Below are 485,942 nucleotides of genomic sequence, written 5' to 3' on the forward strand. Positions count from 1 at the left end.
ATGGACATTATGAGTAAACCCTTTCCTCCATGTGGCATTTGATAGAAACACTGCAGCAACAAAGACAGACAACCAAGTGCTGAAAAGTACACACAGGTCACCTGTAGTTTCAGCCCATGTTGTTTTTTGAGTATTGATTATTTTGTTCAATATCAGTTAGTTTCTTGGCCTATAAAGTGTAAGAAACTAGGGGAAAATGTTAGTGCTGGCTGAATCTTGAGATGACGTCCTCAAATGTCTTGTTTTGTCTACAACACAGAGACATTCAGTCTGTTGTCATAGAGGCGTATATAAACTGTAGCTGTACTCAAAGAATATCTATAAAAGAAAATGTATATTTTCTTCAACAATTACTTCAGCTGATTAATCGATTAGAAGACTAGTTGCTGTTTAATTTAACAGTGGACAACTAATTGATTAATTGATTATTCGGTGCTGCTCTACTGCTTTTGTCAGCTCACCCTCCTCCTCCTGACCCCTGCATGAAGAAGCAGTCCTTGCGTCGTAGCTGTTGTTGAGCAGCGCCGCCATCTAGTGGCGGCTCGCTGTAACTACAACAGCACGTTTTACTTCCGGGTCCCCTGCGAGGTTTTGAGTTCATCTTCGCTGCTATGTAGTAATCTGTTCATGGCTCTGACGTGTGCTTCGCTGTGAAAAAAAATTGCCGCAGGTGTTTTTATGCACTCTTCATGATGTACCGGCAGCCGGTGCTGAAGAACAGGAGGACTCTCCTCGAGAGAGCAGAGAAGTTCATCTCTGATGTTTATTTCACAGACTGCAACCTGAGAGGACGGTGAGGCTCCATTCATACAGCTGCACTCTCTCTGCTCTACTACACTGACTGTGAAGTACTGCATGTTCCTGTTGGACAGTGTTAATGATAAAAACAACATTCAATCACTATCTTATTTGCAGGGAGTAAAACTGTCTTTATGACACTGGCTTCCTCATACTTGTGCATACTTTAGAGGTGTACTGTAGGTCCACTCTGTGCCACAGTAGGTAATCTTATACAGTATACTGCTTTAAAAAAAACACTTTACTCATCTGTCCACTTAATGTGTATGTAACTGCACAATGCACATTGTGTATGTTCAGAGCATCACAGACAATGTTAATGTTTTTATGTGTTCTTCCTCATCTAAATCTGGTATATTGATCCATGTAAAGAAGTATGCATTGACTCTTTGATTGTTCTCTGCAGGCTCTATGGAGACTCTTGCCCGCTGGAGTCACTCGCCTCCTTCTTGTCCTCGAAGCGCATCCCGTTCTCGGAGGCCGCCAAGCAGAACTTTGCACCTCATAAAGTGGGCGACACCTTTGGACCGACGTGAGTAATACAGTTAGATTTGATTGCCTTTGCATACTCCATTGCCTAAGATCCAGGTCTATAAACCAAGCTTAATGTTCAAGTTATACTGCGCAGTGAAGTGCTTTTTGTTGTCCCATCCAGCACATATAAAAGTGATGCACCAAAAACTAGGATGAAGTGCACAAGAAATATGAAATATTAAACGTGGTGCATCTGTCGTTGAAGGTGGTGGACCTGCTGGTTCAAAGTGGGCCTGAAAATCCCCGAGTCCTGGAGAGGGAAAGAGGTTCATCTGCAGTGGGAAAGTGATGGAGAGGCGATGGTTTGGAGAGATGGACAGCCAGTTCAGGTAATGTAGCAGCAGTTTTCTTTAGAGCCGGACTACACTGAAGTGCCAAAGTGTTACGCCTAACTGGATTTCATTGGGTCGTCATGTTACATTTGGATCTGCAGGGCCTGACTAAAGAGGGTGAGAAGACGAGTTACATCCTGTCTGACTGTCTGAAAGATGAGGAGCCGCACAAGTCAGTGAACTAAAACATGACTTCATCGCTGCTTCTGTAACCAACTTTTCTTACTTACTTTTTTCCCCCATGCTCTTTAGTGTCACCCTTTATGTTGAGGTAGCCTGTAATGGGCTTTTTGGAGCCGGTCAAGGATCCATGATTGCAGCCCCAGATCCAAACAGGAAGTTTTCAGTACAGAAGGCGCGGCTGGTGGTATTTAACCGGGAAGTACAGGAGCTGCTGACTGATTTCGAGATGCTGGTTGACCTCGTGAAGGTACAATCGCATAAAACGTTGTTTTACTTCAATTAAAGTCTAATAAAAATAAAAGTCGAGTTCGGCTGATTATTTCCTTCCCTCACAGGAACTGGGAGAGGGAGAGCAACGAGGCTACCAGGCACTCTTCACCGTGAACGAGATGGTGAACCTGTGTGACCCCTCTGATCCCAGCAGCTTCCCCAAAGCGCGCCGTCTGGCTCGCAGCTTCTTCAGCCAGCGCAACGGAGAGAGCCAGCACACAGTGCACGCCATGGGTCACTGCCACATAGACTCAGGTCTGTTCTTGTGTCCAACCAAAGTGTGCCTGTCTGAGAATCAAAAAGCTGGCGGGTCAGACTTGTAGTAGGTGTTCACTCCTTTGTTAATAAGATAAAATAAATAGAATGGTTTCATAGTGAAGAGCATTTTAATTTCTCAAAGTAGGGACATTCTTACGTCAGCGTCTCAGCTATCATGTCATCTTTAAAAAGGATAATCTAACGCCCTATTTCTGGAGCAGATACTTATTTTTTCTCACATGACTTATGTTTGATCACTCTGAACCTGCAGCCTGGCTGTGGCCCTATGAAGAGACCATTCGCAAATGTGGCCGGAGCTGGGTGACGGTGATCCGCTTAATGGAGAAGAACCCAGAGTTTGTTTTTACTTGCTCTCAGGTGATTCTCCACTAATCCAGTGTTGTATCAGCTTATATAGCTTCTACAACCCTGAGCACTCCTCTTAAGTTTTGACCTTTTGTTGCTTTTCGTCCAGGCCCAGCAGTTTCAGTGGGTCCAGAGCTGGTACCCGGGGCTCTTCTCCCAGATTCAGGATTACGTCAAGAAAGGCCGGTTCATTCCAGTCGGGGGAACGTGGGTGGAAATGGTAACCTTGATCTAGTGAATCAGTCGCTTTTCATTGTATTATTGTGGCTGCTCCCTTTCAACCGGTTTCATGAACACGATATCCTGACATGAGAGGTTTTAATCGCATGTTCACCTGTCAGGATGGCAACCTGCCTTCAGGGGAGTCCATGGTCCGACAGTTCCTGGAAGGTCAGCGCTTCTTCAACCACGAGTTTGGGATCGTTTGCAAAGAGGTAAAGATGAAATGTCTACCAGGCCTGTCACTACAACTACTGTATGTTAGATGATATATCGCAATAAACAATATTATTGTCATCTTAAGCATGCTGCTGATATAAAGACAGTATAATAGCACAACAATCCAAGTAAGTACTTTCAAAAAGCAATGAACTTTTAATTTGTAATATTTATGTATTTTTTGTTAAATACCCTAAGTATATAACAGAGTCAAAAAAAATATATAAAATGTTACTTACTGCGACCAGGTCTTGGAACGGAAGGAGAAAACCCTGCTTGTTATTTTGGCATCATGTTAGTGACATTCTTATATAAAATATCAAGCATGTCAAAACACAACCGGCAGTATTTAGGTCATCAAAGACGCCCGAGGTCATGCACAGACGCCAGTAACTAAGATATGTACAGAACGTACAGAAGTGGTGAGTCAAAAAGTACAAATACCTTGTTACTACACTCTTTCTTCAGGTATCTGTACTTTACTTGATTACTTTGATTACTTGATATTTTTCTTTTACCCCCTACATTTTAACACAAATATCTGTACTTTCGACTTCTCACATTTTCAACATCAGGCACGTAAGTAACAGACACAGATGAGGCAAGACGAGATGTAAAGACAGAACAAAATGGAAACCAATGCAGAGGGAGAATCGGACAGGGAGACGAGGCGTATCGGCAGCGACATGAGTTCCCTTAGCTTTGCACTGAAATGTCCAGTGAAAATGTCCTTCATAGGGTTGTTTTCCTTTTATACTACAGTAAATATTAGAGGCTGTAGTTTCTCACTTTTACTTGAGTAAAGAAGTTGAATCAGTACTTCTACTTTTACTAGAGTCTGTTTTACATCAGTATCTGTACTTCTACTTGAGTACAGAATGTGTACTTTTACCACCTTTGACAGTACGATAAGACACGTATGACAAGTTATGTATTATCAGATGTATATGAAAAGTCGGTATTGTAATTATTGTGGCAGACTTAAGGGCGACACCATATGAGTTGACCTCTGTATGTTAAGCCACTTTACCGTCACAGAGGCATAATCTAAGAATCACTTCTCCGTTTTCTTTAGTTCTGGCTTCCAGACACGTTCGGCTACTCAGCCCAACTTCCTCAAATCATGCAGGGCAGCGGGGTTTCTAATTTCTTGACACAGAAGCTCAGCTGGAACCTGGTCAACACCTTTCCTGTGAGTAAAATCACCTGGCACGCAGCTGAATGAACATTTTCCCTGGAATGAAGTTTTCAGTTTTGATTTTCTCTCTCTCAAAGCACAACACGTTTTTCTGGGAAGGTCTGGACGGCTCCAAGGTTTTAACTCACTTCCCACCTGGAAATTCCTATGAGATGAAGGCCAAGGTTGAAGATGTGAGTTTGCTTTTGTAGCGCCCACAACACGGTGGATGTTGAGTCTATGGAGGGGAAATATACAGTGTTCTCAAAACATATATTTATGTACATTTCCTCTGCCCACAGCTGGTGAAGACTGTGAAGAATAACAAAGATAAAGGCAGGGCCAACCACAGCGCAGTGCTGTTTGGTTTTGGTGACGGCGGCGGTGGGCCCACACAGCTGATGCTAGACAGACTGGAGCGGGTTCAGGACACAGACGGACTTCCTAAGTAAGTTCCTGTTGGACACTATAACTCATCACTCAGTGACTATGACCAGCAAACACTGAACCAGAAAGCTCTTCCCACAAATATATATAAAAAAAATGAGTCATGAGGTTTTCTTTTCCCTGCTCTGACGCTGTGGGCTTTATGTAGTGAAGTTTGCAGTGGGGTGTGTCAGCACGTAGGCAACAGATTTATGAAAGCAAAAGGATATGAGTGATGTCTGCTGATGTCATTATAGAGCCGGTTCACAGTACTAGTAAATTCATTAGCTCTTGAGTCAGAATGAATAACAGAGGTGTAACCAACAATTTCATTTGGTCACTTCTGTCTCCCATTCCTCGTTTCCCAGGGTGCAGGCGTCCAATCCGGACGAGCTTTTCTCTCAGCTCCGGGCTGCCTCAGCTCTGCTTTGTACTTGGACCGGAGAGCTCTTCCTGGAGCTGCACAACGGCACCTACACCACACAGGCACAGGTAGAATACAAACTACATTATGAGAGGAACTGAAACTCCCAGATCCCAAATTGTTTTAAAAAAAGTTGATATTTATAATGTTCATTAAGGCAAAGTCAAGTCAAAGTCAAAGTCGACCACAAGTTCAGGGTGTAGATACTGTCTTTTGAAATCAGTCTGGGATCTTGGGGCCTCCAGAGACTTGACTTACATCGGACAAGCTGTGTGGAGCCATGTTATGTCCCACTCCGTCCCACTCAATGCCACAAAATAACCACAAGACAGAAAGAAGTGCCCAACTTGTGCAGAAAATGGATAAACCTGAACCTATGAAACGGAATGGAGGATAAATGCTATGAAAGTAATAAAATAGTCAAATAAAAAGGCTGTTCCTGTCTCATAAGGTGCAGTAATTTGAGCGTTGTTGTTTCCAGATCAAACAAGGGAATCGCCGGTGTGAGACGCTGCTTCATGACATCGAGATAGCCGGCAGCCTGGCTCTGTGTCGGGACAGGACCTTTCAGTATCCTGCGGAACAGCTGCAGAAGCTCTGGAGGTCCAGACTCACAAATTACAGTTTGACGATGAGCATGAATAAATACGGCTGTTACAGTATGAAAATGTAATGTTTCCCTTTCCAGGCTGCTTCTTTTAAACCAGTTCCATGACGTGATTCCCGGCAGCTGTACAGAGATGGTTGTGGAGGACGCACTCAGGTATTACGAAGGTATGGTTATCAGTAGCGGTCCATGATATTCAGAGCAATATTTAAGGGTTGTTTTCCAAAATAAAAAAAGTCAAATCGCACTGTGTTTTAGATATCCGCAGCGATGGTGCTACACTGCTGAAAGAGGCCTGTGGAGCTCTGGGGTCAAAGGGCAATGCTGCTGGTGTATTCAACTCTCTGCCATGGGAGCGCCAAGAAGTCATCCAGATTCAAGATGGCACCGGTGAACCTGCTGTGGGTATGTCATGATATTAATATATGTATATAGTAATATGGGATGAGTGAGTGTCTGTATCTGTTCAGCCAACTACATGACCTGTTTCCCTATAGATAGCTGTTTCAGCCAAGGACTCCCTCAAACCGTAGTAATCACAGTATCTATGTTGTCACCTTCCAAACTACAAACGCACATCCAACGCCGTGTGGTATCATTTGCTCTGCAGCTCTGGTGAGGGTTCCCAGCATCGGCTTGTCTCCTGTTGAAGACACGCAGCCTGTGGCCCCAGTCTCAGTCACTAAACAAGTATGTGCTAGATCATTACATCCCTTTTCCATTTATGGTTTCCCTTGTTCATGATGACACATCCCCTCAGCTGTGGCTTCACTGGGAGGCTGCGGTGGTCTCGAAGGGGGATGCAGCAAAGGGAATTCATTGTTGTTGTTAGTTAGTCCTGACCTGGACAGAGCTGATTCATTCCCGGTTGTGGGCTCTGGAAAGGGAGTTCTGCTCAAGGCAGAGTTCAGTCTTCCTCTTGCCTGTTTTTTCTCAGTTTATCAGTTGATAATTATAATCTAAGTTTATCATTTTCTTTGCACCAATATATATTTTTAAAAAAATGTCCTGTTCCATTTAATAGTAATAATAATAATAATAGATTGGATTTGTATGGCGCTTTTCTAGGTACTCAAAGCGCCTGACAGGGTTCTGGGTTCCATTCATTCACACACAGTCATACCCGTTCATACACGCATTCATACCCTGATGACAGAGGCTGCCATGCAAGGTGCCAGCTGCTCATCAGCAGCAATTTCGGGTTCAGTATCTTGCTCAAGGACACTTATACACAGGGGGAGCCGGGATTCGAGCTGGTGACCTTCCGATCACTAGACAATCCGCTCTACCCACTGAGACTTTGTGTATCATTTCAGGCTGATGGCTCTGTCCTCATGGAGAATGGGATTTTAAAGATCATCATAAACAAAGATGGCACTTTGGCATCACTTCATTTGATCAATGCAAACAGGTACTGTCAGATCACACGAGACCAACTGTGCATTCTCTGTTACTGTGACACGTTGATGAATCAGCATCTGTCTTTTTGTTTCAGAGAGGCAATCTCCGACGGCTGTCATGGGAACCAGTTTGTCATGTTTGATGATGTCCCTCTGTACTGGGATGCTTGGGATGTGATGGACTACCATCTACAGACAAGGTCTCAGTCCTTATCTGTCTTTTTGACACTGTGGTACACATCACACCATTTGCAGGAGTTTTAGATGTGACTAGCAAAAGCCTAACTGCAAAGCTGACCCCACAGGAAGCCGGTGCTGGAGGTGGTGCAGCCCACTCATGTGGTGTCCTCAGGTGGGCTACGCTGCAGTGTCAGCTTCACCCTAAGGATCAGTGATAAGAGCACGATCAAACAGGAGATTGTCATGGACGCCATGTGTCCTTACATCAAGTTCAACACGGAGGTACAAACCTGACCCTAACTCATCAGTTGACAACTTCTTCATGACCCAAAAATTAAACAATGTGCATCCTCTGATTTCAGGTACAGTGGGCAGAGTCTCACAAGTTCCTCAAGGTGGAATTCCCTGTGCGAGTACGCAGCCCCAACGCTACATATGAGATCCAGTTTGGTCATCTGCAGAGACCCACACACAGGAACACCTCATGGGACTGGGCCAGATTTGAGGTACAACACTGTGGAATCGACTGTGAAATAATAATATTGATATTCTTAAAGGTCCAGTATGTAGGATTTAGGAAGATCTATTGGCAGAAATTGAATATAATATTCTTAATCACGTCTTTGGTTAGTGTATAAGCATCTGAATGTGTTTGGCTCTAGAGGGCTTTACAATTCACCACGGGCCAGGGTGAAGCGAGGGGTGTACAGTCGGTTGCATCTGCCACCTCACTAGAGGCCACTAAATCTTCCACACTAGAGCTTGTAATGTACACTAATCGCCACGGGTATCTGGACACCACCACCCAGCATCATGTTATATTGTAAACTGTAGGACAATTGATGTCAGTTCTGCTGTTAAACAATAGTAATGCTGTTTAAATGATTTTGTTGTTTGTCATCATCGTGTCCTCCTTAGGTTTGGGGTCACAAATGGGCCGATTTGTCGGAGCACAACTTTGGAGTTGCACTGCTGAATGACAGCAAATACGGCTATTCAGTCCACGAGAACACCATGACACTGTCCCTGTGAGGTTCCCCATAGTCCATATGTCACAGTAAAACAAACACCACAGTTCAGAAATACTACATTTAAACAATCCTTACATCTAACAGCTGATGTCTTTGTCTTAGTCTGAGAGCACCGAAGGCCCCAGACGCCAACGCTGACATGGGGACTCATCTTTTCACCTATGCGATCATGCCACATGCAGGTAGGATTTAATCGTTTTTCTTCTCATTAAACCTTCAAACTCTGACCGCTGAACTTGAAATATCTTATTTTCTGTCCCACTACAGGATCATTCCAAGATGCTTCAGTCATCCAGAGCGCATACAACCTCAACTTCCCTTTGAGGTCAATCCAGTGCTCTCCCAACACCGTCCCCTGGAGTGCCTTTTCTGTCAGCAGTGCAGCAATCATCCTTGAGACCATTAAACAGGTATGCCAATAAACTCCGAGCTTGACCTCGCTTGACTTAATCCTCTTAGGCTGTTAATGGCTATTTACTCTATTTACCATATCAGGCCGAGGACAGGAAGCGGGCACTTGTACTCCGACTCTATGAGTCGCATGGGAGCAGCGTGACCACAACTCTCTGCACCACCCTTCCCGTTAGGGAAGCCTGGCAGTGAGTATTTCTATTTATACAGTTTACTGCCATCTGGCATATTTCATGTTGCATTGTCTTGTAAGAACAAAACTTATTGGTCTCCTTTCAGTTGCAACCTCTTGGAGAGACAGGACACCACCCAGCCAGCACACATTACGTCAGAGGGAATCACGCTGACCTTCAACCCCTTTCAAATCATGTCACTTCTCCTCATCTTGTGATACGAAAGGCATTTTACCAGGAAAACTTTGGTGCTGAGGGTAGAATCTAGTTAGACGGTATAAAATGTGGCACAATCTGGTGCTGTTCTCTTGACAGGTTACTAGGAGACTTTAAATGAAAGGCATCTTTACTAATCTACTTCTAGTGATGATAATTTTGCATTGAATAAATAAACAGTTGCAGAATTTTTTGTAGAAAATGTGTTTTATTTTAAAAAACGTCTAAAAGTATAAAAGCAGCCTTATACAGTGGTTTCCCCCCCCCCCCCTTTTTTTTTTTTTATTTGCCGTTCGGTCTGGTCCCCCTCCTGCTTCGCCTCAGTCCACCTGCAAAGGATGACAATGAGATAAAAATTCCACCCCCAAGCAGAAAAACATGTTTTTTTTCCGACACTGCACGTGAGCTTACCTGCAGCTGTTGGCTCTGCATTGCCGCTCCTCTTCCTACGAGTAGTTGATCTATTTTCATGCTCAGCTGTGTTTACTTTCAGGGGTTTGCCAGTCTTTCCTCTCTTAGATTTGGCTTCCTTTGGACATGCATCCTTTTCTCTCTTTGGTGTTTTGGTCACAGCTTCCTGTTTGGCGGCCTTCTTCTTTGTTGAGGTTGCCGAGCGACTCTTGACCACCTAATGAAGTCAGATTGGTGTTAGTGTTGTGGTTGTAGAGTTCATCGTTCGACAAGCAGAGAAATGGTCTGTTCATACCCTTTTCTTGTCAGTGTAATCGTGATCGTCTTCTTTCTTTGTCCTCTTTTTTGCCTTGGGCGACTTTGAATCTATTGTTAGAGAGAGATCTGTTCAGTTACGTCAGATGCATCAAATGTTCTTGACAATTCAGCCAACGTTCTCAGTTTCATGTATTCAAATTATTACATACCTTTAGGTGCCATGGGGCCTGGATCTCCCTGAAATCAGAGCAGAAGGTATAAGTCCATGTAATTTATAAAATCCTGTGCAAAGAGATTAAAATACAGGAATTTCCTTGACCTCACCTTGAACCACATAGTTCTGCCATTGTGGTCCCTGATTGACTTCATGCCGTCCACGTAGTAACACTGCAGCCACGCCTGAAAATCGGAGTAGTCTGCCTTTTCTGGATCGTAGCCCTTTCCACCTAATGTGTCAGAAACATCAACAGTGAGGCTTTCTACTCAAAAATGAAAGAATCAGTGAGTTGAGCTTCATAACAGGCGACACGGTTCACACACCAAGGCTCACCACCTCCAGGGGCACTGTGTGACACAGTCTGAGCAGGTCACCCGTCTCTTCTTTCACCCTCTTCTGTTCGGCTCTGTCTGAGGTCTAAATGAAGAAAGGCGCTGTTAGAATGGGGGTTGAGTATGTTACGGAATGTAAAATACCCCTTGTCCGTGGGCTCTTTCACCTTTGTGTCAGCAATCTCATTTTTTGCAGGCTTCTCATTTTCACAGAAATCTTCTGACTCAAGGCCTTCCAGGACCGTCCTGGCAGCCACAAAGGGTGGGATGTTCAATCTGAAAAACAAAACACACAACTTGATTCTCTCGTAAAACACAACTCTTTTGTTATGAGTTTCTGAATCATGACGCCTCCCCATGGGCAGTCAGAAACCAAGACGGGAATGAAAGAACGTCATTCATTTTATATCTAGGAGGAAACAGGCATTGAGACACACGAGAACTGTATTTTTGTCGTAACATTCAAAGAATAACACGCCATCTGTTTTTTCTGCCCGGAGGAAATGAATCTCTAGAGGTATCTGAGACTTTTATGCAGTTTTTCTTGTCTGACCTTGGTTCTCACACAAATCTTGTTTTTGTTCCTCATGGTTCATCAGTTACAGGCTTTCTGGCCTTCATACCTGTCTTCTTTGACTCCCTGTTCTTGATTCACTGGTCATATCTTGGCACTACAGATGTAAACGAGCCATATAATAACACATATAGAGATGGCTCTGAGGATTTGCTGTTTTCTCTGTCTTGTTTGATTGTATGCTGAGCATTTTGGGAGGATCAAAGCTAGGGCTGGGACAAAATATCTATTTGTTATCGCTACACTGCCTCCAAATATTTATGCCTGTGCATGTGTGGGGGCTCTGAACAGATTCCTCTGCCGATGTGACTTACCAAGTTAGTATTTTATGACTTTTTATGGTGGTGCTCATCAAATAAACGAGGGAAAGTGAACTGATAGTTATCAACTTCCAGTGAATTTACAGATAATTCTGGCTCTTTGACTTTTTAGGCGTATTTTTTCTTCTTCAGTTGCTCAGACATTCTGGTGTGTTGGTAATGACTGTCTTGAAATGTCCCAAGTATTGCAGAATAGTGGGTAATGTTTTGTGTTGTGAGTTTATGCTTGTGGGTGATTCCCACCCCAGTTTTACAGTCTGAATTACAATAACTGTGAGCTACAGCCCTTCATTTTAAGTGGAAGATCATGCCAGTGCCATGGCATCCACTTATAATGTCAGTATCAGTGAACAGTATTAATGTATTATGTAGATAGTTGTTGTGTACGTTGATCACCTGAAAAGGATTTCAGCCCTCAGGTAGTTCCCGATACCATTGAAGTACTTCTGATTGAGCAGAACTTCACAGATGGGCCTGTCAAAGGCTCGGTCAGAGAGGTTGGACACGACGTTCTCTCTGTAAGACGATTTAATGGGGAGTCAGCGAGACAATGATACAGTTGAACAGATGACACAAGTGACACAAGTGACACTCTTGCTTGCTTCATTACAAACCTGAAGCGTTTGTACTCAAACATGATGCAGGGCCCTCTGCTCGGCTGCCACGTCCCACTGTGCTGCCAGCTGCCGAACCTGCGTGCGTCCACATAGCTCAGCACTCTGCAGGGCTTCTCTGTGGAATAAAAACGCAGGTGGGCGTGTTTGGGCAACTCATCCTCTGTGGTGAAGCGGAAATAACCCGACATCCCAAAGCGAAATATTATGTCCATGGGCTGGTCCGCCTGTCCCTTCTTTGCTTTCCGCTTTGGGTCGTCACTCTTCATGGGCGTGAGTGTGAGCTTCACTTCCTTCCCTCTGGAAGTGGCTGTGATGCGATAGGCCTCACAGGTGAAGGGCACATCGGGACTCTTGCTGACTTCAGATTTTCTGACTGGTCCAGTGAACACCACTCCATTGCACATTTTGTTCACATAAAGGCTGGCCAGGTGGAGCTCTGGTCCCTCGGGCATTTTGTTGGAACAGAGGAAGCTGTGCTGCAACAATAGAAAACACGGTGTCGAAGCAAACATTACATAATACAACAAAACACAACATCCAGGGCTGTAGATGGCTACAGGTACAACAGTTAAGAATTGGCCTCCTCCTCCTCCTCGGTTTCAAACTGCAGTCAGCTGGTCAGCTCATTTAGCAGTTCAGCTAGCAGTTTTTTAAGCTGACTCAAGTCTGCCCAGACTGAAGGTGCCAGGGGAGTGTTGGTGTTTATGCCACAAGCACAGGAGCTTTGGACCACCAGAGGGAGGACTTATTTATATAACTTAATAATAATGTATTATTTAATTCTTTAATGTTTTAAACTAAAATGATAACATAATGCACTTTTAAGAAGACACTGGTGACGGGACTGAGAGCAATCTGATGAGAGTCTGCACTCTTAAAATGTAATGTTTGCTTATAGCAGATATAAAGGACTGCACTGGTATTTGTACACTCCAGATGTTTGGTTTCCAAACTACTTTTGGTACAGCAAACTATATGAAGGCAATTTTACTCCCTTCTTTGGGATGTGGAGCTGGCCTTGATGTTGGGAGACCAGATGTGCTGTAAGTGTCACTGACCAGTGAAGTGAGTAATTTAAGAAAAACACCAAAGACCTAGATTTATGTTCATGTTTATCAAAGAGAGGTGAGATCTGTAACCTCAGACATGTCCACGTTCCTGGTTTGGGTCCTAAAAACATCAAGCACCACTGCGAAACTTCAGACACAGAACAAGGCGTGCACATCCTCCCACGCCAACACACTCCCACCCAGAACATTACATCACAGCCATTCCTAGACTACACAAGATGTTTTACATGCACTCTTAAACTCTTAAACACATCCTGCCGCAGACTGCACAGTATGACAACATCTGCACACATCATGCATGTCTCGAGTGTTTTTGTCCCTTCCATCCGTCTGAATATAACTCTGTTTTTCTGCAACGCAAAATTCCAAACAAAGAAAACAACATTGGCTACACTCTGGACACCGAAAAGGTCAAAACTGGCGTTTTCACAAAGTTGCAAAGGCGAAAAAGAAGCTTACCAAATCCAGGAAGTAGATCTCGCCGGTGGTGAACTCGTCGCGTCAACAGACGTGAATTAAAAACACATAACTTTCGAAGTTTGTCGGGTTCCTCTGCTCTCTGCAGGACTGCAGCATTGAGCAGGTAATAGATGAACCACAAGGCTTCCACAACATGCATGTTACCAAACATGTTGTGTAACGTTCATTTACACGGAACTATCGCGAGATCTCCAGGCTCGCCGCCAGTTAGAATTAAAGTCTCTCATCTAAGCGGATGTTTTTGTCACATCTTCTATTTATTCATCGATAGCATCTAAAAAACAACGGAAACTTTCTGGCTAAAGCATTACGGACAACAAAACATGGACAAACAGTCCACCCCAATGCATGCTGGGGTATGTGGGCGTGGCGGAAACAGCAAAGGACACAATCGTCTCAGTGTCTCACAATTTATTGTTTTCTTTTATGAGCATTATGCAGGTAAAACACTAAATTATCAACATAAATCTTCATTTGTGAATTAATATACAATATTGTACAAAAATGGTCCATTCAGTGTTGTTGTTTCAGTGACAAATCACCCAGTTTGGCATTATTTCCACCAATTGTAGCTGATGTGGTAGAAAAATACAAAGTATCAGTCGATCCAAATTAAGAACAAGCCATTCAGCATGACCTTACAAAAAGTTCAACTGTACAAGATGCAAGTTTGGCACTTTTGGCAGCCTATCAGTGACGTTTGTGTCCAGCTCTTGATCACAAACCGAGGTCTGACTTCATAGTCCACTTTTCACTGCAGTGCATTCATCATAGTCTGGGCCTGTTTGAGCTCTGCAGAAACACACAGAAGTAATGAATTGTCACGAAATCGTTCTGGCTGATCAAATTATATGAAATGAAAATGTGAGAAAACAACTAACCTGCAAGCAAGACTCTAAACTTGTCAGCAGACACCGAGACAACAGTCGTCTCTGTGGAGCCTGGCAATGCTCCTTGCGCCTGCAGTTTCAGCTGAATCATCGGTTCATTCACCTCCCTCAGTTCACTGGAGCTCAGAGTGTAGTCGACCCGCCAGGACACAGCGTCCAGTCGCCCAACTGAAATTGATTGCGGAGCAGAAATTGATGGCACCCGTCTGTCAGTCAGTCAGTGCTCAGTCAGCAGCCTCGCAGAAGACAGCTCTCATCATCAATTACACGTGTCTTCCTCTTGGAAACGGGCAAAATAGACAGAAATACTTACGTCTCAGGCTCGTCTCTCTCAGTCTGTCCTGCAGTGCGGAGTGCTTGTCTTCATATGATTTGCAGAGGCCCGTTGTGTGTTCTACAAGAGTGATGTGTGTAATTAAGAGTTAGCCTAGATTTATTTAAAGTGCACAATCGCATGAAAGTGTTTTAACACACTGCTGGCAGAAGTGAGACATTAATGCAGCAAATACCGATCAATATGAGTAAAAAGTGCTTCCCACAAAGTAACTGAATCATTAACATCTATCAAATAAAGTGGATATCCACACAACACTGAAAAACACGATGACGTCTTAAGCTGGCATCGAGCCGACTGCAACTGTTTTATACTAATGCACGAGTCACATTGCACCACACCACCCACCCCACCAATCAGCACTCTTCTGGCTCTACATAATACGCATATTGTGTCCCTTCAATGTGCCAGCTGAGGGATGTGTTTATTTACTCAACTCAACTCAACTCAATTTTATTTATAAAGCCCTTTAAAAACAGCTGCAGCTGACACAAAGTGCTGTACATAAAATAGGACATATAAAACAAAGAACAATATAAAAACAATAATAAACGATAAAACAATGTTAAAATAATATTAAAACAAAAACAGAAACAGAGTCTCATGCTGGATTAAAAGCCAAGGAATAAAAATGGGTCTTAAGACGTTTTTTAAAAACGGACAGTGAAGGGGCTTGTCTAATACATAACGGGAGGTCATTCCACAATTTAGGACCAGCAACAGAGAAGGCTCTATCCCCTCTGAGCTTCCGTTTGGCCCTTGGTAACTCCAGGAGCAGCTGATCAGCTGACCTGAGGCACCGGGCAGGAGTGTATGGGCGGAGCAGCTCAGAGAGGTAAGGCGGGGCGAGACCATTTAAGGATTTAAAAACAAATAAAAGAATCTTAAAATGGACTCTAAAGTGCACAGGCAGCCAGTGGAGAGAGGCTAAAATGGGAGTAATGTGCTCCCTCTTACGCGTTCCAGTCAGGAGGCGAGCAGCAGCATTTTGAACTAACTGGAGACGCGCCAGGGAGGACTGGCTGACTCCAAGATAAAGTGCGTTACAGTAATCCAGCCGCGATGTAATGAAGGCGTGGATTACTGTTTCAAAGTGCTTTTGTGCAAGGAAGGGCTTCACCTTTGCCAGCTGCCTAAGGTGAAAGAAGCTGGACTTAACTATTGCACCGATTTGCCGGTCAAGTTTAAAATCACTGTCCATCTTAAAACCCAGGTTTGTAACTGTTTGCTTCCTGTAAGGCAGCAAGGGGCCCAAGTCAACAGGAAGTGGTTCACAAGAGCCACTGGGACTGAACACCATCACTTCTGTTTTATTTTCATTAAATTTTAAAAAGTTCAAAGACATCCAGGCTTTAATGTCTTCAAGACATAACAGACAGACTATTAGACAATAGACAATGACTATGAACAATGCAGTAAGCTCCATTGATAATGGGCTGTATTTTTGGCACTCGTACTCTTCTGGGAATGAGGCTATTGTTTGTGTCATGATCCTTTGAATTTAACTGACACACTGTAGTTACTTAGAATCAGATAATGTTTTTTTCCACCTTTGTTGTGCTTCAATAACAACAATGGGCTGTCCTTGCTCTTGGCACAAGTATTGAAAGCAGCCTGTACACGTGACAGTGGTTTACACAACCTAATCATCACTTTTAAACCAAACTTTGGACTAACCTTTGGGCAGACCGAGCTGCTGCAGCTCACTGGACAAAGACTCGCTGTCAACATCATGTTTTGCTGCGCTGGAGAAAATGAAGCTGAGCACCGCCACGCTAGCTTTGATGTCTCCAGTCTCTGCAAGATGGGAGTAATGTCATGAATGCATTTTATATGACAAAGAATCAATGTATGAACATGTTTGTGGCAATTATGTGGAATTGAGTCATTACAATTTGAGTTGACTCGAGTCACTGTTTTGATGACTTGAGTCTTGACTTGATGGAAAATAAATAACTTGAGACCCAATGTGGACTAGGAAGGTAAAGACCTGTGACTTGTCTGTATTCAATTTATGTTTTCTAGGCTGGCTGTCAGTGTTTCACTGAGTGACTAAGGACATGACACGACCTGCTTGAAACTTGGATAAAATAACTTGTGTCATATGTCTGGTTAAAGGTTAAGTGTCATAATATTTGATCACTGTAACAGTAGTGGAAGATAATCAAGTCAAAAAATTTACTTAACGATTTTGAAGTACTTACTGTACTTTGGAATGGGTTTCTATGCTCCCTTACATTATTCCATCTCAGAATTTCACAGGCAAACTGCAGTATTTTTTCCAGGGCATTTATGTATGTATATATCTATATCATATGTCTTACCCCCACCATCGCTGCTGCACCTTCATTCACTTAATCAATTAGTAAACTCTTTGGACAAACAACAATACACCCTTGTTGCCTTTACATCCTGTAATTATATTATTTGTGTCACATGAACATACATGTATAAATAAATATATACACATGCACTTTATCCAAGCTGTCCTATATCATCATTCAGTTTACTCTGTTTTTTTCTTTATTTCTTATTGTATATTATTATCATCATCATTATCATTATTTTTATTCATAGGAGGAGGAGTATTAGTGTTTCTTAGATACTATTATTATTTCTGTAGTGTAGCAAAAGAATTTGACACAAGTGCAGTTCAGCACAACCGAAGTGACAATTAACACCTTGAATCTTCAATGTGACAGCTACAGTCACTAGTTACTCTGCAGGTTGGGGATATTACACCCGAAAAATGCGGCTTTAGACAACATGATGCATCGCTGAAGCTATAACTACTCAAACAGTATTCAAAGTCATTTCCCCTGACTATCACAAAAATGTAAAGAAATAAAAGCATTTGTAATAACAATCATTGTCACGTTCAAAGTAGCCATCTTTCTTAATAACTAGTGCTTTTACTTTCAAAATCTTTGTCTTTATTTGTCATAGAGTATGTTTATACTTTGGTGTTGAGGTGTGAGGTACACTTACCAAACTTTGCATCCGCAGTGAGCTTTGCAACCTTGTCATACTAAAGAAAAAACAAACAAACAAGAAGACAGCATCAGTGTAACAGCTGTGGATAACATGAGAAGCATGTGATGTGTGTCATATGTTAAACTTACATCGATGCCTTCTCCAAGCAGGTCCTTCAGCACTTGAGCACAGAGGAGCTTCATTTTGACACTCGACTGTTACATAAGTGAGGCAGAAGACACACACGATCACATTAGTATGAAAACTATAAACATGTTGAAGTGTTGGACATGTATCAGTACTCACAATCTTCGCTAACGTGCTAATTTCGGCAAGTACCCAGTCCGGGCAGTCCAAATCTCCACAGAAACGGAACCGCTACAAGAAACAAGGCATCACATACGTGTTGTTTACTGCGCTCTAACAAAAGTCAGTCCGTTGACAGTGTCACGTTAAGGCTAACATTTAATGTTTGCTATCCATCACCACAAGCTACTAGCTAGCTTAGCCTGCTAGCTACCTAAAAGCCGAGCTAAACACCGCTGTTATTGAGGTTAACAGTTACATAAGGTATTTATAAATCAAGCGACTGAGTTGTTTTACAGATAAACTAGCTTCTTAATGAGCAAAATGGTGTTAAACAATGCGTTTATTAAAAGTGTTTACCATGGCTGACTGTCAGCTGAGCAGTAGAAAAGCCAACCAGGAAGCGGCTTCCTTGCTGCTTCCTGATTGGACAGTTGAAGCGCGGGGCGGGGCTCAGGCTGGTCGATGGTCCTGATGTTGCACTGCATCATCGATAACTGCTGTTTACACTTTACACGTATTTATGTATGGTTTAATATACCCTACTCAAAACTGATCAGGGACACGTGCCTGTGCATGGATATTCAATAAAAGTCAAATGGAATGCGCCGCATTATTTTTAGAGAACAAAAATATTCACAGAACACAAAAATAAGAATTCAATTCATGTCACAGAATAAACAATCAAGTGAAACACTAAAATATCCCGAGTTCCCTGATGATTTTGAGTAGTGTAAAGTTTGATATACTGTACATAATATTAATCCTAATGTTCTATTTGGTTCTAGTTAATATAGTTTGTATTGTTTTAGCACCTTAGTACTTACTGAATTTTGAATACATGCTATGGTTTGAGAATATATTACATTACATATTTACAACAACAACAACAACAACAACAATAATAATAGGTGATTGATACAGTCTGTAAAAAAAACAACTTACCAAGTGCTTTACTAAAATAAAAAAATCTCAAATCTCTTTTTTAATAAAAAAGACACAATAAAAGCCAATAAGATCTAAAACCTAACATATAAAACAAGATAAAATATATTCAAATAGTTGCAACAAAAACAATCAGTTCAGCAAAAGCCATGAGATAGGAGTGAGTCTTAAGATGATATTTAAAGCTACTACACAATAAGTTTTAATGTTTTTAGCACAATGTATTTATTATGGACTATTTACAATATGGGCTGCATATCTTTTTACATAGTATTTTTCTATATGATGCTGCTATGATATGAATTGCTGCCTAACAAAGACTTGTTGTAGACTTCGCATAAGAAGGGCTCTTCCAGAGGATCTCAAAAAGCAAGCAGTTTTTGGATCTTTCACCTGCTGATACTTTAATGACGTGCGTTGCAGTAGTCAGACCTGCAGGAAATAAGATGGAGGAGGAGGAAGTCATCTTGATCTTCATAATGCATCTCTTTTGGCCAAAATAGGACAGCGTGTTAGTCACAAGGCAAGTCTAATTCAAAAATAATTCCCCTGGGCTTTTTAAAAACATTTTATGAGTCACACAGACTCAAAGACAGATTTACCATTTACCATTGTCACCAGTGATACATTACTTCTGTCTGGGGCCACAAATAATCCAGCAATCAAACATGGTTAAACACTAACGATTTTCATATGCTGTGTGCAGTAGAAATGTATCAGACACTGTGTTTAATTTATGCATTGAAATGAACCTGAGAGGCCCTTTGAGAGTCCCCCAGACACAGGATGCTTTGTGTGTAAAGACCTTGGATGTTCAGAGGTTGAGATAAGATGCAGACCTTGTAGAAATTCCAGACTCCCCTGATTATAGTGAATGCGAAATTGCATTGAGCTAGAGTTCCGGGCACTGTTTCGTGTCCTCCCAGGTGGTGTGATCATATGTGATTCTACCTAGATAACTAGTAAAGCTAATTAACTAGATGCATGTTTTTCCACATCTGTGATTGGTGACAGTACAACACTTTCACTCCCAGATCTCACGGGAGTCCATTTTGGATTTCTGTTTTGGAGTTTTATTACAACTTGTTCACTGTTTGACTTAACACAGCGTTAGACTTCTCGAGCCTTAATGACTTTTTTGGCAAAGACAACGAACAAATTTCTTACGTGTAGCTACATAATCAAAAACTAGAGACATTTTCTTTTCTCTAGCAAAAGGTTACCACTTCACTGCTCTTCTACATAATTTGATTAGTTCAGATGAAAAACTTATTTTCTACAGGAAAAAAAGTGTATTTTTTGGTTATTTTTGCTACTTTATTACAATTAAACAGTGGAACCCCAAGTAAAGAGGAAGTAAAGCTGATGTCAGCATAATACCAGGTTCTTTGTAATGTGCAATGGGAACTGATACGTACTGGAACTAAACCAATTTGTCCTTGAACCACTTTGCTTAAAAGCTGGAAACAAAAGATCATGTAAGCACTTCCAAACTGTGTGCCAATGTTTGTATATATCTATTCAGAAAAAAAATGTGGAAGAGGAAAATGGAAAAGGAAATATATCAGTCAGACTGGAAACGGTTCAGTGAGTTTCAGTGAGTCAGCTGGTCCAGTAAATAGATTCTGGCTTCAAAGTCACAGAGCCGTTTGGGCATTAAAATGTTTTGAAAAGTACTTTAGGACTACTGTCTGCTTACATCAGAGCTAATGCTCCTTCTGTGGGCTTTCTGTCGGATCGAACAGGAAGAGCCTGATGGCAACTGACTGCAACTGTACCACGTCTCATCTTTATGTCAAGGGAGCAGTCAGATATGAGTCCACTGGTATTAACGAGTCCCATCAAAATGTATTAGCCTTTCGATGTGTGGTTGTAGATTTGCATTTGAATGGAGTGTGTCTGTGTGTGTGTGTGTGTGTGTGTGTGTGTGTGTGGGGGGGGGGGCGCTTTTAATTGTGCAAGCAAACATATAGACACTCCATCAGAGTCAAAGTGGACAAAGACATGAGGGGTAACATGAGCGGATCAGGTGTGCAGCCCTCATTAGATAAATGTCACAAAGGGTTTCAAATCTATTGGACAGTGAAGCCAAGGGTGTCTCCAAGTACCACACCCCGCCTGACACCAGATGGTCAGAAACAAAGAAAAAGCAGCACAGATCTGTCTTAAACTATGTTAAAATCACAAAGATACAAAGGCACAAGCACCTCTTAAAAATTGTATCCTTTCTTCCACGTTTCTTGCTGTAGTGTTTCCTTCCACACAGCCTGCAATCTTCACTTCTCCCCCAAATTGCAATTGCAGGATATTCGAAATAAAACACACTCCTGTCCACTGTATCTGTGTACATAGACATAGGCTACTATGTGATTGCTTTTCTTTTGATACCCATCGCCTACTTCAACTGTTTAAAATCGGCCCACGTTTAAGTCCGTTCCTTCTGTTTAGTGGACTGCAAATTTGATGAAATTTGACGATCTTGCGGGGGGGGGGGGCGACCACCGCAGAGACCATCAACTCAACTCAATAAACACGGGGGTAGGAATATGAACACTGACAGAATGATGAATGGGAGTGAGCGGTGCGTCAGTTACAGCGCTGGAGCGTCTGCGTCAGCGCCACAGGTAGATAACACAAGCAGCGTCACCTTTGATTATTGTTTTTTTTTTTTTCTTTTTAACTTAAAATCGCCTTTTTGAGATCTTTCAAGATTATCTACATTTTGTATAAGCTGGGTATTTTATCCTGTATCGTCTATCAGTCTCTCAACATACACTATATTACCAAAAGTATTCGCTCACCTGCCTTTACTCATTCTATGAACTGAAGTGCCATCCCATTCCTAACTCATAGAATTCAATATGATGTCGGTCCACCTTTTGCAGCTATTACAGCTTCAACTCTTCTGGGAAGACTGTCCACAAGGTTGAGGAGAGTGTTTATAGGAATTTTTGACCATTCTTCCAAAAGCGCATTGGTGAGGTCACACACTGATGTTGGTCGAGAAGGCCTGGCTCTCAGTCTCCGCTCTAATTCATCCCAAAGGTGTTCTATCGGGTTCAGGTCAGGACTCTGTGCAGGCCAGTCAAGTTCATCCACACCAGACTCTGTCATCCACGTCTTTATGGACCTTGCTTTGTGCACTGGTGCACAGTCATGTTGGAAGAGGAAGGGGCCCGCTCCAAACTGTTCCCACAAGGTTGGGAGCATGGAATTGTCCAAAATGTTTTGGTATCCTGAAGCATTCAATGTTCCTTTCACTGGAACTAAGGGGCCAAGCCCAGCTCCTGAAAAACAACCCCATACCATAATTCCTCCTCCACCAAATTTCACAGTTGGCACAATGCAATCTGAAATGTACCGTTCTCCTGGCAACCTCCAAACCCAGACTCGTCCATCAGATTGCCAGATGGAAAAGCGTGATTCATCACTCCAGAGAACGCGTCTCCACTGCTCTAGAGGCCAGTGACGGCGTGCTTTACACCATTGCATCCGACGCCTTGCATTGCACTTGGTGATGTGTGGCTTGGCTGCAGCTGCTCGGCCATGGAAACCCATTCCATGAAGCTCTCTGCGTACTGTACTTGGGCTAATCTGAAGGTCACATGAAGTTTGTAGCTCTCTAGCAATTGACTGTGCAGAAAGTCGGCGACCTCTTTGCACTATGCGCTTCAGCATCCGCTGACCCCTCTCCGTCACTTTACGTGGCCTACCACTTCGTGGCTGAGTTGCTGTTGTTCCCAAACGCTTCCATTTTGTTATAATAGAGCTGACAGTTGACTGTGGAATATTTAGGAGCGAGGAAATTTCACGACTGGATTTGTTGCACAAGTGGCATCCTATGACAGTTCCACGCTGGAATTCACTGAGCTCCTGAGAGCGGCCCATTCTTTCACAAATGTCTTGTTTCACAGTCTGCATGCCTGAGTGCTTGAATTTATACACCTGGGGCCAGGCCAAGTGATTAGAACACCTGATTCTGATCATTTGAATGGGTGAGCGAATACTTTTGGTAATATAGTGTACATATATAGAGAGAGGACTTTCGAGCGGGAGGAGTCTATATAAGACCCTGAATCCGGCACGGGCGCTTCCAGACCGCCAGTAGAGTTGGACCGAGGAGGACCTCACACGTGCAGAATCATCAGACATGTTGGCAAACTGAATAATGCGCAACATGAAGCGGTTTGTGTTCATTCATATTTGGCTCGTTGTGGATTTTCTACCTCTTCTCAGCGCCGGACTGAAGGACACGCCGACCCTCGGATCCAAAGAAGACCCCAGAGTTCTCAGCAAAGGTACCGTGCACGTGCCACTCCTTCACGTTTTTAATGACTCAGTTCAAATTATTCTCTAACGGTCGAGGTTGCGTTCAGTGTCGGGAATTCGGTCAGGCGTTTCAAAGCCCATCACTCAAAGAGTTAATCCTGTCTGCAAATCCTTTTTTTTTTTTTTTTTTTTTTTTTTAAAGCCCGCTAATATCTAGTTCAGTTCTAACTCCACTGTTGTCACGTCAGTGCACAATGCAGACACTCACAGGGTTCACTTCATTCATATCCTCCCAGGATTAAAATATGATAATGTGATTCATCTTTCTCCCCCCTTCCAGATATCATCAATGGTGGCTTTGAATACCAAGTCCGTCAGAACCACAGCGTCTTCTTGTATCATGAAGACTCTGAGGAGATGTACGTTGGAGGGACTGACTTTGTGTTAAAACTTGATGTGGATGACTTTCATGTCATAGAGGTGGGTGTTTTCTGGACTCTGGACATTTTTTTTTTTTAATCATTTTATTGTATTATTGTTACCCCACTCACCATTTCAACGAGTTGTTTTAATGGTTTATTCATGAGCTCCCAGCCTGTTGGAGGGTGACAGTAGAGTTTGCAGCTGGGGTCATAATTACATGCTGAACTGTACAGCAGATGGCTGTGACAGACCTTTTTTTGGCACGATGTGTGTGTCTGGCAGCACTCAGTGTCAGAGCAGACCCCTTAAGGCCAGCTGATATGCAACAGCTTCTTGTGAGTGGGTGCTGCTGATAAACTGCAGCACCTGAACTACCCTGATGACAAGTCAAACTCTCTAGAATGATCCAGGAAAAAAAAGTATTCATTGTAAATCTCAAGAGGGGATGAGTCACTGTGGCCTCAGTCTTGACCATAAGATGGACGTAGATCTTCATCCTACTAATGGATATGAGCAGCTGAAGCCACTGGAGCAGAAGACCTCATGCTGAGTGAAGTAGATTTCACTCACTCAAGAAAGAAAAAAACGTGAGAGGGGTTTTCAGATTTATCATGTTTGTCTCTCATCCAGCTGTTCCAAACATGTAACAAACATTGTGCAACCAACAGAAACACATCAGGTTTTTTGGGCTTCAAGTGCAGCATTCTTTATTTGTTTTTGAGAGATAAGGTCTGTTTGAAATGGCTGGGGTATTTGTTCCATTCATGTCTTAAGTAAAATCTCAAGGGGAAACTTAATTATGTCAACTGTATGTCTCCTCCAGAAATTTCCCCTGAATGCAACAGGGCAGCGGCAGTGTGAAGAGGTTAGTAACTAGCTAAGGGTGACTCGTGTGATCAGCAATAGCTTCTCAAGAAGTTTAAAAATGAAATATATCTAAGTGGTGTGTGTATGTGTGTGATAACAGGCTCTGTGTTGCAGGGCCCCTGTGAGAATGTCATCACTGTCATTGAGAAGTTTCAGGACAGCCTGTTTGTCTGCGGCACAAACGGGCACAAACCACAGTGCTGGAAGCTTGTGAGTGTTTTTTTTTTTTTTTTGCATCAATCACTGGATAATGTGTTGCACTTAATGTCACATCTGTGTGACATACTTCAGGTGTTGCGGTGGGGTAATTTTACTTCAGCAGGGCAAAGCTGATTAAAGTGTGCCGCTGTCTGGTGGCTCTGATTACACTTTAAGTAGCTTCCCGTCTGTAATTTCAGATGGCTGTTCATGGTTTGTTCTTTTTCCACCGCCGCTGCCTACAACTAATTATCATAATGTTCCGCCGACCTTCTGTTCTTCTGCAGTTCTCCTCGGTGAACAATCAGTCGCATGAAATAATGAAGAGCTATGAAGGAACGGGCATCTCTCCGTTCGTGTACACACAGAACTCCATATCTCTCACAGTAGGTATGTTAATCACAGCCTCCTGCACAGCCAGCTACTATTTTTGAAGGTTTAAAAATGTGACTCTGGGGGCTGCAGGCTTACGTAACCGCATCAAGTCATGTGTGACAGCGGAGCTGGCGTGCCAGTGCATTTTCACATAAATATGTTAAATAATAAAAGCGGCTTTGCTCATTTTTTTTTCACGTTGGCGTCTCTCTTCTGGTATTTTTAGAGGGGGATCTATATTCTGCAGCACCTTTAGATTCTGATGGAAGTTCGTTGCAGTTCAGAAGGAAAGCTGGCAGCAGAACTCATGTCTGGATGTATGACAACTGGGTTTCAGGTGGGTAGATGACAGAAGGTGATTCATAATGCATGACGGCTACTTCACTGTCCTGATGGTATTGTCATGTGACAACACACCTAATTAAATGCGAAAAAAACAAGAAAAAAACATGCAATTTTAAAGAAAAAACTCAGCGTGGATTATTTTATCTTATCTGACATTGAAAGTATGCACCTGTTTAAGTATTGGCCCACTGCTTGGCATTTTTGTTTTGCTCTCGCATACCAACCTTTATCCATTATCCGTTTTCTGCTAGCACCACATTGTACTGTAAACAGTGGAGCACTAAGCAAACACGTCCTTCCCTCACAGAGCCCACGTTCATATCTGCCTCCTGGGTGGAGCGAAAGGAGGACCCCGACAACGAGAAAATCTACATCTTCTTCCGAGAGAAGAACTCGGATCAAAACCCGGAAGCTGACCCCTGGATATCGAGGGTTGCCAGAGTCTGTAAGGTACGCTGCACACCTGAGGACACGTACGTCAGTGAGGATCTAATCTCACCAGACTGCAACAGTAAACTCCCCCACAACCCTCTTCAGATAAGCTTTAGTGATCAAGGTAATAGCCATCCAAATCTTGTTAAAGTAACATGGATGGTGGACGGCACTCATACTGATTCTAAATTATATGAACAGATGGCAGCTTGTTTTGGAGAGGTTCTATTGCTTTATTATAGTAGTTTTAGCTTGTTGATGGGGTGTAGCTGAGGGATGACGGTACTGCATGAGTCAGACAATGACTCATTCTGTTCCTTAGTTTAGTCCAGGGGGGATGTACCACCCTGTTTGGATATGATGCCATATAAAGTAAAACCAGGACCAGTATCTCAATATGAAATGGTGAGTATAATGTCAATATTGGTTATGTGATCCACCTGTTTAGTTCAACATGCTTTGGTCTGGTTGGATGATGATGAGCGATGAAATATATAGATATAGATATAGATATCTATATATCTATATCTATATATCTATATCTATATCTATCTATATCTATATCTATATCTACTGTATATCTATATCTATCTATCTATCTATCTATCTATCTATCTATCTATCTATCTATCTATCTATCTATCTATCTATCTATCTATCTATCTATCTATATATATATATATATATATATATATATATATATATATATATATATATATATATATATATATATATCCTCCAAAATCCAGTCAGTAGCTGTTCTAGAGCTGTCAGTCATATCCAGTGATCTTCACTGGGAGTTGGAGTTGTCCCAGTGGTCATGGAAATGTAGACGTTGTTATTTCCATCTGCCGATAAATGTCATGTAATATTATCAAAATCACCAGAGGATCTACTAAATGGACCTTGAAGTGAGATTATTTTTTGTCAGCTTCAAACATGAGCACAAACAATTTTCACTTGCTTTCATTAGATCACATTACACACATTCAGTAGATTTTGTGTGATATTCTGCCACACATTTCATTTCCTCTTCCACTTTTCATTAGAATAAACAGAAACAGAAGAAAGGGACGCTTCACTAGAGCTGAATCTTGAATCATATTCAGTGGGAGTGTTTGATCTCCTGAATTTGCCAGACAAAGGAAATGAAAGGGCACCACCTGCTAACCCAGTATCTTCTGATGTTGACTTTCATATTTGTTATGGAACAATGATGAAGGTCGGGCCACTATTTACAGTTTTCAATAGAGAAGGTTGTGATGTTGTGGGAAAAGGCTGTCGTCATGGTTGATGTGACAGGATGAGAGATTCATTATTTACTTGCCTGGTGCTTAAAAAAACAACGGGGGATTAAAAATGTAGTAGGTAGAATGAAAACCTGTTGTTCTGTGAATGTGACCGAGGCATGATAGATGTTTCCAACACGATTTATGTAGTAATGTAACCATCTGCTACGGGCTGGTCTCTTTCCACCATCTGTACCAACAAATCGGGCTTCATGCTGTCATTCCGGGGAAATGGAGTCTTTCCAATGAGTGTTATTTGACATCTGAGACAACAAGGCCTGCCAACGACGCGGTTAGGTGTCTTTGTTTCAGAATCTCATGGTTTGTGTAATTAGAGTCCTATCGAGTAACCCTCAGCGGATGAATTTCAGCTGCAAGGAAAACACAGAAAGAGTGTCTTCCTGGTGTAATCTGTTGATATCATTTTGCAGGTGGATGAAGGTGGATCAAAAAGATTCTTCCAGAACATGTGGACATCTTTCCTTAAGGCCCGGCTTGTCTGCGGGTTTCCAGACGAGTCACTCTATTTCAACCGTCTCCAGGACGTCTATGTGGTGCAAGACGATGACTGGCATGAGACAAAAGTCTACGCACTTTTCACAAGCAGCTGGTTAGATACTTTCGCTTCCCTTTTTTTTTTTTTGTCCACTAAGCAACACAATTAGCAACACGCTGACGGGGTGACACACAATAAAAGTCACTTCAAATTGAAAGCTCAGCATTTTGAATGTTTTTTTTTTTTTTTTTTTTTTTTTTTTATGGAGACACAACTAGCTAACCCTGGACCTGATCAGGTGAAGATATCATGAGTTTTTCCTCCTTGACATGGGTCAAGTTGTTTGGCAGAGGGAGCTGCCCTTTAACACCTTGACCAAGATTCTGGAAAACTGGCAAGGTTGTTGGCTCTGAACTGAAAGTTTATTGAGGGGGTTGTCGCTAATGCTGTCAGATAGGCTCCAAGAAATGTTATTAATGGAGTTGCATGACTGTGGTATGTGCTGTTTTGTGCACTGTTTGGCAAGTCTGTTTGAAGTTTGCTCAGTTTTGCCAATAAGTTTTGTAATCAACCATTATTTTGCAAACGGAATGAGGAAATGGGACACAATGATAACAGCTAACACAGTTAGAACAATGATTAATGAAAAGATAAAAAATGTTTTTATTCTAACTTCAGTTATCTCACTTCTCCTAAAGGAACTCCACAGCAGTCTGCGTCTACTCAGTGGGGATGATTGAAGAAATATTTGAGAACTCAACCTTCAAGGGCTACAATGAAAAAATACCCACACCAAGGCCGGGAACGGTAAGAATGTGTTTTGTTTCTGTGTTGACGTGTGGATAACAAACACTTCCTCTCAGGGTTTTATTTTTGTTCCCGACTTCTTACGCATTCACTCACTTTCACTGTGGTCAGTCCATTACCGTATATCACATGTTGCAGAGTAGGACTGAAGAAGTTTATACAAAAACATGTTACATAAATGGGTGGAAACGTGGAAACAATGTGTCTGTGTTGCTTACACCCATCAAGTATGGTTCAGTGTTTCCATCTGTGGATTACAATTCATGGGACGTCTATTTAGGTTCAGGCCAGTAGTTAGGGAAGTGAAGGGGCTCCTCAAACATAGCTGTGCTTGTTGCAGTAAACATTACACACAGTGAGTCATGGCTGCTTTTCCATTTTACATGGATGTCTTGCTATGTCTTGTAAAGAAATCCAGCCGTCCTCCATCTATACACCTTACAGCTTGAGAAAAATGTTTCTCATTTATATACTTATATACTACTATGGAGATCTTTAGTTTCTCTATACCTGACGATGTTCTAATTGCTTAAGCATCCTCCAAAGGGCATGCATACCCCAAACCACTTTAAATATGCCTTTCAACATACAAAACCTTGTGTCCATATGTGTTTCAGTGTGTGAAAAACAGCAGACACCTGCCTCTGGCCACTGTCAATATGGTGAAGGATTACCCAGAAATGACTGACTGGGTCCATTCCATGCATTATAAAGCTCCGTTTTACATCAGCAGCAACAACTACACCAAAATAGCTGTGGATCGAGTCCAGGCAGCCGACCAGCGCCTGTATAACATCCTGCTTTTGTCCACTGGTATGTTCTTGTTTGAAAAACATGCACTGCTCAACATATTGAAGGTCTTACTTTATTCTGATATTTCGTACCCTGTGGACCTGGCTTGTAATCACACATTGTCCGTACGCTCTGTTGAGACTGTCTCCAACCTGCTGTTCCAACAGATTCTGGGAAAATCCATAAAGTGTTGGAGGCTGGGTCCAAACCTTTCATCATCTCTGAGACGCAGCTCTCCAGCCAGTCAAACATACAATCAATGAAACTTGACTCCAAAAAGGTACACTGCCAGTTTGAATGCTATAAATCCTGCATTGCTGTCTTGTCTGTAGTTTTTGTTGTCAGCCTCTGCTCCTAGGTGAGAGAACTTTTTTTTATATTAGTTAAATTTGATTTCTCACAATTTACTATTTTTGAGCAATAGTGTAGCTCAATATTTTTCATATCAAATGGTTCAAATGACAGACGTTATGTCCCAAAAATGACTCCCATCATTATTCCTATGCCCACAAGAGGTCGCTGCCTAAGAATAAATATAAATGTGGGTCGTAATCAGCTGCTTGGAAAGATGACCTATTGCTTGTTTTGGTTCAGTCTTCCCGCTGTCTTCCCCCACATTTTACTGCCACAAAACCCACTAATTTCAGCAAAAAAAACCTCTTAAGAACAAATTGTACGCCTACCTTTGCCTACCTTCAATGCACCCAAACTGCAGATAGACAAAGTTAACAACTAGTGAAGCATTCACCGGCAGAAGAGCCAGAAATTGCCCTCCTTAGTTGGAGGACACCAAAACAGAGCCAGGAAGACATCTAACTAGCTAATTAATAGCACATTCCCTATAACAGTCTTATATGGGAAAAATGTTTCATGCTTGCGGGTTGTTGCGCTGCACTCTTGTGGCCATAAAAATCTTTTATTGCAGGTTTGAATTAATATTACATTTCTATCTTTCTCTCTCCCTATTCTTAGAAAAAGTTAGTGGTGGGTTTCTCAGAGAAAATTTCTACTGTCGACCTCCGGAGGTGTCAGGATTACAACGTCTCATGTGAAGATTGTGTTCTGGCCCGGGATCCATACTGCGCCTGGACAAAATCTGGATGCACCCCGACCGTCCCGTAAGTCTGGACAGCAGTCATTTGTTTTTCTAAATTAGAAAGATCATCACAGGGAGCGTCAAAGTAACACATATTTTACAAAAAAATGCATTTCATGAAACGTGTGGATTGTCTTTTTTTTTTTTTTTTCACAGTGAAGGTATCCAAGATGTCGTGAACGGGGATATACATGTGTGCAGGTCATCGGTTAATGGTAACTAAAGATGAGGCTCTTATTTGTAATGCACACTTGCTAATGGCTAAAGACATTTTGGTCACATCTCCATTTTATCTTCTTTTCTTTTAGAAAACAATCAAACACGCCGAACCAAACGGGAGACCATTTCACCATCACCAGTGGAACTGACAGTTCACTCAGTCCCCCTGGGTGTCCCTTTCTATCTGTCCTGTCCTATAGACTCTTACCACGCTAGCTACATTTGGGAGCATGGAGACGAGCGCAGCCCTTGTCTGCAAATGCAGTCTAACTGCCTTCACCTCATCCCCACCATGGCTCAAGAGAACTATGGCAGCTACAAGTGTGTTTCCAAAGAGAAAGACTATACCAAAACGGTGAAGAATTATCAGCTTCAAGAGCAAAAGATCCAGATCACGGATGGCAGAAGCAATACCCCTGTCAGAATTAATGATGCATCAGCTGTTGTGCCGCAGATATGGATGAATGTTGGACTGGCTGTGGCACTGATGGGGATTCTCAGATAGGGCCCTTTGTCCTTTTGTTTACCAGGATGCAGGCTTTACTGAAGGAAATCCACCCAAACACCACAGCTCAAACAGAGACTCTCCCACCATGAGCCTAAATCCTTAATTGTGTGAGTGGTCACATTGCTGTTTTTGCCAGGAGGGTTTGTTTCAAGTCTGCAGGAGCAAGCTTTGTGTTTGAAAGAGAAGCCAGAAGAGGAAAAGGACGTTGATCAGATGGGAGGAAGCAGCACAACCGGTCAGCAGTGGAGCAGAGTTTGAATGGCCTGAAGGGCCGTAATGGTGTTCGTCTGGATGAGCTGATTATGATGTAACATGTAATCTGAAGGAAGCCCTTTTACAGTAAGGATGGCTCAGACTGTGTATTTACTGTAACATTAACACCAAAACATACCATTGAGTTGTTGTACGAAGGCTTCTGGTCAGGGAGACAAAGGCAGAGCAGTCAGCAGTTCGTAGGTGTGGTGTTGTTGCAATGGTGTGGTAGTATAGTGGGCACAAATTGAGTCCAGCTCCTCTGTCCATTAGAGGTCAGGAAAATGTAAAGTTCCTGTGTAAACTTCCTCTGTGACCACTCCAGTGCACTGATAACAAATTACACAAGTGTTTAGGGAAGGATGGAGGCCGGCAGGGACCCTCTGAGGTTCAACGCTTCTTTCAACTCTCATGAGATTACCATGAGAAAAAAACGTTTTGCTAGACAGTGTCTAACTTCTAAAATAATAAGCACCTTGATTCATTTTCACATACACTTCTGGAAAATAGCACTTTTTTTCCTTTGTTACAGTTACACACAGATACGTTGTTCAATGTTGGGTGCAGTTTTAATTGCCACATTGCACTTGAGATGGAACAGATTTGAGATGGTGGTCAAAGGAGATAGTTTTGACCTCCACAAGAAACAAATATGGGATAATGCAATGCAATAAATCATGGTCTGTCATTAAAGAAATATCTGGCTAAAGTTCACTTACTTAGCCGATACCAGACATCTTCTTTCAGAGGTTACACAGTAACTACTAAGCTAAGAATATTTATTATTTAAACTGTATTTAGGTACTGTTGTAACTTATATTGTATGTATGAATCTTTGTTTCTCACTGGAATTTTTTATATGTACTAGCAATACAATCTTATATTTTTTAATAACTGCTTGAACCTGAGAAATGTAAGTGAATTTATAATATTTGCAAACTACTGACTTGTTTTTTACAATAAACACTTTCCCCAAGGAACTTAGTCTTGAGTGGTTTCAAGAATGTCATTTATTTGTCAGTTAGTGGGTTAGGGACAGGATCGTGCCTTCATCAGGCGTGGCACTCGGTGACCCACGTTCAATCTGACCAGAGTGCAGACGACACTGTAAGGATCTTTAGTTTAATCTGTCTTATTCCTGGATCTCAAAGTCTGAGCACTGCTAGTGATGATTGAGTGAGTACATCTTGTTTACCCAACGAGAGGAGATCAAAACAGAACAGTAGTGTATCTGGCCATCTCTCCAAAACAACTCTGCTGGAAATCCTGAATTCTCATCAGCCAGTAGCTTGATGACATTAGATCCAAGATGAACAATCGGATTGCATATCTACAAACTACAGGCTTGGCATGTTTGCAGACAAACCCTGCTGTAACCATGTTGGTTTGTTTGTATTGTCATCCACAATTTAAGGATGTGTAACCTTTCAACACATCAGTGCCATGACACAGTACATAGAACTGGAAAACCACAAATTGTGTCATTGTTTCTTATCTGAGGTTACAACACAGACTTTTGACACTTGAGTTTAAAACCGTTGTCTGTTCTTGGACACTTGACACTTGAACAACCCGGTCTGTTCATATATCTGGCTGTCAGGTCACTTCAATGAAGATCACAGAGTCTTTGGCTTAAGCTGGAGCTGACACGGCACCTGACCTGATAGTTAAGTGGCTCCTGTGGTTAAGGTGTTAACTTAGCTTAACTTAACTTAGGTGTTAACAGGCTTGTAGACTGTTTGCTGCAGAGAGTGTTGTTCGTAGTCCTGGAGGAGATGTCAAGTATGTAATATGTTCCAGGGTGTACCCACAGCCACAAACCTGGAAAGGATAAGTGGTCACAGATAATGGATAGATGGGAGGATTTGTGGTTACATAATTAGTCTGCAGTGTCTGCGTGAGTCATTGCTTGAGCAGCCCTGTTTAATTAAATCCACCCAAGCAGTAAGATAAAAAAAAAAAAATGTGTCAAATGGTCTGTTGGCAGCCTTGTATTTGGCTTACATAACTACACGTCAGTGACATGATTTTCTGTACTTTTCGTATCCCCATCTCTTAAAGGGTAACTCCACCAAGTTAGCACATTAAAGTGTGTTTACAGCTCTAGGGGCATACTACTGCATGTGTGGAAAAAGTAGTATAAAGCCTTTCTGTGGCTCCAGAGGAAGCTGCATGTAAATCTAATAAAATGCCTCCATCAATGGCTGAGATGCATTGTGGGTAATGTAGGCACTAGGTTTTGAAAAGCAGCTCTGTTCACACTGTAGATCCTTATCAATACAGCAGCAACAGAGATATTGCCTTTTTCATTCCATGCAAGATTCTGGTGCCTACATTACCCACAATGCATCTTAGCCACTGAGTGACATGCAGGTGTTTGATCAGATTACAGGCAGCTTCATCCCTAGCCACTTTTTTTCACATATGCAGTGCTCTCAAAGACCTGTAAACACACTAGAATGTGTAAAATTGACAGAGCTACCCTTTAACAGCAGCTCTTTATCTGGATGGCAGTGCATTCTTAACTGTGCGTGGTGACCATGAGCTGTGTTGCACTCTGATATGACTGCAACTGGACCTTGATCCCCAGAGGACTTGGACCACGCCTACAGCCCCGTGTTTTCCTGCCATGCGCCTGTAATAGGAACATCTACAGGAAGAGAGACAGGCTCCAGAAAAACAAACACAAATCATTCCTCGTTCTCGCTAAGGAAACCAAAGTCGTCGTCCTTAGCTTGAACCCAACCCTGTGAATAAACAAACTTTGGTGAATTTCAAATGTACAACATAACACAGATGCACAGCAGGTATGTGAGTACAAGCGTCATAATTTTTCCTGTAGTTACAGTCGAGTGACAGCAGAGGTCAGTGTGGTATCACAAGACTGAGATAATCACAGCACCAGCCTTCACTTTAAACTGAGTTTGAACTTAAGTTTTAACCCTAAAACCAGAGGACAGGCTCTCATTTCTTCAAGTTTGTCTAAAACAGTACCCACATTTAGAGGGATCGTTATGTTCTTACAGTCACCTGAAATAAGAATTATTTTCTTTCTTAAACTTGCAATCAGACTTTCATATCTACAGAGGGAGCGGGTCCTCCTCCAGGGAGTCTGCTGTTTCCACAGTGGTCCAGCACATGCAAACCAAACCACAGCTCCAGGAAGGGGATTTCAAATGTTTTGTGTTTTTTAGCGGCCACTGTGGATTCTCCTGCATGCTTGCAATCTGCAACCTCACCGCTAGATGCCACTGAATCCTGCACATTGGACCTTTAGGAAATCCACTCCTGACGTGCTTCCAGTGTTAGCTGTGGGTGGGGGCAATCCCGGGTCCCCTTGAGGCTTAACCAGGCCCCAGTCAGCCATTTGAGGGTTCAGCCCAAAGTGAGGTAAGGCAAAAAGTGTCCTCATTGCCACGGTGTTAAACTCTGGACACACCAGAGCACGCCTTTGATTTCCAGTCATATACGAAAATCAAAAAAACAAAAAAGCATAAACTACTGTGTCACTAATTTCACATCTGCTGTGCACTGTCATGGCCCGGTGGCCTGTTGTTCGAGCTGCCAGGAGACACAGAGTTCATGCTGCAGTTCACCAGACGATGGCAGCATCTGAGCAAGAAACAAGCCCCGTCAAACACCAACGCTGAGCCGTATGACTCAAATGATCAAGGAGCAACAATGACCAATAATGTTTAACAAAATTAATAGCAATTGGATTAAACACAAACATTTAAAACAAGCCAGTGGATTACTTCGCCTACAAATAAGCATGTGCAGCCTCCATGTGCACGTCTGAGAGTAACGCTGAGAGGATGCAGGATAAGACATTTATGATTTATTTAAATCGGTTTGTATTGGCTTTATATGCCACTTCCGGTTGTAACACATTCACTGAAGCTTACAAATCAGTTCACACTGTTTCACTGTTTCACTGAGATGCCATCAAATGATCTTTAACGAGGCTCGAGATTTGGGGCTCTGTTCTCTCCTCTGGATTCAGTGTGTTGTCAGTCCTTTTGTTTGTTTCATTTGCGCTGTTTCCTCTTAATTATTAAGTGCCATTTATTTATTCACTTATTTATCTATTTATGCAGCAGTTCAGGAAATGGTGTCTATCTGTCAGTGCGTTTTGGAAACTCGGGGCCTTAAATAAAAGACAATAGGCCGCAGCCAAACCGAATGAGGTCAAAGATTACGCTTGGGGTCGGGCTGATAAATAAAACATCGGTTGTTAAATTATGAATGTTTTGTTTGAGGAGGGTGGAGGGACCCAGAGCTTCTGTATCTTTAATATTGAGGAGAGAGATGGGAGAGGCTGCGCGTTCACGCCTCCTTTTCTCGCTCCGCTGCGGCGGGAACGCGCACAGGCTCCCACACTCGCCGGAGAGGAAAAAAGCGCCGACGGACTGCAACAGCGACTCACCGGGAAAAATGACCCCTCCGCTGCCCTTCATCACCGCCGTCGACGCCCGCAGAAGTCATGTGAAAGGACCCGCAACAAACGAGGACCCGAGTTTGTTCCACCATTAAAACTTGTTTCAGAGGATTATTATTTTAAAAAAACAACAACTCCCAGAGTGATTAACAAGAAGAATTGAAGTTAACACTGGACAGGTAAGAGGATTCAGTGGTGATTGAGGCTGTGAATGAAGGTGAAAGATGAAAAAAGAGGAGTTTGAACGGAATCTAAATAGAAGCTGAGGTGGAAAACATCGCCCCGTGGGTCAGATACAACTGTGATCAATAACAAGGGCATCTGCTCGTGCAAAAAGCTCAATCTCTGTATGCACTGATAATGAAAATGATGCTTCTTCTTGTTCTTCTTGTTCTTTTTTTTTTTCTTTTTTAACTCTTGCTTAAAATAAAATGTGTCTGACTTGACTGCTCAAATTAAAGGTTTCATGTCTATAGGCAGCGCCCGTTTGTCCGCACCGGACTGTGGAGACGCGCACAGAGCAGGAGGCACCGACTGACCCGCACTTTGCTGCAAACATGATGCAGCATGTATGTTTTCATAAAGTGCACGGATGTCCCAGACGCTCTTAAAAAACATTTATATATATGTATACATGCATATTTTCAAAACAAAATGTGCATGCAAAGCCTTCAGATTGTGTGGCAGCAGCAGTTGTTGTCTTCAACCTAATTGTTTCTAATGAGTTTCTGATGTAATTTTGAGTTGTGTTAAAGAGCTTTAATGCCCCTTTAACAAGCACAGCCCTCTCAATGAGAAACATTTCAACTGATATGAGATGTAAAAGCTTCCACTGTACATTTCCGCCTCTGTTACGGGCATAATGGATGCAGTGTGACCATCTGATTGAAATGTTACCTTCGGCTAATGTCTGCTTCTTCTTAACTCGCAGGTGCAGAAAAATGGCGAGGTGCCTGCTGCGGTTCGTGGCCTTGTGGACTACTCTGATGAGCATGGCTCAGTGCTGTCCAGAGCTCTGCAGCTGCCAGGATAGATTTGCCCACCAGTTTGCTGACTGTGCTTACAAAGACCTGCTGGTGGTGCCTGTGGGTCTCCCTTCCAACGTGACCACCGTGAGCCTTTCCGCCAACAAGATCAAGTTGCTGAAAAGCAAAAGCTTCGTCGGCATCACGCAGGTCACCTCTCTCTGGCTGGCCCACAATGAGATTGTTACCATAGAGACGGACACCTTGGCCCCCCTGATCCAGCTCCGCAACCTGGACATCAGCCACAACAAAATAGTGAACTTTCCGTGGGTGGACCTTCACAACCTCACGGCCCTGCAGCTTCTGAAAATGAACAACAACGAGATGATCAACCTTCCAAAGGATGCCTTCTCCACACTCAAAGACCTGAGGTCGCTGCGCATCAACAACAACAAGTTCACCACCATCGTGCAGGGGACCCTCAGCGCTCTCTCCTCCCTGTCACACCTTCAGATTTTCAACAACCCCTTCAGCTGCACCTGCAGCCTCGAGTGGCTCAGGGACTGGATCGCAGTCACCAAGATTTCCATCCCCGAGCCCAATTTGATTCAGTGCGAGACCCCTGAACACCTCAAGGGGACACTGGTTGCAAACGTTCCCAAACTGGAGTGTAGTGCCCCAACTGTCACAATAACATACGAGCCCGACATCGAGAACGCAGAGCTCTTCGAAGGGCTCATGGTTGTCTTAAATTGTGTGACGACTGGGAGCCCCAAACCGCAGGTCAGTTGGGAGGTCATCGCTGGAAATCAAAACTATCTCTTCCCCTTGCCAACTGCTGGAGAGATGAATGACTTGCCAATTAATGATAAAACAACCAACAATCGATTCCTCATCTTTAGGAACGGCTCTCTCATCATCCCCCAGATGAGTAAAAAGGAAAATGGAAACTATAGCTGCTCTGCGGTGAACGACCTAGGTAAAGTGGAGAGTGGTGTTAAAGTGGTTATGGCAGCCACCCAAAAACATGCCAGCGACTCAAAATCTGATTCTATGGTGGACAAGATCCGTCCATCTGTTAAAAAGCCTGCGGAGCCCGACAACTCCAAGAACAATGTGATCAACTGGACTAAGGATGACAAAACCACAAAGAGCAATCATGAAGATGGGACGGACAAAAATGGCGGCACCGGGACGGCTGATGGCCCCAAAGGGGGGGCGAAGGACCCCAGCTTTGCGAGCAAGTGTGGCGTGAGAGACAGCAGTGAATACATCTCCAATCACGCCTTCAACCTGAGCTTGGACGACCTGAAGCAGTACACTTTTGATTTTGGTGTCATCGCTTTGGAGGTGTCTGAGACGGAGGCCAAAGTGCAGCTGAATCCGCTGCAGCTTCCCAGCAGCAAGTCGAACCTTCATCTCAGTCACGCTGAAAACCAGGAAACTGTGAACAAAGAGCCTTTGGGTCTGTTCCAGTCCTCATCCAGTAAAACCACCTTAGACATGCTCTACCTCTGCGTGAATACAGGTAACGGACACTCTATGGTTCAGTGGTCCAACATCGAGGAGGGGGTTAACGCCTACCGCTTCCACGATTTACAGCCCGGCACCAACTACACACTTTGTCTCACCTATGGGGGGCAGGACTGCCAAGTGCAAGTCGTCTTCACAACCAGGAAGAAGATCCCCTCCCTGCTGATCATCGTGGTTGTCAGCATTTTCCTTCTGGGTCTGGCCACTGTGCCCCTATTGGGAGCCACCTGCTGCCATTTGTTATACAAGTACCAAGGGAAGACCTACAAGCTGATCATGAGGGCCCAGAATCCGGATCAGATGGAGAAGCAAATGGCGGAAGAGTTTGATCGCAGGGCGTCTTTCGTGGAGTCCGAGAAAACCTTCAACCCCAGCGAGCTGGGCGAGGGGGAGGGGGAGCCCGAGGGCGAGGAGGGAGACGACGGAGAGGGAGAGGCCGAGGGGAGCGTGGTGACGGAGTCCATCCCCGGGTCGTCGTCCAAAACCAACCCGGAGGAGTTCGAGGTGGGCTCGGAGTACAGTGACAGGTTACCGCTGGGAGCGGAGGCGGTCAACATCTCGGAGGAGATCAACGGCAACTACAAGCAGCCGAGCCGCTGAGCTCCGCCGACGTCCGCGAGTGTAATGTAAAATATTTTACTTTAAGTAGCCTACATGCAAGCAGGAAACTCACCCGCCATTACCACACGTGAAAACTGATGGTCTGTGGATCTTTTAATTCCATTCTTTATTTTTTACCTCAGACAGTACTCCGCCAATCACCTGAGATTGTGACTTGATTCGTGTGACATGTGTAATCTCTACTGTAAGGTTAAAATAAGCAACACCACAGTTTACAGCGCAAGCACAGCTTTCTACAGTTTTGTAAGACCTCAAAAAAATTGAAAAAAAAAAAAAAAAGAACTGACAGGAAAGCAGCAAAAATATTAAATGTTTCCTCACGCAGCGGTGGGCAGGGGCGCAAATTGTGAAAACAAGGGGGAAGTAATTGAAGGATAAACAAAAAAAGGAGAGTAAATCATCGTTTTGGAGCACAACACAACAAAAGTGCCAAATGTTTTAAAGCCATTTTTAAATAAACTAACATCAGGGACCAGTTGTTCCTTTTTTTTTCCCTTTTTTTTTTTTAAAGCTGTCTGCGTCTCGGTGCGTAAATGTGGGTGAGCCTCGACCACTCTCCATCCTCTCAGGTGTCGGCTCACACACGACAGTGGTCGCAGATTTTGAAAAGCTGATATTTCATCAAATCAAACCACACGCACAGATTTGGTGTCGGTGTTAATTGCGCCTGACCTGCCCGCTGCCAGTCCGAAAATAAAAGGGCAAAAAAAAAAAGGACATTTCACTTTTTTTCCCCCTCTTCCTCCAGCTGTGCTGTGCTTGACGGGAAATCTCCAGGTTATTTCCCAACAAACATGTTGGTTGTTCGACGTGATGTTAAGGCTTTAAAAAATAAATAATAACGTGCGACTTTTAACCTCTTGATCAACGGGTGCTTGCTTTAAAAACTCTCGCTTTTTACAATGAACGTGTCCATGGCATGTCACACGTAGTTCCTTGTGTGGTTTTTATTAGTGTAGTCTAGGGGACTTTAGATGTTGCTGTCGACCTGTGATGTAAAGCCATGTGAATTGAAAAATATTCTCTCTCTCTCTCTTTTTTTTTATGAAGGTAAGTTTTCTATGAAGCCTCGACAACAGGACGCATGTGTGTCCGGCGGCTTCACTGTCTTGTAATTTGATGCCTATAGTGAGTTTTTTGTGTACTGTTGTAAAACGAAACGAAAAAAAACCCCAAACATAAACCCTTGATCTTTGAATATTTTTTGATATAATTTTATGTACGTGGAATTAATAAAACATATGAAACTATACGGTCTATTTTTCTTTCATTTGTCAGTGCGGATTCGGATGTTTCGAGAGACAAACATAGAATCAGCTTATTTTCTAGAAAATTATCGAAAATTAAAAAAAAAAAAATTGTAATCAAGCAACATGTTGATTTCATCAGCTTTATGTTTGGTGCTCAGTACAGACAAGAATTAAAAAAAAAAATCAGCGTACTTTAGTTTCTTCGCGTTTTTATTATGGGAGCTTCAAAAAGACGAGACAAATTGAAATGGGCTCTGCGACTTTGGAGATTGCTTCTGCAGAAGGCTCAGAAAAAGAAAAAAAAAAGAAAGGGGTGCGTTTGAACGCGCTGTTCGACACAAAGCTCTTTGTCTTCATTTTTCATTTTGGTCCAGTTCAGCTCGCCCCACACAGACATCAGAGCAGCGTCACACTAAATTATGCATTTATCCCACATTTACATGCTCTAGAAGAAGAGACCATATTTCACAATATTATAAATGATTTAAGAAAAAAAAAAGAGGAAACTTTTGTTTCACTTTTATTTTCACAGTAATCAGAAGGAAAATTCGAGTGTTCATATTTTAACTTAAAAGTCGAAATTTTTTAAATGTAAATTCAGGGACAAACGATGAAATGTTTGTGAATGTTAGAAGCCAACAAAAAACAAACAAAAAGAGTTTCGACGACAATAAGAAAATGCTGGTAGCAGCAAGTGGTTTTGGACTTAAAGATCTACAAATAAAACAGAAAATAAACAGTTTCATTTGCCTTTCCTGTTCCACAGGTTATTGATAATTACACAAAATGTGTACAATTGAAAAAAACAAAACAATTATCATCCAGGCTATGAAAACCCCTCATTCTGTATATTCATAAATAGTGTAATGCTCTATATATTAATAATACTCTCTTTTAAGAGGGTGCTTCAGTGGATTGTACATCCATGTGTTCAGTTTGGGCGACTACCACATCTGCATTATCTGCACTACATGATGAGACTGGAGAGCATGTGATTAACCTACAGGTCGAAACATTAAGCAAACGAGTGCTATCCCAAAATAAGCACGTCAACGTGTTGAAAATGACACATAATGAGTGTGGTTGGATGGGATGTCAGTGCCACACACAAGCTTCTCCACCTGACTGGAGACCGCAGCCCTCACATATAAACAACCAGGGGGACATAAAGAGCATGAAGTGGACGCACCGTCTCCAGACAGGAAAGGTTTGGGGAGTATCTCTACATGTGGCACTGAACCGTAAGTGCACTTATTAGACACATCTACAGCAGGTGTGAGCAAAAATAATATGACTGTAGAATTTTTCCCGAAACCAAAAGGAGCGGCTTTGCAGCCGATCCTCAACCGTGGTCACATTCGCTCTCAGTTGCTGGCAGTGGCCTCCGCCTCCTTGGTCGCCGCCTCCTTCTTGCTCCCCTCCTTGGCGCTGCGGTTGAGGCTTCCATTCAGAAAGCTCTCTGCGGCCTGACGCTGGAAGTGCTTCCTGGTGCCCACCAGGGAGGGGTTGTTGACCAGGGTGTAGAGGAGCTGCCAGTGCCTGCGGGCCCTCTTGGCACTGGATATTTTGTGCTGTTTCTTCTCCTGCTGGACCAGCTGGATCCCTGAGGACATTCAGACATCATGATAGCACCAATGGTATGTCATATACATACATACATGAGAAGAGATAAGCTTTTTTTTTTATAATCTTAACTGGAATGGGAAAACACTCCTTTGAGGGGCCACCTAGGACCAGCTAGACACTACAGAAATAGTAATAATAGAAAGCAATTTTATTCTAATCCCATAAGCATGGTCGGAGCATATTGGGCTTGTCATTAACACACTGAAAGCTTAAGCCCCTTGGGCTACATGAATATGAAACAGGCAATTAGCGTAGCTCATCTGTGTAATCAGCTAGGCTACTAATCTTTGCAATACAATAGATTATTACTGATAATGCATTGTTCTCTAGATGCAAACAAGCAGCATCTCCCCTACATGCTTGTAATTAGACTCAGCTGTGACTAGAAACCAGACAGAGTCGGATTCCACAACAGCAGCTGAAGCCTGATGCATTCTCCTGCTAATTTCTCACTATAATGTATGTCCTCTTGTCACAACATGCGTAGGCGACCGTCACTCAGCTCCTGTTTGAGTCAACACCACCAGCCTACCAACCGGCCTTGAAATAGCTCCTCATCTTTTGGCTTCGTTTGTATCAGCTGAATAATATGCCTAATAACAGTCTATAGGACGGCACCGTGTCCTGGTGACAGAGGCAGCGGGCTGAGGCGAGTGCGGGGCACGCCATACGGACAGCTGACAAGTTTATGACAGATTTGATTGAGACCAGCAGCTGGACTGTAAATTATTCCGACCGCGAGACTCAATTTGCTCCTGACATATTAAATCAGAACTGCGAAGCTTTCATTTCTTCGGCGCGTGCGAGACCGTTACAGTGACCTGCTGCTGGATTCTGAACCTCCCAGGAGAAATTAAAGAAAGTCACACTGGATTTAATGAAGCTATGACGACACTGTTGATCTATAAAGGATGAGGCCGGAGATACTCTACATTTTACTGATTTTCTTGAAAAGACCAAACAAAACCAATAAACAATTGCCTGCACACCCAAAGCCTTACACAGTGTATCTCTCCAGTAGATCTCTATTGTGTCCAGAAACTCTTAAATCGATTTTACGTATTCAAGTGTGTTTACAGGTCACTTGGAGTACTACTATGTATATTAATATTTAAAGCCTTTTGTGGCTCCAGAAGAAGCTGCATGTAATGTGATAAACGGCCTCCAGTGATGTCACTCAGTGGCTAAGTTGCATTGTGGGTAATATAGTCACCAGGTTTTTGAAAAGGTAGATTAATCAATGTATCAGTTTTGATCATTTGTCTTAAAACTGTTCATCAGCTGCCATCTATATTACCCACAATGCAACTTTGTCGCTGATGATCACTGGACATCACAGATTTATTAGATTGCATGCAGCTTCCTCTGGAGCCTCAAAAGGCTTTGTTTTTTTTTCCACATATGTAGTTGTACTCCCAGAGATCTGTGAACACACTTGAATGTGTATCATTGGTGGAATTATGCAATGCGCCTATTGTCTACAGAAACACAAGCCTTATTTTTGTGTATGTATAAATACTTAAATATAATGAACCCACAGTGCATTTATACAAATATATACCAAGTCAGTGTGAACTGAGTCATTAGCACTTGGGAAATGCATAAAGTGTGTAGATGATGATGTGAGTTTTGTGCTACCGACCCTCTTCAGCGTCCCGTGACCTCTGTGCAGTGTTGCTCTCCTGGCCCACTGACTGCAGCAGCAATCCGCAGAAGGCCTTCATCACAGGGTGAGACTGGCTCACCTCAATCTTCAGATAATGAGCATAGCAGCGGTAGGCTGCAGACAGACACAGGGAGGGAAGGGGGGGGTCACTCTGACTGGGCAAAAGCAATAAACACATAGGACAACACCCCATGTTGGCTTTGAGGCAATCACACATAATGGCCGTACAATCACACTTCTTCTTTTTTTTTTTTTTTTTTCATAACCACCTGCTTTTTTTCTGACAACAGATGTCTTAAATCTGCAGCCATTTCAGAGACCAGAGTGCAATTACCGTCCCGTGCACTGAACAGAATACAGATATCATGTGAGCTGCAGTGAGCTGCAGGCAGAGTAAAGTGGAGAGGATACGCCATTTCTGGCCTCTAAGTGGGATCAGTGAAAGTGCATTTGCTCACAGAAAATTGCTTCTCTTTAAGCATTCACAATGAGAGTGGAAAAAAAAAACCACAGTGGCATCTATAAAAGGTAGAAGCCTGATGTTAATACCAATGAGTATGTTAACATTGTGTGTCTGAGACTAAAGAGAGAAAAAAAACACTGTTGGGAAATTTTAAATATAATGAGCATGAAGTCAAGGCATTGAATTCCCTTGCAGTGCCTTGTTTTTTTTTATTTGAACACATTTTTAAAGGACCCGGAACTGATTTTGCAGATGAGACAGCCGAGGCTATCCATCATATGAATATATGTCTTATAAAGCAGATGACTTTGAACTTGACCTTGATGCTTCGGCCTGATCAGAACACCAGACGGTGACGTCGTGGCTGTGTGCATCCGTATGGAAGTGCAGAGTGTTCTGGCTCACCTGGGTCGAATGCCTCCACATTGCGGTTAAGAAGACTGATATCCATCCGCCCCATGTGGACGATGTTGAACAGGGCTGTGATGATCAAGCGCCACACTGCCAGGAGCACCCCGATCAGAACATTGACTGGGAACAGCAGGTAGGTGAGCAGGAACAGATTACCCCTGCGAGAGAGAAGAGACGTAGTTAATCAAATGACAAGGACTACGCTGAAGCTATCTGACAATAAAACAAGAAGAGACATCACGTTAGAGCGCAAACGATTCTGGATTTCTGGAGCCAGTGCTGATACTGATTTCATACCGATGCATATCGCACAACATATACGGCGGCTGATATCAGCTGATAATACTGGTGCTCTACAGTACATAGCAACAAATATAGTGAATCACCTGTTGTCCAGGTCCCGTGTGCCTGCTGTTTTTTTGATGAAGCAAAACCTGCCGGTGATATGTTGGATCAACACAGCCAAGATGATCATCAGCCAGAAGGGCCTAAAGGACAAAAACAACAATCAAGCATCTGTTGTGATACAAGAGAGAAAGAAAGACAGAAATAAAGAAAGAAAGAACAGTAAATTGACAGTAAAATAAATGTATCCATTACTGTAAAACATACACAAAGCACTCTGCTGTAGATTAAAAACTGTTCCAGCTGTCAATTTTTCGGTTATTTAAAGAATACAGGTGATGGAAACAAGACAATTTCCCTGTAAAGTGGTATTATTGTGGGTGTTGCTCTTGCAAAGACAACAGGATTGCTGCCTGTTTACCTCAGGACAGCAACTAACAACCATGCAAGACAAAAATGTGAATTTTGCGACCATAACAGAGACAGAAATGGTGCGAGGCTTCCAGTCTGACCGATCACGAGTCAAGCTTCATTTTTGTGACAGGTTCTGCAACCAGTGGAAGAATAAATAGCACAGTTAAAGTTTATAGGGAAGTGGCCCGAACCCCAGCTGTGTTACTTCATAGCCATTAAATTGTGCAATCCTAACAGCAACATAACAGCTGGGATTCGTGCTTTGGTCATACGGTCTGTGGAAAGAGATCTTCAATGAGTAAGAGCTGTGACGATGCTCACCACATGCTCAAGAGGATCTGAAAGAGGATCAGATTCTGTCCGTGCAGGATGGGCATGATGATGAGGAAGATGGCGACCAGGAGGCAGAGGAAGAACACCATGGTCTGGATGATCATGCCTGCAGGGGAGAGATCATAGCGTCAGGGCCCGTCACAGCCTTAAAACCATCTCCAGCATCCAACAGATCTGCACTGCACAATCACTCCCTCTCATTTCACAGAGGATGGAGGGTAGAGAAGTCATTTTGCTCTTGGAAATCTCAAAACGACAATTTAAATATCTCAATCTTCAGTTGCTAGAAAGATGCATTTAGAACCATAAAGAAGTAGTAGAGAGTACTGTTAATATGGCATGAAATGGTAAATGTAATGGCTAGATGAGGACACTGGAGATCCTTTCTTCCTTTTTTCATACTTGTATAAATCATGGTTCAAAAATGAAACAGTAAGAATAATCAATATTCTTCTTCTTTAGCATTCATTAACTAGACACACCGATGAAGATGTGAGCAGCTGTGAAGCTGGTGTATCCCATCCAGCAGACCAGCGCCGGCCGCGAAGCCCTGATGCTTCTCTGGCAGTTATAAACATTATAGATGTCTCCTCTGTACAGCCCCTTCAGGTTGGATCTACAGAAAACAAAAACACAATCAAGACAGTGCAGCAGCAATACATAAAACCAAATCATCAGCTAATGTACAAATTACATGGCTAATTGACGAGGTAATTTAGCCCTGGGATTCGACCGGCATGCAATTCAATACTCTGCAATGAAAACCTTTTCTTTTAATACGACGCTATTTATAGTAATGACCCAGTATTTCATTTCTTATCTTAATAGCCATTTTCAATTCTAGCAGCAGTTTAGGCCCAGTGAATGCCTTTCCGTCCATCTGGATGATTAGTACTCCATTATGTTATAATAACTCCTCTGTGAACCATCGCATCATAATGAAGGCGCCAGAATTCAAAGCACGCTTGCCATTCTTGGAAACTTTTGTGGAGAGAATAGAAAAATAAGAAAGGGGCTGAAAAAAAGAGAAAAAAAGCTATTAAGCTGTTATTCTTTTCTCGCACCTACCGATGCAGAACCATGGAGCGCATGAGCATAGCCAGGTTGACCAAAGCAGACAAGGTCATTGATGAGATGTAGCACACTGCAGGACGAGGAGCACACGAGATTCAGTCTGCTTACTGAGAGCATTCACCGACAATTAGCATGTTATATTTCTGCAGATTTGAAAACAATTTATTGAAACAATACGCGCAACAAGCATAAGATGAAACTAAATCAAAACATGAATTCTTCTCTGATCTCTGGTTTCACTCACCTTCCACACACCACATGTAATAAACCACGATCCTGACCACCTCGTGTTTGTCCGGAGACAGCATGATCTTGAAACCAGCTAAAACGTTGGCGATGTCTTCATCGACTCCCGAGCGGGCGAGCTGGAGGGGAGGCACCACCGTGGAAATCAGGAGAAGAGCCACCTAACAAAAAAAACCCCAACATTTATAGTTAAAAACGTATTCTGTTTATAAACAGAGTCAGGATTATGATGAGTTAGGATTGGTTGTAGTCAAGACCTGATGATTGATTATCATTACTGAACTATGATTGTTTTTATCTAACAGCAGGATGCTGACATATCACATTAACTTGTACAATTATCCATTTGTCCTTGTGTATTATATTAGGATTTTATTGGATCTTAAAGTCTAACAGTAAATATACCAGTTACCTGATACAGGGTTATAAATGACACTACACCAGATATAGCCAGCTTCAAGGGAAAACGGAAGGCTGTTTGGAGAAAAGGGGAAAGTTTAATACAAATGTAACTGGAGAACCATGACCAGACACAACGCACGACCAAGATGACATATTTACCCTCCTCTGGTGTGTAAATGTACGACTTCACGGCATCGAGGATTCTTTGAGGGAGCTTGGGCGTCTCTGTGTTCGTTGCACTGAGGTTGAGGTTGAACAGAGGGGCAAATTTAAAAACGCTGCATTTTACAGACTTCACACTTACACACTTCAACTAATTCCATGTTTTGGATTAGAGCATTTGTGAATGGATGAGCCATCTACATGAGAGTCAAACATTCTGTACAGATGGGAAAATAAAACATTATCTCCTGGTGCAACCTCTCCATGACATGTTGGCTATTTGCATGGACTGTATGAGGAAACATTTGAATATATAATTGTGGTGATGCACGATTCTTCAACAGGGCAGCAACGTAATGCCTCTAGTTTCTCTTTTCTATCACTGATATTTATTTTATCTTCAATTGGAATGAAAAAATACAGGAGGAACCACATGCTCTCAAATGGAGGATGGGCTGTAAGAGGTGTGAGAAAGTTCATCCATGATGAAACTGAACTATTTTACACACCTCAAACTGTTTCAAATGGGCTTAAACTCAGGGAACAGACTCCCACACACTCCCCACTACACTTGCAATTAAGTTTAATGACAACAGCGTTTCGGCACTAAGACCTTCATCAGGTTATCTGGCACCAAAAAGCAAAAGCTGTATTTAAATGAGCTTAAACCAAAATAATAAAATGCAGGAAATGCAGCAAGGTACATTTAACCCCCTAACCCCCTAACCCTTTTTTTGATTTCTTGGTAATAGGCACTAAACAAACAAAAAAACAAAACAAAACAAAAAAAAATAGAAGAGTAGCTGAAATAAATCTCTCATTCCACCAGGGCTATTGTAGCAGTCAAGCTTATTTCACATCACTGGAAGAGCACACGTGAAGCACAGAGCACAGAGCACAGAGCGGCTTAAGCTAATGGAGACTGCTTTGATTGCCGGGGTAAATAATGGCCAAAGCAAAACTCCTACACTCACTGATCTGATTTTACAAAGTGAGAGAGAGAGTTCACAGTTAAAAGAGTGAAACAGGGGAGGCCTTTGTTGCTAAAGGAGCTGAGATGCTGACCGTGAACCACAGCGTTGTTGTATCCCTCTCTGCCTTGTTTCCCCGTTGTCTCTCTAATATTTATGATCAAGGACTTAAAAATCCCCCAAAGTCCTTGAAAATAGTAAAACATCCATCAAAATATGTGAGGTGAAAGTCTAAGTCTCTTATTTTGGAAGCTTCCCCTTTCAGCTGTGTTTAAACTCAGAGTTGCGCAGAAAATGAGACAAGCTGTTCGTCATTTGTAACAATCAAAAGAAAAACACAACATGGCATAAATCATGATCGTTACCTGAGTTTGCTCGGCTTGTTCTTGAGCATTTTCTTCACGTAATCTTTGTAGTAGCTGCTGCCGAGGTCCTAATGAGAATATGGACAGTGTTAATGTAAAACAACAATACTAGCACATTAAACAGGCTGGGGTGGTGTGGCAGTGCTTGATGAAATCATTAGTGTTTCGGGGTTATAAATGGTTCAGCTGGGTCTTCGTATTCCTTAACTCCTCTGTAAGTATGTGGTATTAGGCGCTGTTTAAATTAGGAAATTATTTTGTAATTATTAAAAGGATTGCTCACAAACTAAGCCTCTTTATGAAAACCTTCTGCATCTGTGCGGGTTTATGGTGTCGTGTATACGTTCCTGTGGGGTGCGGCAGAGAGAAGGAAGGGGTGGGAGGCGAGTCAAACCCGGGGCAATCGCCTCACCCCAGATTTGTCACACCCACGTTGAGATTAGCATCAAATAAACACGGCATTGTGTCTCCTCGGTGAAAAAAACAAGGCAACCTTTTCATAATCTGATCAAGAACATAACGTAAACCAATTACGTCAAATCTACTTAAAATGATTAGGCAACTGGCACGCTGTGTTGGACCCCACATTTTCCCCTCGGCCTAGACTGTATGAGCCCGATAAGCTCCTTGATTTAGCAGGCGGCTTATACGGGTTCCTCACATGCACAGATTCAGAAGAAATGTGCGTCTTAGTGAGACTTTTCTTTTTTTTTTTTTAAGAGTTCAGACTTACGTGAGTGCAGGCGACTAATCAACGCAGACACTCGTATCTAGTTTGTTATGTAACAGTTGGTGCTATGAGGGGCTGAAGCAGACATGCTAAACTTACCTCTGTGGCATTGTTCTTCTCAGTGCCCTTCAAGCCCTTGAACAGAAGAAGCGGGTACTGGAAACTAAGGAATGCCAAGCAAGCTATCTGGGGCAGGCTGGAGAAAAGGGAGTAGTGTTTGTGTATCTGCAAAGAGATATAAAAAGTAGACTTTAAATCACACGGCAACTTGTGCGGAGAGTTTTGAAGACAGAGGAGAAATACATGACAAATCGGACACACATGGATTTGTGAGTGATAACGGGTGTCTGCTATTGCTATTTCAGTCTTTCTGCAAGTTATACACCAAATGCTGGTATATAATAGTGTGATTTATCCTTATTCACATGAAAAAAGACATATAAAACTCAATATAACACTTATCAAAATGCATTCTTTATGTGATTAAGCTCAGTCTTGCAGGTCAGCCCCCCCCCCCAAAAAAATGCTCCATGCAGCATTGGGTGCGTGCCAACTCACAGTGGGATAAAAAGACAGGCATCACCGCTATTAAAAAGAAAAAGTCTGGATGTCTCTCTCACACACTAAACTGATTAAGTGTGACAAAGCCTCTTGATTAAGACCAACAGACAGTGGAACCAATTGTCTTGAGTTGTGGCTATTCATGGCGCAGAAAAAGCTCACACAACGTGGATGTGGCACAAAAGTTTGGAAAGCTCCGGCCGTGTGTCCGCAAATTAAGATCTTCCTCTTTTCAAATCACACCTCTTATACTGACACGCTGCAGACTTTGTTTGGTAATCAATGGGACCAGAACGAATCTGCCTTGTTTTTATAATCCTTAAAACTCAGACAGATGACACACTGTAAGTGACAGTTAATCCAGTGACAATGCAGACACTCTATTCCTCTGAGTTCTAGTGCTGTCTCATAGATGCACTAGAACTCACGGTGGTACTGGATGTCATCTTTGCTTACCAGAGGTGATTTGGGACAGTCGATTTTCTGCCAGACCAAAACACCAAAGTGCGTCCACGACAAGAGGCTACCGAGGACATAGCCGACTTTATTATGTAAAGTGCCGCATGCCAGGAGAGGATAGTACAGCGCTGGGTAGTAGAAGACTCCCAGAATAACCCAGTTCTCTGTAAATACAGCAAAAGAGTGTGAAGACCAAAGAAAATACACTGATTTGTCCTTTACTGAACCATGCTATACAAGATTGACAACTACTTCTGCTTCAGTTCTGCACATAATGCACCTTTTCCCAAAACAGTGCTTACTTACCTGTTCGAAAGAGGAGCATTTTAACAACTCATATAAACATTAAAAACAGTTTTTGAAGGTTTACGATCTGTGTTAAAAGTGAGTGCTAATGCCAGTCCAGGAGCAGCTAGGATAATATGCTCACGTTTATTCTCCGTGTCTGTCGTGAAGGGGAGGGGGTTTGGCGATACGATCAGGCCCCACAGTTTGCACAGGAGAACTCCAAACACAGCCACTGCCAGGCCCTTGTGCTGCGTATGGTCCAGGAAGTTGACCGGACTGTGAAATCAAGCAGCAGGTATTTAGAGCCCACATGTTACCAGCCTCACATCTGGACGAAACAGTTTTTGGGTGGGAATGATGCACTTCAAATCCGCCTTTTTTTTTAATGTGGTTTACAACCTTTTAGGCTGCCCTTGGCTTCCAGTCTCGTCAGTATAGCATGAAAATCAACTATGAGCATTGAAACTTGCTTGGAATAGGAAAATCCATCCGTTTCCAAACCCTATTAATTGAGGGACGGTTCATCGGGCATGAAAGCTCTAATCAGTGCCGACCGCCAATCACACACCCTCTCAGACCTAGTGGTGATCCACAGTTGGCCACTGACCAGCTCCACTGGAGCAGATTTGGGAGTTGATTACTCAAGGGCACATCAGCAAGTCAAAGGATTAAATTAATGCCCTTGACATTTGTGTTTCATAGAGTTAAAAAATACTTTATCATCTATGTTCTGAGTACGAAAACGTAGTCGTAATTAAGTCACAAGTAGGAACTGCTCTGTTCCAGTGCTCTTCGGAAACATTCCTGACATTAGAAATAGTTCAAAAAAATATTTTCTTAAAATGAGAATTTGCTATATTTCAATACAAAATTGCATTTAAGATAGTTTTCTCTTGGCACAAGCTCCTTACCCACTACGCCACTAGATATAAATCCAGTTGCGTTATTTAAAATATGTCCCTCATGGAAGAGCCACTCAAAGTTATTTTTCCAATCAGCAGTCATCTAGTTGATGACTTGATTGGCTTATTCATGGATAAGCCAATCAATGAGGTTCTGTGAAGTTTGGAAACAGAAGCTAAGTGGACATTGACTATGTGAATAGTCAGTCGTGATATTAAATATATGCAGTTCACTTGACTTCACATGCAAAACTACTAGAATGGTCGTATCAAAGCAAGCAGCAGTTTTATTTCACATTTAACTGGTGTTGATATCATTTATGAAACAAGAAGATAAAAGATGCATGAAATGCAGCCTCACCTGAGTAAACCTGGAAGTCCTTTCTGTCTGTCGCCCACCTTCGTACGCCGGGCTAAGATCGCTAGGATCAGCATGACAACGAGCTAGGAGGAGAAGAAACGTCAGTCAGCCTTATCTGCAGCTGTGGATCCCCCCAGACTAAAAAATGAGTTGATGCCACCAAAGGCCAAGCCCTGGTGTCTCATTAGTGCTCCCCATGGATGTGATCTGAATGAATTGTCATCAGTCAAGATCACTGACCAGTGAGCGTTCAGTGACCTGTCATGACCTGTGACACCTATAGGAAAGACACAGCTTGGAAGAATTGGAAGAGATCGGACCAACTGCCAAGATCATCAAAAGAAGAGAAAGTAACTTCATTTTGTATACATGGCAGGAGACCATACAAATAATATGTGCAATAATTGGTGAAATGTTAAGGCTAGTCAACTGCATCTTGTACTGGAAGTTACACCGATACTGAATACAACAGTATGCACTCAATCATTATATTTGTATTGTAACATTTTGTTTGTGACTGGAAATCACTTGGATTGGGAATAACTCTAATACCATTTTTCACCTAAAACAAGATTATGATAACATGGGCTCCATGTGCAGTATTCAAATGTGCATCATGTACACATTTTAGTTTAAAACAACAATAATGAACAAATTGTGAAGAATTAGCAGTTTGGATGTTATGTCAAAGACTTTCATGATACTGTGTTGCAGAGATATCTAACTTTTCGCAGGTTGCATGTTAGCCAGCTAGCCCTGTAATACCACTTTGTGCCTTGAGGAGGCGATAACCCAATAGTATAGCTCAGGCCTCTGAAGGGGGCACTGAATGATGCCTGACCTTCCTCTAGCTTCTACCCACTTCCAACATCCCTGTCTCACATCTTTTTCATCCTTCAGGCCAGTCAGAGTCCTGGTCGGAGCTGCTGTAAATCACCTCTGTATTTCTTGCCATAGCCTGCTACTCTGGCTCAGTTCTGGTACCCATCATGCATCACTCCCTGCCAGCATTCCCCACTGGGTCCCGCTCATCTTGCAGCTGAAAACAACCTTCTTTTAGAGGTCCAGCTGCCCCAGTGCTTTCCCAGTCCAAGCAGAGTCAGCTAATAAAGTTTTCTAGTTGCACAGATAACTGAGCTAACCAGCTAACAGCAGTCACAGTAATTAGCAGTTAGTGGTTACTCTGGCCATGTGTCGCCCCCATATTTGTTGAAGTATGAATTTGACAAATGGTTCATTCTTACATATTGCACCTTGAATGAGAAGAAAAAACATTAAAAAAATGAATGGTCAAAACAAACAGTGAGGAGTGAAAACTTTTGACTGACTCTGACAGCTAAACCTTGCATAAGGCACATCATAAAACATTCTATATACCTGACAACAAGGCGTGATATCAAACACCCATCCTGTGAATGACGGGACAGTGCAATGCTGTGTTACATTAATCCAACGGAAAAGTGAGCTTACAGATATTGCAGTGATGCATATATGGTAGAGCCTGTCGTCAGCAGTGGGGTCACATGGAGGGATTATTCTAAAAAAAGGAACAACACATTCACACATGAGCAAAACAATCAAGGATTTGAGTCACTTAACAGATTGAACCCCCCCCCCAAACTTCTCACACGTCACTGTCAGGGCCATTTGTGGCTGGAAACTTTGCAGCTGAAATCCTGCAGCAGAGATTTGCATGTAAACGGATTGGTATCAGCGTGACACAGGAACAACAACAAATGCCTATGTTCACACTCATGTACGCTGGGAGAACAGGAATGCCTGGTCATGGGGTAGTCATTACAACTATACATACTTTAAGAGACTTATTTTCGGAAAATACACTATTTCATGGTCTGTGAGCATGGAGATGTCAGCTTCCAGAAAGGATTTTCAGACATGTTTCACAAAAGCCTCTTACCTGTCCAAACAACGTGTGAATTTGTAACTTGGCAGTCAGAGAGCAGACTGTTTGTAAATTTAAGGTATTATCAAAATGTCTTACAATTTCATAGTCAGAGCTATGGGAGGAGGAGTTGTAGCAGGACATTTAAGTGTTCACAAAGCTAAAACAGATAGGGAGCTAAGACTGTGGCCACAAAAATGCCTTACAGACCACAACTCGACACTCTCCATTAATTTACACGACAGCCTGGCAGTTCATTAAAGAGAAAATGGCGTTTGGTGAAAAATGACACTTGTTCCATCGTAATTCTGTCATATTGTTACTCTGAAGCCATTGTTAAATACCATTATTTCTCTATCAACCTGTGCCAACACATCCACCCGGGGTGGGGGTGGGGGGTTACATAGAAAAGTAATGTACAGGCAAGAAACAGAAAATGGTTATTCTGCCCTGTTGCATTGTGGGAGGGCCAGGAGCGAAGATTGATGCTACCAGGCAAGTCAGTAAAACTTCAGATCTTGAATCTGACATAAAGCACAATGAAACATTAAACTCTGAGTTGTTTTGGGTTGAGCACATTTACATTTTGTTCAAACTTTCTTACTTTTTCTTAAAGGTTCTATGGCAAGATGTGCTAGTTTTCCACACAAACTGCATCCTCGAGGCATGAAAATGAGACGGCTTCAACTGTAATGTGACAAATGAAACTGAATCGAAAAGACTACAGACTGACACTGACGCTATAGGATTGTGCCAAGTGTCACCTAATATCTCACCGAGAGCTGGATCTCATGGCAAAAGTATTCAGACTTAAAAAGAACCACAAAATCACAGTAAACAATGGACAGATTGATTTAAAGACAATGCATTAAAGCATACAAAACTGAACTAGGTGGATGACATTTAAGCTTTAAAGAACTTCCTCAGAAGTCCTCAGAAAGATGAGTGTACTTACTCTGCTTCCCTTTTTGTTGGCAAGGGATCCAGGTCCGGGTACTCATAGTCATACAGAGCATCCTTATCCATTCTGCCTCTTTTTCAAACGGATCCAAAGTCTTACAGCTGGAACGCCTTAAACTACAATCTCTAGAGACACACAGCTGTGATCCTCTTGAAGTGTCTCCCAGAAAGTCCCAACTTGGACTCTGTTGCTGCTGCCGAGGCTTCTCCTTCTCTCCCTGTGTTTGGTTTAGTCTCACTCACACTCTCTTACCCTCCCTCACAGCCTGTATTCAGGTGCCCTCGTCCCACTGTGGAGCTGAGAGTAATGTGACAGGTCCTGGCTGCAGCGTGCTGCCTCCACCCAGCAAAGGCCCTGTTTCAGCTGAGGGTAACCACCACTGCACTGGGAGCCTGGGGAGAGAGCGAGAAGGGGGCAGTGTGTGAAAGGAGGGAAAAATGTGGCGATCTGGGCAGCCAATCTGGGAGGCCACCTGCAGCTTACTGGGATTACATCTACTTTTGGGGTTGTGTTATTGGACCTGTTGCTGGTGGCTGAAGTGGTCAGGTGTGCAGAGTTATAAAACTCCAGCTGGAACTGTGTGGGTAGCTGGGAGCGACGACACTCTCCTATCAGAGCGGAGTGTCACGTAGATTACAGGGAAACTCTCAGGTTGTTCCCTTTAGTCATCGCTCGGTTACGTTCAGGAGGGGTTACCATAACTGAATCCACGGGGAATCACCAATATGACAACATGGAACCAGACAGAGCAGGATGGAAGAAACAGCATGTTTACGGGACAATCCGATTACATTACACACCTCTCTACATAACTGCACCATCAGCTTGATAAGCATCAAGGAAAAGGTTCATTCAACCCGGTGCTTTATCTTTAGCACATAAATTAAGATAAAGATGTTAAAGGGCATGTTTTCTAGATACCTGCATCTCCAGTTTGCCACACTGGTGTCAAGTTATTTGAATATGTTTGTTAAAAGAAAAACCTCATTTATCTGAAGTGTAGCAACAGGTAATTTCCAAATAGTAAAAAAAAGTCATCCAGAAACCAACTGATAAAGATCATACAAATATAATGAGGTGAGGATAAATCTTGGTTTCCAAAATGATACGAGTACATGATATGTGAATGAACTAGATGTAACAATAGGTACAGTCATACAGCCCCAAGGAAAGGAAATTTCTTTTGTCTAGTGTTATCTACTGCCAGCTCATGAATAACACCCAACAATTGTGGACAACTCTCCATTGTCTGGACTTAGAAAGGAGAGTAGACCTCAGAGAATAAATTCACCTTGACTTTGATCCAGCTTCATCTCAATCTGTCTCTAGCAGCACCAAAGCAGAATATTTTTGTATTGTAATAGATTGATGCCATATGATGTTGAAAAATGGCGGGTAAAGTAAACATTGAGAAACCCTTATCAGAGTATTGGAAAGTAATTGTTTTGCTCACTTTGCTCTCTCTAGTTGCTAAAGTACTTGAAACAGCTGTCGATGTGTTGTTTAAGTGCTCTAGGTGAGAAAATGCAAAACAACTTATTTATGGCATCCGTGTTGCTCCCACACTCCAACATAATACACATGAACACACTGAAGTCGGAAGACCGACATCTCAATTCAGAAAATGGGACCATCTGAAGAGCACCTGAAGGCAGCGTTACAGCCAAAATGGTTACTCAAGCAACAATAACATGTGATCATGGTCAATTTTGATGATTCGTTATAATTAAGCATTTTAATGTTCAGCAACAACTGCAAATAGAATATATTTTTATGAGACATCTTTCATTCTAAGATGTCACATTGCCACAATTAATCAAAACTAACCTACAGATTGATTGATAACCAATGTAGCTGTTGATTGCAAAACTAAATAACATTTATATGAGTTCCGTCTTAGACCTCACAAACAGCGTGGCTCATCACATCACACCAGGCTGGATCTTGACTCCTGAGTCATGACAAATCTCTGTTACATATTAAATCCTATCAGCAGCACAGGTGGTTCACAAACACAGTTTTCACACCAGATTTTTGGGTTCATTCCCCTCAAAATCACAGGTTTGACTATGATGTGTTTTTCTCCATTTTGTATCTTCCCTCTTCTCAGTAATCTCTCTCTCTTATGTTTCCTGAACAGATTCAGGAATCTTACTTACTTCTAAGAAGAGGGCAAAAGCTGAAGGTTTCTTATTCTTTCTTTCTTATCAAATTCAAGACAGCAACAACAGTATAAAGAGTGGGAAATGCTCACAAAAGGCCTCCGATGTTGGAAAAGCACAAGCATGTGAATGCTACACAGACAGGCTAAGGTCAAGGGTCATGCAACACCCTGGCTGCGATTATTTCCCATCTGCAACTGTTTTAACAATGCAACAGCAAATGTGCTCATGTGCACCAGTATGACTATAACGTTGGACACATCTTGTGCAACACGTCTGCTCTCGTTCATTCATTCATTCAGCTGCAGCTGGTTGAGACTAAGTCAGTTTTGCAACACTGCCTCCATGTCAGCATACACTCATTATGCCGGGATTACAGTCACAGCGCTTTAAAAAGCAACACAATTTCCCCCCTAACACTCCTGAGAAAACACAGTCTCCACCAAATCCACCAAATCAAATGTGCTCCCCAAGAAAACGGCAGCCCAGCAAATAAAAGGAGAATAAAGGGGTCACTGAACAAAGAATGCTTTGAACGGTCATAATTACATCACAGAGAGGTGGTTTGATTGGGCCGGACACTTTCAGGTTTAGGAAGCCGGCTCAGGAGCCTCTTTGGTAGGAAACATATTAAGCATGAGCCTTGTGAAAACAAACATGACTGAGTTGCTGATTTGCTAATCCTTTTTTAACCATCACAATCGCTAAAATCAGGGGTGACTAGTGGAGCATTCACAAGCTGATGACTGAGACCTGAAAGAGTTAACAACCAATCACCAGACACAAAAACAAGGCGTGGACACACACACACAAAATGCTTTAAAGGTTCTACTGTCCATTAAGGGAAAGATGCTGCTCATTACATGTCACATCTATAATATGTGTGAGGGGCCCTGAGGGACCCAAATGTCCCCAAGCCGCAACCATCACACTGACTCAACAGCTCAAGAGGATTTAATTTCGTGTGGTGCATATGACATGACGTCATCGAATAAACAGTCACTATATCTTTAATTTTGTTTAAAAAAAAAATGTTTTGCGCCACCACACTGACGATCACCGCCGCCCTGTTTCCCACAGCTGTCTTGATTTGTGCGGAGCGGCAGCTGCAGGCCCGCTCCTGGGTTTGGTTTCACACGGACATCATGGGCAGAACTTAAGGCTTTGAAGCTGAGCTTGATGTGCCGACAACAAAGAGACTTTCAGCCTGAGCGCCTGCGACAGGTAACAGAGTCACCTGTGTGCTCGCGTACTGGACTGCCTGCTGCTTCCATGAGGAAACAATGAGCTGTGTGCGTCCTTGTGCGCTCGTCGAGGCAAAACTTTAATCGCTGACCTGCTAATTTCGCGACATGTTTAATATCAGCCACATCAGCCAATCAGTTTTTATTAGTTTGGAGGTGCGAGGCTACTCACCGGCCGCCCGCAGGTGTGCTGCAGCTCCAGGTAGGCGTGGGAGGTCGCTGAAAGTCAGAAGCAGGACTGCTGACACCGACAGCTCGTTTTCATAAAGCACCATAAATCCATACATTTCAAACAGGCTCTCAAGGTCTGTGCGTTACCTGATCACCTAAATGTCCCCAGACACACACGCGCGCGCACACACACACACACACACACACACACACACACACACACACACACACACACACACACACACACACACACACACACACACACACTGCAGCCTAGCCTACAAAGTGCACCATAGTTCAAGAAGTTGGAATCTTACCTTGTGTTGAACCTCTTCTCGCTGATCAGGTTGTCTTTTGGTTTGGAGAGCCTCTAGTGACTCGTTTTCATCCCCCCTTCCACAGCACACCCACCTCCCAGAGAGCTCAATAATTAAACAAACACAAAACAACAATCTCAAGAGCAACTTTTCATTTTTCCCCTGGACACCTCACATGCAGCGTGTGGGACTTTGACCTTGTCTCTATCTTGTTGTGGTGAGAACATCATAAAAGTGCTGCTGCATGCAGACTGTTGTTGTGAAACCTATAGAGGTGACTAACGTGGTCAAGTTCACGTTGAGACAGAGGAACGCTTATATTTTGTAATATATTGATTCAATTATAAGCTGTCAATGGAGAGGCCTGTTGGATTTCAGGGGGCGCCCTTTAGGACAAAAATCCACAATTTAGGCTTTTGACTCCAGGTGTTTGTGTTTTATCTGTCTTTATGTTATGCATACAAGTTCAGTGACCTCTGTGACATTATGCTGGGTATTTTTGCTCTTTTGACACTTCAGGGGATTGTTCCTGACCGTTGCGTCAATGTAACAAGTACTGCATTTTCTGATACATATTTCCAGTTTTACAGTGGTCTTGTCACAATTCAGTGAAATCCCATGAAAGTGGAAGTGAAGAAGTTTGAGTGCTGAAATTCAACTAAATAACACAGACATTGATTCCCTGTGTCTCACTCTGCAGCCTGGTGGTGAAGCCAGTTCTGGATGCACTGAAGACCCTTGTGCAGATCAGTATGGGTAAGATTTGCACCATCACGAAACACAGATACAGTGGAAGAACAAACCCATACACCTATCAATGTAAGAACAAACAAGGAAAGCCAAAACAGTCAGAAAGAAACCAAAAAGGGAGAAACAAACAAGCAAAAAAAAAAACCCCAATAATTAATAAACAGGCATGACATGAACAGGGGAGCAAAGTGTTCTTCATTACATGTTTTTTGCTTGCATATTTTCCTGCAAGCCATATGGAAATTCTCCAATTGCACATTATCAATCAATCAAACATTATTTATATAGCCTTTCAAACAAATCAAAACGCTCAACAAGTGAAGAATAATAACAACATTAAAATGTGTATACAATGATATAAAATATAGTCAAAAGAATATCGAAAATAAAAACAAAATAAATTAAGTACCTTAAAACCACAGAAATCATAAAAATTATAAGACACCACATAAAAGCCAGACTGACTACCGTAGATTAGGTTTTTAGTTTATGTTTATGACATTATCTGTAAAAGAGACGAGCCGGAGGATCTGGGGCGCCTTCATGAATTAAAAGCATTTGTGTGATGTAGTCTGGTGTAAGGCCATGTAGTGCCTCTATAAACTAATACAATCATTTTAAAATCAATACCAAATTTAACATGCAACCAGTGTAAAGACTTTGAAATGGGCATAATGTGCGCTCTCCTTCTGGTCTTGGTCAGCAGAATTTCAATTCAATTGCAGCTGATTTATTGTGTTCTTTGTTGGACCAGAAGGGAGAGCGTTACAGTAGAGCAGCCTGCTTGTTATAAAGGCTTGCATTAGTGAGATTAGAGAGGGAGAAATGGCCTCACTTTGGATAGCAAAATTATAAGTTGACCTAATGCATAACATCCCTAAACCTTCTGTGGGCGTTGTTGTCGTTTTTAGCTCACTTCCTGTCCACTTTGCAGTAAGCGGTCCCCTCCCTCCTCTGTACGTCACCATACGACTGGCAGCAGACATGGCAGCAAACAGGAGGATCTGTGGCTTTCTGTGCATTCATCAGCTGACAGGACTGCCATTAATAGAGTTCTCTGTCCTGATTGGATAAAGTGGACAAGGATGCCAGAAAATGTCTTTTCTCCTTTACTGCATGAGCAGGAAGAGGGTGACCTTCTGTTGGAGGTGTAGATTCCTTCCATTCACATAAGATGAGCCCTCGGGCCAGAAGTGACCAAATAGACACATTATGAACTCGGCTTCCAAATATTGCCATGGACATAGATGGAGCCACCAGCCGTCTAAACGTTTGTGACAAAGCTTTAATTATTAAACCCCAGAAAGATTTGATAGTTTCTGACATTAAGAGAGAATGTCCCTTCATTCCAGGCAACATCTAGTCATTTTTGTTTGCCGAATAACTCCTGAGGGAGACGAGTTAGGAGAGACCAGTCGGGGAGACATACACGTATCTTCCATCTTTGGAGTTTTCCAAAACCAGGAGGAAGAAATCTAAAATCCAGTCCCACGTATTACTGCAGCACTTATATCATACAAAATGTCACTTGAGATTTTGGAGCCCTTATATCAGTAGAACAAAGATGCCCTTCACAAATCCATTTATAGCCAGACTATTTTCTACCACTGATTTGTCACTCATTAGAGACAAAGATTGTCTCTGTTGGCCTCATAAAGTTCATGCTGGACTTTTTATAGAGACTTGGTCATCCTCACAGGAGCAACATATTGTATTTGGGGATTTTCATGTTAAATACAATACATGACCATTTGTTTGAATTCAAGAGGCGTTTGTTATTCTTCTCGTGTCTAGCTTCCTGCTACTGACAGTGAAGTGGAACTCTCAAGTGAGAGCTTTTTAAGGACCAGAAAGAGCCCACATTTGTTCCTGCGCACACCAGCAAAGATGAACTTCTTATGACCTCTCCATTAAAGTGAGTGAGTACACAGCCTCTTCAGACCGCTGTTTTCTAGTAAACCCAGTCTATTTTTGGTCAAATTGAACTCTGACTCCGAGTCACTCTCGAGGAAGCAAAGTGATGATACCATGAGGCAAAGCACACCATCATAATTATTAACCAGCTGACTCCAGTTTTTCTTTTGAAAAACATGCAACCGAGTGAGCAATCTGCCATCACAGCTGTCCTCATCCAGAGAAAGAATTTTGTAATTGATATTATCTGAATTAAAACTGTATCAGTCATTGAAGTCATTTTTTTTTTGAGATTCCTCAGATGAATAAAACAAATGATCTGCCTTGAAAATCTACATAAGTTATTCCTTTATTCTTTTTTTTTTTTTTTTTGCTCCATGAACTTTAAAATTCCATTGTTGGCGCAGTCAATTCAAATTGAGTAATACTGAGAAATATTGCCTCAATATTAAATCATACCTTCCGGGTGCGGCGGGGGCTAATTACTGGGGATATTCTTCCCCAGTTTAGTCTGCTGCGCTGCCTCTGTCATAATCAATGAGCCTTGTAACACTCAATTAGAACATAATTGGATTTGTGTGTGTTCGAGGTGGAAAAACATTTACATTTGAGCGGACATGAAAGAACGGCTTATCTCTGTTGACAGCTGTAATGAAGTTCAATTGGGTCGGCCAATTGTGAATTTCAGAAAATTCAGTCAGTGGAAGTACGTTCCAGCACTCTCACTCTGCACCCCGATGCCTCACATTAGGTCTGGTTAAAAACAGCTTGGATTGAGATTATGATGTGTAATCATCAATTTAGACTTCAGCACATGGCCTAAGAGTAAATATAATGACACCATGTGTAGTGTTCATGTTGTTGTTTACAGTCTGGTTAGGGTCGGAATGGCATGGACATTTTAATTCTCCTCACTTATTGACAGCACAGCAATCGTCCTTCAACCCTCGGTTTTCTTTTTGTGTGTCCTTAAGTCTGCATTAAGCTTAGAAAATAATGTCAGGCGACATAGTATCCACAACTTTCAAGGTTTTAGAAGCGTTGGGATAAGCAATGACAACAATGTTTGTCACTTGACCATAACGACAAAGGTCTGGACAACGGTTACAACCTTTTCCTTCATGTTCAAATGTTATAAAACGTGGACAGCACTCGATGACATGTGGAAATCTTTAAATCTATTGATACAACAAATGAAATGCCCTTCATATCATGCTGCTGTTTTTACGCCCTCCCGTTAGGTAACACTCTAAAAAATTTGGAAGATAGCAAGGTAAGCTAACTAGCTTCTAGCCTAACTAGCTCACCCTAGCTCAGTGATGTTAGCAGTCACTCCTGTCTTTCTTTTATGGGTCCAGTTGTCGTGATGGCAAATAACCACACTGCTGAACCCGCAGCAGGGTAGATGTTTTAACCTCAGCAGTCTGTGCGTTGAGCTGCGATTCTGATCAATACAATGTAACTAACACACAGGCTGGTGAAATCATAAAGGTGATTAGTGTGATTAATTCCATAAAGCTGATGCAGATCTCTCTCTCTCTGTTTCTGTAATGGATTGTAATAATCTGCTTTAATGGTAGATGAGCTTCCATATTGCATTCTGACAACTGAGGCTGATTGAACCTAAATGGCCTCTAGAAGGGAAAAAAAAAATCAATTTCAACCCCCCGGGTCGTTTCTGTTTTGATATATTGCTGTTATTGTGTTAGCCCAGGAGTGAAAGATTTATTTCCCTGCTTATGAGCGCGGAGAACGGGACGTTATATGTAAGGAGCCCGGTGACAAGTACAAATCTTCCTGATAGTTATTAAAGTGGTCATGATCACTTTGCTGCAGACACGCCGGTGTGCAGCGCTCAGTCTGTCACGTTCCTGCTGCGACTGCCTGACAAGCGGCTTGAATTTATGGCGGGGAGACGGAGGTCGTGCACGGTCTGAGTTGCTGTGTGATAATCCTCTTTATATAGCCGTTTGGAGAACACCTTGGCAAACACACCACACACACTCGAGAATTTAATTTGATTTTCATGATCTGTTTATCTTAAACGACAGTTCAAACTTGATTACTAGGGAAATACTTCAGAGATCATAGCTGTGCATATATAACCACTTAAACTACCTCACCAGTTGATTAGGTACACCTTGTAAACTAATGTCCCCTTCATGTGCTTGGATGGGGATGGACAAAATATACTTATGGCAGAGCTGTTGTTAAGGTGTGTCTAATAAACAGGTTAGCTTGTTGTATATAACTGTATGTTGTGTTGTAGCGCGCTTACTGGGTGAGATAAAGAGCATGAAACACAGTATATAAAGCATGCAGAGGAAAGATCCTCTCTGTTATCGATGTGAGGTGTTTATTGCTCTTTGAAATGGTATTTGTGTTTTGTGTGTGTGTGTGTGTGTGTGTGTGTGTGTGTGTGTGTGTTGATGTCTGTTTTAGTCGGGGTGTCGTACATGTCAGCATGATAGATGATGTCCTTGCTATGGCCTCTATTTTGTCATCTGTGTGTGTGTGTGTTTGGGTGGTCTGCGCGAGCATGGATTTACAGACTTTGGAAGTGTGGGTCATGTGTGCGGAGGATTATTGGTTTGTTGTTGAATTTGGGATGTTGCAGTCTTATCTTATTACCTCCAAAACTGGAAGGGTTTAAAGTTGAGTTGTATTGATATGTTTCCATGACCTTTAATGGTCTTTCCTGGAATTGGGAGCACGATTAAGCTTTTTTTTGCGTTTTTATGTGCTTTGCTCTTTAAGAACCATATTGCACTGTTAGGTTGCAAGAAAAGTCAATTATTTAAATGTTACCTAAACAACAAATGTCTCAAAATGAAATGTAATGTCATCATTTTCTTTTTTCTCTCTCTTTTTTTTTTTTTTTTTTTTTTTGCCAAGAAGCTCCACACACACATAATTCATCCCAAAGAACACGCTATGAATATGTATTTGCCAGTCAAAGCAACATGTCCCATCTCAGTCTGATGGGGGATTTGCATTTCTCACATCTCAGAGCTTTTAATTATGAAAAGAAATTTCACCCCAGCATGCCTGACATAACTGCTATCAAAATGAGAGATTTGACAAATTTTTCACAGAAGCCTTAATTGGGAGCAGAGAAATACTGATTGGTGTTTTAGGTTTCTTTGTTTTAGCACAAAATATTTGTGTGTGTGCAGTTTTTCGGATTATTTTTAAAACATGAAGTCGAGAGTCTCTCTTTGTCTGACTTCACGTGTGCAGTCATATTTGAGTATCATGTAAATCCAATGTAATGTGTATTTTCCATTGCCAGACTCAGGGCTTAAATGACTCCTCCTGGAGGTTTATACATCCACTATCTGGTTACATTGCATGCCTTTCAGCAGAGCATCATTTGTGCCACTGGGCCTGAGTTTGACCAGTTCTCATAAGACACGATGCCTCCCGGTCCGCGAGCGTTAGATTTTTTTCTGATGAATAATGTATTCATCGTCTGAAGCTGCAGACGCGTCTCTCTGTGTGTTCAGAGATGCTTGACTTTCACACATCTCTGCTGGAATGAGGCTGAATCAAGAGCTTGTCTTGGGTTATCAGCAGCTGTGGGGGAATATCCTGCCATGCACAGAAAGACACAGAGAGAATATTTCTGTGATGTCGGGATGTTTCTCAGGCTGCATTAGGAGGCGTAATAAAGGTGATGGTATGACCAACCACCCACTCATTGGCCACACAAGTGGAGCTCTGGCTGATTTGCATAGTTTTTTTTATTTCTCCTTTTGGTCATAGTTATAATGGATGGCATGAATTTGCATTGAAATGACAAGTGCAATAAAATTGCAGGATATTATTATAGCACAATGCCATTAAATACACTAGTTTGCCATGTATACTACCTTTTTGAAGCCTGCGATCTTTCAATATTGATGAGCTGTGTGAGAGAAATGTTGAATTAACTCAGGTATGTTTTGTGTTATTGTGGGAGTTAAAGGTCATATTGATAACCTTTCTATGTAGACAGATCTTTTTTTCATAATACATCTACGGAGTTTGTGGAAAGGTGCAGAATGAAAGCATCCATTTTCCTTGATAACATCATTATGATTGTGAATCAATTTTTAAATGTTTGTTTTTGTTTTGTTTATGTCTTTGTTATAATTCTGAGGGCTGGCTCCAGCTTCTAACAAGGTTTTCTGCCAATAGTATAATGCTGTTGGAGTCCCGTGTCTGTGTTTTCATCAGTGATCAACAATCTTTGCAGTTGCCAGGAAAAAAACTTAAAAATGTCTGACTTCTACAGCATGTGCACAGCACACTGTAGTGCTCTTAAGCTAGCTAGCATTAGCAAAGTTAACGTTATTATAGATGCTAGTGTTTGCTGGCGTCAGTGTCAGCTGGTTAGTGTTAACAATGTGCTACAACAAACTGACAACCACTTAAGGGGACAGAAGATTTGAACAACAGACGTGTAATATGAATGTAAAGGAAGCGGGGAGATAGTATGAATGTTATCAATGACAGCTTATAATGGATTCTCCACTCTAAATATGGTACATACTGCTTATCCATGGGTTTCAGCTAGGGATGGGATGATAAAAGATTTTAAAAAATCTCAGATCACATTAAAAAAAAACACACACAAAAATAATTATCCTAGTGAATTTTCATTATCAGGATAATCGTGAATATCTTCTAACAAATTACTTAAAAAGGCTTCCCAGCTCACTGATGTACAGTTCAATATCGGTTTCCTGATTTATTTTGAATTGCCTAAGCCTGTCAGTATGGCTGAAGGCATGACTTGCACATTGCATCCCCCACAAAAACAAGTTAAATCTGTGTGAATACTCCACGGAGATGAGGTTACCACCATTTATTTAGCAGGACGAGTCATACCTCTTGAGTCATCCTTTTGAGTCATGATTTTTTGACTTTTTTTCACACAAAAAAGATGTGTTCTATCTGTAATGCAATAAAAATAACATTGCATTACAAATGCTTCCTAACAACAATGTTTCCAAACAACATTTTAGGTTAAAGTGATTCCAGTATGTTTTTAATGCAGTTTTGGTTTTTATTTTAAAAGTTTTAAGAAAATTTGATGAATCACAAATTCTGTTAAATGACTGTGCTCAACATGTGAGCAAGTATGAGTGAATCTAAGTCAAGGAGAGAATGATAGCAATCATTCTGGAGTTTGATACTACTGAGTGGTATCTGCTGAAGTGGATCAATATTAGGGATCACATTGCTTCCACTGGGCATGGAATGCAATCTGATCTGTTTTACTTTAATAACACAAATTATTGCAGCATAGCAAAGATGGTCTCTTATCAACGCAGGTATCAGTTTCTGCCCGGTCTCCTGTCAGCGGGAGGATTATGACCCGCGGTCATAAAACGTTCTTCTTTTGAGGTGTGTTTCTGAAGCTGCTGTTGTTTGAGATAAACTCAGTAACTTGTGAACACGTTGGACAAGTTATGACAGAAAAAAAAGATAAGGAAATGTTACACGGCTGATGTGTTATCATAGTTTGATATAACAACAGGGACTGCTGTTACATGTTTTATGTTTATAACCTCTTTACATAAGTTGTTAATAGCTATGTAACACATAAAGGTGTGGATTATCCATTGATTTGCATAGTGAAGAGTCTGGTTTGGTTTGAGGCTACCAGTCACTCCTGTCACTGCTAATGGATTGCAGTGATTGCTTTGAACACAGGGATGTGGTCAGCGTGATGATTTGTAAAAGTCACTTCAGCACAAATGGCCAGACGAGCGGGAATCCTGATGTTCTCTGAAGCTGACGGTAAATCCCAGTGAGACTGTTGTGCCGTCAGACCACGCAGGTCTCCCGCAAAGATCACTCACGCCAGACTCCATTAGCAAAAGACTGCTCTCCACATGTCACCGCCTGAACAAAGACGCATGTATTCATCTGACACTAAAGGAGGAATGTTAGCAGCCATAAATAAGGTTTTGGTAAACACTGCCTGACACAAGAAAAGGCTTGCCGTAATTTATAAAACACAATGCCTTGAGACGCTTAAACTCGAGTATTCGCTGTTGTGATGAAATGGAAGTTTTACATAATCCGAACTGATGTGTTTGTTCAGAGTGAGGATCAGGTGATAAAAGGGAGTGGTGATTCGTAAAGACAGGAGATGATTGTCAACGCTACACTTGTGTCACCTCCTGCTCAGGGAAACCTGCTCTGTAATTTGATGTTGTGATGTCATTTCTGCACAGTTGTGCTAATGAATCCTCCAAGTAGGAGAAAGAAACATTGAAATCATTTAGCAAGAGTGTCTCTGTCCTCTTTTTGGGCAATATACACCCAATATCATGTTACAGCGGTTGCGGTCGTGGTTTCCCTGATGCATTATCAGTATTGGTTTTGATATCCACCTGATGTGACATCATGCTATTGATTCCCCAGATGACGTCCATGGAGAACTGAGTCATGTTTCCTGGAGAGGTTTGACGATAAGCCAGGGAGAAACCCCCTGTGGGCATAGTATGGGCAGGGCAGCATATAGTATCATGTTCCTCTTGGATTGTTGAATTTTTTTTTTGTATTTTTCTTTTATTCCAAGGTTCGCTTATGCTGCTTCAAAGACATTTCAGATCATCACGGTCCTTACCTTCCCTCGACGGGCTGCTCGCTGTGTGATTGGATCATAAAGAACGCCTCCTCGAGCTCCTCGAGGAGTCATGCAGCTCTCTTTCACGTGACCTAGACCTTAATTAGTACGGCAGCAGATTGTCATTTGCATGTTCGTGCCCCGGTGAGTAGATGGGAGGTGGCGTGCGTATGGGGGAAGGATGGTGGCACTTCAGGGCCAGTTTGCTTAACAGACCCCAAAGGTGCCGTCAATTCAGAAATGTTGTTATTGTAGCTGATTATGAGAGCGGATAGATTTCTTGTGCCTAGTTTCCATTAAAATTAAATGTTTTTTTCTGATGCACAGGTACAATTGAACAATTATTTGTGTGAGGTTTTACAAAAAAAAAAAAAACATCAAAGCATCAAAATTACTGTGTATTTTCTCCATTTTAAAGATGGAAGAAGTAGTCTTTGAGTTTCAACATCACTCTGCCATTGAAAGGCATTTTGATATGCACAACAGATAAGAAAACGCTACAAAGCGTTAGTAATTTTCAAAGTGTACCCTGATCCTGACAAAAGATCCTCCTCACACCTGCTGGGAATTTCTGCCTCTGGAGAACGGAGCGCAAGACTCCTCCTTTTATTCAGCAGGCAGCAGCTTTAAGGCGTTACAGGCCCGTGGCTGTTTGCTTTGTTCTTACATTGACGGAGCATCTATTCTGTGGTATCAGGCTGTGATTTGTGTTAAATTATTGCAAAATGTGTGCATGCATGTCGAATGCCGGGTCGTTGAGATTGAAAACATAATAGCGCAGAGTATTTCTAATTACACGTGAGCTTTGAAAACTAACAGCAAAAAGCAACAACAGTAGAGTGATTTATTGACCATGGTTCATGTTTTCACTTATGGTTCAATAAAACACTCCTTTACTGCCTGTGGTGATTATAATTAAACATGTTTTTTCATCCTTAACTTATCAGAATGCGAACATATCAGAATAAGAACAAGGACTTTGTTCTTGTACAACACTTAAAGTTTCAAAATCGTCTGTGTGTGTTTTACCGCTGTGCTGAATCTTTATTTTATTTTTTTTGTAGATGATTATCTCTGTCATTTGTCAGGCTGACTGTCAGTCGTACACATGCTGCTGGCCAGTTTAATATCTCTGGTCATCACTCACACGGTTATTAAGCTGCTTAACAGCAACTCATGCAAATATTTGCTGCAGTAATTTGCATCTATGCTGCTGACACAGATCAATGCTCCACTGTATTGTCTCCCGTAGCAAATGGATTCTCTCACGTATTCTCTCATGGTAACATGTATTTTTTATTTTTCTTTTTCTGCACTCCATACTGACCGCTCCCCCCCTTTTACTGAGTGTTTTGTTGATTGACAGCGAGAATCCCTGAAATCCTCTGCTGACATGTTATTGCTCTGGGTCAGAAACAGGCAACCCAGGAGTTAGCCTTCCTACTCCCCCACATCTACTCTTTTTTTTTTCTTCTTCTTCTTTACTGTCCACTATCTTTCTGCCTCCTTATAAAATTTCTCGCCATGCTCTGAATTATTGACTAGTCCTGAGTCCCGTGAGACTGAGCTTAGTGGTGTATTGTTGTCCATCAGCAGCAGTGGCACAGGGCTTTTTTTTTTGTTGAATCTCCAAACTGAGAAAGAAAACATGGTCACATTTATCACATTCAGAGTCTCAGGTAAGAGTAAGGATGCCGTTTCACTTCCCGCCATCCAATAACAGCTACATTCTGTACTGACAGGAGGATATAGTGTATGAATAAATACATATTGATTGAAGTGCTTTAGATTGCTGCATACAAAGTGCTGTTAAATATTACTAGATTCTTTACTTTAAACACACGTTTATACTTTCACCTTTTAACTGAAACTGTAATTATAACAGATGCAGTCCCAGCTGTGACTAATAACATTAAGGATGGCTGCAGTCCAATCAGCCGCTACAGTGCTGCTCTGACACAATATCAGATTTTCACAACACGATTACCAAGGCAAAACAAATTCACAATAACGATATTATTGCGATATCTATAGAAATACATTTTTTTAAATGCTTGCAATCAAATCTCTTTCTCTATTTTTTAGGCATTTAAAATCCCCTGTGTAGGGAGGCAGAGAGAGAGTGTGTAACTATAATGTAAAAAAAATATTAAGAAGAAACAATATCAACTACTCACTTAGTTAAAAGGTAGATGAGCTCGTAAACAAAAGATGCACGAAGCTGAACATTATCAATGTTTGTTTTAACACGATATCAGTCTTGCCAAGAAAAGGTCGAAATTAGGTAATTGCTTTTATCTTATTCTTGTAATTTATTGACTGGCTTGTTTTGTGTGTCAAAATTTGCGAGTTTTCAAGGTCAATCCTTTGCAGGTAATAGATTTTTATGATTATCAGTGCATTCAGCCGATAAAATGCTAAGAATTACGGCACACTATCTGCCTAACGTGACACACACTAGTATTAAAAAAACAAAAAAAAAAAAAAAGAAAAGAAATGCACACTTAAGGGACGAATCTATCAATATTCAGTGTTTTTCTTATTGTCAAACAAATACCATTCATCTCTCATATATTGCATCTTCCCATTAATTTCCCCAAAAGCAAAGTCCCTACTGAGGACAAACGAGCTTGTCAAAATGAGCTGTTAAATATATTGATTTATTAAAAAAAAAAAAAAGATCAGTCCTTTCTGAAACAGACTTGGCGCTGTAGTTCTGTTGCGACTACTATTTTCTGTATTTTCAGCAGGACAACAAGCTGCAATACCCAGACTCACCTCATTTTATCACACCAGGCTACCTTTTGAATAAACTCCAATTACAGTATGATGTTACCAGCAGTCATGCTGAATCACTGAGGTTTCGCCTGACTATTTTGATAAATTTTAAAAGCTGGTACAGACCCTATGACAGGCCGGTTTTCATCATAACCGCTTAAACTCGGAAACCTGAGCCTGCGCCTGGAGACCGCAGGTTGCGCGGGGGAATGTCGATTGATGTGGCACTGGAGGAGACCTTGCTGCCGAAGATGAATGCTGCTTCATTGTGCTTCATTGTCCTCAACTAATTATTCCAGTGACAAGTGTGACATCAGCCCCCCCCTCCCCTGGCTCTGAACAGAGGTTTGAGCAGTGTTGAGAGGCTCAAGGTTGCCTTCTGATGTGACTTTAGATTGGCTCGAAGCCCCGCTATGAAAAGCTTCTGCTGCACATACGGCGGCGTGTGTTGTGAAAGTACCTGTTGCTTAGGAACCAATGTGACTTGATGCATGAGAGCTGGACTTGCCAAGGTCTTTGAACACAAGAATTCTTCTATACTTTAGTGTTAAGTCAAATGTAAATGACTGATATTTTTCTGTGTATTGTGAATGTCAGTACGTGGCTCAAATTTAAAAGCAAACTACCTTTTTTGTTGTCCTCCCATCCTGCCGAGGAGTTCCTCCTTTCTGCTCTTCTGCAAAGATTTTGAAATCCACTTTCACAAAATGGTGAATCTCCTATTTTGCTAATATGAACATGTTTGTGAATGATGATATCATAATCAACATATATTATGTTACTCATTCCTCCATAAGCATTTTCCACAGGAGGATGTGTGAATACATCTTTTTCAGGTTACTGACAGATGCAGAGGCGGTGGGGAAACAACGCCCACATGCTCGGCCTTTGCACACAGGTTGTCATTGTCACTACGCTGATTAAATTGCCACATGTGAGAAGTGGTTAACAGCTATTTGAAATAGTGTGAGCATCTTATCTGAAGTGCTACACAAAATGCATGAATGAAAATTACTAAATCCAAATAATGCACAACATCTGTCTGACAACAAAAAACATCATGTTGTTCCTCTTCCAGTGCACCAGAGTCTTATTTGTTTTTAAAAGCTTCAGCTTGAGTGTCTAAAATTTTAAAAATGTATGAATATTCTCATAGAAACATTTAGGTTGACCCCCTTTTTTACCTTTTCCTTTTGGGATTTTTTTGGGAAAATGCCCTAAAATGTGTTTTTTCTCAAGAGACTTGGCCATTTTTGAGTAGACTTGCACTAAAAAAAAATCTCTATTTTAATTTTCTTATGTTACTTTTAAAATGAAGAGTCAATCTGTATTACAAATCCTGCCATTATTAATTGTCACACATTCATGAGAATATGGAAAAAATATCTTACTTGGTCTTATTCAGTCAAAATAGCCCACTGCAATGTTTGGCTTTTAACATGATGTATGTTGAGTGTAAAATGCAATTTTAGTAAAATGCTAATCTGTTACAAACGGGGTCTTAAACATGCTGTTAGACAAATGGCTAGAAAATAATGCCACACCTTGCTGCATTGTGAGAGAGTTGCGTGGGGGCGAATTTTACAGTGAGTGGCTTTTAAAAGCAGCTAATCAATGTCTTCTCATTGCACACAGCCAAGTGAAATCGGTCCTTGATTAGTGAATACCAGTGAAGGAGTGTAAAGCCGTGGACACCATCCCACCCTCTCTCCCTGATTTGCACTCCCACTGTGAGGAAAAGCGCCGGTCGAATGAAGGCGTCAGACGCAGTCGCCATCAGTGGGGGCAGCATCAGAGGAACAGCAGCACTTCAAATGGAATCTGAGGTTTTCAAGGCATACAGTCATAAATTTTTCATCTGCAGACGGCTTTGAGGCAAGAGAGAGGGGGCAGGCCAGCCTGGCTCCAATTGAAGGCTTCTAACAACAAGCCAGGGCTTTCAGAGACAAAAGGTAGACGGGGGAAGGGCTCTCAAAATGGGAAACAACAAAAATCTTTTGTTTACAATAGATGAACAGAGAGGCTGTAAATAAAGTCAACACTTTGCTGCTTGCAGCTGAAAAAATCTGCCAGCAGAGTGGCAAATATCACGGCAGCAATCAAAACATAATGGCAGAGCAACGACTGTGAATACTGTAATAATGGCTGCCACAACAACAAACATGAATAGATTCATCAATTGCAAGTTGCAGTTTGTTTTGCAGTCTTTCAATTGTGTTTTGTAGAGCAAGCAGCTTTTGCTCTAAGGGACTACATTAGACTTTTATTATTAATGTTAATGATGTACACTCTTTATTACGTACACCTGTATAATCTAATAAAAAATCTAGCATAGTATTAGAAACCCCTCTCGGTATAATGGAGTCCAGTACAATAACAAACTGATTTATGTGTACAGCTGTACCTAAGTATCTTCTGACCTTCACACAGAAATTCATTGATCTTCATTGTGGAGCTGTGCTTTTATTATGAAAGCACCCTTCATGTAAACAGTTCTCAAATATGCAATATTTAAGCGCTGGCAACCTATTGAATTCATACTTAAAAAAAATAGGGGCAGCATATCACCAGGGCAAGTGCTAACTGTGGTCACTGCAACTAGCTAGTTAGCTCAGTTAGCTGTACCGCTAGTGATCTGGACTGGACTGAAATTCTTACATATTGCACCTTTAAAGCCTACAGTATAACAAATTTAACATCCCTTATTCACAACTATACAAATATGAACTGAGAATGAACCACAACCAAATGTGTATTTTTAGAACAGTCCCTGGTAGCCGGTTGTCTCATTAGTATTCTGTAAATATTGAATGGGCACTTTCAAGACCCCACTGTTCAAAGATGGCACACTATCCGTTTTAAAAATTCAGAAATAAGAAAATATTACCCCTCTCTGCACAACTTAACTTCATCAAAACCATCCCGGGCCTTTGTGTCGTACGTTCCAGGCGACTCTTTATCTGTGAGGTGAATCAGAAATATGAACCAGCGCTGTGGTAAATGCATCCTGGCCATAAAACGCCGTCCCTCATCCCATAAGCAGACAGTGGAGCTATGCCTGCAAATTTAATGACTGACTTTCCCGGCACTGCTGAATCCTCTGGGTGCAGGGTCTGCCTGGATGCTAATGCAGCCTGACATCTCCATCCTTGTTTAAACAACCCATGTTGTCTTGAATGGGCTACTGCGACAGCAAATTAAAGGCAACCCTAATACAAAGATCCATCCGAGCACCACTGCTCTACTTTCTCTGCGCACTCAGATCCCAGCCAGGTCGGACTTGATCCTGACAACATTGTGTAGGCAGTTTTGTGGAAGATGACAGCACTGTGCTCCTTTTAACACAGCATACAAGATTGATTTTAACTCATTAAATTGTGTTTTCATGTATGCAGCGTTTTGAATTTCACATGTCAAGTGCAATTCGGTTTAGTTTGATACATCATACAAGATTTATACTCATACATATCAGATACACTGTGTCACCTTCTCAGCTTGGAGTGGTGACACAGGCTTGGTGGAAATTCTGAGAAACGTGCACATCATCGCATGCATACACCTAAAAGGCTACTTACTTCAGAAGTAGGTGTAATAACATAGGCCTAATGGTCAATATAAAAATATATTGAACTTGAAATAAACTTGAAAATGTTTATTGCTTTGTTCCTAAGTAAAATAATCTTACTCTCCACATTTCCAGTCACAGTTGATACAATGACATCATTCATTTATTCTGTTTTCTATTCACTTTCTTGCTTTACTTCCAGTGGCTGCGTTTACATAATAATGTTTCTTTAATATGACTGAAATCATTTTGATCAGAGATTCCAACTGTTCACATGATTCAACTGCTCAACTGACGCTAATCTGATAACAATGTGTGAGAATACGCTGCAAATATTTAATCAGAATAGAACTTTTTTGATATGCACAGAACAGTTTTGCCTGCTGTTGAGCATCTGATCTGCCTGAAAAATATCAGAGGAGGCAGTTTTTTGTTCAGTCATATTGAGAATATTTAGTTTATTCATTCATCTGTGCCATCTGTCAGTACTCTTGTCACATTCATGTCAGTTGAGCTCACTTTAGCTGATGTTGCGACATTAATGTTATCTGTGAAGATTGAACTTATCAGTACTGCAGCTGTCCTCTTGAGTAGGAACAGGAGCCTCCGATCCTCAAACCTCCACATGCACATCATAGCAAGTCATGTTCACCAGCGCCCGCCCGCCCATTAGATCATCCGTAAGTCTGTCTGTGTCTGAACCACTTTTGGTTTAATTGATCTTTTCAAACACTTCTTTGGACAACTTGTTGTTTCAGGCCTTTCAACTATCGAAGTGATCTACAATCTTTAACTTCCTTAAGACTTTTATTGCCCACAGACCAGTTTTTTTTTTTCTTTTCACTCCCACCATGTTTTTCTGACTTCCGGAAGCAAAGTCACCTATGATGTTAGCTCCACGTGTGGCGTGCATGTGCAGAAAGAATATATATTCATTTTAACCAGACAGGAACAATTGGCATAAGTGTTTACGTGGTTAATACGTTGATCAGAAAGCTTGACACCATCCCTCTCGATCTGATTAAAAATGTAATCAGATCAGAGCATTGTCACATTTGGAAGTTTTTAGTGCAGATGATGCATTCTGATGTGGGACACTTTGTTTTTTTGTATTTGTTTTCCCCATATTCTCAAATTCTAGATTCTTTTGATTCAGTGATGAATGTTTCCATCTCAACTCTGACTCCTTGAATAAACGTACTACCGACAGTCAATTGTCAGTCTCAACACGTCTCTCTGGAGATGCTTCATTTTATTAATTCTAGCTTTCTCACTGCTCACCGGTGCAGATGACTCGAGGCATTTTGGTTTCAGTCAGTATGTAAAATAGCTTCATATTTTTAAAAATGTGTTGTCCCCCTTTACAATGGAAGCACAATGGCCACTGTGGCTGAAAAATCATGAACCTTTCCTTCTCTCACAGGATAAGATTGCTTAATAAATGTGAGGTGTTATGTCCCTTCGCAATCTTTGGTCTGCGTAAGAAAAAAATGCTCATGTGCTTATTATTTTCTAATTCTGGGTCAAAGTCCATTAATCCCAGCCTGCCAGCCACCTGAAAGGATTGTGAGTTTGGTGAGCGTTGGTAGGAATAATGTGTGTGTTCTGTGGTGAGTCCATGTACAGCAGTGGTATCTGGATGAAGCTATGCATTTGTCCACGAGATTAAGGTGCAGCGTGGTGTCACAAGGGCAGTCAGGCCTACGAGCTGTATGACTGGAAGCAGGTGGCACGTTTCTTACATCCTCGCTAAGAGGGATTAGGCCTCTGAAGGGAGAGGGAGCATATTTGATTAGGCCGTTCAAAGGTTTTGGAGGATGGAGGGCTGTTCATGTGATTAGCCAGGCATTTTGAGCTGTGGAAGTGAGTTTTATAAGATCTTGCGAAAGACAACAGTGTTATTTTAGTGGAAAGGGCTGCATGGTTCTCTGCCTCCTCAGGAATGTGATAAAGCTGGTCAGACTCTGAGTTGCTTGAGTGCACACAGTATTAAAACATTAAACATCCTGAGGAGTCATTTATTTATTCAATTTACTTAAAGGTGGAATTTGTAAGAAATGGCCAAGATATGAAGGTAGCTCTTACATCTTTGGCTGGAGCGATTAGCTGCCATTAGCAAGTAGCTAATTAGCAGTGGAGCTACTAGCTGACGGAGTTTTCCCAGCCTGTGACCTTGGATCATAGGAAAAGGCTAGCTGGTTAGCATCCTAGCTTTAGTAGACATCTATCCAACACATTACATAGACGTCTTTGACATACCGTCAACACCGTAGTTTTTTCATGTTCTGTTAAAATTGCAATTTTTTATGTATTGATTTGTTTTGATGTTTGAAGGTGCAATATATAAGAAATGGCCACCTGACCCCATGAACCCTAACCCTAGGGGGCAGCATATCACCAGAGTAACTGATAACTGCTGCTAATGCTAGCTGTCATTACCTAGTTAGTTCAGTGAGCCATGTAGCGAGGGGTCTTATTGGCAGACTCAAGTATTCCTGCACTGTCAACACACACCACTAGCACAGTGGCCACTAGCTTAGACAAAAGGTCGACGTCTTTGATATAACATCAAAACTGACATTTCTTCACACTCTGTCTGTAACATTGTTCCTTATTCTCCCTTAAACTACATTTCTGGCCAGATCTTAAGTGTTGCACCTTTAACAGAATAGTGAGTTGCATATTTAGTGATATAAGGATATTTTAGACTTCCATTGTTTTCCAAGGTCTTTTTTCCGTACAGATTACAATCAGGTTATGTATTAAATAAGATATAATGTCTGCTAACCGATAGTGTATTGTGCAGTTAGAGGGCACTATGGCAACATGAATCCCTGTTGTGTAACACACAGTTTATGGAAAAAAATGCTCCTCAGAAAAAAGAAAAACAAACCTGACTGGCTTTGGTCGAACAAAGTAATGCATATGTTTGCATCTCTGCATTTGCAGGCAGTGTGGATTGGATGAGTCCTGTGGGTGGAGGAGTCAGGAGGTAAGCTGTTGCACCCACCAGCCCACACACAGGAGGCCTACAGGGAGGGTGAGCAGCCAAAGAGTACAACACCGCCAAATGGGATGGAGTTATTGGGTGATGCTGTGTGGGCTCTGCTTTCAGGTTGTACATTAGAGTATAAAGAAGCTAAGAACACTGAACATGATCTGTCTGGGTCAAGTTTTACGAAGTTGTTGGAGCTTACCTAGTTAAGTTGCTTTTTGACAAATCCCTTGTGTTTATAAATTGGTACTAGATTAGTATAAATTGACCTTTTCATTCTTTAACTGAATGTGGCAGGGAGGAGTTGTTTTTTCACTATTTATAGTAAAAGGTCGAGAAAAGTCCCAGAAATGTTGAGATCTGGTGCTGTTAGTCGTTCATGCTGCTCTCTGATTGGAGTTACCAGCACAGAATACAGAAGAATTATAACTGATACATGATTTTCGCTGAGATCCTGGCAGAAGCCATTTGTTGAGCTCTGGCCAGCTAAAGCAGACTATGTAGGCTCATTTCTCATGAGTTATTTCTCATTTTCATCCACACTATCTGACTCAAAGAGAAACACAGAGTTTTGCTTCTCTGTAAAGATGCAAATTTGTCTTCAGATAATTCTCAGTTTTCATGTTATGTGGATTTCATCTTACAATCATAAAACAGCTGAGCTGACTGAACTTGCAACATCCAGAGAAGGAAAATATATGGATCTCTGAGGAAAGACTGGAGGATGAAAATTTGGAGGTTAAACACTGGGCTTATGCTTCTGAGAAGCTAAGTGTTGCACTTGACTGCCCCCTTTCTGAATGTAACGTAACATATTTCCCTCCATGGTATTATGGGAAATATTGGCAGCACAATATGTATCTGTGTAAAATAGCTTTGGCCTGATCCGCTCCCCGGTCCAGAAAAAGACTTCAGTGTTAACGATAATTGTCGAGCACGGGTCTGCTCGTTCGTGGAGTATGGTGTCTGCCTGCTAAGTGACAGAATAATTACACACAACGCTAAATGGTGCTCTCAATGAGTGCGGGGAGTGATGGCGGCGGATGTGGAGGGAATACTGATCGTCCAACAGTCCAGTGTTTTCTGAAGCCTCCTCCCTTTGTTCAAGTCCCTGCTTTATTTGCCTACGGCTGCCTCCTCCCCTTTGCGGCGAAGCAAGCTCATTGGAAGAGAGCGAAGTCATGGGTTGACGCTCAGATCTGCAGCGTGAAGGATTATAACTGTTGCTAAGGTATTTTGAATGGCTAGTTTCCCATTAGACTGGTTCATTTGCCGTCCATTTTCACCTGCTGAATGCTAGGCGATGGCATGGAATGTGTTGAAAGTGTGAAATCTCAGGATTACTCAGTTTGTCATCAGTGGGCCAGACAGTCTACACCATCATTTGCTGTCTGGGGTTGTTGATGGCTTCAGGCAACATTTGTTGTTGAGATTTGACCTGCATCGTGTTGGACTTCCTTATACTGAACGTCTATTAAATTTGCTGCCAAGAGTCTTTGGCAAGGACTCCTGCCGTCTACAGATAGGCCTCTTAAATAGAAGAAGAGAAAAAGCTCAGGTTCACCCTCAGTTCAGAGCTCACGTAGAGGGAGAGCTATTTCAGTGCTGCAGACTGAGCACATCATTGAATGCAGGAGTCAGAGGAGCTGTCTGTTGATTCTGTCTCACTTACTGTATTTCTGGGAATTAAAAGGATTTTTTATTTCTCAGTTTCTTCTTTTTTTAATGTTTATTTTATTTTCTCTTTTTTCATTTCTTGTGGGGCATTTAAAAGCACTTCGGATATATTGGGCATGTTACTGCAGATTAGTTTGTGTTGCATCCATTTTTTCTATTTTATTTTTATTCCACCCAGAGATTTAGCCCATAGACCCATTTAGCTTATAAATCATTTTCATGTAAGTGGGAGAGAAGTTTCTGTCTACATAGGCTGAAAAAAATAATCAGTTACAAGACAGGCAATACAAAATATGCAATTTCACAGCAGTTTTGTGTACATGGACATGAACTATCTACATTTTCATGACAGTACAATTTCGATGTTGTAACTTGTCCGATACAGGGGCAGCATAACTGCCATCTACCTCTGTCTTTACTCTTTGCTGTGGCTATATTTCGCTGTACTAGCTGCTGTTAGCCAGTTAGCTCAGTCAGCCATGCAAGCTAAGTGACCCTATTAGCTGACTGGAGTCGACTTGGGTTGCAACCTCGTGTAGCTGACTGGAAACAGCTTTCGAGATCGTCAGATGTCAGTATGTGGATACAGAGGTGATTTACAGCAGCTCTATCTGGACTTTGACTCCGGGGACAGAAGACACAGCAGGTGAGGACACAAGAGGTGAGAGAGAGTTACACATCAGCTGCAGGCGAAAAATGGAATGTAGAGCCAGAATATTTTCCTGTCTAACAAATTGTATTTTCTGCAATGAGTTAAAATGGTATTTAAGCTTGTTTTAGTTACATAAAAGAGACAAACTTGAAGTCAAACAGCGTACGGGTGTATTTTCAGTTTAATGAGGATAATAGGTGTAAGAACTTCTTGATATTTTGTGAGCTACTATTAGTTATTATTCTCAAAGTAATTTTTCTTAAAGATAAGATATTATTCTTAGATAACCTTGCTACTTGCTTGCTATGACTGGTAGCAAACTGGTATTACGATTCTCTTGAGAATGTCATCATTTTTTAAAGGTTTTTGGCTGTAAGTATTTAGAATTCACGCTAGAGTCGTAGTGAGGTGGTAGGGTTGGATGGCGCAAATACGAAAGGTAGGATTGTGACATTAAAAGCAAGATGTGTGTGGACAGATGGAAATGTTCCATTTGACAGTTATGCTGAAGGTCATGAAAATAAAAGAACCATTTTTTTGCACATTTGTACATGACTATTTCACACATTGTTTTGATACTAGGCTGAAATATGGCATGAATCAGAATTAACCATTGAAAAATAAAAATGCTCTATCTGTTCATCTGCAGTGAGTGTTCTTGTTGTAGCATCACCACCTTCCTGCTTTAACACCCCTGCAGCCTTTCCTCTGTTACAACTTGGAGCCAGTCCAGGTGAGCTCACACATCCAAACAAAGACACACACTCCAAAGTGTCTCTGTCTGGATAACAAAACTGGTGCAGAGAAATATGTTGAGTTCATGTTACTGCACTGGGCTGAAGGTGACATTGTGTTTTGGCCTGTCTTTCACCACCTCCACCTGTTATCTGATTGGTAGGACACCGTGTTACCTCCTCTCCTTCAGCTGAGCTAAAAACAAGCACTGTGAAACGCTGTCAGCACTTGTCTCCTGCTACATCTCTGCCCTACTACCCTCCTGATACTCTAGTTTAAATTTAGGCTCACCTCAGACCACACACCATCATTATGTCTGCGTATAAAAGGGGAGATGAGAGCCGCTGGCCCTGTCTGTGATTCTGGAAGAGCTCATCATCCGAGCTGTGTGGAGCAGCATGAGGCTGAGCTGCCTGGGACTGTTGGTATTGAGCAGGGAGGAGCGCCCCGGGCACAATCCATCAAAAAGAAGCTGTTTGCACTGTGGGAATAGACATGAATAATCCATGCTTTCTTTACCCTTTCCCTGTGTTACTATGCGTATCCCATTACAATCTCTGTTGCCTTTTTTTCAAATATCCATCTGCTGTATTTGTATTAAACATTTTTGTAGATTCAATAATGACTTTAAGATATCTAGGACTTATTTTTGCCCCTAAAAGCATATTACTGGAAGAAAAAAAGCAGATATGTTGCAAAGAATGTCTGATATATTAGTTAATCCTTTATTTATGTTCTGAGATCAAGATGTCACTGAGATCTGTTAAAACAAAGGATTTTATGATATATAGCATGTCAAAAACCAAAGCGCTTGCCTACCTGTGTAAGACTAGAAATTTCCGTTAAAAAACAGAATCACTAAACCCCCCATTTTTAAACTGAAACTGCTTACAAATGTCTTTTTCTTAACATATTTACTTGACTCAGGATAGCAAATATGGTTTACAGGAGGTTAAATCAAATTATTACTCTCACTGTGCTACTACTGAAAGAAAAGTAAGGCAAGCTGAACAATCTCTGAGGGTTAAGAACTGCAATCATGTTTATTATGAGTTGAATGCCCCTGAGGTTAGACTTCATGACTGTTTTGTGTAGACAGGTCTCATTTCCACTACCTTTCGATGATTTATTCCGAAAAACATTTTCATTATTATTTACAAACTGCCCTGGTGATAATTTGTAGTACCACAAAACATCAACCTGTATTAAATAGTAGGTAATTTCATATGCTATAACAATTCCATATACTATTTTTACTGCACCTTGTCGCCACTCAGACTGCAACTAATTATCAATTTCATTTTCAACAAATCTGTTGTAAAAGTGACCTATATAGTTTTGTGGCAGACATTTTAAAATGAAGAGAAATACCTTTGACTTTTTTTTTAAAATGCTGCCTACCAGTTTCTAACAGTCAAGAGCGGACAGGGAAAAGAACGGAATTGAGCATTTCTGCTGCTGGAGAAGAGGGATGAGTTGTGTTCCCTTTACAATAGAAATCCGGCTAAGCTAGCTGCTGTTTGATGCCTCGAACTATGTTCTGGGACCCTATTTTTACTGTTGCTGCAGTTTAGTGTTGTTCTGAGCATCATTTGTGGCTTTTTGATGGTGGTTTCTTGTTGAAGGCGTATACTGCAATGTATTGTTATCGTGCGGTCATTTCTGAGGTTGCTAAAACTACGTAAGCTAGCGGTCTGCAATCTTGATCTCTGTACTTGCTCAAAACAGTAGTAGGTGGGAATATCTTAGTGATGCTATTTATAGATTGCTAAATAAATGTAAGTATCACCATAGGCAACAGCATCAACACCCCATTAAGGTTTTTAGACTAAACTGCAGCATCAGTTCCAGCAGTGAGATGAAGGACTATAGTGGACTGGTTTCAGGTTAAATCAGCTCGAAGACGGCTGAATACCGCATTTAAAGAACAGACTTTATGGATGAATCGGGCTTTGGGGGCTTTCCAGTTTGCAGTTTTTTTTTATGATGGTCATAAACATTGATTTGTGCAGCGTTGATAATGGAGGACCCTCCTGAGAGCTCTGAGCCGTAATCACTGTTTGTGAAGTCCATGTGGTTCTGGTTTTATTTTTTTTAATTCCCCAACGGGCGATGCTGGCCTGACAAACCATCAACACTATTTCTTGCCAGGTGACTTATGCAGTGAAGGCTGCTGCTGAGGAGATTTCATACTACAGTATTGGATTATAGCTTAATGGACTACTGCCCCACAGTGGCAGTAATTTTGCTGTGCCACATTGTGCCCATTTCCTTCCAGTCCATTTCAGCTGAGGTCTCAGGATAGACTTTCCTCAGTAGCCTCTCCTTTCCCTCACTGGGTTTGAGGCAAGCACACTTTTCTCCATCCACCATGAGCTAGTTTATATATTTATTGTCATGCCCACGTACCCTCGATTTGGCTGATAAATTCCTGGATTAATTCCTCTGGAGGTGATGGATATCCAGTGAGACGTGAGGAATGGTTTACGGGCTCTGGATTCAAGCAATTATAATGTCGACAAATCATTTTGCTGTAATTAGATCTTAGAATATCTGATAAGATACCCGATCTCAATTTTCACAGCTCCGCGCCAGCAAGATGAAAAAGATGCTAACTTAATCAAGGAAAGTGAGAATTTGATATTAACTGAATCCATCCATTGATCTTCTGCCTGCCAGGTTGTATTGAATGGCACGAGTTTAAATGCCGGCATGTGAGGCTGCATAACTTAAACTGACCAATTGAGATGTGCCATGTTTGCAGATTGGACAGTATGAGGGATTTGTGGTGTGCATGCTCTCAATTTCCCCCTCTTTTCTCTCCTGCTCAGTAAATCAGTCTTGCTTTAAGACGCTCCTAAAGGCCGTGGAAAAAGCCCAGTGAAGAACCAGCTACAGTCGGTCTTCTGCCCAACGAGGCCGATATTGTCCCCAAGTAAGCAGGTCCCCCCCCCAAGGCTTTCATTCTGCCTCCATGAGCAGAATAATCAATATTTCTGCCTGCATTGTGCAGCTGGTGGGCGAGGCCCGGTGCTTCTTACAGAGAGGGCAAATGCACATCAGCATGGGCACATCCTGTTACACACTAATGCACCTCAGGGCTCTGACATCAATTAAGAGAGACAATGGACAACTGTCCTGTGCATTCTGCAGGCTAAAGAGACTGAATGTGTGAGGCGAATGTGGGCGTGTTGATGTGGCGAAATGGGGCGGCCATTACTGATTAGACCTCTGTTGAAGTGACAGTTTGCCACAGAGGTCGCATGTTTTCATGGGCGTAGTTTGACATTTTGGTAAACACAACTTTTTTTTTTTTTTTTACTGGGAGATTAGGATTGATAGCATAAATAAATATTAACATACACATTTTAGCATACATGTCTATGCTAAATATGAAGCTACATCCAGCAGCCATTAGCTTAGCATGCAGAAGAGAAAAGCATGTGCCAAACCCTTTCTTGGCCAGGAGCAGTGACTCACTGGAGGTTTGTTTCCTGGCAATCTCACGATGACAATAAAGCTCCGGGAAGTCACTGCTTCTGGCTAAGAAGTAGCACGGCCAGTAACACCACGTAATCCATAACTGTTATGATTAATACACTTAGTTTTTGAAGATATGACATATTATTCAATAGTCAGATTTTCATATTTTGATATAGAGCCAGGCTAGCTGTTTTCAGTCTTTAAGCTACACATAAAATGCACACATATGATTAATCGTCCTGTCTAACGTGACAAGAAAGGAAAACATTTAAATGTCCAATTATTTAAAGGTCATACTGTCCTCTCTCAAACAAGACGAGATTATTTTATATTGACTACCTTGATGATATTTATTTTGTTAGGGTTAGGGTTAGGGGTTTTCACATGAATACATTGGTTTTGTATCGCTTTCCTAATGTAAAATAATAACAGTTAATGAAGTGTGAGAGTGGAGTCCTGCATAGTGCCTTTGGCGTCAAAATATCATTTTCAGACTTGGTTATGTGTGTGAGTCTGGCCTGTCTGCACACAGTTGGAGCTTTTCCCGTTTCTGTCTCTCTTCCGCACCTTACCGGTCTTCTAATAATAGTCAAGCCGTTGCCAAGTCTGCAAACGGTGCAACTCAATGTTTTATGTATTTTGTTTGCTCAAATGGATTTCCTAGTTGAGTGTCAGAACCTTAATCTGTAGCACGGATGGCGGACGACACCCACATCATGTTTTCATTTGTGTCTCTTGTGAGTGGTGGGTAGCCGTTACGGATTCGTATTATTCCGGAAATAGTGGAGCAATTCTCTATTTCTGTGCAAGCCATGTTTCCACCACTCATTTTAACGTAAATGACATGTTGTTGTTTGAACATATAGTGACAGCTGAATGTTTCTTTTTTTATATACTGTACATGTTATTTTGGATAGTATAATTATGAAAAAAGAATAACACTTTTTTTATGTGTCATTTGTTCTTTAAGCTTGATGTTTTCCATCCATCAAGCAGCAGGACTGGATGTGATCACAATATATTTTCCACCCTCTTGCTCCCCTCCTTCCACACCTCACTGCACAGGGCTGACTTCAGGTATGCTTGTCCTGCTCTTTTTGGCCCATTTTTTAATTGGGTTTCCCCCTGAAGTACATCCAGAAAGACGACGGGATGATGTATCAAAAAGCCTCCAGATCAAATCACAAGCTCGTGTTCCTCTTGATGGTGATGGCTGTAACTGAACGAGGATGGGCAGTGCATGGCTCCCGTCCCAGAGTCATGGCGGGGAGCTGGAGTCTGGAGAACCAGTATGTCTTCCTCTCCTCTCTCAGAGAGCCATGTTTGTCACTCGCTATCACCGTCTGTCACGCCACAGAGCGCCGTGGCCACACACTCTCCCTCTCATGCGTCTTTCCATCCTGGCCATGATGGCATAGCCCTCCCTCACACACTCAGCACCTCAAAAGGGAAACATGTCATCCTTCTCTCCTCACACGGTGCTAAAAAGGCCCCTCTCCACCCAGGGGACCTCCACTCTTCCTCTGCCGATCGATCTGCTGAACCTTTGCATTCAGTCATCTACCTATCTATCCGTCTTCCTGTCTTAGCGCCTTGCCATTTGTCTCCAGTCTTTACTGCTTGTCTGTATGTTCATTGAGGACATCCCCGGTAGCTTTTATTTGTAATCAATATGTTGTGTACCTCTCTGTTTAGAATATGAATAATGAATATTAGTGGTGTTTACGATGGATCCAAATAGCTGCACATCCTGCACTCGGCATGTATTCATTACATACAGTGAGTGGAATCCCTCCTGCTGAGGTTTAAATCTCTCCCTCTGTAATGCACGTTGCATGTTTGCATTTTGCTTTCCCTTGCAGTTCTCTTCCATCTCTTCCCTAGATTGCTTTTTTTTTTCCCCCTCCACATTCAACCCCCACGCGAGGAGTATTGATCGTTCCAGTGCACTAATTATCCTGCTTGGCCTTGGATGTCTCTGTGAACCGCAGTCAGCCTTTTGATCGACATGTCTAGATATCTTGCTGTCAATGTTGAAAAAAGAGAGAAAAGAAGCTGTTTTGAGAATGTCGGGTTTTGACTCCTGATCTTTGTAAAACGAGTGCGACACCCTCTTAAATGACCAATCTGTCTATCTGCAGTCACTTCCTGTGCCATAGAATGAGCTCTTAACTTGGCTGATCAGCTCCTTTTGTGTGGGTGTGTATGTATGAGGGCAGTATTTACATATGCATCCATGCATATGTGATAAGTCTGTATGTATGTGTGTGTCTATGTGTGTTTGTGTGCACGCGCGTGTGGGCAAAAGTACAGGTCGGTACATCCTGCTCTGCCACCATCTGTGCTCAAGCAGGCGACAGGCCACTTCATACACACTAACCCTCTCCATACAGCCACACAGCTCCGTCTCTCTGTGTGTTTTTGTTTGTTTGTTTTTTGCGTCTTTAAAATATGAGAATGTCCTCAGCGCTAAATAACAAATGTGTATGATAAGACTGTAATCACATTCGCCAAGAGAAAGCCTGTCTCGTGTCGACATGCATTTAATTACATTGTGTTATCAAAGCACTTGAAATTTGAACTACAATTAATGTTGGCAGTTCACCTCTGCTTTTATCAGAGCTCATGCTCAGCTTCTGTCTCCTGTCAGAGCGACTGTGTGCTCAGCCTTTTTTCATCAGGAAGGTGCTTCCCAGTGCTCCAGAGTGTGAAAAAACAATGAAAAGAAAAACAATGATGAATTGCAGCCATAATAATTTTAGCTACATGCATCCTGTTCTGTCTTCTTACTCTATAATCGTTTTCTTTTATATGCGCTATAATTTAAAACACTTGTATTGCATTGATATTACACATGTTGTAGTCTATAATTTAAAAAAAAAAAAAAGAATCTACCTGTAAAATGTAGGGTGACTGATGATCCACCATTTTTATCTGCTTTCATGTCTCAATTATAGGATGAATAATTTCTGAGTGCAACACTACTGTCGTAAATACAAATTCCAGGTCTGTAACAATTTGTCAGATGTAATGTAAATGCTAACTACAAACAAAACTCACCACGTTATGACAATGTAATGGGGGTTGGGTTATTTCAAATATTTGGATGTCTCTTCATACAAGTTCTCCTGGTGCTGCATGGGTAGCAAGGAGGGCTACAACTGCATTTTACTGTACAATCCTGCATTGTATCATGGCATATCTCTGCCGAGGCCCAAGAGGTCCCCTTTGATTAACACGAGCCCAATCCAATATTAAATGCAACATATTCAAATCTGCTAGATGTGGATGTAGATTGTTGTCAAATCGAACTCACTCATAGATAGCAGCCAACTTGGTATGCCTCTTTTTTCTCACCTGAGAATTTTACAAAAATATCGAAAAGGCACCCTGTCTTGTAATGTTGAAAGTGAAGATTCCTGAATCCGTCCCTTTATCAGCACCCGAAGTTAATGGGGTCTTTTCTGGGCTGAGACCTATCCTCCATCCAAGTTTCACGGGAATCCGTTCAGGGGTTTTTATGTAATCCTGCTCACAAACCAACAAACCAACAAACTGACATGGGCGAAAGCATAACCTTCTTGGCAGAGGTAATCAAAACAGTTACACATATGGTCAGATGGAACATTCTGCCCATCAGCCTGTAATATCTCTTTATAAATCACCAGTTTTATTTGAAATTTGTCTTGAATCAAATTTAAATTGCTGTAACAATAGATGTTTTGTAAAGTAACATTAAATATATATTATTATTATTATTATTATTATTATTATTATTATTATTATTATTATTATTATTAAATGAATTAAACTGCACATGTTGATGTATCAGTGGAAAAGGTGTTCTTCACTAACACAAAGAGGAACTCCTGACCTCAGATCGAATTATTACACATATTGGCACTTTATTACGATTCCAGATACATCCTCACTCTAAATGTATTTCCATGATTAGAATTTCAGTCCCGTCTGTAATTGTCAGGAATAATGGTGGTGGATTGGGAATCAATAAGGATCTCTGGAGCCAGTGTCACTGGTGACCTTTGTGTGCGCTCAGAGGAGCCTGGGCCAATGACATTTTAAACTCAAAGGTCCCCATGGATAAGCACTCATCAGGCGATGTGTAAATGACACTCTTGGCAGTCTCTGTATGTTTCTAAACAGTGCTCAGCCTGGCAGAACATATAGATGCACCAAAGCAGGCTGCAGTGTGTGTTCAGCATGAGCTGCATCTATACATAGACGCATGGAGCGAGAAAATAAAAAATTTAAAAAAGGGTAAGAGATGGGTTAAGATGCAGACATTGCAGGTATAAATAATTAAGTTGTTGGCCAAAGTATGCAGACGTGCTTTATTAGCCCTAATGAGCTGAAACATCTGTCTGCCCGGGGCATATTGTGACCCTTCTTACCCCTATCCAGCCCAGTCTGTTGGAGTCTCTCTGCTCGACCCCCCCTCTGTTTGGCAGTGCTTATTTTCCACACCTGCAGGTGCCATCCTTCTTTGCATTCTCTCCCAGGGAGTAAGGCTTAGTGGTTCTCTGTATATGAGGATGCACACCCTAGCGTCAGTACCATCTGCCAGCTCCCCTCAGGCCACCAGCCAGGTGCCGGGCACGTTCTCACCCCAGCTATGCCACAACAGCACTGCCTGCTGGGATCAGCCTCGCTGTGCCAACTGTTGATTATCGTGTCCTCCCGTTCCCACCCAGAGACTCATTATTAACCCAGGGACAAGCTGCATCTTAATATAGATTTACAGCAGACTAAAGATGGATGCATCTTTTGAATTTTTGATGAATGCAGATAATTTCCTGCAGCCACTTGGAGTCTTTGTTGTGAGTTGCTGTGATCCTCCTCTGTTTGCTGCAGGTCTCCCAGGTTGTTTCCCTCGAGATGCCATCTGTGTAGAGGCACAGCCTTCTTTCTCTGGAAGGAGATCGTGCTACCATGTTTACATGGGTACAACTCCAGAACCACGCATAACATGGAGACCAAAGTCAAACATGTACAGGGAGAAAAACTAAACTGTTGCAAAATCAGAGATGTCAACACAGTTTTCAACGTGCCCTGAATCCTCCCACCAGGGCAGAGTGTTTTTTTGCAGTCTTGTGATGTTGTAGATAACTTATTCATCCACAAGGCTCCTCCACCAGGAGCTGTACAGGAAGCTGTTGTTAAAAACAAGGCAGAAGGAGATGAAGGTTGAGAAGCCTCCCCTTCAGGGTGAGTGGGGGTTAATTGCTTATGCTTCACTATGTGATACTTTATTTGTAGCAGTTTATTATCATAACCAAGGAGCGTTAAATCTAGACCGAAATGTATCTTCAGCCATTCTTTGTGTTTTTTGTTGCGCTCAGCTGTCAGCACCATGTCCAGTTTAGATGGAGCGGACTCCTGTCACAGCCAATCAAAACACGTTAATGATATTTTGTTCTGTCAGTGGGCACTTCATTAGGTACACCTACAGTTCTGCCATTAAGTCTGTTGTCATGATGCCTGGAGTATGCACAGGAGTAACTAATAAAGTGGCCTCTGAGTGTAACTAAACACTGTACCTGCTGAACTAATTAAAACATTCACTGATTAACATTAGGTTTAACCCCGCATTTCGCCGCATACATTTGAATTTACACTAAATATTGGCCGAAGTATAGGGGCTCATAAGTTTTCAGCAGATGCTTGTGTGTTACAAACAGCAGCGCCTTTAAGCTCTGTCCCTAACCTTGAGTCCTTTTTAAAAAAAAAAAAAAAAAAACATGATTAGTTTTCTCAAATATTCGACAATAACAAAGCACATAATCATCTCTACCTTATCAAGTATTAAGTCAATTCTCCTTTCATTTCTCCTCACATGGAGCCCTCCCAGATAGTCGCGGGGGCCACAGGCCACACTTCTCAGCTCAGTTACTAAAAAAATATGCTCACCACTTGCCTGGAGAGGGCACTAAACATACTTTATTGCTCTTTAATAATTGCTTCTCAACATTTTTATCTTAATGCAGCCCCTTTTATGGGATCTGAGAAAATACCATTTACTAGCTCTCGGGAGCAGAGTGGCAATTTTGGATGTGATGCGTCTCACCACCTCTGTACCCGGTCTGTCTCTCTCCTGCTGTTTGGCTCCTTTATGGGCCTGATTCATTGCCAAACTGAAGCTATATGATATTAATAGCCTTCTTTGCAACCAGGATTGCTCTCTTGTGTGTTATGATGGTAAGTATTACGGTCCTGGACAATGATTCTCAAAAAGGTGTTCCCCTGACTGTCACTTCAACTTTACATTGTAAAGGATGGCGGATCTGCACAGAATTTGTCACTATCTGGTTGAGTAGATGATAAAAAAATCAAGACAATCCACACTTGGCCTTGTGCTCAAGGTCATAGCGTAAAGCTACGTAGAGAAGGGACCTCATGCATAATGTATACAATATAGCATTCATTGCTAATTAGCGCTAACAGGAAAGGATGCCCCCTGATTTCCCCTGATTTTAGTCTAATTTGCATAAATATAATGGGGCACAAGAGAGTGTAAAGCCCAACGTCTGTCCTCCCCTAGGGGAGGAGGAGAGGTGTTACTGGGATCTGGGTGCACAAGTGATAATTGTTAGAGAGCTGTTATTCTGATGCCAGGACTATAAACTAGATGGTGTGAAGTGAACAAAGAGACAGTGGCTAGCAAATAATCGACCATGAACTTGATGCTGACTCAATGGTGAGATGAGGCACTCAGTTCTCCTAAAAACAAATATATATGTATGTATGTATATATATATATATATATATATATATATATATATATATATATATATATATATATATATATATATATGTATGTATTTATATATATATATATATATATATATATAATGGGGTTTATTATTTTAGAGAGGTGGTGCCTATGAGAACAGATTGAGATCAATAACTGGTGATTCATTTTTTCTGTAAAATCTAAAAGGCTTTGATGGAAGACTCTTTAGCAGTTGTGTTACCAAAAACTGGGAATCATAAAAAGAGACTGAATAATGGCAGTGATTTGGGGGTGGGGGGGTTGAGCGAACGGCGATACATTATTCACAGGGGTGGGGGCCTTAAGTGCCAAATTAATTTGTTTTTTCTTTCCAGTTGGACGGGTGAATAAATGGGCGCTGTCAGTCGTGCAGTAAAGTGCCGTGCATTCATTTAGACAAGTGTTATTGCTGCACTGGAGCAATACGGTTTTAGCGAAGCAGGCCAGCCTGGTGGGTGGAAGCTGTGTAATTATCTCTGGTTCCTATGATGGCAATCATTGGCAAAACAGCCAAGTGGTCCCAGAGCACAGCAGGTGTGACTGTCAGGCTGCAGGTTGGTGGGCCTGGATGTGGATCTGAGTGCACACGAGCAGTCTCGGGCTGCCACGACTGAACAGAGCAGAGCCTGGATTTGTCTCTGTTTTCATAACAATAGCACACTGGTAATTATTTGTGCAAATCAAAAGAATTGGATTAAAAGAAAATAGGTTGAGTTTGATTTATTGCATGATTGCTATTACAGCTATAAAAATCAGAGGTCACCCAAGTGACCAAACACCATATATCACAATCTTGTCCTGTCAACCTCAATCCACTGCTATACCTTCAATGAAAGCATTAACATGTTAACATTCAGCTCTGTATAATGATCCTGAAAATATTTTTGCACAGATTGGTGTTGACAGACATGGTGTGGCACCGATTAAAGTGAACCAAGCAGATGTTTCCATTTTTTTCCCCTCTTTTTTCCCCCACCGTTGCTTCTGAGCAACTCTGACAACGTGCAAATGCAGAAACACAGACATCTGCTGTGTTTCAAAGGAGCGGCAGAACAGAAAATGAATACTAATTTTGCCGGGTCGTATGTATCTGTCTGACATTAAAAAGAGCAAAATGCTCTGCTGATTCTCTGTGATACAAAGGAAACTTTGAAACATGCAGGACTTTCAGCAGTGTGAGTCAGATAGTGGATATGACAGATGTTTGCCAAGAGATACGGCTTCGATTGATGCTCGCACACAGCTTGGACTGACGGAGATATTTCCGCTACTGGCTTAATTTATCATTCCTGTGTCGATTTCTGTTTGTGCTGCAGTGGCTCAACTACGGATGAACAGGAACATATAATAACTTCTACAGCAAGGTCATTTCAGTCAGCCGCAGCATACAAACACACAGTAAACAAATACACATCGGATCCATGGTGTACAGAAAAGGCACAAAATAGGGGTTGTGTCCTCTCGTGTTCGCATCTCTCTGCAGCGCAAATACTCACCAGTGGCTCCTAACAAGGGGACAGTTTACTATCTGTGATGCTGCCTCTCTTTATCCCTCTCTGAGTGTCAGAAGTAGATCATGCTCCTCCTTGTTCTGTTGTGCAGTGAGGACGCTGTTTTTAGATGATCAACACTTACCCGGCTGACTAATGAGGCGGATTCAGTAAGGGCAAAGGGTTGGGTTGAACGTCTTTGTTAGACGGGCCTGCAGCCCCCTTCTTTGCAGCCTGCTCCCAGGGGATGCCTCACAGACTGCCTAATTGAATCAAGTACACATGGTGCCTCCCCCTTCACAGCTCGGGCCCCTCCCTGCTCGAGAGGAGCGAGGAGGAGAGCTCCGGCTTTGATGCTTTTGTTCTCTTCAGCACCACGGACAGCGCTGGAGAGGGGTGGGGGGGCTTCACTGCAACTGGTTGCCTGCTGCTGGATGGAGAGGCACATCATCGCTGCAGCACTCTGACGGTCGCCATCTGCAGCTGGTCTCACCGAACTCCTGTGTGGAGGAAGGAGATTGGTGTGTTAGACTCTACAACACCATAAATAACTATCCAGCTTTGGATAGAGGGAACCGACCCGACCGGAAAGATCAAAAGGTTCAATGGCCCGTTTAATCTGTGTTGCATAGAACGCATAGGAACATCCGCACAGTTTAATTCATGTGTCGGGTGGGCAGGTGGCTCAGACAAGACGAACAAACAAATCTTAAGAAGACAGAGACAGGACTGTGTGACTGCGCATAGCTTAGTGCCTTGTATTTCCTCAGTGACTCCCCTCTCCTCTCCCTCAAACATGCCCAGACACAGACCACATATCCTTGGTGCACATCGCAGTTCAGCACCCTCATTTCGGAGAGACAGATTGGAGTTGTGCTTCAAGGGAAAGTCTGCTTATTAGATGGCCTCAAGATGCCAGGTTAATGAATGAATCCATTTGTGAGCCAACATTCAAATTGCGAAGATACAGAGCAGAGTCTGGCTGGAGTCTGTCTCCGAGAGACGGTCTGCAGCCTCGTCCTGCGGGCTGGGGCTGATTTCTATAAATGTCATATTGTATGTTTTATTTACATAAATACATTCCTTGCGCTCCAGTTTTTAAACTTCGGTCTGGCTCCACTCTACAGAGAATTCTAATAGTATTTTCAAACTGTAGTATTTGTTTGAACTGTAAAAGAAATCTGTAATTTTTGTCTTATGTCACAACAAATCTTATCTCTATATCTTGTGTGATAGAGCTACGAACAATTAAGGATGTGAAGCACCTCATGAGCTGTTTCTAATATAACTTTAATGACTCTGTAATTCAAAAAGGCAGGTGCACAGACTGTTATCATAAATTTGGAGCATCCATTAACAAAATGAAAGTAAATCTTTAATTAAACTTAAACAATTTGCAAAACTGAATAACGTATGAAAAAGACTCTTAAGCGTTTTTACTAGTCCTCCTCTTCAGCCAGTAACTCGATCATTAAATCGTGCCCGGAAAGCACTGCTGCAATGAACTTGGGTCAGATATGTCTAAGAGGCTAAAATGTAATTGTGGGGAACAGCTGGATTAGTCCAGGCGATGTATATCCGCTCTTAATGATATTAGATGGGAGTCTGGAGAATACCTTCCAGCACACGGCTCTCATGTTGATGAGCCACAGGAAGACCGAACGTAGATGGTTTCAATCACACATGATGATACAGGCAGGCTCTGTCTTCTGGACCGCCATGTTGAGTCAGGCAGGTTTTATTTCAATGGTATCAAGGTTACATAACCTATTACAGGATCATCTTTTAAACCATGTTAGAATTGTTTATCTGGATAATATCAGTGTCGAAACTGCTGATTGCTCTAACGTCTGTGAGTCTGGTGTTTAAATATACAGAATCAGTAATGACTGCTCCACACAGTCTCCCAGTGACTTGACCATCTTTCTTGCTGGAGGCAAACCAGGAGGAGGGGTCCTTCACTCATATGGTCCCTCCCAGGCCAGAACACCACACCCTGCCAGGCTCTCTGTAAGTCCTGCTGCTGGAGTATCAGCCCCATGTGTTGTCTGAATTTCATCTGGTGGACATGAAAGTTACAGCACCTCTGCCCATAAAATACAACATAACTCTATGATCAATGTAAGGTATTTGAAAAATAATTACTTTAATGTTGGTGCTGCTCATGTGCATTTTCTTCATGCTTGTTAGTTTTATATTAGCAGAGTTATGTGTTTTGAAATACACATTGATTGTAGATCTACATGGGCTTTCAAAAGTCTTCTGACTGAGGCTGATCAATATCCACTCAGAGTACAAATTTCAAATTCATCAGGCCTCTTTATATAGTATTGATTTTGTGCATGGCTGCCCTGAAAAGAATCTGATTACTTTTTTTCCCTCATTAGTCAGAACAAACAGAAGCTGGATGGCAGCAGGCAGGTACATCTGATGGGAATTAATACTTCCACTTTTACTGCCTTTTTGTGAAAGGCGGGAAGAAACGGAAGGAGAGGAATAGGATTGTGATTCTGCTATCAATTATCTATCACTTCATCTGTTGCTGGCCGAAATAAAATAAGACAAAATGAGACATTATACATGATGTCAAAATTGTATCATTGTCATGCGTTTTGTCAGTTTGGTTTCTAAGCATCGCCACCACTGCAATTATTACAACAATAACAGTAAGAACATCCCTTATGTATTTTTTATTGGCAGTGCAGTGCTACTCCCTGCAGGCAGACCCCTGGTTCAGATGCAGCATAATGTATGCAGGCAGGGCTGCAGCAGTACAGTCATTTCCGAGACCCCCCCGCCGCCGGCAGTGTTGTGGTTTCTGAGAATTGCAGACAGACAGAGGGGATGGGAAGTGTGGAACTGGTCCTGAATAATAATAGCTGTACAGACCACTTTCTGCACATTGCAGCTGTGCAGTTTAGGCACAGCAGAGTGAACATGCATCCGCTTACAGAGGCAGTTCACACACAGAGGTTAGTATTGGTGGATCAGCTGACGGGGGGATGAAATGGGGCCACAGTGACATCTAGTGGCTTTGTGTTGTCAATGTGAGGTACAGACTGATTTTCCTTGTTTTTTTGGGGCAAGTCTGATAATTGCAAATACATTTTGGTGTGAAATTGGTTTTCCAGTGAAAGAAAAAAAGAGTCGGACAAGGAACAGATATTTCCGAAAAGCTTTTCTCCTGTGGATTTTTCTTATTATGACTCAATAACCTTGAATGTCTGGCTTCTCTCTTTTCTCGTTAATGTCTTTCTTCCACTGCTGTCACGTCTCTTCCCATATCAGCGTTTTTTTGGGGGGTTTTTTCCCATTAGTTCATTTGTCCCAGACAGTGAAATCATTCTGAACATAATGAAATCAACAAGGCCAGCAGGCATTGGGTGCTGGCCAAGTATACATGAGTGTTGGACTGACATGCAGGCAGAACCAATGTGATAAAAGGTTGGCCTTGACAGACAAAAGCAAGACGGAAAGACTGCGGAGCAAACCAGGCGTGTGTGGGAGGAGGGATCACGGATGTGGGCGGTTCAGTCTGAGTCTAAATACAAGAGCTGAGAGCTTTGGAGACCTTGAACACCGAGGGTCATCGTGAGTCAAGGTTGTGATGGCTGTTATACTGTATGGAAGAGCCCCTGAGCACATATTTATCTTTAACACTTAAAGTGAACTAGAAACATTTTTTTTATCAGTGTTTCTATTTTATATTGTGCCACCAAAATACAAGAAAGGGCCATTACTTAAATTTCCTGTTTGACTCACATCACAGGCGTTCATGATTCTACACATTAGGGTCGATTAGGCAGCTCTTACCAGGGTTATTTCCTGCTAATTCCTCAGTTGTTCACTCCGTTCTCCTGTTATTCTCTGATAAGGACGGAGTGGGGATGCTGGGAGCTCCTTGGCTCCTGTCTGGTGTTGCAGGTTTGTGCGGGGCTGCTCTGTTTGAAGTGTTGTGCAGCAGCCTGTATCTATACGCTGCAGCTGGAGCAGAGCGTGTAGAACAGATTGAGAGCTATTCTGTTATTCCCACCTCAGCTAAATGTGTAACCTCACAATCGACTCTGAATACAGATGTGCTGCTGCTGCGGTTGCTTCACAATGAAGCTGTTCCAGCAGTGTGGGCTATTGTCAGGCTAGTGTCGTATCAGCTGGGCTCGGCCCATCATCTGTCGATCTTGCCATCATGAAACCCTGCTGAGTAGACCAGGAGAGTCATTAAAGATCAAACCATTGTCCTGCACAAAAAAAGGGTTGAAGGGTTAACCTCTCTATTTTGTGCTCTTATCTGATTTTAGACATATAAATGATGTACCCAGAATGCACAGCCTTTGCTCTCCTCGGTCGATATGGAGCTAATGTAAGTCTTTAACCCTCTGATGGACCCCTGCCTAATGCCATTAATTCCTTTCTACACATGACAAATGGTCTTTTCCAAGGCTGCATTGAAGCTATGACTGATGAATCTACACCAAACAGCACTCTAAATCGCCATCCTACCCACAGTAATGCACTTGCTGGAATGGGAACAATTTATGTGGTCATCATTTGGGTCCATTGACCCTTTCTGTGATGGCAGTTGCTCTACTGACCTGTTCCCCCATCCTGGAATAATCAAGATGCAGGCCATTGGGTTTCAGACACAAAGTGCTGCTGAGATATCCATCTCATGACAGGATCCGGGTAGGAAGTTGGTGTTTCTCTCTAAGCTTTGTAATCACATCTTGTCTGACCTCAGACCCGTTTTCTCAGGAAGAGGTGTGTGGCTGGGTGTTGACATCATTGCATCACTTCTGATGTAAATCCAATCCCAGTGACAGTCCTGCCAAAATCAGAATGATGAATCACACAAGAGGCACGCCTACCACTCCCTCATCAATCTCCATGCCCTTTTCACAGCCTCGGACACAAAGTGGTGTGCTTTTCATTTTAATCAGGGATGTTTAATTTATTTGGATGTGTTTGTTTTTACCAGACATTTATTTCCATGACTACCCAACATGATTTTAGCATTGAATCTTTTTTGCAAAACCTTCTGAAAAGTTTGTTTTGTTTTAGATGCTGTTGCAGTCTCTGTACCTTTCACTCTTGGGGGTCCCTTTTGGGTACAAGCAACATTAGCGTTTTGATGTCTCTCTGAGCTATTCAACAGCAGGCTGGCTTCGGTAAATGTCAACTGGTGTGTTAGTCATTAAGCTTCAGTTGTATAGCATTTTGGAAAGGTCATGTCGAGCCGGCGGGGGAAAGCAGTCACCGATACTGGCTGTGCTTTGGCTGAATGTGTCGTGGATACCAGCCTGCTGTCGGCAGGGCTTTATGGCTGATTTAGATAGCTTCACTGTCCCCAGAGGCTCAGTCATTCTTCCTAAACATGTTTGATTAGGATCAGGGGATTCACAGGAATTAATGCAGTCAACATCAGAAATCCAGTGGCCTCCATATGTTATACACTTTGTTTGCCTTTTTTATTTACTGCAAAAAATGTGTCTAAAAAGCTGTTTTATCCTGTTAATCCTCTGATTGCTGTCTTAATTTCTTGCGGTGGAATGTAACTACCTCAAATGCATTTACTCAAGTTTACCACTTAGTTTCAAATGTAACGTCCTTGTACTTTGAGTATTTCCATTTTATTCTACATTACACTTCTACTACATTCATTTCAGACATGAATATTGTACTTTTAATTCCATTTATTTGACTACTTCAGTAACCAGATTAAGATAAACCAGACATCCCCAAACCTTTTGACTTGCAATGTCTCACAATAAAACAGTGCAATGTTGGGGCTCCTTACAGATGTTTATGAGTTAAGGGCTCAACCAAAGAGATATTTACCTGCACTACTGCTCACATAATATCATCCAAATGAGTGTTTGAGCCGGCCCAGAGGTCAAAAGATCTGAATACATGCAAGTTTGTGCAGCCGAAATGTTTGCTTTTTCTATTTCTACCCCCATTAAGCATCTTAAGATCCCACGAGACAAAACTACCTTGCTGTATAAATAAGACAGTTAAAACAAGCTCCACCTCAACCAGCTACAACTGCAAAATGTTGTTTATAGATTGATACAACAACAGTGAGTAAACAACAAAGTACTTTTACATGGAATACCAAAGTACATTTAGTTGATCATTTAGATTTTGGTGATATTACTGAAGTAACAGAGCCCCACTGACCAATTACATTGTCAGTGTATAACCTTCTATCACCATCTGTATCCTGTGAGGGAAATCATCGCTGTAACTGCAGCTGCATTGATATATTAATATTAAAATGGGAAACCAAGTTCATCCATCCTGTCCAAATTTTATGCCTCCTCTTGTGGAATGTGCCATTGGTACCGCAGTGCAAAACTTGAACATTTTATTGTAATTACAAGATATTTTTCAGGCGACTATGGCATACAGACGTATCACATCCGAACAGAAAACTTTTCTAATTACACAAAATACTAATTAACTTGTTGAAGATAAACTTTTATCATTATAACGTGGTGCTACCTATCGTTATAAACATAAAATGATTCATGTTACAGCATAATAACATTATAATTCTATGACAAGAAACATTATTTTCCTCTTCTCGTTCATGTTACAACAAAATAAATAGAATCTTGTTATAACATGAAAGGTTTTTTATTACACTGATAGGTTTGTTTGTCATAACAACATGTAAATGTCTTGTTACAACATAAAAAAACATCACCTGTTGACAATAAACTTTTCCCTGAATAACATGTTACTGATCAGCTTTTTCCTTAACTTGTCTGGCAGTAATACACTTGTTGATAGTGTAAGAAGTCAACTAAAGTTTATAAAAGCAGAGAAGTTGTTCTCAGTGAGTCATTTTAGTGTATTGCTGACGACGGGTCATTTTTTTTTTTTTACCAACAGTGAACTATGTGGCTTGTTCTGGCTGTTTTATGGATTCTCTCTCTCATCTGTCCTTAGAATGTTTTCCAGTTTCACATCAATTCATAAAAGAGGAACTGAAAAGACCTCATCCTCTTTCCTCAGTTATTCCTCCTTTCTGCTTCGATTGCATTCAGTTTTCCGACACCTCTTGCACCTCTGGGTCCATTAGCGCGTTACAAGTATTTCCGCTTGGCTTATCACGTGTGGACAGCAGCACGGTAGCATTGCTTTGCTTAATTCAGTGTTTGGTGATTTTACTGAAGTAACAGAGCCCCACTGACCAATTACAATGTCAGAATCTTCACTGGAACATCTCACCAAAACCTGTAAGAAGCCTCAGATAGTCCTTGTAGGGATCTGCTACCTTGGCTCTATTTGCCTCTGGTTGAAAAGTATAAATGGAGTGAATATTAGAAATATGATCAGACAATTAGAAATCAAAACATGTAATATGCGTGTGGTCATATTTGAGCTTTATTCCCTCCAACTCACTCTTGTCACCGAGCTGTGTGTTTGAATGCACTCACTAACCCGCTCTTTTCATTACGCTCAGGGCCGACCCTGCCTTTACGTGTTTGTTCATGGAGCGCTGTGGTTTCACGGCAGCATAACCGTAATTGACAGACGTTGATTTACTGATAATCCTTGGCTTCGCTCTCACATTGGACCTCATGAGGAGCGGCATTGGCTGTGAGCCTCATGCGTCCTTGAGTCAGAGCTGCATGTTGCCCTTGACTCACACCTCTTTCTCTGCATCCGTCCTCTCACTCTGTGTCCTTTTTTTCTCTCTTCATTGCTTTATTTAAAAAGCCTTTAGCCACAGAATGGCTCACTGCAGATTTGATTTCATTTTGCTGACAGGGCACAGATATGATTACATACGGAGCAAAATGTCATTTTCTCTGGGGAGGTCTGTAATTACATTTTTTTCTGGTGCCGCAAAACACATTTTAGTCACAGCAGGTTGAAACAACAATTAGTTTGAATCCAATTTTGCGTAATTCAGTGTTACTGCATGTGAAGCCTAAATGCAGATACATTATTACCAATTTCCTGAATTAGAATTGTAAATGGTTATAGATTACCAGATTCAATTCAGTGATACAATTAATGAAGGTGTTTGTTGTTTGGTATGTGAATTGTACAACAGAATTATGCAGATCAAGTTATAAGACAAAAATGTAACAGTTAATTGATTATTTGTATTTCGAAACTCTATTTAAGTGTGACATTTTTGCATATCCTAATTATAAATAACAGTGAAATGTGTCAAAGTCATATTATCTTAAACAACATGACAAACATCTTCTTTGCTGGATATCAACATTAATGAGAACACTTTCCGAAATGTAATCCTGTGTGTAAAACCTTCTAAGACCATCTGTATCCTGTGAGGGAAATCATCGCTATAACTGCAGCTGCAATGATATATTAATATTGAGATTTTTGGGAAACCAAGTTCATCCATCCTGTCCAAATTGTATGCCTCCTCTTGTGGAATGTGCCATTGGTACCGCAGTGCACACCAGAAACGAAACACAGATCAGTGTCATGTTAAAACTTGAACATTTTATTGTAATTACAAGATATTTTTCAGGCGACTATGGCATACAGATGTATCACATCCGAACAGAAAACTTTTCTAATTACATAAAATACTAATTAACTTGTTGAAGATAAACTGTTATCATTATAACGTTGTGCTACCTATCGTTATAAACATAAAATGATTCATGTTACAGCATAATAACATTATAATTCTATGACAAGAAACATTATTTTCCTCTTCTCGTTCATGTTACAACAAAACAAATAGAATCTTGTATAACATGAAAGGTTTTTTATTACACTGATAGGTTTGTTAACAACATAACAACATGTAAATGTCTTGTTACAACATAAAAAAACATCGCCTGTTGACAATAAACTTTTCCCTTAATAACATGTTACTGATCAGCTTTTTCCTTAACTTGTCTGGCAGTGATACACTTGTTGATAGTGTAAGAAGTCAATTAAAGTTTATAAAAGCAGAGAAGTTGTTCTCAGTGAGTCATTTTAGTGTATTGCTGATGATGGGTCTTTTTTTTTTTCAACAGTGAACTATGTGGCTTGTTCTGGCTGTTTTATGGATTCACTCTCTCATCTGTCCTTAGAATGTTTTCCAGTTTCACATCAATTCATAAAAGAGGAACTGAAAAGACCTCAATTCCTGTTGTGAAGAAACACCAACTGTGTAAACCCCCACATCCTCTTTCCTCAGTTATTCCTCCTTTCTGCTTCGATTGCATTCAGTTTTCCGACACCTCTTGCACCTCTGGGTCCATTAGCGCGTTACAAGTATTTCCGCTTGGCTTATCACGTGTGGACAGCAGCACGGTAGCATTGAGGAGGATGGTGCTTTTACAGGAAAGAAGGACGGGGATGATGCTGAGGTCAGATGCGGGAAAAAGTGAAAAAAAGAGAGTGGGTCAGGAAAAAATAAAAGGTATTGGACAGGAGAGGTGGAATACGTGGATGGTGGAGAAAGCTCCTGGGAGCCGCCTGACTCTGGCAGGCTAATTGAAGCTCTGTGTGGCAGCAGACTCGGAGCTGTCACTCCAATGAAGAGCCCATTTGCTGCAGTTTGCAGTGTGTGTGCTGAATTCTGATGATGCTACAGAAAGCCCAGACCACAGATCGACTCTGTGTCACTGATACACCCCCCCTCTGTCTCTCCAGGATTGGGACATGCATCCCATTCCCCCCTCCCCAGCTCTCCACAGATTACATGTAACAGGGTCAGGGGCATTCTGAACACGAGCAGCGACTGCAAAGCACAACATGCGAATATGAATTATTTGGTCGGGAGGATTTTGTAAATTTGTCGGGCAATCTCATGCATGATAATGTGATATTACTCTGCGGGAAGTGTTTTCACTTGTACAGGTTTTCCCTCGTTGGATTAGAAGAGATTATGTCTTCTAGTAGAACACATAGCTGCAAGCACCCAGTGAATTATTTATCATGAATTAAAGCAGCCAGTTATGACAATATTTATCTAAAAACTGAACAGAGTGGGGTTTTAATACATGAGGCTGCAACTGAGATATTCATGCACATGGTTGTTCATATTGAATTGAATTATCCGCCAATTTTAAGAGGCTATTTGCACTCCTCATACTAGTAACACTTTAGTAGATTTTAATCTATCTTTCTTTTCTATTTGAGTAAACTGATTCGTGTCTTGCACAATCTACTGCCTATATAAAACAAATGTCAAATTGCAGGACAGTTTTCACTGTTTCATAAAGTGTCACTTTACCATCAAGTTGAAGAAGTTCACTGTTTACCTCTCACATGTGTTTGACAGAATATTAACATAAATGTAATTGCCCAGCACAGTCTTCTAGATCATTGATGGCTCTTCCTCCCTCGCCCCGAAACCCACATTATCATTTGGTCTCAATCAGATCTTGTGCCATCAATGATCGTCCAGTCCAGCCTTCACTGCTAATGAGCTAACCCAAGTGGGAGACTTATTGATCCGTGCTATTGAAGGTTCTACATATATATGCATACAAACAACTGAACCCAAACCCTTTAATCAAGTTAAACTTTAATAACTGTAACTGGAGAACATTTCATACTTAGCTGATTTACCTAAAAAGCTTTAGTTTTGCTTAAGTAGGAGGAATCTGTCAGTCATTAATTAACACTGAAGCTTTCACAAATTTCAGAGAGGCTCCAATTTGGGGGGGGCGACTTGTTTTTTTTAGTTTTGTTTACTCCAAAACAGTCATTACAGGTTCAAAATCAACTCATCTTTCCGAAATGAAATATTTCTTCTGCACAGTGTTGGTGGTTTGACATCAGATTATACGAGTGATTCAGGGAATAAATGCTCAGAGGGAGCCACAGGTGCAGCACAACATGCCACCGACAAATCATTAGTCAGTCGCCATCAATCTGCTTATCCAGGCTGAGACAGAATTCATGTGGGGGCTGGTATTTACTGAGCAGGAACCTCCCTTTGATTCCATTGATTGTTACATGCTGCTTGCAGGGGAGAAAAAAAAAAAGTGTTTTGCACATCGCTAAAATACAAAAGCACCGTGATGGCAGAAGTACTCAGATATTTTACTCGAGTGAAAGTACTAGTACCACTGTGCAGAAACAACAAGTTTCAAGTACAATTTCACTAAACAAATGTTGCTTGGTAGCTTAATAAGCAGAAAACTATTTGTATTGTTACTCTTAGTTGTTACTATGCAGCAATCAGTACTTATTCTACTCTTAGGGAAAAATACTCATACTTTCTGTGTAAATTTGGATATATGGATGTCTGTTTGGAAGAGTGACTCATGTTGTTAAATGGAAAGACAAGAACCATACGTTCATATATCATGTCTATCTGAATCTGCAATGTACAGTACATAGTGACTCTAGTTGTCAGATAAATGTAGAGTGTAGAAGTTAGGAGTAAAAAGTGCCTCCAAAATGTAGTGGTGTAGAAGAACAGATAGGCACAAAACAGAATTACAGCAAGTATTTCATAATTATATCACAGTACATTAATAAAGTAGATTTTGCGAGTGGTAAAAGAGGCCTTTGTGCATCCAAGTTTTGTGTTAAGCTCTGTTGAGAAACGTAATTCTTTAGTATATTGCACGCAGCAGGAGTCCCTCTCTCTGGCCCTGAAAGTTGCTAAGGTTTGTGTTGTGGTTACAGGTTGATTGTTCTTGATGACAGCTTCAACTTCCACATCCAGCATCAGTTACGCGTTCACTCTTCTGAAAGGTACTCTGACATTTTTCTGCTGGATGAAGGCCTCGAAAAAGACAAAATCACTCAGCAACCCTGCAGCTATAAAGGTAGGCTCTGACGGTGTGGAGGTATTTGTGTCGGAGGGAGAGTCTGTAGGAAGGTGATAGATAATGACTTGTGTCGTTTCTTTGAATGTGTGCTACCTGGCAACTGCGATCATTAACGGTGTGCATTGTATATGCAGGGCACGTACTTGAAGGACTTTAGGGCTGTTGACTAAGAGCTCTCTTGTTATGGAGTGGGTACTGTATGCATAGTTATGTAACAGCCTTTATATTCAGGAGATGAAGAGGCAGAATGGGCCACACACAAGCACGGTGAGTACTCAGAGGTCACAGCTCCAATGTTTTTGGGATAAAAGCTTTCATTTTCTGTAAAAACACAGTCGATTTAAGGTCCCTGCTGCTGATATCATTTACCATTTACTTGTCCTCCCACACTGTTGCTACAGGAGACTGTCAAGCAATTTGCTTGTAGAACTAACAGCAAACAATGTCCATAATTAACGCTCCTTGTGTGTGGTTTCTGTTGTGTATTTAACCTTTGTGTGTTGTTGAAATTGGTTTTCCACTACTCTCTTTTTTTGTTGTTTTTTGTTTTTTTGCTGATGAATGATTTGCAACATTGAACATTTCCTTACACAACTAATTTTGGCCGATTGTCAATGCTAAAGGGGAAAACAACATTTCCTCTACAGCTTCAGAAGAATGGATACGACCTCCCATCCCATGATGCCCTGGCACAGATACTACCAAATGACCACCACCTTTCCAAGGTAGCTAAGCCAGAGCTCCACAGGGCAGCAAAACAAGAGCCGGACAGACCAGCCAAGAGGCTGGAGGCCATACAGGTCGACAAACCCGACATAAATCACACATATCAAGTACATCAGCCACATAAACGGTGAGACAGACAACTTTACTATGAACAACATTTCTGGGATTCATTTGACTGATGAGTTCATTATTATTAAATGTGTTCCTGCCTTAGAACCCCTCTGCACGACTTTGAGGATGATCCCAACATGGAAGAGATTACCCACCTACAAACTAAGGTGATTACATACAATCAATACCTAACCTCTTGAATCAATCACTGAAGTGGTCCCCCACTGTCACGTTTGGTTAGTGAACGGTGACATGGGAAGAGCTAGTGAGACAGGACAGTATCTTGTGCAGACACAGTCACACACAGTTGAGGGACGGAAACAGCGGATAGTAGAATAGATTAACATTTTACTAGACTGAGTGCACTCGAGCAGGATCTAGCTGATTGGGCTGAAACTTGTGCAAAGGTCCCCGGGTGTTATTTATGCATATCTTGACATTTTTTCTCTGTTGCCGAGAGATTTTCTTCTTAATTCAATCCAATTTAAATTCATTGCTTGGATCCTTAACTGAGATTGAGATTGATTATGTTGCTTTGTGTTGATTTTGAGAGACGGATCTGGATAATAATTTGGACACATAATGCTTCTGTATACATAATCATTATGATAATGGTTTGTTATAGCCCAATTAAATATCACATCCCTGCACTCCAGTCCAGCTGCCTTCTGTCTGTGATACAATTGTCCTAAAGTGACAGCACGCATGACAGCGTGGCCACTTTAATGTCTTCAAATCATTGAGAGGAGAAGGGAGCTCTCGGTATTCACAGGCCAAGGCAGAGACTTCCTTTTTATTTCTGACACATGATGGGACTCTCCAGACTCATCATGGGGAGCCGTCCTCCCCATCATGCCGGTGGGGCCCCCCAGCAGAGACACCATCTCATCTACAGTCATGATTGTCACCTTGTCCCTGCCCTTTCAATTAGATGCTCAATTTCACCCTCACGTCCCGTGGGAGTCACAACCACACCATCGGAGATTGGAATCCCCTAATCGTCGCCCCCTCATACATGCAGCTGGACCCTGCTTTCGGTTTCCATTCAGCTCCGACTATTGAATGTGACAGAGCAGAGAACAATGAGCGCATACAAGCAGCTAGACAACGCGCACATGCCCTGCACAGAGAAATGTCTTGATAAGGAATGATTCCTGAGAAGCAGCTCTGATGGAAGTCAGTGAGGAATTCTGCATCTTTTCAAAAGGGTAAAAAGGTCAGCATGAATGTGAAAATAAAGGAGAACATGTACAAGATTTTTTGTGAAAGCCAGTGTTGTTTTCTTCATCCATCTTTCTGAGACACTCCCATGAATTTGGCATGAGTTTTGACTCCACAGTTCAGCAAATGTGCTTTCACAAGATGGAGACTCCGTGAATGCATGACCAGGATTTATCCAAAATCCCCAGTCAAAGCTCGCGTGACAAAAGACCTTAACAGGATAGACAGGGTGTTCCCTTTGGATCTGAGGAGCTAGAGTCACAAATTCATCGTACCTAAACCTCAGACAATTGACTACAGAAACATCACACTTTAGGGCTTAATATTGTCTTTTTCTGCCAGCTATGTCCCCTCTCTCATGTTATGCTCTCACCCAAAACCAGGAGAAATAAATTATTCATCGGAACTAATGTCTTACTGTACATGCAATATGTATTTGCTGTTGGGATGTTTTTGTTTTTTTTTTAACTCTCCTGTCTTGTTGACTACATCACTAGGGTCAACAAACTCCTCAAGATGGAGCTGAAGAGACATCTAGTGGTGTTGATCACACAGAGCAGGATTCTGGGAATATTATGTGGCATGTTTGTTCTTGAAAATGTGAAGGGAGATGGGAAAAGATACCCATGAAACAAAGACTCAATAAAAAAAATGTAAAAAACACCAGACACTGTTTGGTTACAAATGAGCCTGAGGTATTGGGGAAATGGTTTTAAGATGTATTTGCACTTTACATCAACTCTGATGGCACACATAAAATTAAAACTAGTAAACACAACTTTAGTTTTACTATAAGGATTAAACTGCTCTTTCTTTAATTAGCCATATTTTTGAAAAAATGTCTCATGTCAAGCGACTGGCAGAAACTGACCATCCACATCTCTCCATCAGGAGGTTGAAAACTATCGTTCAGCCATGAGTAGGATGGCAGAGGACATCATAGCGCTGAGGACGCAGGTGGTGACGTTGGAGGCAGAAAACAGCCAGCTCCGCATCAATCTGTCTCTGCACCAGGACCTTGGCCGAGACCTGCTGCATGACACAGACATCGACGTCATGACCAAGGCTGAGATTGCCGACCGCATAGGTAGGACGCAGCAGAGCTCTATGGTCAGTCACTCATTAGACATTTGTTAGTGGCTTAACAAACACCATGCCCAAGCAATAATTTATATTCTTCATGCTCACCAAAAGTGGAGATCAAATGTAGAAAAATGTCAGAAAGTTTACTCTCTAGCCGGCAGCTGCTGAACCTTCAGTCCATGTTGTTATGGTTTTATGGGTCATTTCATTTGCAGATGAAGCGGGGATGTAGAAGGTGGCTCACTTTGTGCTTGCTAAGCCTTGCGAGTGTCTATTCCCGAGCAGACTGTGCCATTCTATGATAAGGCAGCTCATTTGGGCCACAGACCCTGATAAGCTCTGTGGGTAGTGCATCCCTTATCTCCTGAAGGACAGTTTGTGACCCTCAGTGAAGGGATGTTTCCTCAAGGTCTCTCTGCTGGCATCAAAGTAAAGGGACTAGATTTATTTCCCATCCCTTCGACTTCAAAAGCTTCATTGACGGGTTTTATGATCATTATTGTTCAAATGTCCCCGCATTAAAACTGACATCGACAACTCTGAATCTGAAAAGCCACTGAAGTTTCATCAATTACAGATCAAATTCTAAGTCTCGTCTTAGTTAAACTCAGCTGTCATCTTCTGATTTTAACATATGAATATAGCCAGAAAACAGCACAGTCCCTCTGCCTGAAAAATGCGAAGACAACAGACACATGTGTATCAATATTCTGATTTATGCTGCTGTGTATGATTTTTCTTTTGTTTTTTTGAAGCCTCGCTGAAATTCAAGCTTGCCAGTGAAACCAGTAAGGCTGTGTCTCAAAGGGACAGAATCCAGCAGCTGCAAAATGACCTGATAAAGGTTAGAAAAAACATGTTACACAAACAAAACAGCATGACGTCTACGTTCTGAAAAGCAGACGTAACTGCTCAGTATGATCACTTTACTTAAGGGGGGCACACAAAGAGTAACTAATGATTAAGTAATTAGTGATTAATGGGTTGTCACAAGTTTGTTCCACATGAAGAAAGTGGTCAGTTCATAAACATATTCTAACAAATGATCACCTATAACTATATTAAATTAGTATCTCCCAATCTGTTCTCTAGCAACTCAAATCACAATTCATCAACAATTCATTAATTGTAAGGTGTTAATTCCTCGCTCGCTCTTTCCTACATTTTTGTATACTGTCAAGTGTTACCAATAAAGTTCATGAGTGTATATGCAGTGTTCACTCCTGTTGTGCAGAAGAATGACAGTGAGAAGGAGCTCCTAAAACTTCAGAGAGTTCATCAGCAGCAGCAGAAGGATCTGCAGCAACACCAGAGTCACTCGGCAAAGATGGCAACTTTGGAGGCCACAGTGAAACAGCAGGAAAAGGTGAGCAATTGGCTTTAAAGTCCCTCTGCACTTACTGATTCGGTGAGGAGTGATGCCATCGGCCCCCCTTGTTAGCAAAATTTCCAAAATGCATGTCATCTGTCCTCTCCCTACCTCATAGCATGGTACATCTGCATAACTCATTGATCTTTTTCTGACTGATGTTTGCGCAAGATAGAATCTAAGGCGCTGACCATGGCTCTGATATGCCACTAGCCTAACTTTGCTTTACGATCCAAGTGACAAGTGGCAACATCATAGAGATGATCATAGAGACACACTGCTGCCCTTAAAAATAAAACCCCAGACCAAGCCACCCATTTAACAACATGTTTTTGGGGGGACATGACTGCAAATATAGTTTTTACCATAGAGTGAGGGCCACCCCTCTGTGTTTAAAGTTAACAAATCACCTACTGATTGCACTGAAATGTGTGTTAGGATGATATCCTCTACACTTGTTCCATCCTAATTGTTCAGGTCATTGAGAAGATGGAGAGAGCATTAGACGACAAACTCAGCGAAAATGATAGACAGACTGGCGACAAAAGGATGGCGGTGAAAAAGCAAAGAGGTAGGTGGAATCAGCGATCGAGCAAATAATGTAATAATATTCACAGAGGCCAGAACATCTCCTCATGCTGCGTAGGTGAGACTGACCACAGAAAGGAGGAGGTAGTGTCGGCACTGGCAGCAGAAAACACTCGCCTGAGAGCTGAGCTGGACAGGACTCGACAGCAGCCGGCCCCCGTCATTATACAGCAGTCAGCGCAGGTGCTGTCAAGAAATCAGAGGAAAAATATGATTTATTGTATATTATTGTATCGTTATCTTCTAGGTTAGGGTCTCAAATGGTTGTGTATTATGTTGCCCTCAGACAAAGGATGCACTGCCATTCAAGGAGAGACTGAGTTTACTGAACAAACTGGAGAGAGCTGAGTCGAGAGTCCAAACACTGGAGGCTCAGGTGAAAATACAAAAAAAGAAAAAGAAAATGAAAATTGTACTGTATGTGTTCGGTGATCAGTTTTACTTTCACGGTTCAGTGGATGCTTTGTTTGCATGTGTTGCAGCTGGAGGAGAACTCAAAATCATGGGGGAGACAGAAGCAGGAAATGTTGACAAAACTGAGTGAGCACAGGCATGGCTTTGTCCGGACGTCTACTGTAATCCTTCATAATGTTCCTTCGGTCAGTTGAGTGCAGTTAGCCTTTGTTTTTACACGACACAAATTGTGTAATTCTGTTATGAAGTATTTGACACGGAATGATTTCTGCTTCTTACAGAGGTCTGTATCAGAATCATTGTATCAGAAAAGCAGACAGAGGAAGCAGAAGGCCACAAAATGACCTGCAAATGAACTACTGAATCATTTACCCGTCATCAGCTTATGTGAGCAGACTCTGTTTCCAGAGATTGTTACTTGTTTTTGGTGGAGAGAGGACAGGCAATGAGATGAGGCCCCTCAAACACGCATAAAATCACATCTTCTGGACCATCGTGGAAAATCCTTCAGGTCAAATCAAGAAAAGAATCCCACAGTCCAGCAGAGTTAAAGAACTGAAACAAATCATCCACAGGCTTATACCTATACAGACGGCGAAGGTCTCATTTGCCACATCACGTTATAATCCACTCACACGTGGCCAATAAACAAGTGATTAATACATGTAAGATGCTGCAAATCACAACATAGAAACCCTTTAATGTTTAAAATGAGACATTTCATTCTTATGAAAATATTCAGATGTTAAAATCTGTAGTACAATTAAACATTGCAAGATATATTTCAGATTAGTTGTATTGTTTTATTTATCACTGGTTTATACAGATTTTACAATATTTTTGCACTTGGAATAAAGGTTCTGTACATTCCAGTTTTTTCAATATATTGAACACAAATGGGCTAAACATCTCTGTTATTACTCACTAAGTAATAAACAGTACGTATCTTTTCTTTAATACTAGGTATGGATTAACTGAGGTAATGTCTTCATGCACATTTTTAGCCATTTCTTTCCTCATTATTTATTTTACTCTACATCAACATCTGATCAGATTTTATTTAGTGGTACTCTACAATCACATTATCATACACCACAATTCTCTCTCAAATTTGGTGTTACCGACCAGCATCCAGAGGCTTCAGAGTCAATATTATCGGCTTGTCTGGTAAGAGTATGAGCTCGAAGGTACTCTGCGCCTCCACATGACGCTGTTTCTCCACTCTGAAGTTCTCAAGCATCTGCAAACACAGAAGATAAATGCACACAGTTAAAAGACCGTGCAAGTGAGACACCGAGTATCGTGAAAGTACTCTTCATTCTCAATATGTCTCACGTGGATAAGGAAGATTTGCATCTCCGCCTCGGCTATCCTGCGTCCTAGACACTGACGGGGGCCGAAGCCGAAGCCCAGGCTCCTGAAGTAGTGCGTCTCTGTCCTCAGCCAGCGGGAAGGCTGATACTGCTCCGGACGGAAAAACACTTTGGGGTCTCTGCCCATCGCATACAGGCCCAACTGGACCAGAGTCTAAACACAAACACAGAAAAGGTGAGCAGTGCCCCTAACACTTCTCCAAACTGACTGCTCAGTTCTCACTCTCTACATCAGTGCTCAAATACAGAAACATGATCGGATGATTTATAGCTCTGACATACCCCAGCTGGGATGTGGTAGTTTTGAATAATGATATCCTCTGCTATGTATCTTTGCAAGCTGACAGCAACCGGGTGTAACCTGACAGACCAAAATGAAAAGTCTTCATTAAAAATTAAGTTAGTGAAGGTAGGTGGCAGAATTAGTAAAACCACAAATGAGAAAAATACATTTTCGGAACAACTACAGTATATAAGTGGAAAAAGCATTACTAGAAATCTGAAAGATGCAAACTGTTGCAGCACAATTCACACAACACAAGGTGCATATTATACTACAGAATACGTGCGAAGAAAATAAAAAAACAATCTATGGTAAGTTACCGTCTGGCATCTCTACTGTTTCACTAATAGCATTGATATCTGGTGTAGCCATTGCTTCACCTCAGTGTTTCCTTCAAAGCTCCTTTGACCAACGGAATCCGTTTCAGCATCTCCATCATGTCTCCCTGGCTTTCAGCCCGAGCTGCAGCGACCTCCGCCCTCAGCTCCTCCTGGAGGTTAGGGTGCCGGGCTAGTTCATACAATGTCCACAGCAGCGTTATAGATGTCTGAGAAACACAAACAGAATTAAAAGAAGACTTTTCACAGATTGAAAACACATTTTTTTTTCATAAACTGGTCAGTTTTGAGATTTGAGGCTATTTTGCTTGCGTGACATATCTCTTTTCAGACTAATGAAAAGAAATTGTCCAACTTATACATGTATATGTTTATTTTGGGTTTCTGTTCTAGACACCAGTTGACACATATTTAATTTGATCACCTAGTATGCATATTTAAACATGAAATATCAGAAAACTTGTAATACAACTGTAATACTACTTTCTTTATATAAAGAAAGCTGAAAAAATAAATCACTTCCTGGAAAAAAAAAAAAATGTTTTGAAATGTTTTTCTCACTGTATCTACTCCTCCAGCCATAAGCTCAGTCACGCTGGCCTTGATATCTTCAATGGACAGCTTGTCCAGCATGAGCAGGCTAGCCAAGACTCCAGGGTACTTCTTTGGAGAGTCAGTCTCCTGACGCAACTTCCTGTAGATGTTTTGGATGCAGCGGTCCGCTGAGGCACCAAAAGAATATAAAAAGAATTAGAAACTGCACCTCACACAGTACAATGAGGACAATCAAAACAAAAAATGAATGCTCATCCTGGTCCACATCCTCTTAGGCCCACCTTGACTGAAGATCCCATCCCAAGCCTCCACATGGTCCCGCCAAACTTTCGCTCCAATGTGTCTCAACAGCCGAGGAGGTATGTACAGCATGGGTGAGGTAGTCTTGAACATGAGGGTGATGCAGTCAATGAAATGCTGAGCTTCAGGGTCAATGTAGTCAAGCATCAAACCCAAACGCTCCCCGTACAGCACTGAGCTCACGGCTGTGTAAGACCGAGGACACATGAGACAAAGACAAGCAACGTGTGAGAAAGTAAAAGGGCACTGGCCGAGACAGTGAGTGAAGTACATAATACAGTTGTAAGTCTTACACTCCAGTGCGTATTTAAAGAGTTCTTGAGAAAGATCAGTGGTCCATTTGTTCTGGCCGCTTCTTTGTATCTTTTTGTGAACTCTGGCCACAAAATCCTCGCCCACTTCTTCCAGCAAAGGCACAAAGTTCTCCAGAACCTTTGGGGAAATCACCTCCTTGTTGAGGATCACACGGTTTGATCTCCAGTCCTCTCCATTCCTGTGGAAAAAAAATAATAAAATAACAACAAATCTATTAGGTATTATATTTTCTTTTTAAACATTAACTTGCAAAACAACTAGTTGGCACAAAAGTGTCACAACAGAATTTATAGTTACAACAGGATGATAATAGCACTTACTTCAGCAAAACTCCATATTTGCGGTTCCTATAGTCTCTGTAGGATGTCCAGGCTTCAACTTTCAGCCTTTTTGGATAATGGCCCTCTGCTTTAAAGAGGATAGCTGCATCTTCAGGATTGATGATATTCACACTGTCATAATAGCCTATTTTTTCTCTGACATACAGTCAGAGGGAAAAGGGTCAAGAAAAACATGTAAGCCTCTTGTTTTTAAAAAACATGTCCTTGTGGATTGTACACTGGCAATCCATTGCACGTCACAGATGTATTTAATCAACAAATGAGTTCATGCTTGGATTAACAAGTTTCAAACCAGTTAGATAATTCAAGTGATCTGTTTTGTCTACTTTTGTTATTCAGTCTACATATGAACAGCAGTTGTTTCAAGATATATGTAGCCTTGTTTGTACCTGTAAATTGGTCCAAACGTGTTGAAATTCTGCACCATGATGCGGTGAAGGTTCTTGAAGCCGTCCAGTTTCCAAAAATTGTACAAGTTGGCAACCCCATTCTTCCACAGTCCAGGAATCTCACTGAAAGGCCTGACGATGCTGCCGCTCTCGGCGTACGCCTGTCTGACCACCGGCATGCTGCTGCTGTAGCGCACACCTGTAGTTGTGAGCGCTTCTACCCGAGACAGGGGAAGTGTCACGGGGCTGCGCCACACACTCCACCTGGCCATCCCGACAACAAAAAAGCTCACTCTGCTCTACCTTCAGCAGCGACTCTGGCTCACCCAGGGACATCTGGTGCAAAACAAGGAGGCTGGTCTAAATAGTCAGCCCCCTTTGCTGTGCTGATCAAGGCTCTCCGGGTTGAACTCGATGCACCAGAGCACAGTATGGCTGTTGATGTTGAGCTCCATCACTTACTGAATATTATAGCTTGTATAAAAGCATCCTTTCATAACCTACATGCAAAAACTGTACCCTAAAATTAGGCCTTAGGACCATTAGAAGGTTTGTTGTTTTTGTGAACAAGCATTTGCTTTGATTTGTGAAGAAACACAAGGCCATGACAGAAATTTAGTTTATAACAAATATTATCAGTGCATACATTAAAAACCTTTAATTTACATTTATAAGAATTCAATAAATACCGTTACAAATGTTACTGTGATTGCTATTTCTTAAGTAATTTTATGAGCTCTTCCAGCTTCATGGCAGTCTTAATATCTCCCTGGATTTTGAGTCTGCTACTGGTGTAAGCAGCAAATGGTCGTAGCTCGCCCCGGAACATGGCCAAAAGGTCGCTGTCACTCATACTCAGTGTCACATCTGGCTCTGTGCACAAGGACCCTGCTCCAGCTGCACCACTACCTACAGAACACACACAGAGCAATGGAGATACTTGATATATATCCAACTATACTTTTGTTTTCACAAACATTTGAGCTTCATTATTCATTATTCATTATTTAACACGACTTGTCTTCAGATGCTGACTCTATCTGAATATAGATGTTCTTTTTATTGTCGCATATTCAGAAAAATATATATAACCATCACCTTGGCTCAAATCCACATAGTAACTGTGATGCTGTCCATCCTCAGAGCTTATGTTGAACTGGAAGCAGGCCCCAACCTGGCGGACCAAGGTTTCAGAGAGCAGGAGCTTGACCCCGTCAAGCAGTTCCTCAACAGACACTGGTGTGGCCACAACTGTCTGGGGGGTGCTGCTAAGCTCATCCGTAAAGGTTAAGCAGTCTTCTGAGGGGTAAAAGCCACAGTTGTTTAAAAACATGATCATAAATGGCACATCTTGAAGAAAACAGTTGTGTGTGTGTGTGTGTGTGTGTGTGTATACCCTGTTTATGCTGTAAACTGCCACTGCTTCCCAGAAAGTGCATGGCTAACTGCTGAATAGGGCCAGTGAGGCCTTCCAGTCCAGGCACAGAAGGAGGCATGATCAGGGATCCGCAGGGGTCATCAGCCGGGGCTTTTACTAAAGACCCCAAGGTCAGCTCTACCCTGTCCACCTCCAGCCCCCAGTGACGCGTCATCTCATTTATGTCCATCTGCACAGAGCAAGAGATGTAAGTTTCATGTTATGATACAGTGAAATGCCAGCAGGGACTAGCTCCAGTGTGGTCTCACCCCAAGATATTCTCCCAGTTTAACTCTCTCTGTTTGGATCTCCCTGACAGTCTTCTTGGACAGGCTGTGGGTCAAGGCATTCTGTGCCGTCATTCTGGTCGAGGCGTTCAGATCCTGAACTGATATTACTGACATGACGGGGTTCCAGATCCGGAACTGGATGTCTGCTCCCACTGCTAACACACCACCATCCTGAGTGGACACCTACACAGACAAATTTATATTTCACTGGCCTAACACTGGTCAACATTATCACAATATAGAGCACATATAGAGATATCTTCTTTGTTCTTACTGGTACTGAATAAGCAATATTAATTGTGTATGGCTGAATACACAGTTGGCAAATGCTGACCGCTGAGTATGAGCTGAGTATGAAGCTTTTTACTGATGGAACTGTTGCTAGTTTCCCAAATGCAAAAGGAAATTTGGATTTAAAAAATAAACTCAGAATTGTGATAAATGTTTGAGCTGAAAAAAAAATTTGTTTATTTTTTCCATGAGATGACACAGAAGACAAAGGAAAAAACAATAAGTGCACAGAGTTCCCTCAGTATTAGTTTACTTCGTCTGAATTCACAGAGGGAGGAGAGTGCCACCTGCTGGACAAAGGCAATGTCTAAGACTTGAAGTGGTCCATTACAACAGCCAGCAGAGTACAGTGGTTTACCTGGCAAGGAGGGATGTTGAAAGCACGGGTGCGCAGGTCTACTCTCTGCCACTGGTCAATGAAGGGCAGCACAAGGACGATACCGGGGCCCTTTGGAGGACACACTCGACCCAGACGAAACACTACTATCCTCTGGTAGTTAGGCACAGTCTAGGAACAAAATGAGTCACAGTTGGTTGTTTGAATTCTCAACAAGTGAGTTGACATGCTGTGGGAGTAACTGATGAGAGACCATTTTTAGCTTACCTTCAGCACGAACCATCCTGATATAGGAAATGTTAGAAAGGTGCAGATGTAGACGAGGAAGGTGACGATCAGGTTGCAGATCCAGGACAGCCACCCTTGAGAGGTATCTTAAAGCGAATAAAGAAACAAAATGCCTCAGTCTTTGAAACCTGATATGAGGAGACCAGCTTAGTCTGTGAAAACAGTTGTATGATGTCACCTGTGGCTTTGAGAGGACTTTTATAAGTGACTTGAAAGGTCTTCATTTTGGCTTGGATATCTTGAAATTTCAACAGACTGGGAGTGAGGAGTTTTTTTAAGAACTGCGCTGTGACTTGTATTCTTCATTCTTGTCTATTTAAAACATATTCTATCTTATCTTATTTACTATTTTCATAACGTGTTTTAATGTCGTGTTTCTTGCTGTCTTACTACTTAATTTTAATATGTTTTTAATGCAATTTTTAATGTCTTTTGATGTAATTTTATGCTCCAGTAAAGCACGGTGAGTAGCACTGTGTCTGAATTGTGCTATACAAATGATACAAAAGATGTGGTTTTCCGAGGCAGAAAGGACCTCAGGAAACATAATGCTGAATTGCATTGTGGGAAGTGTAGGATCCAGTGTTTTTGGAACTTGACCTATCCAAGGTTTGAAAATTCAGGAAAATCCTCAGCAATTTTTGACCCTTACGTTTTTGTTTGCTTGAAATCTGCCTCATGCGAGTCATCTAGCTTTTATTGTGTGCAATACTATACAGTGTGATGGGTTTTAGCATATAAAACATTATGGTCGGGGCAACAACCCCGCTGAAAAAAACAGCATAGGTGTTCCCACCAGCGAGACCAGCATATGTTGTGTATTGGTGCTGGTTTTGGTGCTGGTCTTTGCTGGGGGGGGGTTTCAGCACTTGGACTGTAAACCGTTCATATTTGGACAATGTTCAGAGGGTCATAGTCAAAGAGAAATGTTATTTTTATTTGTTCATCATTACAACTGCCTTCTTTCACAGCGTCCAAAACAAACTTGGCTACTATAGCTTATGTTGTCATAGTTGCTTTAGCTACCTACCAGTAAAGTCGTCATTAGAAACATTAGGCATGTTGTCAAATGAAAGTCCTTTATGGTAGCTGGACCGTGTGAAGCCATCTCTGTCCACAAACAAGCCAGGTGTCCTCGACAGACCCGAGGAGTCCCTCTGGGGGAGCAGCTGATACGACTTGCTAAACATTGTAAGTTAATTGTTATTTCCTATTTTGTTATCTAAAGCGAGTTCATGTCAGCTGTCAGTATCCGCTGTAGATGTCAACCAACCCCGCCTAGTCGAAGTAAACACTGTAGTTAAGGGCACTGCTAGGATAACGGCCGCTTTAGCTAGTAATGCTAACAAGCTAGCATGAGGCACTTCCGTGTTTTGATCAGGCATTTCTTCTTCTCCTCTGTGTTTATTAACAGCTCGTGCTCATAATGTGCTCGTTACCGCCAACCAACGTCGCTGAGGTGAAACGGGAGTTTTAATTCCAGGACATTACAGCTGGTAAGCCTTTATATTTTATGGTCACCTTTTTCAGATATTTTTGTGATCAAATTTAATCAAAAGTTACTGAACTGGCTGCCAAGGTAAAAAATAACTTCATTTTCTTTAGTCAAGAGCATCAAGCTATTTTTCCCAGAAAAGGATGCCCGACAGTATTCAGGAACTGTGTTTGGAAAGAAAACTGCTGATCTTGTCTTTCAGTAAGCTCTTTATCCATGATGAATCCTACTGTCCCGTAGCTTACGCAGGTCATATTAGATCCAGACCAACGTAGGATTTTTGAGGGCATGAGTTTTAAAAAAACGATAAATAGGGCTTGACTGATATTGCTTTTTCAGGGCTCACACCAACAATAAGAAATCAAGGAGACTGGAAACTGATATTTGGGACCAATATTAAGTAAATTAATCTTTTTGTATCAAAATTTCAAACAACCACTGATGAAAAAGTAAGTACAAGTTACTCAGGTACTGTTCTTAAGTACAATTTTGAGGTGCTTTATACGAGCATTTCAGTTTTCTGCCACATCATAAATCTTCTCCACTACATTTATTGATATATTTGGTTACTTGTTACTTTGCAGATTCAGATAATTCTTGCTTCTAGGCTGTATATTATGACATGTCAGATATTGTTGTTGGCGGTGGTACATTGTGTGCGAGGATGCTGAATCAGAGCCAAAGATTTTAAAATTTTATTTTACCTGCAAAAAGAAAAATCCCAGATACCTATGATTGGAAAATGCTGAATATTGGTCTCGATAATCAGCCAGGGTCCATACTCAGTCCAACCCTAATTATGACCTGTTACTACTCCACATAACGAGCAGGTTTTTTGGTAAGAATCCCAACAAAATGTGTTTATTAAAGATTTGTGACTAAGATATGTAAAGTTCATGTTTGCACGATTTTTTCATAACCTCAAACATATCCAGTCATATCTACAGGCGTAACGCAATGTCTGGTTATATAGTCACTGAAATACATACCATTAACCAATATGTCTGTAATAAATAATACTATTAAATTAACAGAGATATTCTGAATAGTGTCATCTCTTTGTAGCATTGTATGTGTCATGTTCTCTTCTGCTTCTGTAAAACCAAATTAAGAATGTATAAAATGACCAGACATGAACAACAAATACAAAATGTCCATATTTATTTAAGATAAATACTGACATCTGAAACACATATCCTCATTTTCATATACTGTAATAAAAAAAAACACTTTTCCCTGCAACTAAGTACCAACGCAAACATATTTAGTATGTCTGTGGTCCTTAATAACAAAATCAAAATATTTACAAAGACATGGTCCAAAAATCACTGAATCACTGTGTGCCTAATTAATCATTGTGCCATTATTGTGAAATATACAACCAGATTCACGTTGCTTTAGAGCTGGTTTAATGTGCTTTCTCAGCATGTGTCGCACGGCTTCCCTCGATGCTTGGTTAGTTCTTGAACATGTCACACAGCAGCTTCTCCATGGGTGTGCTGCCAATGGTCCTGTGAAAGAACAGCTGCTCTAGTTTCTCAGAGCTCACAAAGTGGAGGGACGGCAGCAGAAGTAAAAGTCTCCCAAACCTTTATGGACAACAACAAAGAGGAGGGAAGTTTATGTATATATTCAGGCTTTTATTTGAATAATTTCAAATACTCCAAATGTTTTGGGGTTTTTTTGGGTTTTTTTTATGTTTGAAGATTTTTGCAGTGTTTCACAGAGTTGCAGCAGGCTTACCTGGCGCTTTGGCTGGGGTGAACCGAATGGATGTGCTGACGGAGCAACACCTGTGACTGGTCCTGAAGATTTTCCACCTGCTCTGGGTCTTTGAGGCTGCGTGTCTCTGCAAGTCAAACAGCTGACATTACTTACACTGTCTATTTAATAACCAATAGATATAACTGAAGGAATAGCTACCCACCTGGCTTGAACAGCACAATGGCTTTCAGGCAGGCAAACTCAGTAGGATCAACACCCAGGGACTTGAAGCGATGGAAGACCTCCTCCAAGACGCGCAGCTCAGCTGTGGGGGGGCAGGTCTTGGCCTGCTGCGTGGGAGAAAGATCTGGCAGAGTCAGAAGAGGACAGCTGTCCATGGGCAGGGACCACTGGATGGCACACAGGAGGAACATCTCACTCCAAGCCTCTTCAAGGAGAATCACCTGAGGACATCACAGAAACACATGTCATCAGTCTCATACATGATTTTCTGTATGATGAAACTGATTCAGTGAATTCAAGTCGGCCTCACCTGGTCTCGGAATGGCAAGTGAGCGAAAACAGGCAAATTCTTTGCCCACTTGACAGACATGAAGAGGAGCCGTGCCGATGTCTCATATATACTCTCTGAACAGCTGGAGGTGTATGGAGACATACGACAGTCGGAGGGAGTCCGATCTCTGTCTGAATCATTGGTTGTCACGTCAATATTCTCATCCACTGTACAACAGAAAAGAAGTTATTCAGATGGTTAACCTACTGGCAGTACAATTGTTTGTTTTTTTCAATTTGAATATGACAACTCTAATTTTGATGTTGACATTTGCATTATCCTTAAAGCCAATCCCCACTTAGCCCCAATCTGAGTAACAAAACTTAATCATAGTGTACGTTCAAAACAATTTTGAAGCCTAATTGAACTTTTGTAACATGATCTCACCATCCTCAGGCTCCAGTTTTGCACAGGTCTCAGCAGTCAGCAGGCTGACCATGAAGCGGTGGTTGTTACTGGGGTTGCTGCAGGGCTGGGTGGTGGCAGAGGTGGTGACAGAGGAGGTGACCAGAGGTCTGCAGATGACCGATGAGTAGGGGGCAGATGAGGTGAGATCCCGTGTCGTGGCAAGGTGCTCCTTCTTAGTATCCACACAGATAGAATCGAGACTGACGTGCGCTGTGCTTCGGGGCTGTCGCTCATTCTGCACAGCTGCCAAAGGCACAAGTATATCAAATATGAAAAAAGTAAAGGGTTTAGGTCCTTTTGGTAGAAATTATATCTGCACAGCCACTCTACACAAGCTTGCTCACCATCTTTGTTCATGCCAGCCTGGAGACACTTCTTTAGTCGACAAGCTTGACACTGGTTTCGATGAGCCTTGTCAACAGGGCATGTGCCAGTTCCAGCCTGACACCTGAATATTAAAGAAAATAAGATAAAATTCAGCATGAAGTACTATCTGAAAATACGAAGTATTGCTTGTTACACTTGTTACATTTCTCCGTTATCTATGCTAATTCTGATTCCCTATAAAATCAAATTTTGCTCACCTGTAGATGAGCCTTCGTCGGACACTGCGCTTGAAGAAGCCACTGCAGCCGTTACAGGCGTAGATGCCGTAGTGTTTACCACTGCTTGAATCAGAACACACTTTACAAAGCAGGCCGTGGCCAAGCGCTTTACCTGGAACTGAACTGTTTTCTGAAGGGAACAGAAATGTACTTAACATTATTTCAAAAATCCTTGAAAGATCAACTGAAGAGTTAATTGTACTTATGTTTTTTTTACATGAATACATTGAATAATTTCTTCTATTTTATTTGTATTCTATACAACATAATTATTCTGACAATATAATTTGATATACAGAAAACATGCATTGTGTTTTATAATGATCTTGTCACTGATTGGCACATTTCTTTAGGTGTTTCCTATCACAACAATCAATGGCTCACCTGCTTCTGTTCCATTTGTGAAGTTGTTGGAGTTTTCAGAAGAAAATGTGCTCATGTGGTCCTCCATTTTGACAGGTGTTTTGTAATGACTGAACTTCACTTAATAAATAGGATTTAGACAAATATTTACTTCCAGAAGTGTCTCTTCTTCTGTCTCCTGCTGGATCAAAGCATTTTCCACGTGAAGTGCTGATGCATGACAACGCTCCCAAAACTCAAAACATGTAGAATTTGTCGTTCTCTTTCCACCGAAACTAGAGTTGAAGTGTCACCAGAGAACTACTCCAGGTATGCTCAGTGATATTGATTCGGTGCTGTCGTCCTTTCTCTGATTGTTTCCGATGTAATGAGGGGGTCAATAGAGTTCTTCTCTTCTTCTTTCCTTCTCTCTGCCAGAATGAGTGCGCGAGCCTGAGTCGTCTGGGAGCTTTCTGGAGGAAGACAAGGAGATTAGCAGCAGGCGCTGTGTAAGCAAATGCTGATTTGTCATCCTCTTAATCTTTACTGTCTATAAGGGTAAATCAATCAGTCACACCACTTACAGGGAGGACTGTCTCAAACAATGGTGAACACTGGAAAAAGAAAACCCCGCTCTGCCCTTCGATAACTTCTACAGCTGCACAAGTGTCTCTGGATTGTAACTGTAATCGTCACAGTTTAAATCATTCCCTGTTCAGTCATTTCCCATCATGCCCTTCTGAGATCAGCAAAATAGTTGTGTTTTATGTAATGTGTCCTCCCTCGTGCCAGTCAGAAGGCCAGTGATTTCTCGAGTGACATTTCCTCACCTCTCATTTACCATTTTATTGTTGCCAGAAGATATATTTATTGTCCCGGATGACCATTTGTTTCCACAGGCAGTACACCCAGAGATGTCCCATCCAAGCTATAATGTCACCACAGATAGGAAATGTTACATGTTGTGGTATCTCTAGCATGAATGCAAAATACAGTTATATTACTGTATTCATAAACATGACTTAGAGCAATACATTAACCATAATCAACAAAATATTACTTCAGGTGTCAACAACTACGACGTTTTTAAAACTAGTCACGAAATTCTGCTGGATGGTCATTGACTAATTCATGTATGGTCACCAGGTAATTGACTTGTTGTTACCAAAAAAGTGTTTAAGTGGTAGATTGGAGTGTTGTGTAACATTATGTAGACCTATCTGTAGGTATGTTAAATATGTATTTTGTATTATTATTAATAGATAGTACAGGAAAAGCTTCTTATGGACATGTACAAGCAAATGTTATTGACCTTGTTGAAAATCTTTTTGATGCTGGCTAAAATCATCTACTACATCTATATCTACTGTCCACATTTTAGAAGTTCACTAGCCAACAGGTGTGTTTACTTGTCAAATTCAAGAAGAGCAAATCAACGAGACTGTCAGTCACAGAACATCGCCCTATGGATTATTTGTCCGAATCTGGGTAAACATATGTTCCTCGCCCTCCTGTCAACAGGGTTGTGGGGTTAACAGGGTAGTTAAGACGTCCCCTCTGTGCCATATTGGTCCTGTCACTGACACTAATGGCCTCGGGATGAATACAGCCACCCCAAATCAGCAAAGTGGCTTAACCTTCCATGAAATGTGCCCTCCTCACGAAAGGGGGGTGATGAGAAGAAAAACAATTAGTGCAGAGATTGAAAGAGCAGACACAAGTTGACCCTTCATTCCATTCTTCTGCCATATGGTGAGCGCCCTGTCTGCCTAATTAGCAACCCCAAGTGCACAACTCCACTAAACACACTAGATCGGGGGTCCGTAGTCATTATTCCATATGGTTAATAAAATCCAGTTCAGCTCTTTAATCAGATCAAAAAGTAGCAAAGACACTAAAGACAGTGATGCCTCGTGTCCGCAGAATGCTTTCTGCGCGTAATCCTGATTAAGTCACTCTTGATTTTAGGGAAACAACAAAGTACTGAAAACAGAGCTCTTTCTGTTCTGGCCTAAACTGGTGTATAAAGGGATTACAATCAGGTCCTGTCTTCGAGCATTGTCTACATGCATGCAGGCAGACACACACAGAGACCGGTTGTCTGAATCAGTTTTATAATCCTGAAACAACATAGTTCGGAAATTGGATTTAAAAAGAAAAAAGTATGTTTTCGATATGTTTGATATAACCTCAAGTCAGAACTCAGTGAAGCTGCATTTCCAGCTTCCCAGTGATCTTAGATCATTTCATATTCCTGTTTTCTTTTGCCTTTGATTGATACAATCCCTGCACTGCACTTTTATTTGGGCCAACCTTTTGCATATTATATTTCATTTTGTTTAGCCATTATTGATTTTTATCTCCTCATTGTGTTTGTACATTTTGTCTAAAGCTGTTGTTGTTCATGTAAAGCGCTTTGCACTCTGCTTTACATAAAATGTTTGTAAATCACCGTGTTTTGAAGGTGCTGTACAAACCTTCCCCTGCTTTGCCTTGTGTTCAACAAACAACAATTTGACTAACACAGACCAAAGCAAATGAAACTGACAACCGAGTTTATATTTATGTTCATTATGAACCGTCCGAGGCCAACAGACCTACAATACTTTGTATCCAGAGTGTATTTAAAACCATTATATTGGTGAAAAAGAGTTAAAATAACTCAAACCTGGCATCAGAATGTTTTAAATGAACCTTCAATAACTGCTTGTGATCTCGATCCACTTCCCAACTGATTGTGTCTGTCAGAAACTGTCACAATCCAAAACAAAAAAAAAAAAACAAGAATTTGTGCTCAGTGAAGAGAAAATAGGTGGCCATTTGCATTTGCACTACACTGCATGTTCTTCTGCGGTATAAATTTGCACTGAAAACACCATGTAAAGCTACTCCATGGATAAGCCTAAAATACACATTTCTACTGACCTAAGCAGTACTGAGTATGGTAATCTGGAGTCTCATATCAGATTACATAACACAGGTGTTACTCACATGTTAGGGGTGAGCTGCTTATCTTGTTCTTCAAACTATTTGGCAGAAATTTCACATGTATGGTGGATTTTTAAAATGTCATCTTGGGGGAAAAATGATTGTTTGGAAGTTTCAGACCATTTCAAATTTGCAATCAAATGTTTGCGATCAAAGATAAAACCTTTAAATGAGCAAAGCCTAACTTTAAAGATTTACATCGCACTGAAACATTCGTCCTTTTTGTCTTCTTTTTATTGGATGCCTGGCTGTCCAGTTGTCAGCACGGGTAAGATGCTGCTGCCATCAGCAAAGTGCTGCTTTGAGGTCCTGCCTGGCGGGGGATAACTGTCACGTTTCTTCACCCCTCAGCCCTGTGATTGTTGTGCAGATGCAGCTAATCTTTAGCAGCTCGCTGCCATGAGCCAGCTGGATGCTTATGTATTTAGTGGAAACATTTATGATGACGGGGCCCTGCAGGTGATTGGACGCGCGTCACTACTAAAACCCCTGGATCAGTTGCCCGGCAGATCAGACAGATCAGCTTCTCATCAGTTTAAAAGTGTCGTTACCTTTCTGCACCTTTTCAAATGTGCAGACTGAAGCACAAGCGCTGCAAGAGGACACAAATGTGCAAGGCATAATTATATTGTCCTTCAGAGATGCCCTTGAATGCTAGTTCACAAATCTTTGCATGGGTTTAAGCAGCTTTTTGATATAATCTCCTTGAATGTCAGCTATTGTCAAAGAGTGAGATTAACTTTTAAAGTTGTTGCTGCCCCCTTTATGCATACGGGAGCAGCTGCCTCAAGTTGATATGGCGTAAAATGTGTCATCACTGGTGATGCAAGTGTATTTTTTTAAATTGTAAGCTTTTAAATCATAAATCTTATGCAGTGTTCAAAAGAAAAAAGATATTCAAATATCCAAATGAGATAATCTGATGTGTGCCCTGTTATAACATCATAATCTTCTGTTACACTGGACTCAGCATGTCCACCTGGCTCTAAGTGTCTGCAGGGAGCAGTTAACCAAGCCTGTGTGGTTAGGCTTGGTTCAGGGTTCCCCCCCTCATCAGATGAAGTAGAAGGATTGAGGTGTCAGCACTATGGCCTCCGGGGATTGCCCCGCCTTGCCATCTGGTGCCACTGCTGTAATCCACACAATGAGAAAATCAGTTGTCTCAGTCCATATCAGAGTCATCTCCACTCGATTCAACAAGTACACCAACCGGTCAGTGAGCCTGTGAAATCCATGTAGTCGCTGACAAAGGAACAGGGAAGGTCATTTGGTTATATCCTGTGAATAAAAGCTCAGACTCTTTGGATGGAAAAAAGTACAGATGAATTGCCAGAAACTTCATTTTAAATGGTAGTGACATAATTGCATTGCAGTGTCAGACTCACTCAAAACATTTACTTTTCTGACAGCTTAATGTACATTTTGTCAGATGTTTATCCATCTGCCTTGTTCTTATTGCGTTGTCTTATGATGTTTTGAATATCAGAATGAGAACTAAGCATGATCTAAAGAATATAAAGTTTGGAGATACTGTAATATATTCAAGTGTGTACGTTCTGTTATGATTGTCATTACACCAGATTTTCACTACAAGATTATTCTGGACGGACAAGTTCACATTAACGATATTCTATCAATATCTACAGAAATTCGAAATTTAAACAAATGTCAGTAATCAGATTCAAAGTACAGGGAGGTGGTGAGAGAGTCTGTGACACAACCAAAAAAACGGGCATAAAAATAACTACTTGTGAAAGGGCAACGAGATAAAAGATGCTCAAGACCTAACTGCCGGCTTACTATTATCATGTGTTTATTAGTGATGTGATATCAATATTTCATTTTCTAATATCATGGTCTTTAAGAAGATCATGATATCATGACACCCCTGCTCTCGGAAAATAGTATAATAATTTTTTGTGCTCTCTCTGATCAAATATAATGTTGACAGAAAGACAAAAACAGGTTCCACTGGGTTCACTGTGGTCTCCAAGAGGTTTTTGCATAGACATTCACAAATCAGCATAAACTAAAGAAGAAGTTCTTGGCTTAGTTTTGGCCTGGAGTGCCCTGCGATGCTCGAGTCATAGTGTAACTCAAGTGTAACTTGTCTTTACAACATTGATGCTTAGTGCTCACATGTAGTCAAAGTTGATGGACAGTGACATTGGTGACCTGATGTCAGACCTTTCATGAGAAGCTACCGACCACATCATCGCCGCCATCTTGTAACTGCTGTTTACATTCACCTCAATGCAAATTCAAGATGCATTACAGAGCAATGAGTGTATGCCTGTCTATATATATACGTTTATCACCTGAGGAACAGCATATACAGTATGTTCAAACTGTGTTTCATTGTGCAACCCTGTGCTATGTAAGAATATGTTTCAATGTTACAGTGTCTGAAATCTTCAGTCTCCTTTTTTTGCATTACAGCCTGATCAACATTGTTTATCAGAGGTCGACCTCTAGAGGGAGACAGAAGCCATTTGACTGTGTAGAAAGGTGTGGTGACAGGGATGCAGCTGATCAGAGCTGATGAGTCAGACATGATGTGCGTGAGACTGGAACATTTAAAGGCTTAAATATTACAGTACAGTTACAGTAATACGATTGTCTGGGTCACATCCACCATTAAATTTGACCCAGTTTTCTTCTTCTGCTCAAATCAGTGTCTGTGAAAATTAAGATGAGTTATGATCTGAGATATGATGTGATGAGCCTGTGCTGTGCGCCTGATGGGGACGTTTTGTTGTTACACCAGGAGAAGGACATAAAAAAGTACAGATAAAAAGATATAAAAATTAAGATAATAACAAAAGTGACAGTATGTGACGTGATAGTGATAGTCTGGTATTTGTTAAAAAATTAGGCGTGAATTAATATCTTGCTTTATTTATTGTCCAAAAAAAGAAAGTTTTCAGACTCAGACTGAATTATTTAGATCGCACACTGATTTGAGCAATCTAAGAACTCAAACATGTCCTGAAAGCGTTGTAGGATTTGCTCTCCTTCATGAAAAGCAGGGCCTTGAAGCCAGCCATCTCAGGGCTGTCCCTCCTCTGTCTCTACAAGTGAACACCACTTTATTACTTTTCACTGATTCTTCTCATTTACACCAATAAAATCGAGCTTGAGTCAATCAATGTCAGTAGCAGTGCAGTAGATGTAGGCCATTTACAAATGCATTAATTAGAAGTTTAAAAAAAAGTTATGCCCTTAAAATTAAATGTGTATTATGTCGTTTTGGGGGAATAATTAATTAATCAGAAGAGAAACATCATCTCTGACTGACTTTTTAAGCGAAAATAAACCGAATAAACAAACTCTCTGTTTTCATGACTGAACAAACAAACTGACCTTAAAAGGATAACACGTTGCTTTACTTTGTTTATATGTGGCGGACCCTGCCACCTCTAGCTTCAAACTGTGGTCTGGGGACATTATTTTCCTCTGAGAACAGCTTGTTTATTCAGTTATGGAAAGATTAATATTTCAGAGTTTGTATTATTACCTATACAATATTATAAATATTAATATTCGGAGTTGGAATTTCTTCTCCAAGACAACATAGTGCATCTTTAACAAATGACAACAACTAGCACACGAAAGCATGAAGAGTTTCTCTACATTAAGTGTATTTAATTTTCATATTTCACATGAATATTCAGTCCAAGGACATTATAGATGGTGATTTTGTGTTTGGATGGACACCACTCTTTATTATGAAGCCGCAGATACTTCGACACAGGAGACAAAGGATTAAATCTTAGTTCGAGTCTTTGATCTTTGACCTTATGTGCGTGCGTGCGAGTGCGCGCATGTGTGTGCGTGTTTGGTTCGGGAGTGCATCTGTGTGTTTAGTTCGAGACTTTGATCTTTGATTTCGATTCGGAACTCTTCACAGTAACCCTGGAAACGCAGCGGAGCAGTCACACTGCGGATCTGGCCGGACGGACAACAAGTTTACCATCTTTCTCCTCGTCGCTGAAGACTTTTCTCAACTTTATCTCTTCAGAGACACGCGGGGGAAACGTGCACCGCTTGTGAAAAACGGACGCAGATCCATTTTTTCGCGGACAGACAGCTGTTTTGTGACTGTCATGATGAGACCTCCGCCTCAGTGGACTGAAAGCAGTGACAGCAGGAGGACACAGCTGAACTTCAGATCTCTCTTCAGGACCAGGCGGGGCTGGAAAGTGGATCGTGAGGGTCCTGCTGTGAAATCCTGAAGAAGACGTCTTAAAGTAGGGATCGACGTGCTCAATACAAACTATACTGCTCAAAATTAGGGATTACATTACTGCAGTGATCTCTGCTGTCTCTTTTTCTCCCTCAAATCCAACACACACACACACACACACACACACACACACACACACACACACACACACACACACAGTACATTTCTCACGATCAGTTCCACTTTTTCTCTCTCACACTTAGACTCTAAATGTCGTACTTTAAGAACGACTCTGAGGAAGGTGTTGTGCTTTACTTGAGGATTTCCATTTTTAATCACTGAGAATTTTCTCTTCTGATTAATTCACCCTCCCCCAAAACGACATGGCGCACCTTTAACACATGACAACAACATAGAAGTGTGAGGAGTTTCTCTAAATTAAGTGTCTTTCAGTGCATTTAGCGACAATAAGTTTGATTTCCATATTTCACATGAATATTCAGCTCGACGACATTGTAGCTACCGAGTGTTTGAGTGGATGGACAACACTGTTTATTATGAAGCCGTAGATATTACTGCGACACACGAATCACAGGAAAGACTACATATCTGGGCCTTTTGTAATGATGTGACATTATGTGCGTGCGTGCGAGTGCGCGCGTGTGTGTGCGTGTTTGGTTCGGGAGTGCATCTGTGTGTGTCGGTGTGTTTAGTTCGAGACTTTGATCTTTGATTTCGATTCGGAACTCTTCACAGTAACCCTGGAAACGCAGCGGAGCAGTCACACTGCGGATCTGGCCGGACGAACAACAAGTTTACCATCTTTCTCCTCGTCGCTGAAGACTTTTCTCAACTTTATCTCTTCAGAGACACGCGGGGGAAACGTGCACCGCTTGTGAAAAACGGACGCAGATCCATTTTTCGCGGACAGACAGCTGTTTTGTGACTGTCATGATGAGACCTCCGCCTCAGTGGACTGAAAGCAGTGACAGCAGGAGGACACAGCTGAACTTCAGATCTCTCTTCAGGACCAGGCGGGGCTGGAAAGTGGATCGTGAGGGTCCTGCTGTGAAATCCTGAAGAAGACGTCTTAAAGTAGGGATCGACGTGCTCAATACAAATTATACTCCTCAAAATTAGGGATATGGGATCATATTTACATGTGTTCTGTCAAATTTAATGTGTGGCATTAATTTGGGGGATCAATATTTACAAAACAAACTAAAAAGTGTGTGAAACACTGAAATATCCCAATATCCCTAAATCATTTTGAGTAGTGTATGTTTTTCTACATTACTCCAGTGATCTCTGCTGTCGCTTTTTCTCTCTGTGTCACACACACACCCACACACACACACACACACAGTACATTTCTCCAGTTCACTCCCTCTCTTTCTCTCTGGAAATTAATTTGTTTTATCAGGCAGAAAGAAAGGAAAATTCATGTGCTATTTCTCTGGGGTCCTTCACTTTTAGTCTGCTGGAAACCCGTATATGACTCATACTAAACCCAGAAATGTTGTTTCCTATGAACTTTTATTATTAAAATGTCATCTATAGGTTTAGGAGATGAGATTAGGCTTGGTAGCTAAAAGTTGCTCGTTGGGTAATTAGCATAATGAGCTAATTAAGGGAAGACACAACAGGTGAAGCATAGGGAACAATTTTTAACTAATATATCATCATGAAACCTTCCCCTGTGATTACTAAGATTAAGACAATTAGTTTTTTGTATTATGAGTTTTCTGAAATTGTATGTTTAAATATGCAAATGAATCATTATCCAATTAAATATGTGCTAATTTTCATACATTTCCAGAACATAAATCTAAACACTGGATAAAGCAAGGTTCAAAATTCCTGTTTCATTCTGTAGACATGTAGACTTGTAGACTTGTAGCCTGATTTATGTAATGTCTAATTCCTAAAAACAGATCGAAAAGTGTTTTTTATGGCTGTTGACAGTATTTTCTGATTTATGGAGTGATAAAAAGAGAAATCCGAAATTCCCTCGGTAAAAACCTTTGGCTATAACATGTCACTAGGCCTATAGATTACATTTCAATTATAAAAGTTTATAGGAATCACGATTTCTGGGTCCAAGAAATTTCCAGTAGACTGTCATGTCATGTCATTGTCCGTAACCGCTTATCCCTTTCCATGGGGTTGCGGGGTGTTGCTGCTGGAGCCCATCCCAGCCTTGTCTCAGGGTGAGGGCAGGGTACTACCTGGACAAGTATTTCCAGTAGACTATTTTACCAAAGTTATATTGTAAAATGATGTGTTTACTTTTACTCAGATGTGACTTTCAGGCACGTCTTACAACACTGATGGGGAGGAAGTGTAACTTTGCACTTCTCTATTTATAACTTCAAATCTTACTTTTCTCCTTCTTTCTCTGTTCAGAGACCACTTGCTATGTTATTGTGTTGTTGTAAAATACTGTTTGCATGGCTTTAACAGTATTTTCTTCTGGTGTCATTCTCTTACAATTGCATTTTTATTTGGAATAGTTATAGCTCACCAGTTTATGGTTTAGTCACAAAACTAACTTGAATTTTGGTGAGTTTTTAGGGTTTTGTTGGAGAAAACCCTAAATATTCACCGAAAATCTTTTCATTGTTGTGTCTAAACCATAAGATGGAGGATTGTGTTGAAATAAGTTGCTCATTTCTGTTATATTGTCAACACAGTACTGATCATTCCTGTCTTCTTGTGAATATGCTTGTGAAGTTTAAAAGAGGGTTTCTATTATGCAGTTCAAAGGGTTGTGTCATGATACATAGTTTTTTTTTCAAAGCAAATTTCAACCATTGCCTGACTGATGTAGTTGGAAGCTGATCTTTGCTCAGTGGAGAGTGGTGTCAGAATCTGCCTTTTTTTTTTCTTTTCTGTAAATGTAATTTCTTCAATTTGTAATATCACGATGTCTGCAGGCCTTGGAAGAGGGTCCCTCTTGTTTGTTTCTTCCCAAGGCTTCCTCCAATTTTACTACACAAGTAGTTTTTCAGGAGGTTTAACCTTGCCACTCGAGGGGGATGTCGTGATACACGGTTTCTGGGGGTTATTTGTTCTAATTTTTGCATCTTTGACTGTCAAAACACCACTTCACCCTGGATGGAGGTCCCTCTTGGGCCCATTTTCCCAAAGCAGCTTTCAACCATTAACTCAGTGATGCAGTTGTTGAAAGTTAATTGTTTTAACTGGTAAATGATGTCATTTTGCAATTGTTTGAAAAGATCATTTTAATGTTATTGTGTAGGATTTTCATTGTAACGCGTACATTTGAACACATACCAAACCGATCATGTTTCTCTTATCGTCCGTTTTGGGTCACTTGTTGCGTTCGACTGTTGAGTTCTTGCGAAAATTTCATTTTTCATGGCAAAACACCGTAGCGCTCTAAAAGAGGACTGCCCTGTGTCTATTTTCCCGAAGCAGATTTCAACCATTGCCTGACTGATGTAGTTGGAAGCTGATCTTTGCTCAGTGGAGAGTGGTGTCAGAATCTGCTGTTACTTTTTTTTTTTTTTTTTCTGCAAATGTAATTTCTTCTATTTGTAATATCATGATGTCTGCAGGCCTTGGAAGAGGGTCCCTCTTGTGTGTTTCTTCCCAAGGATCCCTCCAATTTTACTACATGAGTAGTTTTTCAGGAGGTTTAACCTTGCCACTCGAGGGAGATGTCGTGATACATAGTTTCTGGAGGTTATTTGTTCTTATTTTTGCATCTGTGACTGTCAAGACACCACTTCACCCTGGATGGAGGTCCCTCTTGGGCCCATTTTCCCAAAGCAGCTTTCAACCATTACCTCAGTGATGCAGTTGTTGAAAGTTAATTGTTTTAACTGGTAAATAATGTCATTTTGCAATTGTTTGAAAAGATCATTTTAATGTTATTGTGTAGGATTTTCATTGTAACGCGTACATTTGAACACATACCAAACCGATCATGTTTCTCTTATCGTCCGTTTTGGGTTACTTGTTGTGTTCGACTGTTGAGTTCTTGCGAAAATATAATTTTTCATGGCAAAACACCGTAACGCTCTGAAAAAGGACTGCCCTGTGTCCATTTTCCAAAAGCAGATTTCAAGCATTGCCTGACTGATGTAGTTGGAAGCTGATCTTTGCTCAGTGGAGAGTGGTGTCAGAATCTGCCGTTACTTTGTTGTTTTTTTTTCTGCAAATGTAATTTCTTCTATTTGTAATATCACGATGTCTGCAGGCCTTGGAAGAGGGTCCCTCTTGTGTGTTTCTTCCCAAGGATCCCTCCAATTTTACTACAGGAGTAGTTTTTCAGGAGGTTTAACCTTGCCACTCGAGGGGGATGTCGTGATACATAGTTTCTGGAGGTTATTTGTTCTTATTTTTGCATCTGTGACTGTCAAGACACCACTTCACCCTGGATGGAGGTCCCTCTTGGGCCCATTTTCCCAAAGCAGCTTTCAACCATTACCTCAGTGATGCAGTTGTTGAAAGTTATTTGATTAAACTTGTAAATTATATCATTTTGAGATTATTTGCAAAGTTCCCATGAAGTTATTGTGTAGGTTTTCTCATTGGAACGCGTACATTTGAACACATACCAAATCGATCATATTTCTCTTACCGTCCGTTTTGGGTCACTTGTTGCGTTCGACTGTTGAGTTCTTGCGAAAATATAATTTTTCATGGCAAAACACCGTAGCGCTCTAAAAGAGGACTGCCCTGTGTCTATTTTCCCGAAGCAGATTTCAACCATTGCCTGACTGATGTAGTTGGAAGCTGATCTTTGCTCAGTGGAGAGTGGTGTCAGAATCTGCCGTTACTTTTTTTTTTTTTTTTCTGCAAATGTAATTTCTTCTATTTGTAATATCACGATGTCTGCAGGCCTTGGAAGAGGGTCCCTCTTGTTTGTTTCTTCCCAAGGATTCCTCCAATTTTACTACATGAGTAGTTTTTCAGGAGGTTTAACCTTGCCACTCGAGGGGGATGTCGTGATACACGGTTTCTGGGGATTGTTTGTTCTAATTTTTGCATCTTTGACTGTCAAGACACCACTTCACCCTGGATGGAGGTCCCTCTTGGGCCCATTTTCCCAAAGCAGCTTTCAACCATTAACTCAGTGATGCAGTTGTTGAAAGTTAATTGTTTTAACTGGTAAATGATGTCATTTTGCAATTGTTTGAAAAGATCATTTTAATGTTATTGTGTAGGATTTTCATTGTAACGCGTACATTTGAACACATACCAAACCGATCATGTTTCTCTTATCGTCCGTTTTGGGTCACTTGTTGCGTTCGACTGTTGAGTTCTTGCGAAAATTTCATTTTTCATGGCAAAACACCGTAGCGCTCTAAAAGAGGACTGCCCTGTGTCTATTTTCCCGAAGCAGATTTCAACCATTGCCTGACTGATGTAGTTGGAAGCTGATCTTTGCTCAGTGGAGAGTGGTGTCAGAATCTGCCGTTACTTTGTTTTTTTTTTTTTCTGCAAATGTAATTTCTTCTATTTGTAATATCACGATGTCTGCAGGCCTTGGAAGAGGGTCCCTCTTGTGTGTTTCTTCCCAAGGATCCCTCCAATTTTACTACATGAGTAGTTTTTCAGGAGGTTTAACCTTGCCACTCGAGGGGGATGTCGTGATACATAGTTTCTGGAGGTTATTTGTTCTTATTTTTGCATCTGTGACTGTCAAGACACCACTTCACCCTGGATGGAGGTCCCTCTTGGGCCCATTTTCCCAAAGCAGCTTTCAACCATTACCTCAGTGATGCAGTTGTTGAAAGTTATTTGATTAAACTTGTAAATTATATCATTTTGAGATTATTTGCAAAGTTCCCATGAAGTTATTGTGTAGGTTTTCTCATTGGAACGCGTACATTTGAACACATACCAAATCGATCATATTTCTCTTACCGTCCGTTTTGGGTCACTTGTTGCGTTCGACTGTTGAGTTCTTGCGAAAATATAATTTTTCATGGCAAAACACCGTAGCGCTCTAAAAGAGGACTGCCCTGTGTCTATTTTCCAAAAGCAGATTTCAAGCATTGCCTGACTGATGTAGTTGGAAGCTGATCTTTGCTCAGTGGAGAGTGGTGTCAGAATCTGCCGTTACTTTTTTTTTTTTTTTTCTGCAAATGTAATTTCTTCTATTTGTAATATCACGATGTCTGCAGGCCTTGGAAGAGGGTCCCTCTTGTGTGTTTCTTCCCAAGGATCCCTCCAATTTTACTACATGAGTAGTTTTTCAGGAGGTTTAACCTTGCCACTCGAGGGGGATGTCGTGATACACGGTTTCTGGGGATTGTTTGTTCTAATTTTTGCATCTTTGACTGTCAAGACACCACTTCACCCTGGATGGAGGTCCCTCTTGGGCCCATTTTCCCAAAGCAGCTTTCAACCATTACCTCAGTGATGCAGTTGTTGAAAGTTAATTGTTTTAACTGGTAAATAATGTCATTTTGCAATTGTTTGAAAAGATCATTTTAATGTTATTGTGTAGGATTTTTATTGTAACGCGTACATTTGAACACATACCAAACCGATCATGTTTCTCTTATCGTCCGTTTTGGGTTACTTGTTGCGTTCGACTGTTGAGTTCTTGCGAAAATTTCATTTTTCATGGCAAAACACCGTAACGCTCTGAAAAAGGACTGCCCTGTGTCCATTTTCCAAAAGCATGTTTCAAGCATTGCCTGACTGATGTAGTTGGAAGCTGATCTTTGTTCAGTGGAGAGTGGTGTCAGAATCTGGCTTTTTTTTTTTCTGCAAATGTAATTTCTTCTATTTGTAATATCACGATGTCTGCAGGCCTTGGAAGAGGGTCCCTCTTGTGTGTTTCTTCCCAAGGATCCCTCCAATTTTACTACAGGAGTAGTTTTTCAGGAGGTTTAACCTTGCCACTCGAGGGGGATGTCGTGATACATAGTTTCTGGAGGTTATTTGTTCTTATTTTTGCATCTGTGACTGTCAAGACACCACTTCACCCTGGATGGAGGTCCCTCTTGGGCCCATTTTCCCAAAGCAGCTTTCAACCATTACCTCAGTGATGCAGTTGTTGAAAGTCAATTGTTTTAACTGGTAAATGATGGCATTTAGCAATTGTTTGAAAAGATCATTTTAATGTTATTGTGTAGGTTTTCTCATTGGAACGCGTACATTTGAAAACATACAAAACCGATCATGTTTCTCTTACCGTCCGTTTTTGGTTACTTGTTGCGTTCGACTGTTGAGTTCTTGCGAAAATCAAATTTTTCATGGCAAAACACTGTAACGCTCTGAAAAAGGACTGCCCTGTGTGCATTTTCCAAAAGCAGATTTCAAGCATTGCCTGACTGATGTAGTTGGAAGCTGATCTTTGCTCAGTGGAGAGTGGTGTCAGAATCTGCCGTTACTTTGTTTTTTTTTTTTCTGCAAATGTAATTTCTTCTATTTGTAATATCACGATGTCTGCAGGCCTTGGAAGAGGGTCCCTCTTGTGTGTTTCTTCCCAAGGATCCCTCCAATTTTACTACAGGAGTAGTTTTTCAGGAGGTTTAACCTTGCCACTCGAGGGGGATGTCGTGATACATAGTTTCTGGAGGTTATTTGTTCTTATTTTTGCATCTGTGACTGTCAAGACACCACTTCACCCTGGATGGAGGTCCCTCTTGGGCCCATTTTCCCAAAGCAGCTTTCAACCATTACCTCAGTGATGCAGTTGTTGAAAATTATTTGATTAAACTTGTAAATTATATCATTTTGAGATTATTTGCAAAGTTCCCATGAAGTTATTGTGTAGGTTTTCTCATTGGAACGCGTACATTTGAACACATACCAAATCGATCATATTTCTCTTACCGTCCGTTTTGGGTCAATTGTTGCGTTCGACTGTTGAGTTCTTGCGAAAATATAATTTTTCATGGCAAAACACTGTAGCGCTCTGAAAAAGGACTGCCCTGTGTCCATTTTCCAAAAGCAGGTTTCAAGCATTGCCTGACTGATGTAGTTGGAAGCTGATCTTTGTTCAGTGGAGAGTGGTGTCAGAATCTGGCTTTTTTTTTTTCTTTTCTGCAAATGTAATTTCTTCTATTTGTAATATCACGATGTCTGCAGGCCTTGGAAGAGGGTCCCTCTTGTTTGTTTCTTCCCAAGGATTCCTCCAATTTTACTACATGAGTAGTTTTTCAGGAGGTTTAACCTTGCCACTCGAGGGGGATGTCGTGATACACTGTTTCTGGGGATTGTTTGTTCTAATTTTTGCATCTTTGACTGTCAAGACACCACTTCACCCTGGATGGAGGTCCCTCTTGGGCCCATTTTCCCAAAGCAGCTTTCAACCATTACCTCAGTGATGCAGTTGTTGAAAGTTAATTGTTTTAACTGGTAAATGATGTCATTTTGCAATTGTTTGAAAAGATCATTTTAATGTTATTGTGCAGGATTTTCATTGTAACGCGTACATTTGAACACATACCAAACCGATCATGTTTCTCTTATCGTCCGTTTTGGGTCACTTGTTGCGTTCGACTGTTGAGTTCTTGCGAAAATTTCATTTTTCATGGCAAAACACCGTAGCGCTCTAAAAGAGGACTGCCCTGTGTCTATTTTCCCGAAGCAGATTTCAACCATTGCCTGACTGATGTAGTTGGAAGCTGATCTTTGCTCAGTGGAGAGTGGTGTCAGAATCTGCCGTTACTTTTTTTTTTTTTTTTCTGCAAATGTAATTTCTTCAATTTGTAATATCACGATGTCTGCAGGCCTTGGAAGAGGGTCCCTCTTGTGTGTTTCTTCCCAAGGATCCCTCCAATTTTACTACATGAGTAGTTTTTCAGGAGGTTTAACCTTGCCACTCGAGGGGGATGTCGTGATACATAGTTTCTGGAGGTTATTTGTTCTTATTTTTGCATCTGTGACTGTCAAGACACCACTTCACCCTGGATGGAGGTCCATCTTGGGCCCACTTTCCCAAAGCAGCTTTCAACCATTACCTCAGTGATGCAGTTGTTGAAAGTTATTTGATTAAACTTGTAAATTATATCATTTTGAGATTATTTGCAAAGTTCCCATGAAGTTATTGTGTAGGTTTTCTCATTGGAATGCGTACATCGGAACACATACAAAACCGATCATGTTTCTCTTATCGTCCGTTTTGGGTTACTTGTTGCGTTCGAATGTTGAGTTCTTGCGAAAATCAAATTTTTCATGGCAAAACACCGTAACGCTCTGAAAAAGGACTGCCCTGTGTCCATTTTCCAAAAGCAGCTTTCAAGCATTGCCTGACTGATGTAGTTGGAAGCTGATCTTTGTTCAGTGGAGAGTGGTGTCAGAATCTGGCTTTTTTTTTTCTTTTCTGCAAATGTAATTTCTTCAATTTGTAATATCACGATGTCTGCAGGCCTTGGAAGAGGGTCCCTCTTGTTTGTTTCTTCCCAAGGATTCCTCCAATTTTACTACATGAGTAGTTTTTCAGGAGGTTTAACCTTGCCACTCGAGGGGGATGTCGTGATACACGGTTTCTGGGGATTGTTTGTTCTAATTTTTGCATCTTTGACTGTCAAGACACCACTTCACCCTGGATGGAGGTCCCTCTTGGGCCCATTTTCCCAAAGCAGCTTTCAACCATTACCTCAGTGATGCAGTTGTTGAAAGTTAATTGTTTTAACTGGTAAATGATGTCATTTTGCAATTGTTTGAAAAGATCATTTTAATGTTATTGTGTAGGTTTTCTCATTGGAACGCGTACATTTGAACACATACCAAATCGATCATATTTCTCTTACCGTCCGTTTTGGGTCACTTCTTGCGTTCGACTGTTGAGTTTTTGCGAAAATATAATTTTTCATGGCAAAACACCGTAGCGCTCTAAAAGAGGACTGCCCTGTGTCTATTTTCCCGAAGCAGATTTCAACCATTGCCTGACTGATGTAGTTGGAAGCTGATCTTTGCTCAGTGGAGAGTGGTGTCAGAATCTGCCGTTACTTTTTTTTTTTTTTTTTTCTGCAAATGTAATTTCTTCTATTTGTAATATCACGATGTCTGCAGGCCTTGGAAGAGGGTCCCTCTTGTGTGTTTCTTCCCAAGGATCCCTCCAATTTTACTACATGAGAAGTTTTTCAGGAGGTTTAACCTTGCCACTCGAGGGGGATGTCGTGATACATAGTTTCTGGGGGTTATTTGTTCTAATTTTTGCATCTGTGACTGTCAAGACACCACTTCACCCTGGATGGAGGTCCCTCTTGGGCCCATTTTCCCAAAGCAGCTTTCAACCATTACCTCAGTGATGCAGTTGTTGAAAGTCAATTGTTTTACCTGGTAAATGATGTCATTTTGCAATTGTTTGAAAAGATCATTTTAATGTTATTGTGTAGGTTTTCTCATTGGAACGCGTACATTTGAACACATACAAAACCGATCATGTTTCTCTTATCGTCCGTTTTGGGTTACTTGTTGCGTTCGACTGTTGAGTTCTTGCGAAAATCAAATTTTTCATGGCAAAACACCGTAACGCTCTGAAAAAGGACTGCCCTGTGTCCATTTTCCAAAAGCAGGTTTCAAGCATTGCCTGACTGATGTAGTTGGAAGCTGATCTTTGTTCAGTGGAGAGTGGTGTCAGAATCTGGCTTTTTTTTTTTCTTTTCTGCAAATGTAATTTCTTCAATTTGTAATATCACGATGTCTGCAGGCCTTGGAAGAGGGTCCCTCTTGTTTGTTTCTTCCCAAGGATTCCTCCAATTTTACTACATGAGTAGTTTTTCAGGAGGTTTAACCTTGCCACTCGAGGGGGATGTCGTGATACACGGTTTCTGGGGATTGTTTGTTCTAATTTTTGCATCTTTGACTGTCAAGACACCACTTCACCCTGGACGGAGGTCCCTCTTGGGCCCATTTTCCCAAAGCAGCTTTCAACCATTAACTCAGTGATGCAGTTGTTGAAAGTTAATTGTTTTAACTGGTAAATGATGTCATTTTGCAATTGTTTGAAAAGATCATTTTAATGTTATTGTGTAGGATTTTCATTGTAACGCGTACATTTGAACACATACCAAACCGATCATGTTTCTCTTATCGTCCGTTTTGGGTCACTTGTTGCGTTCGACTGTTGAGTTCTTGCGAAAATTTCATTTTTCATGGCAAAACACCGTAGCGCTCTAAAAGAGGACTGCCCTGTGTCTATTTTCCCGAAGCAGATTTCAACCATTGCCTGACTGATGTAGTTGGAAGCTGATCTTTGCTCAGTGGAGAGTGGTGTCAGAATCTGCCGTTACTTTTTTTTTTTTTTCTGCAAATGTAATTTCTTCTATTTGTAATATCACGATGTCTGCAGGCCTTGGAAGAGGGTCCCTCTTGTGTGTTTCTTCCCAAGGATCCCTCCAATTTTACTACATGAGTAGTTTTTCAGGAGGTTTAACCTTGCCACTCGAGGGGGATGTCGTGATACATAGTTTCTGGAGGTTGTTTGTTCTAATTTTTGCATCTTTGACTGCCAAGACACCACTTCACCCTGGATGGAGGTCCCTCTTGGGCCCATTTTCCCAAAGCAGCTTTCAACCATTACCTCAGTGATGCAGTTGTTGAAAGTTATTTGATTGAACTTGTAAATTATATCATTTTGCAATTATTTGCAAAGTTCCCATGAAGTTATTATGTAGGTTTTCTCATTGGAACGCGTACATTTGAACACATACCAAATCGATCATATTTCTCTTACCGTCCGTTTTGGGTCACTTGTTGCGTTCGACTGTTGAGTTCTTGCGAAAATATAATTTTTCATGGCAAAACACTGTAGCGCTCATAAAGAGGACTGCCCTGTGTCTATTTTCCCGAAGCAGATTTCAACCATTGCCTGACTGATGTAGTTGGAAGCTGATCTTTGCTCTGTGGAGAGTGGTGTCAGAATCTGCCGTTACTTTTTTTTTTTGTTTTTCAGCAAATGTAATTTCTTCAATTTGTAATATCACGATGTCTGCAGGCCTTGGAAGAGGGTCCGTCTTGTGTGTTTCTTCCCAAGGATCCCTCCAATTTTACTACATGAGTAGTTTTTCAGGAGGTTTAACCTTGCCACTCGAGGGGGATGTCGTGATACATAGTTTCTGGAGGTTATTTGTTCTAATTTTTGCATCTGTGACTGTCAAGACACCACTTCACCCTGGATGGAGGTCCCTCTTGGGCCCATTTTCCCAAAGCAGCTTTCAACCATTACCTCAGTGATGCAGTTGTTGAAAGTTATTTGATTAAACTTGTAAATTATATCATTTTGCAATTATTTGAAAAGTTCCTATAACGTTATTGTGTAGGTTTTCTCATTGGAACACGTACATTTGAACACATACCAAATCGATCATGTTCCTCTTACCGTCCATTTCGGGTCACTTGTTGCGTTCGACTGTTAAGTTCTTGTGAAAATCAAATTTTTGATGGCAAAACACCATAGCGCTCTGAAAGAGGACTGCCCTGTGTCCATTTTCCCGAAGCAGATTTCAAGCATTGCCTGACTGATGTAGTTGGAAGCTGATCTTTGCTCAGTGGAGAGTGGTGTCAGAATCTGCCGTTCCTTTTTTCTTTTTTTTTTTTTCTTTCTGCAAATGTAATTTCTTCTATTTGTAATATCACGATGTCTGCAGGCCTTGGAAGAGGGTCCCTCTTGTGTGTTTCTTCCCAAGGATCCCTCCAATTTTACTACATGAGTAGTTTTTCAGGAGGTTTAACCTTGCCACTCGAGGGGGATGTCATGATACATAGTTTCTGGAGGTTGTTTGTTCTAATTTTTGCATCTGTGACTGTTAAGACACCACTTCACCCTGGATGGAGGTCCCTCTTGGGCTCATTTTCCCAAAGCAGCTTTCAACCATTACCTCAGTGATGCAGTTGTTGAAAGTTATTTGATTAAACTTGTAAATGGTATCATTTTGCAATTGTTTGCAAAGTTCCTATAATGTTATTGTGTAGGTTTTCTCATTGGAACGCGTACATTTGAACACATACCAAATCGATCATAATTCTCTTACCGTCCGTTTTGGGCCACTTGTTGCGTTCGACTGTTGAGTTCTTGCGAAACTCCAATTTTTCATGGCAAAACACCGTAACGCTCTGAAAGAGGACTGCCCTGTGTCCATTTTCCCAAAGCAGATTTCAACCATTGCCTGACTGATGTAGTTGGAAGCTGATCTTTGCTCAGTGGAGAGTGGTGTCAGAATCTGCCGTTACTTTTTTTTTTTTTTTTTCTGCAAATGTAATTTCTTCAATTTGTAACATCACGATGTCTGCAGGCCTTGGAAGAGGGTCCCTCTTGTGTGTTTCTTCCCAAGGATCCCTCCAATTTTACTACATGAGTAGTTTTTCAGGAGGATTAACCATGTCCACTTGAGGGGATGTCATGATTTCTTTTTTTTTTTTTTAGTGTCATGCTTTTTGTATTTGTGAATGTCAAGACACCACTTCACCCTGGAAGCAGGTCCCTCTTGGGCCCTTTTTCTCAAAGCAGCTTTCAACTATTGCCTCAGTGATGCAATTGTTGTAAGTTGATTGTTGCAAACTACACTGAGATCTGCAAGATTTGGAGGACGGTCTTGCTTTTGTCCTGTCCAAGCCTTCCTCAAACTTGCCTTAACTAATGGGGTTTCAGGAGATTTTACCTTGCCCACTCATGGGGCTGTCGTAAGACAGTGTTCTATTTTTTTTATTGTGTTTTTCTCTATTCCAGGTCTTCTGACTCCATAGTTTTTTCTTTTCTGTTATCTGCTCTTGTGTGAATGGTAACTGTCCCGTGGAGTGTGAAAGTATAGTCTTTTTTCTATCCAGGTATACTCAGGAGGCTTTATGGCTGCGCTCCTGTGATATCCAGGGGCATCCAGAGGTTTCTGTGTCACTTCTTTATTTTTCTGACAGTCTCTCCACTACAAAAGCCCTCAAAGGCCATGCATTCATACATTTTATTTTCTCCATTTTCCCAAAATAACAGGATATTTTTTCTCAAGATCTCGAGAGAACAAAACTTTGTTTTCCCGAGATAACAATATAATTAATTTGAGATCTTGAGAAAACAAAACGATGGTGTAATATATTAAATCATTGCAGGAAACATCATTCAGTGTAGCAATGTCAATGTCAGGGGCATGAGCATATCACATATCTTCTTAATCAAGGCCTAACACATGCTGAAATAGCATTATGCCTTCCTATTACAGATAATATACACATTAGTGTGCATAACCTAAAAATACGGTTAGCACGTCTTCAGCTAGATCGGCGGCACAATCTAAATGAGCCTGATGTCGTCATTAACTACACAGCTGACCAGCTACGAGGTCCCGAGGACCTGGCTAACCGTCTTTTTAGATTACGCACACTAATTTGTCTATTATCTATAAACCCATTGGGCTGCATGCCATGCCACTTGTGTGTGATGGAAATCACACATCATATCATATCACAGTCATTATCTCGAGAGCTTGAATTAATTATATTGTTATCTCAGGGAAAAAAAGTTTCGTTATCTTGAGATCTTGAGAAAATTATCCCGTTAACTTGGGAAAACAGCAGTTGTAATTTCAAGATAACAACTCTAAAATCTAAAAAAAACTAAAGAAATTAACTCGTTATCATGGGAAAACAGAGGTTAATAAAATGTATGAATGCATATCCCTTTAGGGCTTCCATACTTTACACTTACTATAACAATGTCATTAATTTTATTATTATTATGGTGCTATTTTGCAAGTTCTCAACCTGTCGAGTGTAAATGTTCAGGGTATAGGTTATGTCAAATCTCAAATCAAGACTTTTTGTTTTTTGCATTATGTTATCTGTGATTAATTGCAAATCCTAACACCTCTTCTCTTGTCTTTGTATGAATGGTGTCTTGAGTTTTGGCTTGAGCGTGAATGTGTTGACTATCTTCTTTCCAGGTCTACAAAGGAGGTTGTGTGGTCGAGCTCTTGTGTAAACTGGAAATCATTATAATCTCTATTATTATTTTTCCATTGCAATTCGACCACTGCAGTAGAAGTTTGTACATGGAGTGTGGCATATACATTGAGAGCTAATCCCTCCATCCTCATGTTGAGGTTTCTCCCAGTTTTTTTCCCGTTAAAGGGTTTTTTGTGGTCTTCCTCATTTGAACCAAATTTAAGAGGATGGGTGTGGCACATGATGATAAACTAACAGAGCTCTCCGAAACATATTTTGTACATATTTCAATAAAATTAAATTGAATTGAGTTGCTGTGTTCAGTGTATGTGTTTTGGGTTCCTCCATAAAGAAATGAACAACCTGGAAAAGTTAAAATGCCAATCTGTGTGAAAAAGGATCAGCATCGTAATCCACTGTTAATCCAGCCATTTTGGTCACAGTATGTGTTGATACAACATGTAAAGTTGTATTACAGAAACAGCTGTTAAGAGAGAAAACACATAAACAATGTCTGCACGCCAACATTATTTTATTACATTTCAATGCAATAAAACAAAACACAAAGTTTTTTTTTTTACAAACTAAAACACACTGGTATTGTAAATATTTAAGTGAAAAACCTATATGCTATATTTTGCAGACATTTTGCATCAAATACAATTCAAATTGGATTGCAGTGGCGCACTTTGGTATTTAAGAAGGTCTTTGTGAACGTTACTGTGACTGCTCAATATGCAAAGTCTAAAATAAAAATGTGTTTACTCAAGTACCTGGGTAAAAGACTGGTGATGAGGTAACTCCGTGAGAAAACCTTTCAGTGTACATATAATAACTGACCTAAAATCTCCAATTCATTACTTGAAACTGAAAACAAAATCTTTATTAAAGATTTTACACAAATTTTAATAAATAAAAATAAAATAAATAAATAAATAAAAAGATTTTTACTTTCCAGAATCAGCTAAGAAACAAAATACTGTCTGAACTTTATTAGTTCAAACATTCTCCAGAAAAATCTTGCAATATTAATCCATCCAGCAGCTTCAAATACCTTGGTACTCATGTTTGCAGTGTCCAACATACAGAGGCTCTGCTTGGATGCCACGTCTTGAAGAGAAATGGAAGCAGAAAACATCAGCATGTAATACACCAGACAGTGAGCGCAGTGAAAGCACTGAGCATCTTATCTCTTTGCTTGTATCATCAACTTAAGTTCTTTAAAGGTCTTGAATAGAAAAGATTAAAGTACCTCAGGAGCTTGCAGCGAAAGTCTTGCAAACGAGGAAATGCTTTGTCCACACTGGAGGTCTGCTTCTCATCACTCCACAGTCTCTCTGCTACAGCACTTGCCCTTGGCCTGTGATTTTGGGTGCAACCAGTTATTATTTTAAATGATTTCATGCAACTGTTGTTGCACTTACTATATTAGGTTGTGTAGTTTGGTTATTTCAGACTCATACCAAAGGCGTGGAGTGAGATTGGTGGCATCAACATATTCTCCCCACATGCAGACCTCACCCCCTATCACCAGCTTTTTCTGCTCCTCACTGCCTGTAGTAAAAAAAGGTTTAATCACACAATGGGTTGTTAGGCTGTTACTGAGTTTATTACCAAACAAAAAATCCTGACTTCAAATTTTTTCACACCACTTCAAGTCAGAACTCAGCACATGTTAAAATGACCTCCCTTAATAAATTAGGCAGCTCCCATCACCAGACAAGTATTGCTGGGGAAGAAATATGATTATTCAAGGACAGTATGTCTCCAAACAATAGGAGGTCGTAAGTGTCTTGTACAGATGATAAAGTCTGGATACTGATAATGATGATTGCTCTACAAACAATCTTCTCATAGTCTCTGCAATCTAGATACTCAAAGCTACTCTAGATATGTCTACAGAACAAATGTCTGACAAACCAAGCCAAGGCTAAGCTAACTTTCTGCAAAAACCTCGTAAGGAGGCCTTCGACATATCTATGTTAGCAGACTTAGTGTCTCTGACCTGCTTTACCTCTTAGTCTTCTGGCTAGAGGTAAGAGATTCTGCATCACCCCCTTGCTAAGTCATTAAACAGATAACCATGTATGGAAGCACTGCCTCCTGAAGCTGTAAGATATAATTTGGACACTTGAGAAGGTTCATTAGGATCTTGTTTTAGAAACTATCTTAACGTAAACCACAGGTGTCTCTGAGGCTTCTTCATCTCTCCTGAACGGTCAAGTGAGCTGAAATTCCACAACAAATATCATCACCAGCACAATCCTAAGCCAATTTATAATATTATGTGATTTCACTTGGTCATGCACACACCAGAAAAGTTCCGTGGCTGCACAGTGTAGAAGTTGCACCAGTCCTGGCCATATAAAATGTGGTTGATGTACCACGGAGCAGCCAGCAGGACCCTCATGCCAGCTTTTGTGATCCTGCTGAGCTCTGCCTTATATTAAACTGGGACGCCCCATCCAGATGTGCAGCACTGTGTTCTTAGAAATCTGAGCAGGGTGACAAACATCATGCTGTCTTGTTCCTCTGTGCTATATTGCTACTGAGTCGGTATTTTTGAATTGACTAATTTGTTTACATTCTGTGTTTTATATCTGAGAATAGACCCATGTCAAATATCCTTAATGAGCTCTCATAGCAACGGCAAGCTCTTACTGAGAGACACAGTTTATAGAATTTGTACCTGTCTTCCGAAACAAAGTATCTAAACAAAAACTGGTTCTTACTCAGCAAAGACACAATCTTCGCTAAAAATGAGTTGTTAATAAACTAAAGGCCTTGTCCTTTCTTATAAATGTGATCATCTTGGAGCTTGCTGTGCACAGTTCATAATGGAACTAACTAAGGAGAGTACAAGGGGAACTGAATTGTATAAATCTAAAGCAATATTTTCTACAGAAACAAACGCTTTTAAAACCAATTTATTTCTATATAGTGACCAACGTCAGAATAGCGTGCAATTGTGCCACAAAACCTAATTCTGAAATAGTCTGGAGCGACGGGAGTCTTGATCACTCTGTCATAGAAGCAATAATGCAAGATACTTTCATTCGTTAGTTCCTGGCTTGTCTGATGGCAGTGAAACACTTAAAAAGACCTGCGGGTTAGGCCAGGACCATGTGTGACTGAACAGGCAGCAAAAATGGCTTCATAATAAGGCTTCTGGAAACAAAACAACTACAGTATACTGTTGTACATAGTAATTCTAAGTTGAGTACTATTTGAAAAGTATTCACACCTAAAAAATTGATATGTGATTCTGTATACAATCCATATACAAAAGGGAATTGGGACACAGAGTGTTTCAGTAAAATTGATGCATGGATCACCTCATGACTGCGACCTAGCACCATGGCTACAAGTAAAACATACTGTTTCCTAAATGGAAAAAAGCACTGGCCACATGTATCCTATATTTTACAGGATGTTGAGTTTTATCTCTAAAAAATGTTATAAGAGACAAAACCACCGCAGACAGCACCACCTCAACCACTCACAACACACAGGTTTCTGACCCTTGAATGCAAGGGGCCACACAGTGTAGTAGCGTGCCCAGTTGTGTGTAGGTCCTGGCTGGTCCAGATACCATGGAGAGGCCAAAATCACCCTGAGCCCTGCTTTGACCACCCTGCGCACTTCACACAGGTAACAGCCCGCTCTCCATACCTCCACCACTGACAGAGAGGTACGCTGCAACACAAACGCTTGAGACGATCAGACTAAGATGAACTGGTTGTGTAATGTGTTGGCATGTCTTTATCAGACAAACAAGCGGTTAAAAATGAGATTAAAATGATTTGTATTGTCCGAACAAACACATTTGAACATATAAGGTAAAGTATGTTGATGACTGCTTTTTTTCTCTGTGTCTGCATATAGCAAAGTAATAGTTAAAGTTCTGGTTCAGACTTAACACATAGTGACGTGGCAAAGAAATAAAAATGCCAAATCAAAAATATTGGTATTTGTCACTATGTAAATTACTGCAAAACTGCAAATCCCAGCGGTGTGATCTGTTAGGGTGTACTCACTCGTTCATGATAGTCAAACACATCCTGCCACACAATAGAGGTTTTGTTGAGAGCTGAAGTGATGTTCACAATGCTGGACATAGAGACAAACATGACATCTGTAACATTAATGTGTTGGTTGGTGTGTTTCCTTGAGTTTTCCACATTGCATTTTCCCCTTTACAACCTACTTTTCTATGTAGAATGCCTCCAGCTTGGTGAAGTCTCCTCCAAATCCCATCTTCTGCATAAATGCTCGGACATCAGGGTTGGATCGCCTAAGGAAACGAGCAGTGGGACTCATTTATGTTAATGAAATTATGCTGATTTTAAAGCACATGTTGTTGTTTTTTCTTTTTTATGTTTTTTAAGTACATGTACCTAAATGAACTATCTGAGACAAGATATAAATGTGTTTGTTTTCTTAAAAATTGTGTGTGTGTGTGTGTGTGTGTGTGTGTGTTTAAAACAAATTGATACTCAAATCAAATCTCAACTCCATCTATTAGGAAGGAGCACAGACAAGCAGTTTTCAGCAAACTGAGCTCTGCAATGAACAGTATATTATTTCTGTCACAAGGGGGCTCTCAAGTGAAACAAAACAGATTACAGAAGTGGCAGGGATCATGGGAGTTGCAGTCTTTGAAATTCTATCTACATGACTGAGGCAGAAATGCTCTTGAACAGAGTTGTTATTGTGATTCACTGAAGTCATGTTTCACCATATTCACTGACTTTTTCCCTAACCCTGGTTATAGCAACCAAATGTAATGCATCTTTACCTTGAGTAAAATAATGGATTTCACTTAATTTTAACTTCATTGGAAACATCTGGCATAATATAAGTCCACAACTCAAAAAACATTTCAACATTTAAATGCAGAATTGTTACATACTATATCTTTAATACATTTTAGTGCTCTAATGACAGCTTCTTATTTTAACCTAAAATTAAGTGCTACATTTTTTTTTTAAGAATACATTTATTAAGTGCCATATTTTATGATACTATTGATGTTTTATCAGTTTAGTTGAGTTTGTGTCTTTAAGTACACTGTTTCTTAAGTAAAAATTGGGTTGGTTCTTTATGAGTGTACAAACTTTAATTTTGTTGTGTATTTTATCACACACAGATCATAATGATTTTTTTAATAACCTGCATGTTTTCATCATAAAATCATACTCATGGCAAGCCATTTTATCTTAGTAAGATAAATTCATGTATGGAATTTACTCTAAAAATATTGGTCATGATCCAGCTAATTGTCTACAAACCTGTACATTTGGAGACCACTTTCTGCTATGACAACAGATTAGTCCAGATTAATTAAGACCAGCTTTGAAGAACCAAAAACAGACTGATGTCAAATTGTCTACATTGTAATCTTGATAATTAAGTTATCCTCTTACAAAGAGCAGGGCCCAGATTGAAATCATTAACAGTCAGCAGGCATTTACATGATGAGTCACATTTCAGCTTACCAGCAGTGAAAGTCGACCTCATCCCCTCCTAAGTGGACATAGGAATCAGGAAACACTGAAGACACTTCTTTAAATAGTCTCGCCATGAACCGGTACGTGGAGGGTAACGCTGGATTAACAGGGCCAAACGTACCTGAAGGGGTGCCCCCTCTGTAGCAGGGAGTTAACAGGTCAGGCTGTCCTGGGGATACATGGTAGTCAATCAGATTGATTAATTGGATTTCAGTATTGTATTTAACTACATGTCTTGCATTGTCTGGTGGGTAACTGTGCCTGATGTAGCCAAGAGTCCTCCAGATAAGAAGTGAGTCAAACACAAGATTCAGTACATTTCCATTTATAGTTCTGGCTTGCAGGTTTTGCAGACAGAATTCCTGTCAAACCAAACTGGGCAGAATGCCAAATGCATCATATGTTGAAGATCAAGGAGCTGACACCATTTGGATTAAACTGTTATTTTTGATTAAAAGTGTCTCATTTGGTGATTGAATTTTACCTTTTCCCCAAGATTTGGTGTGCCCGGGTGAATCAAACTCAGGAAGGACCCTTATTCCCCACAGCCTGGCATATGAGATCACCCTTCTCACGTCTGACTGTGTGTAGATGTGAGTCATCGGGTGGAAAGCCCCCTGAATCAGAGCCAGAATCCTTTGTTCAGGGTGGATGCAACTTTTTCAGCATTTTCCTTCCTCTTGAGTCTACATGTAGCTGGCCTAGTCAAAAAACTACGATAAAATAAAACAAACTCTCCCGAATTGCAGATAAAAATATTCACATGACAAATTACAGTGAATTTGAAGGGTCACGATAGCTCTTAACTTGAGGTACGGTACTTAACACAACAGCCCCCTTTATTCTCCACACATACCTTACTGGAAAGGTCTGGAAATGTGCTGCTCTGGTAAGGGAAGGAGGGGTCATCAACAATGTGCCAATGAAACACATTGAACTTACTGTAGGCCATTGCATCCTAACAAGAAAGATACACATTAATTCTACTGATGACATGTGTGAGCAGAAGGCTGATGTTCATGCTATGTTAGCAGATCATTACCAGAGTTTTTAAAATGGCCTGCACGGGTAAGAAGTGGCGTGAGCTGTCCAACAATATCCCCCTGAACTGAAACCGGGGGAAGTCGTCAATTTCTGTCTTGTTCACAAAATACTAAAAGGAGAAACAACAACAACAAAAAACATAACATGATGATAGTGTGTATTTAAGAAGTATTGTGTTTTTTTGAGTTTTAGAAAAATCTGACTTACTGAGCCAAAATCATCTTGATACACCAGCTGACTGAACGTTTCCAGACCTGTGCTTAATCAGAAGATAAGACAAGATAGACCTTTATTAATCCCAAGATTGCAACAATATTCAGAGTATAATATGAAAACAGTAACAATTGGTGGGTTTGACAGGTCAGAGTTACACACTGGGCCCAGTTTAAGACAGTAAAGAATTTAATATTAGTGACATATAGAACATTTTAAGAAAATGGAACCTAGCCTTGTCATGGCTAACAGTACACAGGTTCTACTTTCTTTATGCATATTCTTCAAAAGCGTATTGGCTGTAATCACCTCTTACAGCTCCCCAAACGGTTTCCGCATTAAGAGTTGCTTTTCCCGCAGAGACACTCAGATTGTCTGGAACACAAAAAAGGAACAAGATAGATAGTCCATCAAACCCTATCTGCTGGGCTGCCATTGTGGCCATTATGCGTGGTGCTGTGGCTCAGATACATGTGTTGATTAATACTTACATCTCTCAGAAGAGTCCTCATTTGGGTAACCCTCACAATCGCCATGGTCGACGCTGGTCTCCACAATAAACAGTTTACGCTTACTGAATCCCAGAACACCATCCGCTGTGGGTGAAATTATTACAGTCACTAGTTGCTGAGTTGCACTTCTCTTGTGACCATCTTATGGCTGAATTGCCTTAATTCTCTATCCTATGGTATTCCTTATAAACACAGCCATGATGCTGTGCTACTCTGTGGTCCATTGTCATTGTGGTTTTAGTGTAGATAGGCCTACGCTACCTGGGTGATGAACTGCTGTCTGTACAAAGCCCATTGATTTACTTTGAAAGCCAACGTGACAAACAGAACATTCACAACAAAACAGTGAGCCCTTTGCTCTATATTTGTATCCATTCATAAACCAGTCTTCCATGTGCCATTCACTGGCCATAAGGCACTTTTTACACATTTGTTAGGCCATTACACAGTATTGAAGACAGACAGGTTCTGTAATGGTTATATACAAAAAGCAAATTCTGAGCCTATATAAATTATGATACAGTCTGTTACAAATTACAATGTTAAAGTATCACAGTACCTTTGTGACAAGCCTAATAACATTCATTGTTGTCATGACTGGACCTTGTATCTCCAGCAAAGTCCACATTCTTACTTTCATCTTATCATAGTACACCACACTCTTAATTCCACTTTACTTTATCACCTACCAGACTTGTGGTTTGGAAAAATAAGTGAAAAGTATCTCTTAAAAGCAGTATCCAGAACAGAGCAGCCCTGCTGTGCAGCTGATTGTCTTCCGTAAACAAAGTAGAAATCCTGTGAGTTCACTGGGTATCGCTCCGATGAGGAGGTGAAAGCCTGTGGTAATGGCCATACTCCCTCCACTGTGTGTGGGCCAAACTGGACGATGATTAGTAATAACAAATACAGATTTGAACGAATGTATCGTCCACAGGTAATCATAAACATGACGTCCATAACACTGGATCCGATGGCACAGCACTGTCAGACCGTGTCAGTCAGGTGCCTCTGGGCATTTAGTCATGTGACCGAGGCGACAAGGTGTGGGTGTGTTTTTTTCTCTTCTATACATTACGTTATTACGTTACGTATGTATGTGTGTGTATATATATATATATATATATATATATATATATATATATATATACATACATACACACACACACACACATTTAAGAGACATATTCTGTGGGGTTATAAAGAACTTTTGTGTTATTCGTAGTTTTGCACTTACATAAATATGTAAAACCGTGTAAGAAAGGTAAGAAAAGTAAGAATCGCTTGGATCCGGATAGCGACTGAAATTGGTCTTATAAAAAAGGTTATCTTAAAAAGAAAAAAAAAGAGGGAAAAAAAGGAAAAAAAAAAACTGTTAGCCATGCCTACATTTTAGGAGGACGGTGTTTTTTGAGAAGTGTCTGGTAACTTAAGGTGCGAGAGTTTAAATCCGACACGTGATAATTATTTAGTGCATTTCTAAAGTCGTTTCGTAAACATGTTAAGGTGAAAACAAAATTGTGTCATATAAATAAAATTATTTTAGTTTTTTTTTTTGTACAGCCCATCTGACGTAAGGACGTCGTCAGTTGGTGACGCTGTGTCTCTTTGTTGGCTTAGCAGCGGCGACGTTTTGTTGTTATTTTCGCTGCAGCTGAAAAACAGGCTCGGATAATTTTTGCTTAACGTATTGTCCCGCAACCAACATTTCACACACCGTAGACCTTTAGGTGTGCTTGTCACAAGTTGATAACCACCCTAGGAATGGACTCAGACGAGGGTTATAACTATGAATACGACGACGAAGAGGAGGAATGTAGCGAGGACAGCGCCGAAGAGGAGCCCGAGGACGACACCCTGGAGCTCGGAGAGGTGGAGTTGGTCGATCCCGTGGTGGCCGGTGGAGAGCGAGATGAGTGCGGCGATACCGGTGGAGGTGGCCATGGGCCCGGCGAGGAAGAGGAGGAGGACTACCGCTTCGAGGTGTTGACTGCCGAGCAGATCCTCCAGCATATGGTGGAGTGTATCAGGGAGGTCAACGAGGTCATCCAGGTAGGTATTTTGGTATGTCAGCGTCAGGAAAGTCCGGGGTCCAGGCTTGGGGGAAGCATAAACAGGCCTTGGACGTTAGCTTAGCCGTTAGCCTTGTAGGAGTAGTTTACTTGCTGGAAGTTGGCAGTTTCACAACAGTGCTAAGAATTACCAATATTTCTGTCATTTGCGCTTTCGTTACTTTGCGTGGCATTTAATATGAATATGTAGACAACGTTAAATGTGTGAATCAAAGTAACAATTTTAGTACGAATTTCATCCCAGGAAGTAGTCTAATCCCTATTGAGAAGTTGGCACCAACGTTTGCTAAGCTAATGTTAGCTTGCAAGATAGCTAGCTTGCTAACTAGCCAACTGTAACTGTTAACCCAGGACTTCACCGGAAAATAGCATAGCCATAACGTCTATATTCCTAGATAAAGATAACTACCAACTTTTTCTAGAGGACAGCTGGAGTGCCTTAACTAAGCATTTAAACCTTAACGTAAGAAAATGCATAAAAATAGCATTAGCGTTGACGTTATTTTTATGTTGGACGAAAGGCTTGGTCATCGAGTTGGTTAGCAAGTTACATGCTAGGCAATTTATGTTACCATTAACAAGTTATCTCATCATGACTCCCAAAACAGGTCGGATGGATCACACGAACGAATCTTTAAATCGAAAGAGCTTTAGTTTAAACTAAATATCATGGGAAACTCAGATGAGCCCTTCGGCTCATTGTCAACTTGGGCCTCCATTTCCTTTCACTTGACTAACGTTACAGTTGGGTACAGAATAAAATGGATAGTGGTCTTCATAGACCTGTCACCCTTCTCGTCTTTTTGAAATAGCGTCGCATTTTATGCAAGAAAGTGGTTTTGAATGTCATGATTTTACTATAAACGAACCCTAAATAAAAAAAATCGGTTAAATATCAGAATAGTGCATACAGAAAGCCACATGGCAGTTTTTTTCCACAGAAGAGACAACTGACATTGTGTTTTTTCTAAAAATAGTATGTAGGTCTCTTTAACTAAACTCAATTTTCAGATTTTTTCAACACCAACCGTTATTTTATATATCTGTCATCTGCATGTAACTTTTCAATGTGCAGAATGAGAAAGTACCATAGGTAACATGCAGCCCTCCTTGTAAATGTCTCTAGTGACAGTGCCTTCATTTGTCAAGAGTAACCAGTTTTGTCTTGCTTCTGAACATGCTCTAGGGGTTCAGATACAGGTGCTTTTTGTCACCAGTAAAGAATTAACTTTCAGAGATTGCTCTAAATTTCAGAAAGACGTACTGCAACAGGTAAAACCTTGTCTGTGAATATACAGATAGGTATTTATGATATTTTGCCCTATCCACGATGCCACCCCCACCCTAGAAAACACCCCTTAGTAAATCAACACAGTTTAACATAATCACAAACTGCTGCCTCTTAAACTAGTATGAAATTGAGTCAGCAGTTCTCTTAAACATTATCAGCGAAACCATAACATTTTAACCTTCATGAAGGTATAATTTAATGCTCTGCTGTTGTATTTAACTGTCTTAGCTTCAGCAAGGCGGACCTGATAAATAGGCAACAAACTCGATTGTAATGCTTTGTCTTGTGATGTGTTATGGATACATTGGTATCACTGTGTTCTCTGTATCAAACTTTAATTGCAGATGTTTTTATCCAGGAACTGTTATGCTTTGTATCCCTCTATCCCTTTTGCCTGTTGGGTGATAGCACGAGTGTACATGTGGTTGTAGCAAGCTCTCACAAATGTTGGCAAATCTAAAAGTTACACATAATGCTTTGAATAAGTAGTAGTTTCTCAAGCAAATTCTAAGTAATGGAAACAGTGGCAGAATCATTAGCTGTATTTCAGAAGGACCCCTGATGACATTAGTGTGTTTACTTTAGTAGCTAGACTAAATGTTTCTTATGATAATTAACTGTTAACAGTAAAAGGTGTAGACACATGATAAGCCATCATCAGCAGTAATTTAGGGTTAGTTTGTAAGATATTCAGAGTCCAAATGAGAGTAGATTTTTATTTAATTTTTTTTTATATTTATTTTAAGTCCTGCTTGTGGATGAACTTTTGATGTTTTTTTTAAGTTGGGGCACCGGTGTTCTTTTGTAGTCTACTGTACTGGTCTTGCTAGAAAGCTCGGTTCAAACACAACGCAAAACATTTGCTGCGCTATGGTTTACAAGGGATTTAGACTGCTTAAGTGCGGTCTTGAGTCTGTGGGCTATAAACTGACAAAATTATGTTTTCCTTTGCTAGTATGGTGTGGTGGGAGTGTTTCTGTAACACTCCAACAGACACTTTAGAGGGACATGACTAGGTGTGTTAAGGAGTGCAGACACAGATGTTTTTTTTTTTAAATTTCCAGACCTTTTCCCTCTTAATCTCTCTACATAAAGAAGTTGAATCAGTTCAGTTCAGGTTGGTTGTAGATGTTTCTTGTGAGAAGTCATTTTCAACTAATCTGCATTGTTTGCCCCTCTCTGTTGACTTTTAATGTTACCTTTATATTCTGCTGCATATTGTATAAGAAAATTGCATGGCAGCATCAAAGATGTGAGCGATGAGCAGAAAACAAATGAGAAACAACAGAAAGAATACCCTGAGTGACTCAAGAATGATTATTGAAAGCAGCAGCAGCTACACACGTTTAGGTCATGCAGTACTTATGTGTTGCCCCTTAAGCACAAAACAGGTTAGTGCAACATATGACAGATACCTCTGCGTGTTACTGTATGGACTTGTAGAATTTATGTCAAGGTGCACTGAAGCTATTCAGGTTGTCCACCACCTTGCTAATCAACAAAGTTCACTTTAAAATGTGGCACTGGCTAGTTAGATACTTCATTGGTGACTTTACTCTCATTTTAAGCTAACTATGAATGTACCCGATGATGACTCAGCAGTAAGTAATAGTACTAGGTTGAAGCAGCATGCAAATTATATATTTTACATCATATTTGGCTGTTTCTGTTTAGGGTAGTCTGGAAGAATATTAAAACAACTACGCATTAGTAATGTGGATAATGCCTCGTGCTGAGAAAACCTTCATACAGTGCATGATTGTCACATATCTCCATTCACCATATCATCACTGATATTGCAGTGCTGTAGAACATAGTACATTGCACTTGTGCAGTTGTCCTTTACATAAACTATGGGATCCATGTTGCAAATGATTTTTTTTTTTGTGCACAGGTTTGTTTTTCCCCCTCAAAACCAAATCTCTATAGTGTTGTCTTTACAGTGTCATAAACAGAAGCTATTTGCCTGCCATGTCTACATACACAGCAAAAATTAAAAAAAACTAATGTGAACAGAAACAGTGAAATTCTTTGTCTATGTAATGCAACTCAGTTTAGGAGGTCTGCATTGATTACTATGGTTGCACTTTGTGGTGGTATTTTATTGGGATAGAAAATGTAAGGGTAGAACTGTGGAAATGCAAATAAATCAGCTTTTTATGTCAAATTTCCTCTAAGATTCAGGTTTATTTCTTACCAAGCATTTTTTGTTCCTCTAGAACCCTGCAACAATAACACGCATCCTTCTCAGTCACTTCAACTGGGATAAAGAAAAGCTAATGGAAAGGTAAGAGTCAAGTACATTCTTTATCGGGCTGCTAACAAGAATGTCTGTTGAGGCTTTACTATCCTGACTATTAACACAGATTTATTTTTCCTTTATTTGTCTAAATCACTGCAGGTACTTTGATGGAAACCTTGACAAGCTTTTCTCTGAGTGTCATGTCATTAACCCCAGTAAGAAGCCTCGGATCCGTCCTCCAATCAACACTAGATCATCGGCACAGGACATGCCTTGTCAGATCTGTTATCTGAACTTCCCCAACTCTGTGAGTTACATACAGACACTGGCATTGTGTTGAACTTGCAGAATGTATGTTCAGGTCTAAGGTGTGGTGTTTGAATAGGCATTTTTTTAATTGTTAGAAATTAATGCTTTGTCTTGGCTTAACACCACGATAGAGAAATAAGACACATTTAACTTGTATACGGCGACCCCTAACTACCTACCAACCTACAGACGTGACATTTTCATGCTTCTCCAAATTCTTTTTCCAGACCCAGTTTACTGCCTTGGCTAACACTATAGTGGGAGAAGAGGACAGACTTTACATCACGAAATGTGATCACATTAACCTTCTATAATTGTAGAAATAATTCTGTGATTGCAACTGTAAGACCTCAAGACAATTAAAAGTGATATGATGGTTGTATGTGTTACTCACTTGCCATGATATCAATGTTGGGATATCAGCTGAAACTTTAAGCCATGTTGTCAGACAATCGACCAGCATTTGGCTTTGCCAGTTGGTGTTAGAATAAGAGAGGGCATGACAGGTAAAAAGAAAATAATGTTTAAAATAGTAAATTGTTCCAAGTTTAAGTGAAGATTTTTATTACAAAGAACCAAGGGGAAAAACCATCTTAGGTCACTTGTTCTTTCTTTAACACACCAAAAACACTCTCTTTCTTCTTGACAAACAAATGACATGTCATTGATGTACTATGGAAAGGTAAGTAATTGGGTTAATGATATTAATATCCATTTAACAGTATTTCCAATACACAAAACAGTGACATTATGGAGCAGGTCATAGATAAGATAGTTTCATTACACCACATATGTTTGTTTAATTGCACATACATTGCATTTTCTGGAGTCGTTGGATGGGTGATTTATCAACAGTAACACCTTGTTTCTGTTGAGGTGACACAGATCTATACGAAGGATCTTATTTAAAGGCACACTGTAGAGTGCGGGGCTCCAAACCTATTTTAGAGTGCATTGTCTCAACAAAGGGTTAATGCATGTTATCAAGGTCAGGTGATTTAAGTGTTCCAGCTATGATATCAAGTTCTTGTTTTTCAAAATCAGGAAGAAAACTGCATAATCCAGACTATTTTAATTCAGGATATTTCTGTGTGGGGGTTACAACACACAAAATTATCCATCTATCATTTTAATCAGTTAGCTGAAACAAGATTGTTTTGGTCAAATCTAGATTATATTTTTCAGTTCTTCACTGTGAAGACTTTGATTTGCCTGGTTACTAAAAGCACACATGGCTCACGATCATATGATGTCTTGTTTGTCTTATTTACTCAGTGCTTCTCTATTTCAGTATTTTACTGGCCTGGAGTGTGGACACAAGTTCTGCATGCAATGCTGGGGAGATTACCTGACTACCAAAATCATAGAGGAAGGAATGGGACAGGTACCCAATAATATTTGATTCAGGGAACAAGTCATTGTTCACGTTTGGTCTCTATATAGCTATCTAACTAATGATTTACCTTCTGTGTTTTGTTCTTCTCAGACAATTTCTTGCCCTGCTCATAGTTGTGACATTTTGGTTGATGACAACACAGTCATGTGAGTATCTGTTTTTGCTTTTTATTTGTTTTAATTTGTTGTTGCACATTGATCAGCATTGATCAGAATACATATATGATACATTTTATTAATGAAACTTGAGAAAACAAAATTCCTTGTTTTTAATTTATTTTCATACATTTTTTGTGGCTTGTAAAGTGTACATAGATGGGCGCAGTTCATGAACAAACTACTTGAGGAATGTATTTTTATCACAGCATTGTTAGATCAGCAAAAAAAATCTACTAAATGTTGCTGTTGTTAAAATGTAAAAGAGAGAAAAACAAAAGATACTTAAAACAGCTCAACTAATCTAATTATAAACCCAAAGAAAACCAAAAAAAAATGGATATCATTCCACTAGCTTCCACCATAGCTTTTAATTGCATGTAACAGGAATAAAAACTATAAATGGGAAGAACATTTTGTCCTCTAAAGGAACATTCCTACTGCAGGGCTATTTAATTACACCACTACTTTTCTACTTTAGAATGTTAACGTCTAGCCTGTTGTGGAATGAAATATACCTCCATACTGAAAGCATGGAAACTAATCTCTCGCAGCAGCTGTTAAGCTGACAGTAATTGTCTTAACCTACATTCTGATCTGAGCAGTGAGCAAAGAACATAACCCTGATCACTGTTGGGTGTAACACATGCAGAAACATGCTCCCCATGTCCATATTTAATTTTATGATGTACTTTTGTACCAGTAAGTTAGTCAGTAGCTGGGATTAAAACTCTACATTTTGTCACGATGAAATGTGTTGTTAGTTAAAAAAAAAAAATGTTGTCAGCAGACAAATTAAGATTGTCTGTGTAATGTCAACTTAACATTTGATTGCACTGAGCTACTCAGGGAAAATGTGTAGTTGTGTGGAAATGTTATGAATTTTTAAGGATCAGGTTTTTTACCAAAGTCACCCATCTTATGTAATGAAGGCTAATAAATTATTTGACTTCTCTTTTAGGCGCCTCATAACAGACTCAAAAGTGAAGTTGAAGTACCAGCATTTAATTACGAATAGTTTTGTAGAGGTAAGCTTTTACATTTTTCCCCTTAACAGTATGTTAATTTATTGTGTTGAGCTGTCTTTAAGTGTCTATGGAACAATGAGCTGATATTCTATCTGTCATTACTCCTCCAAGTGCAATCGACTGTTAAAGTGGTGCCCTGCACCAGACTGCCATCACGTTGTCAAAGTCCAGTACCCAGATGCCAAGCCAGTGAGGTGCAAGTGTGGCCGTCAGTTCTGGTAAGAGGGCATATTTTAGAACAGTTTAATAGACTGGTGAACTAACAGCGACAGCACAAGAAAGTTTACTCTTTAAGTTAAATAATAATTGTTATGTTAATTTAATTTGTGATGCGTCCTGTTGGTGCAGCTTCAACTGTGGAGAGAATTGGCATGATCCTGTCAAGTGTAAGGTAAGCCAACTGGGAAATACAGAAGTATCCAATTATTCCTTCAGCTTGAGTAAATTTATGTTTAGCAATTCAGACTCTGAAAAGCATTAATTGTCAATATAATTATTTCCTTCTCTTATTTAAATTATTTTATAGTGGCTGAGAAAATGGATTAAGAAATGTGATGATGACAGTGAAACCTCTAACTGGATTGCAGCAAATACGAAGGTATGGGAACCATCTGGTCTAAGTTTTGCCTTTTTTTGGCTGGTTCATTTTGGGAGGGAATTATTGTGGATACCAGTGTTTTACTGCACAGTAAGATACCCCTGCTTAGACTTTTAAGAAGCCTCCCAACAACATACATACATGCTATTTTGTCCTTTTCTGAAGTCCATACATCTGAGAATGTTTTACAGAAACTTAACAAAAGTAATTGCTCTCTGTTTGGACAGGAGTGTCCAAAATGCCATGTCACCATTGAAAAAGATGGTGGCTGCAACCACATGGTTTGTCGGAACCAGAACTGCAAAGCTGAGTTCTGCTGGGTCTGCCTGGGTCCATGGGAACCCCATGGCTCAGCCTGGTAAGAAATAATGGCTTATGATTATTGTGTCACTTCTACTGTCATGTTTGACTATATCTCAAACCACTAGTTAATGCACTCAATTATCTATCTTGCTGAGGTTTCTTCCATATTTTTTCAAAGACTTTTTCTCTCCAAGATAGTTAGAATCAAGGATCTAAGGGCAGAGAATATAATTCACTGTACAGATTGTAAAGCCCACAAAGGCAACATGATTAAGATTTTCAGGATTTATGAATAAGGTTGATTTGATCTATGGGTTGCAAATAATGCCTTGCCAACATCTGCAATATAAATGTTTGTTGTTTTTTTTTTTTCAACTGGGACTTTTCAGGTACAACTGCAATCGCTACAATGAAGATGATGCCAAGGCAGCCAGAGATGCTCAGGAGGTAGTAAACATTTTTATTCCAATTGATACAAAGCCTTTGCATGACAAGCATTTGTCTCATCTCACAGAATTGGTGAAACACAACAGGCAAGAAATACTAAATGTTAATATAATGGCTGCTGGAACACTTTCATTAGAATATAATCCACCCTGACTGATCGAAATATTGACAGCTCCACATGTAACCCTGCTGTACACTTTAAGAAGTTTATCCAACAACTGCATTTAGTGAGTTGAAAATAATTGACAAACAGGGTTGATTGTTGTATACTGAAGAATAGCATCTTTTTCTGAAACGCCTGCAATTTTATAGGCTTGTACAAGTCAAGTTTAGTTTGTTTGAACAAACCATTCTGTGTGTACAGCGCTCCAGGGCCGCTTTGCAGAGGTACCTGTTCTACTGCAACCGCTACATGAACCACATGCAGAGTCTGCGCTTTGAGCACAAGCTCTACGCTCAGGTCAAGCAGAAGATGGAGGAGATGCAGCAGCACAACATGTCATGGATTGAGGTCCAGTTCCTGAAGAAGGCTGTGGATGTGCTGTGCCAGTGCCGCTCCACACTCATGTTCACTTACGTCTTTGCCTTCTACCTCAAGAAGAACAACCAGTCCATTATTTTTGAGGTATGATAAAAGGGAATGTGTTGGCTCAAATATCATAAATGTGAGCAGATGGTGAATGACATAAATAGCCAGAGCTATTTTCATATTTCTATTCTATTTATAAATTTGCAAAACAGTGTTGTTAAGTGATCACCAGTAGACCATATAAAGGTACCACTGCAATAATAAAAATATAGTTGAAAAAATCCCCTGAACTAAATCTCTAAATGAACATCAGGTGGGCTAATCAAAACTAATCAGAACAAATTTCAGCCTTTCTGTCATAACTTTTCCAAATGACATTTAAACTAGGGTCACCATATCGGACTGTTGCTATTTGGTTTCATGGCACAAAATACTCAATTAACCAGTAGTATATTGTGGTATTTAACTCATATTCGTCAAAGCTTCCTTGTTTTTGGCTTGACTGTTGAGTATTTATTCTGTAATGTTGTCTTCCTCAGGTTCCTGCTTTTGCTTGATTGTCAAAGCACTTTGTGCACTCTTTTTCTCACAGTTTCCATCCATTTCTTGCAGCTCCTCATGTGATAATAATAACCTTGAGTTATATAGCACCTTTAAAACGTTTCATACAAAAATGCACATTGTTATAATACAGACGATACATACAGATTTATTATTAGCTGCCAATAAAACATTCAGTCTTTTTATTTTCTGTGTTTAATTTTCATAATATAATCATGGACATGGTGTATAACGATACCTTCTTTGATCTTGGAGTCTAAAGTTTTGTCAGAAAAACTTTCTGGAAGTATCTTTGTACACAATATTAAATTATCTTGCCAGTGCAAGCTATATAACACCTTTAGCATTCTCTTTATTGAAACGTTTTCTCTCATTCACACCATTCTCTCTCTTGACTGGTATGACTTACTCCCAACTCTTCTTTTTGTCTGTTCAGTTAGGATTATCCATGGATGACAGATTATACCATGGAATTCTTGCCACATTTCCATTCATCCTTTCTCTCACTGGCAACAGAACTAGTCCACTGACAAAGGCTCAAGACGAGATTAGGCACCTAATTGTTGGGAGGGGCAAATGGGAGGAAATCAGACTTCCTGTAGCTGGAACACTCCAAAGTTCATGCTACATTTCTGTCTTTAAATCTGTTGCATTTAATAACATTGTCATTTTTTTTTTTTAATTATCAGAACAACCAGGCAGACCTGGAAAATGCAACTGAGGTACTCTCTGGCTACCTAGAGCGGGATATCTCCCAGGATTCCTTGCAGGACATCAAGCAGAAAGTACAAGATAAGTACAGGTCAGTGAAGGAAGAATAATTATAACTGGCTGCCACTGTTCTTGGACTCTAAAACATTTTTGTGTCTTTACAGATACTGTGAGAGCAGGCGAAGAGTGCTGCTACAGCACGTGCATGAAGGCTATGAGAAGGACCTGTGGGAGTATATTGAGGATTGAGGACACGTCCCAATGCAACAGACTCTTGAGTATCTTGACAAACTAGAGCGCTGATGCAATTTAACAGGGCAGCACGGGCCTTCTGCCGCCTCTCCTTTGGCAAACCAACCACTTTTGCATCATTTTTCCTGGATTTGTTTAACAAAATCTTCAAAGTAAATTATATTTAAATAAAAGGTAGAGTAATAAAAGAAAGTGTACTACAGTATTGTTAGCAACAGAGTGGAGTCTTGAGAAAGCAGAAAATCCATCTTAAACAAGTACATCCTTTTGGCTCATATTGTAACACCTCCCCTGAACTATCTTATTTTCCTATGTTTTTTGCTTGTGAATCTTTTCTGTTTTGATTTTGACTTTTGTTTTCCCATTAGTGTGAAAATGTTTTCAACACAGCTTTAATTGTCCTGGCCATGTCTGCAATATGTGGTGAGATCCTTGTCTGGGTGCCTGAATGTTGATAGGCCGATTGAAAAGGGGTAAAGACATTTCAGGGGGGAAGAAGAAAAAAAAAAAACATCAAAAGAACAAAATAGCGAGTCTGTATTTTTCAATTTGTAAATAGTCCATATGCATGGAAGTTAAAGAGCAAGAGTGGCACGTGTTTGCATAATTTTGAAATATTTATTCTTTACCAATATTGAAGAAGGTTGTACTTTTGCCATCTAGGTTGAGTCTTTTCTCCCCTTGCATAGTGTGTGGGAGCTCAGAGGTCTTTGGCAATAAGGCATTCGCCCTATCATCCCCAGTCTCTTCAGAGCAGTGCACAAGTTACGCCTTATCAGTAACTCTAAATGGGGACTGATAGAAAGAATTTCTCGTAGTTGCCAAGCGATCAGATAAAGGACTCAGTGAAAGTTCACAGCCAAGTTAGAAAACCAAGAGCAGAAGTTTTACAGTTAAAAGGTAAGGTAGAATGCTCCGGCCCTGTGTCCTCCTATTCTAACCTTTTGCCGTACCCTCTTAGTTTTCTTTAGAGGTGTTTAACATTTAAGAACATTACTAATAATTTGCAAGAGCCAAACTGAGTGACATTCACTCTTTTTCCTTTTCTTTTTTTTTTCTCTTTCCTGACGTGGCTTGAGGTAGCCCTCTTAAGGCTCAGCTTGCACCTTGGGGATTGAATGAGGGTAAGAGAATGTACTGACAGCACAGCTTTGTTGCTGCTAATTGGGCTGGATCACTGTCAAACAGCGTCAGGCATTTGCATCACTCTTGCAGGGAATACTCGGATGGCATGGGACTGATAGTGGCCGTGCCTCTTTGAAGAGATCACTTACCTTGCAGTGAGACTGAACATTGCTTTGAACCAAGCTACACAGATGGACTTGCGTGATCCTTAGGCAGATGATGAATATAGGGCAAACCTATAAAGGTTGTAGGACTGTTTTATAACGCTGTTATGCTTTTGCATTAAAGACTGTATTTTTCGCACATGGGTTGAGGAGGAAATGTCAGCGCCCCTCCAGGTTTTGCATTGTTCAATGTGGTGGTTGCTCTGGTTGTCAAGCACTCTGCTTGTAAATGCTCGTTCATGTCTTCTGCAATATGGCAGTCTTCAGAAGATTGACTGGAGGGGACATAAAACAGGCACTGATGCAAGTCAGAAGATGACACCAAAGTGTCAGCTTTCATTAAAACACATCCTTTAATCCAGTTCCAGATCTTTGGGGAATTCTCTCCCACATGCTTCTTATGTGTTCAAACTTATTATTTTATCCTAGCAAATTATAAACTGTATTGTTTATTTGAATAAATGTCATGAGAAATCTCATTTTTGGGAGTACTGTGTGAGTCATTAGAGTAGGTTTGGTCTCAATCATATTAATTACCCAAACAACCATGATGCATTTCTGCGCTGTGTATTTTGCAATGTAGTGTACTACAGACCTTTGCAGAGCTGTGTCTTCCAGAATTGCTTGGAGTTAATTTGGTAACTTTCATTGCATAATTTTGATTTTAGGCAAACTGTAAGCTTTTATGCACCACTTTTACTTGCAGATTGTATGATAAGATCAGGTGGTTGTTTGTATGATGTCACTTTTGAATTCATTTTGTCTTTCGAGTCACAAACCAATGATGAAACAAGTTGAATGGATAGTAACAAAAGATGGGCTACTTTCTCTCAGTTGTCTTGCAGGTAACACCAGCTATAGCTGTGATCATTAGGCTAATATGCTCTCCAGGGCTCACTCTGTTTTCATTGTGTCTGCTAGTAGTTCATGAACATTTCAAGTTAACATTTTGAAGTAACAGAAGCAGCTACTTACATTAAATTGAAACATCCAAAAAACTTTTAATACTTTTCTACATATCTTTTCTTTATGCTATCAAAGGTGTTTTATTTCCTATTAGTGTAAAAATGTGGGAAAAATTAGTTGTCTGTTTTGGAGAAAATATTAAAGTGCAACATGTTGCAAACATTGTTCTGGCATGGGTGGTTGTTTAATAATGGGCACAATGTTTTTGTTGTGGCAGAAGCCATTTTTATTTAAAAAAACAAAACTCCTGTTTTTTTAAACTGTGTCCTTGAGAAGACTACCACTGTGTACTTGTATGGCTGTACAAGTGAAACCGATCACTGGAAGCAGTTTCCAAGTCGTCGAATAAACCTTTGGTAGTCTAAGGGAGCCTGCAACTAAAGACTTTGCCACAGGATGGGGACAAAGACACAAATTTGAAGTTATATATTCCAGGTGTCAATGTTTACAAAATTAAATTGTTCATTGTTAAGACTGCACAGTTCACCTTTTTAAAACTGATTGTCATCTACATGGAGATGGTGTAGCTGTTAAACTAGCAATATATGAGAGCTATGATATTAAAGAAATCCCATGAAACTCCAGTAAATGAGTAAAACAAGACGACACAGCTACATACTGTCAGTCAAAATAATGTATTTTCAAGAGGGAAAAACATGGAATCATTACCAGCATTTAAGATAACTGAGAAAATTATGTTATAATGGTTCAATCCACAGAAGTCTAAGGAAATGATTCAGAATTCGTACAAAATACAACATGAGGTGAAAAGTCTTTAAGTTATCAGTCACGTGGGAACATCTGTGTGTCTTTTAAAAAGACCTCTTGAGCAGCTTAGTACAGAACTATACTAATGCCTGTCCAGCTTCACTTGCACACAACACACCAACCACAATCATCATGGTAAAAATCACTCTACAAGTGGCATGCACAACTGGCATTGTGTTACTGTAAACTTATTTACACATATGGTTGGGACTGTTCGACAGTAAAACCCTTTGAAAAATGTTTTCATGTCATTTGCTGGTTTCTTAATGCTTACTAGCAAAAACGATTTACCTGACACTAATTTCGCTTAATGACATTTTGTACTGCAATTATGCCGAAAATTACTGACCTAGCATCAGAGTTGCAATTACATTTTTGAAAAAAACCCTGAGGGAAACTTACAAAAGTTTTGTTTGTTTGTTTGTTTTTAAATCAGGCAACAACACAGCATGATAGTCATAGCACAGTCTGATCTGTCAGAAAAACCAGCAGAGCCGTCAAAAGATGTGGCAGATAAGAGCCTACATGTACTACAGGATGCTGCACATCGGCTATAGTCAGTTTCCAAAGAATGAAACCTGTAGCTCCCAAATGACGAATATTTACCTGACTTCATCACCAAAAATATCCTGTCCGACTTTTTACCTGAGGAGGCCAGAGATATATAAAGGGGTCACCAGCCTGTCATTTGCATGTACAAAACAAACAGATTAAAAAATCATTGTAATCGCACTCAGTGAAATGTCCAAAAGCAAAACTGACAATTGTGTGGGGACACTAGTCTTCAATCTTGAGCCAGCCTTTTTTATAGTCTATCAGCAGCTCCAGGTAGTACTTCCACTCTGGCTCGCTGTCGTACCTGACCTCAAATATAGTCTTCAGAGGGTTGGTGTTGGCCTCGTGGATACGCAGCACTTCTCCCCGGTACCACACCTCTGATTTGTCATCTTCTTCATATAGGTGGCGAATCCTCTTCCCCACCAGGTCTGGGTAGTAGAACCTCATGGCCGTCTGAGCCCTCTGGACGGCCGAACGCAGGACCCAGCGCCTCCTGTGCTCGGCGCTGTGGCAGGCGGACAAGTAGGGACAGTATTTAATCTTTAAGAGCGATCTGTGTTTTCTTTTAGAGGAGCTGCTGAGGGGTCTCAAGGTGTGAGAGAACCCTCCATTTCTCTGCCACCTGTGGGTTACTTTGGGCGTCCTCCTGTGAAGATCCATGTCGCTGCTCACTTCTCCTTCCCTGTCATCAGTCTGTGAGAGGGAAGGATCAGAAAATGTCCCCGAGTCTGAGATTGCTTGGTAGCTGGCCCTTTTTCTGTGCACACCTTCACTGAACATCCTCCTCAGTTTGAGAATCATGCCCGAACAACTGTTTGATCTGACTGGAGTTTTGGCTGCTGCTGAGGACTGACTAAGAGGCTGCAAACTGGAGGATACCTCGGTTTCTGAGTCACTGGGAGAAAGCTCGTCCAGGGTTAAAGGGCACGTCCATGAATTCTCAGAAGTTGTACTAAGTGGAATGAGTGAAGAATCCTCCTCTGCATCCTTTTGGTCATTTCCTCCATTCTCAATCCTGTCAGATTGATGGCCACTCCAGTTTTCATTGCTAAATGCATTCAGCACGCCTCCACTTCTGGTCTTGTCTGAGTCATCTGCCCCATCCTCATCTGACAAACTACTGTCTAGAAACATGCGCCTAGAACTGCTCTTTACCCTACTCTTTATTCTGTTCCTGGTCAAACGAGATTTGGTTTCCTTGTCTGTCACATGTCTTTGCAGATGTGACTCTGTGGGTGATGCTGGGGAGGCTGTGGTGTCACTGAATATAGGAGTCCTGCAGCCGATGGCGTCATCACAACTTTCATCTTTTTCTCTTGTGGCAGGGTCATCAAAACCTAATCCTGCAACACAGGGAACACAGGAATTGAGAGGTTGAAAGACAGGTATAAAATGGGGTTACTGACAAAATGGGAAGGTTAGAGTTTATAGAATGTATTGAGTAATCAGGGAAATCTTTACATGCCATAGGAAATGCAGGACTTATGACTCAAAAATGAATTAAGAAATTCACTGTGTTTCCCAACGGATGTGCTTGAATGAGAATCTATTCTATTAATATCAACAGAATGATCCTCCACAGTCAAACACCCTCCCAGCAGAGACAGAATAATAGGCCTCAGGATTAAAGGAAGGCTGGGGAAAAAAAAGTCAGCTGCTACAAAGGGATGCTATCAGTCCGGGACAAAACAGCAGTTGGGCAAGAGTAATGTTCAGATACCAAAGTCAAGTGCTCTCAAACCATGTGAACAGTTAATAATGTCAGCAGTGAATGGAAATTTGATTAAGTTTAATTCAGTTAGAAAATGCGTGCGCCAAAAAAATAATAGCTGTTGAAGCACAGAAAGAAAAATTGTGATTTGATAAGTCTGGTCATATTCCATGTTTTTGTAATTCAGGGTAAGGGTTAAATACCAATGCCAAATAAAACCTTTTCCTCTCTGCCATAGATCTCTGTTGTACGAAAGCTATTTGAAAACGCACATGAGCCACAGTATGTAATGTAAGTAGTGACATACTACTTAAATTACTTATTACGATGAACTTGGGCACTTGAAGTTTAATTTCAACCCTACATACTCCACAGAAAAGCAAGTTTGTGCAAAACCTGGTGACTCATGCTATCCCAGCATGATCTGACAATGTTCCCAAAAAGCCTCTCATCTTAAAGCATGCTTGGCTTTCTCAGTCTACAAGTGACCCCGTAAATGTTCGATGGGATTGTGATCAGGTGATGGTGAAGCAAAGTCCACGACAGTCAGGACCACTACCACCACCAGGCTGCCTTCTTTTGACTGGACTTTTACTGACTGGAGTCCTGCATCCTTTCAGTATGTGATGATGTTGCTTTTCATCTGAGGGAACTAAACATGATGTATTGATCTTCTGATGGTTTGGTCACTTTAGGTCCACCTGATTACATTTTAGAGTTAACATGCACCGCCCCCTTTAGAAACCTTTAGACTAGCCATGATTAGAAGCGGATAAGAGCTCTCTGCTTAGAACAACAATTAAGATTTTTTTTTAAAAAAACCTTCAATTATTTTCTTAATCCTTGAACCTTCTGATTATTTCCAGGTTTATGTGTCAATATTAATTTTAATGTGGTTTCAGACATTTGGACCCCACTTTATAAACTTCAAAACCCCCACAGATAAACACCACCTACATTAAGTGTTCAAATGTGCTTCTTTTGCTCAACCAGCATTCTGGTGACTTTTTATACTATGCTAAATGACAAAGAAAAGCAGGAAATTCTTAATTTTCAGAGGCTGAAATAAGCCAGCGTTTCACATTCCAAACTGAACATAAACATGTCTCTTAATTGGCAACTGCATAGATAATAAATTCAGTCAGTTCAGTTATATTATGCTTATTTTCAGGTTTATACATTTTATTTTGGGTAAATACTAGAACAGGTTTACATGTTTGAATGTTCAAAAATCAATTTTCTCTTTCTGTCGGGTGTTGCAGCACTGTATTCCTGCTTTAGCCCCTGTCTCTTTAAGGTCCCCCCCCCTTCCTGAATACCCAGACTCCTCTGATTGATCAGCTCACACATACCTGATTTAGAAAACACTAACAACAACAACAAAAACAGAGCAGCTGTGCCAAGTCAGTTCTTGCATGCCAAACTAGTTGCGAAGCATTAATCAGGCAGCTGTGTGACATGGTGACACAGTGTGATGTCACAGAGTCACAGAATCAAAAGTGAGACTACTGATGAGGTGTTTGAGGAGCAGTGTCTTCTATGGGAGAGAGGAGATCCTGTGCATACTTTGACATTGTTTTACTTTTACATGCATAAGAACAAGGAGGAAAAAGAACATAAATCCAAAATAGGTATGATTTAACTAATTGTTGAAAGCTCTAATGTATGTTGAGTATAATAAATCTACTGAAAACATGAATTTCCCTCTGGGTCAGTGTGTGCCATAGTTACACCCCGTGTGTGTCATTTCCTTCCTCTGGTAATGTGATCCCACAGCCTGCCTAACAGTACTTAAGGTCTACTAACACTATTGAACAGAATAATGAAGGAGAGTTACATTTTTTACCACAACCCAGTTCAGCACCCTTCCCTCCACCCACCCAGCAGTATGAGTGTAGGAAGTATAATGCAATCATGCAACTTCTCGTGATTAGTGACTGAAAGTGAGCAGAGGTTTCCTGATTTCTAGTCAGAAAAAGCAAAGAGTGGTGAGATTGAGGGACAACATAAAGAATAAATATACCTGGACTCTCTTTTGGACTTCAGGTGAGGTTGAGTCTGTAAAAAATAAATGGATTTTACATTGAAAATGTGTTGTTTATTGTGATTGCTCTTTACAGAAGGGCCAATAATGCAGAAAGTAGGATTACTAAGGACTGCTTGAACAAAACCTTGAAAGAGTTAACAGTCAAAATATGATACTTGATAACAAAGATAACAAAATCCAGAAGAATCAGTAAATCACATCCTCCACACATGGGGGATTTCCAGATATCTGCGATAAAAGGCAGGAAGTAGTGTTGCTTTGGCAGTCATGTTGTGCATACCACATGGTCATTTTACCGAACTACAGTGTGTGGGATCAAAATTCTGCTGAACTTCTATCTGAAACAGTATTATTACACAGTATTATCATTTCTGGTGAGTCCTGACATCTATCATAGACACCTAAACATTACTGTTTATCAGCAGTGTCATACTTTTCACTCATGACTGAGTTGAAAAGTTGAATTTTCAGAGCTGCCTGACCAAATTAACTCTACAAACTGACAAAATGAATTGCAGTCTTTGTGCTGATGAACTCCTGAAGTTACTGGAAAAATCCCCACTGTTAGATTTTTAAAAAAGGCATCCAGTTTATCTACGCACACTCCTAATAAAAAGAGCCATTATTCATTCATTTCCTGTCCCCTTCAAGAACATTTGTTTACTTCAGTGTTGGGCGAATCCAGCATTTCCACATGAGGTGCAATTAACACAACCTTTTGCTTAGTGCAGGACTTCCAGTGTGTCTGTCTGGTTTGACAACATCAAAAGAGACAAAATACAATAGCAGATGCATGCAACCAACATTACATCACTGCAATTAACATTTCTCTCCTCTTTCCAAGAAAGCATCACCTAGACTACGCATAAACATAACATTACTTTCATAACTCTGAACTGAACATGCACTAACCGAGATGTTTGCAGACACAGGTGTAGTACAAGAGGTTGACCACGTCAGCGTAGACGTCAGGCAGGTGTTTGAGAGACATCAGCCTCCTGAGCCTGGAAGAACACGCTCGCTTATGAAGCTGGATGAGGATCTTTTCTTCAGAGAGTGTCGTGGGCCGCAGCTCCACTTTGTGCTCATGCAGGACCTGGTCGATGAAGCTGCCCTGGACGGTTGGAAACAGCAGCTCCTTCACCACCAGCATGGGCAGGAACACTGCCCCCGTCCGCATGACGTGTGGGAAGGGACAGTGTTCCTGGGTCGTGTACTCTCTTAGCCTCTCCAGGAGCTTCTGGAGTGCTGATCTGATCTCCTCGTTGAGCCACAACTCTCTGGCTTTTGCTCCCAACAAACAGGACACTTTCTGGACTTTGGTTGAAGGAGATGACGGTTCGATCAGATCCAGCTGAGACAACCAGGCTCTGAGCTCCGGCTCTGAAGAGGCCGATACAGAATTGGATACTAGCTGGCAGAGGGACTGGTGCAACTCAAGGAAGTGCTTCCGAACTGGCATTTGGAGCTCTGCTTTTGGTGTACAATCAGTTGTCGGCTGTGGCTTCTCCGGGGGCTGAACAGGGCTGGAATGCTTCGGATCCCGTAGAACGATGTTGTAGGTAGACAGTTTTAGACAGTGAGGAGGAATGTTTTTGAAATGTATTCTGCGCTCAGGTTCCTGAGGTGGAGTAATCCCTTTGGGTTGAGAGGTGACCACCTGCTCGGGGGCTGAGCATGCATTACCCTGAGGAGATGAGTTCATCTGTGCAGTCACTTCAACAGATTTGGACTCATATGAGGCCTCATTTTTAGGTGCCAAGGGTTTACTTTCAAGCTCATCAGGTTCACATTTCTTTATCACCAACATATGCATACTGTTGGACGGAGCACTCTCTTCAGGCTCCCTTTTGATTGTTACTTTGCTGCAGTCCCTCTGGCTAACAGGAGTGTCCACTGAGTTGTCGGTGTCTGACGGATCGACCTTTTCAACTTTGATATGTCTGGGTTCCAAGATTCGTTCAACAGGTTTTGCTGTTGGAGTATTTGCACGGATTTCTTTGGGAACTCGACAGATAACCTGTCGCTGTTCATCATGATCTTGACTTTTCTCTCTAAAGTCATGCTTGGTTTTGACATCACAGTGCTCAGATGAATGGACAGGTCTCTGAGGTATTCTGCCTGGAAATAACACTCCGGAGGCCTGCAGGTATGCCTGGTAAGGTGCCAGACTGAAGACATTGTCGATTACTGGCATAGGAGGAGAATCAGTTTTATTTCCTACTCGAACATTCTCCATTTCTACCTTCTGTCGTTTCTTAATGAGTTCCACCACACATAAATCCCTGTCTTCTTCTTTTATTTTGATGGGCGAATATGAGTGAGATATACTTCTCTTCAGGCACCTTTTAAGAATAGGGGTGGCTGAAGTAGACTCAGGGTCATTGTGTTTATTTCCTGGTGCAACAGCAGGGGAATTAATAATTTTTCTGACATTTGCATTATAAAGTTCAGCTGTGTGCACGCGATCTGAGCTGTGAGGGGACGCCCGGCTGTTTGGCTGTCTCAGGCACCTGAGCTGAGGTTCACAGGAGGAATGGTTCAAGAGTCTGACCGTGTTCAAGGCTTTTGGTGGAGGGACATGTTGGTCCACGTGCAGGCTGGCAGGTGTGGGAAAAAATCTGTTTTTCTGAATGCTAGATGGTGAGATGCCAGGTTGGCTTGTACACCTGGTAGGACTGGTTTGATCCACACGTAGGAATGGTGAGTTGGCGTGTGACTGGATCCTGGCTTTTTCCATGTTAAGTTTGGCTGCAGAGGCCACAGGGTGGTCAATGTATTTGCTGGTTGGGGAAACATTTACGCGATTAGAGTGCAAGCTTGGTGATGCATGTTGCCTCCTTAGGGGGGATCTGGTTTGGCTTGCATTTAAATGAAATCTGGGAACTGCATAACAAGGATAGTCAAAACCCCGCACCAATGAATGATTTGACAATGTTTCGGTGCTCGCCAAAGGCAAAGGAATGTCACCATGGAGTGACTGAGGCACTATGTAATGCTCCCGGGGGTTTGAGATTGTGTGTTTCAGAATAACAGGGACATCTTCTCTCTGTTTACTGACAATATCTTTACACTGTGTCCTGCTCTCTACCTCCACATTTGCCTGGGGGTAGTAAAACATCGGGTGCCCTGTTAGCTGGCCATATTTGGACATGGGAGAATGTTCTTGATAAACCTCTGAGGTCATATGCTCATATGTGGGATGGGAGGGGTATAAGCTAGGGTAGCCTCTGGGGGGAGTCTGTAAACGCTGGCTCTGCTCACTTAAAGAGCCAAACAGTGTGTGAGTGAGGTTACAGGGGTAACTGCTGTAGTGCGGCTCAATCATACCAGGCAAAGTCCTCGCTCTACCTGGGCTGAATGGTTCCACAGGTATCCTCTTAAGTGTTTCAGCACTGTGCTCGAACTGTAAACTTCTCTGTTGCAGCAGGGCTTCTTGTGCTTTCCTCTGGGTGGGCAGTCTGTCAGCATAGTGAGCATCAGCTTGCATCCAATCGTGTTCATACACTGCGTTTGGCATCCTCGGAGAGCCATGTTCCCTGCTGTATTGTTTCCCCATCACACAACCCAATTCATTACAGCAGGGGTTATGTCCATAAATTGGCTTAGGAATGGCTAAGTAAACAGAGTTTTCAGACAGGGGAGATGAATTGTCACCTCCAGTTTTTTGTTTTCTAACAGCCACTGGTGTAGCAGCTGTTGGACTGCTGATCCCAGGACTTTTTGCGTATAATGTAAAGCCCGGTTTTACAGAAGCGTGATGCAGAGAGGAAGAATGAGAATGGCTTTCCTCTGAAGAATTGCTGTCTTGCCTGTAAATGATGCGGTTTTGTCCCTCCATGCCAGAGAGGTGACTCACAGGATTTCTCCCATCCAGCATCGAGGTCTTTGAGTTGCTCCAAGGAGGAGTGAACGGTGCTCCGTCTTTTCCTCTGGGGTCGAAAGCAAAGTAGGCCCCGCTGTACTGCAGGGTCTGCTTACCCAGGAAATCAGACATGTTTTGTGGTTTTGACAGTCTTGTGGGTGCTACGGTCCCGTCGAATAATGGCATCTTGCATTGAAGCACTGGTTTAATGAGGGTCTGTATCGAGTGGCTGCTCATCATGTGGTAACTTTGTTATGATGGTGCGATGAATTGGCTCCTCCAGACCTGAAAACATAAAAAGCAACAATTTATTATCTATGCTAGATGGTTCAAGTTAATCAGCCTGAATAAACTCCCACCTCAAACATTAGATGGGAAAGAAGGATCCAGGGGGAAAAAAACCCCCAAAAAACCAAACACATAATGGACTCAGTGTAAGTCAAAAACAAGCTTGAGGCACTTTCTTAACTTGACAAATCTTGTGGCTCATGTATGTGATATACACCCTTATCAGTCGACGTACGTTGGTTGAAACAAAATGCAACAACTGCGCAGAAGTTATAACCTTTGAGATTTGTGACAAGGATTCGTAACAGCCCATGTGAAAGCCGCCTCATGCTGCAATGAATAACATTCATGCTGCAGTGACTTCATATCAACGTCTGATTGGAAGCAGTCTTCATTGCAAGGCCATGTCTGCAAATATGAAAATAACAAGGGGACCAAGTTACACTATTTTCTGTATTTATTTGACTGATGCCGTGTTATGGTCCTACTATGGCTCATTTGAGGTCAAAGAATGTGTCACCACTGTCACATTGAGGAGCTTCAGTCTCGCTTTAATCAAACCAGAACTTATCCCCCCAATCTGACATGCACTGTTTGTCTTGTGATCATGTCCCGAGTGCCAAAACTTTAGTGGACTGTATGTTTCTATTCAGAATTTTTCCATGACAAACCCTCAGTAAAAAACATAGTTCCCCTTACACTTCTTCCCATGTCAGGCAGCAACAGTTTTCTTTTCAATTAATTAGCTGAATATTGGTAATGGTAGATTAATTTGCCTGAGAAAAATGTGGAAACCGGCCATCTGAAGGACTAAAATATTCAGTTTATTATCATTTATGACGATATTGATCAATACATAGACTAAGCATGATATTATCATTATCATCATCATCATCATCATCATCATCATCATCATAAGACAAAAGGGAGGAGGATGAATAATAATAATAATAATAATAACAATAATAATAATAATAATAATAAATTATTGTGCATTTTCTGAGCTAAGATACAAAAGTGAATACATTCCCTGTGTTTCCTTTCACCTGACGCTTCCTCCCCTGCTCTGCCTCTAGAGCTCTGTGTCTATTAAAACCATTTGTAGAAGTCAAAGTACATGTCAAACTCAGTGCACTCAAGAAGACTGGGCAAACGCAAATTTATATATGCTACCCAGTCTATATACCCAGCAAGAGTAAAATGTAGAAAGGTGAGATTCTGGCAGATGTTTGAGAGCTATTGACACATCACTACCAATCCACAAAAAGGGCCAACTCCCTTTCTGTTAAACAATGCACACAATAAAATTAAAAAGTCAAACACAATTCTACAGTGCCATCTAAAGATATATTTTTTGTCTGACGATAAATCAAGATATTCAGTTTATTATCATTATGTAAGAGGCAGAAAAGCCGTAGATCCTCAATATTAAAAGGTCGAGCCAATTAAGGTTTGGCATTTTGTGTTAGAGATTTATCAAAAAGAAAATATTTGCAGATTAAAATAAATGTATCAATTGCAGTAACCATGCACACATTATGGTAACTTTGACACTAGTGAAAGTTACAGCTACACAATTAACTGAAATATTCCATATTGCTGTCCAGGTTCATATCAAAATGGCAGAAGCTGAGGTTTTTGCATGATGGTATGTATGACCAAACAGCTATATATATGAAGTAGAGTTGTCTGAAACTCTGTAGGGCTGCAGAGATGCCCTGACCTACAAATCTTGTTCTCCAGATGTAAGAAAAAATGTTTTGCTTGGTGCAGACTCCATCATGACTAAACATTTTTTCAGTCATGATGATGTGACAAAAAGAGAAATAATTGCTGTCACTAATTTAATTTAGCCCCCCCCATCATAATAATTAAGCATGCCCAGCAGATGCATGGAGGCAGCATCCTGCAAAAACTTGTGCTCAGTAGACTCTGACACCAAAACCGTTTGTGGTTGGAGGAGCAAGACTGACATAATGAAGAGAGATGACCTCATCACATGATGAATTCATGACTCCGCCACACAAACATCTGCCCGAACTGGCCTATATGAGCTGTTGCAACCTGTATCATTGCTCTCCCAAAAATAGAAGATCATTTTCCTTAATACCAGAGGCAAAACACTCCCTGGCAGCCAAAAAATTAGAGCTCAACATCTGCCAGTGTGTTGAAACAGCTGTATCAGATCCGGCAAAGCACATTTAGCCTATGGCACATCTGGCAGACTGTGTCGTTGAGATCAAGACGCCTGACAAACAACTCAAAACGATACGTTGATGATATCGGTGGTGACACATGTGACTAAATCCAGACTCGTGCAGCGTGCAGACCCTGACAGATGTTATCGCTTCATCCTGTTGACACCTTTTCAGCGCAGTACAAAGCGATGGCTTGTCTGCATACAGCGAGGAGGAGAACTTGTGGTTTGTGTGCATGGAGGAAACAGCGCAGAGGCGTCTTCAACGGGCTGAGAGGCGCACTCTCACGTGTGTGCGCGCGGCGTGTGTGAGTGCGTGTGTTTGGGGGGCTGTCTGTCCGCCGCACTCCCAGATCTGATGAATAGCGACTTCCGAAAGCAAACCGTCCAAACTGACGGACTGAACCTCAAACCACGTGGGTCTGAGTGAGATGGCAAGAATGCGATTCACTCCAATCAAGTCATAAATCATTTAGCCGGCGGCCTATCTAATGAGTCCATCGGGTCAAGGGACGTTCACATGACGAGGAGATTTAAATGAAAAACAAACAAAAAAAATGACTATCTTTTTTTGTTTCCGGAAAATTGATGTAAAAAGGAACCAATTAAAATGACACACACTCATAAAAAAACGGAACTCTGTGGGAAAAAAGCGTCTTCGTAACTTCTTTTGACACGCAGGCAAGTTTGAGCCTATGAGGAACATGTATTTGCCTATCAAGAGAATCAACTCCATGAGGGTGTTTTTTTTTTAATTTACTCTCTGTCCCGCTCGCATCGACAGCCTGCCTAAAATTAATAATAGGACGCAAATAATATGAAAATCAGATACGCGCAGGAGCCCGATCACAGTGCGAGTCATTTCCATACAGGCTGAGAAAGCGACGCAACACCACGGTCAAAGTAAACCACACTGTGGGCAAACAGCACGGTTTCATACACTTTAGGCTACACTGCTTTGGCTATGACATGGTTTCATTATCTGTCATGCCGTCGTGAAACATCCACTCTTGCGCTTTCCCCCCCCTTCTTTTTGCCAAACTTGTTCCACTCGCTGGTCCGCGTCAGAATCTTCGCACATGTAAAAGACGGAGCAGTAGATGTGTTGTTGTTTTTCTTACCTCGCTGCTGCGGTGACAATAAATGCTTCCCGCAACGACTCCATGAAACACAACTTCTGAGGGGAAAAAATACAAACAAAAATAAGAAAAGAAGGGGGAAAGTCCTCCTCTCCGCTCGTGAGTGCACTCGGTCGGCCCGGATGCGCCAGAAGGAGAAAAGAGAAAACAATCCCACCAAGTGAAGCGCAGGCCGGCCAAAGGGCTCGCCCGAAGTCCACGCGGCTTTTAGAGAAGTTAACAAACTGAAGAAAAGACAAAAGGGAGGAGGATGGTCTCTGATCAATAGGCGGAGTCACACCCTCCTCATATCCACGGCTTGTTTTCGACCCATGGAGCCAAATGTTTTCCCGCTGCCCTCTTTCTCACTTTTATTGGCTGTAACCTAATGACCGGCAGCCAACTGGCTCAATACCACCGTGAAATGAGTCAGAGTCATGCTTTTATACATGCATAGGCTGATAACACAGGTGTGTGTGTGTGTGTGTGTGTGTGTGTGTGTGTGTGTGTGCATGCGCGTGTTTTCTGCTAATTTCTAATATCCGAGCCTTTTAAGGAGGCTCTCAAATATTACATTAACTTCCTGTAAATCCTATTTTCTTCTTTTTGTTGCTTATTATAGCAAAGTGAAGGACACTTTGTAACTGGCTCCCTGCGTTTAATCCACAACATACAGGAATACAGCTCTGAAATGATGACAACAGGAAAGGAAAAGTTAATGATTTTTCTGGGGTGGTGAATGGCGAATGCACAGGTTACAGTGCTGTGTCCAGACAGTCATGGGTGGCATGTAGCTTTCCCATAAAAGTGAATCCCCTCATGAGCCACAGAGCAAAAAGTGTTCAGGATCAAAGTATTGACTTTAAAGAAAAAATGAGAGCATAACTTGTATCGACTAAGTGCTTCAGTGGCGGAAGGCTCCGGCGTAGAATGTGTTGACCTCATCTTAATGCAGTTAATGGTTGACTTCAGTTGACCAAAGTTAAAATGAGGTCAGCCATTCCCTCGGCCAGAGTTTTTACCTCCTGTCTCTTATTTGTGAGTTGCATAAAAGAAATAGGAAAGTGCCATTTTAGCAGCTTTGGAGGACAACTCTAGTTTTTGGGGAAGACATTTTAATCAGAGGAGAAAGATCTTAATTTATATCTAAACAAGCTAAATAAACAAACTCTCTTTGTTTTCATGACTGAATAAACAAACCTACCTTAAAGGACAATACAACACAATTTCATACTGTTTAACTTTGTTTATATTTGGCGGACCCTGCCATTGAAGCCTTTCCAACTTCAACCAGTGTTCTGAGGTCCTTATTTGCCTCTGAGAACAGCTTGTTTATGAAAAAAAAATACCTCCTGACTTTGTAAATATTAACATTCTGTGTTTGAATATCTCCTCCAAAACTACACAGTTGCCCTTTAAAAAAAAAAAAAAAAAAACGAAGGATCATCAAAGTGAGATCCAAGCAATCCAACGTTATTATAAAGGTAAATTCTTCCACTTGCCTGATCTACCCCTCTGGATGAGTTCACTTCTTGCTGCACTTGCATCATACGGGTCCCTCGTCACCTGTGAGTCGGAGTCTAATTTGTGTGTCTGGTGGGACTGCCACAATTGAGTCTAGACAAGTTGGTGGCTTCCATCAATCCCCGTGGCCTCGCAGGTAAAGAGACACTCATCAGGGGGTTTGACAGAGGAGAGGAGGCAGGGACTTTTCCCCGTGGAGCGTTTTCACATCTCCCCCATTTCCAGTTACCATGGCAGTACAGCTTAAGGCTAACCAACATAAAGCATCAAGGGGCTAACAGTGTGCCATATGGGTACAGCAACACAAATCTTCAAACATAAGAGGAAAAAGTGATGCATTAAAGACACATACGTACATATTGTACTGCTTTCTAAATTGGTAAGGCAAATATACACCGACACAGTTTTTACATTAAAAAAAAGGGTCTGATGTTAACAAAATTCTCTATGTGGCTATGTTTTTGCTTATTAGTCGATGATTATACAGAATGAAGAGACTATCTGATTTCCTTTTCCTCGAAAGAGATCTGCTGTCTCTTACTTCCTGATACTTCGAAAAACATTTACAGGAAAAACAGTAGGCAGATGGGGAGTTCATGGTTATTTTTTCTGTGTGAGACTTCAGTTAAAAATCTGCTCTGCATAAATACATATTAATACAAAGCAGATCATTTTGACGTTTTTTTTTTTTCAGGTAAACAAACCATCTCTAAGACGGGTTTGTCTTCCCCGGGGCTGTAACAGTGGGGTCATGTTTTTGTGTTAAAGGGTTCTATCCTGGATAGAATGAGGGAGTTACAGGAGTTTATGCTAAAGCAAACAAATAAAGCGACACCAGTTTGCCAGTTTTTCATTTGTTTCATGTTGATTTTCACATGCAGTGGTTACTAAAAAAAAAAAAAAAACACTCTCGCAGGACTTTTACAAGCTATTTCACCATAAATTATTTATATTTTTTAATGGCACAAGCACCAATTTGAGATGGCTTTTGATTGTAACGTGCCGTACAATACGTACATATAATACGTAACAGTCCTGGGTGAATTAATGAGGTGTTTACCACTCTTAAACGTCTGAGACTCAATAAGGTAAGTTGTGGTGACACAGGGAGCAGAGCAGGTGATCTCTCAGGATGTAGTTTCTGATGAAACCCTGTTGAACATTCCCTGAGGCCTGACACTACACGTTGAGCCTAGAGACAGATACACGACCCAGTTGCACCTGCACATATTGACACAGAGAATAAGATGTCATATTGGGGTAATGCATATTTGCCTTCCCATGTCTATAGGGTTAGTGATTTGCATTGTGTGATGTGGATGGTGGACAGTCTTTTCTTTTTATCCCTCACTGTTCAGGTTAACATGTGTTCATGTAATTTGATTCTTATTCACTCTTCTTCATCTCTTTTATGCAATTCACAGGTCGACTGATATACATTTCATGGTTTGAATGAAGCTAAAATTTAATTTAACATACAGCAAGTTAACATACAGCACACTCGCGTGTAGTGTCATGATATGATGCCATTTGTGCATATATTCTGATTCATTATAGAAAACAAATAGTGAACAACGTCTAACATTCACTGTAGTCACCTTTTGTATTAAATTGGGGTTGTGTTCAAATAAATGCACTGAACACTTGATCAAAAGTTGAGGCTGCATGCTCAGTATTATATCTTATTTCTTTAAACCTTGTAAGTAGCCTGAGGTAAATTCCAATAATTACTTCACCTTAAGGGAGTTAACAACGCACCTTTAACCGGAATGACCCTCAAACCAGATTCCTTAACTCTGGCTGAACAATTCTTAAGCCTTACTATTTTCTGATTCTTTTGCCTCCTGCTATTGATTTTAGCAATTCTATTGCGTCACTCATCTAAGTCTTGTGTGCTGTGTGGTTGTCACAAGGTCCTGGGGGGTAAAGGAACAGAAAAACAACTCTTTCAAAACAACAAAATATTAGAAGAGAGAAAGAAGAAATGAAAACATTTGACTTGTTCTTGGGTCTATTGATCTCAATAAGACCACCTCATTCAACAAGGTTATCCATATCTAAAGGAAAGCAAGTAGGAAGTAGTGATGGATATTAAAAAATCTTAAGAGCAGCTCAAATGAGTAACAAGTGGCCCTAACAACTCTGAAACTCAGAGCCCACACGTTTCGTTAATGACTTTGTAAGTGCACTCCCACACAGAGTTTAAAAGCCTGCAACTCCCCTCCAGTTAGTTAGAACATAAGAAGCCTCTTGGATGAGTGGTGAAACACCTTCAAGAAACTGAAACAAGTCAAGTTGTCTACACTACAGCATTTATGATTACCACAATCTGGATGACTGAGAACCTCCATCAACATTAAAACAGTTAGTTACAGATGAGTGAGCAACAGAAGCAAAACCAGTTTCTCAATTGGTGAGGCGAATATGATCTGACACAATGATTTTCATTTTAATGTTTAGCTCCTGGCTTGCAAATCTTGATCTCCAGATTTAAGAAAGTGTTTGGAGCAGACAGTCATTTAATAGGTCTTTCAGTAAAAATGAAAATATAGATAGACATATATCAAAACAATGGTAGTATGATTCAACCACATAATGCAGCCTCTGTATTCATAATATACTGGATTCACGGTTTTATCCTGCATATTTTTTTTACATCTCAAAATAAAAAGGCTTTGAATGAGGTGAGGGTGTAATAATATTTTCAGAAGACTGTACACTAACTTCTTGACATTTCATGTTTAGTCTTGAAATCATCAAGTTGATTGTGTCACGCTGCACCTGACTGCAGCCTATCTAGAGTTGTGATGATTTGTCCCTAGCTGTGAGAACATTCTGTTTATTCCCATTAGGTGCACCTGCAGGCTGCACACTCCTCTGCAGAGCTGTCAAGGCCCCGATGACACTCCCCTTGCCGGCGTGGCTGATGTAACGTTGCTCTGGCATCATTAACAGAATCACACAGCAGCCAATAGCAGCAGGACAAGTTATGGCTCAGAGAAAGATGTGTTTTATTTACAGCCATTCACAGGGCTACATGTGCTGCAAACTCGACAGCTCAACATTATCAATGCCCCTGGTTATTTGCAAACCAAATGTCTCCCCCCCCCCGCCTCCCTTGGATTTGGTGGGAACATAGATAGACCAAGATAAAACATAATTATCTGTAGTGCGCAGAAAGTAAAACAAACAAAAGCAGCACAGATGTCTACATGTTGACTATAAAAGAGGGCTCACTCTCCCAGGGAAGAGAAAATTAAATTTTCTTCGGAAATAAGTGCACAATTAATGATTCACAGGTGGAGCATGCGACACGGAAGACTTGTGTTTTTCTAAGAGTGCTGTAAAACAATTAAATGTTTGACTGTAAGGACATCTGAATCTGTTTTGCAATTGTTATGACTCACTTTTCCATACCTGTCTGGATTTTTCTTTTGTTTTTATCTCTTATGAGTGTTTGTATCTTGTCTTCTTATGAGGCAGGTAGTCTACAGGGTTGTGTAGCACTACTCATCCACACGAGCTATACGTCCAAGATTACCACCTACATGGTTCAGCTACTTCCAGTTCACCCCAAATAAGACAGTTGTTAGTGTCTGTTTCCACTCACTAACATAAACAAGCCATTGTCTGCTTTGACATTCATCTCATTGACACAATACAGACCGGGACATTCCACTTTGTTAGGAGATGGAGGGTTTTCATGAAGGTAAACATGTCTAACACTGCATGTATTATCTGATCCATGTATTTCATCACCTCTTACTTTAAGTGCGAGAGAAATTCTCAAGTGTTCCTTCTTAGTTTAATACATTAGGCTTACATGTGACGTGTAAAGATAGATAGATAGATACAGTAGATAGATAGATAGACAGACAGACATTTTTATTTAGGGTAAAGTTAAATCTCATTGTCGGTGTGCTTGTGATACCTATGTGGTTGCAGAGTGTGAATGAATGTATTCACGTATTGGATATGGGTTAATGTGCCGGGAAAACTAACACAAAGGAACTTTGGTAAGGAGTTCATCCGGAAGGGGGTTGGTGAAGGCTCTTCTGTGTTTAAGAGTTTAGACCTTAGGTTTACATGTGACGCACAACAAGTGTATCATGAGATGGAGGGGGAGATGTGTTTTGAGGGAGATCATATGTATTCTTGTGGCTGTTACAATTGAAGATATTGTTCTTAATTACTATAAAGGCTAAGGAAAGACTCTTGTTTTCAAGCACTAAAGAACGTCTAGACAAAATATTGTGATTGTGGAGCTTGGTGTTTGACCAGTTCTTATCAGCACTAGACAAGTGACTGATTTACAGTTGCCACGACAGTGCTTTTTAAAATGACATTTACCTCTCTTCTGTGCATCATTTAAGCCACAACAATAGACATAAATATTGTCGGCAAATGAAATGTGTTTGTGTATGCTAACCTAAGACACTACTAGTAACCAATAGTCACGGAGTCTGGGACATCCATCTGTCAGCTGACAGGTTTATGTTCTGTGTCCTGCAGTAAAGCCAGTCTGTCAAAATTCCTTGTGGGAAAAGAGTTTCCAACGCTTTGTGTCACATAATTAAACCCACAGGAACCATGATAGCGACAGACTCAACCGAGAAGAATGTTTTTCATGACTTTCCTGGATAATGACCAGTATGCTGCAATACACCTCCACTGTTTTAAGTGACACCCTGCTCATTTGTTTTCTCACCAAATTACATAATGGTTGAAATTCACCAAAGTTTGTTACTTATTTCTGATGAAACCTGAACTCAAAATGTAATGCAGAACCACATTTTTTCTCATGATACTGCAAAGAATTTTGTGATTAAGAAAAACAGCTGAAACTTTAACTAGTAAACTGTTTTTGATCCAAGTTTCTTTTCACCATGTACCTTTGACATCAGTGGTATTTCACAAATTCTGTTGTGATGCATGCAGTAGCAATTTAAGTGCGTCAGTGCTAACAGCCTAGGAGTTACCGACACCTTCTTTTAAGGAAGTACAGTATTTGACTTTCAGTATATTTGCTATTTTTTGTACTTACTTTCTCTTGAAAGGCCAAATACAGCCCATAAATAAACAAATTTGTCAAAGCGTTGTCCATTCAACCACAGGCGGCAAAGGTTAAAAAAACAGGTCTAGACAGAAGAATGTCAGTGCATGAACTGTATTTTTTCAAAGGATCCACATAAGCTCAGTGACATGAACTTATGAAATGCTGCTTTGTAAGCAACAAAAATATACTGTCAGTCATTTCAGTGGGATTTTGGGGCTCATACCTCATGGCAGATTGGTCAGCTGATTGGTATTCACTTTCCAACAAGCCATCAGTCATGTCAGTGTGATTTCATGACAAATAGATGTTACATACATACATACATACATATACATCTACAGCGGTAAAGTGCTATTTAGCCCTAATAGCTGCTAGTTATTCTGGTTGGTTAGGCTGCAGAGGCTGCACTTGGGTCGAGTTATGATATGAATTACATTAGACCACCAAATACCATTAGAATCAGTTTTATTAGCAAGCATACAAAGAATGTGTCATGGCATTTACACCATAAATACAATCTGGATCAATGAGTCCATATACCAATAAAACAAGGAATTTTGCCCTGCCCAACACGTGCACCAAAACTTGCGGAAGACTATGGGTGATGCCAGTCAATGACAGTCTGTACACATCCACATAATCCAAGCAAGAAGAGTTATCAGATAAAAAACGCTGACAGCATCCCAGTTTATTATGGATGTGTCAAGGCTCAAGGGTTGTGACACAATATGATTATGAAGACCAAGTTAACATGTTGGTTTCTATCTGTCTTTGGTACCAGAGGCATCTACTCTATGATGTTGATGTGCATGTTGTCTGAGATAACTCATCTTGTTTCTGAAGATACTGCTGGACGACACTGACAATAGTCGACACCTCTGCCATTGCCCCTTTACCTGCAACAAATCAAAGAACAGCAAAGTTAAAAAAAAAAAAAGCTACTAATGCACCTCTGCCAAGTATCAATACTAACAAACACACTTGAATAATTCCTTCAGTCTTGGATGAAACAATCATATCCATTTCATGGATGTCATCTGGAAAAAAGCCCCCTGACCTACACCTTGTGCCTTGGCCCTAACTGTCGAGACACATTCTTTGGGCTGATACACTCTTTGGAATAAATGTTTTTTATTGCATCCATCAAATGATGAATGACAAACTAAAATGTTAAGTAGTTTAATCAATCATAACATAGCAAGGTAGGGCACATCTAAAATTACATCTAAAAATTAAACTAATAATAGTGTATTAAGTTGAAGGTCCAACATTATAACTGCGGGTAACATCGTTGTGCGGAGATGACAGAGTACAAATTGTCTTCGAGTCAGACTATCCCACACTGAACTGCTGATCAGAAATATGCCGGGATATTTGTATATGACCATCTCTACATCCCCTGTACCAGGACCCATACTGGAGCCAGTCTCAGAGATCAATAACCGTGCAGACAACCTGGCATGCTAAGAACCAAAAAGACAGCCTCAGAATACAGATGATTTTCTGCATTCCAACCAAAGTTCAAACCAAGCGGAAACCCTCAGGGCAAAAAAAAATTAAGCCAAGGCGGAAGTACCAAAAACTGCAGTTCCCCAAATGGCCACAGCTGCTGGAGCTGGGAAGTTCCCGCGGAGACAGTTGTGGGGAGAGCCTGGAGCTTCCAGAAGAATAGACACCCGGAGCCAAGGAGAGAGTTTGTTTTTTAAACTTTTGGGATAAAAATGTGGATTTAACGCCACTCTCGCTTCTCAACCTATTTGCAGAAAGGAGTCACAGAGATCCCGAAATCCACTGTAATGTACTGTAGTTATTTCTTTTTTGACTTCTCAATGGAGAGGAAATGTGCTTTACAAAATTGAACACAATGACAGATACACAGTCTTTGGGGAATAAACCTTGGGCAAACTCACACCATTATCTTTAATAAGCACAAATGATCCCGTGATCGATCACAGACTAAGGTAGCTAGGTGGGCTAACTCGGCTAACTTTAGCTTCAGCTTCACGCACCCTCTACTTATGTGCCCATTTTTGATTAGCCGGGAGTTAGACAGAGTCAGCTGTCAACTAAGGACGTCTTGTTCTTCAATCAATCAATAAGAATCAGACAGGAATCTTCAGGGCTGAGTGCAGTACAGTTTTATTTGCTGGCAGCCAAAGGCCCGTGATCATACACAGACAGTGTCTATGAGAATGACCAAAATTGTATACAGAGAGCTCTTCCTTTATACACCAAGACAGGTCGTGGGCCGCAAGGTCCTTCACCAATCATAGCTCCTCTTGTTTATCACTTTTGCTGACATAGGTGTTTTCTTGTATACGCTCAGTCTCCTTTTATAATTTTGGAGCCTCAGCTATAACATACACCATTATGTATTCCTTAGGAGAATTTAGGCCTTAGTTCTTGGAAGGCCCCAAAAATACTCAATTGGTGTATAGTGACCTGACCACATTCTTTCCATTGGCCCCAAGTTTCCCTCTCAGTATATCCCATCAGATTCAGCTCTTTATCTGAATGCACATTTCAACCATCAAGTGTGATTTCTTAATACTTGATCATTCTGTTTAACACCATACTGAATATTATCAAAATATATCATCAATCACTAACTACTCACTATGGTCACATGGCCATATAATTCTACACAGGTACTGCCAAGATGACGACGGCCAGTACCACCCCTTTAAGCTTCATTCTGGCTCTTTGACAACCTTGGGGTGATGTCACCTGTTGCTCTGTCGGCTATTTTTAAAGTCAATGGCTCTAATCCCCAGTCAGCTCTGCTGGTATCATATGAGGGAATTTAATGATATCAGCTGTTTTACTGTTTAGCCAATGCTATAACTTTTCCCTGTTAACACTCTGATAGTGACTATCTAAACTGTGCACTGCTGTCCTCAACCTTAATCCTGCGAATAAACATATGAGTCATTCAGTCCCTTACCACAAACAGGATATGGGAAGGCTTATTCAATTCAGTTCTTAAGTATTCTTACGTATAGCTCACTTGGGTCAGCTGTCGTACACTGTTTAGTCTCTATAAGATGATACCACCCATTTTCTGCTACTTATACATGCATACGAGTCAACAAACCTGGCAAGGGGCCAGACATCCTTCTGCCTGGCTCTCTGCCTTCCCTGGGGACCCTTAGTTGTCCCAAACTCAGAAGGCAAATGTAATCCTGCCAAACGGCCCTTGGTCTGCCCCAGGTTCTCCCTCTAATTTTAGTGCATTTCGTAGGCTCAAACCACCAAAATGTGGTCAAGAGCATGCTCTGTTGTTTCTCTAATCACACCTAATAGAGTGTGCTAGCATATCATGAAGTGTACTTCTTCATTTCTGCAGAAATGTGTGAAGTTAAGCAGTGGGGGAGGACAGTTACCAGCTAGTGTTAAATTGTTTTTAAAACAAGAACATGTCAGCTTACATATATGGATACTTTTGAGGGAGGGAAAGAAACTACTGCTACACTACTTGTCAACTCATGTTCAGCACAATTCGCCTTCATCTGTTGTGTCTCATATTGAACTCACTAAGCTTATTTTACAATCACTGTCCGCGAAGATTAATATTATTTGTTTATTTTATTTAAGAATTAGTTCTTCATTTATGTCTAAAGAAACTAAATAAAAAAAAACAACTGTAAAGGACAACACAATATCATACTATTTTACTTTGTTCATATTTGGTGGACCCTGCCTCCTTTCTAGCTTCAAAATGGTGCTCTGGGGACCTTTGTTTTTCTCAGTTATGGAACAAACAGTATTTTGTTAATATTCTTAATTCTTAAATTCTAAGTTGAAATTTCCTCTCCAAAACAACACAGTGCCCTTTAAAGATGAAAAGCCCGTAATGCAGTTAGAATTTATATAATGGAAGTTCTTCATGCTAGAATTATTTCATTCCAATGTATTTCTATTGTTTTGGATACAACAACAAGTTCCTGCATTTCGGGGGTTTTATAAGGTGAAGGTAAATACTGGTAGATATTTCATACCTTCATCCCCACACACTAGCTTCTTAGCAATGCAGGGAATTTCCACATATCCAAACTCCGTCAGCCTGGATACCTGCTGGGCAGTAATGGGATGATGCCACATAGCTGTATTCATTGCAGGACAGAAGAGGAGAGGACGACTGGTATCCCATGCTCTCACCACACATGTCTGCCAATGACAGAGACTAATCAGCTATATCATTTTCTAAAGCAAAATTGTTTAATGAATTATTATTTTCTCTAACATTCTGTAGTCATTCCATGTTCTCACCAGCAGATTGTCACAAATGCCATTAGCAATCTTCCCAAGAGTGTTGGCATCAAGAGGGGCAATGACAAGTAGATCTGCCCAGCGCCTTAGCTCAATGTGTAGCACAGGGTCTGATCTCTCAGTCCACAGCTAAAACAGAGACATACTGTTTGTCAAGCAACTAATGAGATACTTCCCCACTTTAATTCTGGGTACTACTTTAGAAACAGTTTCTCAATCTTTTTCTTGCCTGTGACCATGTTTTTGTGTCTAAAATTTCTGATGAACTCAGCAACTGGATAGCTGACAAGTAACTTCTTGTTAACTTATGCCACACTTTGATTCACTCAGGGTGATTTTGTGATCTTTTATCTTACTTTCAAGAGCATGCGGTGAGATTCAAATTGACTGCACAAAAACTTTGCAATAGCCATTTTACTTGTTATCTTGAAAATACAGCTGTTATTAAAAATTTTGATTTCAGAAATCTTCCAAAATCCAGTCAATTTATCAGTGGCCAAGTTTGAGAATCTCACTAAAATAAGACATCCTTGAAGTTCATTGTTACCTCCCACTCATCCTTGTCACTGTAGATCTTAACTGATATTTCTGCAGGATCATAGAAGTGCTTGGCATGCTCTGTCGTGACCACTCTTACATCCACCTAAAGCAGAAAAACAAGACAGTGACAGTCAACTTTTTTTCCAAGCCTTTTTTAGTGTTGCTATAGTACTGGAGAAGCAGATGACTAAGGAGAGACAGCTTGAAATGTCAAATAATTGATCTTGAATGAGAAACCATTTATGGGTCTCTAGTTTTGTCAGACTAGCCCATTTACATGGCATTTGTCAGGATCTCTGCATGTCTCTGGACCTCTCTCTCATTGTCATATAAACTGCATCTCAGCAGTAATTTTCATGATATGCCTTCATAGTCATTACATCATATCTCTATATCATACTCAGATACATTCACTGATTTGTGCAATTACCACAGTTTGGATTTTTCTCTATTCAAAATGAGCCATGCAAATATTCGGGTGGTTAAAGTTACAGTTCTAAATACTCCTCAAACCGGTCAAAAGGCTGTCTTTATTTTTCACTTCTGTTTTTAGATTCTCTATCTGCTGAGTAGACTGAAACTACTGTTCTGCTACTCTACTGAAAATAACTGCAGTGCCAAGTAAAATAATGAGTACTATAATGTTACCTGAATAAAAGGAATACAACAAGAAGATTCTATTCTGCCGTGTTGTTCAATTCGATCCGTTTCCAGGCTCAAAACCAAACAAGGTGAAGCAACTTTGAATATGTATGAGAAACTTCTTGAATATCTGTGGTCTGCTAAAACTGTTAGCTCATTTAAATCAGGGCTTAAAAAAATAGCTGTTTACCGTGGCTCTCCAATAAAATAGATTCATATTTTATTCAGAATCTTTTTATTTTCATGTTTTTGTTTTCTTTTTCCTTTTAAATGCATTTTGTCTGAATATTTACTTTTGCTTTTTGTTTTCATCGCCTTTAAAATGCAATTTTAACATGTTCTTAATGTTTCCATGTCTCTATATGATTAAACTTGTCTTGCTGTTGTGGTTTCTATACAGGTGCCTAACAGCTGCTACATCTCCATCTTGCGGTTAAGGGGAGGTTATGTGCGCTCTGCCAGGTAGTGAAGCAATAGTATGTGTAGGGGCATATATTTTGGATATAATTAGAATAAATAAACAGAAGTAGAAGTAGTATTAGTAGAAATAGCCCTAAAAGAGATTTAAAAAATAAATAAATAAATAAAAATACAATAAGTAGCGGCTCACCCCAGGGAGCTGAAGCAGCTGGGATACCAAGAGAGGCAGTTTCAAGGCCGCAACACTCCCAGTCACGGCAACAAGAACACGAAATGTTCCGCTGGACTTCAACAAATCAGTCTTGAGACAAGAAACATGGTCGTTCATCTGCATATTCGCATATCAAAAAGAAGACTTCGACAAGGAGCCGCGGTGCCCCTTCAGAACACCTCCGGTTAACTACTTCCCTAAATATCAGCCGCCAGCCAATCGGAGCAGACCATAGCCAACGTGCGCGGGCACGTCACTACGCTGACAGACGGCAAGCGCGGGTTCGCAGAATATTCTGGGCATTTTACTGTCGCCTGCCATGACAGCTAGCATGAAGACAGGAGGTTCATTCATTGTGCGACAAGCCTGATATTTGTTTGAAAGAAAGCTCTAAAAACGGAACAATGACGCTCACACCTCTCGTGTACTGGGCTCAACGCCACGAAGACATTTACCTGCGAGTGGAGCTGACAGACGCTCAGGTGAGCTAACAAGTGTACAGCACAGGACTCATTTTTCACCAGTGAGTCGCTTTAGGATACTTTCTGAGCGGGTTGTCCTCTATTGTAAGCCTCCTGAGGCAATCTGACATCATGCAAAATAGGTGCAGCTTTTTTGGGGAAATGCTCCGCCGCCGGGTAGCCGTTCACTTTGCATACTGGGTGACCAAGCACAAAGATCCATTGAGGCAGCAGTTCATGCCCCCTTCTCACGTCTGTGATTATTAATCAGTAATGTCCAGTAATGTGCAGAATTAGTATAGTTTAGGGAAATGTGTGTGGTAAAGTCACACATGAGTGACAAATAATCGTAATCAAAAAATAAATTCAAACAAACAAACAAACAAAAAACACCAGCACTTCCACGACCTGCAGAGGCGGAGTCAAACATTATCACCTCTCCCTTTATGTCAGGTAACAAAGGTGAGAAACTGGTGTTGCATCACCTAAAGTTGTTACTTTGCCCCAAATACAGGAGAGAGTCTCCCCTCAGCCCACTGTTATTCCCCCCCTGTCTGGACGTTTACCTCATCCATAGTTAAGTTTAGTTAGGCTGCACTGTATGTTTAAGATGAACATGAGCTCATTCAGGGTGGAGTTTGGGTGAAACGTTTCATTTCCCTTTTTTTTTTTTTAAATTTTTAAATTTTTTAACTTCCTTCAAAAAAGGAAGTAATCTGCAAGCTGATTAAATGTTACTATTGTAGATGGAAATACAGATTAACTCAAACGTAGCAGAATTGTTTGAGTCTTTTTAAATGTTTTATTTTTGTCTGTTCAGCGTTCTCGTGCACAGGGAGTAAAAGGATGCCTTAATATTTAATCAGATGGAGGAAGTAAGCTCACCATCTGCTTCTCCGTTATTTTTTACAGAATATTGATGTCCACGTACATGAGAAAGTGCTCCAGTTCAGAGGTAACTTAAAGTATTTCATTGTCAAAATGGAAAATGAAATGTGTAAGTTCATGATTTGTGTCATAATTTATGGTATTTTTTTTTTGTGTGTGTGTGTGTGTTTAGCCCAGGGCCATGGTGCAAAAGGACAAAATGAATACGAGTTCAGCTTGGAGTTTCTTTCACCAGTAAAGCCAGAGGTATGTATCCATTGGAAAATCACTTCTAGATATCTATTTTTTATTTTATTTTTTCATATGCATTCTGACTATTATTAAATGAACCTGGATGGGCACATAGGTGAGCCACAAGTCCACACAGAGGCAGGTGAATATTACAGTGCGGAAAGAGCAGCGGGGCTGGTGGGAGAGACTGACTGCACAGGAGCGCAAACCGGTCTTCCTGGCTCCTGACTTTGACCGCTGGCTGGACGAGTCAGACGCTGAGATGGAGATCCGGGAAAAGGTGAGATTTAAGTTCAAAATCTATTAAAAAAACATACCTCTGAGACAAGTGTTGAAAAATTATTCAAATATCAGAACTAAGAAAATACTATTGTTACCAAAGGCAAAGATTAATTTTGTTATTATTTCTTTTTTTACTTTGAAAGGAGGAAAAAAAGAACAGATTGAGGGCTTCGAGGCACAAGGAGGAAGGTATGAGTACTCAATGAGTAAGAGTATGAATCTGTTCAAGCTATTTTTTTTTTTTATCAGATTACTCAATGATTTCTTCTTCTTTTTCCTTTTCTTTTTTATGTTTCAGGGTTTGTCAGCCTGAAAACTGGATTTTTGTTTGTGTACAACCTGGTTCAGTTTCTTGGTTTTTCATGGATCTTTGTCAACATGACAGTGCGGCTCTTTATCTTTGGCCAAGGTGAGAAACTATAAGAATGTTGTGGCTTAAAGTTTTGAAATGTTTCTTCTTTGATCATTAATAACACCACTTTCATTTCAGATTCTCTGTACGACACATTTCACACCATTTCGGATGTGATGTTCTTCTGCCAGATTCTGGCAGCAGTAGAGGTCCTCAACGCTGCCTTTGGTGTAGTCCGAACAGGTGTTATTCCAACTCTTATACAGGTATTAGATGCTCATTTGCCTGAGTTTTGAATTTCATGATGTGCAGTGATACCTGCTTTTCATTACTGAAAATGTGTGTAACAGATATAGTATTAACTTTTCATTATTAAGTGCCATTGCGGGTTTTGATTCTCTCCTAGGTGGTCGGACGGAATTTTATCCTCTTCATCATTTTTGGTAGTTTGGAGGAAATGCACAACCAGCCAGTTGTGTTCTTCGTTTTCTATCTGTGGAGCGCCATTGAGATTTTTAGGTAAGTGCCCAAATAGCTTAGTGTTGATATACGTTCTCAGTCATCCAGGTCATGGTAACTCTAAGTGCTGTAAGGTAGGCAACTGGACTTGTTCAGTTTCTTGAAGATGTTCACCTCTCATCCAAGAGTCTTTTTCAGTTCTGACTAATTGGAGAGGAGTTCCAGGTTTTTAAACTGTGTGTGGGAGTGTGCTTACAAAGTCATTAACGAAATGTGTGAGCTCAGAGTTTCTGAGTCCTTAGGGTCACTTGTGGGTCGTTAGTCAAACTGGACTGAGTGTAGCTGAAGAAGCCTCTTGGATGAGAGGTGGAACTAAACTCTAGCTTAGCAATGTAAATTGACTAAGTTAAGCGCTGTCCATTTATACTCTCAGGGCAATCGTACAGCTAATATTTTTTCAAATCACAACAGGAGTTCTCTAATTGGAGATTAACTTCTGCTGAATTGTGGACATTTTACTAAATTGTGTTGCCGACATGATTTAAAAGTTTATAAAAGGTTCTTTAAATGTATGCTAAGGCTTGTTACTTTTAATGCATTTGAAGGGATTTAACGACTACTATTACTTGGCTTCACTGAATGCAACCCAACAATCAGCTATCCTCCTGGTGCGTTTATATTTCAGTTTGATGGTCTTTGAATAATATTAATGACATGAGGTACAGGTAGCTTTTTACAGAAATGGCTGGTAGAAATGTCTACTAGGTGGATGCTATTTAGTTTTATACTTTAAGAGTAAATCTTTGGGCCTGTACTTTCTTACTGTACTTGAGCAAAGATGTTGAACCAGTACTTTTGTACCAGTCCTATTTTTCACACAAGTACTTCTGCTTGGGAAAAGAATGTGTGTACTTTAGCCACCTCTGATCAAGAGGATAATCAGTCGATTCTTTGATATTGAAAATAATTGTTAGTTGCCACCCTGCCACAAATGGTAAAACATTTGCAGTGTGGTGTCTGTGGGATTAACTTTGACACAACAAAGACACATCCAGTGTAACTGCAGACTAAACTTGACAGACCAAAGTTTGAGGTCAAAGTTGGATGCAGTAATTGGTGTGACAAGAATAACAGCAGGTGATTTAGGCTACCTTGTCACAAGGATATACTGTTGTTGACACAGCCTTGTGTCAGTGGATGAATAGAAACACACCTTGGGTTAAACTAACATGGCATTCCAATTTTTAGGTATCCATTTTACATGCTGGGCTGTTTCAATACAGAGTGGAAAACTCTCACGTGGCTGCGGTACACCATCTGGATACCACTGTACCCGTTAGGTGTTATCGCTGAAGGTGAGTTGTTTACGTATCTCAGAAATACTAATCAATCGTTTCGTTCGTTTCGTTTCATTTCACATTTCACACACAAATTATATTAAAATTAATCTCGCTTTACAATCTCATGTAGCTGTTGCTGTCATACAATCCATTCCAATCTTTGACGAGACCAAACTCTTCAGCATTCCTCTGCCAAAAGCCATCGGTACCTCCATCAGCTTCTCTTACTTCCTGCACTTCTATCTAGTTCTCATGTTTCTTGGTAAGTGTTCAGATAAAACATTAATCACATAGATCTTTGAACACATGTGGTAACAATGTCAGCATTTGTGGTTCTGACATCAATCTTTTGGTCGCCTCCCTCGTTTAGGACTCTTTATCAACTTCCGTCATCTTTACAAGCAGAGGAAGAGGCGTTTCCGTACCAAGAAGAGGAAAGCAAATTGAGATTCAGCACCGACAACAGTCCTCAAACACCTTGGCTGCCTGCTTATTTCTTCTTTTTGATATGATACTCATAAGAAATGCTCCAGTCAGTAATTTTCCTTTTACCACAACTTGTTTGCCCTCACTAAAATAATTTCATTCATAGTCAACATCAACATCCTTCATTACGGATGATGTAATATTTCATCATTGCATTGTCACTCTCATTTATTGGTGATTAAGTTCTCTTGGACATCAGTCAGTATTTTGTAGATCAGTGAAAAACTGTAGTAAGCCTTAATAGCCCATGTGACCAAGTGTTTCTTTCCCTTTTTATTCTTGATAGTTTAGCAGTTTGTTATTTCCTGTATTCCTTATTACAGATTTTTGAACCGTCCCACCGACCTCAGGGGAAATCATACTGTAGACTGATAAGTGCAGACAGCATTTTCACTCATGCTCAGTAACAACCAGCTATGCAGAATTTATATTTATATTGCTTCCTCATTCTGCTATTTCATTATTTATTCAGTCACCTGAATTTTTAAATGCCAACATTAACAATCACTTCCTGTAAATGTGAGTTATTTGACAATGAATAAAAATGAAATTGAAATCTGATCTGATTAGGGAAAAAAGATCCTACAAAAGAACATGTAAAAAACAAAACAAAATAATGGACACATGAACATCTTACAAACACCTTATTATGTACGTGTTGCCATGTTTAGGCAGTGACAAAGGAGTGTAAGTTATCAATATCCACATATAAGTTCTTGAAGCAGCCCCTTCAATGAGTTCTTCAAACAAAGTTCAGCACAAACGGGTGCTGTCTCCACCTTGGTCCACACAGGTAGAGGCTGTTATAAATTAGTCCAGCTTTTACTAATTCAGACGTGGCTCAGCTTGAGAAGTCAGTGTGCATGGGAGCAATGTTGTGATCAAAAGCAGCGTACTGGGAGTCACCAGTGCTGGCCAGTTTGAGTTGCTGTGCAGCATGGGAGAGCTGGAAAGCTGCGTCAGGGTGAGCCGAGTCTGGCAGCAGGGTGCACTCTCTCTCCAGCAGATCAGCAACTCCCTTCAGGAGCTCCCAGAAACCGAAAGCCAGGGCAGCCTTCCGAAGACGGTTCAGCTCCTGACAGATTGAAATACAAAACAACGATTTGAATAAATCTCAAATTTTATTGCTTACAGTTCAGCATTATTTATAGAAGAAATTACCTTATAGAACGTTTGAGTTTTATCTGGTAGTTTTCTTGCGTTCCTCAGGATCTTCTGCACATCAGTCTGTAGGATGATATCATCAATAGCTGAGTCAGTAATGCCACACAGGGTGGATGGTAGAGATGGTAAACATTTTTAAGAAGAATCTCAATTGAAACAGCACTCCAAGTATCATTATGGTATCAAATTTAGAGCTAAGCTAACGGTCCTAACCCTAATATTAATGGACTATTAATCTATTAAATGTCATTGTTAAAGTATATAGTAACATCAAAGTATGTTCAAGCATTTGTTAGCAAGTTAGTCAAATCCCAACTACTCTCTTAATTGAAACTGTGATTACTATTTATTGTGATAGGTCCTAGCTGTAATGCATTAAGGGTTAACAGTCCCTGCAGTTTCTCTCAAGTATCATAGCGTGTGCACTCTGGGGAGACAAAGTCTGAATACACCTTGTAAAAACTGAAACCATGACTGCCGCATACAGCTTTCCTTTATACACTGATTTTACTGCACCTGTAATCCACTGGCCTTAATCCACACCGTGACATTCTGGGCATAGCTTCGTTTGACCTGCGGCTGCACGGGGAAAGGACTTTTATTGTCATCTTCTCCGTATGGATTTTCAGCAGCCTCTGAAATTCCAGAAAGGTCGTAAAACATCAAAGTGAAGTCTGGATGATGATCAAAGAAAAAACAACTCTGTAATAAAACTTTTAATTATTAACTGCTTGATTATGTACACATACAGAGGCCTTTGCTCTTCAGGAACAACAGTCATTAACCTGTACATGGGTTATTGTGTCAACCCAAAAAAATATGCCTTCAGTAATAAAGAATGAGCAAAGACTATGAGCAGTAGTTTGTATTACATTTGTAGAAAACCTGCTGTTTGCTTTTTTGAATTGTCTGCAGTAGACACAGGGAGGGGTGATTGATTTACCTGAGACTGGTCCCAAATGTGAGATCTTGCCCAGCCACGGCAGAGGCTCTGCACCAGGATCAAACACAGACAACATCAGGTTCGATTTCTTCTTGCTGTCCGCTTGAGAATACAGCATCCCGTACCACTCCGGCCTGAGAGAAAGCAAACTAAATTTAGGCCATTTCTTCATAAAATGCAATAACTTGTTCTGCTCTGCATGTCTTTTAATGTCGTGGTATATTCTGAACATACCAGAATTAAAGTCAGTTAAATATAAACAGCCCTGTTGCATCTCACCCCAGCTGGACCAGCGCCACCATGCCCTCAACTTTAAGACTGCCATGTAAAAGTACACAAAAGTTTGGACTTTTGCCTGCCATCTGACTAGCAGAAGGTTCCTCCTCAAGCTCATCTGTGGCTCCTGTGCCAACTTCATCCACCTCTGAAATGAAGTACAAATAAATTACATTAATAATAACAAAATCTGATACATAAAGAGGAGTAACTGATTTTATTGTTCTCTTTAATTAAAATGTGTTTACTCAGAATGAAAAAGGTGAAAATAGTGTATGTCAAATGTGAATTTAATCATATTATTTGCATCACAAACACTTTGGATTAGAATAATTTGCTGTTTCATATTTGCTTTGACTTCTCTGGTGTATCATCAGCAGCCTGTTTGCATTTTCTGCTCATTTTTGTCTAATTTATTTTACTGTAAGTAATACCTGAGCAGTCATGTTCAATACAGCAAAAAACGTGCTTGACCGTATATTGTGTTCTGTTCTTGAAGCAGCCAAACAACCATTTCATTTAAAATGATGCATTTATTTTTAAGAAAATCTGGAGACTGCACCAAAAGCAATAATCTCTAGGCATGCCATGCAGCTGATTTGTCCATAAATGTTTTTTTTTTTTAATAAACACCAAAACAAAGCTGTTACACTAACCTTTGTTCACAGCAATAGGCAGTACCAAATGTCTGGATATAACTGGAGGACTGGAAATGTCACCAATTTCAATGAAGCCAATAATTTCCAAATCTGAAATACAGATAAGAGAATAGATTGTTATTTAAGAAAATTGTTTAAATTGAACTCTAAATCGTGGAATATGAAGCCAGCTGGGTACCTGTACTGACTGATCGGGGCATGGGCTCAACCTCTTCATCCAGCACAATGGGCTCAGGTCGAGGGAACACCTGAACATCTGAGGACAGGTTCCCACAGTGCAGGACAGCATGGAAGGGAGAGTATGCGTAATCAATCAGCCTCCTGAAGACATAAAAATGGCCAAAGGCTTCTTAGTAAATACGTCAAACATGAATAAGTATGTTTCTTTTTGGATAAATCCCCCAGTGGGAGTCATACCCAAACATAGCCTGTACACTCTTCATGCAAAGTGGTCCCTCCATACTGAAGATCTGTCCATCACCACCACTGAGACGCAGGAGCTCCTCCAAGTTGTCCATGGCATCAGTCATCTGTAACTGCAATTACACAAGACAGGGGTTTGCATTAGTTATAGCTAAGGTAACTCAAGTCTTGATACTTTGATACTGTTTCAATACCATTCGATTAAAACAATACAATATCTGCACTGTGACTCATTCCAATTTACAAATGTGTGTTTGCAGGCTGTTAATCAAAAATAATTAATTATCTGATTTTGAGTGCCATAGACTTTTTTCTTTTTGCTATAGTATTGAAGGGAGTGTCAAGTGCTGTTTTATATACTAGTACTGTATGAAAGTTCAAAGTTCTGGGATTAAGATACCTTTAGTTTCAGCTAGGAAATAAACTGCAAATCCCAATTTGCTGTAAACCTACATTTTACAGAATGCAAAGGAAACATGAGAGAAAACGGTTGCTACATGTCACTAATGACAATCTTTTTTTTTTTTTTTTTTAAAATCACATTTTCTCCCAAGGTGCAAGTCAATGTGCAAGTAAATAGAAATGAACTGTTGAACAGCCAGTAAAAATCATAACCCATTACCTCCTCTGCGTTGGCTACACACATGATGTACATTTTGGTAGGGAAAGGGAAAGGCAGTGGGAACTTCTTGTCGTCCCCACGATGCTTCAGTGTTTGCAGGGAGTGACGCAGGGAACCCTTGCCAATACCAAGAGATCCATCGGTAACCAGCACCACCTACAGGACAAAGGAAGGAGGTACATAAACACGCTCTGAAACAATAGATGAGCGCAGGTAGCTGAACTCACTGGAAAAATATATTGTTCATACACCACTTATATCTAAACAATAGTGAATTCAGGTGGGATGGTATTGTGTAGAGGACTCCAAGTACCTGACAAGGACAGGCACTGCCCCACTCCTGCTGCACCACGTTACTGACTCCCTGAAGAGCTGATTCAACACAGGTCTTGTCATAGTCTTCCAGGTTGCTCAGAGCCTCCTGCACAGAAAAGACAATAATAAGATGTCTTACTCTTCCTCTGAGGTCAGAGTTAAGCCGTGAGGAAATCTTGCTGTGATTGCTCAGAATGACTTCTCGCATCAGACATACTTTACCTGTAATGTATTGTAATCCCTTGTGAAAGGTACCAATAGGTCCCAGAGAGAAGAAAATGCCATCAGTGATGTGAACTCCAAGCGATAGTTTGAGGCCATGTGTTCGAACAGCATATTCAGTCCGTGCACAGCCAGGTTCTTCCTCTGGAACTCCTCACTGCCGTCCACTGACACTGGCCGTGTCATGGACAGGGACACGTCCATTAGGACCACGGTAGGCATGGTTAACAGATTATATAAATAACCAATACAACAGTGGTTTTAAAGTGCCCTCCTACGTGCTGCCACTGAAGGAAAGGAAATTAAAAAAAAAAGTGTGAGGACAAGAATACAAAAGAAGAAGTTAGCCAACTTGGCGTTAACAAGATCATTCAGCAATTATGCGGCTTATTACGCGAAATGTTGGTGTCAGTGTCACTATTTTCGCCACTAGTATCACAGTGAGGCTATTAAAAACTCAAACTATTATCATTAACGAAGTTAAAGTCTAAAAGGCAAACAACCTGTCCCTGGAAAGCACTGTTAGCTAATGTTGGCTAGTTGTTCGGCTAACTAACGCTAGCATTTTGCAGCATAACGTCAAAAAAACAAGCGGGAGATAAGTTCAGTTTAATATCCAATAAATATCAGAAGATAACTATACATTAGTTAAAATATTAAGTGAATAATTAATAGGCCGAAAACTAAATCTATACGTGCCATTCAACGTCTCGCTCGCCATCCACCAGTGTTTGTGTTGTACGGTGCACCACTACGTCCGTCCGGGTGACAACGGCGTACTTTGAATAAACAGTTCCTACGCGTTAAGGAAAAAACAACATAGAAATCAAAAGGAAATTCTGCAAATACATCATTACTTCGATCTGCTTGTGCACCTTATACATTAAAAGCTCAGAGTTTTTCCAATTTAGTTTTTACAGTTAACATTTCGATGTAACACCGGCTCTCTAACGGAGGAAGAAGAAAAGTGAGTGGTTGAACGTCTATGGTTGAACGTATACTGCACGGATTGTTAAAGTAATGCGTGGGAAATCTTAGTTCAGAGATTGCAGTTACCTTTTGCCATTTAGAGATCCTGTCAGAGCACTGATTTTATATAGTTGAAAGTTTTGCATTGCAACTAGTAAGCAGGAGTCGCCCTTTTGTAAGGTAAGACTGCTCACATATTGTAATCGTCTGTATCTGTTAAATGACCATCACACCACTGTCTGCCACCATTACCAGTGTACCCGTGTTGTGGTGATACTTTAATAATCCTTTTAGAACACTTCAGAGCTGATTCATATATAGTGAATGATATATACAGTGCACATATCAGTGCTGTATAAAGACCCATAAGTCATACTCGAGTAAAAGTAGAGATATCGTGTTAAAATATTACTTGTAAAAGTACCACGTAAAAGTGAAAGTCTTGAGTAATAGTTCTTGAGTAAAAGTCTCATGTGATCTGATTTTCAAAGTACTTAAGTATAAAAAGTAATTATCTTGCAAAAAATGAACTTATGTATCAAAAGTTGAGGTAGAAGTATTTTATACATATATTTAAGTATATACTTATACAGTATATTGTAGTATGAGTTGTAGTAATACATTTTATATTTCAAACACATTTTAAAATCTATGTCAAACATTGTTTAATGTAGATGCTCTATGTGTTTATGTTTATACAATGTGTACTGCGTGCAATCTCTCTTTTCATCTGTTATTAAGGGGCCAAGGATGTTACATGAAGTACACTGCTGAAGAGTCCCTTCATTACTAATAAGAAAGCTGCACTAGCCCTTTATGCAGCTTGTTTTTTTTTTGTTTTTTGTTTTTCCAGCAAGCACCGAAGCTGCTTTGGGGAAACATGAATTGTACCAAAAAGAAGCTGTGCTGGCTCCAGTTTCCACTCTCTGGGGTTTTTGTCTGCACCCTCTACCAGCTGACCATCAGTGCCAGACTTCATGAGCCCCTGCCAAGGACTCTGATTGGAGAGGATTTTGGAGAAGGTTCAATAAATGGGGTTGAGATGGCTCAGGGGCTGGAGGAGCCTCTCAGTGCAACACATGAATTAGAGCCCACAGATCAAACAACATCAGAGATGCATTTGGCTCATAATACGGATACAACTACAGATTTTAAAGCACCCACCCCCCCTGAAATTACACCATCATCGATGGCAAATCCGACTTTTGTGGCCCCTGAGCCTTCGCAGGAGACACCCACACTTCAGCATATTAGGAGCAAGTACCCTGCCGATTTATTTTCTGTTGAAGACCTTAGACGAGGCTGGGTAATCCTCCACATTTTTGGGATGATGTACATGTTCATCTCACTTGTGACTGTGTGTGATGAGTTCTTTGTTCCTTCGCTGAGTGTGATCTCAGACAAGCTTGCCATTTCTGATGATGTAACAGGAGCCACCTTCATGGCTGCTGGAAGATCCATCTCTAAAGTTTTTGCCCTCATCATAGGACTCTTCTTCACCCACAGCAATGTGGGAATTGGCACAATCGTTGGCTCAGCAATCTACAATATTTTGTTTGTGATTGGAATGTGTGCTCTGTTTTCACGGGGGGTTCTTCGTCTGACCTGGTGGCCACTTTTCAGAGATGTATCCTTCTACATACTTGGCCTCATCTTACTCATCATTTTCTTCCTGGATAATGTCATAGAGTGGTGGGAGAGCCTGATGCTGGTGACCGCTTACACTGCCTATGTGATTTTCATGAAGTTCAATGTGCAAATAGAGGGAGCCTTCAAGACCCAACTGCTCAAACACAAGAACGTTGTTGTTACTGTGGAGGAACCTGAACAGGTAAGCACTCGTGTGATAAATGTAGTCAACTGAAATGTATTATATATTTTTTCCTGTCGACAGTGTCGTGAATTTTTTTTTCGTAATTTAATTTCACAATTGAAAATATCGTGAAAGAGCACAAATTATGTTTAATATTAAGTAAACATTTCTTAAAAATCATGAATTTAAGTATCACATCACAATATGTAATGGTGAAAATGCAAAACAGATGCTATACATGGTCCTGAAAAGAAAATTGAATGTTCATTCTCGCATCATGTTGTCTCTCGTTCAGCCATGCTCATCACAGAAAGCTTCTGAAAAGTGAAACAGTCAGAATCCCACGTTACTCATCCCTCAGTGCGTCTCTACTCCCACCTACTGTGGGCTAATCATAGGGTGAAATGTTACTTGAAAAGGCATTGGGGAATGAAGTTAAAGCTGTACCAAAAGACTTTTTGGTCTTCTTTGTTCTATGCTGCTTTAAATTTTTCCCAGCTTGATCAATGTTCCAAATGAATTTTCCTTAGGAGGACATGCCTGCAGGTGAGGAGGGGTCAGGAGGCGCTGAAGATGCTGAAAGTGATGAAGATGACATCGATAAAGAGGGTGATAATGATGTTGAGACTGAGGAGAAAGTGAAGGAAGGAGAGGAGAAAAATGACAAGCCCCTGTCTCTAAAGTGGCCCGACACACCGCGCAAACAAGCCACCTACCTCTTCCTGCTGCCCATAAGCCTCCCGCTGTGGCTCACAGTTCCTGATGTCCGCAACCAGGTAAAGACCCAGACACATGTCTGAGATCAGGTTTGGCGTCTTTAATGCCTCAACTGTGTGTTTTTGGTTCCGCCCGGCAGAAATCCAGAAAATTCTTTGCGGTCACCTTCCTGGGCTCTATTCTGTGGATTGCTGTCTTTTCCTACTTCATGGTGTGGTGGGCCAATCAGGTCAGTTGTAACATTAAGAGAGGGAATTTGAGATGCGTTGGGACATGGTTGTTTCAAGCTTTGTGGACAGTAGCATCTTTGACATCACTGTGGGGTGAACTCTGAGTAGCCTGATGTTTAGCTGTTTTAGCTGACAGCCACAAATTTTTACCTTCAGTGGCTTAGATTTGGCATAGAGGTCAATTGTGTGCTTGGGGGGAACAAAGGCAGGGTAGCAGAAAACATGATGACACCAGGAACAAATTAGGCGAACTGATAAAGATAGAGGGAAAGACACTGAGGGGAGGAGGGAAGACTAATAAGAGACAGGTGAAACCAGTAGGGCAATCGAAAAAGGTGGGAAAACAATGGCAGGAAGTGGGAAGTTAAAAATAAAGATCTATATACCAAAATATTATAGGAAAAAACACAACAAAACCTATAGCAAATGCAACTACCGGTATCTATCTTTGGGTTGGAGATTTTCCATTGAAGTCAAGTGTTCATGTGAGGTTGTGTGCCTGTGAATAACAGGCCCCCACTTACAGCTATTGCAAATTTGCCCTGGTTTAATTCCAGCTAAATCTCCCTAAACCACTGAATATTTTTGACAGTGAGATCAAGATCATGTCTCAAATCGGTCATGCCGAGAAATACATTTAAGCCATTTTCCATTTCTGTAGCATCTATCCACTCTGATCTCTGATCTGATCACATGTAGGTGGGTGAGACATTTGGCATCTCAGAGGAGATTATGGGCCTGACCATCTTGGCTGCAGGGACGTCCATCCCCGACCTCACCACCAGTGTGATCGTGGCTCGTAAAGGCCTGGGGGACACGGCTATGTCCAGCTCTCTGGGCAGTAACATCTTCAACATCACTGTGGGGTGAGCTCTGATTAGCCTGATGTTCAATGATTGAAAAAGAAATACTGTTTAACATCCTGCTGGGTTTTGTGTGTCTGTGTCTCGTTCTCTCTCTTGCTGTTTTTCTTTATAAAAGACTTCCACTCCCGTTGCTCCTGTACTCAGTCATCCATGGTTTGGTTCCAGTGGCCGTCAGCAGCAATGGGCTCCTCTGTTGCACTATGCTGCTCTTCATCTCTCTCCTCTTTGTCATAACCTGCATTGCATCCTGTAAGTGGAAGATTAACAGGGTGCTGGGCTTGACCATGATCCTGCTCTACCTGATCTTCCTGGTGATTTGTGTGATGCTGAAATACCGTATCATTGTCTGCCCTGTTAGTGTGGGTTAAAGGGCCTAACATTATTGTATATGTTGCTGCATTTGTGCACATTCATGGACCAAAGTATAACAATTTAATTTCCAACATTTGATTTGATTATTGTCACTCAACTGCTTTTTACAATGTTACAGTCACTAAAATCTGACATCTCTTCTAGTCCTTTAAGATACATTTTTTTCTTCAAAAGTGAAGCACATCATAATCATCACTTCATGTTATATTCATCCAGGGATTTTTTTAAATTTTACTTCAAAAATCCTTCTTCAGAAAAAATACCTACATACTCACTTGCTCAATCTAGTTACAGTAATTTGTAATATCACATTTGTAGGGACTCCTCTCGTCTCTGCATCACAAAGAGGTCCTGTTTTGGCCATGATTACCTTTCACCCAATTTTAGTTCCAATAATTTCTGAATAATTAACAAACCACAATCTAATCTACTTAATTTGAATATATCAAGGAGCAGTAGAATATATCCATAAAACAGATGTTTTCCACATTTCTCTATGTTATTGTTAAGCCAGGATAAAGTTTTTTGTTTTTTTAAATGAGTTGGTTTGGACTAAAACCCCAGCCCCTCACTTTCGGCGAGCCTTGGTGAGTGGAACAGCCTTTCAGAACATTCCTTTTTGTTTAACACTTTTTGTTATTTACCAGTAAAATGTCTCTGACATGTTTTATTAAAGTAGAACTTCAAGGACTACGTATAAGTCCTTGGTTCTACTGTATATTCAAGTGTTTTATCCCTTAATCATGTTTTAATTCTTTTTGAATGATAAGTGATCGTAATCATGTCATATTCTTCCATGTAGATGAAGTTAAACCAATTAAGCCATGGTGAAATTTTTGGAAAGGCGAAGCACAATCTCGCAACATCAAAACCATAATTTAATTTAATTAAGTTCTGTGAGTATAAACTCACATCACAGGAGGGGTGACGCTGTCAGCCCGCCCCCCTGGGTGCGCCCACTGCAGGGCCATAAAAACAGAGACATGTTCTGGTCACTCACTAACTTTTACTTCTCTTTACTCTTCTTCACTTCCTCTCTTGCTCTCACTCCTCTCTGACTTCTCACTCTTACTTTTTCAATTTTCATTCTTAATTTTTTTATTACTCTTCTTTTAAAGTGTAATCCTTTACTTTATCCTTAGCTCTAAGACAAGCCAATTCAATCACTGCTTTAACTGCTTCACTTTCACCAAAATTTTGACTGAACTTAGTTCTTTTTATGTTTGAATATAGATTTAATATAGATTTTGAAACTGAATAAATTGATTTGAAATTGATTTGAACTGTTCAAGCCAAACTTGTACAGTTGGATTTGATTGATTTCCTCCAGATTAGTCAAATAGTTAAACAACGGAGGTGGTGCCCCATTTACGAGTGTATTATTAATCACCAGTGATTAATTACCTTTATAATTAAGCAGTGTGTCTCCTAAACATTCCTATACAAGTGAACAAACAGAAACCTCTTTTATGCATTATTGTAAATGTCTCACAGTCATATTTTATGTATTTTCTTTCTGAAAACAAGAACCAGAAAATACAACAAACTGTAAACTTACCAGTTCTAATTGGTCATTTTCATATCAATTACTTCATGTTTTCCAAATCTCTCCCATATTTTGAATGATTTATTACACATTTGGACCATTTGTTAGAGTTATTATTAAGATGAGTAGGTAAGATAACCACATTTTGCAATTTGTTCAATTAATATTTAATTCACATTAATTTTTCAATATTATTTTACAATTCATATTTTGCCTTTTTTTTTCTTTATTTAATATCTAATATACGCATTTATGTGAACATTTCTTGATATGATAATGACAAAATGAACACCTTTGTTCTGCTTAGCATATGTGTGAATAGAGGTGGAGAAAAAAAACACCCATATTGCCAGCACCACCTGCAGGTTAAAAAGGAGAGGTACATAAACATAACCTATGTCACAACATGCACAAGTGTATACTTTATACTCATATTTCTGTTTGGACTCTATTTGCCTTACAGTATTATTGTCGAGTTTTTCTTGTTGTTTCCTTTTCTGGTAATGTCTTCCAACACTTTGTCACTTTCGGGGCTCCATACAGGACAAGCTATGAGCAGGAGTTGGAGAGAACAGTTAGTCTTCTTATATTAAATACATCTTACAATGTCAACTATGCATGAGTACAGTATTATCATATTATAGTATCATCATCATATTAACATCTTTGTATTGTAATGTACACCACTATTTCTATCCGGGAGGAACAGTGTACCGTGGAATAAATAGTTCCTATGTCATACTGAACTTACCTTAAATATTAAAAATGTGACTTTACTGTGCCGAAGTCTGCACAAAAATTGCGACAAGAGGCCCCGTCATTTCAGCAATAATGTTACTGCCTTGTGCACGTGATACATTTTGGACTGGAGTTTAAAATTAGTCATGCCAGTTCAAATTCTTATTTGTTGTAAAATAAGTATTATTTCCATCTTTCTGAAAAGGATTTGTATTCTAAAGTTATGCAACATAATAGCCTTAGACTAAAGCACCACTTTTATTTTGCATTAAATTCAATATTACGATGGCAGGCTCATGTTCAAGTGAGAGTGAGACAATGCACATAATCCTCTTAGAAGACCTCAGGTATTAGGTATTATGCTGATCCATTGTGAAGACTGTCCTGTGTCCTACATAACCCTTTGGCCGTTGGCAGCAGTTTGGACTACAGCTTGTGCCACAATACCCAGCTGTGGAAATCTGCTTTTGGAGATTTTTGCACCCCTGACTCCACAAGGTAAGTCTCCACCTGTTGTTATTCAGTCTGGGTTTGTGCGTTGATGTTTTGCCTTTGCTCGTGCGTATACTGTATTTGGCTATTCTGTTCAGCTCTCGCTCATTTTTTTCACGCAGTTTTTCTCAGACACCACCAATGTGCAAAGAAAATAGTCATGACAGCATCTTAATGGACTCATAAATAGTGCTGTGGCAGACATTTTATTTTCTATCTAAATGTCATACTATTTCTGATGCTTCCTGTCATTTACAATAGGCTTTTATTTTCCAAGGAGAGGAAGATATGACATGAGTCACCCTGCTGAACTTTTGGAATCTGTCACCCCATGTTCTGCTGGGGAGAGAGCTGGACTTTTCAATGTATGCAGCTTAACTCTCCATAGCCAGTAACATCACCACCCGGGAGGAAAATGTATTGTACAAGAAGGAGGCGACTGCAGCTGAGCCGGGTCCTGTTCCTCCTCTCTGGGGTTTTCCTCTGTACCCTCTACCAGCTGACCATCAGTGCCAGACTGTACGAGCCTTTGTCGATGCCTCAGATCGGAGAGGATTTGGGGGAAGGCTCGTCAGAGGGTGTCTTGGAAGCCACAGAAGAGACTCAGGGGCTGGAGGAGCCTCTCACTGCAACACATGAATTAGAGCCCACAGATCAAACAACACCAGAGATGCATGTGGTTCATCATACAGATACAACAACAGATTTTAAAGCACCCACCCCCACTGAATCTCCACCATCACCAACTACAAACCGGACTATTGTGCATTGCATCTATGTGGCCCCTGAGCCTCCACAGGAGACACCCACACCAGCTCCTGCTCCTCCTCCTCCTGTAACCACCATCACTCCAGCTTCTCCTGGAGAAGCTCCACATATTAAAGGTGAATACCCCGAGGACTACTTTTCTGTCGAGGATCGCAGACGAGGCTGGGTGAGCCTCCACATATTTGGGATGATGTATATGTTCATCTCGCTTGCGATTGTGTGTGACGAGTTCTTTGTTCCTGCACTGGGCGTAATCATAGATAAGTTGGCCATCTCTGATGATGTGGCAGGAGCCACGTTCATGGCTGCTGGAGGTTCTGCTCCTGAGCTTTTCACTTCATTGATAGGAGTGTTCATCGCCCACAGCAATGTGGGAATTGGCACAATCGTTGGCTCAGCAGTCTTCAACATTTTGTTTGTGATCGGAATGTGTGCTCTGTTTTCACGGGAGGTTCTTCGTCTGACCTGGTGGCCACTTTTCAGAGATGTATCCTTCTACATACTTGGCCTCATCTTACTCATCATTTTCTTCCTGGATAATGTCATAATGTGGTGGGAGAGCCTGATGCTTGTGACCGCTTACACTGTCTATGTGATCTTCATGAAGTTCAATGTGCAAATAGAGCGAGCCTTCAAGACCCAACTGCTCAAACACAAGAACATTGTCAGAATTATTGCTGTGGTGGAACCCGAACAGGTAAGCACTCGTGTGACAAATGTACTCAAATGTGATGCTTCATGTCCTCAATGGACACGTTCATGAGTATGTTATTATGTTTTTATATCACTGAAACCCAGTAAAGTTACTAACTCTCACTTTGCAGGCATTTGCTCAAAGCTGCCTTTATACTTTTAAGAACATAAGCATATGTTGTTACATTAGTGATATATCATTGAGAACAAAGCTATGGGGCTTTAAAGACCAATATTCACACCTACTGATGACATATGTGTAAGAATTTGCCACCTGTAACATTCATACTCCAAACAAATAGGGAGCAGCTATCACAAGGTTAACCGCTAACTGCTCCTAACTGTAGCTGCTGTTAGCTAGTTAGCTCAGTTAGCAGCGCAGTCACAGTCTTAAATGTCTTGCTCAGACTGGGAGTACTGGGGGAGTGTTGGTGCTGATTACACCATTAATACCAAAGTTTTGGACCTTCAGGCCAGGGGTGGAGGGCACTTGTTGGAGAATGTGGCAACAAAATGGGCACCAAAGGCAGAGCTGAGTGAGCGGCCTTCTGACTGGGGCTCAGCAGCCTCCCAGTTTTTAATGTTTAAAACTAAAATTCTTACATATCGCACCTTAAACACTGAAACAACCCTGTCACAATATATGGAACTCCATAAACTGGATGCATATTCTTCTTTCACTCATACTTGTCTCTTTTACTCATACTGACAAGCAGTTTGGTTTATTACTAACACAGAAAGTCATGTCACTCACCCCTCAGTATATGTAAATCATGTCAAAAGAGTGAAATTATCCTAGCAAAGGCCTTGGGGGTCCAAAGCTGATCAGCCTAAGCAAACTAATCCTTTGAGGAGCTGCAGGTCTGTACAACTGTAGCCTCAACATATACAGTGTTTTACCCTGGTGAGTGTGATTAAGGCTTAATTTACACAAAGCAAAGCTACAGTATTTGTGCACACTCAGGATTTTTGTTGAGCTGGATATACTGCTAGAGCTGGCTGTTGATGCTATTTCACATCACATGAAATCACACTATCATGTTTTTTTATTTGAATGAAGTTAGCTACAAATTAATAGTCTGATACATGACAGGCAACTCCTTCTTTTATTTTGAAAAACTAACAAACATCCCTGAGAATATGCAATGTGAAATAGCAGTGTATATGCTTATAGTGCACTGTACATACTGATATTGAAGCTCCTCCAATATGAAATAACTTTGGTCCATCTCTACCAATGATTGATTGCTGCACACAGACAAGTGGAGACAATGAAGATAAGGCCCCTCCTGCTCCAGAAGACAAGAATCTGTTAAAGGTAAAAAAAAAAAAAAATCAAACAAGCAACCAACAAGCAACCAGTCAGTTGCAGATATAATTGACACTGCCACTGTCTGTTACTCTGAGAAGCTGTCGTGACTCAGCCATCTCTGTCCCCAGTTGAAGCCATCTCTTCAGCGAGGGGGAAGTTCAGCTTCTCTACACAACAGCACCATGAGGAACACCATCTTCCAGCTTATGATTCACACCTTAGACCCTCTCGGCGAGGGTGAGTACATGTTACCTGCAATGAACAATCATTTCCTGCCTTTAGGACAGCTCCTATTATGAATGTCAAAGTCCCTCTGATAGTGAAATGGATTAACAAAGTGTCCCAAAGGAAGACAGCACTAAGTCCAGATTGATGTTAAGCAGATAAATACCTACCACAGTCTATGGAGGGATCCATATGTAGGCCCACAGTGAAATATGAATTGTGAATGATTATTAAACAATGTCTGTTATGTGAGAGCCTTACCAAAAGTGTTATTATTTATATTAAAGGGTAACTCTAACCAATTTTACACCATTAATTGTGTTTACAGTGACATCACTCAGGTTGTGAAAAGCAGTCCACTGGTCTGCATTACACTCTCAGAACACTGTGGGACCCATTATGGACAATTTAAGACCAAATGATCAATTATCTCCCTTTTATTCCATGCATTCTTCTTGGTGCCTACATTACCCATGATGCAACTTAGCCACTGAGTGACATCACTGGAGGCAAATTATAAGATTACATGCAGCTTCATCTGGAGCCACAAAAATACTTTTTACTACTCTATTCGCCTATAAACACATTTTTAATGTGCAAACTTGGTGGAATGACCCTTTAAATAGTTAAGATAACAACAAATTAATCTTGTGTGGTTCTGTCCTTGGCAGTTTTCCCTTTAAGTTTACTGTAGCTTTATGCTGCTGTTGTTATATTACTCTCACATCATTGTTCACAGTTTCCTGTTGCTCTGATTGCCTGAGGCAGGATCACGGTACAGCATGTCCCAATTTGTCTACTTATAACCCTGGCTCCTGGTTTGCTTGTTTCTCGTGCCTCGAGCAAACACTCCACTATACTCGAGCACAATAATCAGCTTTTGAATGAGCCTATATGAGATCTAGATCACAGAGAGCCGCCCCTGTATTAGCCCACATTAACACATTATCTGTGTTCTTGGAAAACACTGATGACATAGAGGTTCATCAAAGCAACATTTTAAATATCTCTTGCTTATTTCCCTGATCTAAATTATGATGTGCTGCCAAGCTAATACAGTTTTGTTTGTCAGGCGCGTTGAATTTCATATCAAACTGAATGTTTTCTGTTGCTATACATAAAGCCGGGTAAAGCCTGGTTGTTTATATCGACCTTTGCTGTTGAGAATGCATGCCTGAGGTGGGTGTATTTAATGTGAGACATTGGATCAAAAGGTAACAGCAAATCCTTGCATTTCAAAGAAAAATGTATTTATGCCAACTTGAAAGAAATTGCTGCTTGTGTTGTGTTTTAAATGGAGAGCAAAAGTGAGATCCTGTCTTGTTCTGCCCCGTGCCAGCTGTGCACTCCCTTTGATAAGCTCGTTTTTCCTTTCATGACGTTGCTCTTTGCTGCAGGAAGGATTATGATGCCATTGTTGTTTTTGATGTCAAACTGCCAGTATTGCTGTGGCTGCTTATTTTATCCTCCGTACGACTGTTAAACTGTGAAATTATTGTATCGCCTGATTGCAGAATGTTGTGCCTGTCTGATTGTTTGTAGGGAAATTTAAGGATAAGGCTGAGACTCTGAATAATGTGGCGAGAAGGACAGCAGAGAGCAAATCTCCAGACAAAAGTCAAGGTAACACGGAAGGATGTGATGGTCATCCTTCATTAAGCTTTCAGACTGAACAGAGTCTTAAACCTGCTCATCAACGGGGCTGCAAAGATCTGTCTCACATTAAAATCATACTGCCAGAATACTTCAGTGCGTGAACTAATGATCTATCTATCTATCTATCTATCTATCTATCTATCTATCTATCTATCTATCTATCTATCTATCTATCTATCTATCTATCTATCTATCTATCTAATGTTGTAAGATAACTTTATCGCAGTCAATGGGAGAATTTTTTCTTGATTGTTTTATGCCATTTTATGTTTACTGGGATTGTATTCTGGGTAGTATGAATAAAACACAAGTAACAAATCAGATTGGGTAGATGTACAGTCGGTACTAAACTATGGTTGGCTGCTGTTCAATACCAATCCTACTTCCGTTACCGGTGGCAGGGATATCGTTAGAATAAGAGGCATAAAGAAAATTGCACAAGAATTTGGGGATTCCCTAAGCATACAATGGAGGAAAAGCTGATACCAGACTTGCTATGATGTTGTAGGAATGACAAAAACACAGCGATATCAAATAAACTGAACAGATAATGATATGGGTATTGTAGTATCAGTACGGACTCAGTACCCAACCCTACTGAGGACTAGACTAAGTGTATACATGTAATAAAATCAGAATACATAAAGTCCAGTCTCCATGAGGATGATCTCATACAAGAGGTAAGTTTTAACAGCACATTCACTGCGTTTCTCCCTGACCAGGCCAAAAGCCTTAAAAAAAACAAATTGGGGTTTTCTTAAGATAGCTGAATGAGTAAGAGGCAAAACGTTCAAGATTTCTGGGATTCTTTTCACAGGAGGCGGGGGAAAAACAGAGCCAACCAAAGAGCCAGAGGCTGCCCCAGCAACAGAAGCCGAGAAGAAGGATCCGCCAGAGGACAAGAAGGTACTCTTCAACCCTGTCGTGGTGGTTATCAAAAAGCCCAGAAGTCAATCTTTGATACCTGTCTATGTAAGACTCAATGTGCAGAGCCACAACTTGAGACAAATGGCCTCTCGAGGCTTCTTTGGTATTTGCTTTTATTTCTCTTTTGTTGCTACTGCTGCCCCATGTGATGTCTTTCTTCAACACCTAAGGAGGATGTGCCTGCAGGAGAGGATGGCTCAGGAGGGTCAGAGGACTCTGATGGTGATGAAGATGACAGCGATGAAGACAGTGATGAGTCAAGTGAAGAGGATGATGAATCTGAGGAGGAGGAAGAAGAAAAGGAGGCTGAAGATGAACCTCTGTCTTTAGAGTGGCCCGACACGCAACGTAAACAGGCCACCTACCTCTTCCTGCTGCCCATAATCCTCCCTCTGTGGCTCACAGTTCCAGATGTCCGCAACCAGGTAAAGACCCGAGACATCGATCTGAGATCAGCTGAAGTATCGTTAATGTCCCAACAGTGTTTGGCTTTTATACCACCCACTTTGTCCCGCAGAAATCCAGAAAATTCTTTGTGGTCACCTTCCTGGGATCCATAATGTGGATTGCTATCTTCTCCTACCTCATGGTGTGGTGGGCTCATCAGGTCAGTTACTGATGAAACGTTCCCTGAGTGCGCACACGGACGTAGAGAGGATGGCAGAAAACACAGTGACACCAGGAACAAAAGAGGCGAACAGATAAAGATAGAGGCAAAGACATGGACTTGAATAAACAAAGGAGGGGAGGGAGGACTACTAAGAGATAGGTGAAACCAGTAGGGCAATCAGTATGGTGGGAAAAACAAAGACAGGAAGTGGGAAGTTAAACATGAAGATATCTCTATCAAAATAATACAGGAAAAAACACAACAAAACCTATAGCAAATGCAACTGTCTATCTTTGAGGTGGAGATTTTCCATTGAAGTCAAGTGTTCATGTGAGGTTGTGTGCATGTGAATACCAGGCCTCCGCTTGCAGCTATTGCAAATTTGCACTTGTTTAATTCCATCTAAATCTCCCTAAACCACTGACACTATTTTTGACAGTGAGATCAAGATCGTCTCAAATTGGTCATGCTGAGAAAAACATTTCAGTCATTTTCCATTTCTGTAGCTCCACTCTGAACTCTGATCTGATCACATGTAGGTGGGTGAGACAATTGGCATCTCAGAGGAGATTATGGGCCTGACCATCCTGGCTGCAGGGACGTCCATCCCCGACCTCATTACCAGTGTGATCGTGGCCCGTAAAGGTCTGGGGGACATGGCTGTGTCCAGCTCTGTGGGCAGTAACATCTTCGACATCACTGTGGGGTGAGCTCCAAAGACTGATGTGTCTCAGTTGAAAAAAAAAATGCAGATTAATTTCTCTCTCTCTCCCACTTTTCTGTCACTTACTCTGTCACTTTGTCTGAAAGTCTTCCAGTCCCGTGGCTCATGTACTCGGCCATCCACGGTTTTGCTCCAGTGGCCGTCAGCAGCAATGGGCTCTTCTGTGCCATCGTACTGCTCTTCATCATGCTCCTCTTTGTCATCATCTCCATCGCGTCCTGTAAGTGGAAGATGAATAAGGCGCTGGGTTTCACGATGTTCCTGCTCTATTTCATCTTTCTGGTGCTTAGCGTGATGCTGGAGGATCGAATCATTACCTGCCCTGTTTCTATCTGAATGCACAAACAGAGGCTCTCTCTACAGCAGGCGATTCTCTTCACCTGTGACCTCGGGCAGAACTGTTAACCCAGATGGGTCTGGATATCTGTAGACACTCTTGCAGAAAGCTACTGTAGTTGCTCTGCATTGCCGCCAGAGAAGGAAAAAAAAAAAGTCTGGTATGTCAGCAGCACTACACATTATACAACATTTTCTAGAACATTATAAAATGATCACTTTTAGCAGTGATGGCAGCTTTTACATTCATTTTTATGATTACACCAAGAGATGCAGAAGTACTGTCTGTCAGAGCGCAGGTCGTGTGTGCAAAACAACAAACACAAACAGGGCTATCACCATTTTTTCACTGTTTACAAAAGATCATCTACAGAATGGAATTAGATATCTAGACATATGTGCACATGTTGGTAACTTTATGAGGTTTCTAAATGTGAATATTGTATAATATGTAAGTATACACATGCGCCTATGACTGTTTTATAACATCCATTAGAGAGAGCCTGAGCTTCTGCAAACTCACTTTGATGCACATCAGTTTTTAAATGATAAAAGGTCAGGCATAGGAAAAAGCAAAAATCAAACTCGACATCCATAGAATAAACGTGTTTATTCGTAAATGAAAGCAAACTATAGATCCAGCCAGGGAAAAAATTTGATTTCTTTTTTTTCAATATAAAAATCATACAAATTAGTATCTGTGTTACAAATGATAAATAATACTTCATAAACATTGTTTTAATTGACAAATTCGTGTAAACAACATGTAGACATCAAATGATGTTTTGGTCATCAGTGTTTGCTTTTTTTTTGTTTGTTTTGTCACAACTTACAAGGTGATTAAAAGGTTACTGTACACGCTGTGAGACTGGTGTTTATTCCGAGCACACAGCCTCGTCTAACCCAGCATCACATCATCATACATCACTGAGGTGTCCAGTAATAAGCTGTGGAGCTGAATCACATCTAGGCAGTTTTTTTTTTTTGTTTTTTTTTGTCAGTTAGGAGTGAAAAACAATATCGACACAGTGAACCATCACACTCATTTATGAAGTGATTTAGAATTAGGAAAAGTCAGAGGTGTTTTACATTTAGTATGCTCAGTGCAGAGAAACTTGCACTGCCCTCTGTCCACAGAGATTTAAAATGATCTTTATGTTGTATTAAACAGTGCACTGTTGTCCAAATGTCTAAAACTGACATCTACACTATACAGTGAAGACTCAAATATTCAAAATACTAGAATCAAATACTCTGTACATGTTTAGAGATCCCTTATGGTGTCAACAAATAACAATAATTAAAAAAAAGTTTTAATTAAACCAACAAAAAACATTTTCAGTTTTAATTTGTCTACTATCAGTTTGATTGTACTGTTTTTAAGGAAATCTATCCTTGGTGGTCCCATATAACACATCAGTTATTCAATCACTTTAAAAAAGGTATTGCTTTTTAAAAAAAACTGTAAATAAACAGAATTCCCTTTTGGGTTATTTTGGTACATTTTTACAAAATGAATAAACAGTGTGCATATACATTTATGACTACTCCCTTCTTCACTCACAATAATATCATGTTTATGTAAATGTTTTTGATGTTAGCATCTAGTTTAGTGTATTCAGGCATATGAGCAGTGTCCTGCAGGGCGTACAGGGTTCAAGAAAGGATGAACTTCTTCGCTTTCATTAACCGCATGTAATGGAAATATTAGACAGTACAGTAAGTCCTGCAGCTGTCAAATAAAAAGTCACTTAAGCGTGGGCCGCTGGGTCACAGCGTTATGTAAATGGGGACAAATGGTCAGAGCTCATCTTGCCAAAGTGCTTTGTAAAAAACATGAATGTCCAAAAGCAATTACTTATTATACACACACTCAACAACAGTCTTAACAAGGTCACCAGGACCACTCAGGAATCTGGATGACTTGATCGTACACTTTTACACACTTACTCACAGCTTGAACAGAGACAAAGTCATAAAATAGACTGTATAATAACTGTACAAACATTTTACCATAGTTCTACTGAAAATACATTGGACCTTTTAAATATTTACAAACACGAGGCCTGTCACTCCATTGCCTCTCAGCTCTAACAGTATACAAGAAAATCATGGCAGTTGCTTTACATTAAGTGTAATTTTCTCATTGTGCTTAAAAGAGCTCGGCGCTCCAGACAGGTGAGCTGGTCCTGAGTCTGAGGAGCAGTCCAGAACAACCAAACAAACAAACAAAATAAATAAGAGAGCAGCAGTGACTGTGGCTGAAGGGAAAAACATGGTGGGATGGAGGCCCAGATGTAGTTCACAGACTGGGCTCCCCAAAAGTTTTCCTGCACTCCATGACCCCTGCTCCAGGGGGCCGGTCACAGTTGTGTGTCAGTTTAACCTGGCTGGCGGTGAGGCGATCGTATGCCAACTTGTACTCCCGGTCAAAAGCATCTGCAAAGAGATGGCGTAACATGTCACAGTCAGCACATTTGCTTCATACAAAAGGTGTTAGCATGTGTTGGATAAATCAAGCATCTGTATAACAAAGACCACTGAACTGCCATGCAAGTGGCTATGTGAGTCTGGACTTAGGCGCAGTAGTGAGTTACATGCTAACGTCAGCACAAGAACAATGCTAAAATGCTAACATTTAGCAGGTTTGTTATTGACCATGTTCATTACGTCAGTTTAAAAATGGTGCGATATGTAAGATTCGGCCACGCGTTGCATTCATAGAGCAAATAATTAGCAGCATATCACAAGAGTCACTGCTAACTGCTGTCAAGTGTAGCCACCGCTAGTTATCTAAGTCAGCTGTGCAGCTAGTGGTGCGGACCGGGAGCTTCAAGCACAGTGAGTGTTGTTTACACTGCTAACACAGTGGACCGGGCTGGGGCTAGTTGGTTGGCATGTTTAGGGGAACAAAACATTGATGTTATTCCTTCACATTCTTTGAACCTTTAAATAAATATTTGAATGTTTTCAACCATAATTCTTACATATTGCACCATTAACTTGCTCATTAGCACCAGGGCTGAAACCTTTTTTGCAGATTATTTTCTTCAAAAGATTAATCTGCAGAATATTTTCCTTAATTTGAAACTTTTTTTTTTTTTTTAAATGATCATTTGTCCAACCAACAGTCCAAAACCCAAACAATATTCATTTGCGAGAATAATTGAAACAACAAAGACACAAAGAAAAGGAGCTTCTTAAATTATATCCGATTTACTTGCCAATTCATTTTTTTGGTCGACTAATCACTGATGATCATCACAATTAGTACTGAACACAAAGTATGGGGATGGCAGGTCGATGGGAACGTTATTTGTTTTGCAGGCATTTGTTCTTAACGAGCACAGGGAAAAAAGAATTTGGCCTAAATGTTTTACAGGCTAAGCGAAATCTTTGACCTGCTGGTGGCACTCAAAGAAACTTCAGGGGATCAACAAAGTCTGTAGGTTTCATCCTCTGCATCATGGATATGTCTACAACATTTCATTGCAATCCATGCAACTGTTGTTGAGATATTTCAGTCTGAACCGCTTGCATCTCTGAAAACAGGACATCATGCATTTAAACTTACTGATATTAATGTTGTTCTTGCCCAAAGCCACCAGAGCGAGGAACAATAAATCTCTGTACAGGCTCCTGTGTGATAAAAAAAGAAGAAAACAATTAGACTTTTCATTCATATCATTCTTTACTCTGTCCTGTACGGTGAAGTCTTTATCTCCTCACCTTTGCCTTCTGAAGCCCAGCTCTGGCCCCAGCAGCTGGATGATCTGGCTCATGGGCTGATAGACATCACTCTTCTTAATGCTCCTCACAAAACCCTGCAGCAGCTCCACTGTAAAGAGCTGGCCTTCCTCACACAGCCCCGAGCGGACCAGGGAGTTCGCACCTGCAGAGAACGGCAGATAAAAGTCACCCCGATCAAAGGCTCATTCATCTCCATCGCTCAGAATCAATTCTGAAACTACCGCGCTGATAAGGGAGGCATGACTAATAGGAGTCCTGAACTGAATAATGTATGATCTTTCCAGTTGCTCCATATGCATTATTTAATTTACATGTAAATATTTGACCCTGGTCAAACTTGCAGGATAATTTTCTGAAGGTAATTTTTACCTCACACCTCAGTCTATTAAAGTAAATGCTCCGGTAACTTACAGTGTGTGTTCCACAGGAAGTAACAGGGTTGAACTTTGTCTTGGTGCAACTTCAGGTTGTCCCACATAATCCTCACAAGCACCTGCTTACTGTCCTCGGATGAAACACTCTGAGGAGTCTGCAGGAGGTAGAACGAGGAGAAGATCAGTGCCTTACCCGATATGTGACAGCCCTCGCCAGAAGAATTTTGACGTCTTTATATTTAGAATGTATTTAGTTTTCATTTGTTAACAAAGAGGGATGTTCCTGTGAAAATTGTTTTGACAGTGTCTTTTTTTTTTTTTTTTTGAAGTACCACTAGGAGTCACCAAAGTCTGGATTTTTTTTTTATTCTACACATTTTGGGAAATATCCTCATTTGCTTTCTTGCTGATAATAAGAATAATAAGAATAATAAACAATTAAATCCACTGCTGCCTCTCTCTCCCTGTTTCCAGACTTTATGCTAATCCATGAGAGCTAGATGATGGTGATAGCTTCGTACAGCTGTGGGAACAGCATCAATAGGCTGACATTTTTGCATTTCTGCTTTCTTGCTATGAGTTAAATTAGTTCACCCAACTATTCACCCATAACAGAGTTACTATAATGACAGCTTCATGGTTAAAGGGTCAGACTACACACAACTGACTGACTGACTTTGCGGCTTGATAGACACCTGCATGTTTACCTGGTCTCCATGGCTACAGTGCTGGGAGGCCAGGATGAGAGCCGGCAGGTTGCTCGGCAGCTCCAGTCTTTTGAAGTACCACACCAGGTTCCAGAAGACGATGGGGTGTTGGTCGACAACGCTCGGGGAGGAGAGGGCCTGGTCGCCCTCGTTCACCAGCAGGCTCTCCAGCTCCTTCCACAGAACCAGAGGGCTCAGGTAGGGCACCGTCACCGGTGCTGAGGAGGAGGCCGGTGCACTGCCACTGCTCTCCGGCTTCTGCGGGGAGGCTGCAGATGACTGAGCTGCAAAGTCTGCGGCAGACATTTTGGCCTCGGGATTGAGTGACGCCGACGTGTCCTCCTCTGTAACAGGATTACTTTCCTTAGCGGACCTGAGGGGGTGACACAGAGTGGATCTGTTTAAAGAGGCCACAGGGATAAAGCTTTGTCTGAGCGTGTGTGACTGTGTGTGTGGAAAGAGTGCCAGGCACCCAGCAAGATGCTATAAAAACATACAAGCTAACATGAGAGACCAAAGACATTAACCATGTATTTTTACAGAGGTCAGCGTGAGAAGTATTTTTTGTACTTCATGTGTGTATATCGTGCATGCATACTGTGTGAGAGGAGCATGTACCTGCTCTGTGGTCTCAGGTCTTTGATTTCCACGTTGAGGAAAGGCAAGAAGGCTGTGCCACAGAATGGACAGGTGCTGTTGAGGTTGGAGTCGTTTGCTGTCCATCCCGCCATGATCTCCTCATCGTACACCAGACAGTCGCAGGTCTTACAGAGCGAACAGCTGGACATCAGCACCTACAACAAAAAGTAGCAGGGCATGGACGAATTGAGGACAAAGCGCAACACTCGTGATCGTGACGCTCAGTCATTTTCTATGTGAGAAACTCACCTCGATGGTGTAATTTGGAGAGGGTTGGAAGCGGCTGGTGTCGGGGGAGGAATCTGGCGTGTGTGGAGTTTTAGATGGAAGAGCCAAGCCACCTGGATACGATGGAAGATTATACAATTAGACACGCAAGTCAAAGCCAAGAACGATCCGCTATCTGAGCTCTAATTAAATAAAGCAAAAGAGGAAAAATGAAACGAAGCAGCAATCCATTTTTTTTTTTTTTTAAGCGCACGATCAAGTGCAAGTTTAACCAATCTGTGATTCCCACTGGTGTGTCTGGAAGTGTGCATGTGAGTGTGCATTCACGTGCATGTTCACGTGTGCCTTGTTTAGCATTGGGCCTCTGGCTGTGTCCAGAGAAGCCTACACACTGCATCAGCCCTCATGCCTGCTGGCCTAGTTTCACAGAGAACAACACCCGACTCTCTCCATTACCGAGTCCTACTCTTGCTCTAAATTTAGATAGTCAAGAAGCACTTTGCTGGGAACCGATACAATGCTGCAGGTCAAACAGCAATTTAATGAGCATGGCTGCAAGTCATGACTTTTTCACACACCAGATATGGTTTCATATACTCCTTTAAATAAATGTGGTTTTATGCTGTCCGAGGAAAGCAAACATTTCAAGATTTCACGTGTCTACGTAAAAAACAAAAAGTGTTCATGCAGACTGATTAAATGACGTTCAACAAACCAGAGAAGGAGTTGTGTCTGAACACTCTGTTGGGGGTGCTGGGGCTGCCCAGGTTGGTATGCCCCACAACTGGGCTCCTCCTGAGTCTAGTCACGTTGCCATGCTGCGGGGAGGTAAAGCCATCTGGGTCCAGACAGGAGTCATTATCGAGCAGCGAGGAGCAGTCTGCCTCCCCGGAGGTCAGGGAGGATACACTAATCCTGTCACAGTTTGCATCCTGCGGGCAAGGGAGACGAAAAACACTCATTGTGGAGGAAGATCGATTGGGAATATTAGATGGGTGAAAAGGCTGCACTACCAACCTGTGTCAGAGAAGTCTGAGAGGACAGACGAGAGTAGAGGCGGCTGGCCTTCTCGGCCACACCCTTCCCGGCTGATATGACGCTGCTCTTGAAGATGTCCAGAGTTGGAGTGAACAGCGAGTCCATGGAGAACGACGAGGTGGAGGGAGTAGGTGATGAGGGTGACACCAAGGAGGAAGGCCTCTCCCTGTCTCTGTTACAGACGCCCAGAGGCAGAGACGGTGACGGCCTCAGCCTATCCTTGCACTTGACAGGCAGCGGGAGGTGTGTGTTGGAGCGGAGCAGGGCGGAGGGTCGCGGGGAGGTGTGAGGAGACGAAGCAGAGCGGAACAAAGGGCTAGAGGGGTTCTGCAGGTCCATACTGGGTGCACGGCTGCTCAGAGGGCTGCTGGCGTTATTCATGTACATCTCGATCTCTTCGGCGAGGTCCCGGCGGGCTGTGGACGTACTGCTGTTCTCCTGATCACACTGTTGCACCGTGTCTGTCGTCAGCAGAGACAGGGGATCAAACCCGGTCTCTATACCTGTTCTCCTCACAGTCCCAGTGCTGCAGCTGACACTTCTCTCCACCTGAGGTTTCTCTTGATCAGTCTCCGTGTCCTCTTCTTCTACCCCGTGCAGTCTGTCGGCAGAGAGCTGATGCTGCCTTGTCGAGCTGAGGTGAGGGACGGCGAGCCTCAGACTTCCTTGTCCGCCAGACAAGTCCAGAGATTTTGGCCTCTCGGTCTTTGGAAGGACACCGCAAAGAACGTTGTCACTGGATGGACTGGAAACAAGCCTGTCACCTGTGATAAAAAAACACATGTTGCATTAGATGAATCCCCTATACTATAGGACTGAGAGCAGTGGCTTTTCAACACAAATTGTAATGCTGTCTTGAATTGTTTATGAATACAACTTACCCGCGCTGACATCTGATGGTTTGCAGCTTCTAGCAGGAGGAGAGGTTCTGTTGATCGGAACCTCAATTTCAGGTGCTGGAGATATAAATGATGCCAGATTGTTAAAAGATAGATCTCTGTGCATTTGGACAGTTTATCAAGATCTGTAAGTGTACTGTGAATCACGTATTTTGCAAAGGATTTATTTTATTACATCAATAAATACTTGGAGATTGCTGTTTCTGCCAGTATTAAAAAAAAACGATTGCAGTGGGGTGGAGAACAGTAAAACTGGCAGCCAAGTTCCTTAAGGGACAGCTGTTAATCTCGAAATGTGTCTGTCTTGTATTACATAAAGAAAATAAAGTAGGCAATTGAGCTTCTGATGAAACATCGCACTAATTTAGTGAGGACTATTGATCGGGAAAGCTGGTGTAGAGATTGCATCAGACACATCAGGCCTGTTTGTTATTTGCAACCAAATTCAAGACAAATCCCATCGTCCAAACAATTACCTGGTTGCGTAACAGGTTGATCCATCAGCAGGATCTGCTTCTCAAAAACGTCTAAATATAACAGCAAATGGACGGGCAGAGGATACATTACACCCACACTGTGATATGATAGCCCGGCTTTTAAAGCGAGAGGGTTCACTTTGCTTCCAGTAAGCAGTGATTTACTCCTGCAGAGATGGTAGCCAAGTGTCAGAGATTAGAGATGGAGGCCGATCTATAACTCACTCGACTGCCTCGGTGCTTTGTCTTCCACTGGTGTCGCGCTGTCACTCTCTCTGCTGCACATCCTCTCCTCCTCTTTGGACAGCGAATCGTAGCCTTGATCCGACTGTCCACCTGAGCAAGATAAGAAGCTTTTACTCTTCTGAAAAAACAGTGAGCCATTTCTTTTTTCATTTTCACCCTGCTCATTTTTTTCCCTTTCAGAAAGAGCTGAGTAAATCAGAAGCCAGCTATTAAATCTCAGTGGATTGCTTTGTAACAGACAACTGATCTGAGAGTTTCTCTTCAGCAGAGCGTGGTGACATTCCCCACAGCTTACAGCGCACAACACTCCCAGAATAGAAAAGCAGGAGCAGCAGGAGAGGAGCAGATCCTTTGAAAAACTTGCATCATATTCACAAGGTCAAGCTGCAGGGAAATGTACAAACCTCTTCTTCTGTGATTCATTGTATTCTCATAGAATTTCAGCTTTATTGAACGATTTCTATTTGTGGGTTGAAGAAGATCAGATAGAGCCAGACTCAAAACCATAGACTGTTAGTGTGAGAGCTGCAGCCTACACACCCTGCTGCTTCTACAGTGCATTTATCAGGATGCAAGTATCATTGTCAAAGCGCAGTTTGTGTTTTGCAATGAGCCATCACTTTTAAACGTAATGTGCTTTTCAATCCTTTTAAAATATGATAAAATATTATGTTATTTATGAAGTGTCGGGTGACAGACCCTTTTAAAGGGTGCATGCCGAATCACACCAGGATTACCAAGTCTCTGAAAGAGCGAGCAAGACTTTGTCATCCCCACAGCTTACACTGTTTCAGAACAACGGTGAGCCGAAAGCATTCACACAGCACACAGTTCAAAAACTGGACAGTGACAACGCTTCCTTTATGTATTCAATGCACAAAGCAAAACCGGCCAGGGCAACATATCTAAGTTCCCCAGCAGCAATAAAATTACTTTTTGCCATGTTTTGTTTTTAAAAATTTGTTTGGCCTTTCATGGCTTCATCATGCAGGATAGCTTGAGGATTGACAGGAAACGGGATGAGAGAAAGGGGAATGACATACTGCAAAGGGCCACACCCTGTGCACCCAGGGACCACGCCACACCATCTGAGCCACCAGGACGCCCCTACATTTATGTTTTTACGGAGGGAACTTAGAAAGTTACCGTTGGGTACCAGTGCCAAATTTCACAGACCAGTGCTGGTATCATTAAAAATGTGATTGGCACCCAACATTATGTATATTTGTGTATTAATTTATTCTGTTTAGATGAGCTGCTGTAATATTTGTCACTTTCTGGACTAGAGAGTTACATAGAAACCAGGATTTGAAGCATTTCTTTTTCTGGAGAATGACATTTCATTCCGTGGGTGTCAGGTGATTGACAGAAGGCAGAATGTGCAGAGTGCAATGATGTCAAAACAATTTATTCAGTACAGTGACATTTAAAGCGGAGAAATTTTTAAAAAAAAATGAAGGATTATGAATCATGCAGTTTGGACACTTTTCAGATGATAAATTAAATCAAATCAAATTAAAATTACATTTTTTTTTTTCAGAGAGAAGCCGAGGCACGAGGAGCAGCAGTGACACAATTAAAAGATGAAATCGTTTGAGGAAGAAAGAAGCAGAGGGCTTCCTACCTGTACTAAATCCATCATCACTGGAGTCCATTTTAGTGAAGTCAGTGTCGATGGAGGTGCGCTCAGCGGAGTCATTAGCGCTGTCCAAACTGCCATGGCTGACTGTGTCAAGATCGCTGCCGTCTGAAGGGAGATAACAGAGAGGGGCATGGTTAAAAATCAAACGACGGAGAACCAACAGGAACATAAGATTAGAGCTTGGCCGGTCTAAGAGGACTGTACAAACACTCAGTGATCAGTGCTTTAATCAGTATCATCCAGTGTTAAGACAAAAGGAACGCTTTGAATCCCAAGTATCTGTCATTGTGACTGCATAACTTTATATCAAAGGTGTGCAAAAAGAACATCAAAGTTTCATTTTTCTGTCACATTTTTAACTCATCGGAGGCAAAATAAGCTACAATTAATAAATTGCAAATTTTCATTAAGCAAATTGAAAATAAACCAAATAATTAGCTTTGTTCCATTACTTTTGGACTTTCGCATACATTCCTACCCACGAACACACAACAACATTGCAGTACGTGATGTAAAGCATGATGCCTTCATTAGAGACCCTCACACAACACATATCATTACGGAAACGAGAGCCTCATCAAGCTGTTGTGGGAATTAGGGACTGATATCAAGAGTAACCTGCGTGCAGCGACTGCTGGGGAGGAAAACCTCTTCACTCTGTTTAATTAGTGTCATTAAAGAAATGCGGGTTGGGAACAGTGTGTGCTGCAGTCGGGATAAACCTTGTTAGGAGACCAGGAAAGAAGCCTTGAAGAAACCGCTGCTCCCACAGGATCACACTCATTTACATTTTGATTCATTCAGAACTACAGGAAGTAAGAAATCTCCTCTACATTCAGTCAGTCATTTACTGAATTTAATTACCTCTGAACCTAACGCAATATCAACTTAAGACCTGATTAGCCTGGGCTACAAAACAATGATTACTGCAGTCTTTTAGTTTGTATGCAGGCAGAGTGGGAGCGCATGAGAAACGAATACATGTAAATAATAAACCTAACTTTTTGTGCATTTCGTACAACTTTATAAAAACCTGTTTTTTTTTAACTTGGTTTGTGCAGGGAAACTTTAAAGGCTTTACTTTCTTGACCAGATACAAAATGCAAAGTATCAGTGCAGTGATCAGCCGAACTCAGATATCAATAAAAACTGAGTTAGGACAGCATTCTCACCTGACAGCTGGGGATCTCTGTGCAGAGTCTGCTGTTTTCTCCCCGCTTGCTTGAACTGCAGCACACCGAGGACGACGTTCCTCAGCTTTCCCCACAAAAAGTAGCCTCCTCTGGTAGTGGAGGGCCACGTGCTCTCCAATACCGCCTACAACGACAGACATGAACGGTACGTGTGGTCATTCATTTTTTAAACTTCAAGACTGCTGAATATTGCTGAATATTGGACCATGATTGGCTTCCGAGCAGTTTGCGATGTCACGAATCGTGATCGGAGCCCCGCCCTCTTAAAAATCATATTTTTAGTGATTAAGGCAAAAACAGCCTTCTAGTGTCAACACATATCTGACTTTAGGGAGACTAATCTGTTGAATTTTTGTGCAATATATACAAACAGCACACACCTTGTTGTAGTAACCGTAGGTGATGGCATTCGGTTGGACTCCAGCTTTCTTCATCTCAAACAACACCCTGACAGCCAGGACTGGCTGGCTGTACTGGCCGCACAGCTGCAGCAATACACGATAACACACCTTTGGAGAGAAAACGTAGGCATTTAAAAATCAAAAATGTGCACTGCAACTCATTTTAGCACAAATCTACACTACTGCTAGTCTCGTTCTTTTCCCACCTCGTCTGGAGCCTGCAGCTTCTTGTCCTGCATCTTCCTCAGCACATCGTAAGCCGTGCGCAGAGCCCGCACCTTTGAGTGGCAGGTGCCGACGAACCCCGGCAGGCAGATGAACCACAGGCCGTAGCAGTGCCGCAGCAGACACTTGGACCACATCTGAGGCATAGATGAATAGGTTTTGGCCATCCTTTGAGCTGATTTGATCTCCTGAGATAAAACAGAGCACATGTGGAGATGATTCATCGTCCTTTAGCAACCACATTTGCATTTTGCATTCATATTTACACCCTTATCCATCATTATGTAGAATGAGTGCTGCAGTAAAATGAGCTTAAATTCTTAAATTGCCAGCATAAAAACAAACGAATAGGCACAAAATCTTGCGACAACAACAATTATATGGTTTCAAAGATAGAAAAGGTATAAAAAGACACAGCAATCAGCAGGGAACTTGTGTTTTTTTTTTTTTTTTTTAACAAAAATAGTAAATAATTATTTAGTCCTACGACTTGGTAAGACACAATATTTTCAAGAAAATCTCACTACTCATATGACTGACCTGTTTAGAGCGCCTAAAGATGGCCGTGGGGCTCGCTGGGCTGCTGTGGCGTGAGGCCATGCCTGCTGACGGAGGGCTCGGCCCCTCCAGCGGCTCCAGAAGCTCAGCATTGAGCACAGGGAACCCGGAGTAGCTGCAGGAAAGACACAGACTCACTCAGATACCCTGACACAAACTGAAATAGACACGTAAACACTGGCAAGCCAAGTGACTTGCACAATTGTTTGGCTCCGACACTTTTGGAAGCAGTAGCACAGAATCCAAAAGAGTTACGTCCCGGTTCAAGATGATCACAAAGACCTACAGCAGTGTGTTTAACAATAGAGGCAATTTATGCGAAGTGTGTCCTTCTGGGCTGCATTGTGTCAGTGAGACGCGCTCTTTTCAGAGTAAAAAGAGAGAGAAACAGTCTGTTTTGTATCCGTCGTTTAGAGATTGATCTGCACTGCGGTACCTATAGCACAGAGGATGCTCCTCTCCCTCCGGCAGTGGTGGCAGCTCTGGAGGGTTGACGTAGACCGTGTGCTCACTGCGGTGGGACTCATCCAGTTCGATCAGTCTGGTTTCCTCTGGCCGTTCACTGTCAATCTGGGTTTTCAAGAGAAACACACATTCATCATTGATCTCCCCCTCTCTTCTTCATCTTCCCTTTTAGCTCAACACAAATCCATAAGCGCTAAATGCTGCTTGGAGGCTCACAGTTGTCTGATAACGTACGAGCCCTGAGATCAGATCCGAGGGTCACGGCGGACAGATGCCACTAATGAGTTGTTCTATATCAGAAATATGGCCCGTGTCGCCATTTATCTAAAAGGTTACTGCCGAGGCACTGGCTTGATCCTATGAATCCTCCAAGACTCAATTAATCCCGCCTGCAGTGACCTGGACAAAACTGATGCCATGTTGCTCTGGGGACATGAAACCATTAAACTGTGCAGCGCTGGCAGCAGCGCTTGAACTGAACTGCCACATTTCCCACAGCTCAGCCTGATCTGTTGTATGGAGGAGAGTATATAGTACAAAGCTCCTCTGCCTTTCTACAACAGCAGCAACAGCAGCAGCCTTTGGTTGTTGCGTAGCCCACGTTTGCTTTTATAAGAGAAAAATCACAACTGGATAGCTGTCTGAGAGATCATTAAAAGCCTACAATGCTGATACGCAATCACATGGCTTATCTGAATTGATCAACAGCTTATCTCAGACATGAGCTTCACGAAATTATTATGGCTGAAGCGTTACAGGCTTTGTTCCAGTCAGTCGAGTGAATGATTCAGTCGACTGACTATAACTGACCTATTTGCCCTCGCTTCGGTTTTGCTCAGTGTTTCTAAACTAGCTGCCCTTCCTCTTACACCCGAGAGGCCTTTCTCAATCACGCACTTGTTGTCAACTTCAGCAGCAAAGTGAATCAACACTTCCACTTCTCAATACTGAACCGCAATGACCACTCATAGAGGAGCATGCAGGATGTGTACGTGGCTTCCGAATTGCACAAGTTTGCAAGCAAAGGGAGTTTTTTTGGAGGGGCGGAGGATGTTTTGTCTTTTTTTTTTTGGGCTCGTTACAAAACATGTGTAGGCAGGTTGCGATAATAAAAGCTGTAAAATCCCAGAATGATTGACGCTCTGACTGACAATGAGGGGATTCGCCGCAAAACCTTTTGACAATTAAAAGGAGTACTGTGTAAAACTCAGAACTGTAATATTTACAGTATCAATGAGGTAATAATATGAACTCAGAAATATTTTCCTTCTCCATAACTGAATAAACAAGCTGTTCTCAGCGGAAAATAAAGTCCCCATAACTGGTTGAAGCTGGAAAGGTGGTAAACATAAGTCCGCCAGATATAAACGAAAGAAAACAGTAAAAGATCAGTTTGTTTATTCAGTCGTGAAAACAAAGAGATTTTATCTAGCTTAAATAATAAAGATTTGTCTTTCCTCATTATAATTCCTTCCCTTAAACTACACAATGCACCTTCAAGGATTATCAACTTCCTGTCTTCCTTTCATTCTTCTATATTATATTGCGGGCAGACAGTGCACAGTCATCTCAACGAATGGCAGGCACAAATAATTAATCTCACTGTCTCTCGGAGACTCCTCATCACCTCGGTGTCTCGAGCAGTTCAGCAGAATCCCCCTGTGCGGCTCATTCTAATGGCACCCGGTTCAATAATGCAGATTGCTGACAAAGACTGACAGCTATAATGCACATCGTCGCGTTCAAGACCTTGCGTGCGCAGAGGAGCTCAACTCCCTTTGTCCGTCACTTTGATTTAGTCAGCTCACACACAGAAAACAAAAACACCCTGAGCTCAGTCGGGCTCGAGGAATGACAGAAAACACTTTGATTGGTTCTCATCCTGCGCGAAAAAGAAGGGAAAGTGACTACAACACAACTTCTGGTAGCTTACCTTGCCTCCGGTGGCGAATAGCTACCAGACAGGAGCCGTGATGACAAGCAGAGCAGCAGAAAAGAGAAAAAAAGGCAGAAAATCAGCGAAGAAGAAGAGGACAAAAAAGAAGTGCACTTTTAAAAAGGCTGAAAGAACAGGGGAGAACAGAGTTGTGCTGATGCAAAGAGGCTCAAGAGAGATGTTGAGGTGTTAATTACCCTTTGTTTACTTCTATTAGTCCCTGTTATTTGCTTATTAGCTCCTTCACATTAAACCAAGACCTTAATAGGACGTCTTAATTGAGAGGACAGCTTGTGATTAATCTTCCTCTAAATGCCTCAGCTCTGCTCTTCTTGTGCAAACGGGCGGAGACCTGACTACATCTTGTTATCGCAGTAGGATGATGCAGTTCCTATGATGAATTGTCTCTGACACAGGAAATCTATAATAAAGATTAGCTGCAAACCTCACCTTATCAACGCACTCATCGAAGAAAGCCAGACTGGCGTCCTTATCGCTGACAAACGAGCACTCCTCGATGAAGCGGCTGAACATTTGAGTCTTGGTCATGAGGGAGTAAAACCTCTGGTGGGAGCGATCCCGGCTTTTCAGGAAGCCTGCGAAAAAAAACACATTATGTAATGATAAACACAACAATCGGGCATTAATGGCAGATTATGGAATTCAATATTCACTTATCAAGTCGTTTTACAGCATTTATGGGGTCAACATGCAGACTTCACCAACATTTAGAGGAAATGAACACTGTGGTTTGATAAGTTGTTCTCCGCTGCTCCGATTACATAAGAGCACACAGATGTGCAGGGGACATTGTGCTATTAATCATGGTGGTTTTATCTAACTTGTCATCCAAGCCTAATTTCCACTGAGGCTTAAGCTAAATCACCAGAGTCATTACAGCCATGATCTAGGCCAAACTTTGATGCAGCAGCACTCAGATTTTAACCCCCTGACCCACTGCAGCACTGAAACACGTGGACATGGCAACATCAAGACCGACGCCTACCTTGGTGGTCGAAGAGGGAGCTGGCATCCGTGGTCTTCTCGGAGGGAGCCTGGGTGATGGGCAGCAGGTAGGAGCGGTAGCCTCGCAAGATGGCCGCCATGAAGCGCAGGAAGGCCTCCTGGATCTCCAGCTCCAGAGTGTGGAGGCTCTTCCCGCCGTTGAGCTCGCTGTCAGTTACCGTGTGCTCCATCTGCACATCTTCGCGGTTCAGCTGACCACCTGAGAGCACATGGTGGTAGGTGAGCATGTGGAATAAGCATAAAGGATTATGGACAAGAATGGACGGCTGACAACGCCATATGGACACTGGCATTGCTTAAAAACGTACCCTAAATCACAGTTATAAGCAGTTGTTTTAATCAGGCAATTCATTTCTATATGAATTGTATGTTAAAGGTTCCACTGTCCAAAAGTAGATATAAAATATCATAAAATGTGTGTGATACCAGGAATCAAAAGAGCAAATCAAAGAGTTTCTCTCTGGGCTGGCATTTATGTGGAATCGATGTTTAACCACCACAAAGAAAGAAATCCATGCTAGAAGAGGCAGATATTTCTATTTCTACTGCAGACGGACTTTAATATGCCCTCATGGACATCAGGCTGTAATTTGAGTAAAAGAGAAAAAGCAAGGTTCTGGGAATCACAGTAAATGAGAGTAAATGTAGATGAGGCAGGTTGAGCAGGGGCGGGTACACCTTAAAAACTAAATTACACTTCATCCACAACATCTCCTGGGATGCACTAAATAGGCTATTATGTTTGTATGTATTATTATGTTTTATATAACTGCGCAAGCATCTAATGAGTTTTCCTGTAAGATAGACTGTGCAGGCTGACTCAACAGACTCAAGTAGACAACTAAATTATTCATAAATAACCACACATAAAGTGATGCAGCAGACCGGACTTACCCTCAGTGAGCTGCTGATGGAGCTTATTCAGGGTATTCAGAAGATGTTTGCAGGCTCTCCTGGGCAAGATTTTCCACGTTAGAGCCTTCTTGTCGTCCTTTCTGAAAGCACACCATATGGTTTTCATTACACGGGAGGACAGTCGTGAAACATTGCAAAGAGTTAGAGACGGATTCGCCGACTTCAGCGCTGACAATTTAATCTCTCCGCGAAATAGCTTTTGAATTGATGTGGAAGACAAGCGTTGCTCAAATGTGCTTTTTCGCACAGTCAGAATATTTCACATTCCAGCTGCTATCGTTGCATGAGAGGCTCTCTTGACAGATAACCGATAACCTCGGGAAGAACTTGCATCACTGGACCTATGAAAGCCTAAACCACGAGTTTTGGCTGGACGTCTTAAAGTTGAAGGTGGGCCATCGATCACGGAGCGGTTGCGGTTCGAAGTCACTTACTGGGAGATTGTGTTGGTGTCCAGATCCACGCAGCTGATGTCGGCTGGTGGCACGTAAAGGTCAAAGTATCGGGAGTCAACGCCCACGATGAATGGGCACGGTGCACTGAGCACGCCGGCCAGGGCCAGCGGGCACAGAGGGATGTAGGGACACGGCCAGTGGAATGGGAAGATCATCTGAAAGGGAGGATTACATTTTAACAGCGAACTTCATACACACATTCCTTGGAGGGCACATTTGCCTTTAAAACACACTAAAGACCACACTCTTAAGCGTTATTTTAAGGAAAAGTGGAAAGAAAAGAGTCAAAGACTTACAGATACAAGGGCCTCTGTAACACTGGTGAGCACAGCCGGACGCAAGGAATGCACCAGGATCTTGTGCTCCGTGACAGCCAGCACCAGCAGAGTGGCCGCGTTCTTCGGGCCTAAATTCAGGAGCAGCGTGGAGAGGCTTCCACCACTACAAGACAAATGAATGAAATGGTTCCAGATCACAGCAGCAAATTAGCAAAGTATGTCTCATAATTAAGGATTTTGCTAATGCTTCCCTACCTGAGAGGCAGTGGAGAGGACACAGGCTGGCTCAGCATCAAGCTGTCATGTGGAGACAGCTGTGGAAGGCACACAGGAGCAACGGTGGGAGGATTTAGCTCAGTGTGTTTAAAGACACTCACGTCAATTCAAATAAAGCGAGCGTACAAAACTGAAGTCGTGACTGCACTCATCAAAATGTTACATTCTACGCTCACCTGCACGAGGATGCGTGGCCTCTGAGTGGAGGGGAATGGCACAGTTTGCATGAAGTGAGAGATGTGCCTGTGAGGGAGAAAACATAGCCGCTCAGAAAAGCCGTAAGAGCACCTGTCTGCAAGAATAAAAATAGATACGAATTTTTGAACCGGACCGACTTTGACAAAGTGAATGAAGCTGTTAAACTAACTTTTCAATAGGCAGGGCATGTGGTCCAGAGATGGAGTATCGGTAGAGGAAAGTGAGAAAGCTCCTGAAGGACTGGAAGAAGGGCCAGTGGGAGAGCAGACAGATGCTCTTGTTGCTGTAAACACTCCTGGTCCCGTCGGGTCCGAGATCAGAGCTTGGCAGGCCGAGCTGTGAGCGCTGACGCTCAGACAGGTTCTCCTCGGAGTAAGGCTCATAGAACTGAATGGCTGCTCCATACACCTGCATCACAATAGAACGGTGATGATCAGCATAAATTCATCGAATACACGTACAAGCACGCACGCACACACACACACACACAAAGAAACTTGTTTACATCCTGATGCAAACTTCACAAAGACAGAAACAAGCACAGGCGCAGCAGTCAGAGGTACTTTGAATGAACGTATTCAGGTGAGATGGTGTCGCAGCGCTGCTGGAGAATTATCATCATAATAAATCAACTAAATAATACTCAGTGCTTTGAAGTCGTTCCACCCAAATAAATAAACAAATCATTTCAGGCATGAAGTGCCTCGAGACGAGTCTGCAAAGCAGAGGTTGCAGGGGAAGGAGGAGTGAGTACTGAGGCGTTCAGCATTTAAAAACTTATGCACCAGCCCAAGTGGTGCATGACCTATCCATTATTCAAAAGAGCTGAAAAAATATTTTATGCTGCATTGCTTTCAAAGACTAACAGCGTTTTAGTATTCCAAACGCCGCCTTTAGACCACTTTTGATTCCCGTCAGAGCTTAGAAGTTGATTAAGGTTGTCTGGTATTCTTAGAAATACTACTGCAGTTCATCAACAAACCAATCCATAAGGGATACTAACGCTCGAGAGAGACGGGGAAGATAAAGATGGAGAGGCAGGCTAAAATGGAGCAATCAATGGAGAATTTGTGTATAAAGGGCTAGAAAACTTTGGAGGAACTGCGTAATTAATGATGATGTAAATGAAACTTAGCAGGACTCTGCCAGGAATGCTGTTTTCCTTGGCAAAATCAGTGTGCTTGTTTGTCGGTTTCTGTGGGTGTTTTCACGAGCACAAAAAAGGACCACAGGCAAACTTCCACTTAACAAAAAGATTAGGAAAGAGGAACATGGCTGTGGGTAATTAATTACTAATGTAAGCAACTGTTTTTTTTTTTTTTTTACCTTTTCTCCAGAGGCGCCTGTCAGTACAAATGTAGAAAAAACAGGCAGGGAGTGCTTGGTGTGTGCTGGCCAGCACTCGATCGTTGCCCCCATGGGCAGGCAGAACATTGGCACTGACTCAGGCAGTGGGAAGGACTCGTAGTCCTCCTCCGGGTACCTACACAGCAGACCTGGACACAAATACACACCGCAAAGTCAAACACAGTCGTCATAATGCCATTAAGTTAATTTAGGGGCAGGAATAAAACTGACATTTCCACAATTAGATTACTTGAGCATTCCGAATTAGATTTGGCTCATATTACACATGCTGCTACTTTACCTGCTTTGTATGCAATTGTGTTCGCTTTAGCCAGGGACTTCTTGTAACAAAGGTACACAGAAGATCCCCACTGGAATACGAGAAAAAGAAATCACTGATCAATCACAACCTGCGTTTTTAAGGACAAACCAGAGATCAGACACATCTCCGAGCGCTGTCTCACCATGCTGCTGTTGAGGTTCTTGTCCACCTTGCAGAAGGTGTGAGGGGGCGTCTCGCCCTTGCCGGGGATGATGATGCAGACATCGGTAACAGCCAGCGACGTGTGGGGCTGGCTCTTGGGAGCGCGGCGGTAGGTGATGTAGATGCGCTGGGACGAGGAGCTGCTGATGTTGGCAGGGCGACCTGAGGGCGTGGTCTGGACGATGTGACATCCAGGCTTCAGCTTTTCTTTCCACTCATACAGAATCCTGAAATGCAAGGCAGTGTGAGACTTTTTACATGATCCCGGTGTTAATGATTATTACTGGAGAGCTCTGATAATATATTCATTGAGGAGATGTCAAGGCAGAGAGTATGTTTAAGAGCAGATTATAGTGACCCAAGGCAAAGAAGTGATTAGTGGTGCTGGGTGAGTAAAGGGTCAGAGATTGAGGATTATTGCTTACCCGAGATCTGTCAGTGGAGGCTTATCTCTGCCTCGCTTGAAGCACAGGAAGATCTGCGGGCCCCTGAGGCTGGCTCCATTGAGCTCTGCAGAGAGGCCTGAGGGGGTGCTTTCCACACAGGTGAAGCCTGGGGGTACCTCCTCACCCAGGGAGCGGATCACAACAGCTACATCGGTAATGGGGGCTTTGGGTTTCACAGATTTGGGGCCGGCATCATCAAAGTGGAGCTCCTCCTCCAGAGGCTTGGATGAGTCGGTGAGGCCAGCAACCACAAAGTAGTCGGCTACACGAGGCCCTTTATCCTCCATCATTTCCCATTCCCACAGTGTGGGCTGAAAAGTAGAGAAAGGGACAGAGGGGGAGGGTTTCCATTATGCATTCTGATCATATTGCTGTATGTAACCCATCTTAAAAAAAAGAGGGGAAAATAGGCCTCCTCCATCAGGGAATAACCAGGCTGAGCAGACTTTAAAATCACCCTGTATTAATTGTCTTGCTGCTCCAACTGTTGCATTAAAACCACGCGGCATGTAAAATAGAAATTACCTACATTACAAATGCATACCATACTGAACAAACAACCGAAATATAATGAGAACATCTGGAGGCATTTAGTGCGCATTCCTGTCTGCAAAAACACCATATTTCAACAAGAAATATGGGAGGGCTTACGACCGATGACCTTGCTATATGCCATGACCGATTATGTAAAATGAAACGCATGCCTTTGGAGGAAAAAGATGGAAAAGTACCAGAACAATAAGTGAGCGCTGGGAAAGAGAGGGCGCGGTGTAGTGCAGGAAAAAGCTTTTTGTGAGCTTTTAGCCGAGGTGATATTCTGTGCTCAACGATGTCGAGAAATAGAAAGGAATAGAGGGAGCGCCTCTGTGAGTCAGCTTGTTATAGCTTTATCACAAAGCATGGAGCCCTGGAAACCCTCACAGCGCTGGGCCGGTTTATTGTGCTCAAGCTGAAGAGCCTGCTTTATCTCTCCCTGCAGTTCCTCCACACTCACTAGCAAACTGATAAACAGCCGCCTATTATTTCTCCCACTGGGATATGAAGGAGTTAGCATGAAGATATCTACCCTCCTGTGCATTGGACGTGTCAACTGGTAGGAACCATGGCACACAAGAGGCTGTGACCGTATCTCGCCCACTTAGGACTTTAGCTTTAAAGCTAATAGGTCCGTGTGTGCCGTTGCCCCACGTGGCCGAGTGATGGGACACAAAGCTAAGCACTGCTTACAGGCTTAGGGCGTGAAACTGACCGCTAACATGAGAACGTGGAAAAAGGGAGATAATCTATAGCGGCGAGCAACTGCAGCATTGCCACAGTCACGCTGAGGGATGAGAATGATTCAGCCGCCCGTAGCCAGACAGTTAGAGAACACCAAGATTCAGTTATTCAGCAAATTTCTGATCCAAATATTTTTCCTGTTTCAGGAGCCTTTTTGCTCTGCAAATCAGGTAGATGGATGTTTTTTCATTATGACTCATCATCAGAAGGACAATTCTTGTCTCGCACTGTTTTTCGCCTAAATCTGTTTATGACTATTTATGTCCAACGTTCCCTGATTTGCTGAGGGCTGTTTTGATGGTGGATGTTCGTTCTCTGCAGTGTTGAGCCTTGTGGGTATACCCGATGACTCAACGTGCCAGACATCAAAAAAGTTTTCCGCTTTATTTATATCTCCTTTCAATTTAAATGACAAAATATACATATATATTACAGAAGCACTTGTGAAACCGCTGTTTTTCTTATGTTTCTATGTTCAACCAGGTTTTGTGGTGTACAGTTGATTTCTTAAAAACAAAAAGGGTCCATATTCTGGATCTGATGTGTGCACTGTCACAAGCAATACATCTTTAAAGTTGTTGCTCAAAGGATAAGTTCTCTAAAAAATGTAAATTCAGTCTCATCCTCTTGCTGATGGTGTCAGATGAAGTTTCACAGCCCACAAAACATCTTCGCAGCAAAACAGCATTGCAGCGTGGATGGGTACTTGTTTCAAAAAGGTAACAACCTAAAAACGAAACATACCATGACTCATCTGCGTAATCCAAGTCTGCAGAAGCCCCGAGATCCCAAATTGATTTGAAAATACGTAACTTACACCCTCAATGTGCGGTCAAGCTCCAACATCCAGGATATCAGGATGCTAAGTTAAGCTAATGCTTTTAGTTCAGCAGCCACAGTGAAGATTTCAGCTTTAAAATCTAAATACACCTAGGATCTCAGGACTTTTGCCAGACAAGCTGCATGGAGCCAGTTTATGTTTATGTTTTCTGATGTTTTTTTTTCCCATTTCAAAACCAGCCACTTTTACTTGTTTCAATGCTAGTTTTGCTGCGACGCTCCGGAGACGCTTCATGGACTACGAAACTTCGTCCGACTTTTCATCGTCATGGGGATGAGTAGATAATGAATTTTCATTTTTGGGAGAACTTGTCCTCTAGCTAGTCTCAATTCCATGCAGAAGGTGGAACTTTTGTATTTATACAATTTCTCACCTGATTTGACCGTAAAGGGAGACATAAAATGTTTTATTTCCCATATTAGATGGATTCAATTATTAGATTTTTTGGTCTTTTTCCGTGAAGATTATGTCGGAAAACATGTCATACAAACAAAATCCTTATGTGCTGTATGTGGAATTAAGTGGTCAAGTATCATTTTTGAGGCAGTATACTCTTCACAGTTTGTTAGAGGGTTCCCATCGTTTTTGTAAAAGCCTCCACCAGGCTGTTCATGATGGATGTAAAGTTAAACACAATGGTTTGGAAAAGAGACGTATCGAAAAGGGACATATTTCCATTATAATGCCTGGTTACAATCCAATGTATTGGGCGACTTAAAAGCAAAAGAAAGTTAAAAGCCCCCTACAGCTCGTCTTCTGCCAATCTGCAGAGTACCTGCTCTCAGCGGTACAGAATGCTGCTAAATATACAGCTGATGGTGCGGCAGATGTGTCGTGTAATACTCGGAAGGTTCAGGATTAAATATAGATGTAATCTCCAGCTCCAACTATCACTACATCCACTGCTGCGTCTGTTCCTCCCTCTCAACAGGAAGCAGAGGCCTAAAATTATATCTAATCCTCACCATAGCAACAACATTAAAACTGAAGACCCGACTGGAGACCGAACATTTCTCGCTCTGATGCTCAAATGAGCCAGAAAATCGTTCTTGTTAAATACGAGTTGACTAATGGGCTGCGTCATCATCAAAGATCAATTCTGTGAAGAAAGTCAGCCAAAGAATGACGTCTTTACAACTTCCGTATACAGAGAAATGCCATTTTTTGGGCCTTTTTGTCGTATTGACCTGAAAGTTCTAACAGACTCATCCCACCTCTCAGTGAAAAAAGCTGCAGTTCTTCCCTTTTGTCCAGCAATGTTTTACTTGGTTTTCCATAAGGGACTCGTGCTGTTTTACTAGATGAGAACGGTTCCTACCTTTATAGAGCTGATATTGTTAACATTATTATCAATATTTAGATTAAAACACTTTTTGATTCCAGTAAATTCTTAAGTGTGAATATTTTCTGGTTCCTTTACCCCTCAATCACAGCAAATTGAATGTCTTTGGGTTGTGGTCAAGCAAGACAACAGCAAGTCTTCTTGGACCCTAATTAACATTTTTCTCAATTTTCAGATATTTTATGCACCAAACTAAATATTTTAATCAAGAAAAAAAAATTACCAGATTAAACTACAATGAAAAAAAATCATTAGCAGCCCTATATCCTTGTGTCTTGTGCTTTGTCTGTACACAGTACTGCATCCCTTAGATCGTTTACCCCATCAAATACAGAACGGCCTCTGTTCTGAAAACCTTTGAGGTCTGCGTCAGCGACAGAAGCCTGTAAATAAACCTGACTTGACTTGAAATTTCATTTTCCACATGCCACCTTCTGACTATATCACTTTTGAAGACGACCCTCTGCTCGCTCAAAACTGGAAGTGAGTGACTCACGCCAGAAACTGCAATCTTTTCATTCACCACAGCTTTTTCTTCATAAAAGCAGCACAAATAAGGACACAGCGGATTTCCTCTTCTTTACTTCCCATTTTTCGCGCTCACTATTGTTTTTGTGAGTCACCTCCAACCGTCAGCTTTGCGGAGATGACAAATCATCAGTGATTTCTTAATCACTTGTGCCGTAATGTTCCCAAGATCTTAATTTCACACTCAAGGAACCGCAGACTTCTTTTTTTATTATTTCCCACACGGTCTGAGAACATCACACGTCAAACTCTGCATCTGCTATTGCCCCTGTGCTTCATTTCCAACACTGCAACGTGCCTTTTATTCAAAGATACTGACGTCTTGTTTTTCCACTTTTAGCCCATTTTCTTGGTATTCTGAGAGCTTTCACTAAAATTCTAACTAAAATCAGATGAATGAAAATAGGTCAGCTGATTAAATGCAATGACAAAGTTAAAACAGGGACTTTTCATTTTAAATTGTAATGATTACTTATATCTCACGCCTTTTGATATTTCATGCAAGGAACACTGACACAGGATTTTCAACCTTAAGCCTTTCAGAAATATTAATTGACCCCCTCTCTCTTATGTGAAGTAAAAGCCCTTTGACTTGTGCTTTGAGCATCCCAATGCTGCTGTAATGACGGCCCCAGAGACAGAGGCAGGAGCTGCTGGACAGACAGTCCCAGGCTGTGCAGGGATTAGAGAGGGCTGTATTAACAGCAGGAGGGGCAGCCGGGATGGGCAGTCTGATCTGGGGAGGGAACCACCACAACATTTCACTCAGCATCTGTTCCCTCTTAGCGACGAAAGACAACCCTCACCCTCACCAGCCATTTGCATTCCTTATGTTTGACAGGGAGGGGGGAGAGACCCCGGCGTGTGATGAGGAAATCCACACACACCCAAAAGATAAATAGAGCAGAAAGATGAAGGACAAAATATCCTGAGGTGGGGCAGCAGGGGAAAAAAAACAACAAAAAAACACTGAAACAAATAGGAATGAAACAAAGCCTGCATCTTGTGCAGTTGGCAATATCTGGTTTACCACAAATGTTTTTCTTTTTTTTCTTTTTTTTTTTGCAAAACACAGCTGACCAGAGCGACCAGCAGTGATTCAGAGGGGTTTTCTCTCATGCTCACATCACAAGGAGCCATCTTAAGGAGCATCTACACTGGGTGCAATGGAATAAACCTCCATATGACCTCAATGTAACCAATGGGCGCCCTGTAATTATTACACACAGGACGCTCACTATAAAGCAGTCTATTATTTCTATTATTATTTTTCAATGCACGACAATAAAAAAAAAAACAAAACCTATTTATCGTGTCATGTCGATTAAATCCCGGTGAGACATTCAAAGACTACAATTCAAAAGCATCTGATATGTAACGTAAAACGGCCACCATCACAAATGATATCAAGGTCTTAAAATAATGAAAATAAAATAAACGAAATAAATATGATAAAACACCCCAACTAAAGAGACTGGGTGTGCGAGCGTCATGTGTTATTTAGTCTCAGTAAAAGAAGAATCTACTCACATCACGACGATATGAAGATGATCTGTCGAATATGAAGCAGCGTCGAAGTAGAAACCTCCAGATGTGCGCGGACGAGAATGATCCCTTTTGCTTCGTCTGCAATTTTTTCTCACTCGCTGACTAAATTTGTTTTCATGAAAAAATAATAATTCACAACGGGGCTGGGTGAACCCGAACAGACCGTGTAGTCCCGAGCAGCGCTTTATCCAGACCTGCGCGGCTCACGTGACTGATTACAAACCCCGCTGACGTCACTGATGACACTGCTGGCAGCGGTGACAGACAGCAAACGTCTGAAGCTGTGAGGACACATGTGAGTTAACATGAACAGACCTGACAAATAAAAACCGCAGACACACACACACGGGAGGAAATCAACAAAAGTCAGAAAGTATGTCATGACGTCGATGAGGTAAACTTCCAGCATTCACTCCTGATTTACTGTAAATGTCAAGACTGTGGCCACGAGGAGGAAGACACCATGAGTGCCATCCAGATGAAAACAAACAGTATCATCTACATTTTCATATTAAATTCACACAGCTTCCTGTTCCTGTTGAACTATATCTTTTCCGTTTTGTTATATAAATAGTCAAAAACTAACTAAGAGTTATTAAAAATATCTTAAATATGCATAACATACAATAATTTCTGTCAATAAATGTTCATGTAAAAGTAAAGTATCAGAAGTACTAGTAAAAGTAAATTATACATATATTTACATGTATATGTATACATTACGAGACGACTGAATACTGGATCAGATTTTTAGCATTGTTCTCATGATCAGAATCAGTGTTTTTTTATTATTATTATTCTATTTTGTTTTCATGAAATAATTTGAAAATGTGCTTCTGTAACTAGTAACTCAAGTTGTGACATGAATGAATAAAATAGATAAAGTGAAATGTACAGTTTTTCACTCCAAAACGTAGTCCAGCATAAGTATAAAGTAGCATGTTGAAGTAACAGTACTTAAGTAAATGTACTTAGTTGAAGCACACAGTTAAATTTAATTACATTGAGCCTGAATAATACAACAGCCAGTCTGTAATAAATGCTCAAATAAAACAGCAGGCAAACTGTTGTTTTATAATTGTAGAATGTGAACAAGCTCACATTACTAAGAGCGCCAAATTCCCACAGAAACAGAAATGACACAACTCCAGTGTTATCAAACAAAGCTAAGACATTTAATACATGGAATCATCATGTTATAATACATATTATATCATTTTCAATGTAAATTGTTATTTCTACACTGAAACTAAATCTCAACATGTTTCATCCTCAGTGATCTATGATGCCTTCCACAATCCAGAACAATTACATGTACAAGATTTATTGTGATTAAACATGTATATGTGCATCAGTTACAATAAAGTCTGTTGTTCTCTATCTATAACATGCATTTATTTTTGTCAAACTGAACAGAGTGACCTGAGTGCAGAGCATAAAGAAGTACAACCAGCAGCTGTATCTGACCTAGACTCTGACTGATGTGTGGATGGATGGTAACATCCTTCAAAACAAACATTCAGACTGTCTAATGGTTGGAGAGGCAGGAGTGGGTGCAGTGCAGCCACAGACAGCTCGGCTTATTGCCCTCTGCTGCCCTTGTGTGGTGATTACCAAGACACACAGCTCTGGCGAAATGTACAAATGACCATATTTGAGCTCCGGAAGATCTCTCTCTGCTTAGCTGTGCTCAGTTTTCTCAGTCTTTCTGCTGTGTCATCTTCGCTGTTGTAATCATTTGTTTAAAGGACAAGTTCGCCCGAAAAATACAAAATGTCAGTCTTTTTCTATTCACCTGATGCTGATGAAAAGTCAGGGGAAGTGTTGTGGTCAGCAGCAAAACAGCATTGCCGCATTCACGAGAACAACAGAAGTAGATGTGGATGTTAAGAAAAGCAACTGAACGCCCCCCCAAAACTGTAATCCCTGCATGCAGCTCATCTATCAGTCATGAATTTAAATGTAGGTTTATTGTCCTCCGTTCTGTCAAGATCGCTCAGTAATTATGTTATGATGTAATTTTCAGACCTAACACAATGAGTGAAACACAAAATCACATTCAGCATTGACCTGGTTTTAGGATGAAGTTTTCAGATTGTCTTAAAACAATATTCAGGCTCTCGTGGGTACATTTGAACAAGTTTTCCTCGCTCAGTTGAATCCTTTTGTTTGTGCCAGCAAGTAAAGTGTACTTTCCTGAAGTGCTTTCAGTGTAAGCGATGTGACAAAATCCACAGCCCTCCTGCTGCGCGAAAGTACATTCAAAATTTTAGCTGAGTCCTTGTGTTTTTCCCACTTTGTCTTTCCCCAGACAGTTCCTCTTTGCTGAAGAGGGATAGCAGCAGTGATAGAACTTTTTTTTTAACTGAAAAAGACTTCAACTTTGGAAGACTGTCTCTTAGTGTGTCTAACTTAAACTGCTGAAGCCTCATATTAGATTCAGATAAAGGCTTTAATACCATGAATCCCACTTCACCAACATTAGAAGCAGGCTAACGAGGGATCTCTTAATTTCTTGTGCTTCATGACAAAAAGGAGAAAATGTGAATCTATCCTTTAAAATCTTACCACGGAGGGGAGGAAACGGAGGACAGCAAATATAGGTTCATGTCTAGAGTTTGATTTGCACAAGAGCTCAGCTACAAAATGTGATCAGTGTTGATCATAAAAACATTTACTGGTCAGAGAGGATCAGCACGTTGTCATTGAAATTTTGCCCCCATGTGTCGTGTGAGGCCCTTTTTTGTGTTCACCTGTGTCTTGTTGTCAATCAGCCCTTGTGTGTGAATATAGTCTGCATGCTCCCCGATGTTTTGGTCAGTGTGTCTGTTTCTTCTTCTGTGGTTCACCTAAGCCTTGTTTCAGTGTCCTTCAGTGTCTCCCTATGTTATGTTCCAGGTTTCTGTCCTCTAATGCTTTTACTGACTGCTTTTCTAAGGTGGTTCTTTGTTGTAGTTTGTGTTACTAATTTGTGATTGTGGCTGGATTCTTGTCTTTTGCCTTATTTCAGCTTTTACTGAAAAAACTCGCCCTTCATTTCCTAATCCCTCCTGCCTCCTGGGTGTTTTGCATTTGGCTCCTCACCTTTTTTCTTTTAATATGCCACAAAATGTAACACGCGTGACCCATCTTCACTGGCTCCTGGCAGCAGACAATAAAGTCGTTGCCTTCTGCAGAAACGTGAAAACATGCCACTGACCTGACATGACGTGCTTTGATCTCAGCGTACTGTACGACACAGTCCATACCAGATTGTGAGCTACAGATCAAAAACAAAAACAGTCGGTGTCTGTAGGCGTTGCACTCCATCAAATAACAAGGAGAGGAGAAAAGATGAAGCCTGTGATGAAGGCTTGTCTATAACTACAATACTTCGCCTGTCAAGAGAGGGGGGAACAGAGCATCCACGGCAACAAGCCTGTACATCTTGACATTTTGAACCAGCATACTACAAACTGCAAATAGAACAGGCACTAAATGTAATCCAGCACAAGGAAGAGTGATTGATGAATACATTTTTTCTATACAGTGTTTGGGGCAGAACTGAGAGTAACATGAGTCTCCCTCTTTAACGTGACAGACAGCAGACGGAGGAGTTTTTTTTTTACAAGAGCAGCATCTTCTGTTCTCACTCAGGGTATTCACCACTGACGACGCTGACAAAATAAGAAACAGTACTTTGTGCTTTGAAATAAAACCAGCGTTGTGACGCTTCTACTTTGGTCTTTCTTATGTAAATACAAGATGTAAGGTGCAAGGCAGTGTGGAATTAATTATGATCAACAATGACACTATGGAGAATTATTTTATACTCCATATATTTCCTGAAAAATCTAGATGAAAGTGCATTATGATAGGGATTAGTGTTTAGACTGTCAGAACTCAATGTTGATGGTTTTGCACAAGAACATACATGCTCAGTCTACCCAGCTGTCAGGATAAAATGTTGGCAGTTAACATTTCTGCAAACCCCTGATACATTTACATTTGTACGATGTAGGCTGTGTACAATCATTTTTCATTTCAACCAAATGTGATGTCGGCAATGTTTGCTTGTCATGGTGCTGCGGCTGTGGATGTGATGCATATGTTAACTTGTGCAGTTAATGTTGTTGTGGAGCTGAGGCTGTGCCTGTCTTTAATGTGCCATTTTGCCCTTATGTCCTGACAGTTTTCCAAAATAAATTGATGACATTGCCAAAACATGATCTTTTCCAAACCTTAACCAATTGGTGACCAGAGAATAAGCACATCATTGTCAGAACTTACAAGTGAAAATTGAGCCTTTCAGTAAACTTGGCTGGAAGAACATTTATTGGTTTAGATGTTTTTGTTAAACACGGGTTAAAAATCTGACATCCTGATGTCGAAAATACTGCATATATAACTGCACCGTCACTCTAGTTTCCCTTTGCCCTTCTGTTCTGTCTCCTTTTTGCTTTATTCTGTTTTCCTCAGTGTGCTAAAGCACTTTGGATTAACTGTGTTATGTGTAAAGTGCAACATAAATAAAGTTGAGTTGAGTTGAGGGTATATCAGAAAATACAAAAAGCTCACAAACAATGCTGATGGTACCACAGTGTTGATAAGAGAGTGTCATCTGGTCATGCAAGCTGCTTTACGATGGTTTGAATATTTTTCAAGAGTGTGTTGGTTTTGAAAGTGGGTTGTGACCTTTACCCAAGAATCATGAAATTAAATTCCCCAAATTCAGATTCCCAGCTGACCTCAAGTTAAAACTGTTTACCTGTAAAACAAAGACATCAGTCGTTCTTCAAGCCCTGCAGGTTTGTTTCTTCAACATTACAAAACAACATTTTTTCAAAGTAAACCTTGGTGAGTATGTGACTGCTGGGTAAACATCATGTAGGACAGGGCTTTATCTATCTCATGGGAAATTCTTGCAGCATGTGCAGAGTGCAAATACAGAATATTAACGAGGTGAAAAATAAAAAATATATATACAGAAGAATATAGCAAATACACCAACAAGAAAAATGAGGAAAATACAAAATATGTACACAAACTCTACGCAAATACGTGGATCTACTGGAAATACATTTTAATGCGTGAACTGTATGCACGTGGCTTGTTAGGAAATAAAATTTCTTCTTAACTATTGTACTTCTTGACTTTTAAGAAACCAACATCCAGAAACATAGACTGCTTAAAAAAAGTTTGTCTTCAGCATTAGCGCATACTTGTAGGAGTATTTTTAACCTCGACGAAACGCATTGATTAAGTCTCGAAAAGATAGGTCCTACCGAGATTTGAACTCGGATCGCTGGATTCAGAGTCCAGAGTGCTAACCATTACACCATAGAACCGCCTGTCATCATAAGCAAGCACATATATATTCATACATGCTGAAGATATCTAAGATTCATTTTCTATTTCATTTTATGATTTTGATGATCTAGCACGGCAGCACCCACGAGGAAACAATATCGATCAACTCAATTGTCGTTGGTTTCGTTTTCTTCACCCGCTTTAACGTGGCACGTGCTCCCACCCTGTCTGCCCCCCTGGTGGCCAACAGAGGCTACAGCAGCTTTTGTCTTCACACGTTTCCTTCCTCTTTTGTTTCACTTCTCTTATTTCTTGTAACTCTTAACGGGTGTGTTTGTTATGAACCATCCAGACCTCTGAGGTCGTCAGTTACATGTCTGCTTTCAGTCCCTAGAGTCAAAACTAAACATGAAGAAGCAGCGTTCAGTGATTATGCGTCTGCTCCAACTCTTATCTCTTTCAAATCAAGGCTGAAGACCTTTCTGTTTGCCACTGTCTTTCACTGAAGCAACTATGAGGCTTTGAATTGCACCATGACTTTAATTCTTAAGTCTGTCTCTTTTAAACCTATTCTATTTTAGCCTACTTTCCTATTTCTGAACTTGTTTTAATGTTTTATTTCTTGATGTCTTCCTACTTGTTTTTAAATGTATTTTCAATGTATTTCAAATGCTTTATTGACATTTCTTTGAATGTCATTTTTATGCCCCTGTAAAGTCCTTTGAGTTGCCTTGAGTCTGAATTGTGCTTTACAAATCGCTTGCTTGCCTGTCTAACCAGCAAGTCACTTGAGATAAAAATCACTGTGTCAAGTGAGGCCTTGAAATGACAAATAACCCTTCAGACGGTCTATGTTATGCATTGTTACTGATTTAAGTTTGAACATTAATACATTTAATGAGGATGTCTTGGCATAGCAGCTGTTATTGAGCAACTGTACTGAATGTTTTCATATAGTCCTTATTAGACTGATTCACATAACGATTTTGTCCACACAGCAACTGTTACACACTCACTCTGTTAGAGGCCTTATTAGTGTGGAGTTATGTGTGTCAAAGTTCATTTTCATCAGAATTTGGGAGCAGTAATAGACACAGAAGAAGTGAGAATGATCACCCTGACTAAGATGAATACTGATTATGCATTAAGAGTGGCTAAGTAACGATCCAGCTCTGGTCTGATGGATCCTCACAGTTCCTGTAGCAGGACGTGACCACAATAAAGATCTGCAGCTGAGCTCGGCTGTGGACTCACCCACAGCCGAGCGTGCACTCAAACGGTTTGTGTTTAAATAAAAGCTCTATTACTCCGAGCACTGATTGAATTCCTGATCGCCGCGACATTACAAACTCAAACAGAGGTAGTCATGTGCTTTTTGACTCAAAAAACCTTTCATGTTCACCTTGTTTTTCCTCACAACACAGTCAGCTACCAGCCTGGCTCTGGGTGTCAGACTGAAATGAAAGTGACAGGTTACCTGAGCAGCAGTGTGGTCAGCATCCAGGTGCAGCCTCTCGAGAATAAACCAAAGGTGCAGCTCTGTCAGAGCATTTAGAGGTATTGCCTCTCACCAGTGGCAGCTTCTGTGAAAAACAGCTCCGGCTGAAAGATATAGCTGACAGGCTGACTGCGGCAGAAAGGATTATGCCAGAGGCCTGCATTAGTTAGGGAAAGTCCCTGCAGTTCTTCTTTGCCTCTGCAATATTTTACAACATTTTAATAACCAGCCTAGAGACAGTCCAACTGTGAATTATTGCATTCCCCACATTTTTTTTGTTCAAAATGCTGCTCCTATATGAACCCCACTGAAGGAAAGTCTGTTTGGTGTTGTTTAGGAAATACTGAATACAAACAAACAAACTTGTACTCTTTTTGTTAATACTGGTCATTGTTCTTCAATTAAATATCATCTGTTTCATAGATGTTAATATTGGCATGGATTTCAGACTTCACAACTTAAAGGTCCAGTTTGTGAGACAGTTTATTTATACTGAGACTCATTCTCAAACGTCCTTACACATTGGACCTTTAAAGTACTGTTTCCCATGCACATGAATTTCTCTCAGTCGTGAATTTGTATTCAAATTATGCCTTTGTGACAATTTAACACTTGTTATTTCATACTATCTGCCTGCTTTTATACAAGCTCACAGACCCTGTCTGGGTTGGTTTGCGTTTGTGTGATGGATGTTGGGGCCGAATATGTTGAAAAATGAGTTGAGCATTGTGTTGCAGGGACATTTACACGTTATCATACGAATTTTCCTTGATCTCATTGATTCTTCTGTATGTGATACTTAAATATTGCCTCTTCATGTCAAGTTTTTGGGCTCCAACGAGTTTTACATCTTTCACCGTACACCAGGAAACTTTCTATTCACATAGAATTTTAACTGGTTTTAAATAGTGAATTCATTAAGATAAGATATGTGGGAAATTTCATTTGCATTCAGTGTATCACACTGATCCTGGAGTGTAAACAGAGAAAGAAAGAGCTCTGTTTTCTGCTGTCAAAATGAAAATGTAAGAAAGCAAAACAAACAACTCTGTGAGGCAGGCAATGTGACTGAACTAGAAATGACAGAGTGCAGGTGTGTCAGTGAGACTCTAGTTATCGTCGGAGCAGAGGAGGGAAATAGGAAGTCATTGCGTATTTAAAGGTGTAGTATGCAGGATTTTTAGTTGCTGTTTGTAAACACACAGTCATCAGTCGGCTGCCACCAACCTGGAAATGAGACTCAGTGATCAACCATCCTACTCCAGAATCGCTGATGCCCAGAAACGTCACAAACAGAGATTAAACAGTCCGTAGATTAGACTTACAATGTTTATTCTGGAAAGACCTGCATGGTTTACTTTTACTGGCTCTATATTTTACTTTACTTGAAATTAAAAAAAAAACAAGAACATGAAAAAATGTTCCTTTTCGCTGTCACTCAGCTAAAAGGTAGCAGCAGCTCCCCAGCAGCAGTAATCATACTTGGATTTGAGTCATGGCTTCAGCACCCTTTTAGTGAGGATGTCATGCTGGAAGGCTTTTGATTTTTAACACTGTTCGAACTTTTCACCTTTCATGATCTGCCCTGCTCTCAATCTGCCATTTATAACCAGTTAAATAAAAAACTCTGTTTCGGAGCTATCTTTAACTGTGCCCCCTCCGAGCAGCAGCGATTCCCATAAATTATTTCGGTGTTGAGAGGATATTCAACAAGCTGCGAAACCAGAATCTCTGTTGAGTGCTCACCTCGCTGCAGTGTGACTTCATCTTGTCATGCCTCTCTCTCTCCGAACTGCTCGGTTGTATTCGGTCCATTAGCTTCTTGACTTGCTGGCTGCGGTTCCTTTCAGCGGGGGCATCGCTCAGGCCTTGTTGGCTGTCAGCAGGGCGGCATGTCCATCATCTTTGTAGGCTGAGAAACCTGCTTCTCACCACTGAGGAACAACCAGAACTCCTCTGCTGTGGTGAGCTGATTCACTGCAACTTCTCCCAGTTCCCATAATATGGCAGTCATCCCATTTCAGTTTAAAACAACTTCTCTAACAATAAACCATAATTTCCCTTTGTCTTACATCAGACATGTTTCATGGTTCGCATGTTTCATGGTCAGCATCACAATGAAAGCTCATTACTTTGATTGCCTGTTCTGGTACCTCAGAAAAGTTGAGATTAACTCAACGCCCTCTAAAATACTTGTCTTTGCTGACCTCCAGTGGTTTGACTTCTCAAGGGCTCTGTCTGGTTTCGCCATCTTTTAGACAAACTGAAATGTGGTTACAACATCAACATGTCACAAAAGAGCAAATGTATGTAATCATTTTAGTGATTAGTGATGTCATAAATACTGAACTGTGCAGGCTGTGAGCTGCCAGCGAGACATAATGGGAGCAATTTTACACATTAATGTAAAATATGACATTTCAGTCACTGCTGTAAAGCGCATCAGTAAGCGTTAAAACCTTGACTGCTCAGAATCAGGACTTGTGCAGCACAGTGAAACATATGACCCTTCATCTTTCTGATGTGACTGTGGCAGAACAATTGAAGTTGTCCTTCAGTTGGGAAATTGAGGGTAAAATTCTTGACCCCTCCAGCCATTTTTTAAATTCCTCACTTGAATGCTAGCATTACAAATCCCAGTGAAATCTTCAAATAGTTGGTGAAACCTTTCCTGAATGTCTTTTCAGCTGAGAAGTGCTCATTGGGAACTACAGTGAGTGGTTACAGGTACAACAATAAAACATTTCTGACAATGCTGGTTGTGGTAATAACCCTGAAATACTGCTGGTCAGTATCGTGTTAGGTTGCTCTTTAAATTATGCATAACTGAACTGAAACTGAACTGCTGACAGGCATCAACAATATATATTATAACCACATAGAAATAGTCAGTTTTCTCTCTGATGGTCTGATGGTTGCTTATGTAGCTCATAGTCATCAGTATTACATTAATACTGGTTCATAACCAGTTCCTTGTTCAAGTTAAATGTAAATGTTAAATGTTAAATGTTTTGAAGTGCTAATTTAGAGGACACATAGCTCCTTGTGTATTTGTATGTGAATTGAATTGGAATGATGATACACCATGGAAGCAGCTTTTTAATGTTGTAGCTAGTCAATAGATCATGGAGATTTATAACTAATACATACACACTTTCATATTTGTGTATGAAGCAGTACACAATGTTTATCATCTTATAATCTGAACAGAAAATGGGCAAGAAATATGATATTTCTGGCTTATTAAAGAATAAAATGCACTTCAAATCACAAATCATACAGAACTATGATGTATAAATCTTAATCTCTTAATTGCCTCTTAGAAAGACTATTTATCACTTTGACAAAATGACCTCAGTCGTGAATGTGGAGAATGTTTAACAAGAATAATGTGAGGCCACAGACTCAAGACAACATCTTAACACTTTGTAATGTGAGCAGAAATATTTCAGAAATTGTAAGCACCCATTTACAGACTTTCATATTTGTAAGAGTCATTCATGCGTATCAAACAGTCTTGTCATCATTCATTGTCACGGCATTTCAACACTCAGAGCTGCAGATGAAGAGAGAGAGTTCATTCTCCACACAGGCAGGGTATTAACCTGACTGACACTGGTTTCTGATGGCAGAATAGGCTTTTAATTTAAAACTTAAGTACCAAAACAACAAGCAGCATTGATATGACAGCAACTGGAAAAACCTTCCTCAGAAGAAAAAACAGTCACATAAAATATGATCCACTGTCACCACACTGGTCAATGATGGCGTAATGTCCAGCACTAATGAGATGCTGCCTGGGCATCGATTGTCAACATGTTATTGCTTCTACAGAGGGTGAGATGGAATTCACATAGTGAATTAATAAATTCAGTTCAATATATAAATAAGATAATTAGCCTGATACAAACATAAAATATTTTTTTTAGAATTAGACTTTTTACATATGGTTCCCTTTTGCAAATACTGCACAGTTTATTTTGAGGGTGTTGAATCGGTCAGATGAAACCGTATTTTCAATTTACAATCTGACAGTGAGAGAGAGAGAGAGACAGAGAGAGAGAGAAAGGAGAGAGAGAGAGAGAGACAGAGAGAGAGAGAGGGAGAGAGAGAGACAGAGAGAGAGACAGAGAGAGAGAGAGAGAGGGAGAGAGAACAATTTAAGTAACTTCAAAAAACGCTTCAAAAAATGACACTGATCATCTCACAAGAAGATAAATTGTGTGTTATCTACATCGGTGGGTATCCATTATCTGATCATGCTCATCTTTTTTTTTTTTTAAATCCTAGTGTCACATTGATAAAAATTCACCATCACTAATATAAATTATTAAATAAAGCAATTAGCTTTATAAATACAAAACAGAAAAAGGTCAAAGCAATCCCCTCTTAACACCCAATATTTCAAAAACGTAAACTAAGACGATTTTGCAAGAACAATGATCTCACATAGAAAACAACACATGATCTGATCACTTTGTCAGTGTGGGGACAAAAACCAAAACGTGAGACCCGTTGTGTGCGTGTACCTCTCAGTAATGCATGAACACTGGTGACCTGACGCACCTCCGGATACACTGGGCCTCGTTTACACTGCAACGTAAAAGAAGCTCTTGAATTACAGACAGGTGATCACCTCAGTGTTAACTCTCTGATCATTAACAGTGAATAAAGGACCATTACAATATTTTACTATTTAACCATGCTTGATCAGACTTGGTTCACTTTCGGCCAGTTTAACGTTTAGATAGAGTTCTCGACTGTTTCACTTTTCCTCACCTAGATGATCATTATCACCTCGTGTCAGCTGTGCTGTGATCTACAGCTGCTGCACACGGTGACAATTCATTAACTCTGGTGTCTCTACGTAATAAATCTTTGCCTGCATTAAGATAATCAAGGTTGCCATATCTTTCCTCCTGTGGAGAAAATCACTTGATGTTTAGGGGACATTATAAACACTTGGCTGCCCTTGAATAGTAAACCTATATCATGGGCTAAAAATGAGCGCAAGGATAGCTCTCTCCCTGTAAATAATCTGTCCACCCAATCCCTGTGTGCTGCCCTGTGCGCTGTTTGGAACCATTATGTTCCACTCCAGGAGGTCCATAAAGAGGCCGGGCAGCAGTTTGAGTGATCAGTTCTGTAAGAAAAATAAAATGGGTGAATGGTCGCTGGTGTGTGGGACACTCTTTCCTCCCCTCCTCTTCAATTCAGGGCCAAAGAAAGAGTGCAAGTAAGGGAGCCAAAGAGAACAGGGTCCAGGAGAGCTGTGGCTATCCCTCCATCTCAACATCTCAGTGTCTAATTGAACACACACGGAGACAGAGGGAGGGCCGTAGGTTGAAAGTTGGCCGAACGTTGCCTGGATCAACGGCACGCTGTCCGAGCCAGGTGGAGGGGGTGTCCTCTAGAGAAGGGAGCTGGGGCTTTCTGGGGGTGGCGGTGGGGTATGTGTAGGGCTGTGACGCATGGGAAGTATATCATAGTGGCTGGGGATGTGGCTGCTGCGGGGAAGGTCATAGGGGCTCTGCGAGAAGCCGGTGGCCATTCCATTTGGCCCTTGCAGTACGCTCACCGTCGGCTCTGTAGTAGTTTGGGAAACAGGGAAGGAAAAAAAGTAGGACAGGTACATGAGAAACATCAAGGCTGGAGACTGACAGGCACAGGCTGAGGAAAGAGGGCCAAAGGAGAGGTCCATGCAATAGAAAGGCAGCTCACATTTCCTCTCATCAAGGCTTACAAAGTCTGTACAGGCTCACACCAGGGGGCACGACCAGAGAGGCCGTAAGCTGCAGGACCCTGCTGAGCTCCACACACCAGAGCAACAACGCACTCACCAACATCATAGACATTCCTGCTCGCGCTGCCCAGGAGGGTGGCAGTGCCTCCAAAGGGCACTTCACGGTGGGAGGGGGACTTCATCTCCACGTAGCTGCTCTCTGTGTGCTTGCAAGCCAGCCCTGGAGGGTCTCTAATGGTGGCGTATGGATTCTCACTATTGAGGGAACAGGAGCTGTTGCTGCACATGGAGCTCTTGATGTAATCTGGAGTGGCCGCGAGACAAGGACAAATTCAGCATCAGCAAGTATGATAAGATCGTCACTGAGGTATTAATGCTCGACTCCGATATTACCACTAAATTTAAATAGACATCGGAGTCGGGAGAATGGCAATGAAAATCAAGAAGTTGCACTTCTTTTGTCTCCAACAGGTGACTAATGGTGGGACATAGTAATCAGAGTACAAAGGGGAGAGAGTGGAAGCCTCTTCTCATCCATAAAAGTCTCATCAGTCTGATAAGAGGGCTCATTAGAGACCGCAGCAAAGCTCCTTCAGACCACTCTCCACACCCCTGGGTCTCTCACACTCACCACCGACTGCACAGTGTGGGAGACAAAATGACGTATCGGGCACTGAGCCACAGAGAGCAATTACCATTGGAACAAAACCTCAGCCCACCATGATCTGGTCCAAAGTGTGGAGGGTTTTCACATAAATCATGGAGCATATAAGGATATGGGATTTTGGGTCCGAGAAATAGCCGTCTCAGAGGTGAAAGAAACCAAATGGGGAAAGTGATATGTGGGCTGCTGAGCATAAAAGGATTTTGTAACACTGGTACCGGTGAAGCTGAACAGGATTCCACATATGCACACAAACACGCAGCCAACACACGCGATACTACAATTAATTATTTACCTTTTCTGGAGCCTCTCTGTGCCTGTGCATCCCCCTGTTGAACATCTGTAACAAACGTCAAAACATGAAAGTCAAACATCACATGAGAACCCCCTTCCGCCGTGTGAAGGCTGACAGGAAATATCTCATTAAGGTACGATGTCATGTCAGGTATGATGTCTTTTTTTCCCATAGTGTTTGAAGGATGTGAGGAGTTACTAAATGTTTTACATGCTAGCCATCCCATTCCCTAATCCCAAGGCTCACAAGCTTACGTAATCAGCTGTGGTCATAACGGGATATTTGCCAAACAGCAGCACATCTTGATGAGAAGACGAGCCTGTTTAATGCTACATCAGTCTCTTACTTCAGATCAGGATGGACATCCCGCGTGTGAGAGCGACTTGTCATTATGATTGATCTGCATTGTGCTTAAACTGACAACTGTGCAGATCAAGATAGCTGACTTTTTACTCAAGCATGACATGGAATGAACCATATATAAGAGTTTAAATTGTTGCAGTGATGACAGCTGTAATCAGTAGACAGGCACAATTTCTGTGGTTTAAAACCCATAACAATGTAGTTCTAAGTGTTAAACCCTTTAAGACCTTGACAGTCATCAGTGGCTAAAATATCTTATTGTTCTATACTGTTTAATAACTTCTGAGCCATTGATCCTTTCCATTTGCTTTAGAAACTCATGTAAAGCGGAATTTGTCAGCTACCATATGTCTTTTTTGTACACTCAGGGGCTCCGTTGTGAACATAGCGAGTGTCATTGTGTCAGAGCCAATTAAATAACCTTCTATTCGCATCTGAAACTTGACACATCTATATAGGATTACATCTGTTTTTTTTCACTGAGGATAATATGACAGTAAATAGCTACAACCTGTTTAGGAAAGGTCAGATGTAGACAAAAAATCATATGGATGTCCCAAATATTCAAGTTCATCTTTCTAAAGAAAACTTCTAATGTTCTGTCCCTAATCAAAGGGAAAAAACAACAAGATTTAACCTCCCTATTAAAAAAAAGTTCTGTGCAATGAATCCATTCTATGACAAAGCAAATGTAAAATTGGGACTTTAAATGAGCCAGACTGAAAGTTAAGGTTCTCCTGAATCAAACAATGTATGACACTTGATGCTGGCTGCCAGAATAAGACACATTAAATGCAAGTCAGTCAAGGATCCCCAAAACATGTTATAAACCACTCATGAAGTCTTTCTTTGCTCCTTATAAATGCTAATGCGATGGGCTTTGACCCAGAGATTTAAGCTACTACTGAGTCACACCTGATTTTCTATAATTCACAGCCCAAGAGCGCAGTATTTGACCCAGTGTAAGCCATCATGAAGATTGTGCCACTGGGGAAAAGAGAGAGCAGACTAATGAGCTCACAGTGACCCCTTTTCACCTCCACACCACCGCTTTTTCTGTCCCACCCGCATATCTTATCAAAATCAGAGCAAAGGTTATGTCTAACAAGAAACCCCTGGTTCATCTTCATTCACAGCAGGGTATCTGTGTCCAGGCTGGTGCCTATATGAGGTCTCCACTGAAGACACATGCGTCTCTGCCCTTGAAGCGACAATCTTACAAAGTCCAAAGACTTGAGATGTGAATGTGTGGTGTGTCGGGGTAAGAGAGATGAAAACTGACCTATGTCATTGAGGTTGCAGTAGGCTCTCCATTCTGAGCCATTCCTGCTTTTCAGGGTGCTTGACTGTGAAAAGAAGAGCACGGTTAAGTCTTGCTTTTATACTCTGGGATTTTATTGGAAAATCAATCTGATGTGAATACACACAGAGAGCGGCCATACTTTGAGGGTCAGAGTGCCGTCTAGGTTGCTTGAAATGGTTGAGACGACGTTACACTGAGCCACAGTGTGGTAACTGGGGTTAGAGAAGCACTGGCCGCTGCTGCCGCTGCCGCCGCTCTGGATCTGATTGACCTCAGCGGCACTGGTCCTCATCGCTACGGTGCTGCCACACTCTGAGGGTATAAACAGCAGGTCAAGAGGTTTGAAAACTAGTCCTGAAGCATTTGAGTGTGAGTATCTTATGTACTATGTTTTAATACATGTATGTAGGTTTTTGTCGACAATAAATCAAGCAGAATAAATAGCAAATTGATGGACAAACACACATTAACAAATCTTTTGATGTTAATCATTTCATCTACAAAAAATAGTGAAATCAAATAAAAAAACTAAATTTCCCAGATGTGATATCTGATGTTTGTTTTGAACAACCAACAACCAAAAAAAAAGATATTCTGTTCTTTAACACCATACCGTACTGTACCGTACCATAATGTATCGCATCACATTGTATCGCATCACATTGTATTGCATCACATTGTATCGTATCGTATCGTATCGTATCGTATCGTATCGTATCGTATCGTATCGTATCGTAACATACCAGTTATCGATTAGGTTTTCAATTGAATGAAAAGTATCTTACCTGACAGGGAATAGTCAGTGTTAGTGATGTGCATCGCCTGTGAGTAGGACACACTGGGCTGGATCTCGTGTCCTTTGTCCCTCTGCCTCTGTCTGTACCACACAAACAGACTGAGCATGGCCATGATGATGAGGAGGAGAAAGATGATGCCCATGACGGCCCCTGCCGACTGGCGCTCTGAGCCCCGTGCAGGACTAATCTTTGTGTATGGGTTGAGCTCCTCCATCATCAGAGCTGCTGGAGAGAAAACACAGAAAGTGGGTGGTCTAAACACGGCGTGCACATCTGCATCTGAGTGATGATACAGTGGAGAGCCACGATCATCCCGATCACCTCTCACCTTGATCGCAACGGATGCCTTTATATCCGGGGCTGCAGTAGCATGTTCCAGTCACATAGTCACAGGTAGCATTGTTCAGGCACTCACACAGCTGCTGGCAACCATATCCAAACGTACCGGCGGGACACTCTGCATGGGAGAGAGGTGCATTACTAGAACCATCAAAATTAAAGCACTTAGAGAGTGGGAGCCAAAGTGTTTATTGAACACACATACACACACTCATCCACAGTGTAAATTTGCTCAGAGCTAAAATGTGCTGGTCCTACTCAACTCTGCTCACAGCTCGTCCCAATGAAGCCCGTTCGGCAGGCACACTGGCCGGTGATGTGGTCGCAGTCTGCACCGTTTTGGCAGCGACAGACTTCGGAGCAGTCCCTGCCGTAGAACCCTGAAGGACAGCCTGGGGACAGAGATGTATAAAATATTGGGGTGGGAGGGTGGGGGGACAAGACAACGTAAAGAGTCAGGGTCATATCGCAGGAGAACGAGAGAATCAATACCGTTCAATGTCTCCGCAGCATACTCAATAAGGGACAATGTGAATGAATGGAAATGAAACACTTCCTGCATCAGTGGAAAATCTGGTTATAGTGTCAACCTAACAGAGGTGGAAATAAAGAACAAGACAACTGGGTGTTGGAAGATAAAAAAAAAAAAAGTAGTTAATGAAGTTAAAACAAATGCCATTTTCATGCAAAAGAGAAGGAGCATGACACCACGAAAAAAAAAAAACACTAAATAAAACCCTTGGGGTGAAAGATAATGGAATTCAAATTAGTGGACTGATGATGATCTGCACTCTCCCTGGGTGAATGACTGGAATGTATAATTAGCAAAAAAATCAAGTGAGCATTAGTGTTATTTTGATGCTGCTCTCTTGGAAAAAAAAAAAAAAAAACCCTGTAAATGAAAAACTAATATCATCCAGTTCGCTCTAAAAATCGCTTCTCATTTCTTGTCATCTGCCGCAGTTCTGCTGGACTGCCAGTAGATGACAGTGTGTGTCTACTAACTGGACGGGAGAGACTCACGCTGTGTGCAGTAGAGTCCGGTCCATCCGGGGCTGCACCTGCACTCCCCGTCGTAGGCACTGCACTGGGCTCCGTTGTGACAGTTACACGAGTTGAGACAATCAGGGCCCCAGTGCCCAGAGGGACAGGCTGCAGATGCCAGAGACACAGTCAGGCTCATGATCACACACACTCCCACACAGACTCCACTGTCCTATGCATGCGAACATGAAACGTACGACACACATGAAGGGCCTAAATATTCACCACGCATTGCAGAAAGTTCAGTGTGATCTCTCCCTCCTCAAGCCCATAATATGTGATTGGCATATGTGTCAGATTGAACAACCCAAGATAACATCAATCTGACAAAGGTTATTTTTGCTTTAAGTCGTCAAGGCAATAAGAAAAAAAAAAAAAAATCACACAACAATTTCCCTTGGCATCACGGCTCAAAGCTCTGCTAATGATCTTTGGCCTCCAGTGCTGTAAATCAAAGAGCATAATGTATTACAACAATCGTTTAGGAAAGCTATCTATCCTGCATGAGCTGGGGATGAGAGTAGTTCTTGGTATGTGTAGGGTCATGAAGATGATTCATGTGTATGGAGTTAAATGTGAGAATGGAAGACAAGACAATAAGAGAGTGAAACAGAGAGAATAAAGATGATACCCTGAGAGCAATCCTCTCCTATCCAACCAGGGAAGCACTGGCAGGAGCCGTCGATGGGGTTGCATGTGCCGTTGTTGGTACAGAGGCAGATCTCACCGCAGGCCCTCCCGTACCTGCCGCTTGGACAGACTGCAAAAACAGAAAACAAAAAAAACGCAATTTCACAAAACAATTCTGAACTGAATATTATTACCGACATGCAAAGACTAGTCGAATCCATTAACATTATGACACCAAACTTGGCCACATAACTGTGAGCATGATTATACAAACAAACTCATTGTGCGAAAGGTTGTGTTGACATATCCCTCTAATGGATGATATTGTTCTATCTGAGTGGACATGAAGTGAAGTGATCTGTTTAAACAAAAGGAGGAGTCAATCACTGCCTCCAGTGGCACAACTGCCCCATTTCCACTCACAAGAGTGGAATGAGTGATGTGCCACAGAATTAAAATAGACCATGTACACAGACCACTGTATACATTTTTTATGAAATTAATATTTCAATGCTCTCCGGCGCTCTTCAATAAAAGATGTCATTTCCAATGAAACCTCCATTGTGTTTTCTTGTTGGGCCATGACACAAATTGAACCAAAGGTGTATCTAACAATCAGGACAGGGGAGCGGCAGATACATCAAAGCTCTCATATAAAGAGAATAGCCCAGCGTCAGAAATTTCAGATAAGGTGGCTACTGTGCAAGAGATGGGTCTGACTCATTTTCATGTAGGGTGATTTTAATGATTACATTTCAACTGGCTTTCCCAATCTTCTTGAGAGCTCTTTCAAGCTTCTCTAGGCAGGTTGTCATTAGGCCATGAGGTTTGCTCCCCCATATTGCTGCTTCTGAGGATTCCAGCTTCGACACACCAGGAGAGCTTCATTAGGCTGGGACTCTGTGTGCCAGACAAAGGACGAGTGAGGACGCCAACAGAGCTCGACAACAGGAGCGTTGCTGGCCACCTTCGTCCCTCGCGGCCTAACGCCTGCTCACCAGTAATTATAGTCCGACAAATTAGGACGAGCTTGTGTTTTTTTTTTCCCCCTCTGCCTCCTCTTTTTCTTCAGCTAACCTATTAAACTTTTACTTATAAGATGTTGCTCAAAGCCATGAAAGAGAATTCATTTCATTGCCTTTCTGTAAATCATGAAAAAAATGTAAATCATTAGAGGTGAAATCTACAGTATGTTTGCGTGTAGGTGTCTTTTCATGTCAGTGTGATGGAGAGTTGATTTCCAATTCACTTTATAGCCAGTGTGGAACCGCTGACAATACAAATACCTTTGGTCAAATAAACTGTCACACACATCAGTCAATACGGAATAGATGGGAGCAGACAAAAACCTACCCTGAATTTTAACTGAAACAATATCTTTAGAAGTTTCCTTTAAAATTGTTGTGGCTTTAAAACACTAGACATACAACAAAACTACTGACAACATCATCATTTCAATAGTATTTCACATTATATGTTATCTATAAATATTTTAATGTCAACATAGCTTATATTCAAAATATACATTGGTTCGCAAAGACAGGGATGTGCTAAAATTACTCACAATCTCTAATAAGAAGACAAACAAATCTTGGACTGTGACAACAAACTGTATGACACAGACTGCAAACTTTTTTTTCCCCCACATCTTCAAGGTGAGACACAAAGAAAAAGTTTGCCTGCTTGCCTTCAAATTAAATTTAACAAGACAAACAGATGCGCACATGTTGTCGTGTTGTCTGTTTTGTGAAAGGCAATTCATATGCAGCCAAATAAGGCAGAGGGACAGCCACATTTAACTGATGCATTCTTTGTCTCGAAAAGTGGGTCTCAGCAACATTTGGGATGCCGTTGAAGGTTAATTTTTGGTTCTTTTTGGTCTGGGGTGCACTGATAATGGCCATTATTCAAAGTTTCAGGGGTAAGGTGTCAGTGGGAGAGGCAGTAGGTCATCTGCTGATCTTATTAGAGCCACAAAGGACTTCAGGAGAAATGACCTGATGTCCTCACCGAATGCTGTGACGGTGAGACTTTGACATATGAATTAACCTTAAAATGGTACCAATTATTGTCGATATCAGCAGACAATAACTTTTTGTATTGTACATTATTGCCTTACTTTTTTTTTTTATAATGCTATTTCCTTAGCCTTTAAAAACAGACTTTTGTATTTCCTGTCACGACCAAATGCCAGGACATTTTCAGATATAAACCGGACTTACTATTTTTTCCAGTAGCAGTGACTAAAACTTCACAGTGAATGAGCTGACAGTAACTGAAACAGTAGGTAAAGGTCATAGGGACACAGAAGGCTACTTGCCTTGGTTGCACAGAGAGCCAGAGAAGCCGGACAGGCACTCACAGTGGCCAGTGACATGATGACACGGCCCGGTGCTGTGCACACACTGCGGACACGACTGGCTGCAGCGGTGCCCGTAGAAGCCCGGAGAGCAGACTGCAGCCGCCGGAGCGTGGCAGGGGAGGGAGAGAGAATCAGCCGACAACGTTAGATGGAACAAGAGGTATATAATAATGCAACAGGGCATGACAAGAGTGATCAAGGGAGTACAGAAAAATCAAGGCCGGAAGAATTAAAGCAGAAGAGACAGGGCGAGACAGCGGAGGGAGGGAGAAAGCAGAAAAGTCAGACTTTATTGTAATCACTCCCACTTCATCTGCTGCCAGAGATAGAATAGTAAAATAGTTAAGAGAATCGTGAAAGTCTGTTTTATGTAGAGTCTTGAGAGCAGCTTAATGATCTATAAATGTCAGCAAACACACAACTGTGCGTTAATAATGCAGATTTTATTGAAAGAATGTGGGAAATTAAGAGATATTCAAAAGGTGGGATAAAGGTAATTATATTAACATTTTATACAGAGAGCACCGCAGAGACTGCAGTTTATATCAAAAACATATTTTCATTTCAGGGCAGCGAGAGCCTTAAAAATCCATGTTACTTTTTTGATTTTATAGCTGGTGATTTGGGAAGATTCCTACTCTGATATTGATGCTGTCAGGAGGCAATCAGGTATTTTACCAAATAAATAAACCTTTCAGGGCCTGACAAATACACCCCTGGTTAGCCTTTAATGTTGTGTTTATCCCAAAGGCTTTGATTTAATTTAAAGCACCAGGTGTGTTCCACCTTAATTTGCCTCTGGAGAGGCAGGTTGTCCTCCAATTAAGGTAAACAGGAAAACTGCAGTTAGGAGGATTCTACCTGATGAGAACATTAACTGTGTAAACATTGCATTTGGTGGAGTAATCCACACACTGACACACACGCAGAGCTTGTTTAATCTCTCGACTCACTCGCTCAAATTGATGTTTACAGGTTTGTGACTGTGAATTTCACTCCCAATCAGTGAGCTCATCACTTGAGAGCAGCCTCAGACAGACCCCCTTTCAGAAACCAGAGCTCGCACTCCCAGTGAGCACGCCCTCTGATGAGCCTTGGGCGAGGACTGTGAATCTCCCACTGCGAGCTGGTTGTTGAGGACAGGCTAGGGGGGTGAGGAATACGTGTGTGTGTGTGCGTGTGTGCACTGTCGGGGTACAGACACTGTGATTAAGTGATAGCAGTGATGAAGGGTTTACCCTCAAGTAGTTGCGACTGACAACTAAGAGCTTCTCCCCAGCTTGCTCACCCTTCAACAATTCCTCAAAGATCAAACCAAGGTCAGCGCTGTGATTGCTTTCCGTTGTGACGTTATGTTTTTTGAGGTTTAGATAAAGGGAGTTTGCCCGCAATGACAAATGAGGGAGGCTCACTTCTTTTGCAGGAGGTCCCTCGGTATCCAGGTGCGCACACACATGTGCCGTCCTCTGGGGAGCAGGATCCTCCGTTCTGACAGGAGCAGCTGACTGAACAGTTGGGTCCCCAGAAGCCTTGTGGGCACACATTATCACAGTGGATTCCTGCAGGCACATTATAATGACAAATATTCAGCGAATGCACACTAAGAAGGCAAAGACTGGTATGCTGAAATATTCTAAATAACCTGCCATCTGTAAAAACGTCATCAAAGGACATCATTCTCAATGGCTGATCACAGTGGATCTGTGGAGGGTTATTCACCCCAGCATGGATCCTCGATTGATCTAAGTTGTAAATGAAGAAAACGCTGTTTGGTGCGTGTTGTTTTTTCAGCTCAGCCCGTCCTTCTAGACTCTGTTTCTCCGTTCCAAATGTATTTTATTTTTGATCTGACTGGGGCTCCCGGCCAGTGCACTGTGTTGATTAACAGGGTTGGGTCTCGAGAGAGGCCGAGCTTGTCTCCCATTCTCTTTCAGCAGAGCCGGGGTAGAGCACAGAGCCGGCGGGAAGAAGTCAGGCTACAAGTGCACAGTCTGGAAGTGTCGCTGCGTGTTTGGCACGGCTCCAAACAACAAACGCAAAACACTGCAACCATACATACAGGGCTCTCAGTGGGCACATGAATGCATTAGCACATCCGTCGAAAGCTGCGTGTTTTTCTCTCGGCGATGCCTTCAAAAAAAACGAGGAGGCAAGGGCACATTTACTGAACATACACCGGCCTCATATAATAAGACGTATGGCTGGAAAAACGCAGGAGCATGCACACAGTTAGAGTCACACACATATGCGCACAAACTCTGCAACCTTTCAAGTGTCAGCCCTTAGTTTGGAGCCTCATTTGAAATTTCCTTTGAGTGAGAATATCTGAGAATGGCGTGGCCATTAAAGTAGCATTAGTGCAGTACCTTTGAATTAGACCTGGACTAAACTCTGGGGACTAATGTTATACAGTAACCAGGGCGCCTTAGGGCTGCAATGGAGGAGTAAAGGAGAGGAAATGTTAGTGCTGATGAGGAGGGGGCATGGTAGCAGTGATTTAGTCAGAAGCCCAGCCATGGACATCAAAAGGAGGGCAAGGCTTGTGCAAGTGTGTTTGAGGTTCTGCTGGGCCAGGCAGAAAAAAAACTGTGACTGCCTTTACTGTCAGAAAATGAATGCGGGCAGAGCATCACACTTTTCAGTCTAATGGTGGCAAACAGAGGGGCTTTAGATGCCTAGTGAGGGAGAAGAAGAAAGAGTGAGAGAAGCCAGAACTGAAGTCTCTTCAAAGGAGGCTTTTCGCAGAGAAGTGCCAGAGGTCCCACTATCCAATTTGTACAGAGCGAGCAAAGCAAAGCAAACGTCTCTCTTTCAGTGCATGTACACACACGCCGACACTACCTGCTCTATGACACACAGTCTCTTCAGAAATAAGAGGTGAAGTCCTATTTAACATGGACTAGCATGAAGCTTCGGCATGAACTATCTAGTTGGGGCTCTCTTTTTAAACCCTTGTTGGCTGATGTCAGGCTTACGACAGTTCAGCAACAGCGGTGCAGGTCCTAGACAACTTTGCTGCTTATACGCACCCACTCTTGGAGTCAAGTGGCTTGACAGATTGCGCAAAAAACCCACAATAAAACAAACGGCAAGTTGACAGCAAAGTAGGATGCGATATCAATTCTATGCTATGCTATGCTATGACAGCGTTCGCAGCCAAAAAACAGTTCGAGTGTTCCTGTAAATAGCCACTTTATTCCATCCCTGACTTAGTCCTGTGACGAATCCCGCAGCCTCCTCTCTCAGGGAGCTCCTTCCTTCAGAGAGCCCATTGAAAATCCTCAAGTATGTATGTATGTATGTGTGTTTGTCCGGCCCACTGGGCTGCGTGTTGCCCCCAGCTCTGCACCCCGGTGACTCAATTAAGCCTGACAGATGGTCCCAGCCCGTACAGGATTCAGAGCATGAGAGACCCGTTTTGCCGCCTCCGTTCTTGCAGATAATAAAACCCACATTGTTTCCCAGAATAAATGCCCTAAGCTCAGGAGGCTGAATGGAGTGGGCTGCTGAGAGCTCACAGGCTTGACCTTTCCTGCTGAATCTATTCCCTCCCCGACTGCACCTCTCCACCCAGGCTCAGAGACCAGGTCCTCGGCTAGCCCCCTGTATTTGACATTCAGATGCGGCGCTTCGTTTTTTGAGCATAATGATCCTCACCCTTGCTGTGACATTCACACTTCCCTACCTCCACCTCTTTCCCTGTAAGCAAATGTTTGAAATGACAAGAAACAACATGTTCGCGTACAACTGAAACTCGGTTCCAGAGGGGATCAGAGTTCAATCATACACCCATATAGCAACTAGCGAATCCCGCCCTGGAAAAATATGGTAGTAGTGTAGGTTCAGTCAGATCTCACAGCAACTTGGGACTTTAAATAATTAACATAACTCAAACAATATATCATACTAGAGAGTGCGCTGGGCCATTGATTTGATTCTGTCTACAGATATTTATCTCATGAGTCCCTTCAGACATTGCTTATAACCAATGATGGATGAAATATAAGCATGCGTGCATACCGGCACACGGTGTGTCAGCCAAGAGATTTAATTTACACACAAAATGTTCTCATTCACACACCCCGCCGACTCAGTGGCAAAACAAATTGAACGTTTCATTGACAAAACACTGCTTAGACATGCTGTAAACATACTGTAAAACACAAACATGAACGCCCCAGCATATTTTCAGACTAACATCTGATGTCTTTGATTTTTCAACAGATGGGGAAAAATCTACAGTTTAAGTCTCAGAGGTTGATTCAGCCTGCTCTGATTATTAAAGCAGTACTGACCCGTCCAGCCGGGGTAGCAGCGACAGTAGCCGCTCACTGGATCACAGCCATCAGCATGGCTACAGTCACAGCGCTCACGACACTCCAACCCATAGGTGCCATCCTGACAATGATAGAGACACGCTGTTATGGACACAGTGAGACACCATACGTGTTCTGTACAGCCCTTTTCTTTTCTGAGACTTACAGGGCAGGACTCATCGCAGTGCTCTCCCCTCCACCCAGGAGAACATGTGCAGATGCCGTCTACAGGGTCACATGCGGCTCCGTTGGCACATAAGCACGTCTGATTACAGCCCAGACCCCACGTTCCGCTGGAGCAGAGGATGGAGCAATCCACACCCTGCCAGCCTGGGGTAAGATATAAATTGATCAATCTGCAAGCTTCAAAGTTAGAATAGTTTGCAACTAAGATCCGCCTGTAAAGGAAGAAGAAGGATAGAAAGAATCTTTTTTTTAAATTTCATATCAGACAGCGTACAACATAGTGACACTGGTATAGGACCAATTCCAGATCTGAACCAGTGCCTTTGGAGGAATAACTTATTTGTGCATGTTTCGTTGGGGGGAGAAACTGGAGTGCTCCGAGGAAATCTATAACTTAAACCTCAACTTGCACAAAAGGGCAGCTGGATTCAAGACCAAGACCTCCTTGCTGTGAGGCAACAGTCCTAACCACTGCACCACCACATAAAGGCAGACTGGTGAGTAGATGAGTCTTTGTGTTTGTTGTAATAACGTCTAATGCCTCTGATGACTTCTGTAGTCTCATTTAGCCACTTGTTAGCAACCACCTTTTTTAAAAACACATATTTATAATCCAATTGGGAGACATTTAATAATGTATTTTATTTTGTAGAAATACAAATATCTATAACCCTATTTCAGGCATTTAACCGAAAACCCATTCAAAAACTCCAGTGACTTTCAGACAATGGAAGTGCGAAACTGCTAACTTATTTCATGGTTTCCGGACTCATTACCACACCACTTAGCTTATTTCATCGTGCTTACACACAACTATTATGTGCTAGCATTAAGCTCCTCGCACAAACAGAGTTGCTGGCATGACTGAAGACTCTGAAGCCTGACTTATGGCAGTGCAATCGACACGTTTGATGAGTGTCGCTTTAGTCCCTTTAGCTGCCGAAGGATAATTTATGGTTACCATGGAAACATCTGAAACCTTCGTGGCACCAATCAAGGATAGTTTATATCTTGTACAATTAATAAAAAGGAAAACTGAACATGGCAAGCAGAGAATACATAGAGGGCATAGCTCATCTATCAGTTGTGTGTCATGCAGTAATTTATATGAAAAACATCTTACTTTCAGTTTTTTGTCTCTCATTCTCAAGTACAGACTGCAAGTGGATTTTAAAAAGTACACTTTGTACATGTTCAAGTGCCCATGTAAGAATCTGACTTGTCACATCATAAAAGGTACAGTAGCGTCAGTGAAGCATATCTTGATAAGAAGTGCTCTGAACCACACGACGAGTCAGTTGTGTTATTATACAGTATACGGTACCTTCCCTGCAGATGCAGGAGCCGTCGACTGGAGAGCAGGATGCGTGATTATGGCAGGAGCAGGTGGACATGCAGCCCGGCCCGTATAGACCAGGAGGACACACTGTAGCACAGTCCTCACCCTGAGGGAGAGATAATGCAAAGTCATGAGGCAAGAATCAGCATGGCAATAAATGCTGACTCTGGCAGACCAAAAAGAGGAATAATATAGTCTGAGGAGAAAGACAGTGAATATTCGCTGCACTTCCCCTCGGCTTACTGAACTGTTTATTTAGACCTGACGGGCTGTGTCTGTGTATAGAACGAGGAGCAAAGCAACTGTAAAATTGAATGGATTCATGATGGTAACTGAAGTTCAAGAGGAAGGACCACACTTGATCCTTCCAAGCTTTCGCCTCCCAGTTCCAATTATGCACTCTATATATTCTGACAGCGCGTACTCCCAGCCACGCTTCGCTTTTCGCAACCCTGCTCCACCCCGTCTCTCCGTCGCTCTCTCCCTTTAGGTTCGTCTCATGGGGGGTCTTCACTTTCATCAGAGGAGAGGCTGGCAGTACTCCAAGTCAGAGGCCCTCCCCCAATCCGTTTCCAATCAAGATACTAGCAAAATCTGCCCTTCTGTTCAACTAGTTTTAGGTCACATGTTCATACGAAGCTGTAGGCTGTGAGGTGATGCAGGGACTAGTGAGTGGGACCACCAGGGGCGATTCAATTCCAGGGTGCAGTGATGCAGTGCTCAAAAGTTCTGCCCACCACCACGAAGGCTGGTGTTACTCCATTTTGTCCCTGCTTCCCAAAGGACACAACTGACAGTGGGTGCTTTTCATTATGCGAGCGTGTCCCCTAACCATCCTCACTCACGTCTCTTTGTCGCATCTTAACTTGCAAGGGTGTGAGAGAGTGAGAGATGCAAGGAAGAGAGACAAGTGAGGGAAGCAAGGACACACTCCAGAAGCCTCCTAACTCCTTGCTCCTCGAGGTGCATTTAAAGGATTGGAAGATCTTTGGTAATGGTGGAGGGGGAACACTAATTTCCATAGTTAGCATAATGAAAAGCATGCAGTGTTTAAGGATCCTGTCCCTGTCTCCAAATCAGCGACTGTTAGTCGAGATCTGAGGAGAATATCGTAAACCTTCAGGTGGAGTTATTTGCTGAAGCAGCTGGTGACACCATATGAATCGGAGGAAGCACATGGCTATCTACACCCTCCTCAGGCCAACAGTGGGGGTTGGCGTTACTGAGAATGACAATACAAAGACAAAAGCGAATGGGGGAGAAAATGCGGTTAATGCAAAACCCAAACAAATTAACTTTGTGGCAAACTGGATGCAGAGAGAAACGTCAGGATCCCAGAGACATCCCTGGCAGACTGCAGCACACACTCAGTTTATTCCCTGCAATTAATGAGCACACCAATGGGAGATCGGCAGCCATGCTGGCACAGGCTTTATGCTTCTTACCACTGCATCAGAGCTAACTATCTGATAAAGGACATGGAGTACTCCTTCCCCGTCCTCTGCAGCTTGCTGTCATTTGAATTTCTCTGCTTTAAAAGCCGGGCACAACCCACCTCCACTAGTCTCGTCCCTCCCTAAGCTAGAGATCACAGCCAGTCTATGGATTCACACACCCTCCTTCCCAAACCCTGCCTTGAGTGACAGGTGACACAATGATTTAGAGTTCCAATTAGTGGCCCAGAGGAGTCCTGAGTGGCTCACCAGAGGACTGAGGGACTGCTGGCTGCTCACTGCTCTCATTATCATTTTGAACTCAGTTTAAACAGGAGGCATGAGGAGATGTGCCAGTGGACGCCAGGGGCAGAACACACATCTTAAAACATCTCTCCTCCCCGTGCACCACATAAAAGCGGCTGTCTGTGAATGAAATTTTTATCAATCGGCTGCAATAACCTTTGTTCTACTGGAAATGACAGCTTCCAAACTGCTAACAATAGCAGTTCAGTTACAGTTGTTATGAGCGGGGAGAAGTTCGACCAGTCTGAGGGGGGGCTGGAGGGGTGGGGAGCCTCATCCTGTCTTCAGAGCACAGGCAATTTACTGGTGACTGGACTCATGGATAAAACGTCATGCAGCCACAAATGACCACATGGATTTTGCTGCATCCATGGCTGCGTTGGATTCCACTTGGTTTCACCCTTGTGGCGCAGAGACTGGTGGTTGGTCTGCTCTCAAGAGGGGAAAGGCAGCTCTCTCATTAGTTGACTGATTCATATTCCTTCTGAGCTGCGAAGGATAGAAGTCTGTATGTGGAGAATCATTATTAATACACGGGCTGTCAGTCCATAGCACGAGAGCAGCAGGACCTTACATAACTACACAGCCAGAGGCAGAGACTAGACCTGCGTCGCTGAGAGGCAGCCAGGTCGTCCTTGGCCAAGGCACTAAATTCATACCTATTAGTATCTTAATGTAATTGGAGAGCATTTTTTTCCAGAAAGCCTCTTGCTGACACAACATTGATCAGCCGGGAACCCATTGAGACTAGATGCAAATGGCACCACTAATTACCAATCAGTCTCACTCCTTAACAGTTCATCTAACTGCTGGATGAGTGACTGCAATTTGAAATTCATGCAGCAAGACAGAAAATGAACCCCTGAACCTTTTGATGAGGCTAGAAAGCCCTGAGAGATAGGAAAATGATTTGTTTTCACCACCCACAAAGGCAGACTGGAATCCATATCTAATACATTCATATTTCTGATACGACAGTGTCAACAGAATCTGTGCGACCGGGGCAGAAATGTCGCTGTGAGTACGAGCTGCCGATTGTGAGGGACAATGCCTGAATAGGTAACATGTAATCACTTTGTCCCAGTCAAAAAGAGCATGTCCAATTACTAGAGCTAAATCAAGCGTGCAGGAGCTCAGTCTGCTCCAACACTTTGCTTGGTTTGCCCCCCGATGGGACTCCAGAACAAAGATGCAGCAGGGAGGCTTAGTCCTATCAGCTGTCCCACGGGGAAGTGACTTCACCAGCAATCAACGCCGTCATAAACCTCATTTTGAAAGCCCCACTTAGTGATAACGGTGATGTGCAACGCATGTGACCAAAAGTTACACACTCGAAGGTGAGAGCCACGATCGCTACCTGTGTCTGTGTGCACAGCAGCCGTTTTGTTAATAGTATCAGAAAACCACCACGAACACTCACCCCCCCTTCTCTATTCAACACACCCGCACAAACACACACAAACACACCAGTCCTCCATATGAGCTGTGTCTGTTCCCATCTGACTGCCTCCTTTTCTATCCAGCTCCTGCCCTCTAGGTCTGTTTAATGGATCTGGCAGCCCTTCCCAGCAGCCGCCAAAGAGAACAGGTGGAGCAAATTAAGACACAGTCTGCGGCCCCGCTCGGTAGCTCAATTCACCACAGTGGCCCGCTGTAAGACACAGGCAATTTCCACTGAAATGTAATGTTGGCAGAAATGTACCCTCTCAGCCCGTGTTGCTCTGTAACTTCAAATTGCAAGACAAGAAATACAATGGGAAAACTGATTGAACTTGCCCGACTAATTTGACAGTTGTAAAAGGGACAATATGGTTGCACAAAAACTACAAAAATGGAAAAGTACATAGGTAGGTCAAAGATTCAATCATCTCCCAATTGGTCTCGGAATAGAGATCTAAGCTCGCTCTCAACTTCTCTCTCCGACGCTGCAAGTTACAGCAAATCAAGCGTATTTGTAAAATGCACACAACTGATTATCAATGTCTGCAAAAGGCTGGAGAATGAATCATTTAGCAGGGAATTTCTTGTGGCGCAAGAGAGCACATCCGTTATAAGGCAATAATAAAATGCCTCACCTTGCTTCTGCCTGCCTGTGTACAAAAAGCTTCTAAAGTAATACTGGGACCACTTCCAGAACATTACGACCACACTGACGCAAACATTTTTTACTACAGCCACAAATAACATGAAACATAAATCAAAGCAACAACCTTCACAAGTAAATGCTGGAGGGATGAACTACTTCACAGCATGTGGTGCGAATTATACTTAAGACACGATACAGATACCCTTGCATGCTTCTCCTTTTTGTCATCATTATTTAACGACGCTACAGATTTAACAAAGATAACAAGGTTACAATGACAATCAATCTATTTGTGAACGATTAATGCAACCAATGTAACCGTAATTACAAGCTGACATGCTGTAATTATGGTAGTGATTAAATTAAAACAGAGAGCAAAGTGGCGACATGTTCATGAATTAATTATTATTTTTCTAAAATCAGACATTTAATGTGTTTTTTTTTTTAAAGTGTAATTGTTCCATAATTCTTTCTCTTTTTCTTTTCTCTCTGTCAGTGAGTGGATGTTGACTCTTTGCTGGCTTGTATAACATAATTGTGTGAGTGTTGGGCATGTTGGCTCTAACCAAAATAAGATATACACCTCAAGTAAAGGTCAGATAAGAATAAAATAAATAACAAAAAAAAAAAAACATGATGTCTCAAATAACAATAAAACACTACCACTGACTTCAAATAGCAGTGAGGGTACTCACCGTGAACCCCGGGGCACATATACAGGCGCCTGAGACAGGATGGCAGTCAGCTCCATTGGTGCAGCTGCAAAGCAGCATGCATCCCTCTCCATAGTATCCAGGCGGGCAGGTCTCATTACAGTAAAGCCCTGTCCATCCCACGGAGCAGGTGCATTCACCAGAGAGCGGGTGGCAGCTACAACATAATGAGAAAGAAAGATGGGACAACAACAGGAAAAAAAAAAAAGAGTCAGGAGAAGTTTCAGCTCTGAGAGTATCAACATTTCATTCGTGAGCAGGGTCAAAGTGTGAAGTCTGCGCCAACAGCAATTCATCCATCTATGTGTCTACGTGCTTGTTTCAGATAGATGAGGTGTCCCTTTTCTCCTTCGTTCTGTAATGACTTCTACGGTCGGCGCCCAACTCCAGCCGGAATCAGAGCATTAACATTGCATTAACTATGAATGCTGCTGAGAAATTATGAATGAAGCAAAGGTCACGATTAAAAGCTAACTGGATGACATGGCAAAGAGGTGTCCAGATTTCAGAATGAGTGCTGGCGTAGAAGTGAGATGAAACAAAATTGGGTTGGAGAACTCTTTATTCATATGGAGCTGAAGGGGGCTTTGCTTTAGGTCTGAGGGAATCTATGCGTGGCGCTGGACTGATGTCTCACTTACCTCACGGTGTTGGTGGTATTACAAGGGCAGTACTTGTCACAGATAAGGCCGTAGAGGCCCGGGGGACAGAATCTCTCCTGGCAATTAGGGCCTTTAAAGCCCGTCTCACACAGGCAGGCTCCATTGATATGGTGACACTTGGCTCCATTCTGACACTCACACCTCTGGTTACACTGCGGACCAAAGCTGCCCACAGGACAGTCGTCCTGACACCTGCAGGACACATTACACTTTCGTTTAAACTGGTGCTTAAAAAATGTCAAGTACAGTGAGACGAATAAGAGTGAAGAGTGGAAGTACGAAATTTAAATATTAAAGAGGTCAAAGCAGCTCGACTGAGAAGAGAACAGTCGCCAATTAATCAATTAGTCGATCGACGGGAAAGCAAAGTAGATGACAGGTCGAGCAAAATTCTTAATATCTCGGAAGTGTGTCTCTCAAATCTGAAGCTTTACTCATACTGTCATAAATGTTATTTAAAGTATTTGTTTTTTAAACTGTTGGTCATCAACTTGGACTCCGAATATGTCATTATGTACACTTAACAATGAATCAATAAAATAACATACAAGTACTTGAACAATCACTAATCGGGTGACTGAATAAAAGGTGCACATTCAACATTATTAACGTAAATAATGGAAGGCTAGTGTTAATTGTATTTTACATGAGTTATTGCCTCTTTCATCACCACAGGACACTAGCTATAAGAATAACTATGATGATAACAATGTGAGCGTCCACACTGATGATGACAAAGTTCTGTAAACAGCCACACCAATCGTGAGCTGTGCACTCCAGCCTCGTCGACGGCTTAGAAAAATGGATATTGATGACCTGTTACTTCTGTACCTTATACAGAGAAACAGAAAGAATTCCAGAAGATGATGAAGAAGGCGACATTTTTCATAAGTGAGAGGCATAGAGTTGTCCTCTTTTGTGGACAAATGTTATTCATACTTTTGTATGTGTCAACATCAGTCATCCTGGCAATCAGCTGAGAGGACGGCAGCGAAGACATAACAACCTTCAGGAACACCATCAACATCACAGACTTTATGGCAGTAGGTAAAAGTCTCTGGTAAAATGACATTTTTTTCCTGCAATCTGCTGCCTAATATTATGTTATATACACATTTCATTAGTTGTATTAACAACCAAGACTGAGTTTTGAGGGTAGACCATCTTAAAAAGTGCTTCCTATGTCCTTTAGTTCTTTAGATAACATAGAGAAGACGGCTGGATGGTTGGAAACCAGTATTTAGCACTGCTGAAATATTTAACTGTAACAAAATGTCCCAAAATTCCAGATAACTGATTTTGATTGGCTGCTGTTTTTTTTTATCAGCCATCAAATCGCTCTGAATCCCAGAGATATCCTTCCCCACTGTCGTTGTCGTTACAGATATAGTGTGAGTTACAGTTATCTTTCCTGGTGTGGACAGCTCTTCACTGCTTGCATATTATTACCACTCAAACTGAAAATACTAAATCCATTTTGGATGTGTCGTGCAAACTGAAACTCTCATGCTTTCAGTAACTGTTCTCAGTCAAGTACTGTTCTGACTCACCCGAGCACTTAGGATCTTGACGACCTTGATTTTGTATGATGCAAAGTTTGCCAAAGCATTTTCTAAATTTCATTTTTGAGTGAAAATCTTCTGTGTCTACTGTGATGTAGTAAAAATCCTAATAATCTTGATTGTCTCATTAATCATCTGGTCTAGTCTAGTTTATATTTCATCATCGAGATAATGAACATTTGATTTGAAGATACTGTCATACATCTAAGCCTGACATGGTGAAATTTCATTGAGTACATGACAGACAGGCCCTCAAGCAGCCCTCAGACCTCCTGCAGCCTGCAGACTTGACCCCAGGATCTCAGGACAGGATTTAATTGTCATCAACCACAGATATCAGAATTGGAAATTAGTTCCTCCACATGAAGCACTTAAGTAGTTTAGAAAATGGATTTTTTTTCACTTAAATATACTGACTTAACTATACAATCCTGGAGGAGTATCAATCTCAAGGGTCTAACAAAGCTATTACAAATAGCTCAATTACATTATAAAATGGGCGAGTTATGTTTCATGTTTAAATTACCCTGGCTTTAGTTTTATCAGGGGACAATGGTATTATTATACTAGACAGCAGAGGGTGGGGGCTAGCACAATCTGAGATTATTCCTGGCAGGTTAATTCACCTGCCACTGACAAAATGAATGAGGGCAATTTTGCAAAATAATAAAGTAAAGGAAAGGTCTTGTCGAGGAAGTGTTTCCATCCAAGAGACAATTGCTTTAGCTGAACTAATAAACCCAGGCTGCTCTGGGCTGCTCTGGCAGGCATGGGGAACTAAAAAGATCTGTGGATTTCAATGAGACCTTAATATAAGCCCATTACTTATAATTAATGAGCAGAATCCAAACAACATGTAGCCCATGGTGAGATCAATGGACAGACTGGGAGTGGAGGAGGATGAAGGCTGAAGACATGAAACCTTGCTGGCCAGCATGAAGCACAAGATTAATTAAACATAAACACCCGTATTAAAAGCTTCCAATCCACCTTCAAATGGACTAATGGGCATTTATAAATGCTTATTCCTCCTGAGCATGGGATTATTCTTATATTTCCTTTCTCCTTTAAAAGAACAGCCAGGTTTGTGCCTCATTTGGATGTCAACAAAGAGAATAGGTCAATGAGTGAATGTTTAATCCCTTTGCATTCGATGCTAATATCAATAAATCATGCCATTATCTGACCTATTTTCAAAGTAGCAGGAGTACAAAAGTTTGCATGGAGTTCTTCACAAAAAGGAGTTTGCACAAAATAACTTAGCCAGTCCATCTGCTGCATACCTGCGTCCACTGAAGCCAGCTGTGCACTGGCACTGCCCCGTGACGTGGTCGCACAGCCCGCCGTTTCGACAGGAACAATCCTTGCTGCAGTTGATGCCATGCTTGCCAAGAGGGCATGGCTGGGCACAGACTGAACCCTTTGAAAAACAGCCAGCAAAGAACCATGAGATACATTGATCACAAGCTCACCTCACAGGACTCAAATACCCAAGACAAAACTCTGGACACTTTAGGCCTCCTCTTTATGTTTCATCTGTTTCTGTGCCTAACCTTCTCCTAATTAGAACATAAACAAAAGAATTACAGGAAAGAAATAACCTAAACTTAAACTGATTACTGACTCAGTGCTTATTATTATATTAACGTGGACACCAATGCAAGTATATCTCATTCTGGTTAAACCATTGTTGTGTATTGACTGTACTAGATATAAAGTATTGTTGGACAGTATATAGACCATGACTGAATATTAAATTGCCTCAGAGATTTCATCAAATTGTTTATATTGTGGTAACTGTCCCTTTAAGCAGGACTTTCCAAAGAGGGGCCTACTGTAAGAAAAGTAAGAATGTAAAATCTTAGAAACTATTTTGTTTTATTTTGTTGGATTCAACGATGCTTGTTAATTATGTAGGATCCCTAATTATGAATTACTGGTATAACATGAGCACAGAGGGCAGAGTGACACTCCAGATGTCATTCAATTAAGGGAACTTGGGCTCCTAACACCATTTTGGATCTTAACAATTCAATGCAACAGGTGTTTGCTTTTGGCCCATGGTCCACCAATACATTTAGTTTTTGGCCTACAAGGGCAAAGTTTTGGGAGTACCTGTCACCCTGCTTAAAAATCTCTGGCTGTTAAAGGTTATTGCAGGCAGTGTTGCAAATCTATAATTAGGAAGGCTTTACAGGGCAATATCCATTGTGATTTACTCAAGTACTCTACAAGTACTAGGCTACCACTCTTGCTTGTGCTTGTATTTAAGTTGAGTATTTCCCTTTTGACCTACTTTATACTTCCACTCCACTGCATTTTGGAGGCAATTATTGTACTTTTTAGATTTCATATCATGGTATATAAAACGAAGATTTCATCCATATTACCCAAACCCGATATAAGGGCATGGCAAAAATTAAAGGGGCAGTTCTTCAACAATAATTCAATCCTTATTAAAAAAAAAAAAAAAGGGATTTCTCAGAGACAGACATGTGGGGAGAGAGCAAGGAGGACATGCGACAAAGGTGGAGCTGTAATCAAATGGAACAGTGCCTTAAAGCACTAGGACACGGCGGCATCCCTAAAGTACCACTTCATATTATTGACTGTGGGGGGTCATGTTCACTTGACACTACTTTGAGAACAGGGGTTTGAGAAAGCTTGCACAACCTTTTTTCCCCTGCAGGGAGTAGAGAATCCCACATTCTCATTTATAATTGAACACAGCATATTGATCAGAGTCTCAACATGTCAGTCTCTGCTGCAGAGACTACATCGGAAATGTTTTTTCCTGAACACGAATGATATTCACCCCCTTTTTCATCCTCAATGCCTTCCCACCTTTACTTGAATGACCTACCGTCCATCCGGAAGGGCAGGAACAATCTCCTGTGATGTGGTGGCAGGTTCCTCCATTCTGACAGGGGCAACGCTGCTCACAGTGGGGCCCGTGACTGCCGGAGGGGCAGCGTTCTCCACAGCTGTCACCACACACAAGTCAAAGAGTCAAAATCTCAGACACATAACTTGTGTTCACCTGCAGGTCTTTGAATTAACAAAGAACGTTCAGACACCAAAGAGAAAGCTGCGGAGGATTAAATGTGATTCTGTTACTCACAAAGCCCCTGAGTACCCCGGGGCACAGATGCACTCTCCAGTCTCGGGGTTGCAGGTGGCACCATTGAGACACTGGCAGGGTAGTTGGCATGCCTTGCCATAGTAACCGCGCTCACAGGTCTCCTCACAACGCCATCCCTGGTACCCATCAGTGCAGACACAGGCACCTGTGATGGGGTTGCACTTGGCCCCATTCTGGCACTGACACCGATTACTGCAATGAGGTCCCCAGAAGTCACTGTCACAGCCTGCAGGCACACAAAGAGGTGGCATCAGACAGAGTGAAACAAAAGAAGAATATGCACCAGGACTTATCCCTGAAAATAACTGAAATAATTTGTCAGATAAACGCAAGCGTAATAAAAATTGGTCATTAAATGTAATAGTTCATCACGGAGAGTGAATGTTCCTGGAAACTGCAGCGCCACACAACTAATTACTGAACACCATGAAAAACTTTGCCGCAGTGATTCATAAGCTCAATAATCTTGACATTCATCTTCGGCTTTATCTGCTATTAGTTCAACAACAATGTGATGTTTAGCTTAAAGAATGAGTCTTGTGATATTCATATACTTTTTTTTTTTTTTACTGTCAACAAATACCTTAAAAATATCAACCCAAATAGCTTCAACACAACTCATCCTACAAGTCAGTGAAGCCAAGGCCTAATACATCTCATTCAACAGTGCCACACCACCTCGTTGTCGTCCAAAAACTATTAAAAACACATCAGTGAGCCACGCTGTCGCATTTGGCAACATGTTCCTTCATTACCAAGAACGTGGGCACTGAAGTTTATTTTGAGTCTGTCTCACATGCAATGCACAACTGTCTGTGTGTTGTAGCTAAAAACAGTAAAATCCCCTATCTTGAAGAAGCTAAACTGCTCAGCTGTTCTAGCATGGCGAACTGAAAAGAGCAAACAAAAAGAAAGCATGTATGCATGATTAACCAGTATATATCTTAAGTAGGAATAAACTGGCTGAGAGTCACAGAGATAAAGAAGTCAAACGGTATAGACTTGACTCAACCAGATGTTGGTCTTGGTTCTTTAATGGGATTTTTCACAATAATAAAAAACACATAAAATAAAATAACCCTCTCTTTTAAATGTCATCTTCCTTCTTCAGTCCCTCTCTGAATTACAGGGGTGTATCTACAGAACAACCTCCACAGTTTGTTATTTATCACAGTGCTAACCATGTCACATTCACATTCACATTCAGAGAGATGGACACAAACACAGGAAGAACATGCAAACTCCACACAGGATGGACGTGAACCAGAAAATCAATCCAAGACTGTGTGTGTGTGTGTGTGTGTGTGTGTGTGTGTGTGTGTGTGTGTGTGTGTGTGTGTGTGTGATCATGGAGTCTCTGTTTCACCACAAAGCAAAGCCTCTTTGAGATAAATACATAGAGCCCGGAACACAGCAGAACAAAATTCATATCTCCTGTCAGTATGAGCTTCTCAAAACATTCGTCAAACTGTAACCCAAGTGAGTAAAAGTAAAGCTTATGGCTGAAACACAGCACTGAGAGCTGATAAACACCACAGATGCTTTACAGAACGTTTGGATAATCAAGTTTACCGCTGAAAAACCATTTATCATTAAATGTACTGGACAGGTTTATACAAACAAAATAAAAAAATAAACAGTATCACCCACCTGTTGAATTATTTTAACTGTCTGACTTGAACTAAACAATGTGGCACTGTAAAGGGACTTTTACATTCCCTCATGACTCATGATTGTGAGTGTATCACTGAACATGATACATATGGCAATTTTATTTCTCCCCACTGAATACCCATTGACCTCTGATCTGTCAGGTCAATCATGCCTGACCCTGCACTGCTAACAGATAAATTAAATCTATTAGTCCATGCTAAACTGGCCGCTAAGCATAACTTATGCAAATATGCGACATGGCCATGTAGGGTGATCTGTATGTGAATTAAAGGCGGGACTACTGGTGCTGTGTTTCAGGAGCAGTCAGTAAATTGACATGATTGGACCCAGATGTTGTCCATGGAATCAATCCGTAGCGGGAAGCCGGGAAAAACAAAACAAGAAGGCGATTATATTAATACAATATGTATTATGTAATGTACAGCACCGAAATGTCATGCATTTTTTCACCGTTCGCTGAAAAGCCTGTTTGCCACTTCCTAACTTGCCAGACATGTCGTGTAATCGGTCAAACAAATGAATGTCCAGTAGCAACTAGCTAAACGGTTCATATCGCCACCTAACATGGTGGAGTCGGACATACCTGCGTCAATAGATCGATTCTGCCCTGGTGCTTTTATGCTGGGACACTGGCAAAAAATCTTCAAGATAGGCTGTGCTGAGCTGTTCTGCTTGCAGCTAAGATTTTCTCTTCCGGCTTGATACGATTTTAACCTCCAACAAGCTAACAGGTACACAGTCATTACAGTGTATCCAATTCGCAAAGTTGTGTAGCTAGCTGCTGTGTTAGCAAACGTGACTCTTTATTGACATGAACATCATCAGCATTTATTTTGAGTTGTTTTTTGCTCACCTTAAGCAACATTTTCACTGTCTTTTTTATTAGTTTTTTTGGTCTCCACAGTCTATCTGGGTCTTTAGGGAACTTAGACTAACAGAGCTAACTTTGACAATTTTCTGTGTATTTACCAGCTAACCTTTGCTAACTTATGCCCCCCATGTGCTGCTAGGCCTGGCAAACAATGGTTCAGCCAAGCTTGTTTGCTCAAAAGAAGGCTGTCTGGAGGTTGATGGGATAGGGCTGACGCTAACATATTTCATCATTAGTTCAAATGTAGATTATTTTCTCAACTGATCGATTTCTTATTTGGTCAAAACATTTCAGAAAATATAAAAAAAAAAAAAATGACCACAACAGATTTTCTGTTGATTGATGAGTCAATTGGTAAAACCTATGCAAAACAAAGTGCTAAAACGGGCCAAGATGTTCTGTACAGTTGGGTGATCACCTACTGCCCTTATTGTCAGATGTGGACTCAAAATCTGTATCGTTGCCAAGTAACATGAAACCATCGAACAGGTGCAAAATATAGTTTTGTCACTAAGAAATTGGTGGAGATTTATTACTGTGCCAGACCGGGTTGCCTGTCTGTGATGTTGACATACCGCCGCCATCAAAGAGAAAGGTCTTAAAAAGCGCCCTAAAATTAATCTGCAAAAGTGGAAGCAAGCTGTTCACACCTCTCAGCGACTAGAGAGAGGAGCAAAAGAGGATGCAAAGATTAAGAACACGAGTGATTTTTCAAAATATAACAGTTTGTTACTTTAATGTTTTTTAACACCTTTTTCAGGTGCAACTTCAGGAATTAGCTGTCAAAATGGCTGGTGGGGGAAAAAACGTTAAGGTACTGCAGCGAAACCATCAAGTTACTTTAACTCTGTTGACAAATTCTCACTTTTTAAACTTTTCTAAATAAACTTTCATCTGACTAATAGCACAGAACTTGGGGTAATAGTGCAGAAAGGTTCAATTTGATGGAAATAACACCATGAGACAATGCTCATCCTCTGTGACGACTCACACAGACACCCCAGAGGTGTCATCCCTAAACGGCGAACGGCAGAATTTCACTTGCCAGCTGCTTTGAAAAAATTGGCACTCAGGAAAATATGTTGAGTTATATTACCTACCTGCTTTACATGGGTTAATGTAAATAGCTCAGTGACATTGCTAAGTGATACCTGAGGGAATGACGTAAACAATCCATTCCTACATGCCTCAGGTGATGGGTCTGTTTGGAAAAACTCAATACGTCCCATAAACTGCAGACAAACAGCTAATTTTCAAGGTTGAATTAACAACCAGCTTTAATGTGAAGAACAATCAGCACTGAGCTGGGGTACTACGGAGTCTTCAGCTTGACCAGAGAAATTGTTCTTTTGGGGATCTTGTGGTAATTTAAGTGATCGGTACGGCCTTATGTCTCTCCAGCAGCAGCTGCCGTACTGCCTCACGTAAAAGCCCAGCTTGAGACCCAGGCCGGCGCTGTAGCCAGGACGGTGAATATTCCACTATTGATTCTCACATCATCGCAGACTTAGTTGTAAATGTAAAGACGCTACGCCCTCTCCCTGTATGCTCACTTTGCCAGAGCCGTGATCAGCCAGAGTGGGAGCTTAATGAACCCTGTTTCGTGGTCGGCACTGAAGCCTGTTTTTCCAGGTACACAGCAGGAAGATGATCAGCCCGTCCCTGATACAGACAGGTCTGCCCTGAAGGGGGTCTTGAAACACTGGGCGAGTGCAGTATTACTTCTGCGGTCAGACAGGCTAGAGGCCACATTACAGGGCTCACACTGATTTGATCTAATCGGCTCCTGGCCTCCAGTCTGGCATGAATGAGTTCCCTGAAGGTTGAGCTGCTGCCACGCAAACGACCCTGGCACATTAAATCTGAGATGTGTGCGGGCGGCAGGGGTAATGGATGAGCGGTTCGGCTGCAACTCGGTTTAGCACTCTATAAGCACTCATCAGAGCTCCCTTAGCTCAACACTGCTCCCTCAGCACAGTACAAAAACAGGCACTGCCTATACAACTGTGGGAAACATCACCTCCAGCTTCAAACCTTGACCATTTTAATAGACAGTGCATTTTATATGCCTGCATGTATAACTCAAAATATGGTGTCAGTTAAAAATACCTAAAGCGGCAGAGAAAACAGAAATAAACCAAAATCTATCCAGCGCTTAATTTGCAGAGTTTTCTGGTGCTTAAGAGCTCCACAAATGTTACCATTTGAAGTTTTAAACCTTCTTTAGCTTGCAGTTAGAGGCCTCAGCACATTGAGAGCAAAGCCCATTATCTCGCTGTCTCTCTCCTACACAGAGGTTCTCAAACTTTAACCAGTAGTCTCTCACTTCCCGGCTCTGACAGCATTTAACTGTGATTAAGGAGTCAGAGTTCATGATGAGCTGTGGGCAAAAACAGAGAGAGAAAGCACAAGAAAGAAGCATGTAGCATGAAGGCCTCAGCTTCTAGAGACTGCGGCTAAATTGTCTGAGGTGATGAGGACCCCCTGTGGGTTGTGGTGTGTAGGCAGCGAATCCCACACAAGTCTGAACCTAGAGAAGCTTCAATCCAGCCCATTAACTGGCCTGGCCTGGGTCAGTGTGCCTAACTAAAGGACACATACACTAGGCAGCCCGGACTCTCAGAGCTCATCATGCATAACAGTTGGAATGTGGATAACCTCACACACAAGGAAAGGTCCAATCCCAAGGTGCTGGGTATAATCCCCTGGGCTGGAACAAAACAGATCACGTTGAAGGGTACCGGCAGATAGTAAACTTCTGAAGGTGATGTCCAAAGAATGGGCTGAGCGAGCCATCGCGGTGGTGCTGAGCTTTGAAGTGTGCTCAAGAGTCTGCATGATCAGGAGCTGGCTGCAACCGGATTAAAACCCAGCAGCTTTCAGCAGCGGGCTTCATTCAGAAGTTCTCCAGAACTTGGCCTCTTCAGCAAAATGTTTGTTCTCTACGTGGGGGAGTCCGTGCCAAAGAAAGCCTCTCAAAGCCAAATTCAAAATGAGGGCCTGAGTCAAGCTCTTTAAACGGCACAGCATCTCTCCGCCATTCATATTGCATCAGTTTTTTTCAGATATTTATGTAGGACTGAGCAATATAATTACTTATATTCCTAGGTATATCAAAATTCGAAAGAGATATAGGTGGAGACAATACTATTTTTATTCATATAGTCTGATGTTGCGTTAAAATACATACCTTTGTCTTCCATAAAGCTGTGCCAGTGTTTGCATTGCTCCTTTCTCGCTCAAAAATTATCCTGCAATAAGAGAGGGAGACGTGGTGCTGGTCCAAACTGCGAGCTGGCAGGTAAAGTTTGTTTAATTATTAGATTAGCGGTGGGTTGCGGTGCATGCACTGCTGTTGATTGGGATTTTAAAAAACTGGAGTAAAACCAGCAGATAATTGTCCTTTATTTTGGCAAGTTTTCCCTCACTCATATTGAGGGTCTAAGCACGGAGGGTGTCGCTCACTGTACAGACAGTGAAGGCCACTGAGGCAGTGTGATTGTGATTTTTGGCTGTATGAATACAATTGATTTGATTACTGTTGAAAACAACTTAAGGGGCATTCTTAGAGATACGACTAGTTTTATTTTATTTATTGGGTTGAACATTAGGTTGGAATTGCCATTTTGTGCGACATGCCCCCTGCATTTTAAACAAACTGTAAGGGTGCACACATCACCTACTGTGTGGAGTGCATAGGTGCTGCACTTGTTAAGGTGATGGAAGCTATCTAGCTTTGTATTATCAGCTATATTTATTGGCTATAATTCAGCTCAACTAGCCTGTAATATAAATTTCCCAGTATCAACATTAGGGGTCGACCAATATGATTTTTCAAGCAAGCTGATTACCAAAATTTGGAACTGGTATATATTTGCAGCAGAGATAATAACTTTGTGTGTCCAAATTTAGAACTACCAGCCATGGAATGTATCTGACTAATTTAATCAAGTACAGCACTTGAGCAAAATTAAGGTACTTCACAGTACCATCACAGAGAGTCGATTACTGACAGAGAAGGAGGGCTGCATCAGTTTTAAATAATTTAGTACACCAGCAATCATTAAAATGCTGATAATCGATATGTATTACACACGTCAATGTATTGTACAGCAGGGAAGGAAACCTTGTCTTTGGATTTTACTTTTGTCACAGTTTGTGGGACCTCACATGTGGCTTTCACTTAGAATTGAACATGTAGCACACCTTGTTCTAAAAAACACCAACATGTATATCACGTATCTCCATTTATTGAAAAAAAAAAAAACACTCAGCTGGATGCAGGGCAAGAGCAGACTTCAATTTGAATCACGGTTGGACTGGTAAAAAACGCCGGCCACTTGAGGTGGTGGGTGCAGACACTCGCTCGCTTCTTTGCCAACTCCAGCTGAGAAAAGCACATTATTGCTATTGGAATATTTGGCACACCGCCAAACTTCACTCCTCGCTGCCAGAGTCACTCACTGTCACATCACTATTATTAACACACACTGTTGACACTTGAGGAATAACTTAGCTCCTACAAGACATTAGACGGCAAAACGCTCTGGCTCCTGAGAGCCTTTCACTCCCCGCTCACTCTTTAGCTGGGCTTGTGGCAAAGCAAAGCAGCGTGACTCATTGTCTTGACGAGGCTCCCGCATCTCCTCATGAGAAGAGTGCACCTCCGAATTTCATATTGTCTGATTCAGGCTTTGTACCGCTAGCTTTGTTCGTTTTTCTTTCTTTTTTTTCCCTCCTTGACAGATCTGAATTTTTAAATTACACTCCATGACCAGAATTAATAGTGGCAAGTCACTATTTCAAAATGAAAGGATGGGCTTTCTTTACGGGTTTTAAATGCTAAAATAATCGTTTTTAAAGGAACAATGAAACAATTGCCTACAATTTAGCTGACACAAGAATATGTTATATTCAGCTCTTCAGTCAATATGAGCTATTTGTAATCGGAGTTATTCAATAAAAGCCCGACTCAACATTCAGCTATTCATCACGGCTCCCTCCTTGACTCAGTGACGCAGACTAATAGAGTGAGAAGCAGACAGGACTGGTACCAGGGGTCTGGAGGGAAAGTGATGATTGTTGTGTAAAGGGGGTAAATTTGCACTGAGTGATAAATGCCTCTCAGCTTTGTTAAACTTGTGGCTTTAAAAGCTGCCAATACCCTACAAGACAGGCCCCACTGTCCCCTTCATGTTCTGCTGACACCCATTACACTGTTATTTATTAGTCCTCAGGAAGCCAAGACACGACACGTGAATCGTTTAGATACATCCCTGAGAACTTGACAAATGAATTTTTAAATATACAGAGGAAACTGCCAATAGTCATGGGGGCAGTTCTGCTGAATTGGAATAACAGCGTGCTGCAGCCTCCACTGTTGGGCGTGTCATTTGTCCTGCCCTAATTCATCTTAGCCGAGCCCTTGTGTGTTCACAGTCCCCGGGGGGAGAGAGCAAGTCCACAACACAGCACAGAGACTCTCTGAACAGAGTTTGCTGTTCAGACGGTTCAAGATAATGCACCATATGCTCCCTCCTGATACCACCTTCAGTTGGATAACAAGTAACAAGATCTGACTGTTGCCTATTTGGAACCACAAAACTAATGAGTGAATAACTTAATTCTTTAAGGGCTATGCATTACTGATTAAAACGACTGGCCTGGTTGTTTATCGTGCAGAGGATCTGATCATTTGTCCGAGTTCTATTCAGGATGTGAACCTGGATCAATAAGGGCCCCGCAGGTGCCAGCCGGCTCCTCCGCAGCGCTTCCCTAACAGGGTTAACGGGGCCGGTGGTAGACCAAGACAGACAAGGTCAGGTCACCTCGCGCTTTATTCTAAACAAGCACTTAAGAGTGATGCAGCTTAAAGGAGCGGCTCCCTCTTTCCAATAAAACAGGCTGTGTTGAGCAGCAACGCGTGCAGGCTGCGAGGGATGCTCCCGCCTCAGTGCAGTAAACCAGTCACTTGTTCAACAGAACCTGACACGGCTCATGAAAGCTCCGGGATCAGCAAATTGTTACACAGCCCACTGCTCCTTCCAATTAATAATTTACCCTTAGCCCTGTCCTGGAGAAAACAAACCCTTTGCTCTCTCGCCACAGGACAACAACAAAAAAAGCAATCAGAGCAAAAGCGGACATTTATCTACAGTACACACCGACACACAGCGACCAGACTATAAATAAAGCCACAACTGCGACTGCATCACAGATATAACACACAAAAGTAGATCAGTCACGGGCAAACAACATAGCCGCTCAAAAAACAGTGTCAACCCGATAAAAAAAACTGGTACCACAGCTAATTTGCACACATTGATTTCCTATTTTCAATTATTAATTCTAATTAGGATGAAGTAGAATTTGCCATGGGGCAACAGCTGTCGATGTGAAGGGGCGCGGTCACAGAGCGGAGACTGATGCACATTCATGTAATGCCAATAGGGGCACCCCCGTCAGCCTCACGGGAAAGTCAAAGAATCCTCAGGGCAATATTTCATGAATGTTGATGCAGCTGTGTGTGTTAAAAATTCAGATGCACACAGACATTTTGTAGACAGCAGAGAGGAAGCAACTGAAGAAGGGCATTTACTCAAGTACTATATTGAAGATCAATGTTTGACATATTAATCCTTTACTTGAGTATCTGCATTCAGTAGTACTTTGTAATTCTACATGCAGGCAGAGGCAGCAGACATCTGTGTTGTGCTGGCAGCCAGTCGCTCGTTTCCTTTAGCAGGCACCATATCTTAACTTTCGTTCGTTACACTTGCTCTTTCTCAGCAGACCGTAGAGAGAGACACTCAGACAAGGCACTCGAGAACGAGTACTTGAGAAGTCACATCCTTTGGACTGTCATGGGAAAATGTGAACAAAGTCCTCCACAAGGAAAATCCACAGTCCAACAGCACAACAACGTATTCAAACAACAAATCGTCCACACACTTGTTTAGGCAACCGAGAGAGAGACGAGGACGGACTAATTGTTCATGTCTGCTCACAGATGGCCAATAAAACTAATCGATGTAAACTGCTACATAGAGCCTCTTTAACATCACGCACACTGACTCCACATTCCACTCGTACACAGACTATCTTCAGTTAATAAAATAAGATGCGCTGTCATTTAAAGAACTACCAAACAATATACAAAGGAGCTGAAATAGTCCTCAACTTGACCCACCACATTAAAGCACTACTTACATATTAATGCAGGAATAATTATGAGCCTAACACTGGCTGGGGCAATTCTGCATAACGAGTACTCTCACTTTTCAGACTTGAATAAATGTTTTGTTTTTCTGCCAATACTTATGTACTTCTGGATAAATTAGCTCATGAACTGAAGCCCATTACTTGTAATGGGGTATTCTGCCTGTCTGCTATTACTACTGTTACCCAAGCAAATGATCTGAATCCTAGAGAAAGTTCTGAGCTGATGTATAATTTGTTCATATTTACAATTTATATGGTAAAACTCTTTATAACTAAACAAACAACTTAAGCTTGGAAAAGGTGTTCCATTTAATGATAACAGTCTTTTAAATATAAAAGGATGAAAAAAATCACAAGATATGAATAAACATCAAATCAAGATGAGAAGAAGAGACCGTCTCCTCCATCCGAAGAGAAAACCAGTGTCACATGAAACAATCAAGTACAGGCAAATGCAATTAATCATGATCTCCTTATGCACTGGGCTGAATTACCATCTCTGTTATTGGATAACTACAGAAGTCTTCAGACACGATTTTCTAATCGAGGTACCTGAAGCAGAACAATAGCCCCTCAGCGTTGAGCTCCAAGTGAAAGACAATGCAGGTGTGACATCACCCATGTTAATAATGTGTTATATGGCATCCTGAACACACTTATAATGTGGTGTAACAGTCCAACTGCACTGTGAAATCATGAGCATTCAGGACTATTCACAATGCTTTAAAGCAACAACAACTAGTTATTACACATTATTTATGAAGCATTATAAACGTTAGTATAATATACAACAGAGATGTGTAAAATTGGAGGAATTAAATGCATTGTTTTGTGTGTAACTCTTGCATTGACTTTATTCCCTCTACTTAAAGCAAACATCGACTGAATATTGTGATTTATAACCCGCTCGTAATGTACTACTCCTCTGCTAGGAACGGGGGATTTCAAGATTACAGTAAGTTACTACCATATTATGATGCATCATTATAATGATTATGATGTGTTTGAAATGCATAACAACAATGAGAAGTTCAATACACTTGCACAATATCTCATATCTCTTATCTTGAAATAGTCAAATACCAAAAATTGAGAGTGACAAGCTATTATGAAGTATTGATACTCAACGTTATAAGTAATTATAAAATGTTTATAATGAGTTATAATTATTGTCATGAAGCACACATTTATTCACACATTATGATTAACGTTATAATCAGAATCAGAACTTCCTTAATTAGTCCCACAAATGGGGAAATTTGTGTGTCACAGCAGCTAAAGGACAGTTCAATATAAAATAAACAATAATAATATATATATAAAAAAAACAATATAATAAAAGGTAAGTAGAAGCACTAGAGCAGAAATTTAAATAGAATCATGTATACATAATATGTACAAAAAACAGTGTGAGCAGTGCATTATAACTATGATAATACAGGGCAACAGGCACACTATAAAGTGTTATATATGTTCATAATACATTGTTAAGTATTATAGACATGGACTTCATAGAAAAGTGTTACAGAACTCATTATGACAATCCTTCACTTTATCACTCTGCTGAGCTCTGGTACAGTTGTAATATTACACGTCTACTGTCTTTCATTTAGAGCTCGACTCTGAGGTGCCATTGTTGTGACTCAGGTACCATAATTAGACAAATCCTGTCTGGCACAGTAAGACTTCTGTAGCTATCCAATAACAGAGACGGAAAATTCAGTCCAGTTCATTAAGAGATCACGATTTATGCTGTTTCACTGTACTTCAGTGTTTCACGTGACACTGAATAAATGTGTTTGTTTTTCTGCAGACAAAGGCAGCCATAGGTGAATCTAGGACTTGCTACCAGGGGGTGCGAGCTTGAAACAGATTTTTTAAACCAGTTTGTTTTAGCATCAACAATACATCAATTATCGATGTATGCGGCAGACTGCTGTACGGAAAACAGAAGGTTTGAAAGGCAGGTTTTGTTTTGGTGCATCACCAAACAAAGCCACAAAAATTAACACCAGCGCAGCATGTGTACAGGCAACATCACATCCTGCAGCTGTCGGCTGAACTCCAGAGTAGCTCGCTACTTTCAGTATCACATGGCAGAAAAACATGACAGCACCAGTGTCCAGTGTGTGAATCATTTTTAAAAGATAAAGTATCTAGATTTTATTTATAAAATATTTTAAATGTTTCCCCAATGGGTCCTATGTGATCTTTGATTATCAAAATAGCTGGAGCTGAAGAGCTGAGTCTCATGTAGATGACTCCAGTTACAGTATGTGCCATGACTTTCTTTATCTCAAAATGAACCTCAGTTTAAATTACCTAAAGTCTTTCTCTTACCGAATGTCCAACCCTCTTTATGCTTGAAACACGGGCGTTAAAACGTGTCACTTTAATGCTTCTTAGAGAACAGCGGTCAGTGGCAGCTATATTGTTCTCTTTCTCACTCCTGCAGCGCAATTCAGCTCAATTCAGCTCAGAGTTCTACCATTTGTAGGTCATGTGGTGAGATGCTTTTATTGAACATTTTTGTTTGTTTCCATAACTACAAATGCAGCTAAACTTGAACCCAGAGGATTTAGCTATATTTTTGTCTTTGAACATACTTGAGTCAATAGTTGGTTGTGCTGCAGGAGATGATTGAGATGTTTGTTTTGTTCCCCCAAAAATGAAAACCTAAATCTTTTTGGTAACATGTGGAATTGAGCTAAACAGCACAGCCACTGTTCTCTGTGAAGGAGTGAACTATCAGGTTAGGATAGGGAAAAGATACAGGATGAAAACAGTAGATTTTTTTGGAGGGGGGTAACTTTATGCTGCTCTCAGGGAGATAATTGTAAACTTTAAGTGACGGGGGCTGCATCAAAGTTAAAACATACTATCTTATTTCCATATAATCACTTAGACTTTTGCAACAATTCAAGTTACAACATCAACAGCCCTCCAACCTTTGTAGATTTTGAGTGCTGCCCACTTCAAATCATTAAGAGCACAACCAAAAAAAAACAAAAAACAAAACCAGAATCTGACATGAGAAATAACTGAAATAAACAAAAATGTTCCAATTCTGGTAGAAAACTGTGTCTGTGCTCATGTTTGACAGCCTCACTCAGTGCAGGAAACTGAGAGTGAAAATAATCTTTCAGGGCCTTTAAAGGAGACCTATCATGTCCTTTCCTTCAGGGTAATTTGTCTTGCACATGTTAAAGGTCTTGTCAATTGTCCCACCTTTAACTCAGCGACTTTGTGACATCACACTACGTCACCATGACACACAATTGCATAAATTAATGCCTAGCAGCTACATCACACATAATTGATTATTGTTGTTAAAGGAGCTGGCTCAGGCGTGTGTGAGTGGACCAATCATGTGAGACTGAGTATTCAGGAGAAGGGGCCTTAAAGAGACAGGAACTAAAACAGGGCGTTTCATACAGAGGGGGAATGCACTGGCTGGGAGCTGCAGCACTCGACAGTATGAGAAAGATGATGTGTTTTTTGAGCAGTAAAGCATGTAAACCTATCCCAATAGTGACCCAAAATAAAATCATGATCCTGGAAATGTGCATAATATGTCTCCTTTAAATATGTTTTGTTAATCTTACATAGTTTACAGATGACTGCTGCGTTGCAAAGGTTAATGGATGAAACATGTCAGTTGGAAATGTATTATAAGACTTTCTGTTCTTGTTTGTTTGCAATCAAAAGTAACAGTACAGTAACAGATATGTTGAGCCAAATTCAAACAAAACTAGAAACTGAACCAAAACTAACACTAAACAGAACTCTAACAGTACATTTTGAATTATTACTGTCTAGAGTGTAGATTACTTTTATCATTACATATTCATGTCTTCATGCTGTGAATGTCTACACGCAGACCTGCCATTAAAAAACAACAATGTGATGTTCTCTTAATTTGATCAACTGAGTTGTCTTAAGTTGTACCGATGCATTTAGTAAAAAAGTATTATATTTAGAGTCAAGGACCATTCAGCGCAGAGAGGTGTATGAATGCAAAAATGTTTTGTTTTTCTTTTTGTTTGTACTTGCCGTGTTTCTTAAGCAAACAGCGCTTTGTCATGTTGTTTACTCTAACCAATGAGTTTATGTGTCTGACATGTCACAGCATATGGCTCTGTCCCTCACTGTAAACACAAACATGATTTTGTTTAAAGACGGACAATCAGAGCGCCTATCCACCTACGAAATTAATCCCAACAATACGGAAACACATACACACACACAAACACCGGGATAATTGCTTTTTAATGATCTCACATTATGCAAATGCCCATCATGGAGTCATTAATCTTTGGAGGAGTTTATACCTGCCTGACCAACAGTAATGCCAACAGACTGAGCAGGAAAATACTTTTACTGGCCTCCAGCTACTTACATGTGCAGTCATATGCCTTAAACCTGTACATCTAAAAGACTGAAGAACTGTCAAAAAACAAAGCCAAAATATACCCGAAATCTTTCATTTCTGACATTCACAAAACTGCTGCTGGCTCACTGACATATGTCTAAAAAAAGACAAAATGTGGTACAGTAGTTTGTTTAATAACCTCCAAAATTAGCATGGGATCCTGTGAAATATTTAAGTGTCAGTAACTGAAGTTGGAAAAACCACAGCAGTACGTAATGCTCAATTAGGTATGAAGAGCAGTGGCACTGAATGGATATATCAGCGCTACAATATGAAAGGACAGAAACGTGAAAAACATCTCCAGCCTGATTAACACAGAGAAACTGTAGATTAAGGTTTTTTTTTCCCACTTTATACCATCATTTCTCCAGGATAATATGGACTCTTTGGAGACGTCGCAGGAAAAAAATAAGTAATAAAAAAAGGAAATCCTGGAGTTCATCTCAAATGAACTGCTGGCTCTGAAAGCACTGTTGTTCTTTCAGTCTCTGAAACTCGCTAGGCCCATGAATTATTCTCCCCGATCCCCGATTCTCAAAGTCAAAGTGAAGAGAAAAGTATACAACAGCAACTTAGGGAGTATTGTATGTATGTGTGTGTGTGTGTGTGTGTGTGTGTGTGTGTGTGTGTGTGTGTGTGTGTGTGTGTGTGTGTGTGTGTGTGCATGCGTGCGTGTGTGTGAGTGTGTGAGAGAGAGAGCGAGAGAGAGAGAGAGAGAGAGAGAGAGAGAGAGAGAAGGAGTGTGTGAGAGTGACAAAAAGAGACAGAAAGAGAGGGAGGGAGGGAGAGAGGTACTGTAGTTAAATTAAAGAGGCAGCTAAGAAATGAATCGAGCCATCTGGGCAGAGCAGGAGGTTCCAGCAAGGGGTATAAATTCCTGAATCTCAGTCCACATGACGTTCACTGTGACTGACAGGACGGCGTTTAAATTCTTTAAAACAAGCACAATGTTAGATTTAATCACCGGTCCCTTTTGATTAAAGTGACGTTGTCTAGTTTGAGGACAAAAAGACGACACATGAGGGGGAAAAAAAAAAATCCATCAAAAACCTTATTTCAGAGTCGAAGCAAGGACCAGCGATATCGATCCGTGGACCTTAACCCTCTTTTTGTTCCACAGCGGAGGGCGATTTTGTCATTCATACTACAGTACGCCTACGCCTGGAATGGAAGTCAGTCCCAGGAACATGTCCCAGAATCATAATACAAGCCAATGTTTTAAGTGCGAGGCTGACAGTATCACATGGTGTCAAGTTTCTTTGCAAATCTAATTTCTCAGGGGGGATTCATCTCTTTGAGGATGCGGGTGCCTAAACCAGTAAGTCAGCGTTTTCTGTCTTTTATCCATCCAAACTCAATTGGAGGGTCTTAATGAAGTGCGCGCTACAGGACACGATGAACTCCTATGGGTCTGCTCCTCGGCTCAGGCTTAACACTGTATCGGCCGACGACACGTGTTCAGCTGCTCCGTGTAAAAACGACAATTGTATTGATGTATTTTTCTTCCAGCTTTACAACTAATTTATGATCAGTTTCTGCACGACACAGATTGGGATCCTCATGTTTGCATCCCTGTGTCCAGAAATGATTACATTTCCTCTAAAATTTCCTTTGATCCTTATCATTCAGATGCCCTTTTGTCGATGTTTAGATCCCAAGCTCCATCTCTTTGTTCCACTTAGTGAGCTCTAGCTGTGCGATAGCGTCTCTTTGCGTTTCGTCCTTTTCCTTTTTTCCTCTATGGCAAAAGCCACCAATTTAATTGAATTTCTGGGCTTTTAATGTCTGCTTTAGTCTAATCAGAGCAAAGGAGAGTAGAGTTGTTTATCTCGACCTTGGCAGAATTAGCAGAGGCTATTTGTAGAGATGTTAATGCTTTGAAAAAGAAAAAAAAAAGCACAAACAATTCTGAAAGATCTTAACCTGGGCTTTTATTGATCAGCTAGTTAAAGGTGCTTACGCACATTCCAGACTGGCGTGCACTCAAGCGTCAGGGGGAAAGTGTGTTCTAGTGACAAAATGTTGTAAACTCACACCAAAGATACGCATCACTCTACAGTGATTCACCGACCAAAGCACTGCCTTTTACATAAAACAATGCCAGTGTTGACTAATACATTTTATATGAGCTGACCTAGCTTCCAAGTCTTGCTCTGTTTTGTGACTGTATAATATTAAGATGCTAGTGCCGGATGATTCATCAGTCACAGACAGTGGAAAGATAGGGCTGCCACTAAAGTAGGATGCAGGCATACTACTATCTCACACAAACAACATGCTATATAACCTTCTGAGAGGGTGGCACTACTGCAGGCGAGGCAGAACACAGCGGAATGCAAAATACAACCCCAAATACCCTGGGGCCTGGAGGCAAATTTGATTAAAAGTTTGTTTTTCTTCACTCTCAACAAACGGAGGAGCTCGTCGATGCGGCACTGACAGTTAATTGGACTTGGCAGGGCCACGAGTTCATTCGTCAGCATTGTGTGGGGCTTGCCTAGGAGGAGCAGGACAATCGATGTCCCTGAGGACGGCCTGTAATCACTGCAACACTCCAATGAAGTCCAGGGTTAAACATCAGGAGATTGCAGGTGCACCAGAGGATCTGAGAAAGACTGCTAATATGCTCCCCACTCCCCAAGCAAACCAAGGACACTGCAACACAGCACCCAAAGGACTGTGATGATCCTGAAGAACTGAATTACACCTCAAGCTCTTATTCTGATTTTTGAATTATCATGAAACCAAGGAAGGTCCTGAGAGGTGATATCAGCGTCAATAACTCATATTTTGCAAATTAAATAGTACATGAGACTTTGCATGCATGTGGCCATGATCAGTCTGACAAGGTAATTAACAACAGCATTTGGAAGGCACATTCCTACGGCAATTTTTTTTAATTTTTATTTTCCTTGTGATTTACATTATGTTAATGTGTTTAAAAAACAAAACAAGGGAAAGCTCTTTGGTTGAGCTCATTCTATGTGCAACTAATTATTGGGGGTCACAAAAAGACAGTGATTTGTTTTAAAGGAGACCTATTTAATTTTTGTCCTTGTGCATGTAGAAGATCTTGAAAGTTAAAATGGTTGACGTCCGCACCCACAGAAGCTTCTCTCTCCCACAGAAAACACTGCTCCTGAAACGCCTTGTCAATAGTCCCGCCTTTAATTGCTAGGTCACCACATCAAATATTTCCAAGATTTATGCCTAGGGGCTTGGGCATGCCCAAACTGACCAATCAGAGCAGATCTGGTATTCGGGAGGAGGGGCCTTAAAGAGACAGGAGCTAAAACAGAGTGTTCCAGAAGGAGGGCGATTACAGAGCTGCAGCACTGGACAGTATGAGAAAGCTGATTTCTGAGCATGTACATTTATTCTTGTAGTATCCCAAAATATAATCATGAACCTGAAAATAAGCATTGCATGTCTCCTTTAACGGGTCACAAGTACAAAAGCTGGGGGTCACTGGTCTAGATCAGTGGTTTTTTAAGCTGGGGGTCATGACTCAACTAAATCTAAGGAACTGATGAAAAATAAGGTACGACAGAAGGAAAAAAGATTTTATTCCACAAAAATTATGACTTTCTTTCTCATTCTCTTTCCATTAACTCTTCAGGCCTCTCAAAAGGTTTCACAAGAAGAGATCGCTTCGCTTTGAAGGCTCACAAGTCAAAAAGGATGTGCCAGTGGCCAAAATAGAAAAAATATGTCATTAGAGACTGAGAGGAAAGGATTTGGCACTGCTGGACTGACTTCACCAGACGAAACAGACCCGCATTTTAGCACTGCGGCTGTCTACAGCTGCTGTGTGGAATTATGCCACACGCTGGAGCGTAGAAAAGGTCATCAAAAGCAATGATCAATAAAAATCAATTGAATCTGTGGAAACAAACTTCATAAACATGGCGATGGACCACAAAATCAAGTGTGACTTATAGACTGTGAAATGAGCCTAAAACAGCTTTGTTCTACATTAGTATTCAGGAGATATCTTATCTCTCTAAACTGTTATCATAGCATTTCAGCTATTTTAGACACACTGACCTTCTCTTAAGGACAGGAGATAAGGCTTTTTAATGTCCTTATTAAATCAAGCCATCTATACAGACTCTCAGAGCTGGATAGTGTTTTTCCAGGAGCTCCTGACTCTTCCTCTCATAGTGACTAATAAGCATCACAGTGATAATGACCAGTGGGACTGGATGTTGTAACTGCACTTTTTAAATGATTTTATCATCCAAACCGTCACCACAATATGCCGTGATATTCACCTGCTTTTTCTGCCTCAGTTATATGCATGGAAAGAAAGAAAGCACCCAAATACACACACACACACACACACACACACACACTGAGACAGCCACACATTTTAGGCAGTCTCCCAAAGGTAATGGAGCAGTGAGCTCTTGGGGAACAATAAATCCTGGTTAATGGGATGGTACAAAAATCTTCAGAGCCGGGCAAAGTCAATCTGCATACCGAGCCAATGAGGCTTATATGTACAGAAAAAGTTATAAAGACATGTATGTATATGTACGCGTCTGTCGGTGTGCCGCTCAATATTAATGCAGAATCTCTTCAAAAGATCGTTTTTCAGTCAGAATATCTGAATAATGTTTAATTCACGATCGACACATCTGTGCGTGTGTGTGTGTCGTCAGCAGTATAGAAGGCTACAGTCAGCTGCTGTGCATGTGCCACAATTCATTCCATGGACTCACTCTCAGTCAGTTGAAGTCTCGGTACAGTGATTTACACCGCGCATAAGTCACATGAGTCACTAAGAGACATGCAGGGGAAGTTCTGAGAGGCATGCTGCCACATCTTGAGAAATCTCTGTCAGAGCCACAGCAGTGACATCCACACAGTTCAATCTGTTCTGCTTAACAGCCAACAGCAGTGCTAAACTCAGGACCAACAGTTTGTCAGTAAAGTCTGAAAATTCTTAGCGACTACGACTGACTATGATCACAGAGGTGATTTTAGTGAATCCAGTCGCACCATTAAAGGTGCAACATATGAGATTGGTGTCTTGTTTAAAACGATACTCAAAACAAAAAGGAGGCAGCATATTACTATAATAATAGCTGACTGCTGCTAAGTGTAGCTACAATTAGCTAGTTAGCTCGGTTAGCCGTGCAGCTAGTGGTCCACACTGGCAACTCTGAGCGCTGAGAGATTGTTGGTGTTTACACCACTAGCACAGCAGCCTTGGACCACAGAGCTGGATAAATATATATGCAAACATGGAGAAATATGTGTGTCATAGTTAGTAGTTTTTATATAGTTAAGAATGATAGCTCGGAACAAACCTCATCGTTATTTGGCCTTTTTAATAGATTTGCATAACATTTTCCCTATATTGTTTAAAAATTAAAAAATATTCCATATGTACTTGTTTATTAAACAGTGTCCTGACAGATAGGTCAATTATATTTCATCAAAATACCTTTAACTCAGTTCATATGTTAACAAGCTAATGTAAGCTTTGACAGTTATGTAATGGTTGCATGCTGTAGTTACTTATTTTATAAATATTGAACAGGAACTAATCACTATGCAAGTATTCATTTTTGCCAACTCTTTTTTAATTTGTCGTGTGTGAGGTTTGTTTCAGCTCAACCTCCTCATTCTTTTCAATGAGACCTGTCTGGCACCGCATCAATGTTGTAAAAGTCCTTTCATGGACTAATATAAAAACGGCTGTGCAGGGTTTTGATGACTGATAAGCATTTAAACTAATTGATCTGCTGCTCCTGGATCGTATTTGATTGTTTCTCTCTCTCAACATAGCAGCTCCTTAATGTTGAGATAATGTGGAGCTGTTTTTGGTCTGAATGCAAAAGAAACGTGTGATGACATGATACGATTAAGTTCAACAGTAAGTGGTTCTTCAGTGCAATATGGAGTCAGAAAAGAGCTGATGTCTCAATGAGCATGAACTCTGAGCGCTGTGGAGAAAATAAATAAAACTGTCACATACTTGGCAACACATAAACTGACTGCAACACTCCCCGGGAGCTCACTGTACTATACAAAAACAAAGCTCTGTCAAAGCAGGAGGGCTTCATGAATACACAGAAAACACACAAACGTGCACATACGGACTTGTAAGTGAGGTCCATGAGACACTATAGATCGGTCCGTCTCCTGTCCACTCGAGAAATATCATTGCCTGTGTGCTTTGATCAGCCAAAATGAATGAGGCAATCGGCATCGACTGTTACACGCAGCGAGGAGCCCCTTTCAGAGTGAAACAGTTAGAATATTCATAGTTCTCTCCGAAAATGTCTCTTCTACACTGTTGTATAATGAGGAATTCAATTGATTTAGACATCTTTTTAAAAAGGTGGCGTGGAGATCAAATCGCACTCTTCCAGTTTTTTGGGGGGGCCGTCATCTCATAGACACGGGACTTGTTGCTTTTTTTACGCTGACATTCAAAAGGCACACACACACACACACACACACAAACAGATACGCACAGATATTAAATTCTCTGTAAGAGAAAATCTGCAAGATTAACGAAGAGAGAGAAGTTCTGAGAGGAAAGCAGGGAGACATGTGGAGTGATGTGTGGTGAATCTGTGTGTGCAGCTCTGTCCCGTTCAGTGTAATTCACAGTCTCTTGGACTTTGACAGCGATGCATGTCAATGTCCTGCTGCTGAGGGATTGGAGAGGAACCATCTGGCACAGTATTTACACATAACTCTCAGAAGTGCGTACTTCTGAGGATAATGTGTAAATACTGTCAACATGTGCCAGAGGGACTCCTCACAAGGGTGTTTTTCGAGCCAAAGTGAAGTTTAACTGCAGGGTTTTGGTCTAGTTGCTTCTTCATATTGTGTCTGGACCGATGTCGTCTACAATGAAATAAGCTAATGAAGCTACGGGGTATCGTCTCCTCATGACCCAGCCCCACTTCTCACTTCAAGGCAGTGCATTGAATATCTAATAAAAACCAATCACTGAGATAAAACCTTAATAATGAATAATCTGACTGATTTAGTTGACAATTAACTTTAAAATAAGTGGCATGTAGCCACCGTGCCTGGTGCAATATCCCATAAACAAGCGTTCATAGGCCACATTCATCAATTAACCATGTGTGTAGCACCCGCAGCAGTGGCTGCCTTCCCATTTGAATACATTAGGGAGGAATATGTTACCTCATGGGCCACGGCTGACCGGCCACATTAGATTTGGCTATTAAGTGTGATGGATTTCTTCTCAGAACGCAAAGGATGCTTTGTGGTTAACAAAGCTAAACTACTCCTTGGACTTTCCAGATACTTATCTTGGTAGCATTGATTTTTAGAATAATCTGCACAAACGTGTGAATGTCTCCACCACAAGAACTCCAAGAGGGGTAGACACTAAAAGCTCCAGATTTATGCACATTTTCTTCTCCCCCTGTGCGCTGGGATCATGTCATTATCTGGATGAAGGATATGAGATCGATGACAGCGCTTCATTGCACCTAATATTTTACAAGTGATGGCAGTCATCGCTAAATATACCGTGTACATACAACATCTATCTTTATCATTCTCCCCATTTGAAAGCTGTTATTACTATAGCACATATGTGGTGACCCCGTGTGACAGACTCATCAAAAGGGATTAAATCATAAGGGCTGAAAAGTACACCGCAGTCGGAGGCAAAGCGACAGGGTCATTTCTCTGAGGCTTCCGAAGTAGAAAGTCTACTTTCAAACACAAGAAACTCATAAGATTCTGAAACAACTTGATATAGTTTTCATTCAATAAACTTATTCTGCAAAGATTTGATTTACCACTTCATCTCATACTGTGCCGTTCTTTTTTGTACCGCAGCGTATACTATATTTGTTGCAAACTACAACCAATAATACCACTTCTGAGGCGAAACCCAGTATTATACTTTAGTAGAGTAAAATGACTAAAGACATACTGTTCAGTCCCATAAGTGGAGCTCCATCTATCCGAATTGCCTTTTGCAAAAAAATTGCCAGCTGTCCTTGTTTTTATTGAGTCTAATATTTTTTCATCTGCTTTCTTTTATTTACATGGTGGAAATCCTACTGAGAAAAAAAGAGTTGTTTTTCAAGACAAACCCTACTGACAAAACAAATGTATACACGAAGGCACAGAGAAGGCGAACATGGTACATTTCAATATAAAACGAGAGGAAGGCAAAGCAACAGAGAGGAAAAAAAAACACACACACAAGCACGACGGAGAGAAAGTGACATAACAAAAAACAAACATTAACAGGTACATGTCACCACATTGTTTTGATGCCCCGAGCTGTTAAATGAAAAAAACTCATTTCATGACATGTGATCAGAGAAACATGTTCAAGGCCACGTTCCACAAACACAACACACAGGCATTAGAGCAATCACACCAACCAACAACAGCCATTAATCATTCATCACTCTGTTGGGAAAACACAACCTCAACTCCGAATGCTCCAAATCCACATGTGAGAGATGTAGAACGAGACAACATTTGCAAACAACAGTAAACAGCGAACATCCAGCGCCTTTCGCCGCTCTGTCTGCGCTTCACATCCACCAGTGTGTCCTTGAGGTGAGTCTAAAGACACACCGGGACGCCAGGCAGGTCACAGAGCAGGTCTGGTCTCAGTGGGACTGTTGCCTCAGGCCAGGGGAAAGAGGATGAAATGTTTTTTTTTTCTGGCTACAGCAGGTTGGACACCAGCGGGTGAAAGAACAGGCGGTATTTTACTTCGGCCTCCACCACCGCTGCTAACACAACTCACTGAATCTCTCCCACCTTATCGCCTTCTCTGTTCTGGCCACAAACAGTCCGACTCTTTATTTTCACCACCTGACCCATATACAAAACTGCTTCCTGGTGGGTGCTGCTCCAGAAACGAGGTCCAAGCCTTTGATCCAGCTCCAGATCGCTGGCTGAAAGGCTGTCACTTCAGCTTTAGGCTGCTCAGCATCCCACGGCAGCTCTTCATCTCCAAGCCTGGGCGACACACTTTTTATCACATTCGCACATCCTTCATCATGTGACCAGCTCATTCTTCCCTCTCACCAGCTACTGTGTTGGGGAATTGGCTTTTTTTTTTTTAAATCAGAGTGCAAATACCTCAACTCAAACACAATGCCGGTAAAATAAACAGCAAATAAACCGTGACATTGATTGTGTTGGAACTGAATGGATGTTAATGTGTGTTTTTCAGCCCACCGTGATGGCTCCATCCATTTACAAGACGACTACTGAGGCTCACGTCACCTATCTGAGCTGGGTGAAACTAAAATTTACTGTGCAATACAAAAAAAAAAAAAAAAACATGCTGAACCATTTACATGAAGGAAAAAGAGGGCAGATTTAATTTAAAAATTGGCACGCATTCCTCATTTCTACAGATGAAAGCTCGTAAATGAAAAAGCCTGGAATCATGCCTGGTATGGAAATCTAAAAGTTATGAATAATGCCTCTGTCTCAATCATCAAGTCTGTTTTAATAAGGTGGATTAGCACAGCACCTGCAGGCTGAAAGGCACGCATGGCTGCACTCCTAACCAACCAAGAGTGGGACAAGAGTCCCCGAGGGCCCCTGAACCTCACATCCTCCCTGTTGGACCCTCACCAGTCAGTAGGAGTGAGCAGCGGCAAACAGCTCAGGCTTGTCATTTATGCCCATGAATCCGCCAGCAATGGGCCGGCGGTGCAGCGAGAGCAGCTGATTTACACACAGTTGCTAATCAGGGAATGGCTCTCTTGCTAATGAAAACTCATAGATCTATACAATAACACTGCTGATATGATTTTAGCTCCCATTACTCATTCTTAAATATGCAACAGGGAGTAAGAGTTAAATGCTACAGGGGGCAGACAGTTGAGGAATTTGGGGTCAGAAATGTTGACGCAGAAAGTGGTGACTGGGTCACTGCACGTTCACTATTTCTCTCCAGACATAAATATCCCAGAGGAGTAAATAGATTCTTTCCTCCGGCGTGGCCTCAGTGACGCTCCAGCTTTCAGCTGATTGCAGGATGGATATGCTTAACTCCACCCTCCCATCCCTCCTGGAGTCCAGCTCTGGGAGCTGTGAGGAAACCCCAGTAAACAGAAAGGCCAGCACAATGGTTTGTGTCAGCCTGGCATTGATTCACCTCTTCACTGAACAAGTCATAGGCACCAGTCTAATCATGATTAAGACCATAACAGAGAGCTCAGTACAGTAGACACAGGGGGGGATGCAACCATCCATCCATCCGCTATATTCATCAAGCAAATCACTTCCACTTCCAGCAAATGAAAATGAATTCATTGGGACTTACCTGTTCCATTGGCTTTGTTTGCTAAGAAGAGAGGATACAAAGCTGAGCAGCTTTGAGATAGACGCACATCGAGGCAAAACAGTTGTAGGATTCAGAGTAAATTCTTACGGACTAACAGACTGTGAAAGCCAATAAGGAATATATGAGTCTAAGGGCCTAAATTTTGGTTTAGAGGGGTAAAGCTCACTCACCACTGGAGCAGTCCAGTCCGCCCCATCCGGGCTCACACTGGCATGTATCAGGAGACACGCAGCGGCCATGGACGCACTCCTCTGTACAGAGAGCTGAGACACAGAGAGACAATCCCTCATCAGTGAAGTATATAATTGAGTTAACACGTCACACACAGACACACACACACACACACACACACACACACACACACACACACAGTGTAAAACATCATTAAACCACCAATAAACAGCATAATGAAAAGCACCAAGATAACAGCTGAAAGAAAATGGGCCATAAAATTGAACACTCAATATCTCCCTAATACCATCAAGGGACTAAATCTTAGCCATGGCACTCATATTCAACATCCATCTCCGCTACTTGACACTTGGCTAAATGATTTTTTAGGAGATTGAGTCTTTGGTCAACATCTCTGTTTATCACATAGCTTAACTCCTCACAATGAGCTGTTATCAGCAGGCTGAGCCATGAAGGAACAAGCTGTAAATCCCCTCTAATTTGATCAGCCAGTGCTCTGTCATACAGTGATGCTTTAATGTAGCAGGTCCAGGCACCGCAGTGTTTACTAAGTGTGCAGTTTTCTTGATCATTCATATTGAGCAACACAGCACCCGATTGATTGGGTCGGCATCAGTATGCCTGGGAGGGTGTTCACAAGAGTTGGAGGTTTGGTTCAGCCGGATAATAAAGTGACCTACGTGGAGGGTTTTTTTTGTTTTTTTTTTGTTTTTTCCGCCACAAAGCCATTTTTTTTTTTTTTTTTTTTTTTGTGAAGCCAAGAAAGAAAAGTACGACAAACATAAGCACTTAGCATGAATAAATCTGTGGCAGCCAAGGTCAACTGGCCAGCAGGGTTAAGACAGGCAGGCTCTTATCTGAGGAATGAGAAAGTCAGGCCAAAATGAAGAGAGAGAAACCCTGCCTGATGGGAATCAGCAGTCCACTATCACAGCCTGGGGAGGGATGATACATAGTCCAAGGACAGCAGAGCACGCAGACAGACCATCGCCTGAACTGATCCAGCATTTCATCTGTGTACTCCTTCTTTTGTTCTTTATTTTGGACTTGGGTTATGATCAGAAGTGCAAAAAGGGCAGCAGGACAGCATCCGTCTGGGTTTTTTTAAACAACAACAGCCCTGGAGCGATTTCGCTGCTCAGTGTGCAGCACTATGGCGCTCATCCTGCAGGCAGAGAGGTCAGCAGAGAGCTGGATGCAAGCCTGAACAGTGCTACTATAGATTATCACTCAATCAGGCTTCGATTAGGATCCGCTGCCTGCAGGAGAGGTGCAGCAGGAGAGGAGAAAGAGGAGTGAATCCCAAACACCCACAAGCCGGTGCTAATCGCAGAAATGCTCCCAAGACAAAAATGGTAAACCCAGAGATTGAAAGATAATTTAGGGAAGATTTCTGAGAATCGGTTTTCTGGCAGGAAAAAAAAAAAAACTGCCTAATTACAGAAAGCCAGCAGGAGAAGAAAAAGGGTGCTTGAGCATTTGTGCTGACGAAGGTGTGAGATTGACTACATGTAATCAATGAATCCACCGTATGCAGAGCATTCAAACAGGAGAGGAGACGAATTCAATGTCACCACGATGAGTTGATTTCGTTTACTTTCAATCAGCAAATTCTGATCAGCGAGAACGGGGTAATGCAAATGTGTCACATCCTTTAGAGGGAGAAAAAAAAAGAGAAATATGGAAATGAAGTTTTGAATATGGGAGAAAGGATAAAGCGCTCCCTTCTCCTGAGATCTGAACCGGTGTACTGAAGGGATGGCATAATAAAGTAGGAGGTAGGTCTTTCATTTTAATTGAAATTCATGAATCACTCTGCTTAACTCATGTCTAAGGAATCTGTTGGAAAATTGAGTCTTTCATCTAGATAAAAGGCCAATCTAACTCATTATGCAGAGGTGTTATCAGAACAGGGAACAATGGAGCTAATTGGTGATTGTCATGCAGTGTTAATAAATGTAATATTCTTGCCCAGTCGAACTGCAATCTTCTAAAACGTCTGATAAAATACATCTGTAAAGTCTCAAACTGTTTTTCCTCCCTGCTTTTTGGAGAGCGCTGCTGCAGCCAGGAAGAAAAAGAACTACCACCATAAATCTGCTTGTTTATGATTTTAATAATAGTAGTGTCTTGTAGAACACTTGTAGTGAAAATCAAGTGAAAAAAAAATGGAAAACGTGGAACGCGGTGATAAATCAATCTAAGAGATACAGTATGCCCACAGAACACATCAAACAACTCCCTCCAACGCGTCTTCCACATGCCTCTGTCGGGCGCAGCGATGATTTTATTTTAAAACTGTGTCTTTGAAGCATTAAAAAATGCAACAAAGCCAGAAAAAATGAAATCAAAGGAGCCAAATTCCTTTCTGGAGAAAAATCTCATCATCTTCCCGATCATCAAAAACCCAAATGTGAAATGTGCGAGCGTATTTCTGCCTGAATCTTTATCAAGACCCAACTAATTCCACCGCCAAAGTCATTTTTAGAATTACACTGCACCGGTGGACAGACGAGAGTCATGCAGGAGTCATCGGGCCCAAATGCCCTGAAAAAAAAAAAGAGAGAGACTCATCGCCCTGCAGTGCCTGTCAGCCCTCTGAAGATATTAGGAGCTGTTGTCATTAGCTTGTTCCCCTCACTTGCTCGTGTACAACTATAATAATCATGCTTATTAGGGGGGAAATGAGTTCTTCACATCCTCTACATGGGCCAGTTACAGATTAAGGTAATGACTTATGACAGATCAAAGGTCACAGAATTAATAAAGACCTCTCGTCGGAAACTTCAAGCGCTAATTAAAGTCAAACAGATCAAAGTTCAACTTATCGTGGAGTGCTTTGAGAAAAAAAATGAAAAACAATCGTCCTCTAGAAGACGCGATGAAACGAGAGAACAAACAAACAAAGACGCCTCCCTTAAAGATAATACTGTTGATTCGGCGTCTAAAGTATTCTCCTTTTGTGTGTTTGCGTGATAATTTTTGGTTTATTCAAGGTCTTCACATCCCCAGATTCATTTAGTCGCCTCTCATTGGAGCTAATGCGAGTGTTATGTGCAAGCACACACACACACACACACACACACACACACACACACAAACAGGCAGGATTAAAAGGCTAACGCTCTGGAAGCATTTTTTGACTTTTAATGACACAGATTTCACGGAGGAACCCTCAGTAAACAGTACAACAGAGTGTCCTGAAATAGACAACTTGAGTTAATTTCGGGTCGATTTACTCCATAAGCCCCCCCCCCCTTTTGTCACTGCATGCAAAACAGCTCGGGGAGAACAAATCTCTTAATCCTGGTAGTGAGAGTGCGAGGATTAAAAGGGGTGGAACGGCTTGCAAAGGCAGCAGAAAGCAAAAACTGCCCTCTCGGTCCCGATCAACTCAGCCTCCCCGCTTCACCTGGAAGAGGGTCAAAGGGGAGGCCGGCCGATCTCGCTCTCCAGACAGTCGTGATATCAAAACAAAAAAACATATTGCTCACACGATTTGACGTGCTACCTTCACAATTTGCAGAATCACCTGGTTAACACCCTGGGAGGACTGGTAATGAACAAATGGCTTCCATTGTCAGTCAAATGAATACATTATTGATCAATCTGAGCCTCCCTCCTCAAGAACCCCCAGATAATCACACCGGCTCTCTCATTCTGTGCTGGCTGGCTTCCAGGTGCTCTGCCGTCCCGAGGCTAGTCGAGCCTAGACAAGGACGAGCTCGGCTGTGGTCAGAGAGAGCGTACCCGCACGGCTGCAGTCGCCGTGTCAGGGAGGTCCCTCATGCTGTGAAAGATCTAGGAAAATATTAAAGTGTGATTCTGGTCTTATTTAAAAGGGAATAAAACATTAGGTGAGGCGAGAGCATCAAAAACAAAAACGTGACTCTCAGAAGCTATGTTCTGTCTTTATTTGGCCAACGTGCAAAAATGTTCAGTTTGATGTGTGCGAATAAAAATGGAAATCAATGATCATTAATGAAAAAACAAACAAACAAACAAACAAAGAATCACAGTAAAGGATTGTTATCAGCATATTGCTACACTTCAGCTTTAACGGCTTCTGCTCTTTTTATGTTATTGAACTCCAGTGTGGTTTTATGGGGGGTGCAATACCTACTAAGTCTCTAACCGGGACCCTCTCGGCTCGTTAATTTTTCTCATTGTTATACAACTTCAATTAAATTACTCTTGCTGGAAGAGCAAAGCAGAGAGCAAGTAGGGCCATAAAATACAGCGCCTTCGTGTTAAATCATGCTCAATAGAAACTGAGTAAATTCACATGGATGGTGGTGGCATGTGAACGGGAGTGGTGGTCCCGCCGTGTGATTGGGTGTTTGCGAGGATCAGACCAGAGAGGAGAGCGACGGAGGCATGGCCGACGGCGGCAGGCCACCCGCGGTGATGATCGATCCTTTTCAGAAAAAAAAATTCCAGCAGACATAACCTGAATGCCATCACTGAGGACAAAGGAGTTAAATAAAGGATACTCACGAACACACAAGTCTCCACTCTCAAAGTAACCAGGGCAACACTGTGAGCGGCGCCTATACATGGTCCTTACTCCCCGCCGGTAAGCCGTCTTATAGCTGATCCTGGAAAAACAGACACACAGAGACAGCTACGTGAGGTAAAGAGTTACCCTTTCTGAAGGGCAAGAAAACATATAGCAGGTAATAGCACGATTTTCTAGGTTTTAAAGGAAGACAAAGACTCAAAATCGAGTGAGGTTTGAGTATTACATAAAAATCAGTATTTCGGAGGCAACTCTGTGCACTTTTTTAGTTGGATGCCCACAATAAACCTTAATGGAGTGATTAAAACATTTACTGTAAGATGATTACAGTCAGAGACATCCCGGCTCTGACCACTTCGCTGCCACATTAACAAGAAAATTTACTGTGGCCTTCACGGACTTGGCTCCAAATTTTGGGGACAGTAAAGGGCGAGTCACGGATGAAACAAATAAAGGAACAAATAAGGAGAGTCCCTCCAAACGCACCTGTGCCTTGTGCATTTAAACCAGTTGAGGATGTCTGTGCACCTGGTGTAATAGATCTGGTCAAATGGGTGAGCGTAGGACTCCTGGACGGTCACGGCGTAGCTGAAACACAGAGACGGAAAGACACTTAAAGTGGAGAGAAGCTCTGTGCTGTAGCCCAATTCAAAGGTAGTTTTACTTCACTTGACCACTTTATTGTACTTATTTACTATCTGACAGTCATAGTAACTAACAACATTTCAGATAAAGATTTCCCAAACTTTTTGTGTGTGACCTCTTACAAAAAGCTGCTGTTAGATGGGAATGTAAGCTGTAAGCTTGTAAACCAAAGAGACATTTCCCCTTAATTGGTTTCTCTTAAATAAGAAACAGATGTAAAGGTTTTCAATATTATGCAGAAAAGGAAAGAAGAAAAGTCCAAAAACAAATAGTTTTGGATCCACTGAACTTCAGTCTTAAACCGTAGAGACCTTATTCACAAAGAGGCCATTTTCATCCACAGTGGGAATATTGAATGCTGGGATAATGTGATACTGCTGCGTTCTAGGTTGCAACTTAAAAAACGTAGGTAATCTGACAAATTGTTGTCATTTCACAGTTTCCCAGCTGGCCAGCAACTGAAAAAATGATGGACATTTGGCCATATTTCAATAAACAACATATCTGATAACTCGTTTCCTCGGACATAAGAGGAAACTGACCGCCATGTGAATATGGTCTATTGCTTTTACAAAATATTAGGATGATGAGATTTTTGTTAAATTATAATCAGCAATGTGGATAGAATGACCAAGTCAGAAAAGTAGTATAGTATTAGTAGTGCAAGTTGAACAAGTAGAACAGTCTGCTAAGTTTAGAAAATTGCACAATTTCACTGTAACGCAGCCTTTAAAACCAGGAAAGGCGTATCACAATACAATGATATCCAAACTTGAAGATGATATTAAGAATCTTATATCATATAAGAATCTAGATATAATTTCGACATATGCCCAGTCGCGTTTTAAAGTTTTACTTACGTAGCATTTTCAGACTTTTATGTCTAATAGTGAATGTTTATATTGTTGTTCTACTGCAACTTAACAAAACGGTCTTCATACTTTCATCAGCCAAAGACACTGCTGGGAATATACATTGTCATGCTTGTGGGAGATGTGTGTGTGTGTGTGTGTGTGTGTGTGTGTGAAGGGGGGGGGGGGAGTAACAGCACACAGATTGTGCAGATTGTGTCAACGGATAACAGTCCCAAATGAAAGTAATATAATAACTTTGATATGCAAAGAAAGGACTTGAAAGGAGCTTTTAGGTGATTCATGTTGGTGATATATGCAGCCAGAGGCAGTCTGAGGATATTGGAGGACCTCAAAGCCATGAACGCAGCTCACTTAAGGAATTCATTTCGATGCCAACAAGGTGGAACCACAATCCCTAAGTACCCTCACCTTGGTCAGGCAATAATCCAGATAATATATCTTCACAGCTTTCTTTCCTCCCCTTTGCATTGAGGACAGAAATTATTCCTGCTTATTTCTCATAAGTGACACTGCCCGGCACAACTAATAATTATTCAGCTTCTATGGCTGCCGTGATTGATTGGGATGAGAGTACACTGATCAATTTGCCTGTGAATTTCATTGGAAGCCGCAGCTCCTCCCATCTCTCAGAGCTTGGCGACTCGAGCGGTGCGAGATCGATACTGCTGTATGGACCCTGAGAATAGATCTGGAACTTTGGCTAAGAGCACGTGGAGCAGCAGGTACACTGAGAAAAAAGCCGCAGGATCGACGATGCAGAGAACTCTCCTTTTAAAACTAAAATTCAGCGTACTGTGGTAAACACGAGAAGATGATGCTCACCTCTCCCAGTGGCTGCAGACATTGGGGTCATCCGGGTTCAGACTCCATACACCAGTGGTCAATCCCAGAACAAGCAGCACAGCCAGCGGGGCAACAGATGACCCCATTCTTCACTCTAAGAGAGGGACAGAGAAGAAAAATAGGTGGTGTGACTGTTGCTTGGATCAGTTCTTATACAGGCCTTACCAAGTACTGAATGTTATTTCTCCAGTGATTCAAACATCCTTTAGCTAAGGTAGTGTTTGAGATAGGATGATCAATGTACATGCACGTGTATGTTTTAGAGAAAGATGAAAAGGCTGATACCACGCTCGTGTCTGTGCATTAAACATGAAGCTACAGCCAGCACCTCTGCAACTTGTGTAATCTGCTCAGATATAGTGTAAAAACAAGTTGTTGTTTTAGGTCAGGATTATGTGCAGAACTATTTAAGATAATTGAGTGATGAATTATTGAGCTTTACCTTGTGTTCATAAAGTCATAAGGCGGTGAAATTTTATACAAAGGAAATGGGAAGATCCAAGTGAATCTAACTGAGGCAAAGAAAACAAAAATGCACTTCTACTGCTGCTTGTATGTATGAAGACTGGAGGAGAATGGCAGAAAGGGCCAGAGCACCTGATGAAGCTGCACCTAAACGCACACATCGTTAATGCATATGTTGCTAGCTAGCATGCAGCTAATGCCTTTATATGCCTAACATTGGATTTTGAGAAGAATCACACAGACTACTGAATGTTCCAGCAGTCACATTTGCACAAATGACTAAAGCCTGACCGATGTATCAGTTGGCTGATATTAACACAGATAAATCGTTAAAGGCATACATGTTGCTCAATATGTGCCAATATGACAGCTTTTTAAGATTATAAAGCAGAAAAAGATGTTTGGTATAATTTGTAATTCTTACATTCCCAGTGAAATTTCCATCTGGACAGAGCCAGGCCAGCTGTTTCCCCCCTATTTACAATCTTGATGCTAAGCTAAACTGTCTCCTGGCTCTGGCGCTATAATCATCCAGAAATTGGTGTCAGTCTTCTCGTCTGACTCTTGCCAAGATACCAAACAAGTGAATTTCCCAGTTTGTCAAACCATTCCTTTTAATTTTCAAGCTAGGATTGACAAGCTACATGCTGATGCTCCTTTAGCATCTTCCTTTGTGCTTTTCTCCTTCAGTGAGACCTTCAAAAAGCCACATGTGCCGTGCTCACTGAGCGGCTGCGGAGATGAAACCTCCCTGTGACAGTGACAGAGATGCTGATTTGTTTAGACCAGCAGGTTATTTCATTAGACGTATAGGCAGAGGAAGTGTGCATATGATCAAAGGACAGTGATGGATCTGCCACATGTGCAGGTTTTACCTTAGCAAATCGCTTCAGAAGATAAAGGATGTACCGATGACACATGCATGACTGACACGCATATATCTCATACTTTAGGTTAGTGCCTGAGTGCCATTAGAGGCAACATGACGTTATGTTATGTATGGGGATCTATGTGTCGACTCTGAACACCATGTGGCCTCTTGAGGATAGAAAACTGACGGATTGCTGGATTACAAACAAAAATCACATGGGAATAAATACAAGCAGGCTGACGGTGTATCTTTGTATGGCTAAAAGTGTTGCAATCATATGTGATGTGGTTGTGTGGTTGCGTAGGCCCGTGTGTGCTTCAGCATGTTGCAGGGCACGCACTCAATATTTCTGAGTGACTGTATCCAATAACACAGGCATTTACATGTTCGGCTAATCTTCTGCATTGATAGCTGCATGTAGTTCACTCACATGTGAAAGAAAATCAATCAGACCTCCACTTCCTCTAAGTAGCAGTTCATCTGAACAGGCAGAGGTTAAAGTCATGTTCATTTCCTTAACAGGATGATTAATCAAGATACACACATGCTAAAGGGCTACAGCTGGTTTCATATCCAGGCCCTTCCCTGAAACAATCCTGTTAAATACGACAGGGACCCCGCTTGATTGACTAGAAAGCTTTTATTGCTCCTGTGATTAGACTGACACCCTCAGTCATTTCTCTGAATGGCTCTGCTGAAGTGAAATACCTCACAACTTGTCATGTCACATCTGTCAAACCTCAAAAGTTCCCAGTTGTAAGCCTGCGGTGGCGAGGCTGGGAGGTGAGAAAATTAGGATTATCCTCAATGAACTCTGGCTACATAGCCAGAAGCGAGAAGGGCCACGTGACCTTTAAGCTCACCTAATCTTACGGCCTGTGGTCCCCGGGTGTGTTTTTTTTTTTTTTTTTTTTTTTTTTTTGTGGATGTTGAGGGGACTCTGGAAGCACAAAGTGACAGAAGTGCCGCTGTGCCCAGACACACACACTCGCTGGGAAAGGTGATGACAGGTCGAAGATCTGTGGGAGAGAGGAAAAATAATGAGCTTATGATGACACACAGAAGACACATGCTCGCTCGCTCGCTCGCTCGCTCACTCGCTCGCTTGCTCACGCTCTCACGCATACGCGCACGCAAAACTCATACATTTCTTATGGGATCAAGAATCTCAACAGGGGTATAGTTCACAAAAGCGGCTCTTGAAAGGCCAATTCACTCAGCACAGCCTCCACATCCGACCACACAGTTTTCACTCCATTTTCCAGCGTCCCTCCTACCTGGTGTCCACAGACACACCGAGTTACCCGCATGAATAAAAGCCTACATTAACTCAAGAGGGCCCGATACAATGAACTGCGTTCACACTTCAAACACCACAAGTGGCTTGTCCACAATGTGACAAGATCACGTTATCTGTACTAATTAACAAAGCCTACACAGGGATTATTGCGATGATAATGCGGGTGTGAACAGAACTCTGATGTGTACGTCACCTCTCTCACTACGCCGCTCTTAATGATTCCTCCGGCGGGTCAGAGGGCGGGTTTGAGATTCTTCTGGCCTTGATTTGCTGCGAGTTCTGAATTAAGCTGTAAACACGAGCACAACAAAACAATAGGGATGTTTTTGTTCTCGGCTGTATAAATAATTCAACATTTTTTCTTTGTCTATGTAAACTGTTGCCAAGGCGCAGCTGGGTGGACATTGAGACCAAGACTTAAGAATTATTGTGAGCAGATTCATTAAGTCTGTTTCACTCACAAATAAAATCATTTAGACAGCTCTGTCTGGTAGCCAGAGCTGAATTTAAATGAACCTGTCGCACGACTGGCAGAAAATTGCATACACCTTTACCACAGCAAGGGCACACCTACCAATAAAACAAAGAAAAAAACAACTTGATTTCACTTTCACACAACAGAAACCATGGTAAAAAAAAATGTGTGTTCTTCACTAGAGCTTCATTTTGGTGACACGAGTTCCAGTAAATGTTTTACTAGCTTTCTAATCAGCTCCTAAAAGATTCAACAAAGTCCAAAGACCAGCGGGGCTTAATTCCTGCCAGGTCCTGCCAGAACAGGATGGAGGGCCTGTCAGACTGGGACTGCTATACATTCGATTCAATCAAGCGCCTCCTTCCTTTATTTCCCATTGAAGTTTTAATATGCAATGAAAATAAATCTGTCCATCTAATTTACCCTTAAATATCCCTTGTTCGCCTGTTTTGGATACATTTAAAATCTGATTTAAGAGATAGAAAGAGAGCGCAGTATGGTCAGTGCCCCTGCAGCGTGTCACTTGTTTAAATATGTTGGCATTTGATTACGTTCATGCAGTGAAATGGTTAATACGTGTGTGGGCGCAGTTGCACGCTGTCCACAATACCAAAATGGAGCGGACAGATGGACAAGACAGAACGTGCCACTTACTTATAAATATAAATAACACTTTAAATACGACCTTATTTGTGATGACAGCTTTAGAGTTGTTTAGTTAAACAGCAAGCACCCACATGTTGCCCAATGTGCACCGGGCACTGAGGATTTCTGATGAGCACTGAGGCTTTTTATCTCTCTCCCTGACCCGCTGGAGCAGTGCTCGGTACCTCTGGATTTACAAATTAAACACTGTCAAAGATTCTTCGTGTACTATCATAAATGACAGCAACAAATCCTCACATTTAAGTGGCTGGAACCAGCAGATGTTTGACATTTCATCTTGACAAATGACTGAAACCATCAATTATCTGATCTTTTGATCAACTAACCAATTAATGAACTAAGTGTAGCAGTGAACAAGAATTGTTTTGGATGCTGCACTTATGTTCCAATCTCCCTCCCTCCATGAGCACCATGCAGGCAGCACACAGGTTTACTGTCCAGCAACATCAAAAAGACTGCAGCTGCAAATTCTGATCTGGACTCTAATTCTCTGTCCAGCTTGTCACTGTCGCACCACGTTATCACAAGAAAATCTGAAGCCAAATCTTACCCTGTTGTATCTGGTCACAATCTACCTCCACTGAGGTATTTCTGTGCAGCACAGCAGGTGGCAGAAGAACAGGCTGCTGACTTTAAAAAAATCTGAATGTCAAGGACAAAAACTCTCTTATATTCTGTCAAGCCTAAAAAAAAAAATCCTCGCCTTGTCTTTCAGAGTGAATTTTAACATCTGAATGTGTAAAAAGGAAAGACAAAATCTAATCCACTTTAAATAACAGTACACTGGGTTTAAGGGCACTTGTGTTCGCTGTCGATTCTGCATGCGGCGAGTGTCAACAAAAAGCACTGCATAAGACAGACAAGTCGGATCAATACGACGCTTATCATTTGGGGCTCTCCTGTCTGCCTCCTCCCGGTTTCTACCGACATCCACAAAAAGCAGTTTGCTTCTGATTTGACATCAAACGTGTTCTCTTTACACAAAACTAAATGTTCTCCAGAGACCTTATTCGCCCCTAAATGAATCATCCTCCCGTTGCTTCACCACTTTGGTTACTGAGACTTTGTGCAACCTTCACGATCGCTGCGCTGCTGCATCTTATCCTGCTGACAAACCGCTGAAATAGCATCAGAACACCTTTCAAGCTATTGATTGAGACACAAGTGCAAAATACAAGAGGCAGGGGATAGTGCTGTGGTGTATGTGAGGATAAGGACTTTTGGATCTTGAACGGGTAAGTCTGAATCTCAGGTGTCCGACAGAAACATCGTCATTAATGAGCCACAGACACCTATGTCCTCTGCACTGCCTATCAGCGAAGACATCTGCATGATTAAACCCACGTGTCTTCAGTGTGTGACTTATTAAAGTGCAATGCAATTAAGCACCCTGTCCCCTGGCTGACCAGCACCTGAAATCTTCCATGAATGATGCTCGGCAGGCATGACTGACCCGCACCAGTCAGAGGCTCACCTCCCATGTATAGATCCCAGCTGCTGCTCAGGCCCATCTTACTGCCCTGTATGCTCATTTATCACCACTTGCTTGTGTTAATTTACATCTACATAATGGAAACCAGTCAACGGAAACATTGCTTGGTATTGCAATCTTGTCTGCAGCAGCAGAGAGAATGCCTGATCAGTTGTGGGCTTCTGTGTGGAACATGTCTTTGCACAATCAGCCTATTATCCCTCCTCTAAATTCAGGCAGAGGGCTCATATGCAATTTTTATGAGAATTCTTCTGGCTACTCAATCTGTTTTGTAATCACTACTGAAGGATTCTCGGAGCAGCCTAATTTGGAGTGATCTAAAGGTTACAGGTGTAACCAGCAGCACAGAGTGCCAATGAGATAAGCCCCACCGCTGGCCATCGGTGTCTGCTGCTGGGAGCTGTGAGTCATTAAGAGTCAGGCCTCATTAGAGAGGCCATGGTGTGGTGCATCGCAGACGCTGCTTCTCCTGGTTTCAGCCACATACTGGAGTGTCTGATGTGTTAGAGGCCAGGAGGAGAGGACAGTGACATGTCAGGGGACCTGCTGGTTCCTGACAAACGGAGCAACAAAACAGCACAAAACTGAATCCTGCTGCTACTGACTGCAAAAACTCCATTTTAAAAACTCCTTGGAAGGTATTTTAGGGTCATGTCTCAACAGTACCGAGTAGTGAAGGGAACTGAAGGACAATTTACAGGGACGGGTACCTTTCTTGAGCACTTCTGTTGTGAAAAAGATCATGACAATTTCACAGAGCCCCAAAGTGTACTCATTAAATACTATTTGTGTACTTATTGAATACTTATTTTGTCCAACTAACAGTGCAAGAACCAATGAGTCATCATTGAAAAGCAGAAAATTCACTGTTGACGTACAATGAAATGCTTTATAAACAATTAATTGTGCAATTGTTTATTGTAAAGTTGCAACTGAGATTTTAAACAATTTGCAAATAGTTAATGTGTAGTCCATCTATACACATTATTTGGATGGCCATCATAAAAATGCTCAGCGTTTATAAACCTTTACAATTTATTAGATGGTTTATAAAGTATTTCATTGACTGTTTACTAATTGTCAACTATTAACGTAAGTTCCATTATCATACATTTACCATTTATTAATGATGGTTCTTATAAAGTGTCAACAATTACTAGTTTGTAATGACAATTTTATAATAATCAGATTAGGACCACTCTGCAGAAGGAGTAATTCAAGTTTTAATCCTTTCAATACATTTTGCTGTTGGTCTTCTGCACTTTCACTTGAATACTTTTCTAGATGCAGGACTTGTAACAGTGTTATTTAGATTTTTGTAATTGGAGGATCTATAGTAAACAGTTCTTCCACTCAGTGAAAATCTCGACCCAACATTAAGTTAGTTGGCGCTGAGGAATCTATGCATCGATTTTTCTTGGTTTCTCTTGATTTCTCATTTTATTACTCTCTTAACACTTTCAGCAGACCGAACATGCGAATTGGCATCTAGTGTATTGACGCCATAAAGCCCTGGAGGGTGTTTGCCGCTGCATTTATGGGAATTTCAGTAATGCTGACAGCATGAAGTGCAGGGCAGCAATGTCTTATACCTGATCTCAGTAAAAATGCACTCCTAGGTACTTTACTTTTTATTACACTTGACTGATTAGGAACGCCAGCTTGACATGATCCAGCTCAGGATTAACTTCACAATCTCTCAATCTTGGAGTGGACACTATGACTATAATACTGCTTAGTTGTGGTTCTGGACAGGAGTAGTTGAACTCCGTTTTGAGGACAGAGCGCAAAGTGAGTTCACATTATTTTTTACATAAGACAGGAAGAAAATTGCAGCCAGATTTAGCTCTGGGCTTTTGAATATGATTTTCAGAGCAGAGAGAGTGAAGATGAAGACAGAGGTCAGATGCGCATATCTCAGAATTTTTAGCATGCACAGGATTTATATGTACAGTTTGCTGTTTTTAGTTTCCCAGGTGTACTCAGCTGCTGCAGTACATCACTGTGGATCCTGACACTCGTGATATTTTAAGTAAAATAATAGAAAATATACATTTTTTTCATATTAAAAAAAATATCTATTTAAGTCTGACTGCACATTCACACAATAGGTCTTATTTAAATCAATGTGATTTATATCTTTAAATGACTCTTGGGAGATGTTGATCGTAGGAATAGACCCACTATCATACCTATCACAAAGTAATCCTTTACATTCTAAATCACCAGATTATTTAAAATGAAAATAATAATTAGCTGTAGCCTCATTATGTTTTAAAAAGACACTTCATAAATACCAAATTGAACTTAACACGTTTTAGTGGCATTTGAATAAATTACGGGATGGAAATTATTTACTGGAGTTACATTCTCTTGTGTTAAGCCTTCAAATTTTCTCAACTTCTCATGTCACTCTCCAACCATTAATGAACTTATCACCATCCAACCCCTCAGCTGACAGCGCTGGTAAAGTCGTGGGAATGATCAGCGATTGGAGAAGACCTCAGACGTGTGGTTCCTCAGCTGCTTCGTTGGGGGATCAACAAGAAAGTGCCACAGTGCAACAGCATCAACATCACAACTTTCATGACTGCGAATTCCACTCGGAGGTCGAGGCACCTGGGAAAATGCTGTGCGTCGTTTAACAGAGGCTTAATTCTGGCCACATGGTTTATTCATGTGGCGACCGCTGATATCACGACTCTCATAAATCACGCAGTGCGGCATGCTGGACGTCCACGCGCTAAGGCAGGGCTCACTAATCTCAACACCATCTTTCATCTGAATAACCTTGCCTTACCGCAGGGCAGGCCAACACCAGACACAGCCCATTGGAGGAAGGCTCCCCTCACACATTTATTCCTTCTTTCCGTCTGGGCACAAAGACTTTTTCTGCAGCCTGTCACAGCGCTGACAAACACTGTCCTGTGCGCTCCCAGGCAGGAGTCTGCCCACTCCCAACCACAGGCAATAATGAGAAATTGCTTCATGGACATCAGAGGAACTAATCTAGTCTAACGTTAGCTTTATGAATGTAGAATAAGACACACAGGGGAGAAGAGCAGCGGAGCCAGTCGAGCCATCTGTTCAGAGGCGGTTCAAAGAAAGAGCAAAGAAATCTTACACTAATGTGAGTAAACATGAAATCATCAAATATAGATAATAAAATAGAGCATGCAGCAACTTTGCCCCTATTTTTTCAGACCGATTTTCAACCGTCAAACATTATCACGTTCTCCTGTGATGAATTTGGTTTCGGGTTAAAATCCAATTAACACTCACAGAATCTACAGTTGTGAGCATGTCACCAATTACCAGCTGCAGGCCTACCTTTTCCATAAGAAAACTAATTAGTGAAACAACACCATTTAATGGACCAAAACAACTATGTTCCCTGATATCACATAGCGCTGCCGGCTGCTTAGAATAGCCACTACGTTTCACCCCATGCCTCTAATAACAAACCCCAGGCATCATAGTGACAGCCAAATGCGCTGCGATGCCCTCCGTGTACGTCTGTCCTCTCTCCGCGGCCTGGCTCTGGCCTCCTGCCGGAAGCACCAGTCAGGATCCTCCTTGCACCAGTAAGGTGCTCGTTTCCCACGCAGACAATTAGCCGCCCTGTGACTGATTGCAAGTAATGAGAGCTGCTGGAGAACAGTTGGACATCTCGAGACAAATTAATGTGCAAATATTAGCCCGGTGAACCTTCTGCCATCTCCCACCAAGAGAACAAACTACTCTTATTACTCTGCAGCTCTGGTCAAGGAAGCACGGCCGTGCATGCTAATCAGCCGAGATGGTCACTGCTGTATTTCATAAAAGTTCACAGTCTCTACAGAGAGAGGGCCAAACTCAAGCAGAGGTACGGCATGCGCGGAGAAAAAAAAAAAAGCGAAAAAAAGGTGAAGGGAAGAAGGCACTGAGCAGGCAAGTATAGTGACGCTAGCTGAGCAGCTCGCCATGAAATGCTGAAACAACAGCACGGCTGCCAGGGCAATTTTACACCCCAATAGTTTCACACCTCAGCCACCAACCCCTTCCAACTCTGAACCTTGTGTCTTCTTTGTGTCTTCATTTATTTTGTGTCAGTGTCCAAGATGTGAGAAGCCAAGCAGTGAGAAACTCGTCCCAAATGTCGCCGGGTAAGCGGTGTGTGAAGCAGACAGAAGGGAGGCGGGGGGGGCCGAGGAAGAGAAAAGCCACTGCATCTGGGTGCACCTTGCTTTCTGTGCAGGCAGCCTTCTGAGATCTCAAAACAGGGCTGACTTTTTTGGGGGGGAGGGACTGAAGTTTTTATTAGTCTCAGCAGTCTACAGCAGTGCCTCTGACCTACAGTAAGAAAACAAATATGATAGTATACTGATCACACTATACTGCAGTGTAGGAAAAGGCACTCGGAACATTAAGTTGCATTAAAGTATCATTATATCATAAAATACACTTGAACTGACAGTGAAGTGCATAATTTCTGCAGCTGAAAGTCTTTCAATCAAAACAAATAAAGGAAATGAAAAACGTGGGATCATGGGAGTCCTTGTCTTTACTGTCTAACTACAACCACTGCTGATGAAAATCCATCCTAGGATAGCTAGGTAGAAATGTTTAAAACATAACATAAACAAGCATACTTATTTTTTTTCACGTTACGGTTAGGGTTGGGGGGGGCGGACTCCAAAGAATGGTAGGTCTGCCAAAGACCTATAAATAGACCTAATTTGTAAAATTGGTGGAATTGCCCTTTATATAAAATTATGGATGGATGGATTTGAACATTGTTGGCATGATTTGGGATAATGTAAATACACAATGATTTTTTTTTTAATTTAAATTGATGCAGATGCATCATATTGTGTCTTTTAATTAGTATCAGCTAAGTTAAGTCAAAGTATCAAAGTAAAAGTCCTGGTTATGCTGTAAAATTGCTCATGTGAGTGATATATTATTACACATGATATTATCAGGCTGTTAATAATGAGGCATCCATATAACCACCAGTTACTTTCATGGTATTTCAATTTCGTGGTGTCCAAAGGATCACAAGATAAATCTGATGGGTCATCGGGAATATTTTTACATCTTTATTTTATTTTTCTAATCTTTGATTTATTGTGACATTTTGGACAATTTGGTTCATGAAACCATGTGAGAGGTTTAGTGGGAAAACTTATCTTTGCTCATCGACATTTAAAACATAATGTGGATTCACAGACAGACACAGGCTGTTTTTTTTCTAATAAGAGATCACCAGTCAGAAATGTTGGAACAGCCAGTTTTATTTAATATTCACGTGTCATGTTTTTTAAGCGTATCACAGTTGTTTTATGTCAAATCTTAATCTGAAGCAACAGGTAAAAGCAGCTGTCAGAAAAAAATCATGTGCAGCATAAAGTACAATGTGTATTTATGGAATATGTAACAGAGTTGATATATGAATTAGCAGTAATCTACTACAGCTACATACAGTACTTGAGTAAATTTACTGAATTACTTTCAACTGCTGATTTACTGTAGTTTTAATATTAAAAATCAGTCAAATGCAGACCAAACTCCACTGCTAATTCACTGAAACGTCTCACATAAGAACCTGTATATATTCTAATGGGATTTCTTTTCTAATAATAACCAATTAGAATGAAATATTAACTTTTCATTTTCAGCTAAAAGCTACATACATCTCCCAACAACCCTCTCTAGATCAATGGTTTACTCCCACTGCTGGTGTAGCACATTAACCTTCTGGATCACTAGTCAATGACTGAAAGAGGAATGACTTACCATCATGATTATTAAATCTGAAAATGTGCTTCTGCAGCACGTTAGGCCCGGGCCATCGTGCAACCAGGTGATCTCAATTTGGTGAAATGAGAGCTCCATCAGCCGGATTTGCATTAAAGATGTATGCCCAATTTTTGCCACCGCGACCTTTTAAATGTCCTTGAATCCACTTGAGTGAAATACGCCTACTTGGTCTGAATGCATTAAAAAAAATGAACAAAAGAGAGCAGGGCTTGTGTGTCTGTTCAGCCTGCGTGATGAATGCCTGAAGAAGATGTCCATTTTCATCAGTGACAGACTCAAATGAGGCCGCAGTGTAACTGATGGCGAGGACCCAAAATAGACATGAATTCAGCAAAGGCATTAGGCATTTGCTTGTACGATCATTAGGATGCTGAATAAAACCACTAGGCTGAAGAAACAATGCACTGAGATGTATTCAATGTCATCTGCTTGATTCAAGTTAAAAACTCATCCTGGTTCTCTTTTCATCTGTTTAAAGCTACAGAAGGTCAGGGACCTGATTACCTCAGAATTATTGGGTAAACTATTCAATTTAAATTGTACGAGCTAAAAGGTTTAAACTACTTCAAATTATTAGTCTACTTTACTTGGTAATTTTGAGGTAATTGGTTTCTTTGATTTTTTTTCAGTAAAGTCACTTTGTCAGATTTTACAGTGTAGTATTTAATTGTGTTGTACCAATTATTTGTTTCATCTATAAAAAATTAGAAATGGGTGAAAAATGTCAATCAGTGTTTCCAGAAGCCAAAGATACTCAGTTTAGTGGCATACAGGAATAAAAAAATCAGAAAATATTCACATTTAAGAAGCTGGAATCAGAGAATTTTGACTGTTTTTCATAACAACATAACATAGAAAGTAGTATTTTGTGTGATTTGGCGCACCCCACAGCTTCTGAGTGCAACACCGCTGTCGTAAACACAAATCCCAGGTTTTTAACACTTTGTCAGACAAAGTGGAGGCGCTAACTATGAACCAAACTCATTACATCATAATAGCGTTATGTGTTGAAAACTTGTATCTTGAAGTAAACATGTAGGTACCGCTGTGATCCGACCCTCTCACTGAAGCTACATAGAGACTGAACAAGTGAACGGGGGCGGAGTAGCTGACACCATTTAGCCTAATACAAGATGCTGTACCATCAAAATGATTTTGAGCTGTTATTTTAAGGTAAAAAATTTACATAATGCTGCTTTTAAAAAAACACTTAATTCAAGGTAGTTGGCACTTCATTTAATAGCTGACTAATAGATGAATTAATTAATTGACCCAAAATTTTGCATATTCAAACTTGCAGAAACACAGAACAAACAATCATACAGTATCATGTTATATGCTATAAACCTGTTTTAAATGGATGATATCTTGTCAGACAGTTCTGCTCTGCTATCTATTTATAGCTTAGAGAAGGCAGAAAAACGGAAAGTGTTTTTGGATTGCAGTTCTCTCCGCCATCTCAACCTACACATCCTTGTGCTGTATGTAAAAATACACCTTAAAAAAAACTACAGAAACCTAACTGCGATGATCATAGCTGTATATAAAAAAAAATGTTGCTGCATTCCCTCCACACCCTCACAACATCACTCGCTTCCATTTCAGCCTTCTCTATTCCATTATTCTTTCAGGTGGGACTGCCTGATGCCGGAGCCGGGGGTGCCAAGTATTTGTGCCCTGACCTCCTGCTCTCTGGACAGGTCTGAGTGCGAAAGCATCGGCTGTGAGGGGCTAGAGGAGACGGGACACTCGGACGGGCCGTGTGCATTATTCATGAGTCGCCGCTGTTGAGTGGGCAGTTATTCAGCATCCAAATCCCAGATGTGGTTCAATCTGTGCTCCATTCACTGTCCTGACTGCTGGCCATTGATCACAAGCAAGGTGCACGGGCGCTGCTGAATAAGCGCAGGGGCTTTATGTTACGGGGCTCAAAGCGCCTCACTGATAGAACAAAGATCCATCACTAGACTCTGGAAATGGGCCAGAGTTTGCTCACTGGAACTGATCGGACGGGCTGCGAGGGGATGCATCTACAACATTTATTAAACAGGAGCAGCGCAGCATGTGGCTCAGATGTGGCAGTAATATGTTACATGTCAAGTGTATCAGTGGAGCTGAGTGTATGCAAGTGAGCATCTCTGCTGCTGAATCAAATTTCACTTCCACGGAAACCAGCTGCCATGAGATTATACAACCAGCAGTACACACACTCACACACACACACACACACACACACACACACAGAAACAGACTCGACAGACAGAGGGAAATACTATGATGATGTCCCTCTCCGGAAGGTGCCACAGGCAAAGCACCACACTCTAATAGGCATCACACTGTTAATGGACAGTTGAGCACAGTGAATCATTTGTCCTCTTTAATCATCAATCACATATAGGCAGCCAAATGTGGCATGACCACAACTCTTCCCCTGTCTGCATTTGTCAGGATGATGATCATCCATCATCGATCACGTCGCCGAATTGCTGTGTATTATGAAACGTGCATAATAATTACCACGTCAGCTACCCCAGCCCACTGAGACGCATACAGGACTGAACGCGGTACTTTGAAACTCCCACGCGACATCACGCGGCCTCAGGAGTTCACGCTCAGGTCAGCGTTTCATGTCAATGACATATCTTCTCAAGATCACCACTGAACTCGGGCGCTTCAATTTCAAATATCACACGCTGGATTTTTCTTTTGTTCTCACGTCTTCACTGATTTTGTATCGTCGTCTGATAATGAGGAAACAATCTGCAAAGTTTCAACACTTTTTCTCTTACCGATACGAAGTTCACACCGTGGGATGCAGGGAAACGCCTGAGTGATGTGTTTCTGTGTATTCAAAATGGCCCCGCTCTTTGATCAGAGCCGGCAGTCATCTTCTACATTTTTTTTTTTTTTGGACTTTTATAGGAATGAATCATAACCATTTTTGACTGATATTCTCCACATTTTAAAACACTCTTGGTGCCTCTCAGTACCTTTTTGATGCTGTCAAATTAACATTAAATATTAAATTTCAGCATGTTTCCAAGAGGACCGTATTTAAATCCTCGGCTTCTGTTCAGCAACCTAAGATTTCAGAAGTGAAGAAGAGCCAAAATGTGAGATGCTCACTGAATATCTTTGCTGTCTCTACAGTCTACATAACTGATGAAATCATTTTTAAAACTCCAAAGCGAGTACAACTCAACTGCAAATGTAAAGCGGTGAGTAAACCATGCGTCACAAGCATATGCCTGAGATGGAGGACGGATTTTGCTGTCTGAAGCATAATGATGAATAATAGCCTTATCAACAAAGCACAACACATCCCAACACGCTGGGATCTTATCACTGCTCATTTCCTCGGCTCATGTATTTCCTGTATCTCCGGTGGAAAGCGTGTCGCGCGGTTGCCGTCGCTGTAACTGACAGCCAAGTCATGTCAAAAGACTCAGGCATTATGGCAGCGGTCCTTGCACGAGACAAGAGAAGAAGAAGAAAAAAAAAAGTGGCAGGTGTAAGCAGATGCATCAGCAGTATTTGCAAAAAGTCACAAGATTCCCACAAGGGACATGCTTGTCGTTAAAACAAACAAGAAAAGAACTGATGAGTGCATTAATCAGAGCCCGGCCAAGCATCGACGGTGAGCTGTAGTCCGTGGTGTTCCTCCCCAGGAGCGGTTGCACCTGAGGGAGGGGGGATTATCGCAGCTCCACACCGGAGCTCCTGTATCTGAAATCTGCCTGAGCTCATCGTTTCTGCTCCTCTCCGAGAGGCTGTGGCTGGATATCAGGCTCAGGAAATCTATTCCCCTGCAGAGCGTTGGCTGACCGACATCAATGCCGTGCATTGTCGAATTATTAATTAAATGCATGCAGGCATAATCAGATGCAGACGTGGTGAGACCTTTGGGACAGCTAACATGGAATTGAAGCTGCATCTACATTGCAGATTCCTTCTTATTTTTCAATGCCAGCTAGCTAGGCTGTTTTAAGGAACAAAATCCTGTGGCCTTAAAAATTTAGCATCACTTTGCACTTATTTAACTTTGTTGTGATGCAAAACAGGCACGTACGTCCATGACTTTCCTTTAGAGTCCAGACTCACAACAAAAGGGAACGGATGACTTTCCACGAGCCTGTGTGTATGCTTTTACACTGGGATAAAACACAATAGGCAGGTTTGCCGTATTATGTAGTGTTTTCGTCCCCTCCCACAAGACGTGCAAAATGTAAATGCCACAGCTTTCACGACTAAAGTCTAGGCCCTGCCTCCGTATATTTCATTAACTTTTGTTAATGTAGTTGCCATGGCTCCAGGGTATTTGCTCAATGCTCAGTGCACTTTTGCTGAAATAATAAGATCTATCAGTCAGCGCACAGCAAAAACAGCTTAATTTGCAGAATAAAGGTCATTGGAGCTGTTACTTTTGAGGGGCCTTGACAGAGAACAGTGTTCAAAAACAACAAACTCCGGAGGAAACTCTGCCTTGAAATATTACATGTATACTGAGGTGGCCACATGTTGTTGTCAAGTCTAGAACGCTGCGCTGACCCCCGTGAACCAGATCCAGCACCCTCATTATGCTACAGCACTGAACTGTATGAACTGCGCATCCTGATACGCTGCTGTTCGCGCTGCCAACAACACATCCAGCCTGAGGGCGAAACTATTTCAAAGCATATGTCCTGGTGAACGTTTCCAAACCTTTTAATTCACTTGCGATTAAGAGATTATTGAGTTTGCATGTGTGCAAACCAACGGCTGATCAAGCGTTAATTGCGCTTATTGAATTATTAAAGAATGAATTAGTGTCCTCTAAATCAAACAAGTGTGCGAATTTGACTTACAGACTAATCTAATAGACGTGTTCATTAGGTCTAATCTGGATTGTGAATTACAGCTTATATGTAAAATCAAATTCCTGCAATGAAAAGCAATTTGTCCCTGTTTGCCAATAGAACATGTCCTTGTAAAGGGAGAGAGCTGTCAGCCTTCCACAGCCACACTCTTTCATTAATCAGCACTAATTAAATGTATTGATCGAGCCAAACATCGGGATTTCCAGTTGAAAGGGTTTACTAGGCTGTAAAAGTGCACAAAAAAAAGGAAAACTACCAAATTCACAAGCCACTTATGTGCCCTTGAGGGGGGCTGCCGCTTTGGGAGAGCTCAGAAATTGAGACAAAAATGTGTCTGCTCACTTCTCATTAAATAACGTCAGAATTCGCGGCGTCTCTGTGGCAAAAGTCGTCCTTGGCTCTTCTGAGAGCTGAAGCCACTGAAGCTGAACTGAGTATCAATTTGCTTTTCTGGCAGCATGACCTCTCCGCCGCTGGAAAATAAAAGTTGTATGAAATCACAGATTGAGACAACACCAGCGCTGGAGGGCCACCAGATGGTATACAACAACAACATACAGATCACAAGTTTGGATGAATGGCCATTTGATTAGAGGTGAAAAATAACTCCGAAGCTCAATAGACGTGTCAGTGACAGTGGGTGCGTGCCAGCTGCGGACCGGCAATGCTGCATGTGTGTCCAATAAAAAGACATTTGAACACACAAAATGTTCTGCACATGCAGATACGGATTTAATATGATGATATAGTTATCTACAACATTTGCATAACAATAGGATGAAATTACTTCCTAAACTCATTAACCAGATAAATGCTGGTCAAAGACGACCAGGTTTAGTGAAAATACCATCAATTACGCTGATTTTTGATTTATCAGATAAACTGTAGCATGAATTATATCCGTCTACTTAGGTTAAATGAATAGCTTAAAAAACAGACTGGGCTGGCCGAAGAATGCGTTGTCACACAGCAGAAAAAAGGCGGTAATTTATGCTCAGTGAGGGTCGACATTTCAGAGACACGTACAGTAGTTTTCACAGGACGGCAGCAAAATAAAGAAGACGAGTGTGTGTTTTCAGCGTGTTTGTTTGGCAGCCTGGATTACAGCGACATGGGAGTCACAAACGACAGAAACGCTGAAATGCCCACATTTTCTGTTACCGCGGCCACGACGGCCCATAATCACAACTGGCTTTGTTTGCCGCCGAGTGGATTCAAAATGAGTTTTGACAGAGAAATTGATCATCTAGCTTCTTAATGCGAAGGCAAACAGGAAGTGTAAGTTAAAAATGACTTTGCATGACGGTGAATCATTTATTTGTGCATGCTGTGTTTGTGCAGTTATGGGGGGGGTTAGGGTGTTACAATTGTGAGGTGATTGAAGACTGTGAATGTGCAGCCATGAAATTCGCCTCCCGCCCCCCCACCCAAAAAAAAAAAAAAGAAAAACACCAGACCATCAGGGAGAATGAAGAAGAAGCAAATTCAAAATGTTTGCAATTGTGTCAGATTCAGGGTCAGAGCAGAACCTGCACTGCTGTAGTGTCAAAGTGCATTTATGATAAATGACTTTATGACAAATTGCTTTAATGCGGGGAACCCATGCAGAGCGTGGGACGCTATGAATGCTGTTCCAGCAGGGCAAAATAACAGGAATCTACTCCGGTGTGTTTCTCTGTGTGTGTGTGTGTGTGTGTGTGTGTGTGTGTGCATGTTCGTGCACCTGCCATTGACTTAACAGGAATCATTGATTTAATAGGAGCCTTCTCGGTCTGTTTATTTTTTCCACAAAGGAAATCAGCAGCAGTAATGATTTCATTATTAAACCATGGTGCAGATCTGCTCATTGACTAATAGACTAATGCAAGTTTAATCAGACACTTTATCTTGCGCTCTGTTGCCATCTAGTGGCTGGAAAAGGGGCGGAGGGAGGGGGGGCTCAACCTGGACCTGGATCACAAATGTTCGTCACTCCACAGCCTTGACTTTGAAAGGACGCCAAATCATTGGGAAAATTAAACCTTGAGCTGAGGGAGACTTTTCCAGAATGGAGCATAAGTTAAATCAATGTGCATGACACCCAGAAAAATGAAAGACGGTCAGCTACAATGGCAAACTTCAAACCAGCTGCTCATGCGTCCCCCTCACACACTTATTAGCATTCACTGCATTACAACGGGCTCTTAACACCCCCTGTCCCCTTCAAACTAATAGTTTTCTTGGCACCTGCGAGGCATGTAGAATTAACATAGAAACAAAAAAAACAATACATGTCTGCAGTCTACGGGATGATACAGCCCTTTTTCTTTTGGCACGGCGCGCACATTTCCGCGGGATAGACTCGCCAATAGCCTAATTAAATAGAAAGCACAATTTGTCACATCAAGCAGCCAACAGCAGCAGCTTTCCAAACGCCAGAAGACTGCGCCCCCAAGTTACAACACACACACACACACACACACACAAAGGCGAACAAAATCTGTTTATCTCTTCTGACAAACATCAGCAAAGCTCTTAATCACCGCAATCACAGTCTATGGCTCTTCACACGCCCTCGTCATTAGCGGTGATTAAATGAAGCCCCCCCCCCCGTTTTGTCCCTTTTACGCGCAAAAAAATGCAATCTGAACTCACCCAACAGGGGAACGGACTTGAGATGCAAAGTTAGCGCCCCTCTCAGTAAAAGCGCAATTCAGCTCCCATCTTCCATCTTTGATATCGGCGTGAAAGAACGAAAGAAAGAAAGAAAAGAAAAGAAAAAAAGAAAGCAAGGGAAAGGAAAAAAGGGAACAACGCTCAGGTGTGCTTGGAGCGGGTGGTTTGCGGAGTTCGCGCTTCGACACGGAGCGACCGCGCAGCAGTCAGGTGTGAGTGAGAGGAGCCTGCCGCCGCTGCCTCCCTCTCTCCTCTCTCCTCTCTCCTCTCTCCTCTACTTCACTGGGTGAAGCGCGGCCCACTTTAAACTCTGGTGACGTCATGGGCGCTGATGCTGATGCTGCAAGCCCTCACACACACACACACACACACACACAGCTCTTCACCCATCACCATCACCCCCCAACACAAACACACACAAGGTCGCCTCCTTAAACATTATCCCACAAAACTCTCAATAACAACTTGTCAAGACACCTTGGACAGGTATTGCAACCTGTTAAGGGAGACAGAATACCCAAGGCAAACCCTCTTTCACCTGGATTGTCTGTCTGCTTGTCATACACAGCTGCCACATAGAAAATTATATGACGTGAAAATGTAAATGAAATTGCCCGGAAAAGGCGTAATTATCATAATCAGCTCCTATGTACTTCTGCAAGGGTGAACACTTCAGCTCTCCTCTGAACCAGGAATGAAATAGATCAAGTCTAGACAGGTTCAGTGGCGTCTTCCTTTGGCGTTCAGATCTGTTGTTGGGGGTCCACCTGTAGCTGCTCGCTGATAATATATCCTCAACCCCCCCGTCACAGATTTATGCTCCAGTTTGGAGAGTCTTTCGCATTTGTGTATCTATCTGAGCATGTTCCAGCCATCAGCAGCCTCATGCTTTTGCGGGCCTGATGTTCCCCCCGGGGCTGACAAGATTACGCCGTTTGATTTTCCGCATGGAAGATTCGGAAACCTGGCGTTGAATTTAGTTCCCTACACTGACATTTAACAGAGGTATGTTTCTGAGTGGGAGGTCAGAGGCTGGTGAGTGTGGTGGACAGCTAAACGTTCCTTTTATAAACTGAATGATCGGGTCTTTTGAAAGGATAAGTCTGGTGACGTTCTATGAAATTCTTTCTGTGAACAAAGCCATGGAAAGAAAAAAAACAAAACAAAAAAACAAAGAACAAAAGCAACAACAAACTGATCTTGGTAACCAGTATTGTCTATGCTTTCACAGCCTGATTTAGTGACACTATTGTCTAAAAAAATCTTTTGAAAACGCATCCATGAGCCACCCTGTTGCTGCTTCAATACAATGATCACAGGAGCTTGAGTTCGTTATGAGTCAGTCTCACATACTGTCCCCTGTCTGCACCAAATGTGTGTTAACTCACCTCTGAAAATGAGCCCAAACAAATTCATCTTTTGCTGCAGAATAAGTGATAAGTTCTTCTGTCATACAAAGGCGCAAGATAAGCACAATAAATGTAAAATAAGCATGGTCAAGTGTGCTCTCCAGGCTCCACAGCTTAAACTAAAAAGATCCAACAAGCACAGGCAAGCCTGTTAACTGTGCGGCCAATCAGAGGCCGGGGCTGACTGCAGTAATTGGCAATCCTAATTAAGCATGGTGCAAAGAAACTGTGGAGTCACTTATTCTTAACAAAACAACATACACAGTTATTCTGTTACAAATGGCACTAGCAGTTAGCATGCTGACCAGCTAGCCTCGACTCGTCCTGTCTCGCAATACCGCTTTGTGCCTCAAGGGGCGACAGTGAGCGCTCATTGGTAACCACTGTTTGGCTGCAGAGAAATAATGTGATAAACACGGGAGAAAAACAAGAGATGTTGACTTCTGGATTGCTTGAACTTTTGGTGAGGAAAGGGACCGAGTCTCTACCGAACTTCACTGATAAGTAATTTGGCGATACCTTAGTAAAAGATTTTTGCAATACAGATGATAAAACCCTGAACTTGCTGGTGATATTCTGCCACCTGATCAGTTTGGAGAATAAATTAAAAAGGTGGGCAATTCTTACATATAGGTGTCAGCGCAGAACAGGGTAAAGGCATGTCACTGGAAATGCAGGACGAGTAGGAGTGGAGGAGTAAAACATGACATAATCGGCAATCAAACAATTATTGTCAGAGGCTCCAATATATAAATGCAGCAATCAGAATAGCAACTTGTCCAGTGCGGCTCTCAACACTGAACAGATCTGTAGTCATCAACAGCACCAATCAACACCTCTGCAGCCACTCAAATCTCGTTATCGGCCTCGACAAAACTCTTCTGAAGCCGCCGAGCCACTCAACTATCGAAATATGCGTTTAAAAAGTGTCGACAACCTATTAGTTTCCCGGCTCCGGCACTCAGATGTCTTTTTCAGTGCTTGTGTGGAATGCCAAAATCACTGACATAACAACAAAAAAATTGAGCAAATTATGCTCTATGGACCAAGAATGTAAAGGGTTGATGTCTGGTTTTCAAGTAATTATCTATACCTCCCAAAGTTGACTAACAACTATTTCATTGCAATTAGAACTTGGAACATGACCTGGTGCGTGAGGACAGCAGTGCACAAAACCACAGTGTAGAGACATTTTGTGTATGAAGCAAAGACTGGCGTAAAATTAAAGGAAACAACTGAAAAACATGAGCTGAGCACAAAACTAACGGTCTCTTTAGTATGAAGAGTCGGCAACTCGACACACAGTTGTTCTGAATGATCAGGTTTCTCTTGAGATGAAGGTCATGGGACACAAGGACCCACTGAATGGTTTTGATGAGTAAGGACATGATTCATACATATTGGCCTTCGCAGCCGCCAGACCTCAAGCTGAATACCTGCGGAAGAAGTTGAACAGACGTGAGGGACAGCGCTGTCACCAACATCATCAAAACATATCAAGAGGAGGGATATCTGCAGGAGCGCCGGCGCTGCTCTGATCTTTCCTTTGTCAGCCATCTGTGTGTATGTATGTGGCAAAATCTACCTGTGAGTGCTATACTATGCATAATATGATTGGATTATTCTTTCGAACGCTTTCATGTGCAAGCAATATTTAACCGTGGTTGAGGTGGAGATAGCTGTTTTTGTATGTAGCTCTTAACTAATGATTTCTTTCAATTATTGGTGGTATTTTCAATGTGTATGTGTTTTTTAAATTTTTTTATTGGCACATTGTTCATCCATGGATTTCACTCGATAAAGGCTCCTTCTCACAGTGTAATTGAAGTCTCAGTGATATTTGGTTGGACTGGCGGTGTTTGGTTAAGATATTATGAGCCTTGTCAGTCATCTTGAATGGAAAAATCAGTGGTTAACCTGCTCTCTGAGGTGTGTTCTTTCATTTTCTGGAGGGTTTTTTTTTTTTTTTTCATCAAAAGTCATAGTATGTAGATGCGTTATGTTTGAGTGTGTTTCTCCATGCATCGCCCATAGACTACAGTGCAGCTCTCGCCCCAGTCTGGCACCGAAACGACCCGTCCTTCTGCTTGTAGCAGCTCCCTATTGCGTTTTTATTGTGTTTATAGCTTGTTTTTTCATTGTTTACTCACCTTGTCCTCTCGCACCTTATGTTCCACTTACCTTTTATACCTAAGTATTTTATTTTATCGCTACTTAAGTATTTTATTGCATACAGTATTGTATATTTATATTATATATAGTACTTTATTCTTTCAATATTTGCCCTTGCATTTTGATTGTTGTACTTTAATGTATCTACTGCTATGATGACCTTATTTCCCTTTAGGGATTAAAAAGCTATCTATCTATCTATCTATCTATCTATCTATCTATCTATCTATCTATCTATCTATAGCTCCCTTGCATGTGCTCCCTCCACCTGTGTTGCTCATTATCGGTCACCTCTGCCCCTTGTACAGTCCTGTGCATCTAATGATCGCCAACAAGTGTCCAGACTGCATCATGTGTCTCAACAAATAACATCACAATATAAAACACAGTCTGCAAAGTGTCAGAAAATAGGGAGAAAAGTGCAAAACACATCCACACACATTTCATTTTCAAACTTGTTGTCTTTGTCTGAAACCCACAAATGATTCGGTTCAGTTCAAGTCAAGGAAAAGCGGTAAAATCCTCACAACTGTGAAGCTGGAGCTGTGAAATGTTTTTGAAAGAAAAATGAAAAATTACCAAAACAATCATTCGTCACACTGGCTGCCGATTCATTTTTGGTCACATCCACTAAATCCATTAAACATCTAGTTGTTTCAGCTAATTGTGATGTTAGCTGGTAGTTTAATTCCTCTGATGCATCATCTTTCATGAACCGTCCATGTGTGAAGCCTCCTGTGAGATCAAGCCTCCACTTTGAAACAGTTTAAAGTGGCAGGATATTGGAGTTACTTCAGAATGTTGAGCATATACTTTTAGTGCCTTTACACCACTGCATACTGCACGAGTTGCTCTCAGATGGATGATGCCTGCGTGTGTTTGTCCCTCAACTTCAGCAGCTCGACATCCACTCAAACCAAACCTGCAGTCAAAATCCCAGCGGTGTTCCCCAATTGTGTGTGCGCGTTTCAAAGTGCCTGTTGTGCCTCGGTTCAGCCGAGTGTCGCACTTTTGTTTAGTTTATCGGAAATGTGTTTGCAGTCACATTCGGCGCGTGCAGTCCTCTGTGTGCCGTCTTTGGCCCGGCTCCAGATGAACTACATCTGCCCAGAAGTAAAAAGAAGACACAGTTGCGTTTGCCTCTGAATTAGCTCGAAGAGTTATCTTACCCAAACAGAAGGGCACAGCACCACCTTCACGTCGCCACTGGCTCAGGGACATTACGTTCTGTAACACTTAAAAATCCATTACACCACTCAAGGATCTGTAAACAAATTCTTTTGGGGGTAAAATCCTCTCCTGAAGTAATTTGTTTTTTCTCTTTTGTTTCCTTTTGATCCTTTTCATGCACACGGTTGGTTACTGTAATCTTTTTTTTCTTTTTTTTTTAAATTGCCTCCATCTATGCTGGCCATTAGTCAAATAAAGAAAAAAAAATGTTACTTAACGATACAATAGCAGAGGATTGGAGAAACGTCTGCTTTAGTCTGCACCTGTGTAGACTCCCTCCTGCCCAGGGGGAGGACACTCGAGGTGAAGGAAACAACTAGTGAATTTAATTTGCTTGAAATGGACCAAGAACTCAATTTGATTTGCGTTGCTGGTGATTCTGCTGCATGTGGAGTGAGGGGGGAATCTTAAACACTTCAAAAGAGATTCAACAACCGGATGAGAAGCAAATGATTTACTTTTGTAACCTAAAACTGTTATTTCGAGAACTGAATACAGTGCTCCAGTATTCATCGGTCCCGCCATGGCCGTCTCCATCCTGTGGGCCGAATTTCTGTCCTCGTCACTGGACAGATTTGCATGTTTGGGGCCCCAACTGTTGGCCTCTCTTCTCAGCCGGAGCAACTGTCTGCCGTTATCGGCTGCTTCAGAAGCTGCCTTTGTGGCCCGCTGTAATCCCTGACCACAAATCCCCAACTCCCCAAACCAAGTGGTGGTGGATGAGGCAACAAATCCACAGCATCAAACAAGACATAGCGTATTCTTGTTTTCCAGCACTGCAGCTCGTCCTCGATCAGTGCATCTCAGCTTGTTCCTTTCATGTCTCATCTGCTGTCTCCTCGTGGCACAGCACTGTCTGCTGGATAAACAGTGTCGGACTTCAAGTCTGGAGCTGTAAGTTCATGGTGGCCTGCGTGACAGCTGCTCTGCTTTTCGGCTCCTATTTTCCCTGACATGTGTTCGCTCCGCAGTAATATTTGACTGGTTCTGCCTCTCCTCTTTCAGCGCTTAAAGGGTCAGTCCACACAAACTATGAAAGACGCGTTATTCAAAATGGGAGATGTGACAGATGGGCTTGGTAAGAACACAACAGGAGCAGGAGAAGGAGATGTAGACATCTATGTGAAGGGTCTGTTGCTATCAGTATATGTTGGAGGTAAACCGTGTGGGCGTTGTAACAACAACTGGGAAAAGCTGAAAGGGTTTCATTAAATCAGCCTTCTTTTCAAGATTTTCCAACGCTCAGTTTGCAGCTGAAACACAAACACATGTCATTTATGCAGCCACGGAAACAGATACAGACACATCTGCTACAGGCTGCAAATGTAAAGTATGTCATGCACTAACACACACAGGTATACTTAGACTGCTCAACTGTACATCTGAAAGTTTGGTTTGCAGCATAATGCAGATGCTACAAAACAAGAATCACAAAGAGAAAGAGAGAGAGAGCGAGAGAGAGAAGAAAATAGAGACATCTAAATATAAAACCAACGCAGGGTAAGACTGTGTGGCATTTGTTTGCTTCAAGTTTGACGGGATCGAGATGATTGCCTCACAGAGATTTCGATTGAAGTCAAACAAGTGGAAAGAAGGTCGAAAAAAGAACCTAAATAAATGGAGTTGAATAAAAAATATTTTTGTTTTCATCAGCGAGAGATATCCGTCCCTGAAATTTCAGCTGCATTTAAATAGAGATTGAAATGTAATTTCTTTCTTTCGCTTTTTTTTATTTTTATTTTTTTTCTGGTGTTCACAGTTTTAAAAAATGACATTCAGGAGAAGCAACACATTTGGAGCAACATCAACAGTCTCTGTTACTCTGATAATCCACAGACCTCACAGTCAACAGTTTTCATTGTAACTGCTTTTGAACAAAGAAATAGCCCTCATGAAAAACTGTTGACAGTGAGGTCTGTGGATTATCCTCAATGTACCACAGACACTGGAGTCTGGAAAGAAATGTTGCTGCTGAATTTTTTTAAAGATCCCCTCCAGACATGTTGAGATATATGAAAAAAAAAAATCTGCTTTGAAAAGTAAGTTGGGTATGATTGACTTTTTGACAAAAAACTTGAATAAATTTGGAGAAAGATCTTTAAATGAAACATCAAGATGAAAATCCAGAGCCACATGATTCACGTCGAAGGTTACACTGCTCGACATAACATGTGTAAGTTTGTGCACACCAGAGGTTTCAAGTTTCCACATCACGCTTGCTGTCAAATTGCACGAGACAAGTATTGACTTCCAAACAAGGTGACAAAGTGAGATTGGAGGGTGAGCTCAGACACTTTCCCTCTTCAGCAAATTGATTTGAAAACAAACATCTAGAGAAACTCGAACATCCAAGCAAGTGACGGTAAGAAATACATACTTTGCAGCGTAGTCATTCGTTCAAATTTGATTTCGTACATATTGCATTTTCATTTCTACAATATGTGTCATTGTTAAACAAGACGTCATAACATTTTCCAGCATATTTTTGATGAGTCATTTTGTCAATTTGCAGCCAAAAATCGAGTACTTTTCAGGACCTTAACCATCCTGGCTGGTGTTTGTGCCTGGCTCTAACCAGATGATTACCAGAAGAGGACAATGAGACATTATGGATCATCATTCTACCAAACATAATCATTTCTTCATTCGACCGCTTTGACCGTGCTCCCAACAAGTGCTGCCATTTAAAATTCAAATCCTTGTTTTCGTAATCACTCCGAAAGTCTGGAACTACATTTAACATGTCGAGATTCGTTAACATTTTACATTTACCCACCTCTGGGTTGGCTTGAGGGACAGCTGAATGGGCGGGGGAGGGGAAGGGAAGCGAGGTGCTGTCATTTAATTTACATTTATTTATTCATGAGGGCAACACACATGAATCAACATTTCTGTAAATGTGCCAGTGTTGGCCAGCTGGCTGTTTACACAATAAAATACAGAGCCCAGGCAGAACAAACTTGTTGTTGCTGTTGTTATGTAGTCATCTCTGTGTATTGTCATCATTATTTGATATTCTGATAGATGATGCCGCTTCAGAGACTGTGTTGGAAGTACTGCACTGCGTATTTCTTTTCCCTTCTAGACTCCATGCATTCCCGCGAGTCAAATGTAGTCAATACAATATTCATTTTTTATAAACTTTATTTTGTTTTTTTCCATATGGGGGAATAGGTGCAAAGTTATAGGTGACATCACCTTTTCAAAGCCCCCTGGAGCTTTGTGGTGGCCAAAAGAAAGCACCTATTGTATTTAAATGGTGAGATGAAAACTGGTGCGATACGGAAACCAAACAAAGACAAAAAACAGATTCCATCAATGCATTTTCTTTACTTGAAACAAATTGTTTTCTTCCCTGTTTTGGAATTTGAAATACTTTTTTGATCCCCGTGGGCAAAAGTGCATACAGGACCAGTTTGTAAGAAAGCTGATTTTTTGAGCTTTGGGATGGCTGACCCGACCTACAATCTCAAAAAATGTAGGTATATGACGATTTGGGAATCAGCCTCAAAACTGGACCTGATATAAGCTGATCTCTCACAGCGATCAATAAAGTATTTCTGATTCTGACCTCTTATAGGTGCTCATTGTAGGAAAAGCTGATTTCCCAACTCATCAAATAACGATGCTTTGGGATCTTAGGACGGATCATCTGCCATTCCAAAATGCAGTATCATAAGAGTTGGGAATGAGACTCAAAAATCTACTTTTATCACAATAAGCGCCTTTAAGATCAGGTGAAAAAAAATGTTGTGTCTGTTTCATAATCTTTAACAGTTTCTTAAATTTGTTTTCCCACTCGGCTTTCAGTCCTTCAGCAGTTTCTCTTTGAGAGTGCGGGTCAGTGCTTTCCAGCCTTCTCTACCTGTTTATACACTGTGAGCAGTTCAGTGAAGTTATTTAACATTTCACAAGAACAAAAGGCAAAGATTAAATGTAATTTTGTGCAGCAGAATTTTATTTAGCCTCAGTTCTAATAATCATCCTGCAGCAAGTTGCCGGGGGCCCTGAAGGAAAACCACTGGTGTAGAGGTTTTACAGTCCATGAGGGAGACCAGGATGGTGCTCAGGTCTGATATGCTCGAGTTGCCGCAACCCAATTTGTCAAAAGCGAGTTAGAATTCACACGGCTGCTGTCCATGGGCTCCAGATTATACACAACCACTCTCCTCCTCTCTGTCAGTCCTGGTTTATGGAGAAAAATAGGATTTTGGCAGCAAGGTGCTTTTGGTAAACCGGGCACGGCTCATCAGTGGCCTTGTGTCTGTCAGGACAATGTGTCGAGACTTCAGAGCAGATTGTAAAAATGGCAGGCGGCTTCAGGTCCTGCTTGATATCTAATCTACATGGTACATTCGGGCTGACAGCTGACACATCATTCACAAGAGAGGGTGATGCGCTGCTGTCTCACAGGGGGAACCGCTCAATTCCAGGTTCTGATTAATTGTTCCCGCAGAGGTCAAACCCGTCTGACTGATTCAATCTGTGCGCCAAATTAAAGGATGATCAAAAAGTTTCTCCATTTTTTGTGGTCTATCTATCAGAAAGTTTAATAGATTAATACGTACTCCATTTAAAGTTCAGATTGTAGTGCTGCGAGGCGGTGAGATTGTTAGAACAGCTTTGTTATATGCAAAAAGCCGTTGGAGATTTGATGATTTTTGTAAGTCTATAAAAGGTAAGGCAATACGAGGCAAGTCTATAAAACAAAGTGGAGCATTAGTGTGAAAGTTGGATCTCTTGCACGATATGAAAAGAATCATCAACACCAGCCTCTCGTCAACAGCCCCTCTCACCAGCCGCAGAGAGCGTCTGTCAACAATAATAAGAAGATACCAAATGTTAAAAGGGAAGTACTAAAGAGGGGAGAGCATTGCTGTGGATGAAATCAGACCCTGATTCCTCTGTGATTTTGGATGAAAATAACAGAAGCAGCAAGTAAGTACAGATAATTTCGCTGGATTTTGTCAGATGCCGATGATGAGCTGGAAGCAGAGGGACCGTGAAAATGATGACAGGCCGGCCTCTTTCAGGTTCGTAAACAGTGAGGGGGGGACATGCTGGAGGTGTGGGGTACTGCGGGAGAAAGACTCAATTGAGAAAAGCCACAAATATTAAATGTTACCGAATACAGTTCTTAGATTTGACATATGTTGATACAAGATGAAGTATTCCATCCTAGTTGGAAATCAATGGCATGAAATGAGTCACACAAAGTGACTTTTATATGTTTATATGAATTCCCTGTATTACCCTACCCTACTCTTACACCATCTACCCTTATACTCACATCTTCACTCCATTTGCTCTTGATTTGATATTTCCTGCTCACATCCAGACGAAAAATCATCCGAAACAGTATCATTAGTTTGTAATTTTCCAATTACATTTTGGAAGTGTATCACTGTAGTTATGGATATTAGATATCTAAACATTTAAGGCAACATTATAAGAGTGGGATCAAAGATCTCGATATGAAAATGTTGTTTTTCATCAGTTTTCATCATTTATACTTCATCTGCACTAAGACTGATTTAATACTGGATGTTTAGACTTTCATTTTTGAAATTCTCTAAAACTAAAGTTTTACGAAAACAATGACAGGGACATATGTTAGGGTAGGGAAATATTAGATCTGTCATTTGAATCATTTTGTGGCCTTAAAGTTGTCCAATCATATTCAAATTAACTGAATACACACACACACACACACACACACACACACACACACACACACACACACACACACACACACACACACAAACAGAAACTGAACGACTATAAACTCAAATTGGACTAATTTTAGGCCACAAAATGATATAAATACATATTGTATATATACAAATGAAATAAAACGTCTTTAAATCAGAGCACAAAATACACGTCAAGCAGCCAACTAGATTAAAATTGTTGTCAAAATAGCTGTCGTCAAAAATAGCAACCAAATAAAATATACTGTAATTACAATGCTGATCCTGCTCCCGCCTCTTGTTCTGGTTAGAGCGTGGAAACAGTAATACCTCCCGTCACCAGCAGAGGGGGCGCTGTCCCAAGCGCAGCCACGCCGTCCGGAAGACGAATGTAAATATTTTTGTGACGTTTCATCTCCCGGATCATTCACATCCACCCATTAAGAAGGAAATATCAGTCCCTCCAGCTCGTGACCGCACCGCTGTGTGTCTCCTCCTCCTGTCAGTCCCTGTCCACTAACCCGAGAGCGTGTGTGTGTGTGTGTGTGTGTGACTGTGAGTGTGTGTGAGCGTGTGTGTGTGCGCGCTCCATCCATCGCCCGTGTGTTTGTGCACCAGCTGTTTTCCTTGTGTGCAACATGCAGAAGAGACGGAAGCCGGAGCCGATCCAACTCAACCCCATCCCCGATGGAAACACTATCAACGGCACCGGAGCCACAGAGTGAGTGTCGATATTCATCTGCTGCTGACATTCAGACTGCTCAGTGAGGGGCATTGATAACCATCTGATTGATCATTCATGTCAGATTCGTGTTCAGCATGCAGTAATGGTAACAGTGACAGCTGCTGCAACACACAGGTAGCTGAATATTAGCTGTACAGTGTGTGTGTAAACTTCCTTTTTTAGGTCTCTAGTGTGTGTGTGTGTGTGTGTGTGTGTGTGTAAGCTCTTGGACTGCAGCTAATGATTGCCTCCATTCTTATCGATTAACATGTATTAATTATTGATTGAATAATTGATCGAGCTCCCAGAGCCTAGGCTGAAATCTTCAAATGACTTGTGTCCAAGAAGAGAGGAGGTGCACAGACTGTAGTGACCATTTAGACTAGAAAAACAAATGAAAATTATTGAAAGTCGGTTGAAGTTTTGTACTCCACAAAACATTTCTGGAGCGCAGAAGCTCGTCTTGCTCGATCAGTTGTGTAAATAAGGTCTTTTCAAATTCAATTCAGGATCTCAGGTCTTCCAGAGTTTTGGATTATGCCGGACGGCCTATATGGAGCCATTTATGTTAAAGTCAAGTCAAGTCCCCACCCACTTCAGTTGTTTAGCAGAATGCTGCAGCGTTGTTTTGCCAGAAATGTTTTGTGGACAATAAAACTTCACCTGACTCTCCATCGGCACGAGGCCGGGTAGAAAATGACTGAATTTTTTAATATCTGGGTGAAATTATCCTTTAAATGATTCAGCATACTAGATGGTGATGCATTTTCTGCCAATTCAGTCAAGTTGTTTCACCTCCAGCCAGCAAATCCTCAAATCTTAGAAGCTGGCACCAGTAAATCTTCCTACAGAGGCTTGATTGATCATCACATTGCGGTTGATCGAATCATGCAGTAGCTTAAACTAAATATTACAGCTGCTAAAATGTTCATAATTCCAATTTATGTATTTACTACTATTTCATTACTTGGTTGGTTTACTATTTCATAAATCAGTTCTGTCACAGAGAAAGTCTAAACATAACTGTCAATGGACCTTTTTCACAGCTTGTCATAGCAAGAAGAGCACAAGGTGTGAATAATAACATTATATACAACCACATCCCATTTACAGTTCGTTCCAAGGTCCTGGTTATTGTGCACGCTGACACACTTGATGGAACCGAGACAGCGTGATTAGTCAGAGATTGACCTTTGCAGGGAGGCGGCGTGTAGAATGATATTTCTGTACGTTGTAGAAGTTCCGTGCGGCTCTGTTCCCACCACCGTTTGACTAAAACACAGTAATGGAGATATTAAACTGTTGTGACACCAGCGCTCGCACAGATCTCAGTTCACCGAGAAAAAAGCCCAGCCAGTCCAGCAAACAAGCTGGATCAGTTGAGATGAGAATTACATAACATGTCATCCCTCGTGATGGCTGGCTTCTCTAACATGTTGAAGAGGAGGAATATTTCATTGTTTCATCGTTACATCACCCTCCTGAAGGCCGTTTGGGTCTCTTTGCGATGAATAGCTCAACAAGCAACAGATCAAAATCTTAAATCAGTGTAATTATCCATTAAACACTCAGGTGACTTTCTACAACTCAGCATTTTAGAATGAATTCACAGAGCTGCAACCAAACATTTTTTAATGAACATTATTTTATTTTTTTTATTGATTAATCTTTTTTTGTCTGATCAACAGCATTTAACACAAGCATATGTAGTTTGTTATTATTTAATGCTGCAAGTTTTCACATTTAAGAAGTAGGAACGATCAAATGAAATTAGAAACTGAAGAGCTCTATAAGTCCAATATAGACATTTCTCTGTACACTTTTCTTTATGATATGAGTGGATGTTAAAGACACTTCATGCTGTATATCGGAGGATCAGCTTGTGCATAATGTTTAACAGGGGAGTTGTGCCTTGGCTTTGCTCAGTAGAAGTTGTTGATGATGACATAATGTTTGGCCCGAGCTGCACACATTCCGGCTGCTGAGTCCGAGGAGCAACATGTCACGATGCAGGAACAAGCAGGAAATCAGAGATTTGGAGGGCTTTGTGGTGGAGGGATCCCTTTTCCCACCACAGCAGGAGCTCACAATGTGTGTGTCCAGTAACTCTGCAATATGGTGCACTGTGACACTCCGCCTGACAGGCTGCAGACAGCAAGCCGTTTGGCCTGGTTTTACTCAGACCTCTTTTCCATAAAAAAAGACAGTTTTATCTGGGTCTACGCTCTCAGCCGTCTGAGGCTCTGTGGAAAAACAAATCATGTTTCAGACCAGTGATGGTGGCTGAATGCTCCGCAGGCACACAGATGTCCCTCACACATTTTGTTCCTTAACACTGCACGAAGCAAAACTCCAGCACACCCACACGAAAAAGGAACGGGGATAACAATTGCTGGAGTTACACAGTCACAGCATTACAAGTTAAATTTGAATCATCTAATAATGAACCGTTGTATGTCAGATGAGAAGAAAGCTGTGGCTAAACCTATTACACATAACACAGAACACTATCAGGCAAGAGGTTAGTGCCAAGACTCTGGACCCATCAGGCTTTGATAGTCCACTGAAATGAGTTTTTGAGCAACTCAAGATGTGCAGTGTGTCCTCAAGTGCCCTCCTCATCATATCACCTCAAGTGACGTAAGAGACGAAGAAGCATATTTATGTCTGATTAACGATTTGTTGTCACAGGTGACCAATGCACAGCTAATCTCGCTCGAACGATGGAGAAGTCAGCTGATCCGTGGGCACAACCGAAAGTGCAGAACGTAAATGTCTAACAGGACATTATACAGTGGTTCTGCAGAGGACGGAAGAGATGGAAGGGAGCTTTCTTTGTGCAGAGCTGGATCACTGCAAAACATTCACACGCCAGTGGAGAGGAGGACTGAAGTTTGTCAGGACTCGGTCCAGGATCTTGTTGTGCTATAACTTAATATGTATAAATTAAATAATGTCACAAAAGACATGACCACACGGTCTCATATTATCATGATCGATGTATCACCCAGCTGTCGTACATGGCCGCAGGTGTTTCAGCCTCCTCTCTCAGATCCCATACTATTCTTGTTGGTGTGCTGAGTTTGACGACCTCATGTAATTCCCAGCAGAGCTCCACCCATCAGGCCCTCTGCGCAGCTGATGTCTCATCTTGTCATAGCAGAAAAAGCACAGGTGTTACTAATGACATTAACAATGGCTCTGTACTATTCAGACATCCCTGTCAGTCAGGGCAGTGTGACAGTGAGCCGGCACGCACATCGACAGCACCCGGAAACTAGAGCCCCTAAATGCAATTCGGCCGTCGTTTATTTTATCACGTCCCATGGATGTAAGGATGATAGAACATAATGGTATCAAAGAATGTCTCAGGTAAACCCTCCAGTGTTTATACAGTGGGGAGAAAATGATCGTGTTTCGAAACACGCACTTATAAACGAGCACATTATTTTTGGACGAGCTCACAGGAGGATTCGACTCTCATGCTAGCAGCACAGGTGTTGCATATTGGGCGCAGATTGAGCTCAATGCGATCGATGAGCCTCTCATTGAAACCAGACCATTCCACTCTGGCGAAAAGGAATTGCCATTACTGCCCGCCAAATGCTTTCTCAGCGTGAAATGGCTGGCAGCCATGGGGGAAGTGTACTGAGTGGCCCGCATGATGCCAGCCAAGCATGTAATATTATCAGAGGAGATCTGAGAACAAATAAAAACAACCTGCTCTGGTGTAGACCGGCTCTGGCAATTTGCTGTTTGCTCAGATCTTGGATAAGATCCCACTATCACATATATCCAAACTTACACAATATGGCTGTGAATATGTATAGTTTCATTATTCACAGAGGTGTTGCTTTTCAGGTGAATGGGAATAAAAGCAAGTGTGAACGTGCGAAGAAGAAAGTCAATGTTCAAAACCTGCACAGCACCCACAGTCCTGCTGATTCTTCATTCATTAGATGCCACTCATGTTTCCTGTGTTACCACAGAGGAACTGTCACTTGTTTTTTTGCACTTAGAAATATGCACGCTTGATTGCAATAGCAGTAATTCCCCTTCACTCTAAACACTGCTGTGTCCTTGCAGACAAAAAAAAATCAGGCTGTCCTTGTAATTCATCAAACTGTACTTATTTGTGAGCATTTCAGAGTGCAAAATCTTTCTGTTAAAAAGTTGTTGTTTTTTTTTCTTGGATCCTTAAAAGATAAACTGACCCAAATTTGAAAATTCAGTTATGGAAAGTTGAGCGAAGTTTTGTGGTACACAAAACATTTCTGGAGCTTAACAGAAAAACGGCGTTGCAGCCTTCTCCTTGACAAATGTTAGCAAACAACAAAAAGAAAAAAACATATAATGGCTCCATAAAGCTGGCCCTGTGTAATCCAAGTCTGCAAAAGGACAGTGTTCCCAAAGTGATTTGAAAAAGACTTTACACCACACTTACATTTTAAAAGCTTTTACTGTAGCTGCCAAGTTAAAAGTGTTTGCAAAGAATCTTGGGATATGTGAGGCCACGAAGGATAGTAGCGGCGTATCCTCCAAAAAGAGGGAGAAGAAGTCTGCATTTGCGGGCTGCATTTGGAGGAGTTTTCGAATTGGGACAGCCGTCGCGCGGCGTTGTGACATAATTGGCCTTCAATTACGGCCTCTGAAGGATGCAGTCCCTGAATTGAGACACAGCACCTGTCTTTACCGGGTGCGTCAAGGGTCAATTTTTGTGTCCTGGGGGCTTCCAGACACATGGTTTACACCAGATGAGCTGTATGGAGCCATTTTTTCTTTTTCTTCCTTGTTTTTATTAAATTTTAAAACAAGGCCCCATCTATTTCAGTTGTTTAGGAGAGCGCAGCATATGCTGTTTTGCTCTGACGTTCCAGAGCTGTATTGTAGACTACAAATGTCATGTGGACGAGTAAGTAATGACAAAAGTTTCAATTTTTGGTGAAGTTGTCCTTTAATAACCCACACTTGTGACCTTCACCAGTCGAACCATTGGCAGCCGTCTTGAAGTAGTGTAGTAGTGAATAGTGTGTAGGCCTCACAGTTTATCTGGATTCATTTATTTTGATTCAGTAGCTAAAAAAATGTCTGTTTAACAGTTCTGCAACATCCTATTCTAGCTAACCTTACTAGGTGAACATTTAACAGTGTAGGAAATACATGTAGAAGTTAAAGAAACCCCGGTCACAAGGCAAAACCATGGATATGTGGCTCACAATCACATGCGTATTTTTGTATTGTAAAACAGCAGTGCCTTCTTCTTTGCAGCACGTTACGCCCAGATGAAGAAACATTGATTCTTTTGCATGCAAGTTTGTATTGGATGTCCTTGGACATTGTGTGGATGGAGCACAAAAGGCCAGCGTCGTGCTCACTTCTTCCTGCACCCAGAGGCAGGCGGGGGGCTGCGCTGTGCAGCTACTGTAGTCCCTCCCACCTGCGTATTGTGTTGGAGTGTGTGTTTCAGGCTGCTCTTCTACTCAGTATCTCCGGCCTCCTCCGCCCCCAGCTCTTGTCGACAAAACGCCCACGCTACCCACAGCCAACTCAAACTCAGCACCTCGTCTCCATGGATATGCAGGGCCTGCTGTCAAAAATAAAACCACTTAACCCTCTCGCTGCCGTGCGTTTGAGCAGTGGAGAGAAGAGCATCACTGCCCTGCTCTGGCTGCTCTCAGCTGAGTCGTGATCAATTACAAAGATTTCGGGAAAAAAAAAAAAAAAAAGCATAATTACCACTGGGCTTGAAGAAGATGTGCTTATTAGTATCATTTTATCATGCAAACATTAAAGAAAATAAATAAAAACGGCACTTAAACCAAACTTTGTAAGAAACTGAGGACAAACACCTGACAGGAGCATGCACACTTGCTTTTAGCTTTTAACAAACAGATACTGAAAAACACTTCAAAATGCTAATTTGAGCTTGTTTCTGTTCATTTACATGAACAGACAAATACACCTGTTGGAGTTTTCAAATTCACGTCTCTGACACGACCACTCGATCTTTAAACAACCTTCTTATCAAGTTTGTGATAAAAGCTTAGGCCGGTTTTGTGTCGCAGTGTTTCAAGAGGAGAGGTCAGAACGTCAGAACAGTTTACTGTGTAGTTGATTTCTCAAGGAGATGCATCACCATGACAACAGCATCAGGGGAGCGGTGACAGCACTCAGAAGAACCTCATATCCGGACCTGGGAAGGAACACTGAAAGAGAACCTGTGACACTTTCTGTCTTCCTGCTGGGTCTTTGGGTGGTGGTCATTGTTCCTAGAGACTCGTGCAGTAGTAGTCATCATCACACACCAAGCACAGCAAGTCTGTCCTCCAAGGTTTTATGTATGTAAGAGATACAGGAGATCTTGGTGCACTGAGCATTGCCTCATTTGGGAGAAAGAACATCTGCAAAAATTCAGGGCCTCCTTTTATTTCGGGAAGAATTCTCTGGTGATACGTGCATTACACATCTGTCTTCATCATCTGTCTCAGAACAAACTTGGAGGCGCTGCAGAAGAAACTAGAGGAGCTCGAGTTGGATGAGCAGCAGCGCAAACGCCTGGAGGCCTTTCTGACGCAGAAGCAGAAGGTGGGTGAGCTGAAGGACGATGACTTCGAGAAGATCTGCGAGCTGGGCGCAGGCAATGGAGGGGTGGTCTTCAAGGTCTCCCACAGACCCTCCGGTCTGATTATGGCGAGGAAGGTAAGCAGGGGGCTGAGTAAAGGCACGACTTTCATGAATACACTGTGAAAAACTGCAGTTTTCTTCGGTATATCAGACAGGCATTGTTTTTTACAGGCGTCTATCCATATTGGCTGAAAAGTTTGAATGACTAACCAACACATGGGCCCATAAATCCTCACATTTTTTCTCAATATCATAACATGTATTGTATCGAGTGTTCGTGCATGTGTGCGCACAAGAACATGATTAATGTCCTTGTGTTCAAGTTCTGTGTGACATGAGAACAGAAATAAAACCTGTTTCCTGTTTTCCAGCTGATCCACCTGGAAATCAAACCAGCCATCAGGAACCAGATCATTAGGGAGCTGCAGGTGCTGCACGAGTGTAACTCGCCCTACATCGTAGGCTTCTACGGGGCTTTTTACAGCGATGGAGAAATCAGCATCTGCATGGAGCATATGGTACTTAATCTTTTCAATATGTAATGGCTGCCGGTGTGTTAGCGCAACGTTCACTTTGGGTGCTTCAAGTGTGTGTTTCCTTGTTTCTTTCCAAGACCAACCACCTTTAATTCACAGAGACCAGTTTTGTTGGTTGAATGATTATTTTTATGCTCTCCATATTTCCCCGTCCCTGCTGGCTGTAGGACGGCGGCTCCCTGGACCAGTCGCTGAAGAAGGCAGGCAAGATCCCAGAGCAGATCCTTGGCAAAGTCAGCATCGCTGTGGGTAGCTCCGACACCTCTCCTACCAGTTTGCTGCTCTGGTCGTCACACAACAGCTATATTTGTTTGTTTTTTCTATCGCTGATGCATATGCATTTGTAAGTTATTTCTTCTGCACTATCAAATAATCAGGACCTCGACTCGACTGATATGAATTATTTGTCTTTCCAGGTCATTAAGGGGCTCTCTTACCTGAGGGAGAAACACAAGATCATGCACAGAGGTCATTCATTTTTTTTCATTAACTGGAAGATGTTAGGAAGATAATCAGATTTTTAAAGGTTACATGGGACACAGGAATAGTAGTGTTTGCTTTAAATAACCTGAGGCAGAGTATAAGAATACATGGACAAGATGTTTGTTGCACTCAGTGTCGTACACAGGGATGATGAAAGGAAGCACAGCGGGTATCGAGTCTTTGCAGCAGTTTGTTCTGTGTTGCTCACTGTTCCCTGTTGAACACTTGCCCATCATGTTCCCTAATATACTGCATGTCCCTCTTTCAGATGTGAAGCCCTCGAACATCCTAGTGAATTCCCGCTGTGAGATCAAGCTGTGCGACTTTGGAGTGAGCGGACAGCTCATCGACTCTATGGCTAACTCCTTTGTGGGCACTCGCTCTTACATGTCTGTGAGTTAAAAATGGACACGCTCCTCCTTTCCTGCTGCTCTCATTCACACGTTATTGTTAGGACATTATTTAAGATTCCTGTTATGGGTAGGATTTATAGTTCTGGGGCGATTAAAGTCTTCAATTCAGATTCTATTTACTCTTTACTATTTATTTGCTCTAGCCTGTTTTTTTGTCAGGATTGCTTAAATTAATGATCTGATTTCATGTGTGTTGTGCAGCCAGAGCGTTTGCAGGGCACCCATTACTCTGTCCAGTCGGACATCTGGAGTATGGGTCTGTCCCTGGTCGAAATGGCTATTGGACGCTTCCCCATCCCGCCGCCTGATGCTAAGGAACTGGAACAGATTTTTGGATTCCCAGTGGAAGGGGAGGCAGCCGCCAGTGAGTCCTCCCCAAAGCCTCGACCTCCTGGGCGACCAGGCAGCTGTAAGTCTGAGCAGACACTGGTTGATTCTGTGATTCTGCAGAGTGGCTTTTTTTGAATGAATTTTATATAAATATTATATATATAATATATTATATACATACACACACACATACATATATTATATAAAAATAGTGTGTTACATGTATTTTTCAAGCCCTTTATCTAAAATCCGTACACTATTCAGACCTTCAAAACACTACATTATAATTCAAACGTTTCCATGGAAGCACCTGTTGGAGCCCTTTCAATGAAGCATTGTCATGAAGTGACATCTATTGGTAGCCTTGAGTGGCAAGTGCTGAGAACACAGTGACTGATGGCAGAAGCTGATATCTTTTCTTTTTATTCACCTCCCAGCATACGGACCTGACAGCAGGCCACCGATGGCTATATTTGAGCTGCTTGACTACATAGTAAACGAGGTGAGTTTGCCGACTACGACCACATCTTGGCATGTTCAGGGTTCATATGGCTTCTCCCCCCCAAGCTCTGTCACGGTACCTTAACCAAAACTTTCCAGACCCTCAGAGTCTTTGTCATCCCATCTAAACTGTAACTACAGATTGCGTAAAATAAAGTTTAAAGATTTATTTTATAACCCTTTTGAATATTTTTGGTTTATGTTATTGATTGTGTAGATTGTGAAAATCAAGTGTTTTTCAAGGAATATATTTAATTTTTTATACATAACCATGAAGAGAATAAGAGTTAGACCATAAGACTTGAATTAACTGACTTTATTCGAACCCTGCATGATGAACATACTCGATAGGGTACACTGTGGGTGTGCATTTGCCTGCAACTTGATCAATTCAGTGCTGACTGAACCTTTTGATTTTCAGCCTCCACCAAAGCTCCCCGGGATATTTGGCCCCGAATTTCAAGACTTTGTGAATAAATGGTATGGATGAGACATCTTTGAACCATCTTCTCAGCACCAATATTAACTGGCATGAACTACAACTGAAGATAGACATCTGAAAATAAGACATTATGCCACCTAGTGGTGTTAAAATGCACTACACTCCCATTTCTCTTACAGCTTGATAAAGAATCCTGCAGAGAGAGCAGACCTGAAGCAGTTGATGGTGAGTGAGCAGTTTGTATTTACATCATCCAGAACTTTTTTGCATCACAACCAGTTCACACTTGTTTCCTTTTCTTCAGGTGCATCCCTTTATCAAACAGTCTGAGGCAGAGCAGGTTGACTTTGCTGGCTGGTTGTGCAGCACCATCGGACTCAATCAGCCTGGGACACCCACCCACGGTACAGCGATGTGAGGCCCCGTACTGCCCACAACATATCCCAAGGTCCTCCAAACGAATGGAGTTGTATTATGGGTTAAATGTTTGTTTATATTGAGTACTTAATGAGTTTTAAAATTGTGCAATCAATAGTTGTATATTTAGTGTACACACCTACATGCCAAGTGAAATTAACTATACACTAAATTCTCAAGGCTATGTTGTAGGCCTGCCTGAAAAGCCATCTTTTCTAATGAATCCTATAATTACAAATGCTGCTCAACCTGTGTGCTTGATATTCCTCTGTACCCTGTGTCCTTACAGCGCAGACAGATTACAATCTTTGTTAGCTTATGTGAAATAAATAAGTCTTGTGAATCAAAAACTTTGAATGAGAGGTCTGACTCATTTGTTTCAACCAACCAATTTATTCATCATTGAACTCGAGTATTTAAGAAGATCGATGAATGAATGCCTTTGGTTTGGCAGGTGTTCCCTTTGTCATGCTTCTTGCCGTCTTGGTGCAAAGGTTCCGTCGTTAATCTTCATGCTGTAATGACAACATAAATCCAGTTTTAACAACGTGAACTTCTGCTGAACTGTACGTTTTTAAGAAAGGTGTCGCTCAGGACTTCCTAATAATCAGGGTTCAGAAACACGGACCTGAAGTGGAAAATCATCATGGTTGACAAGCTAGAGTTGATTTCAAAAGCTGAGCGGCGCTTACTTAGGTGTACGACGTGCACTATGGATCCCCTCGCTCTTCAGGATCCTTTTCAGGCGTGTGTCTTCTGCATTAGCAGGCTGGAATAAGACATACGGAATTAAAATCAAATAGGAACTTGTGAAAACAGGAAAAGGACAACATGTGGCTCAAACTCAGAACTTCGTTAAATATCACAGAATTTCAGAAACACGGACCTGAAGTAGAAAATCATCATAGTTGAGAAGCTAGAGTGTATTTCAAGAGCTAAGCGGTGCTTACTTGGGTGTACGATGTGCTCTCTGGATCCCCACACTCTTCGGAATCCTGTTCGGGTCTGTGTCATCTTCTGCATTGGCAGGCAAGAATAAATAAGGCATTTAGAATTCAAATCATATAGGAACTTGTGAAAACAGGGAAAAAGGCATCTGATGGCTCAAACTCAGAACTTCTTTAAATATCACAGAATTTCAAAAACACGGACCATGAAGTGGAAGCTCATCACTGTAATAAGATTAACACTGACGTAACAGTGTGATTGCTCCTTAAGTACTCACTTGAATTCCGGGGAAGCAGGTTTATGCAAAGTGCCAGATGGGGGCATGCCTCAGGAGGTTCCGTTGGTTCAGTCTACAATGATACCTTCAAAAAAAGAAAAAAAAGTTTTATTATTAATCACCAGGTCGAGAGTCAGTGTTTCCTCTTGAATCACACATTTGAACAACACACCTGGGATATTTCTGAAGGCTTTGGTGGCACCAGCATCTTGCTTGTAGATAACACAGGATCCTCCATGTCGAAACCATATGCGATTCTTCATCTTACCCATAGAAGCATCTTTTCCATTACTCACTCCTGTGTTGCAGCTCTCCGTGTTTGGAGGGGGACCATGCAGAGGAGTTGCCAAAAAAAAAAAAAAAAAAACCCTACCTTTATAAACACACATACCATCTATAACAAACCCGTCATCCCAGGTCATCCAATTGTTGGACTTACATTATGGTACCAAGTGATTCAACTTTGAATCAAATACAGGCCTGCCTCAAAAGCAATCTTTTTCCCTAATGATCAAATTCCTTTAGGTTTCTGATGTTACAAATGGACACCTTTAAAAGACAAAGATAAATGCAATTTCAGACCAATTTCATGTTGACACAGACAAACTCCAGCCTGCTTTCTGGAGATTGAGTTTGGTAGTGATGTTTACTTAAAATTTGACTTCCTTCCACTCTAATGCCTTTATAACCAAACTTCCCAATTTGGTTTCTTGCATTAGAAGCAGTAGGCTTCAAATGTGTAATCAACAGACTGCAACCAAAGGCAAAATGTTCGAGTATTACATGAAAGTAATGTTTACAGTTTTAAGACATTACCCATAATTTGACACTTTGATAGATTAGGTCATTGGTTCCATGTCGGGTTTGTTTCAAAATGTTCTATTGCATAAACACAAATTTCCCATAAAACACTTAAAAATTTGACTTAATGATAGTTTTAAAATACAGTAGTTTCAAATTACATTACATTTTTAAGACCTGTCAAAAAAGGTCTATTGTTCAGATAACTGTATTTTTATGCTTTATCATCTGGAGTCCTCATAGTGAAGACAGATTAAAATCTTTGTTAGCCTATGTGGAATAATGTCTTGCGAATCCAAATTGGAATGACCAGTCGACTCATTCTTTTGAACCAACTGATTTATTTAACTGAACTCAGGTCTATAAAAGACTGACACTTTATGCCTTGGGTTTAGCGGGTGCTCCCTTCTTTCCAGGCTTTCTCTTGGGTTTCAGCATCTTAGCCTTGATCTATGGAGAGAACAGACAATGTTGTAAAGCCACAGTCAACAATTACAGCATTCAATTTTTGCTTCCATCAGGAATAGTTCAGGCTCTTACTTTAGGGTCATGCTTGAGGATGGCATGACGTCTTGCTGTCTTGGCATAGGGGTTCAGTTTGAGCATTATCCTCAGGTTCTTCAGAGGATTCTTCTTCAGTACTCTGCGGCTGATCTTCTTGCTGCAATGACAACATAATCCACCCTTAACACTGAATTTCAGCTGTACGGCAAGTTTTGTTTCATCAGTGTCGCTCAGGACTTCCTAATAATCAGGGTTCAGAAACACGGACCTGAAGTGGAACATCATCATAGTTGACAGGCTCAAACTAATTTTTAAAAAAATTTTTTAGTGGTACTTACTTAGGTGCATGAAGTGCTTTCTGGATCTCCTCGCTCTTCAGGATCCTGCTCAGGTCTGTGTTGGTCATCTTGTGCATGGGCAGGCTGAAATAAAACAACGTTAAGAATTCATTTCCTCATGCTCGACATTAATGAAACAAACATACAAGTCCTTTATGGCTCAAACTCAGAACTTCGTCAGATATCACAGAATTTCAAAAACACGGACCATGAAGTGGAAGCTCATCACTGTAATGCGATCAACACTGGTTTTACTTTTCCTACACTTCGACTGCTCCTTTAACACTCACTTGTAGCCCTTCTTCAGGGAAGAAGGTTTACGCCAGGTGCCGTACAGCTCATCCAACTTGCGGAAAGCACTCTCGGTCCAGATGCAGAAGCGTCCAACGTGACCACCAGGGGCAAGCCTCAGGAGGTTCAGTTTGTTCACGTTCTGCAGAGTGATGCCTTGAAAATATAGACCAACAATTAAAATAAACATTGAAACGCTAAATTGAGTCATTATACACCTGCACAGATACACAACTATACCATCTACAGAAAAGCAGTGTTTCTGCTTACATCACTACATTGACTGACTAAAGCTTTAACAAAATATCACATTTAACCAAATGACCCACCTGGGATATTTCTGAAGGCTTTAGTGACACCAGCATCTTGGTTGTAGATGATGCACGGTCCTCTGCGTTGGATGCGCCTGCGATTCCTCATTTTACCCTTACCAGCACGCATGCGCTGAGATGCGTAGACCTAGAATAGAAAGTTTAATTTAAATATGCTATTAAGTGTCTTAAACTCATGCTTTTACCACAAGCAGATGACCTGTTTAATTAGTCCTACAGAAAGTAACACGTTCAGTTTAACAGTCATGCTATACTCAGCCAGTGCTGCAGTCAAGGGGTGTGTGTAAAAATAAAAAGATTCTTGCTCTGTTCATACAATATGAATATCAAGTCCATCAAATACATTTCAAGCTTAAATGACCACTTTAACTTTGCATTCACTGTGTTTTACATCCATCATGGAGTACAGTGCCAAACATGTCGATTACCTTCTTGATGTCATTCCAGGCCTTCAGCTTTTTCAGCAGCAGCACTGCCTCCTTGGTCTTCTTGTATCCCTCAACTTTGTCTTCAACCACCAGTGGGACCTCAGGGATTTCCTCGATGCGGTGTCCTAAAACACAAGAGCCACTGTGTCAAACAGCTGTCCATATACACACAAAGTTCTTATGAATGTCAAAGTCTACACTGTTACCAGAGCTTGCTCAGAATTTAGAACACATCAATTTCCTGTGACAGCTTAATGACAGCAGGCAACTGTCACTGTTCACCGGATCAGACGCAAATTACACCATCATGGCAAGTCAAGTGTTGTTGCTGCACTTTTTAAATGTTAATATGAATATTTCATTATAAAAATATATTTTCCAGATAACATAATACTTGACATGGACTTCTGGGCTGTACCTTTGGACATGACAAGAGCAGGAATGGCAGAGGCAGCCACAGCAGAGCAGATGGCATAGCGCTTCTGGGTGGTGTTGATCCTGCGGTGCCAGCGGCGCCAGGTTTTGGTGGGGGCAAACATGCGACCTCCACGACACATCTAGGTCAAAGTCAAGGAGGTTGGCAATTTCTGAAGTAGCACAAAAAGTTATCTACCCAATACCTGCTCAGACTCTATTGTTCGTCAACCATCTGTGCCAGCATATGACAGTAGGCATTCTGTCACTGATCACAGAGTCAGACGCAAATTACACCATCACTGCAAGTCTTTTGATTTTGTTGTTTGCTTTGGTACTTGGTCTAGTAAGTAGGAAGAAAAAATGTACAGCATGATTTCTGTCCAAAAGGATACATTTCCAAAAGCACCCTGGCCAGAGCGGTGAGTACCACCACCCCTCACACGAGGGATACGGGCCACAGCTCTTCCTGTACCCCAGGACTCTGCACTGGTCTGGTGACCTAAAAGAAGCAAAATTACACATTACAATTGACAAAAGAAGCTGGATTTTGATTACATGCGCTCAATTGCCACTTTACAGACTGTTCAGCTCTGATGACAAAACTTAAACATGCAAGTTTGGGACAGACATATACACCCACCTGCCAGTTCGCTGACTGCATAGGGCTGGCGGTTGTTCTTGCGCATGTTGGTGTGAACAAAATTCACAACATCAGGGCGAATTGGAGCCTTGAACACAGCAGGCATGACAACATTCTTGCCTGCAGTTTCTCCTTTCTCGGAGTACACCGAGATCAAGGGTCGGGCACAGGCCTAGAAAGCAAGATGAGAATCAATAAATTTGCCAGCATTATAATGTTGGGGCACCCATTAACTGTTGGTAGAGCAGAGGCTTCTTCCTCCCTGCAAGTCCAGGCCTAGGGCCCTTAGCTGCGTGTCAACCCCTCTCATCCTGTTTACTGTCATCTCTGAAGCTGTCCTATCAATACAGCCATACAAAGGCCAAAAACAAATACAATGTTGAATTTGAAATGGCAAATGCACACTAAAATGTCAATGGCTCTATTATTACTGATTACTGGAAGATTACATGACTTGAACGACATATTGCATCGATCATGTGCAATCAGACAAACATCTAACGTCAAAGCCAGCCTAATGTGACTCCTGGCAGCTGTAACGTCAAATCAAGTTTAACTGTATAAGAGGCAGCACAGTCTACATATTTACGTTACGAATTTCTAAAGAAAAATCCACTGAGACATCTGCGGCTGTTAGCCTTAGCTTAGCTCTGTTCTGCTAACGCGACTTAGCAAGCCGGTTTAAAAGCTTCACTTGTCCGATCAGTGCAAGTTGCGTTGACGCTGTCAAAAATATCAATACACCTGAACGCCACGACTACTTTCAATAGCTAGGAAAATATCGATGTCATCTGAATAAGCGGCATCTGCTACCAACTTGCTAGCGATCTACTACTGAACTTTCAACACGTGTAACCTGGTTGAACCATTGAAGCTATTCGTCCAAAATGGCTCCTCGTGTTAGCTTTGCTAGCCGGGACCATTACAACTCACTGCTCAATAAAATGTGAAAATAAGCGTCTCAAAGACAGAAAGTACCGACCCATTTGTAAAGATCAAACATCGACACAAGTCCCATACATAATACAGCATGTTACTGAGGATACGGGTATATTTTCTCACCATTTTCGTTATTTTATTTTCGGCACGCCGGAGAACACACTCCACCTGGTATGGCGGCCACAGTGAAAAGGAAGTTGGTGAATGACCCAGACTGGGTTATGCCTCCGCCTCGACGAATATCACTTCCGCCGACAGATTTTTTTTCGCACGTTTGTTTTTCTTACCGAGAAGAAACACACGCGAGAAAATTCACAATAATTAGGTAAACAATATCGCTGGCATTCAGTCCAATTCTCAATGCTTGGCAAAATCACTGTAAACTTTGTTGATACTTCTGGGACTATTTCTTTACGCCATCTTGGCGCATGATGAACGTAATGGCCGAACTATTTTCTCAGTAATATTCTTTTCCTTAAATCACAATTTAATTTGTTTACATTTTGCATTTTATTTGTGGTGACGTTTTTAACAAACGTTCCTGACCCCGTTTATGAATTTCTAATGTGTAATTTTATAACGATAAAGCGATGACCTGCGACCTCGTGACGTCGCCGCCTTAGTGAGCGCGCGACTGTCAAAATATCAACAGTAGCAGCCAAAACTTCGCTGGGGTAGTGTGTGAAAAAAAACAGTTAACTTTTGTATTTTCCCCTCATTCTCTGCTCTGTGACAGAACAGCTGTTCTATATATTCCTCCAATGGGCTCTAAGGTGATATCTAACGCGAAGGAGTTTTATAATATTCTGCGGTGAGTTTAGTTTCGGATGCTTTACGTCACTAATCTTTAGCTTTTCTTGGCTAACATCAAATTAACTTCAGGCAGTGGGTGCGTTATCAGCCTGTTAGCTTATGTTCACTCTTCGATTAACTCGATAACCCCTAGATACTGATCTTGTCGAAGTAATATTAATTTTTATTGTGTCATTTTTGCTGTCTCGTTTGGAAGGGCTCTTCAAGGCGGGGAGCGCAATGATCCGTGTACATTTGAGGTAATTTCAATGAAGCTAAAGTAAAAATATGTCGCAGTTTGATGTTTCTTACTTATCTGTTATAACAAAGCAGTGGTGTTGATACGTTATCTGTTGGGTTTCAGGAGGATATCCAAATGTTAAAGACTAATGGAGACAGAATCCCTATACTCAATATGTACTGCGGCAACCAGCCAGTCTTCATCTGTGAAAAAGCTGTGAGTAATGTAAATGCTGCCTACGAAAGGATTACTGTGTTATGTGTAAACTTAGTAAAAGAGAACATGAACATCGTTTTGCATTTCACAAATGTAAGGAGTTTCTTTGTGTATGGTTCCTCTGATGAATCGCCAATTGCTTATGTTTTTTTTCTTCTGAAAAACCTCCCAGTATAGATCACCATTGAAGGATGTTTTTATGTTTTAATTTCACAAGGTTCCCAAAATGCATGAACCTGAAGATGAAACACCAAACTGCACTGGTGGTGATGAAGCTGATGATAATGATGATTATGTTACTGCTGACGGTGATGCCAGTGCTCTCCAGACAGAATTGGTACCAGAGCCGCTCACAATCATGAAAGCAAGGTGATCATGCAAATGAGTTTAATGCTTCATCCCAATGAAACAAGTGTTTGCAGGCTTGCATAACACATGTAGTGTATATAATCTGACAAACAAAATGTAACATTTTCTTTCTCTTTTTACAGGCAGCTGCTGTCTTGGTACACATTATCTCAAAATGTAAATGTTTCCGCTGTGGAGAACAACCCAGCCTTACATCCTCTGTGGGTGCGGTGTGACATGTCTGATCCAGCTGGAACAACTTGGTTTGGAGCTGAAACAATTTGCATGGGCAACAAAGTGTCTGGTGTCAAATTATACTCTGTTACCTGCAAAGGTATAGCTCAAATTATTTTGCACTTCTTTGAATAACCCACACTTGAAATATTTTTAGTATAGTAATATCTGTTTATAACTGATGCTCCTGTCATGTCCATGTTTCCGTCATTTTTTTTCATTCCAACTTAAATTTTATTAGGCTCAACAGTTGACAAAAAATCTCTCATAACCTTGGATGAGCTTAAACAAGAGCACAGGAGAAGGTGTCATCCATCCTCGGTAAGTGAATGCGCATCCTCTCTTGTAAGTCAATGTGAATTGTTGGTCATTCACTTACATCTGTCATCTTCCAGATGGCGATTAAAGGCAGTGCCAGATTCCTCTTGTTAGGCTCCACTGTTGTTGAAAACACCCTGATTAAGTCACAGACTAGTGTGACGGTTGATTTCAAATGGAGCCATGTGGAGAGTGTCCTTGAGACCCCACCCCTGTCCTCTACAGCAACACTGGTAAGCACCAGTGTGTCACACTCAAAACATACTCACTCTCTTCCATAAATGCTTAAAGTTATAGATAGAAGGTTTAATTTTAAAGTACAAGTTTTTTTTATTTTGTTAATGTTCACATACAGAATATCAAAGTTGCCTGTGGGGAAATGAGGAGCCCGATGTTTGAGATGTACAGGGAGCTAGAGTTTCTTCAGGTTTGTGTCCCACAGTAATCTGAGATTAGTGACCATGAGTATTAATAGACAGATGAAGATGTACATTTATCAAATTTCATGATATTTTAGACTCTTGCTGATGGCTTGAGAACTGGTGAGACTGAATGGATGGAACCTTTGGAAAGCACATCAGCTGTAAATCTGACCAAGGCCTTCCTAGAAGGTACCTGCTTGATTAAAATCTCTGCATTTTCTCAATCTCGATGATTTATTGCAGACAAGTAAATAAGGTAACTTTCCTGTCAAACTCTTCTTTCAGAGCTTCAGAACACTGCAAAGACACCACAGGACCAGGCTGCAAAACCAGCTGAGGTATGATGGTGTTAAAAGCAAGAGTTTCTTCACAGATTCATTCATTTCAGAATGAATGTTGTAGCTGTCTTACCTCTTCATCTTTTGTTTAAGGCCACAAAGCTGAAGTCTGAGAAGGACGATCCAATTTTCAACTCTCTCTTGGAACGAGGCGATTTGGATTTTGTGGAGCAGCTTTGGGTTCGGATGAGAAAGAGTGAGTTGATTCCTCTTTTCAGGAAACTAGGATTAATTTGATTGGTTAGTTTGAATCTTTACAAACAGAAAGCAGCAATAAAGCAATTGCTTTTCATCAAAGGTGTGATTTCATATCAAGACATCGGCGACTGCCTGAAATTGGTCACTGAAGCTCTAAGATACGGTGACATCAAACCCTGGGTATGAAAAGATGTTTCAGTAAAGTTTTCATCACTGGGAAAAGATTGAGTTTTGTTGTGTGTTAAGTTATATTTTGTTTTACTTCCTCCAGATCCACAGAGACAGCAGCAGCTCCCTTAGCAAGCTCATCCTGCAGTCCTACCACAAGCAGATCGATCATGTGTCTCTCACAGGGCTCACCCCTGTCAACATGCTGCTAGAGATGGGTCTGGACAAGATGAGAAAGGATTACATCAACTACCTAATTGGTAATCTTCTTTTCATACCTCTGAATATCTGTATAACTCTGTTTCTATTAAACAATTCCAAGCTTCACAGTCATATTAAACCTTACTGCATATGTTAAAACACAAACTATGCTTTGATATTCAACTGCAACTGTTTTTTTTCTTCAGGTGAAGAACTGACAACGCTAAACCACTTGGTAAGCATATTTGTTTTAAACAATTTTCATGACAGCTACTCTCAAATGATTAGAGTATCAAACTAGAGTATTCTGAGTTTTGATATTTTTTAATCCGTAGTGTTATTACCTGAGCACAGACATAGATCTGCAGGAGCAAGTGATCCGACTCAGGAAACTGCACCATCTGCTGGAAATAATCTTGACCTGCAGCACTTTCCTGGGTTTGCCCTATGACCGACTCTTCCTTCTCACACAGTAAATCACTTTTGATTTTTCCAGTGATGTGTGATGTGCAAAAATGTACTTTCCTGAAGATGACAGTAAAGTAAAAAAATGTGTTTCTCATAGATCAAGTTTGCAGCACTACAAGACATACCCATATGATGAGAACCACGAATTCAAACTGCAAATTAAACCTGCGCTCATCAGTCATTTCTACCAGAAGTAAGAACCCTTTGCAGCTCACCCACTAAATGCTTCATTACAACCAAAGAAAACTGTAAATTAAATCAAAATGTTTGTTTTTTAATTCATGTTTTAGCACAAGCTAGTAATTGGCTTCAGCTAGTGTCAAAAAGGTGAAACAGAAGGTACGACGTCCGTAATGGATGGTAGAGCTGCAACATGTACTCTAGAGATGATTAATTGCAAATATTTTAATAATATGATAAATGTTATCAGTTTGTAAGCAAAAGTGTTAAACATTTTTTGGTTCCAGCATCTTAAATGTAAGGATTTGCTGCTTTTCTTTGTCATATTCTGACATTTCTGAGTAAATTAAGGGTCTTTGGGGTTTGGACTCTCAGCTCAACTCTAGTTGAAACCCTAAACAGTTTTGTCTCATCCTCATCATTGTGTGCATTCCACAGAGAGCACCCAGTAGTGTGGGGGGTTGAGGTGTCCAGTGGCAGCGGTGCTCGTGAGGTCAGGACATCCTTACAGCTGAGTGACAGACCGCTGGTTGATCACGTCATCTTTGACACAGGTGATAATAATGCACCACTCCAAATAAAGTACTTGCCATATAGTTACAAGTTGCCTCTATCCCAGTTTACAGCAGAGGTATTTTCTTCTGTCATTTTTCTGACTTCAGATTACACAAATGACACGGTGAATGGGGGCAGCGAGGATCCGGCCTTTTTCTCCACCATGGTGTGCTGCGGTCTCGCCAACTTTGCATGAACTTACACAGAGCACAACTGAACAACAAAGGATGTGTTTATTGTCATTTTTGATGCTTTCATCAGCAGTTAACATGTTTTTTAAATAGAGGAAAAACTAGCCAGACAGCAGACAACCGTAGGATCAGCTATTAATATACTGTATTTTTGTCTGACGTTTTAAAAGAACAACTTTCAGTCCTTTGTAAGTATTTTCTGTGATGCACAATTGCTTCCTTTACCTCTGTTTAATATAGGGGTCAAAAGAAATTTTGCCAAACAGCTCCCAGTTGTAACCAAATGAAAACACAACGTACAGTGGACCACAGGGGTTGTTTGCAATGGTAATATTCCACAGCAATATTGTAAAATCCAAAAATGTTGCAGGACTATCCACACTGTTTGAGTGTCTTGTACTAAGTTCATCATTGTAGGCTAAACAGCAACTGTATGCACATCAAATTGATGAAGTCAGTAATTTTCTTGAAATTCAGTTCGAATAATGTATTTATGTTCACACGTGATCCAATAAAGAAAAGTGGCACCTACAGTATAATTGTACGTGATTGTGTTTTGGTGCTTGTGAATGTCAACGTGCACACAGCGAGAGCTCCTTTTTAGTTCCGCCTCCGCAGCAGGAACATGAGGAAGATGGCACTGAGCAAAATAGAGAGCGTGCACACAGTGGGAACAACGATCTCAGTTACCATCTCCATGTGGCTGGTCAGAGGGTCTGCAAAGCACACATACATAAACACACATTAACAACTTGCTAGCATTGTTACGTAGCTCAGACACTACGTATGAAGCGGGTAATGATGCTCAAGCACAGCACTCAAAGGGTTAATCATTTTTCCCTCTAATTAAATCATCTTTTGTCTGATTTATAGTGAGCATGAGTGATTCCTTACCATGTATAAGTCTTAGAATATTGGCAGCAGTACTCCGCTGTTCCTCTAATAAAAAGAGAGAAAGTACTCAGAGTTGATTAACGGCACTTTAACCCTTTGAGAACTGCATGCAGCTACTGGGGAATATTTCAGAAAGCAGTTCTCGCAGCATAGATAACTTTTAAAAATCCAGTGAATCATTTTCTAAAACCTTGTGTTGAAGTTTTCTACATTTAATTCAGCTCTCTCACAGACAGTTTCACTGGTTTCGTGTTATCTGGCTGTGTTATCCTGCTTTGTGAAATACCCCGTGGGCACAAGTCCACAGATAAGCCTCATGCTTACTGAGTTTTTGTCAAAGCTGCCGTGCTGTGAAATCAAAAGGGCTGTTCTCAGCCGCAAATTAGATTTAAGCACACCAGATAAATGATGACGTAGTTGCACACATCTCTTGTGTTAAACGGCAGAGGCTTAATTCTGTTAGATTTAAAAACCACACAACCACAAAGCAACAACAAAAGATGACATTAATGGAAGAGATATACCCTCAAGTTCTAAACTTCATCATGCACTGGCCAAACCTTTGGCATTTCTGCATGTTCCTTGGATTTTCTTCTAGCTGGAGGGGCAAACAAAGAAGATATCTCAGATATTCTGTTAGAGATTATCTTCAGAGTTTTATATTTCCATCATTCCTCTTAAACTAATAATTTGCTCATGTGTTTTCTGAGGTGTTTTAAGAACAGCAACACATAATAAAGTCAAATTATAATTCTGGATTTACTGTCATTCATAAACTATAGGTATGTTTTCTGTTATTTAGGTCAGAATCTTTTTTTGTTTACCCCAGCTAGTTGTTCACATCTGATCACTGGTAACATGGTCAGGGATGGTTTTGACGAACTGACCTGCAGCAAGTAGCTGGTTACTAGAAGAGCAGGTCTCAACAGCCTTCCTCCTCCAGTTCTCAACCTGTGGGAGTTTACAGTGCAGTCATCACTGACATTATTTTAAGCATTAACTAATTAATTCATTATTTTCATTCAGTCATTCAGTATCTGAAAAGTCTGTCTTGGGAGGAGCAGAAGCGGGGCTTTGTACCTCTCTCTGATTGGGAAATCCATTGGAGCTGATGATGCGTTTGTAAAACTGAACAGAGGCTTTGGGATAGCGAGGCTTGTTTTTGTTCCTGAAGTCCACATAGTACAAGCCGAACCTCTCAGAGTAGCCTTCATCCCACTCAAATTTGTCCAGCAGGGACCACGCAGTGTAGCCCTTCACATTGGCTCCATCTTTGATAGCTGAGTGACAACATAGAGAATAGAGTCAGATTAGACTTAAATATGTATTTTCTTCTAATTACCAAACATTAGAAATACACAGGTGCTTATTCATATGTGAGTTCATTTACGAACAGTGCTGAAAAATGAGTTCATTCACTGAAGTACTGTGCTTCTTTTACATTTAACACACATTAAAGGGTGTTCACATGTCTTAGGGAGTACTACTGCATATGTGAAAAAATATAAGCTGTATTATATAGTCTTTTGAGGCTCCAGAGGAAGCTGCTTGTCATCTGATGAATCGCCTCCAGTGATGGCACTCTGTGGCTAAATTGCATTGTGGGTAATGTGGGCACCAGTTTTTGAAAAAACTGTCCAATGGTCTAGCATTGCACTCTTTAAACACTGTTAGACTTATCAGGGACAGTTTAAAAACAGCTTATCAAAACTGATACCACAGAAGCAGAAATTATGTGATGCAGTACCATATTACTTGTCCAGCCAGTAGTATACAAAGCATCTAAAATTGGCTCTACACTGAAACAACGAAAATTGCTACAACTTGTTACATAGAGCCCCTTTAGGTACATTTTGCTGATATTACCACTGCTGCTCACCTTTGAGCATCTCATTGATGTAGTCTTTATAATACTGTATCCTCCAGTCATCACAAAGCTCTGTGCACAACATCTTCTCGGAGACTCCATTCTCGGTCACATAAACTATGGGGTTCCCATACTGAGTCTGGATTGGGAAAAACAATATGATGTGCAACAAGTTCTTTTAATGTAATTTCAATGCGGGTGCTCATTTCAGGTAAATCATAAATGTCAGCAAGTCTGTTTGGTCACCTTGACGAAATTAAGTAGACGTCTGAAACCCCATGGCACAGAGTAGAGCCACTCAGACCCAGGATCAGGCCATCGCGGGTCTACCAGCTCAGCCAGGTCACGGTCAGTGAAGTAGCTGCCGCTGCTGCGACCAGAAGGGTTGCTCTTTTGGGTGATGTAGCGGGTGGTGAAATGGCCGATGCCGAGGAAATCGCAGGTCCCCTTGATGTAGCTTTTCTCTTGGGGGGAAAATGTTGGCAGGCGAGACGTCCCGAGGCCCTGTTGGACACTCTTCCTCCCTGTGCACATAGATACAAGTAAGTGATTAGTTAACTCCCTTATATTTCTTCAGGATTAACTGTTAACAATGTGTCCTACCAATGAAGTCTTTCATCACTTGAGGGTAGTCTCCATGAAAGATGGGTGTAGCAAACCAGCCCAGGTAGAACTGGACGTATCTCTCAGCTGCTTCGATGTCTTTCTGGTTGCTGATATCCACCGGCTCTCCCCAGTCTCCAGACAGAGAAATGCCAACAAGACCTGCAGATGTAGAACAGCACCTCTCAGCACTAAGACAGGTAATGAGTCAATATGTTGCTTTCAAATGTTTGACCTTGGTTACCTTTTTGTTTTGCCCTCCACTGTGTGTCATAACTGTGCCAAACTTTAGCGTGGGCCTATAAAAAAAAAAAAGATGAAAAGATGTTATGAATATTATTTCAATTAAAAGTGGAATGGAGTGGAATCAAAGCGTTTATGACAGCTGAATAAAAATTTGTTCTCTTACCTTAATTATGTGATGGGCAGCTCTGTAGGCCCCTGTGCCTCTCAGCCGCAGTCCAGGAGCATGCTCACCTGTCTCATATCCTTCAACTGCCACAGACTGAGGCAGAGTATGGAGTGTGATAATGGGACCATCAGTAACAGGTAAATACATGTTCATCCAGAGATGTATATGTACCATATGTGAATGTGAAACCTACCCATGGATTGTTGAAAGTGATCCAGTTCTTGACTCGGTTGCCAAATCTCTCGAAGCACAGGTTGGCAAATTCATTGAAATGATTGACCATGGTTATATTCTGCCATCCACCATATTTCTCTTGTAAGACCTGGAAAAGCAAAGAATACAGTCACCGAGTAAGAAGAAGCGTAAAGGCTGAAGTCAAGGATTATCGATATTTTGTGTACCAACCTGTGGAAGGTCCCAGTGATACAGGGTAACAATAGGAGTGATCTTGCTCTCCAGTAGGAGGTTGATGAGCTCGTCATAGTATTGTATTCCTTTTTCATTTATGTGATCGGCTGCAAATGGTATCAAAGTGCACAACTCCTCAGCTTTAGCAATTCAATTCAATCATACATGTCACTTCAGGTTCAAAAGGCTTGAATCAGCAGCAGTTACTCACACTTTATGCCGGTGGGGATGATTCTTGGCCAGGATATGGAGAAGCGATAGTGATTAAGCTTCAGTTCCTTCATCAAAGAAACATCATCCTGCACAACACACATGCAGACAGATGAAGGAGTGAAATATTTTGATCCCCTTCCTATTTTCTCTCTTATCTCTCAGCCACACCACAGCTGATCACCTCACCTTGACTTTGTGGTAGCCCTCACAAGAGGAATCCCCAGTGTCGTTTTGTTGGATTTTTCCTTTCTTATGACTGAACACGTCCCAGATGCTTAGTCCTTTTCCATCTTTGTCCCAGGCTCCTTCGGTCTGATAGGCTGAACTGCCGGCACCCCACGAAAATCCTAGCAGAGACACAACCATTCAGCTCTGAGGTAGTTGACCAGTTTTTGAGGAGGGATACCACCAGTTATTAAAATGCAACATCATGTGTTTACCAGCTGGAAAAGTGCCATAATAGAAGGAGCCGTGGTCGTTCTTTGTCCAGTCGAAGTCCTCAGCCGAAGACAGACACAGCACCAACACAAGCACATGGCACACACTGAATGCACAGCGGGGCAGCATGGTACTCCTGAGCCTGCAGCACAGTCACTGTCCGGTTCTACTCCAGTCTCTCACTGATGTCTGCACACAGATGAGAACCAAACAGCATCACAACTAAATCACAATAGCAATTCAGCACTTAATCACACACACACACGTTTACATCTGTCTTTTCCAAAAGTATAAGTAAGAAAATTGTTTTGATATAAGCACGATAAACTGTCAGTTAACAGTCTGAAAGCATCCAATGCGATGAACTACGTGGGGGTCCCGCATCCATAATGTAGAGCCAAATACCCCCTTTTCAAACTCAATGGAGTGTGAGCTCATCTTGCTGAGGCAGACACATCCCATAGAAACTGTGGTTTTACCTCTGTAAGCAAAGTTAATGTTAGAGAGGTTGATATATTTACGGTGCACAATCACACGACAGTGGGTGCACACACATATAGAATAAATGCATATATGGCATCTTTCAGAACCTAATTTGATATAAGGATGCAAAGAGCACTATTTCTTACATTCTCATGGTTCATATCCAGATTTAATTGGTCACATCTCTAAGAAAAAAAATACATTTCTCTTTGTAAATAATTTCAATTCCAGCTTTTCAGGAGCATTGTGACACATTTCAGTCCTATGATCTAACAAGCATGCAATCAGCTAGATACATAGTATTTATCATGTAATGCAAAAGTGAAGGCACTGCACTATGATGGTCTTAAATCAAAAATATGATAAAAGTTTGATCAAAGAGCCTAAAAAAATTCATGATCCTGCAATTGTGAACACTTATTTTTTACCTTTGTTTTCCCTCAGATGTTTTTCTCCGTAAAGCAATTTTGTTTTAGTATTCCTCCTGCAAATAACTAACTCCATCCAAAAGAATCCATAACCATGGCAAGATAAAACTAAATTCACAAAGCCAATGTACTGAATAAGATGTCCAATTACCTGTGTCCCTTATGAAAAACTCATTTGCATCAGGTGTGTGTGCTGAAGCCTGGGTAAATGAGAGCCCTCCTCGAACAGCGGACCATGTAGAAAGCCGTCTATATCTATTGGTGCAGTCTCTATTGTACAATGCCTGTTGTAGCACCACCCTTCTCCAGAGCTGTCCCGGCTGTCAGTGTGAAAGCTGGACTTATTGTGAGGCGCACTGTATTGTTTTAGCTGTTTAGAAATTGCTGAATGGGTTGCGGATGGAAAGTGTTTGCACTGCATAACCCATTTGCCTGGGTCAGGTTAGGACACTTTTACATAGGTATTAAGAAACCCCCCCCCCCAAAAAACAGATTTATCTTCATATTGCTCATAAGTAAACATTCATTACATGTGTATTGCATGGGTAAGACTAGAAGCGTACATTGTAAAAATCAGTCAAGTGAACCCTATGCAAAACATTTTATTTTGTGCTTACGTTTATCATTTCTTACATCTGCATACACACTTTCTTCTATATGGCCCAGCCATACATTTTAATGCTAATCCTCAGAATGCACAATATTTGTCATAAGCTAAAAGCACCTAATAATACTGTCTTACTGCATTTCAGTGAGACATTTCTCACAAAATTTGACACAGGAATTCAATTCTAACATGAAATCTGGAGGACTTGCCTTAAATCGGGCAAAGGAGAGGATACTGTTAGCACCACACATCATTACACTGTAACTGTTACTCACTCCATCCAAATAAATTAAACCTCCTAAGTGATAGTACAAAACAGGTGAACAAATCAACAGACGTCCGTTTACATGTGGTTATTCTCATTGGTGCAAATGTTGCAGCCCCATGAAACACTTAGAACCTCAGTACTCATCATCGTCCTCGTCCTCTTCAGGCACAAACTCCAGCCCATTATCATCGTCTTCATTATCATCATCTTCATCCTCTTCGTCTTCCTCCTCTTCATCTTCCTCCTCCTCCTCCTCCATATCACAATCTACAGCGGCATTCAGTAGCAGTTTGGTTCGATTGATCTCACCCTCATCATCAAGGTTAATATGTACCTGTAACAATTGAGACACAATAAACATGTACCTGTGGGCTGCTTTTAAAATAAATCTTAAAAACTTCAAATGAATTTCGCAAGACAGCACTTTATACAACCCATTTTCATAGCTCTTTCAAATCTGGGGAGTTATATTTTCATTACAGTGAAGAACATACAAAAAAGCCCAAGTTTGTGTGTGTGTTTGTTGTGTGTTTGTGTGTAGAAGTGAATGACTTACTGGAATACACTGCTGGAGTACCTGCAGTATTATGTCTTATGACTTTTTTTTAATAAGCACCTATATTTATTTTTCTCTGAACCCCTGAATGACAAAAACGAGCTTCCCTAAAAAGACCATATACTGTGTGTGTGTGTTTGTGTGTTTGACGAATCAAATTAATTAATACAAAAACAGTCCAACAATGTTTTAGTTAATGCCTTCATGTGCACTGTAAACTTTCAGAGAAACATAATTGATTATTTAGCTATATTCTGTTTATCTCAGTTGCACGGTATGTAAACTGGTTGTAAAGTAATCGAACATACTATAAACATGTTAACCAATATCTTGTTTTAACCCCATTACTCAGAGTAAGCTGGTTTTAATGCTGTTGTAATCAGCTGGGTAGTGCAGGCCTGCAATCTGTGACATCTCCGGCCAGACAGTCACAGAACAGTATAGTAATGTATTGATCTGATCCTCAGTTTCCACAAACCAACTAAAGAGGTAATTAACCAACAAACACAAACGAGAACATGATTGAGATTTTCTTCATATGACACGTTGTGACCTCTGAGAATTTGAAAAATGATCTACCTCAGTTTCCGGGGAAAAGCACTGAGATGCTCCTTCTTCTGTTTGGGCATTAATGATAGATTTCAAGGCCCCTTCCTCAAACTGAAACACAGAGTAAACACATATAAAGCACAGGCACCTTAAATGTAGACAGAAATGCCAACCGACTGAATATTGTGAACTCTCTTTCTCTTGCTCTCTCTCACCTTCAGCCTGTTCAGCTGGTCTTGTAACATGACTTTGATTTTGAGGAGAGTCTCCTCTTCTTTCTTCAACTCCTGCAGACGGCTGTGCATCTTTACTGGTACTGCTGCAGTCAGACCATTCCTCAACGCTGAAAGAGAAGAGATCTGCGCATCTAATCATCATCATCATCATCATGCATGACGTTATGTTGATTACAAAGGCAATGACAGTGGCAACGTTTATAACCACGATATCGAAATGTTTGACCCTTTTATCTTATATTGGACAACAACTATCTTCACTAAACTCATTGTGAAGTCTTGCAAGTATGCTAGTCCCAACTGTGTTAAATATGACGGGGAATTATTGCAGTTTCACCCTGTCACACCAGTGTAGATTTCATTTGTCAATAATAACAATTCATCGGCTCTGTGGTCCGCTAAACTTAAGTATATAATGGTGCATTATAGTAATGCTTCTATCAAACATCATTCTTCACCGATTGTGATAAATGAAGAGTTAAAAAGATGGTGTTGTTACTGCTCACTACGGAAAAAACAGTTAGGCTACGTAGCGCTACCCCATATTGACAGTTTATTTCCGCACATTAAAGAGTGAAACCAACATTAAGACTATTACCTCTGTTTATATAGCCTGCCTACAGCTCCATATCGACGTCGAAAATGGTGATACACAAAATAACGTGCTTGCTACAGCTTTTATTTTGAATATTGACAGATTAGCTGTTGTGCTACAGTTAACTGCTACTAGCTAAAGTTTGGGTCCTGTGGTTATGCGGTCATATCCGGGCTTATGGTGTCTTTGCTTGCTGTAGGGAATCTCACATTCACGTCTCGGGAACGACCGATGTGTCAAGTAGAAAAGTACACTGATATAATGCATATATTTGTGATCAGAGCAACTATTGTTGTACATGGTGCAGCAAATCTCATTACTGAGAATGTCTGGCAGTGAAGCTCATTATCTGTTAAAAGGTCCATAGCCCTGTTTTTAAGAAAAGTCATGAGAGAAAAATAGCATTTTAACATTGCATTGATGAAAAAAAGTTGGTTATTTATGATTTTGTTGCGGTGTTCATCGTGTTAATTGATTGCAGTCTATTTATTGACAGAATCCACAATGCATATGAGCCAAATTCCGAATTTACGGGAAGCACTTGAAGATGACATTACAAGTGGCTGAACCTTGAGTCTGGCGCCATCTTGTGTTCTAAAGGCGGAAATGGCTGCCTCTCCCTGAAAATCAGACTGTGTGATACTTATTTGAAGAAAAGGTGGTGTTTGGACGGTAAGAAAACCTAGCAGCGTTTTTCTAATGTACCTTAAATAAACACACAAACACATCAATTATTCAAAAAGTTTTTTCTCTGTTTTGCCTGTGGTCAGTTTGAACGGGTGGATATGAGTTAGCTAGCCCAGCTAATTAAGGAGTATTAATTCAGCCAACTCATTTCTTCCTCATCAGTTCTCAATGGCCGTCCTCTTTTCCGAAGAAAGTTTTGAAGTGGCAGGTGTCAACTTTACAGCACCGGGAAGCCTAATTTGTAACAAATGTAGTTCATGGTGTTAGTCTCCCCCATAAAACATAAAGGTCACACTTTTGGAAGGCAAATAGGCCTTAAAAGCGAGGCTTGCTAGCTACTTCACCAGACTGTGCTAATATGCAAGGTGCAAATCTGCCTTTCATGCTAGTGTGACTCCAAGGAGTTCTTACTTCATGATTAGCATGACTGAAAGTACGTAACACCTACAGCAAAAAGTTTGCAAAAATTGCTTTGAGAATGGTTTATCGAGAAAGCAAGTTTATGACAGTGCCTATGAATGTTTTTTTAAGCATTTGCAGGTATGTTAAGGAAACTTGGGTGGTTTGAATAGTACAGAAAGACCTAGGTTTTAAATTTATGGTGGAGCAGTCCCCTATGTTTATTTAAGTGTATGACCTGCCCCATAAGCATATATGCAGCGGTCTTGCACATTGCCTACAAGGCATTCAAGTCTCCCCCATACCCCCTAAACCCCCATCACATTGAAAAGGGAGCAGGTAATGCAGATAACAAATTCAGTGAAAACTTAAACAGATCACAGATGGAACTCATTGATGGGAACAAGATCTGAAACAGCTCTTAATCAGTGTTCAAAAAATGTTAGAAGAGCCCATTAGGTTCTTTATAGGATTCCTTGAGTAAGTCCATCCAGATGTGTGCATTGATAATCACAGCACGCAGGCACGACTGGAGACTAACAAAGGAGCCGAGCCAAAAGGAGAGACATACCTGACTCTGTTCACACACATGAAAACAACTGCTGTAGAATGTAGGTTCCTCAGATTTCCCAAACCAGATGCCTTCTGTTGGTGTGCTAGACAATAATTTCAACACCACAAGTTATTACTGTGGGGTGACATGTAATGGACTGTCAGGATCCTTGAAAACATTATGATCTGTCTTATCCTTCAAACACCAGTTTTGTAAAATTTGGTCAGGAAATTGTTCACATCCACATCACTGATTATAAAACTGCCTTATTCTAAATATCCTGTAAACTAAATACTCTTTTCGTTAACATCAAATGAATGGTTTATGGTCACTCACACTCATGGCATTTCTCCCTGTGAGTGAACATGCTTCCTTGCATGCACAAAACATTACCCTTGTAATTTTTGAAGAAAAAAAAAGATCATCTGTGGACATCGCTGCTATCTTTATCTCATTCTATACTTTGTAAAAAAAAAATCTTTTTTCTGTGCTTCAGGTGAGACGCAGCAGCTGCTGAGTCCAGTGCAGTATTGCTGCTGAATAACCAGCAGCACTCTTAGATACCACAGCAGTGCAGGTGATGGGAGCTGACAAGAGAGGGTCCACCAGTCTTGGTACAGGTTTGCTATCAAGTGTTCTTCTCAAAACTGCCCCGAAATGTGCTCTGTCGAGCTACGCTGCAAGCAGGTAAGAAGGCTAAGACTATAGATTTTATACAACAGATAAATTGTTATTGTAAATTGTTGTAAATGTTCTTACTACTATTTTCAGCACAATAGGCAGTGAGTTTTTTAGAATACAAATGGTCATGGTATTTTTCAATGGGTAAAAGTAAAACAGTGATGTTACTGTTGTCTCTGCTTCTATTCTTTTGCTCCCACTGAGGGTGACATGAGTACAAAAAGTTGAGATTGGAATCTGTTACATTTGTGTTGGTCAATTGATGGATTAATTGGCTGTTCATTACGGTGCTGTGCAATTGCCGTGTTATGGTATTTTGCCATTTGTACAAGAACATTATTGTTCTGAGAGCCAAGCACATAGGGAGCTTTGGGAGGCTGAAACTGGAGCTAGTGTACGAGAGACCTTATGGATTTGGGGGTCAGACGAAAAGGTGCTTTGTGGCCCGCACCCCACTATCGCAGCTGCCAACCTTCCAGCACAGACATGAGAGGCCCCACTGTGGCATGAGGGTATTACTTGGAGCTGGTTTCAGCAGCTTGAAGGTGGCTAATACTGTATAGTTATCACTCTGCTTCTTGAGAGCCACAGTTGCTTTTCCTTGTCATCACGCAGACTCTGTTGCTGCTACATTGCAATTTTTCCCCAATCAAAGTGCTCCTTGGCAGGGCTCGAGCCCAGTGCTGAGGTCTGGTGGCAGCTGAGGCTGGGGCTTGGTCGACCCCGCATGCTGCTGCAAGTGGTGGTCTGCTGTGCTTGTGCAGCGTTTGAAGGTGCTCCCACCGCCTGTGGAATGCAGTGTTAGGCGTGTTGGATGAGGGGCCTCCCAAAAGGTAGAGGGGGGAAAGGGGGCGAGGAGGAAAAGAGAGAGAAGAGGGGGGATGACCTTTGAACAGTGCTGTCGGGAAGTTATGACTCAGTTTTCAATTGTAGCAGTAAAACTGAGTCTAAGAGCGTGGAAATAGAGAAGGGCTGAAAGATGAAGAGGGAGAGTGAGAGGAATGATGATGATATGGATGATAAGGTGAGGCTGAGAGATAAGATTGTAAAACAGCAGTAAAGGGTCTGTGAGTCACAGGTTCTTTAGAAAACACAGCTGAGTAAAACTAGATCATAGCCAGCATTGCTGATTATTTGTCTCTGGTTCAGGAATAAAGCACCCAGTGTTACAAACCTTTAATGTGAAATTTTACTTGTGTGTAACTAAGTTCAACATTATCAACTTATGTTTTACATGTCTGTGATGCTCTATATGTCAAGACATCTATAGAAGTTGAAGGGAAAGGAGGGGGTTGCAGCTCCAGGATGTTTCCTCTTAAGCGATACAGTGACAGAAGCCTCAGGCGCCTATGAAAGGAAAGGAGTCATGCTGAGATGTGGAGATGTGGAGGAGCCTTTGTTTCTAAGGAACTACCTCAACCTTTACATTTCCTGTCCTGAACTCCCACACAGACATATTCATGCTTATTGGCACGCACACACAGTGGGACAAATGTATTAGAGTTCATTCAGTGTAATCAGCACAATCTTCTGCACGTACACAGAGCCAGAGGGGTATGGATGCATACGTGATGAATAGGTGCATGTCTAAGTAGGGCTGCAACTAATGATTATTTTCAATGAAAATTAATCTGTCGATGAGCTTCCCAGGGAATTGATTTGTTGGTTGATCTATAAAATGGTGAAAAATGTCGATCATTGTTTCTCAAAGCTCAAGGTGATGTTCTCAAACATCTTGTTTTGACCACAACCCAAAGATAGTTTTTTTTCCTAAGAAACCAAAAAATATGTACCTATAACGAGCTGTAATCAGAAAATTTTGACTTTGTTGTAAGTGTAGTAAAACATCATTTTATGTGATTAAAAATATGCCAATAGCCACTTATGCCACTTGCATGTAGTAGACAGTTCTGGAGATGGATATATATGTTTATATGTCATCATAACAGTGAGTAGATATCATCTACATGTAAGTGCAGATGGAGAATAATGGTCCAGTTTGCTTAATTCCTCACACATTGAAACCTTTCACGCTAGATCAGTCATCTGCTTAATCTCAGTGGGCACGCTGTCACTGCATCACAGAAGATGATTGATAATAGTGTTAATCACCAGATTAACCACAGCAGTGTGGTATGATCCACCATGTGGTTTTTATCTATCAACACTTGCGTGTGTGTGTGTAAGTTTAGAGCTACATGCCCACTGCAGTTATGATGCTTTCCTCATTGGTCAAGTGAGTGTAGTAAAAGCCAAGTGTTGCTCTGCTGTCCAACAGGAAAACCTGATCATTGTTGCCGTCAGCGTTTTATTATCTGAAGCACTCATGCACCAGGAGACACTCTTGGTTCTGTGCCCTACTCATGACAAGCTCAGGAAGCACATTAATCTCATCTTTAGATTTGATTTCAGTCTGCTTGTGTGGCTTCTATTTGACTTTTATTGTTAAACTGATCTGTCCAGAGAGATATAAGCACATCCAGTCAAATTGGAAAGGATGTACAACATGTTGGAATCCCAGGGAAGTGAAAAAGCAGAGTGACAGAGTGGTGGAAGTTTGGTTCCCAGAAGTACGTCAGATGCATGGAAAAGGAGCTAAATGCGCTGGCAGACGCTGGATGTAAAGCAATCCAGTATAACCACAGTAAAAGACTGTTGATTTAGGTCGGAATAAATCGAGTGAGCTTCTTTATGTTGCAGCCCAGGGAATGCTTCAGATCATGGCATGAGGTTTGGGCCTAATATGATGTGCTTTGGTCAGAGATGGCAGGAGGGAGTTTGGGGCTGGGGCTGAGGAGAATGCTTCTGTCACAGCTGAAATCTGTAAACTAATTGACCACCCATACACAGCATTCCTGTTCCACTGGGCTTTCTCTCAAGACCGACAAACAAACCCTGAACTCAAGAACACCTCCACCAGACCAGGCACACTGACTGTAGTGTGATTAATTACATTTTCCCTTTTCCTCTCTCTCTCTCTCTCTCTCTCTCTCTCTCTCTCTCTCTCTCTCTCTTTCTCTTTCTTTCTTTCTTTCTTTGTTGCTTGCTCTCTCACTCTCATGTGCCGGGTGTATTGGTGTGTGTAGTTCACCTCCCTTGGTACCCTTAGTTAAACATCCCTGTAATGTCAGACTGGCCAGAAGGAAATCCACTGTGTTTTCCTTTTTGTGCTGTCGTTTTTCCTTTTCAGAATGATTCATTATTAAGCTCATTTTTCTCTTTTAGTTAGGCTTTTTAATCTCAAATATACAACTGACTGGCCACACAATGTGGTGAAAGATGTTTTAGAAAAAGGTGAAAATAAACAAATCCCCATTCACCATAACCCACAGAGTAAAAAAGGGCTGAAAATAGTGCTGAGTACCGCACTGGGCAAGGGGGAGTGTGAGGTGCTGATGCCAAGGACGAAGGTCAGATGACAGCACAAGGTCAGATTACTCTCATAGGACTGGTTGTGTGATCATGACATAGCACTGGATAGGTAAAAGTGTAATCAATAGCTCATGTGACACAGCTTGTTCAAATGTTGTACCGTTATTCCACTTGGCTGTTCTGTATAAAAGTTACAAAGCCAGCTTTTTAGCAGCAGAGGAGGAAGTGACAGATATGTTTCATTTCATCAATCTTTTGCTATCTTAAATCACAAACTGGCATCATGTTCTGGTCGCATTGTTTGGTCTAGTGTAAAAAACAAAGCTGGTGTAATGACTAGTCTTCGTTGTGGCATTGCAGTGGGATCTCGGCGTAAGAAGGTCTAATGATTGTCCTTGTGGGGCCATGCGTCATACTCTTAAGGTAATATAATCCAAACATTTAGTAGATTTGCAGGCGGGTATTTTGGCTGGAATCCCACTTACAGTTGGTGAGACACTGAGCTGTTCTTATCATTTCATCTAAAGCAAATATTGACTACAGAGGGTTTGAGCGTTCTTTGCATTCCTCAAGGAACTACTATAGCAAAGGTACTGTACTCCTGCCTTTCCTCAGTCTCATTAACCAAGCTTTCTGCTCCTATTTTACCACTTCAGACAAAGGCATACAGCAGCCGGAACATATTCCCCATGGCTATAGTGATATTTAAAAAAAATGTTCCTTTAGGAAATACGCAGATTCTCATCCTTTCCAACAGTCAGAAGAGAACTGATGTCACCAAAAATACAGTTTGCTTGGTTTAGCATACAAAGGTATATAAAGGTACAAAAGTATAGCCAGTCATCTGTTTAAAGTTAACACAATCCATCTAAACCTCATTTGCTAACATGTGATTTCCTCTTTCTTTAATCAGTACAAAAACTAAAGTGTAAATATGGCAAGTTGTGGTTTTATGAGGACTTATGGGCTCGACTATTCTTGACCTGAAACAGACTTCATAGCTCTAGCTTCATACTAACCTTCAGATAAGACATAAAATTTGTACTTGAGTAAACTGGAGGCTGTTTCGTGTCAAAAACAATGGTGTTATGTTGTGAGTGTCATTTTATTCTCTCCAAAGTCCATGTTTATGTAATAAGATGACGTCAGCAGTCAGCTGCGAGGGTGGCAGGCGATGCTAAAGCGTAAGGCAGAGCAGGCCTGTTGGTAGGAGGAATGTGTGAACACAGTGACAAAACCATTTATTTACAGGCACTTTCACAGCGAGGTCTAGCACCCGCAGCCCAAGTGCAACCCCAGGGAAGACACAGCTGCGTGTGAACTTTGTAGCGCCAGTCCTGCTCACTTTGATCGGCCGACATGAGAGCGGCCCTGATCTCCAGGACCACCACCCATCTTGTCTGATATTCTGAGTGTACAAACTGAGACATTCCAGACGTGTGAACTGCCCGTGACAAATGATCAGCCTTTGGGTTTTCAGCTTTTGCATGCTGTGGGCTTCTTGGCACGGTGTAGTTGGTCTCGGGCTCAGAGTTTTCCCCTCTCTACAGCTTCAGTAACTGGAGCGGCACCACAGAATGCGGACAAGTCCTGGTGTGAATTGTTATGTTAGAAAGAGCCTTCAGGGTGGGGCTATGATTTAATATTGACCTTTTTCAACACTGGACAGCCACACTCAGAACACTGACAGGACTGTGGGGACTCTATGTCATTAAGTGGACTGATGACTGGATTAAATCATCTTGAAAAATATACATCCTAGGCACAGCACAAAAGAAGTTGATTTGTTTTAGTTTCAAGCCATAACGCTTTGAAAAGTGAGAAGTGAAAATAACATCTTTTACTGCCAGATTAGTCACTGCATATGATGATGGTGATGTTGGTTTTGATTGAATTCCAACTTTGCTCCAATTTCATCTGTGGTCGCATGAAATATGTCCTTTTTTAATTCACAACTGGAGTCTCGAGGTGTGCTCCATGTTTTGAAAGGCGTTATGGAAGCCCATTGATTTCTCCATTTCATTAAACAGGTCTTGCACTGTGCCATAACTGATGTCATTCTACTGTTTCCTGTCATTTTCCAGCACACGCACTGTTCCACATGCCCCTCTCCAAAGTCCGTCCAGTCAAACCCTGACATGATTGATTCCTTTACAGTTCATTTGTAGCATTCATCAAAATTCCATTGAGTCATGAAACTCTGGCTGACTACTGTCCAAAGTAATCTAACCGCAGCAAAAGAAATGCTAAGGTCCTCTTGGGACATAGATTTCCCCAACGACTGATGACATTTGGCAACACAAAGAGAAAAAAATACTGCTTCAAAAATGTTCTGCCCCCATGCAAATAGTTCTTGTAAAGTTTTCCTCAGGCTGTTATATCACTCAAAAATGTATAAGTTTTTTTGCTATTAAATCTCATATTGACTGTTTGGAAGAAAAATATACTGTAGGCCTGTGAACACTGATTTCTATACTGCTGTACTGTCTGTATAGTTGCTGGTCCAGTTGTTGATTGCACTTTAAGTCACATGCAGTATTAGCATGAAGTTGCCCCCTCCACACTACTTTCGCTACACTCTGGTGCAAATTGATATTACTGCCGGAAAAATTCAGCAGCATATTTAGCAAGAATGCTTCCAAGATCTTAACTACTCCTGTGCCTGTGTGCAAGCTTGCACGTCTGCACTTGAATGCTCAAGTTTTTGAAGGGCTGTTGTAGTCAGATTATAATCACAAATGTCATGTATGATCAGCTGTTGTGCGCCGAGACGTTGCCTGATAAAATCCAGACACGCACCTTGAATCAAGAGAGGTGGATACTGAATCTCTGTGTCTTCAATGTCATTGTTCAGTTGCACCAGCTGACGTAATAAAGGAAAGAGGGTTTCATATGAAACCATTTTTGGATGACAGTGATGAATCAGGGTAGTTTTGCAGCTTGCATTAATTGCCACTGACATAATACTACATGGTTGCAATAGGAAAAGATGATGCATTACGGCTGGCTTATTATGCTTTATGTATTTAAAGGGGACACTGAGAGGTTGTAAGGTGTTCATCATTTTCCCCACAGGACTGGATAGTATGGAAGCAGCACTCCACGACTGTGGGTTACATTGTGGGACCATGGAGGAAGTGTTGTGAAGGGGCTGTGAGGGGGTTGCTAGGCAACAGGGTGGGCAACTTGGCGTAATGAGCGCAGGGCTCAGGAGCTGTCTGCTCAGTGTTCCAGGTCCTGACAAGAACAGACAGGCTGGCCTGGGACGGCCTGCATGGAGCTGCCACCACGGCCACCTGCTCACAGCAATCATCACCAGCGCTCCAGCCAGCCACCGATACAGCATACAGACCCAATTAAGAGCCCTGCATGTCCCCCTCCAGCCAGCCATCACTAACACTCCTGCAAGTCTGACAAGGCTGCCTTTTTTCCCCTTAGCAAATCTCTAATTAACAACATTGGTAGTGGTGAGGCCGGGCTGTACAGAGCTGCTGAAAGGGGCTGGGACTCTGCTCGGGTAATCAGCTTAAATACAGGTTTATTTCCTGCCCCCTGTGCCTTGCTACTTCCAGCAGAGATTGCATTCTTTTATCTGTTTATCTCCAATTTCCTCTGACTTGTAACGTGTCTCCTAGACACACTGTCACCTTCACTTAAGGCCAGACTGACTGCTCCTGCGATTAGATGGTTTTAGAGCAGTGATCAGAGTTGGTTTTGGCAGGGCATAGCTCTCAACAACATCTCTGTCTGTTTCATTACTGCCTTACCATCTCCTCTCCCTCCACTCCCACTTCACTGAGGGCCTCTGATCTTAACTGCATAAACACTGCTGAGCATCTAGAGAATCAAAGATTCTCATATTAAAAAATACACTCTTTCATCAGGTATTTAATCATGTGTAGTTTGGTAATGACGGTATCTTATTAAAGATGGAGATCAATCATAAAGGTGTGTCCCTGTATCTGGCATATTAATTAGTTAAAATGAAAAAAAGAAGGTAAAAAATTACTTATTGAAATTACCTCATTACCAGTGCTGTGTTAAGAGAGCTGTGTGTTCCAGCTGAGAGCAAAGGAGGTGGAGGAATTTCCTTTCAGTGGGGAGGTGTTATTGTTGGAGCCCTGTGCAGAGCCGCTGGATGAAATATCCTCTTCCCCAATTTGGGATTGACTCTTGATACAAGACCGCCACTCATGATTGGAGGGAATTATTCCTCATCATCCATCTTGAGCAAATCAGACAAAAATAATATAGACTGTAATACAGACTGATTTACATTAAAATGAGAGATGTAAGGGAAGAGGTCATCTATGCCATAAATTAATACATTTACTGTTACCGTATATTTCATTTTTCATCCATACATAACACGGTGTCTGTAATTTGTCTTTTCTGGCTTGTGAGGAGAGAAAAGTTGGCTGTCATTAAGATTTCCAGTGGTTAGTTCTCTGCTCTTGGACTTGGATTATGCTATTAATAAGATGTGCTCATAATGATACAGTATTGCACTCTATATGACTCACTGAGTACTTTGTAGGACTTTTTGACCAACACTAAAAGAACAAAGTGACTGTATTTTCTGGGTGTTTTTTCTGTATTTTTCAAAGTAACATATTTAATAGTGTTCACTGTGGAGGAGAAAATATGAACTGTGTATTTATTGTTTGTTTGCTTAAAAGCATTTTATGTGTTCATATAGTTAGAGCTTACAGACAATCTTCTAAATGGACATGCTATTATATGGTTATTATGACGATTCTGTTGCACTGGACACATGATTTCCCAAAGCTAGTTCAGTTTATTTTGGATTATCTTGTTCTTTCTATTCTTTCTATGCACTGTGAGCTGGCACCCGGTGTTCTCACCCAGTGTTCTCACCCAGTGCATGCTGGGATAGGTTTCAACCCCTTGATCCTGAACAGTTCAGGCTGTAGAGGTGGATGGCTGGATAGTTCAGAGTATGAGCAGCAGAGGGTGCTGTTCATCAGAATGGGTGAACCCTTTGTAGCATGTTTGTAAAGATGACTGCAAGAGAGACAGAGCAAGTACGTGTTGATATTTTAATATTCAAAAGATTTGATTTTTGGACTTTCAACCTTAAAAAGGATTACAGCTTACAGTGTTTCTTTCTCAATATTGGATTTCACTCAGTACATTTTTGTGAAATCAGGATGCATCTATCCAATGTTAGAAAATGAACTCCTACATTTACTCAAGTGCAGAGTATTTCCATTTTCTGCTACATTCTACTTCTTCTTCACTACATTTCAGAGGCATTTATTGAAATTTTCACTCAACTACATTTCATTGATTTAAGTTTCCTCTCAGATTCAGATGAATGATTCAAAATATAATCAGCAATTAGATTATGTATTAGAATGAATATGGTTAGATCACCAGGATAAATTTCATGAGCTATCCAGTACTATGTTTGGTAAAAGAAACATACTGTAGCTAAATCTTTACCAACTGCAACATTAGAAAATCTACATGTACATTAATAATCAAACTGTACAGTGATAGCAAGATTTATTGGCAGCTAACACAAATGGTTTCATTTTTATACAGCCATTACATTGTGCAAACATTTACTTTATAATAATACATTGAAGTAGACCACTAGTGTATTGCCAGCTTAGGTACAATTTTTAATGCAGGACTTTAACTTGTATCTGAGTATTTGTGCAGTGTGTAATTGTTACTTTTACTGAAGTAAAAGATCTGAATACTTCTTCCACCATTGCACTATCTTTATGCTGGTGTGTCAGATGTTTGCTTTGATAGGTGATGTATTAATTTGAGCTGGGTAAAACCATGACAGCTCAGGTGTTAGCCGACAATCCTCAGGGGCCTAAATCAGATAAACCACTTGAGCAGCACCTGGAAACACCTGTCAGATGAGACACCATGCAAACACGCGACTTCCTACCCTGTGTGTGCTCCAGAGTTCATCTTTCCATCATGTCTTCTTCTTCACACTTCTTCTTCACAGTGATGCCCATTTTCATTTGTAATGGTTGATTTCTTAATAAAACACAAGCTATTTTTTGTATTTATGATAACCTGAAGGTTCCTTATTCTTGCTGTTTTTCAAGACACTTGTCAGGTATGGTTTTCGAATTGTGTCTCTTTTCTCTCTCTCTCTTTTCATTGCCTGCCAAGCATGGAAACTTGTGTGCTGCCCAACACTCAATCTGTTCCTGCACAGGCCGTGGTTTCAGCAGAGGAGGTTCAACAAATATCTAAATGGGAGATTTGGGTGTGGGGCCAAAGAGAGGAGAGCAGTCTTGCCTGAGCCTCACCCTTTACCTGCATTAGGTCATAGGCTGAAAAGGGGGGAGGGTGTCAGTCACCACCTTCATCCCCCTGCACTCTGGTAGCCCCGCCATGACTGATCGTTCTGAGTTTTCTGTCATGAACGATGAATTTGTAGTACCAAGCCAAGCTGTGATGAGAGGAGGGGAGGACTGATGGGGGGGTGGGGAGTTGGTGTTTTTTGCCTGACCCTGGACTGGCAGGGTCTACTCTGGTGAGCCTGGTCCCCAGAGCCCTCGTCTCACTTAGCCCTTCAATATCCCTCTTTCTCTCTGTGGGGCCAGGGCTGCTCTGGATGAAATTTCAGTAAGGGTATGAGGGAATGGTTCATGGAGTTTAGCACCTTCTTTAACATAGGCAAAATAAATGACTTCTCCTAATGCTCTAATTGGTGGCAGTTTGATGATCAGGTATCACTGGCCTTCAGGGCTGAGGCACCTTGTTGTTTTACTCCAGCTCGGTGAAAGAGCCAGTCTGTACCTGTTGCTTCTGAGATTTTTTCAAGTAAGGAGGGAAAAATGCCTGGTAGCATGTGGTCTGCCAGGTCCTCTGAACTGTCTTTTTTCCATGAAGTCAAAGTAAAGCATTTGACATTTTAAGTTAAGCCTAGCTACTGATCTCTCTTCCTCAAAATCCCTGCCCCCTGGCTGGGATCTGTGTGTGAATTGTGAATCAAATGAGTGGCTTAAAAATGGTTCAGCCTCTCTCGCGCTTGCTCTCACCCTCTCTCACTCCCTCTTTCGCTCTTCATGTGGTTTGGTAGGTGACTGTCTAGGCTCCTTTATCCATGCCCATGTGTTAAAGATTTTGAGAAGAAAATTAGCCAGAGGTGGATAGAAGCAGCTATAATCTAGAAATGCCTCCTCAATTTTCAAAAACTCCCTTCCTCCAACAGACATGAGTCAAAGTCCGACCCCTGCTGTTCTGCTGCACCAACAGCAACGCTCATACTGACAAACTAGATGTGTGTCCCGAGCCTCACTGATCAAATTGTCTCGCCTATGAGACTACATCGAAGACATCCATCACTCTACAAATAGCTGAATGAGATGTCAGCCAGTTTTTTACGTCACTGAATGGCACTGTTTCGTTCACAAAATAATCCTTTGATTTATCAGACATATTTTTTCCCTCCTGAGGAAGACATAATTCCCATGCCAAACCTTTTAACCTGTGCCAGAATAGACTTCCTACACTTGCTTGTGTATAAACCAGGGTAAGTAAACTGAATTAATGATCAGTGGATCACGCAGCTCAAAGAGAGGTCTGTGGCTAAAAAAAACTCTATACTTATTATCTGTGGACAAGAATCAGACAAACTATGTACTGTACTAGTATATACTATAAAGAAAATTTGTCTGCTTCACGGTCAGTTGAGGATCGCATGTTGCTTAGCAGTCCACTTTTGTCTTCCCACAAAAATACCATATTTTATATTATTTAAAGGGCCACAGGAAAGTTTGGAGAGTTAAAATCTGTCAGAGACAGTGTTCTTACTGTCGAAATAAACATAAAACAGAATATTTTGTTGCTTAACCCAAAGAATGTTCTTGGTTTGCTTTTTGCAAGTAGCTCTTTGGCATATGACTGTGTGAGGTAAAATCTTTACATGTGAAGTGAAGGACAGTGGACAGTGGTGCAGTGGTGTCAGTTTGTTATTGTAAGGCATGCCTCATGGCTGCAGCATGTCACTTTCCATCACTTTCCCAGGTTAGCCCTGTGTAAGGCTTTAGGCTGGCCCGCTGTTTACAATACCTCCCATTCAGCCTGCTGCTCCTCAATGAAATTTCTATTTATAGAGGCCACTGGCCTGCAGAGAGTCATCTGCTTGTTCTGAATGAGGTCTGGTGGTTTTGACAAGGTTAGCTGGATTAAAGCATTGGAGGGAGGTGGGGGTAGGTCTGAAGGACAGGTCACAGGGGCTGGTTGGGGTGAGAAGGCCACCACGAGAAGACTGGCTGCCTTTATTGTATGTGATGGTCAATGTCAGCACACTATTTAGTTAAATGCCGGACATGTGATGAAGCTGAGTTAGACAAACATTTGCTCAAAACCAAAACTCCAGTTTTATCCCTTTAATGTGGCATTTGTGTCTGCCCCTCACGTACGCTGACGCCAAGTATGCATGGATTTATGCTCTTATGACGGGAAGTCAACATAAAGTAAGAGCTGTTACTACCAGTCAGCAGTGTCATGCACGTTGATGTAATAATTTTGACAACACTGCCCTATAGATGGCCTTCTGGCCACACCCATTCACTCAGCCAATGGTTTACTGAGAAAGAGGCATTCTCCAATGAAAGGCCTGCTTTTTTAGAAATGAGGTGCCTGAAAAATATTTTTGACTGCATACAAAATGTTTTTGACTGCTGCACCTATGAACTTAATGTCTGTTGTCAGTTTGCGGAAAGGTCCATTATTATTCCACAGGAGCTTTTGGCTAATGTCACTGTTGTGTTGAGGAAATGTTTTCTGTAGAATCAATCGTGGAAGAATAGAATAGGGAAAAATTGCAATTTCCTTAATCCTTGCAGAGTTTTTTCCTTTTCTGTGTCTTTGTTTTGATTCCTTGGTGTGTGATGGTGGTTCCCACACAGTGGTGCTGCAGCCAACTTGTTCTTCTCTATTGTGCAGCTGGCCTCTCTTTGAACCTGTACAGCTATAAACATGGCTAAGTGCTCTCCGTCAGAAGCGGGCTTGCAGGAGGACAATAATGTGACAGGATTTTTTTGTACACTGTCACATTGGAGCAAAAGGTAGACACAAGCCTGGATGAGGCACATCCAGCTCCAACACAGCTCAGTTACTACAACCTCTACTCCTTTGAGAAAAAGGGAGACAAATCTAAGTAGAGGTGTCTGTCAGATTCTAGGAAACACCCACCCACTACACTTACAAGCATCGTCATCATTCGGCCTCCCATGTTCCTCCAACCTCAGGCTATTATCTCCTCCTAGAGTTCAGCCAAACCTAAACAGAGGAGTGATCTTTCTCTCTCTTTTAATATCGAAATTGAGCCTCTTGCTGATCTCTGTAAGCTGCTGATTTGGTTTCAAAGATTTGGCCAGCTATCTCTCCAGTATCTCCCAGAAAAACATTGTCAATGTGTGGTCAGGATAAGCTGTGTTGGGATGGAGTGCACATGAATGCCAGTGTGGTCGTGTTTGGACAATTTAGCAAGGCTGCAAAGGAAAAGTCCTCAAAGTCATCTAAACATAGAGACTCCTAAACCTCCCAGTCTCTCACGGTCCTGACTGAGTGGCTACTTGGTAGACAGCCTCTGAGATAACTTAAGAGGGATACTGTTCTCTACGAGAGTAGTGGACAGCTTAGAGCAGTTTGTGCCATACAAATCAGTATTTTTTTCTGCTCTTTAAAAAAAGAGCCTGAAGTGTAACTTTGTCTTTTGATATGCTGAGTGCCCTGCTTCTCTCTCTCACATGTGTATTTTTGTAGTGCCCCCGCTCTTAGCTGCTCCTCTAAAGCCACAGCTCCCCCTGAGCAGAGACCCTGCCACCCACACAGCTCAGATACCATCTTTTGCATAAACAACACCAAAAGGAGTTTTTAACAGACACATATACATATAAATGTCTGGAAGACAATGTAGACACATTGTTTATCTTTGTTTGTTTCAGTTCCTTCCAGAGACACCTTGTCTTACACCTTAATGATTTTGTTGACCTAAATGCACTTTCTGGTCCCAAAAGAAGCTATTCTGTTTCTAAGGTTCTTCTGAGGTTTGAGTCCTTCCCAATTGGAGCAGGGTTTACTCAGATCAGAGACAGTTTCATTCAAGACTTCAATTAAGGCCTCCACAACCCTTGACTCATTTTCCACTCTCTAATTTTTCTAATGGCTGGGACAGGAGGCTGGGAGCAGCACAGCCAGCTCTGCACTGCTCATTAGCTCTAGCACCACCGCCCGCGCTGCATTTAACTTAATAATGAGGCCAAATTAACAGCAGCCCTGGCCTTGCTCCAGGTGCATTGTGGGTGAGAGTGAGGGTTAGGAGGAGTGGAGGGGGAGTACCTGGCCAGCTGAGGGCCTTTAAACATAGCAAGGCAGTAATGACTGGAAACACAACATCTTAGGACTGCCTCCTCAGTCTCTAAATGGCTATCTGCTGTCACCCGTCCTCCACATCAAGCATCCACTCAGCTCATTGTTTATGTGATCTAAAAATCTGATGATTTTTCTGAAACTTTATTTTGTATTCTACCTGTTGAACCAAAGCATTATATTCAGTACAGTTCACCTCTGAGCCAGATGACATTGGAACAAGGGTGGTGAAAATTGATTGTGCCAGAGGAGGGTGCTATGCAGGTTATGGATTGGTGGAGAAGACCTGTCCTCACCCCCTGGTGTGCAAATGCTGCATAGCTATGGTTATCCTCCAGCTCAAACCTGTGTGAAACTGGGTGCTGCCAAGGGCTACGTGTTAATGAATCTGAGCAGCCTGGGAAGGAGTACACACAAACGAGGCCCTGGATGACAGACACGGTCTTTATTCTTTATACACCTTCACTTATTTTTTTGTTTCTGCATGAGTTTTATTAGTTAGCTTTTGTTTCCTGCATTCTGAGGAAATGCTTCTATGGTCTGCTTCTTGTGGATTATCATTGCATTCAAATCACAGCAAAGATTCAATATGTCCAAAAAGAAATATCACGTGATCTTTGGAAACCTGAAAGTTTGGATTCGTACTGAAAACAACAAGTGTTGTTTTTTATGCATGTCAGATTTGTCAGAGACTGCAGCAACCACAGAGACTACAAAAACCATGTGAATGCAAACAAATTCTCTTAGCTCCAAGATATATAATCATATTTTCATAATTCTGCTGAATTTACTATTCAGTAAATTTGATTGATATTTCTCCTTGATTGATAAGTATGATGCTAGGAAAATCTAAATGCAGTATTTTATATAGAATAATTAAATTAAGCTTGCATTTTGATCATCCAAATCAAAACCTGCTTTTTTCCCCTTAACCAAATGACCATGTGCTACATAAAGAACATACAGCAGTTATATCACATTTGGTAACATGTAGCCCATATTTCAAAAGAATAATTAAAAAAATGTAAATTAAAATTACAGTTGCCAGGGCATAAAACCAATGATGTATTGATATTTAAAAGGCAAAGCTCGATAGTCTGACAATGGATTAACTAACAGTGCTAAAAACTAAATATCGAATCAGATCGAAACCTTAAAACAACTTAAAAAAAACAGTGGAGGATCATGATAATGAAAATTATTGAAAGTAAGTAGACTATTTTATATAACTATAATGGAACATTAAATTTGGGTTCATGTTGTAAAAACTGAGCAAGAACATATGCTTATCCTGGCTACCCTCTTTGTTTGGATTTGGAAACAAATCAGCAACTTGGTAGATACTAAATGCTACACCATAGGTAACTGGACTTTCAGTTTTTTTTGAGGAAGTTTCACTCTCATCCAAGAGGCCTCTTTGCTTCTAACTAACTGGAGTTAAGTTAGAATTGAAGAGCGCTTTATGACTGAGAATCTTCATCAACAACTAGGGAAATGTGTTAATGTTCTTTTCTTTCTTACTCTACCCCTTTTTTTGAGCAAACTGCCTTCATCAACCTGGTTAGAAGAAACTTTAAGTATTCTGGTAATAAGCTAAGTGTAGAATTTGTGTTATCAAAGACTGCTCTGAGAGGAGCATCACTGTGCCAGGGGATGACAGCATCAGCTCCCCATAAGCTGCTGCATGTTGTTCAGAATGTAGTGTGAACTGTTCACCGACAGAAGGCTTGGCAGCCAGTTGCCACAAAAGTTATACGCCAGTAAGGTGGTCATGTGACTTCTCTCCTGCCACCATTCCCCCTGATGTGAACCCTGACCTCATGACAAGGCTAATGCTGTGAAGCATTCAGGAAACATGTTCCCATTTTCTCACTCATACGCACTCAGTGGCGTGACAGGATGCTCTCTATTTAGAAACCATGTTATAGCATACTTTCAGACTGCTGCTGTTATAGTAATGCCTTGGCACGCTTTAGGCTGTTAATGCAGTGGAGAGGCCAGAGGTGATGGTGGTGATGCATACATCGGGATTTAATTTAGTGTACGTGTTTTTGTGACTGTAATTTATTCTGACTCACTTTGGTCAACAGTGAGGAAATTACTGTGCATGAATTGAAGCTTGCTTTTATATGCCTGCACACACAAACATAAAACACACCCTGCCTGCAGAATTTCTCGGTATTGTAAACAAAGAAAAGATTATTTTTCTAAATGAAGAATGACAATCCTAGTGGACTCCTTATGTAACTTTGTGGTTTTGCCTTTTCTCAGTACTGGATATGTACATTTTCCATGACCTGTTTTTTTTTAACTGGAAAGCAGCCTGGCACATTGTAGGTAATTGTTCAATTTTCCCCTCTGGCTAGATGTTGTTTTTAAACCAAAGCCTTTGATATTTAAACTTATTTTGATTCAAGCTTTTAATGTCTCCCAACAAAATCACTCAGAAGTGTGTCCCTGGACTATATAACATATGGGTGTTTCTCATTACTAAGAATACTAAATGCTTGCATAAAGTCATTTGATGACTTGTAGGGAAAACATAATACATGTTATATCCAGCACTAATAAGGATAAAATGACTGTATTATTCTGCTTTAGCTTTAGAGTCTGGTTGACTTCGAGTGATTCAACCTGAATATCATCTCTGCCAACAACTGGCTGCCCATATTGTGAACACTGTGATTTTACTAATAGTTTGTTTTAATATAAATTTAATCTGTGTTTAGTATAGTCCTCCTATGTTTATGTGCCTTGTGTATTTAAATGACTAGGAGACTGTATGCCCATGGACTGTAATTTCTTCATATCCATCACTGTTGTGGTGCTCTGTGTGTGTTTATGCCTCTGTGTATTTGTGTGTTTCTGTGTGTTTAGAACAGATCCCCCGGTGTTTGGACAAAACAAACACAATGTCATTACTGGCATGATTATGGAGAATTGAAAGTTTAAGCAAATATTCAAGAGTCTTTGTCTGTTTTTAGGATTTTTTGATACACGGATGACCACTGAAATAACACTGACAAAGCCAAGCCCAGCTTTGTTCCCAGTCCTGACAGCATGAAAATGGCAACTCTTTACCACAGGTACAAATAGCAAGTCAAGAGGAATTTACTAAGCATTAAAGGCCTCCCTCGTCTCACTACAAGTTAAGATAATGTTGTTCTGGCTATAATCATCCAATTAGGGTGATGGAGGCAGGACTTGGCTGGGACAAGGATCACATTTCAAAGACTTGTGTCTGCCAGCCTCCACACTAATGGTAAGATAGGCAATGGTTAGTGCTCAAGATTGTGTGCAGGTTTGAAGGAGAAAAGCATTCCCCGTGCCCGTGCCGTACAGGCAGCTCTGTGTCACTCGCGGCACTAATAGTATTGAAAATATAATGCACATAGTATGTTCTTCCTTCCTTTTCTTTTGGAACGGTAGGAGACAAAGATACGCAAGCAGTTTCTCATGATTTCCAGTATTGTTGGTGATGGTCAGTGGAGGCTCTTGGTTAAAATGATGTCTTTGTTAATGAAAAGCTTATAGTGTTTCCACCTTGCCTTGTAACTACAATTTATGACACTACCAGAAGAAAAGTGACATTTTGTTTTCATTCAAGAGTTAAAGGCCAAGAGCATCAGCCAATGCAAATAGGTAGACACTGAAGGTCGCTTCTGCCATTTGTATCCTTTGAGAGGGTGTATTCGACCTTCCTTGTGTGTTAGAAAGTATATAAGAGAGAGGAGGAGAGACATCCTGCCACTGACACGTTTACAGGCCGCCAAGCCTCCAGAGTGCTGGAGGCGTGGTCTGATGGCAGCAGTGCTGTCTGAGTAATTACAGGCTCCCTGGTGGATATTACTAAGGTCCCAGTGATCCAGACTCCACGCAAGACCACTCTCTCACTGTAGTTAAGGCAGCAGGGGAAAAAAAATCTTAACCAAAGAAAAATCAGGGAATGAAAAAAACAAACCCCCTTTCTGGTCTAATTCAACAAGCACAGCTCTGTTTTCTGTGCATAGCAGTGTTTGAGTTCTGCCAGAAATATGTACCCCAGTATAGGCACATTTTTATTATCCAGCAGGGCTCCTGGTATTTTGAAAATGAGGTAAGCTCAATTACCAACAAAGGGCTCCTCTCAGGGGTCTGTCATCACACGGGGGTGAACGGGAGGGAGAGGGAGGAAAGAGAGACTCCTCTGCCTGTACTTTGATACTGCAGGATTATGTGCTCAGTGGCATGAATTGCAGCCATATTTTGGCTGTGTGGAGACCAGATGTTTAGAGATGACAGGCAGGACAAGACATTTTTTTATTCTTACATTTTAATTCTTAATAATTTTCTCAGTAGTGAGCCCAAACTACACCATTGACGTCCTAATGGGAAATACAGTATTTTCATATTTAAATTTGCAGGTTCTCTGTGCATGTCGTTTTTTGTTCTTAAGGTTAATCTGGTAGTAGTGGAAATGAATTAAATGTCAAAACATTTCAAACAAAAAATACTTATCCACTGCAAAGCCAATAAGTGTCAAGGTGTTTTTCAACGCAAAGAGTGAAACTACTGGTCATCTTCCTCTGAGGTGTGTTCTCTGAGAAACCAGTAGTGTGCTGATATCACTTCTTTTGACAGACTGGTTTCTGACCAGTTGGATTGTGTTTATTACCTCCACCAAGTTTATTACCTACAGCACGGAGGTTATGTTTTCGCCCATGTCTGTTCTTTGGATTTCCACAAAAGTTGGATGAGAGATGGGTCTCGGCTCAGAATAGACCGCAAAAACTTTTGGTGCAGATCCAGGTAAAGGGACAGATTCAGGAATGTTTCCTCAATTTCTTAAACATTGCCATTTGGGTATTTTTCAACATTTTTGTAATTATGCATGGATCTTGATGGAAGAAATCAGGCTTATTTAGGTGGCCAGGATCTACAGTAACAGTGCGTACCATTTGATGCAGATACGAATAAAGATCCGGTTCAGATGGATGTTTTGTTTGATACTGGATTAGGCTTTATTGAATTAAAGGGGACTGTTGGCCTTGGTGGAGGTCTGTGCTCTACAGAGTGCCATTCTAGTTTGACTTAACAGAGATGGCCTGATAGTACTCCCATTATAGATATGTGATAGTTGATGGGATTCAAAATTAACATTTTGAAACTTTTTTACACCAATTTTAGCATCTTAAGATGATGTTGTTTACAGTGATTTTAATATTTAGACGTGGTGCTGAATGTTATTGATATTTGCAACAAATCTTCATTTGATATCTTTCTGTAAATTAGATTTAGATTGTCATTTTGATAAATATAATTAACTTTATTTAAAAGAAAACATAAAATAATAATTCATTCACGGATTACTTGAAAGCTTGAATTAAATGTTATTGTTTTCATTAAAAGCCACTAATCCACAAATAGAATAGCTATTTATTTATTATTTGAATTTAATACTATGAGAATACTATGAATGTAGACCAATCATAATTTGATTTTAAGTATTTCAAAGAAAATCTGGCTATTTGTTAGAAAAAAATCCACCAAGGAAGAACTGCACAAATCTAGAGAAATTGGCAAAAAAACACGTGTCACGATGTAATCTTCTTTATTAAATGGGTCAGTTTGTTTTGTGTGTGCACCACATGTCAGTGGTGCTTCCCGGGGGCAGAGGGCCTCCCGCTGTGGTGACGCAGTAGGCACCAGAACTGTTTTGGTTCCAGCCTGTCCTAGGAGCCGCCTGACGTCTCCTTGCTTCCTTATCTTAATGACCATTAACCGTTTCTGCTCTGCGTCAGCTCTGCCGCTTCGAGGAAGGGACAGGAAGAGAGAAAAAAAGAGCAAGGGAGTCAGAACAAGAGAGCAAAAGAGATAGTGAAGGAGAGAGAGAGAAAGAGGCCCCCAGATAGAAAATTCCTGACAGCTGATAAGAAGGAGAAGGAGATCCAGTTTACTGCACAGATAGGATAGGAATGTGTGGCCAGATGATGATGACTGGGTCCATGACTGCACTGCCCCTATCTGTGCCTGCCAAGACACATCACCACTGACTGCCTGCATGCTAGCCAATCTTCTTGTTTCCCAGAAAAAATAGTGGATTCCGTGTGCTCCTTCACAACTGTGCCTTTACCATCTTTCTGACTTTTGCACTGTAATGTCATGGACCCATAATTATATTACTTCCACAGTGCTTTACAGCCCATACAAATCACTGTTTTCACTTTTTGCACCTGACAGCAGTGTCTATATGTACAGCTACATAATATCGTGGTGCATAAAATATTCATATGCGGCAGCTGTCTAATTTTAGCATCATCAGTGGGCACCACAAACTGCAGGGCGAAATGAACCATTCCTTGGAAACACACAATTTCATGTGAATTATTGGTCTGCTACAATAGCAACGAAATGGACATGAGAGGAAATGGAATCTAGCTCAGACAGTGTGGAGCTTGGCCAGGCAGTCAGAGAAGGCATTTTAGCTGTGCAACTGAGCTCCCAGCTTTTTAATTTGCGATAAATCATAGTGAAGAGATGTACCCTAAAAAATGCTTGTGTAGACGCCGTCTCTCGGTCAGAGACGGAGAGAGAGAGTGGGGTGAAGCAGATTGGGTTAGTGGGAGCCAGGGCTGTGTGTGGATCAGACTCCCGCTCAGCTGTCTCCAGAGGAAATCAAACAGGGTTGTGCGGTTCATTATTTCGTCAGTCGACTCAGCAGCAGAGAATACTGGCGACATGGCCATTTACTGGGAGTCTCCACTGACCCAGCTTAGCACAGCTACAGTTAGAGAAGCCAGTCAGCTCGAAAGGCTGAAGATTCACCGCCTCATGGATTTATGTCAAAACTAATGTTGTGTTGTCTCTTGTCACGAGCGGATGAAAAAAATAAATGAGGGATGATTCTCTCAAACTTTTGATCTTCAAGCTTAACTTGGGACTATAGTTAGAACCCCCGGTCAGTGCCCACACACATCGCTGATGTGGACATGAGCTTCATCACTGAGTATCATTTCGATGCTGATATTTGGAATGTGATTGGAGAGTGGGGAGGGTCTCAAGGGTCTAGGTCTCCGCTGTTTGTTCTCCTCTTTGAATACAAAGTCCTTTGTGGTGACCCCATCGCCAGACTACCAGTAGACTTACAGTCGACAGGATGTAGCAGCACACATGCACAGCAGAACAGTACTCAACCTCTGAACTGCAATCACTTCACCTTTCAACTGAGGAGAAAACGCAGGAAGAGGGAGACATGTAGCGAGGCACGTTCTCCTGTGCACATGTTGTCTTTTATAGAACTCAACATTAATAGAGAGATAAAGTCCAGCAGACTGGAAATATAGAGTTATTTCCAAGAAGAAACCAAAGATTATCTCTGAGTCACAATGGGATGTTCTCATACAAGCGCTGATGATGCAACAATAGCATTAAAGGGGAGGAAATAATGGTTGGGTTTGTGATATTTTTCCATTCTTGCACATCTCTATTTCTGAGCAGAGTGCCCGACGGCTATCGGCCAGCTCAGACGCCAGTCTCCACTCTATCATCAGGGTCTGATGAAGCAGATAACACTGGGAGCGCTCACTGCTTTGCAGTGTGCAGTCGAGCATGGCAATATGGGTGGAGTTGAGGGTGCGGGGGGTATTCAAGGATGGCTAGACAGTTTGCAATCTGCTATGAGAAACAGACAAGAAACATTCAATCAGTTGTGTGCAGAAGACAGAATGGCACCAGCAGAGCGCCAGCCAGGCACAGAGCTGGCCAGAGGCATAGGTCACAAATGTTATCACCCAGCCTCCTGTGACATGCTAACTCTATCTCCATCATCAAGGTCAGGTCATTGTTTGCTTTGTCTGGGCTAAGTCACGGCCAGTGCCCCTGCTTGTTGGTGGTGGACAAGCAGGTTTGGGTGGAATATTAAGCTTATGGCGTTTATCATTGTCAGACCACAGGCAAAACATTTATTCACGAGAAAGGTAATTAAGAGGTGACCTAATATCTTTCTTTTTTTTTTTCCAAACCAGTCCATTTAGGATGTATTTCATTAAGCGTCTGCCAGTGCAGAGGACTAGTTTGAGTGCTTATACGTTTAGTCATTCATATATAATTGTCAGTAATATCCTATATTAAAAAGAATAATAATCTACAAACCTTTAGTATGTAATTATAGTTGGCTCTTGTATAATAGGGCAGGGACAAGGTCTTGAAGAGGTGCAGTGAAATGCCCTTGGTCAGCAGGTTTTTTTCTCAGAAGTATCCCAATGACAAATGTTAAATTTGTTAAACAAACTTTGCCAAAAATCAAACATTTTCCCAATCTCTTACCCGTCAGTCAGTCATATCAAAGGAGGCTACCTAGTCGCTTCCTGCGTATGCCTTTCACAACATACACACTCAATTGAGACAGGCAATATCATTGAAAGGTGTGATGCATTCCAACAGTCAGTGTAATTTATGAATTTGAGTTAGGAGATTGTGACATTGTTTTGCTGCAACTGCCAAGCAGAGGTAAGAACACTCTTAAGCCTGCTGAATAGCTTTCCACTGAGACAGAGGGCTTTTAACTGTGACTGATGAGATGTCTGAGTATGTTCAGGCGTAGTGTTAAAATGCTGTGAATCAGCTTATTGCACTGATAATTATAATGGAGGGCTTGCTGTACAGAACGCTGTAAACCAACAGTGCCGTGTTGGTGCTTGGCAGAGCGGAGCCAGTCTGAGCTGGCATAGTCGTAAAAAGAGCCAAAGGAATTCCAGCATAGGAACACAATGGAAGCAAGGAAAACTTGCAAAAATGTGGTCGTCGCCATGTTTTGTCAGGAGAGAGGGCAAAGACAGCAAAGAAGTGGTTTCAGTCATTTTTTTTGTTTTGTTTTGGGGTCGTACATTTTGTGATTTTCTGTATAGACATTTCATTTGTGACTGGTTCCAGCATATGGCTTGTTTTGGTGTATGCTTTTAGTTAACTTACAAAGACATTGGGAAACTTGAGGATGTTGCTCTTTACTTGAGCTTCCATAATAAACTGTTGTACTGTAAAATAAGTAAGTGACTTCAGACATCCACAATTTTACTGTTGGGGTAATCAAAAGCATACCACCACCCCCCAGTGAGGTACACAAGTTCTTGATGAATTCCACTGTCACTCTGTGGAGCTCATAACTTGACATCTAAGTGTAACTGCAGGAATCCCGGAGCCACTTGGGAAGTGCAGTGTAAGGTGATCTGGAGTCGTAACGGCTGTCATACTCTGCACGAGGAGCCTAAAGCTGGGACCAGCCAGGCAATGGCATCCTTCCAGTTTAGTAACATATGAGTGAATTCTCAGTAGGAGATTCATTCCAATGTAGCTTGCTCAAAATGTGGTCACTATGGCAAACAACAAAATAAGAAATAGGGACAAGAATATATCAGGGATGTGGGTTCAACTAAAATCACCACATAAGTCATTGTTTCCTTATTTTTCTGTGAAAATTAAGTCACACTCATTCTGAACTCTTCAAATACAGACACTGTGGTTTTGTGGTCAAAAACTGATGCATTGGGATGCTGTCTTAACCAACCTACAATCCCAATGCATCAGTATTTGACGAGTTAGGAACAAGACGCAAAAATACAGTTTTCTTAAAAATCCTTACATCGGACCTTTAAGCTACTAGAAAGTAGTTTATAATGCTAACATATGTATCTATGCTAGATTTCATTATTTCAGGAATTATTGTCTTTTGTTTTTCTTCATAGCCATTTCTGCCACAACGAGAAGAGAAGAAGAGAATAATAAATGTCAGCTCCTGGATATCCAGGGTTAAAACAGTGGTTATTGTAATTCCAGTAGTGCCATAACATTTTTTAAACTGTCGGCACATTTCTGTATACAACATTTTCTCTCAACACAATTATTGATTTCACAATGTGCCCCAGGCATGTGCATGTATTCCAGCTACATGTTATTAAACATGTCTACCAAGCCAAGTAATCACAGTGACAACTTGTTCTTCATTCCTTTGGTGTGCCATAAAAGGCTGTGTGTTTGTGTTGGTATTGGCATGGGTCCTTGTCTGTATTTGTGAGTGTTTCTGCCTTTCAGAAAGCACACTTGATCATGATTGTGTAACTCTGCAGCACGGAGGCAAGGATATTAAAAACAGATGTGGCCTCTTAATTCAAAAATATGGGGGGGGGGGGTTGTTCTGTGCAAAACATTCCCCCATTATTGATTGCTGATCCTCTGGTATGTTTGGGCTATCAGCAGGGTTCTGAGGGCTAAGATGATAAATTGAAATGGTAGGGGGGTGGGTGGTTAGAGTAGAGACTTTGAGTTCAGTTCATAACAAGATACGGGAAGTTAAAAGTTCATCCTGCTTGTTTTTAACCTCCTACTTTTTTATAGCATTTGATATTAAACTAGCTCTATTAAATTGTATTCCAAGGCTATTAACAGACATTTAAAATGCCAAACCCTACCACTTAATTTTTTTTATTAATCACTGGTGACTACTGATAATCCCACTACTGCCTTTACCACCTAAAGCCACACACGTGCTCGTCACCTCTACCTTTTACTATTCCGTAGAATGGAATCTGTCATTTTAGGAGGATGCTCTGTTACTCATCTGCCCCTTGACACAGACACACACACCCACATTGTCTCCAAGTGACAGTGGAAACAACATTGTTTGAGATGTGTTTTATCTGTGGCAGGTTGCAGTGTGAGGCAGGGAAAGAAGAAAAACTTCCTTGTGAAAGTAGGAATGCAAAGTATTCCCCACAATGCCACACTGCTGCAATTACTCCAGCGCCTGGTGCTGGGCCAAGACAATGAGATGACAGCTTGTGGTGTTGAGGGGGAGAGCAGTTCAACTCCCATCTCTCCTCTGTGTGCTGTCGGCCGGCTGTAGACCTATCTACACTGAAACCTTGTCTCTTGGACCTCTAAAGTGCTGTGTCCAGAATGAATGTATTGCCATCTGGTATTCACATCAATTGGTGTCTAAACATCATAACCCAATAAAACCTTGCCTGACATTGAAATGTCTTTTTGATTATTGAATAAAGGTTTTTAGTTGGGTGAAATGTTGTGCACGTATCGGTATATATTAACTGCTCCAGTACTTATGTCTACTAGATGTCCATCTCTCTGTTCATTCTGCTCACCATGCTGACTATTAGTTTTTCACTCTCACTTGGTAATTAACTGGCACAGTCCTTCTCTGTGAAAAGAGACAGAAAAGAAAAGAGGCAAGATTAGCCAGGCTGGGGGGGGGGAGTGTGGGATGTGGGAAGGGAGCTTGCTGCTGCCAGAGTGTCTGCCTCCTCAGGCCTTGTCCACTGCCGCCAAGGGCCGCCTGCCCTCCCGCCGCTGTTATCAGCTGGCTCAGCAGCGGCAAAGAAATGGCTAAACAAGGCACTGTTTATCTGTGCAGACTGTATTCACTGCACATCCCAGCTGCTGGGCTGCGGCACCACTCAAATCTGCCCGGCTCTGCAAAGAAAGGGCCGACAGACCTGCTCTCAACAACAGTCTGCATAGAGGTGCGAGGGGTGCAGATCAATAGGCGACAGTGTCCCAGCTCAGTCCGACACTGCAGACCCAACAACCCCAGCCTCCCCCAACTGTCATATCCACGTTCAGCATCAAATTAGAGATTCTGATGCACTTTTATCTGGTGGTGTATTGCTTAAGAAAAGCTGGATTTCCCTTTAATCAAAATGAATGTCTCTGATTAATTTCTACTGACTTCTACTGAATTGACATGGCCATCAGACAATTGATCCAGAGCAGAGTGGATTGTGTTACAGCCATAAATCACAATTAATTGAAGTTGATCCTAATGGTTGTCGTGTTTATATTGTAGAGTTTTCAAGCAACGTAGTTTTCTTTGAAAAAGCATAACATGACCTAAAAGACAGAACTTTCTTTACATTTATCACCTGTTATAAAGAAACATATTGAATACAATTTCAAGCTAATCATTTTTAATGATTTGTGCTCAGGGCTCCAACTTATGATCATTTTAGTTGTTGATTATTCTACAGATAATTTTCACAATTAATTGTCTAGTCTATGAAATATCACAGTTTCCCTGAGCCCAAAGTGACACATCCACATTGTGTCTTTTGGGCAACCAACAGTACAAATCTCAAATACACACAATATATAATCATAAATGACAAAGAAAAGTAGCAGATTCTTACATGACTAAATTAGTTAAACAATAAATTAATTATCAAAACAGTTGGTAATGCATTTTCTCTCCATTAATGAATTGACTAATCCTGGTAGCTGTATTTGTAGTAGAATTTATTACCTAGATACCAACGATGTATCTCTAGTATAAACATTATTTATCATACTGGAAATAAAACGTAACATAAACATTTTGATGGGAACGTCTACCAGTAGCCTAGGTACTGTCCTGTATCTGATTAAGCACCCACTGTGGTCAACAGAAGAACAAAGTTGACTGCAGCAAGTTAGATGCACTCTGCTGACATCCTTATTTTCAGTAACCATTAGTCTCACAACATCACAGAGGGCTGCTCAGATATGCTGGATCTGTAAGCACTCTGTCACTCTTCTCACACACAAAAACACACATGCACACACAAAACCATCCCTCTCTTATCTGTGGACCGAGGAACCCTGACTCCAGCCTGTGCAGACAGTGCTATCTAACTGGGCCATGTCTCTATATACACAAGGAAATCACCCACTCCTCATGAAGAAATGAAATCTGCTTCAGACATCCTGGCCCTGAGCTGGAACAAAAAAAAAAAAAGAAAAAACATATTTTGAAAGGCTAATGCAGCTTGAGACTAGTCACACACAAACCCTTGTTGGAAAAAATCAAAATGCTTTTGGCATCAAGTATTAGAACAAATCCCTCTTATTCCTCTGAGCATGCTAAGGACAATGTCTTTGTTGTGGCTTATGCTGCCTTGGCCTCTGTCCCAGGCCATATTTCTAAGAAGCATGACACAAGCAGTTGCATTTCATTCAGACTTTTCATTAGATGAGCCTTTCTCTATTCTTATTTATAGCAAGGATCTGAATTTCAGTCATAGACAGAGTTGATGTCCTGGTGCTGTTTGAGAGTGAGACGGGTAGATAGGCAGGGCAAAGCAGACAGCACAGTGCTGGAGGCAAAAAGTCAGGGGTCAGAGGTCATAGGGAAGTGAGGATGGCTGACCTCTCAACAGGACAAACTGTTTAGTGGTGTTGACTTAACATGGACTGGACTCTGGTGTGGTTCTCACCCTCCGTTTTAGCTGACCTGTCCAGAGCAGTCACCACAGGAGAGATCAGCAAGATTCCTCATAATAGCCCGATGCGAGACCTGACACAGTGGGAGAGTTCTTCGACACTGATACTCCCAGGATCCTCAGTGGCAGAATATGCTGACTTATCAACACCACTTGATGAAACACGTGTTTTGGATTCCTAGAGAGTGTTTCGTGTTCCCATGTCAGTCAGTCTCATCACTGCAGGAGGTGTCACAGCTCTCACAGCTCCAGCTTAGTGACGAATTAAACACTCCGCTGTATTTCACCGTTGTGGCCAAGATGGAGTAGAGAGACATCATGTCCACTAGTTTTGCAGTTGTGTATTTATGTACAGTATGAATATGATAAAAAAATTGTCAGAAGACTCAGCGATAGAGTTGTGGCTTGCTGGGATCTGTGTAAAAAGTACAACATATATTTTGTTTAGCACAGTCAAACTCTGTTAGTAAACATGAAGCAGGATGAGAATCAGCCACTTGTTTCACTTTTGGGAATCATGAGGGGGAAGCTAGTTAGTTTGTGTTTACAAAGCAGACAAAACAGTCTGAGAGCCTTTCTCCATGAATAATTGATGATTATTCTAAAGATGACTCACATTTGTGGTTTCTATGGTAATGAATCATTTTGTCGTTGTAGAGCTATGTGCAGTATTAGGCGGGGGCCTGTTCTCTGCCTCTGGCTAGATGTGACAGAGGCCCTTCACAGAGATGCACACACAGGCTTCTGTCAGACTCCACTGTAGGGGACACGGCATCTTGGGCCATAGTTTCATGTTGGTGACAGCATGGCTGAGCTGTCTGACAAGTGGAAAAAATGTGGCATGAAAGATATTATCAGGACAATGGCTATTTGGTCAATATGCCGCAACCATCTTGTCCTTGTTAGATCACACGCTGCGTTTTCACTGTCTCATTGTTTGAAAATAACTAGCAACTATGAACTACAACGGGCAACGTTGCCTGCTTGTAGACCCTGTTTGAAAGTGTTGCAGTGATTAATTAACTGTATGAAGTTATTAATATTGATACTCAAGAATTTGCACTTTTGTCAATGTTTACTATGGGTTACACACATCTAGAAGGTTTATGCATGTTGACTGATGATAATCAACATAAGCTGACTACAAAACACACTGGATCATGTGGTGTGCTGGTGTGCATAGTCACCAGGGAGACAAACATTAATACTGATTATCTAGTTACCTGCAGTGGCACCAAGCAAACCACAGCTGCCTCACAACCCAGACAGAGAAACCACATCCCCCTGACACAATGTATCCACAGACTATTTTATCCTGAAACCCAAGATAAATAAATAAGCTAAATTAATGTAGTGTAATGCAACAGGTAGGCTGGTGCTCAGGAGAGGTAGTCCACCGTTTAGAAGATTGGTGCTTTGGTCCCTGGCCCCTGCATTTTAAGGTGTCCTTGGGCAAGATACTTCCATGGGTATGTAAATGTGCATATGAATGGTTATTGCTCCTGATGAGCAGCATGAATGTATGTGTGAATTAGTGAATCCTGACATGTCTTGTAAGGCACTTTAAGTGTGCAGTACGACTAGAAAAGTGTTATATAGATACAGTCCAGTTACAATAACAAACAATAATTGTCCCTCTGTCATTGAATCAGGCTGATATTGCTCAACATACTGTGTGCTTACGCGCACAATATGTAATTTCAATAGCTATGAGTTCGCTCAATCAAAACAACGAAAACCGAAGACATAGTTTGATGAGATTGTGACATAGCATGCGGTAATGGGAGTTGTTGTATTCATTGTGAAATAACCGCCACTTTAAAGTTTTATTCATGTTACCTTTAGTCAGCTTGGCAGACTTCCTTCTTATCTTGAATAAAATTACAAATCGTTAACATTGTTGGAACATTTAGAATAATGTGAGTACACTACCCTACAGTTTCTTACTTTCAAAGTGAATTGAAACCTTGTGATATTTCTTCAGCACCTTGCTGTGCCCTGTTCTCCAAATCGTGTCCATTTATATCTCTGGTCTTTTTAACTTCTCACAAGTTTAATATCACCAGTGCTCTTAATCATTTCTGTCTGGATGTGGCCTGAGTAACGCAGTTGGGTGTCTACGGATAAGGCTAGAGAGAGGAGGAGGGCTTTTTTTTACCACTGGTTTGGGAAACACTGGGCTACAATCACTGAGAGAAAAGATGGTTTTAATTACAGATCTCTCGTTTTCTGCGTCCCTGTTTTCTTCCTTTCTAATTCTATCTATCGAACTTTCTCAAAAAGCTTAAATATTTTTGTCAGCTTATTTTGAGAAATGTAACAGACTGTTCTGCTGTACACGTTATCCTGCAAACATGGACTCTGAGAGAGAAGTAAAGTGGATAGTGAGTTGTGTGCAGCTCCAAGCTACTCATGAAACAACATCTGCAGCAGCACACCAGGCCAATGATAATGTTGTCTTTAGGCAATAATGTCTGTTTTCACAAGTGTCAATTTGAGATTATGATGTACTGCTCTTAACTATGATCGACGAGTGTATGTTATGAAAAATCAGTTGCTGTTATTTCATGCAGGCTCAGCATTGTGTGGACCACCAAACATGACGAAGTAGCTCCAGAAGCACATACCCACGCAAATCTGGCAGCTGTCATTGTATGGTAAAAAAGTTACATTCATACCAGACCAAAGCCACAGACAAAGATGGTGGATTAGAGGCTTCCAGGTCCGACAAGGGCCTTCATGGAGGATGATTGGAAAAATGTGTGGAAAGGCAGCGGTGAAGGAGGAATAAGAGTCGAGCAGAGAGAGAGGTAAAGTGATTGAGGTGGAAGGATTGCACTAGAGAGGAAAGAGAGGGGGAATGCAGGATTAGAGGCTAAGAGCAGTGTGGAGAAAGGGATCACAGGCGGGGGGATTGAAAAGAGAGAGAGACGTAGCGGAGGGGAAGGCGTCTGCACCCGCCAGCAGGCCATGGCTGTCAGTGGCAGGGCCTCTCTCCCAGCACCAGGGGCTCCAGGGCTGTGGCCACATAATGAAGGCTTGTTTGAGTTCACATTCAAACATCACAGAGAGCGCCTGGAAAAACAGTGCCCCACGGGCTACTTTTATTAACCCGGCTAGGATTCCCAGCCTTCAACCCCGTGCCAAAAGGCTTCCTTGCATCTCATCCACACACACACACACACACACACACACACACACACACACACACACACACACACACACACAGTCTGTCTGCTAAAAAACGTTGTCATGTTGTAACCTTTAGCAGTTTGGTTGTGCTGCTGATGGTGTTGGAGACACTCCTAGCTGTGAGAAAAGTTCTTTTCACAAGCGAGAGCAAAATGAGATTGAGACTGTTGCACAAGATGGTTCTATTACACTTTTGGCTGCATCCATCTCATGCAGAAGCTCAACTGACTGCTCTGCTGTTTGTCTTTTCTCTCTTTACCTCTCTGTCATAACACACACAGGCCTGCTGAATGACGGCCCTGTGAGATTCACTGGGGAGGATATTTGACTCAGGATTTTCCGATAATAGGATTTGAAGCATGCTTGCAACAGATAGTGGTTTTGTGGTGAAGGAAAGGAATATGTGATCCTGCTTCTGTATGTAAATACAGCAGCCGTTTGTTACAGCAGTTGTAAACTGTATTCCTGTTGCTGCTACAAAGATTTTTTTTTTTTTTTACTTTGCAAGAAAAATAGACCATATGACAACCAACATTTGGGGGGAGTATCGGTCAGTTTCAGTCTATGACGAGGGTTGTATTAGAGAAACAGGGCTTTGTTTCTTTGTGATATTAATTTTGAAAAATACCTATCTCAGCTGGACACAGTAGGAAACATTAGAAAAAAAGAAATAAGAAGGCTTTGTTGTTAATTAGTTACCTTGGAGTTCAACTGTAATGACATTTAACCAATAGGGCTGGTTGAAACACAGCTTAGGATACAGTTCCCCTCATATTTTTCCCAGGGTTGCTTGTTTGAGGGGGCCAGTCAGCCCTCTGGAATTGCACAAATCCCCTTAAAACCCCTGGAGTCACTGAGGTAGTATCAGGCCCCTGGATCTGCTGTGTGCAGGGCTGGGTGACGGGCTGTGGTCTGGAGCCAGGCAGGGGGAGAGGACAGCTACTGTGAGGGCGCCCGGAGTGCTGGGAGTCACTCAGCCACAGAAACCCTGTGTTTGTGTATGGAGCGCAGTGCTCTTATCTCCCGCCTGTACTGACGCCACACTCTTCCTGTTTCAAATCTTTACTGCTGATTTTCTCTTCATTCTTGCCTCAGCCCCAGCCAGTCCTGTTGTTTTTGGTGTTCTTGTTGTATTCAGTGGAGATTAGATAGAGTCGCTGTGGCGATACACAAGAGACATAGAGCATAGCTAGTTTGAATGTTCATAAATGTGCGTTGTGCTAAGAAATAAAGCACTAACTTTATTTTCGGGCTTTTAAACAATGTATTGATTATGTTTAAGAAGAAAAGCACTATGTTTATATGTTCTAATGAGACTCAACAAGAGGAAAAGAAAAGTGTACTGCACAACCAGTTACAACACAGCAGTTTGATGCTTTTTTCTGACTGTGTTGTAAGATATTATAAGTGGATGTTGAGTATGAGATTAAAGGTCCAGTATGTAAGATTTAGGAGGTCTACTGGCAAAAGTATTGTAATATTCATTATTATGTTGTCATTATTGTGGACTTGCTAAAACAAAAAATTGTTGAGTTTTTGTTACTTTAGAATGAGCCTTTGATACCTATTTAGGGAGCAGTCTTCTTCCACAGAGTCCACCATGTTGCACCGTAATGTTTCTACAGTTTTAATACATTTTTAATTAACAGTTTTTGATGCATAATGCACATGAGGGATCAGACAGTTATCTTTGGCAGTGAAAATGAAAGTGAATGAACCTGAAACCATGTACCTGCATAGCTACAGTATTTAGAGCAGATGAAAGATAAAAAAGAAAGTAGAACAATAGGTCTGGTTAATGATTTTTGATTACTTTTACACATAGATTGAGAATGATTATTTCCCCATCTTTGTATAAGAAAAAGATTGATGTTAGTCCATGAGTTCTGGCAGATTTCTATTTCTAGGACAAATGAGCAAAATTCAAGTTCAAAAACAATTTGAAGGGACCGCTGATGCCATGCACCATAAACACAAAGCCCCTGTATTTTACAACCTAGGAATGAAACTCAGCAAACAACTGTTTTTCTCCAGCATCACTCCACCTTGAAATGCAATTAAAATGTATTGCCTCGCTTGCGTAAGTTTGACCGTACAATTTATTCACGTTTATTCATATTCACATTCACATTCACATTTATTCAGCAGCAGGAATATCTTACATTGCCTTAGCGGCAAAATAGCTAGAAACTGCAGGTACTGATTTGTTAGTGTCAGTTGGTGTTCACTTTACCCTCAGCATAAACTCAGCACTCACCAGATTCCACTCATCTCCCTCCAGTCTCTTCTTTTCCCTCTCGTCTCTCTACTTTCATTAAGTAAAGTACATTTCCTCCAGTCAGCAGTTAACAAAGACAAGGAGAGACTTATTATAGAACTTTGCACCCAACAGTGACAGTGTCAGTCTGTCTCCATGGATGCAGACAGACTGATAAATGATTCTGAAGATAAATTCACTTTTTAATCTCAGAAGTTAAAAAAAAATCTTCCAGCCAGGTAGCTGCTCCAGATAAGAGTAGGATCTGATATGACTGCGGGTGTTTATTCTTCCAGAAGCTCTATTTCTCTCTCTTTCTCCTCCAGAGGTGAGCACCTGAGCAGCAGCTTTACCCCTCCATTCTGTCCGCTCTCCCTGCTGCTCACCTCGCAACACTCTGCAAAGACCCACAGTTCACATACATTTTTAGCTTAAGTTGAATATGTTCAACTTGTCCAAACAGACTTGCATTGACTCTGTATGTTATCACAGCCACAAAAATTTGATTCATGTTTAGTGTGAACACAACAACTTGAATAAATGAAGCTGGGATTGACATGCATGACAGTATGATGAAATCCCAGGTTACGATATAAAAGCTGTAGCTTTAAAAGGAACATTTCATGACTGGTGCCTTGAAAAGCCATCAAGCAGGTAGTTGCTAAAGTTGTTTTCAGGATACAATCAGAGATGTAAGTCTTGATGTGATTCCAAAAAGTAAAGGTACATTGTATACATTATGTAAACATGTGCAGATGAGAAAACATTCAGTATGTAGTACATCAAAACATATTATGTTGCATAATTCTCGCACAAAACAAGTGTGGTAACTGTGGAAGGCGTCTATCTTTCTTCTCCTGCCTGACAAAATCAAAAACAGCCATCTAAAATACATAAACACTGAGAGAGCTCCCTAACAGTCCCCTGCTTGGTATTTGCAAGCGTCACTACCAGTCTTCCTCTCCGCTGTCTGGCCTGCCCAGCTGCCTGGATGGCCGATTTTGATGGCGCCAAGCACTCTGCAACTCTGCCGTAATCAGGAACAGCGAGGGGCAGTCTCTATCACAGAGAGTTTCTTTCCTTTTCCTTTGTTTTCCACAGATTTCCTTCCTCGTTTTCTTAGATATTCTCTCCCCACTGATGTAAGTCCAAACAGAGGCCTATTTAGAAAGTAAACAGATGAATGAGGGGAGGTTCTGGGCCTGGCGTCCATGGAGTCAGGCGCAGAGCGGAGACGTCTCGCTCCACCCGCCCTGTGCTGACACAGCCTGTAAATATACAGCATGACAAATGGCATGGTTCTGCAGCAGTCCCCCGACCAATCTCTGGCAAGCAGGCCTGATGCCGGAGAGGCTAGCCGACAGGCCGTGTCTGATTCACTGCCACAAGAGACACATTGTTTATAGGACAGAGAGACACTGTAACACAAACACTAATACCCCTCGAGTGGGTGACACATTGGGAAAACCCTTGGTTTGTGGCTCCAGTGTTGGCCTCAAGGTGAACATTGCAATGAGCAGTGTGTTACAGCTAGTCCTCAAAAGTGTGTTACACTGTTTGTCCCTTTTGAATATCCTGCTGATCAGTCATTTTCCTGTACCCTTTTTTTCCTTGGTCTTGAAAGATCTTTCCAGGGGCTCTGCTCTGGTTACATAGCTTGGCTGTTCATGTTTGACTTCCACCAAATATGAGTGTGTCTGGCTATGATTGTGATCATATATTTTCACCATAACAAATTTATTTTCATGCTTCTCTCGAAAGGACATCCTCCTGGGGAAAGATCTATCATCAGAGAGCTCATAATAACATTGTTTCCTACTTCATGTTTGTCTCACTTTTGGCATCAACCTTGGCTATGATGCCTGCCCTAAATATGTGATAAGTTTAAATAACTAAGTGAAAGGCCCTACACAGGGAAAGTATTGAGATGTTGATGGATCTGAACTGTTTTAGAGACAAGGTTTAGACAGAGGAATGTCTTTGAGGAGGAGGGGGAGGGCAGAAAACAAGTGTGGAGGCCCCTGGGGGAAAAAGCGCCGTTTGACCTCTAAGGATAGACCTGCAAACTGAAAAGGCGACACTCTTTCCGGTTGCGCTCTCTACCAGGATTTCCTTCCCTTCTCTAGGCCCACATCTACTGAAGCACCAGAGACATGGGCCACAGTGGGCCACCTATTGTGAGCACTGAGCAGACTTACTAGCTGAGGTCACACAGGGAGTCTGTGAGCGCCAGACTGGCAGGCGATTCACAGTTTCCTTCAAGATATGAGATCAAGTAAATCAGAGTTAGGAGTCGTTACCCTTTAAGGGTCCTAATGACCGCTGCTCCTTTCCCCGAGCACACAGCTATGTCTGAGATGTGCAGCATTATGAAGATGGTATTTTGTGCTATCATCCATTTTTCATCGACTGGCTCTCCTTTCAGCAAACGTGATATCATCCCGGTATCATGGCTAACTTAATGCAGCCAGTATTAGTGTTGTGTTATGTAGCATAAACATATAGACTGGAGCTCTATTAGTCATGCTCTGGACTTATGCCCCACATGAATACTGTGTTACCTCTTAAGAGGGTCCATTTTTCACAGCCTGCCGAGGGCTATAAAGACAAGAGACAAACCAATTGATTTTAATTCGTTGGCAGTGTCAGGGGAATATACACATGGAGATTGATCTCCCAAAGCACCAGTAATGACAAGATTGTAATGACAGCTTGCTGATCAGGACAAAGCTGCTGCAGCTGGGACACAAGGAAACTACTTCATTATAAGAACACTGTATAACATGAGCTTCAGAAGCTTTGACAGTGAAAAGTTCATAAATTACAGACTGCAATCATCTTTGAACAGATATGAGCCTATGCAGGAAGCTACAGTATCAGGAAAATATTTTTTTTTTGACATAATCATGTTAGTTCCAAAAGGTCTGATGCTTTGTTTGCAGGCAAGCATGCTCTGTTTTGTCCAGCGCAGACTCTCCACAGTCTTAAAACATCAGATGCAATGGTCAAATCAGGGTTATGATCAGCCTTTATGTTGTGTGGTTCTTTCACCATCTTACTGGCTAGAACATAACTAAATGTGAATTATGACAAATGCCACATTTTTCTGTCCAAACCCAACCAAGTCCGAGAGAATAGTAACTAGGGGTGTTGCCAATGACCGTGATATTCAAAAAATGAAATTTCGATAGAGAAAGCTGCTAGCTAGTGTGTGGCATGGATCTAGTGTGTGGCTGCTGTACATCAGAAAAGACTTTGAGTTTAGGTATCTTCTCCCTCTCAGTAGAGGAATTCATTAACACAAATTAATTCTATATGTTGTACAGTGTTTGCTATGTTTTTTGGAATCAGGCCCTAGTATGATCTTGGTGGACCTGCTGACTTAGTAATTTACATGTAACATCGAATTTCACTTCTTGTAATATGTAACTACGCTGCAGATACGTCAAGAATGTTCAAACTTACAGTTGGGGTTCTCTACAATGTGTTCCTTCTCAGGCTTAACGGACTCAGAGGGATCATTCGCTCACTTCCTCTCACTCTGCCTCACTCTGAGGCCTGCACAGGTCCAGCTAAGATACACTGGAGCTGCCTTGTTTTCAGTGAATGATGCAATGCCTCCTGTTCTCCTCTCTTATTGATTTACTTCATGAGGTCCGGGTGTAGAACGGTAATTAGCCCTCCTGTGTAGGCGCAAAAAAAGTGACTCTTGTAAGCGATTCTTCAGGGAGGACCTAAGCAAGGGTAGTGCCTGGGCAGAGAGGAAAGTGTGCCCTCTAAATCATCATTGGGGAAACACAGGGTCACAGAGCTGACCCTGTTGCACCAGCAGGGATTAAATCACAGCATTTCTTGGTGTAAAGACAGTACAAGCTTCATAATGAAAATAGCACGTTCGTTGGGACACGGCTGCTCTCTTTGCATAACCTGCTGATGAAGCTTACCAAGCTATTTGAGCTACATGTGGAAAATAAAGTATAAATATTAATCTGTCTGAAGAAGGCTGCAGAAGTTCTCTACATCTTAGGCTCCAGTCAGGTCTGGGAGCTACATAGCATGTTTGCCCTCTTACCACAGCCAGAGAGACAGAGCAGGCCTTACACTGTCAGTGATAGTGAATTGGCCATAATCATTATCAGCTCTGTGGTAGTGAGTGGCTCCCACTCTGTATAGGCGGCTCCGTGTCTGACCTGTCTGTGGTGTGGCAAGGCTCTGCTCAGTGGGAGAACTAAATGCTGAGGGTTGGGGTCAGTCAGTGTCTGCTGCCTCCCTTGAATATCTGCATGCCATTAACAGCAATGACTCTGATGACATGTTCTTCCTGGCCTTGTCTGAGCTCTTTTGCTTCGGCTAGAGGAGCCTGTGGCCCCTGGTCTTGAGGCACTTGTCTATTTTGGGAGGTCATTTGGAGCCGGACACAGTGTCTCCCCAACACAGCCTGTCTCCTGATACTGCTATCAACTGCCGGCTTTTAACAGGGAGTCATGGCAATTTACGAGAGTGACGCCAAGCAAGGCAGTTATCAGGACCCCAACGCCAGATTAGCTGGTTGGTCTTCTAATGAGCATCCTTGAACAGGGAAATGGAGGGGGGACTCACAGAGCACAATAAAAACACTATTATCCATGGTCTTGACATAACAGGAAATATCCCACAAAATGCATCATTTAAGAGAAAATTCTGTTTATTTTTCAAGTTCATTGGTGTGATGGCCTTCAAAAAAGACAATCGGAGAACACTTTAATTTTGCTGCTTGTGTATTTTTTTATAGCACTGCATGTAGTCAGAAGGTATGTTGCACATCGCGAGCTTTGCTCAGTTTTTGCATCTGTCAAGGACGGTACGTTTTTTCCTGTATCCGTTTGTTGATTTCTCAGCAGAATTTCACAAAAAAAACTACTCAGTGGATTTTTCTACAACACTTGGATGGAGGATGGGTCTTGACCTAGAATAAACAATTTGCATATGTATTAATCAATAAAATTCCATTTACAAGCATCTATAGCCACAGTGGATAAATATAAATATGTTGTGTACAAATGTAATTGCAAACTAAAATACAGCTTTAAGAATGTTTTGTCTGCTTAAGCATTGTAGAAAATATGTTTTCCATTTCTAATTCTGCTACTTGGTCTGATAGACATCTGTAAACAAGACCAACAACATGATCAGAATAACCTTCAAACTGTACACTCATAAAAAGACACACATGACTTTGTCTGACTCTGAATAGGAAAGTAGGAAAAGTAGTAAAACCCACCCCAACTGAACTAACTGACACTCCAGCAGATGTTTTATATGTGCACAAACAAGTCTATGATTAGAAAACAGCAACTGATCTTAACTCTTCTGTTTGGTTCTCTGAGTTTGCCAGTCCAATCTGGAGTAAATGACTCAACTCGCAAAACTAGTCTCTGATGTTCAGTGTGGCGACTGACTTTTAAACTGGACTCTGTGGCCTGCCCATCCCTGGTCTCTGTAAATGAAGTAAAATTCATAAAATGTGTCTGTGAAGAGGTGATGTCATACTTGGCATAAGGTTTCACTGTGGATTTTAGGGGGGTTAGATTTACTAGCATTCGGGAAACATTAAAAAGTGCAGTGGTTCACACTAAGTGCCCGTACTCTCTGTAGTGTTGCCTCAGCCCCCTTCTGACTCCATGCAGTATACTGCCACCGTTGATACAGAGCAGTAAAAACAGATATGCCAATGTGGGTGTGTGATATCTTCCTGAGGTGTAAAAAACTGCTTACTGCCGGTTGGTTTTGGCTCGAGTGCTCCTCTTCTTGAACAGTATCTTCATTTTTACTCTGCTTGCATGGAGCGCCACAGGCAATCTAACACAGAATTTATGAATGCATTAGTTACATTGAGACAGATCCAATGAACTGAGTGCAAATATGCAGCCAATTATAATTCTGTGGTAGTTATAATTTTATAATTGCAGTCAGCTTCTCTTTACTGAAGGCAAATTACAGCAGTATATTAAAAATACATAACATCAGCTAAGGTTTAATACATTTGAATGAGCATGCTGTTAAGTGCGGGCTTGATAGAGGCAGATTGCAACAGGAAAGTCCCCTGGTGTATAGTTTGTCCCCCTGGGGCAAGATGGCGCCCACACAAGAAAACCTGTGGCACCACTTGGATATGACAGCCCATGATTATGTTGCATATTGACATAAAAGTATCCAACCAAATGGAGTTGTTCCAAGACAATAATAAGAAGAGTGGGGGTTGTATTGGTTTGAGACAGGGTGTGGCTCCCACCACAGGGCTTGTTACCTTTGCTCTTAGACACGCCACTAATTTGCAGCCAAGGGGAATGTAAGAGTGATTAAGATGAAATCAGAGACAATGCAATTAAATGTGCTATAAGTGTCTCAAATGCTGTCTGTCTCCATCACCACATGAAAAAATGCTGATGGAACAGGAATGTGTATATGTTGGCTTTATTTTCATCATGTTTCCAAATCTTTACTGTGAAAACATAATGACCGTGACTGCAAAGAAATATAGCATTAAAGGGACAGTTCACCCCAAAATTAAAAACACAGATTTTTCCTCATACCTGTAGTGCTGTTTATCCATCTGGATTGTTTCGGTGGGAGTTGCTGAGTTTTGGAAATATCAGCCGTCTTTCTCGAATGACATTCAGCTTGCGCCCAAAAAACATGTATGATAACCTCATGGACCTCAAGCTCCTGCTTGTGACAGTGCATGATCCTATTTTAAGCAACTCACAACAAGATCTGTGGATTATCTTGAGAAAACAAGTCATGGAAAAAGACATTGCTGTTTTTCAGATGTATTTTATTTGGCGCTTTTGGGATCACAAGCCAAGTGCCATATTTAAAAGACATCTCTATGGCCGATAACTCCAAAACTTGGCAACTGACACCAAAACTAGACGGATGAATAGCACTGCAGGTAAGAGGAAAAACATGTTTTGGATTGTGGGGGAAACTGTCCCTTTCATGGCACTTTCTCTGCTTTGTCATTGCAGTTCATCTTTATTGTTAACAACAGAGGGTATTATTTTGATTAATTCATAGTGCATTTGTGAGTGTGTTTGTGTGGACTGCAGACTATGGGCGTGATCGTGTGCTGATCATGTTATGCTCATGTGGCTGGTTGTGACTCCATCCCCAGACTTTAATCTAAGTTTGTGTTTGTAGTCTTTGAGGTGTGGATTAGTGGGAGTGTTGAGTCAGGCCCAGGCGAGGGCCCAGGAGGTCAGCCCGGAGAGAGGCCCACGTAAGCAGGCTCCAGTGCTGCTGAATGGGCCGATAATGGTCTGGATCAGAAGGAATGTGTTCATGGAGCCTTGCTACTGACAGCCGGCCCCTGGGGACATGAATTACCCTGACTGATACAAAAAGAAGATGACAAAAACACTGCCTCAAGCTCTGTCTCCCTGGACTCCTTGTCTCCAACACAGCTAAATGAATCAAATTGCCTCCAATTAAAGATTTAACCATGCTTCTTTCCCCTTGGCTGTTCCATTTTCTGTCCCTCCAGTTTCATGGTACAAAAACATAACACTGAAATATTGTAGTAAAAAAACGGACAATTGAAAATCTGTATAATATTTACAGAAGTCTTATCGGTGTGTGCACTTTGTATGCAAATGATTTATACCTGTTTTTTGTGTAAAGAAATGATTATGTAACTTGTATGATTATATGCACAAAGAATCAGACTCTCATGTGTGGTGGAGAAATGCAGTCTTGTTCTACAATAAACAGGCAAAACAATGATGTGAATATAAAGCTTATGATCTTCAAGTAGTTTAATTGTGGGCTTAAATATGATTTATACATACATAATGAATCTAGAAAGCTAACTTTCCCCAAACCACACCTCTCTTAAGTCCTCTTAATTCTTAGAACTGCCACTCAACCATAGTTTGAACACTTTGGCAATTTTAACCATGTTGCAATGCCTTGATCCTCAAGGCTCAGTCAGTCAGGGTTCACTCTTGCCTCACTGTTGATCCATTTTATTTAGTCTACTTTGCTTTCTCTTTAAAACACTTGTGTATAAAGTCAGATCAGTTTGCAAGTTAAGTCAACACTTTATTCCATTTAGTCCATGCACAAATGCAACCATGAAATCAGTAAAAACCTTCACTAAATTGGATTGATTACAACACCACGTTTTGCTCATCATTTTTTTGAGAATATTGGGATGACACTACAAAATCAAGTAAGTTTTTCATGATTGTTTTCAAAGTTTGCCTACATAGTGTTTCTTAGATGTCCACATTAATGCATATACACTGGCTTGCCTCACCTTTCTGTTTCTTTCTCGCAGTATGTGTCAGCTCTTTCGACTTTGTTCACCAGTAGTATGTTGCAGGAAGTTGCCCAAAAAACACAGTTTGTGTTTTGGATTTTTTTCACCATTGATTCTGTCCTCACAACAGCAGGTGAGCTCCCTGTGTGGCTTGAAGCTTGTCATCAATTATGTATCCTATCAAAACCCTTGAAACAAATGTGGTACTGAATGACATCACAACAACCAGGTTGACTTACAAACGAAACAAAGGCGTAAGTAGGCCACATTCAATCAGAGCATTTACATCTCTCTCTGTGATTGCCTACTAGTTAACGGATTGTGGTTGGCATTGTTCTCTTGGACAGTGAAAAATAAAATATGATTTATGTGATGATTTATTTATGATTTATAATATGATTTAAAAGTCACCAAATATATTTTATACTATTACTTTGTTTATATACTTGGCCAGCCTGCCCAAGTAAAGTCTGTGTGTGGGAAACACTTCTCACACAAATTCACCTTTACAGAGACATTTGAAATAATAACAAAAAGTGGGCATCGGTGATCTTAGCAACCATTTTATTTACATCAATTACATGCCACATCAAGCTGTATCATTTGCTAAGGATTCAGTTGTTAACATTGACCCGCAAGTTATTAAGTCTAACGTCACTAACGTCTCCAGAGAGCACATTAACACAGTTGATCAATTAGGAAGCCAGAGAGCTGAGATCACCTTCAAATAAATGACAAATTAATTAGGCCCATATTTCATCACCACAAATTTGCTCTGGGACTGAGCATGTTCTCTTCCAATCCAGTTCCCCCTAATTAATTAAATTAAACAGATACTTTGTGTGGCTTGATATGCAGCTTTCATCACAGGTAAATGCTTTTAATGGCACTGTCGACTGTTTGACACCAGTAACTCTATTGTGACTGCAGCTTCACCTCTGTTCCCAATGACACATTCGGTATTAAGATGGTATGCCGTGTTTCAATTAACAGGTTTATTTGGGATTAGAAGCCTGATTTGGATGCTTAGTCACATGACATGAAGTCACTGTACTAATGAGTTTAAGCTCTAGTAATCAACTTGATGTTGTCTTGTTTTGGTTTCTTGAGTCTGACCTATACTATGTCTTAGTCCATTTTACACTGGAAAAAAAAACACTTAATTGTTTATAATGTTTTTCTTCTGGGCTTGTAAGAGCAACAGCTTAATACTCAATCTCTCTACCGTGTTTAATGTCAGTTGCCTGCCCACTATGTCTGAAGCGTCAGTTGGGAGCTGGGCTGGCGTGACCACTGCATTATTACCCAGGGGTCTCCAGGGGTGCATGGGCCTGGACCTTCACAGGCAGAGGGGCAGGCCAGGGGACAGGCCTGTGTGAACAGCTGTGCCCTGTTTTAGATCCGCGTACTCAGTTACCTCTTACTCTTTGAAGAAGTCTTTCCTTACACACTTTCACACATGCAGCACACATTAGCCGAGTAGGGCTCGGATATGACTGCAAGATGAAAAGTTCAAATGCCTAAAGTTTGATTTCTCAATCTGAAAATGAGCCAGATGGTTTTGGTGGCTTTTTTTAAATTGCACTTTTAAAAATGATGAATCTTCAAAGGTTCCTTAAATGGAGCTTTATAGAATCATTAGAGTCTCAAGAACCTCTTGAAAATTTGTCTCTTTGCTGCTACAGGAACCAATTGTGAATCCATATAGCTAGTAATTGTTCAATTTAAAACCATAAAGTTCTTTGTAGAACCACAAATTGTTCTATGTATAAGCCATAGTGGTTTTCATTGCACTGTAACACTGGAGCACATGGCCATCATGTGGTACAAAAGATTGTACATTCATACTGAGCTGCCACAGCAACATTTCAGAGAGATTGCCTCAATCCTATTTTAAGCAATGGTTGGCTTGATGGTTCTGTGTTAAGTATGTGACGGGGAAATTCAAATGCACAACAGAAATCACATAAAAGACGTCAACTTGGTCTGATAACAGCTTGGTCTGCATTACTCCGCAGTATCAAGAATTAAATGCTGTCCATCTTTCCATTCCTGTCGCTAGCTAATGTGATTATTTTTGTAGTTTCAAATGCATGATTTAAGCTGATTTACCTTCTACCTACTACTTGAAGCCGCATCAGAGGAAGAGCACAGTCTGTCTGAAGAACAGATATGATGAGTTGCAGCAGAAAACAACATCACTATCATCATAATAGGTCAAATAAATTAATTAGGGAGACATGAGATATCACTACATGATAAAATTGAAATCTGTTCTCTTTTACGGCTTTATGTCTTTGGCAGCAGCAAGACATTGAAGCCAAACATTTGTGGTTGAAGGTTGGACAGAAATTAAACTGGATGTTGATTTGACTCATCCATTGTAAATCTTGAAAAGTGCACCAGTTTTTATTACTCCACTTATGTTTTATTCAGATTCAGATACAAATATTTTGTGAAATGACTTCTCCAGCTCCTGCCAATGAGCTTTCTTTGTGTTGAACAGACTTTATTGGCATTGTCAATCAGGGCGACAAGCTGTAACAAGCCGATCAGTATTTCTCAACCACAGAGTATTGAGTATAGAGAGCACATCCAACAACTGTACAATACTTGGGGAAAATAAAACTGTAAACAGCTTCAAGTATCTAACTTTTTTTTTTTTTTTTTAACCGATGAACACATATAAAAGACCTCAGTTATTGTGGTAAACTACAATAGGTGTCTCCAGGATAATATATTCAAATGTGGGCCATGGGAGTAAAGTGTGTGTGCAGGCTACTTCCAGCCCCCTTGCTCAGACCATGTCGATGTTTAAACTTTTGCAACAGTAAATACCTCCAAATTTGCAAAATGTTTGTTTACGTTTAGTTCATATCAAACTTCCAGTTTTTGGATTTGGGGATTTTTTGGATTCAAATACCTGCTCAAACAGGATTCATCATATTCTGGATGTAATAAGTGAGATTTCCACATTAAAATATCTCAAAAGGATTAAATTGTGCTGATTTGTGTACTTGTATTATGCCAAATGATTCTATCAATGTCTAAACCCAGGATAATGCGTAATTCTGTTCAAGGTAATGGTGCTTTTCATTTAATGCCTGTCGGTATAGCTTCCAGGTAAACGCCAGATTATACAACAGTGAGTGACAAAGTCGGCGAACATGAATAACATAAAACTTGAATACTCGCCTGTGAATCTAATTTCTGCCTGAGTCAAGTCTGATAGATTCTTCCATGATCCCACACTATTTCACGACATTGTCAAACTGCATCTTTTGCTTTCATTAGTTTTGAAGAACCCTGGTGACAGAAAATGTTGTACATATTGTGCACTCAAGATGTCAAGATGATCTGAAATTCTAATTTCTTTATCATTTGTGTACCAGACTTGGTGTTCCTACACAAAGAGACAAGTGCTAGAAAACTGGCTGTAGACTGATTTGTACGGACGTAATGAAGGTATGTGAGAAAGTTTTGGAGGTCATACATTGGCTGTATTTTAACAACTTTGACTATTTGTCAACTTGATAGTCATGCAGTCTATAGTTAACTCACTGTGACAGTGACCGAGTCAAGACCCTCTTTCAGGGTCACCGAATCATCTGTATGTAACTTATGCTGCACCAGATTTAAAGCATCTAATATGTCTGCATGCTCCTGATGCTTTCAGACATTTTGTCTCACGTGAATCCGTTCCAGCAGCAGGGATAGCAGAGGAGACAGCCTCTGTGACTTATGAGCCAGCTGGGTTTTCCTTTGACTTAATTGAAAATTGCATGACACTGATTTAAATGAAGTGGTTCTCTGTAATAACAGTTTTCTTTTCCTTGTCTGACATGTGATTGAGTTACAAAGGGGAATGCATTTGCAACAGGTGCCTCTAACACAGTGCAGGCATGAGGGCCTCCATGTCCACCCTCAGTAACCTCCCTCTGCCCCAAAGCCCTCAGGCTGCCAGGGAAACCTGATTCCAGTTCAGACACTGGCACACTCTGCTGCTGCAGCCCTCACAGTCTCCACTGGTGCAACCCTGAGAGCTCAGAGATGTCCTAGTGAGGACAGTGTCTGTGTGAGCGCGTGCACATGTGTTTAAAAGTATATATGAATATATGTATCAGTGTGTTATAGAACATCATTTAAGTATGAAGCTTATTTGTAATCTCAGATAGCACATTATTCTTATGATTTAACTCACTTTACAGTGACAGTGCTTCTACGTTTTATATTTAAAGATTCAAATGAGTTATGAGTTTTTAAAATAACTTCAAAGAATTTAAAGAATTACTTGCGTGAAACAGATATGTCATTTGAGTAATATTAGTGAAGAGTCTTGTGTAAGTGAAGGAATATTTTTGGCACATCACCAACAGTTAAATATTTTTACATTTCATTCATGACTACTTACAAATTCAATATTGGGGCGTGACTTCTTTCACCAAGGGGCAAGGCTTCAAGGTTTTTGAGCCAATCAGCAGTGCTCACTCTTGAACTTCTGCTTCTTGGATCATGTTAATACATCATGGGGTGTGGCTTTGCCTTGCTGATTTCAGAGCTGGGATATTTTAACTCTTGCAAGACCAAGTTAAATTTAACTAAGGTAACTGTAGTCCTTGAATAAATTAACTCAGTGCCCATAATGACAACAGGTAATGATAATATGAAACTGTGTCCGTTTGCTTTAAAAATCTTACCTTTTTTAAAAAAATTTACTACATGTGCCTTTAATAGTATGTCAGTGGGAAGAATCAGAACAGAAACAGGAGTTCCCTTTTACTCTCAGCTTCCCCTGACAGGACAAGAAACATGAGTTAAAGTGTAGACAGACTCGTAGAAATGTCAGTGAGCAAGAATTCACCTGTTGTGTCTCCGACCAACATGAAGACGGCTGTGAAAGGTCAAAGTTTTTTTTTTCGTAATGGCATGACAAGCTATCCTGGTTCTAAAAACTCATGAATGTATGAAAGAATGGATGAGGGGTCTAAAATTGACAACCCATTGATTCTGATAAAAGCTGCTGAATATTCTCCCTTCTCCTACAATAGGTGCCTATAACGTTTGACATTAATGTTTCTCTCTGAGTGTCTGAATGGCAGGAAAATTTTAATATTGAATTTTGCCCTTTATTTTCAGTTTTTAGTTTCTTGTACACTGCAGTCCTTGTGACCTTGTTACCAGGTATTTACTCACCTGGGGAAGATGTAAATCCCTGCATAAATACTCATGCCTCTTTGCAATTCAGACTGAGATACGAAGTAAAGTTTCCATTACCTAGTTGGTCGGCCAAAAAGAACTGACAAGTGTATTTGTAAAATCACTTTTACATGTCTTTAAGAAAACAAAATGATCCATATCAAAAATGTGTTTATATGATGCATGGATTTGATATCAGTCAATAAATCGTCACCAGGTGCCCCTATGTTCAAAAACAAGAAACAAAACCACAGCAAAAGTACCGTCTTCGATGCTCCTGTCATTGATAAGACATGAAAAAAGTCCCTCTATGGTGGCTCAGTGCAATATGACTCCCTTTTCACTGGTTCCCTACCTTTTGCAATGGCTGCCCTTTTTTGTTTTTCCCCCACAGACCCCAAGTCAGCCAAAGAGTATCAGCCACTGCTGGGTAAAGTTACTTTTAAAAGTAACTCATTACATTACTAGACTACTGCTATTAAAAAGAAAGTTGCTATGATACTGCGTTATCTACTGAGAAAAGTCATGCGTTAGAGTACTTTAGAGTTACCAAAAATTACAGTAAAACCACTTTGTGACTTGTTGCACTTGTCAGTTATATTGTCCAGAGTGTGTGTACTCAACTATACATGTATCCTTGAATAAATTGACTCTACCATCATTTGTAGCCTTCTGCACGGCCCACAATCGGTAACTCCACAGCCTGATAATAAGATAACACTGCTTTTTTTTGCCAACAATCTGTCAGAGAACTGGGCGCAGGCAAACAGTATTCACAGCTGTTTCAATGAAAACAAGACAACAAGCAATTATCCTCCAGGCACAACTTGCATTTCACTGTGATGTTGTTCTTGTCCCTTTTTGACCAAATATTCAAAATAATGGCAATATTTCCACAAAGTTCAAGCTGTCCTCTTTGCCAGTCTCACTACATTAAATTACTAAACAGCAGATTTCTTCAATTTCCGGACTAACAAAAAAGTAATCTGAGTATTCTTATGGATTACTCAGTCATGCCATGGTCACACATACATGAATGCAGGCAACCACACGCGCAGTCAGCTGTGGCTTTGACTTTGCAATTCAATGTTCAGCAAAGTTGAGCTCTGTGTGGAGCCAGGATGCAAAAAAAAAAAACTGCTGCCCACTTCACAGCCATAGAATGGTGCTGAACTGGAGGCAAATGTTAATTTTGCATACATGTGACCACAGCCTTCGGCTATAGGAGGTGGTAGGAGTAGGAGTCACAAGCACAGAGACACTGATGTGAACCTGCGCTATAGCTTCGCAGGGGAAACCTGGCTAATTGTGCTCATTGAAACCGCGACCAAGCTGGAACAGTCAGGAAACAAGTGTTGGGCAAAAATTTGAACTGTTCATACATCCTGTTTACAAAAATTATATCTAAACACAAATCTTGTTTTTTTTCACCGAAATATTATACTCAATTTTAAGTTAATAATTGTAAATTCCTCATTTGGGAGTCACTGTATATGTGAGCAACTGTCTTTTCATTATCGACACAGTATTGAAACGGCTGATTCAGTGAAGTACTAATTGTCGTACTTGTCTTTCAGATGTCACTGAAAGTTGTGGCCACTGTTACTTTTAAATGTTAAACTGAGAGCATTGATGGTACAAGCCTCTCATTCTATTGCTGTTTCTGTAATACAATATAAATGACTGGCAGGATGTTCTCATTCTTTACATTGTGTTTTGTTATCTCTACTTTTCATAATCCTCATTAAAAATACAAAATCTAATTTGGTTAGGGTCCCTGTCCAATGAGGTCGAATGAATCCACATGTTTAAGATCAACTCTGCACTGCAAAAACTCAAAAACAGCTATGTTCATCTGATTTCAAGTTAAAGTGTCGCACTTGATATAAAAGACGGTAAAATTATTTTTAGATCATTTTCACTTGTTCCATGGAAATACATTTTAACTTACTGTAAGAAAGAAACGCCTTGGTTTCATTGTTTTCCTTATTTTGAAGTGGCATTTTTTGCAGTGTGACTTCCTTCTGTGGGAATACATTTTTTTTTTAAAAAAAAAACCAGCAGCACTCTTCTGCATCAAAGTTTCTCTGCTTATAATAATCCCATCCTGCTGGCAGCGCAGATGTAAATAAGTTTTAGTAACTTAAACTTCAAAATTAGAGGTGGGTGTTTCGCCTTTAAGAGTTAAGAAACTTGAAACCAAACCTTGTTTGCGCAACAATCAGTGCAGCTCACAGCCGCCAAAGTGTCTAGACTAGCACATGATGGTAGTCAGCCAATGGCTCCACCGCTCTCCTCGGGGGCCCCGTGTGTGCGTGTGTGTATGTGTGTGTGTGCATGTGTGAGGAAGAGGGGGGAAAAAAAGAAAAAGAGAGAGAAACGGAGAAAGAAAGGGATCGGGGCTTCAGTTTGGTTTAGATCTGAGTAGAGGAGCAGGAGCGCGATTCAGCCCCGGATTGATCCTCCTCGTGTAATTCCAGCTCGCACGGATATTTTGTTGGGATTGTAAAGAAGAAGTGCACTGACATCTCAAGAAGACGACAAGGATCCTGACTTCTAAGTGCATTTTCTTGGAATTAAAATCGCCTCGAAGTACCTCATGCTCTACGTGCCGGTGTAGAAAGTAGATTTTGAGGTTGTTAAAAGTCCGAAACTGTTTCAGAGCTGCGAGTTTGCCGTCTTGTGTGTTGAAGGCTGCTGGTTTTTGGATTATGTTACTCAGTATATTATGTTATGTTAGTATGTATTCTAAGTTTTTTATTCGTTCGTAACAAACACTATAAACAATCAATCCCGCAGCGATCCTGGATAATAATAAGTCCCTTTATTATTTTCAGTGTTATCGGCTGAATGAATGCACCCTGATCGGAATGCTGCAGTGCATTTATTGCGCGATTTTGTTGTTGTAGATGCAACAAAATCGCCTTCTCTCTAATGTTGCGGTTTTGCCACCAATGCTCGTCAGTCGGCTGTGCATGCGTTGCACGGCATTTCACAGACATTAATGTTTTGCAACGACCGGAGAAGTGTCTGTAATATTCGGATATCCGTACAAGAATAAAAGAAAAAAAAAAAAAAACCCATATAGATTTTCAAGTTGTCGTATGTTCAGGACGAAACGCTCAGGTCTTGTGCGGCGACTCTGGAGAAGCCGTTTGATCCCAGATACAGAAGGGGAAGATGGAAATGGCAAAACTAGTGAGGGCTGTAGGGACGATCTGTTCGGAAACAACCCAGAGAAAATTCCCAAAACGGAGCTCGGACCGATGACCCCTAGCGGGTCTCTTGTAGGGGACATAGGGGGTGTGTGCAGCCGGAGCCCCGTGGAGAGCAGCGGCTTGGGGGTCACGTCGGACCAAGATGGGGGTGCGGTGTGCGTCCAGGAGCAGGGGAGCCCCCGCTCCATACAGGACAGAGAATGCAGGACAGTGACGTGCTGCTTATTTAAAGACCGGGACCACTCCGAGCTTAGGGGTCCAGAGACGGCTCAGGGTGCCAGGGATCCAGGGTCGTGTCACTTCGTGCTGAGGAGCCTCGGGCCGCGGGACAGCGGCTCTCCCGAGGCGCAGGAGGCGATGCCACGCGCGGTGCTGGAGCAAGAACTGAAATCAGCCACATACTCTCTGTTAAAAAGGCTAAAGGAAAGGGCGCTGGATACCTTACTAGAGGCAGTGGAGTCCAGAGGAGGGATGCCGAGCGACTGTGTTATGATTTCCCGGACAGAGCTGAGGTTGGGCGGCCATGTGGCATCCCCACAGCTGCTTGTGTGTAAACTGTACCGCTGGCCCGACCTCCAGCACCCTGCCCAGCTCAAACCGCTCTGTGAGTGTAAGAGCTTTGGGACCCTGGACAGTCCGACAGTATGCTGCAACCCCTATCACTACAGCCGGCTCTGTGGGCCAGGTAAGGGCATCTGGACACAGGATACTATCTGTATGTTGCACCTCACATGCCTACATAGATGCTACTTCTTGGGCGAAGTCACCATCAGCAGATAACCTTAAGGCACCTGGGTCTTTTACTGTTTATTCTTCCTGCACAGGGTTTCTCTGACTTTGTTGTCTTGAACCAGAGGCAAGACTTCTTTTTTTTTTAGTTTAGATACCATCTTCAGCCTACTTCTGAACATAACAATGTTCCACCAACATACAAGTAAATCCTTCAGGTGGCTCTCTTTTGTCAGTTTTCATTTTACCTTTGCCAGACGATTAAAGCAAATGCTGAAAATCCGAGCTGAAGTTAGTCATTTGGCAGAAATTAACTTTCCAAGGTTCTAAAACCCATCAAGGCCATGAAATGTGTTCAGATAATGTTTCCCTGTCACCCTCTTTTATTTGTCTGGTATTGTTTGGCTTACTTTCATACTGAGAGATAGAGTAAGGTTGGCCGTTTGATTAGATAGTTAATGATTACAAAAGTCATGCTCATGGCAAGGTGAATAATAATAAAATCACTTGGAGCAAGGGATATGAGCTGAGGTAGGTTTGACAGAAAACAAATGTTTTTGCCAGTTTGTTAACATGACATAATCTTTATAGCGAAGTATACTTGCTAAAATGCTAAAATGAATACAAAATATTCAATCACTGTAATGTGTTGGTTGCTTTTGAAGATTGTAGTTGCCCTAGAAAGTTGTATTTGAGCAGTTTGATGCTACACAAGAGCACTGCTCACACTGGTCTGTGATACCTGGGCCTTTCAATGAAGGAGGGTGTTTGTTTGGCCTGCTGCTGTCCTCACAACTCTTCTGTGCTTAAGTCTGTCATGAATTCCCTAAGTGCACACAGTGCATGACATCTTAAATGTGTGTGTGAATTTATCAGTGCCTTCAATGTGATTGACAATAAAGCTGTCTTCGGTTCATACCTCTTATTTCTTTCAGGGTTATCGCCAGGTAGGCTGATCTATCAACAGCGTATGACATGTATATGACTGTATAGAGAGGTTTGGGCCTGGTGCCATAGGTCAGTGTTAGTTGGTGTTGTTGTAGAGGATGAGCTTTAATTTCACAATCAATGAGCTATCCGTGGCAGAAACTCCCTGACCTATATTAAACAGATTCAGTTTTGGCAGGGGGCAAGCTTGTGATTTGGCAAACCTTAAATCCTGGGCCACTCGACCCTGCTGACCCCATGACAAGGCGTGGTATCATTTGTAAAGATGCAAGCCTCAGTATTTCTGTCTTCTCACTGGCACAGGAGGTGGATTTTCCATAACATCCATGTTTACTAGAGCCAGCTGGCTGTGACAGGCACTTCAAAGTCACAAGTCCAACAATATCAGAATTCATAGCGCGCAAATGTGGGAAACTGATGTTGATTTGGCCCTCGTGTCCCACTGCACTGTCCAACTTGATAAGAAATGATTCTACAGAACTCCATGTGTACTGATAAAAAATGTTTGTTGGGTTGAATAGACTGTGCCAGAAAGAACAAGGAGGAAATTTGTTCCCCATGCTGAAGCTGAAGTGGATGTCCGGCTATGCGTTTAGAGTTTCTTTCCCACTAAAACTAGCAAGATGATTTGTAAGAAGAGGGAGAGGGGCACATACCCCATATTGGGACTAAGGCTCGTAGTAGACATAGCTCACATGCGCTCATGCGTGTCCCGATAGAGCTGGTATTTCTTTCATGCTATTCAAGAAGGGGGGCTTTCAATCAAAACCTTAATCACTGTTGTTGTTGTTGTTGTTTTTGTTGTTTTTTCACAATGTTTGGAAATTAGGAATAAAGAAATATGGAATTATATCAGAATAACCTTTAATAGACTTTAATTGAAGAACATTTGAATCATTTTTGTATCCTAAAAACCCTTTATTCAAGAGTTTTTAAAGCATATAACAGTATGTGATGTGTGGCAGAGAGCTTAGATTGAGGCATACAAAAACTTTTTCCTTTTATTTTCCCAGGCATTATACTTTTCGAATGAGATCAGTTTCAAGTTGCGCTTTAAAAGCCCTTTTGTCCTAAGGAGGTCCCCTCATGCTATTTAGGTGAAGGAGTGGTGATAATATACAGTTTGCATACTACTGGCGCCAGACTGACTAGCTGTGTATCTGAGTGACTGAGTTCAGATCCCAGCAATTACTGCCGCCACTCTTAAAGGACCCGCTGCTATTATGCTTTTCTCCTTCCCCTTTTCCCTGTAGGCGAGGTCACAGTGTGCTCACAAAGTTTTCTTTCCTTTGTGTTTTTCCTTCTTGTGCAAGTTATTCTCTGTACTTCTCTTTTTCATTGGATAGAATCGGCGTCTCTGCGCACTATGAAGTTAAAGAGCAGAGATTTATCCTGGCTTTATAAACTATCAACCAGAAGTTATGGTTCGTCTCTGTGGTTGTTGTCACGACTATTTCAGCTAAATAATTCGAGCTTTTGTAACAAACAAATGTGTAGTTGTATTTGTTGAAGCGCTTGTGTTAGCATGTTTCTTCATACTTTTATTAAACAACTCAAGGCTTTCACAAAATATGATGTGAACAGGGTTTGGCCACCTTTGAGGAGCTCTAACATGAAACATTTAATAGGCAGGGATCTTAGATGGGCAAAAAAGAGTGTAAAATGTAAGACCAGAGGATATATGTGTTACTTTTAGCTTGTTTTAACAATTATTCTCTGACAACATATTTATCTATATATCTGAACATTAGCATGATAATGACAGACCAAAAACAGCAGGTATTGAGTTCTTCCCTTTATTATGTTATTGATGTGACTATTTTGTGTTACAGAGTCACCCCCACCTCCTTATTCAAGGCTTTCCCCTAATGAAGAACACAAGCCACTGGGTAAGTGACAGACGTAATGCTGTTTCCTTACCTGTTGATGTTCATCTTATTTATGCTATTAATGCTTGCTACTCTGTTTTGACTTGAGCTGTAATTTCTTGATGTATTATCTTTGCACATATTCATAACCGCAGATATTTCGAGACTGTAAATTAAACAGGGCACGTTCAGTCTTTGTTTAGACTCTGGTTAAGCAAGAAAAAACAAGCAGTGTGGAGAGTTTTAAAGGGCATAATTTGGCATAGTTACTGGCAAAATGCATTGTAGCTTTGAGATGAGACATAGGCCAGCATGTGGCACATTGTCAGCATGTCAGCCAGAGTTAGTGTAGGTGTCATGGGGTGGGTAGTATGTACTGTGGGCTGCTGGGACTCTGGAGCCTGGCTGCTAGCTGGGGCTGCAAGCCTGAGTACAGCTGAAGTGTCTGGCGGCATTTGGGAAGATGTCATCAGGTAAAGCCTGTTAGTAGAGTTGCCAGGTTGTCTGCGAATGGATGAAGCTCAACATGGAAATACTTGTTTTGAATTTGATATGAAATAGGAATCAGTGATGAGCGAGAGTAGCCATTGTTACTAGCTGGAGATTGAAGGGCTAATTTCTGTCTTATTCCCCACAGATCTGTCAGACTCCACATTGTCTTACACTGAAACCGAGGCAGCCAGCTCACCAAACATCACACCAGGGGAATTCTCAGGTGCGTGTGTTTGTCCAACTGCTTGTCAGTTGCCACACAAGGAGCTCGTATGAACTATTATCAGTGGTTTATCATCTCAAATCTCAAACAAGGGCTTACTTTTACAACTTTACTGTTTGTTTGTTTTTTTAAGAGACAGGGACTTTTTATATTTTTTGGTGCACTAAGCACACCTAATAGTTTTAGATGATCAAATGCTGTTTGAAGCAAATGGGTGGTTTGACATTCGAGGCTTTTTATCATTTCATCACATCTATCAGATACTAAATGTTGACTTTTTTGACTTTGGCTACATTTTTGCACAGCTGGTTGAGGTAGCAGTGCTGGTATGGTGACGCATTAACTATGTTAAATAAAGAGTCACTGTATTGCTATAGAAACTTAACAAGAGAAGAGCTTCCACTTTATGTGTACAAAAGAGTAGTCTATTTGATTAAACTCCAATCTTCATGACAAAATGATCCACGTGGTGGAGATCATCTTATCCTGGATTATAGGCTTTGCCTTTTCCCTGAAGTATGATTTAAAGTGATAGTTTGAGTAATAAAGCATGTTGCACAAGATAAGTTTGTAAACAAGTGTCCTCCATGCTGATAGGTTTGCATGTAGTCATCCGTGTCTTTGTACATTTGTCCACGTTTAAGTATTTGCATGTCTGTGCATGTAGCTTTAAATCAGAATGATACCATCCATGAATCACAGGATTATTACGGTTATAAATAACAGAGCTTTCATGACTCTGTTCAGTTCTGCATCCTGCTGTTTTTCTGGCTTTGAAATGGTTAAATTAAGTCTGAAAAAAAAAGGGAGGCATAATTCTTTCAGAGTGTACTTTAATAACAGTGCTCAGCTCTGCATAGCTATTTAGTGTATCTGGATGAATACGCAAACTTATGAAGGTAATTTCATTTTGATGTTGCACTTTATTCCGTCTCATTAAGGGTCATTACGTACAGTCCAAGCTTTAAAGATAAAGGTTTCATTGTGAGCGGTGCAGAGGTTCAGCGGGGCGTGTGCGTTGGCCACAGAGCCGGCCTCCCCTCCTCTGTTTTTCTTTCAGAAATATTTGAGTGGGATCAAACTGTAATAAGATCCAAGCTCACTCGGAAACACACACAAGCACACATAGTTGTGCATATGCATGTGCACAGACACTCGCACGTACAACTCTATCTAGCCTGGCTGTAAGTGGGCTGCAGGGAGGGGTGGGTTCAGGGAAATGGAGTTGCTCCTGTGAATGGGGCCACACCAAAGGAAGCGAGTAGAAACAGTCCTGTCCTCTGATTTGAAATGAAACACTCCTTTCTCATGACATAGAGTAAGCATGCCTCCCCCGTCATACGAGAGCCACAGCCAGCATGCACAGTATCATGAGGAAGGGGAGTCAGAGCCCTCATTTTCGGGCTTGCAGGCAACAGCATTTCCTGTTATAAGGGTCTGCCATGGCTCAGAGGTCTGGACACTGAGCAGTTGACATGGCTACCTGGCAGTGAAGTATTCAGTCAGCAAGGGCCCCCTCCTTCCCAGTACACATGCTGTCACCACCTCAGCATGGCCCGGCGACACTCCCTGAGTCAACAAATGAGGGGCTTGTCAGAGCGCGCACCACAATTCCTCAGAGACTGTGGTGAGGAGGGAGGATCTAGACATGCTAGGCTTTGGTTTCTTCCAACTGTGTTGCTGCTTGTACAGGCCAGCCGGATCACTCTGCGTTGGCTGTGTCACACTCAGATACTTGGACTTGGTGTGGAGAATGACCAGTGCTCTACGGGGTGGTTGTTTTCTGTGCTGTTAGCTAATTTGTGCAGCCAGTTTGTCTCTGAACATGTTGCATTTGGACCTTATGATGGTTCTTTGGTTTGAGATACAAAATAATGAAGCGCACCATTAGCATCTCGTCAGTGATACAGATACTCCTCCAAGTCTTTGCCCTTGTGAGTCAGGGCATATTCCATCATGAGACCAAGAGCCTGAAGGCCTCATTCCTAGTTCTGCTTTAACATACAGGCATGTAATCCATATTGTCAAGTTATCCTGTGTTGAACGTGCTGCTGACCTGGAGATGACTCTCCCTGTGAATCCCCCTGCAGCTCGGGTAGAGAGAGTGTCTGAGTGTAACCGGAGTTGTATGGGATCCAGACTCCACCCCTCATGCAGGAACAAGTAAACCTCTTGAAAGCAAGTCTGGGGGGCACTGAGTGGATGGGTGGGGTGTAGTCAAATACTCAACTACAGTTAGCAGCCCAGGGCTACAGAAATACCCACTGAGCATTCTTCTGCTGCACACAATGGTGGAGAAACAGATCAAAACTGGTTGCGTATCTAGATAAGCTTGTTCTACCACACCAAGTAATATTGAGAATGTCTTCAATGGGATTTGAAAAGTGTCTCTGCTTGTTTAGTGCCACATCTTTAAATCAATACACTCCATACTGTTAAGTTAATGTCAGAGATACATTTAAGTGCAGATGCAACTCACTCATCTCTCTTGCTGATTCTTGCAGTTGTTAAACATGCTACTCACGCATTTTTTAAAAGCTTTCCCATGTGCACATTCTTGTATTAATGTTTGGACCATTCACAGGATTTTATGTAAACATGGCTGTGTCACAATGTGGAATAAAGACAGCACAACCGGGCACACTGTGATGTCCGTTCATGTCATGAGTAGGCCAGGCTTTTCAAGTCTGTGCATTCATAGTATACCTTAGTGCTCTGTGTGTGAGGGAATGCGCCTTCGCTGGTGCTGCCCTCCCAGTCTGCTCGCACACCTGTTTCCTCACTCGGTGGGGCTCGTCGTGTGGACATCAGAGTGAAGCTCTTTGAAGCAGGTCTCATTGCTTCCTGTATGACTGTCTGAGGGGGTGTTTTCACCCTACGCATTGACTTTATTATGTCAGTCACATTGTCTCCGACATTGGGGGCTCTTTATGTTTGTCACTTCATTATTACAAGTCTTCTCTGGACAGCTTGTGCTCTCAGTATGAGAGCATGCCAAGATGTTTTTTTATCATGGCATGATTTAAGAATGAAAATCTTTTTTATTGAAATAAATGTCACTGTGTGGAGTGATACTAACAATACAGTTGTAAGATCATGGCTCCAGTCTGCCTACATTCTTCAGTCATCAGAGGTTGTGTCCTCAATCAGCCCAGTGGAATTTGTCAGCATAACACCGTGTGTATACGCTCATGTTGGTGCGAGTTGAGATCACCCATGTGAATGGAGGGGCTCCCTCACATTTGTTGGGTCAGGTGACCAGAGGACGTGGAGTGTGACCTGAGTCACTGTCCTCTTTTTTTTTTTTTCCTCTTTTCTTCCCCTTCCTGTGAGTGGTAGGAAAGTTGGACTGGAGGAGCGGAAAGATTGAAAGTTGTTAAATGTGGATTACACAGAGTGCTGTGGTGCTTACTGGAGAGAGAAGAGCACATCAGCAGGTAGTCAGGGTTCCCACACAGTAATCCTACAGCGCTCTCCTCCGTCTGCCTGCCTGTTCTCTGGAGAGAAGGCCAGCGCTGTCTCTCTGGATGTCTCGTCGACAGACAGGCACTGTGTCAGGTCTACTCTGGTATTGACTTATTCTTCCAGGCAGAACAAGGCAGTTAGTAGATAAATGGGAAGGACATAGTGCTCTGGGAAATAATAAAGTATAACACACAGGGAGCCTGGACTGTGAGGAAAACACATCTGAAAAGCTTTTGTTTTAACATTTCTAGTCTGTAATGCTTCCTCGGCGTCCTCTCATAAGTCTAGATGCATACTGACATATATTCACATGCAAGAGCAAAGCAAATTAAATTGTGCAGTCAATACTAATCACAGCCTGCCTGTCTGTGTCAGGAAGAGGCCAGCACTAAGCACCAAACTATCCCCCCATCTGTGTCACAGACTGTGGACATGCATTGGATAATTAGAGAGTCCAATCAACGCATGTGATGCTTCTCTTTGATTAAAGTAGATTAGACTTGACTGGACCAGTACTTGTTGATCTGACTTTGAAAGCACATGATTCCACTTCTTTTAGGAACTAATTAGATAGCTTATCTACTGTACACATGTGAAATGATTTGGAATAGATGGTAACTCTAATTTGCTCTGAATTGTCTCATTCTGTTTTCTATATTAGATCATTGCAGTGGCCTTCATATTTTATGGATGGCTCTTTTAAGTTGTGCTCTATTTTTTCTCTCCAGAGCTTTTGTGATGCAAAATGACATAATGTAGGTGACATCATTTATAGCACACCCAAATCTAAAGTCAAATGATTAATTTTTATAGCTCAGAAACCATCATATTCAATTTAATACTAATAATACTCGTCCTGAGCCTTTTGTGGTTTACTTTATAATGAACTGTGTTGAGTATACACTGTATTTATTTGCCGCTTTCTTGATGTAGCGGCAATCTACTGACAGTTCTCAATGCTCAGACAGCGGTATGGTCTGGTGGAGTGACATCTGCATCAGCATGTTAGCATGTATGCGATGTCCCCCCTCCCCACTTCGAGGCACGATCCCCCCTTCTCCGTCCCACAGACCCCAGAGTGATGCAGCCTGGGCTCATCTCCCCCTGCAGCCTGGCACATGGCCTCAGGTTTCCACCGCAGCCCTGAGCCTTCCCAGCGCCTGGCCGCCCACACTCCCTCAGGAGCCCCAATGCTCCAGGATACGGGATGTGGAAATAATGTGACTCGAGTGCTTCCACCCTGCCTCCCGAAATCAGGTTTTGCGGATTGTTTATTTGAGGGGAAGGAGGCCTCAGACAAACATCCTGTTTTAAAAAGCTGCCTGGGTTTTGTAGCAGCACAGGGCGGTAAATTGCCCCTTTGACAGTGGGGGGAGACTGAGGAATGTTGAAGAGAAGGCCAGCATCTCGGGGGACATGAGGGGGCTCTCCTCATCCGTTTGTCATGTCCAGTTTGTGGAGTCCATTTTAAGCTGGGGGCGGAGGGTTGCAGCTATACATCCTGAAGGGTCTTGTGCTCTATTCTCTCTGTAGTGCTGTAGGGCCTGTACCCACAGTCCTCGTCTCAAGTATCCGTTCCTGTCCTGGGAGGCTGGCTTCCGTTTCCCCTTACGTAACACACATACACATAGAAAAAGGGCCATTGATAACAGCGATAAGGCCATTTTTCATTTTCCCTTTCTCAGCATTGTTAGACTGTGGTGTGCCAGAAATGCACTTTCAACTTTTTCTCCCAGGGGTTACGACATTGAGGATGCTCGGTACAGTTCTCTGACCTATTGTCTCATTAATAGAATGTGTTTGCTGTTGCGTATAAAATGGTGTTGGGTGTCTGTATGTGTGTGACTGTTTCCCATCTGTCAAATTGTATTGAGGTCTTCTGGCCATTAGATAAAGCTCTTTTACTGTTTTGTTTCCAGCTTTGTAAAAAAAAAAAAAAAAAGTGAAAAGATTGGGGAAATCCGCAAGAGAAGAGTATCTTACCAACCCCTCTCTTCAGGCCTCCCTCCAAAGCTACTCTTCCATAACACATGAACGCTCACTTCCAGAATGTACAGTCTGCCCCGTAGCTCTCACTGGCCAGACAGGAGAGTTGTATGAACAGCTAGTTTACTACGTTCAACATGCTGTCTTTTTTAGTTTAACATATACATAAATAAACAACAAGCCAAATCGCCTACAGTCCATGTGCTTTGTGCTAACATTACTGGCTTAGCTGCTGAATGAGTCTGATTCTGTCTCAGCGGCTCACTGATGTCACTGTCTTCACAAACTATATCCAATTAGCTCATGTCTCATTCAGAGGTACGAAAACACCTAATGTGAACATAATGAACATAAACTACAAGCATGACTATTGTTAGCATTAACTGCTATCAAGCTACCATGTTAGTATTGGGGAATTTTGGCTGCACTTTTTCTGCCATTCTTGTGCGTCTAGCTTGCTAATAGCCTTAGCAATACATCCGCATACCGTGTGGGAAACAACAGAGTGCATGCAGGCAGGCAGGTACATAGGAAGGCAGATTGGCAGCTTGTCAAGACTTTTCATATGGGCTGAATGAGTCGATTGGATGGGTTTATTACAGACCTGCAACAGTCACACAAATCGGATTTTTGTCAGAGTATTTGATTTTTTGATTGCTGATAGGATGTTCAGAAGATATGAGCCAAGTCAAGATTAACAGCATATACAAGATCCAACAGCCCTACTGTAGGTCTGTAGGAGAGACATAGTATAGTAGATAAATCTGTGTAAAGCAGCAGAAGTGTAATTTCAATGTAAGTACTTGTTTTAGAGAAAGGAGTGTAGTTGTCATTGTGTTGCGATGTGTTCTACACTGAATTTGTTCTAAGAGTTGATTTTCAGTCAGGACTGGCAACACAGGTCCTAGACAGGTGAGGTAATTTGACCTCTGTGTGCAGAGAGAAAGCCATGCTAATCTAAAGCAGTCTTTGGAGAGGCCTGAAACCCCTTACATGTCAACAGAAACTAGCCTGCTGAGGTTAGTATTTATCTGTCTCCGCTTGGCAAGCCAGTGTGGTGCCAGTGCCGCTGGCTGTTTGACTAACTAACTTCTGAAGGGCTTACAGATAAAGATAAATCTAAAGCCTCATACATGACCATGAATTTCAGCTAACAGTGCTGTGCTTGTCGTTTGGATTTACAGAAAGTACTGTGCTCAGCCCGGATAAGGTGGACTGTGTTTCATTTCGGGTCTCACCACACAGATAGAAAGTAGAGTCTGTAGAAATAACAGAAGGTGTGGCAGGCTGTAATTTTTGCCCCATATTCTTACTAAACAAAGTAAGTGAGCTAATCTTGTCGTGTGCTCAGGGAGGGCTGCTGTTACCATCTTCTCTTCCTCCACGCCACACCGCAGCGCAGCACCAGCCTCCACCAATAGCTCCATTCATTCAGCTCAGGGCACAGGGTTACAGCAACAAATAAAGAGTGTGCAATGCCATTAAAAATGTAAGGAATGTCCAACTGTTAGTTTAGTGTTTTAGTGTGCCTCCTCTCAAGGCTGAGAGGGGGGAACAATGCTCTCATTCGAGCTAGCCACTGTAAATGTGCTAGCCTTGCAACGCCTGGCAAGCAGTAGCTAAAGAGGTGCCAGTTGTGGATGCTGTTTTTATTTTCTGACCATTTTACCCACAATTATAAATCCAGACACTGGCCTTGGCCGGCTATGATTTAGGCCTGTGGTCTGATTGCTGGCAAAAATAGATTTAAGATTTTTTTTCCCCCTTCCTCCCCAGAGGAGCATTGACAGTTGTGCCTGAACCTATGGCTGTCAGTATTTTTAAAACTCAGAATAGCCGACGCATTCTTTGAGCCTCCAGAATGCTGTGTGTGGATTAACTGTTGGGGCCCGTGTCAGTCGACATCTCTACACAAGCCTTTTACAGCCAGGGGGGAAAGGATAAGAGCTTGTTGCTGATGGGTGAACGGTGAACTCCCAGTCTATCTTGTGAATTTTCTCTCTACTGTTCATGTGTAAACTTGGAGACAGGGACTTTTTTTCCTCTTCCCTTATCTTGAACTTGATCTGCTGGAGCTATGTCTTCATTCCACTCTCTTGTCCTAACATGGGGCCAAGACATCATTTAGAGTCTTTGATCTTGTTCCCGAAAGATGATGATGCCTTTTAAATCTGAGGAGAAAATCTTTAATTTGAGGAATGGCCCAAATATTTTAAAATGTTTTAATGTGTGTTTACGTACAGGAATGTATGTCTTTGGGTTCTACACAAAGCACAACTTGACAAGGCAAATTGAGTTCAAGTTTTCACAAGTAGTGGTTATTACAGGTCATAAACGTGCGTATGTGAAAACTCTCATTGATTATGTTCAGCAGGGAAAGTTATATTTGCTTTTGTAATGCGGGTTTCACTTATCTTTTATTTGTGTGCATTTCTGAAGGCTTGGCTGCGTGTCTCAGTACGTGCAGTCAGGCTGTCGCATTTCAGGGTACGGTTTAGATTAGAGGTCTGGCTGTAGCTTCCCCCTCTTCCCCTCTCTGTGACTGCAAGCACATAATTTACTTAATGAAATCCTGCCATTCCCTTTAGCTTCAAGATTTTTTGCAGATGTTGACAGGGAAGGACTTTGTGAATTATTGGAAATGTTCACTCCTGCATTTTTAATGAACGTTTTGCTTGTTGTGAACGGGGCCGACATGTCGGAGATGAGGGGGGAAACGGTTGTCTTTGTTTGGGGAGCTGGTGTCTGGATGCCCGCGGTGGAGCAGTGTAGGTTACAGCCCCAGCAAGTGTTGTGATTGAAACAGAAACTCTGGTGCCACATTATCCTGACAGAACACATTCTCCTCACAGACTCTGATCCACTGGGCCGATCAATAGGAAACCATTGTTTGAACGGCAACTCTGTCCGTCATAGCTGGTCCACCTCCCTGCCGGGTGGAAACCAAATACCTACCTTTCGCCTTAAATTAGTCAGACTAATATAACTCATAATAATAGAGTTCCTTGTTATTGTTCATTTGAAACCAAGCCTCCAACATAGCATGAGTATATAGGCCAGCTAAAGTCGTTTTCCTCCCTCAGTGTACGGTCTTTGTTTTGTAAGTCTGAAGAAAAATATGAATTACATAAAAGAGAGTGTGTATGTTAAAGTTTCCTGTTTCAGAGTAAGAAATAATGCAACCTTCTCTTTGCACACCCACCCCCCACCCCCCACAATCCTAACCAGAGTAGGAAGTTAGGAGGCACAGCCAGGGGAGGGGGGGGTGGTTCAGGAATGTGCAGGGTCTCCTCTACTCAAATGCTCCAGCCTTCTTGGCTCTTACCTCCCTCGCGCACTCACAAACAAACATACTCACACACTCGTGCACACACACATACAGATTGGTTGGTTGTGCGAGGAGGTGAAAGGGCACAGCCACCCAGCAGGATGTCCACCGAGTGTTTTGCTTTCTGTGCTCTTTCAGATTTCACCAGTCTTAACGCTGCCTGTAGATATGACATTTACAAATGTCCCCCCACAGTTTTTACGCGCCCTGAGGGACTCTCGTTGGCCTTAACGCCATCGCTTGTGCTCTACATCTCTGACACATTTCAACTTTGTGCTGCTCATTTCCTCAATGTTTCCACCAAAGGGCCATCTCCTTGAAACCGGCGGTCTCTTACTCATGCGCCCAGACGGCTCCTCCATATTAGCCTCCTTAGCTTCCTGTTCTTTTTACACCCTCTGTTGTTTATTGATTCAATTTATGGATTCTGTTAGTTATCTGCTATCAGGGGTTCAGCACTTTTCCTCCCTCATGGGGTCATCCCGAAACAGAAACGGAGGGAAAGTGGAGAGGAAGTGGATGACAATGTAAAGCATTCCCATTGTGACCAGCCAGGCCTGGTGGCTGGATTCAGTTTCTCCGGCTCCCACAGCGTTTCCCCCCCCCACACGTAGCTCTCTCTCTCTCTCTCTCTCTCTCTGCCTCTCTTTCTGTCTTTCTCTCTGTATCTCTTGCTCTCTCTCTCTCTCAGCAGAGAAAGGCCAGACCTCAGGGAGAAAAATCCATAGACATATAAGAGCAGCTCTAGTTAGCGTGTCTGTCTGATAAAGCCGACTTTGATGGCAGCGATAGCCCAGACGCCAGCCTAAATGTGGCCTGCTCAGGGGTTATAGTCAGCCTGTAGGAACCATTGTCTACAGAATTAAAGCCATACTGTACTCTAATGGGGGGGGGGCTTTTGATTTAGTTGCACTTTATTTTATGTGCAAAAGAAAGTTCAGTCTAATAGATTACAGGATGTAAGACTGCACAAAAAAAATAATTTGTTCTAAAATTTCACACACATAACCACAGTGTACACATATACAGGCACACATGCACATACACACACAGCCCTCATACCCCCCTTCTCCATCACCAGCCCCCCAGCCTATCAGTTCATTGGTAGAGTCTAATAGCTGGAGGGGAATCTAATCCTTGGCACAGGATGAGAGACTGCTGCTCCCCCTCCTCTCCTTGCTGCTCTCCTCCCCTCGACTATGCTGCTTAAAGGGACTTGCGACAGTGTTTTCCTCTTTTTCCCCCCTCCTCAGCAAAGTTTTGGAGGAATGAGTTCATCCCTGCTCCCCACTTCGGATTAGCAGAGATGAAGTATAATGGAGGTGTCCCCTGAGCTTGGTGGGGAGATGTTAGCACGGAGGGGAAGCTGTTGTTTGTCTGCCTGTCCCTGACACTCGGCCTCCCATTCATCTCACTCCAAGGCTGCGGAGCGGTGTTTACCCCGGGGCAGCTCTTTTCTGCTTCTCCCTCTGCCCCCCCACCCCTTTTCATGCTGTCTTTAAAAGCATTACTGGATGATCATCAAGGATTGCCATTGAAACTTTCAAGCCCCAATTTTTGTGTACTTAGTAGTAATTATCCAGACTCACCCTCAAGTGCAAGGAACTCACAGCAGGGCGATCTGCTTTTTTCCATATGTAAACCTGTGGAAAGGGCTCGGGCAGGTTGTGTTTAACATAGGCATATTTAAGGGTTGTGCTAATGGCATGTTGGTCTTCTGCTGGAAAAACTATTTAATAACTATAATCATGTTTCAGTCAGTGTTTGCCGCTTCTTTGGTCTGTGACAACCGCTGTAGCCTATATAATGTTCAGTCAAAAGATGCTTGACATGCATGAATGCATCAGTCATTCTGATCCAATTAAGTAATAGTATACCACTCATGAGGGCCTTTTTCCAGTAACATTCCTTTACTTAAAGGGACAGGTCACCCCAAAATCAAAAATACATATTTTTCCTCTTACCTCTAGTTATTTATCCATGTGTTGTTGATGTGTCACCGCATAGTAGACAGAGTGCATTTACTCATGGACAAGAGGTTCATGTTCATGACAGCACAGGAAGTAAACATTATTAGCATCCTCTCCAGGCCCCCAGGCTGAGCGCCAGGCTTTGAAGCCAGTTTTCCGTAGTGGTCAAACAGTGTAATTACATCACCATGTGATGCACTGGGGCTAAAAATACTTTTCCCCGTAAGCTAACATGGTGAAAAAAGCATCTGTAAAATGGTGGAAAAATGTTTTTGAGTGTCACTGGAGTGTCAGAATCCCTGTCAGAATTTGAGCCATTTGGTCCAATAAAATTGATAAAGTCTAGAAGAGCTGCATGATTCAGTTATTTTATCCCTCTGCAAGTTAGCCAGGGTCTAAATCGGAAGTTAGCCGGCTCGGTGGGAAAAAGTCTCTAGTGTGCAAGCTGTATGAGCCCCACAATGCGGAAGCTGTGCTGAAGACAGTCGAGTCATTTTCACTCTTATAGCTGAGGTTTCAATCCCTTTTGCTTACATTTGAGGGTGTATTTCTGTTTGCTCTCCAAGTTCCAGTGAGCTGATAACTTTTTATTGTCAGAGTTGATGTCCTGCAATTCCTCCAATCAGACAGAGCACAGGGATACTGAAAAATCAGCATTTTCACAGGGTTCCCATGGATCTCACACCTTGTTGTGGAAATGGAGCTCTGCACACCAAATGCTTCATGTTGCTGCAGCACTGTTCATTTCATATCTCTGTTTACTGTGTGACTGTACTGAGACTTGCTGTACGTGCAGATACAGGTGTCCCTCGCTACCTTTAATTCTAAGTGCGAGTGGGCTTCTTTTATTTTAAGTGTTGTAATGTTTACTTACTTTTTGACACTTAGAGGAAAGCCAAAGAGAATATCCTTATCATATTGTTAGAGCTCTGCTATCTGCTTTATTCCATTCCTGTCAGCCATGGAAAATGTTGTAGACCAAACGGCCTCCACAGATCTCCACTTTTTTGATACGAGCACTTTGTGCCCAGTTATGTAAGGAGTTAGAGTTGATTAACTCCTTCACGTGTTCAGATCATTGCCCCTGGCTGCAGGAACAGGAAGTGCAGCGGTCATACTTAGGCTGCGTCCGCTGACTCTGAGACTGACACTAAGAGGAGAGGCTTTTGAGAATTAAATAACAATAATAACATGCGCTACTATTCTAATGGGTAAACGGAGCTGTTAAAAGGTGGCAGGGTTAAATGGATGCAGAGCACCAGTAATTGCTCCCAGCCCGTTCTAACTCCGCCCTAAACAGACCTTCTGAAAGCCCAACATGGTGTCCAAGAGAGTTGGGTGTCTTTGCTGTGGTCAGAGGGGAGGAAGACGCACACCCTCCCTTCAACACCTCACGTCTGGCTTTTAGGTTTGATCTGAGCCTTGGCCTATAGCAGCATCAGTTTCTGGCATAATACTAATTCAACTTGGCTTCTCTTATAGCATTTTGATAAAGGTGGGTAAATATTGACAGAACATCCAAACATTGCTGCAGAAAGAAAATACCTTCTCAAGAATCAGAGAAATTGAAGAACGTTGTGCAGAAGGCAGCTAGATCTGTGGACTGTGGTGGCCATAGTTGCTGTGGTGATTTTGTCCAAACAGTCTGCCAATTGATGATAGCTCAGCTCCGTTAAAGAGATCCTAATGAGTTCTTCTCTCAGAGCCCTCACCTCAGCACCCGCACGCAGCCAAAACACACAAGTTCAGGGGAAAAACACAAACACACCGGCTGATTTTCCTCCGTCATCCGGGCAGACACATGTGCGCACAGGCACACGTAGACGCTAAACACAACAGAGCGACAGGAAAAAGCCTGGCTCACGGTGTGCTCATTGTCTTCCCTCAGGCTCAGGCTTCACATCTGATACATTTCTAACCTTTGTCCTGCTCATTCCTCTTCCTGGTCCACACAGTCTTACTGGCTACCTTAGTTCCAGGCTACGTGTGAAAACTAGACACTATTGACCAAATTGTTTTCGCTTTATTTCTCCAATCTGAAAAGGAGGAGCCGGTAGCCATTTGGTCTTTTGCGTTTGTGTGCACACAGTTTCAAAGTGAGTTTACCTTGATGTGTGGGCTCCATTTGATTTGAGACAATAGAGGGCCGTAAACAAGTTGGGGCTGAGTTCTTTGTGTGGCCGAGCCATGCTGAAGTAAAAGCTGAGCTCAGAGTGGAGGAGCTGGAGTGTGGAATTCACTAATGGCACATGCATGTTGGGGCCCCTGAAGAGAGGGGGTCATTTCAGCCATCAGTGTGTGCGCAAACACACAGAGAGCCTGTCTGCAGCTTCCCTCCACCCCCACACATCCCTACCCACTCACTCACTCTTTTCTTCCCCCTCCACAACACAGAGAGCCTTGAACCAGCAGGCGTTTTGTCTGTGCAAGTCTGGTCAACGTTTTTGCTAATCTTTGTATAAACTTTACTAGTGTGGGTCACTCAGCAGAAAGGTTTAGTTGGGTGGGAGGTGAGCGAGGCATTTTGTTGCTGTGTGGATCTGCGATGCTCCACCTTAAAGGCGTTTGTTAATGGGGCGGGCGGTCATTAAGCCCTGAGAGCAGAGAGACTGAAAGGAATGGGGCCACAGGCCCAGGCTTTAAATCCTCTGTGCCAATAGACTCTCTGAAGCAAAATAATGGCATCACTCTGTGTGTGAGTTAATGGGAGCTGATAGCATGAAGGCTGGGGGGTCAGCGGGTCACGGGCTTGTGCTAAGTTGTCAGGGAGCTGAATGCCGTCCCTGGGCCCACAGCAGGGGGAAGAGCTGGGTGGAGGGGGAGGGGGACCCCCTGCCTGTCCCTCTCCCATCACCCCCACTCTAGTGGAATGTGAAGAAGACGAGGGAAGGAGAGAAAAAGGCACCCACATTCTCAGAAGTGAAGGGTGAAGAGACGGATGTGAGATCATAGACTCCACCAGCCTCTCTCCTCGTGCCACAGGCTTTATGGGCGATATAAATGTATGACAGTGTGGACTGGAGCAGCCTCTGAAAGCAGTCGACAGAGCTGTGTGTCTGTTCAGTGCAGCGAAGATAGAAGTCTACCTCGGGAGCAGTAACTCACTTTGGAGTGCTGAGGCCTGTCACTGAAAAGAGTTCACAGACTGCAGCCATGAAAACTGAATTAACAAGCTGATTTACTGGACAGAAATGTTTAGGAATCAGATGCCAAGAGAAAAAAAAAAGTGTTTTTGTCTTAAGCTCTGTTTATTGAAGTGTGCACAGGCAAAACACAGATTTTTTTTAAAGAAAAATGTATTTTGTATATTCTTTATAATTCAGCCTCAACACACTACTGCAGAGACTTACTTGCCAGTGTTCAGTGGAAACATTGAGTGTAATCCTCAACTCATTTTAGTAAACATGATATGTTTTGAAAGTGCATGTCTGAGCAGCAGTGACTGCCTCAGTGGTGTGTGGTCAGTGTTTAATCATTACAGTGCCCTCTTGAGGCAGGGGAGCAAACTGCGGGTATTCAGTTGGACTGACCTCACTACACTCTCCACCCCCAGGATATGTATAGTAGCCTGTGTGTGTGTGTGCTGGACGGATGTGCATGCAGTGGTATTTATACAAGGCTTAGATTTCAATACAGTGCCTCCTTCAGTATTTATAGTGTGGCCATCTGCTCTGAACAATAAAAAGAGATAGTTAATCCCTTAAAACTTAAGGCTTCACTTTTACTGGCTCGGTTTGCTTTTGTTTATGTTTTGTTTAACAGTTGTCTCTCTGTTTCTGTCTCTTCTAGATGCCAGTATGTCACCTGATGCCCCTAAGCAGAGCCATTGGTGTAATGTGGCATACTGGGAGCACCGCACACGTGTGGGTCGCCTCTACACAGTGTACGAGCACTCCGTCAGCATCTTCTATGATCTACCTCAGGGCACGGGCTTCTGCCTGGGCCAGCTCAACCTGGAACACCGCAGCAGCACCGTTCAGCGCACACGAGGCAAAATTGGCTACGGCATCCTCCTCAGCAAAGAGCCGGACGGCGTTTGGGCGTATAACCGCAGTGAGCACCCCATCTTTGTCAACTCCCCAACCCTGGATGTGCCTAACAGCAGAACTCTGGTGGTGCGAAAGGTGATGCCAGGCTTCTCCATCAAGGTGTTTGACTATGATCGTTCGTGCCTCCTGAGGCACACCACAGAGGCTGACCTCCTGGACGGACCCTATGACCCCAACAGTGTGCGCATCAGCTTTGCTAAGGGCTGGGGCCCCTGTTACTCAAGACAGTTCATCACCTCCTGCCCCTGCTGGCTGGAGATCCTCCTCAACAACCATAGATAACACAGACGGACCCCACAAACTATCCCAAATATCATCTACCTAGATTTAATATAAAGTTTTATATATTATATGAAATATATATTATACTTGTAAATACGGAGTCATTTTTACAATGTAATTATTTATGTATGGTGCAATGTGTATATGGACAAGAGGAAAAAAACGGAAAATGCACTTTGGCTTATATATATTATATATATAAATATATATAAAGAATCTTTCAATACCAACTTGAGAAATTATACAGCAAAATTAGGATGAGTCTGGATGTGGTGTATAGTTTTCATATACTATTAATATCCAGACAAAAAGCTAACACCATTCACACATTGATAATAAAGTATTCGCATAATAATTCTTCTTGTTTGGTCTGCATCATTAGCCCCTTCAATTTTTCTCTCTGATTTATTTTCATGGTATCTTAGCAAGTGTTTTATACTTAACTGGACCTGTTTATCGCAAATATGAACCGTCACACATCCCTGTGTACCTCCATGTGTTATCCTTGAAAGCTGTGTGTCCTTGTGTGCCGTTTGACATTTAGGCCAAAGGTTAGTCCGTCTGGGAGCAGACGATACAAAGATCAGAGTTCAACTTGTTCCTCAGCTTTGCCAAGTAGAAAGTGATCAGCACCGTCATTTCACTGTTTATTCAGAATGGTCACAGTGATGATTGAGGTGATATCTGCACTGCTTTTTGTGGGTTTATTTAAATACCTTAGCAGATAATGGATATTTATATATCAGCGGCCTCTACAGTATCAAGTTTATAACTAGACTTCATGAAAATTGAGCTCAACTGATCCACATGTCCTTGAGGTCCTAAGGAGCCCCGGTAATGAGGCCCGAGAGGAGATGTTGAAGCAGAGGACAGTGTAGGAGGAAATGATGAAACGACTCAGCAGTTAGTCGATCCTTCCAGAGGTGTTTTCTCCTTCCGCACATCATCGCTGGCCCGTGGTGGCAGGTCTCGAGTCTCCGCAGCCAGCTCGTCTCACAATGGATGTTGTTCTAACTGACCAGGGATGCGGCACCCTGAAACCGCCACAGTGATACTGGAATGTATGCAGAGAAACCAAGAAGTTTTACAAGCCTACTGGAATCTTAAAAAACTACAGCCAAGGTGGATGTGGTTGAGCTGGCTTCCTTCATAATTGCTGGTGTTGGGTTGTCAGATTGGCGGTGGTGGTGGTAGTGAGGAGGTGGTGGTGGGAGGGGAGGGGGGGGTGTGGAGGTCTCTGCCAACATTCAGCAATAGAGGCATTCACTAACACTCTGATTCTGGTTTAATGAGTGCTGAACTGTGCAGTTACAAGGATTTTTTTTTTAAAAAGTGGGCTCTCTGAGACATCAAAACCGTTGAAGACAGAGTGAAGTGGGGCGCTTTATTTCATGACAGGTTGTCATATTTTTAGTTGAAAACACTACTGTACAATCGTGTGTGCTGCTGAGTGCGGCGTCTCCGTCCTTCCCCTCCTCCATAAAGGCTCAGACAGCCTCCTCCAGGCCCGCTGTCTGTCTGGAGCCAAGACTGTGTAGAGTTCAAACAGCAGAGAGGAGTGGCTCCACTCCGCCTCTGTCTCTGCCTCCGCTCTCTTCCCTACAACTGGGGGCCATTATCCTGCTCCTTTGTGTCTCTGTTATGGGAAAAGGGCCCACATCACCACTGGAGAGGAACTGGCAGACAATTATATGGGGTGGCGAGGAGCTAAGACACATAGTGGGCAGATTACACAAGCCACCACAGAGGGTATGAGAGGGGGCCTAATTAGACAGGGCTGGGGAGAGGCCAAGCGACATCTACTGTAGCTGCATCTCTGCAAAGGGGCGCCTGCTCCGCTCCAGAGCTGGAATAGTTGTGGCAGGAGGACTTTGACTCTGGGCAAGATGAAGGAGGGAAAGGAAAAGCCATGTAAGCAGCTTCGTGTGTCTCCGCGAGCCCGGGAATGGTATTGATTAGCAGGCTGCAGCCCTCAATCATTTTTCTGGAGGAGTCTGTGTCGCTCTCGGCCCCAAAAAAAAGCCAGCCGCCATTTTGTTCCACTGTTTATGATACACTGAGCTGTAGTTGCAGCGCCGCATTGATTAGAAACGGGTGCGAGAGAGAAAACAACATAGTAGCTACTTTGCACAACACAAACACAGAAACGCTCCATGTGAGCATATCTGCATTTGTGTTTCTCCGCACAAATGAGCCTCCGAGCCTGTGTGCGGACATACTGCTTTTTAAAGCTTGGAGTTTCAAAACCCTGTTATTATGGCTTCTGTCCTGCCAAAGCCTCAGTGCATTCCTCAGACTGTAGATTCTTGTCTGTAAGCCTCTCCTAAGGCCTGCTTCTCCGCATTCACAGTCGGCAACAAAGGGATTGAGGTCGCTCTGATAATTGCAATCAAAGTAGCTCGACTCATCCGTTCCCCTTTTCAACAAAAGGTGAGCACACCTGCGAAAACATCCTTCGGTTAGGTGTGAGCGTAAATGAAAAACGAAGGGTAATAATGTCTGCCGCTGGTCTCATGGGAGATTAAGAGAGCTAAAGCAGTTGCAGGAGTAAGAGCATCGAAGAGTTAGTGGTGTCGTCTGAGCCAGACAGATGTGGAACTACCCCAGCTCACTCCATCTGATGACCCCCGTCCCTGCACATCTGGCCCCAGTAAAAACACAGTTAGGTAATAGCACCTTTTTGAAAATGAAGAGAGATTACACAGAGTGCCTGAAACACTTCCTGCTCGCTCTCTCTCATGAGCGCCAGCCCACGGAAGTCTTCTCACCTTGGCTGAGGGTGTTAATTACGGCTCCTCGCAGCTGCCATGCTCGCCACTTACTGAGGCATGCTGACACTTGCCAGCGCACAGGGGATCCACGCTCTCAGAGGGGATTATGGGCCGGCACGCAGGGCAAGCCAAGAAAATGAGACTTTTCCTTTTGGGTGTTTTTTCCACCGTAATAGGCTGAATTTAAGACAGCGGATGAGAGGTGGTGCGACTGATGTGCCTCTGCTTTGGTGTGGGTTGCACGCATGCACAGGTGTGTGTGCGCGCGCGCGTGTGTGTGTGTCTCAGGCAGGTTTTCATGCTTCCCCACGCTAATAAATCTCACTTCAGAGAGACATTTTTTTCTTTTGTATCCCCCCCCTCCCCCAGATGACAAACCGTGATTCTGCTACTGTGCTGCAGCTCTCTAGCTGAGCCTGGAACAGAGCATTGAGTAAGCATTTAGGTGGTTTTTCAGAAGCCAAAAGCAGCCCCGGTCCTGATGCTCCTCTGCAGATCCCACCCTCCCTTCGGTAATTACAGGGTGCACAGGGGCCTCTCTGACGTACGAAAAGGATTTATTTTAGTGAGTTTCCACAGAGGTTAAAAGAATGCCACAGTGTGAGCACATGCACATGGACACACACACACACACACACACCCGTATACTCAATTCTGACAGCATTTATCAGAAGCTTATTGCTGCCTTCTCCTTGTCGAGCTCTGATCACATCGAGGCATCGAGTTGTGCTCAAGATATCTGAATTAACACGACTTCAAGAGGAGGATCTTGTTGTCGATCTCCGTCTTTTCAGGAGCAGAAGGCAGTTTGAAGTTTCATTTCATCTTCACTGAAAACAGGCATGACACTGCTCAGGCTCTTGCGCCTCGACTTGAAAGCGCTCTCCCCTTGAAATCGTAATTTCTCGTTCAATTAACAGACAAGGCTTCATTCACTGCTGAGACCGCTCGAATTACGTCCTGTAACATCTCATTTATTCCGAGAGGCAGATTTCTCCTCCTCTGTCGGCAGGATGAGAAGAAAAAAACTGCTGTGTTCTGTACATTCTCTCAAGAATCTCTATAATTTATACCAGCCTTTAATAGAGTTCCAACACGGGCTATAATCTAACCCCTCCTGTCTAAATTGTGAGGCAATAGCACATGAATGCAGGGAGCTACAGCGATGCTGAGATACATATTTTTATGCCTGCATGGCTGTGGTTGTGCCTGCCCGTGGGGTTTTTTTTTGGGGGGGGGGGGAAATGTGACTCTTTGTGAGAACCAATCACAAATCCGTTCCTGCTAAGTGATCCAAAATACATTCACTACGTTCACAGAGTCTCACATGTTTTGAGAAGTAATCCTATATACTAAAGTTTTTCTTGCTCATTGATCTCACCAAGAACCCAACAACTTTTTTCCACAGGCCCGGTTTGTCCTTTTAGAAGTCTGATTTTTTTTTTTTTCCGAGGGGCTGTAAAAGAGAAGATCTAGGAACGCGCCCCCCCCTTTTTTTTTCTGCAGGGCTCCTAATATGTTCCATATTGTGAGTTTAAATGGGGTGGACTCAGGAAATGCAGTCACACTGCTTTGCCTTCCAAGCTTCCAGTCTGAGGTTTGGCCTGCAGTGCTGGTGGTTCTGTGGACTGGGGCTGATTGGGCGGCTGGAGCTGCCGAGGTGGTTAGGCTCAGCCATGTGGGCTTTCTTCCTCCTCTCCTCAGGAGCCGAGATGTCCACGTCGCTGGTTCTGTTTTGTTCTGTTTCGCTGCTCATGTAGCCTGCACTTTAATGACCCGCATTCTGGCCCGCTCACACGTTGTTTGCAACTTTCTCAAAAGGTGAATCATTCAGGCTCATTGTGCAAAATGGCTTAAGTAAATAGTTTGACGTTTTGTGGAATATGCTTACTCGCTTTCTTGCCAAAAGTTATATGAGAAGATTGATACAACTGCTGGGTCTGTATGGTAAAATGTTAAGCTACTCCCAGCAGCCGGAAAGCTTAGCATAAAGAATGGAAACAGCTCAGCCGGCTCTGTGTAAAGGCGAGGAAAAGCCAGCATCTCACAGCTCATCAACGCGTTTTATCTTCTGTTTCGCATTTTTGCGATCGCTGCGATAATGCCATGCAACCAGCTGTGAATGCAGGAACTTTCCACTTGCTGCACGTAACCTCCTGCAGAACCAGAGTTTCAGTTTGTGTACGGATTTAGAAGACGAGATATGATGTTTTAATTAGTCGGTGTTAGAATGCTGGTAGGCAGATTTTATCTTTTAAGAAAGACTAGCGATGTCTCCGTTTCAACTATTTATGCTAAGCTAAGCTAATGGCTACTTGCTGTAGCTGCATGCATAGTGCACAGTGGTTTTGTCACGATGCTGGAAATTACAAGTTTCAATATAGTAACTTGTAAAAGATCAATATTCGACATTCAACACACCACACTGCAGGCATAACATTTTCGATTCTTATTAAAAGGAAAAAAATTAACAAGTGATAGGACTTTTTCGTTTCCTGGCTTATAGCAGAGAACAGCACTTCTTTTTTCTTTCTCTCTATGAAGAGAGAGAAGAGAGCAAGAAAGAAAATGAGTGTATGTACTGAAAAATCTGCATTTTTTTTTGTCAACACTACTGCACAGACAGGAGAGTGTTAGCAAGTTTCTAACTCTCAGCAGGAAATGCTTATTCTTCAGTTCCCCTTCCTGTAGGACCGCGTCCTCTTGCTGCTCATTTTTGTTCCCGGCACGTTGTGAGCTCTTCATTTAGCCGGTGCCAGAGCTTAAAACCAAACCCTCAGTGGTTGGAGATGACTTTATGTAGCTGTTTAAGTCCTCCGCTGGGCAGTGCGAGGCCCAACCATGAGAGCGTATCTCTGAGAAGCGTGAAGATGAGTGAGGAGGCTCAAATTCCAGCCCAGAGGTCAGGTTTCGCATTCCTGGGGCACACACACCACCGCCTGTCTCCACACTGACATACCTGCTGAGTGTATGAGTGCCGGCGAGGGGCCAGGAATGTGTGTGTGTGTGTGTGTGTGTGTGTGTGTGTGCACATTTGCATACACATGGTCTTGGTGGAGTGTGTGTTTCTCATGTAAACTAATGGGTCAAAATGAATATATTACATTCCATTACACATCATCAAACATACATACAGAAATGTATCAAAGCAAACAAAGCAGAGCCATGCTCTCTCTCTCTCTCTCTCTCTCTGTCTCTCTCTCTCTCTGTGTCTCTGTCTCTCTCTCTCTCTCTCTCTCTCTCTCTCTCTCTCTCTCTCTCTCCCTCTCTTGTGTGATAAGGGGGAAAAGCACGCACAGATGTAGAGAAGAGTTGGCTCACCAAGTCAAACCAAGCACTCATTACTCCACGCACGCCATTCATAATCAGCTCAGAGGGAGGAAGAGAGTAAGAGAGAGAGAGAGAGAGAGAGAGAGAGGAAAAAAAGAAAAAGAACAGGGCTCCTTCTAGTCTCAGTCGAGCAGCGCTGGTGCCCTTGAAACTCCGAGGAATCCAGTGAGGGGAAACCGCTGCAGCTTTTAACTGCTCGTGGTGCCTACTGGGCTGCCGCGCTGCAGCGTTTTATTTCAATGTAAAAGCCTCGCTAAACAAAACTGACTTGTCTCTGTAATTGTTCAGTCATTTTGTTGTGATTTTAATGGGAAGCCGGATATGAATTCCAGTCCAGCCGCACACAATGGTTTTCATTATTTTAACAATAGTGTTTATTTCACTGTCTTTGAACTGGGCCCGTGTGAGTAACATGAGGGGAAAGTAAATCACTAATTAGATTCAAGTGTTGCTTTCTTTGTTGCAAATATAGTCACAAGACTGATTTAGTATAAGCTCTGCGCGGATCATTTCTGTGCCTTTAGTCTTTTAGCTGCTTCTTTCAACCGTAAAACTACAAAAAAAAAAGTTCCCTAAAACTTAGATTAGTCCAACCCTGTGTAAAAAAGTTTTATGGGCTATGACATCGTCTTGGATGTTGGAAGCGGTGTTCATGATGCTATCTCAGTACTACGTTTATGTCAGGCCTGGCAGCCCTGAGGCAGTGTAACTTTACATTCAATACTCACCTCTTTGCCAATATAGTTGCAGAAGACGAGGAGGGCCCCTGGCCAGGAACTGTTGGCTCGTGTGCTCAATACTATGGATCAGCAACACAATACCTCCCACCAGTAATTTACCACTTGTTTCATGGTAACAGTATGCCGAAACTCATGTGGCGTGTTTCAGTTTTCAAATCGTTTCTGAGTTTGAGTTCAAACAACAGATCCACCAAAAGAACTCGGCCCAGAGGACTCGCGTGCAGTGCTTTTTGTGGGGTCCCCTGAGAACGTAAACGTCTCCTGAGGGCTTTCCAGCCACTGTTAATAACACGTCTTATTCCTCGAGGACTGTGCAACATGATCTCCATCTGACATTCCTTGGCTTTTGTTTGTCTCCGTTTCCACTGCGCTCCAGCCCCGACTGCTTCCCTCGTCCCGTGCCATCCCATATGAGGCTGTTTAACATCTTAATCTGCTGCCGTCTTTCATCTGGCTCCTGTTAAAGCTTTAACAGAAAGATTGTGAATGCTAACTTCTGTCAGCACCTGGCTGTAAGAGAGCGGCGGAGGGGTGGAGAGAGGGAGAGGTGGAGAGAGGGAGAGGAGCCGACGGGAGAAATAAAAGGGGAATTTAGAAAAGCAGAGTGGAGAAGGTGGTGGAAGGAGGATTCAGATCCTTCACCTATAGTAAGTAAAAGCACAAGAACAGTAATGTAAAACTGCGCCATCACAAGCTCAGGTCCTGCTTAATTACATACTGAAGTATCGAAAGTAACAGTAGTTATTCTGCAGAAAAATTCATAATATATGTGTTTTCCATTATAGTTAATTTTAAGTACTATATGTAAATTTAGTTTAGTCCAATGGTTGCCAACCTAGAGGTCAGGTCCCTTCAAATCCTAACCCTCTCCAGATAAGTCTGAGGGGGCCAAGAGATGAAAACATCTTTTTTAGGACTTTTCTCCCCCCCTTTTTGGAAATGTTGTGTAATTTTATCTCTTAGAGGTTAGTTAAATGAACTCACCTGAGTTAAGAGAGGAAATAATTCTCTGGTGAAACTTGTGGATACCTTAATGGGCTCACAGGTCAAAATGGTTTGGAATCGATAGTTTAATCTTTAAAAATTCACCATGTTTCAGACCCTTTGAATGTTTTTGTGTGTGTGTGTGTGTGTGTGTGTGTGTGTGTGTGTGTGTAAAATCTTAAACTGAAAAGTAATCAGCAACTAGGTCAGTCACACAATACCGGTATTAATGAAAACCTTGAAATCATGTTGCCAGTACACATGTGATGGTACTGTGATGCGCGTGAATGAAGCGGTTGGCGAACAAGGTACGCTCGGCGTCTCTTGTCAGCTTGTTGCCGTGTGCGACGGCGTGGTTCTCACGGATTCTTCTGCAGATTTATGTGAACACCCATCCCCTCGCCCCCTCGTATTATGATGAATGCAAAAATAAATACACATGTAAAGTAAAAGTATCTCAACTGAAAATGCACTTAGTTACTTTCCATCCCTGCGTGTCTTGTGACATTTTCTGTAGAAAAAAGGGAGAGAACAGGAGCATTTCCTCGCAAACCACCTGCGAGTTTCACTGCAGACGTCTTTCTGTGCAGTCGGTGCTGCATTCTTCTGCCCCTCCGCCTCCCCTATATGGATATTTATGTTTCCCCTGTGGTGATTAATCATACAGATCAAATACCTGGGTGTATGACATGCGTTCATTTTCTGATAACTCTTCCCTCGCTGAGGCCATCTCTCTGGCTCGAAAGCATGAAGCGGTAGGCGAAAATCAGGTACGCTTGCTCTGTTATCTCGGTGTCTCTTGTCAGCTTGTTGCCGTGTGCGGCGGCGTGGTTCTCACGGATTCCTCTGCAGATTTATGTGAACACCCATCCCCTCGCCTGTGGCAGCAGGTACAAGTGGCGGCAGCCTGTCAGGGATGACGGGGCCCCCGATGGTGTTGTCACAGCCATTAACATGGCAAACAATCGCTATCTGGAATGAGCCCCCAGCTACAGGAGCCAGGTCAGCTTCAGTGCACCGGGCTCTGGTGTTTCAGACAGCCGGGGATCGTGCTGTTGTTAGGAGGACATAAAGCAGCGCTCACATCAGTGTGGTCTCTGTGCCATCGCTGAGCACATCTCCTCTCTCTGCTGGCGTTCCTCTAATTGCTTGAGTCTTTTTTTTTTTTTTGGCCTGTATGAACAAAATGAAGCAAGAGATGATTATTGTTGCAGGAATGAAGAAAAAAACAACACAATCTTTATGAGCTCCTTGGACTTGTCTCCATTTTTTTTGAAAAATGTTATAATTTTATATTCTAGAACCTGGTTATTTAAATGAATTCACCTGAGATTAGAGAGGAAATCTTTCCATGGTCAAACTTTATGCGCTTATAGTGTGTCAATTGTGTGAAATTTTAACCTAAAATAGGACTTGCCAAACTAGGGCTGTCACACAATACGGGTATTGGTGATAACCTTGATATTAGAAAATGAATTAATGATGATAATACACACGTGATAATAATGTAAGTATTCCAGTGCAGACATCGGGCCATGTGGGTCTTTTGTGTATCTTGTTACCTTTCTACTATTTGTTAACTGTCACTGACCTTTTTATAGGCTATATTACAATTATGGTCAGAGACTCTCTTTCAACCCAATTTATTGGACGTAAAACGTAACAAAACACACAGTAAACAAAATTAAAGAAGGACTTTCTACAGATATCAAATCAAATTGTTATCAAGAATTTGATTTTCCACAACAGTCATGTGCACTGTAAATTCTAAAGGTTGACCTCAGTGAGCCGATTACCTCAGAATGACCCAGTAACAAAGACTATTACATTTGAGTTGTGCCAGCTATAAACTACTTGAAATTATTAGTCCAGTTTACTTTCTCTGATTTTACAGTGAAGTGATAATCTGACATTGTGACAGCTCTACTAACAATACAGTGGTCCAATGAATTTAGGGTAGAAAAAATACGATATTTCTGTCTGAGATTCAGTGGAATCGAAGTATTATGATGAATGCAAAAATAAATACACATGTAAAGTAAAAGTATCTCAACTGAAAATGCACTTAGTTACTTTCCATCCCTGCGTGTCTTGTGACATTTTCTGTAGAAAAAAGGGAGAGAACAGGAGCATTTCCTCGCAAACCACCTGCGAGTTTCACTGCAGACGTCTTTCTGTGCAGTCGGTGCTGCATTCTTCTGCCCCTCCGCCTCCCCTACATGGATATTGATGTTTCCCCTGTGGTGATTAATCATACAGATCAAATACCTGGGTGTATGACATGCGTTCATTTTCTGATAACTCTTCCCTCGCTGAGGCCATCTCTCTGGCTCGAAAGCATGAAGCGGTAGGCGAAAATCAGGTACGCTTGCTCTGTTATCTCGGCGTCTCTTGTCAGCTTGTTGCCGTGTGCGACGGTGTGGTTCTCACGGATTCCTCTGCAGATTTATGTGAACACCCATCCCCTCGCCTGTGGCAGCAGGTACAAGTGGCGGCAGCCTGTCAGGGATGACGGGGCCCTGATGGTGTTCTTACCGCCATTAACATGGCAAACAATCGCTATCTGGAATGAGCCCCCAGCTACAGGAGCCAGGTCAGCTTCAGTGCACCAGGCTCTGGTGTTTCAGACAGCCGGGGATCGTGCTGTTGTTAGGAGGACATAAAGCAGCGCTCACATCAGTGTGGTCTCTGTGCCATCGCTGAGCACATCTCCTCTCTCTGCTGGCGTTCCTCTAATTGCTTGAGTCTTTTTTTTTTTTTTTTTTCTCTGGCCTGTATGAACAAAATGAAGCAATCCGGGGGAATTATTATAAATGCTGTAATAACTGCCCTCAGGGCTACTCAAGATCAGGATAATAGCAGGCGCCTCGCAAGCAGAAAGAAAAAAGAGAATCCTCATTACACTTGCTTCTGCATTCTTCGTGAATGGCCGACATGCTGCAGCTTGTCGCTCCTGCCTTGGAAAGTGTACAGACTCATCGGTGCTGCTGCTGCTGCTGCCGCTCATTCCTCCCCGCGCCCCAGAATGGGCTGCAAATTGAAGGAGGAGGCCTGAGTGGGGCTGAATTATGTGTTTGTGAGGGATGTAGTGAAATTCATATTTTTCTTGTAATGCGTTTTATGTCCCATGGCGCCGTGGTGTGAAAGTTCGGTTCTTCTCCAGGAATCCAAGATGCAGCGTCGAGCACTCATGCCAAGCTCTGGCTCTCGGGGTATAGGTTTAATCTGAGGGCAAGGTAGATTTGGTCCTCGGCGTTGGTTTATTATTGCTGGCACGCGCACGTTTTTGGGCACAACCAGGCATCTGCTAGTATTTCACGTCTTTGGCACGGCCTCAGTCGGTGAGGTACAGTATCAGGGGATTTCTCCCCTCTGGCGATGGCTCCAGTCCAGCCTAAGAGGCCTGTTCACATCCAAATAGAGGCCCCCCCTGTGTCAATGTGATCGCTGTGCGAGAACACAAGAGAATAGGCAGGTGGTTGTTATAGCAGGACAAGCTAGAGACACACTGGTGGAGGCTGATCAGACCGACTACACGAGGAGTCAAAGAGCTGTTTTATTTTGTTTTGACTGGACAAATATTTGCAAGTCCATTATGAGGTTACACCTACATACATGGGCTTAGGAGACAGTAGGAGTTTGTTTTCATCCTTTTCATCTTTCCCTCGCCGCTGCCCCTCTCCCCTCCCGACTCTAACTCCCCCCCCCTTCAGCAGAGTTTTTAATATCAAAGTGCGCTGTCTGACAGGGGTAAGTCTCAAACAAGGGCTCTTTTGTTGGGTCCCCCCTCCGACCGGCCAGGAACGACAAGAACTTGTCAACCCTTGTTCGGTTAGAAAGGAAGATGAAGAGCGGGGGAAAGGGTCGGGACAGAATTGGCTCTCCTACAACGTACAAAAGAGATTATTTAGGTGTCTGGCAGCGGGCATGAAACCGAATAACTTAATTTCAGCTTATTAGGGAGCAGACATACTGTAGATATGAAAACACTATTCATTTTTCAGATTCCCCATATATTTAATATCATCACATATAATAGGGACACAATCCGTCTGTCTGTGTCTGTGGGAGAGGGGGAAGACTGTTGTGACTATGCCAGAAAACAGAATGAAAACCTCAGCCAGGGAAAATATAATACTCCATCAGTTTGCCTGCTATTTACACTAAAGTCTTGTCATCTGACGCTGAGGCCATACATCCAGCAGCGGTGGAAAGCAGCTAACCACGTGACATCTGGGGATTCTTCACTTGATTTCCGTTTTATGCGACTTTGTACTTTCACCTTTACTACATTTCAGTGGCCAATGTTGTGTGTCACACTGCATTCAGCTACAGCTAGTTAACTTTGACATTTAACATGATTGGACCTACTCAGGCTGGAGCTGTGTGAGATTTATGTCTTTCCTCTAAAAGTCCCAGGGACTTTTCAAGTAACTACAAGGTTCTTTCGGCCCAGTGTTGTCTGTTTCCAGCCCCAGCCCGCCGGGATAAAATGTGAGCAGTTAACATTTCTGCCACCGATAGTTCACATTTGTACGTTTCATAGGCCGTGTAACATTTCTGCAAATCCTGCCGAGCAAGTGGCTGCAGTTCGAGACCGCGTTTCAACATTTTTAGTGGTGACATCACGCAAAGGAGACCCCAGGACATCTTCAGCTGCATTTATAGCAACAAAAACAGTTATTTTAATCCAAAACATGATCTTTTTCCTTTGGGCCTAAACCCAACCAGACATTTGCACAGCAATAAAATGAACTTGAAAACTGAAGTTGGAGAAACAGACATTAAAGAAATGTAAAGTTTCAACTCGTCCCGGAAACATCGCCATCAAATTACTCTGGAGACGTGAGTGCTGTTTACATTTCGTCCAAGGGAGAACTGAGTATAAGTCTGCTGACATATGAGAAAGCTGCTTTACACGTCATTTTTGTGCGTGAATAAACAAGAACGACGGCAATACTGCGCTGCCAGTCCATCTGTTTCCTCTGCACCTCCATGTTGATGCTTTGACTCAACAAAAAAAACGAACCGGTTTGCCGCTGCAGATGTTTTGAAATGGTGCTTGAATTGATAAGCTGCGAGCACTCGACCAATCAGAGACCCTAACCCAGCGCTGCAAGCCCCAAAGTAATATAATGTTCCTGCAGCTTCATTTGGACCCTGATCCCTGCTGTGGAAACACACAGATCTGCTCCCAATAGGAACCTATAGGAACGCATGACGGTGGCGAGCACTTAATGAATGCAAAGTGCTACTCCTTGTTGAGACCGTGATTAATGAATCACTCTCTTTCCATACTTTGCTCCAGGTTCTGTCTGCATCTGTTTGTTTACGTTAAATTAACCACAACCAACGCAGATTCACAGACTAACATTATCTTTTAAAATAAATCTAATGACCCAGAAAAAGTCCCAAGTGGTTGACTTCATGCCAGCACTGGTCTTCTTTCACCACTGATAACCAGTAAATCATTGAACATAATCCAATTAGATAATAACATAATAATATAATTTGACTAGGGTTGTTTAACATCTGAAGTTAAGGGTGAGACAGAAGGGCACCACCATCATAACTTGTCTGAATCAACTTGAAAAACTTCTAATGAATTGCGTGCTCTTACTATGGAAAAAAAAAAAAAAAACGAAATGCCCTCAGCTCTCGTGACATACTACAGTGCTTTTATTCTTCTGTTCTGCGATATGAGGCACCTCGTGCCGGCTTTGATGAGCCGCTCGACAAAGATCTTCATGCTGATTTAAGGGCTGATATTTAGTTTGTTCCCACAGTTAAAGAGGGCGAGGATGAAGTCACGGCTGCGGGGGTGATCTTTTTCATCTCAGCCATTCCCACTGTACGATGCATCGGTGCATTCTTTCAAGCCACTCTCTATCTGATTGTTGACCTGCCATGTCACCAGACCTGACTGCGCTGAGCTCGATGTGTGGGAAGTGTTTGATCATGCCAGCGACATGGTACCTGTGACAATCGAGATGTGCCGGACATCAGCGCCATTCTTGCTTGAACCCTGCGGACAAACCAGGATTTGCGCTGAGGCAAGATGTTCTTCCCATGCTACGTGTAAACTTTGTTTGACCTGTGGCCACAAAGAGCGTCCCTATGAGCTGCGGTTCAGGCTGTAGGCATGAAAATGTACGTTTACAGTGAGCTGTAATGTACACCGGGGGGGGGGGGGGGGGGGGGGGGTGCTTGTGGCTGGCGGCCAGCTGAGGCCCCAGATGTGCAGCGTTGTTTGGGCCATGTCCTGTGTTGTAAGTGTGTAGTGCAGAGCCGGCTACCGGACACACACTGAGGGATCTGGGCCGCAGATGACGGCTCGCTGCTCCTAGCGTGTAAGATTAACTGTTGGCTATTAACAATTTATAACCTGAAAATGTGAACAAAAAGAAATCCTTGGCGGGTGAGAACGAAAGATGTGTGTGATTAAAAAAAAAAAAAAAACTCAGCTAACCATCGGATATGATTGTAGTATTTGCTGGATCATTTCGGCCCTGTTTAAAAGTCATGGATGAGTGTTAGCAGAGCATGCCGAACCTGCATGTCACCCACAAGCGAAAAACTCCCACGTATCCAAGAACTTAATCAGAAAATCTTGGAAAAATGAGAGCCGCGCAGGTTTTCCTTCCGTATCGAGCAGCAGAAAATGACGCAGCGTGGCGCGTTTGAGTTAATTTGCCTGACTTGACATGGCGCGTCCTGCAAACGTTCACAGTGTGTGTCGGTAGAGTGTGTTTTTATTTCCTGAAAGCAGCTGCCTTCTGTGGTCATAAACAATGCTATGAGAGCGCTGAGAGTGAATCAAAACGGTTAAGTCGTGGGCCGTAAAGACCGAAACAATGAGCGGAAAGACAATAAAACGGGAACAGGATGGAAGCTGCAGTAATAAATCCGAGGGTATACTCGCGGACGGCTCGCTATTAAACTGGTGTGGTTAATCGAAATCATAAATCGAATTTTAAAACCCACTTTTCTTACATTCTTTCCTTTGTCATCGATCTCAAATGTTCTCATTCCTCCATCTTTTGACATCATATAAAGCGGCTATAGCCCTGATTGTGGGTGTTAAGCTTTGACACTGTGACGATTACACTGTTCTGTGCACCACCTTCTATTTTCAGGTTTTCCCTTTCCGTCTCCCAGCACGTGAACCCGTCCTCTCGGAGAGTTTGTCCTCCTCTCGCTTTCCCTGTTTCCATGCAGTCATGGACTTGGCCACCTTTTTCCCACACTGACTTGTGAACAGAGAGCCGAGGCAGCGGAGGTAACGCTCGTCTACCTTCCCACCGACTTGTTTGCTTTCCATCTTACACCACGCACGGAGAATGAAGCCTTGCTATTTTCAGACACCCGGGAAAGGGGGGAAAATTCTCCACCCAGAGGTTATGCAATCCGAAAAACATAAAAATGTTCCATATTTCTTTCATGGGCTTTTCAAGAATGACTGCTCGAACGGGCCACGTGTGGAGCCCATGAAGGGGTTTTGTTGGACGGGCACAGCGAAAACACAGCTCGGGGAGGGAGTGGAAGTGTTCTGTCATGGTTGAACATGGGCGTCTGGTGGTGATTAGAGACCATTTGTTTCTGTCAGAGCACAAAGCTTCAGCCTTCTCCCTGCGTGATAGATGAATTAGTGGAAGTGAACTGGATGAGAGGATAAAAGGGGGGCACGCTCATCAATGAAACGCTTCGACACTGAGACGATCGGTGATTACCTGCACTGGAATGTTTCTTTTTCTACGATCGTCAGGATTCAAATTTAAGGAAAAAAAAACCTCTCTTCAGTCTTGTTTTTCCTTTCCTGTGTGTGTGTGTGTGTCTGCATGTATGTGTTGTTGTGTGTGTGTGTGTGTGTGTGTGTGTGTGCGTGTGTGTTTGTGTGTACGTGCGTGCGTGTCTGTGTTCTCATGGGCAAAAATTTTCCATTTGTGTTTCCTTGTATCCACACTTGTCCTCCACTCATTCCGCCTCCTCGTTGTTCTCTTCCCTCTCGCACACACACACACACACACACACACACACGCACTCATGCACATACATAATAAACATTCTAGCTGATGACCTGACTAATGCTTGTTCCTTGTCTAAAGAGCAGAGATAAAGACAGAGAGGAAAGTGGCGAGCGGTGCAGTAGACCCCCTCCCTCCCTCCCCTCCTGTCCTCCCCAAGGGGATCGGATGTTCTCAGCCGTTATAAGCAAGCAAAGCTGGCGGCCGGCAGACCGTCTGGCTCCAGAGCAGCCCGGGCACACAGACAATGCCAGACCTTCTGTCATGAGGTTTGCTTTCACTGAGGTCAGCTAAACAAGCCTCGAGGCCCCAAACACAGCCATGTGCGCACGCACTCTTCCCTTTCCTCGTACACACCTCATGCACGTCTTGAACACACTCGAGATTACTTACTTCATTTTCCCACCTCAGCCAGCAGTGTCAGCCTCTTGTTTGTGTTGTCTGCGTCTGTGTTTGCAGTGTCACCCGGCGCTGCAGTCAGTGACCTCGCTCTCCTCCTCTAACTCGGAGGCCACCGTTTGACCTGCTCGCCGTGCCAACATCGACATACTTTGCATGCCGTAGCATTTTAATTAGAGCGTCACTGTGCGTTATTATGCATATAACACAGCAGCAACTGTCAGACTGAGCTGCAGTAACTGATATCACACCGCGTGGCGTCCCGTAGATCGAATTGTTTGTGTTCATCCAGCCCGCCGAGGACAAGAACCGGTGGACGCGTCCAGTACTTTTAACCACCTTATTGACACATGTGGGAATATTTAAAACACATAGAAATCAAATGCAATCCAGTGATGAAAAGTATGAATGTAAGTCAATTTACGCAACTATTTAATATCAGATATCAGATCTCTACTTAAATCCCATATTTTAACATCAGATCTTTTCTTTTACATAAATAAAATCACACACACATATATATATATATATATATATATATATATATATATATATATTTTTTTTTTTTACACATTTCTCCAATATTCTGTTCGATTGTGTAAACATTTGGAGAACTCTTTTGTTGCACAGCACGTACTGTCTAATTCCCCCTCTGTCCTCTTTTGCAAGAAAAGCAAGTTTGTTGCGACCATGTTTTATAGCAGGAGGATGCTCCTGGATGGAGGATGAAGGATGGATGGATGGATGGATGGATGGATGGATGGATGGATGGATGGAGAGGAGAGGAGAGCAGTGCTGCAGGATGGATCTACTCTCCTGTGTTTGGGGATACGCCAGTCTGCCTGCACTCAGGAGAGCAGAGTAACTTTTGTGAGTGAGTTATTCCAGCTGAGGCTTCTTTGTAGCCTGCTGCAGCTGTTTGTGATTTCACAGTCCATCCCCCTCCTCTCTCCCAGCCAGCATCTCGGAATGGACTCCCCCACCACCACCACCACTACCACCACCAACCTCCCTCCATTACCACCCCTATACTACTCACACACTGACACTCACATCTCCTCTCACATGTTAAAATAGAGACACGAACCACAACAGGTGTTTACACTCGCTTGTCTGTCGGCACAGGTTTCAGGGTGATTTATGAGGGACCAGAGGAAATTAAGCATGACGGATTACATTGTGTTTAAGACACCGTCAAGACCTGCAGGGTGTGTGTTCTGTCTGAGCGGCTGCCGGCCTGCAAACGTGAGTCCTGACTGAGAGATTATAGATCATTTACTGTAAACATACAATAGAAGGAACTGAAGCGAACTGAGCCTAAGATGCTTGGGTGACGCTAACAATGAGGAGGATTGAGATGCAGCCCTTAATTAATTATTTAAAAAATCTGTATTTTAAGAGAAAAAAAAAATCCTCAGATTCCAGCATCTTGAATGGGAATTTTTCTTTTGTTTTGTTTTTTTTACTTCTCATTCAAAGTAAAGTGAATATATTTGGGCTGTGGACAAAAATAAACATTTAACGGACATCACCTTCCTCCTTTCTGCAGCATTTTCTGACCAAACAACCAAATCAATTAATCCAGAGAATAATCGACTCAGTCATTGCTGATGAAAATAATCATTAGTTGGTGCTTTACAGGAGGATGTTTTATGGGTTCCTTTGCATCTGTTAGTCTTGCATTTTCGTCTTTCTTGCACTAGTTTGGCTTCCAATCCTTTAACCAGTTTTCTTATAATCTATTGTGAGAACTTCATGCATCTCAGAGCAACCCAAAAAGAGCTGCGGCGATTCCATAAAAACGCAGGGTTATGATAATGTATAGTGTATAAAATACATTCTGCGTGAGCTTGAGACAAAGGATTTGGCAGAGGAGGAACAAACAACTCTGCCATTTTAAATTGAGAGGTCTCCAGCACCGTCAGTCTCCAGAGGAGCAAATAACATGCTCTGAAATGTTTCCTTTCATCCTCCCTCCCCTTTGGCCTGCTCCCACTCTGCTTTCGAATCCATCCTTCCCTCCTATATCTCCTTCTCTCCCTTCTTCACCCACCCTTGTTTTTATCACTCCCTCTCTCTCTCTCTCTCTGAATGAGCTGCCCTCAGATTACTGGGGCTTGCGGAGGTCTATCAGAAACATGTGTGGAGGGTTGGAGGCGGCTGATGGGAAGTCCTTCGTCAAGCGGCTCACAATCATTTTCCCCCAAAGAGCCAAAGCCAGTGGGGAAGAAAAAAAAAAAAACCTCTCAGTGAGTTCAAAGACAGAAACTTATTGGCTTTTTACAGGATATTATTTTCCACTGAATGGATAAACAGGAAAAAACTTCTCACCCTAAACCGCTCTCTGTAAAATACAGGAGCCAGTCGGAAAACTGGATCAGTCAACCCCCGTCTCCACTCTGCAGTCAGTCATCACCGCTCCGGCTTTTTCTCCTGTGATTCTGCTGCTCCTCTGTCTGACCCTGTTTGAGTTTGACTGATGATCACATCAGAGACGTGACATGTTTGGACTTTGGACTCTCAGATGTGATCATGGATGAGGACACTTAAACATGCCACTGAATGTCAGAAAAAGACACAGAATGATTATGATGTATTTCATGGTCGGCTCGTTGTGAATGTCTCATCGCAACAAAGTCACTATGTGGCAGTAGTCGAGGCAGCACCACTGGCTGAAAATGCACCTTTAATTCACTTTCTGAGAGGTGCTGCAAACACGTGCCACACTGCCACCTGGTGGACTCTAAGTGTATTTTCCGTGGAAGGCAGCAACATAAGATTTTAGTTTTCATGTTTTCAAAACAAAAAAAACTTTAAACGCGTGTGTTGTGTCTTCGTCTCAGTGTGTTTTCTTTACTCAGCCCCAAAATACGCAGTGGTGGAACGAGTGACAAGGACTCAGAACAGGTCTGTCGGCTGCTTTAAAGTTCAGTGCAGTGATGTAAAATGTTCTAAAATGCAAAATGTACTTCCAGGTGAAAACATGTTTCTGTAGATTGTTAATACTGATGCATCAATGTGTATTATAAGTATTCATAAGTTTAGTCCAGAGAGTCCTACTGGGTCCCTTCAAGTGGGTCATGAAATAAACCTGGAGACTTGAGAGATGATTATTGGTGGAGGAACAAACCAAAAAAAGCAAAGTTCCATCACTCAAATTCATACTTACTGTCTTTGGACTTTATTGTAATAATTAATTTATTGTGAAATACTGTATAATTTCATCTCATTGAGCCTTGGACAGTTATCTAAACGAAACTATCATTTAATCTGATGAATCTGTAAATCTTTTAACTGTCTGATCAGATATGGAGTAAAAAGTGCAGTATTAGATGTAGAAGAAGTGGCCTTTCCAAGTGGTTTTATTGTTGGCGCCGCTCTGCCAAAGAGAACTGGATGGCTTCCCTTCCCTTCCCTCAAGGTCAGATAATAACAACACAGGACACAACGTGAGTTTATTCAATCATTTAGTCTATACTAGAAATGTGAAAGCAGACAGAAATGGTGCCAGGCTGCCAACCCGACCGGATCAGCAGCTAACCTTCCTTTTTTGAAAGCGAAGTTTAAAGGGAGCACTGATGGATTTTATTGTATAGCCATCTCATTGTGCAGTCAACATTTACCCAATTTAAGGAGAGAAACCTGTCTGTTGCCACTTTAAGTAAAGTACGAGTATCTTAAAATAAAATCTACTTGGGATTTAGGGATTTATGTTGCAACACTGAACATGCGGGTGATTTCTTTATAACTTACAGTGTGCAAACAGTGCACATCAGAAGAGACAAAGGTCAAAGGTCTGTGACACCCGTCTGTCATAACCACATCACTCCATCACCTCCAGTCTATGTGGGTGTAAATTCACCAGATCCTGTCTGTGTGTCACGAATCTCTCTGTCCATTAAGAGGATCCGGCTGCAGAGGAATGCTGCTGAAACAAGAAAATGTCTTCCTGCTCTCTCTTTCAGCTACAGAGCGGAGACCAAGCCGCCTGAGAATGGGCCTGAGAGAGGGAATGGAAAAATCCACGGCATTTAGGTAAAGCCATGTCATAAAGGCAACACTAATGAGCCGGAGGTTTTAAGGGAGGGAGCGGAGGAGGAGGCGGGAGGAAATGGTTTACATATGGATTTGAAAGAGCACAGGCATCACAGCTATGTTGTGTATTTAATGAAGCAAAGTAATCCTGAGGCACATGTCTCCCTCTGCTGCTGCTGCCACACCGCTCCTCTTCCACACTCGCTTCCACTTCAGCTTTTATGAAACTTTCACACACATTCATTTACTGCAAATAGTTAATTGATATTACAGAATGGTAAATACACCTTCAAGAGGCTTGTATTAACGTGAAGCGTTGCCGTACTTTGTCGGCATTTCAAAAATGTTCCTTAACCAACAAATTGACTGTATCTCACTTAGAACAACAACATCTCCGTTTCCTGAGGCAACCGGCAAGAAAACAAGTCATTTGAGATCCATTTTATGTCTCTGTGGCTGAACTGCTTCTTAAGCTCAACAAAGAGTGGACTGACCGGAGGCGATGTGAAAATGCATAATAGAAAATGCAGATGATGGCTGTAGATTACAGCAAGCCTGATTGCTTTCTTCTCCTGAAGCCACGTTGCACTCCATTCTCATTACAAAGATAATAAGCTTTTCATCTTAATTAGTGATAGTATTACCTGGAAGAAGACAAAACCCATAATTATGGATCATCATCTAGATAGAAAATACAGCAAACCAAGAGAAAAAAAGCAAGTCTGTCTTTCTGTACAGCATGCAATCAGCAAACACTGCGCGTTATGTCTCTCACAATCGATCACAGTGACCATCGAGTCCATTCAGGTCTGAAACAGGATGGCACTCAGTAGAGTGCATACCTCCGCCAGAGGCCCAACAGCCTTCTTTATCTTCACCAAACTGTACTCCGTCACAGACACCAGCCATATAAAAAAGGGCTGATATTTTTCATGAACATCCTGCGTTATTCCTTGGGAAATTTACAAAAATGTCAACGCCCAATCTCTCAGTGTTAAAGAAATCCTGGATCCATCCCTTTTGAGGGAAATGCGGCAATAGTTATTGGGGTCTATTCTGGCCAGAGTCCCATCCTCCACCCAAGTTTTTTGGAAATCCGTTCAGTAGTTTTTGTGTAAACCAACAAATCAATAAAAACAAAACCTCCTTGGCAGAGGTAGTTACATGTGTCACTGTATTCATCATAACAATCTGCACGTGAAGTGCATTAGCAGGCAATGATAACGCTGATTTACGTATACAGAATTTACTGGACAGCGATGGCTGCCTGGAGCAGTAAAAATGTTTAAAACTTAAAATGGCCATCAAACCTGCCAATTTGATATCATTTTTAAGTAAAGTGCTTTATCGTCTGTGATTTGAATGAAACCAGTTATTCTGACTAATAATTGCGATTATCATATACTAATTAACAGCAGTTCACAGTGACTTGACGATGGCCTGGGAATGTCTTAAACTTAATTGTTTACCCAAACGGAGGAAGGATGTGCACATAAAAAATCTTGATCAAGATCAAGTGGCTTAACTGCTGTTTTTGTTTAATTAAACTTTTTACTGCTGCCCCTCAGTGTCACGGACATTCTTCAGTCCAACCACTGAATAAAAACAACAGAGGTGATGTGGTTGTGTGTGGGAGTTTCTTCAAGACACTATTTTATGTGACACATAATTAAGGCAGTTTAAGGTCCTAATCTGGTCCCCCTCCTCCCTTCAGACTTAATCCTCTTTTATCCCCCACATCTGTGGCTCTCAGTGTGCATCCGCTTTGGAGTCTTAGAAAAAAGTCTGAAGACACATTTAACTCAAGAAGTAGATAAACAGTTACACTGCCTCAGTTTTTATCCAAACCTTATCGTCATATGTCAAAGAATTTTAACTGAGTCGTTCAACTGCAGCAAAAGTGCAGCTGATGACCCCTCCAGTCATGAAGACACTATCCATTATAGACACGATGACTGTCTCTGTCCTTGCTTCATCACACTCATCAACTCCCAGTGGTCCAGGCCTGCAGGTACGCTGCCATGTTCTAACAGTGTTCACCCCCTGTGGACTGGAACGGGGGCAGGAAGACAAAATGTGGACGGCTGCAACAAAGGACACAGACAATGCAAACAAGGTTTACCTTAAAAACAACAGCTGAGGGACAAGACTGGTCTCTGCTGTCATCGCCAGGTCCTGAGGAATGTGTTTATTTACCTCCCTGAAACATGGCAACAAAGCCTCCTGTAGCTGAAGCGGGTCATTCAGCTCAGAAATGACTCCCTGAAGGTCGGCCACCAGCTAGCTGGAAGTGCCTCGTAACAGAAACAGGTAAATAGGTTGGATGGTTGAAATGCATTTCTGCAATGCTGCGATTAAATGCACAGTATACAATTTCTGCTGCTGGTGTGTTCCAATTATGTGAGGTAGTGTGGAATCATGGGAATAGTTGTCGTCACTGATAAATAACCACCACTGTCGAGGAGAATCTATCTAATCTGACTACTATCAAGTATCGTATTAACGTACAATTTTGAGTTACTTGTAATTTACTTGAGCATTTCCATTTTCTGCTGCAATATACTGCCACTCCCCTACATTTTAGAGGCAAATATTTTTCATATTTTTTACTCTACTTGAGTTGATTACCTTATTTACTAGTTATTTAGCAGATTACATTCTGCATCAGAGCTGAAGCAGCACATTTTTGATTGAATTAATTCTACTGGAAGTTATCAGAAAAGCCCTCACGGAAATTTGTCATAATGGATCTAATAGCTTGTCAACCCCATAATGTATGGTATATACAAACATGTAAACATATTAATAATTTACTTTTACTTGTACTTTACTTTTGTATATTTAATATCAGACTCTTCAAGAGTCATATACGTAGTGTTTTACAATTTTATTTTCACTCATGTATGACATTTGGGTGCTTTTACAAAACCACACATGCGTTTATGTATTGAAGTTTCATGTTTAGTCTCATCCTCTGACTTCCTTCCTCAGTCTCTGACGTATTATCTGGTGTTTACTGGGAAATTACAGCAACAGGCGACCAGATGATGACATAAGTAAACAACTCAGTGAAACCTAGAACAAAGGTCTTGTTATCTTCAGATATTTTAACAGGCAAATGTCACATATTATGCCTTTGATTCCATATTATATAACATTATATTATAAAATAGCTTTTTTTATTAACATGTACAAAATAAATAGATCCATTTTCTTATAAAAATGTTTAGACAAATATGTATAAGTTTTTCTTAAGAAATAAAAAATATGAGCCAGAACACATTAAAAAGTTTAACGCACCAATACTTTACTATACACGTGAAAAATGTATGTTTAAAAATGTTTTGCAGAGATTACAATTGTTAATACACTCACACTAATGAAAACCCATTCCCTGAATACAGTAACAGAAAAGTTTACAATTGCTCGCATACTAATGCTAATGAGAACACATTACGGGGAAAACACCAAAAATAGTGAAGTGTCCAATAAGAGCCCTCCACTGCCTGCAGCTCTCTGAAATAAGCAAGTTTTAATGTTCAAGTGTAATGCTTAATTATCCATACATGGCCATTTACAAGCATATTGCCACAGGGCTCCAGCTTCACAACAGTCCCCAATCTAATAGTAGATAGCATTATTGCATGCAGTCAGAATTATTCACTGCATTACCCACGATTCATAGCATGTATTAACACAAGCAATTTCATGCATATGGATACAGTGGGTCTTAGCGGGGGAGCTCCTGATTGCTCTGAAACTAATTTCACAATCATTAGTTTTGGTGGTGGTGTGAGTGACGGAGTGTATTTACCAGATCTCAGAAAATGACAAGTTCCACAAGCTTTGTGGAGGAAGTTGTAGAGATGAAGAGAAAAAGATGAGTCAAGAGAAACTGTGAAATCTGCTTGGATTTCCAAACTTTGAATCCCAAATACAAAAAAAGACTAATTAATGATTATTAATAATAATCATAATCTATTGTCTATCACTGATTATATCAATATCCATCCATAAAACAGAGTCACATCGAGGTAGATCCTTTGTAAATACAAGGCCAAGCACTGAAGGCAGAGGCCCTACGAAAAGCCATTTTAGCCTGGAGGTGAAATTAATGAATCATAGCCAAGTGCTGCATTCCATCCATATGTAAGATGAGGAGGTATTTTGCAAAGCCTCTGAATCAACTTAATGCTGTTATGGGCCATTGTTCACAATAAACATGTAAATTGTGTTTATGGAATAGCATATAAATCACTGGCACTGATAAATCACTGATCACAAATAAATTATAATCACAGTGACTTGGGCATGTAGGGAGAAAAAAACGACAACTCATACACACACAAAGAATGTTGTACATAAATCCAAGCTAAGAAAATAAGCTGTATTTCTGTGGGATGATAGGCCGCTTACACATTTTGACTTGTCATACAGTAGTAAAATAAAAAGCAGGTATCACTTATAACATTCATTAATTGCGTAACATATGTTTCCTTCAAGTGTCCCCGTTCACTACTGTTGTTTACAATTTGCTCAAGAACTGCACCTAAGTACAATTTTCTAAGTGCAGTATTTATATTTACTGCTAGAAGAAGAAGAAGAGGAAGAAGAAGAACATGAATCTTTCTTCATCACATACAATCATACAATGTACAGCATAGTTCTCTAGGCAGCCAATATTGTGCTTATTACTCCACTACAGTCATCTGTTACTTTGCGGATTTTTGTAAATAATATGAAATTTAAACTACAAATACAATATGATTTGTTAGTTTCATATAGATAATAGTTTTTTGATCCTGTGGGGGAAAATTCACAATTATAATAATTCAGCCCATCCTGTAAAAGCTGCAGTGGTGACGTGATTTACCCTTAATTACTTCATCAATAATCGTAATCTGTTAATACAAAATGATTAAAATGTTTAATTCTGAAGTGGGTCATTCTGCATAGTAAGTACTTAGTGTGATCTTACTTTTGAATTTTGAATGCAGGACTTTTACTACACTCTTGGTGTGACGAGGCACTATTCATAAGCAGCTAAATGAAATTTAGCCATCATTGATTTCTAATTTTTTAATTAATCCCGACAGTGCTTTTCTTCGTGTTCTATGGAGTGTTGTTGTGTTTCTACAGCAGTACACACAATTAATCGCTGTTAAGAATTTAACCTATTAAAATTGTATTAACTAACAATCAGAAAGGCAGAAATACAACACAAAGTATCTTGTTACAAATTATAAATACTTGCTTGTCAAATATTTAAAAATAAATACAAGATACTGATATAGAATTGATTTATTTGATTAAAATACAAGTAATTTGCAATTCTAATACAAACCTATATTATCAGATTTTAGCCTTTGATACGAGTTAGACTGTTGCACCAGCTGCAATTAAAATGAAGTCACTGTTCTGTGTTATTTAGTTTATCAGTCAATAAACTTGATGTTTACTTAATCTGTCACAATGTAGCCGACCCTAATTTTGCATCTAACATCCAGATCAGGTCAGTGTTTATAACAGTTCTCTAACGGATGAAAAGTCAACATATTTCACATTTATTCAATGATTCACTGATAATGTATTTCTAAGACAGCCAACTACCCATACCAGCAATTGCATCAAATTTGCATCCCTAGTACAACGACAACTGAGTTTCTTGAATCTCTTTTTTTTCCACCTCAACATGTCACATTGTCTTCTATGAAAAACGCCTCAGGATGAGAATTTTAACAAATGTTTTAATTAGGTTACTATGTAGATGGGGTGGAAAATACTTTTTCCTTGGGTTTACATAAACGAGTTTGGTGTGTTGGTGTATGAATGTGGACTTCAACATTAAATGTTGTAGTAACAGCTCAAAGCCACTAGGTGGTGATATGTTATCTAGAATATTATATAGCCTTGTGTTTACAGTGTACCAGCCTGTGAATGCAATAGATTGATGTGACAAATCACACCAACGTTGAAAAAGAATATCCGGATAATATTTCAGACACTAATGTAAAATCAGTGCGGAACAACACTACATGCTACATGATTTAGTTCACATGCTTCGGATATAAGTTTTCAAGGTGAGGTAAACTCAAAACTGACTGGCATTTTTATGGATGATAAACTGTTTACTGATGCTATATATATCCTTTAGAAACCACTAAAAAGAACACATTTGGGATTGCTAGGTTGTGAATTCAGTACTCAATAATAAATGAATTCTCGCCTTCTAATAAGCTGTCATGTCGACGTGTGTAGACGTTACCGTTGTAAGTAAATGGCTTTTGGTCCAGATGGTCTGTTAACATTTCCCAGATGTTAACAGTCCACTGGAGGGGTCCTCCTGATAAATTAAAAACTCAATTAAAAGACAAAACAAGTGTCACGCTGGATGAGGGTAAACACCTGTGTTGTTCCCGAACCTGGCAACCCAGGAGATGTTCTGACTGCTGGTGATGGATAAAACATTAGTGAAGGATTTACTTTTCAACCGATGATAAAGCCACGAACTTGACACAAAGCACAAGAGAGGAGGCAGGCGGAGAGGAGAGTGTGCTGAGTATCACCTCTGAGGAGGATTTGAGGGTCCTTTCGGTCCAGGCCAGAGGGAGGGAGGAGAGAGGGAGGTCACTACTGCCCCAGATTTGGAGGTGCCGCTGTCTGGAGAGAGATTGATGGCTGCAAGCAACAGATAACAGCTTGCAGTGTGGAGGGAGATTAGAAAAAAAAAAGGGCAGAGATTGTATGGAGCAGCTGACCCCACCCGTTTGGGGCTGTGCTGAACAGCCACGTCTGATTTGAACACACTGCAATTAGCTGCTGAGCCAATTACAGGTTTGCGGAGGGTAAATGTGAAGGGCTCTGATTGTCATACAATATGCTGGAAGCTATCATTCACCCTACAGAATGTGTATTTATAGCAGGGCCGTGATCGAGACTGAATTATCAGTTGCTTTAAATTATATATAAGAATCCAGTGGTCTATGCAGCACCTCAGACGTCACTGCAATTTCCCCATATGGACACACAAAAGGGCATATTTACTCTAATTGCTACTCCATCCTTGTCTAAGTATTATTGTGACAGCAGCCCAGCTGATCGGGCCCCTGCAACACATCCTGCTTGTTTCCCACGTAACCCATGAGTGGTCCATCACAATGCCATTGTTATCTATCAGATTGTCTCCCAGTCATCCCTTATTCAGCCAGCCGCAGTGCCTTTTGTCCAAACTCATTCTTCACCCTGTCCCTAAGACCTTCTCCTGCCTGCTGTGGTCCATCTGCCCCCCTGTCTGACGCATATGCCCCCCCCCCCCCCATTTTTTGTCTCTCACACACGCACACACATACATGCACTGACACGCACAAACTCTCCACGCCAGCTGTCCAGCTCGTGGCAGTAAAAAGGTGCTGACCGACCCTGCAGCAGACAGTCAGAGTACACAAGAACGAAGTGCTCACAGCTCTCCAGCCTGTTTCCTCTGCCGGTGACGATGGCAATGTGAAACACTGGGTAAACCATTTTCAGAGTCAATTTGATTTGACCTACATGAACAAGATGCACACATGTGTTGACAAATTTCTAATCCTCACACCTCACTCTACATATTGTTTATGAAGTGCTGATCTTGATGAATAAAAGTAAAACTGAGATGGTGATAACTGTAATATTTAAAAACTAAATACTGATATTGTGGGATATACAATAATACATCGCCTCTTCAATCATTTGTTTCTTTTCTCCAGCTCTATAGCAGGTACACACCTTAATGCTGGTCACCACCTGCAAGAAAACAGAATAATTCATAAAGTCTTATTGTTATTGTTTGTGTTATTATTTGTACACTTTTTGTGCACAGTTATGGTTACAGACACTCTCTCTGCTGCCCTACATTCTTATTTGGGTTGTTAATTCATTTACAAAAAACTAGAGGCAAGAGACAATAAACAAAGTTAAAGAAGATTTGATCGCCTGCCCTTTAAAAACTGGGTCTGCAGTTGATTTCATTCATTAAACTGATCATTGATTATTCTGTTAAAGAACTGCCTGATTTATCAGTAGCCAGCCAACTAAATATTGCCAGTTGCAGCCTTAAAAGGATCCTTTAGACACACAGTGCCTGCTGTGCAGAGAGCAATGAAGTGTCCCTTTAATATTACTTTTCAGGTGCAACTGCCAAGATGGCTATAATATTTATTTAAGAAGAAGGAAGTGAGAAGCTTTGCCAAATACTTGCTTAAAAATAGACAGCAGTCATTGATGGAGGTTATAAATAGAGACAAGGGAAGGGGCTGCTCCTGGACACAGATATTTATAGCACGGGCACACTGCTGTTCACCGGAGGCGGCAGTCAAGCGGTGCACTTATCAATAACACCATAAAACCCCCAAATGCCAGTGAATGAACAGTCGTCCCCCCTCGTCCATTTCTGGAGCGATGCATCTGAGGTGAAATTAAATCACTTTTATGAGGGGATCAAAGAGATTACTCCTCAGGGTCTTTCTATTCGTGGACACAGTAAATGCAAAAGTTGGATCACTTTTCAGTGTCGACACATCTCTGATTACAACATTTTTTCCATTTCTTGCCTCTTAAGTTTGACCCATGACACTGATAACCCGGCATAAATAAAAGGGGACACACTGAGTGGGGGGAATTTGAAGTCAAAGCAAATCAGTCGAAGTGGTGACAAAGTAGTTCAGAGCATTTTAGTTGTTGTTTTATTCCAAGCAAAGACCAGGAGCTGAAAGAAAAAAAATCTGTTGCATGTTTTTTGTTTTGTTTTGTTTGTTTGTTTGTTTTTTGGGTTGTTTTTTTTTTTAATGCAACAATTTTTAATTTACAGGTGTTTCTGTAATGTTTATAAAAATAGAGTTAAATTGCATATGCCCAACACACTTGCTTTATACAGGTGGAGGGCAGACCAGCTGACGGAGCAGCAGGAGGAGGGGCAGGCAGGCAGGCAGGCAGGCAGCCCGGCTGGATGAGGAGCTGCTCCTCTCCGACAGACGGACAACTTGAGCGGAGTGAACCTGCGACGCAGCCCGCTGCTGCCGAGTCCCCGGCAGCGACCAGCCACTGGGAGTTTAGCTAGCTAAGCTAGCTAGCGGGCTTAGTTTAGTCGTTGATATAGGAAGGACAGCGGTGCTGTTTGCAACTCTGGGCGGCAGAATTAAATCCGAGTCCTTTCATAAATTGTTTAAGTTGCGATTTAAACATGTCTATATTACCGTTCACTCCACCGATCGTGAAGAGGCTGCTGGGCTGGAAGAAGGGAGAGCAGAATGGGCAGGAGGAGAAATGGTGCGAAAAGGCAGTCAAAAGTCTTGTGAAGAAGTTGAAAAAGACGGGACAGCTGGACGAGTTGGAAAAAGCCATCACCACACAGAATGTCAACACGAAATGCATAACAATACCCAGGTAACGACACAGCTAACTGGCTGCCTCGAAACTGGCAAGCTAGGGTTGATGACAGCTAGCAAACGTTAGCAAGTAGCTTGCTAGTTAGCTTGAGCTAATATTAGAAGCACAATGCTTTGTTAGTGAAGCATTTTTCCTTGTTAGCTTTTTTACGTTCATTTTGACAGGTTGGTTGCTACGTGTATTGATGAAGAGATACAAAGTTCAGTGTTATGCTAAGCGTTTTGATAGCATTGACATTTAGCTTCAGCTGCCATTGTGAGTACTGAATAGAGCTAGCATTAGCTGAACAATGCAAACTTAGCCTTCTGTCTTTCAGCTTATTTAGTACATTCTTGTGTACACGAGTAACAGCCAATTAGTATTTTATCAGTTTAACCCATGCAATGTTAACTGTTATGAACTTCAGTTAACATTACTATAAAAAGACATGGTTAATCTCTATCCGTCAACCCATACATTTAAGTCTGTTATGTCATTTTTTATCCATCGTTAGCTTGTTTGCACAACCTGCATGACCAGTACACCAAGGAGCATATTCCTGTCAGCAGGAACATTACGACTAAATGGTTGGAATGTGTACAACAGTAGTAGTTAGTGTTTCTGAAAAGCTTGAGCAATCTTACAGAAAAAAAAGGTCTAGCAAGTTCCACCAGCTGACATGGTAGCTGTGGTCCATACATAAACAAGTGCCCAGTTCACACGTGTGGCGACCAGGAGAAGGGGTGTTTTAGCGAGGCAGAGCTCTGACTCACAGAGGATGTTTAGACTGGAGTGTGTGTGCGTACTCTGGGAAAGTTGGAATAAGGGCTCGTTTTGGGATTCCCCATTTGGGATACCCATCAGTCTAAAAAGACACAAGTGTATTGACATGAGAAGTGGATGTTTGATACAGGACAGTGAGCGCAAACAGTTGTAGTCTGTGGTCTGAATGAGTCAGTTTTGCTGATGTAATGTTTTTCACTTGGTTGGATGTTGGATGCACGTGTTTACTTCTTGGACACTGTCTTAAGTGAGCAGCAACTATGTAAACCAGTGTCCACCTTGTATCTTAATTCCCCTCTGTTGTCCTGGCTAGATGGGGAAATCCAATCTTTATCACCAAATGACAATGACTCAATCAGGAAGACATAAAAAGATAAAACAACATACAACACATAGTGCATGAGTTCTTTAATGTGATCTTTCCATTTCCCTTACTCTTTCCATATCAGTCAACCCTTCTGCTTGGGGTCGACTGAAGTGACTTTTTCAAGGTCGATCCCAAATATTTGAAATCAAGGAGACCCAAAACCAGCATTTGGGAATGATATTCATTTTTCAGAAAAATCAAAGTCTTTGTGTCAAAATTTAAACAACCAGTCAATGAATAAACCTTCTAAAACTATTTATTATATTTGTGTGAAAAATATAATGTCCTGACAAATATGAACGTTTATATAAACTTGAAATGTTACTTCTTTTACAGCAGTATGGTGAAGAATTTAATCACCATATATAAGCGAATAGACACAGTATGATATTCGCCAAGCAGTACACTGCCGCATGCCTTGAAAACGGAAAATCACTGCAACCCTCATCTCTACTGTTTTTTTGCTTATTCAATAAATAAGGCAGGTACACCTTTCAGCCCGGCTAGTAATAGGCATTTAAGGGAGCTAAAATACACCCATCAGTGTTAGGAATCCTTTAAAGTCATTTTTTCCAAGGAATATTTAATCGGGCTCCTTGTAGGCCTAATTGCTAATAAAACTGAGTGTGAGCATGGGTGTCAACCTACATTAAAAACTCTTTCTCAGTCCTTGGGAATGTGCTCTGGGCTCTAGTGAGGGCGTGGGCCACTGTTTGGATTGTGTTTTAGTGACTGTAGGTTTAGAGAATAACAGCTGTCTTGCTGTCTGTTGGGGATATAGAGGTTCTGTATGGCAGTAGGTCCACTTGATGCTGTACTTTCATCACCTCCTGTAAGGGGGATTAGGGAGAAATGGGTTGTCAGCATTATAAATGGTCAAACGCAGGCCTGAGGTGCTATAGAAAATTATGTAGGCCTACTAAAACATTTGCATTGTGTTCATTGAGAGGAGATCAGTTGTCCTTGTCTCATACAGTATGTGTGTGTGAGAGATTTATTACACTAATGCTGTTTTGACCTGTTGGGTGAAAAGGCACACATGCACATTTTTGCTTCAAGCTGTCTGTGTTCTAGCTGGGTGATGTTCCTTCTGGTGGATAAGAGGTTTGCCTCAGTCCAGCTGGGTATCAGAGTGGTCATCATATCAGAGTGGCAAATCAGGGAGACAGGAGGAGAGAGTCCAGGTCAATCTAGGCAGAGGCATGGGGCTGCTGACCTCAGCTGACCCAACAAATTGTTGTCAGTGCCGGAAGATGAGTCTGAACTGATGTCTTTTGTTGTGGTCACCAGTGTAGTCTGAAAGCTTTAACTGACTCATTTGAATAGCAGCAATAGTCAGCAGATAAATCAGTAAAAAAAAAAATAGTCTCAGCCCTTTAGAACTGTGGCCATTTCTTCTTCTTCCTACTTTCCAACGTGCCATATTAACATGAAATATATCTGCACTAGAAGTGTCATTTTTATCACCATGCATCTCATTCCCTTTGACACTAAAATAATACAATAAAAGGTTGACTTTGACTTTTTTTAGATTTAATCAAATGTTTGACATTATCACCATTTACATGTAAATTAACAGGAGTTATAATATTTGGTTATTTTGGTCGCTACCTTTAAGCTACCACCACCAAACTAGCTTTAACTTGTTTGTTTTAAACCCAAAGTCCTCTGTGACATAATTTGCAGGAGGCCAAAGCATGTTAGAATGAAAACCACGTTTCCTTGTCTGACAGCTCAACAATGAGCTGAACTGTTGTTGAGTTCAGCTGGAAAAAATCCATCACCACACTGGACTCCATGTGAGGGGAGAGGCCCAGGAACTGTCATAGTCTTCACTTTATATTTTTTTAGTCATAATATTAATTTCACGAAAATATATATGATCCTACTCTTCACAGGTACACTTTTTTTTAATCACTTTTTGTTCATGTGTCAATCAAACGTCTATCTGTACAGTCACTTTAATTTTCGCTACTTCATAGTTGGACTGTATCAGTTTGTTATCAATAAGTGAAGTGACGTCTACAAATGTCTTGTCAAACCAACAGTGCAAAACCAAAAGAGTCTTAACTTACTATCACAAATGACAAAGAAAAACAGCAAATCTTAGATTTAAGAAGGTGGAGCCAGCAAATATTTGATATTTTTGCATGAAAAATTACAAAAACATTAATATTGAATTGATTAAATCAACTTGTTCTTACAGCTCTATTTTGTAGTGATTCTGTTGTCTGTATTCTGACATGATTATTTGACAACTGGCTGACATTTTAAGGGTGTTCTGACAACTGATGATCCCCTTACTGGTGCTGCTATGTTAGAAAGGCTGAGGAAATGGTTGTCATAAAATGCTATCTTTCATACTTTCAGTATTTTAATGTTCTAAATGAGATAACAACATCGTAAAAGGCAGTATTGGGAATGAATAGAAGAGGTTTAGCCTGGCCTGACATCAGTCAAATGATTTGGTGTTCTGCCATCAGTCAATGTGTTCAGAACTATACGTAATACATATAAGGTTGTGACTTAGAATTTAAAAACTGTTACGTCCAGTTACATTTGATATGCATGCTCCACTACAGTCTTTTCTGCTGTGTCTTGCAGATCTTTAGATGGGCGTCTTCAGGTCTCCCACAGAAAAGGTCTTCCACACGTCATCTACTGTCGCTTGTGGCGCTGGCCAGACCTGCAGTCTCACCATGAGCTGAGGGCTGTCGACCACTGTGAATTTGCCTTCCACACGAAGAAGGATGAAGTCTGCGTCAACCCCTACCACTATCAGAGGGTGGAGACACCAAGTGAGTGCAGTTAATTGCTACATGATCTAAATGACTGTATTTGAGGTAATGTGTTTTGCCATACGATATATAAACAAACTGCACTGGTCCATAATGAATGCATCTCTGCGTTTCCAGTTTTGCCTCCTGTCCTAGTGCCACGACATACAGATATCCCTGCAGAGTTTCCTCCGTTGGATGACTACAGCCCATCCATCCCCGAGAACACCAACTTCCCTGCTGGCATTGAGCCCCAGAGTAACTATATTCCTGGTAAGAAAAACAATGTCATTACTTCTGTGCACAGAACTTGAAAGTCTTTGAACTCTTAATCTCATTATTAATTATTCAGTGTGTGCTTAATTTAGAGAAGACTGAGAAAATGTTTGTATCCCTGAATGTATTGTGTATTAAAACTGGTTAAAGTAGGCACTTGGGAAACAAACAGAAACTTGAACCTATGCAGACTGCAAGCTTGGTAAATGACAGTTACGTTGATATTTTTGCCACTATTGTCCAAGATTGACCTAAAATTTACAAAAAACAAAAAACCATAACGCACTCATGAAGTCACAAAAATGTATCTTAGCAATTTAAATCAATCAGACCTTTGGTATGCTGAGAATCTTTTTTATATGTTACAGAAACTCCCCCACCGGGGTATCTGAGTGAGGATGGTGAAACAAATGATCACCAGCTCAACCACAGCATGGACACAGGTGAGTCACATGACAGTGCACACAATTCAAGCACATACTGTTCTAATTATGCCTTATCAGGATCATGAACCAGTCCTCTATTACTGCTCTATTTTAGGTTCACCCAGCCTGTCGCCCAATCCCGTGTCACCCGCAAACAGTAATCTTGGTAAGCAAAACCAACGGGTTCAGCTCTACTTACGGAGCATATCATTCGTTATGTGCACTTATCTGGTTGGTTGCTGTGACATTCCAGAGTTCACTAAATGGTGAGCAGTGAATTGAGATTCCAGCATCACTGACAGTCACTGAGTTGTGCAACTGTAATTTTCCCAACTATAGATTGCATTGTGGGATTGTTAGAAATTGTACATTCCATGGTCACTCGCCTATTTTTCTTTTTGCCATTGTGGAATTTTTGAGGGTGGAATACTTCTACACTCAGAGTTGAACTTTGAGTTTTTAAGTAATGAATTTAGGATAAAAGTGATTTCAATGCTCGCTGTCAAATCGTGAACACACTCAAACTACACACATGGCGAAAAATGGACATATTAATCTTCCCATCACATATATTACAGGATGTGTAGCCTTGCAATCATCTCACACTCCATGGGTTAAAGGTTCATTTGTTTGTCATTTTACACTAGGGTCATAAAACAGCTGAGATTATGGTATTTTTAAAGTTCCTCCATTTTTGCTCCTCTACATATTTGTCATTTAGGACATTTACATTTTTCAGTTTTGAGATTAAATGTGGACAGTACTCCTGAGCTATCTCCACGATATTGTATTGGTCAAACAAACTAAACAACACAACGTTCAAGCTCTACAAGCCCAAACGGTTCCTGTCGTCACTTATGGTTAAATACAGGTTCATTGATTAAAATGCCCAAGGAAAGGGTAACTAGTTATATTTAAAACTAAGATAGTTCTGTTACTGAAGATGGATAGACACCTACCAGTCAGAGTTGCAAACTCTGTGACCCTGGCATAAATTAGAATAAATACTGAGGACACCCTGACAACTCAGCTGCCTAAACACATAGTGCAGACCATGTATGCTGAAGAAAGTAATATCATACACGTACCACAAGCCCAAGACAGCTTTTAGTCTGAATCATCCTGCAACAATGGACCCATCCCCACCTGACTGCACCCAGTGACCGGGTGACTACCAAAGTCAGAACAAGTCGAAACAAGCCAGTAAACCAAAAATAGCAGCTGTTTTAGTGATGGTGCTGTTCATATGAAGTCCACAGACTATTGGATTAGAATATCTCAGAGAGACTGATGAGCAGTATACAGGAAGGTGGACTACGTCTGGGAGGCACAGCCTCAGGGCAGTAACAGAGTAAGTATGGTATGAATGAAGTCTTTGTCTATGGTCTGTCCTCATCAGTGGAAAAGCCAGCGACAGAAAGTTCAAGGTAATGCAATAATAATAATAATATCCGGTTGCCAGGTTATTCTATCTTTGTGGAAAGCCACGAGGAGGTCATTGTAAAAATAAATAATTAAGTTAGTCATGTCTTGGCCATTCCTGGCTGGTGCCATTAGGGTCGTGGGAAAGAGCTCTTGAGGAGAAATCAAAGGGAAACTTTATCAGCAGGGTGCATCTTCACAATCAGATGCTTGTTTGACCACGGAGCAGTTTACCTGTTCTCATGAATATCTTAATTGTTTATTTGGACCTAACTGGAGGACATATTTTTGTTAATGTCTCCATCTAACATCTGCCCTCTGCTCACACAGACTTACAACCTGTGACGTACTGTGAGTCTGCCTTCTGGTGCTCTATCTCCTACTACGAGCTGAACCAACGTGTAGGAGAGACCTTCCACGCCTCCCAGCCCTCCCTCACAGTCGATGGATTCACAGACCCCTCCAACTCTGAACGCTTCTGTCTAGGCTTGCTGTCCAACGTCAACCGCAACTCGGCAGTAGAGCTAACACGCAGACACATAGGTACTCATTTTATTTCAAAGCGACCACATAAGCTTTGATGTAATTTGCCTTTTATATTTGGGCTCGACATAATCAGTAGGCTGAGCAAAAATCTTCTCTCTTCCGTTTCCAGGACGGGGTGTGAGGTTGTACTACATTGGGGGAGAGGTGTTTGCAGAGTGTCTCAGTGACAGTGCCATCTTTGTCCAGAGTCCCAACTGCAACCAGCGCTATGGCTGGCATCCTGCCACTGTCTGTAAAATACCACCAGGTTAGCGTGAGAGGATGCACAAGAACACTTGAGACCATTAGAGGCTGACGTAATCCTAATAATAATTCTTTATTTTGCAGGCTGCAACTTGAAGATCTTTAACAACCAGGAGTTTGCTGCTCTGCTCGCCCAGTCAGTCAACCAGGGCTTTGAGGCCGTCTACCAGCTGACCAGGATGTGTACCATTCGCATGAGTTTTGTCAAGGGCTGGGGAGCTGAGTACAGGTAATGAAATGTAAAATAAAAATACAACAACTTTTTCACAAGAACAATACAAATGGTGAAAATTCCAATGTGCCAACATAAAGAATTGATCAGCAGATTCAAGACTTAAAGTAATACTTAACTGACTCAGCAAGTGAACTACAGCCTCATTCTGTCACCTTGCTTTTGTCCTTTCTTCTCTCCGACAGAGTTATGTCCTAGTATAGACAGAGTGAATGTTGAGGGAGGCTGTCAGGTCTGAGTAATCCCCAGAGTGTGGGGGCAGAAAATGGAAAATTAAGGGGGTCTGAAGTGGGCCCTCTGTGAACCTCCCCTGCCCTCATGGCACCTCTCTTGGTAGACGACATCATTCTGCAGACACAACAGCACATAAAGTCCTTAACAACCCAGACCAGACACATTTAGACCCTTTTCTCTCTCAGTCGTTTGGTGTGAAAGCCAATCCATGTTTAAGTGTTTTATCGGCTTTCAGAGGTGGACTGAAGTACCTGCTTTAACGCAAGCCCTATGTTGTCTTTGTCCAAGTCTGTTCAAAGTCATCGGCAAACAAAAGCAAAATGTATTCACTTTGTTTCAGGGTTCGCAACTAAGACAAATGTTTCATTAAGCCCCAAACTTAAAAGAAAATTCTTGATGTTTATGGTCGGGATAATCAAATTCAGTTCTCAAATCAAGAAGTGCTGTGCACAGACGGTAGCTGACTTGGAAAGGGAAAAAGAGAGCAATGGGGGAGGGTGCAGCTTTGGGTCGGCAAGAGAGGGTTGAGTAACGGACAAAGAATGTGGAGGACATGGAGTGGGAGGTGACCACATTTCAGACACCCTTGGTGAGGGGGATTCCCACTGGACTTTGAGTGACGCGTGTTAGATTTCTGGCACCAAACACCTTGGAGAAAAACATGTCTGATAAAAAGCTGAATGACTTCAGAAATAGCCTGTACAGTTGGCTTCAATGTTGGTGCTAATTTAAGAAACACGGAAAAGACTGTCTCTTTGCATTACTCATTATTATATAATAATGAATTTACATCCACATTGACATGTCACTATGGTACTATGATGTAGTATGAAAACCATCAGTAATGACCAACTGTTTTGCCCCTCTTCTCTGTACCCTGCAGGCGTCAAACAGTGACCAGCACCCCCTGCTGGATAGAACTGCATCTCAATGGCCCTTTGCAGTGGCTGGACAAGGTCCTCACACAGATGGGCTCTCCCAGCATCCACTGCTCCAGTGTGTCATAGGAGTAGCACATGCTTTCATACACCCTCTTTCCCATCCCAACACGTATACACAAACCACATAGGAAAACTCAAGTGTCTCTCGATGATGATGAGGGAAGAGACGCCATACAGCAAATCAACAAATCACTCTCCCCGTTGCTATCTCTAACATTTCACCTCACATCTATAGCACTTTCCTCAGTACCATTTAGTGTCTCCATTTGATGGTTATTTAAAGACTTGTAGGACATGTTTTGTTTTCATGTGTTCAATGGGCAGCCACAGGGTATTTGCAACAGGTTTCATGAGACTTGCCACATTTTCTTCATTATTCATCTAGACATCATGCGTATGCTTAGTGTTCTGTTTTTATTAAGGGGATTGAAATGTGTCTCCCAAGTTGAAGTTGTAGTACACTTTCAGCTTAGTCACCTTTTTACATGTTTCAAAACATTTTTGATTCTATGAATTAGCTAAAGGTATGAATACGCTATCATCACTGGTGTTTCAGTGTCCTGGTACCACTCTTTGTAATCACTGAATTGAGTCATAATTTATCAATTGAATCATGAATTAACTTGAAAAATGTAAATTTGAGTAGTGATTAAATAGAATATATTTAATGAATATTTTAAGTACAAGGTACTTTGCCCATATTGATTTATCTGCATTAATGAAAGTGTCAATTATCTGATTGATCATGTAATTGGTATTTTATCTATTTTAAACAAAGTATAGACATTAGCACCATTGTTTCTTGAAAAGAACCCTTGTATGAAAACTATTTTGCTCAGTGAAAGAGACATTTTATAAGTTATTTTTGCATACTGTCCTGCATGGGAATATATTTTTTTTAAATGCCTCAATATGATTGTACATAAATATTTATAGCTTGTGATTTCCTGTAGTCATGTATTGCTTGAAACCCTGGACCTGACTGACCTCTGGTATGAGTAGATTCACAGAAGGACTTCGCTTTAATGACCCAAAGCTTGGTGGGGTTTTCGAACCCAGGTCAACTGGTTCTTAAGTGTGACACTTAGGATTACTGTACCAGTTATTACTGTTAGTTCATCATAGGAACATAGAGTACGAAAAACCATATGAGCAGTGGATTGGTTGAATTTAGGCACCGTGTGACCATTGATGGCATGTAGAGTGAAAATAGAAATGCAGGTCTTTCTCACTATTACCAACCAATAGTACACTATGCTCCTTGTGGGTAGATGATGTACTTCCAACCTACTGTGTTGATCAGTGTAAAGCTTTAGTTTTAGTGGTAGTTTGCCTGTCCAGTAAATACTGTATATCACATGTACTTTGCTACAATATAAAGCATGTGTTATATGCTTGCTATCTTTGGTCATTTTCTATGGAGCCACCATGTTTATCCTGCACATACTTACAGTACATAAGTCTGTCATCATGTAACATATTTAAAACAGTTACATGGAGCTAAACTGAAGTCCTATGTACTACAGTGCATTAGGTAGTTTGTAGATCTGTATCAGTACTTGTGTTCCTTGATATTCTTAGTTGGTGGTTTTCTTTTCCAAGTCTTATGTACATGTTTTTTCATGTAACGTAATATTTGTTCTCAAATGACCATTGTTTTGTTATCTGTGAAATTTAATAAATTGCAACTGGGTAAAAAGAATTCTGAATGTTTTTTTTCCATGGATTGTTAGTACACACTACAAATATAGAAACCCATCTGCGTGAATGCACTTCCATAGAACTGTCCTAATTAATCCAGAAGGGACGATTTCACCCTAGGGCAACTTTGGGCATTGTAGTTTCTGGTGGTATTTTGTTGAAAGTGGTGCTTACAAAGAAAAAACTCCCTTCAGTAATAATGAAAAAACAATGACCGTCCAACTTATCTAAACTGATCCGTATCAATGATTGGCAGTCTTTAAGGATTCTGAGGCGCTCAGATATTAATTATTAAAAAATCCTTTATTAAATCTTGGATGAACCAATGTGTTTCAATTCAAAGAGTCCTTGCACTGAGGAAACACTTTAAGACAAAAACACGTTGGTTCACTAATACCACACACTGGCATTATAAGTAAGTTGGACAACTGTTTTTTGATGTCTTACACATTTTTTTTCTCACCCTTTGGTTTAAATTGTGCAGTACAGCACAGAAACCCCATATATTTAATGGGGAGGTTATCCATTGCTGCATACAGGTGTTCATATTTTTCTTAACAGGAATAAGATGAGCTGTATGGAACCATGTAGTACACCACACTCGCAACACAAAGACCAGAACATTTAAAATCACAAGTCTTTATGTTGATTCAACAGAATGTGCATTAAATGTCTTACAACTTTACTAAGGATAAGGCACATTATGTCACTTGCAAATATATGTGACAACTGTACCTAAAGGACATATAGATAAAGCCCACATGATTTAATTTTGATATTTCACCTGTAACAACATTATGTAATGAGGTTCACACAGGGCTTTAAGCATAGCGAGGGACCCAGGGGAGAAGACTGGGGGTCAGGTCTGTCCATTGGCTCTCTTCTCTCCCTAATCAAGAAAATCAACTGTTTCTCACTATACATCAGTATTGCAATCACTTCATTTTAAGAATCAAAAAGTTTCTAAACATGACTCTGCTTACACGACCATCAGTAAGCATCTCCACCTTCCAGGTGCAAAAAACAAGTCAAAGGGCGCTGGATCTTTTGGGAGCTCCAGGAAAGTAGAAGGATCAGGGGAAAGAGTCACAGGGAGCTACTTTTAGCTTTCTTCACCCGATGATAACCCGTCTATCTCATCGTCATCGCCACCGATAGCCATCCAAAATGCTTTTGCTACCTGGAAAACAGATTTAATGTAAAATGCTTGATATGAAGCTTACATAAACATTTATTTATTTGAGCCAATTGAGGATTCACACTGAAACATATCTACTAAAATCTATCCAAAAAATGTGACTTAAACAAAAACTAGGGGTGGACTAATCTTACAATAGTGTGAGATTGTGAAGATAATACCAATACAAGTTTATGACACACCGTTCAAAACAATTTCATGATAGATAATTCATCTTTTACAAAGCCAGGATACACTATGAGCATGAACAGGTCCTAGTCCTGTAACCAGTGGTGAATACAAACGCTTACTGAGAAACTTCATCAAACAGATGCTTACCTTCTCTGCATGAACTTTTCTCTGCTCATGAGGCATTGAAGAAGCTTTGTCTGCAGGTTGTAAATCAGAGAAAAGCAAAACATCATCAGTGACATCAGTAGTCCACATATTTCACCTCCAAAACCACAATGAGAGCAGGGTTTGGTACAAAAATGCAAAATGTAAATAATGCAAGTTTAAAAAGTGCCAACCTTAATTGTGTTTTTGCAGACAAAGTTGTGTGTTTGCTTTTCATTTCTCAATTACCTTTCATCTCTTTTAATTTGGTAAAGAGGCGCTCAAAGTTATCCACATCTGCATCTCCAGCCGTGAGATTAGCAAGTTCCTGAATGTCCAAATCAGTCATTGCATCTGACAGAATCGACACAAGAGAGCATTAATAACTCCACATGTAATGCCCCATATCATCTTCAGTCATCAAGTAATCCATGTTTTGGGTGAGCCTGTTGATGAAATGTGCAAGTGGAATGACCATTACGAGCAAAAATCGATTTCATCAGGAGTGAGTTCACTTACCAACTACTGTGTCTCCTGGTGTGTCTGTGTTCGTGATACTTTCTGTATGCTCAGCCTCCTCGCTAACAGATGAGCCCTCTACTGGCAGGCTGGCAGACTGCAACAGAAAAGGAGCTAGTGTTAGCACGCCTCTTCCAAAATTTACAGATTGAACCTCACATTAAGATGAGCACACTGAGGGACATTTTCGATTATTGAGCTTATACAAAACTGCCACTGACTGCAGGATCTTGGCGGCTGTGTGAGTGTGGGTTGTTGTGTCTAGAGGCCACCAAACTGCTCATCAGACCAAATCCCTGATTGTGTCCTATCAAACAGAGATATAAACAGTCACATACATGCACAGGTAAAATAAATCAGGGAGAATTGTGATAAGTAATTGAACGGCTGTCAGTTCACCATCTTTCATCTCCACACTGGTCCACACGTTGGCATTAAGAGCCTGGACAATTCTCTTTACTCCTGTAGACTCTGGAAAGTCATCTGATCAAGGAAAGTGAGTGAGATTACAAAACCCAACAAAATATTAGCAATAAAAATACTGAAGTGTGCTGTGTCAATAATATTTCTGCTGTCTGTAAAACTCACCATCCTCATCTGGTAAATCCTGTGGATTGAGCTCTACCAGCTCAAAGGCATGAGACAAACACCACTGTTGTGCTTCATGCCTGGTGACACCTGGAACACAAATTAAATTCAGAGAGTGTACAGTTCCCTGAAAATGTGAACTCTAGTGTTTTCTGCTTTTACACAAAGGTGAATAACTAACCATTTTCACAGACTCTGTCACACACCAGAATGAGAACCTCTGGAGCAAGATCTTCCACCACTGATATCCAAGGATGTAGCTTTTCCAGACCATCCTTCTGCAGACAGCATGCACACACGATCAACGTTACACATGCATGACAGGGTAAACTCTTCAAGTTTTCAGACTCAGTTAAATCACGTACCACTGTACTGTCAAAATAAGCGATGAAAGCCTGCATGGACTGGGCAATCTCCGATGACATTTGAAAAGTGCTTGGTACAACACATAGCCTGACATCTGCTGTATAATATTTGTTGTTGATGGTCCATGGATACCAGGCCACTGATTCTTCTCTCTTGGTCGGCTCAGGCAAAGTGCTCGAACTGATGATCTCTGTGGCAAATAAAAGAACCAAAAAAAAAAACAAAAAAAAAACAAAAAAAAAACAATCGCCTGTTATAACTCACACACACAAATACAGCCGTTGCTCAGCTTGCTTTCATTGTGACAGCTGTCGATTTGCAAAAATTAGACGTATGAAACTATTACTACCACTTGTTTATTTCTGTTTATATGGCAGCCATACAATATCTACACCTTAATCTATCCCTTAATTAAACTGACAACCAGAGACAAGCGGATTATTAACCCGTATTAGCATCATTTACGTGCTACATAATGGGCTAAGAGTAAGTTAGCTTTGTTTAGCGTTAGCCTGTTAACCAAATAATGCACGTTAAGCTTTGCGAAACTTACGTTTTATCAGCTCTTCTTCTTTAAAAGCACTATCACAGCTAGTGACAACCACACATGGAATGGTAATCTCTGCGTTTTCTTCTGACATTTTTTCTATAATATCTGTGAGAGGCTTGTTGTGCAGCTGCTAGCTTAACCTGCCGTTAACCAACTTTAGTAACCTTTCAACTCTGACTGAGCAATGTGAGAGTCACTTCCGGTGTAACATTATCTTAAAGACACAGGGCAAGCGTTATTTTACACCTTACGATATATTGGTGTGCGTTACAATCACACTGCGTATCTAAATAAGAAAAGTATTATATATATTATATGAAAATATATATATGTTTTGTTTACGTTGAATGCGCTTACTGTACGGAAACGTCCTGTACTGTAACGTCTTGAGCCCTAGCTTTCTAATGCCCTGAATTTGCCTTTCAGGCAAGGCGTCACCTCCGAAATCTCCCCCAATACATTCATAATGTATGATTACATTAAGAATGAGCTTAAAGTTGGGTTATAGTTGGTCTTCCTATCTGCCAGTTGTAACAACAGTAACAACAGCTGCCCTGTGTGATTTGAGGAAACTGTCTGAGAGTTCGTACTCGGGGCAAAAGAAACCCAAGAGTGTCCAAACGCGTCTCGACGTCTGGGCATCGTCTCGTTGTCTTGGTTACGTATACAGTCTGAAGACTTTTCTTCGATAACTAGTTAGCTAGCTAGCAAACATAATGGGTATGGCATCATGACCTGACATATTTTCGACTTATATTATTATACTGATACTACAGAAAGTATCTGACACGCTCAAAATGGAAGATAAGTTGGGAGAAGTCTTAATTCAGGTAATGCTGTCTGGCTTCCTTAGCTTCACAAAGTTAAAACTGATTACTACTTTCCCTAGAGAACGATAAAAGCTCAAACCAACTACTTAACCTAGTCAGTAAATCTATCTGGTTTTAGCAGAGAGCAAACCAGTTTTTGAGATTTGCAATCGCATCTTTACACAAACTGCATCCACTGTCCACACGACCACATCTGGTCAGCAGATGCGCTGAACTTTACTTTAAAACTGTCCGTATCGAGCCCAATAGTGTTTTAGGATGGCAATACTAGACTAGTTGGCTACTTTTGAAAACCTGCCGCCAACATTATCCACAAGGCAATGTAGCTGCTGAATGACATCACTGGAGGAAAATAATCAGATTACTGTACATGCAGCTTTCAACTACAGCCACAACAGGCTTTATGCAACTTTTTTTCCACGAATAAGGTAGTACTCCCCGAGAACTGTAAACACACTTAAATGTTTAAAATTGGTGGAGTCACCCTTTAACCAATTTGTTAAAAGGCTATGCCTTTAAGAGTAATGGTTGGAACAGAAATTTGAGTAGGCTATATTGATTAGAAGATGCACACCTCAGGCCGATTACAGGCTAAAAAATAACTTTTGTATTTAGGCCAATTATAGTAGGCTATGTTAATCACAGAACTGTATATTACAGGTTCAAGATGATCTGAGACAGCTCAAGTGTAGTCTTGAGAAAATCACTATCAATGAGAGCGGAGCAACACTGGATGTTCAAGCCTTGGACAATGCCATTCGTAAAACAGAGAGTAGCATCAAGGTGAGGATGCCTCATGCAGATTATTACCTGAAAACAAAAATATTTAAAAAGACAAATGTGGCTGAATAACAAGCAGACAGCTTAAATGTCCTTTAATTGGAAATAGAAACATGCAGAAGATTATCAGAAGACAGTGAATAAGCAGCTCCTGGTTCTTCCGAGCATTGAAGACGTCCAAAAAAAGAAAGTGCAGGTTCCCAAATGGTAAGTAAGCAGAAAGTCACGTGTCGTTACTAGAAAATTGTCAACAATAGGTACAATTTCCTTCGTCATCTCACTATAATGATAGATGTGTTCGGAAAATACACAGATTCTGAATATTTTATTTGGAGAACAAAAGTGTCACATTACACAGGAAACCTGCTCTTGAGAGTATCCCAGACGTGCGTCCACAAAGACAAGACCTTCTAGCGGTGTTACCTGGGGAAAAGGTAGATTATTATTCATAGACAGATACACATCTTTAACTAAGTAATATTATTGTACGGTGCAAGCTACAAAATATATTCTACTACTATATTTGAAATAAATACTTGAAAACTTTCTTCTCTATGTCTCATCCAGCACAAGTCAGTGACCATGCGTTTGCTGTGTAATCCCACGCACCCAAACAACAGAGCCATTATGCATGAGAAATTTGGAATTTCTCTCCCTGTTATCCACAAAAGGAGCATAACTGCAGTAAGTAATCTAGCTACAAATATAAATTAATGAGTTTGGTGTTACATTTCTATATCATGTTTTCAATAAATAAAATGCACTTCACAGAAAGGTTTGATTATGTACGTTAAAAATAAAGTTCGCTTTTTAGTCCATCAGAATCCTGATAAGTATTGTTAAATGTATTAATGTTGAAATAATGATAATGTATATTCCTATTTCACAAATACTTGACAAACACAGTACCTAATTGTAATGTACTATGTACTCCAGGTGGGTTTAAAGTAAATACTATGAACTTAAAAATATTACTTGACTCAGGTCAGCCCTGGAGCATCTCAGGCTCTTTATGGAAGAGAGATGATAGTAGATTTTTCTCAAATAATTATATACTGCAATTTATTGTCAGACTGATAAGTCTACAGTCATGGAGAGGATGACAGTTAATTTAGTTGTGGCTTTGTAAAGCTGAACGCCCAGGAGATCTTGCCGAAATCAGGCTACATCTGGTATTTTGACTTTCTTCATTGTGTAGCAGATTTTCTCATCACACGTTATGCTTACTGCTGGAAAAGCCTAAAATCAACCACATTATATTCTATAATCAGAATAATGTCATGTCTTCCGGTTGTTTGCTTCATGCAGTGAGAAGTTGATTCCCTTGTCTCGAGTCTTTGTTGATAATAATTGTAACACACAGCACATGCCCCCAGGAGAGATTTGATCAGGAAGCATTGCAAGAGTTTCTGCTACAAATAAGATGAATTGGATATCATTGTTCCTTTCCCTGATACTTACTCCCTTAATCCCCAGAATAGACACTTTATGCTGGAGTGAAGAGTGATGATACAGGCCTGCATTAATAGAAACTTCATGTCTCATGCTCAGAGAGACAGTGACGTAAAGGTCACTCGGCTTAGTGATGACAGCCGGCACTTATCACAGCAAAACAAATTAATCTTTGCAAAGGTCGGTATTAGTTTTTAGATATATTTTGCTCACTTTCATTTCCAATATGTTTTTGGGAATCTTTACCTGACGTGAGAAATAGCGGCCAAGACTGTCACTCTGATATAGGAGAGATGGAAGCGCTGGCTGCAGAAAGCGGAAAGCAGCAGATTGCAGCACATCAGCATTCTTCTAAAGAAACAGGCGCCTGATTGCTGTGCTATGGGCTACTGGTTTACAGCTGTCTCAGGACAGGAGTGGGTACCTGGTCCAGCATGCCAATAAGACAGCCGTAGCTTCCCCAACTGCTAACCACTGGCTCTCTGCCTGCTGCCTCCTCCTGAAACTCAGGCCAGCTCTTCTCCACTCCATACTCATGCCAGGGAATGAGCTTTTGCATTTTAGCAATTTTACAAAAGGTGCCACCTTTTCCCAACCTCACCTGAAACAGATGTGTGCCTTTGAGGGGAGAATCTCCCAGCACCTGGCTGCTACCTGTGGTCTGTCAGAGAGCTCAGTGGTCTGAGGAGAACGAAGGAGAGGACATCAGGTGACAAGTCTGGAGGATCAGCAGCACAAACTTTATGTTTTCTGAGTAATCAGACGTTTGAATATGTTTATATTAAACTAGGCCATTAAATCTGCTTTTAATTGTATTACGATTCAGTTGTGCATATTCAAAAAGTTCAGCAGGAGAGAATTGCTTTTGTAGTGTTAAATTGCTGCAGGAGACAGATGGCAGGATAGTGTACTACTTTGCCAATGGCAGTTTCATGGTTCTCCTAAATTCTTAATGAATACACAACGAATATTGTTTGCCATCATCAAGTGAGACCAAGAGTTTAACTGATGGTTTGTAACCTCATATACTTACTTTTGCTTTCTCTCTCTCTCTCCCTCTAGAAAAAAAATGCTCAAGCACTCAAAGTGTAATTGTTGCATTTTGTTTGATGGAGCTGGGGCCGGCTTGTTTTACAATAGTCTGACCAGAGAACACTGGACCAGGATCCAGAAGCATTGCTTTGACTTTATTTATTTATTTTATTAGATGTACAACCTCTGATCTTATAAACATGTTCTGTTCAGGCAAAACATCCCAGAAGGATCGTTGGCCCCGTGGTGAGTCTTCAGGCCACTAAACCAAAGGGCCGTCGTAGTCTGGCAGTGCCTGAAGAAGAGAAGGGGACAGGTAAACAGACAGTTCACCACCTCTTCACCAACACCTCACTGTTGTTAAACTTCAGTGATTCTTCTGTTAACTACTAACTGTAATGTACATTGCTGCATTAGTTTATTTGGGTTCTTTAAATTAACTTTCCATTTGTTTACCTATTGTTGTTGTTATTTTTGTTATCTCACTCCAAGTTTTGAAAGTTACTTTACTTTTTTCTGTTCTTCAGTGCCAGATAAAAGTTTTCTTCATATGTCGGTCCATCACAAGGTTGTCTGTCTTCATCCAAGAGAGGATTCTTCTAAGATAGGTCAGTGAAGATTTACTGTAGAAGATTTATTCTAACTGACTATCATCAGTATTGGTACATCGTGACAGGCCTTCAAAGAGCAAAACAAAAATGGACAGTCAGCCTAAAACAGATGACGACATTATGTGTTTTGACTTCAATAAACAAAGTATTGATATATTTGAATATGTCTCAAATGGAAAAAAAATATGATATAGATGGCTGATCCATATGCATGAAGAAAAGTTCTAGAAATACTGAAACATGACAACAAGTAACTGTTGAAGTAGAGACAGCTGCCACTTGATTTGACAGTGATGACTGAATGCCACCAAATAATGGAAGAGTACAGTTGAGCCTGTTTGTGACTTTAGGTCAGTTTGGCTCAAAGTCCAGGAATCAAAAGCAGCTAAAATTGGAAACAGAACCGGGATCCTCATGTGAAAGAACAAGCAGAGAATGCTCACCCTGCTGGACCACCATTGCGCCGCCACCCTCTGCAACCTCTAAGAACATGGACGACAGGAGTGTGGTGCAAAGCACCGACAGTCTTATCCCTGAAAGCCCTCAGGTAAGATGATTGTGATAGTGTTGAATACAAGGTGAATTGAATCAAGACAGATAAGGTAATCGAAAACAATATTTAAATTCCTTTGAGTGCGTTGTTAAAGACTTGGTTGGGTGCCTCTCACTTTCCATTTGTTCTGTAGAGTCTACCTGCTCCTGAAAACATCAGCAGATATCCCTTTACCATCATAAAGGGATGGATCAACCCAATGGCGACAGATTTCAGTCATTTCAAGCAGAGCTTCATCTTGAGCTGGAGCAGTGTGGTCAATGCTCTGGAGGCTCTGGAAAAGCTGCTCAGGGACTATGCTGTGCCTCTAGCCAAAGTGAGTGGGGAGCGGCTAGTGGAGTTTGGCCATGTTTGGAATAATGGTTGGAAAACGGCTCCTCCAGGGATCGGCCTCCTCTCTGTGCTTGAAAACTGGGAGGAGGTACTGAGTCTGGTCTTACGCCCAGGTCAGCGCTACAAGGGAGAAGGAGGCATCAGTGTGGCTGCCATTTGCATCCAGTCCTGCTGGAGACGCTACTCGGCCCGGACAGCCTACCTGCGCCACTGTCGGCGCAAGTGG

At 41.6% G+C, this 485,942-nt stretch overlaps 29 protein-coding genes, 8 long non-coding RNA genes and 8 other non-coding genes across 85 annotated transcripts in view; 17 read left to right on the forward strand and 28 right to left on the reverse strand.

Moving 5' to 3' along the window:
- The first annotated feature begins 563 nt into the window (after nt 1-563).
- On the forward strand, nt 564-9,412 carry man2c1 (mannosidase, alpha, class 2C, member 1). Its single transcript, XM_037106548.1, has 26 exons — nt 564-793; nt 1,205-1,330; nt 1,538-1,661; nt 1,766-1,836; nt 1,917-2,094; nt 2,183-2,372; nt 2,647-2,753; nt 2,851-2,961; nt 3,083-3,175; nt 4,255-4,371; nt 4,455-4,550; nt 4,659-4,804; nt 5,151-5,274; nt 5,688-5,809; nt 5,895-5,980; nt 6,072-6,218; nt 6,424-6,503; nt 7,130-7,224; nt 7,309-7,413; nt 7,519-7,675; nt 7,756-7,899; nt 8,312-8,421; nt 8,527-8,606; nt 8,692-8,834; nt 8,920-9,023; nt 9,115-9,412. The coding sequence occupies exons 1-26, from the start codon at nt 690-692 to the stop codon at nt 9,224-9,226; spliced, it is 3,072 nt and encodes a 1,023-aa protein (XP_036962443.1). The 5' UTR covers nt 564-689; the 3' UTR covers nt 9,227-9,412.
- A 6-nt stretch (nt 9,413-9,418) lies between these two features.
- Nucleotides 9,419-13,816, reverse strand: neil1 (nei-like DNA glycosylase 1). Its single transcript, XM_037106551.1, has 10 exons — nt 13,483-13,816; nt 11,951-12,429; nt 11,733-11,852; nt 10,610-10,718; nt 10,434-10,527; nt 10,218-10,339; nt 10,103-10,130; nt 9,931-10,001; nt 9,636-9,852; nt 9,419-9,553 (listed from the first exon to the last, which is right to left on the reverse strand). The coding sequence occupies exons 2-10, from the start codon at nt 12,403-12,405 to the stop codon at nt 9,507-9,509; spliced, it is 1,263 nt and encodes a 420-aa protein (XP_036962446.1). The 5' UTR covers nt 12,406-12,429; nt 13,483-13,816; the 3' UTR covers nt 9,419-9,506.
- Nucleotides 13,817-13,899: 83 nt separating this feature from the next.
- On the reverse strand, nt 13,900-18,466 carry commd4 (COMM domain containing 4). Its single transcript, XM_037106552.1, has 8 exons — nt 18,367-18,466; nt 18,007-18,078; nt 17,850-17,915; nt 17,716-17,755; nt 16,405-16,524; nt 14,707-14,787; nt 14,385-14,561; nt 13,900-14,295 (listed from the first exon to the last, which is right to left on the reverse strand). Exons 1-8 carry the CDS (start codon nt 18,367-18,369, stop codon nt 14,255-14,257), a joined length of 600 nt encoding a protein of 199 aa, XP_036962447.1. The 5' UTR covers nt 18,370-18,466; the 3' UTR covers nt 13,900-14,254.
- Nucleotides 18,467-23,001: 4,535 nt separating this feature from the next.
- On the forward strand, nt 23,002-32,310 carry sema7a (semaphorin 7A). Its single transcript, XM_037106550.1, has 14 exons — nt 23,002-23,249; nt 23,561-23,700; nt 24,467-24,508; nt 24,625-24,720; nt 24,996-25,098; nt 25,310-25,420; nt 25,736-25,878; nt 27,581-27,759; nt 28,344-28,452; nt 29,070-29,265; nt 29,412-29,524; nt 30,217-30,362; nt 30,497-30,555; nt 30,649-32,310. Exons 1-14 carry the CDS (start codon nt 23,120-23,122, stop codon nt 31,062-31,064), a joined length of 1,983 nt encoding a protein of 660 aa, XP_036962445.1. The 5' UTR covers nt 23,002-23,119; the 3' UTR covers nt 31,065-32,310.
- A 3,338-nt stretch (nt 32,311-35,648) lies between these two features.
- Nucleotides 35,649-40,126, forward strand: islr2 (immunoglobulin superfamily containing leucine-rich repeat 2). The gene is made up of 2 exons (XM_037106195.1): nt 35,649-35,936; nt 36,689-40,126. Exon 2 carries the CDS (start codon nt 36,699-36,701, stop codon nt 38,853-38,855), a length of 2,157 nt encoding a protein of 718 aa, XP_036962090.1. The 5' UTR covers nt 35,649-35,936; nt 36,689-36,698; the 3' UTR covers nt 38,856-40,126.
- A 504-nt stretch (nt 40,127-40,630) lies between these two features.
- stra6 (signaling receptor and transporter of retinol STRA6) lies at nt 40,631-58,859 on the reverse strand. 2 transcript variants are annotated; one of them, XM_037106196.1, is made up of 19 exons: nt 58,664-58,859; nt 58,348-58,394; nt 54,764-55,161; nt 53,376-53,442; nt 51,906-51,988; nt 50,785-50,918; nt 50,352-50,518; nt 49,434-49,559; nt 48,605-48,672; nt 47,266-47,345; nt 47,117-47,178; nt 46,703-46,865; nt 46,453-46,528; nt 45,867-46,000; nt 45,373-45,490; nt 44,679-44,780; nt 44,287-44,450; nt 43,395-43,532; nt 40,631-41,729 (listed from the first exon to the last, which is right to left on the reverse strand). In XM_037106196.1, the coding sequence occupies exons 3-19, from the start codon at nt 54,832-54,834 to the stop codon at nt 41,491-41,493; spliced, it is 1,992 nt and encodes a 663-aa protein (XP_036962091.1). In that variant the 5' UTR covers nt 54,835-55,161; nt 58,348-58,394; nt 58,664-58,859; the 3' UTR covers nt 40,631-41,490. The 2 variants fall into 2 exon arrangements, with proteins under 2 accessions (XP_036962091.1, XP_036962092.1); XM_037106197.1 differs by lacking the exon at nt 58,348-58,394.
- On the forward strand, nt 56,694-110,174 carry ccdc33 (coiled-coil domain containing 33). The gene is made up of 15 exons (XM_037106200.1): nt 56,694-58,155; nt 59,364-59,419; nt 61,208-61,328; nt 103,737-103,879; nt 104,114-104,149; nt 104,530-104,735; nt 104,823-104,886; nt 106,832-107,027; nt 107,779-107,867; nt 108,258-108,389; nt 108,870-108,963; nt 109,039-109,163; nt 109,267-109,356; nt 109,463-109,579; nt 109,676-110,174. The coding sequence occupies exons 4-15, from the start codon at nt 103,751-103,753 to the stop codon at nt 109,736-109,738; spliced, it is 1,341 nt and encodes a 446-aa protein (XP_036962095.1). The 5' UTR covers nt 56,694-58,155; nt 59,364-59,419; nt 61,208-61,328; nt 103,737-103,750; the 3' UTR covers nt 109,739-110,174.
- A 21-nt stretch (nt 110,175-110,195) lies between these two features.
- On the reverse strand, nt 110,196-113,757 carry LOC119023908 (cholesterol side-chain cleavage enzyme, mitochondrial). 2 transcript variants are annotated; one of them, XM_037106199.1, is made up of 9 exons: nt 113,289-113,754; nt 112,879-113,034; nt 112,537-112,736; nt 112,225-112,428; nt 111,950-112,110; nt 111,431-111,597; nt 111,050-111,128; nt 110,730-110,921; nt 110,203-110,634 (listed from the first exon to the last, which is right to left on the reverse strand). In XM_037106199.1, exons 1-9 carry the CDS (start codon nt 113,558-113,560, stop codon nt 110,512-110,514), a joined length of 1,554 nt encoding a protein of 517 aa, XP_036962094.1. In that variant the 5' UTR covers nt 113,561-113,754; the 3' UTR covers nt 110,203-110,511. The 2 variants fall into 2 exon arrangements, with proteins under 2 accessions (XP_036962093.1, XP_036962094.1); XM_037106198.1 differs by having other exon boundaries at nt 110,196-110,634; nt 112,225-112,736; nt 113,289-113,757.
- Nucleotides 113,758-113,893: 136 nt separating this feature from the next.
- stoml1 (stomatin (EPB72)-like 1) lies at nt 113,894-117,295 on the reverse strand. Of its 2 annotated transcripts, none has more exons than XM_037106205.1 (7): nt 116,942-117,295; nt 115,891-115,997; nt 115,645-115,794; nt 114,975-115,178; nt 114,685-114,895; nt 114,387-114,584; nt 113,894-114,197 (listed from the first exon to the last, which is right to left on the reverse strand). In XM_037106205.1, the coding sequence occupies exons 1-7, from the start codon at nt 117,099-117,101 to the stop codon at nt 114,001-114,003; spliced, it is 1,227 nt and encodes a 408-aa protein (XP_036962100.1). In that variant the 5' UTR covers nt 117,102-117,295; the 3' UTR covers nt 113,894-114,000. The 2 variants fall into 2 exon arrangements, with proteins under 2 accessions (XP_036962100.1, XP_036962099.1); XM_037106204.1 differs by having other exon boundaries at nt 114,387-114,587; nt 116,942-117,101.
- Nucleotides 116,968-121,187, forward strand: LOC119023912. Of its 2 annotated transcripts, none has more exons than XR_005076363.1 (4): nt 116,968-117,102; nt 117,326-117,407; nt 120,081-120,232; nt 121,051-121,187. It is a non-coding gene; the product is annotated as an uncharacterized LOC119023912 (long non-coding RNA). The 2 variants fall into 2 exon arrangements; XR_005076364.1 differs by lacking the exon at nt 121,051-121,187 and adding an exon at nt 120,683-120,781.
- nr2e3 (nuclear receptor subfamily 2, group E, member 3) lies at nt 117,517-121,200 on the reverse strand. 2 transcript variants are annotated; one of them, XM_037106203.1, is made up of 8 exons: nt 121,082-121,200; nt 120,677-120,827; nt 120,437-120,540; nt 120,072-120,335; nt 119,664-119,851; nt 119,334-119,574; nt 119,150-119,255; nt 117,517-118,995 (listed from the first exon to the last, which is right to left on the reverse strand). In XM_037106203.1, the coding sequence occupies exons 1-8, from the start codon at nt 121,146-121,148 to the stop codon at nt 118,863-118,865; spliced, it is 1,254 nt and encodes a 417-aa protein (XP_036962098.1). In that variant the 5' UTR covers nt 121,149-121,200; the 3' UTR covers nt 117,517-118,862. The 2 variants fall into 2 exon arrangements, with proteins under 2 accessions (XP_036962098.1, XP_036962096.1); XM_037106201.1 differs by lacking the exon at nt 121,082-121,200 and having other exon boundaries at nt 120,677-120,924.
- Nucleotides 121,201-127,509: 6,309 nt separating this feature from the next.
- On the forward strand, nt 127,510-134,083 carry LOC119024279. Its single transcript, XR_005076440.1, has 2 exons — nt 127,510-128,277; nt 128,970-134,083. It is a non-coding gene; the product is annotated as an uncharacterized LOC119024279 (long non-coding RNA).
- Nucleotides 134,084-136,118: 2,035 nt separating this feature from the next.
- LOC119024280 lies at nt 136,119-143,391 on the forward strand. Its single transcript, XR_005076441.1, has 2 exons — nt 136,119-137,897; nt 139,826-143,391. It is a non-coding gene; the product is annotated as an uncharacterized LOC119024280 (long non-coding RNA).
- hexa (hexosaminidase A (alpha polypeptide)) lies at nt 139,358-151,413 on the reverse strand. Its single transcript, XM_037106883.1, has 14 exons — nt 151,050-151,413; nt 150,340-150,444; nt 150,158-150,223; nt 149,843-149,889; nt 149,634-149,744; nt 149,448-149,549; nt 149,076-149,208; nt 148,580-148,760; nt 147,289-147,375; nt 147,119-147,191; nt 146,603-146,777; nt 144,545-144,635; nt 144,334-144,441; nt 139,358-144,191 (listed from the first exon to the last, which is right to left on the reverse strand). The coding sequence occupies exons 1-14, from the start codon at nt 151,318-151,320 to the stop codon at nt 144,128-144,130; spliced, it is 1,614 nt and encodes a 537-aa protein (XP_036962778.1). The 5' UTR covers nt 151,321-151,413; the 3' UTR covers nt 139,358-144,127.
- A 525-nt stretch (nt 151,414-151,938) lies between these two features.
- On the forward strand, nt 151,939-164,022 carry arih1 (ariadne ubiquitin-conjugating enzyme E2 binding protein homolog 1 (Drosophila)). Of its 2 annotated transcripts, none has more exons than XM_037106881.1 (14): nt 151,939-152,412; nt 155,943-156,010; nt 156,125-156,272; nt 157,566-157,658; nt 157,761-157,816; nt 158,787-158,853; nt 158,965-159,071; nt 159,202-159,244; nt 159,380-159,451; nt 159,679-159,809; nt 160,144-160,204; nt 160,566-160,826; nt 161,981-162,093; nt 162,167-164,022. In XM_037106881.1, exons 1-14 carry the CDS (start codon nt 152,125-152,127, stop codon nt 162,249-162,251), a joined length of 1,593 nt encoding a protein of 530 aa, XP_036962776.1. In that variant the 5' UTR covers nt 151,939-152,124; the 3' UTR covers nt 162,252-164,022. The 2 variants fall into 2 exon arrangements, with proteins under 2 accessions (XP_036962776.1, XP_036962777.1); XM_037106882.1 differs by having other exon boundaries at nt 151,943-152,412; nt 160,144-160,201.
- A 1,103-nt stretch (nt 164,023-165,125) lies between these two features.
- c8h15orf39 (chromosome 8 C15orf39 homolog) lies at nt 165,126-177,450 on the reverse strand. The gene is made up of 4 exons (XM_037106880.1): nt 177,065-177,450; nt 170,506-173,743; nt 169,570-169,604; nt 165,126-167,178 (listed from the first exon to the last, which is right to left on the reverse strand). The coding sequence occupies exons 2-4, from the start codon at nt 173,696-173,698 to the stop codon at nt 167,173-167,175; spliced, it is 3,234 nt and encodes a 1,077-aa protein (XP_036962775.1). The 5' UTR covers nt 173,699-173,743; nt 177,065-177,450; the 3' UTR covers nt 165,126-167,172.
- Nucleotides 177,451-184,089: 6,639 nt separating this feature from the next.
- On the reverse strand, nt 184,090-189,937 carry ppcdc (phosphopantothenoylcysteine decarboxylase). 3 transcript variants are annotated; one of them, XR_005076714.1, is made up of 6 exons: nt 189,703-189,933; nt 188,458-188,553; nt 187,911-188,039; nt 187,640-187,808; nt 184,384-184,537; nt 184,090-184,325 (listed from the first exon to the last, which is right to left on the reverse strand). XR_005076714.1 is itself a non-coding variant. In XM_037108585.1 (5 exons), exons 1-5 carry the CDS (start codon nt 189,844-189,846, stop codon nt 184,434-184,436), a joined length of 642 nt encoding a protein of 213 aa, XP_036964480.1. In that variant the 5' UTR covers nt 189,847-189,932; the 3' UTR covers nt 184,090-184,433. The 3 variants fall into 3 exon arrangements, 2 of the variants coding, with proteins under 2 accessions (XP_036964480.1, XP_036964481.1); XM_037108585.1 differs by having other exon boundaries at nt 184,090-184,537; nt 189,703-189,932; XM_037108586.1 differs by lacking the exon at nt 187,911-188,039 and having other exon boundaries at nt 184,090-184,537; nt 189,703-189,937.
- Nucleotides 189,938-189,983: 46 nt separating this feature from the next.
- Nucleotides 189,984-194,783, forward strand: hacd3 (3-hydroxyacyl-CoA dehydratase 3). Its single transcript, XM_037108584.1, has 11 exons — nt 189,984-190,205; nt 191,097-191,139; nt 191,245-191,318; nt 191,419-191,583; nt 191,729-191,774; nt 191,884-191,994; nt 192,076-192,203; nt 192,344-192,456; nt 193,645-193,751; nt 193,867-193,998; nt 194,107-194,783. Exons 1-11 carry the CDS (start codon nt 190,128-190,130, stop codon nt 194,181-194,183), a joined length of 1,074 nt encoding a protein of 357 aa, XP_036964479.1. The 5' UTR covers nt 189,984-190,127; the 3' UTR covers nt 194,184-194,783.
- On the reverse strand, nt 194,481-199,696 carry ints14 (integrator complex subunit 14). Of its 2 annotated transcripts, XM_037108582.1 has the most exons (12): nt 199,546-199,696; nt 198,847-199,133; nt 198,623-198,730; nt 198,310-198,465; nt 197,682-197,800; nt 197,443-197,585; nt 197,262-197,354; nt 196,609-196,753; nt 196,330-196,463; nt 195,903-196,021; nt 195,384-195,449; nt 195,064-195,297 (listed from the first exon to the last, which is right to left on the reverse strand). In XM_037108582.1, the coding sequence occupies exons 2-12, from the start codon at nt 199,066-199,068 to the stop codon at nt 195,064-195,066; spliced, it is 1,539 nt and encodes a 512-aa protein (XP_036964477.1). In that variant the 5' UTR covers nt 199,069-199,133; nt 199,546-199,696. The 2 variants fall into 2 exon arrangements, with proteins under 2 accessions (XP_036964478.1, XP_036964477.1); XM_037108583.1 differs by lacking the exon at nt 199,546-199,696 and having other exon boundaries at nt 194,481-195,297; nt 198,847-199,068.
- Nucleotides 199,697-199,825: 129 nt separating this feature from the next.
- Nucleotides 199,826-206,662, forward strand: LOC119025168 (sodium/potassium/calcium exchanger 1-like). Of its 4 annotated transcripts, XM_037108577.1 has the most exons (7): nt 199,826-199,995; nt 200,669-201,646; nt 202,159-202,404; nt 202,485-202,574; nt 203,275-203,441; nt 203,557-203,690; nt 206,515-206,662. In XM_037108577.1, exons 2-7 carry the CDS (start codon nt 200,696-200,698, stop codon nt 206,637-206,639), a joined length of 1,713 nt encoding a protein of 570 aa, XP_036964472.1. In that variant the 5' UTR covers nt 199,826-199,995; nt 200,669-200,695; the 3' UTR covers nt 206,640-206,662. The 4 variants fall into 4 exon arrangements, with proteins under 4 accessions (XP_036964472.1, XP_036964475.1, XP_036964473.1 ...); XM_037108580.1 differs by lacking the exon at nt 203,557-203,690 and having other exon boundaries at nt 206,518-206,644; XM_037108578.1 differs by lacking the exon at nt 206,515-206,662 and having other exon boundaries at nt 203,557-203,832.
- Nucleotides 201,772-202,478, reverse strand: LOC119025173. Its single transcript, XR_005076716.1, has 3 exons — nt 202,345-202,478; nt 202,076-202,204; nt 201,772-201,945 (listed from the first exon to the last, which is right to left on the reverse strand). It is a non-coding gene; the product is annotated as an uncharacterized LOC119025173 (long non-coding RNA).
- On the forward strand, nt 206,454-214,703 carry LOC119025167 (sodium/potassium/calcium exchanger 1-like). Of its 4 annotated transcripts, none has more exons than XM_037108574.1 (10): nt 206,454-206,595; nt 206,867-208,054; nt 209,309-209,368; nt 209,491-209,599; nt 211,130-211,210; nt 212,061-212,149; nt 212,341-212,595; nt 212,688-212,777; nt 213,320-213,486; nt 213,591-214,703. In XM_037108574.1, exons 2-10 carry the CDS (start codon nt 207,005-207,007, stop codon nt 213,838-213,840), a joined length of 2,151 nt encoding a protein of 716 aa, XP_036964469.1. In that variant the 5' UTR covers nt 206,454-206,595; nt 206,867-207,004; the 3' UTR covers nt 213,841-214,703. The 4 variants fall into 4 exon arrangements, with proteins under 4 accessions (XP_036964469.1, XP_036964468.1, XP_036964470.1 ...); XM_037108573.1 differs by having other exon boundaries at nt 206,459-206,595; nt 206,851-208,054; XM_037108575.1 differs by lacking the exon at nt 206,454-206,595 and having other exon boundaries at nt 206,686-207,473; nt 207,981-208,054.
- On the reverse strand, nt 207,081-212,675 carry LOC119025172. Its single transcript, XR_005076715.1, has 3 exons — nt 212,536-212,675; nt 212,208-212,449; nt 207,081-207,215 (listed from the first exon to the last, which is right to left on the reverse strand). It is a non-coding gene; the product is annotated as an uncharacterized LOC119025172 (long non-coding RNA).
- dennd4a (DENN/MADD domain containing 4A) lies at nt 214,597-239,761 on the reverse strand. Of its 2 annotated transcripts, XM_037108570.1 has the most exons (31): nt 239,562-239,761; nt 234,022-234,353; nt 233,577-233,823; nt 233,414-233,483; nt 233,092-233,261; nt 231,935-232,173; nt 231,744-231,810; nt 231,547-231,605; nt 231,310-231,454; nt 230,993-231,168; nt 230,538-230,638; nt 229,624-229,842; nt 229,068-229,213; nt 228,615-228,635; nt 226,653-226,786; nt 226,199-226,331; nt 225,640-225,846; nt 225,413-225,541; nt 225,012-225,156; nt 223,822-223,944; nt 222,177-222,287; nt 221,458-221,532; nt 220,556-221,340; nt 220,254-220,470; nt 219,560-219,651; nt 219,290-219,465; nt 218,672-219,044; nt 218,002-218,119; nt 217,570-217,732; nt 217,415-217,479; nt 214,597-216,279 (listed from the first exon to the last, which is right to left on the reverse strand). In XM_037108570.1, exons 2-31 carry the CDS (start codon nt 234,330-234,332, stop codon nt 216,143-216,145), a joined length of 5,154 nt encoding a protein of 1,717 aa, XP_036964465.1. In that variant the 5' UTR covers nt 234,333-234,353; nt 239,562-239,761; the 3' UTR covers nt 214,597-216,142. The 2 variants fall into 2 exon arrangements, with proteins under 2 accessions (XP_036964465.1, XP_036964467.1); XM_037108572.1 differs by lacking the exon at nt 228,615-228,635.
- Nucleotides 239,762-244,834: 5,073 nt separating this feature from the next.
- Nucleotides 244,835-244,906, reverse strand: trnaq-cug. Its single transcript has one exon. It is a non-coding gene; the product is annotated as a tRNA-Gln (tRNA).
- Nucleotides 244,907-249,989: 5,083 nt separating this feature from the next.
- megf11 (multiple EGF-like-domains 11) lies at nt 249,990-326,096 on the reverse strand. 9 transcript variants are annotated; one of them, XR_005076668.1, is made up of 28 exons: nt 325,812-326,096; nt 309,450-309,605; nt 307,230-307,344; nt 305,374-305,475; nt 304,866-304,966; nt 300,347-300,439; nt 300,156-300,176; nt 275,631-275,877; nt 275,373-275,493; nt 273,793-273,929; nt 270,927-271,139; nt 270,268-270,442; nt 265,733-265,853; nt 264,389-264,552; nt 264,202-264,304; nt 261,319-261,465; nt 259,865-259,999; nt 257,546-257,674; nt 256,894-257,022; nt 256,134-256,262; nt 255,860-255,988; nt 255,520-255,756; nt 254,874-255,046; nt 254,714-254,777; nt 253,069-253,113; nt 252,207-252,413; nt 250,896-250,959; nt 249,990-250,394 (listed from the first exon to the last, which is right to left on the reverse strand). XR_005076668.1 is itself a non-coding variant. In XM_037108280.1 (27 exons), the coding sequence occupies exons 3-27, from the start codon at nt 307,334-307,336 to the stop codon at nt 251,777-251,779; spliced, it is 3,402 nt and encodes a 1,133-aa protein (XP_036964175.1). In that variant the 5' UTR covers nt 307,337-307,344; nt 309,450-309,605; nt 325,812-326,096; the 3' UTR covers nt 249,990-251,776. The 9 variants fall into 9 exon arrangements, 7 of the variants coding, with proteins under 7 accessions (XP_036964175.1, XP_036964178.1, XP_036964173.1 ...); XR_005076667.1 differs by having other exon boundaries at nt 250,896-251,952; XM_037108280.1 differs by having other exon boundaries at nt 249,990-251,952; nt 255,520-255,753.
- A 10,649-nt stretch (nt 326,097-336,745) lies between these two features.
- Nucleotides 336,746-347,156, forward strand: map2k1 (mitogen-activated protein kinase kinase 1). Its single transcript, XM_037108181.1, has 11 exons — nt 336,746-337,054; nt 343,546-343,756; nt 344,053-344,199; nt 344,385-344,462; nt 344,634-344,685; nt 344,969-345,093; nt 345,315-345,522; nt 345,881-345,945; nt 346,366-346,424; nt 346,566-346,611; nt 346,691-347,156. The coding sequence occupies exons 1-11, from the start codon at nt 336,972-336,974 to the stop codon at nt 346,802-346,804; spliced, it is 1,188 nt and encodes a 395-aa protein (XP_036964076.1). The 5' UTR covers nt 336,746-336,971; the 3' UTR covers nt 346,805-347,156.
- On the reverse strand, nt 346,895-348,022 carry LOC119024937. The gene is made up of 3 exons (XR_005076647.1): nt 347,754-348,022; nt 347,496-347,572; nt 346,895-347,318 (listed from the first exon to the last, which is right to left on the reverse strand). It is a non-coding gene; the product is annotated as an uncharacterized LOC119024937 (long non-coding RNA).
- On the reverse strand, nt 347,390-347,456 carry LOC119025186. Its single transcript, XR_005076726.1, has one exon. It is a non-coding gene; the product is annotated as a small nucleolar RNA SNORD18 (small nucleolar RNA).
- LOC119025183 lies at nt 347,644-347,714 on the reverse strand. The gene has a single exon (XR_005076724.1). It is a non-coding gene; the product is annotated as a small nucleolar RNA SNORD18 (small nucleolar RNA).
- Nucleotides 347,910-347,981, reverse strand: LOC119025182. Its single transcript, XR_005076723.1, has one exon. It is a non-coding gene; the product is annotated as a small nucleolar RNA SNORD18 (small nucleolar RNA).
- A 1,128-nt stretch (nt 348,023-349,150) lies between the features above and the next one.
- Nucleotides 349,151-352,997, reverse strand: rpl4 (ribosomal protein L4). Its single transcript, XM_037108183.1, has 10 exons — nt 352,842-352,997; nt 351,780-351,951; nt 351,532-351,638; nt 351,141-351,279; nt 350,723-350,847; nt 350,292-350,421; nt 349,962-350,118; nt 349,672-349,755; nt 349,370-349,490; nt 349,151-349,279 (listed from the first exon to the last, which is right to left on the reverse strand). The coding sequence occupies exons 1-10, from the start codon at nt 352,842-352,844 to the stop codon at nt 349,208-349,210; spliced, it is 1,110 nt and encodes a 369-aa protein (XP_036964078.1). The 5' UTR covers nt 352,845-352,997; the 3' UTR covers nt 349,151-349,207.
- Nucleotides 349,560-349,626, reverse strand: LOC119025187. Its single transcript, XR_005076727.1, has one exon. It is a non-coding gene; the product is annotated as a small nucleolar RNA SNORD18 (small nucleolar RNA).
- Nucleotides 349,834-349,905, reverse strand: LOC119025184. Its single transcript, XR_005076725.1, has one exon. It is a non-coding gene; the product is annotated as a small nucleolar RNA SNORD18 (small nucleolar RNA).
- On the reverse strand, nt 350,936-351,035 carry LOC119025189. Its single transcript, XR_005076729.1, has one exon. It is a non-coding gene; the product is annotated as a small nucleolar RNA SNORD16 (small nucleolar RNA).
- LOC119025188 lies at nt 351,344-351,443 on the reverse strand. The gene has a single exon (XR_005076728.1). It is a non-coding gene; the product is annotated as a small nucleolar RNA SNORD16 (small nucleolar RNA).
- A 321-nt stretch (nt 352,998-353,318) lies between the features above and the next one.
- Nucleotides 353,319-358,121, forward strand: zwilch (zwilch kinetochore protein). Of its 4 annotated transcripts, none has more exons than XM_037108175.1 (18): nt 353,321-353,529; nt 353,728-353,770; nt 353,875-353,967; nt 354,182-354,336; nt 354,459-354,649; nt 354,791-354,870; nt 354,945-355,100; nt 355,223-355,294; nt 355,385-355,478; nt 355,575-355,627; nt 355,721-355,823; nt 355,926-356,005; nt 356,097-356,253; nt 356,401-356,429; nt 356,530-356,666; nt 356,760-356,855; nt 357,281-357,396; nt 357,505-358,121. In XM_037108175.1, exons 1-18 carry the CDS (start codon nt 353,480-353,482, stop codon nt 357,591-357,593), a joined length of 1,794 nt encoding a protein of 597 aa, XP_036964070.1. In that variant the 5' UTR covers nt 353,321-353,479; the 3' UTR covers nt 357,594-358,121. The 4 variants fall into 4 exon arrangements, with proteins under 4 accessions (XP_036964067.1, XP_036964068.1, XP_036964070.1 ...); XM_037108176.1 differs by having other exon boundaries at nt 354,185-354,336; XM_037108172.1 differs by having other exon boundaries at nt 353,319-353,529; nt 357,281-358,121.
- On the reverse strand, nt 357,612-363,691 carry lctlb (lactase-like b). 5 transcript variants are annotated; one of them, XR_005076645.1, is made up of 15 exons: nt 362,426-363,691; nt 362,172-362,332; nt 361,984-362,071; nt 361,770-361,879; nt 361,558-361,686; nt 361,362-361,457; nt 361,197-361,251; nt 360,953-361,114; nt 360,596-360,873; nt 360,362-360,488; nt 359,563-359,762; nt 359,370-359,433; nt 359,007-359,080; nt 358,483-358,527; nt 358,217-358,304 (listed from the first exon to the last, which is right to left on the reverse strand). XR_005076645.1 is itself a non-coding variant. In XM_037108177.1 (14 exons), exons 1-14 carry the CDS (start codon nt 362,550-362,552, stop codon nt 358,189-358,191), a joined length of 1,758 nt encoding a protein of 585 aa, XP_036964072.1. In that variant the 5' UTR covers nt 362,553-363,691; the 3' UTR covers nt 357,612-358,188. The 5 variants fall into 5 exon arrangements, 3 of the variants coding, with proteins under 3 accessions (XP_036964072.1, XP_036964073.1, XP_036964074.1); XM_037108177.1 differs by lacking the exon at nt 359,007-359,080 and having other exon boundaries at nt 357,612-358,304; XM_037108179.1 differs by lacking the exon at nt 358,483-358,527 and having other exon boundaries at nt 358,172-358,304.
- Nucleotides 363,692-363,920: 229 nt separating this feature from the next.
- snapc5 (small nuclear RNA activating complex, polypeptide 5) lies at nt 363,921-366,315 on the reverse strand. Of its 2 annotated transcripts, none has more exons than XM_037108184.1 (4): nt 366,149-366,315; nt 365,530-365,657; nt 365,345-365,425; nt 363,921-364,543 (listed from the first exon to the last, which is right to left on the reverse strand). In XM_037108184.1, the coding sequence occupies exons 2-4, from the start codon at nt 365,617-365,619 to the stop codon at nt 364,343-364,345; spliced, it is 372 nt and encodes a 123-aa protein (XP_036964079.1). In that variant the 5' UTR covers nt 365,620-365,657; nt 366,149-366,315; the 3' UTR covers nt 363,921-364,342. The 2 variants fall into 2 exon arrangements, with proteins under 2 accessions (XP_036964079.1, XP_036964080.1); XM_037108185.1 differs by having other exon boundaries at nt 365,530-365,673.
- A 382-nt stretch (nt 366,316-366,697) lies between these two features.
- On the forward strand, nt 366,698-393,217 carry LOC119024938. 3 transcript variants are annotated; one of them, XR_005076650.1, is made up of 5 exons: nt 366,698-366,817; nt 368,281-368,471; nt 385,199-385,300; nt 385,402-385,476; nt 392,894-393,217. It is a non-coding gene; the product is annotated as an uncharacterized LOC119024938 (long non-coding RNA). The 3 variants fall into 3 exon arrangements; XR_005076649.1 differs by lacking the exon at nt 385,402-385,476; XR_005076648.1 differs by lacking the exons at nt 385,199-385,300; nt 385,402-385,476.
- A 21,615-nt stretch (nt 393,218-414,832) lies between these two features.
- smad6b (SMAD family member 6b) lies at nt 414,833-437,308 on the forward strand. The gene is made up of 4 exons (XM_037108180.1): nt 414,833-418,302; nt 421,127-421,183; nt 421,800-421,877; nt 436,416-437,308. Exons 1-4 carry the CDS (start codon nt 417,504-417,506, stop codon nt 436,955-436,957), a joined length of 1,476 nt encoding a protein of 491 aa, XP_036964075.1. The 5' UTR covers nt 414,833-417,503; the 3' UTR covers nt 436,958-437,308.
- Nucleotides 437,309-466,001: 28,693 nt separating this feature from the next.
- smad3b (SMAD family member 3b) lies at nt 466,002-476,590 on the forward strand. The gene is made up of 9 exons (XM_037107457.1): nt 466,002-466,660; nt 470,397-470,590; nt 470,708-470,842; nt 471,214-471,288; nt 471,386-471,436; nt 473,023-473,235; nt 473,348-473,485; nt 473,566-473,710; nt 474,831-476,590. Exons 1-9 carry the CDS (start codon nt 466,458-466,460, stop codon nt 474,952-474,954), a joined length of 1,278 nt encoding a protein of 425 aa, XP_036963352.1. The 5' UTR covers nt 466,002-466,457; the 3' UTR covers nt 474,955-476,590.
- A 622-nt stretch (nt 476,591-477,212) lies between these two features.
- On the reverse strand, nt 477,213-480,347 carry aagab (alpha and gamma adaptin binding protein). The gene is made up of 10 exons (XM_037107458.1): nt 480,129-480,347; nt 479,575-479,765; nt 479,391-479,487; nt 479,210-479,299; nt 479,021-479,104; nt 478,843-478,928; nt 478,622-478,718; nt 478,352-478,456; nt 478,106-478,155; nt 477,213-477,769 (listed from the first exon to the last, which is right to left on the reverse strand). Exons 1-10 carry the CDS (start codon nt 480,214-480,216, stop codon nt 477,692-477,694), a joined length of 966 nt encoding a protein of 321 aa, XP_036963353.1. The 5' UTR covers nt 480,217-480,347; the 3' UTR covers nt 477,213-477,691.
- A 415-nt stretch (nt 480,348-480,762) lies between these two features.
- iqch (IQ motif containing H) overlaps nt 480,763-485,942 on the forward strand; it is a 21,412-nt gene continuing 16,232 nt past the window's right edge. For 4 of the 6 annotated variants that reach the window (XM_037107410.1, XM_037107411.1, XM_037107412.1 and 1 more), the window contains exons 1-9: nt 480,763-480,955; nt 481,616-481,738; nt 481,845-481,942; nt 482,094-482,169; nt 482,303-482,419; nt 484,433-484,535; nt 484,747-484,827; nt 485,181-485,377; nt 485,517-485,942. The exon at nt 485,517-485,942 is cut by the window's right edge and continues 114 nt beyond it. In XM_037107410.1, the coding sequence (XP_036963305.1) occupies nt 480,923-480,955; nt 481,616-481,738; nt 481,845-481,942; nt 482,094-482,169; nt 482,303-482,419; nt 484,433-484,535; nt 484,747-484,827; nt 485,181-485,377; nt 485,517-485,942 (1,254 nt within the window). In that variant the 5' untranslated portion in view covers nt 480,763-480,922. Of the gene's footprint in view, nt 480,956-481,615; nt 481,739-481,814; nt 481,943-482,048; nt 482,170-482,302; nt 482,420-484,432; nt 484,536-484,746; nt 484,828-485,180; nt 485,378-485,516 lie in introns of those variants that run through there. The other 2 variants (XM_037107415.1, XM_037107414.1) reach the window with 2 other exon arrangements.
- LOC119024528 overlaps nt 483,787-485,942 on the reverse strand; it is a 4,539-nt gene continuing 2,383 nt past the window's right edge. Inside the window, exons 2-3 of one of the 2 annotated variants that reach the window (XR_005076491.1) lie at nt 484,404-484,514; nt 483,787-483,868 (exon numbers count right to left, since the gene is read on the reverse strand). This is a non-coding gene — a long non-coding RNA (uncharacterized LOC119024528). Of the gene's footprint in view, nt 483,869-484,220; nt 484,515-485,942 lie in introns of both variants that reach the window. The other variant, XR_005076490.1, reaches the window with a different exon arrangement.

Source organism: Acanthopagrus latus, chromosome 8, assembly GCF_904848185.1.
Source record: "Acanthopagrus latus isolate v.2019 chromosome 8, fAcaLat1.1, whole genome shotgun sequence".
In the NCBI taxonomy this organism is placed as follows: domain Eukaryota; kingdom Metazoa; phylum Chordata; class Actinopteri; order Spariformes; family Sparidae; genus Acanthopagrus; species Acanthopagrus latus.

What these genes read in the sequence shown, in the direction of transcription:
- man2c1 (XM_037106548.1), top strand. Translation starts at nt 690, where the DNA reads ATGATGTACCGGCAGCCGGTGCTGAAGAACAGGAGGACTCTCCTCGAG. An exon ending in TGAAGGCCAAGGTTGAAGAT is followed by an intron (nt 4,551 to 4,658) that starts GTGAGTTTGCTT and finishes CTCTGCCCACAG; the next exon opens with CTGGTGAAGACTGTGAAGAA. An exon ending in TGCGATCATGCCACATGCAG is followed by an intron (nt 8,607 to 8,691) that starts GTAGGATTTAAT and finishes GTCCCACTACAG; the next exon opens with GATCATTCCAAGATGCTTCA.
- neil1 (XM_037106551.1), bottom strand. Translation starts at nt 12,405, where the DNA reads ATGCCCGAGGGACCAGAGCTCCACCTGGCCAGCCTTTATGTGAACAAA. An exon ending in AGGGCTGAAATCCTTTTCAG is followed by an intron (nt 10,719 to 11,732) that starts GTGATCAACGTA and finishes TTTGTTTTTCAG; the next exon opens with ATTGAACATCCCACCCTTTG. An exon ending in ATTACACTGACAAGAAAAGG is followed by an intron (nt 9,853 to 9,930) that starts GTATGAACAGAC and finishes TGACTTCATTAG; the next exon opens with GTGGTCAAGAGTCGCTCGGC.
- commd4 (XM_037106552.1), bottom strand. An exon ending in CACTGCGGATGCAAAGTTTG is followed by an intron (nt 16,525 to 17,715) that starts GTAAGTGTACCT and finishes CCCATCTTGCAG; the next exon opens with AGACTGGAGACATCAAAGCT. An exon ending in GAGAGAGACGAGCCTGAGAC is followed by an intron (nt 14,562 to 14,706) that starts GTAAGTATTTCT and finishes AATCAATTTCAG; the next exon opens with TTGGGCGACTGGACGCTGTG.
- sema7a (XM_037106550.1), top strand. Translation starts at nt 23,120, where the DNA reads ATGCGCAACATGAAGCGGTTTGTGTTCATTCATATTTGGCTCGTTGTG. An exon ending in GGCAGCGGCAGTGTGAAGAG is followed by an intron (nt 24,509 to 24,624) that starts GTTAGTAACTAG and finishes TCTGTGTTGCAG; the next exon opens with GGCCCCTGTGAGAATGTCAT. An exon ending in GTGCAGGTCATCGGTTAATG is followed by an intron (nt 30,556 to 30,648) that starts GTAACTAAAGAT and finishes CTTTTCTTTTAG; the next exon opens with AAAACAATCAAACACGCCGA.
- islr2 (XM_037106195.1), top strand. Translation starts at nt 36,699, where the DNA reads ATGGCGAGGTGCCTGCTGCGGTTCGTGGCCTTGTGGACTACTCTGATG.
- stra6 (XM_037106197.1), bottom strand. Translation starts at nt 54,834, where the DNA reads ATGGATAAGGATGCTCTGTATGACTATGAGTACCCGGACCTGGATCCC. An exon ending in AGCTGCTCACATCTTCATCG is followed by an intron (nt 45,491 to 45,866) that starts GTGTGTCTAGTT and finishes TCTCCCCTGCAG; the next exon opens with GCATGATCATCCAGACCATG. An exon ending in TGTGGAGGCATTCGACCCAG is followed by an intron (nt 43,533 to 44,286) that starts GTGAGCCAGAAC and finishes GTCTGTCTGCAG; the next exon opens with CCTACCGCTGCTATGCTCAT.
- ccdc33 (XM_037106200.1), top strand. Translation starts at nt 103,751, where the DNA reads ATGACAGCTTCAACTTCCACATCCAGCATCAGTTACGCGTTCACTCTT. An exon ending in TTATACAGCAGTCAGCGCAG is followed by an intron (nt 109,164 to 109,266) that starts GTGCTGTCAAGA and finishes TGTTGCCCTCAG; the next exon opens with ACAAAGGATGCACTGCCATT. An exon ending in TCCTTCATAATGTTCCTTCG is followed by an intron (nt 109,580 to 109,675) that starts GTCAGTTGAGTG and finishes TGCTTCTTACAG; the next exon opens with AGGTCTGTATCAGAATCATT.
- LOC119023908 (XM_037106198.1), bottom strand. Translation starts at nt 113,560, where the DNA reads ATGGCCAGGTGGAGTGTGTGGCGCAGCCCCGTGACACTTCCCCTGTCT. An exon ending in TGGCTGGAGGAGTAGATACA is followed by an intron (nt 111,598 to 111,949) that starts GTGAGAAAAACA and finishes TGTGTTTCTCAG; the next exon opens with ACATCTATAACGCTGCTGTG. An exon ending in TGCAAATCTTCCTTATCCAC is followed by an intron (nt 110,635 to 110,729) that starts GTGAGACATATT and finishes CTGTGTTTGCAG; the next exon opens with ATGCTTGAGAACTTCAGAGT.
- stoml1 (XM_037106204.1), bottom strand. Translation starts at nt 117,101, where the DNA reads ATGTTTAGCAAGTCGTATCAGCTGCTCCCCCAGAGGGACTCCTCGGGT. An exon ending in TCAACATCCCTCCTTGCCAG is followed by an intron (nt 115,179 to 115,644) that starts GTAAACCACTGT and finishes TTGTCTGTGTAG; the next exon opens with GTGTCCACTCAGGATGGTGG. An exon ending in AACTGGGAGAATATCTTGGG is followed by an intron (nt 114,896 to 114,974) that starts GTGAGACCACAC and finishes TGCTCTGTGCAG; the next exon opens with ATGGACATAAATGAGATGAC.
- nr2e3 (XM_037106201.1), bottom strand. Translation starts at nt 120,924, where the DNA reads ATGTATTCATGTAAAAAAAACATAAGTACAATTAACTCTTCAGTTGAT. An exon ending in CGACGAAGGCTCATCTACAG is followed by an intron (nt 120,541 to 120,676) that starts GTGAGCAAAATT and finishes TTTAATATTCAG; the next exon opens with GTGTCAGGCTGGAACTGGCA. An exon ending in ACTTGCCATTCCGAGACCAG is followed by an intron (nt 119,575 to 119,663) that starts GTGAGGCCGACT and finishes TGATGTCCTCAG; the next exon opens with GTGATTCTCCTTGAAGAGGC.
- hexa (XM_037106883.1), bottom strand. Translation starts at nt 151,320, where the DNA reads ATGGACGTCATGTTTATGATTACCTGTGGACGATACATTCGTTCAAAT. An exon ending in CGTTTGGGGAGCTGTAAGAG is followed by an intron (nt 149,890 to 150,157) that starts GTGATTACAGCC and finishes GATTAAGCACAG; the next exon opens with GTCTGGAAACGTTCAGTCAG. An exon ending in AGGCCATTTTAAAAACTCTG is followed by an intron (nt 149,550 to 149,633) that starts GTAATGATCTGC and finishes CTTTCTTGTTAG; the next exon opens with GATGCAATGGCCTACAGTAA.
- arih1 (XM_037106881.1), top strand. Translation starts at nt 152,125, where the DNA reads ATGGACTCAGACGAGGGTTATAACTATGAATACGACGACGAAGAGGAG. An exon ending in AGGTCAACGAGGTCATCCAG is followed by an intron (nt 152,413 to 155,942) that starts GTAGGTATTTTG and finishes TTGTTCCTCTAG; the next exon opens with AACCCTGCAACAATAACACG. An exon ending in GTTGATGACAACACAGTCAT is followed by an intron (nt 157,817 to 158,786) that starts GTGAGTATCTGT and finishes CTTCTCTTTTAG; the next exon opens with GCGCCTCATAACAGACTCAA.
- c8h15orf39 (XM_037106880.1), bottom strand. Translation starts at nt 173,698, where the DNA reads ATGATGAGCAGCCACTCGATACAGACCCTCATTAAACCAGTGCTTCAA. An exon ending in CTGTGTCTGCAAACATCTCG is followed by an intron (nt 169,605 to 170,505) that starts GTTAGTGCATGT and finishes TATTTTTTACAG; the next exon opens with ACTCAACCTCACCTGAAGTC.
- ppcdc (XM_037108585.1), bottom strand. Translation starts at nt 189,846, where the DNA reads ATGCAGATGAACGACCATGTTTCTTGTCTCAAGACTGATTTGTTGAAG. An exon ending in GTGACAAGGATGAGTGGGAG is followed by an intron (nt 188,040 to 188,457) that starts GTAACAATGAAC and finishes TCTCTGTTTTAG; the next exon opens with CTGTGGACTGAGAGATCAGA. An exon ending in GCTAGTGTGTGGGGATGAAG is followed by an intron (nt 184,538 to 187,639) that starts GTATGAAATATC and finishes GATTTGTTGCAG; the next exon opens with GTAAAGGGGCAATGGCAGAG.
- hacd3 (XM_037108584.1), top strand. Translation starts at nt 190,128, where the DNA reads ATGACGCTCACACCTCTCGTGTACTGGGCTCAACGCCACGAAGACATT. An exon ending in TTCGAGGCACAAGGAGGAAG is followed by an intron (nt 191,775 to 191,883) that starts GTATGAGTACTC and finishes TTTATGTTTCAG; the next exon opens with GGTTTGTCAGCCTGAAAACT. An exon ending in AGCGCCATTGAGATTTTTAG is followed by an intron (nt 192,457 to 193,644) that starts GTAAGTGCCCAA and finishes TCCAATTTTTAG; the next exon opens with GTATCCATTTTACATGCTGG.
- ints14 (XM_037108583.1), bottom strand. Translation starts at nt 199,068, where the DNA reads ATGCCTACCGTGGTCCTAATGGACGTGTCCCTGTCCATGACACGGCCA. An exon ending in GCCCCGATCAGTCAGTACAG is followed by an intron (nt 197,355 to 197,442) that starts GTACCCAGCTGG and finishes TCTGTATTTCAG; the next exon opens with ATTTGGAAATTATTGGCTTC. An exon ending in ACATTTGGGACCAGTCTCAG is followed by an intron (nt 196,022 to 196,329) that starts GTAAATCAATCA and finishes CTGGAATTTCAG; the next exon opens with AGGCTGCTGAAAATCCATAC.
- LOC119025168 (XM_037108577.1), top strand. Translation starts at nt 200,696, where the DNA reads ATGAATTGTACCAAAAAGAAGCTGTGCTGGCTCCAGTTTCCACTCTCT. An exon ending in ATCTTCAACATCACTGTGGG is followed by an intron (nt 203,442 to 203,556) that starts GTGAGCTCTGAT and finishes TCTTTATAAAAG; the next exon opens with ACTTCCACTCCCGTTGCTCC. An exon ending in CATAACCTGCATTGCATCCT is followed by an intron (nt 203,691 to 206,514) that starts GTAAGTGGAAGA and finishes GGCCGTTGGCAG; the next exon opens with CAGTTTGGACTACAGCTTGT.
- LOC119025167 (XM_037108574.1), top strand. Translation starts at nt 207,005, where the DNA reads ATGTATTGTACAAGAAGGAGGCGACTGCAGCTGAGCCGGGTCCTGTTC. An exon ending in AAGACAAGAATCTGTTAAAG is followed by an intron (nt 209,369 to 209,490) that starts GTAAAAAAAAAA and finishes CTCTGTCCCCAG; the next exon opens with TTGAAGCCATCTCTTCAGCG. An exon ending in ATCTCCAGACAAAAGTCAAG is followed by an intron (nt 211,211 to 212,060) that starts GTAACACGGAAG and finishes TTCTTTTCACAG; the next exon opens with GAGGCGGGGGAAAAACAGAG.
- dennd4a (XM_037108570.1), bottom strand. Translation starts at nt 234,332, where the DNA reads ATGATGGAGGATAAAGGGCCTCGTGTAGCCGACTACTTTGTGGTTGCT. An exon ending in TATTCGCCACCGGAGGCAAG is followed by an intron (nt 226,787 to 228,614) that starts GTAAGCTACCAG and finishes TTGAAAACCCAG; the next exon opens with ATTGACAGTGAACGGCCAGA. An exon ending in CAGAGATCCCCAGCTGTCAG is followed by an intron (nt 223,945 to 225,011) that starts GTGAGAATGCTG and finishes ATCTCCCTTCAG; the next exon opens with ACGGCAGCGATCTTGACACA.
- megf11 (XM_037108279.1), bottom strand. Translation starts at nt 307,336, where the DNA reads ATGGGGTCATCTGTTGCCCCGCTGGCTGTGCTGCTTGTTCTGGGATTG. An exon ending in CGGACTGGACTGCTCCAGTG is followed by an intron (nt 300,177 to 300,346) that starts GTGAGTGAGCTT and finishes CTCTCTTCTTAG; the next exon opens with CAAACAAAGCCAATGGAACA. An exon ending in AGGAGAGGATTGCTCTCAGG is followed by an intron (nt 257,023 to 257,545) that starts GTATCATCTTTA and finishes TGGCATCTGCAG; the next exon opens with CCTGTCCCTCTGGGCACTGG.
- map2k1 (XM_037108181.1), top strand. Translation starts at nt 336,972, where the DNA reads ATGCAGAAGAGACGGAAGCCGGAGCCGATCCAACTCAACCCCATCCCC. An exon ending in GTCTGATTATGGCGAGGAAG is followed by an intron (nt 343,757 to 344,052) that starts GTAAGCAGGGGG and finishes CCTGTTTTCCAG; the next exon opens with CTGATCCACCTGGAAATCAA. An exon ending in ACACAAGATCATGCACAGAG is followed by an intron (nt 344,686 to 344,968) that starts GTCATTCATTTT and finishes TCCCTCTTTCAG; the next exon opens with ATGTGAAGCCCTCGAACATC.
- rpl4 (XM_037108183.1), bottom strand. An exon ending in TGCTCTTGTCATGTCCAAAG is followed by an intron (nt 350,848 to 351,140) that starts GTACAGCCCAGA and finishes CTTGTGTTTTAG; the next exon opens with GACACCGCATCGAGGAAATC. An exon ending in TCCCTGAAGAAGGGCTACAA is followed by an intron (nt 349,756 to 349,961) that starts GTGAGTGTTAAA and finishes GTTTTATTTCAG; the next exon opens with CCTGCCCATGCACAAGATGA.
- zwilch (XM_037108172.1), top strand. Translation starts at nt 353,480, where the DNA reads ATGGGCTCTAAGGTGATATCTAACGCGAAGGAGTTTTATAATATTCTG. An exon ending in ATACTCTGTTACCTGCAAAG is followed by an intron (nt 354,650 to 354,790) that starts GTATAGCTCAAA and finishes AAATTTTATTAG; the next exon opens with GCTCAACAGTTGACAAAAAA. An exon ending in AGGCTGCAAAACCAGCTGAG is followed by an intron (nt 355,628 to 355,720) that starts GTATGATGGTGT and finishes CTTTTGTTTAAG; the next exon opens with GCCACAAAGCTGAAGTCTGA.
- lctlb (XM_037108177.1), bottom strand. Translation starts at nt 362,552, where the DNA reads ATGCTGCCCCGCTGTGCATTCAGTGTGTGCCATGTGCTTGTGTTGGTG. An exon ending in AGGGCTACCACAAAGTCAAG is followed by an intron (nt 362,072 to 362,171) that starts GTGAGGTGATCA and finishes TGTGTTGTGCAG; the next exon opens with GATGATGTTTCTTTGATGAA. An exon ending in TATTCTAAGACTTATACATG is followed by an intron (nt 358,305 to 358,482) that starts GTAAGGAATCAC and finishes TGTGCTTTGCAG; the next exon opens with ACCCTCTGACCAGCCACATG.
- snapc5 (XM_037108184.1), bottom strand. Translation starts at nt 365,619, where the DNA reads ATGCACAGCCGTCTGCAGGAGTTGAAGAAAGAAGAGGAGACTCTCCTC. An exon ending in ACCAGCTGAACAGGCTGAAG is followed by an intron (nt 365,426 to 365,529) that starts GTGAGAGAGAGC and finishes TCTGTGTTTCAG; the next exon opens with TTTGAGGAAGGGGCCTTGAA. An exon ending in GCTTTTCCCCGGAAACTGAG is followed by an intron (nt 364,544 to 365,344) that starts GTAGATCATTTT and finishes CAATTGTTACAG; the next exon opens with GTACATATTAACCTTGATGA.
- smad6b (XM_037108180.1), top strand. Translation starts at nt 417,504, where the DNA reads ATGTTCAGGACGAAACGCTCAGGTCTTGTGCGGCGACTCTGGAGAAGC. An exon ending in CAGCCGGCTCTGTGGGCCAG is followed by an intron (nt 418,303 to 421,126) that starts GTAAGGGCATCT and finishes TTTGTGTTACAG; the next exon opens with AGTCACCCCCACCTCCTTAT. An exon ending in CACACCAGGGGAATTCTCAG is followed by an intron (nt 421,878 to 436,415) that starts GTGCGTGTGTTT and finishes TGTCTCTTCTAG; the next exon opens with ATGCCAGTATGTCACCTGAT.
- smad3b (XM_037107457.1), top strand. Translation starts at nt 466,458, where the DNA reads ATGTCTATATTACCGTTCACTCCACCGATCGTGAAGAGGCTGCTGGGC. An exon ending in ACCCGCAAACAGTAATCTTG is followed by an intron (nt 471,437 to 473,022) that starts GTAAGCAAAACC and finishes CTGCTCACACAG; the next exon opens with ACTTACAACCTGTGACGTAC. An exon ending in GCTAACACGCAGACACATAG is followed by an intron (nt 473,236 to 473,347) that starts GTACTCATTTTA and finishes TTCCGTTTCCAG; the next exon opens with GACGGGGTGTGAGGTTGTAC.
- aagab (XM_037107458.1), bottom strand. Translation starts at nt 480,216, where the DNA reads ATGTCAGAAGAAAACGCAGAGATTACCATTCCATGTGTGGTTGTCACT. An exon ending in GGATTTACCAGATGAGGATG is followed by an intron (nt 479,105 to 479,209) that starts GTGAGTTTTACA and finishes TTCCTTGATCAG; the next exon opens with ATGACTTTCCAGAGTCTACA. An exon ending in CAAATTAAAAGAGATGAAAG is followed by an intron (nt 478,156 to 478,351) that starts GTAATTGAGAAA and finishes TACAACCTGCAG; the next exon opens with ACAAAGCTTCTTCAATGCCT.